This window comes from Leopardus geoffroyi, chromosome C3 (assembly GCF_018350155.1).
Source record: "Leopardus geoffroyi isolate Oge1 chromosome C3, O.geoffroyi_Oge1_pat1.0, whole genome shotgun sequence".
NCBI classification, from domain to species: Eukaryota; Metazoa; Chordata; class Mammalia; order Carnivora; family Felidae; genus Leopardus; species Leopardus geoffroyi.
Genome location: NC_059338.1, coordinates 118,870,440 through 119,440,912, shown reverse-complemented (window position 1 = coordinate 119,440,912; position 570,473 = coordinate 118,870,440). Strand labels below are relative to the sequence as shown.

General features: G+C 35.2%; 1 protein-coding gene across 1 annotated transcript; it reads left to right on the top strand.

The window, feature by feature from the left end:
• The first annotated feature begins 147,929 nt into the window (after positions 1-147,929).
• CNBD1 (cyclic nucleotide binding domain containing 1) lies at positions 147,930-544,191 on the top strand. The gene is made up of 11 exons (XM_045454541.1): positions 147,930-148,074; positions 166,763-166,835; positions 188,289-188,402; positions 209,619-209,777; positions 382,009-382,154; positions 402,179-402,369; positions 466,545-466,682; positions 467,891-468,023; positions 520,169-520,278; positions 522,041-522,191; positions 544,079-544,191. Exons 1-11 carry the CDS (start codon positions 147,987-147,989, stop codon positions 544,150-544,152), a joined length of 1,377 nt encoding a protein of 458 aa, XP_045310497.1. The 5' UTR covers positions 147,930-147,986; the 3' UTR covers positions 544,153-544,191.
• The last annotated feature ends 26,282 nt before the right edge of the window (positions 544,192-570,473 follow it).

The following is a 570,473-nucleotide window of genomic DNA, read 5'->3' as shown; positions in this document are numbered from 1 at the left end:
GTTTTTTTTATGAGTATTTTATTAATTGATCAGATTAGTGGAACTCTTAGAGACTATAGTGGAAAACGAGACATATTGCTTTGCATTCCCAATAGCCTAAATGTTCTCAGATTCATAACGATGATTATATTAGAATTAAGCAAAGAGTATGTTAGTTTGCTAGGGCTACCACAGCCAGTACCACAGACTGGGTGACTTAAGCAACAGAAGTTTATTTATTTATTTTATTATTTGTTTTTCAGAAACATATTTATCACAGTTTTGGAAGCTAGATATCCTAGGTCAAAGTGCCAGTGAGGTTGGTTTCTTCTGGGGGCTAAAAGGGAGGGAAGTATTCTAGGTCTCTCTCTTTGGCATTTGGATAACTATCTTTTCCCTGTGTCTTCATATTGTTTTCACCCTGTTCATGTTTGATTCCCAATTCCCTCTTCAAGGATGCCAGTCATTGGATTAAGGCCCACTCAAGTAATCTCATTATAACTTAATTACCTGTTTAAAGACCCCAACTCAAATACAGTCACATTCTGAGGTCCTGGGGATTAGGACTTCAACATGAATTTTTGAGAAAATATAATTCAGACTGTAACACAGAGAGAGTATACTTGATAAATACCAGTTTAGAGGATATGTATTTCATTGCTCTGAAACAATTGGTTCCAAAACTTCTTACAAGTTTACAATTTTGTTACAAATCTTTGGAATATCATAAAAGCAATATAAGTGATTCCTAGCTTTAGAAGCCTAGAGAATTCTGTTGGATTATTAATTTCATAAATTATAAAAAATATGTGTTTTACCACAGCATGGATTTTTTTCCCCTGATTCATCATTTAACCAATAAAGTTAGATTTTTTGAAGGAGGACACTTATTTTATCCCCAAAATACCTTTATGTAGAATAGAAACTCAAGCTGTGTACACTACATCTTCTTTATCCATTCATCAGTTGATGGATACTTAGGCTATTTCAATAATTCGTCTATTGTAGATAATGCTGCTATAAACATCAGGGTGCATGTATCCCTCTGAATTAGAATTTTTGTATTCTGGGATATATACCTAGGAGTGCAATTGCTGGATCATAGGGTAGTTCCATTTTTAACTTTTTGAAGAACCTCCATACTGTTTTCCAGAGTGGCTGCAGGAGTTTGCATTCCCACCACAGTGCAAGAGGGTTCCCTTTTCTCCACATTCTCACCAACATCTGTGATTTCTTGTGTTGTTAATTTTAGCCATTTTGACAAGGGTGAGGTGCTATCTCTTTGTAGTTTTGATTTGCATTTCCCTGATGATGAATGATGTTGACTATATTTTCATGTGTCTTTTGGTCATCTGGATGTCTTCTTTGGAAAAATGTCCGTTCATTCTTATGCCCATTTTTTAACTGGATTATTCAGTTTTTGGGGTGCTGAGTTTTATTAGCTCTTTATATACCTTAGATGCTAACCCTTTAACAGATATGTCATTTGCAAATATCTTCTCCCATTCCATAGGTTGCCTTTTAGTTTGTTGATGGTTTCCTTAACTGTGTGCTTTTTATTTTCATGTAGTCCCAATAGTTATTTTTTTTTTTTTTAATTTTTTTTTCAACGTTTATTTATTTTGGGGACAGAGAGAGACAGAGCATGAACGGGAGAGGGGCAGAGAGAGAGGGAGACACAGAATCCGAAACAGGCTCCAGGCTCTGAGCCATCAGCCCAGAGCCCGACGCGGGGCTCGAACTCCCGGACTGCGAGATCGTGACCTGGCTGAAGTCGGACGCTTAACCGACTGCACCACCCAGGCGCCCCTCCCAATAGTTATTTTTGCTTTTATTTCTGTTGCCTAAGGAGACATATCTAGAAAAATGTTGCTACAGCCAACATCAAAGTAGTTACTGTCTCTGCTCTCTTGTAGGATTTTTATGGTTTCAGTTCTCACAATTAGTCTTTAATCCACTTTGAATTTATTTTTGTGTATAGTGTAAGAAAGTGGTCCAGTTTCATTCTTTTGTATGTTGCTGTCCAGTTTTCCCAATACCATTTGCTCAAGAGACATTCTTTTTCCCATTGGATATTCTTTCTTTATTTTTTGAAGATTAACTGACCATATAGTTAGGGATACATTTCTGGGTTTTCTACTATGTTCTATTGATCTATGTGTCTATTTTTGTGCTAGTCTCATGCTGTTTTGATGACTACAGTTTGTAATATCACTTGAAGTCCAGAATTGTGATGCCTCCTCTGCTGAATAAAATTTTAAAAAAAATTTTATTTAAATCCAAGTGAGTTAACATACAGTATAATAATGGTTTCAGGAATACCTACTGAATAGTATTTAATTGAAAGCCCTTTAAGATATCTGACAATTTAGTCCTCACTTATATCCGTTTTAAATCAGAACTAATTAAATATATTATACTTGCAGTATATAAATTTACACAATTTCTTCAATACCTACCATAACAATATGCTGTTTTATTCACTAATGTTTTCCTGAATCTGTTTTTTTCCCCTGAATTGATGGAAAGGCCTCTACCATCAGAATCCTTTGTTGTGCGACTTCTGATATCACCTTGTCATCTAATGTGATCTTTTCACTGCATCTATTGCATTTTACCAAATATGTAGAATATCCTACTGTTTCTTTCACAATTTGATTGTTAACCAAAATCACTTTCTTTAAAACTCAAAATTTGTTTAAGGGCCACTTCACCAATGCCTACATTGAGGTCTATGAAATTCCCTGAAGATCTCATCTTTTCCTGTTTGGAAGTCTAAGATCAAAGCAGGGAACAGAACTCATTCTATGAAGCCAGCATTACTTTGATTCCCAAACCAGACAGAGACCCAGCAAAAAAAGAGAACTACAGGCCAATATCCCTGATGAATATGGATGCAAAAATTCTCAATAAGATACTAGCAAATAGAATTCAACAGTATATAAAAAGAATTATTCACCATGATCAAGTGGGATTCATTCCTGGGATGCAGGGCTGGTTCAATATTCGCAAATCAATAAATGTGATACGTCACATTAATAAAAGAAAAGAACCATATGATCCTGTCAATTATTGCAGAAAAAGTACTTGACAAAATACAGCATCCTTTCTTAATAAAGACCCTGTAGAAAGTCGGGAGAGAAGGAACATAGTTAAACATCATAAAAGCCATTTATGAGAAGCCCACAGCTAATATCATCCTCAATGGGGAAAAACCGAGAGCTTTCCCCCTGAGATCAGGAACACGACAGGGGATGTCCACTCTCACCGCTGTTGTTTAACATAGTGTTGGAAGTTCTAGCATCAGCAATCAGACAACAAAATAAAATCAAAGGCATCAAAATTGGCAAAGATGAAGTCAAGATTTCATTTTTTGCAGATGACATGATACTATACACGGAAAACCCAACAGACTCCACCAAGAGTCTGCTAGAACTGATACATGAATTCAGCAAAGTCGCAGGATACAAAATTAATGTACAGAAATGAGTTGCATTTTTATACACCAATAATGAAGTAACAGAAAGACAAATAAAGAAACTGATCCCATTCACAATTGCACCAAGAATCATAAAATACCTACGAATAAACCTAACCAAAGATGCAAAAGATCTGTATGTTGAAAACTATAGAAAGCTTATGAAGGAAATTGAAGAAGATATAAAGAAATGGAAAAATATTCTGTGCCCATGGATGGGAAGAATAGATATTGTTAAAATGTCAATACTACCCAAAGCAATCTACACATTCAATGAAATCCCAATCAAAATTGCACCAGCATTCTTCTCGAAGCTAGAACAAGCAATCCTAAAATTTGTATGGAACCACAAAAGACCCTGAAGAGCCAAAGTAATATTGAAGAAGACCAAAGCAGGAGGCATCACAATCGCAGACTTTAGCCTCTACTACAAAGCTGTAATCATCAAGACAGCATGGTATTGGCACAAAAACAGACACACAGACCCATGGAATAGAATAGCGACTCCAGAATTGGACCCACAAATGTATGGCCAACTGATCTTTGACAAAGCAGGAAAGACTATCCAATGAAAAAAAAGACAGTCTCTTTAACAAATGGTGCTGGGAGAACTGGACAGCAACATGCAGAAGAATGAAACTAGACCACTTTCTTACACCGTTCACAAAAATAAACTCAAGATGGATGAAGGACCTGAATGTGAGACAGGAAACCATCAAAACCCTAGAGGAGAAAGCAAGGAAAAACCTCTCTGACCTCAGCTGCAGCAATTTCTTACTGGACATATCTCCAAAGGCAAGGGAATTAAAAGCAAAAATGAACTATTAGGACTACATCAAGATAAAAAGCTTCTGCACTGCAAAGGAAACAATCAAGAAAACTAAAAGGCAACTGACAGAATGGGAAAAGATCTTTGCAAATGACATATCGGTCAAAGGGCTAGTATCCAAAACCGATAAAAAACTCACCAAACTCCACACCCAAAAAAACACAAATACTCCAGTGAAGAAATGTGCAGAAAACATGAATAGCCACTTTTTTAAAGAAGACATCCAGATGGCCAATAGGCACATGAAAAGATGCTCAACGTCACTTCTCATCAGGGAAATACAAATCAAAACCACACCGAGATACCACCTCACACCAGTCAGAGTGGCTAAAATGAACAAATCAGGAGACTATAGATGTTGGAGAGGATGTGGAGAAATGGGAATCCTCTTGCACTGTTGGTGGGAATGCAAACTGGTGTAGCCACTCTTGAAAACAGTGTGGAGGTTCCTCAAAAAATTAAAAATAGATCTACCCTATGACCCAGTAATAGCACTGCTAGGAATTTACCCAAGTGATACAGGAGTGCTGATGCATAGGGGCACTTGTACCCCAATGTTTAGAGCAGCACTTTCAACAATAGACAAATTATGGAAAGAACCTAAATGTCCATCAACTGACAGATGTATAAAGAAGATGTGGTTGATATATACAATGGAATACTACTTGACAATGAGAAAGAATGAAATCTGGCCATTTGTAGCAATGTGGATGGAACTGGATAGTATTATGCTAAGTGAAATAAGTCAGGCACAGAAAGACAGATACTATATGTTTTCACTCTTATGTGGATCCTGAGAAACGTAACAGAAGATCAGCAGGGAGGGGAAGGGGGGAAGAAAAAAAAAGTTACAGAGAGGGAAAAAGGCAAGCCATATGATACTCTTAACTACTGAGAACAAACTGAGGGTTGATGGGGGTGGGGGAGAGGGGAAATTGCATGATGGGCATTGAGGAGGGCACCTGTTGGGGTGAGCACTGGGTGTTGTATGGAAACCAACCTGGCAATAAATTATATATATATAAAAATAAAATAATAAAGTACATATGGATATTTAAAAAAAGCAGGGAATAGAAGAGGAAGGTAGGAATCATAGTCCCTAGGATAGTCATGGAACTCTCATTTCCATCTTGGTACTGACATATCTACTAGATGCATGGATACCCCAATGTAAGCCCTTTACAGCATTTTGATTATTATGATATGGAGAGTTATCCCATTGGGGGGATGAAGAACTGAGATAACTACTGGTGGTCTGCACACTTTTATTCTATATGCCATCCAACAATAGCAATAAGATCATTGAAATGACTACTTTTCATCATAAACTAAGTTTTTCTTCAAATTAATCTCCTGGTATACTAGGTTTAAACATACAAATATCTATGAACGACCAATATTTTTTAAGTTATTTTATTTATTCTGAGAGAGAGAGAGCGGGGCGGGGGGGAGGGGAGGAATTCCAAGCAGGCTCTGGAATAACAGTGCAGAACCCGATGTGGGGTTAGATCTCAGGAATTGTGAGACCGTGACCTGAGCAGAAACCAAGCGTTGGATGCTTAACTGACTGAGCCACCCAGAGGCCCCATGAACAACCAATTCTTTGTGTCAATAGGTTCTTCTTTACCAATATCTCAAAGACCCAGTTGGACAGTCAGTATTCAATGTCCTCTTACAATACACAATGTTGTCATGAGTATTACACTCCTTGTCTATTTACTTCAACTGGGTATTTCCTTCTCCTACCTTTTTTCTCCTCCTCTCAAAAGGTATATATAATATACAATAAATAATATATAATATTACATATGTATGCATATATATACATATATATAGTGATGTTGAGCATCCTTTCATGCGTATATTGGCCATCTGTATATCTTCTTTGGAGAAATATCTATTCATGTCTTCTTCTCTTTTTTCAATTGGATTATTTATTTCTTTGGTGTGAAGTTGTATAAGGTCTTTATATATTTTGGACACTCTTTATTGGATATTTGCAAATATCTTCTCCCTTCTTTTTTGCTTCTGTTATACCTTGTGTCATACACACATCTCCATTTTATTATTTCTCATTTTACAACCATTTTTAGATCTGTTTTTCCTTTCAGAGTGTAAGAAGCTCCACCAAGCAGAGACTATCCTCTGGACACTTTCATATCCCTTGTGTCTGAGTCAGTGCTCGGTATATTCTAGTTACTCCATGAATGTTTGCTGAATGAATTACGAGAGGATGATGGTTTAGACCATCATCCTGGATTAGCTCTGGATTAAGAGAAAAGAGGTTCTCTGTGGTAGAGGCAGAACATAAGAAGTGGAGAAAACCTCCTTGAAGGAACAGAAATGTTATGGCTTCATTACTTTTTTTTTTTTTTTATCAGTATTCATTGTATGCATCACTTTGTTTTAGGCTGGGAGTGAGGTAGACTAGGAGAAATATGCATAAAATACTGTAATGGTGTATTTCACAACAATGGTGTTTTAGAGTCAGTGAATATGGTTTAGAAATGGCACAGAGTAATATTACATACATGTTATTATACACATGCAGATGGTCATAAGAAAAAGAATCATGATTAGCAAATCGTATCAAATTCCCACTGGGACTAGTAATTTAGTTTCAGCATAGTATTATCCATCATATCAATGTTGTTTGCTTTAATCTTATTGAGTTTTAAGTTTTATTTTAAGTTTACAAATAGGTTTTAGTTTTATAGTTATATAAAAGATATAAGCAACAAAGTTTATATATCTAGTCTCAGGCTTGAACATATTTCTACATCATTCCTATAAAATCATTCAAATCACTGCTGAAGGATCTATAATAAAGTTTCTACTTAATAGAAATTAAATTTAAGAAATGCTAACTTCCTTTGAAGGAACTTTATTGATGGGATTTCAGACACTGCCTTTGAAAGATGATTTTGGATACAGAAGACTTTCTAGCAGTTCTCAAATTACAGTCTTCTCTGCCTCTGGGAGGGGGCATCAGTTGAAACTGGCTTTTTGTCTGACAGACTACTGGAAACAAACTAAAGCTATATTTCTTCCTACATCTGCTAAAGAAAGTAACATTTAAATAAATCTGAGATCCCTCTGAATTAAATGCAGTCTATTACATTATTTCAATAAGAGAAACTACTAAGTTATAAAAAGAACAATTAGTTTGTAGTAGATAACCTCAAACAATAAGATGAAACAACCAGAAGTTGTTTTTTCCCCCCAGGGTTTGTGGGGGGAGTTCTATTTTTGGAGAAGATAATAAACTGATAATAAGCCTGAACATTGGCCAATTCCTGAAGAATTCACTATACTGAACACATTATATTCAGTAAGGCAGGAAAGCAGATAATTTAGGAGCATTTTTTTCAACTGTAAGACTTTAGAGGAAAAAGCACTGGGCATGTTGTCAGGTTACCCGTGAACCCAGTTTTGGTTCTCATCTATAAAATGGAAGCTAGAGTAACAGGCTCTTAAGGATTTGGGGACAACTCACAAGCAATGGAACATGACAACATATAAAAAGTATTTGTGTAAATTAAGTGCTCCACAAATATTTTTAATTAATCAAATAAAATAAGTTGCGTTTCTGGAGAGCACTAAAATTTAAAATACTCTGCTAACTAACGTGCATAACTTTATGCAGCAGTAAACATTTGATCTCTTCCTGTGTTTCAGGTGCTTGTCTTGCTGCTATGGGGTATGCAGAGATGACCAACACATGGTGACTACTTGGGACACATTCACATTCTTGAGAGAGAGAAGATGTATAAACAATTACAGTTCAACTTCTGAAATGGAAGTGAGTAACATTATATTAGCACCAGAGAGTAGGTGACTGAGTATCTAGGTGTGGGTGGACAGTAAATAGAGAGGAGTTAATGCTCATGATAGGACAAGGAATTCACTGAGCAGACATAAAAAGGTAGGGCATTCTAGACACAGAAATGGCATCCAATTAATTAAGGTATTACAGTAAGTTACAGTTAATATGGCCAGCACAGTGCCCTTAGTGGCCATGTAACAAAGATTTCTTAAACTACTGTTTAATATTAACAATAAATATGAAGTATATAAACAATTTTCTCTATACTAAGTATGTCATAGTCCATATATCATTTACAAAAGGGACCAAAGACAGTGATTTTATATTCTTTCATTTATGAAGGGTTATCAAAACCTAAGTTCAAAAAAAATTAAAAGAAACTTCCAAATATATTCATTTTTTCTTGAGTTGATGACATTGAATATTTAATGATCTTATAAACTAGATTTATAGCAATGTATACTTAGAGGAAATTTTCCATCATACAATATGTATAACACACTAGAAATATTTGCCAACGTGATTTTATGTGATGACAAATTTAGAGTATTTAGATTTTTTTCAGTCACCTGCAGGTGTAACGTGACTAGATGTAATACAGCTCAGGTAATACGAAGAATTTCTAAAACTAAAGTGATTTTAAATATAGTGTTTCATTTAGAAATATTCTATGTTTCTCTGATTATAACATTTGCATTGCTTTTAATTTATAATTAAAATGCATGAATAGCAAATGTAACAGATATTAAGGGTAAAAATGCCTTCAGGAAATTGTTAATAACTAGTGGCATCTGTGACTAATGAATGCTATATTGGTTTAGACTGTGACTAATAGAATAAATGTTTTAAAAAAATCCTTATGTTAGTATTTTATAAATAGTAATTAGGTCGTGATGGATCTGTTATGTGAATACGGACGGGGTAACTATGTGAAGTTTCCTCATTCTTATTTACATTATTTTGAAAAGTTGATTAGTCTGCTGCGGTATTTGTTTCCAATTATGGACTATCATTGTTCATTTATTTTTATCATCTAGTGAGCTAACTGAAAGCACTTCAGTTAATTAAACATCATGATCTACTGTTATATAAGGAGATTAACAGTATGATTCGTAAAGAAGATTGTCTATATACAATCAGGTCTCTAGTTAAGCCACTTTTAACTTTTTTTTTCTATATTCTAAATTTATTGATAATCTGAATCTAATGTTCTGGGAATTTTTGAGCTATTATAGGATGTTCTTATTTCTAATAAAAAAGTACATCCAACTAGTGAAAGTGGTTTTTGGTTTATGAATAACAGCTGTTGGTTACCTCAGTAATAAAAACCAATGCATGTACAAGGCAAATATATTAATCTTTGACCCAATATAAGAACATTATTACTTTTTAACACTCAAATTTACCAATGGTGAAAACTTTGTTGATCTTGCAGGTTGAGAGATGAATGTAATATATAGCAGTTGAAAATCTTAGGAGAAATATTATTAGTTCTTTATTTAGAAGACAGAATCCATTTCATCCTTGGGTTTTAGCTTCATGGTTCCTACAGTCTGCTGGATGTTTAATTTGGAATGTCTTGTAATTGCTTTATGATAAACCTGCTTAAAAACAAATTTATCTTCTTTAGTATCAATCTAGTAGCTCCTTCTGACTTGCTGTTTTTGCTGGAGTAATTAGCATTCCTTTAATTCCTCCCTTATATTTATTATATGAATTAGTTGCTTGTTTCTTGGATTCATTCTTTAAAATATCTGCTCCTTATTCTTTTGTTCAATCTCATTTCACCACCATATCTAAATACCTAGAGAATGCTTTACTATTGTAATAACTTCTGGGTTGGCCTGAAGAAGCTGTGAGCAAGGCATTTGGAGTCCAGATGCCTAGCTTGCATGTGGGAGATAGAAACCAACCCCTGAAAGGAGTTCAGCAGAGCAGTTGTTTTGAGTAATGTTGTCCATATTTTTCTGTAATATCAAAGAGGTCCTGGTTTCATTGAATGTAAGTTCTGAGATTGATTTATAAATATCTCTAATGTTGAATTTCCCAATGTACTTGTTGGAAAATTTTTTAAAAAGTGACTTATTTTGAAGCAATTTAAAATTTACAGAAAAGTTACAAAAACTCTGTAAAGAAATCAGTGTCTGCTTCATGAAGATTCCACAGTAGGATCACATTTCATATTTTACCACATTTGTTCCCTCTCTCACTGTCTCTCTGTACATACACTAATTATCATTAGTCATTTCCTGAACCATTTGAGAGCAAGCTGCAAACATGATGTGCCATCATTCTTAAGTATTCCAATGTGCGTTTCTCAAACAAGGACACTCTCTGATATGACCGCCTTTCAAACCTCCAAGTCAGGGACTCAACATTGATATAACACTACCATTCAATCCACAGTCTCTTTAAATTTTCTCAGCCAGGATTCAATACAGAATCACGTATTGCATTTAATTGTCATGACTCTTTCAGTGTCTTTTAGTCTGGAATGAGTCCTCTGTCTTTTCCTGTCTTTCATAACCTTGACAGTTTAAAAAAGTACCAGCCTATCTTTCCATAAGGTGACATTGTCTATTTTATACATCCTTGTCAAATTAATATTTCTGAAAAGTTTAATCAAATCTCTCAGATAGTACAAGTCTAACTCCTTATGGTTACTGGTGAGTTTGGAGGTCAAGAAGTTTCCAAATATTGTTTTGTCACTCCTATATCATTTATTAGATATTGCCACATACTATGCTTGTGATCATTTATTTGTTGATTCATGGGTTCATTTATTCAGTAATTAGATAATTTATTAAGCATAATAGAGACATTAAAGGCCAGTCACATTATATGCATTATTTCTCTTAATGCTCACAATTCCTTATGAGACAGGTTTCATTACTGGCCTCAATATTAAGATAAAAAACCTGAAACTTATTAAAGGAGTCAAGTAATTTGCCCAAAGTTGCAGTTAATAAACTGTAAAGGTAGGACTCTAGTACCAAAGTATAATGTTTTGTGAACTTATCTACTGAGCGCTGGAGATATAGAAATTGAGACTTCTTGTTCTATAAAAACTCACAGCTTTGTGGAGAATATGGGCATGCAGATGAATAGTATTAAGTATCTAGATGTAGGGAATATAATTCACCGATTTTGAGTCCTGGCAGTGCTTTGTAATACATAGGCATCCAATATGTCCTGTTAAACAAATAAATGTATTAATGCATAAGGGTTAAAAAACACCCTGATTAATGAATTATATCTAAGATTTGCAAATGTATTTTATCTTTAAGTCTATTTTAATTTGAATATTCAGTGAAAATAGCCTACATTGAAAACTGTATGTAATTTTAAAACAATTGATACTTTTACAAGTGGTTGCAAACTCTGTATAGTCAAATATAGAAAATTTTGATAGTTACTGGTAAATCTGTATGATAAATTATTAAATGAATCTTCTTGTGGGGGCCTATATTACCTGAGTTAAATTACTGCACTTAATTCATAACACACTTTCTAAATTCTCCACCTCACTCTATTTCTATAATGTACTACCAGCTATGTAATTTCACTTATGTAAAGTTTCTGTTATTCCCATTCCTGATTTCACAGAATAATTGTAACTAAAGTATTTACAAATGTGAACTAGTCCATTTCTCTGTACCTAAGTGGTGTCCCAGAAAGGAACTTACTTGGATTATTATGGAAATCTGTAAAATGAGCTCACTTTGTCTTCTTAACATTTTGATATTTAATATATTTATTATTTGAATAAAGTTAAAATGTCAACATGAGTCATTAGAGGCATAGTTACTTACCAGGGAAAATGGAGTATTTGAAATTAGAGAATGTGAACTGAAGATTCAATTCCAGCACTTAACTGTGTGGATTTTAGCAACTCACAACTTACATGTTAAAAAGAGATAAGCATGACTCCTTTATAGTATCCCCTTCCATAAAAATCTTTCTATAATTAAAAGATTAAATGATCTATAACTTGTGATAATGATCTATAGCTTTGAAAAGTATTTGACAACAGAACTTTTAATGATAATTATAAATAATAGGATAAAAATAAATATTAGCACATTCTGAGCACCTTACAACAGGAATGTTAAAAATAGTTTATGTTGAGATAGATATACATATATATATATACACATATATATACATACATATACATATATAACCCTTGTTATAATACAACAGGATAACTATTTTAACATTATTTTCATCAAGATTTATTTAGTATTTATTATAGAGGACCAGTAACTTATTCTGTAAACACATATTGAGACCACAATGAAATAGCACTGCCTACTCACCAGAATTGTTATGGAACAATGGACACTCTTACACATTACTGATTGAGGTATAAATATTACACCAACTTTAGAAAACCGTTTGTCAGTTTCTAACGTAGCTAAACACATATCTACTCTGTGGCTCCACAGTTCCACTCTAGAAACAGACCCAAGAGAAATGAATGCTTATGTCCACATAAAGACTTGTATGGTAGGGGCGCCTGGGCGGCTCAGTCGGTTGGGCGTCCGACTTCAGCTCAGGTCACGATCTCGCGGTCCCTGAGTTCGAGCCCCGCGTCGGGCTCTGGGCTGATGGCTCAGAGCCTGGAGCCTGCTTCCGATTCTGTGTCTCCCTCTCTCTCTGCCCCTCCCCCGTTCATGCTTTGTCTCTCTCTGTCTCAAAAATAAATAAACATTAAAAAAAAATTAAAAAAAAAGACTTGTATGGTAATGTTTATAGCAGCTTTATTCATAATTAGCTCAAAACTGGAAACAACCCAAATGTTGATTATCAAGAAGATAGTTAAAATTATACAACTTAAAGCAATCTACCCATTTAATGTAATTCCTATAAAAATACTGACAGCATTTTTCACAGAGCTAGAATAAACAATCCTAAAATTTGTATGGAATCATAAAAGACCCCAAAATATCCAAAGCAACCTTAAAAAGAATAGAAAAACTGGAGGCATCACATTTCCAGATTTCAAGTGATATTACAGAGCCGTAGTCATCAAAACATATCATACTGGTAGAAAAATAGACACATAGATCAATAGAACAAGATAGAAAACCCAGAAATAAACCCATAACTATATGGACAATTAATCTTCCATAAAGCAGAAAAGAATATCCAATGAGAAAAAGAGTGTCTCTTGAACAAATGGTGCTGGGAAAACTAGACAGCAGCATGCAAAAGAATGAAACTGGACCACTTTTCTTATACCATGCACAAAAATAAATTCAAAGTGGATTAAAGACCTGATTGTGAGACCTGAAACCATAAAAGATCTTACAAGAGAGCACAGGCAGTAACTTCTTTAACATTGGCTGTATCAATATTTTTTCTAGATGTATCTCCATAGGCAAGGCAAATAAAAGCAAAAATAAACTACTGGAATTACACCAAAATAAAAAGTTTCTGCAAAGTTAAGGAAACAATCAACACAACTAACAGGCAACCTATGGAATGGGAGAATGTATTTATAAATGACATATCTGGTAAAGGGTTAGCATCTAAAATAAAGAACTAATAAAACTCAACATCCTAAAAACCAAATAATTCAGTTAAAAAATGGGCAGAAGACATGAATAGACATTTTTCCAAAGAAGACATCCAGATGGCCAAAAGACACATGAAAAGATACTCAACATCACTTATCATCAGGGAAATGCATATCAAAACTACAAGGAGATAGCACCTCGCCCCTGTCAGAATGGCTAAAATTAACAACACAAGAAATCACAGGTGTTGTGAGAATGTGGAGAAAAGAGAACCCTCTTGCACCGTTGGAGGGAATGCAAACTGGTGTAGCCACTCTGGAAAACACTATGGAGGTTCCTCAAAAAGTTAAAAATGGAACTACCCTATGATCCAGCAATTGCACTACTAGGTATATACCCAAAGAATACAAAAATTCTAATTCCAAGGGATACATGCACTCCAATGTTTACAGCAGCGAGATTATGGAAACATCCCAAAAGTCCTTCTAGTGATGAATGTATAAAGAAGATGTGATATATATATATATATATATATATATATATATATATATATATATCCAGACATATAATAGAATATTACTCAGAAATAAAAAACAATGAAATCTTGCCATTTGCCATAACATGGATGGAGCTAGAGAGTAAATGCTAAGTGAAATAAGTCAGGCAGAGAAAAATAAATACCATGTGGTTTCACTCATGTGGAATTTAAGAAACAAAACAAATGATCATAGGGAAAAAGAGAGAGAGAGAGGGAAACCAAGAAACAGACTCTTAACTACAGAGAACACACTGATCATTACCAGACTGCAGGTTGGTGGGAGGATGGGTTATACAGGTGATGGGAACAAAGGAGTATGCTTGTGATGAGCACCAGGTATTGTATGGAAGTTTTGGATCACTATATTGTAAACTTGAAACTAATACTACACTGTACATTAACTAACTGGAATTTAAATAAAAACTTAAAAAATAGTTAAAATGGTGTCATATTCATACAAAGGAATACCTGGAAGCAGTCAAAAGGAACAGATAACTGACACATGAAAAATTGTATTATGGTGCACCTGGGTGGCTCGGTTGGTTGAGTGTCTGACTTTTCATTTTGGCTCAGGTCAAGATCCCAAAGTCATAGGATTGAGCCCCCCATAGGGCTCTGTGATGAGTGTGGTGCCTGCTTAAGACTCTCTCTCCCTTTCCCCCTCTCCCCTGCTTGTGCATTCTCTCTCTCTAAAACAAAAACAAAAGCATTGTATTGAGAGAAAGAAGCCAGACACAAAAATTTTATATGTATGAAGTGATAAAACAGAAAAAACTAATCTATGCTGATAAAAATTGGAATACCTTTTGAGGAACGTCCACACTGTTTTCCAGAGTGGCTACACCAGTTTGCATTCCCACCAACAGTGCAAGAGGGTTCCCGTTTCTCCACATCCTCTCCAACATCTATAGTCTCCTGATTTGTTCATTTTAGCCACTCTGACTGGTGTGAGGTGGTATCTCAGTGTGGTTTTGATTTGTATTTCCCTGATGAGAAGTGACGTTGAGCATCTTTTCATGTGCCTATTGGCCATCTGGATGTCTTCTTTAAAAAAGTGGCTATTCATGTTTTCTGCACATTTCTTCACTGGAGTATTTGTGTTTTTTTGGGTGTGGAGTTTGGTGAGTTTTTTATCGGTTTTGGATACTAGCCCTTTGACCGATATGTCATTTGCAAAGATCTTTTCCCATTCTGTCAGTTGCCTTTTAGTTTTCTTGATTGTTTCCTTTGCAGTGCAGAAGCTTTTTATCTTGATGTAGTCCTAATAGTTCATTTTTGCGTTTAATTCCCTTGCCTTTGGAGATATGTCCAGTAAGAAATTGCTGCAGCTGAGGTCAGAGAGGTTTTTCCTTGCTTTCTCCTCTAGGGTTTTGATGGTTTCCTGTCTCACATTCAGGTCCTTCATCCATCTTGAGTTTATTTTTGTGAACGGTGTAAGAAAGTGGTCTAGTTTCATTCTTCTGCATGTTGCTGTCCAGTTCTCCCAGCACCATTTGTTAAAGAGACTGTCTTTTTTTTCATTGGATAGTCTTTCCTGCTTTGTCAAAGATCAGTTGGCCATACATTTGTGGGTCCAATTCTGGAGTCGCTATTCTATTCCATGGGTCTGTGTGTCTGTTTTTGTGCCAATACCATGCTGTCTTGATGATTACAGCTTTGTAGTAGAGGCTACAGTCTGCGATTGTGATGCCTCCTGCTTTGGTCTTCTTCAATATTACTTTGGCTCTTCAGGGTCTTTTGTGGTTCCATACAAATTTTAGGACTGCTTGTTCTAGCTTCGAGAAGAATGCTGGTGCAATTTTGATTGGGATTTCATTGAATATGTAGATTGCTTTGGGTAGTATTGACATTTAACAATATTTATTTTTTGCCATCCATGAGCAAACAGATCTACCCTATGTTCTAGCAACAGCACTGCTAGGAATTTACCCAAGGGATACAGGAGTGCTGATGCATAGGGGAACCTGTACCCCAATGTTTATAGCAGCACTTTCAACAATATCCAAATTATGGAAAGAGCCTAAATGTCCATCAATTGATGAATGGATAAAGAAGTTGTGGTTTATATACACAATGGAATACTACTTGGCAATGAGAAAGAATAAAATATGGCCTTTTGTAGCAATGTGGATGGAACTGGAGAGTGTTATGCTAAGTGAAATAAGTCATACAGAGAAAGACAGATACTGTATGTTTTCACTCTTATGTGGATCTTTAGAAACTTAACAGAAGACCATGGGAGAGGGAGAAGGGAGGGGGAAAAAAGTTATAGAGAGGGAAGGAGGCAAACCATAAGAGACTCTTAAAAACTGAGAATAAACTGAGGATTGATGGGGGGTGGGAGGGAGGGGATAGTGGGTGATGGGCATTGAGGAGGGCGCCTGTTGGGATGAGCACTGGGTGTTGTATGGAAACCAATTTGACAATAAATTTCATATTAAAAAAACATAAATAAACATTAAAAAATTTAAAAAAATGGAATATCATTGCTTCTAGGTGATGGGGTGGGTTTGAAAGTATGGGAAGAGTTGACTGGAAAGGATCAGGAGGGAGCTTTCTGAAATGATGGAAATACTCTACATACTATATCTTGATCTTGGTGATGCTTCCGTGTCTGTATTATATTTATTAAAATTTAATGCAGTTAACATTACTTTATGTATTTTATTGTATATTAATTATAATTCAATAAAGTACTGTGAGCCATTTGTATCTTGAGTGCTTTCTACTTTAAGGCATCATTCTATATCTGGATTAATCAGATAAGTCCTGGACTTGACAGGAGTAAAAAAGTTGGAATAGATAGACAATTACACTAATACTATGATAGAGGTAAAAAAGTTGGAATAGATAGACAATTACACTAATACTATGATAGAGGTATGTACACTGTAAAGGAATAGCACAAGGGATGGAAAAATTTATTTATTTGTTGCATGATGATTTCAGAAGTCTTCCCAGAAGCTGATTTTTGAATGCTAAGTAGACACGTGGGGAAATCAAATACAAATGATGGAGGGGCTCATGTGCATGAGGGTGTTCAGTAGGAGCATTCTAGGCAGTGGAAAGATGATTGTAAATTTTAAGAGACTGAGCTGAATTTATTTATTTATTTATTTTATTTATTTAAAAAAAATTTTTTTTAACGTTTATTCATTTTTGAGACAGAGAGAGACAGAGCATGAACAGGCGAGGGTCAGAGAGAGGGAGACACAGAATCCGAAACAGGCTCCAGGCTCCAAGCTGTCAGCACAGAGACCTACACGGGGCTCGAACTCACGGACCACTAGATCATGACCTGAGCCGAAGTCGGCCGCTTAACCGGCTGAGCCACCCAGGCGCCCCCGAGACTGAGCTGAATTTAAATGAAGCTTGGTTTATCCTTTAGAATTTGCTCTTTTGCACTGTTTTGTTTGTTTTTTGATCAAATTAAACAGCTCTCTCTCCCTCTGCCCCTCTTCCCCACTTGCACTCTCTCTCTGTCTAAAATAATAATAATAATAATAATAATTAATGCAGCTTAAATCTCTGCATTAGTTATCTATTCCTGCATTAAAGAATTACCTTAACAGTCAGTGCCTTAAAACCACACCCACTTAATTTATCTCACAATTCTGTGGACCAGGTTGGCTGATCTCTGGGCTCTCTCATGATCCGTTGTCAGCAGGCCCGGCAGCTAATACTAGTAGCCAGTCAATTCTGAACGCCCCCACTCAGTCTTGTTGTTGGTAGGATGTTGATCTAGCTTTCCTGATTTTCTTTCATTTGGCCTCTCATTCTCCACCTTGTTTAGGCTCTTTTACATGATGGTCTCAGGATACCAAGTGCAGCAAGAAATCAAGCCTCTATATGCAAGCTTTTCTCTGTCTTTTGCAACACTTTTGGTAATATTGCATTGTGCAAGTCATATGTTCAACCCAGTTTCAATAGTTATAAAGATAGGTCAGTTTGGGGCTACAATTAAATTAAACTAATTAATTAAATTTTCTTTAATGAAATGCTGAGGAATAATGAGGAAGGTCTCAAAGTTTTGTCTAACATATGCTCTATCATATGAAAATGACGATTAGTTATCTATCTTGATACTTTAAAAAATACATTTAAAATAAGCAAAATATAGATCACATTTTATTCTAAATTTAGGAGGAAAGAGGGAGTAAAGAAAGGTTCCTATCTCGATCTAGGTAAACTGCGTGTGTGTGTGTGTGTGTGTGTGTGTGTGTGTGTGTGTACTTTGTTGAGGTTTAAACTTACCTAATAATGTAACATGAAAACTATACAATGATGGCAAATATTATAGCTGTGTCCCAATCATTTGGAGCTATATTTTATTATGGTTGAATCAGTATTTGAAAATTCTGTATGGACAGTTAATAAGCATTTCACATTTTTAAAGTTTTAATATTATACTGTTTTTTTCATTTCGGATAGAAATTAAGAGCTGGAAAATTCAAACAATATATAAATTATAGATATTCAGAGCTTTCTAAGTTCTCTTCCTCCCCGTCTTCATCCTCACCCTATCAACAGTTTGGTACCCTTTCCCTCAATTATTTTACATAGTTTGTTTTGGAGGGGAGGGAAGAATAATAGCAACTGTGGTGTTAGAAAAATGAAAGCCATCATTCCATCTTGATCAATTTTGAGGCAATTTCCACATATTAGCACTGATTCTTAAAAAAAAACTCATTAAGGCAGTTATTATTTCTGTTTTTGCCTGAGAAAAAAACAGGCTAAGAGTAAATAATTTATCTAAAGTCACAGTAAAGGAGGAGTCAGAATTTGAATTTAAGTCTGCCTGATTCAAAACCTGTGCTCTTTTCACTATAAGAGTTAATAGTCACCATGTGAAGGACCCCTATTACGTGTCTGCACTTAAAAATTATTACTGAGTCACCTGAGAGGCTCATTTGGTTAAGCGACCGACTTTTGACTTCGGCTCAGGTCATGATCTCACGGCACAGATCCCTGTGTCAAGCTCTGTGCTGACAGTGTGGATTCTGCTTGGGATTCTCTCTCTCCCTCTCTCTCTGCCCCTTCCCTGTTTGCACTCTCTCTCTCTCTCTATCAAAATGAATAAATAAATTTAAAGTTTCTCTACAAACAAATAAAAATTATTTCTTTTTTTTTTTTTTTTTAACAAAGACAGTGATCACTACTTTTTTGAAAAGGAGGTGTGGTTTGCCAAAGCCACAGGGTAAATTAAAGACAGAGCCAGGATTCACATCCAGGGCTCTTAGACTCCGAAGCCCCTTCTTTTTCTTCTATACCCTTATACTATATTTTAATAAAGTCGTATCCTGTAACTCCACACATTATTGTGCACGGCATGTTCTTTAAGAAACAGTTTGAATAGTTGTTCAATAGATTTTAACTCTTGTGCCAACTCCAATAGATGGATGGTGGCTGCTCAGAGTACTTGTTTGAGGATTCTGGTGCAGATGAGTGACGTATGTCTTGTGTTTGGAAAGAGAGGGGTTGTGGCTTCAGTGCCCAGAATTTGCCATCCCTGGCATGATTATTTTAAGAAACATAAGATTACTAACAATTAATTACAGTTCTACAATGAGCAGTGGTTCTCTATATCCCTAAATGGTCTATTAAAAAAACAACAACTTCTAGTTATAATAAGAGAAAGAACCATCTACAAGGGGGTATATACACCTATATAATAATTCTCAGATAAAATGCTGTATATATAGATGAGCTATTTTTAATATGTACCAACATCAAAATTATTCAATACAATTTGACCAGCAACCTTATTCACTCAGCCTCTTTATTTCATCATAGTCTTATGCTCCATAGAAAGAGAAAATTTTAATTTGCTACAATGATCTTCTGCCCCTCAGTCTGATTTTATGCTGGCAGATTATTTTAACCCTTTGTACATCTAAAACATAGTCACTAATCTGTCGCAAAAAGAACAACTTTAATCACTTTTCCAACTGGGTAGAATATTTGATCTTGTTTTAAAATGGTACTTTGACTTTGTGAGTGCCGGTGGGTCTGAGAAATAGAAGGAATTTGGAATCTATATGGGAGAGGGGACTCTGTATGTTGACAAATGGTAACTACACTTATTGAGGTGAGCATTTTGTAATGTATATAACTGTCCACTGACTGTGCTGTACACATGAAACTAATATAATATGTCAACTATACTTCATTTAAAAACAAAGACTAAAGAAATATACAGGAGAAGGGAGACAATTGCCTTTGCACAGTCTGCCCCTTGGTGTCTAGAGAGAAGTTGCTTTAGTTGTGCTTTGAATTTCATTAATTGCTTCAAGCCAAACAAGGAGAAGGCAGGCACGTTTTCATATGGCTACTTTGGGCAAAATGACTGGCAGAGACTGTTAAAAAAAAGTTTGGCCCTACGGGAAATATTTTTATGGTTTTACTTCAGGAAAAAGTGTAAAAAAAGGAGTTTGAGAATGAGAATGTCTAGGTTAAAATCCTAATTCAATAAGCATTGGTCTTTAGCAAATTACTTTTATTTTCTTGGCCTCCATATTTCCTTGTCTTCTTTAATGTAAATCACACATATATGTGAAATATATATAAAATGCATAAAAATCTGACACATAATTATAAACATCTAAGAAAACCACTACCAAGATCAACATCGACAATGTTCTGAATACAATACTGCAGAAACCAGAAGATCTCACCCATTTGTCCCTTCTAGATACCCCTCTACTCCTCCACCATTTTACCTGACTTCTGTCACAATCCTTTTCTAATTTTTTTCACAGTTTTCCCACATTTGTATGAATTTCTAAATCATAATTTTGCTATATTTGAACATTACATAAACAAAATGGTATGTTGTATGAAACCATATATTCATTTATTGAGCATAGTATTCTATACATCTATTAGGTCAACTTTACTCATGTTCAAATCTTCTATATCTTACCATTTAAAAAAAACAAATACATAAAACCTCCCACTCTGATTCTTATTGTCATTGTAGGTCTGTTATTTTGGTTATTACCATTTCAGGCCTGTTAATTTATGGTTTCTGTATTTTGATCTAATATTAATTAGGTATGGACATATTAAAATTTTATCTTATGGTGAATTAAAAAATTTTCCTTAGTATCTTTATCTATTTCTGCTAATGCTTTCGCTTAAAGTATATTTTGTCTGATATTAACATTGCTACACTAGCTTTCTTTTCTGTTTTTTCCTTTGCATAGTATATATTTTCCTTTTTTATACTTCCAACTATCTGTATCATTATGTTTTAGATGTATCTCCTATAAACAGCATATACAGTAGTTGAGTATTATTTTTTAGTCAGTCCAACGATTTTCACCTGTACCATTTAGTGCATTTTATTTAACATGAATTATCAACATATTAGGTTTAGGGGCATCTGGGTGGCTCAGTCAGTTAAGCATCTGACTTCGGCTCAAGTCATAATCTCACAGTTTGTGGGTTCGAGCCCTGTGTCGGTCTCTGTGCTGACAATTCAGAGCCTGGAGCCTGCTTCAGATTCTGTGTGTCCCTCTCTCTGCCCCTCCCCTGCTCATGCTCTGTCTCTATTTTAAAAATAAACATTAAAAAATTTTATCACTATATTAGGTTTAAATGTGTCCTCTTACTTTGTGCTTTCTGTTTTTAGTGCTTGTTCTGTTTATTCATTTATTAATTTTTGGCCAAGAAGAAGGAGAGTGGTGGGTTAATCTTCCTTATTATTATTTTTAATTCTCTAAAGACAATGTACCTGTCTTATTACCTATAAGGGTCTGACTACTCCTATCACCACTTCCTCCTTATTACAATCATATACCTTCTTATCTTCTTTAATACTGTTTTTTATTACTTCCTTTGTTTCCCACAAATGATTCGGATGATATCTCCTTTGTTTCTATTCATGTGTGGTTACTCTAAAAATCCCTACATTTACCTTTAATCTGTAAAACTTTGATACACTATACCTTCACTCCTCTCTAAGACAATACAAAGACTTCAGAGCACTTACCTTCAATTACCCTCTTCTTGACATAAAAGTTATTATTGTTTGATCTCTTATCATCTTACAAAAACCCAATGAAACATTAGTCTCATTATTATTTTATATAATCAAAGTTCTTTTTGCTTTACAGGCATAGTTCATCATATTTGGCCCTTCATTTCTTCCTGCATCTTAAAACTGTCATCTGACATAATTTTCTCTTTGCCTGAAGTAACTTTATTGAAATTTCTTTCATGAGAGTTTACTGAGACAAATCCTCTCATTTTTTATTTGAAAATGTCTTTATTTCACTTTCATTCTTGAGAAGTTTTCTAGGTATATTCTTTCAGTGGATTGAAAGATCGTCATCTTCTCGATTCTAATATTGCTGTTGAAAAGTTAGCTCTCAATCTAAAGCTTGCTCCTTTGAAGATAATCTTTTCTCTTTGCATGTTTTAAAGATCTCCTATCTTCCATTGGTTTTCTGTAACATTACCATTGGGTGCTTAGGTGTGTACTTTTTTTCATTTATTTGTATGAGATTTGTTGGGTATTTTGAATCTGAATTAGTGTCGGTGACAGACTAGCTCCCAGTGATTGCTGCCTCCTGGCATTCATGTCCTTATGTAGTCTTCTCCCACATTTACCAGGGTTGGTTCATGAAGCCAGCAGAACATGGCAGAAGTGACTGTATGCCACTTCCAAGCCTGGGTCTTGGCTTCTCTCTCCATCACCCATTTTCTCTCTTGAATCATTTTCTCTGGGGAAAATGCCATATTGGGCCGTATTGTGAGCAGCCCTTTTGATAGGCCCATGTAATGAGGAACAGAAACTTCCTGCCAACAGCCGTGCAGCCGTGCAACTAATCTTGGAAGGAGATACTCCAGCCCCATCAAGCTTTCAGATGATTCCAGTCCCAGCAGATGTCTTAATTGCAACCTCATGTAAAGCTCTGTGCTAGAACTACCCAACTAAGTCACTTCTGGATTCCTGATCTTGTTTTTGTAAAACAGCGGATTTTGTTGTTTAAGCCATGTTTTAGGGTAATTTTTTATGCAGCACTATGTAATTAATATAGTGATTTTCATCATATCTGGAAAACTCCCAACCATATAATTTCTAATATTGTCTCTGTTTTGCTCTATTCTCTCTTTTACCTCTTTTGATCCTTCTCATTAAAAAAAATCAAAGTTTCCTTACCTCTGTATTTTCCATTTCATTTTGTCTTATATTGCATTCTAGATCATTTCTTCTGATATACTGTATCTCATCAAATCTGACACCACTGATTTTTTTTATTGAGATACGAATGACATTTAACATTAGTTTCAGGCTGACACCATTGATTTTTAAAAGAAATAAATTATGACAAAATTTTTTCTTATCATATTGATGTAAAATGAATACAATTTCAGAAGATACTAAAGTGGAAAATATTTGCCTTAAAACCAATTAAGTGTGGCATCATCAGTTTGTAAATTCCATTTTCAGCTGTGTCTTTTCTGTGTTTAAAGTGAACCACCACCATTTTAATTTTGCTTATTGAATTTTAATTTAAGAAGTTCAAAATTATTTTTTCAAGCCTCCTAAGATCACTTTTTATATATTCCTTTTCTCTGTAGATGTCTTAAAATTTGTATTTATGTTATCATTACAAGCACAAGTGTTTTTTTTTCAATATATGAAATTTATTGTCAAATTGGTTTCCATACAACACCCAGTGCTCATCCCAAAAGGTGCCCTCCTCAATACCCATCACCCACCCTCCCCTCCCTCCCACCCCCCATCAACCCTCAATTTGTTCTCAGTTTTTAAGAGTCTCTTATGCTTTGGCTCTCTCCCACTCTAACCTCTTTTTTTTTTTTTCCTTCCCCTCCTCCATGGGTTTCTGTTAAGTTTTTCAGGATCCACATAAGAGTGAAAACATATGGTATCTGTCTTTCTCTGTATGGCTTATTTCACTTAGCATCACACTCTCCAGTTCCATCCACGTTGCTACAAAGGGCCATATTTCGTTCTTTCTCATTGCCACGTAGCACTCTCAACAATAGCCAAATTATGGAAAGAGCCTAAATGCCCATCAACTGATGAATGGATAAAGAAATTGTGGTTTATATACACAATGGACAAGCACAAGTGTTTTATAGTCTGTGTTGGAAGTTCCCCAAGACCACCCTCTGGGTCAGTGATTTCCTAGGAGGACTCTCAGGTTTCATCACTTACTTGTATTCATGGCTAAGCTTTATTACAGTGAAATTTTTGAGAGCAACATTAGCAAAAGGAAAAGGTGCATAGAGGTAGTCCAGAGGAAAATAAGCTTCCAGAGAAACACAAGATGAGCTTAATTCCCCCAGCAATGAGTTATGACAACATATGGAATATTGCCAACCAGAGAGGCTCATTAGAGATTAAGTGTTTAGGGCTTGTATTGAGTGCTGATCACATGGACACTCTCTGTGCCAGGCACATACCCAGACTCCCAGAAGGAACAAGAGTTTAGCATAAACCATATTGTTTGCACAGTGTAGCAAAGAAGGCACTCTTATCAATTACTGTTGGTGGGAACCCTCCTGAAATTCAAATTCCCAGAAACTAGCCAAGAACCAACCCAGTAAGCAGGCCTTTCAAAGAATAGCAGTCAGGCCTACTGTTAACTACCTTCTACACATAGTCCATGCCTGAAGTCTTTGTGGGTCTGTTTGTTGTTTCTTGATTTTTGCTACTTCTTGCTCATGGAATCTAGTTTTCTCATTATCTTTGTGCTATTCTTGGTAACCTGTATGCTGTTCACTGTATTTGAACAATACTTTGCAGGAATAATTTCAGCACCTGATGAAGTTACATTCTTTTAGAAAGGATTTGTTCTTGCTTTGCATGCTGTCCTGGACCATCTCTAACTGAGCTCAAAGCTTGGGTTTTTTGGATGACTCTAATGATTGGGGCCTGAGCTAAAATTCTGGACATGAGCTGCTCCACTTCTGAGACTGACAAATACTCTCTCCTGACCAAATTTTAGGCTCCTCTGAGCTCTTTTTCAACTAGGCTATTCTTAGGCATGTTTTCAAGAACCTAGTTTCAGCAAGAGCTCAAAGTCAGAGTAGTCAGAATCCCCCACCCTGTATAACTGATTATCTTTTTCATCTCTCACTGTTTCCCAGGAAATATCTGATCATTCTTGTATGCCTTTGGCAATACTCCTGTTAGATCAGTTAGCAAGAATTATCCTACATTCTCAGTAATTCTCTGTTCATCAAGACCCTACTCTGCTCCTTGGGTATAAAATCCCATTTTTTCTTGTTGTATTTGGAGTTGTATTTTGTAGCCCAATCTTTTTCCATTACTGCAAAACCTATGCCTATTATGATAGTCCCCCTGAATAACATCTGCCTTACTGTTCTGAAGTGTTAGAATTTCTTCCCTAACAGTGCACCCTTATACCAAGGGCACAGTTTCCTTGTATCCCAGTTTATTGTGGCTCCTACATGACTAAATCCTGTGTGGTTCCTGGGTTCTGACCTTGACTGCTTATAGAAGCCATCAAAATGAAATTTCAAATTTTCTGATATCAACAAATGCTTCTAAGGCAATCGTATCTTCTGAGTGTGTTTACTCTTTCACAATCCTATTTTCTCTTCAACCTTGGTCTGTAATTTCTTGTGATTTGTCAGCTATTTTTCAGTACTTCCAAGGAAGTATTTTCAATACCTTAGTCACCATTCCTAGTCAAATTCCTCTGGTAGGGTTTGTTTGCTTACCCTCAGCTCTCATAAAATGGGAACTAGATAATAAAAAGGTAGGTATTATTATTATTTTTCACATGTTTATTTATTTATTTTGAGAGAGAGAGAGAGAGAGAGAGAGAACGGGAAGGGGCAGAGAGAAAGGGAGAGAGAAAGTCCCAAGCAAGCTCTGCACTGACAGCATATGGGAGGCTCAATCTGACAACCATGAGATCATGACCTGAGATGAAATCAAGAGTCCAACACTTAAATGACTAAGCCACCCAAGTGCCCCAAGGTAGATATTATTATTAAGTATTATTTATAATCTTATAATGATTATGAAATAACAGTTAACAAAAGAAAAGTTATCAAGCTCTAAGACTAACTTTAACTCATGTAGACATCACGTCAATCCCCATCCCCAACCATAACCCTTGCCATTAGTTAACTAACTTATTCAGATGCATAAGAGGATGCATGAGAGGTTTTATTTTTTCACTGAATAAAAAGAGATTTTGGTTGAAGGAAATCTCCTCAATAATAAAGGAAAAAGAGAAAGGAAAATGGGGAAGATATTCAAATGCCTCTTGGTCTGGCCCTATAGAGTGGAAGTGATCATCTGTTGACTGGGAGGGACAGAATCTACTCTGTGCAGGATGCTCTGTCAGACTCTGAAACAAACAGGGCTATGCTGGGATCCATGGAATAAAGTCTACATGACTCCACATATGAATTTGCTTACCTTGAGAATCCACAGTCCACCCATGTCTGGGGCATGGACAGTGCAGTTGTCAAGAACTGCAACAGCAGAGTGAGGCAGTAATAAGAAATAAGCAGTACTGTGGGTAGTACACATGGACAAAGAGGAAGCCAGAGCAGGGCATAACTTACAAGGGGGAAGTAGGGTGAACTAGCTGTGCTAACAGCATTGATTATGATGTGCTACTTTTGGGACAATTAGAGATCGGTGGAGGCACTTTGAGCTAGGTCAAGATGCTGCTGTGACACTAGAGAGGGCTCTTGAGAGTTACACACAGTTGAGAAGATAATAATAGCAAATATTTATTTGGCATTTACCACATGCCAGGGACTTTTCTAGATCATATATGCGTGTGTGTGTGTGTATATATATATATATACACACACACACACACATATATATATAGTCATTTAATTTCCATACCACTTTATAAGGTAGGTATTATTATTTTACAGATGAAGTACATCTGAGGCACAAGAAGGGTGAAGTGAGGTCTGAATCAAGGCACTGTGACTCCATGTCTGTGCTGTTAATTCCTGTGTTGCAGTGACAATGTAGCATCCAATGATGGACTCAGGTCTGGAGAATACCCATCACTTTTACTTAAACCCTGCAAACTGAGCTTTTATTAAAAAATTTTTAGGTCTATTTATTTTGAGAGAGTGAGAGAGGCAGAAAGCGAGGGAGAGAGAAAATCTCAAGCAGGCTCTGCACTATCAACTTGGCACCTGACATGGGCTGGATCCCACAAACTGTCAGATCATGACCTGAGCTGAAATCAAGAATCAGAAGCTTAACCAACTGAGCCACCCAGGTGCCCCTAATCAATTTTTTTAAAGCACGAAATATGGCGCTCCACCCCTTAGAAATTCTGATTTAATTAGTTTGGGGTATGTCCCCTTGAAGTCATTGTGGTTAAATATTAGATTGTCTAAATGTTTTCTTACCTGTTTTGAAAACTAGTATTGGTATGCTACACTTTATATTTATTTCCCTGTTTTACTTAGGCCAACGTTATTAGATAAATTCTCAATATGTCTCTTGTAAATCCACACTAATGGATTTGGTTCAGATAAGCTCCATAGTAAAGCTTTATGCTGCATTTTCTTTCAATGAAATTCACATGGAAATTATGAATAATTTATCATCTACCAATATGCATCCAGTATTTTGGTTAATAAACCTAAAATGTTGGAAAACAGAATAGATTTTGATTAATAAAATATTCTTGGGGAATAAATCAGGAGTTAAAATGTGGTGTATATAAAATCTAGTCTCTTATTACTTTTCTGAATTTTTTTTTGTTATGTGAATTATAGTAATTGTTGCAGTTAGGGAAGTAAACACTTGGGAAGCCAGCTGGCAGCTTAGACAAGGTCAGAATCATTATTTGATAAGGTCATCACGTTACTGAGTCTGATTCTCAGCTCTGCAGGCCCAGAAATTAATTTTTCAAGCTTGCCCTTAGGTGACATCCTGTGGGCATTCTTACCAGACCAAATCCCTAAGAGACTAATGTGTTGTCCAGAGTTCTAACTTATTAACTCATCATTTTAAATATTTAACTTTTAGGTAGAGTGGAATGTTTGTACTGGTATGGGTGAACTCTCTTTCCTCTCAGCAAAAGAAAGACAAATTATAAACACAAGGATGTTTGGTGAGCATGGAGCCAGTCAGGGGAAATAAAATAAATGATTAAAATGTCTATTACATTGATCTTCACTTGGGGAGTATTTGTGAAAGAGATTGGATACTTATTTCTAAAATTAGGATATGCCCTCCTCTGGACTGTCTTGGATGCTTTCTTGTTAGAGAACCCTGACTATCCTTTCTCTAGGTCATTCCTTTTTTGTTCATATATTTTTTTCCACCATGTTAGAGACAATGAAATTTATTTAATTATATATTCTAATAGTCCTTGTCTGCAGAGGCTATATAATCTTAGTGAATGCAATCTAAAATTTATCAGACTCCCCAGGCACCAGTTTATAGATTTTTAGGGTAAATTATTATTGTTTTTATAGAAAATCATTCTAATTTATTACATGTTAATGAAAGAGAAAGGAAGAGAATCCCAAATAGGTTCTGTGCCTCTCAGTGCAGAGCCTCACTTAGGGCTTGATAACATGAACTGTGAGATCATGACCTGAGCTGAGATCAAGAGTTGGATGTTTAAGTGACTGTGCCTCCCAGGCGCCCCAAATTAAAAAAATTAAATCATTCTTATCCATACCTAAAAAGGAAATAATAAGAAACATAAACTGATTAAAATATTTTAAATGTCTTCATATATAGAATCCTATTCTCTTAAATCATTTTTCAACTTAGAGCCATTAACAGGCATGTTTTCAATATAATATCACCATTAGTGCCATCAAAAGCATTGAGGATGCAGTGTTTTTATAAAAGTGCTCTATTGATAGCCATTTTATAAGTTTTGATTCTAGTCTTTTCCTAATTGACTATACTCATACTTTCCTCCATTGAATCACAGGTAGCTGGAAGGTAAGGGCTTCTCTTTAAAGTCAGCAAGAAGTTTCTGACTAATGGTAGTTGTATGCAACATACAGATTGATCATGCCAGCCTCTAATTGCTTCGAGTTTTTTTCCACTTATTTGGCAATTTATCCCACCTTTGGTTGCATTGCTTGTGGCAAGCAGAGGTAATTCTTCAGCATACGATAGTATCATCTGGGAGACTGTTAGAAATGCAATGTATCTCACCCCACCCCAGCTTCACTGAATCAGAGTCTGCATGTTTAACAAGATCCCTAGGTGATTCAAGTTAGGGAGGCATTACCGTGCATCATGGCTTTATCCACTTGTGGGATTTTTCCTTTTTCAATTGTTATACTGTTGTTGGTTGCTCTTTTGCAAGAAAATATGGACTTGAAATCATTTCTCTAACAATGATTATTTACTTAATCATTTTCCCTGATTACTCTTTCTATTCACATAATAACTTAGTTTCAAGGATGAATTATAGTCTAATTTTTTGAAGACACTTTATACTTCTGCTACCAATAGTACACATAATTCAATTGAAGCAATAACTGTACGAACAAATGAACAATTATGTTCATGTTCCCTGACCTATATTGATTATAAAATGACATATCTCACTTTCAGAGATACAAAATATGAACAAGATAAGTGTGCTTTAGGATTAATGAAATAGAGGATTTTGTTAAACACTAGGCTCTTTCCTACCCTTTGCTTCTCCATTCCTTCTGTCCTGAAACAAAGGAGGTGGGAATGGGGTTGAGATTACAAATTTAGACTTATGTTTAGAGGATGAGAGCTCTTGAACTCTGCAGAGGTAGGAATAGGGAACAGAACTGGAGAGGAGACTTCAGGATAACAGACCAAGACTATGTCTTCAGAGCAAGCAATCTCATTTTGTAAAGGTATCTCTTTTAGTAATTCATCCTCAACACAGCAATAACAAGTTCCCCTACTTTTCTGTAGTCATACATCTTACTCCTCTAGAATCTCCATGGCTTCTTGGGTGAGCTTCTTACATTTGTTATTTGCATTGTCATCAATTCTATCAGGTATTGTCAGGTGCTTGTCCCATAGAGTGACTCAGGGTCTATGGCCAGAGATAAAAACCTGGCTAAATTAATATGGCTGGAGTAAATAGGGATATGAATTTAGCCTAGTCCAGAACTATTGCATTTTTCATTCTATTTTGTTTTTCTTGGTAAATTCTCAAATGGTCTGGGGCTGTTGTACAGTCGAGGCATTAAAGAGCTGGAATATTAAGTATAGGACAACCCAAGTTGATCCACATGAAAGCTTTCAGATATTAAATGCCCCCATATTTAATTTTAATATAGTCATTTTTCCCCCTGTCTTACCAAATGCCTTGCTCATTGAAATTCTGTAATATTCCTGGGAAAACTTAACCTATAGTCATTCATTGATGAGAAATATACCCTTCTGAACTTTAGTATGTCTTTCAAAATCTTTAGGATAATATTCATGCTGAAAAACAACCCATATATAACCATAGCTCATTTTATTGAGCTTTGCATTACTGTACTTCATACATACTCTTTTCTTTACAAATTGAAGGTTGTGGCAACCTTATTTAGGACAAGTCTATAGGTGCCATTTTTCCAAAAGCATTTGCTCATTTCATGTCTCTGTGTCACATTTTGGTAATTCTCACAATATTGTAAAATATTTCATTATTATTATATTGGTTATGGTGATTTGTGATCAGTAATCTTTGATGTTACTATTTTAATTTTTTTGGGGTGCTATGAACTGGGCCCATATAAGGTGGCAAACTTAAATGTTGAGTGTGTTCTGACTGCTGCATAGACCATCCATTCCCTATCTCTCTTTCTCTCTCAGGGCCTCCCTATTGTGTCTATTGAGACACAACAATATTGAAATCAGGCCAATTAGTAACCTAACAATGGCCTCTAAGTGTTCAAGTGAAGGGAAGAGCTGAATGTCTTTCACTTAAAATAAAAGCTAGGAATGATTAATCTCAATGAAAAAGGCATGTTGAAAACTGAGATAAAGAGAATGGTAGGCATCTTGTGCCAAACAGTTAGCCAAGATGTGAATGCAAAAGAAAAATTCCTGAAGGAAATTAAAAATGCTACTCCAGTGAACACACAAATGATGAGAAAGCAAAACACAAAACCTTCCCTTAAACCAAAGCCTAATTCAGAGCAAGCTCTAACTCTCTTCAATTCTAAGAAGGCTGAGAGAGGTGAGGAAGTTGTAGAAGAAAAGTGTGAAACTAACAGAAGTTGATTTGTGAGGTTTAAAGAAAGAAGCCATCTCCATAACATAAAAGTGCAAGGTGAAGCAGCAAGTGCTAATATAGAAGCTACAGTAAATTATCCAGAAGATTTGGCTAAGATAATTAATGAAGGTGGCTACATTAAGCAACGTATTTTCAATTTTAGATGAAACAGCCAAATATTGGAAGAAGATGCCATCTAGGATTTTCATAGCTATGTAGAAGTCAATGCCTAGTTTTAAAGTGTCAAAGGATAGGCTGACTCTCTTGTTGGGGGCTAATGTAGCTGATGACTTTAAGTTGAAGCCATTGCTCATTGACCATTCTGAAAATCCTAGGGCCCTGAAGAATTATGCTAGATCTACACTGCCTGTGCGCTATAAATGGAACAACAAAGCCTGGATGGCAGCACATCTTTTTACAACATGGGTTTGCCCATGTTGAGTCCTTCCATATAGAAAAAAATGATTCCTTTCAAAATATTAATGCTCATTGACAATGTGCATGGTCATCCAAGAGCTCTGATGAAGTAGAAGGAGACTGATGTTTTTTCCCCTTTTTTTCTTATTAAATTTTTTAACGTTTATTTATTATTAAGAGACAGAGACAGAGCATGAACATGGGAAGGACAGAGAGAGAGGAGGAGATACAGAATCCGAAGCAGGCTCCAGGCTCTGAGCTGTTAGCACAGAGCCCCATGCGGGGCTTGAACTCACAAATCGTGAAATCATGACCTGAGCCAAAGTCTGACACTTAACCAACTGAGCTACACAGGCGCCCCCTTTCCCCCCTTTTTTAATGTTTATTTATTTTTGAGAGACAGAGAATGAACAAGCAGGGAAGGAACAGAGAGAGAGGGAGACACAGAATCTGAAGCAGGCTCCAGGCTCTGAGCTGTCAGCACAGAGCCCGACACAGGGCTTGAACCCACGAACCATGAGATCATGACCTGAGCCGGAGTCAGTTGCTTAACTGACTGAGCCACCCAGGTGCCCCTTTTTTCCCTTTTTAAAAAAAGTTTATTTATTTATTTTGAGAGAGAGAAAGAGAGAAAGCATGAGAGAGAGAGAGAACATGTGTGGAGGAGTGGTACAGAAAGAGGGAGAGAGAGAATCTCAAGCAGGCTCTTGCTGTCAGCACAGAGCCCATGCTGTCAGGATAGAGCTTGAAACAGGACCTGATCTCATGAACTGTGAGATCATGACTTGAGCCAAAATCAAGAGTCAGACACTTAACTGATTGAGCCACCAGGTGCCTCAAGATTGATGTTGCTTTTATGCCTAACAACATCCATTCTGCAGCCCATGGAACAAGGAGTAACTTTGACTTTGCATTATTTATTATTATAATGATTATTATTAGAGTTATTATTTGAGATATACATTTCATAAGGCTATAGTTGCTATAGCTAATTATTCTTCTGATGGATCTGGGCACAGTAAACTGAAAACCTTCTGGAAATGAGTCACCATTCTAGATCCCATGAAAAACATTCTTTTGTTAAGTTTTATTTATGTTGAGAGAGAGAGAGAGAAAGAGAGAGAGAGCACAAGCCAGTGGGGCAGGGCAGAGAGAGAGGGAGAGAGAGAGAATCCTGAGCAGGTTCCACAATGTCAGCACAGAGATGTGGGGCTCAAACCCATGAACCATGAGATCATGACCTGAGCTGAAATCAAGAGTCTGATGCTTAACCCACTGAGCACTCAGGTGTCCCTAAAAACATTCCGGATTCATGGGAAGAAGTAAAAATATCAACACAAACAAGAGTTTGGGAGAAGTTGATTCCGAACGTCATGGATGACTTTGAGGGGTTCAAAAGTTCAGTAGAGGAAGTAACTGTAGATGTGGTAGAAATAGAAAAAGAACCAGAATGAGGAGTAGAGCCTGAAGATGTGACTGAATTGGTGGAATATCATGATAAACTAAATGGATGAAGAGTTGCTTCTTATGGATGAACAGAGAAAGTGGTTTCTTGAAATGGAATCTACTTCTGGTGAAGGTTCTCTGAAGATTATTGAAACAAAAATAAAGGATTTAGAATATTACATAAGCTTAGTTGATAAAGCAATGGCAGGGTTTGAGAAGATAGGCTTCAATTTTGAAAGAAGTTCTACTGTGGGTAGAATGTAGCGAACTTCATTGTGGTCCTTTTTTTTTTTTTTAACATTTACTTATTTTTGAGAGGGAGAGAGAAAGACAGCAAGGAAGGGAGGGGCAGAGAGAGAGGGAGACAGAGAATCCCAAGCAGGCTCTGTGCTGAGTACAGAGCCTGACATGGGGCTTGGACTCACGAACCATGAGATCCTGACCTGAGCCAAAACCAAGAGTCAGATGCTTAAATGACTGAGCCACACAGGTGCCCCCATTGTTGTCTTATTTTAATCATTTTACTGCAGTGGTCTGGAACTGAACCTGCAATATCTCCAAAGTATGCCTGTACTATTTACCGATTTATTTTTCCTGAATTGAATGTATAATTCCTGATAATTAATTTTGCTCTTCAGATTAAAATTTTTTTTAATTTAACGTTTATTCATTTTTGAGAGTCAGAGAGAGACAGAGCATGAGCGGGAAAGGGGTAGAGAGAGGGAGACACAGAATCTGAAACAGGCTCCAGGCTCTGAGCTGTTAGCACAGAGCCCGAAGTGGGGCTCGAACTCACAAACTGAGAGATCTTGACCTGAGCCGAAGTCAGATGCTCAACTGACTGAGCCACCCAGGTGCCCCATCTCTTCAGATATTTTTATTTTTAAAGTAATCAATTACTGGGAGGGGGGGAATCTACACCCATTTTATGTACAAGGTCCTATAAGCCTCAGGGCTCTTACACATCAAAGAAAGAGTGTGTTTTTTCTTTCAGTAGAGAGTAAAGTTGCTTGCCTCTACTGTGAGTAACCTATACCTCCTTGGGAAGCTAAAATGTGCCATGATATCAAAGAGATGTATTCCTTTAAGCCCTCACATTGTTTGGATTTTGTCAATACTTCTTTATTCTGCATTGGCACTGATACTCCTGCTGTTGTTTTTTTTTTTAATTTAATGTTTATTTATTTATTTTGAGCAGGGGGAGCAGCAGAGATAGAGGGAGAGAGGGAATCTCAAGCAGGCTCTGCACTGTCAGCACAGAGCCTGACACAGGGCTCACTTTCAGGAACCATGAGATCCAGCCAAAATCAAGAGTCAGATGCTCAACCGACTGAGCCACCCAGGCGCCCTGAGACTCCTGTTCTTTTATCATGAATATTTAAAGCCTGTCACTATAAAAATCATATTAGGTATTTCTAGGTACAACTTGAATACCAAATATTTTAGAGGGCAGAACTGGAATAGTTAAAAATTAAAAAAACAAAACAATCATGTAGTCATATGTGAAATTCATAATTTGAAAAGTATGGATTTATTGTAATTATATTCATTAAAGAGTTAGGCAGCATTATTTTAGTCCAAATCATTATTCTTTTGAAATATTTGTATGAAATCTTAGATATCTGAGTATCACAGGATTCCTTTTTGGATGTAATTTGCTTAACTTAATGTAGTGTAATGTTACACTATTGCATTCACCTGATTCTCTGGAAATGTGTCTGTGAAATGTGTCTGTTGTACAAGTTACAGGACACCAAGCCTTTCTGAGATTTTGGCATAAAGCCAAAAATACACTTTTACTTCTGTTTCAATGCTGTATTTTGGAATTAAAGTAATATTCAAAAAAAATGATAGTTGTTCACAAGGTACAAAGTGCAAGAGGACTTTTTAAGTGAACAGTATGTAAGGTATTTAGTACAGAAATACATGTCAAAATTAGAAACACAGGCAAGTAGAAAGGGCTATAACTAACTTTGCTTCTACTCTTTAGAAACAATTGCTGTATAGGAGGGGCCACGTCCAACTGCACCAACCAAGCCATAGAGGACCACCACAAGTGTTGTGTTTAGTGTATGGACTATAAAGTGCTTAATAGTTTAAAAAAAATTTTTTTATGTTTTTATTTTTATTTTTTTTATTTTTGAGAGAGAGAGAGTGCAAGCAGAAGAGAAGAGAGAGAGAGAGAAAAAGAGAGAGAGAGAGACAGAATCTGAAGCAGGCTCCAGGCTCTGAGCTGTCTGTGCAGAGCCTGACGTGGGGCTTGAACTCATGGGTTGTGAGATCACGACCTGAGCTAAAGTTGGATGCTTAACCGACTGAGTCACCCAGGCACCCTGTAAAGTGCTTCATAGTTTTGAGTTCTAGGGGAAACCGGATATAATTTCATTCAGATTTCACCCTGTTTGCTGGTCCATCTATTCATTTCTTTTTCTTTTCTTATTCTTGGATACAGAAAGAGAAATACTTTTTATTTTTTTTATATAAAAATTAAAAAAATTACTATTTTTTTTGTAAATTTTTATTCTATTTTACTTTCTTCATTTCATTTTATTGTATTTTATTGTACACATTTGTTTTAATTTTTAAATGTTTTCTTACTTTTTTTCTTTTCTGTTCTTTCCTTTTTTCTCTATTCTATCAAGTTTCTTTCAACAACCAGACCAAAACACACCTAGAATCTAGCTTTCTTTATTTGATTTTTTTTTGTTTTTAATTTTTAATTTTTAGTTTTTATTTTATTTTTTTCTTCCTCCAAAATGACAAAATGAAGGAATTCACCCCAAAAGAAAGAATAGAGACAATTGCTGTACAAACTTTAGTTTTAAATCTCCCTCTCTCCATATGAATAGATATGAAAATAGATATCTATTGAGATATAGCTATAATACTTGAGATCCCAGTGTCCATGCTTTACTGCTTTTTTATTTAGTAATAACATGTCAGGAACATTGTTCTGTGTCTACAACCTTATTTCTAATGCTCTATTTACTGTGTGGATTTAACAAATTAATTAAATAAATTTCTTAATTTTACACAATTTCCCATGAAATGGAAACTTACTAAAACAAGTCCTAGACAGGGGCACCTGGGTGGCTCAGTCGGTTGGACGACTGACTTCAGCTCGGGTCATGATCTCACAGTCTGTGAGTTCAAGCCCCACATTGGGCTCTTGCTGACAGCTCAGAACCTGGAGCCAGCTTCAGATTCTGTGTGTCCCTCTCTCTCTGCCCCTCCCCCACTCACACTCTGTCTGTCTCTCAAAAATAAAAATAAAAACATAAAAAAAAATTTAAAATAAAAAAAAAACAAGTCCTAGACATCTTGAACTTTGATTATTGGATTGTGTGAGCACAAATGAGGGATTAAAAAGTGTGGAGAAAAAAAAGGGTTCAGGGACGAATTGTGGTTGCCTGTATGCAAGATATGGTAGAAAATAAATTACGTTCAACTTTTAGGTTAAAGTATGATGACAGTAATAATAATATAAAATGGGATACAGTCTTCTTCGCCACTAATACAGATTTAAGGAAAGTGACCCAAAGACTCTTGCCACAAAGCTGAAATTCTCAATTGGACAGGATTCTGAAACATACCTGCTGTGTATATTTGGTAATGTGGAGCTATTAACCATTCTAAAGTTGATGTTTAAACTTGAAAAGGTTGTGTTAGGACCAAAGAATAAAGATAAGATTTTAAAAGTTGTTCAATCTTGAAACTATATAATCATATGGAATTATTGACAAATATCTCGTTCATACCATAGCAATTGTGGTATGGCATAAGTCAATGGTAAAATGCTTTTTTTTCATTCTGAACTTCTGTACTCATTGAAGGATATTATTTTTCTCAAGATAATAATTTCCAGTTTTAACAAATATCCTACATTTGTCATTTTAATAACACATTTTGAAATGACTGGATTTAAGTATACTGTGAAATATTTCCCCATCTAAAGGTTTATGGATTCTTCTTGCATGTTCTTTATGAGTGTGTGTGAATGTGTGTGTATGTGTGTGTGTATAACCCTTCCACCTATTTAGCTTGTACTATATATACATTTTTCAACTTGTTGCTTTAGTATAAATATAAACAGAACATGGTCATTTTTCTGCAGAGTCTTATCATTTATGCACTAAGGTTATAGTCGTGTGGATATAACAAACCACTAATAAAAAGCAGTTTATAATGCAGAAAAATTTAAGAAAGTGTTCTGGAAGTATTGATGGCATAAGATGAATTTAGTTTTGATTAAGAAAGATTTCTCGGATAAGTCAAGATTTGAGCTATAAAGGAAGAATAAGACTCTAGTAACAGATAAGAGAAGTATCAGGAGAGGTTTTATAGCATAAGATTAAGAGTGAGGATGTTGGATTTAGACAGACTTGGTTCAGATTTGGGCTTTTTCTGTTCTGATCATGGTCCAAGTCCATAAATTCTCAAAATGTCAGTCTCTTTATCTAAAGAATAGAAGAATACTACTAATACTATCTAACTTATAGGATTTGGGGAAGATTAGTGGGATAACATTTGTGCCAGACAAACATTTGGGAAATTTCAACAATGACTATTACTACAATCCAAGCTCCAGCACCTAGGATGCAGGGCTTGGAACATTATAGGCCTTCAGTGAATACGTGGAAGAAATGAAAGAAAGGTCAACTTGGACAAAGGTATAGAGGTATGTATGCTAGGCAAGCTAGGAAAATGGTGACAAAGTTTGTGGGATTGTTCATTAGGCAATCAGTGATAGGTGTTGATCAGATGGGTTTGTTTCTATGAGTGGGTGGCACCAAGAAAGATAATGAGGGCATGAGCTAGGACAACACCAGTGAAGTCAGATGGAGGGCATAGATGTGAGACTGTAGAACATTTAAAGAATTTTATATAGTTTGATGTAGTGTGACGGAGGGGAAAGTATGAAAATGGCTCTGATGCTCATAGGAGAAACATTACAAAGGGTGGACTCAATACATGTGGTTTAAATATCATAGGTTGATAGATAGATAGATAGATAGATAGATAGATAAATGTCATAGTTTTATACTCTTATGGGGCAATCTTTTTACCACAGAATAATGGTACTAACACTGATTTTAAAGACAGAAAACTTATGCTTATTACTTGGCTCTTCTAGTTAACATAGGTGTTATTTTATGGAAGTTACAAACCTCTTAAAACCCCAGTTTCTTAATTTTAAAATAAAGATGATCATATTCATAAAATTTGTGTGGATGTTTTTGTTTTCATTTTTGTTTTTTTGTAAACAGTGAAATGCTACACAGAATTAGAGTTAATGCTTTTGCTTGACTTCGGTCCAGAGATTTCTGAAACAAGGTGAAAACTAGAGGAAGATTTGGGAATATATAATGACAGTTGGTTTATCAATAGAAGTTGTTAGAAGAAAAAAAAAAGGATAAAAGATCTATGTATTACATCTACATTTTGATGATGAAGCAAATCCAGACACTAAATGGAGGAGAGATCAGAAAGTAGGGAGATAGTAAGCTCCACTAGGGCAGAGACATTACCTGTTTTTCTTTTTTCTTTTTGCTACTGTATTTCTAATATCTATAATAGTGCTAGGCATATAGTGAGGCCTCAGTAAAGACTCACTATAAAAATAAATAAACAAAAGCCAGGGGATTGCAGATTTTGGAATACCAAGAAAGAATGCTTAGTTTGTACACTAAAAAGAAGTTAAACAATATAGTCACTTTAATTGGAGATTAAAACAGTGATGATCTTTCAATACATCAATTTTAATTAGCTTAAGGCAGAAGGAAGTACAGAAAGAGATGAGACAGAATAAACAAGTACTGTCTAATCATCTACCAAATTTGTAGGAAATGGAAAGTGACTACTAGTAACGTTACCTTGGAAGAGCAGAGAGTGTTAGCACTGTGCTCTTATTCTCTATAGTTCTCCTGGGTGAGAGGATTAATTCCTATGTCCTTAATGGATGTCTATTGGAATATGACTACAAAGTCTTTTTCTCCAGCTTAAAAATTTCCTCTGAGGTTCAGACCTATATGTCTAGTGACCTATTCTTATATATTCTATTTGGATTTCGCCTTATAAAATCACAAACTCAAGTGTAAAAACCTGTTTTCTTCCCCCAAATCACTCCTTTTTATATATTTTCTTTTGCAGTGACTGGCACCCTGATCCACCTGTTGCCTGAGTCAGAAAATTAGCACTTCCCACCCTACTAAAAAACCTAACCATTCACTTGGTTTTGAGGGACGGAATCCCACACAATGTAGTGTTAAAACCTTTTGGGGCTTATTGTAAGAACAGAGAGAGGTTTTTTTTTTTTTTTTTAATATGGAAGATTAACAAGAATTCGGATGTTTTATCAGAAATAAGATATTTAAGAAAGGATAGCTGGTGCTTTAAGATGACTGAACAATTTGAGGGCAAGGACTCTACTAATCTTTTTACACTATTATTTCCCCAGTGCCTAACACAATGCCTGGCATAAAGGAAGGGCTCACTGAATTACATTAGGAATCAGAAGACACTTGGTGATCATAGAATGGGAGGAAAAGAAAGTAGATAGACCAATGAAACAACTAACTGAACCTATAGCAAAAAGAAGAACTATACCATAAGAGCTTGGTGTCCCATTGACCAAAATCCTAGTATCTAGAAGACAGAATACTGATGCTGATACAGAATGGAAAACTGATCTGATACTTATTAGATTTGTCTCTGGCTTGCTTTTTTCCCCATTTATCCACCAACCTAGATGGGTAAACCTAATCATTTTCACTTTTCCACTCTCTAGTTCATGTTCTCCTATAACTTACATTAATGATATTTGATAATTGATGAGTGGTCTGGGAGGTGTCTTGCATACTGTCAGCCCCTCACTGGCACATCCTCTGCCCAGAGGCAAGCTCCACATAGAGCTTTACTTACACTATTCCCCCGCCACCCGCCCTTGTAAGAAATAGCTAAAGCAGCAGTGGAGAGTGAGAGATTTATAGCTTTAAATATTTTACCAGAAAATGAGAAAGATTAAAAACAAACCAGTTAAGTGTTCAACTCATGAAGTTAGAAATAGAGTGATATAGTAAACTTGAATATGCAAGAAGGAAATAAATAATAAAGGGCAGAGATCCATGAAATACAGTACAAAAATAACACCAGCAAGAACAACAGTGAAGATTAACTAAATCCAAAACAGGCTTTTGAAATGATTAATAAGATATGAAGACCTCTGGCTAGACTGATACAGGAAAAAAAGAGGAAAGAAAGAAAATGACATGCAAATAAAATACAGAATGAAAAGGGAAAAGTTATAATCCCAACAAATTAAAAATTAAAGAACATTAAAATAGCTATATTCCAATTTAAAATCCAATATAAAACATATTTCAATATTTCATACTGGATTTTAAATATAATATTTAAATATTGGATTTCAAATATATATTTGAAAAAACATAAAAGGGCACACAAGTAGAAGAAATAAAAACTGAATAAACTAATAAACCTATAACAAAATTGAAATGGTATTCAAAGACTCCTGGACCAAAACTGTACCAATCTTCCAATAAGCTGTTAATTCCAAATTTATAATTTTTTTTGAAAATATAAAAAGTAGCAAAATCTGCCAAATCTATTTTATATACTTACTCAGCTTGATTCTAAAATTGGGTAATGACAGATGTCCACTTTACTTACAAATACAGACACAAAACTCCTTAATAAAACATTAGCCATCTGAACTCAAAAGTATATAAAAATAATACATTATTAAGCAGAATTTATCTAGGAACACATGAATGTCTCAACATACAAAAAACCTAAAAATTTAATTTACCCATTACTTGATAAAATGTAACAAATCACAGTAATCTTAAAATTGCAGAAAGACATATTGATAAATTCTATTATAATATCCTTAAAAGACAAGGAATAGAAAACGATTTTTAAAGTTTATTTATTTATTTTGAGAGAGACAGAGAGAGTGTGAGCAAAGGAAGGGCAGAGAGAGAGGGAGAGAGAAAATCCCAAGCAGGTTCTGCACTGACAGTGGGGCTCAGTCCTATGAACCATGAGATCATGGTCTGAGCTGAAATCAAGAGTTAGTCACTCAACCTACTGAACCACCTATGTGCCCCAAAGAGAATTTTTTTTAATTTGGAGAGGTTATATACCAAATTCTTATTGTAAGCATACTTGATGGAAAAAATAAACATATTCTTTTAAAAATCAGGAACAAAATGAGAATTCCTATTATAACTGTTGCTACTTAAACAATATTGGATACTCTGACAAATACCATAAATAAAGCAAAAGCAAAATAAATTAGTTAAAAGATTGGTATGAGAGAAATGCATCTGTCATCATTTATAGAAATTATGATTATCTACTGTATTATTTCTTTAGGGCTGGCAAAACTATACAAACTGGGTGGCTTAAAACAGCAGAAACTTATTCTATTACATTTCAGCAGTCCAGAAATCCAAAATCAAGTCCAAAATCAACAACATGGTTCTCTCTAGATAATTTGAGGGAGAATCTGTTCCATGTCTCTCTCCTAGCTTCTGGTGACTGCCAGAAATCCCTGACATACCTGGGCTTATAGCTGCATTGCTCCAATTTTGGCTTCCATGGCCTTTGTCTTCATCAGCACGTATTCACATGGTCTTCATATAACAACACTAGTCATTGGATTTGGGGCACAACTTAATCCAGTATGACCTCTTTTAATTAATGTAAAGACCCTATTTCTAAATAAGGTCTTATGATTCTGGATAGACATAAATTTTTGGGGGGATACTATTTAATGCACTACATCCGTGTAGAATAAATACTCCAACAAAATCACAAGGTAAAATCAGAATGAATATGAAATTTCAGCAAGATTGTCAACATTTAACAATCAATAAATCAACATAATCATAAACATAAATCAACATTTAACCGTCAATAACATTTCTTTACACTGTATCTAGAAAATAAAATCACAGATAAAATATTGACAACAGAAACAAAATCCATAAAGTTTATAGGAATAAATATATCAAGAAATACACAAGACATCTATGAAGGGGATTGAAATGTAGTATTAAACTATATTAAAAAGACCTGAAAAAAAGAAAGGTTTTTATATCCTTAGTGGGGTGGCTCAATATTAGAAAGATACATATTTTCTTGTTAAAGTATACATTGAATGCAATCCTAATCAAAATTGATCTTTTTTTTGAGGAACAAGATAATCATATTCTCAAATTTACATGCAACAATAAGATTTAGGAATAAGAAAGCCAACTGTGAAAGAGAAAAGGGAAGGGGTACTGCATGTTTTACATAGCCAAATAAAAAGATAAGCATCAAGCATATTAGATTGTATACCTATGAAAAATGAGGGCAATAGGAACGAAAACTAAAGCTAATAAATACAGCAAGAATAAAGAGGGACCTTGCTCAGACCAATGTATAAATGAGCTGAGGCTTGAATAAGTTACTTGGTAAGCATGGAGTCAGAACAATGGCATGTTTAAAATGAATTCAATCTCCATAAAAGGGATAATATTTTTAATATTTCTATATATTAGATGTTTGTGTGCTAAGTCTGTATGTCTCTACAATCTTTTTCTTTCTTTCTTTCTTTCTTTCTTTCTTTCTTTCTTTCTTTCTTTCTTTCTTTTCTTTTCTTTGTTTCTTTTTCTTTCTTTCTCTTTCTCTCTCTCTTTCTTTCTTTTTCTCCTTCCTTCCTTCCTTCCTTCCTTCCTTCCTTCCTTCCTTCCTCCTTTCCTTTCCCTTCCCTTCCTTTTATCTATCTATCTACCTATCTATCTATCTATCTATCTATCTATCTATCTATCTAATAATCATCTATCTATTTATACTCCAAGTACCACAGAATCCCTGCATGAAGAGTATTCTTCTTTCATATTTAATAGATGAATAACTGTTGCTCAAGGAAATCTTGTGTCTTTCTCCTTCACCTTAATGCAATCATACTTCTGCTTCCTTTATTCTTCTGTAGTTCTTAGTTATCTTATCTGGTGGATATTTTTCAGTCCAACTGTTACTAGGTATATTTGTACTCTTTTATCTCTCCTTTCCTTGCTTTTTGACACCATGAACTCCTAGTTTTCCTCACTGCTCTCTGAGTGTTGCTTACTCGTTTCTCTTGGGGACATCTCCTGCTATTCCTTTACCTTAACTGTTAGCATTATTTTCTCTTTTCTCACTCTTAATGTTCTCCTTTTGGACTTGAACATATACTCCTGAAGTACTAGTTCTTGGCCAGATATAGAGATCTGGTAGTTATACTTCTCAGAGGCTCTGTTCTTTCTCGCTTTCCTAACATTGTTTATCCTCTCTCAGCATGTAATGCCCTTCCCTTCAAAACCCTTTGCTCAGCGTTCCTTCCCTTCCTCACTCTATGCACCCTCTTTGCTCCTGGCTCCTGGTTCAAAGTGAGAATTCCATAAATATAAGTCAAATGAAGGAAGGGAAGAAAAACAAGGAGAGGAGGAAGGAAGGGAGGTTGTCCTAGCTGACCACACAGGTAGGATATGGCAGAATTCAAGTTGAAATCTAAATATTTCAACTGCAACGATTGCTGTCTCCAGTATGTTATTTGTTTTCTAGTCCAAACAGCAAGGTCTGCATAAGCCATTTATGGGTCTGGGTGGGGGGTGATGTGGGCTGACTCCTTATTTCCACATATGCCTAATGTAGTATATCTGTGTATGTCTGGAACATAGTATATTATTGACTTGACCTTATTCTGAAAGTCTGAGACTAATTCTGACTTGAAATAAACTTATCAATTGAATCCATTGGGCACCTCAACAAATTATGTTGGCTGTATCTCTTAATCCCAGCAAACATGTCTTCTTAGTGATTATAGCCAGACTGATTATCTTTTTATGCTTCAAAATAGTCACTTAGCTCCTCTTTTCACATTGCTTCACTGCACAAATATGGTACACTTGCTAAGTGCTAGGGAGGTGCTGAGCACTGGGGATACCACATGGAACAAAACAGACCAGGTGTCACCACAAGCTAACATTGGGGTTCAGGGATTCAGAAAACAAATTAAAAATACAATAGAATATTGGATGATAGTAACTGCCATGGAGAAAAATAGACCAGAAGAGTGGATAGAGAATGAAAGTAGAAGCAAGAGACTGCTATTTTAGATGGAATGGTGGGAAGATTTCTCTGAAGATAGCATTTGAAATGAGACCTGAGGGAAGTGAGAAGGTGAGCCCTGTGGCTCTCTTCATGTAGAAGTAGCAAGTGCAGATAGGAGTTTGGTTGGTATGTGTGGAAATCTGGAGGAAGGCCAGGGTGATTGGAAATGAAGTGCGCAAAGAAAAGCAGCAGAAGAGAGGTGCCTGGGTGGCTCAGTCAGTTAAGTGTTCAGCTTTTGGCTCAGGTCATGATCTTACGGTTCATGGGTTCGAGCCCCATGTTTGGGCTCTGTGCTGACAGTTCAGAGCCTGGAGCCTGCTTCAGATTGCTATCTTTCTGCCCCTCCCCTGCTTGTGCTCTCTCTCTCTCTCTCTCAAAAATAAATAAAGATTTTTAAAAAATTAAAAAAAAAAAAGAAAAGCAGCAGAAGATACCTTTGGAGGAGTAGCCAGATCACGCAGTAAACTGCAGGCATGGTAAAGGCTTTGAACTTAAAGTCTGAAAGTCTTAAAATGGCTTAGAAGATTCTTCATGATCGGGCCTCTCAGGTTTAGGGCAGGGACTAGAGGGAGATTAGGGACACATTTAGGCATTTACTCTTAGGTTCCTGAATTCTGAAGCCTCACTTGCCTCATCCTTGATCGGGTCTTTCCACTGTGTCTCCAAACTCAATCTGCTAGGTCTTTCTCTAGTTCTCACACTACTCTAACCACACTGACTGATACGTTGCTTCTTGAGCATGCTGAGCACATTCCTGCTTCAGTGACTTTGCATTTGCTATTGCTTCAGAGCTCTGGAATATTCTTCCCCTATATGTTGGAATGACATAATTCCCAACTTCATTTAAATCATGGTCAAATATCACCTCTGAAAAGCCTTCTTGATGATTCTATTTGAAGTGGCATCCTCCATCATTTTTTACTTCCTTACCCTGTTTTATTTTTTCCAACTAGTGCTTACTGCTCTTGACATCATATTATTGTTGTTTTTTTTTTTTTCAATTTGTTTCTACTAGAATGGTAGAGTCTTTGTCTTCAATTCCATTTTATCATTACAACAGTGTCTGGCATATAGAAATGCTCAATAAACATTTGTTAAATGAAAGGATCTAAGAAATGATATGGCAAATATGCTTCTGTGAATCACATTGGAAGTATTTATCGAATGCTTTCTATGAGCCACACACTGTTCTGAAAACTCTAAATATATTAATTTATTTCATCCTTTCAATATTACAGATGAGAAAACTAAGGCATGGAGAGGACAGGTAACTTGCCAATCTCACACAACTAGTAGAATTAGAACTGGGTCTGAAACTAGATAATGTGGCTTTATTTTTTTTTAAACGTTTATTTATTTTTGAGACAGAGAGAGACAGAGCATGAACGGGGGAGGGTCAGAGAGAGAGAGGGAGACACAGAATCTGAAACAGGCTCCAGGCTCTGAGCTGTCAGCACAGAGCCTGATGCGGGGCTTGAACTCACAAACCACGAGATCATGACCTGAGCCAAAGTCAGATGCTTAACCAACTGAGCCACCCAGGCGCCCCGAAAATGTGGCTTTAGAAAGCAGTTCTTATCCATGTGTCACACTGTATTTTTATTTTTCAATATTACTGTAGGATGTTAAAAATTAATATATATTACAATTGGCTATTAACTTTTAAAATTTGACTTTTAAAATTTGTACAAAACATAACAAAGTATTTACTTGAATGAATTTTAATATTATTGAAAGCTTTATTAGGAGTTTTTGGATAAAATTATTGGAAAGGGCAAATTTACTGAGCATTTATTAATTTGTCTAGGTCAGGTTGTTAGAGCAGTTAAAAATCCATTCTGGTGCATCCACTGGAAATGTATTTTTAACTTGACTATTCTTTTTTTCCCCCCAATAATGAGAGAAAAGAAAGGAGTAACTTATGTGGATAGGCTTCATAGGGTGTCATGGAATGAGAAACAGGGCAAGGGCTAATTTTATAAATTACTAAAAATATGAACTTGGGAAAATTATTCTTAATAAGTGAGAGTGTTGAAATTTAAGAGATGTGTGCCAGATGGTCTGATGGAAACTCAGCACTAGTTTCCCCCTCCTCTGCTTTTCCCTGAATTCTTGGTAACGACATTTTTCCGAATCTGTGCCAGCAGGGTTCTGGATTAGATTTCACCCAGGAGAGGCTCTTGTGCAAGATTTGGAAGGCAGAAGAGAAGCAGAAGCCATTATTGCTCCTGCAGGCAGGTTCATGGGCTTCAGCAGATGGGCATATGTGAAATGCTGCCAGCAATTTCCCAGCATCCTCCTGTGAATCACCCACTTCGAGGCTGCAGGCAGCTGAGCTCACTGGTGGTGGTGGTGGTAGTCTGTAAGCTTGTACTTCATGATTTCCCAAAAACCAGCAGAATCTTGCCCTGACGTGTGTTGCCCCACCCCTCAAACTGGATTTTTTAGCCTCTTATTCATTTTATTAAATTTATTTCTGCATGTACTACCTAGACTGACTTCTGTATTTCTGACCTGACTCCTGATTGGTATACCCAACATTTTCTTGGGAAGAATATTTTATTTAATACATGTTTTATAATTCGTTTTCCTCCACAGATATTTAAAAAAAATTGTTGGAAAACAAATGGAAACATTAGCGTCAATTATTGTCTTAAAACATTTTATTTGGGTAGTTAAGACAAATAAATCAATTATTCAATGATTTATATTAGGTATGATATTCATAACGTATTTAGTACTCATAGTTTCTGAATAAAGTCAAAGATTCCTCAGTTGGTAAGCACTGGCAGATTTTGTAAACAAAGTGTAAGAGTCTTTCAAATACTCTTCAAAATTATTTGGATACAATGGGGCGCCTGGGTGGGTCAGTTGGTTAAGCATCTGAGCTTAAGCACTTCAGCTCAGGTCATGATCTCATGGTTCATGGGTTCGATCTCATGGGTTGGGCTCTGTGCTGACACCTCAAAGCCTGGAGCCTGCTTCAGATTCTGTGTCTCCCTCTCTCTCTGCTCCTCCCCCATGTTCTCTCTCTCTCAAAAATAAACATTAAAAAAATTTAAAAAATATTATTTGGGTACAAGGAAGATATTTGCACCATCTCCAGATTCTTCCTCTGGTTACCTCCACTTTATACCATGTCCTATGTTATTAAACTACAGATAGAACTACAATGACTCATCTTTGTATGAAACTTTTAGTTTACAAAGCACATTCCATATATTGCATCATTGAATCCCCATATATTTAATGCATCTCCTATATGTTTCTACATTTTCATGTACTTTCCCTTTGTAGCACTTATGTATTGCTTTTACATTTTTATGCCTCTTCCATCCTTTCTAGATTTCAAGCTTCTTGAAGACAAGAATTGTGTTCTAATGATGATTGTTTGTCTGATGGATTAGCTCAGGGCCAAGCTCCTAGCAGATAGTCAAAGGAGGTATATTTAATGAATGGATGTAAGTGGCTGAGATTGAGTTGATCCAAGGCATTTTGGAATGTGAAATCCGGGACATTTTTACGATGGCACTTTACATTCAGAATATATTTATGAGACCAAAAGAAATGGAGAAATAATCGAAAAAAGAAACAAATCATACAACATATTTCAAGGAAACTACTTGACAAAACCAACCAAAGGATTAGGGGGAACATGGCTTTATCATTGCTTTTAACTTATATTCACTCCAATATACCTTTTCAGCTACATGTCCCTTAACTCTCCAACATAACTATTCCATGCCATCCAGTAACTGTTAATGACAAGGAGATGGTTAACAAAAACAATTCATCTCCTGTGCCTGGAAGACCTGACAAATGCTTCATTTTAAATGGTATATCTGAGAAATTCAGGGAAGCAGAGAAAAAGCAGTGGCAGATGGGGTGGTTTATTTTGAGCCAAATTTTAGGCAATCTTTGTATTGATAAAGAAAAGTTATTTATTCTAGAATACCACCATGTGCAAAGAGCTATACGAGTGTTGAGGAGACAAATGTGTTAGGTATGGTGTCTGTTCTCAAGGACAACACCTTGTGGGAGAGTCAGGTATTTAAGTACAATATGGTATGCTAAGCACTGAATAACAGACAAAGTAAATGATGGAACTTAATATTAAAGATGTGCTAAAAGAAGTCGTCCCTTGATGCCAAGCCAACAGGCACAGAATCAAAGAGTAGGAAGGACTGATGTTCCCTCTACCAATCATCTGCTTCTAAGTATCAAGTACAGCTTACCCAAGAGGCCATTTTCCTGGATTTTAAAATAGTTGGTTTAGAACTACCTGTTCCAAGCACAGAAAAAAATCATTACTAGTTCATCTGCTCAAGTGCTTAAAAGATAAGTATAAATTAATGTAAATCTCTGCCCTTCCTGTTGCAGGTTAGAATGGATCCATATAGAAAAGAGTGTATATTCATTTAAATGTTCAATGTGCAGGTAGAGTGCCTAAGAACAAGATTTGGAGTGAATGGGAAATGCAGTGAAAGTCAAGGTAGACTTGGATTCAGGAATGGGTTCTTTCATGAATGCAAGACAATTTAATATTTATATTTTCACTTAATTGAATTCATGCAGGTGTGTATGCTAATATTACATATTTTGGCTTGTATATCTGTAGTACAGAAATTTAAAAAAATTATACATCATCTTAATTATACCAGTCAAAAATTTTTGCATAATTTAATCCACTATTTTTTTTTCCTAAAGCAGAGTGACTTTTTATTTTAGTAGACATTTCTTACCAGATAAAGCACGCATTCATCAAGAATTTCTGTGATTGCCTAACAGAGGAGGAAAAAAACCCACCCTAAATTAAAAACAAGACCCATCTACCTTAATTATAAAATGAAAATGATTACTACTACTTACTGATTACTTAAATATTCATGAGAAAAAGTCCCCAAATTTAGATGGTTGCATATTTAAAGATAAGGGTATGTTCATATTTTTTATAAGGAGATACAGTTAATCCTTATCCCCATGGTGGAGCTCTGAGAGAGCTATGAAAGATGTCTTTCCCGCTTTCTGTACATTTAAAAGATAGTAAGTTAACGGTGAGGGAGTTTTCTCCTAAATCAGATGGAGTGTGGATTAGGATGATTTTGCCTCAGATGCACAAAAATAATTTATTCTTTTATTCTTTTTGATTGCACATGATAATTCAAATGTTGAATATCTGAATTATGAAAATTGACATGTCTATTTAGCCTTTAAAAATCAATGCCTGATGGGACATTGCTAGGTGCCAGGGGAATTCTGGGACTGCCTGGAATGTATTGGTAGAAGTGGCAGAAAGATCCTACACACCCTGGATGGGTTGTTGTTCTAATGGCTCAATGTTAGAGCTGGAATGGATCTTGAGATAATCAAATCCATGCCATAATTTTACTAACAAAAAATTGAAGGCTCAATGAGGGGAAGAGATAAAAAGTCAGATTTAGTAGCAGAAATGATATAGAAATCAGGCTTCCAGAGTCCCAGGTTAATGCCATTTCTGATATTTTGCAATACTGGGGCTTTTTTAGACATCAAAGATAAAAGTTTCAATCCACATATCTGGCTTTTCCTGCTGGCTTCACCCCCTCCCCGCCCCCATCCACTTTCTTACATGTTCCTTGTGCTTTGGCTTGTTCCTCTTTGCCTTTAGAAAAACTGCTATTCCACTAAAAGCTTTCCTTACAGACTGCCACCTAGCTCATTTACTAATAAACAGGATGGTATAAGATGGGATAGATGGGTGAAAAGGAGGAAAGGTAAATCAAATTTTCTCTGAAATGGGATGTTCTGTCTTATTTTGGTTAATATTTTTAATGTATATTTCTATTAATTCCTTTATTAGGTTTTGTGCATCTGGAGGGCAAGGACCATGACATTTTCTCCTTTTTCTGTTTATTTGGCAGAAAAAGAAGAGCATAACGAATATAAAAAGTGCCAATATATCATATTTGAGTAGTATTTCAATTGAACAAGCAGCAGAACACATAATACTGCTACCCAAGCTTAGCACAATTCTGTGACCTAACCAAGTCATAAAATTAAGGACACATTTCCATTAAGTTTCCTTCAATGTTATAAATCTGCTAAAAGCTACATGCCATCATAAGAAATTACAGCATGTATTGTCCAAAGTTTGGTCAGGAAAACAAAACCACTCAAGAACTATCAAGAAGAAAAGGATTCAATAAATTAGATGACTAATTCAACAAATTAGTTAATAAGATAATGAGATGCTTATGAAACCATTGGCAGGGTTGGAAAAATGAAAGTCAAAATAGTGCCATTTACTCTCAGGTATTGTAGTTTTCAAAGTCTCTAGAGTATAGGAAACTCTGGCTATGTTCATAGCTGCCTCCAAAACTGAGCTAGGTGAAACACTCAGAGGCACATGCAAAACATCCCTTTTTCTGAAGCTCATAGCATACATCTGTGGTTTTGTCTGTCTCCAATGGAGAAATTATAGTATGGTTTCTGCATCTCTTTTCCTTTCAAATCTCAGATAAGTGCCTTCTGGCTGGCACATTCTAACCTGGAATCCTGCTGATAGAAATTTTTAGGAATGTAGCTTCCAGGCTTCTAGCTTCTGCAATAGCAAGGACAGCATGGGGCAGGTAGGTAGAAATAGTGTCAAGATTCTAAAGGCAATCTAGTACATAACAATTTCCAAAGGTTTAAATTCCTTTGCTTTCACCAATTATTTTAGATTCTATTAATTTAATAAAATAATCCTGAGTCTTTTATTCATTTATTTATCTGGTGGTTTGGGTATGTAACTCATATATGCAAAATACAGTTTTGATTTTTCCAACAAGAGTAGTTTGAGGAATTATTCATCAGAATATCTTGTAGGAGAGAACATGGTATTTGGACCATTGAAAAAATTACTCAAATAAAGAAATGCTATGGCTATACTCTGACAAAAACCCACCTCAGGGAAATATTTTGGCTTGAAAGAGTTTTATTTTTGAAAGGGAAGTATGATGAATGCAAATCATTTAAAAAAACTATTCCATTTGCTTTGGGAAGAGACTAATTAAATTTAGGGATCAGAACTTTGAAATAGCTTACTCATGTAACTTACAGATGTATGATTTTTCTTTGCTTGTGCCAATGATAGTTATCTAAATAGAACACACACCTCAAAAATCTTTATGGTAGCAAATACGGAACTACTGACACTTGAGGGAAAGTAAAATTTCTTTTTGTATAAATAATACTATTTTCTTGCCTTTGATCATTACCTTCATTTGCAAATATTTAACAATCTACACATTTCAAAGCTATCAACATGTGAAAATTAAACATGTTTAATTTTGCAGAGAAAATATCATTTCTTAGTGGATTTAGGAAGAGAGAAGAAAAAAATGATAGATTACATATATAGCTATCTATAAATAGTGAGGGAAATAAAAAAACAATATTCTTCCACTGTTGCCGTGGGAGGGAAAAATTGTACTTTTGTGGTGTAATAGGATACAATTTATTGATGCTATGCTGATCATAGTCTATTGCCTTCACTGACCCATATTGTTAGCTACAGTATAGGGAGAAGGTATTCGTAAATACTACATAGGTGGTCTAGGTAGAGTAGGAAAATGTTTGGGAGGGAGAGGAATTGATAAACTGAACAGTGTGTGGGGAGGGTGAAAAAGGGGAGAATAAAAAGGATTAGTGTGAGATATGACCTGTATTCCTTTAGTGTCATTTGAAAGACATGAGTAAAAAGACTGAAATTCTGCTTTATTAATTATTAATATTAGCATATTATTATTTGCCTTTTTAGACTGTACTTCTTTATATGGTTTTTCAAAAATGCTTATTTATTTATTTTTGAGAGAGAGCACAAAAACGAGGGGCAGAGAGAGAGGGAGAGAGAATCCCATGCAGGCTCCATGCAGTCAGTGCAGAGCCCAACACGGGACTTGAATCCACAAACTGTGAGATCATGACTTGAGCTGAAATCAAGAATAGGGCACTTAACCAACTGAGCCATCCAGGTGCCCCTGTACTGTACTGCTCAATGCTCCTGAATTGAACCACATGGGTGATGGCTCAAACAGGTGAGCTCATGAAGCTTATAATTGGGAGATAAAATACAGGTAGGAGTGAGCCTGGGAGAGTAAGAGAATTTTTGCTTGCTACTCACTCATCTGCTCAACTGCTATTTATCTTGATATGTGGGCTTAATTTGGGGGAATAAATGTTCATGCAATGAACAAGTCTTTCTTGTGGCATGAAAATTTTAGGGGCTGCTCATCTCATGTTTACATGGTTAGATAGTCCTACAAACAAGAGATTGCCTTCCATGAACATCAAGCTAGTTGATCAGGTAGTTTCAGAAAACCAGCTTTCGGGGTGCCTGTGTGGCTCAACTGGTTGAGCATCTGACTCTTGATTTCAGCTCGGGTCATGATCTCAGGGTTTGTGGGTTTGAGCCCCGCTTCTGGCTCTGTGCTGAGTGTGGAGCTTGCTTGGGGTTCTCTCTCTCCCTTTACCCCTCTCCCCCACTCATTCTCACACTCTCTTTCTCTCAAAAAACCCAGCTTTTTGTTCAGCCATCTTCTTTACTTTGTATGTTTCAACTTGTCTGTGAATAACTAATGAGTTTGAAATCCTGGATAAAGGCTCTCATTGTCTTAGCTTTAAAGGCCATATGAACTCTTAGATATTTTTCTGTCAGGACTCAGTCATTCATTTAATAAACATTTATTGAGCATTGATTATGTATCAAGAAGTATACTCAGTTCTGGAAATACAATAGAAAAAAAGAAACATAATGTCCCAGGCTTCATGAAGCTTTAATTCAAGAGGGAGAAATAGATATTTCACAAGTAAAAAGCACTGAGATAATCACAGACTCTGATAAGTACACCATGGGCAATAAGCAAGGTGATTAGATACAGCAGAAGAGGACACTACAGGAAAAGAAAGAACTCTGTGCAGAAAGACATTTCTCAACAATGAGAAAGACTCCTCTGTAGGAAAAGCTAGTTGGAGAACATTTTAGGCTGAGGGGACAGTGTACAAAATTTCAGCAGCCAAAGAGAGGATAAGAATTTTCCAATATGTTTCCTGGGTTGCAAAGATTTACTTTGCTGACTCTCTTCTTTCTCTTCCATTTCACAACTTTGAAAATTTACTTAACCTTTCTAAGCCTTGGCATCCCTGTCTTCATTGCAGAATGAAAGATATGATTTTTAATATTGTTATGTAAATTAAATAAAGTAATGAAACACCTAGCAGGATCTCTAGCACATAATGGGTGTTTAGTAAATGACTGCTCACATCATCTTCATCATCATTATTATTAGAAAAATAAAAACACAGGGGAGCCTGGGTGGCTCAGTCGGTTGAGCATCTGGCTCTTGATTTTGGCTCAGGTCATGGTTCCAGGGTCGTGGGATCAAGCCCCGTATAGGGCTCTGTGCTGAGCATTGAGCCTGCTTGAGATTCTCTCTTTCCCTCCCTCTGCCTCTACCCTGCTCACATGCTGTCTCTCTAAAATTAAAACATATATACACACACACACAAATATAAACTGAAGGTGACAATAGGTCTTCCAGAATTCTATCTATGTGCTTTTAGTTTTATCCAGCTTTTAGAATGGCTTAGGTTGCCACTGATGTGGCTCTGTAACTGGGAAAACATCTGGGCAGAAACATTATAGTTGTTACTATGAACCTCTCCCTACAACCCACTCATGTTACTATGATCATCGAAGAAGTTTTAGAAACCACTGCATGAGAGGGAATCACTTTTATCTCAATCCCTCTGCTGTCCCAATCCATATTCCATAAGAGAGCAAATTGGCTCTCTACTAATGGATTGGGAAATTGCGTTCAAGTTTGTAATCATGGATATAGAAAAGTCACTGGCACCCTACAAATAAGTAATTAATTGCCAATATTTTTAGTCTGATTGTCTAGACTCCAATGACTAAACTTAGGACAGATTTTATAATTGGCATTCTGCCCTAAATATTTCCATGAACTTCAAAAACAACTCCCCACTCAAATCAGCTTCATTAGAGTGTGCAGTAAGATAAGCTGGGGTTTTTCAACTGTGAAGTGTAGAGTTCTTCTAATTCATTTCGCTCATGAGACATACTTGTGAAATTCTCACTTATTATTTATGAAGTGTTTTATAAGGAAAGCAAAATGTACTAAGTTTATATTTGAAATACATACACATGCAACCCCTACCTTCTCTATCATTCTTTCAATACACCTTTCATTTACTTTGAATCTATCCTTTAATTCGAATAAAATAACCCACAGTCCTTTGAGAAATAGCAATACTAAGTGGTATTACATAGAAGAAATATATATTAAAAGAGAATTTTCATGGAAAGGGGTAAGAGTTTCCAAATGGCTATTGGAATCAGAAGTTGCAAATAGCATTGACCTCTGCATCAGACCAAAGCCTCAGTAGGTTCTCTTTTGCAAAAGGCAAAAAAAAATTTGGAATAATCATAGTTTACCTAAGTTATGCAGTTACTGTGGATATTAAATGCATGTAAAGTGATGGTACATACAATAAAACCAACTATGACAGAATCAAAGAGAAACTATGGAAGAAAAGAAAGTTTTATGTTTTAGCACCTTAAATATACTTTATTAACATTTCCCCCTGCTTTTTTGAACAAGTTGGCCCCACATTTTCTATTTACACTGGGATGTCCCCCAGCCCTGCTTATATCCATCCTTTCTTTCTGCTGCAATTATTGGCATCTTTCTTATCCAGACCCTTGCAGTAGCCTTCTACTAGGCTTCCCTTCCATCATATTCTTCTCTTCTCTATGGTGTACACCATTTGTCATTAATATCAGTGGATGATTATTAGCATAACTACTAATGGACATTCCAATAAGATAAAATAAGGAGCCTTAGTAATGTGAGTTACTAAGAATAACTGTGTGAATGATTGCTTTGGTAAAAATAAGTTAAATATTAATTTGCTAATGTGCTAGTGAAGAATTTAGAATGAATGACTTTCTGTGTAAATTGGTAAGTATGTGCAAAAGCATATAAATGGAGATTACTCTAAATAAGAGTTCTAACATTAAGAACATCCCCTTCACTTCTCCCCAGAGCGCTTTGGGTGTTGCTTGAATGTTAGGTCTCTTAAATTAAGATATAAACTAAGAAGATAAGTTGAGATCCAAGAAGAAAGAGACAGTACGCTATAGTAAGAAGCAAACAGGCTTTGGGTTTGGAAAGACTGGAGTTTGAATCACCTGCTCCACCATTATTAGCACAATGACCTGGGAAGAATTACTTAACTTTTGAATGTCAATTCTTCCACCCAATTTTTTTTCCTAAAAATATGTCCTGGGGCACCTCGGTGGCTCAGTCAGTTGAGCATCTACTTTAGACTTCAGCTCAGGTCACCATCTCATGGTTGTGGAATTGGGTCCCACATTGGGCTCTGCGCTGGGCGTGGAGCCTGCTTAAGAATTTCTCTCTCCCTCTCCCTCTGACCCTCACCCCATGCGTGCATGCTTTTTGTTTTTCTTTTTCTCTCTCTCTAGAAGAAAAAAAATCCTAAAAATTCCTCTTTCCCTTGTATAACTGCTTAAATTCTGTATTAGGTAAAACATGCAAATTTAGAAATATGCTGCCTGGGTGGGCGCCTGGGTGGCGCAGTCGGTTAGGCGTCCGACTTCAGCCAGGTCACCATCTCGCGGTTCGTGAGTTCAAGCCCCGCGTCAGGCTCTGGGCTGATGGCTCAGAGCCTGAAGCCTGTTTCTGATTCTGTGTCTCCCTCTCTCTCTGTCCCTCCCCCGTTCATGCTCTGTCTCTCTCTGTCCCAAAAATAAATAAACGTTGAAAAAAAAATATTTAAAAAAAAAAAAAGAAATATGCTGCCTGGGAAAGAAGATAGTTAATAAAATTGTAGTTATTAATACAGTAACAATGACATAAAGAACAACTGGCAAAGTTCTGACATTTTCCTGGACACTGGGATACTAAATCATCAGTATAGAATAATACTTTAAAAACTGCTAGGCAAAGAGAACAAACAGAGGGTTACTGGAGGGGTTGTGGGATGAGGGATGGGCTAAATGGGTAAGGGGCACAAAGGAATCTACTCCTGAAGTCATTGGATGTAAATTAAAAAGAAAAGAAATTTAAAAAAAATAAAAAACTTTTAGGCAAAGGAAACACTTCTACAACACAGGTCATCTCTGTATGCAAGAAGGACGGTATTTTACATCCCTAGATTATGAACAAAGACCATGGAAATGGAATTTGATGTCAGTATGTTATTTGAAACAAAGCTGCACTTTCTTTTCTCTAAAATATCTAGCCAGTTCAGTGACTCCACCAATCTGTGGTAACTTACAAATTGAATGTATGAACTATATGAACGGGAAAAAAGAGTGTGTGAGTTTATGTGCATGTCTGTGAGTGTTAGAATTTCTCAGTTTGGCCATTGCCCTCTCCTCTAAGGATTTTCTACTCTTTTCCTGACTGATATAGAATCTGTGTAGCCTAAACCTCAAGCACCACCTCTCCTGAGCTCTTTTGCCCTGTAGCTTTTATTTGGTTCAGGCAAGGGTCTCCCACTGGCAAGACTGGAAGAATGGAAAAAGAGAAAGGTTGAAGTATTGATTTCTTCTTCACTCTATTCTCATCCTGTAGTCTCTGTGGCTTTCTTCCTTTACTTCTGGGACATTGCTTCTATTAGTCTCATATGTATGGTAATGGATCTCACCCACTTCAAATAACACGAATTCTCTTTTTGCTCCTTGAGGACTCTGGATAATGGTTTTTTTCTGTTGCTGGTCCTTGGGTTCCCTAACCCTGCCTACATACTGTCAATGAGTCCCTCCCTTTTCTTCTTATTTGAATATAGTTAACACACAATGTTATATTAGTTTCAGGTGCACTACACACTGATTTGACAAGTTTATACATTATGCTATGTTCACCACTAGTGTAGCTACCATCTGTCCCAATACATCACATATTACAATATGGCAGTGAGTTCCTTTGAGAATTATTTATACTTTCTGAACATATCATCTGCCTCCTGCTAAGGCCTTAACCCATACATTGTGCGTATTTCAGAGAAAAAAAAGAGAGAGAGGAAAATGATGATGATTAACTTTTCTGTAAACCAATTGAAGGCTGTGGCCTTTTACAATTTAATCACTTAATTATTTCTTACCAATATGTCATATTGAAAAGAAGATTAAGGAGGGAACAGAAAAGAGAGAGATAGAAAAAAAAATAATAGATAAAAGGAGGAAAGATACAAGTGTTAACTTCTAATTAAAATTTTAAACCCCTATTTTAATAGTGAATTCATTAATAAAGTAGTAATAAGCAGAGATTAGATGGAAAAAATACTAGCTCTATTCATTGTCAGAGGAGTCCCAAGAAGTAGAAGTTGGGAACTGCTATCTTTTTCTACAGATTTCCATTAGCAAAGAGCGTCTTTTAAAAAAAGAGAGTTCAGCCTTTTCATGATTGGCACAGAAATTTTATGATTGAAGAGTCGTGAATGAAAATCTTTAGTTGTTTAATTTTTAGAAACAGCAGGAAAAATGTGGATTTAACTGTTAAGGCCAAAATTTGACTCTATTTGTTCCAGAAATATATTAGTTTGGATAACTGAGCTTGTATTAATAAGTTGTTTCTAAATAGTAGGAGATCCATTTGTTAAAAGAATCACATGGAAATAGAAATTGTCTATATTTCATTGTACCTAAATAAAAATGGAGATACACATGAGGAAGCAAGTATTATAATACTTTGCATACCCACCTCACATTTTTTTTTCCTACCTCACATTTGATGAGGAAAAAAAAATGTATAGTCTGTGTAGGGATGCCCTTCTTGGAAGAACAGACTCTGAGAGAATTTATGTAAACAGAATCAGATTTCCCTTTTAAGCACACTAAAAAAGGAGGTAGATTTACATAAAAATATTTTTAGTCTAAGATTAAAGATATTTTAGAATACAGACTTAGAATAATTTATAATATAAAAGTGCTATGCAGAAATTATTTTAAGTCTAGATGTTTTGGATGGGGAAATGAAACTATAGGTTTATAAGATCTCTTATAATAAAACTTTAGCTCTTTCTCTGTGCCAAGTACATGATCCCTAACCTTTAAAAACATGGTTGAGGGGCACCTGGGTGGCTCAGTCAGTTAAGTGTCTGACTTGGTTTTGGCTCAGGTCATGATCTCATGGTTAACAAGTTTGAGGCCCACATGGGGCTCTGTGAAGACAGTGCAGAACCTGCTTGGGATTCTCTTTTTCCCTCTCTCTCTGCCCTCCCCCACTCGTTCTCTCTGTCTCTCTCTCAAAACAATAAATAAATAAACCTAAAAAAAACCCCTATGCTTGAAATGTTTAAATGTTTATTTTAAATGATACTTTGAAATTATGAACCTTACTGAATAGTCCTGGATAAGGCTATTCAGTGACTAGTGATATATTTTGATTTCATCTTTGATAACCTTGACTTAGAGAAGAAAAGATACTATTAACAGAAGAGAGATGTTTGTTACAAAAGACACTTTGTTGGAGAGGAATTTTTACCTTTTATTTTTTTTTTTCAGTAGGAAGGTAAGATTTGACTCCTAACACTTCTTGTTTTCCTTAATAATCCACAAAGATTTAGCCTTTACATTCTTATTGGTAAAATTTTAGATTGAATCAAATTTTGGTAAAAATGGTTTCACTTGATTAACTTTTATCAAAAGTTATTTATTTATTTATTTATTTATTTATTTATTTATTTATTTATCCAAGTCTTTGGGTAGGGGCTAGGGGAAGAGAGTTTACTGGGGTTGGAGTACATCTGAATCTGGTGAAAAAGTTAACAATTACTCTACCCATTTCCTTTATGATATTATAGATTTTGATCACACTCTTTTTAATCATTAATAACTTGTTAGTCTTCATTGTCCAAATCAAAAGTACTCATTTTTTTGAAACATAAATTTTATGGAGTGATTTTTATCATTGACTAGAAACTTTCAGTAAGTCTTCTTTTAGTTTTATCTAATTTATTAACATCCTAGTTACATGGAATTATGGAGTATTATTACATGTTTCCTTTTGATTATTACAGTTTTTGAAAATTGGGATTTCTGGTTGGTTAGTTTCTTCTGAATAGAAGAATATTTATATATGAGATATTTTCATCATTATTAATTGAACATTATTTACTATATATATTTCTGATATATTGAAAGTTTCAATAATTTAGTAATGTACGCATCATATCATAAACTATTAAAAGTTATAAATATTCTTATGTGGCTCTAAATATACTGCTTATGCAAGTATATATTTTTCATTACATGCTTCAACAGGTAATTTTTGGGATGGAAATATTATGTTGCAACATGGATGTAAAAGTCTATTTCTATAATTAAGAAGAACCCAATTTGAAGAACTCTTCTAAAATAACTGAGTTGAAAATTTACTTCTAGTTAGATTGTTTAAAAAAGTCTCATGCATATTTCTTCAGTTTTGTCTGTATAATCATAGATCCGGTTTAACAATTTTGGATCTACCTTTTTCTAAGCCATTCCTTAATTTATATACTAGCAGCAATACAAAGAAGTTACAAAAATATTTTCTCCTTATGTGCCTCGTGATGAAAAAAAATAGAAATAATCTCAAAGTCTGCTTTTCAGAGCCTGTGCTGTAAGAGATTTTTTTTCTTATTTGGATATAAATCAGTTTGTGTGTCCAATATATTTTCGAAACTTCTATTTCATTACTTGTTTTGCCTCTGGAAATGTTTGTTTATTTTCACAATTTCAGGTACTTTAAAATTAGTTACCAAAACAATATGAACATTTTCTAAAATTTATGGTATTTACAAAGGCCACATCTTGAATATATTGTGAACCAACTTTATAAGCACTTTAAAAATAAGTTGTTTTATTGCATCTTTAAGGAAGAAAATTTTAGTTTCTAAAGAATTGTTTGAAAAGAACTTAGCATCCATTTGAAACATTTCACTTTATCCCAATTACCTTATTTTTCATTTTATGTCACATGAAATTATAACTTTAAAACTGATTTGAAATTTAGTGGTATTTAAAACCTATTATATTTTAATTCATATTAGATAAATCGCATAGTATTAACTTTATTGATCTTAAAACTTTTTCATTAAAAATAATATACATTCATTGTAAAAATTTGGAAATATGGATACTAAAAAATAAAAAAAAGATTAATAGCAATTAAAGAGATTATTTAATTGAACATTTATTTTAAGGAAAAATGATTATGCCATGGGTCAAGTTTAGGCTTCTTGAGATGGATGAGCATAACCAGGCATAAATAAGAACACAGGAGGCCTTTTTGATTTTCTATTGTTCCTCATGTGTCTTATTATAATGGCAATCATACAAACCAAATTTTCAGCCTTGGTTTGATGCAACTATAGCTAGACAGACTTAGCTGGAGAAAGCTTCTCTGATGAAAGAAAACACCTTTAAAAAAACTTTATTATGTTGGCAAAGAAATAATGACTACTGTTTTAAGACATTTGATGGTCTTAAATTTAGGAAAATTTTAAATTGTATCATTCATAAAGCATTATGCCTATGAAAGTAAATCTTTTTTTATTAAGTTTTTGGAGAGCAGATGAGGACAAATATTAAACAAGGGAAAATCTTTTTTTTTTTTTTTTTTTAATTAATTTGAGAGAGAGAGAGTAAGAGCAGGGGAGGGGCAGAGAGAGAAAGGGAGAAAGAGAATCCCAACCAGGTCCTGTGCTGTCAGCGTGGGGCCTGATGGAGGGCTTGATCTCACAAACTGTGAGATCATGAACTGAGCCCAAATCAAGAGTTGGATGTTTAATCCACTGAGCCACCCAGGAACCACCCTCTCACCCCCCGCTTTTTAATGCCTAAAACAATGTACTTCCCAAGTCTATTGAAGAAAGAACAGGGTATCTCTTATGCTATAGAAGGGGGTTTGCTCAAGATTAAAGCTTCATTCAAAAAAACTCTAAGTTATACCTGAAACAAATATAACACTGTATGTTAACTATTCTGGAATTAAAATAAAAAGAAATTCTAAGTCTATCTTAAAAAGGTACATAAAAAGGTAATTTACAACTAAAACTAATATGGAACAATTGAAGATTGCTATCAAGACTCCCTTTATTGATATTTTTCAAGATAAATTATAATTTTTATACACAAAATATTTTTATCTAGCAAGATAATTAATAACTCTTTTTAAGTTAACTCTTAAGATTTGGTGGAAAAAAAAAAAGTTAACTCATATGTAGTAAGCTCAACAAATTTTTCCCTGGTAGTAATCAAAGAGGATGAGTTGAAGTCTGAAATTATGTTCAGTAACATGTTAAGAGGTTGCAAATGTCCAACATGGTATTAAAGGACAAATTATGAAGATGCTATATTTTATTAACAGCTTAAGATAAACTATATAGGCAGAAAACGATTACATTTTTACCTATGTTCATTTCTTTCGTGAGTACTATTCATTACATAGAGAAAAAAGAGTACTTTCTTGAAGGGAAAAAAGAGCAAGTTGAAGGAATACCTATGGTCACTGATAAGTGTGGTTATCTATAAGGGATGAATGTTAAATGTCCATAAAATTTAAAATGAGCTTTCAATAATATCCAAACATATTTTACTGGGACATTGGTTACAGTGGGATACTTTTTGAATTTTTTCTACCAGCCTTACAATGACACCATAAAATGTTAAACCAAAGATTTATATTATAAATGTGAATATTTTCAGCAATACCCCATTTAGGATTTGAAATGTTTATAATTTCCCTTCTCTCTTTGATTACTTTGGAGTTGGAGAGAAATTTGTTGAACTGGAAATCAGTTTATTTATACCATCTACCTCTTTCTCACTCAATTTTATTCATAATTCAATAAATATTTACTAAGCCCCTACTATATACCAGGGATGTTCTAGGCATGGCATTGTGACTATCCAGTGAAAAAAAAACAGACAACGATCTCTACCTTCCAGAAGCTTACATTCTTTGCTTTCCCACAAGTCTCTTCTTTTCAATGTTATCTTCCTCTGAACACACTTAACACTTATAAAACTCAAATTCAGGAGTAGGAAAGAGGCGAGGAGAAGGGAGGTGAGGAATGAATGACAAGCAAATTGGTGGGATGCTGGAGGCTGAGTATATAGAAATGACTAAAGGGCATTATTTTGTTTCTTTCGTAAAACCAGAAGTATATACTTACTATCTGCCCTTCAGCTGTTCAGGTTGCCAGAGTATAAGCTCCTTCCATTTCTGCTAATGGTTAGGAAAGCATATTCAGACAAAGGAAAAGGAAAAATAACAAATGTGCAACTGCAAACCCGTAAGACAGCTAATTTTTCATGCCTTACCAAGCACTAGTGAGATTTTAGGTTTAATTGTCAGTGTCTGACAATCCTATTGCCAAGGGTAGTGGAATTGATTGTTTTGGATATACTGGCTATGAAAGAAAGGAACCTCAAATAAGAGCAGGTAATGAAATATACGAATTACAACACTGTGAATTTCTCCAGTGTTATAAGAAGATGCTAATATTTCAAATACCAGTCTTTGAGAGAAGTGTCAATACACATAGTGAATATAGCATGGTAAATATTTAGGGTCTAAATTAAACTGCTGAGAGCTTTTCCCAGTTGAATCTAAGTCACAGTTCTTAGATTCTGAACAACCGGCATTTTGGCAAGGTGGAAAGCAAGATAATCTGTAGCTGCTAACCTTCCCTCAAATGCTCCTGAATGTCTGCTGGGGTGTTTGACAAAATTAAGGGTTTTATCTTGGAATTATTATTTTGCCTGAGATAACTAACTGCCTGGTGTTGGAGACTGGTTACTTTGTAAATTTCTGGAATGCAGGCTTTGTAACATGTGTGGCATTAAATTTTCAGGTTTTTTTTTTTTTTTAAAGAGAGGCTTGTTAGTGACTTGGTGTTGAATGCATTCAGCTGCCAGTATCCTGAAGATACCACATTGAGATTAGTTTCATTAATTTATAATTCCCTAGAACATCATCCACTTTGTATAGGATTTTAAATACATACAAGGGAAATAGCATCTCATCTTTGAGTCTTTTCCTGTTAATGATTTCTCATTTTGTGCTTTTATGTGCTCCTTTTTCTCTTTCCTTACTTGATTAGTTTATCTAATAGTCTGGCTATGAAATCTATGTACCTCAGTTTCCTCATCTATAAAATAGTGAAAAAGAATAGAATCTTTCTTATAGAGTTGTTGTGAAGATTAAATTAACTAATACATATAAAGTACTTATAACTGTGCTTGGAACATAGAAGTTATTTGATAAATGTAGCTGTTATCACCACCACCATTGTCATCATTATTTTCACTATTGTTATGTATGTTTGCTTCATTAAGAATAAGTTTAAATGTAATAGACACCTCTGTTTACTGGGAACAATTTTGAAGCCAGTTAAAGGGGGTTATAAATCCATAAAAATCTACATAAAAACCTAAACAAAATAAAATAATAAAATAAAATATCTAAATAAATATCTAAATGGTTAATATATTTTTTTTCTATTTTTAGTTCTTTGCAACTATGCATACACAGTAATGCAGAGGTCCTTGTGTCTTGGGCTTTGTCTAGTTCTATATGAGGCATATATCTGACAGTCAATGTTTCCCTATTGTCTTCTACATATTGTGTTTGAAAAAGACACAGATACATGTGGAAATCTGAGGTGGCAAGTGAGAGGTATGCAATAAAAAAATACATGAAGTTGCCTTGTTTTGGAAAACCATTTCATAATTGCAACAGCAGTTAAATCTAAAGTAGTCATATTGCATTTTAAAATCTAATTCTTCCAGGCAGCTTCACTTCCTTCAAAATAGCTAACTCAGAGGAGTGGTGCAAGATGTAATTGAGAGGTAATTAAAATCAAGTCTTAATTTAAGGTTTTGAAGAAATGCTGTTGAATACTAATTTGATATAGACTATGCTAAGCATTTAAAAGCTGCTTAAGAAAGCCAAATGTTTCAAATTTCCCTGTGATTTGATAATGTTGAAGTGGAATAATCAACAGAAAAGCTTTCAGGTGAGAATTGGTAGGAAGACTTTAGAAATAATAATCAATGAAAAGACCAATGATATTAGATGAACATCCAATCCTTTTAGAGATGATATAATTATTAAAAAAAATTATCATGCATCTCTTTGTATAGGGATGATCAATGTTTATTGTTAGTTCAGTAATTATATTACATATAGAAGAAAATCATGGTTTTCAAAATTGCTCTGGCATTCTTCTCAAAACTAGAACAAACAATCATAAAATTTGTATGGAACCACAAAAAGCCCAAATTAGCCAAAGTAATATTGAAGAAGAAAACCAAAGCATAAGGCATCACAATCTCAGACTTTAGCCTGTACTATAAAACTGTAATCATCAAGACAGTATGGTATTGGCACAAAAACAAACACATAGACCAATGGAATAGAATAGAGAACCCAGAATTGGACCCACAAATGTATAGCCAACTAATCTTTGACAAAGCAGGAAAGAGCATCCAATAGAAAAAAGAGAAAAATGGTGTTGGGAGAACTGGACAGCAACATGCAGAAGAATGAAACCAGACCACTTTCTTACACCATACACAAAAATAAACCCACAATGGATGAAAGACCTAAATGTGAGACAGGAAACCATCAAAACCCTAGAGGAGAAAGAAGGCAACAACCTCTTTGACCTTGGCCGCAGCAATTTCTTACTGGACACATCTCCAAAGGCAAGGGAATTAAAAGTAAAAAATGAAGTACTGGGACGTCACCAAGATAAAAAGCTTCTGCACTGCAAAGGAAACAATCAACAAAACTAAATGGCAACCAACGCAATGGGAAAAGATCTTTGCAAATGACATATTGAATAAAGGGCTAGTATCCAAAATTGATAAAGAACTCACCAAACTCCACACCTGAAAAACAAATAATCCAGTGAAGAAATGGGAAGAAGACATGAATAGACACTTTTCCAAAGAAGACATCCAGAAGGTCAACAGACACATGAAAAGATGTTCAATATCACTCATCATCAGGGAAATACAAATCAAAACCACACTGAGATATCACTTCACGCCAGTCAGAGTGGCCAAAATGAACAAATCAGGAGACTATAGATGCTGGAGAGGATGTGGAGAAACGGTAACCCTCTTGTATTACTGGTGGGAACATGAACTGGCGCAGCTGCTCTGGAAAACAGTGTGGAGGTTCCTCAAAAAATTAAAAATAGACCTACCCTATGACCCAGCAATAGCACTACTAGGAATTTACCCAAGGGATACAGGAGTGCTGATGCATAGGGGCATGTATACAACAACGTTTATAGCAGCGCTCTCAACAATAGCCAAATTATGGAAAGAGCCTAAATGTCCATCAACTGATGAATGGATAAAGAAGATGTGGTTTATATATACAATGGAATACTAGTTGGCAATGAGAAAGAATGAAATCCTTGCCATTTGTAGCAATGTGGATGGAACTGGAAGGTATTATGCTGAGTGAAATAAGTCAGAGGACAGATACCATGTTTTCACTCATATGTGAATCTTGAGAAACTTAACAGAAGGCCATGGGGGAAAAGAAGGGGAAAAAAAAGAGTTACAGAGAGGGAGGGAGACAAAGTACAGAGACTCTTAAATACAGAGAACAAACTGAGGGTGGATGGGGGTTGGGGGAGAGGGGAAAATGGGTGATGGGCATTGAGGAGGGCACTTATTGGGATGAGCACAGGGTGTTGTATATAAGCCAATCTGACAATAAATTATATTCATAAAAAAGTAAGAAAAATAAAAAGACATATAAAGTTGAAAGGGACTTCCAGTGCAAGAATTCTCCTTACACTACTGTAGGTATGCAGCAATTCAGTCTTTGATTAAATTTCCAACTGAAAAGAAGGTCAGGCTAATTTGGGGCATTTGTATAGAAACCCATTGAACTAAAGTTCATGTCCATATTCATTAAACACTTGGAACCAATCTTTTCCTCCTCTGCTACCTCAAGTACAATTACTTTTCCACTTTCACAAGAGACATTGTTGTGTAGTGAACATGAGCTTTGGGTCACCTGGTCCTGAATTAATATACTCTCTGCTCTGTTCACTTGTGGTATAACAGGTTGTTGATCTTTCTCAGTCTCATATGAACCTGTATCTTATTGTTATTACAGTATAGTTGACACATAATGTTAACATTAGTGTCAGGAATACAACAAATCTATATGTTATGCTATTCTCACCAGAAGTATAGCTACCATCTGTCACTATACAATGCTATTACAATAAATGACTACATTCTCTTTCATCCCCTTAACTTATTCATTCCATCACTGAAAGCCTGTTTCTCCCACTCCTCTTCACCCATTTGCCCATTCCCCATTCTCCTCTCCTCTGGAAACCACCAGTTTGTTCTCTGTATTTATGGGTCTGTTTCTGCTTTTGTTTGTGTGTCTATTTGTTCATTTGTTTTTTTTCTTTAGATTCCACATATAAGTGATATAATATGGTATGTGTCTGTCTCTGGTCTGACTTATTTTACTTAGCATAATACCCTCTAGGTCCAAAAATGTTGTTGCAAAATCTGGCAACAACATACAAGATCTCATTCTTTTTTTTATAGTTGAGTAATATCCCACTGTGTATATACACCATACCACTTCTTCTTTTTCCATTCATCTATCAGTGCACAGTTATATTGCTTCCCTATCTTGGCTATTGTAAATAATGCTGCAATAAACACATGGGTACATATGTCTTTTTCAATTACTGTTTTCATTTACTGTGGGTAAATACCCAGTTGTGGAATTAACTGGATAGTATGGCATTTATTTATTTTTTATATTCTTTAAAAAAAGTTATTTATTTATATTGAGAGAGAGAGATAGAGAAAAAACAGGGGAGGGGCAGAGAAAGGGAGAGAGAATCCCAAGCAGGCTCCACACTGTCAAGGCAGAGCAAGATGCAGGGCTTGATCTCACAAACCGTGAGATCATGACATGAGCTGAAATTAAGAGTCCAATGCTTAACCAACTGAGTCACCCAGGCACCCCTGTTATTTCTATTTTTGATTTCTTTTTTATTTTATTTTATTTAATTTTAATTTTATTTTATTTTACATTTTTAATGTTTATTTATTATTATTGAGAGATACAGAGAGACAGAGGATGAGCAGGGAAGGGGCAGAGAGAGGAGGAGACACAGAATCTGAAGCAGTCTCCAGGCTCTGAACCATCAGCACAGAGCCCAATGTGGGGCTTGAACTCAAACTGTGAGATCATGACCTGAGCTGAAGACAGACGCTTAACCGACTGAGCCATCCAGGTGCCCCTCTATTTTTAATTTCTTAAAAAATTTTTAAATGTTTATTTTTGAAAGAGAGTGAGAGAGATGGGGGGTTGGAGGGAGGGGAGAAAGAGAGACACTGAATCTGAAGCAGGCTCCAGGCTCTGAGCTGATAGCACAGAGCCCAACGTGGGGCTCAAACTCACAAACTGTGAGATCATGACCTGAGCCATAGTTGGATGCTTAACTGAGTGAGCCACACAGATGCCCCTCTATTTTTAATTTCTTGAGGAACCTCCATACTGTTTTCCACAGTGGCTGCCTCAATTTGTATTCTTGTATCTCTGATTAAAGCCTGTTGTCTTCATTATGCCAGGGGTGGAAATATGGCCATTTTTGCTCACAGTTTCAGTTTTGCTCACAGTGGTGAGCAGTGTACTTGGCAAAAAGTAGGGGACTTGTATGATGCCTGCCCATAGTAGATGATCATTATGACTCATTACTACTAGTTCATTAGAGTCATTTGAAGTCATCTGGTATACAACTTGACTTATAACTTGAAGCCTTCATTTAAGATACTTTCCTTGGTATGCAATCTAGATTCATGATGAGACAAAGTATTCTCGTCTTTTCTTACCTTCTAACAACATTTTCCTTCTCACTACATTCTCAAATGTGAGTTAATTCTTCAAGGCCCAGTTAAAACTCCATCATTTCCTCAAGTCTGTCTTAAATACTCTAATCCCTAAAGCTCTCTAGACTTGAAAAACTTTTTTGTTGGTGGTCAATTAACACGTAATAAACTGGTTGGTGCAGTTTAACATTCTCAGTTGTATTTGTTGTCTTTCATCTTTCAAAGGAGGGTTTGTATTATCCAGCATCTTCTACGGTGCCATAATGAAACTAAGTAGTTAATACATATTTGTGGAAGTGTTGATTAGAAGTTCCTGAAGTGTCATCTGTCTCATTAAGGAAAGTTTAAAGGCTATTTAATTTAATTTTCGCATTGATATTTATAAAGGTAGCAACAATAATCATGTCTCAGCTTAGGGAAACTGGACCTGTTAAGTTAAGCCCCTTCTGGTGCCTGCGGGGCAACTTGACTAGGTTTCCAGATGCCTTGCACTTTTGGGTTTAACAATGTTTTAGGGCATTATGAGGACTGTCCGTATGGCATAATTATGAAATGAAATGAAGTCTTGTCATGTATGGTATTATCCGATGGGCAGCCAATAAGTGAGGTGATGCTTACATACAGAGGCAAGTCCTCTCGAGTACTGATGGTTGAAAATCCTGGTCTAGAACCAGAGGGAGCAGGTGGTGGGAAGTTCTGACTAAGAAGGGGGTAACAGGTAAAGACTGAGCAATTAAAATAAGATGACTGTTTCTTGGTCCAAAAATTAGACTCTGCTTTGGTAGTAAGCCTTCTTCCTTTGGGACAAGTTCTCTGGGATGAGTTCTGTGATTTACAGGACACTATTTGGTAAACCCTAAAAGTAAACTTGTTCCTTTCTCCTTCAATTCTTCCCTTAAACCTTCTTGATCACTCTATTTCCTCCCCCAACCACCTGTCACTCCAATCCTTTCATACTCTTTTCATTTTTTCCCAATAGATACCGAGAATCCATTAAGTATGAATTATTAGCAAATGAAAACTAGAGGTCAAGAGGGGCAAAATCTTTCAACTCTGTCAGGAGGTGAAGATAAATTATTTTACTTTATGTTTCTAATGCAGTAGACATAAAAAGAAAAATTAAAAGTTAAGTTTACATATTAGAATAAGATGAATGTTCATATCCTACTACATATTTCTTGATATATATATCTTGATTTATATTTCTTGATATATGTGTGTATATATATATATTTAAATTTAAATCCATCCCAAGTGTCCACTGATACATGAATGCATATAGAAAATGTGGTGTATACACACACACACACACACACACACACACACACACACACACACACAATGGGGTATTTATTCAGCCATAAAAAAGAAGACATCTTGCCATTTGTAACATGGATGGATCTAGAGAGTATAAAGCTATGCAAAATAAGTCAGTCAGAGAAAGACAAACACCATATGATTTCACTCATATGTGGAATTTAAGAAACAAAACAAATGAGCAAAGGAAAAACAAAAGAGACAAAAAAAACCCAAAAACAAAACCCAGCCTCTTAACTATAAAAACAAAGGATTTCCAGAGGAGGGGGTGAAGTAATAAAGGGTTAAGAGTACACTTACCTTGATGAGCACTGAGTGATATATGGAATTGCTGAGTCATTATATTGTACACCTGAAAATAGTATAACACTGTACGTTAACTATACTGGAATTAAAATTTTTTTAAATGGAAATGAGAAAAAAAATAAATTCATGAGTAATACATATACCTGTCTCATGTCTTGTCTCTTTCTCTCTCTCATTTATCTGTTTAATTTATCTGTATAACCTATCATCTTCTCGTATCCATCCTTTGCTCATGTAACATAAAAAAGTCTATTATATATATTTTTTTTTGAATGGAGATTTTATATTATTTTGATTAGCATTTTTAGCTTCTGTTAATCAGGGAACCTGGCAATTTTGGAATAAGAAAATAACTTAGGAAGCACATTATAACATTTTTACATATTCAGTCCATATTGGCACCAACTATTCCAAATAGCCATCCAGAATAATTTGGGTCACTTCTGTAAAACTGTAATGAAACAGGCGTTGTTTTTAAAGACTACAGTCTGTTCAGATTTCTTTAAATCATCTTGATTCCTTAAGATTGTATGTATGTTGTCCAAAGAATTTTTTTTTTTTGTATGAGTTATGTATCTTGAGAACATCTTCAATTCCTACATATCAGGCAAACACCATGAACCCTAATTGGGTGTTGGGATTTTGCTGATGAAGGTCTGCTCAAAGTAAGTGAGGCTCCTGTTAATGCTAAAGTTCCTCTTTCTCTCCAAGTGTACCTAAGCAAGGAGGATAATGTCTATGCAGTTAATGGCTCCAGTTTCACATTCAGTTTCACATTTTAGGAAGCCAAAAAGATAGGCTTTCTGCAGTCAGGCCACAGCTGTCAAACTTTCTCTGATCTCAAAATATCCCTTCATGAACTTATGGACATGGAGAAAAACACAATAATTCCTTTTTTTCCCACTATGGTATTCAGTCATGGTTGATTAAAATCCTGTTATGTATTTAGTGTTTAGATTTTATGATTTCTTTTGATTTTTAATTTTTCTGGAATCTTTCAATAGTGAATTTAAAAAGTGAAGTTTGTATTCAAGTTTAAGCAAAGACCCTGATACATATTTCTTAAAAATTCTAAATATTACATTTGAATAATCCAACTTAGCATTTCTTTCCCTGGGAAGAGTTTGTGTAAGAATATACAACACAAAATCACTAGGAAAAGGTGAGAAATATCCTCTCTAAGCTTCAAGAATGTGTTTTCTTTTGCTTTTTAAGATGAATAGAGTTTATTATACAAGTTAGGTGGATTTAGGGGCAAAGATTCAAAATACACTTTTTTTGGTAAAGATCAAAAAGCCATACTATTTCTGAAAACATCAAAACCCTAGGAGAGGATTTATAATGTGTTTCCAGAAAGCTTTTCTTTCTGAATGTGCACTTACATGCTTTGTTGTGCAGCAAATCTCCAAAAGTGTCTCTAAATGCCCATTGACACACCAGTTCTCAGCAATGCAGGCAGATCCATCATGTTTTCTGAGTAAAACCTTGCTGTAATGTACCTAAAACCATGTATACGTCCTCATGACAGCTTGCATTGGCTTATATGTAATGATTGTCATTTTTCTTGTGACACATATTCTTTTAAATCTCCAATATTTATGTTACATGTGAGCTCTATTCTTAAAGTATAGTGCAAATTTGTGGGCAAATACACTTTAAAATGTCCTTAAAATGAAGAGTAAACAAATTCCCAAAATGCATATTTTCAAGTCTTGATATAATAGTGTCTTTAAAATTTTTATCAATAGAAATGTGAGCATGAAAATGTTTTAATGCTTCTTCTTAAAGTTTTCAATTTTTATTTCATTTTTTCCAAAATGTTTATTTATTTAATTTATTTATTTATTTTTAACTTAAAAGAAAAATTCCAGTGTTGTTAACATACAGTGTTATATCAGTTTCAGATGTAAATACAGTGATTCAACAATTTCATATATTACTCAATGCTTATCAAGGTAAGTGTACTCTTAGTCCCCTTCAGTCATTTCACCCACTCTCCCACATGCCTCTCCTCTTAACTACAGAGAACAAACAGATAATTTGTTCTCTGTAGTCAAGAGTCTTTTTTGTTTTTTGTTTTTTTTTTTGGTTTGTCTCTCTCTTTTTCTTTGTTGTTTTGCTTCTTTAATTCCACAGATGAATGAAATCATATGATATTTGTCTTTCTGTGACTGGTTTATTTAGCTCAGCATTATATTCTCTAGATCCATTCATGTTGTTGCAAATAGCAAGATTTCATTATTTTTTTATGGCTGAATAATATTCCATTGTATATATACTACATCTTTATCCATTCATCTCTTGATGGATATTTAGGTTGTTTTTATAGTTTGGGTATTGTGAATAATATTGCAATAAGGGTACATATATCTCTTCAAATTAGTGTTTTAATACTCTTTGGATAAATACTTGGTAGTGCGATTCCTGGATGGTAAGGTAGTTCTACTGTTAATTTTTTGAGGAATCACCATACTGTCTTTCACAGTGGCTACACCAGTTTGTATTCCCACCAACAATGCATAAGGGTTCCTTTTTCTCTTCATCCTTGCCAACACTTATTTCTTGAATTTTTGATTTTAGCCATTCTGATAGGTGTGAGGTAATATTTCATCATGGTTTTGATTTGAATTTCCCTGATGTTGAGCATCTTTTCAGGTGTCTGTTGGTCATCTATATACCTTCTCTGGAGAAATGTTTGTTCATGTCTAAAATTTTCAATCTTTAAAAATCATCATTGAATAAGCAAATTCAAGGGTTTTTTTTTTTTGTTTTTAATTCAAGGTTTTTTTGGCATGTAGCAATCAATGAACAGATGTATAATCTAACATACGAAGTGACACTGTTGACTAATTAAGTCAATGTGGAAAAATAGACCTATATGTTTAATTTTCCCAAGCAGAACAAATTCTTCATCCCCTCACTTTAACTTTGAATTTTCAAGTTCCTTGGTTCCATTTTCACTTGGTTTGTGCTCTGTTTATGACATTGTTCCTACAATGCTTGAGGGCATTGGAAGCTTGGAACTTACTATAGTCCTTGATTGATGTAGTCAAAACTGTCTTCCCACAGCAGAGCAACTTTGACTACTTTAATTATTAAATTGTGTTTCTTTGTAGAAGGCAGTTTCAACCCTTTTGTTTCACTGTCACTTTAAAGCACTTACACTGATTGGACCAACGTCCTGGAGTCTCTTGGTTACAGACTCATGCCCTTTGCATAGGGAGCAAGGAAGGGATGGAAGCATGAGGAAATCCTCAGCTGGAGAAGGCAATCTTTTCCCTTTTCATGGATCTCAGATTATAGAGGGGAGACATGAATAAACCAAGAGTTGCCATATGCTCCCATTAATAAGTGCTGTAATAGTAATATGCCCAGAATTCCATTAGTGACTTCTACCTGGGGGAGAGAAGAGAGAATTCATTTAAGAAGTTTGTCCCGAAAAAGTTGTATATCCATAATCATTTTTTTTTTAATTTTTTTTTCAACGTTTATTTTTGGGACAGAGAGAGACAGAGCATGAACGGGGGAGGGGCAGAGAGAGAGGGAGACACAGAATCGGAAACAGGCTCCAGGCTCTGAGCCATCAGCCCAGAGCCTGACGCGGGGCTCGAACTCACGGACCGCGAGATCGTGACCTGGCTGAAGTCGGACGCTTAACCGACTGCGCCACCCAGGCGCCCCTATCCATAATCATTTAAAAGTGAATCAGGGGCACCTGGATAGCTCAGTCGGTTAAGCTTGACTTTTGATTTCGGCTCAGGTCATGATTTCACAGTTCATGATATTGAGCCCTGCATCAGGCTCTGTGCTGACAGCACAGAGTCTGCTTGGGATTCTCTCTCTCCCTTTGTCTCTGCCCCTCCCCAATGCATGTGTTGCATGCGTGCTCTCTCTCTCAAAATACATAAATAAACTTAAAACAAATTTAAAAAATAATGAATGGAGACTGGAAGAAGGTGTGTGTCATGAAATGGCTTAGCAATTCATAGCCATGAAAACTAACTAACTAACTAAATAAATAAATGTGAATCAAAGACCAATTAGGTCCACAAGAGAGGAGATACAAAATGGTTTACTCAAATTTACAAGGAATGGGTTGTCAACGGTTACTAACAATTGAGAAATAATAGATTGGGATGTGAGCTGTTTCTCTTCTTGTAAACATTAGTGTGTTATACATATTTATTATGGTCTTTGCCTTTGCCCATGACTTACAATTTTTTAAAGTATTTTTTTAAGAGCAGTTTTAGGTATACAACAACGGTACAGAGATTTCCCACATTGCACTGCCCGCACACATGTGAATACGCCTCCATTATTAGCATCCTCCACCGGAGTGGTACTTTGTTACAATTGATGAATTGATGGTACTTTGTTACAATTTGTTACATTGATGAATGACATGTTGTTATCACCATAGTTTACATTGTGGTTCACTTCTGTTATACATTCTGTAGGTTTGGACAAATGTATAGAAATGTGTATACGTCATTATCATATCATGCAGTATCATATCATTGTATCATGTCATTATGGTATCATGTCAGTATCGTATCATAGGGTAGTTTCACTGCCCCAAAAATTCTCTGTGCTCTGCCTAATAAGCTCTCCCTTTTCCCTAACACCTATCAACTACTGCTCTTTTCCATCTCTCCACAGTCTTGCCTTTTACAGAATGTTACATAATCAAAATCATACAGTATGTAGCCTTTCCAGATTGACTTGCTTCATTTAGTAATATGCTTTTACGTTTCCTCCATGTTTCATGGGTTGTTTTCATGGCTTGATAGCTCATTTCTATTCAGTACTTAATAAAATTCCATTGTCTGGATGGGCCATTATTTATCCATTCACCCACTGGTTGCTTCCAGTTTTGGTAATTTGAATAAAGTTGCTATTAACATTTGTGTGCAGGCTTTTGTGTGGACATAAGTTTTCAGCTCCTTCAAATAATTAAAAAGGATTGTTATTGTTGGACTACTAGGTAAGAGTATGTTTAGTTTTATAAAAGACAGTAATTTTTGGGAGCGCCTGGGTGGTTCAGTCAGTTGAGTGTCCAACTTTGGCTCAGGTCATGATCTCGCAGTCTGTGACTTTGAGCCCCGCTTCGGGCTCTGTGCTGACAGCTCAGAGCCTAGAGCCTGATGCCTGGAGCCTGCTTCGGATTCTGTGTCTCCCTCTCTCTCTGCCCCTCCCCCACTCATGCTCTGTCTCTCTCTCTCTCTGTCAAAAATAAATAAACATGAAAAAACCAGTAATTTTTTTGTTTGTTTTCTTCCCTTTATAGATTATAGCACCTTGAAGACAGGGAGTGTGCTTATTTTTCTCAGTACCTGTCCTAATGTCATCTAGCTGAGTCTTACCCTGAATAGCCCAACACTGTCTCAGTAAAATCTTAAATTACATGTAAGTATACATGCAATATACAAATATGTATAAAATAAAGTGTTCTTTTGTTAAAAGCAAAAAATTCTGACCTTAATATGGTTTTATAATAAAATATTTTAGCAGTTTTATTTAAAAAAATTTTTTTTAACGTTTATTTATTTTTGAGACAGAGAGAGACAGAGCATGAACGGGGGAGGGGTAGAGAGAGAGGGAGACACAGAATCGGAAGCAGGCTCCAGGCTCTGAGCCATCAGCCCAGAGCCCGACGCGGGGCTCGAACCCACGGACCGCGAGATCGTGACCTGAGCTGAAGTCGGACGCTTAACCGACTGAGCCACCCAGGCGCCCCTAGCACAGTTTTAAATAATCACAGCACTAAGATCAGTGTCAAAGCATTTAACTTTTCTGATAATCATTTTTAAAAAGTTCTTTAAAATAAGGGAATTAAAATAAATGCTATTTAAGATATCTTCCAAGTTAATATTCTAAGATGCTAGTTATCATGTTTTATTTATTTTGTGAAACTTAAATTAGGAGTTAAAAACACAGCATGTGAAAATAATGTACAGATTTGTGGGGAATAAGCTTAGAAATTTCCTGGGCTTACACCAATGGGTTAACAAGGGACAGAGAATTACAAAGCCATAGGATGCTCACACGAGTTTGGGTAAACAAGATTAGGACCCCGAGAGAGAGGGGGATGCAAAGGCACCCATGATAGAGAGGGGGGTGCAAATGTCCCCCAGAATATACAGGGGGCGTAGAGGCACCCAGAATAGAGAGGAGGGCAAAGGCCCCCAATACATAGGTATATGAAGTAAGCAAGATAAGGCATTCAGGGCAAAAACGCCCCCCCCCCCAATTTAGTACTATAACAGAAAGCTGCTTTCACAGGAAGTAAGGACCAAATTAGGTAAGCAGGTAAATGGCGCTATAGACCACCGCGCTGCACTGTGGGTGATACTGCCCAGAGCAGAAATGACAAGCAAAAGAAAAGGTGCCTTGTTAACCCTGAGGTTATTTGCCCTATCTGTCTTATCCCCTAGGCTAGCAAGATAAACAGACATGGTGCCTCCTGTCTGCTGCTAACAACCATCTGCCCATCTGCCTGGTGCCAGGATTTTGTTTTATATTGACCCAAACCCTGAACACTGTGTATCTTCAAAACCCCCTTTCCCTCATGCCTATGAGTTAATTTTCACAGATTCATTGTCTCTTTGTGCACATCTATCACATTTGTAGCCTTCTGATCTTAATAAATACGGGGCAATGATCCTTATTCTGGGCTCTTGTCTTTTCCCGGATATTAGCCATCTCTCACTTTAATCCTGCATCCCGCTATCCTGCTGGCCAAGAGAGAACTTTAGACTTAAGAGTCTACAACACAGATTTGTATTCTTAATGTTTACAGGAAAAAGAGAAGTAAGGCTGTCTTACCTTAAATAACTAATACAGTTATAGAATTTTATGATACTTTCACAAAAGATTTCACTTGTTCATTGATGTAGATATTGTTATACACGAGGGGAATGACACTTTGAATGTTAAGTAACTTGCACAAGATCTCAAAACAGCAGAGCCACCAAACCTGATTCTTGGGATAGGCTCTTTCCATCAAATCAATGCTGGTGCTTTGGAAAACTGAACTCTAAGGATGTTCTAAGTCCACACTTGCTGTGATTAAAAGCTCTGTTTTTCCCTTTGACTTCTTTCCCTGTTTTCCAAAGTGAATATTCTGATGTGAAGAACTAGCTCCCATGGTGATTTCTAAATGAAGTGTCTGCTGCATTGATGTGGATGGATGCACACAGGACAGAGGATGGTATCAAGAGCTGATAAAACTCTCTCTAGGAATAGAGAATATTTATATGCTTCTGGGGATATCACCAAGAAATTCTGCCAGGGCAGGGAATTAGGTCATTGGTGAAGAACAGATTTTGCCAAGACATAGATTATTCAGGAGGGGTATTGATAGCAATATACTAGAAGATTATAAACTCTTCCCTAGAAAAGAATTGTGTGTTTTAACAGATTGTTGGAGCAGATGGAGATATGACATTCACTACCAAAATTTACATTAACATGCTACAAGACAGATTTGCCTTGATAAAAAAAAAAAAAGCTGAAACCCTGTCAAAGATTCAAAAACAGCTTTTCATCAGTTCATTTCATATCCCTGAAACTTGATTTGATTTAGTTTTGAAAAACAGGACACATTATAAATTTACACCAGGTATGATGATATATGGAAGCAAAATCCTTTAAAATGTCCCATCTTCAAAAAATATAATTCATAAAAATGATGATCTCTTGTTGCCAAATGTGTCTGTTTATTTCATTATGATGTTCCCTGCTTACTGAAATAGAACAGTGAATGATGCATCTGCTCAAGGAAGCCATGTAACACTTAAACATTTGTCCAGTATTGTCACATATGTTTATACCTGTACCGAGAATTTCTCTTTCTTTAATCTTGTGGCCTCACTTTAATGGATTAAAATTCTTTGTTTTAGGTTTTTCTTAATCAATTCAGCACTAGACTTTTCTATACTTGACACTAATGATGTACTCCTCATCTTGGAAGACTCAATCTAATTTAAGCTATTCTGTCAAATTAACAATACTTCAATTATTGAGACAATTCTAGAACTAGAAACATGTAGGGTCAAACAGATAGGATCTAATCATAAGCAAAGTGTGGAATAATGACTGTTTATGTGAGAAAAACTACCTGGCCAGTCTTAACAGTCTGTTTAGATCACGATTGGATGTTCTACATAGGTGTCTTATAGTACATATTCAGTATACATTAGGTGATTTGGATTTACTTTTTTTTTTTTTAAGTTTATTTATTTTGAGAGCAGCAGAGACAATGCAAGTGTGGGAGGGGGCAGAGAGAGATAGAGAGACAGAGAACCCCAAGCAGACTCCACGCTGACAGTGCAGAGCTTGATGCAGGGCTTGAACTCACAAAACCATGAAATCATGACCCGAGCCAAAACCAAGAGCTGGAGGCTTAACCGACTGAGCCACCCAGGCACCCCTGGGTTTACTTTATTGATGGGGCATATAGCCTAAAACTTAACTAAATGAAGTTTTTCTGAGCTTCAGGGTTAAAGATGGGCAAATATTACTCTCCTGAGTTTAAACTTAACACAGAGTATTTGGGGTCTCAAAAATATAGGGCTGTTTCATAGTGTAGTTTTAACTGCTGTTTCACAATGGCCTTGTCTTAATTTACACAATAATGAGCTGCGGAATTTATTAAGTTGAAACATGAAAACCCATTTGTAGTAGTTTACTACCATCAAAAGAAAATGTATATAACAAAAACACATGCACTTTTGTTCTTTACTATATTGTACACAAGCTTAGTTTTTATTCAACAGTTGAGACTTGTATATGAATCACCCTTTCCAAGTGAAGGTTTATTTATTGAAAAAAAAATTTAATGTTTATTTATTTTTGAAAGAGAGAGAGGAAGTGGGAAGGGGCGGAGAGGGAGACACAGAATCCGAAGCAGGCTCCAGGCTATGAGCTGTCAGCACAGAGTCTGACACAGGGCTCAAACTCACAGACTGCCAGATCATGACCTGAGCTGAAGTCCAATGCTTAACCGACTAAGCCACCCAGGCGCCCCTCAAGTGAAGATTTATGAACTTTGACGTAAACAATGACGTGTGGTGAGTCAGAATAAGACCAAGTAAATTAGTCAGTATGTTCAAGTCAGTCTGGGCTTTTATGTTGCTGTGCATAACTCCATGGTAATGTACAGAGCTTACAGAACTTTACGTAAGGAAGCTACTATCACCAACTATAGGGAAATGTTCATAAAACAAAGAATTTATACTTAATGAGATGACAAAGTTCACAAGTCTTTCCAGGACTTAGGTAGGAAATAAGGTAGGCTCTGGATAATCTTTGGGAGATAAAGAAAACAGTTTTTCTGCTCAGAGTCACAGTAAGAATAGTTCTGTTTAAGACGTAATATTTTTTTTTCAACGTTTATTTATTTTTGGGACAGAGAGAGACAGAGCATGAATGGGGGAGGGCAGAGAGAGAGGGAGACACAGAATCAGAAACAGGCTCCAGGCTCTGAGCCATCAGCCCAGAGCCCGACGTGGGGCTCGAACTCACGGGCCACGAGATCGTGACCTGGCTGAAGTCAGACGCTTAACCGACTGCGCCACCCAGGAGCCCAAGACGTAATATTTTAAGTGACTGGAAGAGGAAAATCCCTGCAGTACCAATTAGAGTAGCAACATTACTCTTTATGGCACATGCTAATAAAGTATTTTTAAGTGCATTTTTTAAAGTATAATCAAGACATTAAGGATTGGAGCAGAATAATAACCTGTTTTTTTAGGAAGTGAAGTCTAGAATATGATCAAGGAAAAAATTAAAGGGAAATGATTTGGGACCTTGTAAGGAAATACAGATTGGTGTAGGGATGATTAAAGGAAGCTGGAAGATAGAACCCTTTAATGGAAGCCTGTTTAAAGGGGGATGGCCTGAGGGAATGCATTATGTATATCATTGTCCTGCAACCTTATCCTAAAGATAGTAATTCAGGGAGGACTAGAGAAAGAAGCAAAAACAATTTAGGGGTGTCGCCTGGTCCTTTCATTGATTAATGCTCTCCTATCACACCTAATGAACACAATGCAAATTGTGAGAAGACTTGTACTTAGGAATCATAGAGATAGTTGTGGATGAATGGGTAAAATTCCCACACGTTTATATATAAGGTGTGTCTATAGGATTCAATAGTATATATAGGAAATTGGGGGATTGCAAGGAACAGGGAATGGAGATTGGAAGGTGGGTACTATGGGACTATGTTATCCGCATTGTCTGGAAGCAAAGGAGAGCTATGGTAGATGTTATGTGATAATCTTTCTTTTTCCAATGCACAATTCCTCTTTGTGCATGGAGCCGGAGACTGAATATGGGCTTATGTTGTTGCCTTTTTATTGGCATCTGTGCAATTTTCCCAGATACCATTTTTTTCATAGACTCTGATGATGGGCATGAGAAAACTTTCTTGTGAAATGCTCTCTCTGGAAGAGAAATGCATAATTCTAAACTGGGCATATGTTCTTAGCCAGGAATTGTTTCCAACTCACAACTAAATACAGGCTGATTTAGATACACTGCTTCTTTGAATGTCTGTCATAGCACTGAAAAAATCTCAATTGTTATTTATTCTATCACATCGGTAAGCATTCTAAATTCTTAGTCTCTGGTCTGAAATATTCAGCCTTGCCTTTCCTAGTTGGATTTTCATCCAAAGTTGTTAATGTATTAGTGGGATATCAGAGTAATGATCTGTTTGCCTATCTATCTACCTATCTGTCTGTCTGTCTGAATGGGAATAAATACACATAAATACCACTATATAGAATTGTGTGGGCTATGCCTGATGAGGAGTATTTGATATTGATGCATAAGAAAGTAGTATTCAGACATCTTGTATTCAATCAATAGGTAGCGTTATGTCCTTGGGAAAATCAATTACACTTTGCAGTCTTTAGTTTTAAAAGGGTGAGAAGGTACAAGATAGTGGTGAGAAAATGGGATCACAACAGTGAGAAAATGGACAAGGTGGCTTTTAGGAAGGTTTGATAGATTATTTTATAGGATTTAAAGACATTTAGAAAAGGAATGGTTTTTGTGTATGTGAGTGTGTGTGTGTGCGTGTGTGTGTATGTTGGGTACATATGTATTTGCATGTGAGAGTGGATATGGTGGGTACATGTAGGGAGCTATTAAGGGGGAGCCATACGTTTCTTCAAATATTTAAAAGAAAAGTACCTGGATGAGAGATTAGGTTGTTCAGCATAGTCAGGAAAAAAAAAGAAACAAAAAACAAACAAACAAAAAAAACTTTTCTCAGGTGGAATTAACAGAGAGATAACTAATTTTTGTTGTTTTTCAACATAAAGAAAGGTTGACAGACTTATCTTTATCATGGGATTGAATGTTCAAATACTAGTTGGACAAGCACTTGAATAAGTGATGGTAAGACAGTTATGAGCACTGACTATGGTATCAGGCAGACTTTGATTTACCACTAGTTAAATACTAATTTGACTACTTAACTTGTTTTGTCACCTTTGGGAAATTCTTGAATAGCTCTCAGCTTTATTTTCCTACTCTGCTCGGGGATAGCATGGGTTAAACACTGGACTTACTGTGAAATTACCCAGCATACTAACTACTTGATATCTTTTTGTATTATAGGAAGGAGTAACTTATGGATCATGTGAGAATGGTTGGATATCATACAGAAAAATATGATTAGCAACACCAAAAAATGGCCGATTTCACCACTGAGATGATTACTGTCAATGTGGAAAAAAAGTAATTGGTCCATATTGTTAGATAATTCAAACACAGAGAAAATTATAAGATGAAAAATAAAAGGTTTCCTCCTTCTCAGTTCTTTCATCCATGGTAGCCACTGACATGAGTCTTTCCAGAAAGTTTTTAGGTTTATGCATAGAAAATTTATAATGCTTTTGGATGCAATAGAAAGCTCAACACAAACTGGATTAAATAATAAGGGGAGAGTATGTAACTAAAATATCCAGAAGAACAAATTTAAGGGAAGAGTTTAATTGAAAAGTTTATGATGTTGGGGTGCCTGGGTAGCTCAGTTGGTTGAGCGTCTGACTTTGGCTCAGGTCATGATCTCACAGTCCATGAGTTCAAGCCCCATGTCGGGCTCTGTGCTGACAGCTTGGAGCCTGGAACCTGCTTTGAATTCTGTGTCTCCCTCTCTGTCCCTCCCCCACTCATGCTCTCTCTCTCTCTCTCTCTCTCTCAAAAATAAAATAACATTAAAAAAAAAGTTTATGATGTCATCAGGGCCCCAGGTATGAGTTTTGAGGTTCTCAACTCTCTTTTCCTCCATGTGTTGCCTTTATTTTCAGATTGGCTTCCTGCTGATTAAAACAAATAATTCCTGTAAGTCTAAATTGTTCAGGCAAAAGAAAAGAAAAGAAAAGAAATGAAAAGAAAAGAAAAGAGAAAAGAAAAGAAAAGAAAAGAGAAAAGAAAAGAGGAGAAAAGAAAAACACCTGTTACAGGAAATTCCAAGCATAGCTTTTAATGGTCAACCTGAATACTAGAGTCTGGCTTAGTTCATGTGCACTTGCATGTACTAGTCTTTGTTGCTAGAGGAATAGCACTGACAATTGGATTACCTTGTATCAACGTATTTCACCCTTGGAGCTGTGGGAGAATTTAGTTGTCTCAAATGACATGGACCCCAAATGAACTGGGGACATTTGGAAAGTGGAAAATGGGATGGGAAAGATGGGGAAACATTCCAGTTATCTCTTACTACATAACAAACTGCCTCAAAATTCTGTGGTTTAAAGGAACTATTATTTTATCATGCTCCCTGGTTGTGTATGAGGAATGTGGAGAAGTCACAGTGAGAACAGCTTGTCTTCATAAGGTCTAATGTATTATCTGGGAATATTTGAAAGGCTAGGGACTAAGATCTTCTGGAGACTTCTTTACTCATGTTTCAGGAACCTAGTCTGGAATGTATATAGGTGGGTCTCAGCTGAGGCTGTTGACCAGAGCACTTGCACAGAAGTGCCCTCTCTTTCTCTCTCTCTTAAAGTAAACTTTATTTAGTCTTCTTTTCAAACCAATCTAGTCTAAAAATGAGTGGAGGTTGAGAAGAAAGAACATGAACTATTCTAACAGACAAACTCATACAGAAAAACAGAAAGGAGCGAGGATGAGCACTGGGGAAAGACTTCTGTGTCAGATCTTCTCCATCTTAGAAATGAGGTTGCCACAATGAGGTCATTGTTTTCTTTAGTCTTCTCCTCAGTGGTCTTCTTTAGAGAACGGATGTGCATCTGCTCCTTCCTCAGGCTCACCTGAGAAGCCAAGGCCTCATTTTGGGCCTTGCTCCAGACCTGAGTGATGTCCTCATTTGGCAGTGTGAGTTTCTTTTCTGTGTGGGTCTTTAGCACTTGGTATTTCTGGCCTTCCTTTTCAATTATTATTATTTAATCCTCAGTACATACCTTCAGTGATTCATTACTTAAGTGGTAGTCTTTGGTCACTTCCTTCTGTTTCTCAAACCATTTGAAGAAGTCAGAGAAAGATTTTTTCATGGAGTTTATAATTACAGTAAGTTTGTCCTTTTCTTTCAGAACCATTTGGATTTGGAGAGGTTACAGCTCAAAATGATGATGTAGAGGGTCCAGAGAACACCTCTTTCCATGAACACACTGAATGTGCTGCTATATATGGAACAACTTCCTCTGAAAAATCCTAAAAACTGTCTGAGCAACCCATATACATCTGGAGAATGAGAAGGCCCACATCGAAGTAGTTTGAACCCCACATTGGGCACCCTATCTTTTAACACCTAGCAGCTGAGAGATGAGACCCCAAAACATCTAGCTTTGAAAAACAACTAGACTCGTATCCATGAGACACACAAAGCTATGACAACCTGAGAAATGACTCTTTAAAGGGTTTGTGCACTTGGACTCACCTGCCTCAGGGCCCAGCACAGAAACAGCTGATCAAGAGATGCCCATACTTTATGTGATTGAGGCTCATTTGTTAATCTTAAAGTTTGGCGTGGGAGGCAAGCATCTAATTTAGCACACATTCTCATATTCAAGGGGCATGTTGGCTGGTGGGTACCATCTCATGCTCTCTCTCTGTCTCTCTCAGTGTGTGTCATCTCTGTTTTCCTCTTTTTTTTTCCTGTGGTCACCATCTATACACTCCCCCCTCTGCCTCTTTCCGGCTGGTGTGTGTCATCTTTGTGCTCTAGCCAGCAGGGGCCATCTTCTTTTTTAAATTAAAAAAATTTTTCCCTTCTCCAGGTGGATGGTATCTATAAGCTCTCTCTCTGCCTCACTCTAGTTGGTGGGTGCCATTTTTAAGCTCTCCCTCTGCAGTGCTCCAGAGCACCAGTATCTTCCAGAGGGGAGCTTTTATATACATCTTGTGCCCTTGGCTTTGTGGCTATTGCCCAGAGGACACCCCTTAATCACCTAGTTGTAAAGGCCAGAGGAACTTGGGATCCTGGATCCTATGAGCCAGTAACAGTTGGAGAGACAGTTCTTGGTAGACTACCACCCGCAGGGCATTGCACAGATAGCTGACTGAAACATACCTCCTGTCTTTCTAGGAAAGAGGCCTATTTGCTTATTGAGGAGCTTTGGCGTGAGGGCAGATTTCTGGTTTGTCATTCAACTAGGGGCCTAAAGAGGTGCTCTTAGGGAATGGAGGCTGGTGGACACAATCCTTGCAGGCTCCCTCTGCCTTGCTCCAGCTTGCCACCATCTCCCAGAAAGGAGTTTATACCTTGCCTAGCACCTCAATTTTTTCTTGTTCAAATACAATGTCATCCAGTATCAGTTATACTCATAAAATTTCCAAGGGTATTTTGGAATGGAAGACATGTTTTTTCATCTGTTATTTTGCAAGTTTTTGCTTAATTATTCTTTACAGTGTTACTATGGATTCAATAATGAAATAGAAAAGCATGTGAGAAAAAAGGCATGGAAAGGGAATCACATGCTTAACAGAATGCATTTCTAATTGTCTTAGTTTAATGCTGTACAGATGACATAAACGTCTCTATCTTTCTGCAGATGAAATGAGGGTTGGAGGTGAATTCAATGCCAGTAACTGCACTACCATCACAATTAGTTCTCTCAAATTTATTACATCCATTTCCACTACCAGGTGAATTTATGCTTAAGTGTGAAAACAGTGCATGAAGAACAATCTGTGAAAAAGCTAACTTTCTTTTCACAGCTTTTAAAATATAACAGCATGATGGTTCAAATCCATTATCTGATTTATCAACTGGTCAAGCTCATATTCTGATCTCTACTGATGCCTGTCACTACACCACCATGAAGTTGCCAGGAATGAAAAATCCTGTTTCAAAATGGGGGGAAAATGCCCTCCAAGTAACCCCATTGGAGAGAAAATGAACAAGAATGACAGAAAAGGCTAAAAATAGATTATGGGACAACAAATGGCAGAAGCAACAAATCTCTGAATGTGAATTTAAGTTTTCAGCTTAAATTTACATTATTTTCAGAACTTTCATTTGATAAAACTATATGGAGAATTAAGTACTGTATATAATGTCCAATTATAGTATATTGTCTACTTAATAATTTTATTGCTGATAACTTTGTCATGAGTGTTTCTTTGGAGCCAAAGTGTCAAGGTGAAGAGATGTAGTATACTTAAATTATTTTTGGTTACTGAATTGCAAAAACAAATTATGTGAGTTATTTTTTAAAAACTTTTTATAATTAATACTTAAAAATATTTTTAATGTTTATTTTTGAGAGAGAGAGAGACAGAGCGAGCATGACCAGGGGAGGAACAGAGAGAGAGACACAGAATCTGCAGCAGATCCTGGTTCCAAGCACAGAACTTGATGCAGAGCTCAAACTCAAAAACCACGAGATCATGACCTGAACCAAAGTTGAATGCTTCGGTGGCTAAGCCACCCAGCTGCCCCTAATTAATACTTTTTTTTTAATGTTTATTTTATTTTTGAGACAGAGAGAGATAGAGAATGAACAGGGGAGGGTCAGAGAGAGGGAGACACAGAATCTGAAGCCGGCTACAGGCTCTAGGCTGTCAGCACAGAGCCCGATGTGGGGCTCGAACTCACGGGCTGTGAGATCATGACCTGAGCCGAAGTCGGATGCTTAACCGACTGAGCCACCCAGGTGCCTCCTAATTAATACTTTTTTAGAGGAATATTTTAGCTGTTTATTATGCTACAACTTTATGGACTGCATTTTAGAAAAAATTAATGTTTATTTTTGAGAGAGAGGGAGAGAGGGAGAGAGAATGGGAAAGAATGAGTGGGGGAGAGGCAGAGGAAAGGCAGACACAGAATTCAAAGCAGGCTCCAGGCTCTGAGCTGTCAGCACAGAGCCTGATGACATAGGGCTCAAACTCACAGACTGCAAGAACATGACCTGAGCCCAAGTCAGATCATGGGACTGAGCCACCCAGGCTCCCCTGGACTACATTTTTAATGGAGAATATAACAATTGATTTTGCCTTTCACAACCCAAATATTGAAAGAAAATGAGAAACAAAAACATATATTTCCAATGTTTAATTCAGTCCTATGACCTACATGGAATAGATTGGAATGTTTTGTACTTGGTTAAATATTTATCAAAATGATGCATCCTGTGTTATTAAATTAATTAGAACTTAACAAAAATTAATATAAGATGAATTTATCCTCTTATAGAATACTTTCAAATATTACGATATTACATGGCTTTCTGTTAAATGAATGTATTTTCCATTTTTTTCAGACTTTAAAATATTTGATCGTTTAAAATAAGTCTATTTAAAAAATAATTCTGGTGACTGAAATGATTCTCTAGCACATGGATCAAATAAGAAAAAGCAAAAAGGAGTTTACAGATGAGTAAACAGACTGCTAAATAAGATGTCTAAATGGAGATTATATTTAATTGTTAAAGGAGCATTATTTAAAATAAGTTCCCTTTACAGAGTGCCTGGGTGGCTCAGTCAGTTAAGTGTCTGCCTTCGGCTCAGGTCATGATCTCACAGTTCATGAGTTTGAGCCCTGCATCTGGCTCTATGCTGACAGCTCAGAGCCTGGAGCCTGTTCAGATTCTGTGTCTCCATCTCTCTCTGCCCCTCCCCTGCTTGTGCACGTGCATGTGTGTGCATGTGTGTGAGCTCTCTCTCTGTCAAAAATAAATAAACATTAAAAAAATAAAAATAAAATAAAATAAAATAAAATAAAATAAAATAAAATAAAATAAAATAAAATAAAATGAAATAAAATAAAATAAAATAAAATAAAGTTCCCTTTGGACTTCTGGGGAAGATTACGGAGTAGAAGGATCCTAGGCTCACCTTGTCTCAAGGATATACCTAGATAACACCCATATCAGTGCAAATAATCCAAACAGAGGATCTGAAGACTGGTTTAACAGATTCTCCACAGCTAAATGTAGAAAAGAGCCCATGACAAAGAGGTCAGAAAGCGCAGAGTCAGGGCTGGGAGCCAATCTCATCCCCTGGACAGTCTGCAGGAGGGAGTGATACGCAGACAGGGGAGAGGAACAGATCCCACACCAGGCATCCCAGGCACAGGGGATGCACACTGGGAACACAAATCTCTCACATTTGGCTTTGAAAACCAGAGGAAATTAACTTCATGAGTGGTGGGGCTTAATACCTGGAATATTTTATTTTATTTAGATTTATTTTTTTGTTTCAAGTTTTTTTTAATGTTTATTTTTGAGAGAGTGAGTATGAGCAGTGGAGGTGCAGAAAGAGAGGGAGACACAGAATCTGAAGTGGGTTCCAAGGTCTGAGCTTTCAGCACAGAGCCTGACATGGGACTCAAACCCACGAGCCGTGATCATGACCTGAGCTGAAGTCAGAGGCTTAACAGACTGAGCCACCCAGATGCCCCTATTTCAAGTTTTAATTTAAATTCTAGTAAGTTAACATATGTGTAATATTAGTCTCAGGAGTAGAATTTAGTGATTCATCACTTACATATAACACCAGTGCTCTACCCTCCAAGTGCCCTTGGTAATACCAATCACCTATTTAGCCCATCTTCCACCTACCTCTCCTCCAGCAACCCTCTGTTTGTTCTCTATGGTTAACAGTCTCTTACGGTTTCCCTCCCTCCCTTTTTTCTCTTCCTCTATGTTCATTTGTTTCTTAAACACATTAGAGAAATCATATGATATTTGTCTTTCTCTGACTTATTTCGCTTAGCATAATACACTCTAGCTTCATCCATGTCATTGCAAATGACAAGATTTCATTCTTTTGATGGCTGAGTAATATTCCATTGTATATATATGCCACATCTTCTTTTTCTTTTAAATATCAACTTTTCTAAAAACAGTTTATTTATTTTGAAAGAGAGAGAAGGCACGAGTCAGACAAGGGCAGTGACAGAGAGAGAGAAAGAGGGAAAATCCCAAGCAGGCTTCACACTGTCAGCCTGACAGTGCAGAGCCCAATGTGGGCTCAAACCCATGAACCAGGAGATCATGACTTGAGCTGAAGTCGGATGCTAAACCGACTGAGCCACCCAGGTGCCCCTGCCACATCTTCTTTATACATTCATCAGTTGAATGGACATTTGGGCTTTTTCCATAATTTGGCTATTGTTGATAATGCTGTTATAAATACTGGGGGTGTATGTGCACCTTCAAACCAATATGTATCCTTTGGGTAAATACCTAGTAATACAGTTAACTGGGTCATAGGGTAGTTCTATTTTGAACTTTCTGAGGAAACTCTATACTGTTTTCCAGAGTGGCTGCACCAGTTTGCATTCCTAGCAGCAGTTAGAGGGTTCCAGTTCCTCCACATCCTCACCAACATCTTTTGTGTCCTATGTTAATTTTAGCCATTCTGAAGGTATGAGATGGTATCTCATTGTAGTTTTGATTTGTACTTCCCTGATGATGAGTGATGTTGAGCATCTTTTCATGTGTCTGTTGGCCATCTGCTGGTCTTCTTTGGAAAAGATGTCTATTCATGGACAGGCCTGGGTGGCTCAGTTGGTTAAGCATCTGACTTCAGCTCAGGTCATGATCTCACTGTTCGTGAGTTTGAGCCCTGCATCAGATTCTGTGCTGACAGTTCGGAGCCTGGAGCCTGCTTTGGATTCTGTGTCTCCCTCTCTCTCTGCCCCTCTCCTGCTTATGCTCTGTCTCTGTCTCTCTCTCTCTCTCTCTCTCAAAAATAAATAAAACATTAAAAAAATTTTTAAAAAGTCTATTCATGTCTTCTGCCCATTTGTAACTGGATTATTTGTTTTTTTGGGTGTTGAGTTTGATAAGTTCTTTATATATTTTGGATGGTAACCCTTTATCAGACATGTCATTTGTAAATACCTTCTTCCATTCTGAAGGTTGCCTTTTAGTTTTGTTGACTGTTTCCTTTACTTACCCTTCAAGATAAGCTTTCTCTTGATCGAGTCCCAATAGTTCAGTTTTTATTTTTGTTTCTATTGCCTCAGAGGCATATCTGGTAACAAGTTGCTACGGCTGATGTTAAAGAGGTGCTGCCTGTGTTCTTCTCTAGGATTTTGATAGTTTCCTGTCTCACATCTATTTTGAATTTACTTTTGTGTATGGTGTAAGATAGTGTTCCAGATTCATTCTTTTGCAGGTTGCTGTCCAGTTTTCCCAATACAATTTGTTGAAGAGACTGTCTTTTCCATTGTATATTCTTTCCTGCTTTGTGAAAGAGTAGTTGACCATGTAGTTGTGGGTCCATTTCTGAGTTTTCTATATGTATCTGTTTTTTGTGCCTGTACCATACTGTCTTCATAACTACAGCTTTGTAATATAGCTTGAAGTCTCGAATTGTGATGCCTCCACATTTGCTTTTCTTTTTCAAGATTGCTTTGGATATTTGGGGTCTTTTGTGATTTCACACAAATTTTAAGACTGTTTGTTCTAGCTCTGTGAAAAATGCTGTTGGTATTGCATTAAATGTGTAGATTGCTTTGGTAGTATGGAAATTTTAACAATATTTGTTCTTCCAATCCATAATCAAGGAAGTTATTTCATTTCTTTGTGTCATCTTCAATTTCTTTCAAAAGTATTCTAGTTTTCTGAGTACACATCTTTATCTCTTTGGTTAAGTTTATTCTTAGGTATCTTATGCTTGTTGGCATACATTTTACAATTTACAATTGTACATAAATACAATTTATGTACAATAAATTATGTAAAATAATACAATTTACAATTGTAAATGGGATTGATTCCTTGATTTCTCTTTCTGCTGCTTCATTTTGGTGTATAGAAATTCAACAGACTTGTGTACACTGATTTTTGTATACTGTGACTATACTGAATTCTTATATCAGTTCTAGAAATTTTATGGTAGAGTCTTTCAGGTTTTCTACATAGAGTATCATGTCACATGCGAATAGTGAAAGTTAGACTTCTTCCTTGCCAATATGGATGCATTTTATTTCTTTTTGTTGTCTGATTGCTGAGCCTAGGGCTTCTAGTACTATGTTAAATAACAATGGTGAGAGTGGACATCCCTGTCTTGTTCCTGACTGTAGAAGAAAAGCTCTGTTTTTCACCATTGAGGATGATATTAGCTATGGGTTTTTCATATATAATCTTTATGATGTTGAGGTATGTTGTCTATCCCTACTTTGTGGAGGGTTTTTATCAATAATGGATGCTGTACTTTATCTAATGCTTTTTCTACATTAATTGAGAAGATAATATGGTTTTCATCCTTTCTTTTATTAATGTGATCTACCATGTTGATTGATTTGCAAATATTGAACCACCCTTGCAGCCCAGTTATAAATCACACTTGATCATGGTGAATGATTTTTTTAATGTACTGTTGGATTCAATTTGCTAGTATCTTTTTGAGAATTTTTGCATTCATTTCCATCAGGGATATTGGCCTGTAATTCTCCTTTTTAGTGGGGTCTTTGGCTTTGGAATAAAGGTAAAGTTGATCTTACAGAATGAGTTTGGAAGTTTTCCTTCCATTTCTATATTTTGAAACAGTTTGAGAGGAATAGGCAGTAATTCTTTAAATGTTTGGTAGAATTCTCCTGGGAAGCCATTTGGGCCTGGACTTTTATTTGTTGGGATATTTTTGATTACTGATTCCATATAGTTGCTGGTTCTAAGTCTGTTCAAAATTTCTATTTTTTCCCATTTCAGTTTCAGTAGTTTTTGGGTTTCTAGGATTTGGATGTCTGTTTCCTTTCTCTGATTAGGGAAATTTTCAGCTATAAATTCCTCAAATAAATCTCCTTTTCCCTCTCTTCTTTTTTCTGGGACTCCTATGATATGAATGCTATTACTCTTTACGGAATCGCTGAATTCCTAGGTCTACATTCATGATCCAATATTTTTTTCACTCTTCTTTTCAGCTTCATTATTTCCCATATTTTTATATTTCATATCATTTATTTGTTCCTCTGTTTCTTCTAGCCTTGTGGTAATTACATCTAGTTGGTTTCACATATTGGTTATAGCATTTTTTTATTTTGGCCTGACTAGTTTTTAGGTCTTTTATCTCTGTAGTAAGGGACTCCCTGGTGTCTTCTATACTTTTCTTAAGCCCTCTTAAAAAAAAAAGAGGTTAGAGTGGAAGAGAGCCAAAGCGTAAGAGACTCTTAAAAACTGAGAACAAACGGAGGGTTGATGGGGGGGTGGGAGGGAGGGGAGGGTGGGTGATGGGTATTGAGGAGGGCACCTTTTGGGATGAGAACTGGGTGTTGTATGGAAACCAATTTGACAATAAACTTCATAAAAAAATAATAAATAAATTCTGGTTCAGGCATACTACTTATACTTATTTTGATTAGATCCTTGGCCATGGCCTTTTCTTTCTTTTGGGATGAATTCCTCTGTCTTGGCATTTTGTCTAGATCTCTGCTTTCTGTGTGTTAGGAAAGCCATTATGTTTCCTGTTCCTGACAGTAATGGCTATATTAAGAAGAGGTCCTATACTGTCCAGGGCCTGGTACTTCAGGATGTGTTTCTGGTGTATGCTGCGTGTACTCTATTGTTGTTTTGGCTCTCTTTCCCTCAGGTGAGTCCTCTGCAAACTTTCTCCTTGCCTGCAGTAGGGAGTATTTGGACTGTATCCAGTGTGTGGTGCGTTTTAACTAAGTGTGTTTTTGTCTGCTTGTTCAAAGAGGCTAGATCCTATTTCCACTAGAGCTGAAGATTTGCAGGACTGTATGGTTAGTAGACTTGGTGGGTATGTGTGGGGGTTTGTGCTGGTCTTCTTGGGGAGGGGTTTGCTGCTGCTCTGGCTCTCAAGCACACTTACCCTAGTAAAAATGCACCTCCAGAGCACAGGGAGTAAGACCTTGGTGTAAGTTGCTCAAGCCTTCACTGTGGACACTGTGATGATCACTAAAGTCCATCTGTGCTGATGGGTAGGAGCAAAATAGCATCCCTTCTTGTCCCTGAAGAAGGGAGTTTGTGCCCACTGCTATTCAGGAAGCCCTCACAGAGGAGCAAACAATCTCCCCTTATGTGTCCCATGCATTCTTCAGGTCTCTGACTTCACTCTGCGTCCAAGCTGCCTGCTCAGCCTGCAGAACAGTGCTGCCATGTTTTATCTCAACACCTAGAAGTTTAAATATCTACAAGCTAGGTTTGGGAAGGGCCAGAGGGTGATAGGAAACCAAGTCCCTGTCCTTAAAGATATAGTACAACAAAGTGCCCCATGGAGATACTATAGAGTTAAAGGGGACTCTCTAAGTGGAAAGGAAAGACCATATTCAGGAATAAGAAAAGTGGGAAGCACAGAAGCAGTAAAATTAAGTATATCTATAAAAATCAGTCAAAAGATTCATAAAGTAAAAGGATGTAAAGTATGACATCATATACTTAAAGCCAGAGAGGAATAAAAATTTAGTACTTTCAGAATGGGTTCAAAATTAAGTAACCATCAACTTAATATAGACTGTTATATGCATAAGATGTTACATATAAACCTAATGGTAACCACAAATCAAAAACCAGTAATAGATATGCAAAAAATAAAGAAAAAAGAGTCCAAGTATATCACTAAAGAAAGCCAGAAATCCATGAGATAAGAACAGAGAACTACAAAAACAACCATGAAGAAGTAATGAAATGGCAATAAGTACATACTTATCAATAATTACTTTGAATGCAAATGGACCAAACACTCCAAAAGACATAGGATAATAGAATGGATTAAAAAAAGCAAAGGCCATCTATATGTTTCCTACAGGAGCCTCATTTCAGACCTAAAGACACATGCAGATTGAAAAATGTAAGGATGGAAAAGCATTTATCATGCAAATGGAAGTGAAAAGAAAGCCAGGGTTGTGATACTTATATTGTTTACAATAGACTTTTAAGCAGACTGTAACAAAGAAGAACACTAAATAATCATAGAAGGAACAATCTCACAAGAAGATACAATAATTTGTAAATATTTATGTACCCAACATAAAATCACCAAATACATAAAATGGTTAATAACAAACATAAATGACACAATCAATAGTAATACAATAATTGTAGGGGACTTTCACACTGCACTTACATCAATAGATGGGTCATCTAAATAGAGTATCAATAAGGAAAGAATAGCTTTAAGTGCACATTGGACCCAACGGATCTAACGGATATATTCAGAACATTCCACCCTAAATCAGCAGAATACACATTCTTCTAACATGCACAGGGTATATTCTCCAGAATAGATCACACAAACATATCTCAAAAACTTCAAAAAAGATTTAAGGCATATCATGCATTATTTCTGACCACAATACTGCAAAACTAGGTATCAACCACAAGAAAAAAATCTGGAAGGAACACAAATATGTGGAAGTTAAGTAAACATGCTACTAAACAATGAATGAGTCAACCAAGAAATCAAAGAGGAAATCAATACATAGAAATGAAAATGAAAATGCAATGGTCCAAAATCTTGGGATGCAGCAAAAGCTGTTCTAAGAGAAGTTTATAGTGATACAAGCTTATCTCAAGAAGCAAGAAAAATCTCAAATCCAAACCTAACCTTACACCTAAAAGAGCTAGAAAAATAACAAACAAAACTTAAAACCATTGGAAGGAAGGAAGGAATAAAGATTAGAGCAGAAATCAATGCAATAGAACAAAAGACAATGGAACAAATCAATGAAACCAGGGATTGGTTCTGTGAAAAGATCAACAAAATTGCTAAACTTTTAGCCAGTCTCATTAAAAAAAGAGAGAGAAAGAGAACTCAACTAAACAAAATCACAAATGAGAGGAGAAATAAGAACCAACACAAGAGAAATGCAAAGGGTTTTGAGAGTTTATTATGAAAAATTATATGTCAACAAATTGAATAACCTGGAAGAAACGGATAAATTCCTTAAAATATAACTTCCAAAGTTGAATCAGGAAGAAATAGAAAATTTGAACAGACCAATTATCAGCAATGAAATTGAATTGGTAATCAAAGAACTCCCAACAAAGGTCCAGGGCTGGACAGTTTCACGGGTGAATTCTACCAAACATTTAAAAAAGAATTAATACCCATTCTTCTCAAATTATTCCAAAAAAAAGAGGAGGAAAGAAAACTTCCAAATTATTCTATAAGGTCAGCATTCCCCTGATATCAAAATGATAAAAGATACCACAAAAAAGAGAACTATGGGCCAATATCTCTGATAAATAAGATGCAATAATCATCAACAAAATATTAGCAATCTGAATCCAACAATACATTAAGAAAATTATTCACCAAGATCAGTGGGATTTATTCTCAAGATGCAAGCATGGTTCAATATTTGCAAATTAATCAATGTGATACATCATATCAAGAGAAAAGATAAGAACAACATGATCCTCTCAAGACACAGAAAAAGCATTTGACAAAGTACAACATCCATTCATGACAAAAACTGCCAACAAGTAGGTTTAGAGGAAACATACCTCAACATACTAAAAACCATTTATGAAAAACCCGCAACAAACACCAAACTTAATGGTGAAAAACTGAGAGATTTTCCCCTAAGGACAGGAACAACACAAGGATGCTCCTTGTCACCACTTTTATTCAACATAGTACTGGAAGTCCTAACCTCAGCAATCAGATAACAAAAAGAAATAAAAGGCATCCAAATTGGTAAGAAAGAAAAATATTGTCTCTATTCATATAACATAGTACCATATATAGAAAACCCCAAAGACTCCAACAAAAAACTACAAGAATTGATAAATGAATTCAGTAAGATCACAGGATATAAAATAAATATACAGAAATCTGTTGCATTTCTATACACTAATAATGAAGTAGCAGAAAGAGAAATTAAGAAAATAATCATATTTATAATTGCACTAAAATAACAAAATATCTAGAATAAACTTAACTGAGGTGAAAGACCTGTATTCTGAAAACTATAAAACTGATGAAAGAAACTGAAGATGACACAAACAAATGCAAAGATATTCCATGCCCATGGATTGGGAAAACAAATATTATTAAAATGTCCATACTACTAAAGCAATCTACACATTAATGCAATCCCAATTAAAATATCAACAGCATTTTTCACAGAACTAAAAGAAGTCATCCCAAAATTTTGTGTATGGAATCACAAAAGACCCCAAATAGCCAAAGCAATTTTCAAAAAGAAGAATGAAACTGGAGGTATCACAATCCCAGATTTCAAAATATACTACAAAGCTGAAGTAATCAAGGCAGTATGGTACTGGCACAAAAACAGACACATAGATCAATGGAACAGAACAGAAAACCCAGAAATAAACTCATTATTACATGGTCACTTAATCTTTGACAAAGGAGGCAAGAATATGTAATGAGAAAAGGGCAGTCTCTTCAACAAATGTATGGAAAACTGGACAGCTACATGGAAAAGAATGAAACTGGACCACTTTCTTACTCCATACACAAAAATAAACTCAAAATGCATCAAAGATGCAAATCTGAGGCCTGAAACCATAAGAATTTTAGAAGAGAGCCTAGGCAATAATATCTCTGATATCAATCATAGCAACATTTTTCTAATGTATCTCCTGAGGCAAGGGAAACAAAAGCAAAAACAAACTATTGGGACTACATCAAAATAAAAAGCTTCTGTACAGTGAGGGAAACAATCAACAAAACTAAAAGACAACCTACTGCACGAGAAGATATTTGCAAATGACATATCCAAAAAATGGATTAGTATCCAAAGTACACAAAGAACTTATATAACTCAATACCCCAAACCCAAATCATCCATTTAAAAAACGAGATGAAGACATGAAAAGAAATGAACAGATTTCTCGAAAGAAGACATACAGATGGCCAACAGACACATGAAAAGATGCTCAACATCAGTCATCAGGGAAATGCAAATTAAAACCACAATGATATATCCCCTCGCACATGTCAGAATGGCTAAAATCAAAGGCACAAGGAACAACAAATGTTGGTGAGGATGTGGAGAAAAAGGAACACTTGTGCACTATTGGTAGGAATGCAAACTGGTTCAGCTGCCATGGAAAATAGTATGGAGGTTTCTCAAAAACTCAAAAATAGAATTACCATATGATCCAGTAATTCTACTACTGGGTATTTACCCAGAGAGTATGAAAATGCTGATTTGAAAAGATATATGCAACCCTATGTTTACTGCAGCATTATTTATAATAACCAAATTATGGAAGCTACCCAAGTGGCCATCAATAGATGAATGGATAAAGAAGATAAGAACACACACACACACACACACACACACACACACACACACACACAGTGGAATATTACTCAGTCATAAAAAGAATGAGATCTTGCCATTTGCAACACCATGGATGGATCTAAGTGAAATAAATCAGTTATAGAAAGAAAATACCATACTATTTCACTCATGTGGAATTTAAGAAACAAAAGATATGAACAAAGACTAAAAGAGACAAACAAACAAAACTTTTACATGTATAGAACAAACAGATGGTTACCAGAGTGGAGGTGGGTGGGGGATGAGTTAAATCGGAGGAGTAGATTATGAATACACTTACTACAATAAGCACTGAGTAATGTATAGAATTGTTGAGTCACTATATTGTACACCTGAACCTAATATAAATTATGTTAATTATACTGAAATTAAAACTAAAAATAAATAAATAAGAATAAATTCCCTTCAAATGGGTTTTTAAAAATAACTTCTTGACAATTTACCATGCCACATACATAATACTGTTTTTATTTTATTTTTAAAGTTTTTATTTATTTATTTTGAGAGAGAGAGAGAGAGAGAGAGAGGGAGGGAAACAGAGAGAGAGAGGGGCTATGAGTGGGGGAGGGACAGACAGAGGAAGGCAGAGGGAATCCCAAGTAGGCTCTGTGTTATCAGCACAGAGCCCGACGTGGGATCATGCAAGATTGTGACCTGAGATGAAACCAAGAACTGGATACTTAACCAAAGAAGCCACCCAGGTGCCCCAATATTGTTTTCAAACTTGGGCAAGATAGGTCCCTTTCCTGATCCCTTTCCTACAGGATCCTCCTCTGACCTTTCTGTAGCTCAGCTCTTGCCCAGGAATGTGCCTGGCTGGCACCTGCATCCCACCCCCACTTCCCCTTTGAGATTCTAGACTAGTTTCCAATCTCCAATATGATTAAGTACAGAAACTGGGAGTAAGTCTTTCAAACTTCTATGTTAATTGAAGGAGTAATTTTGTCTGGTTAATTTCATAATCAAAAACAATGGTATTTCCTTTATGTGTGTTTTTATTTTCTTTTTCTAGGAATTTTTTTTGCCTTATGTGTACATAATATCCCAATATTATTCCTTCTTAGTTCTAATGTTTCCAAACAAAATCCCCCCAAACCTCTTCTTTCTTATTTTAATGCACATTGACTTCAACTTCAATTTTTCTCCTTCCCCTACAACATGGATTATCATTGCTCAACCACAACTAGTTGTTTATTTCAGAGCCTACTACAATTCCATTTTGTGTTTCCTAAGGTATGGTGGATAAAAAGGCATGTATTTTACATGTTCTACATGTTTGGTTATGTTGCTCAAATTGTGATTTCATTTTTTTTTTTTTCCAACGTTTTTATTTTTTTTTGGGGACAGAGAGAGACAGAGCATGAATGGGGGAGGAGCAGAGAGAGAGGGAGACACAGAATCGGAAACAGGCTCCAGGCTCTGAGCCATCAGCCCAGAGCCCGACGCGGGGCTCGAACTCACAGACCGCGAGATCGTGACCTGGCTGAAGTCGGACGCTTAACCGACTGCGCCACCCAGGCGCCCCTTGTGATTTCATTTTTAATACTTCCCACTAAAAAAGCTCAGCATTTTTTATCTGGATGATGAGCCTGGTACATATTTCACTACACTGGACTAATATCTTCCAGACATAATCTACAATTCCTCCCAGATTTCCTTTGGTTTTATATCTGAGAGTTTGTATTTCATTATACTACAATATTGTATTAAAAATTGCTAAGCACAGAGCTAATCTGATCAGTATATTTTTTTATTGTTATTTGGGAAGTGCAATGTTTCACATAATAGAAATTTACATATCAAAAATCTGAATTTGTGATTTCTTTTCACAAACTAGCAACCTTAGGTCTGAATTATCACATAGCAAAAATTGGCTGGAACTATCTTCTGCTCTCTTTAGAGAGGGCATAGATTCTCCATGGATAAAGAAGATAACAGTATACATACAATGGATTACTACTCAGCCATAAAAAAGAATGAAAATTTTGCCATTTGTAATAACATAGATGAACCTAGAGGGTATTTTACTAAAAAGAATAAGTCAGGGTGACTAAGACAATACATTATGATTTTACTTATATGTGGAATCTAAAAAAACAAAGCAAATGAAAAAAACACAACATAAACAGACTCACAAATACAAAGAACAGGCTGGTAGTTGCCAGTGGGGATTCTGTGGAGGGATAAGCATAATAGGTAAAGGGGATTAAGAGGGATGGAGTTCCAGTTATAAAATAAATAAGTCATGAGGATGAAAAGTATAAGTATAGCATAAGAAGTATGGTCAATAATATAATAACTTTGTGTGGTGATAGATGGTAACTACATTTATCATGGTGAACGCTTTGTAATATATATAATTGTTGAATTACTATGCTGTACACCTGAAACTAATATAATATTGTATGTCAACTACTACTTAAAAGTAGTAGTATTTTGACTATTCTCTACTCCTTTATCCCACTTGGTAAATGTCTTTCATACATTGTATAATGTCAAGGAATGTGGAAAAATATTCAACTTTTATAAAAATCCTTAGTATTTTTAGGTACCTATATGAAATTAGGCAAAGATTAAAAATGTGTAGACTTTTGGTTCCCAAGCCCAGACATACTGATTCAGTAAGTCAGATATGGGAGTCCAGAATTCTACATTTTATTTTTTTTTTTTAATTTTTTTTTCAACGTTTATTTATTTTTTTTTGGGACAGAGAGAGACAGAGCATGAACGGGGGAGGGGCAGAGAGAGAGGGAGACACAGAATTGGAAACAGGCTCCAGGCTCTGAGCCATCAGCCCAGAGCCCGACGCGGGGCTCGAACTCCCGGACCGCGAGATCGTGACCTGGCTGAAGTCGGACGCTTAACCGACTGCGCCACCCAGGCGCCCCCAGAATTCTACATTTTAAAAGAGTGGACCAGGTAATTGGGATGCAAAACGATCCCATTTTGAGAAAATCAGGTTGATAAAACCTCAATTGCAAATCAACAATTATGAAGGGAATTCTGAGAGACGGTATACTCTAAGCTTTTGAGGTTCATAGCAGAGAAAGCAATACACTCTCCCTGAAGCATTTCTTCATACCACAATCATAAATAGATTATTGGAATGAATAGTCCAAGAGGTGGGCAGTAAATAATTTCTTAACATTTTCCTTTTTTCAATATATGCTCATTCTTTCAGCTCACTTTAAGAATCATGTTTAGGGGCGCCTGGGTGGCTCAGTCGGTTAGGCATCTGACTTCAGCTCAGGTCACGATCTCACAGTTTGTGAGTTCAAGCCCCATGTCAGGCTCTGTGCTGACAGCTCAGAGCCTGGAGTCTGCTTCAGATTCTGTGTATCCTTCTCCCTCTGCCCCTCCCCTGCTTATGCTCTCTCGCTCTCTCTCTCTCTCTCTCTCTCTCTCTCAAAAATAAATAAACATTAAAAAAATTAAAAAAAAAAAGAATGTTTAGTCTGTTTTAACTATCTTAACTCTGAGAGTTATCATTGCTAAGTATGTCAAATGTCAAACCACTGACAGACTCACAACTTAGTTAGGTATGATTCTGCCGCCGGTAAACGAGCAGCTCCCACCATCTTCAGGATAGACTGTCTGGGATATATTTTATACTTATTTTCTCAGTCTATTTTTTTTTGAAGATTTTATTGTTAAGTAATTTCTATACCCAACATGGGGCTTGAATCCACAACCCTGAGAATAAGAGTCACATGCTGTACTGAGTCAGCCAGGTGCCCCCTTTCAGTCTCTTTTTAAACTCTGTGGGGGCAAAAGTGTTTTCCAAAGTAAGTCCCAATCAACCACTTTGCAATTTCACTCCAGGTCTCCATTTCCAGTGGCTCCCATCTGGCCATGGGTTCTAAGAAATTGTGTTTAGATCAAGTACCTTAAGCCTCATTGAAGAAGGACTAATAAACACTTACATGTGAGCTGATAGTAACTGAGGTCCTATACTTCTGTTGATGGTAGTGGGAGGGACCAATGGAAGAAAAAGGGTTAATTTTCATAAGGACCTGATAGGTGAAGTAAAGAATGAAACATTAAGAACTTACATTTGGAACACTGTCCTGGGGTCTCCAACTTCACCTCCATCACTCATTATCAAGGTATCATAGCCAATCTTCAGATCAAATTCTTCAAAAGTTATCTGGATAACCTAGCAATAAACAGAAACAAACATATCAAGTATATCACATTATAAATAAAAACAAACAAACAAAAAGCAATGGCAGAAAACAGTAAAAATGCAGAGTGAATGTCAGACTATATATATGTATATATATGTTATTATCTATATACATATAAACTCACACCATAGCAGCAAATCATGTCAGATTATTGCTAAAGTTCAATCATTATTATAACATAATTCCTATTTGCCGTATTGTACCTTCTGTATTGATTTTCCAATGAACAGCCATGCCTTCTATTTTAAAACCCTTTTATTTAAAGCATTGAAGCATAATTAATGCAAATATACTCTGAGAAATCTCTATAAAAGGTACATGTAGGTGGACAGTGGTTTTCCATACATTTGCATCAGGTATATTTTGTTTTATTGTGCTTTACTTCATTATGCTTCACAGATAGTGTATTTTGAACAAATTGAAGTTTTGTGGCAACCTGGAGTCAAGCAGGACTATCAGTAGCATTTGCTAACAGCATTTGCTTACTTTGTGTGTTACATTCTGGTAATTCTCACAATATTTCAAATTTTTCATTATTATTATATTTGTTATGGTAATCTATGATCAATGATCTCTTGTGTTACTATTGTAATTATTTTCTGGTGCCATGATCTGTGCCCATATAACACAGCAAACATAATTGAAAAATGTTGTATGTGTTCTTATTGCTCCACCAACTGGCTCTTCCCCCATCTTTGCCCTCACTATTCCATGAGACACAAAAATATTGAAATTATGCCAGTTAATAAACCTATAATACCCTCTAAGTGTTCAAGTGAAAGGAAGAGTCACATGTTACTCACTTGAAATCAAAACCTAGAAATTAAGTTTAGTGAGGCATGTTGAAAAGGCATGTTGAAAGCCAAGATGGGCTGAAAACCAGACTCCTTTGGTCAGTTAGCCAGTTGTGAATGCCAAGGAAAAGTTCTTGGAGGATTTAAAAGTGCTACTCTGGTGAACACATGAATGATGAGAAAGCAAAACAGCTTTAGTGATGATATGGAGAAAGTCTGAGTGGTCTGAAGAGAAGATCAAACCAGCCACAAAATTCCTTTAAGTCAAAGCCTAATCCGGAGCAAGGCCCTCACTCTCTTCAATTCTAAGAAGGCTGAGAGAGAGATGAGGAAGCTGCAGAAGAAAAAATGTGAAGCCAGTAGAGTTGGTTTGTGAGGTTTAAGGAAAGAAGTCATCTCCATAATATAAAAGTGCAAGGTTAAGCAGCAAGTGTTGACGTAGAAGCTGTACCAACTTACCAAAATATCTAGCTAAGATAATTATCTGTATGTAGCTACCCCAAACAATAGATTTTCAATGTAGATAAAACAGCCATCTATTAGGAAGAAGGTGCCCCTAGGACTTTTATAGCTAGAGAGGAGAAAGTCAATACCCGGTTTCAAAGGTTCAAAGGATAGGCTGACTCTTGGGGCACCTGGGTGGCTCAGTCAGTTAAGTGTCCAGCTTCAGCTCAGGTCATGGTCTCACAGTTTGTGGGTTCCAGCCCTGCTTTGGGCTCTGTGTGGACAGCCCAGAGCCTAGAGCCTGCTTTGGATTCTGTGTCTCCCTCTCTCTCTGCCCCTCCCTTGCTCACACTATGTCTCTTTGTTTCTCAAAAATAAACATTAAAAAAAAATTTTTAAAAAAGATAGGCTGACTCCTATTAAGAGTTAATGCAGTGTGGAAAACTTCAGTGTTGTCTTATTTTAAGCCAACCAACCTTCAGCAACTAGTACCCTGATCAGTAAGCAGCCATAAATATCCAGGCAAGATCCTCCACCAGGAAAAAGATTATTACTCACTGAAAGCTTAGATGATAGTTAGCATTTTTTACCAATAAAGTATTTTTTAATTAAGGAATGTATATTATTGTTTTCATACATAATGCTATTGCTCACTTAATAGTCTACAGTATAAACATAACTTTTATATGCACTGGGAAACAAATTATTCATTTGATTTGCTTTATTGTGATATTTGCTTTATTGGGAACTGAACCCACGATATCTTTGAGGTATGCCTATACAGAACATTCCATTAAAAAGCAAGAAAATATACATTCTTCTCAAGTGTACTTGGGGGGGGGGCAACATGGCAGAGAAGTAGGGGGATCTGAACTTCATGTGTTTCTCAAAGAAGGGTTGAAGTCAAAAGACTGAACTCCAAGAGTCTGGGAGGAAAAGAGACTGAGTCACTACCAGGGATACATGGGGACAACCTGATGGGCCACAGGTGTGTGATTGAGAACTGGGAGAAATAAAACAATGGAGGGGAGGGATCCCCTTCTGTGGAGAGACAGAGGGAAGAGAAAGAGTGGCTGGGAGACAAAGGGAAGAGAAAGAGTGGCTGGGAAAGCATAGGACTGTCAGGACAAGAGAAAAACCTCGGACTAGGACAGAAAATCCAATTTCTAACTGTGGGACTTTCTCTGGACCAGAGTTGGCTGCCCTGTTCCCACACCTGGGGAGGAGGGGTGCAGTCCCCAGGCTGCGTGGCTAGGTCAGCAGCCCATTCTGCAGTAAAAGAAAGTGATACCCTCCTTGGAGTGCTGTGGGACAGGACAAAGTCTGCCTGCAACTGCCAGCCTCTCAGTGGCTAGGCCAGGGGCACAGTCCATAGTAGGAGAAAGCGATCCTCTTCCTGGAGTGATGTGGCACAGGACAAAGCTATCCGGGGTCCACATACTGGGTAGCATGGAGCTGTGCTTTCCCAGTACCAGGGCGCATGGAGTGGGAGTTTGAATCCCATCCAAGCACCAGGGCACTGAAATCGGCAGAGCAAGAGAGACTGCCTCCTCTGCACCCATGGCACAGTGAGGACAGCTCGAACATAGTGGTTTGGGACACCGAGTCTGTGGAGGAGAGACTGGGCAGGTGGGGGGGGGGGGTCGCCATTGTTCTCCCCACCACCAGATCAGCAGTGCTGCATTGCCTGGATTAATTCTCAGACAGTCCTTGCTATATAGATATATTCTTCTTTCCTTTTCTTCTTATCTCTTCCCTCCTCTAGTCTGGTTACTCTGGTGTTGGTTTGTTTAAGCAGAAATATTTAATACATTCTCTTGATACATGTTCTATACCTCCTTCTTACCTTTCTCTCTCTCTGGAATAATTAAACTATATAATTTCTCTGTCTGGGCAACTTTATCTTCTTTTTTTTCCCCCCGCCTCCTTCTTTATTTTCCTTTCTCTCTCTCCAGATTAAGCTGTTTAGTCTCCCTGCCTGGTCCATGTTTATTTTTTTTTTCCCTGCCCCTGTCATTTTTCTCGTTGTATGTGCTCTCCGTCAGCACCACCTCCATCCTGTTCTTTACTTGTAGCTGGTGTTTCTGGCTTTTTGCTTTTGGTTTGTTTTTTTCTTTTCTTTTCTTTTTTTATTTGTTTGTTTGCATGTTTTTGTTTTCTGTTTGTCTGTTTGCTTTCCTTTCCAGGGCTACTCCAAGGAACAAATCAAAACACACCTGGTGGAGGGTCTAAAACATCACTACGAGTAGGGAAATAAAATAACCAAGTCCCAACAGCAGAGAACAAGTAACACTCTCCAAAAAACACTTCCTGAAGGGCCAGGCCCTGGACAGGGTATGACCCCCTTTTAATATAGCAGTGCTCGCAGGTGCCAAGCATGTAACAAGCTTTTAAAACACACAAGGGACAGAAAACTAGCCAAAATGATGAAACAGAAGAATTCTCAAAAGAAATTCCAGGAAGAAATGAAAGATAAAGAATTGATCAAAACAGATATAAGCAATATAAATGAACAAGAATTTAGAATAATATTCATAAGATTAATCTCTGGGCTTGAAAAAAAGCATAGAAGACAGCAGAGATCAAGGAACTAAAAAATAGTCATTATAAATTAAAAAATGCTATAAGTGAGGTGCAAAATACAATGAAGGCAGCCACAGTGTGGATTGAAGAGGCAGAGGGGAGAACAGGTGAATTAGAAGATAAAATTATGGAAAAAGATGAAGCTGAGAAAAAGAGAAAAAAATCCTGGATCACAAGGGGAGAATTAGAGAACTAAGTGATTCAATCAAATAGAACAATATCTGTATCATAGGAATTCCAGATGAAGAAGAGAGAGAGAGAAAGGGGCTGAAGGTGTACTTGAGCAAATCATAGCCAAGAACTTCTCCGATCTGGGGAAGGAAACAGACACTGAAATCCAAGAGGCACAGAGAACTCCCTTCAGACATAACTTGAATCGATTTTCTTCATGACATATCATAGTGAAACTGGCAAAATACAAGGGGAGAGAGAGAATTCTGAAGGCAGCTAGGGATAAACAGGCCTTAATACAAAGGTAAACACATAAGGGTAGTAGATCTATCTACTGAAACTTGGCAGGCCAGAAAGGAATGGCAGGAAATCTTCAATGTGATGAACAGGAAAAATATGCAGCCAAGAATCCTGTATCCAGCAAGCCTGTCAATCAGAATAGAAGGAGAGATAAAGGTTTTCTCAAACAAACAAAAATGAAGGAACTCATCACCACTAAACCAGCCCTACAAGAGACCCTAAGGGGGACTTTGTGAGTGAAATATTGCAAGGACCACAAAGTACCAGATACATCACTACATGCATGAAAACTAAAGACATCACAATGACTCTAAACCCATATCTTTCAATAACACTAAATGTAAATGGACTAAACGCTCCAATCAAAAGACATAGGGTATCAGAATGGATAAAAAACAAGACTCATCTATTTGCTGTCTACAAGACACCCATTTTAGACCTGAGGACACTTCATATTGAAAGTGAGGGGATGGAGAACTATCTATCATGCTACTGGAAGTCAAAAGAAAGCTGGAGTAGCCATACTTGTATCAGACAAACTAGACTTTAAATTAAAGGCTATAACAAGAGATGAAGAAGGGAATTATATAATAATTACAGGGTCTATCCATCAGGAAGAGCTAACAATTATAAATGTCTATACACCAAATTTGGAGCACCCAAATATATAAGAAAATTAATCACAAACATAAGTAATCTTATTGATAAGAATGTGGTAATTGCAGGGACTTTAATACTCCACTTACAACAATGGATAGATCATCCAGACAGAAAATCAATAAAGAAACAATGGCCCTGAATGATACACTGAACCAGATGAACTAAGTTTTCATCCTAAAGCAGAAGAATATACTTTCTTCTCAAGTGGACACGGAACATTCTCCAAGATAGATCACATACTGGGTCACAAAACAGCCCTCAGTAAATATAAAAAAATTGAGACGATACCATACACCCTTTCACATCATAATGCTATGAAACTTGAAATCAACCACAGGAAAAAGTTTGGAAAACCTCCAAATGCATGGAGGTTAAAGAACATCCTACTAAAGAACGAATGGGTAAACCAGGCAATTAAAGAAGGAATTAAAAAACACATTGAAACAAATGAAAATGAAAACACAACAATTCAAACCCTTTGGGGTGCAGCAAAGGCAGTCCTAAGAGGAAAATACATTGCAATCCAGGCCTATCTCAAAAAACAAGAAAAATCTCCAATACAAAATCTAACAGCACACCTAAAGGAACTGGAAGCAGAACAGCAAAGAACCACCAAACCCAGCAGAAGAAGAGAAATAATAAAAATCAGAGCAGAAATAAATAATATAGAATCTAAAAAAAACTGTAGAACAGATTAATGAAACTAAGAGTTGGTTTTTTGAAAAAATAAACAAAATTGATGAACCTTTAGCCAGGCTTCTCAAAAAGAAAAGAGAGAGGACTCAAATAGATAAAATCACGAATGAAAATGGGTTTACTACAACCAATCCCTCATAAATACAAGAAATTATCAGGGAATACTATGAAAAATTATATGCCAACAAACTGGACAACCTGGAAGAAATGGACAAATTCCTAACACCCACACACTACCAAAACTCAACAGGAAGAAATAGAAAATTTGAAAAGAACCTAACTAGTGAAGAAATTGAATCAGTTATCAAAAATCTCCCAACAAATAAGAGTCCTGGACCACATGGCTTCCCTGGGGAATTCTACCAGATATTTAAAGCAGAGTTAATACCTATCCTTCTCAAGCTGTTCCAAAAAATAGAAATGGAAGGAAAACTTCCAGACTAATTCTATGAGGCCAGCATTTCTTTGATTCCCAAACCAGACAGAGAGCCAACAAAAAAGGAGAACTATAGGCCAGTATCCCTGATGAACATGGATGCAAAAATTCTTAACAAGATACTAGCAAATTGAGTTCAACAACCTATAAAAAGAATTATTCATCATGATCAAGTGGGATTCATTCCTGGTTCAATATTCACAAATCAATCAACATGATACATCACATTAAAAAAAAGAAAGTATAGGGGTGCCTGGGTGGCTCAGTTGGTTAGGCATCCAACTTCAGCTCAGGTCATGATCTCGTGGATTAGGAGTTCAAGCCCTGTGTCAGGCTCTGTGCTGACAGCTCAGAGCCCAGAGCTGCTTCAGATTCTGTGTCTCCCTCTCTCTCTGCCCCTCCCCCACTTGCATTCTGTCTATCAAAAATAAACATTAAAAAAATGTTTAAAAAAAGAAAGGATAATAACCATAAGATCCTGTCAATAGATGCAGAAAAAGCATTTGACAAAATATAGCATCGTTTCTTAAGAAAAACCCTCAAGGAAGTCGGGATAGAAGGAACATACTTAAACATCATAAAAACCATTTATGAAAAGCCCACAGCTAATATCCTGAATGGGGAAAAACTGAGAGCTTTCCCCCTGAGATCAGGAACACAACAGGGACATCCACTCTCACCACCATTGTTTAACATGGTGTTGGAAATCCTAGCATCAGCAATCAGATGACAAAACGAAATAAAAGGCATCCAAATTGGCAAAGAAGTCAAACTTTCACTTTTCACAGCTGAAATGATACTTTACATGGAAAACCCGACAGACTCCACCAGAAGTCTGCTAGAACTGATACATGAATTCAGCAAAGTCACAGGGTACAAAATCAATGTACAGAATTCGGCTGCATTTTTATACACCAATAATGAAGCAACAGAAAGAGAAATGAAACTGATTCCATTTACAATTGCACCAAGAACCATAAAATACCTAGGAATAAACCTAACCAAAGATGTAAAAGATCTGTATGCTGAAAACTATAGAAATCTTATGAAGGAAATTGAAGAAGACACAAAGAAATAGAAAAAAACATTCCATGCTCATGGATTGGTAGAATACATATTGTTAAAATATCAATACTACCCAAAGAAATCTACACATTCAATGCAATCCTAATCAAAATTGCACTGGCATTCTTCTCAAAGCTAGAACAAACAATCCTAAAATTTGTATGGAACCACAAAAGACCCTAAGTAGCCAAAGTAATATTGAAGAAGAAAACAAAAGCAGAAGGCATCACAATCCCAGACTTTAGCCTCTACTACAAAGCTGTAATCATCAAGACAGTATGGTATTGGCACAAAAACAGACACACAGACCAATGGAATAGAAGAGAGAACCCAGAACTGGACCCACAAATGTATGGCCAACTAACTTTGACAAAGCAGGAAAGAGTATCCAATGGAAAAAAGACAGTCTGTTTAACAAATGGTGCTGGGAGAACTGGACAGCAACATGCAGAAAAATGAAACTAGACCACTTTCTCACACCATTCACAAAAATAAACTCAAAATGGATAAAGGACCTGAATGTGAGACAGGAAACCATCAAAACCCTAGAGGAGAAAGCCAGCAACAACCTCTTTGACTTCAGCCACAGAAATTTCTTGCTCGACACATCTCCAAAGGCAAGGGAATTAAAAGCAAAAATGAACTATTGAGATCTGATTAAGATAAAAAGCTTCTGCACTGCAAAGGAAACAATCATCAAGTGTACTTGGAACATCCTCCAGGACAGATCATATTTTAGGCAAGTAAATAAGTCTTAAAAATTTTATGAAGTTTCAAATCCTATCGAGCATCTTTTTCAACCACAATGGTTTGAAACTAGAAATCAATTACATAGAAAGAACTGGAAAATTAACAAATATGTTGAGATTAACCAATATGCTACTAAAAACCCAAAAAGTCAAAAATGAAATCAAAAGAGAAATAAAAGGTACTTTGAGACAGATGAAAATTAAAATACAAATGCCAAACCTTATGGGATTCAGCAAAAGTAGTTCTGAGAGGAAAGTTCATCATGACAAATAAACAAGAAACATTTCAAATAAACAACATAACTTCACACGTCAAGGAACTATAAAAAATGAAGCAACAAAGCCAAAGTTAGTAGAAAAAATAACAAATATCAGAATGGAAATAAGTTAAATAGAGACTAAAGAGACAACAGAAAAGATGAGTGAAACTAAGACCTACCTCTTGAAAAGAGAAACAAAATATGTAAATAAACTTTTAGTTAGACTACCCAAGAAAAAAAGAGAGAGGAACCAAATGAAATAAAAAATGAAAGAAGAAATGTTAGAATTGGTATTAGAAATACAAAGAATCAGGTTATTGGGAATATGTATTGGGAATTAAAGAATACACTTACTATGATGAAAAAAATAAATCGAATAAAAAACTATACAGTGATGTATGTCAATTAAATCTCAATAGAACTGCAAAAACAAACAAAAAGAAATACAAAAAATCATAAGATAATACGATGAATAATTATCTTGCAATAAATTGGACAACCTAGAAGAAATTGATAAATTCCTAGAAACATACAACCTTCCAAGATTGAATCATGAAAAAATAGAAAATATGGAACAGACTGATTACTAGGAAGGAGATTGAATCAGTAATTAAAAACATCCCAATAAACAAAAGTTCACAATCAGATGGTTTCACTAACAAATTCTACCAAACATTCAATGGGGAATTAATACCAATCCTTCTCAAACTTTTGCAAAAAACAGAAGAGAATGGAAAATTTCCAAACTTGTTTTATGAGGCCAGCATTACCCTCACACCAAAACCAAAGACACCACAAGGAAAGAAAATTACATGCCAACATCCCTGATTTTAGCTGTAAAAATTCTCAACTACATACTAGCAAATGAGATTCTACAATACATTAAAAGAATCATACAGCATGATCAAGTGGGATTTATTCCAAGTATGTGAGGGAAATTAACATTTGCAAATCAATTAATGTGCTATGACACATTAACAAAATGAAGGATAAGAATTATATGATCATCTCAACAGATTCAGAAAAAGCATTTGACAAAATTCAACATCAATTTATCATAAAAATTCTCAACAAAGTGAGGACAGAGAAAACACCACAGTATAATAAGGGCAATATATAACAAGCCTGCAGCTAACATTATATTCAACCATGAAAAGCTAAAAGCCTTTTCTCTAAGATAAGGAATAAGACAATAGATGCCCACTCTTGAGCATAATACTATTTGAATATAAAAACTTATATTACTAGTCAGAGCAATTATGTCAGAAAAAGAAATGAAAGGCATACAAGATGTAAAGGAATAAGAAATACTGTCACTATTTTCAGGTGACATATTATATACAGAAAACCATGAATACGTCACTAAAAAAATTGTTAGAACTAATAAATGCATTCATTAAAGTTGCAGGATTCAAAATCAACATACAAAAATTTGTAGTATCTCCAGTGACTAAAAATGAACTATCAGAAAAAGAAATTAAGAAAACAATTCCATTTACAATTATATCAAAACAAATAAAATACTTACAAATAAACTTAACCAAGGTGGTGAAAGACCAGTAAACTGAAAACTATGACACTGATGAAAGAAACTGAAGACAAATAAATGGAAAGACATTCTGTGCTCATGGTTTGGAAGAATAAATATTGTTAAAATGCCCATACGACCCAAAGCAATCTACATATTCAATGCAATTACTATCAAAATTCCAATGGCATTTTTTCACAGAAATTGAACAAATAATCCTAAAATTTATATGGAACCACAAAAGATCCCAAACAGCCAAACAAATTTTGAGAAAGAAGAACACAACTAGAGATATCACACTCCCTGATTTCAAATTACATTACAAAGCTATAGTAATCAAAACATGTTATCAGCTTAAAATAGAAACATAGATAAGTAGAACAGAATAGACAGCCCAGGAACAAACCTATAGATGTATGGTCAACTAGTTTGTGACAAAGGAAGCAAGAATATACAATGGGGAAAGAACAATCTTTTTAATAAATGGTGTTGAGAAAGCTGAACAGCCACATGCAAAAGAATGAAACTAGACCACTATTTTATACCGTACACAAAAATTAACTCAAAAACGGGGCACCTGTGGCTCAGTCCGTTAAGGGTCCAATCTCGGTCAGACTTCCTACACCCCTCAGCCCATTTTGTCCATTCTCTGACCCCCTCTCCTCTGGCAACCATCAGTTTGTTCTTTTTATTTGCAGGTGAATAGACATTTTTCTAAAGAGGATAAGCAAATGGCCTCTACTGGTACATGAAAAGATGCTCAACATCACTAATCACCAGGGAATTTGCATTTCAAAAGTATAATAGAAATATCACTTCACACCTGTTAGAATGTATATTATCAAAAAGATAAGAAGTAACAAGTTTTGATCAGGATGTGGAGAAAAAGGAGCCCTTTTGCACTGTAGCTGGGAATGTTAATTGGAGCAGTAACTATTAAACACAGTATGGGATTTCCTCAAAAAGTTAAAAATATGATCCAGCAATTCCACTGAAAGATATATGTACTCCTATGTTCACTCTAGCATTATTTATAGCCATGGCATGAAAACAACTTAAAATGTCCATCATGGATGAATAAAGAAAATGTGTGTGTGTGTGTATGTGTGTGTGTGTGTGTGTATATGTATGTGTGTGTGTATATATATATATATATATATATATATATATACATATATATGTATATATATATGTAATGGAATATTATTCAGCCATAGAAAGGAAAGAAATATTGCCATCTGCAACATGAATGGAGTTGAAGGTACTAAATGAAATAGACAGAAAAAGATAAATACCATATGATCTCACTTTATATGGAATCTAAAAATTAAAAAACCCAAGGTCTTGGACATAAAGAAAAGATTGTGATTGCCTGAGGCAGGGGCATGTGGGTGGCTGAAATGGGTGAAGGTGGTCTAAAGGTACAAATTTCTACTTATGAAATAAGTCAAAGGGATGTAATGTATAATATGGTGACTATAGTTTATAGAACTGCATTGCATATTTCAAAGTATCTAGGAAAGTGGATCCTGAAAGATCTCATCCCAAGAAAAAAAATTTTTAACTGAATATGGTGATGGATGTTAACTGGACTTACTGTGGTGATCATTTTGTAATATATGCAAATATTGAGTCATGTTGCACATCTGAAACTAATAGTCATGTCAGTTATACCTCAATAAAAAAAAGTAAAGGCAGCTGCGAATGGAAAAAAAAAAGAATTACAAATAAAGAACTAAAACAAAATGTTTTTACTGATTGGTAAAAAATAAAGTAACTAATATACTGCTTACAAATAAGTTTACCTTAAGTTTCCTGGGGTTTTGGACATGCTTCCGAATGCTCAAGTTAAAGGAATATTTTCCTCAGTAAAGAGGCAGTACAGGTTTGACTCTGGGGACAGGAATGACCTCTGCATTACTCAGAGACTTAAACTTATTTCCTGGAGCCAAGGGGAAGGTTTTTGCCTTCCCTGAGATCCTTACAAGACCATAGTGGCAGCTCCTGTAACAGCCCTCCTGTCCTTCCATTCAGAATTGTACAGACACCATACTGAAACACACACACTTATTTACTTTACCAAAATTAAATGATTTAAATCTATCTTTCATGAAAAGCACCAAGTAAAAGAGTTGAACGGTAACAAAAACCAAACAAACAAAAAACCTGGATTTCGGCTTTGGCAGTTCCTTCTGTTTTGACCCTCTTCCATTGCCTGGTACACAATCCCCTCAGACAGGTCTGTGTTCTTACCCCCTCTCCAGGTTCTTCTCACGGAGCTCTTCACACCTGGTTTTCAGGAACAAGCAATCCTTCTGTGTTGCTTCCCCCACCATGTCCAAGCCCCTCTGGGCGCACTTTCGCACATCCACGATGGGCGCCATGGGCAGCAGCAACCCCCCAGGCCTGATCCCAAGCCTGAGGACACACAGGGCGGAGGACACACAGGAACGTGTCTCGTGAAGAAACCAAATTCCACCAGCTTTGCCTCAGGCCGGAGTTGCTGAGGAAGGTGCGACTGCGTGGGTGGTGCGCTCTGCTCGTCTCAGGCACCACCGACTCTGTCTCTGAAGGTTGTGCTTCAGGGGTGGGTCGAACTTGAAGTATAAAAACTGTTTCTTCAAGGCCAACTGCTTCAACAAGTAAGTCCCAAAAAGCGCTCCAGATTATTCGCCTCAGCCCGGGTGCCTAGAACCTCACCGCATTCGCGCAAGCTCTGATCCCCTCTGAGGAGGCGGGGCACCGGCGAGCTTGCGGCTCTCCGCCGGACCACTTGGGGGAGCCCCCGCGGGGAAGACTCGCGGGATCCAGGATGCCCGCCGCTGTGCTAGCTCCCGCAGCGGTCTGCATCAGGAAGGGTCACCCGCTGAGGCTGAAACCACCTGCTGCTGGGAGGTGAGTCTTCCTCCGCCGCAGGCACAACACTCATTTGCTCTGACACAGGCCCCGAGGCTGACTCTGGGGGCGTCTTTGGGACCTGGGTTCACCGCCGCCTTCCGACCCGTTAAAGTGTGGGCCATCGAACTTGTCCCAATCTAGCTTGTAAGACCTCCAGGGAGCGGAAATGGGACCCTTGCCCGCCTCCTCGGGGTTCCTTTCCTGTCTCCAGCCTCGCGTCTCCTCGAGGGAGGGTCTTTTTTCCAGTTTTCTTGGTGGGGGTGACTCTTTGCTGGCGGGAGGGCCAGAGAAGTCGAATCCTAGCCTTATGGACCCACTCCTTGAAGAGGTATCCATTTGGCTATTGGCTTCTTTCTTCTGAGGACGAGGCCCTTCCAGCCTTCAAAGGGCCGGCGGGGGGCGGTGTTTCAGGACCAGAGGCGTCCTCGCTGCATGTCTGCACTAGCTCAGGGAGGGCACTAAGTGGCCGGGGCCTAAGAACAGGGACCTGGTGTGAGCTTCCAGGAACATCTCTGTCAGGGTCCTTCCTCCATTCTTTCTTGGGGCGCCATCCCAGGAAGGTCTAACAGGATTAAGGAGGTGGATATAATGCTTTTCTTTCAGGAATATGAGCGAACATTTTCCTGCAAGCCATGCTAAGGGCTGCTAGGCATTCTCCTGGAGATGCCACTTTGTTTTGAAGACTCCCTAGAGTCGGGAAGAGCTTATTGAGGGATCCAGGCCAGCCAGGGAGCCCAGGGGGGCCACTGGAACGCTTGTCTTCAGAGGCCAGTCTTACATCCCCTGGATCCCTCCTCAGCATTGACAACTGCTGGTTTCTGGAGAATTCCATCGCCTCTTTTGGTGTGCACTTCTTTGCTGAACTGTTAGTTCTCCTTCTGGTTCCAGGTTTGATGAGTTTTCTAACAGTGATGTCCTTCAGAGCAAAAATAAACCTTAGGTTTGCTGCTTAAAATCCTGTGTTTCTGTGCTCCTCCAGGGCTGTCTGAAAAGCCACCTTCCTAGCTTTGGCTATGTTCTTGGGTGGCACATTTTCTTAATGTGACAGACGAAGAACTAGGAGAGCAAGCATTCCAAGAGATCAGGTAGAAGCATCCTGGTCCTTCCTGACAGAGCCTCAGAAGTCACAGTTCCACTGCACTCTATTGGCCAACAGCAAATCACTTAAGGAGTACAAATTCAAGGAAGGGGGTGTGGTGATTAGACTCCACCTCTTGGTAGGGGGTGTGGCAAAGTCACGTGTTAGAAGAACGGCTATAGAAAGTATTGAAAATTTTAAGTATAGTCTGTTCACCAGAGGCAACCAACTAGTGAACATGCTTTAAAAATCTTACCAAAGAGACAATGCTGTTGGTACACTATGCTTATTTTCTTTTAATATTTAATCTTGGAAATCTCTCTCATGTTAATTCTAGATCAAATTCATTCTAATGATTTCAGAGCATTCTATCCATGGATCTACTGTTGTTTTAAAAACTACTTTTGGGGGGCGCCTGGGTGGTTCAGTCAGTTAAGCATCCAACTTCGGCTCAGGTCATGATCTCACAGTTTGTGGTCCAATCCAGGCATCAGGCTCTGTGCTGACAGCTCAGAGCCTGGAGCCTGCTTCAGATTCTGTGTCTCCCCCTCTCTTTCTGTCCCTCCCCTGCTCATCCTCTGTCTCTCTCAGTCTCAAAAATAAATAAAAACATTAAAAAAAACCCTACTTTTGGGGCCCCTGAGTGGCCAAGTTGGTTAAGCATCTGAATCCTGGTTTTAGCTCAGTTCATGATCTACAGTTTGTGAGTTCCAACCCCCCCATCAGGCTCTGACAGCATGAAGCCTGCTTGGGATTCTCTCTCCCCATCTCTGCGCCTCCCCCACCCATGTGCACACATGCATGCATGTGCACACATGCATGCATGTGCATGCTCTCTCTCTCTCAAATAAACTTAAAAAAAACCATGATTCTCTATCATATATATATACACATATATATCATATCACATATATGTATATATAAGGACTACTTTCATACTTTCAGAAATCTGGGTTTGTTTGTGGTTTTTTTTGGCTAATGAAAAGCAATGTTGTGATGAATATCCTTTTAGATATTTTCATGAAAGTTTGCAAGATTATCCTTTGGGTAAAATCTTTGAAATGGAATTGGTGAGTCAAAGCACATATGCTTTGTTTGTGATAGATATCGCCAAATTTCCTCTCCAAAGGCCATACTAATTTACCTTCTTATCAAAAGTGAATAAAAGTGCCTCGTTTCCCACATCTTCATCTGTACTTGGTATCATACAACTTTTTAACATATTTACTAATCTGACAGATGAAAAATAGTATCTCATTGTTATTTTGATTTTCCTTTCTTTATACATAAATGAGACTGAGCATTTTCCCTTGAGCTTATTGGCATTTAAAATTTTCATTTTAGGGGCGCCTGGGTGGCTCAGTCAGTTAAGCGTCCAACTTCGGCTCAAGTCATGAGCTCACGGTTTGTGAGTTTCAGCCCTGTATCAGATTCTGTGCTGATAGCTCAGAGCTTGGAGGCTGCTTCGGATTCTGTGTCTCCCTCTCTCGCTGCCCCTCCCCTGCTCATGCTCTGTCTCTGTCTCTCAAAAATAAATAACTATTAAAAATTTTTTTTTAAATAAAACTTCATTTTACTTGGGAGTACAAGAGGCCTATTATCTGTTTATGTTATTTTTCTTATTAATATGAGCTTTTGAATATTAAAAATTAGTGTTTTTTCTGTCATATATATTGCATGCTTTGATCCATTTTGTCATTTGCTTAAGGTATTTACTTCCCATGATTTTTAAAGATTTTTCTGTAATTTAAATGATTTATACATTATAATGTATGGCTTATAGCTTAGCCTTAGAAAGTTCTTATTAAAATTGTAAATACACACACATATTTCTTTGTAGATCATTTGTGACCTCAGCTTTTTTTTTTTATGTTTAAGTCTTTGAAACATCTAGAATTTGTTTACAACTACTAATTTATTGCTGAAGAAAACATTACCCAAAGAGGATAACTGACTTCCTTCAGTACACAGCTAGTGAGTATCAGAGCAAAAACAACAACCACAACTTTTTAATATCTACAATCTGAAATTTTTGCTGAGGATTACAAGATACAGAATCCATTCTGGCTAGTTTAAATCGGAAAGGAACTTTTTAATGGAGTTTATGTAGTTTATAGAACCTCTGAGAGGGTCACAGAGAAGCCAAGATGTTCTGGCATCACAACTGCACAACCATACCTGAAAGCTTCTGTAACGAAGGCACTGTTGGTACTGCTGCCCACTGCAGGTGATTATTGGGACTGGACACTAGCTCTATTACTGATGCTATGATACAATCTGCCACTAGAGACAATCAGCTAGTGAACACTACACAGGTTTAAAAGACTTACCAAATACTTTTGCCACTTAACTTGCCAGAAGATCAATTCCTCAGAGTGAAGCCTCTGTTTTACATCACTAAATTACGAAGCCAACTCCATATGGTACATTTGATTGGCAAAATTTAGGCCACATGGTTATGCCTTTGGTGTAAGGGATCCTGGGAATGCAGATAATTGGACTTAAAATAAGTTGGCGGGTCCATTACAGCCTCCATCCATTCTTTTCTGATTTGTTACAAAGTTTTATGTTGTTTCTTGAGAACAGAGATATATCTGTTAAATACATAGTACCTGAGAAAAGTAGAGTTTTCTAGTACACTACTGACATCAGAAAGTCTTCTCATGCGTTTTTATCAGGAGACAAAATGGAACTTGAATACAGCAGTCCCCCCTTATCTGTGGTTTCTTTTTCCATAGACTCAGTTACCAGCAGTCAATTGTAGACCTCGTGCTATGTCACAATGCATACGTTATTCACCTCGCAACACCTACTAGGTGCCTTGAACCATATCTCCCATAAATAAGGGGTGACTACTGTTTATCTGTTGGTTTTGCCTACAGATGAGATAACTATACTTATAGTAGAGAATTTTCAAGCCAAATAACTCATCTGAAGTTGTGTTTTCAGAATTCAGCATAGAGTTAATTCACATATGATTTAGTTATTTTTACTCAAAACTAAATATTTGAAAACTTAGATTCAATTTAATACACCCTTATTGAACATCTATTATGATAAGGCCCCGTGCTGCTCTCTACATTCACTGAAGTTGGGAGAATTCTTTTATATCCTATAATAATATTTTCAAGTTATATAGCTTAGTATTCAGGAAGAGGAAGAGAAAATACAATTGTTCATATTAAAAGCATCTAATTTTGGCAACTTTTAATTATATTTTGAACCAATATATATTTATTGCTGCCACAAAATAATTGAACATAGTCATAAAGAAAGAAATTATATAAAATTAAATAGAAATGATTAATCTCTTAAAGCATCCCAGTTGTATATTGAATTATAAGTAAAAAAAATGTATTGACAATACACTTGTCAGCTTTAGACTATATTTTTCTTTGTAGCACTACTAAACATCAAATTTGGGGGAAATTTTGAGCCTCACTAAGTCACAATTTAGACATTCAGTTAGCACATATAAGATTTTTACCCTTATATTCATTACTTTGACTACTTTTATTTATTACTTTCATTACTTTTCTGTAAGCATGAGCCATTATTAAAGACCATCGCATCTAGGTACATGAAGACAGAAATAGTCTGTGATAGAAACGCAATAAGAAACTCTAATCACCCTGGGGTGGCTCAGTCAGTTGAGCATCCAACTCTAGATTTTGGCTCAGGTCATGGTCTTGTGGTTTGTGAGTTCTAGTCTCATGTCAGGCTCTGCACTGGCAGTGTGGAGCCTGCCCCTACCCAGCTCTCTCTGTCTCTCTCAAGTAAACAAAACTTACAAAAAAAAAAAAAAAAAAAAAGAAACTCTAATCACCCTTTGACTTTTTTTTTTTTTTACATTTTCATGGAGAATCTATTTTGAAATTGAACATCTTTTGATTAAAAAATCATTATCATCAACTCTATTATCATCTCTAATGTAAAGGTATTTTTAAGAAGGTGAAATAAAACAAAAAGGGAATCCACTTTTCTCCTTAATTATTAGGGGTATATATTTTTTGCATGGGGAATTTTTTGGAGTAGGTCAGTTATGGTCAGGTGTACAACTGGACTCGAGATAATGCAGAGGAAGGGAAGTAGAGGAAACGGAAATAAGTTATAAAATATAACTTGTAAAAATAACATCCTTTTAAAAAACATGGAATCATTATTTTAATTAAAATTCTAAAGCCTTCAGAGCATCACAAGTAGAAAGTTAGAAAAAGTAAAGCAGGGCTATGCATCCATCCAGTTATTTATCCTATATTCCAGAGAAGTGTCATGGAGTACACTTTATCAGTGTGATGACTGAGTTTCCAGGTTTCCTAATATTTTTAGCAAGATTGCTTAAATGGCTTTGTACCTTGATCACAGCACAATGTTTATGGCTGTACTCCTATCAAATAGCCTCTCATGAAACTATTCTGGACACTGAGAGCTCCTATGTTAAATGACTAATTGAGGAAAAGGGAGGAGTCCGCATGCTCATAATGCATTAATCAACCAGAAGAATAGACTGGAACTGGAAAGTTAAAATTGGATTCCATTATGTAACTTTGGTAGTAGTGGTAACATGTAATTATAGCTAAAACTGACTAGTGCTTTCTCTGTTTAAGTTTCTGTGGCCAGCCTTTAGGTGTATCGCCATGTTCAACCTTCATAGCAAGTTTGTGAAAGTGGTGCTTTTATTATCCCTGTTTAAGAGATGGGGAAACAAAATCTTTAAGAGTTTAAAAATATACCCAATGTTATATGGGCAGAAAATGACTGAGCTGGGATTCAAATCTAGTTTTATAAGACTGCAGAACTCCAACTCCAAATCACTGAATTTTACTGCTCTTTCCATAGCATCTTTTTATGCAATAAATACATCACTACTCTAGATCTCTTAAAGTGGGGGAAAAAGTCAAGGGAAATTTGTTCTACTTTCAAAGTTAAAAATTTAGTCCCTAAGAAGAGTAGACAATTCTAAATAAGATAGATCTAGTATTGAGTATTTATTCATTCAATTAATTAACATTTATTGAACACCAACAATAAGCTTTCTACATAAGATATTATCCCCTTTTCTAAAGAGATTATATTCTAATAGAGAGATAAAAAAACAAGTATGGCTGAATTTCAGAGATCCAATAATGCAAATCTGATCAAAGAAAAAAAGAAGCCAAAAGTAAAAAGTGATTATATCAGAATACAACTGGTAATGGTTGGAAGTGGAGTTGGAGTTTCCTGAGAAGATAGTTTTTATGAGATAAATTCTTGAAATGAGTCTTCGCAGGAATATATATCTTTAACCAGACCAGCTGAGGGTAGGGGATAGGGTAGGATGAGGATCATTAGGTGGTGCTAGTCGGGGATAGAGATGGGGCTAAGCAAAAAATCTCAGATAGAGGAAACTGTTAGAAAAGGCATGGAGACATGGAAGAGCATTGACTGTTCTGGACAGTGTAATGTAGGAACTCACTTTAAAAGGTAAAAGAAGGAGGGGCACCTGGGTGGCTCAGTCGGTTGAGCGTCTGACTTTGGCTCAGGTCATGATGTCACAGTTTGTGAGTTCAAACCCTGCGTTGGGCTCTGTGCTGACAGTTTGGAGCCTGGAGCCTACTTCAGATTCTGTGTCTCCCCTCTCTCTACCCCTCCCCTGCTCACGCTCCGTGTCTCTCTGTCTCTCAATAATAAAGAAATGTTAAAAAAATTAAAAAAAAATAAAAAGTAAAAAGAAGGAGTGGAAGGACGAGAAGGTGGAGGAGAAGGAGGAAAAGGGGGAGGAAGAGGTAAAAATGAAAGATAAACCTGGAAAGCAAATCAAGAGTTTTGATTTTAATATGTATGACAAAAAGAGTTATTGATGAGTTTTGAACCATGAAAAAAATCATCAAATTTATGTTCTGGAAATATCACTGATGTATGAAAGATGAATTTGAATTATGGGGAAAGTGGTATGGAGATTTAGCCTACAGAGTAGAATAAAGATGAAATATCTATGAGGTATGAAAATGAGTTAATAACTCCCATCCCCAAATCATGTGATCATTATAATTCCATACCTACAGGACTGTATTTAATTAGCATAGCACAATGTCTGGCAAATAACACATGCTCAATACATATTTGGCTCAGAATTATGGCCTTCAGGTAATTTGAAGGAAAGAAATAATTGTTCAGTAGAATGAATTTTCAAATGATTTTAGGGGATCATGGGAACCTTAACAAATTACTCCACACAGTATTCATCACTTACTTCCGAGGAGTACATCATCAAGGTGAAACTGAACAAAATGAAAAATATATTGCATTGATATTTCAAATGTCAGTATGCAGGCCCAATAGGAGGGAGTGGAGAGGGATTTAAAATAATCAATTTATGACTTTGTTTGCAAAAACTTCCCTTTGACAATAGCTTTTGAGTAAATTACCTTCTAAAATCTCTAACCACTTTGGGAAATATGGTTTTCTGTTATAAAATCTCTTTTGAACCTGAGAGAAATAAAAGATTTAACGTGTCTTAGAATCATAGTTGCAAATCTTCATGTGGTACTGGTTATGCTCTCTGAAATGTATCCTCTAGCTATGTCAAATAAATTATTTGTTTTAAAAGTGAAGAATGCTTCTGGATTAGAATGACAAATCTCACTCCATTTCTCACTTATAACATCTGCATATCCATTATTGTACTATTGTTTTTTATCAGTGAAATTATGGAAAACTATTTCAGGGTTCTTAGTGAGTAAATAACAGTTAAAAGATGATAAAGTTTGCTTTGTTATTCAGATTCAAATTATGCTAGAAATGATTATTGCTTGGAAGGAGTGCATGACTCCGTCCCAACTCAAAGGGCATAGCCATCAATGGGGGAGGAGTGTCTGTAGACACCTTTAGGTTTGTGCACACATAATGCATAATAGAATCATCAAGACTGGGTAGTACTCCTGCCTCAGTCCTCCCTGAAATCACTCCAGTGAAAAAAAGAGGTTAGAGTGGGAGAGAGCCAAAGCATAAGAGACTCTTAAAAACTGAGAACAAACTGAGGGTTGATGGGGGGTGGGAGGGAGGGGAGGGTGGGTGATGCGTATTGAGGAGGGCACCTTTTGGGATGAGCACTGGGTGTTGTATGGAAACCAATCTGACAATAAATTTCATACATTGAAACAAAAAAAAAAGAAATCACTCCAGTATTCTAACAATTCACTATTTGAAAATAATGGCAAGTTTGGGGCTCCAGGTTGGCTCAGTTGGTTGAGCATATGGCTCTTGATTTCGGCCCAGGTCATAATCTCACAGTTGTGAAATCGAGCCCTGAGCCCCAAGTCTAGCTCTGAGCTGGGTGTGGAGCCTGCTTAAGATTCTCTTTCCCTCTCCCTCTGCCTCTCCCCAACTTGTGCTCACTCATGTGGTTGCGCTCTCCCTCTCTCAAAATAAATTAAAACAAAAAGAAAGAAAATAATGGCAGGTTTAGGCTGCGACCTTATTTCTAGGTTTCAAAGAGACAAAAGATTTTCAAGGTACCAGAGATATTTCCATAGCAAAATAATGAATGTATTTATATATTCATCTAGCCAGGATGGAAGATATTTCCTTACTGCTTACCAAGGTCATGATTTTCCTTTGCTTTTCCTTTTGGACCTTATGTTAAAATGTTGCCATCTTGAATTTTCATCTTTAACCATTCCTTCTTACTTGGCCTAGAAAAATGCTCACATTTTGCATGTCTAAAAGTTCTTTCCCTTAAGAATTTTTGAACACCCAAATTAATATTATTCTCTTTTTTTCTTACTATTATAATTGCTGCTTCCAAATCTCTTATTTATGGGAGAAACAATAGTTTTCTATCATTCAAACATCAAAACTGAGTCATTTCAATTCCTTTACTTTCAGATCAGTCACAAAGTCTATAGATTTTTACCTATCAATTTTTTTTCCCATATCTACCTTCTTTCTGATCTTGCCCAGGATGAAATTTTGATAATCTCTTATCTGAATTATTGTAATTGTCTTTCTTGGGCAGGGGGGAATTTTTACTCTACCCTTCAAGCTTCTTTTGGTTAGTCTGAGAATCAAATTGACATGAGACAGATTAACAGGAGAAAAATTTATGTTCGTATATATGGGAATCCTCATAAACATAAGATTCCAAAGACAAGCACAATGGCATATACATGTCCTCTGGATCTAAGAAGAAAAGGGTATAGGCTGAAATTTCAAAGGGAAGGAAGACAATTCACAGGAAGATGAAAAAGAGTTCACAATTGGTAAACAAATATTTGGTGGGTCACATAAACAATGGGGAATAGAGAGGAATTTTAACAAATAGGCTTTGCTAAGTTCCATTCTGTTCACTGCCTAGTTAATATTATACTGTAGCTATCTACAGTGATAGTTCTAATCCTGGATTTAGGTTCTCCATCTAAATTCTTCTAGGCAGTTGGAGGAAAGTCAAAGTTTCTTCCTGAGTCTTTGTTTTTTTATTGTTTTCAGCTCAAAATAATTTGCATGCAAAAGTGACACGTTTTGGGTGGACTGGCTCTGAACCTCTACACCTTCCACTTGGTTTCTTCACTTTAGACCCCCTTCCTATAAGCTGTTCTAAACAAAGCTGCAGGATTAATCCTCCTATAGCACAGCCCTGAATACATAATAGTTATGCTAATTATGATAATAACAACAACAAAATTCAATTATTTCTCATTTTCTTCTGATTTCTTTACCAGAATCCATAACTCTTCCACTCATGATCTGTTTTCAGTTGTATTTCTCACTTTTCTTTTTTGTGCATCCTATTTGCTTTCTCATTTTATTCCCTCTTCAGTCACCTCAGGCTCTATGCTTTTTTGGTATGTTCTCTTTCGCAGAAATCCTGTGCTTTTCAGTCTTTCCAGTTGAATTTAAAACTCATCCCAAATCCCATATTCTCTGTATTTTTTCCTCAGATTCCTTGATAAGTTGTCTCTGTCCTATGAACTGAGTTTTGAAAACATTTTTTTTGGTAGAAACAAATTATCTGGGCAAAAGTTTGCCTTTGATCCAGTTATTTTCTTCTGCATAAGTTCATTAACACAAGAAAATTTGTGGAGACAAGCTGACTGCATTTATTGAACTCAGAGAAAGTTTAGTTGTAAATGGAATATCATCATTCATCTACACAAGGCCCCCCTCTTATTTAGTAATCTGCTTCATCCCCATTTCATTTTGCCATTTCCCTCTGCTCATGTAATAAGTGCAAACAAATTAGATATTTTGTTTATTTGTTCTTACAAAATGTATACTGTTGCTTATGTGCAAATATATTTAATTTAGATGGTTTTCTGCTATATTTCTAATTTTATTTCTTATTTTTTATCTATACTGCAATGTGACCATGTAGTTCACTTATTCTAACCAATGCCTAGTACTTTATACATGGCTATTTTTCTGTTGGTATGCGTGTCGTGGTCATAAAAGTTATTAAAATGTAAAAATACCTTTACGTGGATTGGGAAATAGTCTATTTAGGGTTTCCTGAGGGCTTCTTCACTAGATCTTTGGATCTGCTCACAATCCAGCATCTACAGGGTTAACACCAAGCTCTCTTTTTCCAGGGCTGGAGAGATGGGAGATCTCTAGGACCCTGCTCCATTGCCAAGTCTGGTTTTCATTTAGACTGGGGCTGGTATTATGATATTTATTACATATTTTGAGCATCACACTAATTGGTGTAAGTCTGTCACATTTTGCTTATTTGTTCTTTCAGTGACAGACAACTGGATAGCCTCCAATTTTCTGTTGCCTCAAACAATGCTTGATGAACATCTTTGTATATGTCCCTTTATTATTTATTTATTTATATTTATTCTATTAATTTTTTTGAGAATGAGAGAGAGGGTACGAGTGGGGGAAGGACCAGTGGCGGGGGGGGGGGGAGAGAGAGAGAGAGAGAGAGAGAGAGAATCTTAAGCAGGCTCCATGTTGAGTGCAGAACCTGACATGGGGCTTGATCTCACAACCATGAAATCATGACCTGACCTGAAATCAAGAATCAGACATGCAACCAACTGAGCCACTCAGGCTCCCCTGTATATGTCCCTTCATGGACATGTGTGAGAAATTCTTGTGATATATTATTTCTTGTGATACAGAATTTCTGAGCCATAAGTTGACGCTGGATTGTTGACTCATCATCATTTGTGCAGGGATGAGCAAAGAAAGCCCCAGGAAAGCAATTTCCTTTTAAACAGTAGGGTGAGATTTTCATATAATCTATGGGAGAGAACTTGATCGCATGGTCACAATTAGCTGCAAGGGAGGATGGGGGATATAGTTTCTAATTGTTTTGCTATGTGCCCAGGTGAAATTATTACCATATATATAAAGGAGACAGATTTTATATAACAATTAACAATCTGCCATGTAGGAAAGGGTTAACTTAGCAGGCCAAATTCCACATATTTCAAAGAAAAGTTTTCCTTTAGGACTGATCCTTGATCAGTTCTTGGGAGATGAGCTCTGAGTCTTTGGAATATATTGCCTGATAGGTGGTTTTCTATGCCTGAGGCCCTGGTCCTTGAGAGAAGTTTGATCATCTAATTTATGTAAATAGTATGATTTATGATAAACACTTGTTTGTGCTTTGTGAGGGGCTAGAGTCTAAGTAGTTGAGGTCAGTTGTACAAGGAAGTTCCTCATGCCGATGTTACTGTCCCCCCCCACTAAAAACCCTGGACTCCAGGACTCTGGTGAGCTTCCCTGATTGGCACATATTGTCACACACTATTGCTAGGAGAATTGAATGTATCCATGTGATTCCACTGAGAGAGGATACCTGGACACTTCTGTCTGGTTTCTCCTGGAGTTTTCCCCATAAACCCTTTCCCTTTGCTGATTTCAGTTGGCATCTTTTTGCTCTCATGAACCATTAATGTAAGTTTAAGAGCTTTTCTGAGTCTGGTAATCTTTCTAGTGAATCATCGAGCCTAAGTGTGGTTTTGGAGATTCCTGACACAAATCCAAATTTTATCCTTAAAATACTGAAAAAGAAGAAATTCAGAACTTTAAAACACTTACAACCAAATGAAAATATATAAAGTTTTTGGAATTTTCTTCCTTCTCCCCATGTTAAAATTTCTGAGAATAAATTAAGTATATGAAAAGTTGCATTAATTCTTCCAAATCACAAGGGTACTCTTCAGCTGAGTGAATCTGACACGAGTCACATAAGAGTTATACAGTACCAAATACATCCATCCAATTCATTCAGAGTCAAACTGATCAGATCTTAGCCACTGAGGTTGGAGAGGGGCAGGCATCTTCAAGTACCAGTTTGCCACACTTGATATGGTTCACTGTTCACTGCTTGAGGGAGCTATCTTAAGGAGAGAATTGGAAAAATAACACACTTTTACTAGTTATCATTTGAGTTGGCATGGAAACATTGTTATAAGTTGGCATGATAACCATCTTCTCCATGATCCTGAAGAACCTGAAGAGTAAGAGCTTGAAATTTTGGTGCATGTTTTAGAAGGTTGCTAATCCCTGATACAACACAATACTTTTCTGATATGGATTTCTATTTGTTCTCCTATTTATAGTTATGTGCTTTTCTTGAAAAGAAATATTTCCTGCTTATTATTCTGAATATATTACTCTAACTTGAACATCTAGCACAATCAGTTTGCATGATAATTGCTTTCAAAGCTATTCAATTATATAGTGGTCATAAAAGTTTTTTTCTCTTGGGCTAATGCTAATCCCTATTGGTCATATAATCTACTATCTATTCTCTATGTTTATTTTCACCCATTAAAATGTAATCATTTGAATAATATGAAATATAAAACATGCCACAATTTGTTTTGAGTCTTCAGATACAACTGAAACCCTATTACTTAGGTAAAAGAAATAAAGATGAATGCTTGGGTAAATAGAGGTTAATGCTGTCAAACACATATATGTTACATATTTTGGAAGAATGGTTACAGGAATAAAAACAGAATATAGGTTGCCTATGAACTCTCATGATTTGGTAATTTAATGGTTTATTCCTGTTTAGCCTAAGTTTTAAGTTGACCCATGTGAAATTGCCATTTTTATAAGTAAAAAATGATGTTATATTAGTAATTACATACAGTTCAACCCAATATATTGTCCTAATTTTTTCAAGGTATGGTGATATGGTATGACTCCAAAGCAACTAGTTCCTCAGAGACTGTAAGTTTCTTAATGGCAGGATTCATATCTGGTTCATCTTTGACATCTCTACAGTTTTTTAAAGATAGCTTTGCATGTTTTTTAAAGATAGTTTTATAAAGATAGCTTTATAAGGAATGTTTGTAACTTTTCTGGCTGGCTAACATCAATTTTCTTTCTTAATGGCACCCTGCCGTTTTGTTTTGTTTTGTTTTGTTTTGTTTTGTTTTGTTTTGTTTTGTTTTGTGGAATTTCCTGTCTTCTCTCATCTGTGGTCTTGATGGGAGGTAATACTGGTTAATGATTGCCCCCTATGAAAGCAGAAGTGTTGAGGACCTCCCTCTTCCTGCTAAGTAATGGGCTTATGAACCTAAGCTAGGTCGATTGACCACCTGAAGAACTTTAAAACATAAGCAAGTAATGCCAGAATGGGAAGAGTGGTTGAACTAACAGTGGATTAATCACTAGAATGTTTTATTCTAGCACTCACAATTGCTCCTTTGGTTTCTGCTGCCTATTTCTGCTGCCTATTGGCTCCTGCCCACTTCCCATTGTGATCCTTCTAATAAATTTCCCATCAGTTGCTTTTATTTTTAAAGAAATTTTTTTTTTCAACGTTTATTTATTTTTGGGACAGAGAGAGACAGAGCATGAACGGGGGAGGGGCAGAGAGAGAGGGAGACACAGAATCGGAAACAGGCTCCAGGCTCTGAGTCATCAGCCCAGAGCCTGACGCGGGGCTCGAACTCCCGGACCGCGAGATCGTGACCTGGCTGAAGTCAGACGCTTAACCGACTGCGCCACCCAGGCGCCCCAGTTGCTTTTATTTTTAATTAGAATTTGTTTCTATTGCTTATAACCAAGAACTCTACTCATAGGATATTTGTTGTTCTACTTATTAACTCATATTCATGAGTAAATATAAATAAATAAGTAAATCAGGTCTATGAAAAGCAGAAAATGTTCTGATTATCTCATAAGCTTCCCCAAATACCTAATTTACCTATAAAGCAATTCTTACAGAAAAATTTTAGAGGAATAATTACTACTCAGATATGTTGAGGAAAGATGTTTTTTTCTTCAGAATTTTTATAGGTGTCTATTTTCTGATATTTATTTCAGTCAGCTTGAAATGGGCAAGAGAAAGACTAAATATAATTCAGAATGGATGAATGATTAACTTTATTCCACCTGCTAATATCCAACCATTTAATCAATCAGTTGATCATTCAGTAGACATTTATTGAATCCTTCATATGTCCCAGGAATTATGCTTTTCCTTGTAGATAGAAGGTTAAATAAACAATAGATGATGATGACAAGATACCTTTCCTTAGGATGAATCAGTCTAGTACTGGAGAGAAAAGTATATATGATAAAATAGCATAAACTCTGTGTTGGAGTCTTGTGCAAATGCCATGGTGGCCTAATGGAGGAGTACTTAAAAGTCTAGGAAGGGTCTAACTGATGTCCTCTATTCTTTTCTCAAGCCCAGTGAGTATCCTTATGATCGTTGCTTTAAAATTAAGTCACTTATATCTGTTTCATTTAGATCTCTGGCCATGCCCTTATCTTATTCTTTCATTTGGGATAAATTCCTCTGTCTTTACATGTTATTTAAGTCTCTGCCTTCTCCTCTGTGTTAGAAAAGCTAGTTTTGTCTCCTGTTTCTGTAATTAATGGTTTTAAGAAGAAGAGGTCATGTAGTGCCCAGGGCCTGGCACTTCAGGAAGTGTGTCTGGTGTGTGTTACCTGCACTCTGTTGTTGTGTTTTGGCTGCTCTATCATTCAGGCCAGTGGTCTGCAGAGGTCCTCCTTGCCTGCTGTGCACAGTGTGTGGTCCCTGACCTGAATGTGGCTAGTTTTAGTTAGCTATGCTCTGGTCTGCTTGTGAAATGAGACCTGACACCACGTCCACCAGAACTGAGGCCTTCAGAACTTTCTGGTCAGGAGACGTGGTGTGGGCAGGGGCTTGTGCCATTCTTCTGGGTGAGGGGTCCATTGTGCTGGGACTGAGGCAAACTTGACTGTGAAGGGCAGTTTTGCCAGAGACCAGGGGTGTGGGGCATGGTGTAAGCAAGTTAAGCAGCAGTATTGGTGCTCCTGTGCTGCTTCATGCTCGTGGCTTTGCATTTATGCTGAAGGGCAGGGGAAGGAAATGGCATCAGCCAGCTTTTTTGTTTCCACAGAGGCATCTCCATGAATGCTGCCTCTCAGGGATATGCTCCCAGAACAGCGAATAATCTCCCCACTGTGTGCATTCTTTAGATCACTGTTTCTACACCCCTGGTTGTCTGCCTGCCTTCTCTCCAGGAGCAAGGTAGTGCCCTTCAGGCTCTATCTCAGCCAAGGCTGCTGACCTTTAACACTCTAGGCTTTAAGCCCAGCTGGTCGGAAGAACTCATGAAAATTCAGCCCCTCTTGTTTTCCAAGCCAATGGCTTTGGGGAAACATTTTCCTTCTGCATTCCCTGTGTGCTTCACTCTCTCTCTCTCTTCTCTCTCTCTCTCTCTCTCTCTCTCTCTCTCTCTGTCTCTCTCTCTCTCCACTTTACAATCATGGATCCCTCCCCTCTGCAGCACTCATGATCCTTTTCTCCCCGAAACCACATCTCTGCACTTCCTACCTTTTTTGATGTGGCCTCTTCTCTCCCTTTAGTTGTAGGGTTTGTTCTGTCAATCTTCAGGTCAATTTCTGGGGGTATTTAGGATGATTTGATAGTTAACTAGTTGTGTTTGTGGGACAAGATGAGCCTAGGGTCCTCCTACTTCACTGCCATGAAGAATGCAATAAATGATATGGGAAATTGGCTTGATGCAATGAACAGCAGACAGGAAGAAGCAGAGAAATGAATTAGTGAACTAAAAGACACAATAATGGAAAATAATGAAGGGAAACAAAGGAGAGAAAGGAGAATTATGGAACATGAGAATAGACTTAGAGATCAGTGACTTTATCAAACATTAGAACATTCATATTGTAGGAGTCCCAGCGGAATAGAGAGAAAAGGAGACAGAAAATTTAATTCAAGAAATAATAGCTGAAAACTTCCCTAATCTGGGGCAGGAAACAGACATTCAGATCCAGGAGGCCCAGAGAACTCCCATCAAAATCAAGAAAAGCAGACCAACTCACCAAGACATATTTCAATTTAACTTTCAAAATACAGTAATAAAGAAAAAAATCTTAAAAGCAGCAAGACAAAAAAAGTCCTTAACTTATAAGGGAAGATTCATAAGGCTAGCTGGAGATTTCTCAACAGAAACTTGACAAGCCAGAAGAGAGTGGCATGGTCTATTTAATGTGCTGAATAGGGAAAATCTTCAGCTAAGAATACTCTATCCAGAAAGGCTATCATTCAGAATAAGAGTTTCCCAGACAAATGAAAACTAAAGAAAGGAGTTTGTGACCATTAAACCAGTCCTGCAAGAAATACTAAAGGGGACACTGAGTGCAAAGGAAAGACCCAAAATGACAAAGACAAGAAAGGATCAGAAAAAATCTCCAGAAGCAATTATACAACAAGCAATAACATGACAATAAATACATATCTATCAATAATTACTTTGAATGTAAATGGACTAAATGCTCCAATCAAAAGACATCGATTCAGGATGGATTAAAAAAAAAAAAGACATCTACATGCAGCCTACAAGAGATCCATTTTAGACCTAAAGACATGTGCAGATTGAAAGTGAGGGGTACAGAAGCATTTATCATGCAAATGGATGTCAAAAGAAAGCTAGAGTAGCAATACTTACATCAGAGAAACTAGACTTCTTTTGTTCTTGTATTGTTTTTATCCTGCTTTGCTATCAGTGTAATACTGGCTTCATAGAATGTTTTTGAGTATGTTCCTTTTATTCTATTATTTGTAAGATTTTGATAAAGGTTGTCATTGTTATTAATATTTTTTAATATTTTCTAGAATTCACCAATGAAACCATGTAGTCTTGGGCTTTCTGCACTGGAGATTTTTGATTCATATTTTAAGTTGTATGCTTGTTATTGGTCTAGAAGATTTTCTACTTCTTGGATTCAAGATTCATGATTCAATCTTGGTAACTTGTGCATTTTTAGGAATTATCTGTTTTTTTTCCCCCTGAGTTATCTGATTTGTTACTGTATAATTGATCATAGTAATCTGTTGTCACAACATGGTTATCTGTTGTATTGTTTTATCTTCCATTTCTCATTTTGGTTTTTGAGTTTTCTCTCTCTCTCTCTCTTTTTCTTAGTTAATATAGTTAAAGCATTGCTAATTTTGCTTATTATTTTTTTTGGAAAAAGTGGTCAATACTTTCATTGTTATGTTATTCTTCATTCTGATCTCTATTATTGCTGATTTTTCTTTGTTATTTTATTCTTCTACTAAATTTCAGCTGAGCTTCTTTTTTAGTTCCTTGTGGTATAATGTTAAGTTGTTAATTTGAACTTTTTTTCTTAACACAAGCATTTATAGCATAAATTTCACTCTAATATCTGCTTTTGCTGCATCCCCCCTCCAAAAAGAGTGCATTGTTGTGATGAGTACTTAGTAACATATAGAATTATTGAATCGTTATATTGTACACCTGAAACTAGTACAATAATGTATGTTTAGCATACTTCAATAAAATAAATAAATAGAATTAAAAATAATAATAATAAACAAGTAAATGTCTGGGAAGGAGGAAAACAAATATGTCAAAGTAGAAAATGTGATACTTGGGTTCATTATTGAAAGAGGGAAAATATTTTACAAGTGGAAGGAACAAGAGGTGAGTGGATAAATATGTTTAGTCATAAGGGATGCATCATAGATAATGAACATATCTTTGATAAAAATTTAGTGATTTAATACAAGTATTTTAAAATAGATGAATGGATTGATGAATAATAGTGCGTAGGTTACACTGACATTTTGAATTAACTTTGATTTTTAAGGATTCTTTTTTTTTTTTTTTTAATTTTTTTTTTCAACGTTTATTTATTTTTTTTTTTTGGGACAGAGAGAGACAGAGCATGAATGGAGGAGGGGCAGAGAGAGAGGGAGACACAGAATCGGAAACAGGCTCCAGGCTCTGAGCCATCAGCCCAGAGCCTGACGCGGGGCTCGAACTCACGGACTGCGAGATCGTGACCTGGCTGAAGTCGGACGCTTAACCGACTGTGCCACCCAGGTGCCCCTGATTTTTAAGGATTCTTACTTTCCCTTTTATTAATCCACATAGGTAAATTGTGAATTCATTTTTTTTCTAAAATTTTTTTTACATTTATTTATTTTTGAGAGACAGGGTGAGATGAAGTGAGAGTGGGGGAGGGGCAGAGAGAGAGGGAGACACAGGATCTGAAGCAGGCTTCAGGCTCTGAGCTGTCAGCACAGAACCCGACACAGGGCTTGAACTCATGGAGGGCGAGATCATGACCTGAGCGGAAGTCGGATGCTCAACCGACTGAGCCACCCAGGTGCCCCGGTAAATTGTGAATTCAAATTGAGGAATTTCCATGGTTATGTTTAGCATAAGAGCAATGTCAATATATCATAAATAAACCTGGTATTTCTTCAGACTTTGTGCAGAAACTCAGAACTTTCCTTAGTATGAAAATGGAATTATCTGCAATGAACAAAATTGAATTTAAATACTAACCATGTTATACTTTTTTTCTATTTCTGAATGGGAAGGCACACTTCTTTCCATACTTCCAGCCAGTAGGCTAGATAAATTATCAGTTTTGTATGGCTGTCCCTCTATCCAAATGATATGAAAGTACTAATGGCCCTAGTTTCCTGCTGAGTACAGAGGCAATAAGAAAAAAAAAATAACTTTGATCAGAGAGTAGTCATAATGTGGTCTTTTTTGGACAAACCATCAGAAGGATTATCTCTCAGCTACCACATTTGCCTCCAGGGTAGAGCTTCATGTGTAATGTTACCCAAGGTAGATGTTTGGTGAGCATGCCCTAGTGAAAGGCAGCCAGAGTTTTAGTTGTCTAGAGAACTAACTTTCAGATCACTTAATGTCTTATAGGGCTAGATAGAGCAAAACTACTCTTAAATAGATTGTCTAAACACTTCTTATGAAAGGTTTCAATTTGTCCTAAAATTTAGATGACCATCTTCATATAGCATTTTGCTAGTGTCTTCTTTTAAAACTTGAAATCAGAAAGAATCTAATATAAAAAGCTTAGTTTTTTAATTTCTGGTCAAAATTTTACTTATAATGCAGCTCTTTTTTTTTTTAAGTTTATTACTTTGAGAGAGAGAGACAGAGAGAGAGAGAGAGAGACAGAGAGAATGTGGGGGAGGGGCAGAGAGAGAGGAAGAGAGAGACATTCCCAAGCAGGCTCTGCACCATTAGGTAGAGCCTGATACAGGGCTCAAACCCATGAACCATGAGGTCATGGCCTGATCTGAAATCAAGAGTTGGACACTTTACCAACTGAGCTGCCCAGGTGCCCCATAACTCAGTTATTTAAATAATTTTTGATACCCTTCTGCCTTTGTCATGTTGTAATAAAGAGTATAATAGCAGGAAATTAATAAGTTTTTGAAAAATAGGATTTCTGTACTTTAAATTAGCAAATAATGGTCTCTTGTTTTCTTCTCTCACTCATTTTTCTGGAAATCATATTCACATCTTATTTTTTTTATCTTAGATTAAGTTCATGTCTCTTATTTTACTCTTTCATTCTTTTTAGAAAATACCTATATTCAGTTAACATTCTGTTTTGATTTGATAAACATTTGCACTCTGCATGCATTTGATGTTGGGTTTAAGATGTGGCCTATGTTTGAGTACTTATATGAGGTTGGATATATGCTTTCCTTTCTTCCCCAACAGGATCAGAAAATCAACGGAATTTTTTCTAACTTTGAACATCTGATTTCTACAATATAAGAGCAGTACTTAGACTCAACCTCTCTAATTTCTAATTCAAATTCCTCTACTTACTCTTAATCAGTTGAAAAAAGTCACTTAATCTTTCTGAGTCCCAGTTTTTTTTTTAAAACTTTTTTTTTTCAACGTTTATTTATTTTTGGGACAGAGAGAGACAGAGCATGAACGGGGGAGGGGCAGAGAGAGAGGGAGACACAGAATCGGAAACAGGCTCCAGGCTCTGAGCCATCAGCCCAGAGCCCGACGCGGGGCCCGAACTCACGGACCGCGAGATCGTGACCTGGCTGAAGTCGGACGCTCAACCGACTGTGCCACCCAGGCGCCCCCCAGTTTTTTACATCAATGGGATGATGATTATACTTAATATTTACTTCAGAATGACTGTGAAGGTCAAATGAGATAATATTGGTGAGGATGCTTCATACACTTAAAGTATTATATACATGTTTACTACTGTTGCTGTATTATTTAATCAAGGCACATTGGCAATTTTGAACCCTTGAGGACATAGATGCCTCTAATAAGTTCTGGGTGAAATAAGTAAAAATACTTAATGTCCATTATGTGCCAGGCACTGTTTTATGGACTGGGGACAGAACAGGGAATAAAATATGTTCTCCAAAAGTTTAGGCAAGATTATGTGACCCTAACTGTCTTTGAAGGATTGGAACTGATTCTCTTGTTCCATAGGAATCCTTCAGAGAAAGAGCAGATAAGTCCAATTAGGTCTAAGCCTCCAAAGATAAAGGTCATAGACTGGTCCTCATCATTTCAGAATAATTATTCTCCCAGAGAACAAGCTAACATTCTACATTTTTCCTGTAGCCCTTTTTGTACCTCACCTGGTTCTTTGGGATAGAATGAATTTTGTTCTCTTGAATTCAATACTAGCTTTTTCTCTATGTTTTACCTGCTTTCTGATTTCAGTTGTGTGCTTTTATCTACTAATTGTCTGAATTCAGTTAACAACTAGGTCAGCCATTTGTTCTGACTAATGGCATAGCTGAATTTCACAACTGTGACCTACCCCAGGAATCCAAGGACCTAGCCTGTTTCCCATTTTGAAGTAATAAGATGATTGTAAATTCACTATCACTTCTTTCCTAGGGGGTGTTTATCTTAGCAATTCAATTTTTGGCATAAAACACCAGATCGCCTAAAGAACAATTATAATTGTGGGGGTTACATACACTTGTGTATTTAGGAGGAGTCAGTGATGATTTCTTGAAAACTCCATCACAATTTAATTTCCTCTATTTTTCTCTACAAAAGTTGTAGGATTATAATTTTAATCCTATACCTACTTCTTAGGTATATCTTAATTTATACCTACTTCTTAGGTATATCTTTATACTCAAAATATTCTGGTGCTGAAGAGCACTGCAAAGCCTCTTGTATCAATTGGTTCATAAATAGTAATGCTAAAACTATGTGTTATGAGATGTCTCTTTTAACTTAAAATTGTGTGTCGGTTGAATTCTTGGTTGTCTCAGATATCTGTTCTAACGTTTTCAACTTATTCTCAAATTTGCTTTTATTGTAGAGAATGTAATTCAGGCACTTCACTAAAAGGGTAAATGCTCTTAGGAAAGAAAAAAATATACAATGACTTCTCTTTGATGAGAACTCAAATTCAAAGGCCAAAGTTTATTGGTAGTTTTTTATGTTGTTGTTTTTTTTGACTTTTCATGAATAGACAGATATGGCTGGAACCTAACAGCAATTCCAGACAGATTTGACAATTTACCAGGAGACTGCAGAATGACTTTGATGCTTTTGAAAATAGAGCTGAGAACAGACATCTCAACTAGGGTCATCATCAGTCAACTGTTCAGCTTGACAGACTTTTTCTGTGTTTAGTCAAGGTTGCACTGGAGTATATTTTCTTTATGATTTTTTCCCTAGAGTATCTGCTTTTAAAATTTAAAAAATAGATAAGACATTCTAAATTTGGGGCTCAAAACATATTTTAGACTTGACTTTAGTTCAGTAAGTATAAATTAATGTGAAATAAGCAAGTATAATATTGATGATCTTTTTAAGATTTTTAACTGATTCATATTCTGCTAATAGATTCTTAGCAATGACTGACAGTAATTCGGCCCCACTTATTTTTTCCTTGACATGGATCACTCTCAAAATACTTATGACTATCATTATCATCATCATCATACTCAAGAAACTTTAGAATCTAATTGCATGCAATTGTATGCAGAACTTTTAAAAGCAAGTGATCTATTTTTTTGAGCAGTTGACTATCCAATAAAAATATTATTGGTGCAGGTTATTTCAAAACATCTGAATTACAATAGGATAATAGTGATGGGTATCAAGTCTTTTACTCCATTCCATTGTGAAGCCACAGCATGGCTAAGTAGAATGCAGGAAGTTGTCTGTACACAATTCATCTTAATTGCCCAAGAAAGATGTACACTCAAGGTTAGAGATAAATTTCATAACCCCAGTTACCAGTTGAAAAGACATAATAGAAAAATGTATAACTCAGATGAGTTTGTTAAAAAGCTGTTGTCACAAAACTCCAGTTGTTATGAAAGTCCTTTTAGTTAATTGCCAGTTATGTCAAAAGCAAAATTAATTCTTATTTAATTAAGAAGCAGCACATTTATATACATTAATATACAATATACATTAATATACAATAAAAACCATTAATTAAAAACTTAAAAAATAGAATATGTAAGACAGTGCTTTTAGAATTTTAGGAAAACAATGTAGTATGTTCAGAACACACAACAGTAGTAATGTTTTGAAAAGATAGTTTTCATCAAACAATGAAATACAGCAAGAGTTGTGATAGTTTAAGATATTTAGGCGAACTCTTTTCTCAAATAACCAACCAACTATCTGGAATGATGATATATTATCTCTCTCTCTCACACGTGTACATACATGCCTATATCTCTTATATCTATCTATCTATCTATCTATCTATCTATCTACCTATCTACCTACCTACCTATTTATGTGTCATTGGGCATGAGCTCCCCTGGGATGGAGGTGCTCTTTGGAGAGGCAGCTTCCTGTGTAGCTAAGACTAAACCTGTTGTTGGGGCCAGTTAACTGGTATCATTGGACAGTTAGGAAGAACAAATTAAAGGGGAGAGATTGCCATATTAACAGATGCCAGAAATAACTGACAGAAAAAAATTTAAAAATATTAAATTCAGAAAAAATTCTCTGCAATTATGGATTGAGTCCATTTTTAGGTTTGGATAGGATTATACACTCTTTTTCTAAAGGCACTATTCTAGTATAATTGATATTCTTAATGATTGCCCTGAATCAATAACCCAAAAAAAGTCTATTCAGCAGCTTCTGTTATTTTATCTATCTATCTATCTATCTATCTATCTATCTATCTATCTATCATCTATCTATCTATCTGTCTACCTACCTACCTATCTACCTACCTATCTATGTATATTTTAGGAACAAAGTGGTGAAAATTTTTAAAAAATGTTTTGGTGCTTAGTAGCATAAGTTCAGTTATCTAGAAAAATTTTATTAGTCTTCCTATTATCTTGTGATACTGTTTTCTGATTTGGCTGTGGGCAAAGTGAGTGGCAATAAGAATGGGTGCTTTGGTTCATAGAATCAGTGAACCACTCTGTGTGACATATTCTCAAGAGATGGAATGAGGACAGAGCTGAGGGGAGAGAGAGTCCAAATTGAGGTTGAGAGCCTATTGCGGAATAAACAAAAGAGTAGGAGGAGGTTGAACTGATGAACAGGGGTTATTAGAGCACACACACGGAAAGCAAACCTGAAGGAATTTGCAAGGCAGAGGATGGGTGCTCATGGAGGCTTTTAGTGCACTTTATACAACAACCTGAAAAGGGTGGCTTGGGATGAAGAATACATTTTTTTTTTAAGTTGATGTAAGACCATATTATGAGCATGCTGTGTGATGAAGCATGGGTAATGCATTAGTATCCCAGAGCTGCTGCACAAAAAAACTGGATGGTTTAAGGCAACAGAAATTTATTGTCTCACAGTTCTAGAGGCTAAAAGTCCAAAATTGAAATGTTGGCAGGACTGTATCCTTTCTGATGGCCCTAGGGGAGAATCCTTACTTGCCTCTTTTGGATTCTGACGATCCTTGGCATTCCTTGGTTTGCAGATGCATCATTCTAGTCATATAGCCCTTTGTGTTTTCTCATTGTCTTCTCTCTCTGAATATCCAAATTCCCCCTTTTTATAAGAGTACCAGTCATATGGGATTAGAGTCCACCCTGATGACCTCATTTTAACTTGATTATCTCTGTGAAGACTCTATTTACAAATAAGGATTTGTTGAAATAAATTTCTGGGCCCCAGTTAAAGCTGCTTCTGCTGTGATGCCTCATCAGCAAACTGAAACTTAGATAACTCATGTTCTGTAAATACTCTGCTTGAGCAGAAACACAGTACACTCAACAAGGCAGTCCCTGGTTGATTGCCAAGAATCAGTAATGATTACCTGTTCTAAATAAGGTCATATGTGTAACTCTAGCCAATCAACTAGAGCCAAATACTCTTTCGTTGTTCCTGATTGCCTTCTTCTATAAAAGCTGCAGTTTTGTTCCTTGCTTTGCAGTTCTCTGGACTCTTGAGAGTTGAGATTGCTTGCTTCATGAAGGATGAGTAAAATTCACTTAGATCAACTAAATTGTCCTCTTTGATTATTTTAACAGACTTAGCCATATCATTTTGGGGGGACATAGATCAACACATTACAGGTAGATTCTCATCAGTCCTACCCCATGTAGGGGTAGATTTCATAGAGTTCTTCCTTATTTTGTCATTATGGTATCTATCATTTTTAAGTTACAATATTATACATCTTGTCTTTTATGGAATTTTTACAACTACTTTATTGAAAACTTGCAAGAACTATCCTGGAGCTGGTATCCAGATACCATTTTGAACCATATTCTTGCTCTGTTCTCTTGAATGTAACTTGCATGGTGATTTGACAGTTTCTCTTAATACTTTTAGGAGACTGTTTAGAGGAAAAATGGAAATCAGATAAGTTAAAAGATGAGCAATGAGTTGATGAGATGGATTTATATTGTGTTACTGTGTAAGCTCAAATCTCTATAATAAATCCCTTATTTCGTATATTTTCTAATGGTTCTGCTTTTTTGATCAAACCCTGACTGATGCAATTGATAGAGGAAAGAGCTGTTCAAGCCCTGAAAAACTTGTAGGACTTTTTTTTGATCCAGCCTATCAAAAAAATGATTCATGCACAATTTTGAAGTACAATTTGATATATCACAGAAAATAGATAAAGCATCAGAATTGATGTGATCTAAAGCTGTGTTTCAGCCAGTTTTTGCTGGATAGTTGTTCTGTCTTCTTTTGACCTAGTAACGTCAGGGATTTGCTTTAACTAAGCCATTTGTCATTGCCTGTAAATCTGTACTGTTTGTTGCAGATACCATGTAACGAAGTAATGATTAGTAAAAATATTCAAATAGGCATCATCTATCTTTCATGTAAACTACAGTTTATTAATGTATGAACGCATATGTACATTTTTTTTGTTCAAAGACATCATGTCTAGTAAACACTAAAATGTGGTTTTAAACAACAGCAGCCACCAAACAATAACAAAAAACTGGAAAAATATGACTGGTAACAGGCTCTCTTTCTGAACAATAAAATGTGACTAATAGTTCTCTAGAGAAAAAATGCACAACAATGGATATTTACCTAAGTAACATCTTATGCCAAAATAGCACAATGATTTATAATATTCTGGGCCATTTCAGAAGTTGCTACAGGACACCTCGTACAGATAGTGTACTGTGTGGTGCAAATTATAGTGATTTGTGGAAGTGTAGATTGGAAGACTGGAGCAATAAAGAAAGAAGAATAATGTTCTTCCTTGAATCATTGGGGAAAAGCACAGCTCAGCACCTGTCCCCAGGCAACTTTTAATAGTACAGCGCATTGAAGTTCAAGTCTCTGAAATGTCAAACTTAAATGACAATGAGATTACATTAGAAAGAAAAAATCAAGGTGACTAGTGGCTCATTTGATTGTTGTGAATGGTATCTTCATAAAACTCACTTATGGTGTAGTAAACTGAGAACTGCAAGTTATTGGGTGAAGAAGGAAATAACAATCACTCCTTAAATAAATGAGGAAAGGGACACCAACTAGGAGGGAGAATTTAGCAAGGCAAAGAATTTGTGATTTGGGCTTCAATCGTGACTCCTTTTCTGATTCATTATAACCTTTAGAAAGTTGAACCTAGGTTGGATGAAGTAGTGAGTCCAATTCTGTCTGCTATACAAGTGAGAAGGAGAACCATTTGTTCAGGAAACAGAAAGTGCTCAGCCAGTTCACCCAAGAAGGAGGAAATGGTTCATGCTGTTCATAGGCTCTATGAATGTTGCCATGCCGGTGCTTTACTCCTCTTGCTGCATAATCCCACAAGCTAGAAAGTAAGGCTGTGTAAGGAATGGGCAGGATTGGACAAGGAATCATGTTCCATGAACACTTGTTTGACCCTTCTAGATGCTTCTCTAGGCAGCTGAGAATATAGCCAACTTAATCTTTGAGGATATCAAAGTCATACTAAAGAAAGTGCAAGAAAGGAAGAATTGGAGAAAGGGACATTATTATTATTTTTTTCCTTTTAGATAAGGGAGACTGGTTTATGTCCCACTGTATTTAAGTTGGGTACTGTACTTTTAAATTTAAATGCATTTTGAGCACCTACAGAGCAAAATGTGAATTCAAGCTAACGTATCTGGAGAAAAGTCAAGAGAACAAATAGATTGTGCATCTGAGAAACTATGCCAGCCAGTATTCACAGCATGCAATAAAAATTAGGTAATGCACACTTTGTTAAGAACACTTACTTGGTTAAAAAGGGTCTTCCTTCTAACAAGAGGCATTAACATTTAAAATAGGTCAGGGAAAATGATTGTTGACCATGTTTTCCTTTGCTCCAGTGGAAGCTAAACCAACAGGCTAAGAGCCAGCTAGAGGTTGCATCGTGAGATACATTTCAATGGCTGGAAGACCTGGGAAATTATTTCTTATCACCAAGACTTTGTTTCCAGATCTGTAAAATGGGAATAGTATCAGTTTCTGCCACATCGACTTTCACAAAGATTGAATTAAATAGAAAATAATGCATGGAAATCACTTAACTTGGCAATTGGAATATAGTCCACAGATGTTATCATTCAATTCTGACTCTTGTGAGAATAGAAATTTGAACCAAAGTGCTATGAATTAGCTTGTATTCACTATATTATTGAGGTAAATTTTGACCAAATAAACTCAAAGAGTTTTGTAATAAATGGAACACAAATGGGTTTGTTGCTTTCAGAGTGAGATTTGAACAGACATTAAAATACTAGGGCACTCATAATCTAGTAAAGTGAATGTCTTAACATGCTACTCTGGTTAAAATTCTTGGTAATGTAAACATTTTGTACCTTTTATTTAGGAAAAATCGATCTTCAATAAGGAGATTCCATCTGTTTGTGAGTACCTATAAAGGGAAATAATTAAAAAAAATTTTTTTTTCAACGTTTATTTATTTTTGGGACAGAGAGAGACAGAGCATGAATGGGGGAGGGGCAGAGAGAGAGGGAGACACAGAATCGGAAACAGGCTCCAGGCTCTGAGCCATCAGCCCAGAGCCTGACGCGGGGCTCGAACTCCTGGACCGCGAGATCGTGACCTGGCTGAAGTCGGACGCTTAACCGACTGCGCCACCCAGGCGCCCCAGGCATTTTATTTTTTTATTTTTTTATTTTTTTTAAATTTTTTTTTCAACGTTTATTTATTTTTGGGACAGAGAGAGACAGAGCATGAACGGGGGAGGGGCAGAGAGAGGGAGACACAGAATCGGAAACAGGCTCCAGGCTCTGAGCCATCAGCCCAGAGCCCGACGCGGGGCTCGAACTCACGGACCGCGAGATCGTGACCTGGCTGAAGTCGGACGCTCAACCGACTGCGCCACCCAGGCGCCCCAAGGCGCCCCAGGCATTTTAAAACATTATCTCCAGGAACCATGTGATTTCACTCATATATGGAATTTGAGAGGGCAAATAAGCAAAGGGAAAGAAAGAAGAAAGGAGAGAGCGAGAAGTGAACCATGAAACACACTCTTAGCTATATAGAACAAACTGATGGTTACCAGAGGGGAGGTAGGTGGGGCGATGGGTTAAATAGGTGATGAGGATTAAGGAGTGCACTTGTGATGAGCACTGGGTGATGTATGGAAGTGTTGAGTCACTATATTGTGTCCCCGAAACTAATGTTACACTGTATGTAAACCGGAATTTAAATTAAAACTTAAAAAAAAAAAAAAACATTAGCTCGTTTAATCCTTATAACAATCCTGTAAGATGGAGCTAAAGTAACATAAATATATACATATATGTATATATAGAGAGAAAACTAGAAAATATAAGAGCTAACAGTTGCACAACTGTGTTATAAGTGCTGTGTTGGGTGATATCTATTTTCTTCCCTTTGTCAAAATAACCTGATAGATACAATCATTTCGTTTTACAGGAAACTAAGGCATGTAGATAACTTTTCCCATATGGCAGGGCTATGTAATGACTGAGCTGGCTTCTAAACCTGTACCTACCTGATTCTTCATATGATAATACATATAAAAGCACAGTGTGATTGACCTTAATAGATTCATTTCTTTGAATTGGTTATTTATGAAACCCTTAACTAGGAGTGGCTAGTGTATTTTCTTTGTCCAGCGTATCCTTCTTTGTTCTTGTTTTCTAGTTTCTGAGTCAAACGCTGATCCACTTGGCCAGTACTTGGGAGCCATTTTCTGTATGGTGGTTCAGATTTTTGCTTATTACCTGTCTAGGCTTTGATATTTAAAAACTTACATGCCTGAGATAAGGGGTTACAGAAGCACTGGAATTGTGACTAATTAACATTCATCCAGTAAAGCTGTCTGGATGTAGCGTATGTTATACCTGTGAATCTTTAGACCAACGGGGGAATTGTTTTGGTAAATCTTTTGAGGTCTGCTGTTAAATTATGCAACTCTATCTTAATTTGACATATTTATTCTAATAAATGAAGTTACAAATATATTATACAATAATATAATATACATTTTATATAATGAAACACTGAAGATAGGTCTCAGTTCATAAGTGCAGTGATTAGTGCAGTTCTGGAAAAACTATCTTAATGCTAGAGCAACAAGTTAAATAAATGCGTGCAGACATCTGTTGAGAAACTTGGTCCCTTTCTTTAGGTAGATAAATAACTCATTCAAATAGAAAATATTTCTTTGTGTGTGATTTGAATTCAATATGCATTTAAAGAATATGTATATCTGTGGCAAGTGCTGCGAATATTTGTACATGAATATACTATTGTTTAGGCTACATATGATAAAGAGACTGATATGAATCAAAAACAAAGATTTTTTTGATTATAGGTAGTATATTATTTACACATTATAGGTAGATACTCAAATGTTCATACACCAACATATCATTGTCAATTGGATCTGGAAAATGGATTTATTTCTTTAATAATGTATTGATAAATTAGAAGTTAAGTTGTTTATAAATTATCTCACAATAAAACCATTAGGAAGTACATAAAATTATACTTCAGAGCAATTTAGAAAAAATTTTTAAGTCAGAGGATAATGACAGTATCTCTGCACTGAGTGTTCATTTCTATTAGCAACTTTGAGATACATGGAACTAAGCATTACAAATTACCATATAAGTTTCATTTCCATATATGCATTTATAAATAAAGAAATATTGTAATTTATTCATTTATTGCTTTATAAACTTCTATTTATATAAAATTGTGTATAAATTTGTATATTTTGGTTAATTTGGATACTATTCATGTGAATATATATAATATATATAATTTACTTTGATTTGCAGTTATTATAGGCATGTGCACTTGTAATTTATGGGCTCTCCTTTCAAAGAACAGAGTGGCCAATGATATGATATGTAACACTTTATATAAATGGATTTTGAATCTAATCATTTTTAATTTATGCAAATGTTTTGATAATTATATATATTTTCAATTTATTAAACTTTTTTTACTGAAGTATAGTTGACACACAACGTTTTAGTTTTAGTTTTAGGTGTATAACATAGTGATTCAATATCTCTATATGTTCATCATAAGTGTAGCTACTATCTGTCACCACACAATGCTATTATAATTGAGAATTATATTTTTAAATACAAATAATGTGAATTAAAACAATTTTTAAAATTTTAATTGAAACAATATTTTTGGAATTAATTTATTTGGAAATGTTTGTAGTGTATAGAAAATTTTCATGGTAAATTTGGTTATTATTACTGTTTTTTGTGATACAGAAGCAATACCTAAGGTATATATTAGACAATAAATCTGTAATATACTACTGCTGACTATGTCGCAGGAGTGAGTGGAACCCATGTAAAAGGGTTTCTTATTACATTAATAAAAAGTATTTAGGGACGCCTGGGTGGCTCAGTCGGTTAAGCATCAGACACTTGATTTCGGCTCAAGTCATGATCTTGTGGTTCATTGGATGGAGCCCTGCATTGGGCTCTGCGCTGTCAGCTTGGAATCCTCTCTCTCCCCCTCTGCCCTCCCTCCGTCTCCTCTCTCAAAATAAATATTAAAAAAACTATTCAAAGTATTTAAAAAGTATTTAATCCATGTGAATTTTTCAAGGTTTACCTCAGCAATATTAATATTATTATTACTAACAAAATTATAATTGAATGATTAATATATTTAGAAACTATGCTAGGATCTTTAGATTCATTTGTAATTTAATCTTCATGTTTGTATGATGCATTGTGATTATATATATAGTCTGTATGTATGTATGTATTGTAATGTTTGTATTGATGTTAATATCAATATATATATGATTGCATTATATGTATAGATTAAGATATTGAAACTAAGGCAGATTAAGTGACTTGCCCAGAATAATTTTATAAATAAGTGTTTGAGAAGTGATTAGATTTATAGAATATGCAGGCATTGACAAGTTAATATATCTTTCTATCAACACAAATCATGTGATTATGTGATTACATTATTGTTCTTAGAATGAATCGGAAGTGGATTCAGAATACCTTGGAAAGACTAATTGAAAACATTTGGAGGAGAGGTGCCTGGGTGGCTCAGTCAGTTAAGTGTCTGACTGTAGGTTTCGGCTCAGGTCGTAATCTCACAGGTTTGTGAGTTGAGCCCTGTGTCAAGCTCTGTGCTGGCAGCCTGGAGCCTGCTTGAAATTATCTCTCTTTCCTTCTCCCTCTGCCACTCCCCTGCTCACGCTTTCTCTGTCTCTCTTAAAATAAATAAATAAACTTAAAAAAAAGAAAAGGAAACATTTGGAGGAGCTGAATTTGTGATCTGATGGATTCTTTCCTGACATATACCAGCAGATACTAGAAAATACACAAAACCATGAAAATTATATAAACTCAGATAAAATTAAGTGAGCTTTTAAAATTGTTTTGCTGTTTTCTCTTGATGTTCTTACTTACTTGTATTGTCAATTTTTCATATTTTTAAAAGAATTTTCAAGCAAGATTGAGTTTGATGTGAAATTACTATGATATGTAGGTTTCATTATATGTGTTTTCTATATAGGAAATATAGAAAAGAAAAAAGAAAAGGTGAAAATTTAGAAAAGAAGGGGAAAAAACCTAGGAAATAAATAAAAGTAAGAACTGATGAAATTGGAATCAGAGAGGAAATTGATCATTATGAAACTTTGGGACTTCGAAAACTTCTTTGATTCATTTGATCAAAACAATTTGTCAAAGGGAAAAAATCATCTAATAGAGACCCATCTGTTCAAAATACATGAAAAATGCAAAAGTACTTTGTAATTAACTTTTATAACCGATCCTTGGTTCTTTGAGTTTTGACTGTGAGGATGAGAAGAGAATAGATCTGGGAGTCTGTCAAATGAAGGCTGTAGGGATTACGAAAGTGGTATGGTAGGGATGTCAAGGTACAATTCTGTGATAGGACCTATGCAGGTAAAGGTATCTGACTAGTATATAAGAAATAAAAATGAAAAGCAATGGTAAGACTCAACAGATTTGAGTCTACACTGAGTCCAGAGTTTATAAAACTGGGGACAGGAAAATATATTAAATTGAAAAGTTGTGGTGAAGTTTATTACACAGATACTATTGATTGATTGATTTAGTGCAGATACAATTTAATAGGAACTGTTGCAACATAAATGTGTTACTTTTATAGTCCAACTAAAGTTTTCAATTCTAGTTATTAATGTTTTCTAGATGAAGTTGATCAATAAATTGTTACCGTTCTAGTGTTCAGGCTCAGGTATCAGTCACAGTCCTTTGAGTATTATTTATTACAGTTATGACACTAGGAAATTTTTTTTAATTTACTTTTTAAAATGTACATTCAAGTTAGTTATCATGTATTCAACAGTGATTTCAGGAGTAGATTCCTTAATGCCCATTTAGCCCACCCCCCACTCCCACACCCCTCCAGTAACCCTCTGTTCTCCATATTTAAGAGTCTCTTCTGTTTTGTCCCCCTCCCTTTTTATATTATTTTTGCTTCCCTTCTCTTATGTTCATCTGTTTTGTATCTTAAAGTCCTCTATGAGTGAAGTCATATGATATTTGTCTTTCTCTGACTAATTTCTCTTAGCATAATACCCTCTAGTTCCATTCACGTAGTTGCAAATGGCAAGATTTCATTCTGATTGTCGAGTAATACTCTATTGTATATATAGACCACATCTTCTTTATTCATTCATCCATCGATGGACATTTGTGCTCTTTCCTTACTTGGGCTTTGTTGATAGTGCTGCTATAAACATTGGCATGTGCCCCTTTGAAACAGCATACCTGTATCCCTTGGATAAATAGTAGTGCAATTGCTGGGTCATAGTTCTATTTTTAATTTTTGAGGAACCTCCGTACTGTTTTCCAGAGTGGCTGCACCAGTTTGCATTCCCACCAGCAGTATAAAAAAGACCCTCTTTCTCCACATCCTCACCAACATCTGTTGTTGCCTGAGTTGTTAATGTTAGCCATTCTGACAGGTGTGAGGTGGTATCTCACTGTGGTTTTGATTTGTATTTCCCTGATGATGAGTGATGTTGAGCATTTTTTCATGTGTCGGTTGGCCATCTGGATGTCTTCTTTGGAGAAGTGTCTATTCATGTCTTTTGCCCATTTCTTCACTGGATTATTTGCTTTTTGGGTGTTGAGTTTGATAAATTCTTTGTAGATTTTTGGGTACTAACCCTTTATGTGATATGTCATTTGCAAATATCTTCTCCCATTCTGTTGGTTGCCTTTTAGTTTTGCTGATTGTTTCCTTCGCTGTGCAGAAATTTTTATTTTGATGAGGTCGCAATAGTTCATTTTTGCTTTTGTTTCTCTTGCCTCTGGAGATGTGTTGAGTAAGAAATTGCTGTGGCCAAGGTCAGAGAGGTTTTATCCTGCTTTCTCCTTGGGAATTTTTATGGCTTCCTGTCTTACATTTAGGTTGTTCATCCATTTTGAGTTTATCTTTGTGTATGGTGTAAGAAAGTGGTCCAGGTTTATTCTGCATGTTGCTGTCCAGTTTTCTCAGCACCACTTGCTGAAGAGACTTCCTTTATTCCATTGGATATTCTTTCCTGCTTTGTCAAAGATTAGTTGGCCATATGTTTGTGGGTCCATTTCTGGGTTTTCTATTCTGCTCCATTGATCTGAGTGTCTCTTTTTGTGCCAACCAGGAAAATATTTTTAAAGGCTCGAGAGATAACACAGATCAAAAGATACATTAATTAAGACTCTAAACCCTAGTCTTTGTAATGAGCCCTCATTATTTTGAAGCAACAGAAGATAACCAAAACATATGTCACACTACAGTAGAATATGGTTGCATATAAGCAGGGGTAAGTTTATTGGTGTATAATTAGAAGAGATATTTTACCCTGTGTATGTAGCCATGAAGATCAGTATAAATAGCCTGTTGCTGGTACTACAAATAAGGTATCTAATATCCAATGTAAACATTTAGGAGGTAGAAAAAAGGTTTCTGGACTATGGGTGACTAATGAAATGAATTATTTCACCTAATCTGGACTCATGTGCTGTTGATTCTCCTGTATCTGCCTTGTAGAATTTCCTTTTTCATTCTTACTACTCTTTATAGATAGCAAAACTCCCTTCATAAATTACACTGGACTAGGATTAGGATATAGTTCTTTCTGGTCTATATTTAACTCTTGGAAATGCTGTGCACTGTATAAGAACTGTGAACATGAAGATTCCATAGTACTCAGCCTATCAAAGAGTACCTGAGGATTCTGCTTTATGATGCTTCAAGGCAAAGAAGGATCATTTGCCTCTCCAGTAGCCTCTGACCAGCTGCCTTGGAGCCATCAGGATGCCTCTGCCTTCTCTCCCAGCAGCTATTTTGTCTCATATGATAGCTATAAACAATGTGCCTCCTCCTCCACTTCACAGTTTACCAAGTGAGTAAGGAATACATCAAAAGTTGGTCATAGTTTTCAGTGCTACTTAACCCCAGATATAAGAAATGGGGCACTTCTGGGGTGCCTGGGTGGCGCAGTTGGTTAAGCGCCTGACTCGATTTCTGATCTCACAGTTCATGAGTTCCAGCCTTGCATCGGACCCTGTGCTGATAGTGCAGAGCCTGTTTGGGATTATCTCTCTGTCTCTCAAAATTAATAAAATGAACTTAAAAAAAAAAAAAGAAATGGGGCACTTTGTCCCCCTGAAGTCATTTCAATCCTCTAGATTTCAAGTATATTATTCGTAAGGTGAGGATCTTTATGAACTTTCAGAACTTCAAGTAAGAAATACTTTTAAAGAAAAAAGAAAATAAAGGCATGGAAAGATCACATGGCTCACCAGTGATCAAACCCCTTGTTTCTGACAGGTCTTCTTGTGCTTACCCAGAGTCAGTCTTACAACCCTGCCCTTTGTGAGCTACTTAATACTTAGTTTTCACTAGGAGAATTCTGATTAAAATTTTCAAGAAAAGAAAAGAGATAATTTCCATTATTCTTCCTCTGAAGTGCATTCCTATTTAATTTTGTTTTTATTTTGTAGTGTTTGATTTATATGATAGGAATTATAGAGTTAAATATTTTGAAGTTTATACAATTGACAGCATTTTCTTATTTTATATAGTCAGTCTACACCCAGAACGTTTTCTCAAGGCTTCTTGTCATAGCTATAAAATTCATATATCTATATGTGATTATCAATATACTGACTAATAATATAGAACAGTCCTAGTGATAGTTGAGATTAAAAAAAATCTTCTAGATAACAAAGATAATAATCATGGTATTTTTCAACTTCAATAAAGCATTTGTTTTGTTTTTTTAATATTCATTGGGTAAGTTTGCTGTATGATTTGAAAAAGTTAACCTATCTTTTATCTTCCTGTGATAGTTAACTTTTTCACATCAGTTTTTTAAAATTTAAAATTAATAATTATAGTCTTTAGGGGAAAAGATGGCAGCAGTTGACACCCTTTTGAAGGGGTATATTTATGTCTTGAATAGTGTTAGACAAAGTCTTTATGTTAAACTAATTCCTAATAATGTTACTTTTATATGTTTTTATTATTATTGTGAAAAAGTCTTGAATGTAGTCAATGTTTTGAATTTCTATGTGAATTATATTCACATATTAACTTTATATATTCACATATTATACATATAATATATATATACTATATATATATAAAATATAATATATATATACTATATATAATATATATATATATAATATAACTATATATGTTCACATATTAACATTATATTCACATATATTAGCTAAATATTGAATGTAATTTTGCAAAATCCACAGCTTCTACTGGACAGGTTTTATTTATACAAAAGAAAAAAAAATCACCCTAAGACAATTTCTTTAGCAGCCTAGGAAGCACAGTAGCTGCTAAACAATCAAATTAATTTAGAATCAGTGGGATGAGATATGTGCTACCCTCTGTAGTGTCTCCCAAGGACACTTAACTTGTGTGAAGTGATAAAAAGATGAAAAATCAGTAGCAATTTGATCTCAGAACTGAATAGAGCATAATGGAAAGCTGTGGAGCACAGTTTTCCCTTCAGAGGTTCCTGGTTGATGTTCTATGTCTATGACTTCTCTTTGGAGATGTGTCCTGCTTGCTTAGTAACTCGGTCTTTGTGCTAACTCTAGCAAATAGACAACTTCCCTTAGCAAACTCTGTCTCTGCTGAAACAATGATCTCATGAAAGCACATGTGAATATGCTTTCAATTGATAATTTGACTAAATCTGAGTTATAAAGAAGATATAAATGGGAATGATTCAAACTGCAATAGGCATAAATAGGAAGGTTCAGTTAAGGACCTTAAAAAAATCCAGCTAAAATTGTCACCATTTGCAGATGACATGATTTTATATATAGAAAACCCAAGACTCAACCAAAAAAACTGTTAGAACTAATCAAGGAACTCAGTAAAGTTGCAGGATGCAAAATTAACATACAAAAATCAGTGTTTCTATACACTAACAATGAATTTTCTGAAAAAGAAATAAAGAAATCAATCCCACTTAAATAGTATCAAAAACAATAAAATACTTAGGAATAAATTTAACCAAGGGGGTGAAAGATTTCTAGTCTGAAAGTTATGGGATATTAGTGAAAGAAATCAAAGAAGACATAAATAAATGGAAAGTTATCTTGTGTTCATGGATTGGAAGAGTTGATATTATTAAACTGTCAATACTACCAAAATTTGTATGGATTCAATGCAACCCGTACCACAATTCCAGGGGCATTTCTTACAGAAAAAGAAGAAAACACTCCTAAAAATAGAAACACAAAAGACTCCAAATATCCAAAAATACTGTGAGAAAGAAGAACAAAGCAGGATACTACAATGCTATACTCATTCAGGCAGTATAGTACTGGTACAAAAACAAATAGTCATTGGAACAGAATTGAAAGTCCAGAAGTAAACCTAATACAGTCAATTAGTATTTGACAAGGGAACCAAGAACACTCAATTAAGAAATGACAGTCTCTTCAATAAATCATGCTGAGAAAACTGTATATTCAAAAATAAAACAATGAAACTTGACCCTTATCTGACAATATTCACAAATATTAACTCAAAATGTATTAGAGACTGAAATATAAGACCTGAAGCCATGAAGCTCCTATAAAAAAAATGTAGAAAAATTCTTTGACATAGGTTTTGGAATGCGTTTTTAGATATGACACCTAAAGCACAGGCAACAACAACAACAAAAAAGTGGGACTGTATCAAACTAAAAAAGTTCTACACTGCAGAAGAAAGCACCATCAAAGTGAAAAGACAACCTACACAATGGTAAAAAACATTTGCAAACTATGTATCTGATAAGGGCTTAATATTTAAAGTATATAAATAACTCATACAGCTCAGTAGCAAAAAAATAATAATAATTGAATTATAAAATAGGCAAAAGACCTAAATAGACATTTCTCCATGGAAAGTATACAAAAGGCCAACAGGTATGTGAAAAGTTGCTTACAATCACTAGTCAATAGGGAAATGCAAATTAAAACCTCAATATCACCTCATGCCTTTTAGAATGGTCATTATCAAAAAAGACAAGAGATAACAAATGCTGGTGTGGATTTGGAGAAAAGGGAACCTCTGTGCACTGTTGATAGGATTGTAAATTAGTACAGCTACTACAGAAAACAGTATGGAGTATACAACTACCATATGATCCAGCAATTCCACTTCTGGAAATATATCCGAAGGTAATTAAAATGTTAAAGAGTTGTCTGCACCCTATTTTCATAGAAACATTACTTACAATAGGCAAGACATGGAAACAACCTAAGTGTTCATTGATGCCTGAATGGATAAAGAAGTTGTGGTATATATACAAGTGAATATTATTCATCCATAAAAAACAAGAGAAGCCCACCCTTTGCAACAATATGGATGAAGACATTATGTGAAATAAGCCACATACAAAGACAAATACTGTATGATCTCATTACATGTAGAATCTCAAAAAAAAAAAAAAACCTTCATAAAGATCAGATTTAAGGTTACCAGAGGGTTGGGTGGTGGTGGGGGGGGAAGGAAAGATAAATTGGGGGAAGGTGGTCAAAAGGTACAAACTTCCAGTTACAAGATAAATAAGCACTAGGGATGTGATGTACAACCTGATGGCTATAGTTAACACTGCTATATGCTGTATAGAGAAGTTGTTAAGAGAGTACATCATAAGAGTTCTCATCACAAGGATAATTTTTTATCCATTTCCTTTTTATATCTGTATGAGATGATGGATGTTAACTAAACCTATTATAATCATTTCACAGTATATGTAAATTAAACAATTATGCTATATACCTTAAACTTATACACTGATATATGTTAAATATTTCTTAATAAAACTAGAAAAAAAATCCAGCTATTATATATATCCTGACTTACTTTGGATAAGTTTAGTTAGGTTACATTTAGTGAGTCATGTTTACCTTATATGTAAATTTTATATGTGAGTAGTATTTGAAGGCTTTTTATAGGCAGTGGGTAAGCACTTTGCATGTTATGTTATCTCATTTATTTCTCACAAGATCCTTATGAGGTCTGTAGAAGGCAGAATAATGGCCCCAATGATGTGCATATCCTGATCCCTGGAATCTGTGAATTAACTGTGCTGCATGGCAAGAGGAATTAAGGTTGCAGATGGAATTAAGGCTGCTAATCAGCTGACCTTGCAATGGGAGAAGATTCTGGTTTTGCAATGAGCCCACTGTAATCAAAAGGGTCCTTGTAAGTGAAAGAGGGAGCTGTGTGACTCAGAGTCAGATTCAGAGTGAGAAAGGCTCAATTACCCATTGTTGGCTTTGAAGATGGAAAGGGGACATGAACCACAGAATTTAGGCAGCCTCTAGAAGCTGGACAAGCAAAGCAACAGAGTCTTCCTTAGAGCTGCCAAAAGGAATGCAGCCCTGCTGACAACTTGATTTTAACATAGATCTCTTTCAGGCTTCTGACTTCTAAAGCTGTAAGATCATAAATTTGTGATTTAAGTTGACATGTTTGTGGTAATTTGTTTCAGCAACAATAGAAAACTAATACATGGTCTACTTTACAGTTAAGGATAGTGAGGCTTCGGTTTCATACCAAGGTTCACACAGTTGGCAAGTGGTAGAGAATCTTCATAGTATCATTCGTGCAGTGAATTTTCTCAAAACAACAACAAAGTCAGTAGCAGTACCGTTTCCTCCTACCCACCACCCTGAAATGCCCTCTACATTTTACCAGTTGAATGATGTATATGCATTGTTGCATTTTGCCATTTTGACTACTTAGAGGCACTCTTAATTTAAGGGAGAGAATATGCCATGCATCTTTAAACAACCCTCCTGTGCTGTCTCCTTAACTGAAATCCAGGCTCACAGGCACTCCAAGTAGTTAAGCTTCTTAAATCACTTACACGTTTTTTCTTTGAAACTTTCCAGTTTTCTCCTTCTATAGTCTTTTTGACTTGTGTCTCAGGATTCTTCACAGCTTGCTAACCCTTGGAAAGAGATGATTGTTCTCAAAAGCAAAAAACATCTTGCCACTTCTTATTCTGGATGACAATTGTTTTAAAAACTTACAGTTAACAAAATCTATAGTAGTTTTCCCACCTGGGTGAAGTAGCATCTGGGTCTAGGTAAACACATACCCTGTTATTATTTAGAAGCTGATATCCTGAAGAGACAAAGGGAAGAAATATGTCTTAAATTTGTTTTTAATAGAAGTCAGGGAGCTGTCCTTTAGTCCTTGTTTGGAGGAAGCCCCTTTTACACTTACCATTAGAGTATGGTCTAGTTACCTATCTTTGTTTGGGTTAATAGCTTTGCTTCTATTTTCTTCATGCTTATTAGGCTTATTCTGGGAAAGGACAAGTTCAAAAATGCTTTTTCATTTTAACTACTGGTTCATCTGGGAGAAAGAATTTCAGTGCTTTAACAAAAGTTTTGTTTTAATTGTTTTTGTTCCAGTAACAAAAGTATTTCAGGTTCACAAGATATTTGTAAGTACATCTTGCTTGTTTCAACATAGGAGGATGTAGAAGGAAAAAAATGGCACTCAAGAGAAGACTAGAAACACTTCAAGGAATTTAGAAACAAGATAGTACTCCTAAGTGAATATTTTCCTTGCTTTTTTTTTTCCATTTTACGATGTACATTTACAGAAAACCTGAAAAAACCATGTCATCATTCCTAACATTTCAAGGGCATTTCCTGTAATTTGAGAGATTCTTAGTTTTATAGTGGCTAAACTAAAGATGAAAGGAGTTTCAAGACATATATTTATCTGGAGAAGTGACTATTGCTCCATTTTAAAGTTTTAAAGCATTCAAATCCTAGGAGTGCAGTAAGAAAAAGGGTGGCCTGTCAGTGGAGAAGATAGAGAAGCAGACTGTGTAGTGTAATGTATACAAGAAGACAAGGTTGAAAAACAGAGCTAAATGATGAGAATGTATATTCCAAGAAGGAATAAAAGGTGGGAAAGATGGTTGAATGTTTATATATGTCTCTGTGTGTGTATAATCCATAATAGTCCCTGTGGAAAATGCTACTTGGTAATTTAGGAAAAGAAGTATTAGAAAATTATTTACTCAACTTTATTTTTCAGTGTAGAAGTTGCTTTTTTTTAATCCCAAAGGAGAAAAGATGTATGTCTTTTTGAAAAAACAAGCATTTATTATTATTTTTTCTTACCGCTGTTATAACAATGTCAATGTATTTGTACTTTTTGTCAGAAAATCTTGAGTGACCTTTAGAAATTAAGTAATGGCAACCTAAACTTGAGCTCAAATCGTGACTGGGGGTTCAGGCAGGAGACCGTGAAGTAAACTGCAATGCATTGCAAATGAGATCTCCGCTAGCTGCCACACTATATTGTCCCTCACATCTCAGGCTACTGCTTTGTTCTAGGCAGTCTATCTCAGAAATACCTCCTGCATTAGTCCTCTTTTACTCTCTGCCACCTAGATTGGTCCTCTATCACTTTTCACTGAACTGATCTCTGGAGTTCCTTCTGACATATAGTATGGACCAGATTCCTTTTTAAAAATATGATGTTTTGAAAAGGAATTTGATCATGTTAACTCTCCACACAAAAGCGTCAGGGTTGTACTTTCTTCCAAAACTTAGATTACAATCCATTTTCTTCAGTCTCTGGCATTTAAAAATTTCACGCTTTTGCTAAAATCTGTCTCTCATGTTCTAGACTTAACATTTCCATTGATATAACTCTCCATTACAGCTAAAATGCTTTGATTGACATTCTTAAAACCTATCTGCAATACTGTTCAGGGGGACAGGAGGAGTTCCTAGGTTCAGTGAAGCATTCAGATGACCATATTTGGCATATGTGCTCCAAAGGGTAGGAGAGAACCGTAATCTTCCAGAAGGGCAGTGTCAGGTGTTCCCCTTCTGTGCCAGTGGTTTTCACAGCTGCCTAAGCAGCAGCACAATCCTCTTTACCCCCAGCATAGTTCAGGTTCAAGGTAATGAGAATCACATAGGGCAGGTGTGGAATTGTCCTGGCTTAAAAGTGTCATACCCTGCAGAAACCAAAATCTCTTATAAAAAATCCCATAGACACTGTTGCTAAGTTTCTGCAAGGAACTTCTCAGTCACAAGAGTCATTGTAGTTTCCATATCTTGGCCATTACAAATAATACTGCAGTAAACATAGGGGTTCCTATATCTTGTTGAATTCATGTTTTTGTTTTTTTGAATAAATACCCATAGTGCAATTACTGTATCTATGCTATTTCTATTTTTAATTTTTTGAGGAATCTCCAAACTGTGTCACCTGTATGTCAATAAAAAATTTATAATGATAAAAAAAGAGTCACTTTGGTCAGGAAAGTCCATTTCAGTGGCTCTCCATTAGGTATTTGTATATCATCTATACTTTCTCTTGGGTCATATGCAACTCCTCAGTCAGGGATCACTGTTATCACGAACAATGTTACCTAGCAATCTAGTTAACACTCTACCTTTATATGGTCTCTGTAGAATAGAGCTGGAGAGTTCCTATGCTGGGAGAAAATTATTCCTTGAGTTATAACATCATGCTCCTCGCCATACTTTTATGCCTTAGCTCATGTTTCCTCTTGGAGTTCCCATCTATCTTGCTCTATTTATTCTTATCATTCCAGTGTCAGTGACTTGAATCTCTGCAAAGACTCTCCTGGCTTCTCCAGTATGAAGTAATGTCTTCCATGTCTCTGACCTGGAAAATCATAAAAATGTGCCTTACGTTTATGGTTCTTATTAGATAAATATCTGGAGATAAGTGGTTACCCTTCTTATGTCTTTGTATCTCTAATGCCTAGCATGCAGGTGATAAAAGAAGAAAGGTGAACAAATATTACACAATTTGTGGGAATTTTGGTGAGTAGGTGTCTTTTAAAAGTTATTATGTAATAACATATGCATCAGGCACAAAAAATTATTGAAAAGTTGAGTCTTCCCCCAACCCATACTCCTAATTTTATCCTCAAAAGTAACTATCATGAAAAACATTTTCCTTGTATATATTTTTAATGTTTATATATTTTACATATATATGTAAACAATATATATATGTATATATTTTTAATATTTGTATATTTTTATATTATTTTAATGCATATGGTAGAGCATTTTTATTACCCTATATCCTACTTTTTTTTTTACTTATTAGTATCATATGTTATGAAGGCCTTTCATGTCAATATGTAGATATGTACCTTATTAATTTTAGTGGCTATAATTATATTTCATTATTTGAATACACCAAAATACTGCTAATTGATGTGCTATTTAATATATTGTGTCTCATCTTCAACTCCACCCTTCTATATATTCTGCTTTGTAATGCTGGGCTGGGGCTCTGCAAACCAGTTTTTTTCAAGAAGCCAGCTGGCTTCCCGTTAGAATCTGTCAATAGCACGTGTTAGAGGGAAATTGGAAGGCAGGAGCAAAGTTAAGGAATATGTTTATCCTTTTGTTTTCTTTTCTTTTTTTTAAGTTTATTTATTTTGAGAGAGATACAGAGAGCAAGCAGGGGAGGGGCATATAGAGGAGAGGGAGAGAGAGAGAGAGAGAGAGAATCCCAAGCAGGCTCTGCACTGTCAGCGCAAAGCCCCACATAGGGCTGGAACTCACAAACCATGAGATCATGACCTAGACTCAGACATTTAACTGACTGACCTACCAAGGGGCCCCTCCTTTTGTTTTCTGTTTCTGGTTTGCTTCTCCTTGTGAGTGTATCTTTTTCACCCAAGCAGCAGCTATTTGTTCCAGCAGCAGCAGATAATTCCATTTGCAATTTTCCCAGTGTTGCCAGAAATAGCTTCATCACACCCCCTCAACAATCCAGCACCAGCTGCTGATACACTGTCTCAGAAGCACTGCTTCTTAGGGCCACTGCTTCCAGCTTCCAAGTTTTAGTAATTAAACCTCTTCCCTTTGCTTCATCAGCAAAAAGAGTGGTGGTAGATGCTTTCTGCATGATGTTTGTGGCTCCCTTTTTGTCTCTTCAATTCTTTAATATTTGACTAATAGTTCTTTGTATCATTTTTTTTCTATTGAAATTACTGGTGTGGTTTCAGTCTCCTGACAGCTGGATTCTCTCTAATAATACAGTGGGAATTTTTTTCTAGTTACTTTTGCTGTTAAAATCAAATAAACATCTGTACTACCTTCTTGAGTTGGCAAGCATGTGTATTAATATCACTGCAAGGCCAAAGGATGTGTGCATTTTAAATTTTGATAACTATTAACAAGTTGCCTTCAAAGAGTTTGTACTAATTTCTACTCGTACCATCAGCATATGCAAGTTTCTATTTCACAGTATTTATACTAACATCATGCATTATAAAACAAATATTCTGCCAATAAATTAGTTGGAGATAGTTTTATTTACTCTGTAAGTTTGCATTTCTTTATGAGTGAGATTTAGAATCTTTTCATATATTTGTGGTCATTTGTATTTATGTGAACAGTCTACTTATATGTCCCTTGCCCATTCATTGAGGTTTATTTTTCCTTTTATTTGAAAGAAATCTTTGTGTATAAAATAAGTTAGCCCTTTGGCATGTAATTTGCAGGTATTTTTCTCAGCTTGTATTTTTTTCATGTTTATGATTTTTGTGTTATACAAATATTTTAGATTGCTTGGACAGTTTTTGTCCTCTGTTATTGATTCTTTCTTAGAATGCTATTCTTCATGCCAAAATTTAAAAATAATTTTTGCTTGCTTTCTTTTATTACTTATGTAGTTTTATTTTTAATATTAAGGTTGTTAAATATTTGGTGCATCTGGAATTTATTTTCCAATAGTTTTACTTTAGAATAGTGATGTATGGCTACAACTTAATGTTTTTCCAAATGACCAATCAATTCTAACACTATTTGTTGAGTAATCTATCTTTTTATTACTAATTTGAAATGCCAGTTTTTATTATATGCTGAATTTTCATATGCATTCTGGATGTATTTCTGGAAACTATTATTTACTTTTTCCACTTATTTCTTGTGTATTTATGCATTTGTATTGAATTGTTATAATTCTGAAGCATTATAATATACTTCTGTATCTGGTAAGATTAACCTTCACTGATTACTCTTTTTTAAAAGACTTGTAGCCTTTTATGTTTGTTTTTCTATATGACCTTTAGAAATATTTGGGCTTTTTCAGCAAATAAACATGTGGGTATTTTATTTGGAAATGTGTTAAAGATTCATTTATGAAGAATTGATGTCTTTATGATATTGAATATTCCTACTTAAGAACTTGTAAGGGGTGCCTGAGTGGCTCAGTCTGTTGAGCATCAGGCTCTTGACAGGTCATGGTCTCATGGTTCGTGAGACAGCCCCACATTGGGCTCCGTGGAGCCTTCTTCGGAATCTCTCTGCTCTGTTTCTGCCCTTCCCCCTACTCTCACTCTCTCTCTCTCAAAGTAAATAAATAAATATTTAAAAAAAGAACTTTTTACAATATTCAATTCATCCCTACTTCCAATTTTTGCAAATGTTTTTTTATGCCATTTAATAAAATTTATTTCTGGCATTTTATCTTTTTTTCCTTTGCTATTATGAATGATATCTTTTCCTCATTATATTTTCTAAGTATAAAAGTCATCATATGAAAAAGCTATTAAATTTTTAAAAGTAAAATTTAAAAAATTTGAAAGTGCAATCTTATGGAAATTTTGTAAGTTTAATATAACGAAACTTATTTTTTCAGAGCCATTTGACACTCAATTTGCCTTAAATATTTTAGCATGTATTTCTTTAAAAATAAGGAATTACTTATTACATAATCACAATATATCCATCAAAGTAAAAACATTAACACAGATAAATTACTGTAATCTAATTCTTAGCCCCCTCCCATTTGAATTTAGCCAATTGTTCTGATAATGATTTTTATAGTAAAAGGATCCAATTCAAAATCTCATGTTGCATTTCATTGTCTTGTCTTCTCTGTTTAGTCTGGAACATTCTCCATTTTCCTTGCCTTTCATTGCTGGGAGATTACAAATCAGTTATTTAGTAGAATATACTTCAGTTTGGTTTCTCTGATCTTTCCTCATGATTAGATTCAAGTAGGATATCTTTGGTAGAAATGTCATAGAAGTGATACTGTGTTCTCTTTCCATCTTATTGGGTGGATGATTTCATTTTAAACAATTGATTAAGGTGGTTATATGGAGATCTTCTTTGCAGTAAATTTACTTTTTCCTTTTGTAATTAATAAGTATTTTGCGAAGAGGTATTTTGAAAGTATGGAAATATCCAGTTTTCATAAAATATTAAATAAATGTAAAATTATAATTTCCTAGTTTGCTCAAAGGCTCCTGATGAGTTATTATCATTATATAGTCTGGTGTCCAGCTTGTTCACAGTCCACTGGAAATGCCTTCAAGTTAGTCTAACCATTTTCTTGCTCCCTATCTGAGCCCTAGAATCAGCCATTTTCCCAACGAGCCCTGGTTCATTTTAATGCAGAATTATATTTAGAAGTCAAGATCTGGGTGCTATGTATGTTCATTGATGTTAGGGTGTTATTGTTCCCAAGTCCTCTTAGAGGAAAGATCCTAGGAATAAAAATTTATATTTATGTTTATTTGCATATCAATTTATTGAAAAGCATGAGTTTACACCAATTTATTCCAATTGCAGTGCAACACTATAGGCTTCATTCTAATGTTCTCTCTTTCTATACTTGTAATTCCCTTCTCTGAAGCAAGAAACTTTGCTCCTATTAACTATACCTTTGATCAGTTTCCTTTATGTAGCTAATCTTCCATATTCACTGCCATCTTATCCCCACTAAGGGTCTAACACTCAGCACTGACAGATCCCCTCCCTCTCCCACTTCATATTGCTCTCCTCACTCCCCTTGAACTCCAGTACTCAGCACAGGCCCACCCCCACACGTGGATGCCCTCCACATCTTGTTTTTGGCTGTTGTGACATCCTACCTTTCACCTCCCACTTACAGCTGGCATTGATGCCTACCTTCTTATACTATTCCAGTTGTTTTAAGACACAATTGTTTAGAGACAAGAAGGAACTATTGAATATATACTGTATTTTCTTTGAATGTTTATTTTCTTTACTGTTTTAGTGACTATGCTGATGGGTTTACAGTCTATGCGATTCTGTTTTCTACCTGTATAATTATAACATTTTGCAAGCAGTGTTTTTGTGTCTCTTTTTTTTCCTACTTTTCATCATTTGTGTATTTCTTTTATCAAATTGTGTAGTTTGGTACTTCCAAAAATTTGCAGTACTGATGGATATTTTTATCTTATGCTATTAAGCATAATAGCAACTTATGCTATTGCTTCTAGCTCCAACATTAAACATGATTCTTTCTTTTGGTTTGATATATTCATCAAGTTAAGAAAAGAAGCTTTTTAAAAATTAAATTATTTAAGAACAATACTGAGTTTTATTGAATATTTATTCTGTATCTGTGGAGATTATGATTTTTTAAATTCTGACTTGTAAATTATATGGTTATATTTTGTCATTGAAATTTCTTTGAATTCCTTGGATAAATCGAACTTTGTTGTGTGATAATACTCTGTTAGTATGTTTCTGGGCACCATATACTGATAATATTCATTTTTTAAAACTGTTTATTTATTTTGAGAGAGACAGAGATTATGTGTTTGTGTGATCAGGGGAGTGACAGAGAGAGAGAGAGAGGGAGAGAGAGAGAATCCCAAGCAGGCTCTGTGCTGTCAGCAAGGAGCCCAATGTGGGGCTCGATATCACAGACTGTGAGATATGACCTGAGCTGAAATCAAGAGTCCAAGGCTTAACCAACTGAGCCACCTGGCTGCCCCTATAATAATTATTTTTATTTGTAAAAGAAATCAGTCTCTGGTTTTCTTTTTCATGCTCTAGTTGTCACATTTGGGTATCAGTGTTTTGCTTGTTTCATCAAAGAAATTTGGAAGCTTTTCTTCTCTGTGTTCTGAAGCATTTAACTAGCACTAGAATTATTTCTTACATAAAGATTTGATAGAAATAACCTATGATTATATTTTATTTGTGTGCATGTAGGGGGATGGCAGAGAAAAACTACTATAAGATTATTCTCCATTTCTTTCAAGGCAACTGATTTATTTAAATTTTCTCTCCCTTCTATGGTCAATTTAGGTAATAAGCATTTTCCTGAAAAATCAGTAAGTTTTTTTTTTATTATTTTGGTATATAGCTTTAAAAATACTCTTGATTTTCTTTATAATGATGTTTATAGTTATTCCCAATTTCATTTCTGACCTTGAGTGCTTATTACATATTTTCCTTGTTAAGATAAGCCAGTCATTTATTTTTTCCCTTCAAAGACCCAGATCTTTTGAATTTACTTTTTACTTCATTTGTAGGTAAGAAGGAAAGAAAGTTACTATTGAGATTATTTTGTTTCCATTTATTCCTGAAATTTTTGCTTTATGAATTTTACTGCCATATAATTTGGAACACAAAAATATTTAATAGATTCCATACCTAAATCTCTGTTTCTTGATTTATCAACATTAGATAATGAATATTCACAACCTAGTATAAGGTGAGAAAAATTTCCCACTTCACATCATGATTTGATTAGTAAGAATATTAATTTTTAAGTCTTTGACTAATTGCATTCATACCTTCAAATATTATTATTATTTTTAATGTTTATTGTTTAATTTATTTTGAGAGAGAGAGATAGTGTGTGAGTAGGGGAAGGGCAGAGATAGAGGGAGACAGAGAATCCCAAGCTGACTCCACGCTGTCAACGCAGAGCCCAATGCCAGGCTTGAACACATGAACTGTGAGATCAAGACCTGATCCAAGAGTTGGATGCTTAACTGACTGAGGTGTCCCAGAGCCCCACTTTCAAATATTCTTATCAGGGCCCCATTATTTTAAAATATTCTTTAAGTTGTAAATAGTAATTATCTGCTATGTGAGGAGGTCTGCACAAATATATTTTATGCTTTCACTTCTCTGCTGAAATTTCCAAATTATTACTATTACTTTTTATACCCTTTTCATTAGAATCTATGGGGAATCTATTTTTTGTGTTAAGGTTTACAGAATTTACCTACCCCTTATTAGTATAGTGTCCATATTATTTAAGTTTCAGGTGCATGTTTATCACATTGTATTTTTCAAAGAGGGATTATGATACTTTATATTCTTTGAGGTCTTATATTTCTTTTATATTTATTGGAAAATAAAACTCATTATATATAATAATATATAATATTATAATGAATATGTATAATTTAATTACAATTATATTATATGTTTTATTTATTATATAAAATATATATTATAAATAATATATTATATATTATAATATATTTGCATTATTTATATATCATTATAATATATGAGTAATAAAAATTATAAATAATATAATATATATAATATATAATAATAAAATTCACTTTATATATATACTTATATATTTATATATTTATTTATTTATTTATATTTCCTGTCCCCCTTCATTTATCTTACTGTTTGTCAGGACTTTGCTGTGGAGAAGATTAAAGTCAAACTGAGTTTTGGCTGGGGGCTAAAATAATAGCTTATCTTCAAAACATAGTTACATTAATTTATTTAACCAGTAGAATCTAGAATATCTGATATCTTTGTAAATCATGTATTATGTTTTCTCTTCCCCTTTCTGGGTCATGGTATTTAGTTCTTCATATTCAGGTCTTATATATGAGAACAATGTTCTTATGTTATGTGTGGAAACATTTTTTTCCCTATACCATTATTTATGTTTTCTTGTTCAGGAAAAGTTTCCACATATGGTATCTGCTTTCTATATTCATTTATCACTTTCTCTTTTTTTCCCTCTATTTTAATGTTAGCCTTTATGTTCTGTGATTATATTTTCTTAAATATTGTCATTTTTACTATTTCTAATGGAAATTTTGTCATAATTTTATCTTTCTCTTCTTCCTTAACATAGCCTGTTTAGTTATAATTTCTTAGGTGCACAACTTAGTGATTTGACAACTTTATACATAATGCTGTGTTCACCACAAGTGTAGCTACCATCTGTCCATTTACATCTCTATTACAGTATCATTGACTATTCCTTGTGCAGTTGATTTGGCCTCTATTTCTCTTCAGTGACTGAGACAAACTGCCTTTGTGTTGATTGCCACCTAACATTTGTTATCCTACCACCATGACAGTCTAATTCTTAAAAAAAATGAGTATATGTGGAATCTTTGTCCAGCCCTACATTCCATATATATCATGGGTTTTATATATAAAAATTAGTTCATAGGAAACAAATAAATACTCTATTAACCATCAATGTAGGTATGTTTAATTCCCTATTATTACACACATTTAGACTAATGTAAAAATGTAGAACTGGATCACTTATCCAAGTGCGTATAGAAAGAATTAATCATGCTTATAGTGTCTGATGAATCCTTTATTTATTCTTACCATTAATGTTTCTTTTGCTATTGCTGCTGACCTGCTTCTTTGTGCTCTGAATATTGCATTAAGCAAAGTTCTCCTTATCATTGGATTAGAGTGTATCCTGCAAGTACTTTTGAAGAAGTCCTAGCTTTCTGTTTTCTAGCTAGCCATACTCTGGCATTTCCACTTGATCATTGTCACATTTTCTCTTTGTCTCTGCTGTTCATCTCTTTTATGTTGCCCAGTAGCCACTCCGATAAGTCTAGTCTCCTAGTATATAGTAGTTTTGCATTTACATATTTTTAAGGCTTCACTTATTTTATTGCTTCTTCTTAGCTTTTTTCAAGGGGTATTTACCTTTTAAGGGAAAGTTTATTGGGGAAAAATGGTTTAGTTTTATTTTAACACTCACCAGACCCATTTTTAGCAAATCTTTATAACCCCTACATAAGCTTACATAACTCACTATACTGCACGAATATGGAAATACATATCTACCCCTTAAGGACATTAACACATAAAAACAAATGATCACCAATGTATCACTCAGATAAAACACTGGATTTTAGTTTCTCTATTTCAATAATATATAGTGAGCATTATATCAGTAAAGAAAATTGGCTTTTTGATTGTGTCATGGATTTCTTGTTCTTTGTTTCTAGCTTAGAATTTACTTTGTAATCACCCTTTTATATCAGCTTTTAATCTTCTTTCAAACAAACTGTGCTCAAAATCCATGATTTTACCCCCATTATAAGGTGAAGCCCACTCTACTTCTGTGAGAAGTCCAACTAAGACATATTCATGAGGGAAAACAAGACTGGAAAACAGATGTAAACCTAGTACCTTCTGAACTCCTTAGGCTTTATCCTGGTATTAAATTTGATCATCTGAAAAGCTCAACTTCCGGTGTTTACAAAGATACAATTTCATGTTGAAATCTATTGGCCTTTTCTTTTTCACAAAACTGCTTCAAAGACAAGATCCATTATATTGTTCAAAACCCTTTTTGTAAAGTCCCTTGTGACAAATACCTCTTGGAAATAAGAATCAGCAAAGAAGAAATTTTTGATGAATTGTGAAGTGTCCTTCTAGGCTGTGAGTACTTACTATATAGGCTATTGTAGTTTTGAGTTTACTTGCTGTGCCAAGTTTAGTGCAAAGCCTTACCCTCAAGTGCTGTAGCTTTTCTCAGGCCAGTTGATTTCTCCATTTTTCTATTCTTTGTTAGCAATTCTTAGTTTTATAATATCCATCCTGTGATATTCTTTGTAAGGTACTTAAGCTGAAGGATGAAAATATTTACTTTTAAAAATCCCCCTTTTAAGCCAAAATTTCTCAACCCTTGACCTGTTTTAAAAATCTCTATGGCGGGGTGCCTGGGTGGCTCAGTTGGTTAAGCGTCCGACTTTGGCTCAGGTCATGATCTCATGGTCCATGAGTTCGAGCCCCGCTCGGGTTCTGTGCTGACAGCTCAGAGCCTGGAGCCTGTTTCAGATTCTGTGTCTCCCTCTCTCTCTGCCCCTCCCCTGTTCATGCTCTGTCTTTCTCTGTCTCAAAAATAAATAAACGTTAAAAAAAAATCTCTATGGCAACTATCCCATTTTCCTGTCTATACCAGTCACTATGGCTATTTCTGATCTGATTTTTAAACTGGACTAAACTAATAGTTCATAGAAGTCTCTATCTTTTTTTTTTCCATTGAGGGAGAGAGAGAGAGAGAGAGAGCAGGGGAAGGGCAGAGAGAGAGAGAATCTGAAGTAGGCTCCATGCCCAGTGAAGAGCCAATGTGGCCTTGGTCTCATGACCATCATCAGATCATGACCTGAGCTGAAATCAGGAGTCAGATGCTTAACCAACTGAGCCACCCATGTGCCCCCATAGAAATCTTTTCTTAATCTATCAGTCTAAAAACTACTATAATTAAGATTTTATTTAATATTCTATGTCAGAAATATGAATATACTTAAAAGTAGTTTTGATAAAATCTAGCTATAACTTGGCTCATTTAAAATAAGTATTCCATATGTTGCTAAAGTGAAATTAGGTGATTTTTTTGATTCTTAAGGCTTAACTGAGTAATATAGGTAAGAAAATACCTAAATCATGTAATTAGTATTTTCAAATTTATTAAATGGTAATGATTTATTTATATGGATAGCAGCCAGTTTTCTGTTTAAATTTCTTTTATTTAAATTTCATATTTAGAAACTGCTATATATTATTGATGGTTAATTTTAGATCACAAAAGTCTTAAACAAAACTGTCAAATTTTATGATTCAGTAATTTGAAATTAAAATTGATAAATTTGGACATGTCAAATTCTATTTCTTCCTTATTAGAATGTGGTTAATAGTTACATTTCAAGAAGTTTAGAAATGCATTAAGCTGCTGATTTTCTCAATACCTTTGCCCTAAGGGAAGACATAATGTGCATGTTGTTTATTTATTACTGCTTTCTGTTTTGCAGCATTTCTAACAGCATGCATTCTCCTGGAAAAAGGAGAGGACGTAGGATGTGAGTGCCCATCATTTTAATGATGCTCATTGCACTCAATACTCTATCTTCCTTTTCATCTCCTTTGAAGGATGTCAGTTATTTCTGGCACTGAAGGAGAATTACAATTAGCTTGCTTCTTGTCTATGACTACCTTTCTGCTCTTAAGGGATATTGTGTGATTTGCTTACATATTAACCTCAGAAGAAATTGCAAACTGAATCCAGATATTGGAAGGTGCTCTGAAATGGGGCTAGCCAAAGATGGGGGCCTGCATAGGACTGAATAAAAACTAGTAGTATTCCAGAGAGAGAGAGACACAGGGACAGAGAGAGTGACAGGGACCTCAGGAAAACTCTTTGAATTGTCATGTCATTGTCAGTTCACATTCTCAAGGTATAGGGATTCTGAAAGGCTTACTTATAGAGGAGAAACATATATGACACCTATAAACTCCAGAAAAATAAACAAACAATGTCAGACCAGATTTGACATCAGTGAAAACCATTACATTCTTTCTTTGTTTTAATCACCTTATTCAATGCTGCTTATATATCAAAGACTGATAATACTTCACTTCCATGGTTGATGAATTCTTTTACTATTTGTAATTAAACTCTATATAAAATCTTTATTACTAAGATTATAGAAAATTACCCAAATTTTTAATTGATTTTTTTTTCAGAGTTGAAAATGTCTAAGTACATTGATTATGGTCAGTTGAATGCATTGTGCCATATGAGAGGACTACAATCTAGGTAAGTTATTCATATGTTTCTTTTTCTATCATTCAAATGAATAAAAACATGTTTGTTTTATGAATAAAGTGTTCTAATAAACCAATGTTGACTCATAGGTACTTGATTTACCACATAGATAAAAACATTTGAAAACCTGGAGGTTATTTCTTTAGATTGACGGGGCAGAATATATCCTATATTTTAAGGAAACAATTGGGTGTGAAACAAACATAATTCATCCTTACCTGGGCCCTTTTTAGTATTTAAAAAACAGTCATAAGGGAAGAAAGCTTTAAGTGGTTGAAAACACAAATCCAGGGGCGCCTGGGTGGCGCAGTCAGTTAAGCGTCCGACTTCAGCCAGGTCACGATCTCGCGGTCCGTGAGTTCGAGCCCCGGGTCGGGCTCTGGGCTGATGGCTCAGAGCCTGGAGCCTGTTTCCGATTCTGTGTCTCCCTCTCTCTCTGCCCCTCCCCCGTTCATGCTCTGTCTCTCTCTGTCCCAAAAATAAAATAAAATAAACGTTGAAAAAAAAAAAAAATGAAAACACAAATCCAGAGTGAAATAAGTGCTTTAGCAGTGCCCAGGAAATGCCTCATTGAAATATACTGGAGCCAAAGAACTAGGAAATATTAGGGCTCAAAGCTCAGGATTCCTAAGGTATGTGATACTTGATGATATAATTTTTATTTTTATTTATTTATTTAAAAAAATTGATGTTTATTTATTTATTTTGAGAGAGAGGGGGAAGGAGAAACAGCATGAGTGAAGGAGAGGCAGAGAGAAGGAGAAACAGAATCCCAAGCAGGTTCCACACCATCATTGCAGAGCCCGATGTAGAAACTCAAACTCACAAGCTTCGAGATCATGACCTGAGCTGAGTTCAGGAGTCATATACTTAACTGACTGAGCCACCGAGGCATCTCTGAAGATGTAATTTTTAAAAATTTATTGTCTTGTCAATTCCTTTTCCCAAGTTGGATTATTGAAATTATAAAACTAGTTATTTTCTACATATGAGTCAGTGTCCATCCACTCTCCCACTTTACTAAGAGAGGACCTTGCCTCAGCTTTAATTGGACTGCTGAGAAAATGCCCCAACAACGGTACAGACTTTATCTCTCTATTTTAAAATATCTATGCCTGGGTGGCTCAGTTGGTTAAGCATCCAACTCTTGATTTCTGCTCAGGTCATGATCTTAAGGTTCTTTTTTTTTTTTTTTTTTTTTTTTAATTTTTTTTTCAACGTTTATTTATTTTTGGGACAGAGAGACACAGAGCATGAACGGGGGAGGGGCAGAGAGAGAGGGAGACACAGAATCGGAAACAGGCTCCAAGCTCTGAGCCATCAGCCCAGAGCCTGACGCGGGGCTCGAACTCCCGGACCGCGAGATCGTGACCTGGCTGAAGTCGGACGCTTAACCGACTGCGCCACCCAGGCGCCCCCATGATCTTAAGGTTCTTAAGATGGAGTCCCATCAAGGTTCTTGAGATTGAGCCCTGTGTCAGACTCTGCACTGACAGCACTGAGCTTGCTTGGGATTCTGTTTCTCTCTCTCTGAGAGAAATAAATAAATAGACATAAATAAATAGACATAAAAAATAAATAGACATAAAAAAAATCTAAGTCACATCCTGTTGTTAATTAATTAATTTCATTATGATAAGTGCACTCCTTAATCCCCATCACCTATTTGCCCCATGCTCCCACCCACTTCCCCTCTGGTAACCATCAGTTTCTTCTCTATAGTTAAGAGTTTGTTTCTAGGTTTTTCTCTCTCTCCTTTTTCCCCTTTGCTTATTTGTTTTGTTTTTAAATTCCACATATTAGTGAGATCATGTTGTATTTGTCTTTTTCTGATCTATTTCGCTTAGCATTCTACTCTCTAGCTCCATCTATGTTGTTGCAGATGGCAAGATTTCATTCTTTTTGATGGCTGAATAATATTCCGTTGTATATGGATCATGTTTCCTTTATCCATTTGTCTATCAATGGACACTTGAGTTGCTTCCATAGTTTGGGCATTGTAAATAATGCTGCAATAAGCATAGGGTTGCATGTATTTGTTTGAATTAGTGTTTTATAATTTTGGGGTCAATACCCAGTAGTGCAATTCTTGGATTATAGGGTAGTTCTATTTTTAACTTTTTGAAGAAATTCCATACTGTTTTCTGGAGTGGCTGCACCAGTGCAAGAGAGTTATTTTTTCTCCACACCCTCACCAATACTTGTTGTTTCTGGTGTTTTTTTATTTTTTTGTATTTTTGATTCCAAATTATTTAGAGACCTTCACTGATCTTCCCATTTCTTCTTTTTAAGGGAAAGGGAGGAGGACATGCTTTTTTTTATATTCCTCAGATTTCTCCCAAGAATGATTTTTTTTTTCTCCATGCACTTATGCCTCCTCCTAACTCTCAGTTCCTTTCAGCACAGGATGAAGAATCAAATGCATGTACTCCAGAGTCAGGTCACCTGGTTTGAATCCTGGCTCAGCTACTTACTGGCTGTGCCACCTTGGATTTGTTACTTAATTTCTCTTTACCTCAGTTTTCTCATTTTAAAATGGAGATAATAATGGTACCTATTTTACAGAGTTATTAGGACAATTAAATGAAGTAATATACGTAACGTAAACAAGGCCTGGCACACAGTGAAAGCTATATAAATGTTATGTTTTAAATTATTATTGGTATTCAAAAAGGCTCATCCAAGTTTTTAACTGTTGAGCTTGTCTTATATACTGATCTCTTTTCTAACACATAAAAACCTAAAGCTATTTAAGGCTTTGGAGCCGAACTTTTTTTTTTTTCTTTCATTTTCCTTTTTTGCTTTTTTAGCCCAGACATAAAAAACAAAAAACAGAAAACCAAACATGTTTCTAGACCTACCCCCCACCCCCCACTTTGGGTGATCATAGTAAGAGAGTAAATCATCTAGATGTAGGTCGGCCAAAGTATCCATTTTACATAAATATTATCAGCTTTCATCTTTCAGGTTTGATAATCTCTCCTAAGTAGTATTCTCTCATCAGACAATAAGCTTCTCTAAGCCCAGTCTGGTTGTCCTGCCTGACTTCCTTCTATTAAATCCCACATTTACTGTGCCTTCTCTTAGATACCAAATCCCCAGAGTTTTTTGGATGTTTTCTTTTGAGGAACTGGTACACACCAGGGGTCTGGGAGAGGGCATGTTTTAGCATACCTGTATATATGTTTTGGGTTTAGGTTTAGAAAAAGAACATAGGATTACAAATACAACCATAGATATGAAAATGAATATTTTTTTAGAATAAGAAAATAAATTACAAAAAATTAATGATGGCATGGCAATTCAGGTCCTTTTTCCTAATGAGATTTCTTTATGGAGTTTATCAGAAATATATACATTGAATTCTTTCAGAATTACAAAGCTTTTAATTGATTTTAACAAATTGGGAAGAGATATAAGAAAAATGTATTCCTTCATATTTATTTATTCTTTATCTGCTAGATGTTAAAAATGACCAATGAAATATTCTTCCCCTAGAATAAAAAAAGAAAGGCTGAGAATTAAATGACTCAAGGATTGAAATTTTTATACATGAAACCTACCAAGGGTTTGATTATAGATATATAGCTACATATCTCTATCTCTATCTCTATCTCTATCTCTATCTCTATCTCTATCTCTATCTCTCTCTACCTCTACCTCTACCTCTGTCTATATTTATATATCTTCCTTATAGTTGTGCTTCCTTTGCCAGGATGGGAAGATGGAGGGGAGGCTACTACTCTCCACCACTTCCCATGTGCCTCTACCCTGTACTCAATCCCAGTTGTTGAAGCTGCTCCTGTCCCCCACTGGGCATATGAGAGCTCTTGTTACTGGATTTTATACCTTGTGCCTGCGTGTCTATAAACTTTGTACAAAAAGCAAGCCCCAGTGTGTGGTAGCTGCTCTCCATATGCATGTGGTCAGTCACTTGGTGTCTGTCTGATATTTCTTCTCTGAGAATAAATACAGTATGTTGGCATATTATTCTGGAATTTTTTTTATCACAAGTAAAAGAAAATTTAGTAACAAAGAGGGATGATGTCACTTTGATGTAACATCTAAATTCTTAGATGTAGGATTTTTTATCTCTAGTAGACTATATATGTTCCATAAGGGCAGGAGATTTACCTTATTGCTTCCTACCCCTAGACATTTGTCGTAGAGGTCAATGTTTTGAACTGAATTACACTCTTATGTTCAGTAGAAATAACTATCTTCTTCATGCCTAAAAATATATACATATATGGGTTTTCTACCTGTGTTGATTAGGAGGATAGGTACATATTTATAGTGTGTAATTTTTATTTATTTTTTTAGTATTGTCTAAAGAGCTAATAATTTTTAAACATTTTTTTTAAAGCAACTGTTGGATTGACATTCCGATTTTCTTCCTGAACTGTATGCTTTGAAGATTGTTTTCCTTATCAAAGTATTTTATGATCAGTCAGCTCTTTTGTTTAAAGTTAAATTTACTTGGTTATAAACAGAGTAATATGGTTTAAAAGGAAATATATGTTCTCCTAAGTTTCAGACAAACAAGCAAACAAACATGAGGCTACATGTTTGCAACTGCATTTTCTTATGTGACCAATTCTTGTAATTTCAGGCAAAAACCTTTAAACATGTCTGAATTGGAAATATAAGACACAAAGTTATGATGCATATGCATTTGTGCATTTGTATAAGAATAGTGTTAATCAGACAATTAGCTGTGTGACTGGGATGTAGAGTTTAATATTTATTAGTGATTAATATTACTAATATATAGCCATTTAGTCTCAAATATGGATGTAGTTATACTAACTATATACTTTTTACACTTACGGAGATAATAACTCATAAATAGGTTTTAGCCTAAAGTTCATTTAAAAATTTTTTTAAAAATATTTATTTTTGAGAGAGAGGGAGACAGAATTTGAAGCAGGCTCCAGGCACTGAGCTGTCAGCACAGAGCCTGACGTGGGCACATGAACTGTGAGATCATGACCTGAGCCGAAGTTGGATGCCTAACAGACTGAGCCACGCAGGCACCCCCAGCCCAAAGTTCATTTTTAAGTTGACTATCTAGCATTCATCGTTTCCCTGTAGACACAATATTATAGAGTCAGAGAATTGTAGAACAGAAAGTTAAGTCAGAAATCATCTGGTGGAAACTCCTTAACATACAGGTGATTAATTTTGCCTAATTTTCCCAAACTGTATCTTTTAATTTTATGCTTTTATAATAAAAAGGATGAATATTATGCCATTAAAATTATAGTCATCAATAAAAATACAAAAAAATGACATTTAATAATTGTTTCTTTCTTATTGCTTCAGGTTAAGGTAAAGTACATTAAATTAATGGAGTATTAGAAGTTGATAGAGACAATACAAATTATTTTAAGGCAGCTCCTGGACAAGGTTAAGGCTTTTAGAGTCTATTGATAATGGCTAGTTCTTCATTTTAACTATTTTCATTTCAAAATATATTATCTTTCTTTTTCTTAGTGAGGGTGTTTTACTAATACATAATAATATGTTGACATACTAGACATAACCATATTTTTTGACATAAAATGAAGATATGAAGAGTTAGGCAATTTTTATTTTTAAGGAATTAAAGTGTGGATAAGAAAGGAGACAAAAAGAACTTTGAAAATATGGTTTATGATAGATAAAGGAAATTAACCAAGCTGCGATTTCACAAACATTTATCAGGAATGAAATCAATTTTTATTTTGAACAGTTTCTACTGTTCAAATGACCACAATTTGCACTGTCAATCCAGTGGTGGCAGAAAAGGTAGGCAGAGATAGACTGAATCTTGCATTTATTTTATAGGCTGTGAACACCTTGGAAGCTTGTAATTCAGGGTGTACTTATTAATGTTGTTTTACCCAAAGTGCATGCGCTTATCTTCAACTGTCTAGAGCAAGATTCTCTACCTGAGGCAGTACCTCTCCCAGGGGCATATAAATGTGGACTAGGAGATGACACTTATAATAAATGGGTAGGAACTAGGCATTGTAAACAGTGTAGTGTGCAGTAAAATCCTGCACATTGTTCTATCCAAATGTCAATAACCCTCTGTGATGTTGTATTTTATAATAAATATATATTTGGTCTGGTTTCTGGCAGGGATCTCCTAAAACTGTTGAAATTTCCTAAATGATAGGGTGATAAAGGTGTCTGTTGTTATGTTAATGAGGTGGTAGTTGAGGCCACCAAGGGATTGGTTTTGAAGGAAGACCAACCGCGTGTTTAAAAAGTTCAAACTTTCAGTCCCACCCCATGACCTCCTGGGAGGGGCTAGAGTTTGAATCAATTGTTAATGGCCAGTGATTTAATCAGTTATGACTATGTAATGAAGCTTCCATAAAAACCCAGAAGCATGGGGTTTGGGGAGCTTCTGGGTTGGTTAACATGTGGTGGTGCTGATTAAATGCTGTGCCTGGAGAGGGTATGGAAGCCTTGTACCCCTTACCATATATCTTGCCCAATGCATTTGTTCCATCTGGATGTTCATCTGAATCCTTTATCACAGACTTTTATAATAATCCAATAAACATAAGTACAGTTGATCCTTGAACAACACAAGTTTGAGCTGCATGGGAAAACTTATGTGGTTTTTCTTCAAGTTTTATTTAAATTCTAGTTAGTTCATATATAGTGTAATATTAGTTTCAGATGTAGAATTTAGTGATTCATCACTTACATACAACACCCAGTGCTCATCATAACACATGCCCTCCTTAATACCCATCACTATTTAACCCATCCTTCAACCACCTCCCCTCCAGTAACCCTCAATTTGTTCTCTATAGTTGTGTCTGTTTCCTGGTTTGACTCTCTCTATTTTTCCCCCTTATGTTCATCAGTTTTGTTTCTTAAACTCATCTGAATGAGATCATACAGCTTTTGTCTTTCTCTGATTTATTTCACTTAGCATAATACTCTAGCTCCATCCATGTTGTTGCAAATGGCAAAATTTCATTCTTTTTGATGGATATATATTCCATTATATATATATATTTTTTACCACATCTTCTTTATCCATTCATCAGTTGATGGACTATTGGGCTCTTTCCATAGTTTGCCTATTGTTGATAATGCTGCTATAAACATCAGGGTGCATGTGCCCCTTCAAATCATGATGTTTGTATCCTTTGGGTAAATACCTAGTAGTGTAATTGCTGTATTGGAGGGTAGTTCTATTTTTAACTCTTTGAGAACCTCCATACTCTTTTTAGAGTGGCTGCACTAGTTTGCATTTCCACCAACAGTGTAGAAAGTTCCCCTTTCTTTGCATCCTTGCAAACACCTGTTGTTTCCTATATTGTTCATTTTAGCCATTGTGACAGGTGTGAGGTAATAATTCATTGTAGTTTTGATTTGCATTTGATGATGAATGATGTTAAGCATCTTTTCAAGTGTCTGTTAGCCATCTATATGTCTTCTTTGGAAAAATGTCTATTTATGTCTTCTGTCCATTTTTAACTGGATTATTAATATTTTGTGTGTTGAGTTTTATAAGCTCTTTATATATTTTGGACACTAACCCTTAATCAGATATGTCATTTGCAAATATATTCTCCCATTCTGAAAGTTTTCTTTTAGCTTTATTTGATGATTTCCTTTGCTATGCAGAAGTTTTTTTTATCTTGATAAAGGTCCAATAGTTTATTCTTGCTTTTGTTTCCCTTACCTCAGGAGATGTATCTAGTAAGTTGCTATGGCTGGTGTCAAAGTGGTTACTACCTGTGTTATCCCCTAGGATTTTTTTGGTTTCCTCACATTTAGGTCTTTCATCTATTTGAATTTATTTTTGTGTATGTTATAAGAAAATTGCATTATTTTGCCTGTTGATGTCCAGTTTGCCCAACACCATTTGTTGAAGAGACATTCTTTTTCCCATTGGATATTCTTTCCTGCTTTGTCAAAGATTAGTTAACCATATAATAGTGGGTCCATTTCTGGTTTTCAATTCTGTTCCATTGATTTATGTGTCTGTTTTTGTGCCAGTACCATACTGTTTTGATGACTACAGCTTCATAATATAACTTGAAGTGTGGAATTGTGATGCCTCCAGCTTTGCTTTCATTTTTCAAGATTACTTTGGCTATTTAGGGTCTTTCGTGGTTCCATAACATTTTAGGATAGTTAGTTCTAGTTCTGTGAAAAATGGTGTTGGTATTTTGATACAGGTTGCATTAAATGTGTGTATTGCTTCCAATAGTATAGACATTTTAGCAATATTTGTTGTTCCACTCCATGAACATGGAATATTATTCCATTTCTTTGTGTCATCTTCAATTCCTTTCATCAGTGTTATATTGTTTTTAGAGTACAAATATTTTACCTCTTTGGTGAGATTTATTCCTAGGTATCTTATGGGTTTTGGTGAAGTTGTAAAAGGAGTTGATTCCTTTATTTCTCTTTCTGCTTCTTCGTTATTAGTGTATAGAAATGCAATAGATTTATGTATGTTGATTTTGTACCTTGTGACTTTTCTGAATTCATGTATCAATTCTAGCAATTTTTTGGTGGGGTCTTTTGGGTTTTCATATAGAGTAATCCGTCATTTGCAAATAGTGAAAGTTTGGGTTCTTTCTTGCTGATTTGGATGGATACCTTTTAATTCTTTTTTGTTGTCTGATTGCGGAGGCTAGGACTTCCAGTACTATGTTAAATAACAATGGTGAGAGTAGACATCTTTGTCTTGTTCTGACTGTAGAGGAAAAGCTCTCAGTTTTTTCCCCATTGAGGATGATATTGGTTGTGGGTTTTTTGCATATAGCTTTTATGACATTGACATATGTTCTCTCTGTCCCTACTTTGTGGATATTTTATCATGAATGGATGTTGTACTTTGTCAAATGCTTTTTCTGCATCTATTGAGAGGATCATATGGTTCTTACCTTTCTTTTATTAATGTGATGTATCATGTTGATTGTTTTATGAATATTGAACCACCCTTACAGCCCAGGAATAAGTTGCACTTGATCATGATGAATGATTCTTTAATGGACAGTTGGATTCAATTTGTTGGTATTTAATTGAGAAGTTTTGCATCCATATTCATCAAGGATATTGACCTGTAGTTCCCTTTTTTAGTGGAGTCTTTGGTTTTGGAATCAGGGCAATGCTGGCCGCATAGAATAAGTTTGGAAGTTTTCCTTACATTTCTGTTTCTTGGAACAGTTTGAGAAGAATAGGTATTAACTCATTAAATGTTTGATAGAATTCTTCTGGGAAGCCATCTGGCCTTGGACTTTTATTTGTTGGGAGATTTTTTATTGTGATTCAATTTCTTTTCTGTTTATCGATCTGTTCAAGTTTTCTATTTCTTCTTGCTTCAGTTTTGGTAGTGTATATGTTTCTAGGAATGTATCCATTTCTTCCAGATTGTCCACTTTGTTCTACCTGTGTTCTTCTCCTGTGAAATTTTTCATAATATTTTGTTATAATTGTGTGTATTTCTGTAGTGTTGGTTGTTATTTCTCCTCTCTTATTTGTGATTTTACTTGTTTGGGTCCTTTCTGGGTAGAGGTTTATAAATTTTATTAATTTTTTTCAAAGAACCAGCATCTGGTTTCATTGATCTGTTTTTTTTTTTGTTGTTTTTTGTTTAGTTCCTATATCATTGATTTCTGCTCTAATCTTTATTATTTCCTTTCTGCTGACTTTAGGCTTCATTTATTGTTCTTTTTCTAGCTCCTTTAGGTGTAATGTTAGGTTGTTTATTTGAGATTTTTCTTGCTTCTTGAAGTGGATCTGTATTGCTATATACTTCCCTCTTCTGGCTGCTTTTGCTGCATCACAGAGGTTTTGGACTCGTGTTTTCATTTTCGTTTGTTACCATGTATTTTAAATTTCTTCTTTAATTTCCTAGGTCACACATTCTTTAGTAGCATGTTGTTTAACGTCCATGTATTTGTGATTTTTCCAAATTTTTTCTTGTGGTTGATTTCAAGTTTCATTGCATTGTGGTCTGAAAAGATACATGGTATGATCTCAATCTTTTCATACTTGTTGAGGGTTGATATGTGACCTAGTATGGGATTTATTCTGGAGAATGTCCCCTGTGCTGCTTTAGGATGAAATTTTCTGAATATATCTGTTAAGTCCATCTGGTCCAGTGTTTCCTTGTTGATTTTCTGCTTAGATGATCTATCCATTGCTGTAAGTGGGGCGTTAAATTCCCAATGACTATTGCATTATTATCAACTAATTCCTTTATGCGTCATAAATTTTTTTATATATTTGGGTGCTTCGATGTGGAGGGCAGAGATATTTACAATTGCTAGATCTTGCTGGATAGTATTCTTTATTATGATGTACTGCCATTCTTCATCTTTTGTTACAGTCTTTGGTTTCAAATCTAGTTAGTCTGATATAAGTATTACTCTGGTTCCTTTTGATGTCTATTTGCACGGTAAATCTGTCTTCATCCCCTCTTTGAATCTATAGGTGTCTTTAGGCCTAAATTAGTCTCTTGTAGCACATACATGGGTCTTTTTTGCTTGTTTGTTTGTTTGGTTTTTATCCATTCTAACACCCTATGTCTTTTGATTGGAGCATTTGGTCCATTGACATTGAGTAATTATTGATAGAGATGTATTTAGTGACATTTTATTACTTGTTTTGTCATTGTATCTGGAGATTTTCTGTTTCTTTGTAGTCTTTGTCACTTTTTGTCTTTCCTTTCCACTCAGAGTCTCCTTTAATATTTCTTGCAGGGCTGGTTTAGTGGTCATGATCTCCTTTAGTTTTTGTTTGGGAAACTCTTTATCTCTCCTTCTATTCTGAGTGATAGCCTTGCTGGATAGAATATTCTTGGCTGTATATTTTTCCCATTCAACACGTTGAATATATCATGCCTCTCCCTTCTGACCTACCAAGTTTCTGTGGAGAATTATACAGGTAGTCTTATGGGTCTTCCCTTATAAGTTAGGTACTTATTTTGGGTGCTTTTTCTCCAGCAGTAGGGCAGCGTCCTCATGTCTCTATCCCAGCCAAGCCCACTTACCTCTAAAACTCCATTCTTTGAGCCTTGCTGGTTGGAAAAACTCATGAAAATCAGCCCCTCTCATTTTCCCAGCCAATGGTTTTGGGAAAGTGTTCTCCTTGTCCATATCCCTGTGTGCTCTACTATCTCTTACCTTTCTCTATGACCAGGGCTCCCTCCTCTCCTCAGTACCATGATCTATTTCTTCCTGAAACCATGTCTTGCCACTTCCTACCTTTGTCAGTATGGCCTCTTCTCTCCCTCCAGTTGTGCAGTTTGTTCTGTCAGTTCTCAAGTCAATTTCTTGGGTATTGAGAATGATTTGATAGTTATCTAGCTGTGTTTAAGGGAGGAGGCAAGCCTAGGGTACTCTTACTACACTGCCATCTTAGCTCCTTCTACTTATGTGCATTTTTTTCTGATAAATATAGTACAGTACTGTAAATGTATTTTCCTTATTATTTCCTTTCTTTTCTCTAGCTTATTTTATTGTAAAAAGACAGTTTATAATACATATAACATACAAAATATGTATTGATTGACAGTTTTGTTATCAGCAAGGCTTCTGGTAAACAGTAGCCTATTAGTAGTTAAGTTTTGGGGGAGTCAAAAGTTTTGTGTGGATTTTCAACTGCGTGAGAGAGATTTGGATGGTGGGGGGAGTTGGTCCCCCTAACCCTGTTGTAAGCTTCTGTAGGAAATTAGCCAAACCTGAACTTAGAGAGAGTCACAGGAACCTGCCATTGTAGCCAAATTGGACAGAATTGTGGGTACCCTGGGGATCTTCTACACATGATTGGCATTTGAAGTGAGATGGGATCAGTTGTGGGACTGAACCCTTAACTTATGGGATCTGAGATCTCCAGGTACTGTTAGTACTGAGTTGAATTCTCAGACACTCTGCTGGAGTACCCAAAGTCGCTTGGTATTGTGTGGGAAACCACCTTCCACCCCCCACATGCATTGGAGTTAGGTCCAGGAACTCACACATACATTGGAATTGGGTCCAGGAACCATAATCCCCTTAGTCTCCCATTTCTCACCCACTTAAGGAACTCTGGTCTAGAGAATGTTTCCTTAGATAAACTTTCTCAAGTTAAAGAAGTTGCTATAATCTCTAAGATGTCATTAACCCTCAAATTTCCCTACATCTTGATTTTTTTAAATTTTCTTTTAACTTTTATTATTATTATTTGAGAGATAGAGAAAGAGTGTGAGCAGGGGAGGGGCAGAGAGAGAGGGAGACACAGAATCCAAAGCAGACTCCAGCCTCTGAGCTGCCAGAGCAGGGCCCAATGCAGGGCTCAAACTCACAAACTGTGAGATCATGACCTGAGCTGGAGTCAGAAGCTTACCCGACTGAGCCACCGAGGCATCCCCTCTTCCCACATCTTGATTTAAGAAACAAAGTCATATTCTTATGAAAACCTGCTTCTCATCTCCATTCCTTATCAATATTATCACAATTAGACTCTAAACTACCAGAGTGAAACAACCTTAGGAGTTTGGTTCACCACTGCATTTTCATTGGCTATTTTGGTTCATGGCACGCAGTTGCATTCAAAACATATTTGCTGAATGTCTATCATTTACTCAGTAATCAAAGCATGCAAATCTTGCAGGCATGTTTTATTCACTTGTTTTTTTATTTCTCCATATGTTATACTTAGATTCTACTGTTCCTTTGTATTACTAATACTTGTTATTTACCTCTTATGTACTACTCAACTCTCACTCTTTTTTTTTTTTTTTTTTTAAATTTTTTTTTTTTCAACGTTTATTTATTTTTGGGACAGAGAGAGACAGAGCATGAACGGTGGAGGGGCAGAGAGAGAGGGAGACACAGAATCGGAAACAGGCTCCAGGCTCTGAGCCATCAGCCCAGAGCCCGACGCGGGGCTCGAACTCACGGACCGCGAGATCGTGACCTGGCTGAAGTCGGACGCTTAACCGACTGCGCCACCCAGGCGCCCCTCAACTCTCACTCTTATTACCTGTCTCCAGGTCTACCACATTTCCAATTGGAGTTCCACTCTCAAATTTCTTCTTATCTTAATTTCTCATTGTGTACTACAAAAAAGTAAATCTTTTTATTTCATTCATATATTTTTAATATATCTCATTTTTTGAGTTTTATATTTACAGAAAAATTGAGTAGAAAGTAGTTTCCAAATGCCATTTACTTCTCTCTCCTAGTTTCCCATATTATTAACATCGTGCTTAATAAGTATGGTATATTTCTTATAATTAATTAGTCAATATTGGTACATTATGGACTAAAGTCCATAATTATAATAAGGTTCACTGGGTTGTACATGGTAGGGTCTTTGACAGATTTTAAGGACATGTAATTATCATTACAGTATCATACAGAGTATTTTTTGCTCTAAACATCCCTTGTGTTCACCTATTCTTTCATCCTTCCCTAATCCATGGTAACCACTGAGCTTTTTATTATTTCCATAGTTTTACCCTTTCTAGAATGCCATATACTTGGAAAAATACAGTGTGTAGCCTTTTCAAATTGATTTATTTCTCTTCACTGATGCATTTAATGTTCCTTCTTGTTTTTTCATGACATGATAGCTCATTTCCTTTTGACATTGAGAAATATTCATTGTATGGATGTAATACAGTTTGTTTCTCTATTCAGTTGAAGAATGTTTTGGTTGCTTCCAAGTTTTAGCAATTATGAATAAAGCTGTTATAAATATTCATGTACAGGTGTGTGTGTGTGTGTATGTGTGTGTGTGTGTGAATGTTAAGTTTTCAACTCACCTGGGTAAATACCAAAGAGTGCAGTTGCTGTATTATATGAGTATTGTTAGTTTTGTAAGAAACCACCAAACTGTCTTCCAAAGTGTCTATACCACTGTATTTCCATAGCAATGAATGAGAGCTCCTATTGCTTCACAACCTTGACAGGAGTTTGTGTTGTCCGTGTTCTGAATTTTAGCCATTGTAGTAAGTGTGTAGTGATTATCTTGTTATTTTAATTTGCATGTTTCTGATGACATATGATATGGAGAATCTTTTCGTATGCTAATGTTCTTCTTTGTGAGGTGTCTGTTCATATCTTGTACCATTTTTAATAGGGTTCTTTGTTTTCTTATTGTTGATTTTTAAGGGTTATTTTTATATTTTGGATACCAATCCTTTATCAAATAGGTGTTTTGCAAATATTTTCTCCCAGCGTGTGTATTGTCATTTCATTTACATGATAGTCTTTTTGCAAGCAGAAGTTTTAAATGCTAATAAAGTTTAACTTATTAATTTTTCTTTTCATGAATGATATTTTTGATGTGTAATCTAAGAAGCTATTGCCAAACCCAAGGTCACCTAGATTATTTTTCTATGTTATTTTCTACAAGTTTTATACTTATTTCACGTTTAGGTCTGTGATCCATTTTAGGTTAATTTTGTGAAGACTGTAAAGTCTGTGTCCCCCTACACTTTTTTTTCCCAGATAGATGTCCAGTTTCAGCATAATTAAAAAATGTATATATCCTTGGGACCCCTGGGCGGCTCAGTTAAGCATCCAACTCTTGGTTTTGGCTCAGATCATGATCTCGCGGTTTGTGAGATCAAACCCCATGTCTGGCTTTGTGCTGAGTGTGGAACCTGCTTGAGATTTTCTCTCTCCCTCTCTCTCTGCCCATCCCCTGCTTGCATGCATGCTCTCTCCCTCTTAAATAAATACATAAACTTAAAAAAAGAAAAGAAAAAAGAATTACCCTTTCTGTATTGAACTGCCTTTGCTCCTTTGTCAAAGAGCATTTGATTTTATACATGTGGGTCTATTTTGAGGCTTGCTATTGTGTTTCATTGATCTTTTTGTCTACTCTTTTTGCCAATATTATTTCCTGAATGTTTGGGAATTTCTACAAATATGTCTTCAAATTTAATTTCTTATTCAACTCTCTAATTTGATCTTTAACATATTCATTGAGTTCTTCATTTTAATGATTATAATTTTAATTTTGAGAAGTTCTACCAAGTTCTCTTTTCAAATTTGCCTGGTCATTCGTGATAATCTTTTGTTATGGATCATGATTGTTATTCTACCTTTATTTCTACAAATATTTTATGTTGTTCTATATCCTATATCTAACATACCAGGATTATAGTGTTTAACAGTATAAATCTAATGCTCCATTCATGGTAACTTGTCTTTGCACATAAAATTTCTATGAAAGTTTTGCTTATTCTTAACATATAATAACATAAGACCTAAATTGTGGATAATTTCCCCCAGGGAGAATTTATAGCTGTCTCTTCTTAGAACCAGAGTATACCAAGAAACTGGGATTACTTCATTCTCCTTCAAAAATCTTTCTCCAAAGCAAATTTCTCAAGTTGAGCTACCCTCTTTTTTCCTGGGTCAAGGTACATTTTTCTCTCAGCAGTGCTCTTATCAGTGCCCTCCTCACAACCCTACCCCTTTGTCTGCTTCATGCTCACATCTTAGGTACCTATTCAACTCACTTTAATTTCTTTTTTTTTTCTTTTGCAATGTGATGGTTTTTGGAGATCTCAATATCTCAATTATTTTCTTCTTGTGAGACCAACAATGCACAGAAAATTCTTTGTGCATGATATGTGCAACAACAGAGTTCTTCAGAGTATCAAGACTGCCATGATGTAGTAACTGAAGATTTTTATTTCTAAGATGTGATGTTCTACACTATAAGATGAATGCCAGATATTTTCTCTTCAATAGTTCTCTTCCAACGATGTAAAAGATTCAGACTCATTGGCTAAGTCCTTTTCAATAAAGAAGTCTCTCTCATGGCTAGACAATTTTAGTCTTGACATTAACTTGAGAGCTTCATATGTATTTGCTAAAGAAGGATTTAAATTTGACTCAAATTCTTGTTCTTTTTTCACTGAAAATGGAGTTTATATATCTATATTTTTAATAAAATAAAAAATGTGTTACTATATGCTATATATTCTGTACTTAGATTTATATTAATAGTTATTATTTTTACATGGCTAATACATTATAAAAAAATGGGCCATGGTTTTGTATTTATTTTGTCTAACTACTACAGTAATCCTAAAGGTAGGTAGTTCTTTTCTAGAAATAAATAAATGAGAAGATGAAATAGTTTGTAAAAGATAAACTACAACATCAGGTTACATGCTAATCAGATATTTGTTCTGAAAATAGGGTAAGTAAAATTTTTTGACAGATCAATATCCCTGTAAAAGGTTAGGTTCAGTCTTCAAGTCATATCTTTGCAGTTGGCTTTGTCAAAATAGATCTTTTAATTTTTCTTTAGGAACTTTATGAAAATAAAAAGGGGTTGATCTTTATGATTAATATATCTGCTAATCAATTATAGTGGCATGTGGAACTCCTTTGAAAAACTAATCAAATAATTTTGACACCATGAAGTCACTCGTAATGAGCTTTATCCATAGATAAGAAAGATGATCAAATGAATTCATAACTAGAGACTACATTTCCAAAATATTTAAAAATAAGTCTGGAGAAAACTGAACTGCATGACACTTTATAGTGGCATTATCTAAAGTCTGCTGATTGATTGATCTTTTCATTTAGTAGCCAGGGCATTGTAAGTACATTGGCCTTATTATGTAGCATTTTTCTTCTTTCTTTAATTTTGTAATAAAATAATAAAAGCCATTATATACAAGGTAATATATAATAAAATAAATATATACATTATATATAATGTATAATAGTATATTATACCTATATTTTTATGTATATATATAAAAGGAACTTAATTATTATCAAATTGTACCTCTGCTTTCTTCTAGTTTGCAAGAATAACATTCACATTTTTTCAATTTTCATCACATAAATGAATAGATGCTACAATACTTATAAGACAAATTTAGGAAGAAAAAATCTATGAGTGGTTGAATAGATCCAACCTTTATGGCTCATTTTAACTAATTTAAAATAAAAAATGTAAACTGCCTTAGGGAAGCCACATAAATATAATTAATCAATAAGTATTTTATTAAAAGTATATTATGTTCCCAGACTTGTAAGCAAAACTGAATGGGATACAGAAGATATAACTAGTTAGGGAAATCTAGCCATTATAGACAAACCCTAAATCTCAGTGGTATAGCACAACAGAAATTTCTTTCTTTCTCACATCAAGCCCTATAGGGTTATATTTGATTGGTAGGCTGTTCTGGTTTAGGAACTCAGGCCTCTTTCAAACTTTTGTTCTTTCATCTTTGTGGTTTTCAAGTTTAACCTGCTAATTTGCTTCAAGCTGGAAAGGAAAAAGACATAGAGAATCTTTTATAGAAGGGTTTTTTGGTGAGATTGGGGGCAGATTTCGATGGGCCTGGTCTGGAAATGGTGCACATCACTCCTACCCTCTCTTCCATGTTCCTTTGGCTAGAACTTAGCCATGTGACTATATCTAAGTGCAAGAGAAGTTGGGAAATGTAGGTTAGCCCTGTACCCAGGAAGAAAGGGACATGGTTTGTTGTAGCATAGGGAAGTTTTTAAGATAGATATAAAATAATTGAATATTAAACATTGAATTATTATTATTTAGACATGTATCTATCATTCAGTACATAAGCAAGTAAAGCATATAAAGCTTAAATGACTTTAATACTTTTAATACCATAATACTTTTAACTTGATATAAACTAGAAAAATTAGTACACAAACTCAGGTCATTTTGATCTCAAGACTAGGGTTCTTTTATTTCTTTTCTTTTTTTTAACATTTATTCATTTTTTGAGAGTGAGAGAGACAGAGCATGAGCAGGGGAGGGGCAGAGAGAGAGGGAAACACAGAATCTGAAGCAGGCTCCAGGCTCTGAGCTGTCAGTGCAGGGCCTGACGTGGGGCTCGAACTCACAGACTGCGAGATCATGACCTGAGCTGAAGTCGGATGCTCAACAAACTGAGCCACCCAGGTGCCCCATAGGGTTCTTTTATTTCTTATTGTAGGCACAATCTAGTAGAGGAGGCAAAAAGTAACTACTTGTCATGCAGTTAGGGAACCCTGCCAAGGCCATTAACTGGTACCCCTGTCCCCTGGCCTGGGATAGTGTAATTTATGTAGAGTTAAAAGATTATTTTGATTGATTCACACAGTAATTTAAAAATTTTTGGGGCGCCTGGGTGGCACAGTCGGTTAAGCGGCTGACTTCAGCCAGGTCACGATCTCGCGATCCGTGAGTTCGAGCCCCGCGTCGGGCTCTGGGCTGATGGCTCAGAGCCTGGAGCCCGTTTCCGATTCTGTGTCTCCGTCTCTCTCTGCCCCTCCCCCGTTCATGCTCTGTCTCTCTCTGTCCCAAAAATAAATAAACGTTGAAAAAAAAATTAAAAATTTTTAAAAAGTGTGTTACAGTCTTATTCTGCTCAGGCTGACATAATACTGTAGGTTGTCTTAACAGAAATTTATTTCTCACAGATCTAGAAGATGGGAAGTCCAAGATCAAGGTTCCAGTTGTTTCATTTCTGACTAGAGCTGTCTTCCTAGCGTGCAGATAGCTGCCTTTTTGTCATGTCCTCTTATGGCCTTTACTTGGTGTGTGCATGTGGAGAGAGAGATCTTTCTCTCTTCCCCTTCTTACAAGACCACCAGTCCTAACAGATTAGGTCCCTGCCCTCAAGATCTCATATAACTTTAATTATCTCCAGCTTTATCTCCAGTTACAGTCACATTGGTGGATAGGACTTCAACATATGAATATGGGGGAGGGAGAGGAACACAATAATCTACAGCAGTTGCTAATATTTAAAAATAAAAATTTCACATGAGAGTTCAAATTTCTGGTTTATGTAAAAATTTTTAAAAATGAAAACCTGTAGGATCTGGCCATTTTAGACTTCTCTTAAGACATGACAGATGAGAGAGAGAGAGAGAGAGAGAAAGAGAGAGAGAGAGAGAGGTTGTGGCTTTCTCTTTGTGGGCATTATTTCCAGTTTGGCACACACCCCACCTTTTAATACCTACTTGGCTATTGTAAGCATCCTGAAAGTGCTCTAGAGTTCTGGTGTGTAAATCTATAGGTTTTGTATGTATTTTCCCCTTCATCTGAGGAAACTGGGGTTTCTCTGCAGGTGAGTTTCCTTGCAGGTGAGCTTCAATAAAGTAGAGAATTTTGTCCATAGAGGGCTTACTCATAGCTTAGGAAATTATGTGGACAGTTTTCAAGTGTCAAATAGTTATTTGGATCCATGGTCTACATTCTGACTCTGCCATAATTCTTAATCTTTCTGTATCCCTGGATTTCTAATTATATTTATACCATTTCTCCCAATCTACTTCTCTTATGCATATTTAGAGGCATTTATTTGTATACTTCACATAGTTTTAGACAATAATGCAACCTACTGAACACACAGAGCTATATGTTTTTATTTCAAAAGAGACTCGGAATAGGCATATACTGCCAGATTACATTTTGTGATGTACAGTATACATCATAGCAGCATAGAGCACTTAGGTCCTCATTTTGAAAATTATATCATGCCTAGTTCTAGCATTTGTCTTTTCCATTTCAACCTTCCACATTTCTCACTTCTTGAAGATACTAACTTGGAGACAGATCATAAACATTGGTCCATGTACATCAGCTACCACAAGGTAGATGAAAATTCTCAAGGATTAGATGAAGCAGGCAGTTCAGTCATAGACATGGAAAATGACAAGAGTGAAGGTCTTAGCATTTTGATGTAAGCTTCTTAGCCACTCCAAAGATGGTCTATCCAGATCACAGATTGGAGTAAGGTTCCAAGTCTTATAGCATGGGCTCCGTGTAGACAAAGGAAAGAGGCCATAATTTTGTACTTCATGGACCTCAATTTCGTTATCTACCAAATGAGGATGATAGGAATATCAGCTGATATAGTTGTGTAAGGATAAATTATACGTTACATGTAAACTGCCTAGAATAGTGACTGGCACTTAGTATTAACTAACACATTTTATTGTTTAGGGAGCAGTGTATCCAAAAAGTTAAGACAATGGGTTTTAAAGTCAATATAGTTTTCATTTGTACCCTGTGTCCTCCACTTACTAGTTATATGAATTAAGTTTGCAGTTTCTTTATGTGTAGAATGGGCAATAAAGAATAGCAACTTTATCAGGTTGTGTAAATATGTAATGAGACAAAAATAGTGTGAAGATTTTAGCCCAATGTTTGGCCTATAACAAGCACCTGATGTTTTACAAGTAGATGTGTAAAATAGATGAATGTAGAATGTGAATTCTAAATTGGGGGAAAAAAAGGTCTTGGAGAAGCTTCTAATGATATGTGACTGGATTTAAAACATATTAGATTCTTGCTTCATGTATCTCTATAGTGTAAGATTAGGCATGAAAATGCTTAATGTCATATTAAATCAAATTCACTTTGCACTATTTGAGTTAATTAAGTTAAATTAACTTACATAACATTCTTAAAGTATGTAGTATTTGTTTTGTGTAAAGAATTAATATGGCATTTTAGGAAACTTTGGCCAGGAGAAAAAAAGTTGTTATAAATATTTTATAATGTGTTGCTATTATTTACACTGACAATGAAATAAAAGATTTCTCAAGTATTTTTATATTCATTGCCATGAGGCAGATATTGATAAAGATGTTTCTCAGTGTTCGTTTTTAGTATGATCATTTTTGATAATTATTGAAATAAGCTGTCAAGATGAATGCTTAGCATTTAAAAAAACTGATCAATTTTTCATGGTGGTTGTCAATTGAAAATTGAATGAAGCAGATTTTCCAGAAACAAATGTCATTACCTGACACTGAATGATAATTTACTATATCCTGTGGATTATTGGCATTTTTTTTATTTGCAGTGGGTTGAAATCTGGCTACAAATAGGAATCCCCTGGAGAAGGATATTTAAAATAGGCCCATGTAGACCTCTAGACTTGGGGATCTTTCTTCAGAAAGAAAGGATAGAAAACCGTACTTCTAAAAAGCATCCCAGATGATTCTACTGATCTTGTGGATTGGGAAATGCTGACCTTTTGCTGTAACATATCTTTATTCCAGTTCTAAAAACAGTACATGAGATTTTCATAAATCATTGCAAAGATTCAGATAAATATACTTTTTGGTGATGTATATGTGACCTCTATGTGAATTATTTGGAGGAATTTTAATTATGTGGCATATTTTATGTAAGGGCTTTAATCAATTACAGAAATAAAACTTTTAAGAAGGCCGAACTTAAAAATTAAATTTTTGACATTGACATTCCCATAAATCTAATATTCATAAAATATTTCTTACTGAGGCACACTATGAACAATTTTTATAGTGGATCTTTTTAAAGCACAGAATGTTTATGTTTCATATTTTTGTCATTTGTTTTTTTAGGCTAAATAGTATAGACTTAAGTTGTATGTATTGAGTCAAAAATCTTTCCTTGGAAACTATTATCTTATGACACTTAAAATTTAATTTGTCTCTCTTATTTTTAAAGCCAGAGTTCTTACAGTATCCTGTCAGCTCACAATATGTTTATAAAGCAATATCCTAAAATATTCCTGAAGAAAAAAACCAGACTGCCTAAACTCTTCAAACAAGAGGAAAAAAGGTAATGATGTCTTCTTTTGGAAACAAGGTTGATGTGCATATGCATTAAAAAACAAATGGAGCTCAAATAATGAAAGTATTTAATCTGTTTCCAGCACTCCATGCTAGGGAGCAGCCAAGAAAATGAAGTTTGGTAGGGAAGAGTAAATTTACACAATGATTTTGGAGGAATTTTAATTATATGGTATGATGATTGGGACTAATAAGTGTGTGTTCCTCCTTTAGTTTTATCATTAAAAAGAATAAGCAACTAGCCTTATATAATAAACATAATAAAAGAAAATGCTATTAGGAATGTGAAAGATAATACAATAAATGATACAAAGAAAACCAGAAAAATTATAAATTATGATAGAGTTATATAACTTGAGGCTAATTTGATAATCTAGATGTTATTGATTAATTTCTAAAAAAAAGCACTACTAAATTTATTCAAGGAGATAGAAATTAAAAATATAATATGGTATAAATAGAAATTGTAAAAAGTACTCTTCAAAAGTATAATTTGGAGCAAAAAAGAACAAAAGCAAAAATTAAAAACCCATAGCCCAAGTGATATCACTAGAAGTTCCTTTCAAATGTCCAAGAAAAGCTAAAATTTCTGTGCAATTTAGTTTTTCCATAGTGTAAAAAATAAAAAGTAGTTTGTAATTTTGCCTTGTATCCATAACTCTGATATCAAAATTTAGCAAGAATAAAAGCCCCTGTGTGGTTTGGTTGGTTGAGCATGCCAAACTTGTCTTAGGCTCAGGTCATGATCTCGCAGCTCATGGAATAGAGCCCCACATGGGGCTCTGTGCTGACAGTGCAGAAGTTCTCTCCCCTGACAATGCAGACAGTGCCTGCTTGGAATTCTCTCTCTCCCTCTCTGTCTCTGCCCCTCCCCAGCTCACATGCATGCACTTTCTCTCTCTCTCAAAAAAAATAAACATCTACAAAATTTTAACAAAAGTAACATAAATAAGAAATACTAATTTTAATTATTATCATGTAGGGAAATATACATAATAAAATATTAGCAAGTGAAATAATGCAATAGTGTATTAGATGTGTACATCATGGTTATATTGGTTTCATCTCATGAACTTAAAGAAAGTTCATCATTAGAAAATCTATTATTACAATTTTGGGGCGCCTGGGTGGCGCAGTCAGTTAAGCATCCGACTTCAGCCAGGTCACGATCTCGCGGTCCGTGAGTTCGAGCCCCGCGTCGGGCTCTGGGCTGATGGCTCAGAACCTGGAGCCTGTTTCCGATTCTGTGTCTCCCTCTCTCTCTGCCCCTCCCCCGTTCATGCTCTGTCTCTCTCTGTCCCAAAAATAAATAAACGTTGAAAAAAAAAATTAAAAAAAAAAAAAAGAAAATCTATTATTACAATTTTATACTACTAGTAGTTCAAGAAGAAATGTTGAAAAGGTATTTGATGTAATTCAATATGTCTCATAGTAAAATTAAAATCATGCTTTTACTTGTAATTTGTGCAGTATGTGACTATTAAAAACTACAAAACATTTATAGTTTAAGCCAGAAAGAAACTCCTCTAAAGTAGCAATAAAAATACCTTAAATGGAATTAAAATTACATTCATGAAATATATTAAATTATGAATCTCTAAGCTTAGCTTACACTGGCCCTTGGTAATGTGATGAATCCACATAGGCTTGGATGGTGGGACTAGAGCTCAGGTAATTCAGAGAAGCTTTTGGCAGAAAATAATTGATGAGAAAACATGAATCTTAGCAAACACTAAATACCAACACTATTAAAATTATTCATGAATAACATTTACCCATTATCATTGCCATATTCAACACTCTGTCATTCACTTAATGTAAATGTCATGTGACAGATACAACAGCAAGGCTTTGAAGAATGACATGAGCCTTGTTTGGGACATCTGGTGAGAATTCCTTATGTCAGGGCATTTGCTAAATATCGAAGTGCAAGGAGAGTAGAAGAAATGCTTCATATAACCATTAACTCCACTTGGAGCAGTGCCCCATAAATGAAAATAAATGGAAGACCTGGCTGGAACATAGATCAAAGATGACTCAGAACTATGACAGTTCTCTAAATTTATTTTATTTATGAATCAACTAGAGAGAAGGTAATTTTTTGACATATTGACAGGTATTAGATATCAAATCTGCAATATTTCTTTTAAAAAAGCACTGAATTTTGACTCACACAACTTGGATCTGAGTTTCTGTTTTGTCCAAGTGTAACAGCATGACTTGGGAATAGCCTCTGAACATTGCTCTGTTTTTACCTCGGTAAAGAAGATAATATTAATATCCCACATTAATAGCTCATTTCAGAGTTATGCATGGAAAGAACTTTTAAATTGTACTAGCTTTTATTATTATCATAGACTATAGATATAGGCAGTGAGGATGTTTTGTATGGATGTATAACATCTGTCAAGAAATTCTGCCGCTTTTCAAATAGGTTAACCAACAACAGCAACAATAACAAATTAATACATATAATAGTAACAGTAACAAATTGCTGCATCTTCGCTTAAACAAATTTAATATTCACCCTTTTAAACAAGAAATGACAGACTTAAATTATTTTTTAATTGAAGTATAGTTAATGCACATTGTTACAATAGTTTTAGATGTACAACATAGAGATTCAGTAACTGTACATTTTACTGTGCTCACCACAAGTGTAGCTACCATCTGTCATCATACAATGCTATTACAGTACCATTGACCACATACCCTATGCTATACCTTTCATCCCCATCCCTTATTCATTCCATAACTGGAAGCCTGTATGTCCCATTCTCCTTCACCCATTTTACCCACCTCCCACCCACATCCCCTCTGGAAATCACCAGTTTGCTCTCTGTGTTTATGGGTCTCTTTTGCTTGTTTATTCATTTGTTTTGTTGTTTACATTCCATATATTAATGATATCATATGATATTTGTCTTTCTATGTCTGATTTATTTCACTTGACAAAATACCTTCTGGGGTGGTTCATGTTGTTGAAAATGGCAAGATCTCATTCTTTTTTATGGCTAATATTCATTCCATTGTATATATACCACATCTTCTTTATGCATTCGATAGATGGACACTTTGGGTTGCTTCTGTATCTTGGTTGTTATAAATAATGCTGCAATAAACTTAGGGGTGCATATATCTTTTGAATTAATGTTTTTGTTTCTTTGGGTAAATACCCAGTAGTGGAATTACTGAATTGTATGGTATTTCTATTTTCAGTTTTTCAAGGAAACTCCATACTGTTTTTCACAGCAGCTGTACCAATTTATGTCCCCATAAACAGTGCATGAAGGTTCTTTTTTCTCTACATCCTCCTTAACAGTTATTTCTTGGAGAAGACAGACTTTTAATCAGTATGCCTTTATATCAGTTCATTTCTGGAGGAAAAGAAGGTTTAAGGAAATGATAGTAATTGAGAAAACTATTCCACAGAATTGTGGAAATCTATGTTGAAGATATATTTATTAAATAAGCAACTTTTTGGGGGGAGAGTAGGAACTCAAGTATTTTTTTTTTAATTTTTTTTTCAACGTTTATTTATTTTTGGGACAGAGAGAGACAGAGCATGAACGGGGGAGGGGCAGAGAGAGAGGGAGACACACAATCGGAAACAGGCTCCAGGCTCTGAGCCATCAGCCCAGAGCCCGACGCGGGGCTCGAACTCACGGACCGCGAGATCGTGACCTGGCTGAAGTCCGACGCTTAACCGACTGCGCCACCCAGGCACCCCGGAACTCAAGTATTATAAGGAAGCGTGAATTCTTATTTGACTTTTATAAATCATTTGACTTACTTTTTTGGATAGTAAGCCTAGAGACAATTTGATTTTTTTTTTCTTTTAGAGAATGAATAAAAATGACTAAACTGCAGCTTTTCTATTGGGACATTTTACTCCGCATTTTTAACCATTTATTCATTTGTCTGTGAGCTTATTGTTAAACTGCAAAGTTGTGTATGGGCTTTGGCTATAATATACTTGTCTCATTAAATTTAGCAGCAATCAATCACATGTTGCACTTAATATGCAGGGTGTGGCGTTTTAGACTCTCTTGATATATTTTTACTCAGGACATTTTAATGAAGTCCAATAAGTATCTATTATACTAAAAGATTTAATTCTAATTAGGCATAGGGTCAAAAAAGGACGAAGAGAAGGGAGTAACTTGCTCTGTTTAGAAGGAGTTTCTAGGTTTAAAACTTATAACAGATTATAACAGGCTTATGACCAGGTAATGGTAATGTTTAGCAAAACCATCTTAACTTAGCTTGTGTTACATAACTTAAAACTGAATAAACCTGGTAAGAGTAAAAGGATGTTGGCAATGTGCTATACTGTGCTTCCTGTCTACCAGCCCTGGGGTCTCACTAAGAGTATCCTTCAATGTGCTAAAGGTGTCCTGACTGGAAGGGTCTTCTGGGATATTCTCATGGCTCCAGAAGTCAGTATGCTCAGTTGGCCAAATTACCTATTTCTCCAAAAGCTGTCAAAGCATGTTTTGTGCAAAGATTTGATGCTTCAGTTTGGACTTCAGATTCTAAAGAGACTAGGACATTTCAGCTGCTTGGATTGAAGCTCAAAATTTTACTTCCACATCTAAAAGCAGCAGTAACATGTACCTTTGATCTGGGTTAAAATGATGTGGAACTTCTCTGTAATATATATATTTTTTTCCGAAACACATTTTAAAATAATTATTTGGTATAGTACACATTGTACCTTGATGGATTACAAATTCTCTCTAAAAGTGTAAGTGCAGAAAATGCTGGAAAATAAAGATGAATATTTGGAGATGAAGCAACTAAAAACCTAGAGCAAATGGATTCTGATAGACTGACTTTAAAAAAATCTCTGCAAAATTACTTTCTTAGCTTGTGTTCTTTCGAGATTTGGACTCAATTTCATTCTCTAGCATTGTGAAAATTACCCATGTGCTATAGCTACAGCTAAGTAGTGCTTATTTCATGCTAGCTTGAATCTGGCCTCAGGGTAATTAACCACAGGGTATTTGAAAACTATGTATTTAACGTTAGAACAAAGGAAACTATCCTTTTCGTGATTATAAAACCCTTATTTTGTCTGAAGTTCTGAGGTCTATTGAATGAGATGCTCCTTGTGTGTTTTTTTTAAGTCAGAACCGTAATAATTCTGTTTTACTATTTTTCCCTAAAAATAAATGCAAAAATTTACATCATCTAGGAAGAAACCTTATAATAATGCTTTATCATTTGTTTATTCATTTAAATAATATGTACTGAGTATTGACCGTGTTAAGTGCAAGTCTCGCAGGGTCTCATATTCAGAAGGTATGGCACTGACAGGCACTAAGAGGTAATAAATGAAGTGTAATAAGTGTCAGCGGTGACAAAGTGCGGGGGTGGGCAGTTTGCATTGAGAGTGCTTGTGTTAATGGCAGACGATGTACTAGAAGATCAAGGCAAGAATCCCTGAGGAAGGGATGTTGAAGTTCAAGGATAAGTAAGAGTTAGCTAGGAGAAGAAGGAAAAGAATCCTTGAGACAAAAACAAAACAAAACAAAAGAAAACCAAAAAACCCCCCAAATTCATGTGATGGTCTTCACCATTATTATCCAAGTGCTGGTAAGGCTATTTTGGCTGATATAGTAATTGCCCAGTTTAGTAGTTGCCACTAGAAAGTTTTGGGAAAATTTTTTTTTCAAAATATTTAGATAATTTCTTCCATATATGTCAACATGGGAGTGGTGATGGCTTGCAGTGCAGGAGAAGAAGAAAGAAAAGAGGGAAAGAAAGAGAGAAAGAAAGAAAGAAAGGAAAGAAAGAAAGAGAAAGAAGAAAGAAAGAAAATAAAGAGGAGAGAAAGAAAGAAAGAAAGAAGAAAATAAAGAGGAGAGAAAGAAAGAAAAAGAAAGAAAAAAGAAAATAAAGAGGAGAGAAAGAAAGAAAGAAAGGCAGAAGGAAGGAAGGAAGGAAGGAAGGAAGGAAGGAAGGAAGGAAGGAAGGAAAGAAGGAAGGGGCAAAAGGAAAAGAAAGAAAAGGACAGAAAGAAAAGAAAAAGGAAAGAAGGAAGGGAGGAAGAGAGGAAGAAAGGAAAAGGAAAAAAAGGAACAAGGGAGAAAGGCAAGGACAAAGTGCAGGACTGTCATGCTAGTTTATGAAAGCAATATTTGGACCTTTGAAAGAATTTTTGGAAGGAAAGGGAAGGGAAATTTATAGAAATCTAACTAGTTGCCTCAGCCATGGTCTGATGTCTTTTGTGGCCCAAATTAAATAATTTGCTATGACATAAAAATGAAACCCTGGATGGCCTGGGGCATTACTGTAGCAAAATGGTGGCAATTTGTAGAAATTGCCTAAGTGTATAGGATTTCCCTGTGTTAGAGTGAACTGTTATAAGAAAGTTTCAAGTCTTGAGTTGGAAAAAAAATGCCATTCCATGTTTACAACTACCACTGAGGAATGGTAGATTATTCTAAAAGGAAGGCCCTTTTGTCACACTTTCTTCCTATGGTTTTGGTTGGAATTGTCCAGGAATAGGTGTTGAACTGTTCTGACTTGAGTAGAACTATCTAACTTGGAGTTGTGGAGCTATCCAGGGGTGAGGAAAGGCAGAGAAAACAAGAGGCAGACAAGAAGCAGGAGGAGCCAGGAAATAATTGGAGAAATGTGCACTGAGTGAGGAGAAACCATTTATCCTAGGCATGGGGTTGAGGACATTTAAGAAAAGAAAACTCTTATTAATGTATTTCAAGTATGTTGGGCTATATGTGATACAGCATCTCTTTAGGATAACCCCAGTATCTGATGAACTCTATTGCACTTACAAATGCTCTAAATATTTGGTTTAGTTTAGTTTAGTTTGGTTGAGGAAATATAGGAAAAGTTGGTTTTATTTCTGGATAAACAAGACATGGAGTAGAGTATTTAAGGAAGAAACACAGTGGCAGAGGTAACATCAGAATGTCATCTGGGTAAATGTTGAAATCTTAAGGAGAGGTTTGTACTTCCATGGATTTGCGTGGAACCTTATCTAGATTTTAAGAGGCCAGTAGATCCCAGTGGGCATAATTTTAATTGCATGGAATTCCTGACCAACACCCTACCCTGATAATGGAAAAATGTGATACCATCAGTTAAGAGATAGGTAGTGAACATGGTGCAATTATGAGTTCAGCTGGAGGAGTATTATAAATGCTGCTGCATTTTCTTATAGATTCCATTTCTGTAAGGGGAAAAAGTCGTCTTTGAAAGGGAATCAGTTCTAGGTTTAAAAGCCTATAGTTGAAAGTTTGGAGCTTCTTCCATATTGTGTACTATTGGTGGCAAGAAATTTGCTTCCCTGTCTCCAAATTGGCCCTTCCATTCTCCAAAATGAGATGCTTCATTCATTACTTAAATTACCCAATGAGGCTAAGATCTCTTCAAGGACATAACTATGAAATCAGGAAGAGAAAGTCTAAAATTTACAAGCTATGTTTTCTCTGAATTTAATTATTTTCTTTAATAAATTAAGTCCAGCTTGAGTGACAATATAGCTAAATGATGTTTTATTATTGTTTCTCAATAGTCAGTAATCATCAATTCCAATACAAAGGTCAGGTAGAGAGCTTTGGTACTAAAGCAAGGTTGTCTATAGAATATGGAAATGGGGATGGCAAAGAAACTAGATAAAAACCATTAAGATGAGTGTGTAAGAGCTAAACAAAGCTAATTTAAGAATGCTGAGGGGACACCTGGATGGCTCAGTCGGTTAAGCATCCGACTTTAGCTCAGGTCATGATCTCACAGTTCGTGGGTTTGAGCCCCACGTTGGGCTCTGTGCTGACTGCTCAGAGCCTGGAGACTGCTTCGGATTCTGGGTCTCCCACTCTTTCTGCCCCTTCCCCTGCTCATGCTCTGTCTCTCAAAAATAAGTAAACATTGAAAAAATTTTTTAAAAAGAAAAGAATGCTGAGGAAAATTAAGGATCAGTAAATATATGTTATTTGATAGCATATATTTTATAAATATATGTTAATATATTGTTATAGTCAAGGTTGTCTTTGGATATCCCAACTTTTTAAATTTGGGCATCTTTAATATCAGTTAATATTCAGTAGGTAAATAATCCTTTTGAAATAATTTGACTTTCTTGCATTTTCATATAGCTTGTCATATATTAATGGAAAATGTATTGCTGCTTTATAGCATAGGATACAGGTTAAGTCCAATCAACTGTTCACGTTTAACTGTGGATTTTCTATTGCTTTTTGGGAATGAAAAGAGGAGACTCTGTGTTTGGCATAGACATTTATCTAATAGAAACCAGGGAAATATTGCTTACCTCTCTAACCTTAAAATATTCTTCTTATATAATAAGAGATGACAGGATTCCAATATTTGCTGTCAAGAGTATATAAAATAATTTGCCTTTGAATCCTCAGTTTTAACTTTGGATATGTTGGCAATGTATGGGACAAAGTCAGCACTCTTGCTCAATATAAAACAAAGCTTGCAACTTACAAATGTACATCCTGGGGCTGGAATTCACCCATAATTATTTCCTGGTTTTTCCTGGTTTGGCACCAGTGATAAGTAAGCTAAGCTTAACAAATGGAGTTAATGCAGTAAATAAACTTAAAGTGGTTGTATTTATTTGTATTTTTATGAGTCAGGCTGACTTCAGAGTCTAAAAAAAAGGATTGAAGAGTCCTATAGCAAACATCTTAAGAAAGTTCCTGTATATATTTTATATATATTATATATATGTAATATATATAATATATATATTATATATATATACATATATATTATATATAATATATATAATATATATATTATATATATATATAATATATATTATATATATATGTGTATATATATACATATATATAATATATGTATATTATATATATATATATATAGGATACATATATTATATATATATTACTCTGACTCTAACCACTACCTAGTAAAATTTATATGGATTTACAAAAAAGTGGGGGAGGAGGATACAGAAAGATTTGGGGGACTAATTTTAAAAAGTTTGTGAGAGCTAGAATACAAGAATACATAGATGGCAATGTGTTGTGATGGCCTCTGGACTAGTCAGATCTGGGTTTGAATTTCAGTTCTGCAATTTGGTAATTGTATTACTTTAAGATTATCTGAAATTTTGAATCTTAGTCTCTTTATCTATAATTGAGACAGTGATACATACTCTATAGTCATGTTGGAGGATTGAATGAGATACTGTGCACTAAATTTTATTTTATTTTGCTTGTTAGTGGTGCTAATCCCTATCACCTGAATTTACTGGGGCTTTTTAAAAAAATCTTTAATATGGCCAATTTAAAAACAATGACATCAATAAAAACTATTATTTTACACTATGAATAATTCTTTTACTAATGCATGATTGTGTAATATACATTGGTCCTTTGGAAAATGGTTCACTAGGTTATATAGATCTTGCAAATGTTAACATGTTTTCTTATGTAATGTATAAAGATCACAGTTTTTTAAATTTATAATTTTTTTTTAACTTAGAGAGAGAGAGAGAGAAAGCACAAGCTGGGGGAGAGGGGCAGAGGGAGAGAGAGAGAGATGGAGAGAGACAGAGAGAGAGAGAGAGTATCCCAAGTAGGCTCTATACTCAGTGTGGAGCCCGGCACAGGGCTCAGTCCTGTGACCCTAGAATCATGACCTGAGCCGAAATCAATAAGATGCTCAACTGACTTAGCCACCCAAGTGCCCCAAGATCACAAGTTTTATATCATCACTGATCATCAGAAAAGCCTTACATGTTAGGAAGCTCTCAAGTTTACAGAAGTGGATACAGATTTTACAAAAATCAAATTTTTACTTGAAAGCTTAACTTTTATTATAAGCGGCAGACACTGTTTATTTGTTTAAAAAAATTTTTTTTCAACGTTTATTTATTTTTTTTGGGACAGAGAGAGACAGAGCATGAACGGGGGAGGGGCAGAGAGAGAGGGAGACACAGAATCAGAAACAGGCTCCAGGCTCTGAGCCATCAGCCCAGAGCCTGACGCGGGGCTCGAACTCCCGGACCGCGAGATCGTGACCTGGCTGAAGTCGGACGCTTAACCGACTGCGCCACCCAGGCGCCCCAAGACACTGTTTATTTGAAGTGACAACTGCACTTCACTGATTTTTGAGAAAATAGATTCCAAACATCCAAGTTATATCCAAATATCCAAGTCATTTATTATAGTTTGTCTTTTGGCTATTCTTTCAAGTTAATATGGAGTACAGTGAAATAAGTGAATAGTTGTGCTTACAACTCAGATAATAATTCACTTTTACTTGAGATAAAAATCTCTTTGAGATGCTACAAAAATGCTTTATCTATACTTTTCCTTTTGTCACACAGAATATCACAAAGCAGTGTACTCAGGGTCAGAGGGTTGAGAATAAAATTAATTTTTTTTTGGCTTTTTAAAAATTATAAGTATGTGGCAGTGAAGAATTCAGTGACTGCTGGTATAGTTTCGTCCCATTATTTTGAATCATTCTTGGTTGCAAGTAGTTTTACCCATCATTATTTTCATGATTAGATTTCAACACAGCAAGAAAGAGGCAAATAATATCTTAATGGTATTGTGATTTTTTAATTTTTTTTCTCTTTGTAGTTTGCTGAGGAATTAAATAACTTAGTGATTTCCTATAGTCAATATAACTCCATAAATACATGAAAAGTGATCAATATTTTTCAATTAATTTCACAAAGTCAAAAATTTAATAATATGGTAGCAGTAAGAATATAGAGCAACTGAAACTTATGCCTTGGCTATTGTTATAGCCAGTTTAGAAAACAGTGTGGCATTATTAATATAATGTTGTGCATATACTAATTTTAATTCTTGGAGAAGTTCTGGATGTACAAGATAGTCATAGTAGCCAAGTTTGTATATAGCAAACAAACAGATAAAAAACAAAACAAACCTAGAAACAAAAATCTCAATTGCCCACAGACTAAGAAAATCCCCTTTGTGGTATATAAATATAATGAAATCTTATACAGCAGTAAAATGAATGAACTATAGTCATTAAATCTCATAAACACAATGAACAACAACTAAAAAACAAGTTATGGAATTCATAAGAATCACTTCATTTCTATCAAGTGCAAACTAAATATGCAAAACGAAAATTGGGTTTTTAAAGGGATGCATGTATTTTTGATTAATCTGTAAAATGAAAACCAAGGGAATAATAGGAACAAACTTCAGTGTAGTGGTTATCTCTGGAGTGAGTGCTATGTATCTGTCCATGGAAGAGTAATTGTACAGTGCCATGGGTACCTTAAAGATCTGGGTAGGTACATTAACATTCATTTTACTGTTACTTTTAAACTTACAATATATTATGTATTTTTTAATTTAATAATCAATAGGAACAATGCCAAAAACCTTAAAAAGTCAATAGCAGAGAAATAACTAGAATTGCCTAATTACTTGCTAGTTATGGTAACCATCAATTCTGTGGATAATTTCATGTATCCCTCTCATTTGCTTTGAGTAAAAACTAATTCAGAAATAATTAGATGTAGTGATATCAAAAAAGTATGAAAAGATTAACAGAGAATATTAATCTGTTGTACAGTGGCTATGTCTATTTGACAGGGTCAAAATATTTTTTTTTAAGTTTATTTATTTATTTTGAGAGAGACAGAGATAGTGCAAGTGGGGGAGGGGCAGAGAGAGAGGGAGAGAGAGAGAAAATCCCAAGCAGGCTCCGTGCGGGCAGCACAGAGCCCAATGTGGGGCTTGAACTCAAGAAACCGTGAGATTATTACCTGAGCCGAATTCAAGAGTCAGACACAACCGACTGATACACCCTTTGCCCCAGGGTCAAAATATTTTTGAGCAGAATTTGGCATCTTTTTTTTTTTTTTTTTATTATATGAAATTTATTGTCAAATTGGTTTCCATACAACACCCAGTGCTCATCCCAAAAGGTGCCCTCCTCAATACCCATCACCCACCCTCTCCTCCCTCCCACCCCCCATCAACCCTCAGTTTGTTCTCAGTTTTTAACAGTCTCTTATGCTTTGGCTCTCTCCCACTCTAACCTCTTTTTTTTTTTTTTTCTTTTTTCCTCCCCCTCCCCCATGGGTTCCTGTTAAGTTTCTCAGGATCCACATAAGAGTGAAACCATATGGTATCTGTCTTTCTCTGTATGGCTTATTTCACTTAGCATCACACTCTCCAGTTCCATCCACGTTGCTACAAAAGGCCATATTTCATTTTTTCTCATTGCCACGTAGTATTCCATTGTGTATATAAACCACAATTTCTTTATCCATTCATCAGTTGATGGACATTTAGGCTGTTTCCATAATTTGGCTATTGTTGAGAGTGCTGCTATGAACATTCATCAGTTGATGGACATTTAGGCTGTTTCCATAATTTGGCTATTGTTGAGAGTGCTGCTATGAACATTGGGGTACAAGTGCCCCTATGCATCAGTACTCCTGTATCCCTTGGATAAATTCCTACCAGTGCTATTGCTGGGTCATAGGGTAGGTCTATTTTTAATTTTCTGAGGAACCTCCACACTGCTTTCCAGAGTGGCTGCACCAATTTGCATTCCCACCAACAGTGCAAGAGGGTTCCCGTTTCTCCACATCCTCTCCAGCATCTATAGTCTCCTGATTTGTTCATTTTGGCCACTCTGACTGGCGTGAGGTGATATCTGAGTGTGGTTTTGATTTGTATTTCCCTGATTAGGAGCGACGCTGAACATCTTTTCATGTGCCTGTTGGCCATCCGGATGTCTTCTTTAGAGAAGTGTCTATTCATGTTTTCTGCCCATTTCTTCACTGGGTTATTTGTTTTTTCGGGTGTGGGGTTTGGTGAGCTCTTTATAGATTTTGGATACTAGCCCTTTGTCCGATATGTCATTTGCAAATATCTTTTCCCATTCCGTTGGTTGCCTTTTAGTTTTGTTGGTTGTTTCCTTTGCTGTGCAGAAGCTTTTGATCTTCATAAGGTCCCAGTAATTCACTTTTGCTTTTAATTCCCTTGCCTTTGGGGATGTGTCGAGTAAGAGATTGCTACGGCTGAGGTCAGAGAGGTCTTTTCCTGCTTTCTCCTCTAAGGTTTTGATGGTTTCCTGTCTCACATTCAGGTCCTTTATCCATTTTGAGTTTATTTTTGTGAATGGTGTGAGAAAGTGGTCTAGTTTCAACCTTCTGCATGTTGCTGTCCAGTTCTCCCAGCACATTTGTTAAAGAGGCTGTCTTTTTTCCATTGGATGTTCTTTCCTGCTTTGTCAAAGATGAGTTGGCCATACGTTTGTGGGTCTAGTTCTGGGGTTTCTATTCTATTCCATTGGTCTATGTGTCTGTTTTTGTGCCAATACCATGCTGTCTTGATGATGACAGCTTTGTAGTAGAGGCTAAAGTCTGGGATTGTGATGCCTCCTGCTTTGGTCTTCTTCTTCAAAATTCCTTTGGCTATTCGGGGCCTTTTGTGGTTCCATATGAATTTTAGGATTGCTTGTTCTAGTTTCGAGAAGAATGCTGGTGCAATTTTGATTGGGATTGCATTGAATGTGTAGATAGCTTTGGGTAGTATTGACATTTTGACAATATTTATTTTTCCAATCCATGAGCAGGGAATGTCTTTCCATTTCTTTATATCTTCTTCAATTTCCTTCATAAGCTTTCTATAGTTTTCAGCATACAGATCCTTACATCTTTGGTTAGATTTATTCCTAGGTATTTTATGCTTCTTGGTGCAATTGTGAATGGGATCAGTTTCTTTATTTGTCTTTCTGTTGCTTCATTGTTAGTGTATAAGAATGCAACTGATTTCTGTATATTGATTTTGTATCCTGCAACTTTGCTGAATTCATGTATCAATTCTAGCAGACTTTTGGTGGAGTCTATTGGATTTTCCATGTATAATATCATGTCATCTGCAAAAAGCGAAAGCTTGATTTCATCTTTGCCGATTTTGATGCCTTTGATTTCCTTTTGTTGTCTGATTGCTGATGCTAGAACTTCCAGCACTATGTTAAACAAGAGCGGTGAGAGTGGGCATCCCTGTCGTGTTCCTGATCTCAGGGAAAAAGCTCTCAGTTTTTCCCCGTTGAGGATGATGTTAGCTGTGGGCTTTTCATAAATGGCTTTTATGATCTTTAAGTATGTTCCTTCTATCCCGACTTTCTCAAGGGTTTTTATTAAGAAAGGGTGCTGGATTTTGTCAAAGGCCTTTTCTGCATCGATTGACAGGATCATATGGTTCTTCTCTCTTTTTTTGTTAATGTGATGTATCACGTTGATTGATTTGCGAATGTTGAACCAGCCCTGCATCCCAGGAATGAATCCCACTTGATCATGGTGAATAATTCTTTTTATATGCCGTTGAATTCGATTTGCTAGTATCTTATTGAGAATTTTTGCATCCATATTCATCAGGGATATTGGCCGGTAGTTCTCTTTTTTTACTGGGTCTCTGTCTGGTTTAGGAATCAAAGTAATACTGGCTTCATAGAATGAGTCTGGAAGTTTTCCTTCCCTTTCTATTGTTTGGAATAGCTTGAGAAGGATAGGTATTATCTCTGCTTTAAACGTCTGGTAGAACTCCCCTGGGAAGCCTTCTGGTCCTGGACTCTTATTTGTTGGGAGATTTTTGATAACCGATTCAATTTCTTCGCTGGTTATGGGTCTGTTCAAGCTTTCTATTTCCTCCTGATTGAGTTTTGGAAGTATGTGGGTGTTCAGGAATTTGTCCATTTCTTCCAGGTTGTCCAATTTGTTGGCATATAATTTTTCATAGTATTCCCTGATAATTGTTTGTATCTCTGAGGGATTGGTTGTAATAATTCCATTTTCATTCATGATTTTATCTATTTGGGTCATCTCCCTTTTCTTTTTGAGAAGCCTGGCTAGAGGTTTGTCAATTTTGTTTATTTTTTCAAAAAACCAACTCTTGGTTTCGTTGATCTGCTCTACAGTTTTTTTAGACTCTATATTGTTTATTTCTGCTCTGATCTTTATTATTTCTCTTCTTCTGCTGGGTTTAGGCTGTCTTTGCTGTTCTGCTTCTATTTCCTTTAGGTGTGCTGTTAGATTTTGTATTTGGGATTTTTCTTGTTTCTTGAGATAGGCCTGGATTGCAATGTATTTTCCTCTCAGGACTGCCTTCGCTGCGTCCCAAAGCGTTTGGATTGTTGTATTTTCATTTTCGTTTGTTTCCATATATTTTTTAATTTCTTCTCTAATTGCCTGGTTGACCCACTCATTCATTAGTAGGGTGTTCTTTAACCTCCATGCTTTTGGAGGTTTTCCAGACTTTTTCCTGTGGTTGATTTCGAGCTTCATAGCATTGTGGTCTGAAAGTATGCATGGTATAATTTCAATTCTTGTATACTTATGAAGGGCTGTTTTGTGACCCAGTATATGATCTATCTTGGAGAATGTTCCATGTGCACTCGAGAAGAAAGTATATTCTGTCGCTTTCGGATGCAGAGTTCTAAATATATCTGTCAAGTCCATCTGATCCAATGTCTCATTCAGGGCCCTTGTTTCTTTATTGATCGTGTGTCTAGATGATCTATCCATTTCTGTAAGTGGGGTGTTAAAGTCCCCTGCAATTACCACATTCTTATCAATAAGGTTGCTTATGTTTATGAGTAGTTGTTTTATATATTTGGGGGCTCCGGTATTCGGCGCATAGACATTTATAATTGTTAGCTCTTCCTGATGAATAGACCCTGTAACTATTATATAATGTCCTTCTTCATCTCTTGTTACAGACTTTAATTTAAAGTCTAGTTTGTCTGATATAAGTATGGCTACTCCAGCTTTCTTTTGGCTTCCAGTAGCATGATAAATAGTTCTCCATCCCCTCACTCTCAATCTAAAGGTGTCCTCAGGTCTAAAATGAGTCTCTTGTAGACAGCGAATAGATGGGTCTTGTTTTTTTATCCATTCTGATACCCTACGTCTTTTGGTTGGCGCATTTAATCCATTTACATTCAGTGTTATTATAGAAAGATACGGGTTTAGAGTCATTGTGATGTCTGTATGTTTTATGCTTGTAGTGTTGTCTCTGGTACTTTGTCTCACAGGGTCCCCCTTAGGATCTCTTGTAGGGCTGGTTTAGTGGTGACAAATTCCTTCAGTTTTTGTTTGTTTGGGAAGACCTTTATCTCTCCTTCTATTCTAAATGACAGACTTGCTGGATAAAGGATTCTCGGCTGCATATTTTTTCTGTCTAGCACACTGAAAATCTCGTGCCAGTTCTTTCTGGCCTGCCAAGTTTCAAAAGAGAGATCAGTCACGAGTCTTATAGGTCTCCCTTTATATGTGAGGGCACGTTTACCCCTTGCTGCTTTCAGAATTTTCTCTTTATCCTTGTATTTTGCCAGTTTCACTATGATATGTCGTGCAGAAGATCGATTCAAGTTACGTCTGAAGGGAGTTCTCTGTGCCTCTTGGATTTCAATGCCTTTTTCCTTCCCCAGTTCAGGGAAGTTCTCAGCTATTATTTCTTCAAGTACCCCTTCAGCACCTTTCCCTCTCTCTTCCTCCTCTGGGATACCAATTATGCGTATATTATTTCTTTTTAGTGTATCACTTAGTTCTCTAATTTTCCCCTCATACTCCTGGATTTTTTTATCTCTCTTTCTCTCAGCTTCCTCTTTTTCCATAACTTTATCTTCTAGTTCACCTATTCTCTCCTCTGCCTCTTCAATCCGAGCCGTGGTGGTTTCCATTTTGTTTTGCATTTCATTTAAAGCGTTTTTCAGCTCCTCGTGACTGTTCCTTAGTCCCTTGATCTCTGTAGCAAGAGATTCTCTGCTGTCCTCTATACTGTTTTCAAGCCCAGCGATTAATTTTATGACTATTATTCTAAATTCACTTTCTGTTATATTATTTAAATCCTTTTTGATCAGCTCAGTAGCTGTTGTTATTTCCTGGAGATTCTTCTGAGGGGAATTCTTCCGCTTGGTCATTTTGGATAGTCCCTGGCGTGGTGAAGACCTGCAGGGCACTTCCCCTGTGCTGTGGTGTATAACTGGAGTTGGTGGGCGGAGTAGCAGTCAGACCTGATGTCTGCCCCCGGCCCACCGCTGGGGCCACAGTCAGACTGGTGTGTGCCTTCTCTTCCCCTCTTCTAGGGGCAGGATTCACTGTGGGGTGGAGTGGCCCGTCTGGGCTACTTGCACACTGCCAGGCTTGTGATACTGGGGATCTGGCATATTAGCTGGGGCGGGTAGGCAAGGTGCACAGGGGCAGGAGGGGCAGGCTTAGCTCGCTTCTCCTTAGGTGATCCACTTCAGGAGGGGCCCTGTGGCAGCGGGAGGGAGTCAGATCTGCTGCCGGAGGTTTGGCTCCTCCGCAGAAGCACAGAATCGGGTGTTTGCGGGAGCGAGGAAGTTCCCTGGTAGGAACTGGTTGTCTTTGGGATTTTGGCTGGGGGATGGGCGGGGGAGATGGCGCTGGCGAGCGCCTTTGTTCCCCACCAAACTGAGCTCTGTCGTCCGGGGGCTCAGCAGCTCTCCCTCCCTTTGTCCTCTAGCCTTCCCGCTTTCCGAGCAGAACTGTTAACTTATGACCTCCCAGACGCTAAGTCGGGCTTGCTGTCGGAACACAGTCCGTCAGGCCCCTCCTCTTTTGCCCGCCAGACTCGGGAGCTCTGCTTGGCCGGCGAGCCGCCCCTCCGCCCCAGCTCCCTCCCACCAGTCCGTGGAGCGCGCACCGCCTCGCCGCCCTTCCTACCCTCTTCCGTGGGCCTCTCGTCTGGGCTTGGCTCTGGAGACTCCGTTCTGCTAATCCTCTGGCGGTTTTCTGGGTTATTTAGGCAGGTGTAGGTGGAATCTAAGTGATCAGCAGGATGCGCGGTGAGCCCAGCGTCCTCCTATGCCGCCATCTTCCCTCCTCCCAGAATTTGGCATCTTTAGAAATTTTTCTGCAAGAAAATTTCTTGTACCTTCTTCCTGGAATATGCTTTTTTTTTTTTTTTAACTTTTTTAATCTTGTGTGGCAGTTTAAATCTCTCTCTGAGACATTGTCTTTTCCTGGCAAGCAAAATAGGTCACCTATTTTTACACTCTTATAAGTATCCTATACTTGTTATTCATAACATGTATAAATTCTTCATATCACTTTTAACAACTTTCAATAACACATTTAGGGACTAATTAACCTATTAGTGCCCTCCCCCATTAGATAATAAGGAACATATTGGCTAAGCAGACTGTCGTGAGACCTTATTGTCCAGAAGATAACTGGCTCACCCTATCCAGTGATGGCCAGTGTTATATGGTTGCATTGGAAGTTGCATGGGTGAAGTCCTGGTCATGTTAGGGCCTTACATGGCATGATAGGACCTCATCCTAAGCAGGTGGGTAACCATCTTTATAACCCAAGTGTGTCTCATGAGGATATGGGGGAAACTTTTGAAGCCATGCTTACTGATGGCTGATGGCATCACGTGTTCCTTGCTATATTTTAGGTATATTGCAATAAAATTGAGTAAATGGCGTTAAGAAAAAAAAGTAAGGAATCAGAAATACAACTGATGTTTGTCTTTTGTCATATTAAGAAAGTTCACTTCAAAGCACCTGGGTGGCTCAGTCTGAGCATCTGACTCTTGAATTTGGCTCTTGATTTTGGCTCAGGTCATGAACCCAGAGTTGTGGGATCAAGCCCTGTGTTGGGTTTCATGCTGAATGTGGAGCCTGCTTAAGAGTCTTCTCTCTCTCTCTCTGCTCCTCTCCCCTACTTGTGTGCTCTCTCTCTTTCTCTAAAGAAAAGAAAAAAATATTTCTATTTCTAGTTTTGTAGGAGTTTATATTACACATGAATGTTTTATCACATGAAATGTTTAGATAATCATGATTTATTTTATTCCATTAATATGTTGAACAACATTCATGAAATAGTATTCCTGGCATAGTCTTAACTAGGCTATGCTTTATATCTAAAAAAATTATTACTGAATTCAATTTATTAATATTTTGCTTAGGATTTTTGCATCTATATTCAGTGATACTGGCTTGTAATTTTCTTGTAATATCCTTGCCAGATGTTGATATTAAGGCTACGTTGGCTTCATAATACTAACTGGAAAGTATAGCTGTCTTTTGTATTTTCTGCAAGTATTTGGGTTTATTTATCTATTAGGAGTTTGTTAGAATTCATCATTAAGGCCATTTTGGCCAGGAGTTTTTTGTGGAAGGATTCTTACTTCTTAGTTATATTCTTTAAAATATTTAGAACAATTCAAAGTTTCTTTCTTTATGTTATCAGCATGGTAATTTGTAGTTTTACAGTGATTTATCTCATCTAAGGTTTCAAATTTGTTGGCATGAGATTACCCATACTATTATATATTTGTATATTATATATATTTAATATATTGCATTATTGCTAATTTTACTATGTAATGATGAGCATAACTTTCTACCATTTCCTGAAGAGTATAGGGCACAATTTAATCAACTAATCAATTAATGTGTCTGACCACCTATTTGTTTCTATTGCTTTTGGTGGTTTAGTATCTCCTGGTTAATTTCAAGAGGCTTAAATGTCGTTGAGGACTATTTTGAATCCTTTGGCTAGTTTGAGATTTACAACATGAAGTAGAAAATTCAGGAGTTGCCCACCTTGGTCAAATACGATGAACTTGGGCCAGAAGAATACTAGGTCCATGGGGACTCACTTTGCATATTCCTGCCACAAAGCTGCTATATCTACCTTCACTTTTCCCTCCAGTCCACAGACCTCTCCTTTTTAGTATATAAGATCTTCATTTCATTTGCATTTTAGTATCCAGGCTGGGTGGAGAAAAGCAAATTGCTTTATACCTGAATTCTCATCATTGCTGAGTTTTACTGTGCTTACTATTTATAGGAGTAAGGAGGGATAGAGTTTGAAGTGGTGTTCTAGGTCTGGAAGGAATGTTTGAGGTTCTGTAAAAATGATAGAAAGGGAAATGGATTTTGGCTTTTAATTTTATATTTGTAAGTTATGCTAGGCTATCTTCTTTGTGTATACATCAAGTAAGCTTTACTACTAAGCTTTAACAAGCAGCTATGAGTGGTAAGACAAGTTATATAAACTCTTTAATCTGCAATTTCCTTATCTTATCAATGGGGGATAATATTGTTTATTTCACATGGTTAATGTTAATGAGATATGTGCATATAATGTTTAGCAGAACAACCAGCACAAAAACTCAAATGTATGTTAGATGTTAATGTGATTATTTACTATTATTATTATTATTATCCCACATAATGTTTATCTTATATTTAAGTATGATTTTAATATTCTCATGTATATAATTACAGGTCATTTGGGCTTTTATCATCTTCTCTACATTTTTTTTTCTTAAGGATAATAGCATTCATCAGTTTTTGCTCTTAAGTTTTTAGTGACTTCTTAATAGAAGTGTGTGGAACTAGAAAAATGAATGGGGAATGGTTATTCAGCCATACATCTCCTGGGAACTTGGGTGTATAACATACTGTAGCACAAGAATAAAGAAAATCGGCTGCTTTCAGATGATCACAATTTACCAGTTGGAAACAAAAGTTTTTAAAAAAGCAATTTTATCATTGGTGTGAAGAAAACACCAAAAAACAAGTGAATGGCTCTAAAGAGAAGGATTGACCATTGACTTCAAATATTTACTAAGTTATATACATCTAATTACAAAAGATCGTTCAATCACTTAACACAGTTATAATACGTATAATCAGGCTCTGAATGTGGAAAGTATTTTATGTATGTCCACTTTTAAGTGGACGTATGTAACAGCACTACTGATGACTGGGCGAAAAAACAGAACTAAGGCAATGAAAAGGCATACATTAGTAAAATGCCATATTATCTCACAACAATGCAATTTTGCTCTTAACAGTAAAGTAAAAGTTCATGGTACTCTTTTTTTTAGAGGAAGGGATGTCATAGCAGCTGTCTGGTTTTTTTTTTTTTTTTTTTTTTTTTTTTTTTTTATTTATTGAGAGAGAGAGAGCGTGCGCAGGAGAGAGAGAAAGTGTGGGGAGGGGCAGAAAGAGAATCCCAAGTAGGCTCTATACTGTTATCATGGAGCCCAATGCAGGGCTTGAACTCACAAACTGTGAAATCATGACCTGAACTGAAATCAAGAGTTGGACCCTTAACTGACTGAGCCACGCAGTTGCCACATGTCAGTCATTTTTATACAATATGCAACACCATAATCTGTTGTGTTCCTTTGTTCAGAGAACCTACTGAAGACACAGAAGAACTTCAACCCCAACAACCTGATGATTCTCACAATATAGCTATCCATGTTAAAAAAGCACGTGGTGGCCCTACTTTATATGAACCAAAAAATTTTGAAGAGAAGTTAGTGGAATTCCTGGATATTTTAAAGAAATTGTAAGTATTTTTAGTACTTCTTATTGAATAATACTTTTGAATAGGTCCACTTTTTTTTTTAAGTTAGTTGTTTGCAGCTAAGTGTGTTTCAGTTGCAATCTACCACTAATGGTTGATTCAGGAGAGGTAGAAATGCTGAAGACTGTTTCTAGATGAATGCAGTCTTCATCAATTCAGTCTTCATGGCATATCATGAATATATTGGTAATATATCCAGTTGTGGCACATCATTTTAATTTTAAGCTGCAAGCAAAATAGGTGTTAATTACTGATTGTATTAAATCAAAATTATGTTTAAGATTTCATCAGTTTATGTTTTGTCAGCTCTTCACAGAATTTAAACTGTCTTCTCCATTGCACAGCCTTTGTATAAACTTATCTCATATTCTTTTTAACTTCTTGGAACACTTTGCACCATGGTTGGGGCACAAGTGACTGAAGGAGAGGGAGAAGGAGAGAGGAGGGATTAAATCTGGGTGGAGGCTGGTTACCAGATATGGTATTGGATTTGTGAATGAAATTAAAGTTGAAATGAGACCGTGGGAAAATGTGATAATGGAATACTGATTGACAACACAAACAAAATGAAGAGGAAAGTGTCAAGACTAGAATTGTGCCTGAAAGAAAAAAACAGTAGCATAGAATGAGAAAATAAAAATCTGGCATTTATATTTGGAGGAATACACTAAGAATTCAATGCTATAAGCACTTTTCTTGAAAATTGTCATTGCAAATTTGAGAAAATATGGTCGGTCAGAGTTTCCAGGAAATTTGAGAATAGTCAAATTTCTGATGCTTTTACTTATAGCATCAACAATGAAATAAACATAGCAATTACTAGTCTCTTTATAAGAAAGTAGGTGTGAGGGAATTGTGGAGAAGGAAATCATAACCACCTGCCATACATGGGTATAATTAAACTGGTAAGCTGTAAAAATAGAAAATTTAATGAGAATGTGTTCAGTGAATATGTTAAAAATATGCTTTGGTAGAAAATCACTAAAGTACTCAAAGTTACTGGAGTTATAGCCACTTTCATTCCATTAAACCATAATGCTGGCAAAAATTGTATTGGATTCAATTTTTTTAAGTGTCTAGAAGCCTGTGAGTCACTCACCTATGATTTAAAATTGTACTGGGCTGGAGGATTTTCAATGGGGTAATCTCTGTCTTTCTGAAAATAACAAGGTAGCACTTTCAAGAAAACAAAGTTCTTATAAGCTGCAAGAGGAGCCTGAGCAGCTATGGTTCCCTGGCAAAGTGTTGAAATACTAAGGTAAATCTAGGTTGAAGTCAGGATGGAAACTACAAATGGATAAAAACCCTGTACCACCTTAGCAATAGACTAAAGAAGGTACTACGGTAGAAGGATATCCAAACACAAAGTAGAATAGACAAAGGATCTATTGCTGCATTCTTATGTGGACCTTCATGGAGTCCATTTAACAACCAATCTCCAAATACCCTGGACAATAGATGTTGGGATGGTGGCAATTTCCAGAATCTACCCCCTCGCTCACATGTGAGAGAACGGATAGGTAGGTAGAGGAGATCCTGAAATAACATCAAGCTCCCACTTTCAGTGGCTCGGAATTGGCCAAGTATGACTCTTCAGAATGAAGGTAGCTGGTCTTGACTGTTGTCAATGGGTGGGGCTGTGTTACTCACTGAGACATAATGGCAGAGTAAATGAGAGGGGAACTCACTTTTATGTTTAATATTCACACAAAGCCTTAATTTCTATACATAAAATTCTGATTCTTCCTCATATCAACCTTTGAAGTGGACACGATCAGCTAGTAATAAAAGAGCATTGCATGTGCTAAATCCACAATCTATATTTGTTCTTCTACAGACATGCTTTTTTCTTCTTGTTTCATTGGTACACTAGTGTATTCATTTTCCATTACTGTGTAACAAATTAGCATAAATGTAGTGACTTAAAACAACATCCATTTATTATCTTTCTGGGCAAGGCTTAGCTGGGTCCTTTGCTCATGTCTCACAAGGCTTCAATCAAAATGTTTGTAGGGCTACACTCCTTTACTCCTTTCTGGAGCATGAGATCTTCTTCCAAGCTTATGGGTGTTGTTGGAAGAATTCAATTCCTTGTGGTTGTAGGGCTGAGGTCTCTACTTTCTTCTTGACTCTCAGTTGAGGGCCCATTTCAGCTCTTACAGGTCCATACATCTTTGCTGGATCACCCTCTCTCAGGCCTTCCCACAGCATGGAAGTTTAAATATTCAAAGCCAGCAAGGGAGAGTCTCTCTTTCTCCTATTGTGCTAAGATGAAGTTTTGTATAATCTAATCAGTGACCTGGATCTCCTATTACCTTTGTCATATTATATTGGTTAGAAATGAATCATTGGTTTTGTCCCCAAAACTCAGGTATCAGGGATACAGGGGGTGCTTAGGATATGTTAGCCATATTTAGTAACATCATAAGTCTCTGTGACTCAGTCAACATTTGCAGTGGGGCTATATGCTTTATGTAGTCACAAAAGTAGTTCAACTAAAATCTGTTTATTGATGGATAAGTTGTCATGTCTTTCTTTATTTGTAATTGAACCATGAGCAGATCAATGGGCTCCTTTAGTGATATGATTGAATACCTTTTTAAGAGTAGCTACCTTATGCTTTCTAAAATTCTTCACTTTGTCATTCTGCCTGAAATTTGAACAAACAAATAAATTTTGAGTAACCTCCTTTTAAAGAAATGCAAATATGCATGGCAAGATTAAGAAGCTATTGATTATTGATAACTTGGCAAGATTTGGCTTAATCATATTGATTACATAACTTCTACTTTAATTCAGCAGTTTTGAGTAAACAATGCTAGATCAGAGGAAGGATAAATTATTTGAAACACTAAAATCATTGGAAAGGGCATGTCTGGGAGATGTCTCCAGAGAGGTGGGGTTTGAGTAACTAAAGGATGCTATGTAATTGGAAAGTGTGTGTGGAGAACAGACTGAGAGAGAAAGATGAGAGAGAAAAAAGGGTTGGGGGGCTTTCTGTTAAATTTTTTATTTTAAGGCATATTGGATCGAATATACGCTTGTCATGTGTGTTAGGAGTTTGGGTTGTAAGCAACGGAAACTGATTCTGGTTAATTTCAACAAACAAACAAACAAACAAACAAACAAACAAACAAACAGGGTAGGGGAGAGAGGGGAAGCCTGTGGAAGAATATTGGGTAGCTCCCCAAATAGAAGAACTACTAGATGCTGGAAATGATATGAACTAGATAACCTCTGCATGTCTTCTCCAAATATAACACTGGACTCAATCAGCTACAAGTATTTTGAGAGTTTTTAGGCTCACACTTTAGTTTCAGGGATAAGGAACCAGATTTTTATAGTTTGTTTTTATACCCATCCCTTAGATAACTGCTGAGGGGGCAGTACACTTTTATTGATAGTTCTTACTGAGTTCACATTCAATTGGTAAGGGATAGCATTTCAAAAGAGAAAGTATTTCAGAAGGAGGAGGAAATGGATCATGAATAAATAACATCAAAAGTTATGAACTAAAACATGACTTGGAATTTTAATTTATAAATTAATTTGACTGATTTAATATTTTGCAGCCATTAATTAATGAATTCAACATATACTTTTGAACTTCTATGTATGTTTCTGGCAATGTTCTTGGTATTGGGACCGCAGTGGTGAACACACAATATCTTTACCCTCATGGAAGCTTATATTCTAATGTAAGAGAGAGAGAGATAATAAATACATAATGTATTATATCAGTTAGTGATAAATGCTAGGGAGAAAAGCTAATGCAGAATAGGGGGATAGGGCATGATGAAAATGATCAGAAAACTCTTCTCTGAAAGGTGACGTTGATCAGATAATTTCATGAAATGAGAGAGTGAGCCAATCGAATATCTCGGAGAAGTGCATTGCAGACAACGCGAGAGCCCAGGATGGCAACGTGTTTTGTAAATTGAAAAAAATACATTAGCAACAAGACCAGTGCTGTGAAAATGCATGATTGAGGGGAAAAGGTGGAAATGAGGCTTTGGATGTTATCAGGAACTGGATCATCACCTAGAGTCCTGTAGGTCATGGTAGATTTTTTATCTAGGTGTGACTGGCAAAAAGGGAGTGACGCATTATGATTTAAATAGTAATAGGTCATGTGTGGAGAGCTGACTGTGGGTGCAGAAGATTTGGGGTAACCTCAGGAGGCTATGTGGAATTGCTCTCAGAGATGACAGTAGCCTGAATTCTACGTATAGAACTTGATTTTATTTAATTTTTTAAGACATGAGCAGTTTTCAATTGGTAGTCCTGGAAGCACCTCAGATTCTTTGCTCAACTTGACCACTAACAGCTAATATCCTGGACAAATGATCTAATACTCTCACATGTTTGTATTTGATTGCACTGCCTGTAACACCACCAGCTTTTAAAATGCAATTATGGGGGCGCCTGGGTGGTGCAGTCGGTTAAGCGTCCGACTTCAGCCAGGTCACGATCTCGCGGTCCGTGAGTTCCAGCCCCGCGTCAGGCTCTGGGCTGATGGCTCAGAGCCTGGAGCCTGTGTCCGATTCTGTGTCTCCCTCTCTCTCTGCCCGTCCCCCGTTCATGCTCTGTCTCTCTCTGTCCCAAAAATAAATAAACGTTGAAAAAAAATGCAATTATGGATTGCTTTGGTAAAAATAATTGGTTTCTTTATAAATGACTAATTTCTGAAAAGAAAAGTGACATACATGTATATTTGTGGGGGTCGTGGAAAGGGTAAGAGAAGAGACAAACTTATAAATGAGCTGTGAAAAGCAGTTTAAGATCCTCTGAGAATACTTGGCCCAATTGTTTTTTTCTCCTACTTTCTCCAATTAAAGATGTTTCCTCTGAGAGAATGAGGCGTCTGAAGATCATTATGTTTCAGTGGAGCAGTGATGCAAAGCCCTTCTCAGGAATGACTCAGAGGAATTGCTCCCTGGAAGGACATGAGGATTTTTGCTTTTTAGATTCAGGCTGCTTGAAATCCAAATGCAATATGGTTTTTACAGTGTTGTTTTCCAAAGAAATGGCATATAAGATGAGGAATTACAATCTCAAACTATATTTTAAGGCTGTATGCTGAACAGAGAAAAATAATGTGTGGGTTTAATTCTGTTAAAAATAGAGTTTTGATGAAAACTGACTGGGGAGGGGGGACTTACCTGTAGGAGAGAAAGTGTTTATTTCAAGCCAAAAGGGAACATAGGTTAATTAAAGAATGGTATGGGGTGCCTAGGTGGCTCAGTCAGTTAAGCGTCTGACTCCCGATTTTGGATCAGGTCCTGATCTCATAGTTCATGGGATGGAGCCCCGCATCCAGCTCTGTGCTGATGATGAGGAGCCTGCTTGGGATTTTCTCTCTTCCTCTCTCTCTCTGCCTCTTTCTCTCTCTTTCAGAATAAATAAACTTAAAAAAGATTTTAAAAAAGAAAAAATAAAGAATGGTCAGAATATTACAGGTAATTTCAATTTTTGGCAGAAAACAGTGATCATGTATGATATAAGACAGGAACTAAATGAAGAGAGTTAATTTGTGTTTAGGAGATGAGTTAGCAAAAGATAGAAAGAAATTAAAGATTCCTTGGCAGTAGGTTGATATTATAGAAGAGTAAGGCACTGAATCTTGGTCTGTCTATAATAGTAAGAGTCAAAGTGACATTTGGGATGCACATATTGTGAAATGCCTGGACTCTGGAGTCTCAGAGACCTGGGTTCTAAACTGGACTCCTCTAATAACTGGTTGTGTGATCTTGGGCGAACTTCTACCTCTTGATACACAATTTACTAATCTATAAAATGGGCGCAACTAGATGAAGGAGTGAACTTGGGATGTGCATTGGGTGATGTCTGGAATTGTTGAATCACTATATTGCACACCTGAAACTAATACAACACTGTATGTTAACTATACTGGGGTTAAAATGAAATTAAATTAAAAAATCAAATGGGCACAATTATTAGCCTTATAGGGTCATTGTTGTGAAACCTGAATAAAGTTAAAAATGTAAAGCTCCATGTATATTACTTAGTCTATAATACACGGTACATTGTACAATTCCATCTTCCCTTTGCCAAAGAATCTTGCATATCTTGATAGGTTTTTATACAAAAGATTTTGCTATGTGCTTGCTACATTTGAAGTATAAAAGGATTCCTGTATCTCAGAATAAGTGTGTCCCTTTTTTTATTTCTTCAAGAAAGAATATGCAAATTTCTCTTATAGTTTATGAATAAATAATGTCTATTAATTATTTATGATATATTACATTAGTTTACGAAGTTGCCAGTAATATTTTCATACTAAGGTTTCATAAATGACTATTTCATCCCAAATTAACTAGGATTTTTAAAAATTTTATTTTTATACTGTTCTTTTGTTTGGAATAAGCAAAGTGTATTTTACAATACACCATATTGTATTTCTATTACAATGCTTGTTGTGAAAATTATTTTTTTCACTGTGCAGATGCCTTAGTTAATTTGGGTTGCTATAACAGAAATATCATAGACTGGGTGGCTTTAAACAACAAAAATTTATTTCTCACAATTCTGAAGGCTGGGAAGTCTAAGTCAAGGCAGATTGTATCTGGTGAGGGCCTTCTTGGTTCACAGATGGCTGTGTTGCAGTGTCCTCACATGAAGGAACGGGAGAGAACTCTTTGGGGTCTCTTTATAAGGGCACTAAATTTGGTATTCTGAGACTCAATTTCCATGTGTGGAGTTGTGGGAGTTCCCCCCACAACTGGTTCCCCATACCAACCAGCAGGGTGTTCGAGAATTCAACTCAATTCTAACACTACCTGGAGATAGCATCAGATTCCACAGATGAAGAGTTCACTACTACAAGATATCACCTCTCCTCCTACCCCTTATCCCCATGCTTGTGACAAGCCCAGGCTATAAATCACAGGTTTCTATTTCCCCCCTTTTTGGGTTTGATTAATTTGGTCAAGTAGCTCACATAACTCAGAGAAACATTTTATTTCTTTGATACTTGTTTATTATGGGTGGGGGTGGACTAAATAAATGGGTGATGGGAATTAAGTGGGCACTTATGATTAGCATGGGGTTTATATGTAAGTGATACATCACCAAATACTCCTCAGTATTACACTATATGTTAACTAACTAGAATTTAAATTAAACTTGAAACAAAACAAACAAACAAGAGGATATAACTCAGGAATAGTCAGATAAAAGAGATGCATAGGACAAGGTATGTGGGAAGGGGCATGAAGCTTCCATGCCCTCTCAGGGTGTGCCAAATCTCCCAAATCTCCTCTTGTTTACCAACTTGGAAGCTTTCCAAACCCTGTCCTTTTTGGTTTTTATGGAGGCTTCATTACAAAGTCACAATTGATTAAATCATTGGTCAGTGGTGATTGATTCTGTCTTCAGGCCCCCTCCCCTCCTGGGAGATGGGAAGGGTTGGGAGTGAGGGGGGATTGAAAGCTCCAACACTTCAATCACATGGTTGGTTCCTTTGGTAACCAGCCCATATGCTCAGGTGGGGTGCAAAAGTTAGTTCATTAACAAGACACCTTTGTCAATCTTAACACTAAGGAAATTCCAAGGGTTTGGGAGCTGTGAGCTCGGAACTGTGGAGAAAGATCAAATATGTGTGAGAAATATATATTTGGCCATTTGAATGATCAAATGAATGACCAAATATATATTTCTTATAAATCACAATATCACAGACACTAATCCTATTCGTGAGGACTCCATTCTTAATCACCTAATCATTTCCCATAGGCTCCACATCTTTACACTATAATAATGAGGCTTAGGATTTTAGCATGCAAATTTTGAGAGGACACAAACATTAAGTCCATAATATGGTGTATATTATTTCAACATAGATGTGAATGTTAAAGCTAAGACTTCTTGTCTTGGGTGGCTATTCATTTTTGCATTTCAAGTTAGAATATTTTTTTCATGGAAATATTTTACTAAATATTTGTTATAAATACTTATTAGATTTATAAGTGCAATAGAAAGCAGACATCGTGCACTGAGAGATCAGAATGGAATGACTCTAATGGGGATTTTTTTATCATGTGTTGTATTATAATAAGACAATAGAATATGAAAAATATTTCTTATAACAACTGTTTAGTGAAATTACCACAAAAATGCAAGTTTTTGTTAAAAACTTTATGTATGCCCTTACAAAGGACATTAGTTGCCTTCCTACTGTAATTATTCTCACAGACAACATCATCATGAAGTTACTTCTAACTTTATCAAACAAAGTATCTTAATTTCTTCTGTATAATAAAATTGTGCATTATATATGGGCAGGATGCTTTTGTACTCTGGGAGTTGTTATCTAATGGCATGAAAAAACCATTTTGGAGAGACTTAGGAAATCAAGTCTAGACCCAAGTAATGCTGTATCTAGAAACTCTTGGAAAGATTTGGCTGTTTCTAGTAGAGTGTAGGCCTGCATGGTCACTGTTGTTTAACTGTCAAATCCTGGGTCTAATTGCAGAGAGAAAGTAAACTATTTGGTGGTCTTTAAAAGCTTGGAACAGAATTCCTTATTTGTTTCTCTTTCTGTTTAATCTATTAAACATTTATTCTTGCAGAATGTGGTTTAATTGGTTTCTTAATATTCAGGGTTGACATGATATGCTTGTGGCTTGTGCATGCCTTGATTTGGCTAAAGAGAGTGTGTAAGTAATCTATAATGTGTTTGCAACATTCTTTTATGGTCTTTGGTGGGTTTGTAACTCTACTTTCTATCTCATGATCTCCATGGAGTTTAGTTTCAAAATGAGCCACTACATTGGGCTTGCTGTACAGCAAGTTATTCCATCAGCATATGGGTCAATGCTCTTTCTTCTGCATTAGATCCTTGTCATCAAGCCAGACCTGAAAACTATATTGGCTAGAATTCTTCTTTGAAGCATTTATTCTCTATGTATTTAATGATAATTATTATGGCTAAAATTTTCAAATATCATTCTCACCCTTTGCTATTTGATATTACAAACAAATTTAATGATTTTACAGTTCCTATTTTTTTGCATTTATAATTCTTATTTGAAAGCAATAGAAACTGATTTTTCAGCTAAGAGCAATTATTAGATTTCTGGTTATTTAGAATAATTTCCTTGAAATGGAATAATTGGTAGGTAAAAGAAGACAGATAATATAAAGGCACTTGACAGTCAGAGTGGCCAAAATGAACAAATCAGGAGACTATAGATGCTGGCGAGGATGTGGAGAAACGGGAACCCTCTTGCACTGTTGGTGGGAATGCAAATTGGTGCAGCCGCTCTGGAAAGCAGTGTGGAGGTTCCTCAGAAAATTAAAAATAGACCTACCCTATGACCCAGCAATAGCACTGCTAGGAATTTATCCAAGGGATACAGGAGTACTGATGCATAGGGGCACTTGTACCCCAATGTTTATAGCAGCACTCTCAACAATAGCCAAATTATGGAAACAGCCTAAATGTCCATCAACTGATGAATGGATAAAGAAATTGTGGTTTATATACACAATGGAATACTATGTGGCAATGAGAAAAAATGAAATACGGCCTTTTGTAGCAACGTGGATGGAACTGGAGAGTGTGATGCTAAGTGAAATAAGCCATGCAGAGAAAGACAGATACCATATGGTTTCACTCTTATGTGGATCCTGAGAAACTTAACAGAAACCCATGGGGGAGGGGAAGGGAAAAAAAAAAAAGAGGTTAGAGTGGGAGAGAGCCAAAGCATAAGAGACTGTTAAAAACTGAGAACAAACTGAGGGTTGATGGGGGGTGGGAGGGAGGGGAGGGTGGGTGATGGGTATTGAGGAGGGCACCTTTGGGGATGAGCACTGGGTGTTGTATGGAAACCAATTTGGCAATAAATTTCATATATTAAAAAAATAAATAAATAAAGGCACTTGATATTTTTAGCTACATTTATTTTTGGAAAGGGTAAACTAATTAATATTGTCCCTAGCAGTGAACATTAGCTTTAAAAAATTCAATTTCATAGAACAACAGTAAAAGATATCACATAATTATTTTAATTTTCATTTCTTTGCTTCCTTCTTGAGCTAAATTTTTCTTTATTTATTGACTATTTGTATTCATTCACTTATTGACTATTTGTATTTATTTGTGTTGATGTGAGCTATATGATCATAGCCTTTATCCATGTTTTCTGTTATGCTTTAATTATGTATTGTTGATCTAAAAAGCTTTATATGTATTATGGCTATAATATGGAGATAGTACCATTTATGCAGTGGAGAATAAATCTTCACAAGAGGATTTTGCCCAAAATATATACTTTCCCAATATATATTTCCAGGTCATGCTAGATTTTGACAAGTACCTAATGAAGAAGGAAAAAATATGTATATATTTTTATACAGATATGTATAAATGTGTATACATAACATATACAGCACATTTTAGTAACCTCTTTACTGGGGCATAATTTACATATATTAAAATGCATATTTTAAAGTTTACTATTTGAAATGTCTTGACACATGTATTCATTATGAAAGCATCAAACAATCAAGATAATGAACATATCCATCATTCCCAAGAATTTCCTTGTGTACTTCCCTATTTCTTTCTTCTTCCCACCCCCTTTCTTATATCTCACCCCCTGTCTCCAAGCAAACACTTAAACTGCTTTTGGTCACTATAGATGAGTTTACTTTTTCTAGAATGGTGTATAAATGGAATTATACAGTATATACTATTTTTTAGTCTGGCTTTTTCACTTAGCACAGTTATTTGGAGATTCATCCATGTTGTGTTTTGTATCAATAATTCATTCTTCTTTTCCCCATGTATAGTAATGCACTATATTAACACACCACAGTTTATCTATCTATCCATCAATTTATGGACATTTGGATTGTTTCTGGTTTTAGGCTATTACACAAAGCTGTTATAAACATTCATATCCAAGTCTTAACATGGGTGTTTGCCTTCACTTCTTTTAAGGAAACACCTGGAAGTAGAACATCTTGATCATATGGCTAATGCATGTTGAACTTTTTAAGAAATTGCCAAACTGTTTTCCAAATTTCTTGCACCACTAGACATTCTCACCATTAGTTTATGAGAGTTCTAGTTCCTCTACATTCTTGCCAAATCTTGCCAAACCTTTCCTAGGTGCAGCATCAAAAGCATGATTCATAAAAGAAAACTGAATAAGTTAAATTTCATAAAAATTAAGTATTTCTACTTTTTGCGACACTCTGTTAAGAGAATGAAAACATAAGCCAGAAACTGGGAATGTATTTCCAAAGCATGTATCTAATAAAGGACTTTACATAAAATATAAAGAAACCTTAATATTTTTGCAATTGTTTTCCCATTTTCTTTTAAAGTGTGCAAAATATTTGCATAAATATTTCACCAAAGAATATATATTAAGCACAAGTATGTACATGAAAATACCAACATCATTATTCATTAGAGAAGTGCAAATTAAAATCATGATATATCACTACACACTTATTAGAATGGCTAAAATGTTAAAGAATGTCTTCTGTGTAAATTTAAGTTGTATAGCCTAATGACTTGACTTACATGTGTTCTGTAAGGATTACCACAATAAATTTAGCTAGCATCCATTATCTCAAATAGATTAAAAATGACTTTTTCTTTGTTTCAGGGAGTTTTAGGATCTGATATCTTAGCCACTTTCATATCATTGTATTTTCTAACCAAATATTATAAGTATATGTGAAAGCTATTTAACTAGGTTTATATATATGTTTATGACTGTATGCCTTACTGAACTCTTATTAATTCCAATAGATTTTGAATTGAGTTTCTTTTAATTATTTGTGTCATGAAACTATCCAGGAATAATGATAATTTATCTTCTTTTAAAGAGATATATTTTGTTTTCATTTATCTTAATGCATTAAAAATAGCATTAAAATAGTATTAAATAAATAATTGTGTGAACAGTGATCACCTTTTTAGTGTATTTTGTTTTAATGGTATGCCTCAAATGTTTCACCATAATACTATGTGATATTGGCTCTTGGTTGAAGGGAAAAAAACAACTTTTAGAGTAAATCATTCCTGTCAAGAAGTATTGAGTTGAAAACCCAGCTTGCAACTTGCTAGATATGTGATCATAAATAATTTATCTAACCTATGTTTATTTTTAAGGAGGTGGTAAATATATCTAGTTCTCATGATTTTTAAGAAGCTTAAAGAGCTAGTGTATATGAAATGCATAAATGTATAATGTTTTGCACATAGTAGGTGAGATACACACACATGCACATGCACTCACACAAACACACTCATACACACGTCTTCATTCTTTTCCACTCTGCTCTTTGTGCCAGCGGGATGAACTTTATAAATTGTGTCAGCCACTCTTTCTGAATCTTTTCTGGTTGTATTTAGTACAATAGGAGACACTAGAAGGTGACAATGGATGGAAGCAGACTGAGTGAGGTCAGTTATTCCTTTGGATCTTTTCTTTCCAAATAGACTAGGTTGTCTGTTTCCTTCTACCGAATGCAGTAGAACTGCCCTTCTACAACTACAGCCCTTTCAAGATATCAAGGATCCCTCCTTTCCCTAGGGCCATCAGGCCTATTATAGTAACACCTTCCTGCTGTACCTGTCCTTGGTTCCAGCTACTTATCCTTCACTCTCCTGTAGATTTCCCTCAACCCTGTCTATATTTCTGTAAATAATCCCTTTATTAAAATCCTCTTAATGGTTTCTTCTGAGTGTGTAATCTCCTTCCTTTTTGATGCAATGTGTATGTTGTTCTATGTAAATACATATAACATTTCCAAACTCCCCAGAGTGCTATACCAGATCCTTACTATTTGGCCCCCTTGTCTTCTATATTGTGCTCTAAACCCCACCTATGCCGAATCATCTGTAGTTCTCTTACTGGGCTGCTGTTTCATGTGCTTGTGCTAATGCTCTTCCCCTTTTTTTGTACCTCTCTCTCCCCATTCACTTTTCAACTTTCTCTGTGAAGCCTTTTCTGATACACCAAGTAAAAGTCTACAATTATCTATTTGAGACTCTATCGGTAGACATCTATATAAATTATTGTCTTAGTACCAGAATAGGTTTATTTGCATGGCCAAATGTTATAATTTCATTATTAAACTATAATCTCCCTAAAGGGTGGGGACTTGTCTCCTCATCATTGTTCATTCCATGTCTAGCGTGTAGTTTCTAGCATACAGTAGGTACTGAAGAAATTTTTACAGAATAAATTAATCCAGTTATTATTATTAGGAGTTAATTAATATAGTCTATGTTAGACTTGAAATGTTGTGGAAAAGGTTGTAAGCTACAGTGATTCAGAAGTTATGTTTACTCACTGAGCGAGTGAGCTGTCCAGCCCAATTTGTTGGCCTCTCTGGCATGCAATATGACTGGGGTGGGGGTGGAGAATGTTTTATGCCACACTCATTTTATACATTTCTGCACTTCATTAAGAATGGAGTGAAAATAGGTCTTAAGTGTTTTCACTGCCCTCACATGCTTTTCTTTCTGAGTTGACATTTTGTTTTATAATACTAGGTGAATTTCCACGTGGCTTAAATAGACAGAGATTTACTCTTTTCTTGATAGAATTGGGGCAGATGGTGGAAGTTTGAGGAAACTTTAATTATTCATTTTTTTGAAAAGTGGTAATCTTCTAATTTCTGGTAGTTATCTGATACCATGGGAATTTTTTTCTCCAGAGGCCACCTAGAACATAGTAGGAAATTAATAAATATGCATTGACTATTGCACAAGTAAGGTTTCAATATTCTGTTTTTGTTTGTTTGTTTTGTTTTTACAGTGGAAAGTATACTCCAAATAATTATTAGGAGGAAGGGAAATATTTTGTCTTGTAACTCTAATTTTAAACGTTCAAAGGTATAATTGGACTATTTTATTTTATTTTTTTTAATTTTTTTATAAAATTTTTTAATATTTATTTATTTTTGAGACAGAGAGAGACAGAGCATGAACAGGGGAGGGTCAGAGAGAGAGAGGGAGACACAGAATCTGAAACAGGCTGCAGGCTCTGAGCTGTCAGCACAGAGCCCGACGCGGGGCTTCAACTCACGAACTGCGAGATCATGACCTGAGCCAAAGTTGGATGCTTAACAGACTGAGCCACCCAGGTGCCCCTGGACTATTTTATTTTATAAAAGAGGAAATAATAGTGACCAAAACACAATATTCAATCTCATCAGTTATTAGGGAAATATAAATTATATTTATATAATGAAATACCAGTACATGCCCATCAGATAAAAAAAATTAGAAAGTGGAAAAATACAGTATTTTGGCAAGAATGTGGCATTATTATGTACTGATTTTGAGAGTACAAATATTGCACATATATGTACCAAGAGGCATTTATAAGATTATTCACAATAGCATTTTTCTTGGTAGAAATGTTGTAAACCTTCTAAGTGTCCAGTAACAGTAGAATGGATATAAATGGTAGCATAACCACATAATGGAACAAAATATTATAGTGACTGAATGGACATTCATTACCATTAATCTGATTTACAGAAAGCCAGTCTCCATATTGACTTTCACGTGTCAGTGACCTTTATGTGTCAGGGTGGGTGGATGAGTTTTCTTTTGAGGAAACAACAATGATATTAATAACAAGAAAGCCTTTTATTTTCTAAAACATAAATGAGACATGAGATAATCTACACAGTATATTTGAAACAATGTCTTTACTTTAAAGTTGAAATTAGCCAGTGGTTTATATTTGAAATTTGATTTATCAAATATGGAGTCAGTATTCCTAATAAGTATGTCTCTTTGTTTACATTTCCTAGTATACACACAATAATCCCTGTAACCTATTCTAGTGTTTATGTTTGTAAATGTCATGCTTTTTATTTTAGCAACCTATGTTATGATTGTAGCTCTCTATATAGCAAATAAATATTCTTTTGTAGAAAAAGTGCAATCTATACCACAGCCTAGGTGTTACATTGTAACTTTTCATGTAACTTTTCATCTTTTTTTCATTTAGAGAAATGTTAAGATTATATCTTCAAATCAATTCAAATTTTGACTCTATCAGTAAGTTATTAATTCACAAAATCAGATTAAAAATCAGGTCATGTTCTCCCTTTGTAGTCTTTATTGTCTTTATTATTAATCACTGAAGAACAAGAGTATTTGTTTTCTTGTGTATTTGTAATATGGGAAATATGTTTTGCCTTAGTTTAAATAAGAAAATGTCAGGATGAAAACTATAATAAATAACATTGAGTATCTAATTTTAAATGATTACTCTCCTAGAAATATTTCTTAATAAAAAGATGTTTCATATAAATTAGCTCTTCAATATAGATATTGGAAGTAACGTGTCTCCATAGAGGAGGTCCCATGGGGTGTGTGCTTTTAAGGTCATTTTCTGTGCTAAAGGCTAGGTATGGTCTCAAAGCTTCAGCTTGGCCCACCTACACTCTGCTTCTGGAGTTAACCGCCATTTTTTACAGAGCACCAAGGTAATATAAGAGCAATGTGGTGACATGCTAGATTCTTCCAATGTTGTTGAAAAATGTAACAACTTATGGTGCTTGACAGAAAAATCTTTTTGATTGAATTGCTTTACTTATAATAAACAATGGTGCTTCCATAAACACAGATTACTCAATTTTTGCTATTTTAAGTGATTTTGATACTTATAAGCTCTAAAAGGTAGATTTATCAACAGCTTTAAAGTATTTGCTTTTCTTTTCTCCTGCAATTACCTTTTTTGTATTCTCTTCACACTTGGGACTAGAATTTGTAACACTTCGAAATTTATTACTTTAAAAAATGAGGCAAATCTAACAATATATCAAGAAAAATTACTTTGGGGGTGGCATGCTGAGTAGTAGTTCCCTGACCCCCAAGGTGATTATTTCCCTGGCTGTGAGCAGTGTTGCTTACTGCTGGCTCTCACCTGCCAATTCTTAACAAGTGAACTATCCAGCCCAAGCTTGTGCCCCATCTCTGGTATGCAATGATTAGGGCAGTGTTGGGGAATATTTTAAGTCATATTGACTTTATACATTTCTCTACTTCCTTAGTGAATGTCTAGCTCACTGCTCAACATTTGTATCTCAATATGGATTTATTTTCAGATTTTAAACACATTTTGAAAAAGTGTAAGAAGTTAATTAATTTTGCGATGACTGGGTGGCTCAATTGGTTAAGCATCTTGATTTCAGCTCAGATCATGATCTCATGGTTCATGACACTGAGCCCTGCATCAGGCTCTACACTGACCATGCGATGCCTGCTTGGGATTCTCATGCTCTCTCTCTGTCCCTCCCTGGCTTGTGTGTTTTCTCTCTCTCTTTCTCTCTCTCTCTCTCTCTCTCTCTCTCAAAAAAAAAAAAAAAAAGTTCATTAATTTAGATACAACACCAAAGACATGATCCAAGAAAGAAAATTCTGATCTGAGAAAGATAATAAAACTTGACTGGACACCTACATGCAAAAGAATGAAACTAGACCACTTTCTTATATCGTACACACAAATAAATTCAAAATGGATTGAAGACCTAAATGTGAGACCTGAAACAATAAAACTCCTAGAAAGAAACAGTGGCCTTGGCAACATTTTTCTAGATATGTCTTCGGAGGCAAGGGAACTAAAAGCAAAATAAACTGTTAGGACTATATCAAAATTAAAAGCTTTTGCACAGTGAAGGAAACCAACAAAATAGGCAATGTACTGAATGGGAGAAGATATTTGCAAATAATATATTTGATAAGGAGTTAGTATGTAAACTATATAAAGAACTTAACACAATTCAACACCAAAAAACCAATAGATTAAAAAATGGGCCAAGGATTTGAATAGAAATTTTTCCAAAGAAGACATATAGTTAGCCAATAGACACATGAAAAGATGCTCAGCATCACTAATCATCAGGGAAATGCAAATCAAAACCATAATGAGATATAACCTTATGCTTGTCAGGATGTCTAGGATAAAAAAGACAAGAAATAACAAATGTTGAGGAGGATGTGGAGAAAAAGGAACCTTTGTGCACTGTTGGTGGGAATGCAAATTGGTGCAACCACTGTGGAAAACAGTATGAAAGTTCCTCAAAAAATTGAAAATAGAAATACCATATGATCCAGTAATCTCACTACTAAGTATTTACCCAAAGAAAACAAAACCACTAATTCAAAAGATACATGTGCCCCTATGTTTATTGCAGCATTTATTACAATAGCCAAGATATGGAGGCACCCCAAGTTTTTATTGACAAATGAATGGATAAAAAAGATGTGGTATATATACACAATAGAATATTATTCAGCCGTAAATACTAATGAAATCTTGGCGTTTGCAACAACATGGATAGACCCAGAGAGTATTATACTAAGTGAAGTAAGTCAGACAGACAAATACCATATGATTTCATTTATGTGTTGAATCTTAAAAACAAAGCAAAACAAACAAACCAGACTCTTAAATACAGTGAACAAACTGGTGGCTGCTTTAGGAGAGGAAGGTGGGGAGCATGGATGAAATAGGTGAAGGGGATTAGAGGTACAAACTTCCAGTTATAAAGTAAGTAAGTCATGGAGATGAAAAATACAACATTGAGAATATTGTCAATAATATTGTAATAACATTGCATGGTAACAGACAGTGACTACACTTATTGTTGTAAGCACTAATGTATTGTTGAATCAATATATTGACACCCGAAACTAATATAACATTGTATGTTAATTATGCTTTAATTAAAAAAGAGACTTCTCTGAGAAAGTCAGTATCAAGAGATTGAGAAGACAAGTCACGGACTGGGAGAAAATATTTGCAAAAGACACATCTGATAAAGGACTATAATCCAAAACATACAAAAAACTCTAAAATTCAACAATAAGAAAACAAATAGATTTTAAAAAGAAGCCAAAGACCTTGACACCTCACCAAGAAGATATACATACTGCAAATATGTATATGAAAAGATGGCTCCACATCCTATATCAGAGAAATGCAAAACGACAGTAAGGTATCACTACACACCTATTAGAATGACCAAAATCCAGAACACTGACAACAGGAAATGTTGATGAGGATGTGAAGTGATAGGAATTCTCATTCATTGCTACTGGGAATGCAAAATGGTAAAACCACTTTGGAAGATAGTTTGGTGGTTTCTTACAAAACTCAACAAACTTTTAACCATACCATCCAGCAATTGTGCTCCTTGGTGTCAAAGGGCTTATGTCCACACAAAACCCCATACAGGGATGATTATAGTAGTTTTACTGATCATTGTCAAAACCTGGAAGCAATAAAGATGTCTCTCACTCTGTGAATGAATAAATTATAGTACATCCAGACAACTGAATGTTATTCAGTGCTATAAAAAAATGAGCTATCAAGCCATGAAAAGACATGGAGAAAACTTAAATGCTCATTACTAAGTGAAAAGAAGCCAATATAAAAGGCTACATAATGTATGATTCCAACTATACAGGCTTCTAAAAAATACAAAACTAAGGATAGAGTAAAAAGATCAGTCATTGCCAAGGGTTGGTCAGCGGGGAGGGGTTAACAGGTGGAACACAGAGGATGTTTAAGGCAGTGAAAATATTCTGTATGATACCATAATGATGAATATATGTCATGATATGCTTGTCCCAACATAGAATGTACACCAAGAGTGAGCTCTAATATAAAGTATGGACTTTGGGTGATTATGAAGTGTCAGTATGGGTTCACTAATTTTAATAAATGTACCACTGTGGTGGAAGATGTTGATAATGCATAGGGGCAGGGGTAATATGGAAAATACCTGTACTTTCCTGTTAATTTTGCTGTGAACCTAAAACTTCTCTAAAAAAATAAAGTCTCTTAAAAAAGTTCACTAGGCGAATACACAGTTAACATGCTACAGTAAGTTAAAATTAATATATGGTAGAGTTTATTTTCAAGTTAAAATTTATTTTAATAGCCTTGTAAATGACTTCTGTCATATGTATTATGTGATCATTAAGAGCCTAAAGGGATTGTTTAAATATTTTTGGTTATACTTTACTGTGTTTTATGGGGCAAATTATTTGCTGCAGTGTTATTAAGGGATTTGATAAAATCTCGGGATATAAGCTAATAATAGTTGACATTTATTGAGCTTTACCTTTGTTATTGCTTTTAATATTCACAACAATATAATTAGTTGGGGTTTTTTATTTGCCCCTATTTTAAAAGATAAAGAAACTGGGATTTGGATGTGGGACTTCGAACTGGGACCTTAGATCTAGGACTTAAATTCAGATAGTCTGATAGCAAAGCCTCTGTTCTCAACCTCTACAATATATGTGCTTGAATATTAGTGATATGCAGAACTTTTACACACATAAGCTTACTATTTTCTGAAAGGATTGGTATTTATTTCTTAAATGTTTGTAGATTTCACTGTGGAAGATACCTGTGCATGGAGTTTTAAGGGTGATTTTTAATTACAATTTAAATTTCTGTAATTGATAAGAGGTTATTCAAAATTTCTATTTCTTCTTTGTCAGGTTTATTAATTCATGATTTACCACAAATCTGTCCTTGAACTCAAAGTTATCAAATTTGTAGACATAACATTGTAATATTCACTTATTATTCTTTTAAGGTCTATGGAATCTAAATTGATATCCTCTCTTTCATTTCTGAATTGGTAATTTGTGTCTTTTTTTTTCCCCTGATCGATATAGCTAGAAGTTTATCAACTTTCAGAACCAGAAACTGTGCTAGTGTTTGAGATATAATTACTAGGTTACTTGAGGATATAGTGGTGAGAAAGCAAACATATTGTCTACTTCCATAGAAATTACAGTATCACAAAGCAGTTAGACAATAAGCAAATAAAAATGTAAATAGATAGTATGCCTTTTGTTAAATTCCATGAATTAAGTAAATAGGGTGTTTTGATAGTGAATAATAACAGGAGTGAAGCATTAGTAGTAAAGAAAGCATCCTTAAGCTAAAATCTGAAGGGTGATAAAGAGCTTGCTTTGTGAATGGCAAAATGAAGGTTGTTCTAGATTAGAGAGAACAACTTGTGTTAGAGTCTCTAGTTTAGAATGTTAAAGTAACTGAAGAGAGGTCAGTAGGGATTGGTGGGGATGCAAGTGGAACAGTAAGTTTGGATATTGAGACAGGGTTTAGCTCAAGCAAGGATTTATGGACAATTGTAGGAAACAGTTCCTGACTTTCTGTGTTTGACTTATTTCAGTTGGCAGTATACCTTCTAGGTTCATCCATGTTGTTGCAAATGGCAAGACTTCACTCTTTTTTATAACTGAGTAATATTCCATTGTGTATATATACCACATATACATTAATCTATCATTTATTACAGTGTTATTTGTAATAGCCAAAATATGGATTCCAAATTTCATAACCATGCTTATGTTTAGATGATACTCATGTGAAAGATGAATTGGAGAGGAACAGAAGTGGAGATATTCTTCTTGTCAGGATCCCTGATGGCTTCCTATTTCTTGCCAAATAAGTCTACACTGCTGTTGCTATTGAGGTTCTCCATGATCTCCACTCATAATCCCAGTCTACTTTATTTTTCCTTATTCCTCCAAGGACAAAGCCAATCTCTCCTGCTAATTCCTAATTGGTAATTTGGCTTCTATTATCTAAAACATCAATTGTCTCTGTTTTTTTTTTTTTTAACTTTTTAATTAAACAAATACTTAGCTCTATTCAGGAAGCTTTTTTGCTTTTTTGTAGTTTCAAGTTTGTATTTAAATTTCAGTTAACAGACAGTGTAATATTGTTTTCATGTAGAGAATTTAGTGATTCGTTACTTACATATAACACGCATTGCTCATCACAAGTGCCCATCTTAATCCCCATCATCTATTTAACCTATACCCCCCACTGACCTCCCCTCCATCAAACCTCAGTTTGCTCTCTAAAGAGTCTATATTATGGTTTGCTTCTCTACTTTTCCCCCACTATGTTTATCTGTTTTGTTTCTTAAATTTCACATATGAGTGAAATCATATGGTATTTACCTTTCTCTTTCTCTTATATATATATTTCTCTCATACACACACACACACATATATGCCACAACTTTTTAAGAAAATATTTTTTAATGTTTATTTTTTATATTGGAGAGACAGAGACAGAACGTGAGCAGGGGAGGGGCAGAGAGAGAGGGAGATACAGAATCCGAAGCAGGATCCAGGCTCCAAGCTGTCAGCAGCACAGAGGCTGACACAGGGCTCAAATTCATGGACTACAACATCATTACCTGAACTGAAATTGGATGCTTAACTCACTGAGCCACCCAGGTGCTCCCCACAACTTCTTCATCCATTCATCAGTTGATGGACATTTGGACTGTTTCCAGAATTTGACTATTGTTGATAATGTTGCTATAAACATTGGGTTGCATGTATCCCATTGAGTCTGTAGTTTTGTATGGAAAGCTTTTCTAGAGGGGCGCCTGGGTGTCTCGGTTAAGCACCTGACTTTGGCTCAGGTCATGATCTCACTGTCCGTGGGTTTGAGCCCCACATCAGGCTCTGTGCTGACAGCTCAGAGCCTGGAACCTGCTTCACATTCTGTGTCTCCCCCTCTTTTTGTCCCTTCCCCATTCACATTCCGTCTCTCTCTCAAATATAAGTAAACATTGAGGGGCGCCTGGGTGGCGCAGTCGGTTAAGCGTCCGACTTCAGCCAGGTCACGATCTCGCGGTCCAGGAGTTCGAGCCCCGCGTCAGGCTCTGGGCTGATGGCTCAGAGCCTGGAGCCTGTTTCCGATTGTGTGTCTCCCTCTCTCTCTGCCCCTCCCCCGTTCATGCTCTGTCTCTCTCTGTCCCAAAAATAAAATAAACGTTGAAAAAAAAAATATATTAAAAAAATATATAAGTAAACATTAAAAAAGAATTTTAAAAAATAAAGCTTTTCTAGAGATTTCCTAAGCCCATTTTATCTCACTCTACCCCTCCTTTCTTGAGTGCAGCTCATGATTTGGGCTTATATGTGCTTCTGTTCCATGTTTCTTATGTTTCACCAGAATTATAAACTTCTTGAGAAGAAAAATCATGGCTTCCTACCAAGTGCTTATTTAGTGTTAAGAATGCTCAAAAGCATAAGAAACATGTTGATTAATTGATACAAATATCAATAGCATTGCCAATTCCACCTGAACACAAGCTAGTGCAAAAACCAATTTATAAACCACAAAAATGCTTTCAATAGGATTTCACATTGCTTTTTAATAGTTATACATGAATTATTTGTATTTTAAAACATTTTATAAGTAGACAAAATATAAAGTTCCGTTTTCAGTTTTTAAATCAAATATATTTTCTAACTTTGAGCAGAAAGATGTGATCTATTTTAGGTAATTAGTTATGAAATTGGACTGGGAGTGTATATTAAGCAGAACTGTTGGCATGTCACAGAATTGACACAATGAAAACATAATGATGTTAGAGCTTAGACATTTTTGTATTCTCTGTTGTCGGAGACTCCTTGTTTTATAATTAATACAGAGCCACAGCTGAAATTTTCATCCTAGCTAAATTTCACACTTGGTACCTTTAATATGGATTACATAATATAATTAAGAGCCACAAACCTTTTTTTTTCCTTTTTGAGTATTAAAGTGACTTATTTATTTATTTATTTATTTATTTATTTATTTATTTATTTTTAATTTATTTTTAAAATTTACATCCAAGTTAATTAGCATATAGTGCAACAATGATTTCAGGAGTAGATTCCTTAATGCCCCTTACCCACTTAGACCATCCCCCCTCCCACAACCCCTCCAGTAACCCTCTGTTTGTTCTCCATATTTAAGAGTCTCTTATGTTTTGTCCGCCTCCCTGTTTTTATATTATTTTTGCTTCCCTTCTCTTATGTTCATCTCTTTTGTATCTTAAAGTCCTCATATGAGTGAAGTCCTATGATATTTGTCTTTCTCTGATTAATTTCGCTTAGCATAATACCCTTTAGTTCCATCCATGTACTTGCAAATAGCAAGATTTCATTCTTTTTGATTGCTGAGTAATACTCCATTGTATATACATAGACCATATCTTCTGTATCCATTCATCCATTGATGGACATTGGGCTCTTTCCATATTTTGGCTATTGTTTATAGTGTTGCTATAAACATTGGGGTGCATGTGCCCCTTTGAAACAGAATACCTGTATCCCTTGGATAAATATCTGGTACTGCAATTGCTGGGTCGTGGGATAGTTCTATTTTTAATTGTTTGAGGAACCTCCATACTGTTTTCCAGAGGGCTACACCAACTTGCATTCCCACCAGCAGTGCAAAAGAGATCCTCTTTCTCTGCATCCTCACTAACATCTGTTGTTGCCTGAGTTGTTAACATTAGCCATTCTGACAGGTGTGAGGTGGTATCTCATTGTGGTTTTTATTTGTATTTCCCTGATGATGAGTGGTGTTGAGCCTTTTTTCATGTGTTGGTTGGCCATCTGGATGTCTTCCTTGGAGAAGTGTCTATTCATGTTTTTGCCCATTTCTTCACCGGGTTATTTGTTTTTTTGGTGTTGAGTTTGGTAAGTTATTTATAGATTTTGTATTTCAAGTGACATATTTAGAGGATACTATTTGCATTAAACCAAAAATTATGAAAATTCTTTTCATAAAGCACCTAATACACACTTCAGAAAAATCCAGATAGTGAAAATCCAACCTCTTGGGTATTGTTGCTGTTTCATCTTATTCTTCAATCCTCTAGAACACTATATTAAGAGGAAGCTATCTTACGACATTGCCTTGGAAATGTGATTAGGTTACACTCAATTTGTCAATATTTACAACACTTTGGTTGGTTATTTCAAACTTTTAGTCCTCCTTGAACAGGATTAAGCCATTAGTCACCAAAGGGGCTTCATTATTCTGTGAAGGGATGGTTAGAGAAATGTTAGCTCTGATGCCATTTTCCACCTTGACATGAAATGAGGCCTGTAGAGGTGGAGGAGAGTCACTGACTCCTGATGGCCTCTCCTCAGGCCTGGTGTGATGGAGCTTGTGTGAGCAAATGGAGACAGCAGGTGTGTTCTAATATGGCATTTACTGTAATACCCTCAAGGTCCTCCAAGAAGTCACAGCTAGGAGGGTTTATAGTTAATCTCCCAGCTTATTTAACCTCCTGACTCTGAAGTTCCCTTCAACCCAGGGGTGGCTATTCTCTGAGTGGGTCCTAATCTTTCTTGGTGGAGAAGTTGTGATTGCTTTCCAATATGGCTTCTCCACCAAGAGCAGCTCCTCAATTAAGAGCAGCTCAGGGACAAAAGCAGTTAACAGAATTTAATGTTCCTTGTTTAAGCAGATTCCTTTTACTCAAGTGCTGCGAGTAAGCCCAGAGTGCATTCAAGATTCCTTTCCTACATATTCACATTACAACACAAAGGCAAATATATTCCATAAATACTGAGTAGATACAGTCGATCCTTGTTATCTGCGATAATTATGGTCTGTTAGTCGTTGTCAATACTGACCACTGCTCATAGGGGAGATACATGGGTAAGCCTCTGTACTTGAAAGCCTGTACTCACAACATTTTCCTGAACTGATCAATATATATCCTTTTTTTAAGTCAGATCCTTGTAGAGACATTTTTTTTAAATATATATTGTTGATTCATTAACACTGAATTCATGGCCATCAGCACTATAACTCATGCCTGAATGAAGCATATCTAACACATGTATTTTCTCTGTAAGGCATATCACAGCCCTCTTATGCTTAGGAACACCAGCATAATTGTTGAAGTGGTTCAACAATTTATCTGGGTGACATTTTACACTGTGAAATCAGCAAAAAGCACAAAAATGTGGAAAACACAGCACTAAGTAAACCTTGAGAAGGGCACTTTCTTATAATTATGAAAGCTGAATAAAGCAGAATGTTGCCTTGTTCAACTTCAGCTGGGGTCATGAATGTTGGGAGACTCAGGTATTTTGCCTTTCTGCATGTCTATGAATCACCATGAAACTACCATGAGTATTGCTTTTGGGTTTACAAATAAATTTTAGTGAGTAGGTGAACTAAAAAATACAGAATGTATGAATGATGAGGATCAACAGTATATCACTGGTCCCATGCTTAATTTTGTATTTACTGTACTTGAAACCCTCTGAATGGATTGCAAGTGCACGTTTTTAGAGCAGGCTCAATACTGAAACAGCAACCAGTGTGGGACTCTTCCAACCAGTTCTTACACACTTTCACCTATACCTAGGCCGATTTCTATTTGAAGATGAGTCTTGCTTTCTCCTGGATCTTTAAAGCTTCCCACAATCTATCCCTGTGTAACTGTTTTTGATTGGAGTATGATTTGATGAATCTGTAAAACGGAAAACAACTTTTCCGTTCCATTCCTGGCCTTCATGCCCACTATCTGTGGAACTTTCAGTCATTTTTAATCACAAGAGCTATCTTTTTTCAATAATAAAATGTCCCTGTCATTGAAGTAATCAACTCTCTGAACATCATTCCCAATTGAAGTCTGCTTTTAGATGAGTGACTGAAGGGTAAAGAGGGTGGCATGTTTTAGGCTCCTTTTTGCTTTTATTGACTACCTCTTTTTTTAAAAAGATTTTATTTTTAAGTAATCTGTACATCCAATGTGGGACTCAAACTCATGATCCTGAGATCAAGAGCCGCATGCTCCACTGACTGAGGCAGCCAGGCGCCCATATTGATTACCTCTTCTGCCGTTTCTCTCTCATACCAAAGTTAAAGTTATATGAATCTCAGGTCCAGGGGAAGAGGGGATTAGGGGGAAATGCAGTCTTGGGTGACTAGGATTCTACTTATCTGGACTTGTCTTCTGGTTTGGCAACTTCTCTATGGTAATAAGTTCCTTTTGGAGCTCTTGTGGTTTTCTCAGATATTTTGCTACTGAGAACTTCCATATGAAGTTACAATAATGTAGGCAATTCTTCTATTAACTTTCTGTTGTTGTTTCCAAACGTTAGTCAAGCTTCTTGCCCCTCTACCTGAGGCAGAGCTCTTGACTCCTGGCTGATACCTTTCTAAGGGTTTTCTTACTATATGAAAAAAAAAATCATGTTTTTTTTTTAAGTTTTAATTTTTCAAGTTTTTTAAACAAATGAAACATTTGGAAAATATTTATTTATTAAGACAGAGAGAGACAGACAGAGAGCATGAGCTGGGGAGGAGCAAAGAGACAGGGGGAAAGAACCCTAAGTAGGCTCTATACTGACAGGCACAGGCTCAATCTCACATATCATGAGACCATGATCTGAGCTGAAACCAAGAGTCAGACACTCAACTAAATGAGCCACCCAGGCACCCCTAAGTTTTAATTTTAATTCCAGTATAGTTAACAACAGTGTTATATTACCTTCAAGTATACAATATAGTGATTCAACACTTCCATACATCACTTGGTGCTCATCACAAGTGCACTTTTTAAACCTGCTTAACTCATACTCATACCCACCTTCCTTCTAAGCATCAGTTTGTTCTCCATAGCTTAGAGTCTGTATCTTGGTTTGTTCTCTTTCACCACCCCCCACCTTTACTCATTTATTTTGTTTCTTAAATTCCACATATGAGTAAGATCATGTGGTAATTGTCTTTCTCTGACTGACTTAATTTAGCATAATACTCTCTAGCTCCATCCATATTGTTGCAAATGGCAAGATTTCATTCTTTTTGATGGCTGAATAATATTCCATTGTATGTGTGTGTATATATATATATATATATATATATATATATATATATATGCCATATCTTCTTTAGTGTTTATTTATTTTTGAAAGAGAGAGAGAGAGAGCAGGGGAGGGGCAGAAAGAGAGGGGTACAGAGGATCTGTAGCAGGCTCCGTGCTAATAGCAGTGAGGCTGATGGGGACTCAGACTCACAAACCATGAGATCATGACCTGAGCTGAAGTCAGACACTTAACCGACTGAGCCACCTAGGTGCCCCAATATACCAAATTGTCTTTATCCATTCATCAGTTGATGGACATTTGGGTTGCTTTCATATCTTGGCTACTGTAAATAATGCTGTTATAGGGGTGCATGTATCCCTTTGAATGAGTGTTTTTGTGTTATTCAGATAAATACCCAGTAATGTGATTGTTGGATAGTAGAGTAGTCTATTTTTAACTTTTCGAGGAACTTCCATATTGTTTTCCAGAGTGACTATACCAGAAAAATCATGTGTTCTTTATTACAAAGCACAACTTACTCTCCAGAGTTATTTGGTTCCTTTGTGTTTGCCCTAGCCCCAGGTTGAGAGCATAGCCTCTTGCTTTTAGGTTTCTTAAGCACATATCAGGGACCAATTCCTTACTCCCTCAGACTTCAGAAGACACATATAAAACTCTAGATCTTTTGAAGTCCTTTTCACTTGGCTTGAGGTGAAAGTGGATATTTTCTCCCCTTACCTATGGTGGAGAGAAAGCCACAAATACTCCAGTGATGCTGTTGAAATCATCTGTTTCATTCTGTTACTGATTATACATGGACATTAGCCCTCCGTGTGAGAACCACAGCACAATTACTTAATATGTTATATCTGTGAATTATACAACCTTGCTTTGCAATGTGGCACTTATTATTTTGTTAACTTAGCCTAAATTTTATCATTCTTTCATTTTTGTTTACCAGGAAAAGCTTTTGGGTGCTGTAGTCATCAAATATTCTTTTAATTATTTTTCTATTTCATAAGGGAGGTAGTATGCTAATGTATGGTCTCTGAAGGAAGACAGGTCTCTAGATTCAAGTGGAACATTGCACACATTTTATAATCTCATTATATTAGTTTTCTCAAGTGCAAAGTTGGGTGAATAATAGGACCCTCCTCATAATGTTGTGAAGATAAATTAGCACTTGAAAACATTTAGAACAGGCTTATCACATGGTAGTCACCCAAGAAATATACTCAAGTATATTTTCCGATTGCTTTTATATTTGAGTAACCTCTTGGCTTGTATAATAATCTTGGATTTCACTTTTTTTTTTTAGAACTTATTACCATTGTTTCATCATCTGATGGCATTTATTGTTTCTTTGTAGAAATTTAACATCACCCTGTTCATTTTTCTCTTTTGTGGGTAATTTGTTCTTCTTGCCTATATTCTAGAACAATTCTTTATCTTTGAAGTTCTTTAATAGAACTAGGGTGGTTCTGTAATCTACATGTATTAACGTTCTCTAGAGAAACACAACTAACAGGATCTGTAAAAAGAGATTTACTATAAGGAATCAGCTTATGCAATTATGGAGGCTGGGAAGTCCCATGATCTGTGTCTACAAGCTGGAGAACCAAGAAAGCCAATGGTATAATTCAGTCTGAGTCTGATGGCCAGAGAAACAGGAGCATCCCGGACAGGAGGAGATCAATGTCCCAGCTTAAGCAGTCAGGGGTGAAGGGGGGAATTCCTTACCCCTCTGCTTTTTGTTTTATTCAGGCCTTGAACAGATTGAATGGCGCCCACCCACACTGGGGAGGGCAATCAACTGAGTCCATAGATTCAGGTGTTAATTTCATCTGGAAACTCAGACATACCCAGAAAGAATATTTAATCTGGGTACCATGTGGTTTGTCAAGGTGACACATACAGTGAACTATCACATTATTATTCTTTCAGTCTTCATAATTCTTCATTTTAAGATTTTTTTGTTTTGTTTTGTTTTTTACATTTTATCTGTTCCTTGTGTTGTGTTATTTTTCTGGTTGAGTTATTCATGTTCCTTCAGTTTTCACCATTTCCTTTCTGGAGGAGGAGGATTTGTAGCTCCATACGACCTGTATAAGTGCCACATTATTTCTTTTCCTTTGACTTTGTGTGAGCAGATGAGATAAAGTGGTATATTTGTGTTCTGAGTGTGTGTGTGTGTGTGTGTGTGTGTGTGTGTGTGTATGTCTTTTTATACTGTACCTGAGGCCAGTTGTTCTTTCCAATGAGCTAAAGTTTAAGACCTGGTTATTTTATTTATTTATAGACACTTTTTCTATAGCCTGGGAACATATGGAAATGTGGTAAGCTCAGCTGAGGGAATGTTCAGTCTTTGTTTTTGTTAGAATGTTTTTTTAACTTAGAATCTGTTTTACATTCTGGGATTTTTTGAATGTCCTTTAACTGCAGTTCAGAGTATTTAGTTGGGGAGATATTTCCCATTTCCATTGTGGAGTATATCAAGGTTCCAGGTTTTAATTTAGTGACTATTAATGAAAACTTAAATTCTTAAAGAAGTCACCTCCATGTTTCATTTTGTCTATTTTAACTGTTATTCTAAGTGATCATTTATAAATGTCTTTTGTACGAAGTAAAAGAAGACATCCTCTCAGTTTGTTTATCCCAATATTTGGGGTAATAACAGAATTCTCCAAATTTTGTCATTTGCTGATATGGGTTATGGAGAGTAGAGTCAGAAGTAGGAGACTCCACTCTGTGCCATTGCACTTCATTCTGCTGTAGAGACTTCATTTAATTTGATGGAAATTCACATATAAATTGTTTAGTACTCTTTTTTATCTCTCATGTCTTACATCTAATCCAATCCATCTAATCTGCTGAGATGAGCTTCAAAATACAGTATGTTTAGAATCCAGCCACTTTCCTCTAATGCCGCTGACAGAACTAATCAAAGACACCATCATCTCTCTCCTGATTCACTGTCATAGCCTCCTAACTGACCTTGGCTTCTGTTCTTCATCTCCTAACTACTGTTAGGAGTTGCTGACTCTTAGCTACTGTTGCCAAAATTGTCCTTTAAAAATAGTAATTGGGGCACCTGGGTAGCTCCTTCAGTTAAGTGTCCAACTTTTGGTTTTGGCTCAGGTTATGATCTCATGGCTTCATGGATTCAAGCCCTGCAGATTCTCTCTCTTTTCTTCTCTCTCTGCCCCTCCCCCACTCATGCTGTCTTTGTCTCAAAACAAATTAATAAACATAAAAAAAAATAGTAATCAGGTCATGTCTTTTCCTGTGCTGCAATTCCTGGGAAAAGCCAGAGTCTTTTCAATATCCCACAAAGTGGTACATGATTTTTCCTCCCCCCACCACTTTAAACTCCATCTCTTAGTAATAATTCCATCATTCATTCTATTCCAGTCACATGGTCCCCTTGCTGTTTCTCACAATGCCAAGTATATTCTCTTCTTTGCTTTGATTCTTACCTATCTGCAAACCCTTCTGTCAGATGTCCTCACGCTAACTCCTCATTTAAACCTTTGCTCAAATGTTGCCTTTTTTTTATATATGAAATTTATTGTCAAACTGGTTTCCATACAACACCCAGTGCTCATCCCAAAAGATGCCCTCTTCAATGCCCATCACCTACCCCCCCTCCCTCCCACCCCCCATCAACCCTCAGTTTGTTCTCAGTTTTTAAGAGTCTCTTATGCTTTGGCTCTCCCCCACTCTAACCTCTTTTTTTTTTTCCTTCCCCTCCCCCATGGGTTTCTGTTAAGTTTCTCAGGATCCACATAAGAGTGAAAACATATGGTATCTGTCTTTCTCTGTATGGCTTATTTCACTTAGCATCACACTCTCCAGTTACCCAAGGGATACAGGAGTACTGATACATAGGGGCACTTGTACCCCAATGTTTATAGCAGCACTCTCAACAATAGCCAAATTGTAGAAAAAGCCTAAATGTCCATCAACTGATGAATGGATAAAGAAATTGTGGTTTATATACACAATGGAGTACTACGTGGCAATGAGAAAGAATGAAATATGGCCCTTTGTAGCAACGTGGATGGAAATGTTGCCTTTTTAATAAAGCCTTTTTAATTCAAGCTTACAACTTATTCTCACTCTGCTTTCTTCATCCTCCTTATGCTGATGTATTTTTTTGCTTTTTCCATAACACTTATCACCATCTAACATGTTATATAATTTGTTTAATTATGCTTATTGTTGGTCCATATATTCTTTCTAAAATGTAAGTTCCATGAACACAAGCATCTGTGTCTATCTTGTTTGTTATTGTATTCTAAGTGCCTCGACATGTGTCTGGCAGGTATTATGTGTGCAAGAAAATATTTATTGACTATTTTAAGTGGTTAATCATCTCTTTCTTAAGACAGATGATAGGAAGTGAAATTCAGACACCTTTTTCCTTGAAGCAATTACTAGTTCATGCCGATGCAACTTGGCAGAGGGCACAACTCTCTCCTTTTCTGATCTTCATTCTGGACAGAGTCCTGATTTGTTTAAATGTTTGAAAAAAAAGAGACAGTGAACATCAGAGATCAGAAGGATAGTGTAAAAGGGCACCTGGGTGGCTCAGTTAGTTAAGCTTCTGACTTTGGCTCAGGTCATGGTCTCACGGCTCCTGAGTTCCAGCCCCGCATCAGGCTTCTGTGCTGACAGCTTAGAACCTGGAGCCTGCTTTGGATTCTGTGTCTCCCTCTCTCTCTCCTCCTCCCCCACTTGCACTCTCTCTCTGTCTCTCTCAAAAATAAACATTAAAAAAAGTTTAAAAAAGGACAGAAAATGTAAAAAAAAAATCTCATTACTTAATATTATCTAATGCAGAAATAAAAGGATATGTTGAAAAGCATTTCATGATTGTTACATGTTCTGTGGTTCTTGGTATTTTAAAATATTTGTCTCACAACTTTAAAAATAACTAATTGATTAAAAAGAAAGGAGTGTAGGGCACCTGCTGGCTCTGTCAGTAGAACATGCGACTCTTGATCTCAGGATCATAAGTTTAAGTTCCACGTTGGACATACAGTTTACTTAAAAAATAGAAGGGAGTGATTACTTATTTTGCAATATCTTAAAATATGTGAATTATCAGAATATGAGATTACCTATTATTGTATCATGGTAATGATAAAAAACAGGCAGTATAGTTTGGAAGGAGCAGTTTAGGGGTTGGGTAGATCCTAGTACAAATTGTCCTTCTGCTGCCACTTAATTGCTATGTGTGCTTTGGCAAATTACTAAAATGGTGAATTTTTGTGGCCTTTATTTGCCAAGTAGGAGAATAAAAAAAAAAAAAAAACTTACAGTCAAAAGAAAAACAAATAATTTTATCTGGAAAAGAGAAATCACTTTATAAAAAAAAATTTGGAGTTTAATTTAGGGAACTGATAACTCCCATCTTCATTGCAGTATTATTCACAATAGTTAAGATATGGAAACAATCAACATGTCCATCAATAGATGAATGAATAAAGAAAATGTAGTATGTTCATACAATGGAATATTATTCCGCCTTAAAAAGGAAGGAAATCCTGCATTTACTACAACATGTATGAGCTTGAAAGACATTATGATAACTGAAAAAGGCCAGACAGGAAAGAACAAATGCTACATGATTTCATTTATATGAGGAATCTTAAATAATAAAACTCATAAAAGCAGAGAGTAGAATGGTGGCTACCAGGACCTGGGAGAAGGGGAATCAGGGAGATGTTTGTTAAGGTGTACATGTTTCACTTATACAAGCTTATTAAGTCTTAGAGACCAACAGTACAGCATAATGCATATAGTTAACATTACTATATTTGTTGAAGGTATCTCCTATGTTAAATGTTCTTATAAAAAATAAATAAAAGAGTGAGGAAGGAAACTTTTCGAGGTGATGTGAAATTTACTACATTGTATATGGTGATGGTTTCATGGCTGTATACTGAAAACTCATCAAGATGTGTATATTAAATATGTACATCTTTTTTATGTTGATTGTAACTCAATAAAAAAATTACGACTCTTAAATATTCAAAAAGAAAGGCTTGGGTCACCAAAGCTATACCTTGTGCTAATAAAAAGGAACATTTGAAATGATTTAATTTACTTAATGTTGTTTCTTTTTTTTTTTTTTTTCAACATTTATTTATTTTTGGGACAGAGAGAGACAGAGCATGAACGGGGGAGGGGCAGAGAGAGAGGGAGACACACAATCGGAAACAGGCTCCAGGCTCTGAGCCATCAGCCCAGAGCCCAACGCGGGGCTCGAACTCACGGACCGCGAGATCGTGACCTGGCTGAAGTCGGACGCTTAACCGACTGCGCCACCCAGGTGCCCCCTTAATGTTGTTTCTAGTTAAAACATGGTAGGACGCCTGGGTGATAGTATATTGACTGCTATTACTCATGTCAGAACAAAATGTTAATTCCATAATTTCTATCCACATTTTTGACACTTTAACTTGCTTATTTATTGAGGGATAGACATGTATTTCTCTTATTCTCATAATTGAGTAGGGCCATGGTATGAAGGAAAAATTACACCAGATATGTTAAACAGGTAAGGAAAACTTTATTTAAGACTATTGCAATAGGGGAGAGAGAATATAACTGAAGTCTTTTTAAACAGAAGATGGGAGAGGTTTGGGGCACTGTGATAAGCTAGTGTAGCAGACAATTGACAGTAGAATAGATCAATGTTATTAGGCTATCTATGTTTGCTAATTGTGCTTATCTAAAATAGGCTCCTATCCTCCCACAGAGTCCAGAAGACAGGGGACTTATCTTCGTTTTTGTTTTTCTTTTTTTTAAGTTTACTTATTTTGAGAGAGAGAGAGAGAGAGAGAGAGAGAGAGAGGCAGAGAGAGGGAGAGAACAAATTCCCAAGCAGGCTGCTTGCTGTCAGCACAGAGATATCTCAGGAAGGAACCCTAGATCATGATCTGAGCTGAGATCCGATGCTTAAGCAACTGAGCCACCCAGGTGCACTCCTCCCCAGGGTCTTATCTTTTTTGATGATTATATTTCAAAAAGTTGTCTTCCAGGTGCTTGAAAAAGACCTTCCTGGGTTGTAGAAGATTTACAACCTCAAAAGGACAGAGAAAGAATTTATAACAGCAAGTGTTCTAAAGTAATTTTCTTAAGAACTAGGAGATCAGAGGCCTATATTCAGCAAAAATCCCATCTGAAGTTTATCAAGCTGAGGGTAAAGGTGAGGCCCTCCTGGTCAAGAGATTCTACAAGCCCCCTTTGGAGTTGAGATCTCAGTTACAGGCAAGACTGAGCAACCATCTCTAGGCAATTCTTGTCCCTTAATTCTGTATGGATTCTGATTGACCATTTTCTCTCCATCACTCTGAATCTGGGAAAAAGAGTGTCCTCCTGTCAGTATTTGTTCTCCATTTTCTCAGCCCTTACCTTAGTTCTAAGTGATCTTTCAGGAAGCAGATAGTACTTTCCAAACAGGAGGCACCACTAGTCCCATTTCCTATAATTATAGCAAGTATGAAGTGAATGAGCCAAGCAAAACACAGTTTTAACATACTTCTCTTCTTGCCTTAAATGTTTCACTCCGTAATATATGCTAATATTTAGCTAAGGAAAGCTAAAATGCATAACCATTATGATTTTATCTTAGTACCTAATAAAGCATTGTGTAATAAAAAATCATATTATTACTGATTTTCCTAAATATATTCCCTCATCTCTTTATATTATAGAGAATGCAGAAATATTGACCTCTTTGGGGTCTTGATTCTCAGCAAATCGAAAAATATTTACCTAAAAAGTTAATAATCTCTTGTTTTTATATTTTCATATATATTTTATATATTTATATATATATAAATATTGGAAGGAGCATATATATATATATATGTGCATATATATATATATATATATATATATGTATTGGAAGGAGCAGTTTAGGGGTTGGGTAGATCCTAGTACAAATTGTCCTTCTGCTGCCACTTAATTGCTATGTGTGCTTTGGCAAAGCACCTTTCCAAAAGGTGCTTTTGGAATATATTCCAAAATATATTGCAATATATATATTCCAAATATATATATATATTTATATATATATATTTTATATATTTCCTTATAATAATCATATTATTACTGATTTTCCTAAATATATTCCCTTCCATCTCTTTATATTATAGAGAATGCAGAAATATTGACCTCTTTGGGGTCTTGATTCTCAGCAAATCGAAAAATATTTACCTAAAAAGTTAATAATCTCTTGTTTTTATATTTTCAGCTTTTCTCATAGTTTCACATAATGCTTTTGTATTTTTTCTAATCTTTTTCCTTTATGGGATGATATTTATACAATTATTAAATGACTCTAAAGCAAAACTTGTGCATGAATACTCTTAAATTATATTTGAGGTGAGAGGTATAATGAAATAATTAATACTAATAAGTTAGCCTTTTGGTCTACATATTTATATTGTTTATTTTCATATAAAATTAAAAATCATTTGAGTTTGACATGTTACATTAAGGTTTTGGAATTTTTCTACACGGACTAGTTCTGTGAGATGGAGAAACTTCTCATATCTCCTACTAGTTTGAAACGCACATCAATTATTTCTTTGTTTTTTAAAATGTTAATTCAGGGCTAATGTAATGGGCTGGTATAAAGTCCTATATGAGGTTTCAGATTGCCCCAGGTGTTTGTTCATTTGTTTGTTTTAAATGTCATCTTTATTTGAATATGTTTTTGATATGTTTCTAAGCATATTGGTTGATGTTCTCTTAGTTTTATGTCTTTTTTTTATTACATGCTTAATTTGTTTTAGAAACTGAATATGGAAATGTGGAGGTGAATGTGTATTTTTGTTTCCTAGGTGCTTTATATAGTAATTGCTTTCCTTAACTATAACTTGTGTGTGTGTGTGTGTATTTTCTTTGTTTTTTGGTTTTTTTTTAGTTTTAGAAGTGCTTCCTGCAGAATTTATCCAGTAAGTTAGTTTTTAGATATGCTGAAGTATATTTTTAATGTATATATGAATGCTTAGTGTTGACAAGTCAAGTGTATCCCTGCATCTAAGTCCCTGCTGAGTGAAATATTTTGTCACAGCTAAAAGTCTGAGAGAAAAGCAGAAATCATCAGGGAGTTAGCTTGATGTATGAAAGACCCACAGGAAACAAAATTGAATAGATGTGGGCCAATGGTAGCAATTAAGAAAGAATGGGCTTGTGCCAAAATGTTCCTGTAAGCTTATTTGGGGAACCTGTATTTCTTTGCTTTACCAAAAAACTTTTATTCATCTTTTTATGAACAAAATATTCCATTCACATTGCAAAAATGTTTTCTTTCAATACTAAGTTTTGTTTTCACATTTTCAGTAGATTTATATGGATATTTTCTTTCTCAGTTTGATAATTTTTGTCTTAATTATGACAGCTATTCTGTTTATTAATATGTTTGGATTGAAATTTGTCAAATGAGTCTCAGTTTTCTATTTGAACTATCCATTCTTTTTATTGTTGTTTTTCCTCTTTCATGCTTTCCTTCCTGCACATTATCTGGTTAACCATATATTCCTTCATATACTTCCCTAGTAATTACTACATATGTCCTTGATTTATAGGAATTTATGATAAATTAGTGTTTTCCACTTTGAGAAAATTGAAATGATCTTAAAACAATTTAACACCATTTAACTGTTTGCTACTTGTTCTGTTTCTGTCACTTAATTTAATTCTACATCTACTTTCCCACCCATCAAACATTATTACTATTATTTTATATAGTCAATATTCATTTCAATTTCACCTGTGTGTTTTTTATCCTTTTTCTGTACTGTTTATTCTTTCCTCATTTCCATACCTTAATCTGAGATCACTTTTCTTCTTCAGGAGGAATTCCTTCCAGTATATCTTTCTAGCTGAGGTCTGCTGGTGTTAAATTCCCTTGGTTTTTATTTATTTGAAATGTCTGTATTTTACCTTCATTTTTACAGAATATTTTTGCTAAATAATTTTAAGTTGCAATTATTTTCTTTAAGTACATTAAAGATGCCACTCTAGTGTTTTCAGCAACCACTGCTCCTGATTCTTTGTTCCCTGTCCTTTGCTCTGTCCTCTCCGTTCTCCCTCTCCTTATCCCCACTCCTTGTTTTTCTTCTCCTGTCCTTTTTCTTGGAAATTAAGGTAGTTGTCTGATGATTTTAGTTCCTTTTTGAAGGGATTATCCTCTCAGCACTCAGACTACTCTTTAAAGTATTCTTCTTTATTTTTGATTTTTTTTAATTCTTTTTTTCTAATGCGCCTAATATGTTGTTCCTTGGTACAGATTTGGGGTTAATAAAATGCAATGAATCTGTGGCTTGTTGTCTTTCATTAATTTTGGAAAGGTTCATAATATTCCCCTCAAATACTGTCTCTCTCTCTCTCTCTCTCTCTCTTTTTTTTCTTCTTGGCAGTCCCTGGATTCCAATATTTGATCTCCCCAACACAGTGAAACTATAGAAATCTTTACTTAGATTTTATCCTGTTAAGTTTTATATTCTGTTTGGCTTCTTGGCCTCTTGCCTTATGCAGCATATGAATCATCAAATGCCTTACAAAGAAAACAGTGAGAACTATTGGGCTTGCCTCTGAGAGTTTCCTTTCTCTGCAGCATTTTGACTCCTTGTCTACTTTGGTTTTCTTTGATAACATTCAGAATTCTGTTTTTGTTTATTTGTTTGCTTTTGTCAAATTTATCCAACATTTATGATTTTTCTTTCTTTTTTTCTTCTTGGGGGTAGTTATCTGAGAAGAGCTACTTTATTATAGCCAGAGCAGATGTACTTGTTTAAATATTCATCTAACATCTTTCAGATTAAAAAAGAACTTCATTAAATGAGTTAAATCTTTATTTTGGCATATGAATAATAACTAAGTAAGCATTTGATTTAAGAAAAACATTTTTGTGAAAGGATATGTTTTCTAATTTTCTGTTTTTAGACTTATAATACTAGATATCGCCAGTTTGTTCCAGGACAATAAAGAATAAACATGAGGCTCATACTGTTTTCTCAGAACACTAATTGAAACTCTGGAGAAGATAAACAATATTAGAAGAATAGTTCAGATAATTGATGCTAAGAATAATTTTACATGGAATAATTTGTGCTTGAAGGAGGAGAACAATTAATTGGAGTATAAAAAAAAAAAAGCTAAGGAATATCCGGGAACTTTGTTTTTGTATTTTTTTTTTTTTTTCTGTGAAGCAAAGGAAATTCTAGTATAAATAAAACCATGTACTGTATGTGAAATTCTGTAGAGGGCATCTAAATCTGTTGTAGGACAAGTTCACTGTGGTTTGAATTTACAAGCTAAAAAAGAATCAGAAAGTTACTGAGACTGAAAAATGCCATCTTTGACAGCAGATGGATTAGCAAGAAATTTGTTGTCCAACTTTACAACAAAATTCTTTGGTTGCAGAAATTTTGATTTCGTTGGTCATTCTTGTTGCCAAGTCTTGTGGGGCAGTGTTGTGTACAATATGTATAACTTGTCAGACATCTTATTTTTTCAAAGTACTTTTATAAATATTAGTTTGATAAGTTTTCCTACAGTCTGGAAATGCTTTTGTAGTAAGATACTATTATACCTATTATATTTCACTGTATTATTCATATTGTATACACAGAAAAAGTGTGTGTGGATAATTAAATGTGATTTGATAGCTATATTTCTTATGTGTTTAAGCTACTTTGAATTACAGACATTCTAGTTTTCAGCATCCTGATGGCTACATGTTCTCATCAAAGGTTGCAACTTAGTTTTGTTTTGTTTTGTTTTGTTTTCCCCAAAAGTTGCAACTTAGATTCATTTATTTAAACCAGTGATCTTGCCACGCCTGGGTGGCTCAGTTGGTCAGTCGGTTAAGCTTACATCTTCAGCTCAGATCATGATCTCACAGTTCATGGGTTCCAGCCCCGCATTGGGTTCTATACTGACAGTTCAGAGCCTGGAGCCTGTTTCAGATTCTGTCTCCATCTCTCTCTCTGCCCCTCCCCTGCTCACGCTCTGTCTCTCTCTCTCTCTCTCTCTCTCTCTCTCTCTCTCTCTCTCTCAAAAATACATAAACATTAAAAAAAATAATAATACACAACAAATCATTATCTAGCCCAAATGTCAGTAGTTTCATGTTTGAGAAACTCAGATATAAAGATGAAAATAATAAAATAAAATTTTACAGAAAATATACATAATTGCATTGTTATTCAAATCAATAAGGGTGTCTAATATCAGATATGTACTTTTAAAAGTGATTAGGTGTGGATCCTATGTGAGAGAAAAATTATACACCAATATACATTTTAATAAATTAGTACTTTTTCATGAGAAATGATCTGTTTATATTAGAAATGACAGTAAGATAATGGCAAGAATATGTGCATGTCAAGGCATGCCTATATTTTACCTTAACAGATTGATGGTAAAATGCATCTTATGAAATATTCAGCAATAAAATTATTTCATTCAGTAATATAAATTATTGTAGAAGGCCATGAAATGGGAAAACGATCTTTTTCTTGGTGAAAAGAGAAATAAGAAAATGCATCAAATAAGGTCCAATGAAGGAAACGCAATGAAAAATATGTTTATCTCAGATGATTCCAAGTGTGGTAGACTACCATAAAGAAACAAAAAGTACTGGAACTTTAAGTTTTAAAGTTTGCATGAAGTTTCAGATGACTTTGTTTATACTTTGTTTACTATAGTCTTTAAATTTATTAAATCTACAAATTCCAGTTGAGCATACATTTATATGCCTTTTGTACTAGCTATTGCTGAGATCATAGTTATGAAATCACCTTGCCTGTTTTTATTCTGTGAATTGTCAAATCTACTGCCCAACCTCCAGAAAAGTGAGTATGATACCAAGTTGATTCTTAGTCAATATCAACTGATAATAATTACTGGAAACATTTTAATACTTTGTTAGATGGAGACAATTTGAAACTTAGACAACATGAATTTGCTTGGTGGAAGCCACAAAATTTAGATTACAAATTTGAAAAAAAGGAGGAAACATATAAGGTAGTTTTTAGAAGAGAATTCTTCTGTGAGCCCAGGCATCTTTAAATGTTATAGTATTTACAGTAACACTTCTAAGTGGATATTATCACCATTACATCAAAGGAAACTGAAATTAGTGTGGGTAGTGTCACTCAGCTCTCAGTTAGATGAAACTTGAATTCAGGTCCTTTGAAGCAAAGGTTAGTGGTTGTTATGGTTTGAATGTTTGTGTCTCCCCCCCTCCCCCCTCCCCCCCATTCATATATTGAAGCTTAATGCCCAAAGTGATGTTATTTGAAGGTGGTGCTTTGGGAGATGATTAGGTCATGAGGGTGGAGCCCTCATGAATGAGATTAGTGTTCTTATAGAAGAGACCCCAGAGAACTCCCTCATCCCTTCTGTTATGTGTGGACACAGTACAACAGCTGTCTGTAAACCAGAAAGCAGATTCTTACCAGACAAAGAGTCTGCTGGTGCCTTGATCTTGACTCTTCAGCATTCAGACTCTAAGAAATAAATTTCTGTTGTTTTTAAATCACCCAGTTTGTGGTATTTTATTAGCAACCTGAGCACTGGGACAGTGGTCTTTCTTCAAATCATGCTTCCTGTATTTAACAGAATATTGTACTTATGCTCTTGACTTCATTGAGTCTATTTTGTATGAGTGATTTTGCTGAAAATAACACAAAAATACACAAAATGAAATATACCCAAATGTTGCTGATGAGGAACTCACAATGTTGGGAGGACCAAATCTTGTCTTTATAATGACAACTTCTGTGCAATTAATAGAGTTGAAGTAGCCATGACTACTTTTTTTTCCTTTTTCTTTTCTTTTCCCTTCCTCTTCCTTCCTCCCTTCCTCCCTTCCTTCCTTCTTTCCTTCCTTCCTTCCTATCCTTCCTTCCTATCCTTCCTTCCTTCCTATCTTTTTTCTTCCTTTCTTTTCTTTCTTTCTTCCTTTCTTTCAAGAAAGAGTATGGAGTACCTCTGCTTGTTAAATAATTACTTTAATTTGAGGGGAAAATGTGATATTTCTAATCTTTAAACATGTGTGTACTTAAAAAAATCTATTGTAAAATCTGCCTAATCTTCAGATTATGGATTTATATTTCAAAATGAAATATGGGATCTATGAGACTATTTTATAATCTGAGAAAACACTATGACAAAGAATTCTTTTATAATATCTATTTATTCAAAAATAAACATAAAATAGTTGGTTTTAAATAGAGGTGATTTGTGGAGAAAAAAAGCGTTTGTTGTGAAAATTTTTTCTTGATTCTTGTGTCTATTTCCCAATCTCCTTTTTTCCCCTTCATTTTGAAACCTGAGTATGTTTTAACTAAAATTTTTTTCAAATATATTTACATAAAGAGTGAAGAATAGTGCAGTATTATGCAGGAGAAGCCAAATATAAACAACAAAGGAATCATACTCATGGTATTCTTCAAAGGCATATTAAAACTAAATATAAAAGTCAACCAAAATTAATACAATTTTTGTATAGTTACATAAGTCTATTGGAAAATAGGAGAGGTAAAGCAGTTTAAGTAAGGAAGATAACAAATCCTCATGTGCCCTATTATAGGAAGGCAAGAAATAAAATCTAAAATCGATGAACAAAAAGATAATACAATATGGATGTTACATATAAATCTGATGACATGTCATTAAAAAGAATAACAAAAAAACCCAAGTACTATAGTTAAAGTGGTTGCCTGTGTGAGAGAGATCAGGGGAATAGTGAGAGAGGTTGTCATAGTGTTTTGTTAGAAGTCTTTTAGTACTATTTGCAAAAAGAAAAGAAAAGAACAAAAAAGTATTGTTGGGAAAAAAGGTGTAGAGAAAATAATTTGTTTACCATTATTTTATGTCTTTATTTGTTTATTGGTATGATTATTGTATTTAAATTGTAAGATTATGAGGTTTTGTTGTTGAGATGTGTTTTCATTTTGAGGGATTAATTTCCTTAAATACAAAGTATGAGTCTATTTAAGGTATAAAATACTTAAAAGTTACCATAAAAGTGAAGACCTTTACTAATTGACGTTGATCTAATTTTTATATAATCTGACAGGCACATATATGTGTGTTCAGCATTCCATATAGAAATTGGAAGCACAAATATAATCAATGGAGAATAAAAGTAAAATAAATTTAGATATGCATTTTCTTAGTGAATGCTGTACATTGTTCATTGAATTTAACACATCTGCTCAGTTTTCAGCATTATTATAATCATAAAACAGAGATGATTAGTTGTCAAGATAAACATTTCTAAAAAATTTTTTAAAAATGCTTGATGGCACTAATTTTTTTAAGCAGCTTGCTAAATGTTTTATGGCTGCTGGAGTTAATAGAAGTAACCATGGAAACTGTCTCACAATGCTTTGTGGTTGAATGGATTTAAAATATCCATTTTAAAATATAAACACTTTGACAGCTGTAAGAATATTTACATTTCCTCAAATTTTAATTTGATGGCACTTCTTGGAAAATGGGAGACATAAGCACTAAAACAGAAGCAGCTTTAGATATTATTGGAATTCTCATGAAGTTCTCCAGCATTTGGGTTTATCTTTAGAGATAGGCCTACTTTTTAGGAGATAATGAAGGATTAGGAAGATAATGAAATTCCATATATCATGTGCAGAGACATGGAAATCATCTGTTCCTTTTTGTTCTCTTATCTCCACATATCCCATTTCTTTTGCTCATTCTTCCCTTTTTCTCTCTTCCTAATCTACCTGACTAAATACATTAAAAATTTTTTAATGTTTATTTTTGAGAGAGAGAGGGTGTGTGTGTATGTGCATGCAAGGAAGGGGCAGAGAGAGAGAGGGAGACACAGAATCTGAAGCAGGCTCCAGGGTCTGAGCTGTCAGCACAGAGCCCTGTGTGAGTCTGGAATTCTCCAACACCAAGATCATGACCTGAGCTAAAGTTGGATGCTTAACGGACTGAGCCACCCAGGCATCCCTTGACTAAATACATTTTAAATATTTAAATTTTTGAAGTAAAGTTTGTAGTGTACTTTGGTGATCCAGAATTTCTTCCAAGATTTAGTATATCATTTGTATTCTAAGTAAAAATGCACATGGTTTGCCATGTTATTTGAAGCAGGATGTGCAGTGATTTATCTAGAACTCAGGATATGGTGAAAGGAAACACATCTCCAGCCATAACATCTGTGTTCAAGGCAAGAAAGGGAAGGGATGATGATGGCCATTTCTTCCCCTTTTTATCTAATATAATAATAATGGAAAACATCAAATATGGATTTAATTTAAAAAAATCTGGGCAAGAAGCATGAATTGTAGGGATAGGGAAGAAGATATGAGATTTAAGCCTGTAAAAGATCTCCGTCCTAAATTTCCATAATAATAAGTTAATAGAGAATGTCTAGAATTGCAAAATCAAGAAATGAAAGTGTTCTGGTACCTGTCCCTCCCCCAAATCCCACTCTCCCTTCTCCATAGCAATACAAGCTATGGAGGCACCTGTTAGTTACAGTTTTTCCATATAGTAGTATAGTTTCTTTCTTAGACAACATTTTGTTTTTCCTGGAAATGATAAAGCCTTTGATTTTTCATTCACCCATTTGTTTCTATATCTATCATTAATTTATTCCAAAATGTTCAAAAAGAGTAAAGTTCTTTTAATAAGATCAAATATATCAGGTTATCTGTAATTCTTTTTTCCTTGAGATGAGGTTCCTTGAGACCTCTGTCCTGCATCATTCTATAATAGATGCTGTCCAGGCCAGATGCATAGCTTCCATCTCAGACTTTCTTCCTGTTCATCCTAGGGAGTCTCCTCAACTTTCACTTGCAATGGATCAACCTGGAAAATGCCATTTCTTCTCTCTCTATGCACTTCCACCTTAGAAAGCAACGGTTTCTCTACAAACTACTGAGAATGTAGAAATTTTTTGAGGCCTTGAATATTAAAGTATGTCTTTTTTCTACTCTTACATTTAATTGCTAGCTTGGCTGGATATAGAACTTAGAGTTCAAAATAACTTCACCTCAGAATTTGTTGCCTTGTCTTTCAGCTTACAGGTTGCTTTTTTTTTTTAAGCTTATTATTTATTTTGAGAGAGAGTGCGTGCACATATGCAGTATGAGTGGGGGAGGGGCAGAGAGAGAGAGAGGGAGAGAGAGAATCCTAAGAAGGTTCCTCACTGTCAGCACCTGGAGCCCGGTGTGGCACTCAATCATTTGAACTGTGAGATCATGACCTGAGCTGAAATCAAGAGTCAGATTCTTAAATAAATAAACATTAAAAAAAAAAAAAAAGTCAGATGCCTCTAAATTAATTATCTGATTTTTAAAAAACTTTTTCCATTTTATCTTTAATGGAAGATAAACTCTATCAACTTTATCTTCTAACCCTTCTATTGAATTTGCATATCTGATACCACAATTTAAACTTACAATACCCTTTTATTTTGTTTTTCAGATATTATTTTCTCATAGCATCCTTTGATTACTTCTTTAAGGATTTAGTATTCCCTGGTCTTTCTTGGGTTACTAATTTTTAAAAAATATATTTCCAAACCCTTCATGGAACACTTTCTGGTTCTTCCAAAAGTTTGTTTTTGTTTTTATTTTTGTCTCTTTCATGTTGGAAACTTCTCAACTGTCAGATTATCACCTAATGCCCATTCGTATTTGAGAATGAGGCACTAAAATGTTGATTCAAAATTGTTTTTGTAGGCCTCCCATAGGATGAAACAGCTTGTTGCTGAGGGATTTGAGTCTCTATATGTCATTTTCTAGGGTTGTGTTGGCTCTCAAACTGCCCCCATACACAGAGGGCAAAGAGAGACCAAAGACAGAGGGAGATTGTTAGGTGGTAGGTTTAATAAGCAAGAACTTACATATGAGGCTTGCCTTGGGTGGCCACAAGACAAGTACATCTCTGTACCTGCCCTCCATAATCTGAAGTTTTTTGTTTTTAATTTTTTTAAAACATTTATTTATTATTGAGAGACAGAGAGACAGAGCATGGGAGGGGCAGAGAGAGGGGAAGACACAGAATCTGAAGCAGTCTCCAGGCTCCAAGCTGTCAGCACAGAGCCCAACCCAGGGCTTGAACTCATGAACCATGAGATCATGATCTGAGCTGAAGTCAGAAGCTTAACTGACTGAGCCACCCAGGCATCCCAGAATCTAAAGGTTTTAATGGGGTCTTAACAGGATTCAATCACATATACTTCCAGGTGGTATCAACCAATATATTGTTCTTTCAAGGCTGTATCTATGAAAATGTCTCCTCTGTAGGCATGGTTGGCAAAGCATACATTCAAGGACAAAGAGGTAGTGAGGAGCCTTTGATTGCCTGGGTTCACTTGAGGGTCAAAAGGGAGTCATGTCATCTTGATGACTTCCTCCAATGGGCTGGTTAGTTTCTCCCAAGTAAAATCTTTCAATCTCTTAGCTGTTGATAGTGTAGGTCGAGGTCTCACAGCCAGTGTTCCTGGGAACTGATAATGGGACAGGAACTGGAGGGGTCTTATAATTTGGTATAAGAATTGCACTTACATCTCTGTTTTCAGTATCTTTCAGATAAGTTTTCAGACTTGTCTCTGTCTTCTGCTGCCCAGAGGCTGCACAAATCATAAACATCCTGATGCCATCTGGGATTGAGAAGTGGTAGCCATCTGCCTACATAGGATGAGATGGGGGGAATCTAGTGATCTAATATCTCTATGCTCATGTTCAATCAATATTCATGTTTTTCAGTAGTCCTACCTCTATTTCCCATCAATGCCTTCCTCCCAACAATATACCTTTAGCACAGCAGAGAAAGTTGACACTTTACTCAGTTACTGTTTTCCCTCTTTTTCTAAAATTTTGTTGACCTCTCTTTTCTTCAATTATTTGTGTATGCTTGAATTTATACATCTTTTTAAATTCTTTCACTTGCATTTCAGTGATATTTCAGGAGGAGTCAAGATAGAACATATCTTTAATGTGATATATTCAACTGGAAATTGATTACCTATTGAATATGCATATTTTAGTAATCTCTGGTGATTTTTATGGGGGTAGGTCTTTGGAATTCAAAAGTGATTTTCTATTCAAGTTTCCTACCTCTTCCTGAATTTGCCTTACTAATTTAGTTAGTGGATCACAAGTTCTTAACTGTGTTTGTATTTTAAGTTTCAACCTTTTCCTTAGCTAGAATTATAGCCTTTCTATAATTATAGATATTATAGAATATTATTTCTGAATATTAGTGAGTCCTTACATTTTTCTGGGTCAAGTTTACCAGAGATTTATCTAGTTTATTGTCCTTTTCTTCTTCTCTTTTAAATTTTTTTTAATGTTTATTTATTTTTGAAGGAGAGAGACAGAGTGTGAGTGGGGGAGGGGCAGAAAGAGAGAGGGAGACACAGATTCTGAAGCAGGCTCCAGGCTCTGAGCTGTCAGCACAGAGCCCGATGTGGGACTTGAACTCACAAACCACAAGATCGTGACCTGGGCCAAAGTCAGATGCTCAACCGACTGAGCCACACAAGCGCCCCATTTATTGTCCTTATCTAAGAAACTATTCTTGTTTTTGTTTCTCACTTTTACTGTTTATTTTTTTAAAGTATTTATAAATACATTAATTTTGTTCTTTGTCTTTATTCTTAGTATGTAATATTACTATTTCTATTTCTTAGCTTTTGACCTGAGCTGTGGTAGTTTCTTTTACTGAGAAGGAAAAGCCTTGGCAAGAGCAGAGTTTTGAGGGAGTGATGAATCAAAGGATTAATTTCCAATATGTTAATTTTGATGTGTCTACTAAAATATATCAATAAAGGAATTGCTTTGGCAGTGGAATATAAGCATCTGGAGCTCAGTTGAGGGCCCTGGGCAAGAAATAAAAGTGAATTATTAGTGCATGGATAATATTTAAAGCCATGGACCTGAATAGAGTCACCTGGAGTGATTCTGTAAGGGTGTACATGTAGAGAAAAGAGCTCAGTAATAAATTATATCAAGTAATACTGTGAGTGTGAATGGATCAAACTTTGGGGATTGATCATTGTATTAGGGAATATGAGATAGTTGGTGATTTCCACAAAGGTTAAATAAATAAATGATAGAGAAGAAATCTTGATTGGAGTGGACTACAGAGAGAGATTGGACAATGAGGAACCAGCAAGACTCCTTTTGGGAAGTTTTATGTGAAATGATGATCATAAATATTCTATGTTTAACAGAGAGTAGTGTTTTAACCTGTTTTCAGAGAAAAATTTGAAATGCATGTATAAGTAGATGTATAATAACCACTAAGATTTGTTACAAATAATAACAATTAGGGGCGCCTGGGTGGCGCAGTCGGTTAAGCATCCGACTTCAGCCAGGTCACGATCTCGCGGTCCGGGAGTTCGAGCCCCGCGTCAGGCTCTGGGCTGATGGCTCAGAGCCTGGAGCCTGTTTCAGATTCTGTGTCTCCCTCTCTCTCTGCCCCTCCCCCGTTCATGCTCTGTCTCTCTCTGTCCCCAAAATAAATAAACGTTGAAAAAAAAATTTAAAAAAAAAATAAAAAAAAAAAACAAATAATAACAATTATACAATATTATATAAATTTAAAAATATATACTATACAAAATATAATAGAAGACAATTATGAATAAAGTTGTTATAGTACTATACCTCCATAATCTTAGAAATTATATATGTATATGAATGTGTTATACATATATAAATACACACACATATAGTCTGAGATTTACTAAAATTATTCATAATAATTTTGGTTTTATCAGTCTCTCCTTACATTTTTTTATTTATAGAATTCTTGATTCAAGATATTTTCCCTGTAAACTTTATAAATATTATTCTAGAGTTTTCTGATTTTTGACATTTTAGTTTTGATTTTTTTAATATGAAATTTATAGTCAAATTGGTTTCCATACAACACCCAGTGCTCATCCCAACAGGGGCCCTCCTCAATACCCATCACCAACCCTCCCTACCCTCCCACTTCCCCATCAGCCCTCAGTTTATTCTCAGTTTTTAAGAGTCTCTTATGTTTTGGCTCCCTCCCTCTCTAACCTTTTTAGTTTTGATTTTTAATGTCAGTCTCACTCCCTGTATACGGTGGCCTTTTGGTCCTGATATTAGGTCCCAGTTTCATATATATATATATATATATATATATATATATATCCCTAGAAATCCACAAATTTACAAACAATTTTTTGGCCATTTTGTTTTGTTTATGATGCCTTTCTCTTCCTGGGTCTGATTAATTTTTTATGTGCTAGCCACTATATTTAAAAAAATTATAGAAACATGATAAGCCCTAGTGATGTTATCTTTCTCCAGGAGGATTTACATTGCTTCTGATGGGTTTTGAGGAACACTAGCAATATGAACTTTCTAATCCTTTTTAAGGAATTGAGATGATTTAACGTTGAGCTGTGGTTCTTGGTGGTCCTATTTCTAATTCATCCTTACTCTCAAACTATACTTTTTGGGCTACTAACCAGTTTGTAGGATATTTATTAGGCACACCCTTAGCAGGCCTGGATTCCGATTTTTCCTTCACATTTTTATATCTAACTTTAGAGATAGATTTCTAAGGGAAAGGCAACTACAAATGCTGGATTCACCTTTATTCATGGCATTATTAGCCCTCTGATGCCTTCATGTAAATATTTTTATATTTTATCCAGGCATTAAAGTTGTCCTCCATATTTGCCACCAAGCTCCAGTAAACTGGAGCTTGCCCAAAGACACATACCTATAAATGTGGATGTTGGAACTTAAAGCCAGTTCTCTGTAGCTCTAAAGCTCTTAACCAATATGTAGCTCTTTGTTATTAATGCCTATGTTTAAATTTCAAAGAACAATTTCAAAGAACAATGATTCCTAGAAGTCACCAAAAAGTACAAATTATTGGAGTCTATGAACTTTAGTAGGGTCCTACAGAAATTTTGGGAATTCACCATAGCCAGGGATAGATTGTGTCCTTTTAGATTTAATGACCCAGTATTGCCAGCATGGTGGTGATTTAAATCCTGAGAAATAGAGTCAAATACCATGCTCAGAAGTGGTGATGAATAAATAAAAACCAATTTATTTACCTATAGTTAACAAATAAAATATCATGAAGACTATGTCAGCCACTTAATGATCTCTATTGGTTGGTAAGTGACTGGAAAAGAAAGATGAAATATAATCAGAAGATTACATGTAATCAGAGCAAGAATTATTTGGATGTCACATAGGCTACCCCATTCTCAGGGTCAATAGTCTTTAACCCCATAGACCAGAACATTCTCCTCCCTGGATGAATGAGTACTGCCGCCTCAAGTTTTGAGGCTTTCATTTTCTGTGGACTATAGTGGTTAATCCTTTCTTATTCCAGTTCTATCTGCCTAAAAACACATCCAGAATACTTTGATTGGAGGTGTAGGTATTCCAAAACATTTCAATTGAATAATTACACACACAGTGGTCTGTTTGCATTTCTACAGTGGTCAGTTGTATTGATTCTATAGTTTGTTTTTTAACTTAATTCACTGTGGAACCTTATGTATCATAACTCCAGATAGGTGTTATTTACATTATTATTGCCCAATATAGTGATAAGCCTATGTATTTAGAATTTTATAAATTCTGGAAACTGCCTTGTTATTTTTTTATTTTTAATGCAGTTGTCTTTTATTTATTTATTTATTTATTTATTTATTTATTTATTTATAACATGAAATTTATTGTCAAATTGGTTTCCATACAACACCCAGTGCTCATCCCAAGAGGTGCCCTCCTCAATACCCATCACCCACCCTCCCCTTCCTTCCACCCCCCATCAATCCTGTTTGTTCTCAGTTTTTAAGAGTCTCTTATGTTTTGGCTCCCTCCCTCTCTAACCTTTCTTTTCTTTTTTTTTCCTTCCCCTCCCCCATGGGTTTCTGTTAAGTTTCTCAGGATCCACATAAGAGTGAAAACATATGGTATCTGTCTTTCTCTGTATGACTTATTTCACTTAGCATCACAGTCTCCAGTTCCATCCATGTTGCTACAAAAAGCCATATTTCATTCTTTCTCATTGCCACATAGTATTCCATTATGTATATAAACCACAATTTCTTTATCCATTCATCAGTTGATGGACATTTAGGCTCTTTCCATAATTTGGCTATTGTTGAGAGTGCTGCTATAAACATTGGGTACAAATGCCCCTATGCATCAGCACTCCTGTGTCCCTTGGGTAAATTCCTAGCAGTGCTATTGCTGGGTCATAGGGTAGGTCTATTTTTAATTTTTTGAGGAACCTCCACACTGTTTTCCAGAGTGGCTGCACCAGTTTGCATTCCCACCAACAGTGCAAGAGGGTTCCCGTTTCTCCATATCCTTGCCAGCATCTATAGTCTCCTGATTTGTTCATTTTGGCCACTCTGATTGGCGTGAAGTGATATCTCAGTGTGGTTTTGATTTGTATTTCCCTGATGATGAGTGATATTGAACATCTTTTCATGTGTCTGTTGACCTTCTGGATGTCTTCTTTGGAAAAGTATCTATTCATGTCTTCTTCCCATTTCTTCACTGGATTATTTGTTTTTCAGGTGTGGAGTTTGATGAGTTCTTTATCGATTTTGGATACTAGCCCTTTATTCGATATGTCATTTGCAAAGATCTTTTCCCATTGCGTTGGTTGCCATTTAGTTTTGTTGATTGTTTCCTTTGCAGTGCAGAAGCTTTTTATCTTGGTGAGGTCCCAGTACTTCATTTTTACTTTTAATTCCCTTGCCTTTGGAGATGTGTCAAGTAAGAAATTGCTGCCGCTGAAGTCAGAGAGGTCTTTCCTGCTTTCTCCTCTAGGGTTTTGATGGTTTCCTGTCTCACATTCAGGTCCTTTATCCATTTTGAGTTTATTTTTGTGAATGGTGTGAGAAAGTGGTCTAGTTTCAACCTTCTGCATGTTGCTGTCCAGTTCTCCCAGCACCATTTGTTAAAGAGACTGTCTTTTTTCCATTGGATATTCTTTCCTGCTTTGTCAAAGATGAGTTGGCCATACTTTTGTGGGTCTAGTTCTGGGGTTTCTATTCTATTCCATTGGTCTATGTGTCTGTTTTTGTGCCAATACCATGCTGTCTTGATGATTACAACTTTGTAGTAGAGGCTAAAGTCTGGGATTGTGATGCCTCCTGCTTTGGTCTTCTTCTTCAAAATTACTTTGGCTATTCAGGGCCTTTTGTGGTTCCACACGAATTTTAGGATTGCTCGTTCTAGCTTCGAGAAGAATGCTGGTGCAATTTTAATTGTGATTGCATTGAATGTGTTGATAGCTTTGGGTAGTATTGACATTTTAACAGTATTTATTCTTCCAATCCATGAGCATGGAATGTTTTCCATTTCTGCCTTGTTATTAAATTGAAATTTTTTGAAAACTAATAATTATTTTAAAAAGTGTTTAAAATCATATATATGTTTGTAATGTGTTCATGTAATGATTAAAATATATTTTATTTTTACTTCCTGTAATCTGCTAATTGTGTTACAATCAATAATACAATTACTTGTTCATGTCTTGAAGCTAGAGAATTTGCCTCTCTGGATTTTGTTTGTAAAGGATAGTTTGGGGCTACATGATATTGATGGTTTCTTCCAGATCTAAAATTTCATGACTCTGTGATTCATGTAGATTATGAAAAGAAAAGAAAAGAAAAGAAAAGAAAAGAAAAGAAAAGAAAAGAAAGCAAAACAAACAAAACAAAACAAAACAGAACAAAACAAAACAAAAGAAAACATTACTGGCTATGTTATTAATTTAGGTTCGATTCACTTGTGTTCTGCCATCATTGGTCACGGGTACATATAAAAGTATCATCTCTTCTACATTATGATGTGCTTGAGAGCTGAGCTCATTTGTTTAGAAATGGAATATTAGTTTTGTCATATTTACTGCTCATATGTGAACAAAGTCTTTAGATGTTGATAATTTTAATATATTAATCCCAGTGAATAAGCTTGGTGGGGGAAATGGATAAAGAGAGCAAGAAAACACAAATTTATCTCAACATGTATGTGTGGCATGCCTTATAAATAAAGTCTGCTCCAATAATTGTGTAGTTATGGTATCACTAATTCTCATGGTAGTCTTTTGACTTTGCTCTTGAGATCTTAAACACTCTAATGCTACCAGAAAGCACTACATTTGTCTTCTCATTTTTGATGTTATTTATAGACATTTTATGGCATGCAGTGTTTCTGGACACATTTTAATATCGGAAAAAAATGTTAATAAGACCAATAGAGAAGGCTTTAAAGTAAAGGCAAGTTGTATTTGGTCTTAAATATTTAGTTGAATCTTTTTTCCACTTTTCTCCAGGGTAAATGTAGGCATTTCCTTCAGACATTTCAGAATATCCTTTTCACTTTTCAGGCTTCACAAATTAAAATTATTGAGCAAAGTCCATTTGTTTTCATTCAATATTTAATTCATAACCTTGTATTTTTTAATTTGCCTCTTTAAAATGTGATTGATCTTGACTAATATATTATTTCTCTATGTAATTTTTTCATGCTTCATAATATACTGTGTTGTCACCTGAAGAGACCTAAGAATGTCCTTTCATTTTTCATGTTCCTCTCACAAATACGAGAGAATATTTTGACCTAAGAATAGTTATCCACTGAGCTTTTTCTTGAAATAATTATTCAAAAACCTACTGAGCTATATCCTTAAAAAGATGTACAAATAATCTCCTCTATAGCTTTAGCAAATTAGACTTTGAAAATATGTTAAGCATTCTGAGGTGTGGATAAGTAATCATCTGTTCTTCTAGTATTTAATTGCTTTTTTAATTGCATCTGTGATTTTGACCTCCAACACAAAGCAAGCGTGATTTATTAGGTTACTCAATAAAGCAGCAGAAGCACTTGTAGATGTTATCTTACTCATCACATTCTGACAAAGTTTTTAGTTAATTTACAAATGACTTGCACATGGGATGGAGCTTAAAATGTGTTTGCAACGAATGGGTGTAGTAATGTTTTGAGTAATATGTTCTTAAAATGGTAAGAGAAAAATTATATTTCTTTTTATTTTGAATGGATTAAGGGGTCTGAGAAGGAAAGATCAAGTGGTTTTCAATTTTAATATAATTTAATCTTTACCACAAACATTTGAGGTGCATTACAAGAAACATAAGAAAACCGAGATTCCAGGTGATTAAATAATCTACCAATATGCCAATGTCTCTGTTATTCAGTTTATGTGTGTTTAGGCCAAGATTTGAGTCTGAGCTTGTCTAGTTGATCTTGTTTGTGTTTTGATAAACTAATTTCAAATCTTTCCTAAAACCAAGAGGTATATCAATCAATAAATTGATTTATAAAATTAGCAAATCAAAGGAAAAAAAATTGTTGGAACCTGCTTTGGGTATGATATTCAACATATGTAAAGCATCATTAAAATGTACTTCAAGAATGTGCAAATGAAGTTATTTTCTCTTTCCTTTCTCGGACAAGCTACTTCCCCTCACTTAATTTCGCCCTCCTCCCAAAGTCTCTCTCAGCCAGGAAGGCAGTGCTCTGGAAGGAACTAAATATTGAACCCTAGAAGTAGGAAATCTAGGTCTCTTAGGCTAATCTAAGACTTTCTCCTACAGAAGGGGAAATAATAAGCACCTTTTGGGATTACCTATGTATATTGCAGTTTCAGAAACTCAGCAAAACTGCATATTACATGAGACGTGAACTAACAAAAGACAAGGTTTAAGTGAAAAAAGGGGACAGGTCTTTGTTCCCATAAGCTACACCTGCCTATTTGGTACTACAATGAAGCTATTTTTAGGATGAATAACCAAATCTCTGCTATTGTAATCCTATTTGTTTATATCTTTTGTATCATCTAAATGTTTTTGGTGTTATGTTACCATTTATCTGTTGTTGCTACCATGGGTGCTTCTGCTGTTATTGTTCTGCAAAATAGTTTTGAATAGTTAAACCATACGAGAGAGGAAATTTTGTTGATCTGGGTGTCAAGCAGTAACAAATATAGTAAACAGTGAAAACTTGGAATGAAAAATTATAGGGATCCACTGGAGTTGGCATTCTTATTCCACCTTGACTTAGTCTTATAAATCTTCAGTGCTTTTGTAATTTAGCTTTTGAGGTGTAGCTAAATCTCATTTTGACATATATTTGAGTTTGCACTCTCTCAAATGTCTCAACTACCTTTGTTGATTAACTCACTCATTTATAATAGTGATGATGTGTACACAACTGCCCAACTCCTAGGAGAACTCTCATTTGGTTCTGTTTAGTTTCATTTTGGTAGGAGAGTGAGGCTTTTATTTTATATCTCAGTCTCTGAACAAAATGATAATAATCTCTTCCTCTCTGTTCGGGGGTGTCAGCTGAATGCCCACAAGCAATTGGTGAGTAGTATGTCCACACTTCTGGACATTCGGACATGGTGTCTCCTTCACCTGGCTAGTCCTTATGAGGAAATTTCCTTCTGCTGCTGCCACTCTGAGTATCCTTCTCTGCTCACTCCTTCCTTGCTGGCTTTGTCATCATTTTGATGCCTTCTCTTTCTCTCTAAAGCTCTAGTCCAAACCACCATATATTAAATGATTCTTTTTTGAATGGTGTTAGAGTTTTTTTTTGAGTCTTGTTTCTGTATGGGATGGGGGAGGAAAAAAAAAAAAAAACTTTGATATTGCTGGAGGAAGATGCGAGAGGGAAGAGCATAAACCTAAAATACACTGATTAATAACTGCACATAAACCTCTCTCATATTTTTGTTCATCCAATATTTACCAAGTGCTTGTTACTTATCAGAGATCCTTTTAAGTGAAGAGAATAACACACTTAAAAAGTGGAAAAGATCTCTGCTTCCTTGGAGATACTGTGTAGGGCTTTGAGGGAAATAGTGAGAAATAGAGCTGTTTTCCCTTTTATGAATTGTAATGGGAAGCCTTTGGATGTTTTTTAAGCAGTGGAATTATATATGCTATTTATGCTATGAGGAGCAGATAACTGCATTAAATTAGGAGGGGGAGTAAGGGAAATAGATTCGAGAATGATTACTTCATTGGACTTTTTATTAATAAATTCAAACAAGAAATATTTGTTAAGCATCTATTATGTACTAGGCACATTAATAGGCACCATTGTAAATAAATATTTTTGTATTGATGCCATTTACCCGGAGCCTTGATGTTTTCATCATAGTAATAATAAAGAGCACAACAATATCTTTTTAAAAATTATGATTCTGGGGCACCTGTGTGGCCTATTCGTTAAGTATCCATCTCTTAGATCTCAGCTCAGGTCATGATCTCACGGTTTGTGAGATCAAGCCCAGCATGGGACTCAGTGCTGACACAGGAGCCTGCTTGGGACTCTCTCTCTCTCCCTCTCTCTCTGCCCCTCCCTTGCTCACATTCTCTCTGTCTCTCAAAATAAATAATAAACTAAATAGAATAAAATAAAATAAAATAGGGGCACCTGAGTGGCTCAGCTTGTTAAGCATCTGGCTCTTGATTTCAGCCCAGGTCATGATCTCGTGGTTCATGAGTTCCAGCCCTGTGTATGGCTGTGTGCTGACACAGAGCCTGCTTGGGATTCTCTCTCCCTCTCTCTTTGCCTCCCCACCCCCACTTACAGTCTCTCTTGCTCACACAAAATAAGTAAATACACTAAAATTAAATTAAATTAAATTAAATTAAAATGATTCCAAGACACCATAAAATAATAGATTTAAAAATATGAAATGAGAGATGGGAAATTTTGCTGTTATTGTTTTACCGTTATTTTTTTCAATTGTCGATGAACTAATTATTCTTTGGAAGAGAAATTTAAGCTGAAAAACAAAAAGCACAGTGGAAAAAATAGGGCAAAGGAAGCTTCTGTGTGATGCAAGAGACTCCTTTGTGTATCTGTGTCTTGTGTGTGTGGTTTAGAGCTATTAGGAATAATGCAACTATGAAGATTCTTGAGATGTCTTTTAGGGCATGTAGTTCTTTTGAATATATGTCCAAGGGCAAAATTCCTAGATCATAATGTAGGTGAGATTTTAACTTTGGTAGATATTGCCATCCAATTTTCCAAAATTTTATAACTATTTGACTCCTAACTGGTGTGTGTGTGTGTGTGTGTGTGCGCGCGTGTGTGTGTTTCCAGTGTACCACATCCTCACCAAAACTTGATATCGATCAGTCTTTAGTTTTAAACATACTGGTGGTTGTAGAGGTATCTCATTGTTTGTTTAATATGTCTTTCTCTGGTAATCAGTGAGTTTGAGCGCCTTTTCATTTGTTTATTGACTAATCAAATATGATATTTAATGAAATGTCTGTTCAAATATTTTGGCCATTTAAAAGATTAGATTGTCCTTTTATTATTGAGGATATAACCCCGTTGTATTGCAAATATCTTCTCCCACTGTGCAGCTTTACTTTTCAGTCTCTTAATGTTATCACTTAATGAGCACACTTTTTAATTTTAAAATAGTCTAACATACCAATCTTTTCTTTCCTGGTTAGAAATTTTTGTGTCTTGTTTAAGAAATCTTACTTTGGGGTGCCTGGGTGGCGCAGTCGGTTAAGCGTCCGACTTCAGCCAGGTCACGATCTCGCGGTCCGTGAGTTCGAGCCCCGCGTCGGGCTCTGGGCTGATGGCTCAGAACCTGGAGCCTGTTTCCGATTCTGTGTCTCCCTCTCTCTCTGCCCCTCCCCCATTCATGCTCTGTCTCTCTCTGTCCCAAAAATAAATAAACGTCGAAAAAAAAAAATTTAAAAAAAAGAAATCTTACTTTACCAGAGGCTAAGGAAGACATTTGTTGTTACATTTTATTTATTTATTTTTATTATTAAAATTTTTTTAATGTTTATTCATTTTTGAGAGAGAGAAAGAGAGAGAGAGAGAGGCAGAGAGAGAGAGAGAGAGCACAAGCAGGGGAGGGGCAGAAAGAGGGGAAGACACAGAATAGTCAGCAGGCTCCAGACCCTGGGCTGTCATCCCAGGGCCCTACGTGGGGCTCAAACTCACTGACTGCAAGATCATAACCTGAGCCAAAAATCGGATGCTTAACCAACCGAGCCCCCAGGCACCCCTACTTTTCTTTTCTTTGTAATGTCCTTGTAACTCTTTATTTTTAAGGTTATACTGGCCTCATAAAATGAACTATGAAATGTTTCCCCATTTTCCATTTTCTGGAAGTATCTGTGGAAGATTGTTTTCTTTCAGCACAAGGGATTGAATATCAATATAGTGACTAAGAACATGCATCTTGGCTCTTCCAATTACTTGATGTGTTTGGGAAAAGTACATAACTTCTGTGTATCTCAGTTTGTTCATCTGTATATGGGAATACTAGTAGTATCTATCTCTTAGGGATTTTATGAGAATTAAGTAAATATTTGTAAAACTCTTAGAACACTCTCTGGCACATAGTGAGGTAATTATTAGTGAGGTAAAAATATATAATATACTCATATGCCTTTGTATTTCTTCCATTTTGAACATGGGGATTTTAGAATATTTTTCTGTTTATTTTGTTATTTTTGGCTTTCATAGCTCTCTGAGAGAGACTTCTTTAGCCCATGAGTCTAGCTTCTGTCTTTCAAATTTCCACTGACATGCTAAAGAATAATACACATATCAGTGGTATTAATCCAGATACATTACACACGCAGCAACTTTAAGGCATTTCTGAAAGATAGGACAGATGGATGATAGAGAGGAAGCCAGAGGTTTACCACCTATGTAGGAAAATCTGTAACATTCCCACCGTGAAGTGAGTGGGAACTACAGAGAAGGCTGAGTGACAAGGCAGAGAGTAGCTTTTATTAAACCTCTGAGAAATGTCTTGGTTTCTAGAGTCTACAGAGTGATGAATCATAGTCAGTAATTATAGCCTACATCTGGATGGTATATTATTAGGGTCTGCTACAATTTGGCCCTAAGATATAGTCACTCTCCACATAGGACTTTTGACTGGTATTATTGGTAGTTTATATCTTTTAAACTTAAATTATTAGGTACCCTAATTATAATAAGATATTAGAGTGCTATGGAAATATTAATTAAAATTGTGATTATACATATAATTACTCATATAGTTAAATATAATAAAGCTCTGAACATCTTATGTCAGGAAAATGTAACTGAAAGACTTAGTTGAGAAATTGAGGGACAACCAGTCATGGTGAAAATACAGAGATTATATGAATTGACTTCTCTGAGACCGTCTTGAATCATTTTCCATGATTCAAATGAGGAATTGAGCTCTAGGGTGTGTTGATTCCACAAGCAGTTAAATGCTTGCTCTTTGAAAACACTACCAAAATAACCTGTTGAAACAAATGACTTTATTGCTTACTTGCAGAAAGGGAGGTATCTATCTTGATAGTGTTTTAATAGTTCTCAAGAGGGGGAGGGAGACAAGATATTTATGAGGCTTTGGAGACATGACTTAAATAGATTCTTTTCAATCTTTGGGCTTGATTAGGGTTGGACAAGTTTCAGGATATAATATTTTGAGTGACTGACCCAAAGAGGCAAGAATCTTGAGGGAAGAGTTTTCAAGTTAAGTTTCTGACAGTCCATGAGACTGTTGAGCTATCTATTATGCTCAGATGAGTATTTTCAGAAAGTTCTTAAGACACCAGCAGAACATATATGCAATTTTACTCTTAGAAAGAGGTTGCTGGAACAGAACTGTTAATGTGGACAGAAAGCTATATGAATGTACCTGGTTTCATTTCTCAAAGTGCTACAGCAAATACTCAGCACCCAGGAAGAGACAAGTGCCTGCACTAGGGGAATCAGAAAAGACTGTTTATTTCACACCGGTGCCGGCCCAGCAGAGTCACCCCCAAAGGCTGAGCCTCGAGCCTGGCGCTGGGCTTCTTTATGCCCAGCTAGCTTCTGGGTACTTGGAAACTTTCTATTGGCTGCATGTGGGAAGGCGGGGGAGCACTATTAGTTGTGCTACACGGGCAGTTGGCTGATGCAAGAGGTGAGCAAGATTACAGAAGCTAAAAGCATGCAAAGGAGGTATCTGGCTTCGGATATCTGGCTGGCCTTTTTTTATATGCTCTTGCTGGCTTTCCTTCTCAAAAGCAGTGCATTTGTAGATAAAGTATACATTCCAAGCAATGTAACAAGGATCAAATGCCATGGGAATAACTTAAAAGACCTAGAAACCAGTGTAAAGATAAGATTCTGGTTTTGATGTCTCCTTTGGGAAAATAAACATGATTAGTTTAAGAAAAATCATTTCGATGAAGTTTTGGGGTGCTGTGGAGTTTATGGGGTCCAGAGCTGATGGCCAGGAAAGAATTCTTGAAGATGTCCTCGGTACAAAAAGGTGATTTTATTAGAGCATGGGGATGGGACCCATGGGCAGGAAGAGCTGCACTGGGGTTGTGGGGGATGACCATTCTATGGATTCAGGGGGAGATAAAGTCAAGAGGGAGTTTACAAAGAGACTTTCACATGCTAAAGATTTATTGGAGGCCTACCTATTGTCAAGCTAAGGTTGTTTTTCCCTCTAGCAAAGCAGTAACATAAAGACAGTAGGGAGTGGGATTGCCCTGTTCTGGTAAACTGGTGGAAACTTTTATCAGTTTGACCATTTGTTTCTTGTCCTTTCCTGTTTTTGGGTAGCAGGAGTGTCCAAGGAGTATCATATATGTCCCACCTGGAGGGTGGGTGCTACTGGCCTGCACTTTGCCCTCAGTTTGCTTCATACTCCCTCATCAATTTCATTGGATCCACTAGTGCTTCATCAAAGATGCTCTTATATTTGGGTTTCCCCATTTATGAAAAGTCTGCTATAGTTGGGACTAGGAAGGTAAAAGGAACTAATATAGGCTTGATCTTGATGGTTTTAACACTTTGTTTATATCTAAGACATCCTTACACAGAATAAAAAGGATCTAGGATCTTAGAGATCCTAGAATGTGAAAGAGCTGTAAATTTTCAAAAGCTATTCAGGCATGATTTGAGGTTATTCCAGAATATAAGTAGAGTGATCTCCAATGATTCATATATTTGTATATATACATATATACAGTATCTGCTCTTAGAACTTTATTGAGAATTAATATCAGGCATAATTTATTTACAGTAAACTCCATGCATTGAAAGTGTATAATTTGATGAGTTGTGACAAATGTAACCGTGAAACCACAAACACAAGATAAGAAAGAATCCTGGGAGCTCCTGGGTGGCTCAGTCGGCTGAGCACTGAGCCTCTGACTTCGGCTCAGGTCATGATCTCACGGTTTGTGAATTCGAGCCCCCATTGGGCTCTGTGCTGACAGCTCAGAACCCGGAGCCTGCTTCGGATTCTGTGTCTGGCTCTCTCTCTGTCCCTCCCCTGCTCATGCTCTGTCTCTCTCTGTCTCAAAAATGAATAAAACATTAAAAAAATTAAAAAGAAAAAAAAAGAAAGAATCCTGTCACTTCCAAAAGTTTTATTATTGCCTTAAGAAGTCCATCCCTCTCCTCTCTCTTCTCTTGGCCACAGGAAACCACCAACTGCTTTTTTATTTATTTATTTTGGTCATAATTAGTTTCAATTTTTGAGATTTTTACATAAATGGAACAAGAGAATATGGATTCAGTAGCATCTTATTTCTTTTATTCAGCATACTGATTATGAGATCATCCATGTTTTATAGTAATCTGTTCCTTTTTATTACTAAATCACTTTCCATTGTCAGAATATATTACATTTTGTTTATTCATTCATTGTGTATTTGGGTTCACTCCATTTTTGGACTATGAATATAGCTGCTGTGATAATTTGTGTACAAGTCCTCATAAGTAATTAAAACTAGAATTGCTAGATTATGGGAGAGGTGCTTTTAGCATTTTTAGAAATCACTAGTTTTCTAATGTAGCTGTACTATTTTACATTTCCATTGTTAATATATGAGTTTCAGTTGCCTTTACGTCCTTGTCAACACTTAGTATTGTAAGTCTCTTAGTTTAGCTATTCTAATGGATATGTAGTAACATCTGACTAGGGATTTAATTTGTATTTCCCTGGGGACTCCTGATTGATTATCTTTTCATGGGCATATTGACAATTTGTGTATCTTTGTTTATGCATCTGTTCAAATCTTCAGTCCTTTTTTTTTTTTTTTATAGAGCTGTTTATCTTCTTACTGAGTTACAAGTATTCCTTAAATGGATAGAAATCTTTTGCCTGAGAAGACATTGCAAATATATTTTTTTCATTCTGTGGCGTGAAAAAAAATACCTTTCAAAAGCAGAATTTTTTGAGTTCATTATAATATAACTTACTAGGTTTTCCTGTTATGCTTCATGACATTTACATCCTATCTAAGAAATATTTGGTGAACTGAAGCATGCAAAGGTTTCAATATTTTTTTCCAGTTTTAACTTACATATTTATATTTTTTATCTGTTTTGGTTAATTTTTGTGTGTGATGTTAGGTAAGAGTCAGCGTTCATTTTGTCCACATGGATATCTAGTTGTTCAGACAATATTTATTGAAAAAACTTTCCTTTCCCTATTGGTGTCTCTTGGCACCTTTGTTTGAAAATCAACTAAACATATAATTGTGGGTCAGTTTTGAACTCTGTAATTGACTTCACTGATATGTATATTTGTTCTTTCATGAATATCACACTGTCTTAATTATTGTATTATGTGTTTTTCAGTCAGATAACATATGTCCTCCAATTTTGTTCTTAAAAATTAATTAGGATATTTTGGGGCGCCTGGGTGGCACAGTCGGTTAAGCGTCCGACTTCAGCCAGGTCACGATCTCGCGGTCCGTGAGTTTGAGCCCCGCGTCGGGCTCTGGGCTGATGGCTCAGAGCCTGGAGCCTGTTTCCGATTCTGTGTCTCCCTCTCTCTCTGCCCCTCCCCCGTTCATGCTCTGTCTCTCTCTGTCCCAAAAATAAACGTTGAAAAAAAATTAAAAAAAAAATTAATTAGGATATTTTAAGTCACTGAATTTTTTTATAATTCTTAGAAACAAAGTGTCATTTTTTTTTCTACTTTCCGGAAATGATAGGGTAGGATTTGTACCATTTCATAGTTAAATATTTTGGAAAATTTGTCAGGGCAATGAACTTTCTCAGAAGTCTTCTTTGTGGAATGATTTTGAATTATATTTTCTTCTTCCTTCCTTTCTTCCTTCCTTTCTTCTTTATTTTAAGAGAGAGTGAGCACGAGTGGGGGAGGGGGGGGAGAGAGAGAGAGAGAATTCCAAGCAAAATCGAGTTGTCAGTGTACAGCCCAATGCAGTACTTGAACTCATGAACCGTAAGATCATGACCTGAGCCAAGATCAAGAGTCAGATGCGTAACTGATGGAGCCACTCAGGCACCCCCAGATTTTCTTAATAGATTATTAGGGTTATCCAGGTTATCCATTTCTACTTCTGTCACCTGGAGTAGTTTGAATATTTCAATGAATTTATCCATTTTAATGAAGTACTCATTTTTTTGCCATAATGTTTTTCATAATATTAACTTAGTTAATATTCTTGTAAAATATGTAGGATCTATACTGACTAATGTTTCTTTTCCCGTTCTTGATATCAGTAATTTGTGTCTTCTTTCTTTTTTCTTTGTCGCTATGGCTAAAAGTTTGTCAATTTTCTTTATCTTTCAAACAACCATTCTTTGCTTTCATTTATTTTCTATATTTTTATTTTTTCTAATTTTTTTGCTTTTATCTGTTTTTGGTTTGTGATTATTTTGCTCTTTGTTATTTGTTTCTTAAGATGGAGGTTTAAATCATTGATTCAAAAGTATATTGTTTCATAAAATAAGCTTTAGTGTTCTAAAGTTTTCTCCAATCCCTGCTTTAGTGGCAGTCTTATAATTTTTGATATGTTATATTATCATTTTCATCTAATTAAAAATATTTTCTAATTTTTCTTATTGATTCTTCTTTACCCATGGGTTATTTAGAAGTATATTGCTTAATTTCCAAATATCTTTCTGTTTCTAATCTCACTCCCTTGTATATTTTAAGTTAAAAAAATAAGCTTGTTTTATTATTCATAATAGAGTTTATCTCAGTGAGCAAGCATTGTGCATTTTTCTGTTATTGGGTAGATTATTCTATGAATGTAAAGTGATAATGTTCAGGTGTTCAATATTTTCTCCAATTTTTTTATCTATGCCTTTCTTAGATTACTCATAGAGGATTGTTGAAATTTCTAACAATAATTATGGATTTGTTTATTCCTCCTTTTACTTTTGCTTCATGCATATTAAAACTTTGCTATTAAAAGAATACACATTTGGCATATTAATTTTTTCTTGATCTCTTTATAATTATGTAATGTCCCTCTTAATCCTGATAATTTTTTTTCTTTTGTTGCCTACTTTCTTTGGAAATAGCCTCTGTTGCTTGCTTTTGAGTAATGTTTAAATGGTATATTTTCCCTATCATTTTGTTTTAAGATTTTTTATATCTTTATGTTTAAAGTTGGTTTGTTGTGCCTTGCATGTACCAGAATCGTGTGTGTGTGTGTGTGTGCGAGTGTGTGTTTAATCCAATCTCACAATCTCTGTATTTTAATTCCAGTGTTTGGACCACATAAGTTTCATGTAATATTACTGTGGTTGGATTTAAATCTTCCAGTTTTCTAATTTGCTGTTTTGTTGTTCCATTTGTTTTCTTTTTTTTCACATTTTGCATTTTCTTTTGGATTGAGGTTTTTTTTTATTCCATTTTACATCTCCCCTACTTGCTTATTAATTATGATTCTTTAAAAATATTTTTAGCATTTACCTAGAATTAACAATACACAACTTTAATTTATCATAATTTACCTTCAAATATTTACACCACTTCACATGTAGTGTTAAAGCATATTTCCACTTTTCTATAATTCTTTATGCTACTCTTCATATATTGTATTTTATGTGTTGTAAAACCCACAATACATTGATTCTGTGTTTGTTTTAGATAACAAAGTGTCTTTTAAGGTAATTAATAAAAAGTTTTTAATATTTATTGTTATTTTTGCCACTTTCAGAGCTTGTAATTTCTTTATGTAGACCCTAATTCCCATCTGGTATTATAATTCTTCCACAGGAAGAAATTTAATTAACATATGTTGTAGCACGGACCTGCTGACAATGAATTATCTCAGGCTTTGTTTGCCCCAAACATGTTTACTTTACCTTTGTTTCTTATTTGTTTTGAGAGATGTTCTCACTGATACAGAATCTTGAGTTAACAAGGTTTTTAAAAATTTTATACTTTATATGTCATCCTATTGTCTTTTGGTTTTCATAATTTCATATAAGATTACTATAATTCTTATATGGAATGTGCCGTTTTTCTCTGACCAATTTCAAGACTTTCAATTTTTTTTCTTCAGTTTGACCACAGTGTGTTAGGTATCTTAAAAAAAACAAAGCAAAACTTATCCTGCCTAGTGTTTTCTGAGCTTCTTAAATTTGTATTTTGGTGTCTTTTTTGTGATTTTGAAGAACCTCTTCAAGTACTTCTTATGCCCCATTCTCTTTCCCTTCCCCTTTTGGAATTCTAATTACAGATATGTTTGATGGTTTAGCATTATTCCACACCTCCTGGCTGCTGTGTTCTAAATTTTTTACATCCTTTTTTAAAACTCTGGGTTTTAGTTTGAGTAATTTCAATTGCCAACATCAAGTTCATTATTTTTTTTTCTCAGCTATTTTGAGTCTGATGACCCCATCAAAGGTATTCTCATTTGTACTATGCTGTTTATTTCTGTCATCATTATTTTAATCATATGGATCTTATATAGGTTTGGGTTCATTTTATTGCTTTGTCTTCTTACCAGTCTATTTTTTTACTTGCTTCTTTGTGTTTCTCAAAATTTGTACTTTGCAAATATGTAGTAAGGTAAGAGAGTGAATAGTATTTATGTCTGGAAATAAGGTTCACTTCTTCAGCTTTTGGCATGGTGGGTTGTGGTGAATTTGTTTTTCTTTTTCTTTTTCTTTGTTTTTTTGGTGTGGTTACCCTCAAGTCTATCATGGACTGTAAATTCCTCTACGCTTATCTTGTGCTTAGAGTGAGGGCTAGGATGCAAGTTTTCTTCAATATTCCTATTATTCCCTCAGCTTTTCCTGTGAGTCTGTGTCTCGGGAAGGTTATTTTTCCATGTTCTTGCACTTTTCTTCAGCAGGAGACTGTTCCCTTATGCTTGTTAGCCTGGAGTTGGAAGTTACAGGGTCATTTTCTGCTGTGGGGATTCAATCTCAGTCTCATGTACTATGTCCCTAGGTCTCAGGACCTCTTGGACTTTCTAAGTGATTGTGGTTTTACCCCAGTGGTAGAGTATCTAGTTGTCTGGACACAGGGCATTTTCCTCCCCATACCCACGGATGGGGGTTTTATTTGCTCCCTTACCTTAGTCCCAACTGCAGTGGTTCCCCACTAGTATCCTGAGGGTGATGGGGTTTGCTGCCTTCCCCCAAATGCCTTAAGCTTTTGTTTCATAGTAGAGATAGGGCAGAGGGATCCAGGCAGAGCTTCATGTTTTTCCTTCTATACCTTTCCTCTCCTTTCTTCTTTCTGTGCTGCTGATGAGGTCAGTGATGAGGTCTGTGAATGGATGTGAACTCTCATTGAGTATGAGGCTCCAAAGGGTTTTATAATCACATTATAGCCCACACTTACATTTTTAAGAGAAATTATAAGATGATTTTTAGCTGGATTCCTACCAAGTAGTGTCCAGTGCCTCTTCCTCCCATGTTCTGCCTCAGCTCATGCCCTTTTCTCCTTGGAGGCAACTGACTTTCCTTAGATTTCTGCTGAGTTTTTTGCATTGGAACTTCAGCTCTCTGATTTATTTTTTAAAAAGAAAGTTATACTTTTGTTGATTATTTGGCTTTTTCTGGTTGTTAGAGCATGGGAGAGACATTCTTTCTAGCTTTCTATTTGTTAAGCAGAATGCAAATAGGATTTTTAAAAGTAGAAAAGGAAGGTATATGGGCAGGAAGTAGGATATTGTAACAAGTATATGGAGATATTTCTGAAACAGTGATTATTATGTTCAGATTTTCAGATGTTACTGTTTTGAAATATTATGCCTTCACTAATATAAATATTATAAACCTACTTTTAAAGGCTAAAACATTGTTTATTTTCAAAATGATGGTTTAATAAAAGTGAAATAACTTTATAGCATTACATTTATGGAAAATACAAATTATAGAATTGATGTTAAACCATAAAAAATAAAATATTCTAATAATATATTTATTATAGTCAATATTTGGTTTTTAAGAGATCCCTGAGGTGTTGCTAATCAGATCCTTTGCAAGTTCATTAAATACCTGCATTTGAATGCTTCAGTTGCATGTAAAAGAAAATCAAATTTAAGCTCCCTTAAACTGAAAAGTAAATGCACTTTCTTATAAAACTAAAAACGCAAAGGCAGTAAGAACTTTATGCACAGGTTGAAAGAGAGGTTCAGTGACATTTCTCTTTAATTCCTCCCCTTGGCCTTCTTTTGGATGTCAGCCTAATCCTTTGTCTAGCTGAGCTATTCCATACCTTACATTTAGACATAATACTGTCAATGGATGGAAAAGGACCTAGCATTCAAAGCAAAAACTCAAAATCCACTCTATTTAAATCAGGTTTGATCACCTGCCTACTTAGGAACCAATCACTGTCTGCAAGGGGATATGATATTCTTCTTGGATAGACCTAAATCACAGGATTCTTTCCTGGAAGTGGCAATGAATTCAACTACCTTAGAATAAAATAAAATGCAAATGAATATCAGGAACACCTAGGAAGCAGAAAAATGGATGTTAGTGAAACACTTCTTAGTATCCATTCTACATATGTTTTGAGTACCCAGTGGGTATAAAGTACCAAACTAGACACTTTGGAGACTTAAAGTGCATGGAAAAAATTCATGATCTACATTCAAAAATAGAGCAAACTAGGGCATTATATGGCAAAACAGCAGTAGGCATGTTGTTGAAGGAAATTATAAGAGAAAAGTCTTGGAACTTCTATTGAAATATATTCCTGAGCGTTTTAGGATTTCAGAGCTTGGAACTACCTGAGAGATCATTGAGTTTACCTTTCTCTCTCTCTTTTTTTTTTAAATTTTTAATGTTTATTTATTTTTGGCAGAGAGAAAGACAGAGCATGAGTGTGGGAGGGGCAGAGAGAGAGGGAGACACAGAATCTGAAGCAGGCTCTAGGCTCTGAGCTGTCAGCAGAGAGCCTGACAGCGAGGCTTGAACTCACAGAGGGCAAGATCATGACCTGAGTTGAAGTCAGATGCTCAACTGACTGAGCCATCCAGGCACCCCAAGTTTACCTTTCTTAGTTTGCAGATGAGGTAACAAAGACCAAAGATACTAAATGACTGACAAAGGTCATGTGGATGGCTGGTGGTAAAGCCTGGGAGAGAACACAATTTCTTTGGCTTTGATTCTGCAGCTCTTTTCATTACCCCCATGTTTATTCTGAAAAAGAAAAATTTTGTGATCACATTATGTGCACATAGTCATTTGTCACTATGCAATAGTTTTTTTGAAGTAATAAATTGATTGCGAAAGTTCTATCCTCCTTTCCAAAGGCCAGGTTGTATGCATGCCTGCTTATGAATGTAACTTTCAGATTGAAAATCATATTAGTTTTTTTCTCCCTGTTTCAAAGACATTTTTCAAATGTTTCACCTTTGACATTGCCACCTACTAACACTTATGAATATTAAGTAATGTGAGAGGTTAATGCACTACTAATGATAGATTGTTGTAACTCAATTGGCCCCTTTTGGCATGAAATGCCCAATAAAATGCTCTTTTAATAGCAAAACTAAGTAGTCTTAGATTGTGCCTTATGGAGGACGTTTTGTATAAGATGTATATAGGATGTTTTGTATATTCACGTGGCATAGCTGTCAGGATAATATTAAAAGAGCATTTGTTACTTTTAGAAATCATTTGATAAATTATTGATGAATTTATTACATTTCCTGTACCCTGCCATATACAACTCTTTTCAGTAGTTCTTGTTTTAAAACACTGCGCTAAATAATTTAACTTTTCAAATAATATTTAATTGAGATAATTTTAATTAATACCTGAAGGAAATGTTTTATATGTTAATAGTAGTAATAGTATTGTGATTAAAATTATTAGGGAGGAGTAAATGTTGACATTGATTTTATTAGCATTTTGTTATGGAAAGCTCTCATTAACCTTATATCTCTTTATAAAGGTAAAAGGGTATTTTTTTAAAGGAATCAACTTTTTTTTTTAATTTTTAAGAAGTGTTTGTTATTCTTGAGAGAGAGACAGAGTGCGAGTGGGGGGCAGCAGAGAGAGAGGGAGACACAGAATTCGAAGCAGGCTCCAGGCTCTGAGCTGTCAGCACAGAGCCCAATGTGCAGCTCGAACTCACAAACCGCGAGACCATGTCCTGAGCCAAAGTCAGATGCTGAACTGACTGAGCCACCTAGGCACCCCTAAAAGGGTATTTTTTAAAGAAATGGGTCCAAAAGCCAAGTCTTCTTGAAAGTAAATTGAAATGTTTAAATATAACAAGGAGATAATTAAACATAATATTGTTCTTGTTATTTTGGTGCACAGAAGTATAACCAAAAGAAAATCTCTACTTTAACAAAACTGATAGTCTTAGAGAAGAAATATGGCATGAACATAAGTAATTACATACTGTCAAATATGATATTGATACTGAACTGGGCCCTTGGGCTCTCTAAACAGTAGAAATTGACAAAATGCCAATGGGACTTCCAGGCAAGGCTTTATTGGGACTTATGCTCCAGCATAAGGAGATAGCACAAAGGTAAGAGTCCTCAAGCTGGATTTCTGAGGAGAGACTGGGGACAACTTTAAAGAGTTAGGCAGGAAAAGGGTGAAGTCTAAGTATGTAGAAGGGGGATTTCTTCTTTCTTTCTTTCTTTCTTTCTTTCTTTCTTTCTTTCTTTCTTTCTTTCTTTCTTTCCTGGACCTCAGGCTTCTTCATGTATTCCATGTCTAAATGGCATATCAAATCTCCACCCTTGAGCATGATGTTTAGTATTACAATGAGGGAAAAAGTTTGTGAAAGGTCAGCACTGGGGTCCATCTTGGTGTGGACTGGTTTGGTCAGGTTCTCATCAATATCCTACTTTTGCATTCTTGTGAGATATCTTACTCAGGAGCCATGTGGCTCAGCTCTTCCTTCAATAGCCCTGGCCACGGAATGCTCGATTTTGTGATTGAGGGTGGGAGGACCTGAGTCCAGTCCCTGCTCTGTCTCGATATGGGTTATATGAATAGTACATAGTGATTTGATAATACAGGAGAAGAGATGACCTCAAAGAGGGAGATTTAGGGAAATCACTATAGAGAAGAAAATAGTTGAGGTAGGTTTTAAAAATACCTAGTAGAAGATGGAAAAAAGAAACAACAAAACTTGAAGGTAAGAAGGATCCTAGAATTCTCAGAAAGTCTTGTTTAGTGGGAAAGTTGAATCTGTGAAGTGAAGTAGATGGAATTACAGTTAAAAACAGGTTGAATATGGTGGAAATAAATCTAATAGTGCTGAGAGTAGTAATAGGTTAACTTAACAGACTTGATTCTGTATCCAGTGGTAATTATTAAAAGTATGATCTTGAGAGTCACATGGTCAAAGTATTATTATTTTGCAGCTGTATAGGATGGACTTAAATATATGAGTGTAAGGGTGGGAAGATAGGGGCATGGAAAAAAAGCAAATAAGTTATTGCATATTTCAAACAAAATATATTAATTTCAGTCTGAAGGTGGGAAATGGAAACAAGAGGTTGAATAATTAGCATTCTAGAAATTGATTTGGTATGGCATGGTGACTAAATGAAAGTATGTCTGGACTATAGATGCTGGCGAGGATGTGGAGAAACGGGAACCCTCTTGCACTGTTGGTGGGAATGCAAACTGGTGCAGTCGCTCTGGAAAACAGTGTGGAGGTTCCTCAAAAAATTAAAAGTAGACCTACCCTATGACCCAGCAATAGCACTGCTAGGAATTTACCCAAGGGATACAGGAGTACTGATGCATAGGGGCACTTGTACCCCAATGTTTATAGCAGCACTCTCAACAATAGCCAAATTATGGAAAGAGCCGAAATGTCCATCAACTGATGAATGGATAAAGAAATTGTGGTTTATATACACAATGGAGTACTACATGGCAATGAGAAAGAATGAAATATGGCCCTTTGTAGCAACGTGGATGGAACTGGAGAGTGTGATGCTAAGTGAAATAAGCTATACAGAGAAAGACAGATCCCATATGGTTTCACTCTTATGTGGATCCTGAGAAACTTAACAGAAACCCATGGGGGAGGGGAAGGAAAAAAAAAAGGAGGTTAGAGTGGGAGAGAGCCAAAGCATAAGAGACTCTTAAAAACTGAGAACAAACTGAGGGTTGATGGGGGGTGGGAGGGAAGGGAGGGTGGGTAATGGGTATTGAGGAGGGCACCTCTTGGGGTGAGCACTGGGTGTTGTATGGAAACCAATTTGACAATAAACTTCATATATTGAAAAAAAAAAGAAAGTATGTCTGGATTTATTGGGGGTTAAGAAATATATTTCAGGAGAATAAAAAGTGTCAGATACTTTATGAAAAGTTGGAAAAATGAAGACTGAAAGTAGCTATTGAATTGTTAATTGAAAACCACTTTTATAAAGATCAGTTTTATAGAGTCATAGGGGTACAATCATGTTGCCAAGATTTGAGGGGTAAGTGAGAGGTGAAAAAAATGGGTTTGGAATTATAATTTACTCTTGCTTTTCCCCAAAGAATTTTTCTTCTTTCCTTCTATTTAAAAATTTTATTGTATTAGACTTTGACACTATTGAAAATGTTACTTGTTAATGCAGACTGTCTTTCATTAGTAACATGTAGATATTTTATAATATAGTCAGCCAGTTCCTCAGATGGATATTCAGACAGTCGTAATTTACAGATATGAATAGGAAAGCTGGGCTGGACATATTTCTTTTTATTTTCATTTTATTTGTACATTTCCCTATTTTATTTTATTCTTTTATAAATACAAATGTAAAATGAATACACCTTTATAACAATTTCATTTAATCATGTGGCTCTATAATACCCGTTCAAAGAATTTAATGTTTCTCCTTTAATCACTGTTTCATTAGTGTATAGTTTGTAAGTAAGGGGGATAAATAATTCACAAGAGATATACAAGCGATGATTTGAGAGTGCGCAAAACAGAGCATATTGTATAAAGATAGCTTCATGTAAGATTATTTCCTTTTTGTCATTCTCTAATATGTCCTCAAGAATGCTAATTTATTTTGAATTACTGCCTTTTATGGAAGTTAATGACCTTCTAGGACTGATGACAGTGTAGTGCTCACCGATATCTGCCAAAGATGAGTAAGTTATGGGAAATACATTAATTCATCAGAATGTATCAGTTTCCAATATTCTACTAAATTAACAACTGAGGGTTTTTTTTTCAAGTAACACATTTATAGCTGGATACAATTGGTATGAATTATCTACAACAGAATTCTTAGGTTGCTTATCTTCAATGTTAATTCTTTTCATTTTTTATTTTTTCACCTTTATTGAGGAATAGTTGACAAATATAATTATATATATTTAAGGTGTATAATGTGATGACTGGATATACATATACTTTTTGGAACGATTACCACTTTTCAATATACAATATTGTTATTATATGTTATATTGATTTAATTCTTACATTTAATAATTACAGGTAGATATATTAATTTAAATTTCTAAAAGGCAAAACTAAGACACAAGAGAAATTAAAACATTCAGGAGAAAAGACATAACAAGAGAAATAGGCTAGAGATTTAGATCTACTGATTCCTTCTCATTTCAGTCAGGCTTCCGTCCTTGAAGAATAATTTGGCTTTATTTGCCATAATAGGAAAGTTCTTGCTTGTCCCATATTTTCAGTCTAGAGTATCTGAGATTAATTTATAGCTGCAAATCTCAACTGGCTTGTATACATTATATAAAAATTTCCTCCCTCCTACCTACTTTGCAGTTCATTTTTATCTCTTGTGCTCTCTCCACTTCTTATACCTGACTGCTAAATTTTGGTAATTTTCAGAGCTTTTTGATCCTTTCTTACTCTATTAATTTTTCCTAGTCCATCAATGACTTAGGTAAGAGTCTATAAATCATCCTTTCATAGATTTGTATCCCCAGATATTACCTCTCTTCTGACCTCCAGGTCTATCAATTCTGAAATTGGATGTCTCATGGCCACTCATATTCAATATTCTCGAAAGCTAACTTACTGTCTCTCCACAACCTCATAATTTCAAACTTGTTCCTCCCCCAGTATTTCCTCTCTCAGTAAGATGAAAGGTTTTTTGTTTTGTTTTGTTTTGTTTTGTTTTTTCATTAATGTAATTACATAAGACAGAAGCCTGGGAGTAATGTCTATTCCTCCTCCCTCCCTCATTCGTCTGCCACTTTGAGTTTATTAACACATTTTCTTGCTGTTACCTCCTAAATATCTATGACAGGGACTAAGTGTTATTAATATATGAATAAATATGATCTTTTCATCTTCTGATTTCTAAGGTAAATATATCTTTATTTTACTTTGTTTTTTATGTGAATGCTTGGCAATTCTTTTGTTGTATAGAATTTGGTAAAAAGGTGAATTCTTGTAGGAAATGCATTAAATGAGGCTTCTTGGTTTGTTGTTGGGGATAGCTGGAGTGGCTAATTTTCTGGTCACCTGTTAACAGCAAATGGCAGCAGGGAATGAAAGCCTGATGGTCTCTGGGAGAAAGAAAGTTGCATGGTGTTGGGCAGTGGTTGGGGAGTTGGCAGAATGGACTGAATGGAAAAGCTCTCTGGCTGGAAAAGAGCAGCATGTTGAGAGGAAAAGCTAATTTCCTTGAATAGGAAACTTTAAAGAGAGTGTATTAGTCCTGGTTCTATGGAGAAAAAGAACAAATAAGATGGGTATATAGAGACAGGGATTTATTTTAAGAAATTGGCTCATGTGATTATAGGGCTGGCAAGGCCAAAGTCTGAGGGGAAGACCAGAGAACCAGAGACTTGATATTGCAGTTACAGTCCCAAGGAAGTCTGGAGGCAGAATTCCTTCTAGCATGGAGTACCTCAATCTTTTTCCTAAGGCTATCAACTGATTGAATGAGGCCTAGTTGTATTCTGCAGGGTACTCTGTTTATTCAAAGTGTACTAATTTAAATGTTAATCACATCTAAAGCATATGTTCACAGCAACATTGAGACCACTGTTTGACCAAACAACTGGGCACCAAAGCCTAGCAAAGGGGGCACATAAAATTAACCATCACAGAAAGGGAATATGTCCACATGGCATTTTTAAAGGAAATTTCTGTGAGCAGTAGTTTGCAAAGCTCTCAAGCTATTCCTTTATAGAGTGTAGTAAAGATCTCCATGATTTCCAAAGCTTTTATTAATGTTTAATGTAATACTAGGCCATGTGGAACATCAACTTCATTTAAACAGCGTATTTAATGCATCCACCTCTTTTCAGCCGATTTCCTGCCACACTTCTATTTGTAGATTTACTTCTTTCCTGAAGGATCGTAGTGAGTGCTCATCTAGTCTCTCTATAGTCACTCCTTTATCCTTCTTCATCTTTTCTTCATGTACCAGTTTATTAAGTTTATGTGGCTTCCAAAGACATAGATTTGAGTGGTTTAGCATGAGGACTGTAATACATGGGCATTGACTCTAAACTTTTTAACTACATTTCCAACTTCATCTTATGTCATTTTCTCCTACTTGTCTGTACCTTAAGTACTCTCGATTTATTGTATTCTGACCTTATTCAGTTCCAGTAATTGTTATTATTTTTCAATGTCCCAGAGACCTCTCACTGTCTCTCCCCTCAGCCCAAATATTCTTCTCCCATACTTATAATAGGAAATGATTTCTATTTCCTTTCCTTTGAATGTCACTTTATCAGGGAAGTCTGTACTAATTCCAAGAACTAGATTAATTCAGTTTTAAATGCTTCCATAATGCCGCATCCTAATCATTTGTTTAAAATTGATATTTCCTCTAGGTATATTGGCACAGACTAGGCCTGCAATGACTCTTGAATTCATGGCAAGATCTACTTCAGAACACACTTGGCCTGCCGTGGGCCATAACTTTCTGCTTTTCTGAGAGTGACAAACCACCTCTACCACTCCCTCCTCCCTTAATTACAAGGGAAAAGCATGTTTTGTGGATCATTTAGGTGCACTGGTAATTGTAAGAGGAATTTAGATAAACAAAGACACTAAAGGTTCAGGCTTCAGAGAGTAAAGTGGCTTTGGGACTCATCTTTTAGCTTCTTTTCTCTATTTCTCACAAGGCAGCTGCTACAGTTAGAAGAGCTACAGATGCTACAGAAGGGAAGGGCCCAAGTTTTGCAAATATTAAGTAAACTTTTAAGTAAATCTTTTCTTAGGTCTTGGAGCAAATATTTGTTTTTCCTGTTGTTTTCTTGATGTTTCTTTCTTCTCTAGTGCTTTTTAAATAAACATTTATTTATTTATTTATTTATTTTACTAGTCAGGTTCACTTTCTTGTACTGGTTAAAAATAATTTAAAAAAAAGGAAGGAATGCCATATTTACACATTTATTCATTGCATAATGAGGTTGCTAATTTTATTTTATTTTTAAAGTTTATTTATTTATTTATTTTTGAGAGAGAGAGCACAAGCAGGGGAGGGGCACAGAGAGAGACACACACAGAATTCAAAGCAGGCTCCAGGCTCTGAGCTATCAGCACAAAACCCAACACGGGGCTTGAACCCACAAACCATAGGATCATGACTGAGCCGAAGTCGGCCACTTAATCGACTAAGCCACCCAGGGGCCCCCTGAGGTTGCTAATTTAAAAATTTTTCAAATTACTTCTAGCTCTCTGGGATGTCGGATAACCTGGTCCCATTGCTATTCCTATTAAGCATTTGCTCTTGTAAACCTTGTGCGCATAGAGGCTACAGGACCCCAAGATCTTAATACAGAAGTAAAAATATCAGGGATCTTTGCCCAGGGCAGTTCTGTTAAATCCACAAAGATAATTTATGCATTGTGAGCAAATGCCTATAACCTCCTAAAACATTGCATACCCTCTTCACCTAAGCTCTGAAAGCGTCAGATTAATGAAGGTTAATTATGTTTCCCACTGTGTTTTGTTTCACAAAGTACAAAATGGAGAGCAAAATAACCTAGAAGCTACACATTAGAATTAACTTTTACTCTCTTTTGGGGGTAAGGGATTGTTTAGTTTGGATTTGAATTCCTGGAAAACCTAGTACTTCCCTAAGATAATACACTTGACAGCTTATCTTGAACATATTGAATTGATTAGGAGATAAGCTTATGCTTTTTTGGATAGCTTCCTATTTGAATATTGTCTTTTTTCTTATTTTCCTTCACTCTAACTAGATTAGATATCTCTCTGCTTTTATAACAATCAATAAATAGCTTTTATTTTTAACTTGTGATTTTGCATCATAATTACTAGATTATGTGTCTATGTCCTCTACTAAATTGCCTGTTGGCAAGGCAACAATCTTATTTTCCTTGTAACTAGGTCTATGGCAAGCACTAAGTTATTACCTTCTGAGTGAATGAATGAATATGTATTTGTTTTTGTCTTTGAAACATCCCTTGCTTCTTTGTAATATTGAATGTGTAACCTCAGAGGATGTTAAGTAACAGTTGTTAAGCAATTGGTCTTTTTCTTGTTCCTAAAATCACTCATACTCTGAAGCAGTCAGTCCTTTCATATATTTTTAAATATCACACTAAGGGATGTATTTTGTGGGAAATCAAACAAGGGCTGTATTAGTCATTCAGGCTACCATAATAATTACTATATAGACTTTTATATAGACCTATATAAACAGAAAATTTGTTTTCTGACAGTTCTGGAGGTTGGGAATTCCAAGATCAAGTTCCTGGCCAATTGAGTTTCTAGTGAGAGCTATCTTCCTGATTTGCAGATGGCCACTTTCTTGCTGTATCCTCACATGGCAGAGAGAGACAGAGCATGAGAGCAAGCACTTGGGTGTTTCTTCTTGTAAGGACACTAATCATATCAGACTAGGGCCCCACCCTATGACCTCATACAATCTTAATGACTAACTCTAAATACATTTACATTTGGAGTTAGGGCTTTAACATATGAATTTTGAGAGGACACAACTCAGTCCATAGCAGGTGCATCAGAAAAATTTTTAAATTAAAGATCTATTTTTAATGCTGAAAAGCATGATTAACTATGAGAAATCTGAGAGAGAACTCAGCAAAACTACAAATTTTTGCCAAAGCACTTTCTTCCACAAGTTTCCTACCCCTCAGGTGAGAAGAGGATAGGAAAAACAATGCATCTTCCACTCAGTAGCCTACATTAGATTCTGAGTTCCTGATCACAAGTCAGAAAGTGGAGTCAGGGTAGTAGAAAAGTTCATAGAACTGACCAGGATGAGGAAGCTTTGTTTCTTCTGATTCTGATTTTTTTTTTCCTTCTCATAACATTTAGTTTACAAAATTATGCATAGTAATTATAACAGATTAAAAGGAAATTTGAGAGAAGGCAAATTTAAATGCCAAAAAGTAGGGTCTGGAATGCTGGATTAATTGGAAACTAATATAAGAAGTAAAGGATTATCAGGGAAATACAAATCAAAACCACACTCAGCTATCACCTCACGCCAGTCAGAGTGGCTAAAATGAACAAATCAGGAGACTATAGATGCTGGAGAGGATGTGGAGAAACGGGAACCCTCTTGCACTGTTGGTGGGAATGCAAATTGGTGCAGCCACTCTGGAAAGTAGTGTGGAGGTTCCTCAGAAAATTAAAAGTAGACCTACCCTATGATCCAGCAATAGCACTGCTAGGAATTTACCCAAGGGATACAGGAGTACTGATGCATAGGGGCACTTGTACCCCAATGTTTATAGCAGCACTCTCAACAATAGCCAAATTATGGAAAGAGCCGAAATGTCCATCAACTGATGAATGGATAAAGAAATTGTGGTTTATATACACAATGGAGTACTACATGGCAATGAGAAAGAATGAAATATGGCCCTTTGTAGCAACGTGGATGGAACTGGAGAGTGTGATGCTAAGTGAAATAAGCTATACAGAGAAAGACAGATCCCATATGGTTTCACTCTTATGTGGATCCTGAGAAACTTAACAGAAACCCATGGGGGAGGGGAAGGAAAAAAAAAAGAGGTTAGAGTGGGAGAGAGCCAAAGCATAAGAGACTCTTAAAAACTGAGAACAAACTGAGGGTTGATGGGGGTGGGAGCGAGGGGAAGGTGGGTGATGGGTATTGAGGAGGGCACCTCTTGGGGTGAGCACTGGGTGTTGTATGGAAACCAACTTGACAATAAATTTCATATATTTAAAAAAAAAAAAAAAGAAGTAAAGGAAGCTCAAGGTATACCAGGAAGCAGTAGCTCCCTTAATCACATGGCTTTTTCCACATTTGACAGTTTCCTCTCTTGAACATTCCCTGAGCATCAATAGTTAACTTTTGATGAGAGAAAAAAAGTTTATAGGATGTGTTGAACTTTTTGGGGTAAAGGAAAGTGTTGGATTTTCTGAGTATTTCCTTATGCAATGAACCCTGTATCTGTAAAATTCATTTTGCTTTTCCATTTCAACTCTGGTTTAGATATCACATGTTCCTTTTTTCTTTTAAATTTCTTTCCTTCAAATTTTGTACTTACATTGTTTAAAACTAATTTTTGATTTTTTAGTTGGACTAAAAATTAAATCTGAGGAGTAAAAAAAAATTCTGTAATTTGCAAAGGAAGAAACTGAGGCTCATGGTTTGTGCAACACATGAGATCACATACCTACCCATGGGTAAAGCTGTGGTTTATATCCAAGAGTGACTAACTCCCAAGACTGTTGTGTTTTCATATACAACACTTCAATGTCTACCAAGAAAAAACATTTATATTTCTCTACTTGAAAAGCATAAGCCCTGTCTTCATAAACCATTAGAAATAATTATAGTCTTCACGGTGGGGCAGAAAGCAGTTTTCTTCTTTGATGTATGTCTTGTAGGGAAGAATAACAGTTTAACTATGATTTTGACTTTGTTATTCATTAGTTTACATCATGTTGAGCTTTTCTTCTTCCTGCTTACCTCTGAAGAGTTTTAGTGCAATACATGTCACCACAAATTTGATTATATTAACTGGCATTTGATTGTGCTTTGCTTCAGACTTCCCTCCTTGTTGCCTCAGGTGCTTCCTTTTTAGGATTTCCTGCAGTGATCAGCAACTAAGGAGATTTGCACTTTTGACATCCTAACAGGTAAATTAACTTCATGATCCATCAAATTCCACTGGAGTTGTCATAATTCTGAGTTGTGACATGCAACCCTTGTAAAGTATTTTAAGAGGTTTGAAGATTAATGATACATAAACATGTATGTTTATAACATTATATGCCACTCTTTGCATATGCTATAGAAAAAAAAACCCTGCCATCTTGTCAAAGAAAAATTCCTAGGTATGATCAATAACATATTGGAAAAAATGTGTAATATGCTATGAAAAATTGTTATTTAAGCATTCGTATAGGAAAATTATATGACCCAGGACTATTTTATGTGGAAAGAGAATGGTGTTAGATTTGGGTTCAAGTACTGGTTTTTCTAAGTATTGTTTGTATAGCCTTAATCAAGCCTTAGTTTACTCCCATCTAAAAACTTTTCATTAACAATAATAATACTTTCCAGATTTTATTTTTAACAAATATTAATTATAATTTTTGACAAACATATTTGACCAAATATTTGAAATAAAATAGTACACAAAAAGAGGTGGTCTTGCTGTGAGTTAAGTTTTAAGTTTAATTTGAATAAACAAATTCTACAAGGAGTAATAGACATCCTGGAAATAATATAAAACTAATCCAGGATGAGGGTAAGGTGGTTCTGAAAAAGCAACAGACTTCTTAAAAGACAAAACTCAAAACATGACTATACTAAATAATATCCACGTGGGGAAAAAGGCCTAGAGACATGAAGCTGTTTGGAAATAGATAAAGGCAATATTATTTAGATTATGACATTTTAGGAGTTTGGACTCTATCCAGAGATCAAAGAGAATTTACTTAGGGTTTGGTTCATTTATTTACTTATTAATTCAACAACTCATGTTAGGCACTCTTCTCGGTTCAAACAAACAACAAAACCAAAAATTATTACCCTCATGCTTACATTCTAGTGGAGGAAGACAACCTAAATATAATTGATTACGTTTGAAGCAAGAAAATCAATGCTATTGGGGGGAAACAAGATTTAAAATATGGGGCAAAGGTAATAATAGTCTGTAATTTTAGAAAAACAAATCCAGAATGGCAGCCACGTACTGAGTAGATAGGAAATAAATAGAGGCCAGAGAGTGGTCAGACCATACAGGATTCTTTAGGTCATTGTAAGGGTCATTGAATAATTTTTTTGGCAGAGAAGTAACATTATCTGTTTTATATTTTATTTTATTTGTTTACTTATTTTAATGTTTATTTATTTATTTTGTGAGAGAGAGAGAGCAAGGGAGGGGCAAAGGAAGAGGGAAAGAGAGAATCCCAAGCAGGCTCTGCACTGTCAGCATAGAGCCCCACAACTGGGCACCATCTCATCAACCACAAGATCATGACCTGAGCTGAAATCTAGAGTAGGCCACTCAACCAACTGAGCCACCCAGGTGCCCCTCTGTTAGCTTAGCTACTGATTTGAGAAAAAATAGTGGAATGGCAGTGGCAGAAGTTGAAAAATCAATTAGGGGCAGTTGCAATGCCAAGATAAGCAATAATAACCAGGGTGGATTTGATCAGCTTCAAGGGCAAGTTGTGGACATCATCTTGGATATTTTTTGAGGGACATTGAGCATTTAATATTTCCTAACAGTTTGAATGTATGAGAAAATAGAACATTCAAGGAAGACCCCAGCATCTTTATCTAAGCAACTGGAAGTTTGAAATAACTATTAATGACATATTGAAAAATGCAGCTTAAACATGTTTGGGTAATGTAATATTAAGAGTTTAAATTTTGACATAATCCTATTTGAGATATCTAATCGATTTTCAAGTGGAGATGATAAACAGTGAGTTAAAGATATCTTTCTGGAATTTAGGGAGAATAACTATAAATTTGGTCATTTTTAAAGTGTCTTGATGGGTGACATCACTAAAGAAATGCTTGTAGAGGCAACATGGAAGTCGCAAATTGGATTCATGGAATATTTTAATGTTAAGAGTTCTGGAAGAAGATGAAGAATTAGAAAACTAACTTAAGAAGAAGAGACTAGTTAAGTAAGAGGGAAACAGGGGAGTATGTTTGCCTAGAAGGCAAGTGAGGAAAGTGATCCCAGGAGGGAGGGAGTGTCAAATTCTGCTGAAAGTTTAGGTAAGTTGAAGACTGAGAATTGACCTTTAGATCTAACAAGGTGGGACTATTGATGATGCAAGTAAAATTAAGTTTCTGTAGAGTTGGTTTCTGATTTGTGAAACTAGAGCATCTTTGTCATACTAAGCAACCTGTAGATAATAATAATAATATCTAGACAAACTATTTTAGGATATTTTAAAAGAAAACAACTATTTGAAGAAACTGGAGAGCAACCCCAAAAGACAGAAACTATAGGGAATGTGATCTTTGAAAAAAGAAAATGATATCAGATGAGATTTTTGAATTTGCAATTTTTTTTGTGACATGATGGAAAGTCTCAGTGGGGGATGGGGATAGTAGAAGATGAAGTCTTCACGTCTTACGTTTTCAGAAGTCAGAGTTCAGAGTTGGCAGAGTAGTTGGAAAATTTAAGAGGAAAACTACAGAGGGGAGTGAGCCTTTCCTTAATCTATGCAATAACTAAAACCTATTGTGTAACTCTACCAAAATCTTTTGTCTTCCCACTGAGCTACACATGTAGAGAAGGTTCCTGTTCTTCTGGTAAAATCAGCAGCTGGAAGAAAGAAATGAGCACATACTTCAGCTTCTGCCTACTGAGAAGATAGATTTTTCAGTTTCAATCTAACTGCCTACTAAAGCAAAACCTCAGCACCTTTCAAAGAAAAGTAAATTCAGAATATCTATAATGCATAAAACACAATGCCAAGCATACAATAAAATATTACTAGGCAAAAAGTAGCAGGAAAAAGTTACTCGATAAAATAGCAGTCAATACAAAATCTAAGATGATCCAGATGTTAGAAGTAATAGACAAGGACTTTCAAGCAGTTAATATTAATATGTTCAAGAACGAAAAGAAAAACCAAATAATAATGAACTAACAGGTGGGGATTCTCACCAGATGAAGTATGAAAAAGAACCAAAGGAAAATTTTAGAATTAAAAACAAGTAGTATTACTAGGAAAAAAAGACAGTTCATACATGTAAAAGGATCAATATTGCAGGAAGATACAATTATAAGTATAAATGAACCTAATTATATAACTTGAAAATACTGGAAGAAAAAACTGACAAAAGGGAGAAATAGACAAAACTGTAATCATAATCATAATTGTAGCTTTATACACGTCTCAGGAAATTATAGAACTTGACAAACTCTCAATAACAATACTGATTATATGAATGGTTCTATCTTCCACCTTCATTTTCTGATACAACAATTGTAGAATCAACATTCTTTTATTTATTTATTTATTTATTTATTTATTTATTTATTTATTTATTTAAACTTTTTAAAATATTTATTTATTTTTGACAGAGAGAGACAGAGCATGAGTGGGGGAGGGGCAGAGAGAGAGGGAGACACAGAATCTGAAACAGGCTCCAGGCTCTGAGCTATCAGCACAGAGCCCGACACAGAGCTCAAACTCAATGGACAGTGAGATCATGACCTGAGCTGAAGTCGTATGCTCAACCGACTGAACCACCCAGACACCCCGAATCAACATTCTTTTAAAGTATATACTGAATTTCATGGAGGTAGAACATGTGCTAGACTATTAGGCAGACTAATTTTTTAAAAATCATCTATTAAAATTGTATAGAACCTTTTCTTTATTCACATGGCATTAAATATTAAGATAACAGTACAAGAGGCAGGCATTGAGACAGTACTTTTGGAGGCAATTTGCTGTAACAAGGTAGCTAGAAAGGCAGTGGGATCCAAAAACTGTTGTTGTTGTTTTTGTTTTAATCCTGGTAGATTATAATTGATTGGTGAGGAAAAACTTGTGGTATAGGAGAAGATACTTTGAGGTCCTTTCATAGATGAATGGGCATGGGTTCTAGCTGACCTTATATAAGAGCAGACATGGTTTACTTACAGTAATACAAGAGAAGGCAGTTTATGTGTAATGGTGCTGGAAGATAGGTACATGGGATGGTGGGAATTTGTAGAAATTTGTGTGTATGTCTTAACAGAGAAGTGAACTGACTACATTTGTGTCTTAGAAAAACTTTTTGTCGTAACATGCATAGAGAATTATTGTGTTCAGGGTTATGGGTAGCCATACCCATTAGGAGGTGGCTGTAACCCAAATAAGAAATGATGATGGCATGACATAGTCTAGAGTTAGTGAGTATATAAACAATTGATACATTTGAAAAATATTTGGAATGTGGAGGCAATAGGACTTGACAAATGATAGACAAATAGACAGAGGGATTCAGAGGAATTGAGGAATATGTCCAGGATTTTGATTTAGGCAGTTGGCTTTACTAGATAGATAAAATGCATGAGAAAGAACAAAGCTGGGAAAATATGGTTTAACTTTGGAAATGGTTAGGTAGGTAGATTTATCGTTCTGCCAAGACATCTGGGTTGACAGTAGAGATTTGGTGATCATCAGCATACAGATTTTCATTGCAGCTAGCCACAGGGTTGTTGAGATCTCTAAGGAAAGTTGTGGAAAGTGAGAAGGGAACGGAATGGAAAAGAGAAGAAAATCAATGGTCCACTGAAAATCCTTGATTTATTGAGTAATTCTTGTGGGCTATGCACTATTAGATAAGTACTTTACATGTACTAACACATTAATCTTTACAGCAGTGCCATAAGATATGCATGCTTATTTCATTTTAAAAATGAGGAAACTGAATCAGAAGAATATGATCTGGAATATTTAGATAGAGTGGCTCTGAAAGTGAAAGGAATACCAAGAAAGTATGGTAACCCTGAAGTCAGTAAGGGTTTTAGGAAAGAGGCGATGTCATCTCCTGAGAGTGAAAGGGAATTGCTGTGATAATAGAGTTGAGAGCAATGGAGAAGATTTTTAAATAGGTACTCTAATTGCTATGAGTACTAGAAGGTGAGAAAGATTGTGGGGATATATTATGGGACCAGTTGATTATGGAGATTGTGATGGTTTGCTTGATCCATGGTTGGCATTTTCCCAGGCATGTAACCAAATAAAAAAGATGCAAGGGGGATATGGACTTTGTGAAAAAATGAACAAGGTAATCAACTATGTTGAGGGATAAAGACAGAATAGAGCTAATAAGGATATAAAAATGTTGTTAAGGACTGGAAGTCTCAGCAAGATCATCAAGCAGGTTTATTGGCAGTTAGTGAATAAAAGAGGCAAAATATTTGGAGGTTGGTGTCTGAAACCAGAGTATAGGAGTTTAATGTTTCAGAACTCAAGCACTTTTTAATGATGGCAAGTTTCAAGAACGATTATGGGAATTAGTGGGGATTAAGGCAACTGGAAATGAGGAGGTCAAAGATATGAGCAAATAGAGTATTGGATGACTTTCTTCCATGGATTAGAAATGTCCAGAATGCTAGCAAGGCTTGGGATGGAGAAGAAAACTGCGAGTGCAGAGGCAAATGCAGAGATTGAGCTGGAGGCATAATGAATTGGTTGGTGAGACCAAAGAAATAGAAAAAAGATCTATGTCCAGTTTCCAAAGAAAAGCCACTTTTACAGGAAAATGGAGGAATGATGGTACAAAAGTGTTAGTGTGGACTGAGTAATAAACAAGCCCACCTCCTAACCTGAATATCTGGTCCATAATAAGAACTCAAACGAATTACTGTTAGTCTAATATGTCCTTTATATATATTGGCATGCTTTTTATTTATGTTATTGATATAAATGCTACTACTGGCCATGAAGTGAACCGTTTTTTCCCAGGGGAAATGTAAAAATCTAATACTATATGCTTGATTCATGAAATATAAATTGTTATGGAATGTATACTAAAAATTCTGTAATTTTATGTCCTAAAAAAAATTTAAAGGGCGAATGCATAATTTTAATTCCATTGTATGGAATTTTTTTATGCTTGGCTTTATTTTGTCCTTTGAGGTACAGCAGTGAATTAAGATTTTATTAGATTTTAAAGATTGAAATAATTTTCATTATGCAATAGAATGTCTTAGAAACAATCTTTTTCAGATACTTTTTTTAAAAAAGTCACATCAGATATCAACTGTTATAACTTTGCATGGGTTAGAAATTTATTTGTGTGTTAATCCCCACAAAAATTGCTTGACAAATATTAGTGAGATTTAATATTTAGGGGATAAAGTTTTATTTAAATTATAATTAAATGATTACTTTTAAATTTAAAGGCAAATACACACAATTTTGGCCAAATCAAACTTGTGAAGTATTTATTAGCTTAGGATAACATTATTATCTTCAAAAATGGTGAAAGTAATTGAAAAACTTTTTTAAAAGCACACATATTTTTCGACAATAGATGAATATCCCAAATATTCATGTTAAATTTATCTTAAAATTAATATTGATGTTAGTAAAAGAATCATGAATTCAGGCTTGCATCTTACTGGGTTTAAAATACAGAACACATAAACTGATTTGGATATATGCTATTAGGAGCCAGGGATGCCACAGACCTGAGATTACTTCATAATTTTGTCTGAACTTTGCTCTTTGTACTTCCTTCCATATCCCGGAGGACAAACCTTTTCACCAGGACCTTTATGTTTTGTTCAGTCCTTGTAAGGACATGACCTATTTCAATCTAGAGAGTCTTTCTCCCAGAAAAAGCATGGTCACTGACACAACAAGTATGGCTTCTGTGCCTTCATCCTGTAGATTCCACATTGAGGCAGAGTCCTTTTTTTTTTTGGATTTGATTGGATGTTGCAGATGAAATTTCTGGTCAGATATTTTTGGGCCAGCTCTAAACCTAAGGCCCAGTTTGCTTCCCTTTCTTTCCTGACCCTCAGATGAGTTGCTAGTATCATCACAGCAGAAGAGTCATTGCCAGTGTACATGTGATTTTATCGTTGGGGAATTTCTTTACTTTGTCATATAGTTACATAATTTAATCTACCAATTTGTACCAGAGGCAGAGTATATCTTTGATAGAGCTATCTCTTGACAACTCATCATCCAAAAAATCAGTTATAATGGCAGTAATTCTTCCTTTGATCTTCTCTTATCACATTCTACATTAGAGTTGAATGTGAGTCACTGCTATCATTTGAAAGAAACAGATGTTTTTGTAGAAAATATATTTCAGTTATAATCAAATAACAACTATTAATATTTTTATATTTAAGAGCTATCTTGAACTTTGCAACATTTTTATTAAGATTTCACACTTCTTTCTTTACCTTCTTTCCATTCCTCCCTTTCTGTCTTCCAGCCACCATGACAGGAATGCAAACCATGCTTACCTATTTTTTTTCTGATATCACTGGAAGTTTTGCTGGTTTTCATTATTACATCCTATCCTATTCCCATACTCTGAAGATAGTTGTCCTTCAGTATCTCCTTCTGGAATGCTTCTGTTTTTCTGTACTTATTTTACTTTTCACTGACATCTCAAAAGTAATGTGTACAAAACTAAACTTTTAGTTGTATCCCCCATGTCTGGATATCTGATTGTACTTAGAGTAAATCTCCTAGCCAATGGCCTACAAGAAGGTATGTTACCTCTCTGCTGCCACCTCTCCCATCATTTCCTGCCACATTCCATTGGGTCTAGCAACATTAATATTTGTTCATTTCTTGAATGCATGAAGCACATTCACAACACAGGATACCATCCAGCCTGGCGTCGTTGGCCATCATGTTCTTCCTTTCCATCTCAGTTTAACTGTTACATCTTTAGCAAGTCCATTTCCAACCATTCCTCTAAAGTTATAATTTCCCATGTCCAATATTTCTTATGTTGTCATCCCAGTTGTTTGTTCTTAATAGAACTATTTAGTCTATTTTGAAATTATTTTGTTTTATCTGTAAGAGTTTAAGCTCTAGGAAGGTAGAAATCATGATGATATTGCATATGCTTATTATCCCTATCACCTAATTTAATACTTGGCAAATATACGATAAATATTTGATGAATGACTGCATCTTAAGAATTTATTTTGTTAGGGTACTTCCTTTTTATTGTCTTTCAACACCATGGTGTTGGCCTTACTGGAGTGTGTTACCAAAGGAACTAGTCTAGACTTGGAGTAGCTCCTCTGGGAAGACCCAAACTTCTCTTGCCTAGGAACAGCTTATTTCATCTTGTACTCTGCAACATACCCACAGGACCTGATCAATTTGAATTTCCTTAATATCTCTGTTATCAATTCACTTTTTGTCTACATGTGTATCTCTTCAAATAACATAATGACTTATCCCCCTATTATTTGTTTCATTTTGAAACCATGTCATAATAATTACCAAACTACATAGTAATAATAAATAGATTTTTAATTGACAGAGAACTCTATCTCCATTAATGACATAATAATCTTGAGTATAGGTAGTTCCCCATAGCTGTCTACTAACAGTTTGTGGATAAATTAACATTACAATCATACTTTCCCACAAAAGTTATATTTGTGGTTGTTAAGCTCCCTGACTAGTCTTCAAGCTAGTTCTTTAAGCATATTCAATATGCCTAAAGTAAAATCTTAATACTATGATTTCAAACAAGATATTAGTTAAAATATTTTTCATTCTGTAAAAAATAAGGCTTTGAGGTAAGGTTCATGTATGCAACACTATATTTGTTCAAGTAGTGGGGGTATGTAACAGAATCACTTGTGAGGCTTTTTTCCCCAGCTTTACTGAGGTATAATTGAGAAATAAAAATTGTAATATATGTAAAGTGTACAATGTGATGATTTGGTACACATATACATTGTAAAAGGATTCTTGCAGGGCATTTAAAGTACACAAATGACTAGGTCCAATCTGGGAGATTATAAATTAGTAGGTCTGGATTATGATTGTTGGTGTTTGTGCCTTGTTTAAAAGCTTCACAGGTGATTCTGATACACATCTTTTAAGAACCAACACGCTAGGTAACTTGCTACCTAAAATTTAAAATCTATGAATTAATGGAGTTTGGGGGAATGTAGGGCAGGAAAAGGTTAAGAGTCTTGATGGTGTGCATATTAAGGCAGTCTTAATTTGGTGTTTGGGATCGTTTCTATTTTCTTAACCCACTTTATATATTAGAATTTGGTAATGTCTCCATATAAGACTACTTGCCTTTTCTTTACCTCTAATCTATTCCTATAATGACATTTTTTTTTTTTTTTGCTTTTATGAGGATATTGTGTAGCTTGCTTTGGTTTACAAGGAAAAACTGTTCTTAGATTTTAGTTCCTTTAACCTCTTGGTCTATGTTATAGACAAACCACTCTTAATGGTCTCTATAGGAACAGAATGTAGGCCTTCATAAGGGGAAAAAAAAAGGATTTGATAAAAGTTCTTTATACAACTGGCAAAATGTTATTTTAATTAACCCCCACTTTATTCTGCTTATATTTTGTTTTTCAACTAAGAAAGTTAATGTATTCAGCTTATCAAGCACAAAATCAAAACTAGATTTAATTATAGTGAAATTTGGAATATATGAAGATGGCAAAGAGGTTAAGATGAAATTTATGACAATTCACTTCTTGTAAATTATTTGATAGTGTTTCTTCTTGAGGGGAAAATAAATAAAGGCTGTTATTAAATCCTAAGTGTATCTAGCAATAGGCAGTGGTAATTTCAATCCCTGGGACTATTTCTCAGGGACCCTAAAGGGCAGTTCAAATGAGCATGCAGTAACAGAGGGCCCCTTTTGTTGACCTTGGACATCAGCATCTGTGCAGAGATTTAGGGATAATACTTTTGTATGAGGAAGCTTTGGCACACTATTATTAAGAAATAGGACCATGGGGAAAGAAAAGAAATAGGAGAACTGTAATTTTTTTCACTCATATGTAATAAAAATATTTATCATAATTCAACTCCTATAAATCTAAAGTGTGTTAGTGCTGCTGAGTTAGGTAGAAAATATAAGAGTTTGTTCTATATAGAATCTTGAGCTACATAGCCTCAAAGATAATGAGTAATGGAAGAGAGCAAAAATATTACTGTCCTGCAGTTTGTTTACAATATGCCTCTTCCTCAGACTTCCTTGTCCATGTTTCTAATTTTGCTTCCACTAGCCATCTGGCTGAAAAGCCAAGTCATTTACTACTGTTAATAAATCTATTTATATTCATATCTTGGACTACTTTTCCCTCCACACAGAATGGATGGTCTGACACTGTTTGAAGCTCTGTGCATTGGGAGGGTTTCCCTTCACCACCCACTTCAGGGCCACCCATGAATGAGGCAGTGGTACAGTAACAGTGTTTTCAAAATGTTTATAGTTCCCTGTTGTAGGCTTGTGCTTGTTTTATGATATTAGGTTCTGTCCTATGAGTGTCCTGTTGAGGCTTTCTGGAGATTCCACACAGAATTTTAATCTATTACTTGTATACATGGAATGTGCTGGTATATGACCTAAGTGGTAGCCTGGACCTTATACCCTTTCTTACCTTGTGCCACACTCAAAAGTGACCTTCTGCAACACCTAAAAAAAAGATCAACACAATTATCCCAAGTATGTCATATGCTGTCTCCAATATCTGAAGAGATCTACCAAATGCTTCGTCCTGACACAAGGTGTGATAACTTGTCCTTCACATCAGAGCATGCCCCAGACCAGTGAACTCCTGAAACTTCTATTGATATAGCAGGTATCTCCTGTCTCCTGGAGCATATATCTGACTAGATGATCCAAGGTACGTGTCCCTTACCACTCATCAAGTACAATTCACATCATATCATCAATACAATGGTCTATCTAGTATTATGTGGAGTATCCAGATGATTCAGGTTCCTTTGGACTATCCTGTGACAAAAGGTTAAATTTACCCCTGAGGGAAAACAACAAATGCATATGTTTTCTATCACATGTGAATGGAAACTGATTCTGATTTTCCTGGTGGATATGGAAGAGGATGCATTTTCTGGATCAGTAGCTTCACAGCTCATGCCAGGACAATGTGAAGCCATTTTAGTACAGATACATCTGGTATGCTAGCTGTACGAGGGCTACCACATGGCTGAGTTTTCAGTGGTCCACTCTCATTTGCTATGATCTATCTATTTTATCTTTTATTTTTGTTTTGCTTGGGACATACTGATGAAATAAATTGAGGTTTGGCAAAGACCGATACCCCTGCTTCTCAGAGAGTAAAACTAATAATATCTGCAATTAACCCCAGGATTTGTTATTTTTTTATTTGATAACTTGGTCTATTTCAGAGACATCCACCTGGCTTTTCTTTTTTTTTTTTTTTAATTTTTTTTTTAACGTTTATTTATTTTTGAGACAGAGAGAGGCAGAGCATGAATGGGGGAGGGTCAGAGATAGAGGGAGACACAGAATCGGAAGCAGGCTCCAGGCTCTGGGCCATCATCAGCCCAGAGCCCGACGCGGGGCTCGAACTCACGGACCGTGAGATCGTGACCTGAGCTGAAGTCGGACGCTTAACCGACTGAGCCACCCAGGCGCCCCATCCACCTGGCTTTTCTTACAGCAATAATCCTTATGCCACTTGCCAGTGAATCAATGTGAAGGTTCTGATAGCTGTTAAATATGTCCATTTTAATTATATATTCAGGGACTGGGGAGATGACCACCAAGTGAGTCCATGGACCCAGTGAAAATCTGTGAGATAAACCTTGGCCAGGACTCCACTTATTATCCGATCCCATAATATCATGATCAGCTCAACTCCTGTATCCAACAGACCTTACAAAACATGGGTATTCTCCTTCCTCTAGGTTATGCTTACATGGTTATAAGGCCTCTTTGATTGTGGACTGTGGGAGATCACTCCTGTACACACTTACCAAGGTATTGGCAAGTCATTCCTCAAACAGATTTGGCCTCTTTTTCAGCCAGTGCAGTCTTTGAGAATTGGTTGAGGTTTGAGAGGTGGGCAAGGAACTGACTTCATACTGGGGAGGCTGATTAGCCTTCTGTTCATCTATTCTTGATTTCTTTTTTAAAAATGTGATTTATTGTCAAATTGGTTTCCATACAACACCAGTGGTCATCCCAACGAGTGCCCTCCTCCCTGACCATCACCCACTTTCCCCTCTCCCCCACCCCCACATCTACGCTTAGTTTGTTCTCAGTCCTTAAGAGTCTCTTATGGTTTGCCTCCCTCCCTCTTTGTAATTTTTTTTTCCCACTTCTCCTCCACCATGGTCTTCTGTTAAGTTTCTCAAGATCCACATATGAGTGAAAATATATGGTATTTGCCTTTCTCTGCTTGGCTTATTTCGCTTAGCATAATACCCTCAAGTTTCATCCACGTTGCTGAAAATGGCCAGATTTCATTCTTTCTCATTGCCAAGTAGTATTCCATTGTATATGTAAACCGCATCTTCTTTATCCATTTGTCAGTTAATGGACATATAGGCTCTTTCCATAATTTGGCTATTGCTGAAAGTGTCGCTGTAAACATTGGGGTACGTGTGCCCCTATGCATCAGCACTCCTGTATCCCTTGGGTAAATTCCTAGCAGTGCTATTACTGGGTCATAGGGTAGATGTATTTTTAATTTTTTGAGGGCTCTCCACACTGTTTTCCAGAGCGGTTGCATCAGTTTGCATTCCCACAAACAGTGCAAGAAGGTTCCTGTTTTTCCACATCCTCTGCAGCATCTATAGTCTCCTGATTTGTTCATTTTAGCCACTCTGACTGTCGTGAGGTGGTATCTCAGTGTGGCTTTGATTTGCATTTCCCTGATGAGGAGTGATGAGCATCTTTTCATGTGTCTGTTGGCCATCTGGATGTCTTCTTTGGAAAAGTGTCTATTCATGTCTTCTGCCCATTTCTTCACTGGATTATTTGTTTCTCGGGTGTGGAGTTCGGTGAGTTCTTTATATATTTTGTATACTAGCCCTTTATCCGCTATGTCATTTGCAAATATATTTTCCAATTCCATCAGTTGCCTTTTAGTTTTGTTGATTGTTTCCTTTGTAGTGTAGAAGTTTTTTTCTTGATGAGGTCCCCATGGTTCATTTTTGCTTTTAATTCCCTTGCCTTTGAAGATGTGTCGAGTAAGAAATTGCTGCAGCTGAGGTCAGAGAGGGTTTTTCCTGCTTTCTCCTCTAGGGTTTTGATGATTTCCTGTCTCACATTCAGGTCCTTCATCCATTTTGAGTTTATTTTTGTGTATGGTATAAGAAAGTGGTCTAGCTTCATTCCTCTGCATGTTGCTGTCGAGTTCTCCCAGTACCATTTATTAAAGAGACTGTCTTTTTTCCACTGGATACTGTTTCCTGCTTTGTCAAAGGTTAATTGGCCATACATTTGTGGGTCCAATTCTGCGGTCTCTATTCTATTCCACTGGTCAATGTGTCTGTTTTTGTGTCAATACCATGCTGTCTTGATGATTACAGCTTTGTAGTAGAGGCTAAAGTCTGGGATTGCGATGCCTCCCGTTTTGGTTTTCTTCTTCAATTTTACTTTGGCTATTCATGGTCTTTTGTAGTTCCATACAAATTTTAGGTTTGTTTGTTCTAGCTTTGAGAAGAATGCTGGTGCAGCGAGGTCAGCGGGGCAGTCCGTGGCAGGAAAAGGCAGTCCTTTATATTCCCAGATTTAGAGAGAACACATGGCCTGGAAACTTGAGGGACAGTAAGAAATGAAAATGAAATAGGTCAGCTTGTGTTCGTGGCTTAGCGCTGCATTTTAATTAAAACACAAAATCGTAGTCTTTTTTTTTTTTTTTTTTTCCCCTTGTGGTCCAGCATCTTACCTGGTGGATTACTCCAGCTCAGCCAGGGGGCGGATTTGGGGGATAAGGTCATCACGTGACACACGCCACCTCCTTTACAGGTTCACCGAGAGCCAGTGCGTTCCTTCCCACCGTGGTCATTTCTTGGCTCACAAGGGACAGCCCAGCTCCATTTCCTCCATCCAAATCTGGCTGCCATGCCTGATCCCACACAACCATAGGCATCTTCCCAGGCGCGCGAAGTCAGGGAATTTGTGCCAGGACATTGCGAGTTTGGGTCCAGAACACTGGAAATTGTTCAAAAGCACACCAGCCCTGGACAGTCCCAGTCCTGCAAACAGGAAGGGCACCATCACCAGAAGGCCAAGGGACAAGGCAGTCTCCCTGCTGAACTCAGATCCCAGTGGTTCAGGGACCACCCTGTGACTCTCAGACACACTCGGAGGTCCATCTTCTGAGGCTCCAGAGAGTCTTCCAGGGCTGAAGGTGTGTGGCAGAGCCAGCTCCTCTGGCCTCTGCTGTTAAGTCTCTGTCCCATCCATGTGAGCAGAGCTGAGCCCTTGGCAGCCTTAACGGGATTGCCTCCCTGGCAGCAGCGCGCCGGAGGCGAGCAGAAGTCCTGCAGCTGCGGCGACTCCAGGGCTCAAGGAGAAAACAGGGAAGGCGATATTTTCAGCCAATGTGCCCTGCCACCACAGGCCCCCAGGAAAGCTTGATTATATAGTAAGCAGTACTCTTGGTGACTGTTTACCTATCCTTACTTTAGGATGTATTTTATGAACCATCATCATTGATCCCTGTGAGTCAGATTCACCCCGAGCTGTCCTTAAAACTTTTTGCCTATTACCGTAATTACTCTCACCTTTGCCTCTGCCGATTAAGTACTTCCATGGGTCCTCTGATATTCTGGAGGCCATTATCCCCATGAATATCATGGAGGCTAGTTCTTTAAGTTTATCTCTATTCTACAGAATTTTTTAAAATGTGGGTGCCTTCCTCACAGAGGCATTCCTCATTGCTTTGGTAAACAGAATGTCTACTCCTGGAGAACACTATCAGGTGGAGGGTATTTTAGGCTTATGTAATGGGTATACCCTAGGATGCTTATTTCTCTGAGCCTTTTGATTCTTTCTTCCATAGTTCTGAAATCTTGTCTGTATTTAATGTGTGCCATTGCCTTTTCTGAGCTTCTAGTAGTGTGTTAGAATGTTCTCTAAGGGTTATTGCTAGGGAATTTAATTCAGAGTCATGGGAGAATGCCCTATTTTTGACAGGATTTCCCCTATCTAGTTTCACATTGTATTCAGTGCTCTCAAGATCTATTCCCAGATTATGCATCTACTTCCTACTGCAAAACCAGTTAGATCCTATTATTCCTTTGTCATAAAATCACTTCCATAGCTGGCTAAACAGTATATCCCATGTTAGGCTCTTTATGCCCCTGAGGAGATTTGACCCTCATGATTGGTCTGATAGACAGAAGGAGAGGTGGGAAACACTAAAGATGGTAACTATTGTCCTATAAGCCATTTGCTTTGAGATCTCTTTATAATAAGTCTTTAAGCAAAGAGAAGCTGTTTTGGGGGGGAAGTGGGACTATTTCTGGTAGCTCAACTAGGGTGCAAGTTTCTCAACTGTATCTACACAGGTATCCACATCTCAGATTTCAAGGTCCCAGTCCTTTCCTGACTTTGGCCTGTGAGCATTGCCTAGGCTGAGAATTCAGCTTTCTCTAATGCTGTTACTTTTACAATTAAGTCATAGGCCTAGTCTTCAGCTTAATTAGCTTTCCAACTGTAGTAGATGACAGTCTCTTTAAACCCTGCCAAGGAGGTCCTCTGACTCCAAGACTTTGCTTTAAATTATTCCTTAACTGATTGGATCCTGTTATATTTCTCCATGGAATTGGTAGCTTTCACAGCAATACCCACTCAATTGTGCACTAATTTTAGAGTTACTTTTTCCCCATACCTCTCAAATGCCAAAGATATTAAATAAGCTAGTGCATCTGTAACCTACATTTTTTTTCTAGATCACCACAGGTGAAAGTCTCAGAAATTGTTCTGCTTTGTCTTGCTAGGGACTATCAAATTTCACCTATGATCAGTGACTGGGTCCACACTGCTATTTGGCTAAAAGAAATCTAATTTTAAAACACGATCCATAGAGTCTACTCCCTGTACACTCCTGGCGCCAATAGTCTTAGGCCAGGTTTCCTAGTGGCAAAGCTTGAGAAAGCAATTTCTGTATGTGGCAAGGTTCTCAGGAAAAACCTGTAAGGGAGTGAGGGAAGAAGGCCAGGATGCAGGAAGAAGCGAGGCAATGATATGATTTCAAGTACAGTTCAGCCTGGTTCCACAGGGAGTTCTAAAACATAATCTACACTAATGAGACATTTCTGTCCAAGAGCAAAGGGGATGGTGGCAAGGTGGCTTAGGCATGTCAGGGGCAATTCTTCAGGGAAGAGTTCCAGTGTGAGCTATAAGCAGTAGCTAGAGATGGTGGTAGCAGCCAGATACGGGGATTTAGAGGGAGCATCTACAGCATCTGCAACACCCAATGATAGAATATTGAGAAATAATATAATGTTAATAGCTTGGCCTTTTGAGTTTTATAGGCCTGAATTCATTTGGGCGAGATAATTAACCTTTCTGATTGTTTCTTCTACTGTAAAATAGGGATAATAACTCACCTTAAACATGAAGGGATTAAGTGAAGATGAATTTGTAAAGTAGCCAGTGCAGTACTAGGCTTATAATAGGTGCTAAATTAATGTTATGTTGGCCCAGGAAGTAGAACTTGGCTATTTCACCCAGAAAAAATATGTATGTTTAATTCTATTTAACATAGAAAGTTAATCTATATCTATTAATCACCTCAAAAAGAAAATGTAGCCCTATGCCTTTTTGTTCAGTGCAAAATGAAAAAAATCAGAAAAATGCACCATTTACATCACTTGTGGGAATAAAAGGATGTAATATTTAACCAGGATAAAGAAGCATATATTGCATATGCATTAATCTATGTGATTAATATAGAAAGAAAGTGAGCTATTGTTAGAATTTATTTTCTACATACTACTTAGTAAGTTTTGAAAACATTATTGGTAAAAAGGTGTGCATGCTGTAAAATCCCTCCTGCACAAATAAATCTCTGCATAATTCAGGATGTTACTTTGTTTTACTAGTTGCACTTTGAGCATCTTAGTTTGAGTGTTTTGGTTTAGGATCAGGTTTTCAGTCAATTGATGTGATTTTGTGTGTGTGTGTGTGTGCACAGTTTTATTGAGGAACAAATGACATACATCATTGTATAAGTTTCTTTTACATATATTGTGAAATGATCACTACAGTAGGTTCAGCTAACATTCATCTTGTCATATAGTGACAATAAAAAGAAAGGAAAGAAGAAAAGAAAAAGTAATTCTCCTTGTGATGACAATTCTTAGGATTTGCTCTCTTAATTTTCCTACATATCGTATAGCAGTGTTAGCTATAGTCATCATGTACATTACATATCTACTACTTACTTACCTTGTAACTGGAAGTATGATCCTTTTGATCATCTTCCTCCAATTCCTACTCTCCCAGGACTCCACTTCTGATCCTTTTTTCTGATCTTTTAAAACTATTCCACATATAAGTGTGATAATATAGTTATTTGTCTTTGCCTGTCTGACTTATTTCATTAGCATAATACCTTCAAGACTGAACCATGTTGCTGCAAGTGCGAGGATTTCTTTGTTTTATTATGGCTGAATGATATTCCAGTGTGTGTGTGTGTGTGTGTGTGTGTGTGTGTGTGTGTCTGCGTGTGTGTGTATCTACCTATTTCTCTCTATATACAGTACAATTTCTTTATCCTTTCATGTATTGATGGACACAGGTTGTTTTCATGTCTTGCTACTGTAAATAATGCTGCTATGAATATAGGGGTGCAGATATCCTTTTGAGTTAGTGTTTTTGTTTCCTTTAGATTATTCCCAGAAGTGCAATTGCTGGATGATATGGTAGTTCTATTTTTAATTTTTTCAGTATCCTTCCACACTATTTCCTATAGTGTCTGTACCATTTTACAATCCCATGACTAGTGCACACGAGTTCCCTTTTCTCCACATCCGTGCCTGTGTTTATTTCTTATCGTTTTGATGATGGCCATTCTAACAAATGAGGTGATATCTAATTGTGGTTTTAATTTTCATTTCTCTAATGATTAGTGATATTGAGCACCTTTTCATGTACCTGTTTCATGACAAATGTCCATTTAGTTTCTTTGCCCACTTTTTTTTTTTTAATTTTTGGTTTGGCAATTGAGTTGTAGGTGTTCTTTATATATTTTGGATATTAACTCTTTATCAGACATATAGTTTGAAAATACTTTTCCCATTCTATAGGTTATAGTTGTACTTTATTGATGGGTTTCTTTTGATGTGAAGAAGCTATATGTAAGTGATTTATTAAATTGAAAGGCAGTGGATGTATACAATGATTATTTCTTGACTTTTTATCTCACCCTTCCCTTATTTCAATTTCATTTTATCTCTCAAAGACTGATTTTTGTCTACTAATTCTTATTTAGCTAGTTTCTTTTGGTAGAAGGACCTTTGCAAGTACTCTCTTTACTTGAATTTTTTCATCTGGTTATAAGAGTATTTGCAAATAGTGAGTGACACCAATTTACCCAACAGCTTTTGGATATATTAACATTAATATAATGTCACAGTATAATATGATACAATTGAACAAAGTAATCATAAAGTTAATCTGCAACATGATATTATTTTTAAAGCCTGTTAATCCGTTCTACCAGAGGTGAGATGTAATGAGAATATATTGAACCCATCAGCAAATGTAGTTAAGAACTGTATATGTAGACATTTGCTTTTCAAAAATACATCCCTCTCAGGCATACAATGTTTTTTTTTAAACTCAAGAAAATACTTTAAATAATACCAATAATAAAAAAACTATGAGATATATGTAGTACCTATCATAGCATTCCTTTCTTTTCTTTTCTTAATTTTCTTATTTTTATTTTTTGTTCAAGTTTTTTTTTAAATTTAAGTTAGTTAACATATAGTGTAGTATTGGTTTCAGGAGTACAATTTACTGATTCATCACTTACATATAACACCCAGTGCTCATCACAAGCGCTCTCCTTAATGTCATTACCCATTCAGCCCATCCCACCTCCCCTTCAGGAGGTTTGTTCTCTATAGTTAATAGTCTTTTATGGTTTGCCTCCCTCTCTGTTTTTATCTTATTTTATTTTTCCTTCCCTTCCCCTATGTTCATTCACTCATTTTGTTTCTTAAATACCACAGATGAGTGAAATCATATGGTATTTGTCTTTCTCTGATGCACTTATTTCATTTAGCATAATACACTCTAGTTCTATCCATGTTGTTGCAAATGGCAAGATTTCATTATTTTTGATGGCTGAATAATATTCTACTACATATATACATATACATATACATATACATATACATATACACCTATATGTATATGTATATATCATATCTTCTCTATCCAGGCATCAGTCAGTGGACATTTGGGCTCTTTCTGTAATGTGGTATCACAGCATTATTAATGTACCATTATTTGTATCAGTTTAGTTTATAAAATTTGGAATTGTGATGTGCATTTACATATATATTATATGTCTAGACATGTCTATGTTTGCTGTATAGATTAGGGTACTCACTATATTTAATGTTAATATCAACCACTTTGAAATTATTTCCATTATGTTAGATGACAAGAAAGATGAAAGCAAATGTGCACATTTTTAAATTATTCACTAGTTCCTGAGACTCCATCCCCTAGCACCATGTGTGACACATAGAAGGCGCTAAGTAAACAGCTTTCAATAAATGGCAGAATGAACCATCTTAGTCTATTTGGGTATACTTTATGAGAACCATTTGAAGAATTGAGAACACTTGAAGTATTGATAATGAACCTAGGGTGGTTGGACCTACTGTGAAACACTTTTTAGAATATTGACCATGAAAGGGTAGCCAATGGAAATTGGGAGCAGCATCAGCCTAGGAACACCTTATTTCCAACACCAAGCATGACTGTTCAATTTCCTTTTTTAATTAAAAAAATGTTATATATAGCAGTGTGTAGATACTGTTAGTCTTTTATTGCACTGAGCACAAAGAGGAACAATTTCTTACTGGCAGAGTTAGAAAGTGAGCTAAGGAAAATTGCAAAATGTCAACTATTAACTTAGTCCTTGGATTGATATTTGGGAGGATATGCCTTGGTGAATTGTAGGCAAAAGATATGCCAGATGTTTGGCTAAAAATTTTTAAGTACATTTAGATTATTATTATTTACTAATAATCAATTTATTTACTAATAATCAATTTGTAAAATACATTCCCTTTATTTATAAATTTATTGAGCACCTAAATATGGAAGAAACTAAGTATCTACCAATGAACAAGATGAGACTCCCTGCCCTTGTGTTTATATTTTACAATTCAAGACAAGCAGTAAATAGTAATTAAAATATGTAAATAAAAATTATAAAATATGTTAGAATGTATGAAGTTCTATAGAAAAAGAAAAATCAGAGTAGTACAAGAGGATTTGGAAATATCATTGATTTTGAAGAGGTCTGGTGCATGTTTTTAATAGGATCGTCTGGGTGAGCCTCACTGAGAAAATACTATTTGAGAATAGCTTTGAAAGAGGGAGCTTGCCAATATCTGACTAGTCCAGCAAGCAAAAGGCAGAGTCTGGATGTAGCAGGTACAAAAGTCCTAAAGTAGGACCAGGCCTAGCATTTCTAGGAAGAGCAAGGATGCCAGTTGTTACTGGAATGGAATAAATGGGTCATGAGATTATAGGTGGAAGGTTTAAGTACTTTGGCATTTATTCTGAATAAAATACAGAGCTATTGGATGATCTTTCTATTTAATGAATATCCATTGTATGTTCTACTCTCAGTGGTTTTTCTGCCCAGTGTCGGGCTTCCTAACTTTAGAAATATCCATTGTCACTTTCGCCTTCATTTTTATAACTTTGTAGTTTAACACACTTGACAAGGGCATAATTGTATGCTTAACTAATTTCCTGACTACAACTTCTATTTGGCAAAAGGCCCCGAATTTGTTTCTTCTTACTTGCCTTTTTCACAGAAATATCTTTGAAAATTTATTCAGAGAAATAAGTAAAGCTTCAGGTACAGGTTTTCAGCTTCATTTTTAGCTTTTACATCTACACTCAGACAGTTGTCCTTAAGTTCTATTATTTATGCACTTTTCATTCAACAAACATGTATTCAGCGCTTCCTGTTCATCAAATACTAAGTGTCTGTATGGAGATGCGTAACACCTTTAAAGCATAAATCTCTATACTTTTGGTTGTAGTGAGTCCAATGGCTGGCAAGATGTTTTACACAATAGGAGACATCATAAAATGTGGTTGCTGGGGTTTAAGTACACAACTTATAGAATTTATATAATTTCCATCATACCACATCAAGATAATGGAAAGCCAGAAAGAATTTTAAAAAGTAAAAAAAAAAGTGTTAAAGCTTAAAAAAATGCTTATATATTTGTTAATGTTTCTGGGTGACCTGGGGAGACACCCAAACCCTGAGGCCTCCACCCAGCCTATCCCCAGGATGTCTTAGTCTCATTGCAAAAAAGAATTCAGACACACCAGACAGTGATTGAGCAGTGGAAGTGAAGAGTTTATTTTAAATGATGGGGCGCCTGGGTGGCTCAGTCGGTTAAGCGGCCAACTTCGGCTCAGGTCATGATCTTGCGGTCCGTGGGTTTGAGCCCCGCGTCGGGCTCTGTGCTGACAGCTCAGAGCCTGGAGCCTGTTTCAGATTCTGTGTCTCCCTCTCTCTGACCCTCCCCCGTTCATGCTTTGTCTCTCTCTGTCTCAAAAAATAAATAAACGTTAAAAAAATTTTTTTAATAATATATGAAATTTATTGTCAAATTGGTTTCCATAAAACACCCAGTGCTGATCCCAAAAGGTGCCCTCCTCAATACCCATCACCCACCCTCTCCTCCCTCCCACCCCCCATCAACCCTAAGTTTGTTCTCAGTTTTTAACAGTCTCTTATGCTTTGGCTCTCTCCCACTCTAACCTCTTTTTTTTTTTTTTTTTTTTCTCTCCCTCCCCCATGGGTTCCTGTTAAGTTTCTCAGGATCCACATAAGAGTGAAACCATATGGTATCTGTCTTTCTCTGTATGGCTTATTTCACTTAGCATCACACTCTCCAGTTCCATCCACGTTGCTACAAAAGGCCATATTTCATTTTTTCTCATTGCCACGTAGTATTCCATTGTGTATATAAACCACAATTTCTTTATCCATTCATCAGTTGATGGACATTTAGGCTCTTTCCATAATTTGGCTATTGTTGAGAGTGCTGCTATGAACATTGGGGTACAAGTGCCCCTATGCATCAGTACTCCTGTATCCCTTGGATAAATTCCTAGCAGTGCTATTGCTGGGTCATAGGGTAGGTCTATTTTTAATTTTCTGAGGAACCTCCACACTGCTTTCCAGAGCGGCTGCACCAATTTGCATTCCCACCAACAGTGCAAGAGGGTTCCCGTTTCTCCACATCCTCTCCAGCATCTGTAGTCTCCTGATTTGTTCATTTTGGCCACTCTGACTGGCGTGAGGTGATACCTGAGTGTGGTTTTGATTTGTATTTCCCTGATGAGCGACGCTGAACATCTTTTCGTGTGCCTGTTGGCCATCCGGATGTCTTCTTTAGAGAAGTGTCTATTCATGTTTTCTGCCCATTTCTTCACTGGGTTATTTGTTTTTCGGGTGTGGAGTTTGGTGAGCTCTTTATAGATTTTGGATACTAGCCCTTTGTCCGATATGTCATTTGCAAATATCTTTTCCCATTCCGTAGGTTGCCTTTTAGTTTTGTTGGTTGTTTCCTTTGCTGTGCAGAAGCTTTTGATCTTCATAAGGTCCCAGTAATTCACTTTTGCTTTTAATTCCCTTGCCTTTGGGGATGTGTCGAGTAAGAGATTGCTACGGCTGAGGTCAGAGAGGTCTTTTCCTGCTTTCTCCTCTAAGGTTTTGATGGTTTCCTGTCTCACATTCAGGTGTTTTATCCATTTTGAGTTTATTTTTGTGAATGGTGTGAGAAAGTGGTCTAGTTTCAACCTTCTGCATGTTGCTGTCCAGTTCTCCCAGCACCATTTGCTAAAGAGGCTGTCTTTTTTCCATTGGATGTTCTTTCCTGCTTTGTCAAAGATGAGTTGACCATACGTTTGTGGGTCTAGTTCTGGGGTTTCTATTCTATTCCATTGGTCTATGTGTCTGTTTTTGTGCCAATACCATGCTGTCTTGATGATGACAGCTTTGTAGTAGAGGCTAAAGTCTGGGATTGTGATGCCTCCTGCTTTGGTCTTCTTCTTCAAAATTCCTTTGGCTATTCGGGGCCTTTTGTGGTTCCATATGAATTTTAGGGTTTCAGATTCTGTGTCTCCCTCTCTCTGACCCTCCCCCGTTCATGCTTTGTCTCTCTCTGTCTCAAAAAATAAATAAACGTTAAATTTTTTTTTTTTTAATGAGATGTGTGATGTGAGAGCCAACAAGCTCAAAGGAAAGCTGTGCCCTTGGGTTTGGGGTTTCTATCTTTTATTAACAATTGTTAACTAGTGGGGTGGAATGTTTATTATTTTGGGAGGGGATTTTTTTAGGGAGTAGGGTTTTGTGTCTTTTCTCCCTTAGTTAGTCAGGGTCTGGCCTTCTTTGTCTGGGGCCTGTGTGATTCCATCTAGCTTCTGGTGGCTTTGTTTTAGGAATGTTGCTGGAATGGGTATCTGACTTTTCCTGATAGCTGACCCTGACTCTCCCTTTACTGGCCTCTAGGCATCCTGTTAAAACCTAAGGAGCTGCTTATTCTAAAATTTATATATGTAATCTGTATATTTATCTATATCTATCTATATGAAATATAAAAAAATATGCATTCATACATCTTTCATTTTTTTAATAGGAAACAAAACTCCTTGCTTTGGAAATCTGTATGTAATCCACACATGGATTAAACATTAAACGTGGCTCCGATTTGTTCTGTTGCTCACAAGTATGAGATATTTCTAATGCTGTCAAAATATTTCCCATATCACAAAGACACAATAATGGAGAAACTCCAATGACTTTTGTTGGCTATATAATGGTTTCTAACATATGTATTTGAGGTTTAAACCATTATTCAAATCAACAGCACTAATCTGATTCTCTAATTTAGTTCTGTTTTTCATTGAAAGAAGACTGAGTATATAAATGTGTCTGTTCGTTGCATAGAATATTTTTTAAAATGTGCACAGCCAGGGGCGCCTGGGTGGCGCAGTCGGTTAAGCGTCCGACTTCAGCCAGGTCACGATCTCGCGGTCCGTGAGTTCGAGCCCCGCGTCAGGCTCTGGGCTGATGGCTCAGAGCCTGGAGCCTGTTTCCAATTCTGTGTCTCCCTCTCTCTCTGCCCCTCCCCCGTTCTTGCTCTGTCTCTCTCTGTCCCAAAAATAAATAAACGTTGAAAAAATAAAATAAAATAAAATGTGCACAGCCATATTTGTGAATGTGTAAGGAGAGCTTATTTGACTTTAACAAAATTTTGCTCTTACCTCTAGTATCACTATGCTGAACACTTAAGATTTGTATCTTCATAATTAATGAAAATTAAAAGCAGGCAAAGAAGAGGAAAGAAAACATTGACATTAAACACAAAAGTGTACATTTAGTTTTTACATTAAAGATAATTGCTATTTTTAAATTTTTTTTAAGTTTATTTATTTATTTTGAGAGAAAGAGAGTACAAGTATGGTGGGGCAGAGACAGAGGCAGAGAGCACAGAGCCTAACATGGGACTGGAACTCACGAACCGTGAGATCATGACCTGAGCCAAGATCAAGAGTCGGATGCTTACCCATTGAGCCACCCACGTACCCCGAGCTAATAGCTATTTGTTAGCTTTATTATTATAGTAATATTTTTATTTTATTAAATACTTCAATAACTTTAACAACTTTAATATTATATTAATGCTTTCCCTGATCTACTTTAGCTATGTCCTATGATTTGTTATGCTATTTTAATATCGCTTGATTCAGAGTATTTAAAATTTTTTCTTGAGTTTTCCTCTGATCCATGGATGTTTTTTTATTGCTAAATATTTGGCCTTTAGTCTAGATACGTTATTGTTATTGATTTCTATCGATTCCAATATAGTCAAAGAATGTTCTTTACAGGATTTCAATATTTTGAAATTTTTGAGACTGTTTTTATAACTCAGTATATGATTTATCTTGGTGAATTTTCCATGTGCTCTTGAAATGAATGTGTATTCTGTAGCTTTTGAGTATAGTGTTTATAATTGTAAACTAGGTCAAAGTGAGTGATTGTGTTCATCTCTTCCATGTCATGTGTTTTTCTTTTTTAAATTTCTGAGAAAGGATTATTAAGCTATGCAACTATGATTGTGAATTTATCTATTTTTTTCTCCTTTTAATTTTGTCAATGTTTTCTTTATGTATTTTCAGGCTCTGTGTCTAGATACATATATTGTTTATGATTTTTATGCCATTCTTCTGTATTCACTCTTTTATCATTATGAAGTGTTCTTTTTTTCTCTGAAAATATTCCTTGCCTTGAAGTATACTTTATCTAATTTTATGCAACTCTAGTCTTATTACATGGTTTACATGGTATATACGTATTCCTTCTTTTACTTTCAACCTATCTGTATTTTTACATTTAAAATGTGCCTCTTGCAAATCTTCTGTAATTATATCTTACTTTTTTTGTATATTCTTAAGAGCTGTCTATATTTTCTTTGGAATCCTTAGTTCATTTGTATTTAATGAAATTATTTGTGTATTTGGCTTTTGCCATTTTACTACTTGTTTTCCATTTTCCCCAGCTTTTTTTATTGTCACTGTTTCTCCTTTTTGTTTCTAGATTTCTTTTAGATTAAATGATTTTTAAGAATAATTTAAATTTGGGGCTTCTGGGTGGCTCTGTTGGTTAAGCATTCGACTCTGGGTTTTGGCTCAGGTGGTGATCTCATAGATTTTAGTTCAAGCTCCTCGTTGGGCTCTGTGCTGACACTGCAGCACCTGCTTGGGATTCTCTCTCTGCCCTTCCTCCACCCTCTGTCTCTATCAACATAAATAAATAAACTTAAAAATGTATTTATTTATTTATTTATTTATTTATTTATTTATTTATTTATTCTTAAGAGAGAGACAGAGACAGAGTGTGAGTGGGGGAGGGTCAGAGAGACAGGGAGACACAGAATCCGAAGCAAGCTCCAGGCTCTGAGCTGTCAGCACAGAGCCTGATGCGGGGCTTGAACTCACAAACTGTGAGATCATGACCTGAGCTGAAGTTCGACCCTTAACCGATGGAGCTACCCAGGCACACCAAAAATTAAAAAAAATTAAATTTAACATATCTAACGGCTTTACAATTCTACTTTTTTGCAGTATTTTTAATGGTTTGTCCAAGGTATAGAGTATACATTTTTAACTTTTCACACTCAGAGTTAAATATATCATCCCACTCAAAATGTAAAAACCTTGGGGCGCCTGGGTGGTGCAGTCGGTTAAGCGTCCGACTTCAGCCAGGTCACGATCTCGCGGTCCGTGAGTTCGAGCCCCGCGTCGGGCTCTGGGCTGATGGCTCAGAGCCTGGAGCCTGTTTCGGATTCTGTGTCTCCCTCTCTCTCTGCCCCTCCCCTGTTCACTCTCTGTCTCTCTCTGTCCCAAAAATAAATAAACGTTGAAAATGTAAAAACCTTAAGGTCATTTTAGGCCCATTGTCTCCCATCCCATTTTGATATAGTTGTCATATACACTACATCTATATATCTTGTAACTGTATATGTTAGGCTTCTACTCCTTTACTTTCCTCAGTTGGCATTTAAAGATATAAAGTGTTGCTTGGGGCACCTGGGTGACTCAGTTAAGCATCCAACTTTGGCTCAGATCATGATCTCACAGTTCCTATGTTCAAGCCCCACATTGGGCTCTGTGCTGACAGCTCAGATTCTGTGTCTCCCTCTCTCCTCCCCCACTCATGCTCTATCTCTTCTGTCTCACAAATAAATAAAACATTAAAAAAATAAAAAATAAATAAAGATATAAGTGTTGCTTGAGCAACTTTTCATAATTTATTCTCTTCTATAATTCATTTCAAATAATTTTAAATTTCTGTCTTGAGTTTTTCTTTGATCCATAGACTAATTTGTTTTTGTTTTAAAATATTAGAACACACATAAACACACACACTATAAATTCCATAGTACAATGTTATATTTTGCTTTAATCAGTCATAAATGTTATTATTATTAAGAGAAAGTGTGTTTAACCAGTTAAACTCCATTTCTGATGCTCTTGATTTTCTTTCTAGGATCTGAATTTTACTTTGGTATGATTTCCTTTCTTGTAGAACTTCCTTCATCATTTCTTATAGTTTTGGTCTGCTGAAGGTGAATACTTTCAGTTTTTACTCATAGTTTTTCTTAATTCCTGAAAGATGTATTTACTATTTTATAATTCTGGGTTCAGTTTTTCTTTTAGCACCTTAAGCATTTGTTCCAGTTTCTTCTGGACTGTGTATTTTCATGATGAGAAATGGTCATTTGTATTGTTTTTATTTGCAGGTAGCATGTCTTTTGGGGATTACTTTTAAGATTTTCTTGTCGTTTTGAAGTTTCAGCTATTTGATATGCCTTGTGAATAATATTCTTTATATTTATCCAGCTTGGGACTTGGTGATCTTCTTGAAACCATAAATTTATGTCTTCCACAATATTTTGGAAGATGTTTGCCACTGTTTAAATATTTTCTTCCTCATTTCCTCTCTTCTTTATTTTTGGGACTCCAGTACATGAATGTTATGACTTTGCTAATGTACAAACTGCTGAGGTTCTGTTCAATTGTTCTCAATCTTTTTTCTCTACTTTCTTCAAATTGGATAATTTTTGCTTGATTTGTCTTCAGGTCCACTGACTCTATTTTTTTCTCAAATCCATTAGTTGTTACTCTCTAATATATTTTTTAATTAGATATATTTTTTATATCTGTAATTTTCACTTATCTTTATATTTTCTATTTCTCTGCTATTTCGTTCACTCATTACCAGAATGTTTTGAAATACTTCATTATAATGGTTATTGTTTACTTATTTAAAATTCTTTTCTACTAATTCCAACATTTTTGACATCTATGTGTCAATCTATATTGATTGTTTTTTTCTTTGTATACAGTCATCTTACCTGTTCTTTGTGCATTTAATAACTTGAGTTGTATTCTCAACATTGGGAAACTCTGGATTCAATTATGTTCTCAAAAATACTGATTTTTACTTTAGCAGGCTGAACTCAAATTCCAAACTCAGTCTTCCCTGCAGTGAATGGAAGTTGAGAGTTCTGTTTAGTTTTTCAGCATTAGCTGGGCTACTGGAATCTGCATTTAGCCTGAGTAGTTCAGAGCTCAGCTAGACATGGGAGTAAGGTTTCTATGCGAATTTGGTCTCTTTATTAATGATTCTCTTCTTTTTTTTTTATTTTTGCCATCTTTTCCAGGTACTGTATTTTCTCTGAAATTTATCCTCTAGTTCTTCATGCCAGTAAGATTGCAGGTGTCAATTTTCTTAGCTATCTCTGGTCCTAAATAGGGCCTTCCCTTAATCAAAGAAAAGTCTAAGAATGGGTAACTCATGTTGCTCTGTTCCTTTCTTTCAAGTTTTTACTCCCTCCTACTTCCTTTTTTCTGCACTTGTTCATTTTATAAAATATGAATATAAAATATAATATATATTAGGTCATTTGGACTGACAAATGACCTGAAGCATTAGCTTTTTCTATTGATTACTATAGAACTCCTTTAAAAAAAAAAAAAAAAAACAAGAAAAAATAAGATTTCACAGAAGGGTTGAACTTAAAATAATATGAGTTATGATTCTCTTGATTCAAACAATTAACATTTATTGAACTCTAACTGTGGTACTAAGAAAATGTCTATACTTGTATATTGGGAGAAAGGGGAAGCTATTTGTTGTATATGATTTAACCTCGACCTAGATTTTCCCAGACTGCTGTAATGGTAGTGCACTCAGAATTGTTTGGTTTAGTTTTTATTTCAAAATTGCTATTTAATAAAGCACTTCACTTTCTGCTTTATACCTCCATTAGTTGATGTTAAAATAGACTAAGAATTACCAAATAATAGAGCACTTGCCAAACATTGAAAGGGTTGATGATTCCTTTACTTTATGTGTAAACTTGTATTATTGGAAAAAGTATACTTACTTTTAATTATGTCCATAAAATATATTGGAAAAGGGCCACAAACAGTCTCAGTCAGTGTGACCTGTGTGACTAATTTGTTTAAAATTTAAAGGTAAATTATTTTTAATGTAATTATCTCCTATGTTAAAATTACTGATTACTGATTAATATTGTTTATCAGTGCTGCAATAGTTAATGTGAATATCAAATTAATAACAAAAGCAGGGGAATGAGGTCAGTGTAGATGTATGTTTTAGGAATAAAATTTCCAGTGTCATAAAGATGTTCTTAGCAATAAAAAGAAGTAAATAGTGTACTTTCGGTTGCTTAATTTCCTCATATAACTTTTATTGTTAAAGTCTACATTTGATTCACCTTTGTTAATCAGATTCTTCCTTTAATCTTGAAAATAGGCTTTAAAAATTTCTGTGACGTTATTAAAAGAAATTTTGAGGCCTGTAGTGTTCATTAATGTTCACACTTAGAAATAGATCATTGGGGCGCCTGGGAGGCTCAGTTGATTGAGCACCACTTGGTTCAGGTCATGATCCCATGGTTCGTGAGTTCAAGCCCCGTGTGGGACTCTGGGCTGACAACTTATAGCCTGGAGCCTTTTTCGGATTCTGTGTCTTCCTCTTTCTGCCTCTCCCCTGCACATGCTGGCTCTCTCTCTCTCTCTCTCTCTCTCTCAAAAATAAATAAACATTAAAGTTTTTTATAAAGAAATAGATCATTAAAAAACTCTTGCTTCATATCTTCCTCAATAATTTATTTTGATGTTTATTTAGTGTATAAATTCTACATTTATAAAAGAGAAACAGAAAATTGAGTCTGATATTCAGATTATTATGATTGTTAACACTACTCTGTAAACAGCATGTAAATGAAAGTTACATACAGCAAAAAGATATGTATTTAATAAGGCAATCATAATTCAATATTTTACTATCTTTGAGAAAATTTGATGAAGATGGTAATAAATGTGTATAATATACTGATTTTATATTTTGAGAAATATGTACTAAATGATGGAGGAGAAAATATATTTGACAATTCAAACATGTGCCAGTGATGTTCTGTAAAATTATAACTTATTGAAAATCTTTGAAAAAAAACACAAAATGAAGATTTTTTTTGCTTCCTTTAACACATTTCATGGTAGATATACTAAATAAGTATTTAACATATATTGCTGTTTTGCATTTTTGATGGTGCTCGTCTTTGCCTAATAGAGCTGTATATTTAAGGAAAGAATACTGTGTCATCCTAGATCTAAGGCATTATGGTACATAGTCTTTAAAAAGTGCATTTTAAAAAATGAACAGCGACATAAAATTATATATGCTTGTATCTAATCCAAATTTTCAGTTACAAGTTATATAATTTTATACCTTCTATTTGGTTCTTATACATTTTACAGCTCTAAGTTAGTGAATTAAGACAGGGACAACACACACACACACACACACACACACGTACACACACACACACCAAACAAAAAAGACCATACAACAGTTTTCAAAGTGGATATCTTTTACTTCCTTAACACTTTAAGATCAGAGAATTTATATGGGGAAAATGGCTAACAATTAAAGTGTGTATAAGGTTTGGGAGTGTCTGAATTGTTGTTCAAAATCTGCGAGAAAGTGTGCTGCTGGCTTCTAACATCTTAATGATCCAGGTTTTAGCTCTCATTTATAATCTTGTTATTTTCATGGAGAGGATAAAATGGTATAGAAGGAAACAATTATCACCCAAATCTAAAATCTGAAGAAACAACTCAAAGGCAATAAAAACATTTATAGGGGTATACTTGATTCTTATTGAGTTATTTATTCCCTGCTTTATATGACTGTCTAAGACAGTATTTTCATAGCTAAGATCATAGTGACTTGGGAATTCTGGAAATAATGATAAAATTCCATAGGCAAAATGCAACATGCCATGTGATATGATATACCATATCTTTGGCATTATAAATAATTTAATTAGGCTAGGTATAGGTATTATTTGATATGTGCATGTAGTTGCTGTTAATATCATAACTAATGTGGAAGATGCTGCTAGTCTCTTACATGAATTTGAGTGCTTATAAAGCAATAATCAATTATAGAATATATGAACAAGAAGCACACAATTTTATTATTGATGTTTTCACTTCATTATTTTATGGGAATAATGGAGAAAGCATATGAATGGGAAGAATGTGATAAAGAACTACATATAATGATGGGATATAAAGGAATTTTTCCTTTAGAAGGAAAATATTAAATAATAAGAAAGGACATTATTTTGGATGCTTAGTGTGTATTTCTTCCATTAGGTAATAGAATGAACAACTTTTCAGAGCTTCTGCCATAATTATGTTTGTGTGATAATCTATTTGTTCTTGAAGCTCCTGGAAAAAAAGAGTAGAAACTTAATTTCTATTATATTTTAAATTTACCCCATTTTGAAAAACAACAAAAATAGCTAAGATTATTTCTTGGAAAACCCCTTATCTTTTTCCCTACTGTCATCAGAAAGGTTAGTTGATATAGAATGGGGACAGGTACACCATGTCCCATTACGCTTTCCTTTACCTCACCAGTTCAAGAACATGGAGGAAGTACTTTTACTTACAGCCTGAGTTCCAGCCATTCTTCTGACATTTAATAAAAGATATACAAACTGATTGTAATAGAACTTACATGGAACAACTAGAGAACAGCTCTGAGGCACAAGAAGTCACAAATGTGTCGATCCAGAGGTTAACAAAGCACGTCCCCAAATGGCTTATCCATTGGGAAATTTTGAACACTCTAGTTTTCTGCTAGATTCCTGTCAAAGATCTCTCATTGACAACCTACAGGAAACACGTTAAAGTCATTAACTGGTGACTACCTAGCTTGTGAGCATTATTTCTTACCATCTATGTAGTATGGTTGAACATCTAGATCCTTCTACACAGTACACTTTATCTGCTCCTGCTGTTTAGTGGAAAAAGCATTTACTCAATCTTTGTCTTTAATATTTAGCTAGTAGGTGCTCCTCTGTAGCATTTGCATAAAATGCAAATGTGATAACATGATATTATAACTATCTCTTTTGGGGATTGTCTTCTCTGCTGGACTATGAATTGTATGAGATTAGGGACTATGTCTTCATTTTTGGATTTTCATCATCCAGGAGAGTTCCTGGTCAATAACTTGTTCTCAGTAAACCCCTGGTAAATGAATAAATAAATGAATGTCAATAAATGATTTACTTAGAGATACATAAGGCAAATTAATTATGATGAATTTTAGGAGGCTTTATTGAGTAAGAGAGATTGAGATTTTTTATGAAAGAATTATTTTGAAAAATAATTTTTAAATTATCAGGCTAGATAAGATAATCTAACATCTGTGGGTTGAGGGTAGTGCCCTCTTTTTTTTTTTTTATAATTTTTCATTATAAATCCCTGTTCTTAGTACAAAGGAATAATAGTGTGTCAGTGTAGAAACTTTTTAAAAAATTAATTTATGTATTTTTAATGTTTATTTATTTTGAGGGAGAGAGAGCAAACGAGCTCAGCACATGCACATGAGCTTGAGGGACATGAGAGACAGAGGGAGAGAGAAGATCCCACGCTGACAGCCCAGAGGTTGTGTTTGATTCTACAAACTGTGAGATCATGATCTGAGCTGAAATTAAGAGTCAGATGCTTAACCGACTGAGCCATCCAGGTGCTCCAAAATCTTTAGTTTTACAATCCCTGCAATTCCTCTGTTTACTTCTTCGTCCCTGCAGCTCAACTAGACCTTGATTTTCACTGCCATAGGGAAGGGAGGTCATAATATCAATATAAAGTGGAACAGAAAAAGTTATAGATTTTATTATTATTATTATTACTATTATTATTATTGTTATTACTATTGTTACAAAGATAGAAACATCTCTCATACGACTTGTTGAAGAGAACAGAATAAGAAGGTAGGGTTGCAAACTAATCATGTCTCAGGAAGTAACCTGCTCCTGTCCCACCACCCAAACAAATTCTGACTTGGGTAGGAATTTGAAGGCAGGAGGGGAACCCAGGAAACCAGCACATTCCTTGAAGTTTAAGTTTCCTGATACCATGTGAGCAATGTTTGGCAACATGTCAATGTACTGACCAATTGGCATATATCTGCATAAGGTGTTTAAATACAGCTGCTAAGATTCCTGTAGCCAGGAGTGGTGTGGGAGAGAAACTGCAGTTTCCAGTGATCTGAGAAGTTAGCTGAGTTGGCAGGCTTGAAGGTCTTTTATGGCTGGGATGGAAGAAGCAGCCATGGATGGCAACACAACCAAGCCTGGGGAACAGAACAGATGGACAGAAAAGCTGATGCCAGCAAGGACTAGAGGTCAAGGGCTTCTTCCACAATTTGATGATGCTGTGAGAATCCCAGCCCCTCCTCTCTAGACAGCAAACATCAAAACCTCTTCTGAGAAAAGAAAGTCAAGGGAATTGGCTTTAGTTAATACCTAAATGACTTGTTATTCAGAAAGACTTTATGTTATCTACCCTTAGGTGGAATGGGGGCTTGAATTAGAGAATAATTTTCAGACACATCAAAAGTTACATTTGCACTCCAGAGTTCTTTGTGAGAGTAGTTCACTTGTTGTATTTGTTCTACCAAGATCAAGTTCTCTAAAAAAAAAGAGGAAGATAAATTTGTAATTACTCCAAGTCAGGGCCCCATTACTCACAAATACGGCAGTACATTATAGCTGACAAACATATTTTCCCCATTTATTGCTATGTACATGGTAACTACTCCTTAAGTTAGCATGTCATAAACTTGTATTACATTTCTCTCCCTTTCTCTCTCTCTCTTAAACACAAACACAAACATACACACACATAAACAAACAAAACACACTCACTGTCTCTCTCTCCCTACACAATATAGATATTTTGATTTAACTGATGAAGAAACTGAAGATATTATATAAGTTCATCAAATCCACATGGTAGATAAATGACAGGATACAAATTCAGGACTATTTCCCTTCAGAGATTTTGCTCTTCTCATTTATTACTGTGGGATGAAGGAATTGATACTTCCTCTTTATATTTTTCCTCACTAATTGCTGGCAAATAATTATGAAATTTCAAGGACTATCCTATAAAATATTAAATGTAAAAGAACCTTGATAGTTTAGATAGTCTGTCAATATTAAACATAATGATTTACTGAAATACTCATATTAACTGAAGTCATTATATGGAATGAGAAATTATAACATAATTTGTAATCTAGATAAATGAGACATTTCTTTGTAAAATTTTTATATTCAAATTATAAAATTAGAGTAATATATCAAGATTCATGTTAGAACTATTAAAAATTCTGGGGCGCCTCAGTGGCTCACTTAGTTAGCGTCTGACTTGGCTCAGGTCATGATCTCACTGTTAGTGAGTTTGAGCCCCACGTTGGGCTCTGTGCTGACAGCTCAGAGCCTGGAGCCTGCTTTGGATTCTGTGTCTCCCTCTCTCTCTGCCCCTCCCTCGGTTGCACTCTGTTTCTCTCTCTCAAAAATAAACATTAATTTTTTTAAAATAAAAGATTCAGCCATTTCAATTGTCAAGATACCATAGTATGTACAATCAAAAATGTTTAACTAAAAAAAAAAATCACAGGATGAAATGGGAAGAAGCCCCAGAGAAGATGTGGCTTATGACGGTAATGTAGTGGCAATTACCACATTTTATCTGCAGGATACAACTCGTTCCTGAACCATCTTCTGTCATAAATCATACAAAGTTACTTTTTGGGTCTGCTAAATCTTTTTCTATTTTTAGCAAGTATTAATTTTTTAAAAGACCATAAAAGGAACATGTCTTCTAAAGTCTTTACTTTCTAAACATTAAAAAAGTATTAACATTATTAATTATTTTTATTTTTAACATCTATAGGTTTTACAGTTGATATATGGTTTTCATCATTGGGTTTTTCAGAATCAATATACTGAGTGGAAATGGCCTTAGTTTTTAGTTTTTAATTTTTTTTTTTTAGTTTATTTATTTTGAGAGAGAGGAAGAGAGAGCAGGGGAGGGGCAGACAGCAACAGAGAGAGAGAGAATCCCAACCAGTCTCTACAATGTCAGTGCAGAACCCGACATGGGGCTCACCAACCATGAGATTAGGACGTGAGCTGAAACCAAGAATTGGAGGCTTAACCGACTGAGACACCCAGGCACCCCAAAATGGTCTTAGTTTTTAAATGAGTTGTCCAGGGGCGCCTGGGTGGCGCAGTCGGTTAAGCGTCCGACTTCAGCCAGGTCACGATCTCGCGGTCCAGGAGTTCGAGCCCCGCGTCAGGCTCTGGGCTGATGGCTCAGAGCCTGGAGCCTGTTTCCGATTCTGTGTCTCCCTCTCTCTCTGCCCCTCCCCCGTTCATGCTCTGTCTCTCTCTGTCCCAAAAAATAAATAAACGTTGAAAAAAAAAAAAAAAAAAAAAAAAAAGAGTCCAATTTCCATTTAAACATGTAACTACCACATAGAAATGGATTCTTCTATTATAAAACCTTACTGTGGCTTATTTCAAGATTACTTCTATATTTCTAGTGATTTAAGAGATGTAGAAATCAATGCTATAGTATCTAACTTAATGTAAGTACATGAGTTGTATTTGGTATTGATTTCATTTTTCCTCGAAGGGGAAGGAACTGTGTAAAAATATATGTGTTCTTATTCTTTTCTTTCTGGTAATTATATTATAAAAGGTTAGTTCAATAACTGAGTGGACCTATCTTCTAAATTGTCAGAAAATCAGAGCACACAGCCAATTCTCCTAACTATAGTAAAGTTAATGTCTATTCCGTTTAGAACAGGTAATTTTCCAACCACTTCTAATATTCTCTAGGTTTAGACATTTCCTAAGTACTCATAAGTATAGCTTATTTCAGTAATTTATTTTTTATTGGTCTTTGTGTTTAATATTTTTAAATTATAATAATTCTAAAGGTGAAGATATCAAATATTCATAATGACATTAGATAAATGAACAACAGGTGTACTATTAACCAAATGTATAAAACAAAGGACAAGATCAATTAGTAAAGGTCCTATAGGAACACTCATAAAAGTTTTAATCTCACCTTTTCTCTAATTATTTTTTATATTCTGAAAAAAATGGAAACAATCTCTTTTTAAATTTTACAGTACTCAGGGCCCACACTAAATTTTTCATATGTTTTAAATACCAGTCACGTGGATAAATTACATTCATAATGTCATTAATTCTTTAAAATTGGTTAGATTCCTCTGGTGACAAAGGTTTAAAGGACTCCTTTAAATATGAAACAGATTGAATTGCATAGATGAACGGGAACATTCACATTCTGCTGTCACACCAGTCATCTTTACTTTTACCTGAATAGTTCTGTTTATTAATGTATCTGGAAAACATTTATCAAAATCCAACTATTTGACAAGAGAGAGCAAGAGAAGAAAAAGGGTAACAAATGAATAGAGTAAGGCCAGTGGGTCACCTTTAGAAAATGTTATGGTTGCTTTTGGGGAAGTTGTCAAAATTTGGAAGAGCCATTTTAGCGAATTAAGAAAGAATGCTATTTAGGGATGACTAAAGGTTTTGTGAAAAACAGCGAGACTGAGAATAATCAGTAATAAAGTCCTTCAGCACAATAATATGATATTTCCCCAGGAGCTGCAAGCAAGAGCAGATAAAATGAACTGCAAGCTTTTGCCAGGATTGGTAATTGCCAAAGAGAACTAAGGTAGCCTGTGAAGGGTAGGACTGGTGACAGTTTCATTGAAATGTTTAATTATGAGCCTCAGGATGCATATGGAATCCCATGAAACCAGAGTTGTTTAAACATTCATAATATTTTACTGTAGTGGAATTAGCTTAAATACATATCACTCCCTCTGCAATGTTATAAAAAGTTTACATATTAAACGTAAAACAAACATAAAAGTCACATTACTTTGGTACTAAACCATACATAATACCGTATGGCATTTATTAACATTTCCAAACCTGTGCATTTTGTCTTTTTCCCACATTAATTACAGAGTTAATCAGTTAGTGTACAGATAGTGATAACTTTTTTTTTTTGCTTCTAATCCATCGATAATTTTGAAGAAATTTAGATTAAAAATAGATAAGGTTCACAGACAGTCTGAAATAACAGAATCTGGTGAGGCATTTTCACTATCCTTGTTGTTTAACGTCATTTCTTAACAAACCCGGAATATTTTGTTGTGTTTGTTGTTATAAGATTTTAGTGTGCCATGGTTTTATTCATTAACAAATATGTATTGAGTTTCTGCAAGGTACCAGCCATAGCTTTAGGCATTAAAGATACAGTACTGAACAAAACAGTATGCACATGCACATAGTATTAAGTATGCACTCTCCTCAAGTTTAGGATTTGATTCTATTTTGGGGGCTCTGTAATTAACAACCACAGCCTAAGATATTCACAATTCAAGTCATTTTGTTACCATGGTATCCTCATTGTTATAGTTAGTAGCTGTTGCTTGGCTTTTTCACTAAAGTTATTCAAGCCCCATTAGGATTAGGCAATCCATTTCAGTTGCAACATTTTCCACCTGCTTTTGTAGCCATTAAATATAGCCAATTCTTAGTTTCTAACTTCAAGTCTTTGTTGTTTCTTTCTCCATAATATTCGCGTGGGTGTCTTGATCTCAGTTCTTTTGAGTGTTGGTTCTAGGTTTGTGCTAATTAACACAGCATACTATAATGAATGTAGCGAGCTGTTTAAGCCTACAGATTCTCTGTTAAAGGCAACCGTATCAACACATTTAATTCAATGAGGCACTCTCAAAATCAATATTCACAAATTTGCTCTAGAGTTTATTATTAAGTATGCACCACATGTTTATTTATATCAGTCCAACAAAATAATTTTCTTCTACTTGTGGTTTTTAAAACATTATGTTAGGACAACAATTTCATTCTACTTCTTGAAGTGTTACAGAATAGATCTTCTTGATAACTATAAAGGGCCCTTCTGATAAAATTACATTGTATCTGGGTAAATTATAATAAATATAAATCTTAGTGCACTTTAAGAATTGCTAAAATAAGTTAATTTTCATAAAATAAAGTAAAATAAAATAATAAAATAAAACAAGGCAACATCAGAGGAAGGAGATCTAAGGATTAAATTATAATAAAAAATGTGAAAAATAGGAAAAAATGACTACGTCATTGGTGTGATGGAAAGCAAAATCCTTGAGACTCCAGAAATACAAGGAAGCTAAACTTGAGATTCATACATTTAAGCTTGGGAAACTTGAAGAGTCCAGAATGTTCCTAGGTTGGTGATTTTCTCTGGAACTCCAGAAAAAGCAAATGCAAATTCATCTTTAAAAGAAAGCAGCCTCAATTTAGATTCAAACTAATCTGTCTCATAGATTAAATTTTAAAATAGGAGCTTATAGGGCGCCTGGGTGGCTCAGCCCATTGAGCCTCCGACTTCAGCTCAGGTCGTGGTCTATGAGTTTGAGTGTCCCATCAGGCTCTGTGCTGACAGTTCAGAGCCTGGAGCCTGCTTTGGATTCTGTGTCTCCCTGTCTCTCTGCCCCTGCCCTGCTTGTGCTCTCTCTCTCTCAAAAATAATAAACATTAAAAAATTTAAAAAAAATATGAGCTTACATTAAAAAACAAAGTCACCAAGCATTTAAGGAAACAAGTCAGAATATTGAGGTTTAGGGAAACAGCAATCAACAGATTTATCTATTAAATAATTTCAGATATTGGAATGATCAGATTCAAGATATAAATTACTTTGAAATATTTAAAGGGATAAAAATAGAATACAAATGAACCAAGCACGGGAACAATAAAAAAAATGGTAGATTTGAAAAAAAATCCCAATAGATAGTTTAGAAATTGAAAATAAATATATATAGAAATAAAGGCTCAGTAGTGAAGTAGTGAATTATGTGGTAGAGCTGCAGGACCAAACCAGATTACAATGCAAAAATACAGGGATAGAATTTGAAAGAATGGTGAAGAAATGTTGATGCTAAAATGAACACTAACAGGGGCACCTGGGTGGCTCAGTCGGTTAAGCGGCTGACTTCGGCTCAGGTCATGATCTCGCGGTCCATGAGTTCGAGCCCCGCGTCGGGCTCTGTGCTGATAGCTCAGAGCCTGGAGCCTGTTTCAGATTCTGTGTCTCCCTCTCTCTGACCCTCCCCCGTTCATGCTCTGTCTCTCTCTGTCTCAAAAATAAATAAACGTTAAAAAAATAAATAAATAAATAAATAAATAAATAAATAAATAAATAAATAAAATGAACACTAACAAATATCCAGAGTCCCAGAAGGAGAAAATAAAGAATAGTAAGTTTTGAAAACATAATAGTTAATGATTTTCTAGAAATACAGACATAAATATACAATGAATACTAAACTAAGAAGGTGTTCTTACTTAGATGCTTTGTGGTGAATTTTCAGAACAATATGAAGTGAAAATTTTTAAAGCAATCAGATAGAAAAGAAACATCAATTACAAAGGAATGAAAAATGGGCTGAGAGTAGATTTCTCGGTAGTATAATGGATACAAAAGGATAGTGGACTAAAACTCATTAAATTACTGAGAAAAGTTAATGTCAACTTTAGAATTTGTACTCCCTAAAAATATCTTTTATGAATCAGGGCAAGATAAAGACATTTTCAGGTACACAAAGTTCAATATATGTTCACTAAAGGAACTTTTAAAGGGTGTATTTTAGGAAGAGGTAAAATGATCTCAGAGTCCAGATGTGAGAAGAAATTATAAGCAAATAATCTGTAAAAAAGTCATGTAAAATAATTATTATCTGTATAAAAATATAATGATCATGATGGAAATAAGCTTCAATTATATATACCAAGATGGAAATAAAATAATAGAAAACAGTATGTGTGATAGAGGTTGAGTAGATTTAAAGTGTTTGAAATTTTTTTCTGTTATTTGTGAAAGGGTTTAAGATCCAGAGTAACTTTAAACTTAATGCATAAAAAGAGTAATATGTTATCAATAGGGAAGAACAAACTATAGAGAAGAGTTTGGGATTTCTGGGCTTTCAAATTCTGTGAATATTTCCTTTTACTCCCATGCCATTTCATGGGCTACCAGATTTTCTCAAAAAGTCCCAACTTAACAAAAATGTGTTCAGCATAAGTTCAGTCGCAGGATCATGCTTTGCTGTCTACTTTTGTCTGTCTTAGCTACTTTATCACATATATAGAAAATTCTTGGGCTGTAGTTAATGCCTTGGGCTAAAAATTTAAAGATGGTATTTTCTAAGGATGCCTGGGTGGCTCAATTGGTTGAGTGTCCGACTCTTAGTTTCATCTCAGGTTATGATCTCACAATCATTGGATTGAGCCCTGCGTCAGAGCACTGAGCATGGAGCCTCTTTGAGATTCTCTCTCTCTCTCCTCTCTCTCTCTCTCTCCCTCCCTCCTGCGGCCCTTCTCCCCCACTCTCTCTAAAATTAAAAAATTAAAAAAAATAATAAAGATGCTATTTTCTACTCCCCTTTTGCCTCTATAGTGGAAGATGGAGTTCTGTTTGCAAATATTTTAGAATTTTATTTCACTATAAATGCTATTTAGATTCTGTGTTGCTGAGACCTAATACTCTCAATTCTGACTTTATAATTATTGTAATCGAGTTTTCTTTTCATAAATGAGATTAAATTTCTGTTGCTGATGTTCACTCTCCCAAAAATTCTAATATATTTTCATATAAATGACATTTTTACATATTGTCATTAAATTATTTTTAAAATGTTAATCAAATTCTCTGCACTAGAACTAGGTACTTAGTTATATATTTACTCCTATTTTTTTTTACTTTCTCAATTTCCTAATATATGATTATGTAACCTGCCTGAAAAGGGTCATGAAATAATTAAATAGATATTTGTAAGGCATTTCTCCAATGTCTTTCATCTTAGATTTTCAAATTGTGTTTTCAACTTCACTTAAATTGTTTAGTGACTTCATTGAGTCCCCTGCCTTTGAATAGCATCCCTATGTTGATAAACATAAAATGACCAAAAGCAAATTCCACTCCCCTACCAGCCCTTTATCCCTGCCTGTCTTCTCCATTTTGGTACTCAGCATTGTGCCATCATCCTATTTACTCCAGCCAAAGCATGGGATTTATCTATGATTTCTCATTTTCCCTAAGTTTGTCTCCATTAGTAAGTTTTATTAAGTATATATTGAAATAGTATTCTGAACTTTTCATTTCTTTCCATCTCCATGTTGATAAAGTCTACTATTCCTTGCTCTGCTTCCTCTTAATCTATTTTTACCAGAGTAGCTGCAGTGTTTTTTTTTAATTTTTTAAATGTTTGTTTATTTTTGAGAGAGAAAAGGGAGAGAGAGAGGCAGAGTGTGAGTGGGGAGGGGCAGAAAGAGAGGGAGACACAATATGAAGCAGGCTCCAGGCTTTGAGCTGTCAGCACAGAGCCCAACAAAGGGCTTGAATTCACACATCTCAAGATCATGACCTGAACTGTAGTCAAATGCTTAACCGGCCGAACCACCCAGGTACCCGGACAGTGTGGGTTTTTTTTTAATATACCTAAAAAATACATATCATATCATGTTTATACCCAGCTTTAAATCTGGTGGCTTAGGAGTCCCTGGGTGGCTCAGTCTGTTAAGCACCCAACTCTTGGTTTCGGCTCAGGTCATCAAGCCTCACGTTGGGCTCTGTGCTGGCATCACGGAGCCTGCTTGGGATTTTCACTCTCCCTCTTTCTCTGATCCTCCCCTGTCCATGTTGTGTCTGTCTCTCTCAAAATAAACGCATAAACTAAAAAAAAAAAATTCTAGTGGCTTACTATGACAGTTAAAATTCAAATTCTTTGCATATTTAAAAAATCCTCTCCCATACCATCTCCTCAGTTACCATCATGCCTTTGGTGTTAGCTGTTCCTTCTTCTTGAAATTCCTTTCCCCTATATTAAGAAGACTGACGTTAGTGTTATTTATGTCTTAGACTGACATCATTTCTTTGAGGCCTGTTAGATTATCAGAGTCACCCAGTCACTCTCTATTACATTATCTTATCCTATCTCTACATAACATGTTGAATTACCAGATATTTTCTTCTCTATCTATCATCTATCAAATATTCTCACCCCCCCACCATTCTGTTAATGTAACATTTGTGAGAGCAGCAACCTCTAATTTACTGTTCATCAGTGTAACACCAATCCTTAGAATAGTATCTGGCCCTTGGAAATTATTCATTAAATATCTATTGCATTCATGAAGAAAATAATTTTCTGCAATTTTTAATTAATACAATTTTACTTATGTGAAAAACATTGTTACTATGATCACCTGTTAATAACAGCTAGTGATCTTATCATCCAGGAATTTAAATGTACCTTTCTGACTACATTTGTTAATGTCTTATTAAATTTTTGAGTTAACTTAAAACTTCTTGAAAAACTGCTCAGGGTAATTTCTACTAAATTGGTTTAACTTTGTGAAATTCTAAAAAGTTCACATGAATAGTAATTTATTTCTATCTAGTCAAATAGGATTTGACCATGATACAATCTGCCCTACTTTTTAGTACATAGAAATTTGAACAACTTCCAGAATGATAAATTTTAATTTTGAGCACCCTAGACAAAAAAATGGAAGTGTTAGGGCAGATTCATTTATTAGTGAATTCCTCTGCATTGACGGGTTGATTAAACTGTTTTGTTAGGCTGTATTACCCTCTGAGTTTTTTCACTGTTTTACTTTCTTATTCATTGTAGAGTGATTCTTCTTAGTGTTTTCATATTTTTAGTATAAGTTTTCTTTCTCTATTTCATGCAGAATACTTTCCTGAAAAGGGTCTCTGAAATTTCTAGACACTTTTTTTTTCTTTCAGCACATCCAATTATTTTTCCTTTAAAATTTTAACACTGTATGCAAGACATACACCTTCAGGTAGGAAACATTCGTATATGTTCAGATAGCTGTAAGATTAGCTTTTGTGTAAGTACTATAGGAAAGTATTTTATTATTCTGAATAATGTTTTTATAAATTAAGTTCATGTGAATAAGTCCAATTTTTTACTTTCAACCTTATCAGGATTTAATCCTTTTTTGCTTTTTCGCTCTGGTTTCATGGTAGGTTTTAGTCTTTTATAAAAACATTTACATTTTTTAAAATTTTTCTTGCTGTAGAGGTGGTTTGATTTGTCATTAATTAATTCGGAATTACTATATGTTGGACTTTCTGAATAAGTATGTATACATAATTATGTATTTAAGTTTTATCATTTCTTGCAGGATTTCTATGAAATGGACTTATCAATATTGTTGTTTATTTTACAGAGAAAAGATTCAGATAGGTTAATGACTTTGCTGAGGCCTTACTAGGAAGAGGAAGAATTGGATTTGAACTCAGAATGTTCTGTGGCAGCCAAGGAAGAAAATTAATCTAGAAGGTGTGAATAGACTAACATGCTGAGATCTTTAATTTATAGACCGCAGAGTCCCTGTGGAGAATGTTGACAGGCAGGCCACAAAGCTTTTGTGAGTTGTGTGGTGCTAAAATTCCCCAGCCCTGCTGAAGAGGGATCTGGATCTGATTCAAAATAATGTGGTAGGTAGCCTTAGTCACTTAGACCTGAGTATAAAAGATAAAAAAACAAACAAATTTGAGCCCATATTTTCAGAAGTTTCTGCAAGGTAGGTGATACCACCCTGAAGTGGACAGCTATGATTTTATAGCTGCTAATCATAAGGGATTAGTTTCTGTGAGAAAATTTTAGACAGTCTAATTGTCTGACCAAACTATTCATTTCCTTGCAAAAGGAGTGAGGTTTCAATCTGTTTCCTTACCATACTCAGCTATCATAGTCATGAGAATTCCTGCCTGGCTGGGTGCTATTTTACAGATCATTTTATATGCTTTCAACTAATGGTCTACTTGTCGTCATCCTGCCCACAGCCTGAACACCTGTGCTCAAAGAGTTAAGTGTAGATTTTTTTTCTCTCCACATTTAGTGAAGACATGTTATTTATTTGTTATTGTTACTCAATATATAGTGTGTGTTATTGGTGATCACATTTAACATTGAGTTCATTGAATTCAGAAAGAAAAAAAAAAAAACATCTGTTGTACTTTGTATGAAAGTAGAAATGGGCCTCTTCCCAAGATAAGGATCATAGGATTACTGGAAAGAACTTTTTGAAGTGGCATTGTGACATTTTCTCAGGCTGAAGAAAACTTTTTTTTTTTTTTGAGAGAATCAGAGTATGAGCAGGGTGGGGCAGAGAGAGAGGGAGACACATAATCCAAAGCAGGCTCCAGGTTCTGCACTGTCAGCACAGAGCCCCATGTGAGGCTCAAATTCACGAACCGCAAAATCATGACCTGAGCAGAAGTTGGATGCTTAACCAACAGAGCTACCCAGGCACCCCTGAAGAAAGCTTTTATTATTTTGCATTATCACTTGAATAAAAGTGATGGTGATGTATTTATGGTTGAATTGTAATGAGCTTATATTAGGTAGGGACACTGTGTGTATAGAAAGGAAAGATAGGTACATCTGGAAATTAAAGGGTAGAATATACAACACATATCCATAATACTACCTACCATCTTCATATGCTACACACTACTCTTGCTGAGTACCCGTGGCCAGACAAGTTTTATTTTCATGTGCCCTGACTCCCACAAGTACATGTAATTAGATGGTGGGTAGAACCCTGATCCAAAGGTAGCTAATCCATAGATTGTCAATCAAGGCTTGAGATGGATCCTTGTCAAGGGATAAGATGGGTCTTTCTCTTGGCAATTAAAACTAGAAAAATAATGTGAATTAGGCAGCAATAGGGATAGAAACTGAAGTGATAAAACAAATCAATTGACTTAGAGCATCATGGGCCATTGTTAAGCCTAAACTGAGGGAACAGAAGTGAATTAATAAGGAAAAATCATGAGGTAAAAATCAGCTCTCCAGAACGGAAAAAACAAAAAATATATGGAATGCATACAACTCAATAGCAACAAAACAAAGCAAGCAAATAAAAATCAATAACCCAAATGAGAAATGGGAAAAAAGACCTGAGCTGACTCTTTTTTTCCACAGAAGGCACACAAATGGCCAACAGATATATGAAATATGCTTAGCTTCACTAATCATCAGGAAAATGCATATCGAAATCACAATGAGATGTTACCTCACTCCTATTAGTATGGATTTATTTTTAACAAATCCAAAGATAAGTATTGGCAAAGATGTAGAGAAAAGAAAACTCTTAGACATTGTTGGTAGGAATGTAAATTGATACGGCCATTATGGAAAACAGTATGGAAGTTCCTCAAAAATTAAAATACAGCTATAATATAATCCACAATCTCGTACTGGGTATATACCAATAGGAAATTAAATAAGTATCTTGAAGAGATATCTGCAACTCCCATATTCTTTACAATATTATTCTCAGTAACCAAGTTATGGAAACAACCTAAGGTTTTGTCAACAGATGAAAAGATAAAGATAGTATGGTATATATCCACAATGGAATATTATTCAGCATTAATAAAAGAAAGAAAATCATGCCAAATGTGACAACATAGATGAAGTGGGAGGACATAATAATAAATGAAATAGCCAGACACAGAGAGATAAATAGTGCATAATCTCACTTATGTGTGAAATATAAAAATGTTAAACTCATAGTAACAGACAGGAGAGTAGTGGTTACATGGGTGGGGGTGGGGTGTGGTGGTTGGTCAGAGAGTACAAACTTTTAGTTATAAAATAAGCAAGTTCTGGAAACCTAATATAGAGCATAGTGACCATTTTTAATAATTAGTGTATATTTGAAATTTACTGAGGGTGTAGATCTCAAGTTTTCTCATCCCACACACAAAAAATGGTAACTACAAGAGGTAATGACTATGTTAATTATCTTGATTATGGATATCATTTCACAATACATGGGGTATATCCAAATTACACATTGTACACTTTAAGTATATACAATTTTTATTTGTGATCATACTTCAGTTAAGCTGGGGAAAAAAGCGTTGTATGTACGTAGATGGTAGTCTTAGTCTGTTCAGGCTGCTATAATAAAATACTACAGATTGTGTTGTGTGGCTTATAAACAAGAAACATTTAGTTCTCAAAGCTTTGGTATTCAAAGTCTGAGCTCTGGGTGTCAGCATGGTCATGTGAGGGCTCTTTTTTGGGTCACAGACTTTTCATTTTAACCTCACAGAGTGAAAAGAGCAAGGGAACTCTGTGAGGTCTCTTTTATAAAACACTAATCCCATTCAGCAGGGCTCTCTTTCTAACACCATCACATCGGGAGTTAGAATTCTAACATGTGAATTCAGGAAGGGACACAAACATTGAGACCCTAACAATAGTGTTAAGCTTCATGAAGAAAATTAAAACAAGGAAAGGGAATATACTATCTCTACCTACCACCGTCACGCATATCCAAAGTATAGTCCCCAGCCATTCTGGGTTTACCCTTATACATTGTCTGAGTAATTACCAAGTATAAGGGAACTATTATGAGATGGAGAAATTAGTGTTAATCATGCTTTTATTCATACATATTTCTGTAACATATACTCTCATTATTTGAATTTTAATAAGTGTGTTTCTACCTCATTTAAATACCTTTGTTAATGTAGACTATGTAAGTACATGTGAAAAGAATGGTTTAGAAAGTTATATCACAACAAGTTAATCTCTCAAGTTAGTTGAGAGATTATGGGTCATATTTTGGTCAGTTTCCATCCGAAGGTATATTATTTTCACTTTAATAATTGGAAAATTTACAATACCTTTAAATTTTTAAGTTTTTATGTAGCATCATCATCATAATAATGATTATTATAACAATAATTGTTTTTGGCACTACATGAGTTCATTTTCCCTGTCTTATTTAAACCCTCAGAAATAAGGTTAGAGAAGTCAAAGTTAGAATCAAAGACTTATGGGGCACCTGGGTGGCTCAGTTGGTTAGGCATCCAACTTCGGCTCAGGTCAGGATCTTTCCTGAATTTGAGGCCCACGTTGGGCTCTGTGCTGACAGCTCAGAGGCTGGAGCCTGCTTCAGATTCTGTGTCTCCCTCCTTCTTTGCCCCTCCCCCACTCATTATCTGTCTCTTTCTCTCACAAAAATAAATAAACATTAAAAGAAAATATCAATGAATGTCAAAGACTCAGTATGTACATCAAAGAAATTGCAATAGAAAGAGGATATAAATGAATTTATGTATTTTTAAATGTTTATTTATTTTGAGAGAGAGAGAGAGAGAGATACAGAGCAAAAGTGCCAAGGAGAGGCAAAGAGCAAAGGAGAGAGAAAATTCCAAGCAAGCTCCTCACTCAGTGCAGAGCCCAACGTGGGGCTCCATCTTACAACCTCCTAAGATTAGGATCTTAGCTGGCATCAAGAGTCATATGCTTAACCAACTGAGCCACCCAGGTGCCCCTTAAATGTGTTAAATGTGAACACTGACACCATTTTATTTATTTTGATAAAAGATATGCAGGGTGGAGCAATGGTGGGGAGAATCTGCATTTGGCCATGACATGGAGGGTGGAGACAGGAGTGTAATTATAGATGGTGGGAACTATTAGGGCTTAGCTGAAGAGGAAAGCTAAGGATACATTTTGGAAATTGTGATAGCCAAAATTTTACTTAATTCACAATTTTGTATAGAACTAATCTTATGTTCCCTGTCAAGGATGTTCCAGCTTGATAACTTCCAACCAGCTCTCTGTAATAAACTTATCTATCCTCTACAAATTCCAAATGCCTATATATAATCTTAACTTCACATTGACTTTCTGAAATTTCTGTGGTGGATTTTTATATGATTTTTATTTTTCAAATTTTCTATAGTCAACAAATTAGTTTTTTTAAAAAGGAAAATAAAAAAATAAGAACTCAGAGTTAAATGAAACAGTATATTTTTGCTTTGGGGAAAAGTTTGTAATTTTAGGAAATTGTGTCTATTTTGCATCCTTTATGGTTTTTAATCTAGCCATGCTCCTCATTTAAAATAATATCAAAACAATTTCCAATAAATAAACAGTAGTTGCAAAGAAAATAATTATAGTAATACAATTTTATTAACATGTGTTGAGAAGGATGTTCTATAACATCCCTGTTTCTGGTCAATATTGAAAAACAGTGGGTTGGGGTTGTTATGTTCATATGTTTTTTACTTCACTGGTTAGCTATTTACTCTACAGCTTGTTGATGGCTTTTCTAATTGGAAGGAAAAGATGTAGTTACTCACCACAACATAAAATATTGAAAAGTGACACGAGGAAAACACTTTACTAGTCTCTTGGGAAAGAAAATTGCTTATCTGTAATTGTTTTGTTCTCTGAAGAAATATATCAGACTGCCATTTCCACATGAATTTTCTGGATATAGTGTGACCCACTATTTTAATGTCAATGGAAACAAGACCTTGTAGAGTTTTTCAGCCTTTTGTATGCTCTAGTTAACCTGAGGGACCTGTAAGCTATAATTTGTAGAAAGAGACGGCAGTATGACATGGAGGAGGTAGGGATTGATTTGTAAGTTGTGTGCCAGCATGCAGGTGACAAATTATGGACAGAAGCTCTGGGAATAGGAAAAAGAAAAGTAAAAGTAAAATATGAACCCATCACCTTGTGTAAAAACAGACAGTGTAGTGGGACATTGATTAAATGAATGTCATAAAATTCCAAATAGACTGGTATGTGGAACCTTGGTGAGAAGAGTAACTAATTGTTTATTCATTTCATGACTACTAGTTGCTCACCTACAATGTGTCAGGCACCTTTCCATCAATGAAGACACATTAGTGAGCAGGGTAGATGTGGTCGCTGCAATTACATAGCCTATACAACTAAATAAGCAATTGCAATCACATATGTTGGATAGAGGTAGTCTATACTTTGGTAGCTGTACAAGAGCATTTCATCTCATTTGGGGAGCCCTAGAAGAACTGAAATGCATGAAAATTAAATAAGGGATGGAGTAGAAAGAAGGTTTAGGAAACTCTGGAAAGAAAGAACAATATATGAGAAGGCCAAAAAGGCAAGAAACAGGGCTGAAATGAATGATGTTCAGGATGGCTGGAATATGGCATGGGGCACATGAGTGTTGAGACAAGGGTGAGGCAGGCAGCAGGCACAGAGCATCATATTAGGTTTGAATTGACTCTCAAGTAAGTTCAAATTCATTTTTATACAATTATTTATCAAATTCCTAACATTTTCAAGCTGTTTAAAAGATAAAAGAAAATATTTTCTAACCTCTAGTAATTCCCATTTGATAAAGTGGACAGTCAGATAAAACCAACAGTAATACACAGTGAAAACTGATATGATTATAAGAGCTTAAAAGCTGTAAAGACACAGCAGTGGGAGAGTGGGAAGGGAAGTATAGGAGCTGAGAAGAACTTAAGAGGTGAACTTGAATCCAGTCTTAAGGGGTCATGGGAAATTGGTGAAGTAGATGAGGGAAATACATCTAAGCAGTGGGGACAGCATGTCCAATAGTTTAGAAGCATGAGAGAATAAGACCTGTTCAGAACGGCAAGTGAAATGTTTTTACTACATCATTTTCCAAAGTATGACTCAGGAAACATCCTGTAAGATGATCTGGAAACAAACACATGGTCTATCTCCTTCTTGGAAAGTCATAATGTCCATTAGCATATTAAGGGATCTGAAGATAACTGCAGTGAGAAAAGCTGTTTATCTTTATTTGGTCCAGCATTTTTCAAAGTTGTTTGACCATAGAATTTCCTATACTAGCATCTCTTTTTGGTTTAAAATGTATTAATGTTCTTTGAAACAAGTTTGAAATTGATAGCAAGACCTAGCTTGGGTAACAGAGAGTGTAGAGGATGGGACTATAGGAGAAGCTCTAAAGGTCAGATCATAAAGGTCTTTGTTGGCCAGGCTGGATGTTACTGGAGAACACACCTGATATTTTCTTCCAGGTGAAGGGTACTCTATTGGCATGATACACCCAGCCTTACTTACTCCACTCTAAGAAGGTTGTGTGGAACCACCTCTCTGAGAGGTAAACTTAGATTTAAATGGAAGTATTGACATATCTTCACCATTTCTCTTCTTTTTTAAGTTAAACTTAAATTTTTTTCATTTAGGTAAAAACATTTAACATGAGATCTATTCTCATAACAAAATTTTTAAATGCACATTACAGTGTTTATAACTGCAGGCACAATAGTTTCTTAGAAGCTAATTATCTTGCATAACTGAAACTATACCTATTGAATGGCAACTCCCCACTTCTCCCCCCAGCACAGCCGCAGGCAACTACCATCCTACTCTTTGTTTCTATGCATTTGACTATTTTAGATACCTCATATAAGTGGTATCATGCAATATTTGTTGTCCTGTGACTGGCTTATTTCACTTGGCATAACGTCCGCAAGATTCATCCATATTGTCACGTATGGTAGGATTTTTTTAAAATTTTTAAATAGTATTTCACATATACATATTTATATACATACACACACACACACTACATTTTCCTTATCCATTCATCTTTTGATGGGTAATAAGTTGTTTTTTCATATTGGCTATTATGGACAATATTGCAATGAACATGACAATGCTGGTATCTTGTAGAAATAGTATTTTCATTTCTTTTGGATAAAATCAGAAGTGGGATATTCCTATTTTTAATTTTGTGATAAGCTTCTATACTGTTTTCCATGGTGCCTATACTTTTTTTTATATTCCCACCAACAGTGTACAGTAGTTTTAATTACTCTATGTCCTCACCATCATTTTTATTTTTTGTTTTGATAATAGCCATTCCAACAAGTGTCAGGTGATACCTCATTGAGGATTTATTTGCATTTCCCTGATTGTTAGTGATGTAGAGCACATTTTCATATACCTGTTGGGCATTTATATGTCATCTTTGAGAAATGTCTATTCCAATCCTTTCCACTTTAAAAAATTTGTTGTTGTTTTTTTTTTTTTTTTTTGCTATTGAATTGGAGTTGCCTTATATGTTTTGGACATTAACTCTTTTTCAGGTACATAGTTTGGAAATATTTTCTCCCATTCCACAGGTTTCCTTTTTATTTTGTTGGCATTCCTTTACTGAGCAAAAGGTTTTTCGTTTGACATAGTCTAATTTATCAATTTTTGCTTTGGTGTCACATACAAGAAATCATTGCTAAGACTAATGTCTAGCATAAAGACAGACAAATAGACCAATAGGCCAGAATAGAGAGCCCCAAAATAAAATCACACATATACAGTCAACTGATCTAAGACAAGGAAGCCACAAGTACCTATTGGAGAAAGGATAGTCCCTTCAACAAATAGTGTTGGGGAAACTGGATATCCACATACAAAAGAATGAAATTGTACACTTAAAACATACATAAAAATCAACCCAAAATGGATGGAAGCCTTAAAAATAGGACATGAAACTGTGACACTCCTAGAAGAAACCATTATTTCTCTCCAAGCTGACACTCCAAAAAGGTGCCAGCTGAGAGCACCTTCTCCAGATGGAAAGAAATGCTTTAGTTCAGCACTTCCTGGGGCTGGGAGGGTAATTTTCTTGATTCTGGTATTCAGTATTGAGGCACACTTGACCGTAAGTATAAACCACATTTCCATCATAGCTTCATGAGTAATCCTTTTGTTTTGTTTCTCAATATCCTCATTATTTGATAGGTAACAAGGTGATATTTATTGTCTTCGAAGAGATCCAAACATTAAGGAATTTGGTCTCTATGTGATAGGTAATAGGAGCCACTAAACTGTTTTACCAGTGAGTACCACAGTCAGAATTGCATTTGGCAGGTTTGGCAGTAGTGTAGTGTACCAGAGCGGGTACAAACAAGACTGAAAAAATAGTTAAAAAGGACAGCAGGGATCCAGGCAAGAAATGATCAGATCTTGAACTACACCAATGGCAGTGCTTTATCTGTAAGGGAATATGGATCTGAGATGCATTTAGGAGGTTGAATTAGCAGAAGTAGGAGACTGAGTAGATGTGTGATGCAAGAGAGAAAAAGTGGAGGACAACTCCCAGATTTCTGAATGAGGGTGAATTAATTACATTTGGTTTGGTGGAAATATAAAATTCTATTTCCAGCATACTGAGCTGAGCATGCTTTAGGAACATTCAAGTCGACTTATCTAGTTGCTTATTGTATATATTTATTTGAAGTTCAGAGACATTTTTAGTCTAGAAATACATACAAGGCAGCTGTTCACATATTAGTAGTACTTAGATTCATAGTGTCAGTCACTCTTAGGGAGAGTGTGTAGATAGTAATCCTACCCTGTGTCAAGACTTAACACTTATTATATGCTCACTTTGTACCAGCCCTATGTTAAACACTCTGCACAATGGTCTTATTCAATCCTCATGACAACTCTTTAAGGTAAAGACTGTTTGGGGCGCCTGGGTGGCTCAGTCGGTTAAGTGTCCGACTTCAGCTCAGGTCATGATCTCGAGGTCTGTGAGTTCGAGCCCCCTGTCAGGCTCTGGGCTGATGGCTCAGAGCCTGGAACCTGCTTCCGATTCTGTGTCTCCCTCTCTCTCTGCCTGTCCTCTGTTCATGCTCTGTCTCTCTCTGTCTCAAAAATAAATAAACGTTAAAAAAATTAAAAAAAAGATTGTTACTCACATTTTACAAATTAAACTGAAGTTTTCACAGGATGTGACAATTAAGGATTAATTTGTTTGTTGTATTTCCATGTTTTAAATGTACCTGATAAAATGCACTTGTAATCAGACACAGATATCTTTGTGCTTTGCTATTTCAATTATTTTTTGCAGGGTATATATTCACAGAATGGTGCTGTGTAATGCCCTCTGACAAATTTAATTTTAATTAGGTCTGGGGTTTCAGTCTGCTGTGGAAATAAAGTACAGAGAATCATGACGTTCTCATTCTCTTTTTTGTTTCTCCCATAAAAAGTCAAATTCAGAAGCATGGTGTACTATAGAAATTACGAGTCAGAAATTCAGTTCCTTGCTGGAATTCTAGCAGAAAGTAAGTAGAAAAAAGATTACACTTATTTTCTATGTGCATTTGAGGAGAGAAGCTGTCCAAGATTTAGAATTTGATGAAAGTCGCCTACTTTGGAGTACGGCACAGAGCTAAATGAGCCTGTGGCTCATTGCATAGGAGGTGTTATTAGGATAGTAAAGCTTAGGGCAACCGTCTGCATGCATGAACTTTAATGGCAGATGTACCAGCAGATGAACATTATCTTAATAAACAGTCCTCTCCAGGCAAGTTAATGTTGCAGATTTATCAGCAATTGTTTATACACCATTTGATTTCTGAGTTTTAAAGTTGACTAACAATACTCTTTCTTTTCTAATCAGCTTTTACTCATTGGCCTATCTGGCTGATTTTGAATAATTTATGTAGTAAGATTGTATGTGTGTGTGTGTGTGTGTGTGTGTGTGTGTGTATCTGTATGTTCTGATAAATCTGAAATTAGTAGAAAATAATATTATAGTAAGAAATATGGAGCCTACACAGTGCAACACAACCAGATGAAAAATCTTAACACCAATGGCTGACTTGATGTCCACTGGAATTGTAGAATACAGGCCAAAAGGGACTATCTTGGCCAAAGTTAAGTGACACATTGATACCCCACATTATGATTGCCCTTGTTACTTGGGAATCATTGACAACTGACTATGTAGAGACACATTTCATTTTCTTTTGTATTCAGCAGAATGCAACAGATTGCATTTTGACTGACATATAAAAAAAATTTAGTTCTTCTCTTGCCCTCCCCCATCTCCTTTTTGAAGTGTTTATACACACCGGGGGTGGGGGGTGGGGGGGTTTCCTGCAGGCTTGAATGGATGCTCATGGCTACTCTTCCTGCCAAACAAGCCCAGGCAGGGTCTCAAAATCCTGAAAGCTTGGTTGTGAATTTGGAGTGTGAATAATTGATATATTTTCATTCCTAGTATATTTGCCTATTTTTCCTTTTACTGTTCAAAGGTACAAATTTGATTCTTTAAATGCAAAAAAAAATGTTTGGCATGGGTAAATAGATTTCTTTATTTGATATATCTCATAATGTTGGAGTAAACCAAAAGGAGGCCATATATTCTACTGTCAATAGCATAGGGCTTGGAGTCAGGCAAACAAATTTAGGATTCACTAATTATTGCTTTATATGACTATGAGTACATTACTAAACTTATGATATTTCTTTGGTGTTTTAGTTTTTTTGTTTTGTTTTGTTGTGTTTGTTGGTTTTCATTTTTGAGAGACAGAGAGAGACAGAGAGACTGAGCATGAGCGGGGGAGGGGCAGAGAGAGTGGGAGACAGAGAATCTGAAACAGGATCTAGGCTCTGAGCTGTCAGCACAGGGCCCGACAGGGGCTGGAACTCAGGAATGATGAGATCATGACCTAGGCTGAATTCGGACACTTAACCGAGCCACCCAGGTGCCCCTAGTGTTCTGTTTTTTAATCTATAAAATTGATTAACCTATAAAATTGGATTAATGATACTTATATAATAGTTTTTATATAAAATGTAATGAGTTATTGTATACAAAGTACTTAGAATAGTGTCTGATCCTCAAAAGATACTCAACAAACAGACTCTGCCTCAGGATTGCTAATTTGGCTTTAGAGTTGATCTTTCTTGAGTCCAACTGCTTGGCATAAAATTTCACCTCCACACTTTAGGAGCTTTGCCCTTGGATAAGTTGTGTAACATCTCTGTGCCTCCATTTCCTCTTTTGCTAAGAGGAGCTTATAATAGGATTGACTCTTTAGGTACGTGAAAAGATTAAATGAGCAAATACATAAAGCTATTAGAATGGCTCTACACACATACTGAAACTTTAATAAATGTTTTTGGTGAAATGGGTTATATTATATATCAAAGTTACCATCACTGTACAATGTTGCCAAAGATATTATGGGAAACTGTAGCGAAAGCTTGATTTTCACCCAATGAAGTTTATGCTGACCAGTGAGCTATGTTCATTATTTACATAAATTGGAGAGTTGGGGGTCCTTCTAGACACAGAGCTGTCTGTGATCATACAGCAAGTAATGGATACTCTGGTACTGTATTTAAACAATATTTACTCTGAGTCTAGTGCTCCCAGTAGTAAAGACTATGAACATGATATCAATCCAAGAGTTTACATTAAGTACACATTTCTGGACTAAACAAGAGTGAGCAAGAGCTAAAGCAGAACCATTAGCAAGCACTTTTCATTGTTATGCAAGTGACATTATGCAGAAAATAACATATCTCATTTTCCAAGCAATTTAATAGTCTGCCAGTTATCATTTGGCAGGATCAAGCTATAAATCTGTTTTTACATAATATGAGGAGAGCTTATGGCATCCATTACTTATTTCAATCTTTTTTTAGTTTCTAGTAATTTTTTTTCTCTTTTGTAGTTAACGAGCTGCCAAACCCTTAGTTTTATAGTAGAATCTGAGTGTATCATTTCACTTGTTGCATTTAAATAGATGTTTATTTGCATTAGATGATGAAAGGTTAGTGTTGAATTTCAAATAAGTATAGAATTGGGCTCCATTAGTATCTGCTATAATCCTTGCCAGTGCATAATCCTTCAAACTATATTTGTTAAAAACCAGTGGCTTTTGCTGATTTAAATGAGGCAGAGGAATATTGTTTTAGTTAAGTTCCAAAACTACATAAAGCCCATCATATAATTTTTAGGAATTTTCATAGAATATAAAAGAAAGGGGATTCATCAAGAAATTATTCTTTTACCTTCTATACGAAATAGAATTAATGAAGTCATAATTGATGAATACAACATAGTGCAGTGGGGGAACAGAGCTCTTGGCTGTCGCTTTTCTGTTTTTGCAATTTTGTGGGCAGGGAGGGAATGAAGGGTAAGGAAATTCTCATTTCCATGTCTGCCTTCAATTTGCAGACATGATAAATCTCTGTCCCACCTTTGAAATCATAATGTTGTGTGACTAGACTTTCAGTCTGCTATAGTGAGGAAGTTGTTCCTCTGGACACGGTTTCTGATGTCATCTGAACAGCACCTTCTAGAATCAACTCAAGGCTCTTGGTCCATCTTTTGAAAACATCATGGCTATGCCTGGGCCACCAGCTCTTTGCCCTGTTTTTCTGCGTCCTAAATTATTTATGTACTTATTCCTGGCTGTTGGGAGTCTCTTCTGATCAAGGTACTGCCCTAAGATCCCCTTATTCCAACAAATGACATAATGACACTTACAATTAAAAGTGAGTACATATATATATATATATATATATAAATTTTCTAATACATATATAATTATATTTAATATATATTAAAGTATATATAATACATATATATATTAATTTTCTAATGTTTATTTTTCTGAGAGAGAGAGACAGAGAACAAGTGGGGGAGGGGCACAGAGGGAGACTCAGAATCTGAAGCAGGCTCCAGGCTCCAAGCCATCAGCACAGCTCTAGGCTCCAAGCCATCAGCACAGAGCCAGATGCTGGGCTTGAACCCACAAACTGTGAGATCATGACCTGAGCTGAAGTTGGATGTTTATCTGACTGAGCCACCCAGACGCCCCTATTTTTAATATTTAAGAAACCAACCATATACGCCAACACAAACAACAACAAAAGAACTCTTTTCCTTTCATGGGGATCAAGAGAATAGTGTGCTAAATGAAATAAGTCAGACAGAGAAAGACAAATACTGTGTGATGTCTCTCATATGTGGAATATTAAGAAATAAAAAAAAAACACAAAAAAAAACAAGCTCATAGATACAGAGAACAGATTGGTGGCTGTCAAAGACGGGGTGGGTGTGGGTGAAGGGGATCAAAAGGTTAAAAAAAAAGAAAACTCAACACTAATTCACAAGTAAATTCACAAATAATAAAATACATGGGCTAATAAATAGATTATAAACAGGATAACCTAACTAGTAATAAAAAAAGACAGATTAGGAAATGAACTAAAAGAAAAAGAATAAAAAAGAAACCATGGAGCTCAAAAAAAAATGGCACACAGTTTTTAGATGCTGAAAGAGAGCTGTCAACTCAAAATATCCTTCAGGAATGAAGTTGAAATCAAGACATTCTCAGATGAAGTAACATTGAGAGAATTTGTCACCAGCAGACCTATCTTAAAAAAAAAATGGCTAAAGAAAGTTCTCTAAACATAGGCAATGTCAAAAGAAAGAATCTTGGAACATCCGGAAAGGAGGAAGTCACAGAAACAGCAAAAATGTGGGTAGACTTTCCTTCTCCTCCTGAGTATTCTAATTACGTTTGATGCTTGAAACAAAAATTATGACACTTTCTAATATGATTCTAAATGCATACACAGGGAATATAAGACAGTTATAAATGGAGGAGGGTAGAGGACATAAAAAGAGGTAAAGTTTCTGTATTTCACTTAAACTTGTAAAGTGGTGACCCCAGTAGATTTTGACAAATTATGTACATCTAACATAATTGTTAGAGCAACTGCTAAAAATCTATACAAAGAGATACAATAAAAAACACTGTAGATAACATTTCAACAAATGATGTTGGGACAACCGGGTGTAAAACATGCAAAAGAATGAAGTGGAGCTCTTACTTCATACCACATCAGAAATAAAAAATAAATAACTCAAATAGATAAAATATTTAAGTGTAAGAGGTCAAACTTAGAAGAAAACATAAGAATCAATCTTCATAACCTTGGATTTGGCAATGGATTCTTAGATATGATACCAAAGCAAAAGTAACAGAAGGAAAAAAGAGATAAATTGGACTTTACCAAAGTTTAAAACTTTTGTGCTTTATAAAATGCTACCAAGAAAATGAAGAGAACCCACATATATACCAGATATACCAAGCAAACCTGAAACCATAAAACCCCTGGGAGAGAACATATTCAATAATCTTTTTCACATTGGCCTTGGTAACATTTTTCTAGATATGTTTCTTCCGGCAAGACCTCAAAATAAAAATGTTTTGCACAGTAAAGGAAATTATTAAAAAGTCAAAAGGCAACCAACTGAATGAGAGAATTTATTTTCAAATGATATATCCAATAAGGGGTTAGTATGCAAAATACATAAAGAATTTATACAACTCAACGTTGAGAGGGAAAAAGTAATCATATTAAAAATAGGCAGAGGACTTGATTAGACATTTTCTCAAAGAACACATACACATGGCCAACACACACATAAAAAGATGCTCAATGTTATCCATAAGTAGGAAAATGCAAATCAAAACCACAATGAGCTATCACCTCACACCAGACAGAATGGCTAAAAAAAAAAAAGAAAAGAAAAGAAACAACATGTGTTGGTAAGGATGTGGAGAAAAAGGAACTCTCATGCACTGTGGGTGGGAATCCAAACTGGCAGAGCCGCCATGGAAAACAATATGGAAGTTACCCCCAAATTAAAAATAGAAATACCATATAATCCAATAATTCTGGGTATTTACCCAAACAAAACAAAAACACTAATTTGAAAAGATATATGCACCCCTATGTTTATCCAAGTGTCTATTGACAGATGAATGGATAAGAAGATGTGGTGTATGTGTGTGTATATATATATGTATATGTGTATATATATGTGTGTGTATATATACATATATATGTAGGCATATATGTGTATGTAATGTGTATGTAATTATATATATATATATATATAATATGCATATCGATAATGGGATATTATGCAGCCATAAAAAAAAAATAAGACCTTGCCATTTGCAACAACATGGATGGTCCTAGATAGTATTATTCTAAGGAAATAAGTCAGACATAGAAAGGCAAATGCCACATGATTTAACATATATGTGGAATCTAAAAAATGAAACAAATGAATAAACAAGCAAAAAACCCAGAATCAGGCCTACAAATACAGAGAACAAACTGATGGTTGTCAGAGGAGAGTGGGGGTGAAGACATGGACAAAATGGCTTAAAGGATGTAGGAGATACAGGCTTCCAGTTATGGAATGAATAAGTCATGAGAATAAAGGGCACATTATGGGAAATATAGTCAATAGTGTTATAATAATGTGTAGTGACAGATGGCAGCTACACTTGTGCTGAGCATACCATAATGTACAGTTATTGAATGACTATGTTGTATACCTGAAACTAATGCAGCACTGTGTGTCAGCTATACTCAAATTAAAAAAATGAATGAATAAATAAATAAATAAAATTTACAAAACAAACTCCTGGAAACACAGAGCAGATTGGTGGTTGCCAGGTGCGATGTGTGATGGTGATCCAGTTATAAGATGAGTAAGTTCTGGGGGTGTAATGTACAGCATGGCAACTATAATTAACAGTGCTGTATTATATATTTGAAAGCTGCTAAGAGAGTAGGACTTTAAATTTCTCACTTCAAGAAAAAACTATGTGAGGCAATGGATATATTAACCAACCTTATTGTTGTAATCATTGTGTAATACATATATATATCAAGTCATTATGTTGTACCCATTAAAATTATGCAGTTATATGTCTATATCTCAAACCTGGAAGAATGCTTAAAAATTGAATAAAATTTATTTTGAATTATTAAAGAAAAAGAATCTGGCTACTATGAAGGCACAGTCCAGCATCTCCTAAAACACAGTTTAAAGTGCAGTGTGTGATCCTATTCCTTTGCGTCTTTGCTGGCCTAGAGCTTACTTAAAGTCTTTAGGGGGAAAACTATAATGTGAAACACCTGGTACGTCCCAAAGTATATATTTTAAATGTTCATAACTGTACAATCCACGAGTCAGTTTTTATTTTTGAAAAGCCCCAATGAGAATAAACAAAGCAGAGGGTGTAATAAATGGCATCTTCTTTATAAATGAACCAGGCAGACTGCTGTGGCCATGTTTCCTTCTGGGACCCTGGAAGAGACAATATATCTGTCACTCATTTGGCGATATGAGATCTCATCAACCCTGTGCCACCTTCCCATTGGAGTACATAGCTGTGCCAATAATCCCCAATTTTGATGAAGATACCCTAACCCTAACCCATCTGTGTGATGATGAGGCCAATATCCCAAACAATGATAGTACCTACACCCTTCCATCTTAGAAGTTACAAACTCAGGGACTTCTCCTAAGTGGCAGCAGCTTCAGAGAAGTTGAGATGCCTGGCAGAACCAGGAACCCTCGACATAGGGTGATGTGCCTTCACTTCATAAATGTCAGTAGCTGACTTTGATTTGAAGAATAGAGAAAGCATTTGAAACAATAGTCTTTTTAAGGACATATCAACTTGAACTTCATTTCTCAGGACTCCAAACCAGGGAAACACAGTAGACGCACTTCCTGTGGCATGAAAATATTCCAAGGCTTACAGCCACAATTGCAGTTGTCTTACTTTCTGTGCTTTGTTTCAATTGAGTTAGTTTTTAAATAAATTAGCATTTTGTTAAAAAAAAAAACACGATGCATCAGCAAATACTAATTAAAAGAAAACTGGTGTAATTATATTGATTTTAGATGAAATAGACTGTAAGGCAACAATTATTATAAGGACCTTATGTAATGATAAAAGGTTTAATTAATTAAGAAGATATAATAGTTCTAAAGTTATAGGTATCTACTTAAATAACATCCAAATACATAACATAAAAATTCATGGAACTACAGACAAAAATTTAAAAAAAAGAATAGTATGTCTTTCCATTAGAATGAGGCTACAAATCTGATGTTTAAGCCCAGGAAATATTTCATCTCTAAATATGTACACATATATGTTTTCTTGTGTGTAAATATCTAGTAATTTGCATTTAAAAATATCTCAAAGATGATTAATTTTTGTCATTTTGAAGTGTGTCTGTACTCCAAGCCATTTTTGTACAAATAATAATGTAAAAGATCTATTTTCTGTAAAAACAAACCCAGAAGTATTTTAATTTTTCACAAAATTAAATTTATATTTTTCTGAAACGTTATTAAAATATGTAAATATATTACATCTTTCAAAGGTATAGATAACGGAAGGATAGAAAAAACAAAAGAAGACTTTTATGATATATTTTTGATCAGTTTAGCTTATAATACCAACTTTTTCATAAAACAGTGCTCATCAACACCATCTAAAAACAAACTACTGAGAAAAGAAATATACAGATATCCTCTATGACTTTATTAGTAGGAGAGTGACATTAGACATGAATGTCAAAATTGACTAAGTTCTTGAATCATCAATATATTCTAGAATAATGTTGTCAACACCTTAAAGCAATAGTTAGGATGTTTTAAAACATTTTTTTAATGTTTATTTATTTTTGAGACAGAGAGAGACAGAGCATGAACGGGGGAGGGTCAGAGAGAGGGAGACACAGAATCCGAAGCAGGCTACAGGCTCTGAGCTGTCAGCACAGAGCCCTATGCGGGGCTCGAACTCACGGACTATGAGATCATGACCTGAGCCGAAGTTGGATGCCCAATCGACTGAGCCACATAGGCACCCCAGGATGTTTTTAACTTATTAAGAATTTCATACTCTGCCCAACAGACAGTCTTTAAAGAAACCAAGTGAAAATATAAATCTGTAAAGGAATCTGTGCTTCATAGAATAAGGCACTGAGTTGAACAAGTAAGGGATGGGAAGGTTCCTGAACTAGATGAAACTTCCTTTAAACTTCTTTTTTAACCAGAAACGTATAACCAGACACAATGCCTTATGACAATTACAAAATCCATCATGTATTAGAATGCAAAGCAGTATTTAATGATTAGACTATCATAGGGTGTATTTCTTGTGATGCAAACATCTTGGTATAAAGAACTGACTTAGCCACTCTAACAAAGAGATCCTAAAATACAGTGACTTAAATAATCTAGAGCTTATTTCTTACTTGTATAACAGACTAGAGAAGTTTGGGTTGGTGGGAACCTCTGCTTTCGCAATATATTCAAGGACTAGATTTGTTTTCATCATGTTACTCTGCCATCTCCTGGGATACTGTTTGTTAGTGGGGAATGGTAGGTCACCTCCACATACATCTTCTAGCCTGCAAGGAAAAAATTAAGAGTGGAAGTGGAGGGAAAACAATTTCCGCTTTATGCGTGTAATATGGAAGTTACTCATATCACCTTAATTCACAATGTATTGACAAGAACTTAAACCCACAAACACAGCCATCTGCAAAGGAGGTAGCTATTGACAGCTAAAACTTGCGGGGAAATTCTATTCCTAAAGGTATGAAGAGGCTGATAGTACAAGGCAGTGTGCAATCTCTCCTATACATCTTAATGGCAATACAAAGTTGAAGAGTATCAAAAAGGACTAACAAAATGACAAAATATGGAGGACCTGTTTATTTAAGAAAAACATAGAGAATACTGAGGCTCCTGGGTGGCTCAAATGGTTAAGTGTCTGATTTTAGCTTAGGTCATGATCTCATGGCTCCTGAGTTTGAGCCCGTGTGGAGCTCTGTGCTGTGACAGCTCAGAGCCTGGAGTCTGCTTCTGATTATGTGTCTCCCCCTCTCTCGGTCCCTCTCCCATTCACCCTCTGTCTCTGTCTCTCAAAAATCAATAAACATTAACAAAAAAAGAAAGAAAAGCATAGAGAATACTGAAAGCAAAATTACTAGGTGAAATCACAATTGGATTCACATAAAAAACAGTCTAGAATTTCAAAATGGTAAAATTGTAGAATTTTAAATTGTTAGAAACATTGATTTGATAAGCTATCTTTAGGTTGGATTAATTCCCTGGAAGTTCTAAATCCAAAGCACTCAGTATAACTTTTTCAGAGAAGTATTTTGTCAGATATGATTTATCAAGTAACTCAGCAAATGTAAGTACATATCTACTTTTAAATATAAAAGAAAATAAGATGTGTCATACTGTTAAAACAGTACAAATTTCATTAGTTTATTCAGGACATTGGAAAGCTCTAGAACATAAGATTTAAAGGCAAAAATGTAACAAAAGCACCATTTCATTACATTACAAAACAATTTCAAACTTAGTTCGGTCTTGGAGTGGGAAAATTGCTCTGGGCTTCTTCAATGGAGTTGGCCCAGAGATACCAAAAATATTCAAACACTTTGTAAGAACTTTCTAAAACACAATATTTGACTCTTATTTTTTTTGTCTGCATCTGCATGAATTAGAAACTTAAAATTAAAAAAAAATGAAATAGAATGTAGAAAAGATTTTTAACACCTGAACAATAATTAATTCTGAGAGTTCTTTTAATAGAAAGTGTGAAGAAAAGATTGTAAATTGCTTGTAGTATTTCAGAAGATAAAACTTGCAAGAAGTTTCTGATGGTAAAATTGTATTTAATAACTGTTAAATTTTTTTCTTGCTGCTTTCATTTTTTATTTTGGAAAGTTAATGCTTTGTATGTCTACTTAACACTGGAGAAAATTTGACTAGCCTAAAAATTGTTTTAATTTTAAAATAATGCTGATGACTATTTTGGTCTAAATTTTTTCCTGTTGATCATAAACATAAAAACCAAGAGATTTTGGATTTTATAAGAGGCATATCTTTTCTTGATTAGAAATATTTAAAGGTAGATTTAGCTAATAAATATGAAATTAATTTGTTAATAACCTTTCCTTTTATTTTTAAGATGACACTCTTAAAAGCAAATCACGACAGTGGCACCTGGGTGGCTCAATCAGTTGAGCGTCTGACTCTCGGTTTCAGCTTAGGCCATGATCTCATGGTTTGTGAGTTCGAGCCCTGCACTGGGCTCTGCGCTGACAGTGTCAAGCCTGCTTGGGGTTCTGTCTCTCTGTCTCTCTCTCTGTCTCTGTCTCTCTGTCTCTGTCTCTGTCTCTCTTTCTCTCCCTCTCCCTTTCTCTCTGCCCTGCCCTGTCTCTCTCTCCCTCTCAAAATAAAGAAATAAACTTTAAAAATTAAAAAAAAATCATAATATAAAAAATGACTTTTTACTATTCTAAAAGGGTCGTATTTTCAGAATCAAGAAATAAGCATTTTCTCATATTTTATTCAAATTTCCTCATTTTTAGAACTAAGAAAATGAGATAGTTATCTTCTAATTACTTATATGTTTGTTCAAGTCTTCATTATGGTAATTAATAGATATAGTATACTATACATTCAAGAATACCTTCAGAAACTAATGGCTCACAGCCAGTCTAGTACTGAGAATTCTGCAATGGTTTGAATATAGTGCTTTGCATTTTCCTGTCATACCGTAGTAAAGAGACAAGTAAAGAGACTAATTTCATCATGAATAAGAATTTTCTGTTGTGAGTCTAAGCTGAAATGGATACTTCATAAAAGGAAACAAACAAAACCATACGTACCATGGCAATATTAAGCAAAATCTTTAAACACTGACCCATACTGCAGAAACTCAAAAATATCCTGAACTAATTTTTTCATGCTTAATATTCCCGAGTATGTTAAGGTTGCAAGGAAATTTAGAAATTATTTAGCAGAGTTTCAGTTATCAAATTTATACCACTATAAATTAGACCTAGAAATTAAATACTCTGATTTTTCATGATTTCAACAATTTCTCAAGTTTTTAATCTTGAGTCATAGCAGTTTCACACAATTACAAATCTCTGGATAATTTTCACTATGACTTCAAAATCAACATATCATAAACAAAACATATGTTTTCATTCAAGTTTCTCAATAACTATCTCATGCAAGGTATTACTTACCCAGAACATCCAGGTTCCATATCTAAGTCTCATTCACTCATTCATTCATTTGAATTTTTGCTTTTGTTTTTTTTTAAGGTTTTAATTTTAACTCCAGTATTGTTAGCACACAGTATTATATTAATTTAAGGTGTACAATGTAATGATTCATCACAAGTGCACTCCTTAATCCTCATTCCCTATTTTACTCATCCCCCCAACACCTCCTTTCTGGTAACCATCAGTTTGTTCTCTATAGTTAAGAGCCTGTTCCTTGGCTTATCCCTCCCTCCCTCTCTCTCTCTTTCTCTCTCTCCTCTCTTTTGCTGGTTTTGTCTCTTAAATTCCACATATGAGTGAGATCATTTGGTATTTGTCTTTCTCTGATTGACTTATTTCATTTAGCATTATACTCTCTAGCTCCATCCATGTTGTTGCAAATGGCCTGATTTCATTCTTTTTTATGGCTGAATAATATCCCATTGTATACATACCACATATTCTTTATCCTTTATTAGTGGATACTTGGGATGATTTCATAATATAGCTATTGGAAATAACACTGCTATAAATAAAGGGATACATGTATCCCTTTGAATTATTGTTTTTGTATTTTTTGGATAAATACCTAGCAGTGCAATTACTGGATCATAGCATAGTTCTATTTTTAACTTTCTGAGGAAACTCCATACTGTTTTCCATAGTGGCTGCACCAGTTTGCATTCCCACCAACAGGGTAAGACATTCCTTTTTCTCCACATCCTCACTAAAACTTGTTTTTTTCTGGTTTTAATTAGATTATTTGTTTTGGGTGGTGAGTTGTATAAGTTCTTTATATATTTTGGATATTAATCCTTTATTGGATATGTCATTTACAAATATCTTTTCCCATTCCATAGGTTTTTAGTTTTATTGATTTTTTTAATTTTGTTGATTGTTTCCTTCACTGTACAGAAGATTTTTATTTTGATTTAGTACCAATAGTTTATTTTGTTTTTATTTTCCATGTCTCAGGAGACATATCTAGAAAAATGTTGCTATGTGCAATGTCAGAGACATCCTATATTCTTTTCTAGGATTTTTATGGTTTCAGGGCTCACATTTAGGTCTTTAGTCCATTTTGAGTTTATTTTTGTGTATGGTATAAGAAAGTGGTATAGTTTCATTCTTTTGTTTGTTGCTGTCCAGTTTTCCCAGCACCATTTGTTAAAGAGTCTGTCTTTTTCCCATTGGATATTCTTTACTGCTTTGTTGAAGATGAATTGACCATATAATTATGGGTCCATTTCTGCATTTTTCTTTTCTGTTCTATTGTTCTGTTTTTGTGCCAATACCATACTGTCTTGATTACTACAGCTTTGTAATATAACTTGAAGTCCAGAGTTGTGATACCTCCAGATTTGCTTTTTTCAAGATTGCTTTGGCTATTTGGGGTCTTCTGTGGTTCCATACAAATTTTAGGATTTTTTGTTCTAGCTCTGTACAAAATGCTATTGGTATTTCGATAGGGATCGTATTAAATCTGTAGATTGCTTTGGGTAGTATAGACATTTTGACAATGTTTGTTCTTCTAATCCATGAGAATGGAATGTCTTCCTATTCCCTTATTTTGTCTTCAATTTATTTCATCAGTGTTTTATAGTTTTCAGGGTACAGATCTTTCACCTCTTTGGTTATGTTTATTGTGGGCATCTCATTATTTTTGGTGCAATTTTAGATTGGATCATTTTCTTAATTTTTCTTCCTGCTGCTTTATTAGTGTATAGAATGCAACAGATTTCTACACATTGATTTTGTATCTTGTGACTTTACTTAATTCATTGATCAGTTCTAGTAGTTTTTGGTGGCCTCTTTAGGGTTCTTTATATATAGTATCATGTCATCTGCAAATAGTGAAAATTTTACTTCTCCATTCCCAATTTGGAAGCCTTGTATTTCTTTTTGCTTTCTCAATGCTCTGGATAGGACTTCCAATAGTATGTTGAATAAAAGTGGTAAGATTGAACATCCATGTTTTGTTTCTGACCTTGGCTTATAGTTCTCTGTTTTGTGGTGTCTTTATCTGGTTTTGGTATTAGGGAGATACTTACCTCATAGAATAAATTTGGGTTTTACTTCTATTTTTTTTGGATAGTTTGAGTAGAATAGGTATTAACTCTTCTTTAAAAGTTTGGTAGAATTTGCTTGTGAAGAAGTCTGATCCTGGACTTTTGTTTTTTGGGAGTTTTTTGATTACTGATTTAATCTCCTAGCTGGTAATTGGTCTTTCAAATTTTCTATTTTTCCTGCTTCAAAAGGGCTATATGTTGGTAGGCTATATGTTTCTAGGAAGTTATCCATTTCTTCTCAGACATCTAATTTGTAGGCATATAGTTTTTCATAATATTCTCTTACAATTATTTGTATTTCTGTAGTGTTGGTTGTTATTTTTTCTCTCTCATTGGTGATTTTCTTTATTTGGGTATTTACTCTTTCTCTCTCTACCTCTGTTTTGTTTGTTTGTTGTTTTTTTTGATGAGTCTGGCCAGAGGTTCATCAATTTTGTTGATCTTTTCAAAGAACCAGCTCCTGGTTTCATTGGTTTGTTCTATTGTTTTTTTTTAGTTTCTATATCACTTATTTCTGCTGTACCTAATTACCTCCAGTTACATCCAAATCATTGCAAATGGCAAGATTTCATTCTTTTTCATCACCGAGTAGTATATATATGTATATGTATATGTGTGTGTGTATATATATATATATATATATATATATATATATATATACCACATATTCTTAATCCATTCATCAGTTGATGGACATTTTGGCTCTTTTCATAATTTGGCTGTTGTTGATAGTACTTCTGTAAACATTGGGGTGCATGTGCCCCTTCAAATCATCACTTTTGTATCCTTTGGATAAATTCCTAGTAGTACAATTTCTGGGTTGTAAGGTATTTCTATTTTTAATTTTTTGAGGAACCTCCATGTTGTTCTCCAGAGTGGCTGTACCAGTTTGCATTCCCACCAGCAGTGCAAAAGTGTTCCCCTTTCTCTGCATCCTCACCAACATCTGTTGTTGCCTGAGTTGTTAATGTTAGCCATTCTGACAGGTGTGAGGTGATATCTTATTGTGGTTTTGATTTGTATTTCCCTGATGATGAGTGATGAGAATCTTTCATGTGTCTGTTAGTCATCTGGATGTCGTTTTTGGAAAAGTGTCTATTCATGTCTTCTGCCCATTTCTTCACTGGATTGTTTGTCTTTTGTGTGTTGAGTTTGGTAAGTTCTTTATAGATTTTGGATACTAATCCTTTATGCTATATGTCATTTGCAAATATCCTCTCCATTCCATCCCTTGCCTTTTGTTTTGTTGATTGTTTCCTTTGCTGTGCAGAAGCTTTTTATCTTGATGAGGTCCCAGTAGTTCATTTTTGCTTTTATTTCCCTTGCCTCCAGTTTTTTAAGGCTGGCTACTCATAGTTCTACTTACCCTTATATGTTCCTTCTGAGAGAAGGAATAACCATGAACAACCAGTGTGAGGAGCTTGCATCAACCACTACAGACACACATTTTTTCCCCTTTTTCAACACAGTACATAATTATGTATTTAATGTTTCTTTTTTATTGCTAAAAGAATTATAGGCTGTGCTCAGTCTGTCATTCTGAACAAAGTCTTCAAAGTCTTCAACTGTAGCTGTTGGTATGGGGTCACATAAAGTACTTTTAATTTTTTATCATAGAAATAATATATGTTCATTATAAAAATATCGAACATTACATGGAAATATTAGGAATAACATAACATTTACCTTAAATCCCACAACTTTGGTATTATCACTGTTAACACTTGTGTGACCTTCCTTTCAAGTCTCTTTAATACTATATTCAAAAACGTTTATGATTATAAAAATGAGATCATAACATGTATTCTATGTTTGTAGGGACATTTATTTTTAAATTGCCCTTTAGAAAATTGGTTTATTTCCACCGTTTCTTCTTCCTTACCTCTTCAGATATCACCTTCCTAAAATGTCAATACAGTGCTCTGTAGATATATGTACGTAAATGTATGATCAAAAGGATTTATTATTGCTAATTTTACAACATTGGGATAATACTGATATATTTTAGGTTGTTTTTCTCAGTTACCAACTATATCATGGCAGTATATCAAGGTGATGGTTATAGAGTTAATACATTTTTAATGTATCTGTAGTTTCTAACAATTATCTCCCAATTGAGAGACACACTTTATAAAATGCTGCAGTAAACATTCTTATGATGATGCCTATACTTCAGTTCTTAAGAATTAGAACTCTGGGTCAGAGTGTATTTATTATATGCTTTAACGTATATTTCCATTTTGTATTCTTAAACGTAAAAACTCACAGTAATGTAAGATAGCATCCTAACCTTGCACCCCACTAATCCTTATAATGTTAGTGATTCTTTTAATTTTTGATAATATGAATACTTAAAATAATTGTTCCTTTAATTGAAGTTTCCTGATTGCTACTGAGGTTGCAGTTTTTTTCATATATTTATTGGCTACTTGGTTACACTTGTGTATGAATTGATTTTTACATCCCTTTAAATTTTTTTAATTGAATATAACTGACACACAATTTTACATTAGTTTCAGGTATACAACATAGTGATTCAACTTCTCTGTATATTATGCTACACTCTGCCCTGGGTTTTACTTCCTTTGTTTTTTTTGTTTGTTTGTTTTTGTTTGTTTTGTCTTTATATTATTTGTTTGTCTTTTATATTAATACATAAGTGTTATTACCAATATTGATGTTATATTTGTCATTTTTATTATACATATTTTTCTATCAATTTTATATTGATTTTGTTCATAATACCTTTTGTCTTAAAAAGTTTTAAACTTTATATACTGAAGTACTTTTATTCTTTCTTTTTTATTGCCTCAGTTTGCTTTTTTGGTTTTAACAATGGTCTTTTCAATTTCTATGTTATTTACAGAGAAATTTAAATTTCATCTGCAGTTGATATTATTTAGGTTTTACATTTTGACCTTTAATTCCTGTGGCATGCATTTTTTATATTGTATAAATTATAGGGCCCCACTTTATTTTATACCCTTATTTGTGTGTCAGAACTATTTCTTTTCCCTCTTGGATTGAAATATCTATTATATTTGTGTTCCCATACATATTGTGATCTATTTCTAGGGTCTCTTTTGTTCCACTTACTTTACTTGCTCTTAATTTATGCTTAAAATTATATTCTTGTTACTCTATTTTTATTTTCTGATTATTTTTCTCAAAGTGCGTTTTTGAATGGCACCTGAAAATATTTGTGACATTAGATGGAATAAAGAAATAATAATAAAATATCTATCTATCTATCATCTACCTATGTATTCTAATAAACATGTAAGATTTTTAAAATAAACTGTAACTTAAACTGCAGAGAAAGAAATATGAATTAAAATACTGGCTGTTTTCTTTTTTAAAAAATTTTTTTTTCAACGTTTATTTATTTTTGGGACAGAGAGAGACAGAGCAAGAACGGGGGAGGGGCAGAGAGAGAGGGAGACACAGAATCGGAAACAGGCTCCAGGCTCTGAGCCATCAGCCCAGAGCCCGACGCGGGGCTCGAACTCACGGACCGCGAGATCGTGACCTGGCTGAAGTCGGACGCTTAACCGACTGCGCCACCCAGGCGCCCCAAATACTGGCTGTTTTCTAACAAAAAGTACATAAGATTATATATTATCTATATGTTTCATATAATTATTTAATGTGTATATAGCATTTATTTATTTGACACCTATCAAATTTTTTAATTAAAATCTCTGGACACTAGGAAGGAGATTGGATGAGCTTTAAATAATCTTAAAATCTCATGAATCTTATTCATATTTCTAATTTAGAATTAATTTTTTATTCTAGATCCCCTTCTCTCCATAAAGTGCTGAGACAGGTTCAGTTGAGCTAAATGTACTTTGTCACCTTAAATATCAGGTACTTTATTCAACAGTGCATGACAAAGCAGGGGCTTTCAAAGTTTTACACACATCAGAACCACCTGGAAAGTTTGTGAAATATATTGCTGCACCCCAATCCCAGACATTCTGATTCACTTGGTCTGGAATGTGCATTTCTAAGAATTCTCCAGGTGATGTTGATGCTAAGCACTGAACTAAAAAAAAAAAAAAAGGCCTAAGATTACGATTGAAAGATTTTGTCTATGAGAGATAATGTTGAAATTGAGGAAAAGCCCAAAGTAAATAAAATAGAATGATATTAATGTAAAAAGCAGGGTTTTTTTTTAACCTAAAGAAGTTGGGGTGAGGCAGATGGGCAGAATAATGTAACTATCAAAAATATGGTATGAATGCATTTTTCTGACCTAATTTTCTCTTCTCTCCAGTTAAGAACACCTGTGCTTACTTGCACTTGCAGGGTTCACTATGTCTGAGCTTTCCATGTCATGGAATCCATACAATGTTTGTTCACTTCTTTAGATTATGAACTAACTCTTCCAACTGGATTGTCTTGTTAGATTCTACCCTTGCCTGTATGGTGGCAGTCTGATACCTACTTCTTTCTCTTTTACTGGTCTTAAATCTTGATCTTCATTGAATAACTACCATTTTTATCAGCCAGATAACACTTTTTACTCATTAACTACCACTTGATTCCACTTGATCTGTCTTCTTTCTGGGCTCATTACCACCTGTATTCCTGCCCACATAACTGCAGCTCAAATAAAGTTTAACAAAGAGAATGCTATCTATATAGTTTCCTTCTCTCATTTTGTGCAAGGTTGACTGTGGGAGATTCAGGAGAGAAGCATCAAAGGAAAAGACTTCAAAAGGGAAAGGCTGGAGAAAGGTGCAAGGCCTTAGGCCATGTTTACACAGCTGAACGTGGCTGCAGCTCGTAAGGAATGCCTAGAGCCACTAACATTGTCCAGGGCCGGATCCTCCTTCATACGTGACCCTTCCTAGTGTTACAGAAACCAATTAACTCAAAATTCAACCTTGAAAAGCTAAACCATTAGATTGATTAACAAACTTGCTTAGCTGACTTTATGCATGTAGTCTTTAGCAATTATCCTAATAAAAAGAAACTTCATTCTGGAGCTGGGGCCTCATTCTGACTCGAGTATGAGGACCTTCACTTAACTGCACTTTGTGGATTCATCTTTTACGACTCCGGCCATACTCCCTGCAACAATTGGTGTTTTCGGCAGGATAGGGGGCGGCAAACAGTGTTAGAGAATACTTGGGTTTACAGTCGCAGAGGACCAAAGTGGAGCAGTAGGACACGTAAGTCCCCGCTTTGGGCTAGTGAAGTATGGGAAACTCCCAGTCTCATGATCATGAAGCTTACTCTAAATTACTTCATACGTTATTGAGAAGTTCAGGAGTAAAAGTGAAGAGAGGAACTTTTGATGAGCTCTGGTACTTAAGAAACATTGTTATTTGTTTAACCCTTTGAAAAAAATCTTTTAAACCTTAAACAATGGGGATTAATCTTGAAAATGCTTAGATGTGCTTATCAAAATGGAGATATCATTTCTTTAAAAGTTTGGTCTTTATGCTCTTTAATTGAGATGACTTTACAGCCTTTACAGTCTGACTCAGAACAAAATATAAGTTCACCTAAATTAAAAACTCATCAAGAAGAAGATGATGAGTCGGATTTTACATCCGATAGTTTTGAGGATGAGTCTTTCTCTGAAGAAATCAAAACTACAGCACCAGAGGAAAATACCAGAATGACCTCCGCCACCACCCACAAATGATGATTAGAGCCAATTGTCTCTGGCTACTCTACCTCGAGATAGAGATTTTAAGGAATATTCCCAAGCAGCTGCCAAAACTCCTTTTGTTTTGGGAACTTCCCTGTCTTCTCTGACGCAACATAGACTGCCTAATTCCACTGTAGTCTTTAGCAATTATCCTAATAAAAAGAAACTTCATTCTGGAATCGGGCCTCATTCCTATTCGAGTATGAGGACCTTCACTTAACTGCACTTTGCTTGCGGACTCATCTTTTCCAACTCTGGCCATACTCCCTGCAACAGTTGACCTAATGGTATACAGATACCATTTGCTATTTAGAAAGCAGCCACATATAAAATTTAAAGAATTTAAAAAAAAATTGTTCCTTTCTTTTTTTTCCCAAAAACTGTTTGTGCAGATTCTGTGGTGGGAACTAATAAGACCCATTTTTTGTCTCTTTTATAAAGACCATCACAGTTTTGTAGGCAGTGTATATAGTTCCCATTTGTGTCTAGTGAGAACTTAGATCAAAAGGGATACATGCTTACCCACCAAAAAGCTGGATGAAATACAAAGAAAAGTATAAATGGAGTATAGATAGAAGGATGAAAAAATCAAGCAGCAAGGTGGAGTGATGTATTGTTGAGGATTGTATATGTGTGCGGATGAGGGGAAATCATTTCATAGCCAGGAACATATTAACAAGCGAAGTGTGAAAGATAACTGACACTGTGGATGGGAACATACATATTAAAGACCAGAAGGGAAAAAGTTTTCAAATTTTATCTGTGAATAATCACTGCTGGATCTTTCTTATGCGGGGCCTTTTTTTTTTTTTTTTTTTTTTTTGCGGCAAGCTGTGGGGAACTAAGAAGTGATTAAAAACTTAAGCGGGGCTATTCAAAACACACAAGAAATAACTACTATTATTTTTCCCAAAGAAGACATCCAGATGGCTAACATGCACATGAAGAGATGCTCAACATCACTCATCATCAGGGAAATAGAAATCAAAACCACAATGAGATACTTCTCAATTGTCAGGATGGCTAAAATTAACAACACAAGAAACAACAGGTGTTGGTGGGAATGGGGAGAAAGGAGAACCCTCTTGTAATGTTGGTCAGAATGCAAACTGATGTAGCTACTCTGGAGAACAGTATGGAGGTTCCTCAAAAAATTAAAAATAGAACTACCCTACAATCCAGCAATTGCACTATTAGGAATTTAACAAAAGGATACAGAAATACAGATTTGAAGGGGGTAAATGCACCCCAATGTTTATAGCTATCGACAATAGCCAAAGTATGGAAAGAGACCAAATGTCCCATCAACAGATGAACATTTGGATAAAGAAGAAGTGGTTTACATATACAATGGGATATTATTCAACCATTAAAAAGAATGAAATCTTGCCATTTTCAATTATGTGGATGGAATTAGAATGTATTATGTTAAGTGAAATAAGTCAATCAAAGAAAGACAAATACCATATTATTTCACTCATATGTGGAAATTAAGGAAAAAAAAACTATAAGCATATGGGAAGGGAGAGAAAAGAGAAGAGGGGGAACAAACTACAAGAGACTCTTAATAATAGAGAACAAACTGAGGGTTGATAGAAGGAGGTCAGTGGGAGATGGGCGAGATGGGTAGTGGGTATTAAGGAGGACACTTGTGATGAGCACTGGGTATTGCATGTAAGTGATGAATCACTGAATTCTACTCCTGAAACCGATATTGCACTTTAACTAAATAAAATTTAAATTGAAAAAGAAAGAACTATTTTGCAGTTGAAGAAATGTTAAAAGAAGTATGAACTTTTTTTTTGTTTTATTATCTACTAAATTTTCAACCTGTATGCTCATGTGTTCATTTATTAAGCTTACACAAATCATCACAAAAATTCATGTTTAATTTCCTTACATCTAGCATGGGCTAAGAAAGAAAGTAATCCCAAGCTTCTTTAAATTCTTAAAGCTCGATTTGGTAGTATGTGGAAGGGCTTATATATTTATTATAATTCTTGAAAACAAAATGCTGGGTTTTTTTTCTAAAAGATAGCTGATGTGGTTAGCACCCATTACTAAAATGTTCTCTAGAATTAATTGACAATAGACTGATACATATTTTTATTTTAAAATTGCATAGTACTTGATATGAATGTGATAATAGTCATCATCTTTGAGAGCCTACTCTGTGCTGGGTAGCTTTTCAAGATGCTTTACGTGTGTTAACGTAGTTAATCATTTTCTGACATGTTTTCTTTATTGGCTTTATTTTACAGAAAATGAAACTGAGGCATAGAGAGGTGTAATAAAGTGCTCAAAGTTACCCTTCTCATAAATGTGAAGCTGAGACTTAGATTTGGGAAGTCTGACTCTAGAACTCATTAGCTTAATATGCTGTGGTGTAACAGAACATATATTTTTGTTGTTGAGGCTTTAATCTGTTTCAATCTGTAGTTATAGCTTTTCAGTTATCTTTTTTTTTTAATTTTTTTTTTCAACGTTTTATTTATTTTTGGGACAGAGAGAGACACAGCATGAACGGGGGAGGGGCAGAGAGAGAGGGAGACACAGAATTGGAAACAGGCTCCAGGCTCGGAGCCATCAGCCCAGAGCCTGACGCGGGGCTCGAACTCACGGACCGCGAGATCGTGACCTGGCTGAAGTCGGACGCTTAACCGACTGTGCCACCCAGGCGCCCCATCAGTTATCTTTTTTTTCAGTGATACTTAAAAATGTACCTGGAGACAGGTCTCAGATTAAGAGAAGGTGCAAATTTAAGGTGGGAGTAACCAAAAATCTCAATAATTAGAGATTATTGCCCTAACTTGGGGCAATAATAATTAAGGTAACATACATTTGGGGGCAATATTTTGAAAAAATCAAAATTAATATAAAATACCATGATGAACAAAATAGAAAATTTTTAATTGGATCATTGTTTTTGTTTGTTTTATGACCTGAATTTTCTTTGTTCAGTGAGGAGTACTGTCATTTCCCATCAGCCTACTGTTTCTAAATAACCAGGTAGTTGGATCCCTGCTAGGTGGATTTATGAACGTTGACAATTGTGTGTTAACTGATTTGCAATGCAGGATTTTATATCCACTCATGTTTTTTGTTGTTGTAGAGCCTTTTTTTTTTTTTTAATTTTTTTTTCAACGTTTATTTATTTTTGGGACAGAGAGAGACACAGCATGAACGGGGGAGGGGCAGAGAGAGAGGGAGACACAGAATTGGAAACAGGCTCCAGGCTCGGAGCCATCAGCCCAGAGCCTGACGCGGGGCTCGAACTCACGGACCGCGAGATCGTGACCTGGCTGAAGTCGGACGCTTAACCGACTGTGCCACCCAGGCGCCCCATCAGTTATCTTTTTTTTCAGTGATACTTAAAAATGTACCTGGAGACAGGTCTCAGATTAAGAGAAGGTGCAAATTTAAGGTGGGAGTAACCAAAAATCTCAATAATTAGAGATTATTGCCCTAACTTGGGGCAATAATAATTAAGGTAACATACATTTGGGGGCAATATTTTGAAAAAATCAAAATTAATATAAAATACCATGATGAACAAAATAGAAAATTTTTAATTGGATCATTGTTTTTGTTTGTTTTATGACCTGAATTTTCTTTGTTCAGTGAGGAGTACTGTCATTTCCCATCAGCCTACTGTTTCTAAATAACCAGGTAGTTGGATCCCTGCTAGGTGGATTTATGAACGTTGACAATTGTGTGTTAACTGATTTGCAATGCAGGATTTTATATCCACTCATGTTTTTTGTTGTTGTAGAGCCTTTTTTTTTTTTTAATTTTTTTTTCAACGTTTATTTATTTTTGGGACAGAGAGAGACACAGCATGAACGGGGGAGGGGCAGAGAGAGAGGGAGACACAGAATTGGAAACAGGCTCCAGGCTCTGAGCTATCAGCCCAGAGCCTGACGCGGGGCTCGAACTCACGGACCGCGAGATCGTGACCTGGCTGAAGTCGGACGCTTAACCGACTGTGCCACCCAGGCGCCCCATCAGTTATCTTTTTTTTCAGTGATACTTAAAAATGTACCTGGAGACAGGTCTCAGATTAAGAGAAGGTGCAAATTTAAGGTGGGAGTAACCAAAAATCTCAATAATTAGAGATTATTGCCCTAACTTGGGGCAATAATAATTAAGGTAACATACATTTGGGGGCAATATTTTGAAAAAATCAAAATTAATATAAAATACCATGATGAACAAAATAGAAAATTTTTAATTGGATCATTGTTTTTGTTTGTTTTATGACCTGAATTTTCTTTGTTCAGTGAGGAGTACTGTCATTTCCCATCAGCCTACTGTTTCTAAATAACCAGGTAGTTGGATCCCTGCTAGGTGGATTTATGAACGTTGACAATTGTGTGTTAACTGATTTGCAATGCAGGATTTTATATCCACTCATGTTTTTTGTTGTTGTAGAGCCTTTTTTTTTTTTTAATTTTTTTTTCAACGTTTATTTATTTTTGGGACAGAGAGAGACACAGCATGAACGGGGGAGGGGCAGAGAGAGAGGGAGACACAGAATTGGAAACAGGCTCCAGGCTCTGAGCTATCAGCCCAGAGCCTGACGCGGGGCTCGAACTCACAGACCGCGAGATCCTGACCTGGCTGAAGTCGGATGCTCAACCGACTGCGCCACCCAGGCGCCCCGTGTAGAGCCTTTTATTAACATTTTCTACTTAGCTCAAATTATGGGAGGGTATTTTAGTATGAATATGTAGAGGGCATGTATGTTTTTCTTTTTCCTCAGGTTCCAGTATAGTTTCATGTGGCATTGCTAGATGAATAGAGTGTGGTTTACTGATCCAAAAAATATAATTGTGTATCTTTATTACAATCCTTTAGTTTTCAGTTATTCAAATATCAAGCCCAGTAGTAACTTTAATTAAATCATGCTTGCATTGAATGCAAGAGTTATGTCAGTTTGTTAAATCAGATTAAAATTGATTTTTTTCATAATTCATACTAGGAATATTTCCTAACTTTTAGCTTAAGTTAATAATTGTAATACAAGATACTTATGACAGATATTTTATTTATTCTTATTTATGGGTTCTTGGGTTATGAAAAATCAAGAAAACTATACACAGTCCTTTGGATAAAATTCTTACTAAAAAATGTTGTTTATTCTTCCTAGAATGGCAGGACAGGGAAGAAAATGATATATAGAACCAGGCTTAAATTGTGTCTGATACTATCACTATTATTTGAAATCAGAGGCTCCTTATGTTCTTTAACTAGATAATGGGAAAATACCAACTATTTAAATTTACAGTGTTGTTGTTAAGGTTAAATGAGGCAATATACGTAAAAGTGCTTTAGAAATGTTAAAATACAATTCAAATGTTAATTACTTTTATTCTTATATGTATTCATTTTTCCTTGGATGGAATAGAGAAAACTAAAGCGGTATAAAGTGGAAGTAAAGTGTAAAAAGGAACTTTAAGAAGTAATCATCAAGGTCTAAATTGTACTAGTGTGTCTCATTCTGCCATTTCCTAAGAATAGATTCCTGTTAGGACAATGGTTTAATTCCTAAGAAACTTCACAATGTTGAAAATTATTTTATGAAATGGTAGTTTCAATGAAGGAAAAAGATAGAAGATAGAGAATTTTGTCCTCAAAATAATTGTTATTTTCCTGTAAGAATTAAAATACTGAAAAGATTTTCACAGTACAATTGCAAAGTTCTAAATTCTACACATCATTGAATGAACCTAGCACTGATAATGAATATCGGCATCTGAAGAATAGTGGCTTTTCTTTTCCTAAAACCACTGACATAGAGATTAACACAGTGCTTATCATTTTTATCATGCATTTTTATGGTAAATAAAACATGAGGCACTCGGTTTTTTCCCTATCCAGAAGTCCTAGATTCCTATTTTAATCACATTGTAAGCAGTAACTATGAGATAAATGTAATTCATCTTTAATTAATGTATCATGTTATAGTAAAATATAAAATAATTTTATATAAATTAAATTATAAAATATTGTACTGTACTAGAATTTTATTTTTATAAAATAATCAGTTTTTTAATATAGAAAGAGGAGAGCTATGGGGATAATTTGAACAAATAGAAGGCTTGGTATGATTTTGAGTAGTTGAAGAAGGTATATAGAGATGATAAAATAATGTAGTAATGATAGACATTAAAGTAAAATTCACTTGCTTTAAGTAAATTGATAGTCCTGAAGCTTAAAAACAATTTGGGTAATTTATTAGTAAGTAGAAATGGCTTAAGGAAAGAGTAAAATATTTCATTTTTCAATAAATATTTATTGAGTATCTTTTAAATACCAAGCTCTGTTCATCATACAGAACCTAATATAGACACTGCCTTCGTTTTGCTTATATTGTAATAGAAGACAACCAACAATAACAAAAAAGAAAATACATGATGAATCAGAAAGTGATTAGTGTTATGGAGAAAGATTAGGGAATTACAGATTTTGGTAGAAATAGAGGTGAATTATTAAATTGTATCTAGAAGTTCTCAGAGGAAGTCTAACTGAGAAGTTGGCATTTGAGCAAAAACATGCAGTGAGGGAACATACAGTGCAGATATCTTGAGAGCGAACTTTTGGAGCAGAAGAAATAAGAAATGCAAAACCCTAAGGTGGAAGTTTGCTTGGTGTGTTTGAAGGGTAGCAAAGAGACCAATGTGACAAAATTGGAATGAATAAGTGAAGAGCTTTAGAAGATGTGGGTAGACTGATAATTTGATCCATTGTAAAAACTTGGGCTTTTTACAAACAGGAAATCCAGAGACAAAACTCGACTTACATTTTTAAAGGCTCCTTTTGGCTGCAATATTAAGTAAGCATGTAAATAGGGAGAACATTTAATAGATTATTACATTAATACAGGAGAAAATGAGGATTGGATCAGACTGGTAACAGCCGAAGGATAAGAAGTGGTCGTATTTTCTTGACCCTTCAAAATATCTCCAGAACACACAAGGATTTCACAAAACCTAAGGGCAGAGAGTCACTTTGATGGCAGTAGATAACTGGAAGCAAGGTCTTGAGCATTTCTAGAGAAGCTAATCGAATCTCTGAATAATTAGTTTCCATAAAGCAGAAAGATTTAAAGACTTCAGTGAAATAATTAATGCTCTAGACTTTGAATTTCCTTACTGTGCTTCTCTGTCTATACCCTTCTATACACTTGCCGCCCCCCCACCCCCCGGAAATGTGAGGCATCCTCTTATCAACTTAGAACATCTTCCCTTATCTCTTTGATATTTTGGTATTATTTTTATATTCCTATTTAAAAAATTACTTTAAATAGGGGAGGATGAATAACACAATAATGTCTGGATTTTATATCAAAAGCATCTATTGTTTTTTTAAAAAGCTATTTTATTGAATTACCCATTAACACACAACAAACCACATGTTTAAAGTGTACAATTTTGGGCTCCTGGGTGGCTCAGTTAGTTAAGAGACTGACTCTTGGTTTTGGCTCAGGTCATGATCTCATATGGTTCCTGAGACTGAGCCCCACATTGGGCTCCATGCTCACATAGTGGATTCTCCCTCCCCTCCCTCTGCCCCTCCCCCTGCTTGTGCTTGCACTCTCTTTCTCTCTCAGAAACAATAAATAAACACTAAAAAAATAAAGTGTACAATTTGACACATTTGGCAAAGATACATACATCTCTGAAACCATTATTGTGATCAAGACAGTTTGTAATATATGGATAAAACCTTTCAAGGTTTCCTTGTTCACTTTTATAATTTCAAGCTTAATGTTTTAAAATTAGATATATGACCATGCAAATTATCTCTTCTTCTTGGGTGACAATTAGTAAGTAGTTTTCATCTTTTAAGAAATCTATCCATTTCATCCAGTTGTGGAATTTATTGACATAAAGTTGCTCATGATATTCACTTCTTATTCTTCGTACCCAAATAATCTATAGAGATGTCATATCTATCATTCTTGGTGTTCTCAATTTGTATCTTCACTATTTTATTCTTTCTCAATATGGCTAGAGGTTTATCAAAGTTATTGATCTCAAAGAACCACCTTTTAATTTCATTATTTCATTGATTTTTCTCCCCTCCTGCATCTTGGTTTGTACTCTAATCCTTAATACTCCTTTTCTTCTGCTTGTTTTGGATTTAAGTTCTTTTTTTAGTTTTATGTTTGTTTGTTTTGTTTTTTAAGGTGGAAGCTGAGGTCGTTGGTCTAACCATTTCTTCTTTCTAATATCGGCATTTAGTGGTATGTTTCTAACTGCTACTTTGGCTACATCCCACAAATTTTAATATATATGAATTTTTATTTTCATTTGGTTCAAAATACCTTTTAATTCTCTTTAAGGATTCTTTTTTGATCTATGGGTTATTTAGAAATATGTTATTTAGTTTGCAAATATATTTAGGAATATTTCAGAGAACTTTCTGTTATTGATATCTAATTCAATTCTGTTGTGCTCTGAGGATATACATTTCATGATATGATTCCTTGTAAATATACTGAAACATGTTTCATGATACATAATATTATCTATTTTGATAAATGTTTTATGTACAGTTGAAAATGATGTATATTCTGCTCTCATTTGGGGGGTAATGTTCCATAATTACCAGTTAGATCAAGTTGTTCAAGGCCATAGCTATATTTTCTGTAATTTTATATTAATTTTTGAAAGAGGGGTGTTGAAATCTGTGACTATAATTGTATATTTCATGTTTATCCTTGAAGCTCTGATTGTATTTGCTTCTTTGCATGCTTGGTAATATTTGATTGCATATTAGACTTTGTGATTATTTTAACTCCTTGGATGCTCAATATTTTTATATTATTATAAATAATTTTGACCTTTGTTCCAGGATTAGCTGAGTTTATTAGATTTTGATTTTAGGTTTTGTTAGCCAGAATCAGTATAGTATTTAATCTAGGGTTATTTTTCCCTGATACTAAAGCAAAACCTTCATGAGTACTTTATCCCATGTCCTGTGAATGACAAGGTTTCCACTCTGCCTTTTGGAAAAAGAGCCTATTTCCAGAGGTGGTTGTGGTTGAGCTCCATATATGTTTCCTCTGATATTTTCAGGTGGTTCGATTTCCAGCCTATTATAATTTATTCACATGTGAGCAGTGATAATACTAAAGACTCAACAAGTACTCTTTGCAAAATTTTGGAGCTCTCTTTCATACTTTCTGCATTTTTCTCCTCTATAATAATTTTCTCTGTGGACTCTGACCTCCTTAACCTCTCCTGACTCTTAGATATGTCTTTTCAATTCTGAGATACTGGGTTTCCTCTCTTCATGCTGCAGCATAGAAATTTTCTTTCTTTTCTGTACACTAGGAAAATTACATCCTTACCTTTGTTTGTATCTTGTTTCCAGGGAACACGATTTTTCTCTGCCTGATATTTAATGTCTGTAAAACCATTATTTTATACTTGTTATCTAATTTTTTAGTTGTTTCAGGCAAGAAAGCAAATCAAGTCTCTGCTAATTTATTTTTCCCAGAATCAGATGCCTACAAGCATTTCTTTTAGTTAATTTTTTTTTCCTCTAGTGATTTGGAATAGTTATCTACTTGATGTGATCACTTGGCATATCTCACTTTCCAAATCTGAAACTAAACTCTTGTTCATCCCACTAACCTTGCCTCTTCTGAAGCCTTTTCCATCTCATTAAATTCCACCACCATACTTATAATTTCATAAGTCAGGAACCTGGTGGTCTTCCATGATTTTTTTCTTTCTCTTTAACTACTAAATCTAATTAAGAAGTAAAAATACTTCCTTACCAGCTCCATTCCATGCCCTAGTCTTAGCCATCAACTCTCTTACCATATCCACTTCAAGCCCTTACAAAGTTAAAAAGCAAAAACAAAAACAAACAAAAGAACAAAAACAAAAACAAAAAACTCAGCAATGACAAAAGAGATTCTTCTTAAAAAGTGTATAAAACTGTTTGGAAACATTTGGAGGGATATTTTCTCATGTGGCTCATGAACTTCCTTTGAAGGCCTTTCCCCAAAGAGCGGTTCCAAATAATGGCTCCAACACTGGTAGCTTTATTGGAACTAAGGATGTAACTGCTTTGAGGGACAAATGTTCATTTAGATTTCTATAACCTGTCATGTTTGTTTCATTAAAAGATAATACTCGCAAAAATAAATAAATTAATTAAATAAAATAAAACTTTTGAGAAAAAAGCAAATAAAAATCTGTTCTTTGAATCATATGTTATTCAGAGGTCTACAATACAATTTTCCTATTTTAAATTTATTTTAAATTTAATTATTATTTTAAATTTACTCTTGAATTCCTACTCTTATTTTAAATTTATTTTAATTAATTAGTAATAAATACATAAATAAATATTTAAAATGTAATATATAGTATACCTTAGCCAACATACTTGATATGTCATAGCACTAAATTTAGGTCAAATATTTTTAGTCATCCCAGAAGAAAATAGAAATTCTAATTATCATCAGTTTAAAAACATCTATTCAAGTGTCAAATTTTTCTTGCTGAGAAGCAAATACTGAAGTACATGAATGACAACATTATGCAACATTTTAATTTTCTTTTTACTCAGTGCATAATGGATTTTCTCTATATTGTCACTTTTTGTCAATATTCTAAAAAAGCAACATTTTAATATTTAAAAATTAAAATATTAATATAGCCATATTTAACTATATATCAACAGATATACATCTATATATCAAAGATATGTATCTGTATATATCATGGATATATAGATTTAGATTAGTATCTGTAGATTTCATTATCTATATCTATGTCTATCTACAGATAAATATCTCTATCTTCAGTTTCGTAGAAATGTGATGTTCAAAATATCCATAGATATTCAAATACAAATATGTAAATGTTTTTATTACATATATGTCTGCAACTCTATCCATTCACCCATCCATCCATCTGATACATATGACTATTAGTGGCTTTGCTAAACATATATTTCCCCACAAATTATGGAAAAGTTAGAACTAACCTATTAAATTTAAGTTTGTAGATTTTCATGGTCCTACCATTAGATGAGAATAGAATATATCTTGAAGGTATGTTCTTAAAGAGAGGAATAACAGGATATTTCTTACATTTAATTTTTCCTGGTTAGCATTTTGACAGTAACTGAAATATAGTCAGAAATTGAAGACAGTAAACATAACAGATTATTTTGGACTGGAAATTTTCAAATTGGCATAACCAGTTGGCCATCTAGACAAAGGAAGTGTCTCTAGTCATGATATCGATAATACTGGTGATACTGGCTTTACTCCTGTGGAAAGATGAATGGACTGACAATGAATTGTACTGTATTTTGTTAGTCCCATTAAGTTCACTTAACGTATTCCAAACTGATTTTAAGAACTTGACCTACTAGATGGAATTTTTCATATATAATCTGTAATATCCTTCTACTTGATTTTAATTCATTATCTTACAATATTCTAATCCATTGTCTGCAGCTAGAGAAAACTTTCAAAAATGCAAATATGTCAGTTATTCTTCTTTATAAAGCCCTTGGATGACTTTACCTTTCCTTCTGATAAGGTCTAAAATTCTTCACAGGAATTCTTTACATGCCCTCTAGGATTTCACCCTGCCTGTCTTTTTTTTTTTTTTTTTTTCAACGTTTATTTATTTTTGGGACAGAGAGAGACAGAGCATGAACGGGGGAGGGGCAGAGAGAGAGGGAGACACAGAATCGGAAACAGGCTCCAGGCTCTGAGCCATCAGCCCAGAGCCTGATGCGGGGCTCGAACTCACGGACCGCGAGATCGTGACCTGGCTGAAGTCGGACGCTTAACCGACTGCGCCACCCGGGCACCCCACCCTGCCTGTCTTTTTAGCATCACTTTATGTCCAATTTTCTCATTGCCATCTCTGCTCCAACCACTCTGGGCTTTCTTCATTAATCTTGAATACTTGATTCTGACCTTTGGACAAGCAATACGTGTTCAACACTGTTACCTTCCTTTTCTTCATTTCCCAGGTTATCCTTCGGGTGTCAGTTTACACATCATCATTTCTGGGAAATATTTTCTGACAACTGTAGACTAGATATGTCTCACTGTTACTTTCCATAGAATACAGTGCTGTACACTTTCACAGACATAAGTTGTATTTAATGTCTGACTTTCTTTTGTTTTAATTTTTTAAAGTTTTTATTTACTTATTTTTGAGAAAGAAAGAGAGAGAGAGAGCTGGGGGAGGGACAGAGAGAGAATCCCAAACAATGCAGTGTAGACCTGATGCAGGGCTCGAACTCACAAACCATGCGATCATGACCTGAGCTGAAACCGAGTCAGATGCTTAACTGACTGAGCCACCCAGGCACCTCTGACTTTCTTTTTGAATTTAAGTTTGTGTGAGGCTAGGAGCATATTTGTCTTTATATTATGTATGCCAAATAGTAGAATAATTATTTATTTAGAATAATACCTGAAATTAACCATTGCACAAAACTATTTGTTGAATAAACGAATGAATGAATGAATGGCCAGACAGTAGAGGCATTTTTTTAAGCTGAACTCAAAAATCCAAAATGTAGGTAGATGCTGTTGCTTGCCTTCTGAATCTGACATGTAGTTATTTCATTCCTTTGAGCATAGAAAAGAGAAATAGGGTGATTAAGTTAAGAATAATTAAGATTCCCAACAAAATTGCCTGTCAGTTTCTTTTACAGAAAAATCTATCTCATCAATTTTGTGCCTTGGAAGCAGCCATTTCAAATGTCTAAGCATAAAAAATATAGAAAACCTTAAATAAAAGTTGTAAGCATCTGTATAATTCAGTAATCCATGAATATTTTGTTTACTACTGCTAAGTGTGTTAAGAGAGCAAGATACAGGCAACTTCTGAAGTACATTGATCCTTGAACAATGTAGGGTTTAGGAACACCAGACCCCTCCACCCCACCCCCACCCCATGAAATTTAAAATCCATGTATAACTTTTGACTCTGTAAAAACTTAAACTACTAATAGCTTACAGTTGATGAGAAGCTTTACCGACAACATCAGCAGTCTATTAATATGTATTTTGTGTGTTCTATGTATTTATATACTATATTCTTATAAGAAACTAAGCTAGAGGAAAGAAAATGTTATTAAGAAATCCATAAGGAAGAGGAAATTAATTTACAGTGCTGTACTGTAAAAAATCTGCATGTAAGTGGACCCACACAGTTCAAACTCGTGTTGAGAGTCAACTGTATTTTGGAGACCTTACTTATGCTCTTTTTTTATGTGGCTATTGCTAAGCACTCATGTCTTATGGGCTGAGTTTGTGAAAGATTCTAGGGGAAGTGCTCTTTGATGAAGTTCTTTTCCTGAGGATTCTCAAAATTCTCAAGTTTGTTGTTAGAATCATGAATACACAGAAGTTAAACTATTTGAAACTTGTTTTATGATGCCTTCACTCTTTTTACAGAAATCCTAGTTAGCAGCCTTGTTTATTATTTTCTTCAATCATGTCCTTGTAAAATGAAGGGAAATCTGCAATTCTATTCTGATGGTACAATATGTCTTTTAATTTCTTCCCTTCCATAAGGAAAAAGCACATCTATCCTCCCCCCAAAACAAGGAGAAAGTTGACATTTTAAAAAATAATCTATTTTCTAACCATAAAAGGTTTTTTTAAAGCTTGAGGAGTTAAAGTTGCTGTCACTGATCTTTCAATTTTCAACTGTGTGTATAGGAATAGCAAAGAGAATCCAAATCATGCTGTGATTCTGATGTCTGCACTCCATATGAATGACCAACTCAATTTCTGGAAAAACTGATAATAATCAACGTTTGTCATATGAATTTGGATGATCAAATAAAATCAGTTGTTATTCTGTTCACTCATCCTTGACTGATTAGGCAATTCAAATGAGAAGTCAGACAGAAAGTGATGTGCATATTAATGATTAATGATTCATGAAAAATTTCAAGTACACACTAGATTCCAGAAAAATAATTTTATAGTGAATTACTTGAAAAAATACAGGGAAAATGGATAAATAAATGACATGAGGAGGGTTGCTTTTTAAAACCCTTTTTAATAATTTTGTAAGTGTCATAAATGCTGCTTCGAAAACTATTAAGGAGGCCCAAAAGTATGCATGTGTGTATCCTTTAATTAAAGTGATCTTTTTAGCTGGATTTTTCTATCCCACTAATCTCTGGCTCACAAAACATTTGATAAAATGGTCTGTACCTTCTAAAGCCCAGAGATTTTAGCTGTGCAATTTTTGAAAATGTTCATATATCCTCACACATAAGGGCCTTGAATTTTGGCAAGTTTTGGGGATCTTTGAGGAACTCATGTGGCTGGCATACAGGGAATATGTTCTAGGGGCAAATATAACCAAATGTAACAGATTCCCAGGTATTTTGCGCTCAGCCAATGATTTACTGTGCCATTTCTACCACTTTTTCCCCAGTTGTAAATCTGAGGCAATTCCTCCATAGACTCTGATTCAGGCTCATGTTTTACTTTTCTCTGTGTTTCTGACTTCATGTGCTTTTTTTTTTTTTTTTTTTTTTTTTAACTTACCTTTCACTCCAGGTTCAAAGCCTTCTGTTTTTAATCAACCTTGATTACTAATACTATTTTCTTCTTATTGTTTCTTTTGCTTAACTCAGAGGTAGATTTACCTTGAAAGTAATGAAGCTTAAACTTTAGATCTGTCATTTGATTTGCCTGGGTCCCATCCAAGACCCTGAGAGAAGCCCTAGAAATGTAATCACATGCTCATAGTTTCTGCAAAATGTGCATAAGTAAGATATTTTGACTGTGATCACTTTTTTCCCCTTTGCCAGTGAATTTCCTTTACTTATATTTTACTTTCATGGCACCTGGCATTGGAGTGGCTTCAGCCCTTTTGGGGATTCAGTTTATGGAAAATTACGTGAGAGATGTATTTGTTTGGTCTGGTGAGATATAATTTTTGATTCTTAGTCACTGCTACATATTCAAGTTATTGCTAGTTATGCATGGGTAGAAATGGGTATCAGAAACAACCCTACCACACAGAGTGGACTCAACAGCATCTTGATGTTAATAAACAGAAACAGAGCTCTTATCACCATATATAACCATTCCATAGCAACCTAGTACCAGGAACATGTGGGCCATGGACTGGCACATACTTTAGAATATATGGAGAGAATTGAATCTGTGGAAAAGCTTTTCAAATCTTATATTTCACAGATGAAAGAAATGTGGATATGGATTTTCCAAAATTTGATAGGAATCCTGAAAACTTATTTATTAATAATCAGTTGTGAAGCTAAAAGAAGTATTTCTAAATTATTAAGAATAATTTTAAAAATTCTACCAACCAAGCTCAAGCAAAGACTCTATTCTGTCGATAAAAAATAATATAAAATTGTTGTCATGCAAGGAAGTGAAAATATATAAGAAATGCAGGACAAATTTTATAAAAATAAATATAATAGATGTTCTTAGGCCACTAATTAATAAAAGTACTATAACATATTTTTCTGGATCTGGGATTTTTAAAAACCATCCAGCTTTTAAAAATTATAATTTTTAGTTTCTTCTCTTTCTAAATAACTACAAATGACTCTTGACCATACGGGTTTAAACTGTGCAGTCTACTGAAACATAGATTTTTTTTTGATAAATACAGCATAGCACTGTAAATATATTTTTTCTTCTTTGTGATTTTCATAATAATGTTTTTTTTCTAGTTTATTATAAGAATACAGCATATAATACACACAACATACAAAATATGTGTTAATCAACCATTTATGTTTAATCAGTAAAGTTTCTCATCAATAGTAGTCTATTTAGTATATAAGCTTTGAAGGAGTTAAAAGTTTTAAGTAGATTTTTGACTGTGTGGGAGGGTTGGTGCCCATAACTCCTGCATTGTTTAAAGGTTACCTGTATTCCCATGTGTACCAAGTTTTTAATTTGTAAATTTGTGTTCTTTTTTATTTATGTGTCTGACTCAACAAAACATGGAATAGCCCCTGCCCTAACTCAGTTACCCTAATACTGAAAATAAATGAAAATCACTAGAACTTAGTATGGTGGCTAAGTGTTTGGGGATCTAGGATCCAGAGTGAAAATGTCTGCGATAAAATCCTGGCTCCACTATTTATTATCCATATGACCTTGGGCAAATTATTTAACATGTCTAAGACTTAACTTTCTTATTTTAGAAGGAAGTGATTGAACCAGAACATGTAATTCCTTGTAATTATATGATAAATAAAATAAAATATAGTGGGAAATCAACTAATTAAAATAATAGAATATCCATGTTGAAAGGAAGCTTGCATTTCGTATAATTTTCCATGAGTGCTGTGGATTTTTCACAGCTCCTTCAGGTGTACCTTGTTGGTACATGTAGAAGCTACACCTTGTGTGGAAACTGACCTGTTTTCCCATTCCTTAAACTAATATAGTTATACTTTTTTTTTTAAGTTCGCTTTTATTGACTTTATTTATGGGCACTCTATGTAAAATTTAGGTTGAACAAACTGCTGTGTTTTTGAATACTACTGCTCTTGTACAATTCTTTTATAAAAGAATCACATAGTAGTATTAGTGAAAATACTAAAACTTGAAACAAGTGATAATCTATTCTCCATCTGACCTGATTTCTTTCTATAGAAATGATAAGATGTTATTTAAAAGAAAACAAAACTGACCACAGCATATTCTGCCTTCTAGATCAGAAATTAAGCATTCAGTGAAAATAGGAAATTAACAAGAAACAACTAGAGAAACATAAGCATCCCCAAATTCTCAAGAGGATTATTAAGTTTCCAACGGACATGAGACTGAGCTTCCTGTTGATTTCTATTTAGTTGGTTATTTTTAACCATTATTGAAAGAAAGTGTGAACCCCAACAAGCAGGAGGACTTTGTGGCCGTGTGTTTGTGGGTGTGTGTGTGTGTCCACAAGGATATATCTATTTTATTGTTTTTAATATTTTTAGTTGTACCTTTTAATTAGAAAAAATAGACCTCTTTATAACTTCTATTCATAATTGCCAGACAGAATAATCTTAATCCCTCTTTAATTTGACAGTTTTTCAAATTTGTGGATCAGCTGTATCACAAAATTTCTTTTTTTCCAATTAAAAATTGATTGTTTGTGACAGAACCTTTTCTTTGATGCTTATAAATCATTGAGAAGTAAAAAAATTAATTAGCATTTCTTATATTTACTTTCATTTTTAGAGACCTTCATGGGCCTTCTGGTAACTCTTCATAAATTAAGTCTTGCAATCAGAATTACTTCTGGGTTTCTTTGTTTGTCTCTCTTTCCTATTTGACTACAGAAGAATAGGAAGCTATCTTAACAGAATTTATAATACCTAGGTAGTCAGATAATTCTTCAAATTAAACAGCTTAGGTATTTTAAATTAGTGTAAATAAGTAAATAATTAACAGAGAGAATATGCAATTCTTTTGCCAAGCTATACTCAGCAATTTAGAATGATAGCTTAATGAATGAAATAATACAGACTTGATAATTATTATTTCAGGTATGGCCTAGTGTATGTTATCTTGTTTTAACGGGAAAGGAAACCAGGTGATGGCAATAGCTGAAGAGATAAATTGACACTTTAAATCAGTTATGTAAAGGAAACAATCTTTAAGAAGGCAGTAATTTCTGAATCATTAAGTTATGGTTCATAAAACTGAATGTCTGCAGTGATATTTTAATTATGGTATTTTTCGCTTGTAAAATCAGATCATTAAGATTCAGTTATAATCTTGCCCCAAGAGTATTTCTGATATATTTTCAATTATACAATGTATGCCTTAATAATTTGTCACCAACATTGTAGGTTTATCTTTCTACATAAGATTTAGCATTATATCTCTGATTCTGTAATAACCTAGATGATATCTTCTTGAAAAGATGCAGTCAAATACTTTAACTATTTCTCTGTCATTGACTACTTATTCTCAATTTTTAATGTATTACCTAAAGCCATTATGTGAACCTTTCTACATATAGTATTTGACTCTGTTTTAAATGAGAAAATTGTGTACTTTTCTCATTCATTTATTTTGAGTGTCTAGAATTATTCTATTTAAATTTAGTTTTTGTGTGTGTGTTTGTGTGTAGTGTGTGTTAACAGCATGCTTTGTTCATCCCTCAGCAATTTTTAGTATTTCAGCTTCATTTTTATTATTATTAGCTATGTGTCCTTAAGGAAATTAAATTCTTTGATTCTCAATTTAAATATTGTTTCTTATAACATATTCCACCATTGTATTATCCCCTTTCTTGTACTTGACTGTTCTGATTTACTTTTGTTTTATTGGCAAACATCCTACCCAAGCTTAATGGCTGTGTTTAAGTGTTTTGTAATATAAGTTGATTATATTTCTTTGGTGAAATTATCAGTGCATGCAGACCAACTGTTCCTCTAGCCACTGGCAGAAGGACGCAGTCAATCACTGTGTATACGTGCACCACTTCTTGGGGAAAAGAATTGTGAGTGGAGTAACTCTGGAAGACTATATATTTTTACTCAAGAGTCTTTAAGTTCTTGAAGAAAAACCATATAAATCAGCCAGCATGGGAAACTAAACTTTGTGTATCCTCAACATTTAAGTTAATTGGAGCTTGTATCAGAATAGATGTAATATTGTTATGAGGAAAATGTAAGGATTTTGTTTTATTTTGTTTTGTTTTGCTTTAACTCTTTAAACTAGTAGATTGGGGACTGTTAGATTACATCAGTTTTAGAAAAATGCAGAAGCCCCATTTCACTTGCACACCTGAGTAAATGTGAGTGAAGTCATAGAGGCTTTAAGAGAGTCATAACTAGTATCCCATTACCCCAGAGATACTCACTGAAGTCATCAAACTCTCCTCTTACCACAAGAAATGGGAAGAATTAGATGAAATAGAAAAAGTCAACAGGTTTAAAAGAGCCTAAAAAAATCTAGATCATGTGTATCTACAACTGGAAACATTTAGGAATTCAGAGGATGCCAACATGGATGCCAATGGCTATACGTGATAGTTTCAGTTAATCAGATGCCAGTGCACCTAGGTACCCATCATCAGAAGCCAGCTACGCAACTTGTCACAACTCTATAATCTCTTATGTTTGATATAATCACCTGGAGAAAAAGGAGTAAAAAGAAAATCCTGAAATTATTTTGTTTCCAACTGATATACTTCCAAATACGTGGAGTATACTAACATTTTGCTTTTTGTAATCAGCTGCATTTAGGGCTAGAAGTAGACATAGAGGTGACTAAATGAAAATTCAAGGGAATAACATTTTCTTTCACACTGTTGTATGTGGTTGTATGATAACTCATAATGATAATAATGATAATAATGGCACTATTAATTAAAAAAACACCAACTCCTTACTACTAATAATAGTTTGGGCATTATAGTTTTCCAAATATCTCTCAATGTGTGAATTTTTCTTTCTTGTTAATCCAATTTCTTTACCAACAGCTTTTGTATATTCAGCGTAGGCCAGAAAGCTGTGGTAAGGAAGGAGTGGGTATAATGCATGTAAAAATGTTCCTGACAAATAGTAAAGGTAGAAACTGAGAGGGAATTGAGAAATTGAGAAATTGAGAGGCCCACTTTTTAGACCTGAATGTCTTGATTTATCATCCTGAGGATGGTAAACACATGCTTGTATGTTAGAATCAGTTGAAAAGTTTCAAGGGAATTCAGAACAATGGACGGTGCTGATCATTTGTCAGGGTTTCTGATCTGTCTCCAGTATCTTCTACATACCAGTAACCAAATCCAAGTTTCTGTTCTAGACATTGTTTTTAAGTCCTTGATTATTTCTTCTCCCTGTGCCTGCCTTTCTCTTAATGTAGGCTAGCTACCTTAAGTTCTGAAAGAATAGGCTTGGTTGAGAAGGCAAAGCTTTTTTTTTTCTTTTTTTTTTCTCTTTTTTTTTTTTTTTTTTTTTTTTTTTAGTATAGAGATAAAGAGAGAGACAGCATCGGTGGGAGAGGGTCAGAGAGAGATGGAGACACAGAATCGTAAACAGGCTCCAGGCTCCGAGCACAGAGCCCCATGTGGGGCTTGAAGTCACAAGCCTTGAGATCATGACCTGAGCCAAAGTTGGACACTTAACAGACTGAGCCACCCAGGTGCCCGAAGAAGGCAAAGCTTCTAAGAAGATCTTTGGCACAGGTTAAGTGCCTACATGTAATTAAGAAAACTTAATAGACCTTTGATATCAAGTCTCTTTCAATTTTTAAATTTTTTTAATGTTTATTTTTGAAAGAAAGAGAGTGTGAGTGGGAGAGGGGCATAGAGAGACACACACATACACACAGAATCTGAAGCAGGCTCCAGGCTCTGAGCTCTCAGCACAGAACCCAACACAAGGCTTAAAATCAGGAACCATGAGATCATGACCTGAGCTGAAGTCAGACACATAACTGACTGAGCCACCCAGGCACCCCTCAATTTTTTGTTGTTGTTGTTGCTCCTGCATGGGAGCAAGAAACACTTGGCTTTTATAATCATGCCCTGCATTTCTGGATCTTCTATATTGCTTTTTATTTATGCTTGAAAACTGGCCAATTTTAGCCAGCTAATAAGACATTGCAACAAAGAAGTAACATTGAACAAACAAAACAGTAACTTTCGGGCTCTTTCCAACTACTTTCTGTGAAACAGCTGGTTTCTGAGGCACTTGGTATGCCTTCCAAATTATTTCACGCAACTAATATAGCAAACGTTTTGCCTTTTTTTTTGGCCTGTGATATTAATGCTATTTTTAATGCTAATATTTATTACTGCATCTGAAATACACACTTTTATCTAGGATATTAACTAGGAAGCCAGTTTTCTCAAGAATATGTCTTAAGACTAACTACTACACTACACTAGTATTTTTCCAACTTTTTTGCTACAACCCACAACAAAAAACACAATATATATTATCATCCAGTAAAATGCACACACAAACACATGCATATGAGATGGCTCAACTGGACATCACATCTAAATTGGGACTGTTTCTGGCAAATTTGAGTTTATCCAAAATTCCATTACTAAACTGATTTTTCACAATAGAGTTTTTTAAACTGCTTGAAAAATACTGAGCTCTTAGCAGTAGTATGATAGGTGAGTCTCTTGAGAACTTAGGATAACATGAATTTTGTATCTTTATTATGGTATTATATTTAATAAATAGGGAGTTTAATGATTGAAGCAAATAAATATCATCCATCAGATGATGAGTGTGTTTTATTTAAAATTACATATGCATTTTTTCAGTTAAAGTATTTATCAAATGTTAAAATGCAGCATCATTTGCTCTAACTTTCATAGTACTTGGAAAGGATCAAAAGTATACAATGGGTAAAAAAAATCAATCTTTTTACTATATCAAAGATGTTTTAATTATTATGACAACTAATAAGAAAAGATACAATCTTACTATTAAGGCACTGAGTTTTCTATAAAAAGAAGGTAAAGGCATTATGTAATTTCCTGAAGTTTAAACTTTCATGGCTGAAACTTATGCATCTTAGTGTTGCAAGGAGAATAAATTCTAAAGTTGATTACCAAGACAAAATAGAATATCTTCATAGGTATCCTTAAGCGAGCCTTAAATAAAAAAAAAAGAAAGAAAAACACAAATTTGAAAACTCAAAAATCAAATTTTTTTGGTTTGTTTCTTTGTGTTTAAGCTGTATTTTCTCAACTTGCAATCTTTTTGTTGTTGTTACTTTCAGGCCCATTTACAGGACATTGCATGAACACAGAACTGTGTGGAAGATGCTGAAAACAATTCCAGATTTGACCTCTCAGCTAACTGATGAGCATCTGAAAACACTTAGTAGGAGTGTCATTTCTGAAACCTGGGTAAAAGGCAGCACAGGTAACACACTAATCTGGAGGGAAATTTGGCAACATAAAATGTATGTCACTATTTTGAATTCTCTGTACTATTCATATTTTCACTTGATATGTTAAAAGTGTACCGTTTCGGTGTATTTTGTTTATAGTTGTAAATAGTGAAATGAATAACATTCCACATTTTAGTACATGTTTTAAAGATATACGCTAGTATTTTCTCCACCTTGAATATGCATCAGAATCACCCAGAGGACTCATATTGCTGTGTTCAGTTCTAAAGTTTCTTGTTTGGTAGGTTTGGGATGGGGCTTAATTGTCTTTTCAGTAATATTCCAGGTGATAGTGCTAGTATGGGGACCATACTTTGAAAACCACTCATTGATATACATATTTGATTACAATCTCGCATTTATTTTCAGTTATGACAGTAAATGGCCATGGCAATTATTTGACTTATCCAGATACTGACCCAGATACTGGGCAAAAAGAACTCTCCGGACGGATTTTGGTTTCCCAATTTTAAATTTCTAGTCCCCTTATCAAGGATTTATTGGACACATTAATAAAAGTATTTTATATTTTGATTTTTGAGGGGTATACAAATGTACACACACACAAAGTCACATACACATCTAACCCAACAGAGTTCAGCACCATTTTCTGCATTTGTCAAATACCTATTAGAAAAAAAGAATTAAGTTTATTTAATACAGTCTTTGTGTCAGGAGATATCCCTTACTTATTCCTCATAGGAACAAATAAAAGAAATTATTATTATTCTCTCTGGTTGAGGACCATAAGGCACAAAATATCATGCAGAATATTTCTGATTAAAATTAAATTTCAAACATACTTTAGCCTTAATGCTAAACTCATTCTCTGTCCATTATGCCACTGTTTTTATACAGAGTCTCTTCCGGGATCATGGCATTTAAAATCTAACTGTTTAATTTTGGAGAACATGTGTCTATTGAAATATGTCATATGTGTATTGACATGTTTCAAGAGTTTTCCCCCAATGGCCATCTCTCATAATTAGTTTCATTTAATCTGACATCAAGCAGTGAAAATTAAATCATAGGAGTTTTGCAAAGGATAAAATGATTTTGAAAGGCAAGAAAGAACATTCAAAATTGCTTTGCATTAGCTTGAGGACAGTAATTTCAAAATTAATTTGTTTTACCCTAAATCCCTGAAATTATATTTGTTATGGTAAAAAAAAATATGGAATCAACCTAGATGTTTTCCAATAGAAGACAGATTGCATTATGATACATCTCTTCTATGGAATAGAAGACTACATTATGATACATGTTTCCAATGAAATCCTAGGCAGTTGTTAGGAAGAATGATCTCTGTATATATACACATGAAAACTTACTAAATGTATTGACAACAGTGGATACAAATAGAATAATTGTGGAATTATATAAATAATATCATATTTTCACATATTTATGAAAAACTTGAAGTTATAGATATGTAAACATCTGTATATATACATATATAAAAACTCATAATAAAAAATACGTAGAAGTAGATCCAGAAAGCACTCCAAAAATAGGCATTTTAAAAATCATTACCATGGTGGAGGGGAGAATTGAGGGAGTGAAAGGAAACAAGTTTTCTTTTACATATATTTGCATTGAATTTTTCACAATAAGTCTATATTCTTGTGTTAGTGTTTGTAACTACATATTTGTTTTTTTCAAAAGTTTTTAAAATTACAGCTGGAAACAATAACTATTCTGATGGTTCTTATAACTTGGGTGATTGATTATTAAAATGTGAACTTCCATTCCTTGACAAACACTTATCAACTTAATTTGATCTTTTATATTAAATAAGGTTTTTCAATTCATATTTCAATAGAGCTTTTTGAAACACTTTATTAAAAAATGTAGAAGTCTTTGTCTTTACATATATCTGTATCAAAATCCTTCTCTTGAGTTTTTAAGACATCTGATTCTGACAGCCAGTTCTGTTTCACTATCAAAGCAGTCAATTCATTAAATATCTGACCTTTGTAAATCTCTTCCTTCATCCAACTTTAAAAAAAGGTGCAACGAAGTGTCTTTCTCACTCCCTTTTCTTTATTCATGTATATCTTTCACCCCCTCTGCTATTATTTAAAGTGTTCCTCCTAGTAGCTCCTTGTCACCAGGCTGCTGACTTCAATCTGTGGCTGAGGCTTTGGTTTCTCGCCTGCAATTCCACACAGCTGTTTGCTCTTCTGTTCTCTTCTGGAAGGTTCTTTGGAGCTTTGTTATTTAAAGCCGCTTCCTAAACTCACCATTTACTCACTCATCTTCTCATTCAGTTTTCTTAAACAATAAAATATTAACAGGGATAACAATATTATTTAAGTACTGATTTTAAGTACTGAATAACACATATATGTCTCTAGTTTAAGTGAAATGGAACTAAAACATAATTACTATGAGATTACTTATTACTTATTTACTATATTAATATTACTATATCTAGATATTACCTATATTACTGTAATAAAAATTATATAAACTATACACTAGGTATAATTATCTTTCTTTATGCCATATATATCTATATATATCTATATATGTACATATATCTATATATCTATATCTATATCTATATCTATATCTATATCTATATCTATCTATATATGTTACTTAATTCAAGTGACTTCAAGAGTTTTCCGTTGGATCCCTTATATTATGGCCTGAGCAGCAGGCATTTTTATGATTGGCAACCTAAAGCTCACGAAAGCTGAGAAAATTAGCTTACTTGAGAATTCAATTTAGTGGCTAACATGGAATTAGATCCTAGATCAAAATTTTATTACTATCTACCATTCTATTAACACTGATACATTTCCATGAAATAATTATTATAAGGGATTTTTTCTTTTATATCTATATCATCTTTACTGTTTTCTTTTTGAAGTCAGTTAAGTCTTAACAGTGTTATTTCTTTTATTTCTTTCACTTTATTTTATTTTATTTCCACCTTTTATGAGGTTATTTCAAAAACACCATAGTTCCTCACTTAAATAAACTTTTGTATTTGTTTTTAATGCTAAAAAATATTTTTATATTACTAAATTTAACATTTTTTTAGCCTGCATAGACTTTCTTTTCTGTTGTGATTTAAATTTCATATAACATATAAAAACACAGTAATGGGGCACCTGGGTGGCTCAGTCAGTTAAGCATCCCACTTCAGCTGAGGTCACAGTCTCACAGTTCATGAGTTCAAGCCCTGCATCAGGTTCTCTACTGTCAGCACAGAGCTCACTTGGGATCCTGTCCCTATCTTGCTCTGCTCTTCCCTCACTTATGTGCACATTCCCTCTCTCAAAAGTAAATAAAAAACTTAAAAACTAAATTAAAAATAAATTAATTAAAAACTAAAAACACAGTAGCTAATTCTCATAGAAAATTTAGTGGGAATCTTTTCCATAAGTAAATTGACCATAATTCAAATAATATGCTCTTACAATAGAAATAGGTAAATATTTAGTTCTACCATAAAGATTAAGATTCTCTTAAAGGCAAACATGGTCTTGAAGAACATGCATTGATCCTAAAGTATGGATGTGCTTTCACTGCAACTAAGGAGTTCCCTATGATTCATGAAGTTTTGTCCTTGAAATCTGGCCAGAAATTTTTTTCAGTATTTATCTGCATTGTGAGGACCCAGTTCCATTTCTGTCTTTCCCCATCCAAGAGATGGTTGTGAGGAAATTAATACAACAGAAACAAAAAAGCCCTTCAATCACACGACAATACCAAAGACCCTTTACCTTGATATTTATTTCTTTAATATTGCCATTGATTCTTACCTTCTTAAACAGTGAAACATATAACAAGAGATGATGTTAAAAGTATTCAACACCTGGGGCGCCTGGGTGGCTCAGTCAGTTGAGCCTCCGACTTCCACTCAGGTCATGATCTCGCGGTTTGTGAGTTGGAGCCCCGCGTCGGGCTCTGTGCTGACCGCTCAGAGCCTGGAGCCAGCTTCGGATTCTGCATCTCCCTCTTTCTCCACCCCTCACCCACTCGCATTCTGTCTCTGTCTCTCTCAAAAATAAATAAACATTAGAAAAAAAAAGTATTCAACATCTGATCAGAAATCAGAACAGGTGCTACCTAAGCACAATAAATACCTACTCTGAGCAGTTGATACAGGAGTATTAGTAAGTAATACCAGCCACATGTGCATAATTTCCTCCATTTCTGTTATTGGAATATTTTCAACTAATAAGAAACTACTTGTAAGGCTGCTTTATATAATTGCACTACTCAGTATCTAGAAATTAATAGTTTTTTTAACCTATCTGATTTTATTTAGATAATAGTCAGAATGGAACTAATATTTTTCAACCTCTCTAGGCTAATTTTTGGATTGGCAAATTTCAGAAGAGATGACAGCATTGCCAAATTATGGGGAGTTGTTTTTAAATAAAGCTTTTTATGTACTTTTGTTATATGTGCAAAAACCCCAATGTGGTATTGTGCTAAATGCTTAGGAAGGAAAACAGCATAGAACTGGCTTCCATTTCATATAATAATATAAACATAAATAAGTAAATTTATGTTTATATTATTGATAACTGTATATTATTTAACAACATGTATTGTGTGTTTGATATGTGCTAGTGACTGTCACTGGAACTTATTTTCTAATGTGGGAAAAAAGAAAATAAATAGAAAATTAACACATAATATAACTTCAGGAAATACAGTCTATGAAAAAAAATAAAGCACAGGATTAGAGAAGGGCTAGAAATTGGAAAAAAATTAAAAAAAATTTTTTTGATGTTTGTTCATTTTTGGAAGACAGAGAGAGACAGAGCACAAGCAGGGGTGGAGCGGAGAAAGAGGGGGACACAGAATCTGAAGCAGGCTCCAGTCTCTGAGCTGTCAGCACAGAGTCTGAGTCGGGGCTTGAACTCACGAGCCAGGAGATGATGACCTGAGCCTAAGTCGGACGCTCAACTGACTGAGCCACCCAGGTGCCCCGGAAAAAATTTTTTTAATGATGATAATAATTACATATTTTATTTTATATTTTTATTTAAAACATTTTAAGTTTTATTTTAATTCCAGTTAGTTGACATACAGAGTTACATTCAACAATTCCATAATTGTGATTCAATAATTCCTAACATCACCTAGTGCTTATTACAAAAGTGCACTCCTTAATCCCCATAACCATTTAAAAACCCATCCTCCCACCTACCTACCCTCTCTAAACCATCAGTTTGTTCTCTATAATTAAGAGTCTGTTTCTTGGTTTGTCTCTCTCTCTCTCTCTTTTTTTTTTTCCTTTGCTCATTTGTTTTGTTTCTTAAATTCCATTATGAGTGATATCATATGGTATTTGTCTTTCTCTGACTGACTTATCTCATGTAGTATTATACTTTCAAGCTCTATCCATATTGTTCCAAATGGCAAGATTTCATTTTTTATGGATGAATAATATTCCATTGTGTATATATGCTAATCTTCTTTATTTATCTATAACTGGACGGTTAGGTTGGTTTCATAGTTTGGCTATTGCAAATAATGCTGCAATAAACACAGGAGTTCTTGTATCTCTTTGAATTAATGCAATTAATAGTGCAATTACTAGATCGTAGGGTAGTTCTACTTTAATTTTTTGAGGAACTTCCATACACTGTTTTCCATGGTGGCTATACCAGTTGCCTTCCTACCAACAGTGGAAGATTGTTCCTTCTTCTCCACATCCTCACCAACACTTGCTGTTTCTGGTATTTTTTGTTTGTTTTGTTTTGTGAAGCGATTCTGACAAATGTGAGGTGATATCTCATTGTAGTTTTGGTTTGTATTTCCCTAATGATAAGTGATGTTGAGCATCTTTTCATATGATTGTTGGTCTTCTGTATGTCTTCTTTGGAGAAATTGATAAGCCTCTAACCAGACTCATTAAAAAAAAAGAGAGAGAAAGAGGACCCAAATAAACAAAATCACTCATGAAAGAGGAGAAAAAACGATCAATGCCACAGAAATACAAACGATTGTAGTAGAATATGAAAACCTATATGCCAACAAGTTCAACAACTTAGAAGAAATGGATAAATTCCTGGAAACATAAACTACCAAAACTGAAGTAAGAAGAAATAGAAAATTTGAACAGACCTATTACCAGCAATGAAATTGTATAAGTAAAAAAAAAAAAGTCCGGTACCAGATGGCTTCCCAGGTGAATTCTACCAAACATTTGAAGAAGCATTAATACTTATTATTCTCAAACTAATCCAAAAAAATAGAGAAGAAGGAAAACTTCCAAATTCAATCTACGAGGCCAGTATCACCCTGATACCAAAACCAGATAAAGACACCACAAAAAAAGAGAAGTATATAGATGCAAAATCCTCAACAAAATAGTAGCAAAGTGAATTTAACAATACATTAAAAAAATCATTCACCGTGAATAAATGGGATTTATTCCTGGGATGCAAGGTGGTTCATATTCGTAAAACAATTAATGTGATAGTCACATCAATAAGAGAAATGGTAAAAAACCACATGAGCATTTCAATAGATGTATAAAAAGTATTTGACAAAGTACAACACCGATTCATGATAAAAACTCTCTGCAATGTAGGTCTAGACTATCAAAACTGGTTCAAGAAGAAATAGGCTATCTGAATAGATGTATATCAAATAAATATATTTAATTAGTAATTTAAAAAATATTCCCACAAAGAAAAGCCCAGATCCGGATGGCTTCATGTTGAAGTCTACCAAATATTTAAAGGAGCATTAATACCACAAGCAACAAATAATCTGAAAATAAATTAAGAAAGCAATTCCGTTTACAGTAGCCTCAAAAACATAACCTATTTAGGAATAGATGTAATGAAAAAATGTAAATAAATAGAAATATCTCAGTGTTCATAGATCGAAAGACCTAATTTTGTTTATATGGTAATACTCCTAAATTGTTCTACAGATTTAACACAATCTCTAATACCAGCTGTCTTTTTGTAGGGGTTGGTAAGCTGATTCTAAAATTCATATGGAAATTTAGAGGGCCCAGAAAAGAAACAACTTTTTTTGGAAACAAACGACAAAGTTGGAGGACACACACATCTGATTCTGAAACTTACTACAAACCTACAGTTTCAAGGCAGTGTAAAACTGCCACAAAATAGATATAGAGATTAATGGAATAAATTGAAATGCAGATATAAAGCTTTAATTTCATGGTCAATTGATTTGCAACAAGGGTGTTAAGAAAATTCAGTTGTGGAAAAGATAATTTTTTCAACAAATGGTGCTGGCACAACTGGATATCCATTCACATGCTAAAGAATGAAGTCAGACCTTTAACTCATACCATATATAATTACTAATCTAAAATGGATCAAAGACCTAAATGTAAGAACAAAACTATAGAATTCTTAAAAGAGAATTTACAAATTAATATTGGTGGCCATGGGTTAAGCTATGCTTCCGTAAACATGACACGGAAAGCACAAGTGACCAAAGAGAAATTAGATAATGTGGACTTTATAAAATTTTGGACTTCAAAAAGCACAATCAAAAAAGTGACAATGCAACCCTTGGAATGGGAGAAAGTTTTTGCAAATCATATATCTGATAAGAGACTCATCTAGATTATGAAGAACTCTTACAACTCAATAATAAAAAGCCAATTAACTCAATTGAAAAATGAACAAACTATCTGAACAGTTACATTTCAAAAGAAGATAAACAAATGGCCAAAGAGCACATTAAAATGCCCAATAGCATTAGTCATTAGAGGATTGTATATCAAAACCACAATTATATACCACTCCATACCTAGTAGTATGGTTTAAATATAAAAAATAAACAATAATAAATGTTGAGGATGTAGACAAGTTGAAAGTCTCATACATTTCTGATGGGATTATAAAATGGTGAAGCCACTTTGGAAAACATTCTGACAGCTCTTCAAATGTTAAACAGAAAGTTATCATTTGATCCAGCAATTCTGCTCTTAGATATACCAGATATTATGAAAACATACACTTATTTGAAGCTTGTACACAAATGTTCATAGTAGATTTATTCACAATAGCCGCAAAATGGAAACAGCCCAAATTTCCATCAAAAGATAAATGGATTTTTTAAAAATATGCTATATCCTCATAATAGAATGAGGATGCTATTTGCATTTGGCAATACAAAGGAATGAAGTACTGATACATGCCACTATCTGGATGGATCTTGAAAACATTTTGCTAAATGAAAGAAGCTAGTTAAAAACAATAGATATTTATAATTTCACTGATACGAAATGTCTGGAATAGGAAAATTCATTTGAGACAAGAATTAGTAGTTGACAGAAACTTGGGGAATGGGGCATGAGGCATGAGTTTCTTTTGAGGATGATGAAAATATTCTAACATTAGGGTATGATGCTGACTGTATGTCTCTTTGAATATACAAAAACAACAAAAAGGAAAGAAAAAAAACACTGAATTATACATTTAAAAAGAGTGAGTTTTATGGAATTTGAATTTTATCTCAATAAAGTCTTTTTAAAACTTGAGGTAAAATTCACATAATATTAATGATTAATCACTTTATTTTTTTTTAATTTTTTTAATGTTTGTTTATTTTTGAGACAGAGAGAGACACAGCATGAGCAGGGAAGGGGCAGAGAGAGAGGGAGACACAGAATGTGAAGCAGGCTCCAGGCTCTGAGCTGTCAGCACAGAGCCCGACGCAGGGCGGGGCTCGAACTCACGAACTGTGAGATCATCACCTGAGCCGAAGTCGGACACTTAACCAACTGAGCCATCCAGGCACCCCTGATTAATCACTTTAAAGGGTACAATTCAGTGGCATTTAGAACATTCAAAATGTTGTGGAACCATCACTACTATCTCGTTCCAAGATATTTTCACCAACCCAAAATGAAACCCAAAACACGACAGCAGTTATTTTCCATTCTCCTTTTCTTAGCCCCTGGTAACCACTGGCCTGTTTTTTATCTCAATGGATTTACCTATTTTGGAAAATTCATATGAATAGAATCATACAATATGTGACCTTTCATGTCTGCCTTCTTTCACTTCACATGTTTTTGTGGTTCATCCACATTGTATCATGTACTTCATTCTTTCTATGGCTGAATATTCATTGTATAAGCTACTGTTTAAAGTACTTTTTTTGAAGCAGTCAGAAACCATTGGAGACCATTAATACATTTATATATGCCAGCACCTGGAGACCCCTGAAAGTTGAGGTCAATAAACTTTAATAAATGTTTAACATTAAATATATAAATAACAAACAAACCAACAGAAATTAGTTTTCTGAGGAAACAGATTTGTGGAAGTTCAAAGACTTCAATATGCCAGCACGCATTGAATGTTTCCTGCAGGATACTACATAGACACTAAATGATTGCTGAAACAAGTTACCTCAGTGTTTTCCTTACCCCCCTCAGGAAGCAGCTCTATGCAGCATACCTGGGGAATACTACCATAGGAGAAAGAAACTTCTTCCTATTAGCTTTTTAAAAAATATCTTATGTTAGAGTAACAATGTTTCATGATGTGTATATTCCTTAACTACTTTTAATCATTTGATAGATGTATCTTAGCTTTGTAGGACTGTCCCATTCTTATGTTTGAAGACTGAAATTCAGCCTTACTAGTTCAACTCTAGTGAAGGGTTAAACCAGGGCCTTTGAATCTGAAGCCAACCTTTTGTTTTCTTTTGCCTTTTCCTGCCTCTTCAAGCAAAAATAAAACATAAAATAAAATAAAATAAAATAAAAACAAAATAAAATAAAATAAAATAAAATAAAATAAAATAAAATAATTCGTTAGGTAATTAAATTCCTGCACATCTACAATATCAAGAAACAGTGTTTTTAAATGCATATCATCAAAAAGTTCATGGAGCAATATGTAACATTAACTGATACACTTCTTTTATGCATAATCTAGAATGTCTTTGCTCACATAATGGATATGGATCATAAAAAGCAATGTTGCTTTTATGATCCTTTCTAGTGTGAGAAGAGCTCTGCATGGTGATGCTCTTATCTACCAACAGATGAATGGTTCTTGATGTGATATGTCCACCTGGATTTAGTGTTTAATGTAAATTTCATCTTTTAAATGTTCAGAGTACAGTGTGACACTTTGTAAAAGTGACACTAATAAGAGGGTTAAGATGGTTTTTTAGTGGTAAAGGAAAATATATAGAACTGTTTATTTTAAAACAAGATAGAACATTGAAAAATGTGATCTTAGGGAAGATAATGGTGTTTAGTTATCATAAGTCAGAAGTTAGAACATGTAAAATAATAAAAGTTATTTAAATGATGTATTGGCCCCAAATTTTGTATTTTGTAGAGGAAATTAGTCAAATCATCAGTTTTGTATCCACAAAGTTTTTCCCATGAACTTTAAAAATTTACTAAAATTTACACATTTAGTATTAAAATGTGGTATAGCTTAATATTAGGAATCACAGTGAAATTTTCCAAAAAAAATATTTTGAGTCCCTATGTACAAATCTTCATGATGTTTAATTATTATTAGAAATAATGGCCATTATTTCTAAAGCTCAACTTATTATTTATATGGATTTTTTTTCAAGATTAACTGGCTTTTATTAACAACCATGAACCAAAACTTCATCTTGTTATCCAGGGGTATATCTTAATCCAGAAAATAATGGAGAATCCACCTAAAAGTTATATTTCTTAAGAGTAGATTTTTTTTTTAAATCTTTACTGAGATTTTTTTCTTTGTTTTAATAGACCAGAAAGCTTTTGATAACTACTTTATGTAATTTGAGGTCAGGAAAAACACATTTTTTGTGTGTTGTAGGTGCTTCTGTTTATTTTTAGAGGTAAAAAATATTCTTAATTTACCACCTGCAAACTTCTAGGCATAGATACTATAACACTTTCTTCAGGCATGACTTAACCTCAAATTCTTCAGCTTTCTAAAGCTATTTTTTCTTCTCACCTCACCCAACAAGAGTTGACTCTAACACACTTATGTTCATAATCTGAACTATGGCCTAACCTTCAGTGCTTGGACAAAATAACCCCTCAATAAATATTTGATAAGTTAATATATGCAATAATCAGTAGTGCAGGTAATTTCCAACCAATGCAATCTTGAATACACAGCACTGATTCACAGTAATTTTTGTTCATTGATAGTCTGAAAATAGATGTCACTCACTCATTCTTTCAGATAAAGTAACACTTACCTTTGGATTATACCAGTGAATCCTATAGTCATATACCCAGATGCCATCCTTTTGATCTTCCCATATAGAAGTTGAACTAAGATTCTGTTCTGGGCAACCAGCTATCACCAGGCTCGTTAGGCTTTTCACCTCTACCCATAAATCTTCTCACTATTTTGCAACATAGATGAGTTCATCCTGTAATAGATTGTTCATGGGTAGCTCGTCTGATTTCGGGGGACCTAGCTGAAGTTCTCTTTGATTTTTAAATCCTTAGAAATAGTCTGTTATACCCTGGTACAAGATATTTTAAATAATGTGTTTTATGAAAAATATAGATGTGTTTGCAACATTGCTTGCTTTTTGGAGAACTCTTGGGAGAAATATATTCAGTGGTTTTGAGACTTCCAGTCAAGTCATTAAAAAAAATCTCTTGTGGTTGCTAAATCAGATAACTGATTATATTAAACATTTTTTTAAAGTAAGGAAAATGGAAAAAAATGGTCCATTATCTCCTTGCAAATTTATAGGTTTTTACAGAGTTTGTTTTGTAATTTAATTTATTCCTGCCTCTGTTTTTTTCTTACTCAATTTTCCTTCATTCTATTTCTTCACTGATTTTTAAAACAATATTGTATACATTTTTATAAGCTTACTTATAATTCCTTTTAGGTAACAAGGTAGAGTCTAAATAAATGAATGAAATATTTTACTGAAAAAAATCAGAGTCCTTGGTCTTAACATATATGTTATAGATATGAACAAGCAATTTGAAATATGGAATTTTCTTAGTCCTTTTTTTGTGAGAACTAAGTAAAAATATTAAGAAATAATAAGTTTTAAGGTTATTAAAAACAATCACCAATAATTTATAAACATAAATTCTCCTTTTATGAAATCTCTACAAATATTTGACTGGAATGTCAGTATTGATACTATTCCAATGGAGGGTCTTTGCCCAAAATAAAATGAAATAAATTTCTTTTCACCCCTTCTAGTTAGCTCTATATTTACTTGAGTTTTTTTTAATCTTAAACTAAATATCCAGTTTTACTTATAGATTATCTTCCATAAGTTATAGGAATATTTAAAAAAAGGTTATGAGACATGTGTTTGAAATAACTTCTCCTGGCACCTTATGGGTGGAAAAATTGCCCCAAAGAGAAAAATTTCATGTCCAAAGATACCTTAATATAGTAAAAGTTGTGAAAAGGTTATTCATTGCCTTTGTTATGTTATCTCTGGGACCACTTAGAACTTATAATGAGGATACCATGAATTAAACCACCTGGCTTAAACTTCACATAACTTTCTGAAATTTTCCTAAACTCCCATCTAATGGGCTGAGAAAAAAAGAGGCAATCAAGGAGAGTTATTTTATTTCCCAAACGCAGAATTCTAAGGAAAAAAAAAATGAGTTAGTCCCCAAAGTTTTTATTAGATTCTTTGGAGAGAAATATAATAAGGATCATTAATTAAGCTTTCACTCATTCAAGTATTTGCTAAATGTCTAAAATAATCTAGGCAATGTGCTATGGGCTGGAGGAAAACAAAAAAATGTCAGAGATCCTTCTCCAAAAGGCTAGAATCTATTGGTGATATGGAACATGCAGAGTGTCATGACAGAAATTCTGTGAAGAAAGATCACAGAGGAGGGGCACTAATCAGGAAAACCTTCCCTGGTATATAGATAACACTTAAACTCAATTTTATAGGCCAAGTAAGAATTAGCCGGGTGACAACATGACTTTATTCATCCAATTATACCTCTTTGAAACATGTAAATCCCTTTAGAATGGTTGATTTTAGTTGAACCAGTGAGGGGGAGATCTTTAGCCCTGAAATCACAAACATGTTTGCTTTAATCAAACTTTATATGTGGCATTCAAACTTTTGAAAAGTCGCTACAAAATGAGTAAACTTTCCCTTATTAGTATTCTCAATTCCTTTTGAATGCCTTTTGTTCACCTAATTCAAGTGTGATTAAAAGATATTTTTAAATATGAGGTCCTCCACTAGGAAATTTTTTCAAGTCCCTATAAAAATTCTTTTTTGCCTTTTCATGTCATGAAGGTTGACTAGATAAATAATTTTAGGAAACTTATTCTTTTTTCTAAGATTTAAAAGTTTTTATTTATTTTTGAGAGATAAAGAGCACATGAGAGTGAGTGGGGGTGAGGGGGCAGAGAGAGAGGGAGAGAGAATCCCAATCAGGCTCTGTACTTGGGGCTTAATCTCACAAACCATGAGATGGTGACCTGAACTGAAACCAACTCAGACTGAGTCACCCAAGCACCCCTGATATTGATTCTTAACCAACTTGATTTTATTGAATTCTTTTACTTTTGCAAAGTCTGAGAGTCAAGATTTAATGCCATTTTAATCTATATTGTTTTAATTCTTACAGTCAAATTTTTCTTAGATGCTTGGAGTATTCTGTGTTTTTCAAAAATTTATATAAAATAATTTTGTGTATTTAGAAAATTTGAATAAGAAACCTATCTTATATGTTCCTTCTCATTGCTTAGGAATTTCAAATGCTTCTATTTATCTTACATTATTAATAAATATATTTTTGTCACAATTCATAAGTTTAACACCACTTTGTGATTTATTTATTTTTTTGTTAAAAAAATTTTAATGTTTCTTTATTTTTGAGAGAAACAGAAACAGAGACAGAGTGTGAGTAGGGGAGGGGCAGAGAGAGAAGGAGACAGAATCTGAAGCAGGTTCCAGGTTCTAAGCCATCAGCAAGAGCCTGATATGGGGTTCAAGCCCATGAAACCATTGAGATCATGACCTGAGCCGAAGTCAGATGCTCAACCGACTGAGCCACCCAAGTGCCCCACCACTTTGTGATTTTTAATTAATATTTCGATTGTTCTTTGAAAGCTTAACTCTATTGTAATTTTTTTCTTTAAACCTTTTTTATTGTGTTTACATCATTTTTCTATATATTAGAGGATCAATTTCAGATGTTACATGAATTCTGAGAATTTCCTGTTAATTGTGTTATAGTCCATACTTTTTTGATTCATTTTTAATTCAATTTATGTTATTTTTTGTTTGAGGATTTTCTTTTTCTCCCAAAATTTTTGTATGAAGAAGTCACCCCAAAGTTTATCTGACTCTGCATATATTTCTGAGAGTTCTTTTAAATTATTTTATTTTTAATATTTACCAAACTAATTTTGGTAGATTAATAAATAAGGAAAAGTAAAATTAGTTACATTAATTTCAGGAAATAATTGAGGCTCAACTTCTGACTTAACTTTGTAACAAAGCAGTGAGTAGTTTAATCCTGAGATTTTTTTATAAAATCAATGAAAGTAACTTCTGTGTATATATCTCTATATATTTCCTATAATTATATTTTTATATATACACATATGCATACATTTTATTTAATATGTGTACTTATACACAATATCATACTGCATAACTATACATATAATATACTGCATACATGCACAATACTCCTATATATGTAAATGTATGTGTTTTTGTGGGTTTGTATGTGTTGTGTGTATCCTTCAGATGTTGGAATATATTTGAAAGCCTACAGAAGTTAAAATGATTTGTGATTTTTAAGAATTTACTTAATGATTCTCAGCCTTAATTTCTTCATCTGAAAAATGTACTATGATGTATGACATTTAGATTATTAAAAAAATTCGTTAAAGCACCTAGCATAGGCATGGCAAATATTTGATGCTCAATATGTGATACTTGCTCTTCGTGACAAGTTTAGTGTGTTTGGATAACAGAAAGAGCTATGTTTCTAGATTTTGGAACTCTAGATAGAAAAGTTGTTTTTTAACAAGTTGTTTTTTAAAAGTTGTTTTTTAACAAGCCCTTTTTTTTTGGAATAGCCAGTCAACCCACTATTAAGATCTAAGAATATTAACCATATGGAGAAAATCTAAGGACAGGTATAGTTGCAATCCTAATCAAGCACTATTATTTTGCTCAATAATTAACAGTGTCCTTTTCCATGGTCTCTATTTAAATTACTCTCCATTTTCTTGTGAACAATTAGTTATAATATTAGTGTACTACCAAATCTCTTTCTAGATTTGTTTTTGTTACATAGTGTTTATACCATAAATATGTACTTATAGGTATACATATATTGACTTTTATTTGTTAACATTTTAAACTAGTATATATTACTTTAAAATGTGCCTTTTTTACTTAAAATGAAACATGACATCTGTGTAGGTCACACATGTTGTCTTACTTTACCACAATTGAAACCATAGTTCTATAAAACATATACTGAGACAGAGAGAGAGCAGGGCAGCAGGCAGGGAGAAGGTGCTGATGCTGACTTAGTTTGGCATAGTATTTGTTGTGTTTAAATACTGACTCTACCACTACTGGCTCTTTGAGGTAGGGCTGGGTTTTTAGTAGCTCAGTGACTTCTGTTTCCACAGTTGTGATATTGGAGCAATCCTAATACCTGACCCATAGGATCGCTAAGAGGATAAAAAGCATTAATATATGTAATATGTTCAGTACAGTGGACAAAGAAAGTAATAAAAAATGTTTATCATCTTGTAATTGCACATTTTTTCCTACAGTTTTCCCCCACTCTACATCTGCATAATATCCATTCTATTAACATACCATAGAATGACATTTCACTTCTAAACACATCAGTGTTTACCTGGAATTCAATATTTCTTTCCAGTCCTTTATTTTTTTAAGGTAAAATTTACATATAATGATGTGCATATATATATATATACACATACCTTAAGTGTATCACTTGATGAGTTTTGACAATTACTCTATCAAGATATAGAACTTTACCATTCCCTCAGAAAGTTCTTCCCATATTTCTTGCCAATCTCTGGCAACTGCTCTTTTCTGTCTTTCTTACCTACCTTCCTTCCTTCCTCCCTCTCTCACTTCCTTCCTCCCTCCCTCCCTTTCTTCCTTCCTTCCTTTCTTTTTCTTTCTTTCAGTATAAATCTATCTTGTGTGAAACTTTTAGAACTCTAACAAAATCAAATGATATGTACTCTTTTATGAAAGCCTTCTTTCAATCAACATAATATTTTTGAGATTCATTCGTGTCACATGAATCAATTGTTCATTCATTTGTATGGCTGAGTAGTATTCCATTGCATGTATATACCAGAGATTTTTTTTTATATATTTTCTTCTGGTTGGATACCTAAGCTGTTTCCAGCTTTTAGTTCTTTTATCCATTATGCTAATTCTGCTAGTAACATTCTTGTACAAGTCCTTTTTTGGACATCTACTTTTGTTTCCTCTGAGTAAACATGTAGATCTGAATTACTGAAACATAGGTTAGATGTATGTTTCATTGCATTAGAAACTGCCAGACATTTTTACAAAGCAATTGTACAACTTTACACTCCCACCAACAATGTATGAGAATTCCATTTACTTCACACCCATGTCAATTTTTGATTTTTTCAGTCTTTAATTTAAATTATTCTGATTTCTCTGTCTCTCTCTGTCTCTTACTCCACCCCTTGTCTTTCTCTCTTTCTCTGTTTTTTTTTTTTATATAAATTTCCTAAAATATGTTTGAATGCTGGCATTTTCTCTCTCTTTTTAAAAAATGTTTATTTATTTATTTTTGAGAGAGAGAACATGTAAGCAGGGGAGAAAGACAGATAGAAGGAGACAGAGAATCTGAAGCCAGCTCTGAGCTGTCAGTGCAGAGCCCAAAGTGGGGCTTGAACTCAGGAGCCATGATATCATAACCTGAGCTGAAGTCACATGCTTAACTAACTGAGCCACCCAGGCACCTCTCTCTCGCTGTTTCAAAATAAATGCACTTATAAAAATTCTGGTTTTTATAAGTATTGGAGATTCTTATATTTTCCTTTTACTTTTTCTGTATTTTTTTAATTTTGGAAAAAATATTTTTAGCAGTAAATTGAACAATTATTTTATGAAGTTTAAACAGCTAAAAAACACTTGTCAATGTCAGGAAAATAATTATAGTACTTGTAGCTTGGGAAAATATTTCCAAGAATTTAATTACATAAAGATACAAAGTATACTGTATCCCAAACCAATTGTAGTAAAGATAATTTTTCTGAGAACTGTTTTAGATGAATGGAGAAATGATTCAAGTGATTATGAGGAAACTAAGGGCATAGATTTATGTAACATGTTTAAATAAAATAGTTTATGCACTTTATATTAAGTGAAGTATTTCCAAATTAATATTGTTTAATATGAGATTTTAAGTATTATTCACTAATTCAAATATTATAATTAAGTCTTTTTCATCTGTATCTCTAAAAGTTTATTAATTCATGTTGGCCAAAAATTTTTTAAATAATCTTCTCATTGGTAAAATTTAGTTATTTATATCAGTTTTGAAATTTATAGTTTATTTAAACTCAATCAATGGTAACTGCCACATAAAAATTTATTATGTACAATACAGAAAATTTTGACACATGTAGATAAATCGATTTGGCATGACAGGGTTTGAACTGGAAGTTGAAGAACATGTGACTCTCCCAGATTCAGAATGAATGCAACACTAGGATCAAATCTTAGGCCCTCCCCTTGCCTCCTATACCAGCACTTGGTACATTTGTAGTACTTTATTTGGAAAGAAGGAATCATCAATATATAATGAATCATTTAAAATGGTATCTACCTATTACTACTAATAAAAGCATGGTATCTATGTAAAACATAGTCCTCTCTTTGCCATTTCAAATGCAACTGTCATCTTTATATATAAGTGGAGTTAGCACCTTCCAGAATAGAGCAATTTGACTTATTCTTTTGGTGAGTATAATTTGAGGACTGATGAAATCTTTTCTGACTAAAATATTTTCCATGAATCTCAAAGTCTACTCCCCCTCTAATTAGTTTAACTCCTTAAGGGGCTCCTTAATATTACAGATATTTAAAAAATGTAATTGTGAAAACTAATGCATTGTAAGTAGAGATTAATTAGTCAAATTCACTGTCACTGGGCCAAAGCCTGAAGGAAAAGGAAGGTTTTCTCCAGAGAAACAGAAGAGTTACATTCATCAGTAAAACAAACATATTTTATGGTTAGAGTTAAGTGAAAGTACAATATTCACAGAAACTGTTTTCAGCTGTGAGTAATAGAGAACTAAAGGACACTAGTTTACAAACGTTTAGGACTTATTTAGGTTACATAATAACGAAGTCACAAGACATATTTAAAGGTGAATTTCCTGAGATTCTCCTTGCCTTTTCCTTTTAGTTGCAAGATGCTTCTCCAGCTCCAACATCATAACTTTGTTCTAGATATCCGGGAAGAAGGAGTAGCATAGCATGCACGTTTGGAAAGCAAAAATTCTCCCAGTGTTTTATTAATTAGAATCATGTCACAGGGCGACGCATATAAGAATATCTGCAAAACGTAATTTTTAAACGCGTATGTAGCACTCAATAAAATTGTGGTTTGGTGGTAAGGAAAAAGGAGCATATTAATATTGGGTAGGCAATTAGCAGCCTTTGGAACGAAATTATTTCATAAAATGTACCTCTTTCTACAATTTTTATTCTATGCTAAGAATTGCCAGTTAAGTCTATACAAAAACAAAATACAAATGTATTTATTGGAAAACAGCTTTACCCAACTGCCTTTCCCCCTTATGTAACTGATCAAAATCATTACCACTCTTACAACATTTTATTATCTTTCCCTTTACAGTGTACTTTCTACAATGTAGTTTCATACAGCTCACCTGACAACTATTTAAAAGCAATGTGTCTGCAATGCTTTCACCACATGGATTAGATGTTTAGTGACAAGTGATATTGTGCTATCCAGAAAGACATCTATTTTAAGCTCAAGTATTCAGGCAAAACAACCCTTGCTTTAAAGAAGACCGAAAATCACTATCCTGTCGTCATTGTATACAGATGGTAACCAAGAAAGCCCCACTAATAAAGCACTTATTTAGAAAAAAGCAGAAAAGGCAAGCAGTTGGCATCTCTTAGACATTAAAAAAAATTGCCCCTAAAAATCAATTTGTAAAGTTTCTACTTGTAGCAAAATAATAAGAAAAATTTAAGAAAAATCTCTTTTCACAGCACTTGAATAATTTGCTCCAATCCTAAAAAGTAATGTAAACATTTGTAAAATGACATCATCTGGTTCCCAGGTCCTGTTTCTTCAAAAGGTCAGGTTTCAGAAGAACTAGAATGGATTTAAGTTGTACCCAAAATGCTCACAACTGAATAAACCAACCAAACTTACACAGGAACATAGTTAAACTTTAGAAACTGGAATTAGAGGAGCGATTGTGGAGAGTTAAATTGTGAAGTATGAGAAATACTGGAAAAAACTCTTCCTCCTATTAATGATCTGCATCTCCAAACTAGCTTCTATGAATAATCATCATCATGTCCAAAGAAAAGACAAAAATTAATAATAGATATATATTCTTACTTATATAAAATAAGCAAAATGGCATTTTTGAGGAGGAGGTAACATTTTAAAGAGTTCAAGGTGTTTTCTGATCCTATTTTTCTCAAAATGTCTTAAATCCATTAACTGTAATATGCTTTCAAGGTTCTTTTTCCAGAATCTATCAGTTCCATGAGGATTGATTATTGTAATTGTCAGAAAAAAATTCTCCAGATGTGGAAACATGTCTTTGCTATTCTTTTTTATTTGAGTAAATTATTTGTGAATATCTAAGTTCTATGTTAGAGTCCTCATTGAATAGAAGAAATCTACTAAAAGCAATGCAAGTGTAACATGATGTGGTCATGTCTATACCAAAGAACCTGGGAAATAAAGTCAACAGTATATCTTTTTTTGTTTTGTTTTGTTTTGTTTCAGTGGTTGGAAATGATGGATTTTATATAATACTGAAAGGTTCAGCTCGACCTCAAACAAAGGCATATAAAGATCTGATTGATGAAAATGAGTCAACATCCTCTTTCATACCTCAGAGTTTCCAAGGATTTGTTTCCAACGAAGACTTCAAAAACATACTTGCTGAGATGCACACACCTTCATGTGATCCAATGGTAAGAAATGAATATTTCCTTTTTCCATAAACAACCAAAGTATCATTATTGTAAAATTTGATCTCTGATATGTAACTCTAGATATCTTGAGTGAGTTCTTAAGTATTAAATATAAAAAATCTTTTAAAAATCTTTATATCTTTTAAAAATGAAAATTATCCTGGGGCACCTGGGTGGCTCCGTTGGTTGAGTGTCCGACTCTTGGTTTTGGCTCAGGTCATGATCCCAGGGTCATGGGATCCGGCTTAGCATGGAGCCTGCTTGAACTTCTCTCTCTCGCTTTGCCCACCACTCCCTGCCCTGCTTGTGCTCTCTCTACATATATCTAAAATTAAAAAAAAAAAAAGAAAATTAAACTATTAATATTGGACTCGAAATTTGTTTAAGAAATTTTAATGAAGGAGGCCTTCAACAACATACCACCCACTGGCAGGGATTATATAGTATATTTGATAACCAGGCCAACTAGGATGGCCAATGTGATTGGATCACTGAATGAGGAAGAGGGAGTTTGAGATAAGGGAGGGGGAACAGGTAATTTGAGGAGAAGAATACAGAAGACAAATCATGAAAGGTCTTTTTAATCAAGTTAAGAATGTATGCTTATCCTATTTATCTTAAGAGCAACGCTAAGGTCAAGGTGGTTCCATTACAAGGTCTTGCTTGAAGAAAATCCTGTGTTTATATGTATTATCAAGACTATCAGCTAGCCAAAAAATTAAAGTTCAGTATTTTTTGGATCTCTGGATACTCTCTGTGGGTATCAAATGTAGTTTGACTAGAATTGTAGCTAAAAAAAAAGCCAGTTTTAGATTTAGAATAGTCAAGATGTTCAGGATAGAAAAAACAAAACAAAACAAAACGATGAAACCAATTAAAGCCAAATTATTCAGCACTACGGTTTGAAGTCAGGAAAACCTAGGACATTCTCAGGTTCAAGAAGAATGAGGATGGATAAAACTATGAAAGAAAGATGAAGATAAAAAGTGAGACAAGAATATAAAAGTATATTGTTGCTGATCACACAGGAACAGGTAATGTTTCTGATCTTTCCTTTTTTTTAATCTTTATTTATTTTTGGGAGGGGGTGGTGGGGAGGGACAGAGAGAGAGGGAGACACAGGATCCAAAACAGGTTCCAGGCTCTGAGCTGTCAACACAGAGCCTGATGTGGGGCTCGGACCCATGAACTGTGAGATCATAACCTGAGATGAAGTTGACATTTAACTGACTGAGCCACCCAGGTGCCCCTGATCTTTCTTGATAGAAATGAAAAAGAATACATTTGTCACTCAATGGCCACATACCAGGTACCTGATGCCATTTCATTATACTTGAGGAAAAAAATACCATACTTGACACAGTAGCTATAAGTAGAGCTACTTCTTGGTCCACTTTAATGTAGTCAACTCTACTCTTCCAGGACATATTTGTTTGTTCATTTGGTGAGGGCAAAACTCATGAATAAATGGGAATGTGATGGGACCACCACTTCTGAATTCTGCATTAGGTCTGTGAAAGTAGTACTAATCTGTCATTCTGCTTGGGATGAAGTGTGTTTTTCTCCAGTTTAGTTGAGTTGTCATTAAAAAGTAAAAATGGTGTGTATTTAAGGTGTATATCTCAAATGTAAATAAGGTAAAATTATCACCACAATCAAGCTAATTACCATATTCATCATCTCACATAGTTATATTTTTGTGGTGAGAGCACTTAATATCTACCCTCTTATCAAATTTCAGGTATACAGTACAGTATTGCTAACTTTAGTCCCCTGCTGTACATTATATCTCTAGGATTTACTCATCTTGCATAACTGAAACTGTGTAGTCTTTGAGCAATATGTCTTCATTTCCTCTACCCCGCAGTCCCTAATAACCAACATTTTATTCTTTGCTTTTATGAGTTTGACTATTTTATTTACTTTTTTTAAATGTTTATCTATTTTTGAATGTGGGGGAGAGAGAGAGAGAGAGAGAGAGAGAGAGAACATGAGTCGGGGAGGAGCAGAGAGAGAGAGGGAAACACAGAACCCAAAGCAGGCTCCAGGCTGTGAGCTGTCAGCACAGGGGCTCAAATTCATGAACAGTAATATCATGACTTTAGCCAAAGTCAGATGCTTAACCTATTGAGCAACCCAGGCGACCGAGTTTGACTATTTTAGATTACACATGTAAGTGAGATCATAAAATATGTGTTTTTCTATGTCTGGCTTATTTCACTTAACATGGTGTCCTTCAGGTTCATCCATGTTGTAACAATTGACACTTTCTTTAGCCATTCATCCATGGATAGACATTAAATTGTTTCCATATCTTGGCTATTGTGAATAATGATGCAATGAACATGGGAATGGAGATATTTCCTTGAGAGAGTGTCATTTCTTTAGTTGTCTACACAGAAATGAGATTAATGGATTGTATGGTAGTTCTATTTTAAACTTTTTGGGGAAACTCTATATTGTGTTCAGTAATGGTTGTACTAATTTACATTTCTATAGTATACAAAGATTCTCTTTCCTCCACATCTTTCCCAACACTTACCTTTGTCTTTTTGATGATAGCCATTCTAACAAGTGTGAAATGATAACTCATTGTGGTTTAAATTTGCATTTTCCTGATAATTAGTGATATTGAACACTTTTTCCTATATCTGTTGGCCATTTATTCTTAACATATGAAATTTATTGTCAAATTGGTTTCCAAACAACACCCAGTGCTCATCCCAAAAGATGCCCTCTTCAATGCCCATCACATACCCTCTCTTCCCTCCCACCCACCCATCAACCCTCAGTTTGTTCTCAGTTTTTAAGAGTCTCTTATGCTTTGGCTCTCTCCCACTCTACCTCTTTTTTTTTCTTCCCCTCCCCCATGGATTTCTGTTAAGTTTCTCAGGATCCACATAAGAGTGAAAACATATGGTACCTGTCTTTCTCTGTATGGCCTATTTCACATAGCATCACACTGTCCAGTTCCATCCACATTGCTACAAATGGCCATATTTCATTCTTTCTCATTGCCACGTAGTACTCCATTGTGTATATAAACCACAATTTCTTTATCCATTCATCAGTTGATGGACATTTAGGCTTTTTACACAATTTGGCTATTGTTGAAAGTGCTGCTATAAACATTGGGGTACAAGTGCCCCTATGCATCAGTACTCCTGTATCCCTTGGGTAAATTCCTAGCAGTGCTATTACTGGGTCATAGGGTAGATCTATTTTTAATTTTTTGAAGAACCTCCACACTGTTTTCCAGAGTGGCTGCACCAGTTTACATTACCACCAATAGTGCAAGAGGGCTCCCGTTTCTCCACATCCTCGCCAGCATCTATAGTCTCCTGATTTGTTCATTCTGGCCACGCTGACTGGTGTGAGATGATATCTGAGTGTGGTTTTGATTTGTATTTCCCTGATGAGGAGCGACGTTGAGCATCTTTTCATGTGCCTGTTGGCCATCTAGATGTCTTCTTTAGAGAAGTGTCTATTCATGTTTTCTGCCCATTTCTTCACTGGATTATTTGTTTTTCGAGTGTGGAGTTTGGTGAGCTCTTTATAGATTTTGGATACTAGCCCTTTGTCCAATATGTCATTTGCAAATATCTTTTCCCATTCCGTTGGTTGCCTTTTAGTTTTGTTGGTTGTTTCCTTTGCTGTGCAGAAGCTTTTTATCTTCATGAGGTCCCAAGAGTTCATTTTTGCTTTTAATTCCCTTGCCTTTGGGGATGTGTCCAGTAAGAAATTGCTGCAGCTAAGGTCAAAGAGGTCTTTTCCTGCTTTCTCCTCTAGTGTTTTGATGGTTTCCTGTCTCACATTCAGGTCCTTTATCCATTTTGAGTTTATTTTTGTGAATGGTGTGAGAAAGTGGTCCAGTTTCAATCTTCTGCATGTTGCTGTCCAGTTCTCCCAGCACCATTTGTTAAAGAGACTGTCTTTTTTCCATTGGATATTCTTTCCTGCTTTGTCAAAGATGAGTTGGCCATACTTTTGTGGGTCTAGTTCTGGGGTTTCTATTTTATTCCATTGGTCTATGTGTCTGTTTTTGTGCCAGTACCATGCTGTCTTGATGATTACAACTTTGTAGTAGAGGCTAAAGTCTGCGATTGTGATGCCTCCTGCTTTGGTCTTCTTCTTCAAAATTCCTTTGGCTATTCGGGACCTTTTGTGGTTCCATATGAATTTTAGGATTGCTTTATCTAGCTTCGAGAAGAATGCTGGTGCAATTTTGATTGGGATTGCATTGAATGTGTAGATAGCTTTGGGTAGTATTGACATTTTGACAATATTTATTCTTCCAACCCATGAGCACGGAATGTTTTTCCATTTCTTTGTTTCTTCTTCAATTTCCTTCATAAGCTTTCTATAGTTTTCAGCATACAGATCCTTTACATCTTTGGTTAGATTTATTCCTAGGTGTTTTATACTTCTTGGTGCAATTGTGAATGGGATCAGTTTCTTTATTTGTCTTTCTGTTGCTTCATTGTTAGTGTATAAGAATGCAACTGATTTCTGTACATTGATTTTGTATCCTGCAACTTTGCTGAATTCATGTATCAGTTCTAGCAGACTTTTGGTGGAGTCTATTGGATTTTCCATGTAAAATATCATGTCATCTGTAAAAAGTGAAAGCTTAACTTCATCTTTGTGAATTTTGATGCCTTTGATTTCCTCTTGTTGTCTGATTGCTGATGCTAGAACTTCCAACACTATGTTAAACAACAGCGGTGAGAGCGGACATCCCTGTCGTGTTCCTGATCTCAGGGGGAAAGCTCTCAGTTTTTCCCCATTGAGGATGATGTTAGTTGTGGGCTTTTCATAAATGGCTTTTATGATGTTTAACTATGTTCCTTTTATACCGACTTTCTCGAGGGTTTTTATTAAGAAAGGATGCTGAATTTTGTCAAATGCTTTTTCTGCATCGACTGACAGGATCATATGGTTCTTATCTTTTCTTTCATTAATGTGATGTATCACGTTGATTGATTTGCAAATGTTGAACTAGCCCTGCATCCCAGGAATGAATCCCACTTGATCATGGTGAATAATTCTTTTTGTAAGCTGTTGAATTCGATTTGCTAGTATCTTATTGAGAATTTTCGCATTCATATTCATCAGAGATATTGTCCTGTAGTTCTCTTTTTTTTACTGGGTCTCTGTCTGGTTTAGGAATCAAAGTAATACTGGCTTCATAGAATGAGTCTGGAAGTTTTCCTTCCCTTTCTATTTCTTGGAATAGCTTGAGAAGGATAGGTATTATCTCTGCTTTAAACGTCTGGTAGAACTCCCCTGGGAAGCCATCTGGTCCTGGACTCTTATTTGTTGGGAGATTTTTGATGACTGATTCAATTTCTTCGCTGGTTATGGGTCTGTTCAAGCTTTCTATTTCCTCCTGATTGAGTTTTGGAAGAGTGTGGGTGTTTAGGAATTTGTCTGTTTCTTCCAGGTTGTCCAATTTGTTGGCATATAATTTTTCATAGTATTCCCTGATAATTGTTTGTATCTCTGAGGGATTGGTTGTAATCATTCCATTTTCATTCATGGTTTTATCTATTTGGATCATCTCCCTTTTCTTTTTGAGAAGCCTGGCTAGAGGTTTGTCAATCTTGTTTATTTTTTCAAAAAGCCAACTCCTGGTTTCGTTGATCTGCTCTACAGTTTTTTTAGATTCTATATTGTTTATTTCTGCTCTGATCTTTATTATTTCTCTTCTTCTGCTGGGTTAAGGCTGTCTTTGCTGTTCTGTTTCTATCCTTTAGATGTGCTGGTAGATTTTGTATTTGCGATTTTTCTTGTTTCTTGAGATAGGCCTGGATTGCAATGTATTTTCCTCTCAGGACTGCCTTCGCTGCATCCAAGAGCGTTTGGACTGTTGTATTTTCATTTTCATTTGTTTCCATATATTTTTTAATTTCTTCTCTAATTGCCTGGTTGACCCACTCATTCGTTAGTAGGGTGTTCTTTAACCTCCATGCTTTTGGAGGTTTTCCAGACTTTTTCCTGTGGTTGATTTCAAGCTTCATTGCATTGTGGTCCGAAAATATGCATGGTATGATCTCAATTCTTGTATACTTATGAAGGGTTGTTTTGTGACCCAGTATGTGATCTATCTTAGAGAACATTTCATGTGCACTCGAGAAGAAAGTATATTCTGTTGCTTTAGGATGAAGAGTTCTAAATATGTGTGTCAAGTCCATCTGACCCAATGTATCATTCAGGGCCCTTGTTTCTTTATTGACCATGTGTCTAGATGATCTATTGATTGTTGTAAGTGGGGTATTAAAGTCCCCTGCAATTACCACATTCTTGTCAATAAGGTTGCTTATGTTTGTGAGTAATTGTTTTACATATTTGGGGGCTCCCGTATTAGGCTCATAGAAGTTTATAATTGTTAGTTCTTCTTGGTGGATAGACCCTGTAATTATTATATAATGCCCTTCTTTATCTCTTGTTACAGCCTTTAATTTAAAGTCTAGTTTGTCTGATAAGTATGGCTACTCCAGCTGTCTTTTGACTTCCAGTAGCATGATAAATAGTTCTCCATCCCCTCACTTTCAATCTGAAAGTGTCCTCAGGTCTAAAGTGAGTCTCATATAGACAGCAAATAGATGGGTCTTGTTTTTTTTATCCATTCTGATACCCTATGTCTTTTGGTTGGCACATTTAGTCCATTTACATTCAGTGTTATTATAGAAAGATATGGGTGTAGAGTCATTGTGATGTCTGTAGGTTTCATGCTTGTAGCGATGTCTGGGAGTTTGTCTCATAGGATCCCCCTTAGGATCTCTCGTAGGGCTGGTTTAGTGGTGATGAATTTCTTTAGTTTTTGTTTGTTTGGCAAGACCTTTATCTCTCCTTCTATTCTATATGACAGATTTGCTGGATAAATGATTCTCAGCTGCATATTTTTTTCTGTTCATCACATTGAAGATTTCCTGCCATTCCTTTCTGGCCTGCCAAGTTTCAGTAGAGAGATACGTCATGATTCTTATAGGTCTCCCTTTATATGTTAGAGCACGTTTATCCCTAGCTGCTTTCAGAATTTTCTCTGTATCCTTGTATTTTGCCAGTTTCACTATGATATGTCATGCAGAAGATTGATTCAAGTTACATCTGAAGGGAGTTCTCTGTGCCTCTTGGATTTCAATGCCTTTTTCCTTCCCTAGATCAGGAAGTTCTCAGCTATTATTTCTTCAAGTACACCTTCAGCACCTTTTCCTCTCTCTTCCTCCTCTGGAATACCAATTATGCATAGATTATTTCTCTTTAGTGCATCACTTAGTTCTCTAATTTTCCCCTCATACTCCTGGATTTTTTTCTATTTTTCTCAGCTTCTTCTTTTTCCATAATTTTATCTTCTAGTTCACCTATTCTCTCCTCTGCCTCTTCAACCTGAGCTGTGGTCATCTCCATTTTATTTTGCAGCTCATTAATAGCATTTTTTAGCTCCTCCTGGCTGTTCCTTAGTCCCTTGATCTCTGTAGCAATAGATTCTCTGCTGTCCTTTATACTCTTTTCAAGCCCAGTGATTAATTTTATGACTATTATTTTAAATTCACTTTCTATTATATTGTTTAAATCATTTTTGATCAGTTCATTAGCTGTCGTTATTTCTTGGAGGTTTTTTTGAGGGGAATTCTTCCCTTTCGTCCTTTTGGATAGTCCCTGGAGTGGTGCAGAACTGCGGGGCACTTCCCCTGTGCTGTCTTGAATAACTTGTGTTGGTGGGCGGGGCCGCAGTCAGACCTGATGTCTGCCCCCAGCCCAGCGTTGGGGCCACAGTCAGACTGGTGTGTACCTTCTCTTCCCCTCTCCTAGGGCCGGGATTCACTGTGGTGTGACATGGCCCATCTGGGCTACTTGCACACTGCCAGGCTTGTGGTGCTGGGGATCTGGCGTATTAGCTGGGGTGGATAGGAAAGTTGCACAGGGGCTGGAGGGGCAGGCTTAGCTCGCTTTTCCTTCAGTGATCTGCTTCAGGAGGCGCCCTGTGGCACCGGGAGGGAATCAGACCCGCTGGAGGGATGGATCCGCAGAAGCACAGCGTTGGGTGTTTTCGCGGTGCAAGCAATTTCCCTGGCAGGAACTGGTTCCCTTTGGGATTTTGGCTGGGGGATGGGTGAGGGAGATGGCGCTGGTGAGCGCCTTTGTTCCCCACCAAGCTGAGCTCTGTCATCTGTCCGGGGCTCAACAACTCTCCCTCCCGTTGTCCTCCAGCCCTCCTGCTTTCCGAGCAGATCTGTTAACTTATAGTCTTCCAGATGTTAAGTCCCGCTTGCTGTCAGAACACACTCTGCCTGGCCCCTCCATTTTTGCAAGCCAGACTCGGGGGCTCTGCTTTGCCAGCAGGCTACCCCTCTACCCCAGCTCCCTCCCACCAGTCCGTGTAACGCGCACTGCCTCTCCGCCCTTCCTACCCTCTTCCATGGACCTCTCATCATGCTTGGCTCCGGAGAATCCATTCTGCTAGTCTTCTGGTGATTTTCTGGGTTATTTAGGCAGGTGTGGGTGGAATCTAAGTGATCCGCAGGATGCGGTGAGCCCAGCATCTTCCTACGCCATCATCTTCCTCTGTTGGCCATTTATATGTCTTCTTTTGAGAGATGATATTTAGGTTATTTTCTCATGTTTTTGTTATGTGTTTCTTTCCTATTGAGTTGTGTCTTATATATTTTTGGGTATATATTAACCTTATCCAGATATGTGGTTTGTGAATATTTTCTCCTATTCTGTAGGCTGCTTTGACTCTGTTGATTGTTTCTTTTGCAGAAGCTTTTTAGTTTCATGCAGTCTCAATTTTCTATTTTTGCTCTTGCTACCTGTGCTTTGGTGTCATGTCCAAAAAATCATTTCCCAGAGCAATGTCAAGAAGCTGTTCTGTTTTCATCCAAGAGTTTTATGCTTTCAGGTCTTGTGTTTAAGACTTTAACCCATTTTGAGATGGTTTTTGTATATGGTGTCAGAGAACAGTCCACGATTTTTGTTCTGTAGATGGATATCTTGTTTTTCTAACACCATTTATTGATGTGACCATCCTTTACTTATTGTATGTTCTTGGTACTCTTATGGAAGTACAGTAACTGTAATGAATGGATTTATTTCTGGGTTTTTTATTCTGTTCCATTGGTCTATCTCTCTGCTTTTATGCCAGTAGCATACTGTTTTGATTACTGTAGCTTTTTAATATAGTTTGAAACCAAGAAGTGTAATGCCTTTGTTCTTTGAATTTGTCCTTTAAATTTTCATATACAAGGGGACCTGGATGGCTCAGTCGGTTAAGCGACTGACTTCAGCTTAGGTCATGATCTCACAGTGCGTGGGTTCCAGCCCTGCGTCAGGCTCTGTGGTGACAGCTCAGAGTCTGGAGCCTGTTTCAGATTCTGTGTCTCCACTCTCTCTGACCGTCCCCTGCTCACACTGTCTCTCTGTCTCAAAAATAAATAAACATTAAATTTTTTTTAATTAAAAAAATTTCACATACAAATAATATCCTACAGTATTTGTCTTTGTCTGATTTATCTCACTTAGCGTAATGCCCTCCAGGTCCATCCATGTTGTCACCAATGACAATATTTCCTTCTTTCTCATGGCTGAATAATATTCTATTGCATATATAACAGATCTTCTTTCCTTCATCCACTGACAAACACTTAGGTTGTCTCCATACCTTGAGTATTGTGAGTAATGCTATAATAAACATGGAAATGCAGATATCTCTTCAATATCTTGTTTTCATTTTTTTGGATATATACCCAGTTGTGGTATTACTGGATTATATGGTAGTTCTATTTTTAATTGTTTTGAGGAAATTCCATGCCATTTTCCATGTTGGCTGAACCAATTTACATTACCACCAGCATTGTATAAGGATTTCTTTTTCTCCACATCCTCACTAGCATGTTATTTCTTGTCTTCTTGAAGATAGCCATTCTGTTATAATGTGTAAAGCGATTTGCCATTGTGGTTTTGATTTGCATTTCCCTGATGATTAGGTGATGTTGAGTATCTTTTCATGTACTTATTGGCCATTTGGCTGTCTTCTTTGGAAAAATGTCTGTTTAGTTCTTCTGCCCATTTTCTTTTAAATTTTTTTTTCAACGTTTTTTTATTTTTATTTTTTTTGGGACAGAGAGAGACAGAGCATGAACGGGGGAGGGGCAGAGAGAGAGGGAGACACAGAATCGGAAACAGGCTCCAGGCTCTGAGCCATCAGCCCAGAGCCCAACGCGGGGCTCGAACTCACGGACCGCGAGATCGTGACCTGGCTGAAGTCGGACGCTTAACCGACTGCGCCACCCAGGCGCCCCTCTTATGCCCATTTTCAAATCAGATTGTGTTTTGTTGTTGTTGTTGTTACTGAGTTGCTAGAGTTTCATATATATATATATATATATATATATATATATATATATATATATGAATGATACATTTGGATATAACCACTTATTTGTTATATGGTTTGCAAATATTTTCTTTTTTTATATGTGTTGTTTTTCATTTTGTTGACAGTTTCTTTTGCTGTGCAGAAAGTTAGTTTTGATATAGTCCCACTTATTGATTTTTGCTTTTGTTGCATTTGCTTTTGGTATTATATCCAAGAAAATGATTGTCAAGATCAATATCAAGGAGCTTCTTCCCTAAGTTTTCTTCTAGGAGTTTTAAGGTGTCAGATCCTATGTTTGAGTCTTTAATTTATTTCAAGTTAATTTTTTGTGAATGATAAAAGATAGAGTCCAATTTTGTTTTTTTTTTTGCATGTGTTTTCCCAACCCCACTTGTTGGAAGGACTATTGTTTCTCCCACTGAATATTCTTAGTGCCCTTTTAAAATATTATTTGACTGTATATGTGGGGTTTATTTCTGAGCTCTCTATTCTGTTCCATTGGTCTCTGTCTATTTTTCAGCCAGTATCATACCATTTTAATTACTATAACTTTGTAGTACGGTTTGAAATCAGGAAGTGTGATGCCTCCAGCTTTCTTCTTTCCCAGGATTGCTTTGGCTATTTGGGGTCTTTTGTGGTTTCACACAAATTTTAGGATTGTTTTATTTCTGTGAAAAATGCCATTGGAATTTTGATAGAGATGACATTGAATCTGTAGATTGCTTTAAGGAGGATGGAGATTTTAACAATATTTATTCTTCTAATCCATGAGCATGGAATATTTTTCCATTTATTTGTGTCTTCTTAAATTTTTCATTAATGTCTTATAGTTTTCAATATACAGGTCTTTTACCTCCTTGGTTAAATTTATTCCTCGGTATTTTATTCTTTTTGATGCAATTGTAAATTGGATTGTTTTCTTAAGTTCTCTTTCATTATTAGTTGTATAGTTCATTATTAATGTATAGAAATGTAACATATTTCTGTATATTGAGTTTTTATTCTGCAAACTTTACTGAATTCATTTATTATTTTCACAGTTTTTGGTGGAGTTTTAGGATTCTGTATATAAGGCCATGTCATCTGCAAATCATGAAAATTTTGCTAATTCCCAGTTTGGATACCTTTATTTTTTTTCTCTTGCCTAATTGCTCTTGCTAGGAATTCCAGTACTGTGTCTAGTAATAGCAGTGAGAGTGGCACCCTTGTGTTGTTCCTGATCTTAAGGAAAAGCTTTTAACCTTTTATCACTGATATGATGTGATGTTATCTGTGGGTTAGTTGTATATGGCCTTTATTATGTTGAGTCATGTTCCTTCTATACACAATTTGTTGAGGGTTTTTATCATGAATTTATCATGTATTTTCTCAGATGCTTTTTTATATCTATTGAGTTGATCATATGGTTTTTATATTTCATTCTATCATTCTATTAATATGTTACATCACATTTATTGATTTGTATATTTTAAAGCATACACATAAATCCCCGTTGCTCATGCTGTATAATCTTTTAACTGTGTTGTGAATTTGCTTTGGTAGTATGGAGATTTTAACTATAACATTTATATCATATAATATATATTATTTATTTTATATTGTATAATATATAATAACTATAATGTTTTTTTGTTCCCATGAGCACAAGATGTTTCCATTTATATGTGTGCTCTTTAATTTCCTTCATCAGTGTTGTATAATTTTTAGTGTATATGTCTTTTACCTCTTCAGTTAAGTTTATTCCTAAGTATTTTATTCTTTTTGTTCTTGGAAATTCTTTGAGGATTGTTTTCTCAATTTCCTTTTTGTAGTTTTTTCCTTGTACTTTTCTTTGTAGTTTTTTCCTTTTTTAAGAAAAGCCTCTGATTTTTATGCTGATTTGGTACTCGGCAACTTTACTGAACTCATTTATTATTTCTAACAGTTTTTGGTGGAATTTTGGAGTTTTGTACATATAAGATTATGTCATGTGCAAACAGAGATAATTTCTCTTTCTTCTTTCCGATTTGGATGTGTTTCCTTCCTTCCTTCCTTCCTTCGTTCCTTCCTTCCTTCCTTCTTTCTTTTTCTTTCTTTTTCTCTCTCTTTCCCTTTCTTTCTTTCTTTCGTTTCTTTTCTTTCTTCTTCTTTCTTTCTTTCTTTCTTTCTTTCTTTCTCTTTTCTTTTTTCTTTCTTCCTTTCTTTTCTTTTCTTTCTTTCTTCCCCCCCCCTTCTTTCTTCTATTCTGCTTCTCCATCTCCTCTGCCTCCTCCTTTTTCCTTACCCTTCTCCTGCTCCTTCTCCTTATTCTTCTTTTCCTCTGTCTAATGTCTCTGTCTAGGAATTCAGTACTATGTTGAAAGGAAGTGGCAATAGTGGGTATTCGAGCCTTGAACTGGATCTTAAAAAGAAAATGTTTCACTTTTTCTTTCGATGATTGCAATGTTAGCTATTGACATTTTGTACATGGCCTTTATTTTGTTGAGGTACATTTCTTCTATATCTAGTTTTGATTTTATATATTTAAAACATCTTTTTTTCTTAGACTATGAGTTTGTCAATATTATCTTTAAAAAAAGCATTAGTTTTATGGATTTTTAAGTGGTTTTCCTATCCTCTATTTGGCTTATTTCTGCTCTAATCTTTATTATTTCCTTCTTTCTGCTAACTGGCTCAGTTTGTTCTTCTTTTTCTACTTCCTTAAGCCATAAGGTTAGTTTATTTGAATTCTTTTTTATATAAACATTTATCACTATAAATATTCCTTTTAGGACTTCTTTTGCTATATCCCAAAAATTTGGTATTGGTGCTTTCTTTTTCTTTGTTTTGAGATTTTTCTTTAATTGCCTTTTGATTTCTCTTTGACCCTGTGGTTCGTGAAGAGTGTATTGTTTAGTTTCTACATATTTGTACATTTTCCCTTTTTCTTATAGTTATTAATTTCTAGTTTCATTTCATTGTTGTTGAAAAATATGCTTGTGATGATTTTGGTCTTAAATTTATTAAGACGTTTTGTGACCTAACGTGTGATCTGTCCTGAAAAATATTCCTTGTGCATTTGAGAAGACTATATAGTCTTCTGCTGTTGGGTGGAAAGTTCCGTATGTCTGTTAGGTCCATTTGGTCTATAGTGTTGTTCAAGTCAGTTATTTCTTTGTTTATTTGCTCTGTAGTTGAGAGCATCCAGTTTTGAATGAGGTCTATTGAAGTCTATTATTATGCATGTCCTTAAATCTAAAGTAAGTTTCTCACAGTGTATTGCTGGTTCTTGTTTTATTTTTATCTATTTAACCACTCTTTTTTTAATTAGGGAATTTGATCCATTTACATTTAAAATGACTAATGGTAAGTGAGAATTTACTACTGTCATTTAGTTAATTGTTTTCTTTCTTTTTAGTAGTTGTTTTCCACCTTTGCCATCCTTTATTTGATTTTTTTTGGTAGTAATTTGCTTTGATTCTTTTCTCTTTATCTTTTGTGTATCACTAAATATCTTGCAGTTAGATTTCTTTAAGTTGATAACAATTACAATCACATACAAAATTTCTACACTTTTAAACTCCCCCCACTTTGTGTACTTATAGTCAGAGTTTACTTATTTTTATATTGTGTATCCATTAATAACTTTTTGTGGTTATAGCTATGCTTAATATTTTTGTATTGAACTTTTAGATTAGGATTTGAAGAAATTTATGTACCACCATTACAGTGTTGCATTATTCTTTACTTGATTGTATATTTACCTTTACCAGTGGGGGTTATGCCTTTTTAAAATTTTTTTACAGTTTATTTTTTATTTATTTTGAGAGAAAGAGAAGGAGAGAGAGAGAGACAGAGTAAGAGAGAGAGTGAGAGCTGGGGATGGTCAGAGAGAGAGGGAGAGAGAGAATCCCAAGCAGGCTGTGCTGTCAGTGCAGAGCCTGATATGGGGATCAAACTTACCACCTGTGAGATCATGACCTGAGCCAAAATCAAGAGTTGGAACTTAACTGACTGAGCCACCCAGGCACCTCAAGAGTTATGCTCTCATGTGCTTACACATTGCTGTTTAGCATGTGTTTACTTCAATTTGAAGAAATCTCTTTAGCAGTTCTTCTAAGACCTGTCTTCTAAGACTGATGAACTCCCTCAGTTTTTATTGTCTGAGAAAGCCTTTGATTTTTAAAGGATAGTTTTGACAGATACAGTCACTGGCAGTTTTTTTTTTCTTTTAGTACCTTAAGTATATCATTCCACTCTCTCCTGGCCTGCAAGGTTTCTACTGAGAAATGGCATTGATAATCTTTAGTGTGACAAATTGCTTTTCTCTTACTGCTTTCAAAACTATCTTTGTCTTTGACTTGAAATTTAATTAAATATGTCTTGATGGAGACCTCTGTATATTCAACCTACTTGGGTTCTTTGGGCTTCTTGAACTTGATGTCTATTTCCTTCTCCATGCTTAGGAAGTTTTGGGTAATTATTTCTTTAAGTAGGCTTTCTGTCCCTTTCTGTCTCTGTCTCCTCAGATTAGGGTGTGTATGTGGTAATGGCTTTGGATCCAAGGTGTCCACATGCCAATACTCAGGGGCTGTGGTGATTTTGGCCTGGACCTCTGGGGCTCCAATTCCAGCATAGCTCAACAGTGTGGACTCTGTTGTCTCCAGCAGCTGAGTCCACATTGGCAAATATTGTGGAGGTCCTCTGTGGTGATGGCTGCTGAGGTCACCTGCTCTTCTTTACTCCCACCAGAGAACTCACAATGGAGAGGATTCATTTTGGCACCGAGGTATGCTGGCCTGGGGAATGAGGTGACATAGGTAAAATGTTATCTTGCTTTTTCTATATGGCCATTTTGATTTTTGTGGTGCATCAGTGGCATGTTGCAGCTTCTTAATTATATTCCAGAACCCTCTCACAGCTATTTTCATTGGTGGATAATTGCTAAATTGTGTTGTTGTTTTTTTTTTTTTTTTTGAGGGAACCAGGACAGGGTGGGACATCTAAGTCTGCTATTTTGATGATGTCTGTGATATTGTTTTGATTTACTATCTTAGCTAAAGTTGAATGGAGTATGGAGAGAATAATTTCAGAGGCTTCCACTTGATCTTCCTTAATAATAGTGCTTACCAGAAAGGCCAAGAAACCAATCTACGGGCTCTACTAAGTCTCCTTTCAAATTGTACATTTCAGGCCCATGGAAATTACTATGAGGTAAGTCTTTGGATCCCATGGAGCCACTGTGAACCAGACCTGGGTAAAAACTCCATTTTTAAATGCATTCTCCATATTTTCTCATGTAACAGATTGTCATTGTGACACTTAATGTACTCAGATTTTAAAGTCATTAGCCCAAGTTTCAGGGTCCAACACAATACTTGCTAGGCTGTGAATGCAACCTTATCTTGAGCTAGCTATCCTTATAATTAATGCCAGGCCCAGCACTCAGCTTTTTCTGTCTTCCAACTATATAAGAGGATATTTCATTTATATGCTGTCATGGAGGCCTTGGATTGCATACTTCACCTTAAACTGATGATTGATTTTCTTCACCCTTCTTTGTCTTTCTCCAGTGTATGGATATCCCCAAGCAACAGTCATTCTATTCTGTGGCTGTTATAATTACTCATCCCTGAACCTCTCAAAGGTCTGAGATATAGTAACTTCCAGTCATTCTCTTCTGCCAATACCAATACCCCATTCCTGTTCAACATCATTAAAAGTTTTATCAGTTGTACTACTCCAGTATGCCAGGGACTATCAGTACTACATGATGGATTTTTATTGCAAACTTGCTGACAGGCAGTATGCTGCTCTAAGGTCCTTTTTTTTTCCTACTTCTGATAAAATATTTTGAAAAAAAAAAAGGATAAAAGTAAAGGACAATTTTTTAACTACTAGCAACTCTAAGCCTTTTGTTCTTTGCTGAAGAACAAGTGTGTGATTATTGACTAACATCTATTTCAGATTACTAAAAATGTAAATTATCCTTGCTGACACTGTGCCTTATAAGAAAATGTGAGTTTTAAGACATGTTGTTCTTTGCCTAATTTTATCAACTTAAATTTTTGTTTATTTATTTAATGGGGACTTAACAAATAAAAATATGATTCTTGAAGATTTGTGCTAGGGAGAGTTTTTGTGGTTTTTCACAAATAAAGGGTTATTTTTTTTCCTCCATCTATTTGGCTTCTTTTTTATTGTACTGTATCAGAGAAACAAATTACAAAAAAGGAAAAAAATAATATCTTTACTCTTTAATTTAAACCTCTGACAATTTTGAGGCACCTGGGTGGCTCAGTTGATTCAACATCTCTTGATTTCAGCTCGGATCATGATCTCACAGTGTTTTGTGAGATCTAGCCCCATGTCAGGCTCTTCATTGACAGTATAGAGCCTGCTTGGAATTCTCTGTCTCCCTCTCTCTCTGCCCTTCTCTCCCCCACCCCTGCTCTCTCTCAAGCTAAGTAAATAAATTAAAATCATTAAAAAAATGTGCCCCTTCTGGGGCACCTGGGTGGCTCAGTCAGTTGAACGTCTTAGTTGGCTCACTTCATGATCTCCCAGTCCATGAGTTCAAGCCCTGCATCGGCTCTATGCTGACAATTCAGAACCTAGAGCCTGCTTCAGATTCTGTGCCTCCCTCTCTCTCTGTCCCTCCCCCACTCATGCTCTGACTCTTTCTGTCAAAAATAAATAAACATTAAAAAAATAAAAATAAAATAACAAACTTTTAACAGTTTTATAAACAAGTGGGCATTATCTGAGTATAATAAACATAGGTGAAAAAAACAGTCTAAGGATCAAATTCATTTTTCATGAGACACAAACATCTGTTGTACTTCTTCCCTGCTATCTGTGTACACTGGACTAAAAAAAATTAGTGTGATACAAATATACAGCAGGGATTTTTATTTTTTCTTAACATTGATTTGTACATTAAAAGCAAAAGCTTTTCTATTATAGTGTTTTATATAAGGAGAGGAGTGAACAAAATTATATATACCTTTTGAGATCACCAACTTAATGATTCTGAGTAGTTTTAAATTTTTTAATTCATTTTATCTTTTCTAATTAACCTCACGGTTTTTCAAAGAACAATCATAAGGAAAATTAAATTTATTTGGAATCATCTCAGTATGGTATGGTATATGGTAAAACACACACACACACACACACACACACACATAGTCACATGTGCTATCATAACAATATTTTATATTTTATATACTCTTGTATCTAATAAATGAATACATATTTCGCTATACTTTTATTAAAATGTATTTTTGATAAGATAACATTTAGCACCATTTTAAACACAAATATTTAAGTTGAAGATCTTCAGTAATTATTAAAAGAAATTTTCAGTTTATAAATAGAACTTTTCTTTTAAAAATAAGCATTTGAAGGATGCCTGGGTAGCTCAGTTGGTTGAGCATGCTATTTTGGCTCAGGTCATGATCTCATGGTTCATGAGTTTGAGCCCTTCATCAGGTTCACTGCTGTCATTGCAGAGCCCACTTCAGATCCTCTGTCCCTCTCTCTTCCACTCTGCTGCTCATACTCTCTTTCAAATATAAATATTAAAAAAATTTGAAAAGATAAAAATTTGAAACCACATGAAAAAAAAACTTTGCTGAAAAACCTGTATTGAATGAGTTGGACACAGTAGAGTAAAATTATAAAATACCTTTACTTCTTTTTCATACCAAAGTTATTTATTTATTTATTTATTTATTTATTTATTTATTTTTAACGTTTATTTATTTTTGAGACAGAGAGAGACAGAGCATGAATGGGGTAGAGTCAGAGAGAGGGAGACACAGAATCTGAAACAGGCTCCAGGCTCTGAGCTGTCAGCACAGAGCCTGACGCGGGGCTCGAACTCAGGACCGCGAGATCATGACCTGAGCCAAAGTCGGCTGCTTAACCAACTGAGCCACCCAGGCGCCCCCCAAACTTTTTAAATAAGCAATGTAGCATTATTCTTCCTTGCTCTCTGGATTAAATCTCAGTGAAATCCTAGGTATTAACAAATAGCCTCATTTTTTTAGATATTAAAATTTCCATCCCTGTCTTTGTATCAAAATTTCGAACTGTCGTGCTTGACAGCACAGTGTATGCCTTCTTGTGCCATAATTCTGCTGCAAAGAAAGGGGTTATTCCCTTTTTCTTACTATGTACTCTATTCAATTTACTAGCTGCTTTTTTTCTGGCTCCTCTCTGCCAGGATCAAGAAGGGAGGGTGTTTTTAGAGGTAAAATTCTATGGTTATCTTTTGTGATTTGATGTCTAAATGCATGCAGTCTTTTATATATTCTTTTTCCTGTAACTTCCTGAAAGGGTGCTGTCTCCTGTATGGGAATTATTTAATACTACACCCTTCATGGTTTCAAGCAGTGGAAGACCACCAGTCTTTCTTCTGGGTCAGTTCATGTTTTCTGTTAGTTTTCCAGGTTGATTCCTTTTTCTGGACAGTTCCACACTGGTTTCCTTTGGTGAGCCTACTTGGATGATGGGAGAGGCAGAGTCACACATTTACCCTTTCAAATTCCTGTTTCCTCACTTTGAGTCTCAGGGGGAAATGGAGAGGGCAGAAGGGAGAAGACTGTGTGATTCTGACAAACTCGCACTGAACAAACTTTGTCATCAGTTCCCTGATTTCAGCTTATAATCTCTTGAGGTGGAAAATGAACTAAAGTTCACAAAACTGATTTTATAATCTCTAATTCTCTGTGCAAGTTCTGCAAACTTTAATCCCTATAACTGAAACAGCAGGGAAAAGTCACTCACAAAAACCAAGCACTCTGATACTAAAAATATCTACCAACTAGCCTTTATATAAGTAATTTTATTTTGTACAATTTAAGTTTAAATAAATATAAGTATAACATCTTGGGATAATTGGAAAAAACGCATTTAATATTCCATGTGTCATTGGTATACAAACAACATCCCATTTTATTTATACACGTGTATATACATAAATATATATATATATAATAAAATACATATGTAATAAAATTTGTGCATACCCACAACACGTAGAGTAAATGCAAATTTTCCAATTATTATATAGTTATACATTATGTAATCATATGCATCTTATTACATTTATATTATATATTATATAATTATAGATATCACATTACATATATGTAATAGGATGTGTGTATGCACATTAGAATACACATAATACATAGAATGTAACAATACATTTTTATTTGCTTATTTCCGCAGAAATTTTACATACAATTTAATTTTTTTCTTTAAACCCACTGCAATTTGGCTAAAGTAGCTCTTTAACGTGTGTTTTGCTATATGAAAAATCAGTTTAAACAAGCTAGTTTTTAAAAGGAAAGTTTTTTTCTTTTCCTGGTGCTACAGATTCACAGTTAAATTGGTTAGTTTTATTAAGTACTTATTATATAAAAATGTATTTGTGTTAACTCCTGTGGTGGGTTTATGATACAATCTTGAAATGACTACAGATGTAGATTTTGAAGTTGTCTATAAAGATATGTGATATTCAAAGCACAAAAATAAATACTCTGATAAAAGCAGTATTAAAAAGAAAGAGTTGAATTCAAGGAGCAAATTTGATTAATTCCACACTTGGAAAGATGGAATAGAGCCCGGCAAAGAAGCAAAACTAGAACTGTGACAGAGTCCTAGACGCCAGGGGAGAAGAAAATGTCCTAAAAGGTAAAATGATTAAATGGTCCTTGACAGACATTTTGAGGCCCTTTCTTTTACATTGAGAGCTTTGCTTGGAACCCTCTTGCTTGGCTGTGTCTTGTGACCCATTGTGAGCATTTGTTAGGTGACTTGATAGCATCTTAGTTGGGAGAAAATAAGTTTCCCTTGAATATATATAATTATTAAAAAGTTCAAACCTTTAACCTGAGATATTTTTGTGCTTTTCTTTAGCAAGTTAGTTCATTAAATCTAAAAATAAAGCACAACTGACTTAACTAATTGCACATTATTCGTCAGCAGGTTGGATGCTTTGTCGCCGTAATAATTCTTGCAAAATTAATATTTCTCAATTATAAAAATTATAAATAATAAAATATTCTTTTCTCATTCTCCTAATATGGTTAAAATTGAGATAGTTATATGCTATTCATGTCTGTTACAGATCTGGCCCTTTGTTTTTAGATTTTGGTAAACATTTCTCCTAGCAAGCATACCAATCAACACACACACACACACACACACACACACTATTATTTGACAACATTGTGATGGAGCCAAAGATTACTGAAATAAAACATAAGGAATTTTCCTTATTCTTAATAGGGTAACAAAACTGACTCTTATAAGAACAGGAAAAATAGTATATGTTAGGTGGAAACTCGTTCTGACAAATACTATGGTATTTGGAGGAAGAACAAGTTCATTGTGGATTAGAGTGGCCAGAAACATATCATGGAGTTAAGAAGCTTGAGTTATGTCTCTAAGGAGAAATGATTTCTAGATCAATGAAGAAAAGCACTATCCCTTTATTTTATAGAAATCCATAGAATAGAGCATATATTGAAGGAGCTGCCAGAGACACCTGTGCCTTCTGTACATTGTGTGGCCTTATGCAATGACTGTAGTAACACCACCTTATGAATATAAGTGTTGGAGTCAAACAACACTTTATAGCTGTGGAAACATGGACAACTTACTAAGACTCTTAACTTCAGGTTCCTTATCTGTAAAAACTGATCTAGTAATAATATCCACTTCATAGATCATTGTATTAAATAAGAATATATAAAACACTGAGAAAAATGTCTAGCATATTATAAGAACTGAATTTTTACCTATAGTTATTATTATTATTAATGGTGTTTTTGTTTTTGCTTTTCATTTCATCATTTTTAACCATTTTTTACCTTTAGGCTGTCCTTATTTCTTGCCAATACATTGCAAGCATTTCTATCCTTATATTTAATCTACAAACCCCCTCAGTTAACCATCCACATTGTCACTAGAGTGACTTTTGTAATGTCAATGTGATTATGTTGCTCCCTTGCATAAAATGCTTCAATCACTTCTAAAAAAAAATTTAAATATTTTGCATGTGTTTCAAGTCCCTTCATGAATGAATTCAGCTGTCCAGTGCACCCATATTTCTTTCTAGCCACATGAAACTATTTGTAGATCACTGAAGATTTGTTGTCTCCATGCCTCTACACGTCTTGTTTCCTATACCTGGAATGACATGCTCCTTTGGAGTTTCTTCAAAATCTCTCATGCATTCAAACTCATCAAGCTTTACTTTCTCTGACAAAACAGTCTCTCACTTTCCCTTGTGCCCTGATTTATTTTGTATATGCCCCTAGTTTTTGTCATATGACTTACTTTTTTATTTATTTCTGTTTATCTTCATTCTACTGTAAACTGAAGTTAATCTAACCTTTACACCTTCTGTCCATAAGTATAGTGACTGACATAGTTACATAGGTTATTTATTATTTTTTTTTTAATTAACAATAGTAATTATCTGGTCTTTATTGGAAAACACAGTTCTCTTCTGGGTTTTTGAACTTCTACAAGTCTTGCTGGGAATTCTAAGAACACAAGGCCCTGACTGCCCATTGGCTGGGTATTTTACTTTTTTATTTTAATTTATTTTATTTTATTTTATTATTATTATTATTATTATTATTATTATTATTATTTTAATTTACATCCAAGTTAGTTAGCATATAGTGCAACAATGATTTCAGTAGTAGATTCCTTAATGCCCCTTGTCCATTTAGTCTGTCCCCTCCCACAACCCCTCCAGTAAACCACAGTTTGTTTTCCATGTTTAAGAGTCTCTTTTGTTTTGTCCCCCTCCCTATTTTAATTTAATTCCCCTATATTAATTTTGCTTCTCTTCCCTTATGGTCATCAGTTCTGTGTCTTAAAGTCCTCATATGAGTGAAATCATATGATATGTGTCTTTCTCTGACTAATTTCATTTAGCATAATAACCTCTAGTTCCATCCACATAGTTGCAAATGGAAAGATTTCATTCTTTTTGATTGCCGGGTAATACTCCATTATATATATGTACCACATCTTCTTTATCCATCCATCCACCAATGGACATTTGGGCTCTTTCCATACTTTGGCTATTGTTGATAGTGCCGCTATAAACATGGGGGTGCATATGCCCCTTCAAAACAGCACACCTATATCCCTTGGATAAATACCTAGTAGTGCAATTGCTGGGTCATAGGGTAGTTATGTTTTTCGTTTTTGAGGAACCTCCATACTGTTTCCCAGAGTGGCTGCACCAGTTTGCATTCCCACCAGCAGTGCAAAAGAGACCCTCTTTCTCCACATCCTCACCAACATCTGCTGTTGACTGAGTTGTTAATGTTAGCCATTCTGACAGGTGTGAAGTGGTATCTCATTGTGGTTTTGATTTGTATTTTCCTGATGATGAGTGATTTTGAGCATTTTTTCATGTGTTGGTTGGCTATCTGGATGTCTTCTTTGGAGAAGTGTCTATTCATGTCTTTTGCCCATTTCTTCACTGGATTATTTGCTTTTTGGGTGTTGAGTTTGATAAGTTCTTTATAGATTTTGGATACTAACCCTTTATGTGATATGTCATTTGCAGATATCTTCTCCCACTCTGTTGGTTGCCTTTTAGTTTTTCTGATTGTTTCCTTCTCTGTGAATAAGCTTTTTATATTGATGAGGTCCCAATAATTCATTTTTGCTTTTGTTTCCTTTACCCCTAGAGATGTGTTGAGTAAGAAGTTACTGTGGCCAAAGTCAAAGAGGTTTTTGCCTGCTTTCTCCTCTAGGATTTTGATAGCTCCCTGTCTTATGTTTAGGTCTTTCATCCATTTTGAGTTTATTTTTGTGTATGGTGTAAGAAAGTGGTCCAGGTTCATTCTTCTGCATGTCGCTGTCCAGTTTTCCCAGCACCACTTGCTGAAGAGACTGTCTTTATTCCATTGGATATTCTTTCCTGCTTTGTCACAGATTAGTTGGCCATACATTTGTGGGTCCATTCCTGGGTTCTGTATTCTGTTCCATTGATCTGAGTGTCTGTTCTTGTGCCAGTACCATACTGTCTTGATGAGTACAGCTTTGTAATACAGCTTGAAGTCTGGAAAATGTAGGTTTCTAATTTGGCAATTTAGGTTTAATATTTTGAGGTGCCAGTTATATATCCAAGAGGAAGGATATGTTGACAATTTGAAATATGAGTCTAGATTTTAAGAGTATCAGAATGTTGCATGTATCTAGTTAGTTGCTTACTAGCATTCAGTTGTATGAATATACCACAACTTATTTATCCATTATTTTTGTTTATAGAAATCTGGGTTATTTCCAAAGCAATGAATGTCAGCAACAGGGTTCTTTTTTTTGTGACGAATGTTTTTATTTCTCTCGGATAAATACCAAGGAATGAAATTATTGGAGAAGACATAAATTTAACTTTTCATACAATTGCCATATAGTTGTCCCAAGAAATTATAACATTTAAAAGTATAGTTTTAGCGGAACCTGGGTGGCTCAGTCAGTTTAGCATCTGATTTTGGCTCACGTCATGATCTCACTCAGTTTGTGAGATTGAGCCCTGCACCAAGCTCTACGCTGACAGTGCAGAGTCTGCTTGGGATCCTCTCTCTTCCTCTCTCTCTCTCTGACCTTCCCTCACTTGCATTTATTTTCTCTCTCTCTCAAAATAAATAAATAAACTTTTTTAAAAGTACAGGTTTAAAAATAATGTTGTTAGCTTTATATATAGTACATAATATTTTGTTGCTTATATTGCTAAATATTACTTGTAAAATATAATCTATGAATAGGCTTGATTATTTTGCTAGATGAGATTTGGAAGTAGAAAGTTAAGACTCCAATCATAAGCCTGATGATGATAATGATGATGAGAAATATGATTAATTGTAATAGCAGCTGTCATTTCATGAGTATCTACGATGTATATGCACTAAGTTAAGGCTAAATTAAGACATTTATAGAGTATTTAAGATAATGCTTATAGCAACCCTATAAGTATATATTAAAATTTTATATTTCAGTAATGAAGACATTACCTGTCTCAGGTCACACAGATAGTAAATACTCAGAGTGAAGTGAAACCCCGGTTTGTCGATTTTCAACCCCAAATTGTTTTGAGTTACTTAACATATTTGTTTCAGTAGTAGAATTTAGTGATTCATCACTTATATACAACATCCAGTGCTCATCATAAGTGCCCTCCTGAAAACCCATGACCCATTCAAACCACCCGACCCAACCCACCTTTCCTGCAGTAAATATCAGTTTGTTCTCTATAGGTAAGAGTCTCTCTTAAGGTTTGTCTGTCTCTTTTTTTTAAACCTCATGTTCATCTTTATCTGTTTGGTTTCTTAAATTCCACATATGAGTGAAATCATATGATATTTGTCTTTCTCTGACTATATCGCTTAGCATAATACACTCTAGCTCCATCCACGTCATTGATCATGGCAAGATTTCATTCCTTTTTATGGATGATTAATATTCCATTATATATAATATTAATATGATATTAATTAATATATATTAATATATGTATCACAAGTTACTTATGCATTCATCAGTCAATGGACATGTGGGCTGTTTCCATAATTTGCTATTATTGATAATGCTGCTATAAACACCAGGGTGCATGTCACTTCAAATCAGTATTTTTGTATGCTTTGGGTAAATACCTAGTAGTGCAGATGCTGGATCATAGGGTAGTTCTATTTGTAACTTGTTGAGGAACCTTCGTACTGTTTTCCAGAGTGGCTGCACCAGTTTGCATTCCCACTATCGGTTCCCTTTTCTCAACATCCTTGCCAACACCTGTTGTTTCCTATGTTGTTAATTTTAGCAATTCTGACAGGTGTGAGGTGTTATCTCACTGTCATTTTGATTTGTTATTCACTGATGATGAGTGATGTCAAGTGTCTTTTCATGTGTCTTTTAGCCATCAATGTCTTCTTTGGAAAAATGTCTACTCATGTCTTCCAATATCTTAACTGGATTACTTGTTTTTTGTGTGTTGAGTTTGATAAGTATAGATTTTGGATACTAACTCTTTATCAGATATATCACTGCAAATAGCTTTTCCCATTCCAAAGGTTGCCTTTTAGTTTTGTGGATTGTTTCCTTTGCTGTGCAGATGCTTTTTATCTTGATGATGTCCCAATGTTTGTTTTTGCTTTTGTTTCCCTTGCCTCAGGAGACATATCTAGGAAGAAGTTGCTGTGGCCAAGGTCAAAGAGTTTGCTGCATGTGTTCGCCTCTAAGATTTTGATGGTCTCCTGTTTCACATGTAGGTCTTTCATTCATTTTGAACTTATTTCTGTGTGTGGTGTAAGAAAGTGGTCTAGTTTCATTCTTCTGCATGTCATTGTCCAGTTTTCACAACATCATTAGCTGAAGAGATGGTCTTTTTTCCATGGGATATTCTTCCTGTTTTGTTGAAGATGAGTTGACCACATAGTTATGGATCCATTTCTAGATTTTCTACTCATTCCATTAATCTATGTGTCTGTTTTTGTGCCAGTACCATACTGTCTTGATCACAACAGCTTTATAATGTAACTTGAAATCTGGAATTGTGATACCTCCAGCTTTGCTTTGCTTTTTCAAGATTGCTTTGGCTATTTGGGGTCTTTAGCGGTTACGTACAAATTTGAGGATTATTTGTTCTAGTTCTGTGAAAAATTCTGGAGGTATTTTGATAGGGATTGTATTAAATGTGTAGATTGAATTAGATGGATGGTAGTGACATTTTAACAATATTTTTTCTCACAGTCCATGGGCATGGAATGTTTCTTCCATTTCTTTGTATCCTCTTCAATTTCTTTCTTCAGTATTCTGTAGTTTTCAGAGTACAGATCTTTTATCTCTTTGCCTAGGTTTAGTTCTAGGTATCTTATGGTTTCTGGTGCAGTTATAAATTGCATCAACTCCTTGATTTCTCTTTGTGATGCTTCGTTATTGGTGAATAGAAATGCCACAGATTTCTGTACATTGATTTTGTATCCTGGGACTTTACTGAATTTGTCTTTCAGTTCTGGCCATTTTTTGGTGGAATCTCCTGAGTTTTCTACATAGAGGATCATGTCATCTGTGAATAGTGAAAGTTTGACTTCTTCATTGCTGATATGGATGTTTTATTTCTTTTTTGTTGTCATATTGCTGAGGCTAGGACTTCCAGTACTATGTTAAATAACAGTGGTGAAAGTGTACATCCTTGCCTTGTTCCTAATCTTACAGTAAAAACTGTCAGTTTTTTCCTCAGTGAGGATGACATTGGCTGTGGGTCTTTTTGTATAGTGCCTTTCTGATGTTGAGGTATATTCCCTCTATCCATACATCTTTTAGTTTTTTTCTATCAAAAATAGATATTGTACTTTGTCAAATGCTAATGTCAAATAGACATGTTTTCTGTGTCTATTGAGAATATCATAAGATTCTTATTCTTTCTTTTACTAATGTGGTATATTACATTGTTTGATTTGCAAATATTGGCCAACCCTTGCATCCCAGGAATAAATCACACTTGATCATGGTGACTGAATCTTTAGTACTTTTGGATTATATTTGCTAGTATTTTGTTGAGAATTTTTGCATCCATATTCATCAGGGATATTGGCCTGTAATTCTTTTTTTAGTGGGGTCATTGGCTGGTTTTGGATTCAAGGTAATACTGGCCTCATAGAATAAGTTTGGAAGATTTTCTTCCATTTCTATTTTTTGGAACAGTTTGAGAAGAATAGGTATTAACTCTTTAAATGTTTGGTAGAATCCCCCTGTGAAGCCATTTGGCTCCAGACTACTTTGTTGGAAGATTTTTATTTTGATTCAATTTCTTTGCTGGTTATTGGTCTCTTCAAGTTTTCTATTTCTTACTGTTTCAGTTAGTTAGTTTATGTGTTTCTAGGAATTTATCCATTTCTTTCAGATTGTCCAATTTGTTGGCATCTAATTTTTCATCATCTCATATAATTGTTTGTATTTCTGTGGTGGTGGTTGTGATCTCATCTCTCATTCATGATTTTATTTATTTGGGATCTTTCTCTTTTCTTTTTGATAAGTCTGGCTAGTGGGTTATCATTTTAGTAATTCTTTCAAAGAACCAGGTCCTAGCTTCATTGATCTGTTCGACTGTTTTTGTTTTTTTGTTGTTGTTGTTGTTTCTATATCATTTATTTCTGCTCTAGTCTTTATTATTTTCTTCTTTTCTTGGCTTTAGGCTTTATTTCTTGTTCTTTTTCTAGCTCCTTTTAAGTGTAAAGTTAGGTTGTTTATTTGAGATTTTTCTTGCTTCTCGATGTAGGACTGCATTGCTGTATCCTTCCCTCTAATGACTGCTTTTGCTGCATCCTATCAATTTTGGAATGTTGTATTTTCATTTTCATCCATTTCCATGTATTTTTTTAAATTTCTTCTTTAATTTTCTGGTTGGCAAATTCATTCTTTAGTAGCATGTTCTTTAACCTCAATATATTTGTGGTCTTCCCAATTTTTCTTGTGGTTGACTTCAAGTTTCATAGTGTTGTGGTTGGAAAATATGCATGGTATAATCTCAGTCTTTTTGTACTTGTTGAGGGAGATTTGTGACCTAGTATTTGATCTATTCTGGAGAATGTCCCATGTACACTTGAAAAGACAGTGTATTCTGTTGCTTTAGGATAAAATGTTCTGAATACTCTATTAAGTCCATCTGGTCCAGTGTAGCATTTAAGCCATTGTTTCCTTTTTGATTTCCTGCTTAGATAATCTGTCCATTGTTGTAAGTAGGGTGTTAAAGTTCTAAACTATTTGTGTATTACTTTTAATGAGTTCCTTTATGTTTGTTATTAGCTGTTGTATATATTTGGATACTCTCAAGTTGGAGATACAAATATTTACAATTGTTAAATCTTGTTGGATTGTCCCTTTATTATGATGTAGTACCTTTCTTCATCTCTTGTTGCAGTCTTTGGATTAAAATCTAGTTTCTTTGATATAGTTATTGCTAGTCCAGCTTTTTTTTTTTATGTCCATTTGCATGATATATGTTTCTCCATCTCCTCACTTTCATTTCTTTTTGGTTAGTTAGTTTGTTTCTTCATTTATTTATTTATTTATTTGGAGAGAAAGCATGAACAGGGAAGGGGCAGAGAGAGAGGCAGAGAGAGAATCCCAAGCAGGCTCTGCATTGTCAGTGCAGAGCCTGACATGGGGCTTGATCCCACGAACTGTGAGATCATGACCTGAGCCAAAACCAAGAATTGGACACTTAACTGACTCTCCCAGCCAGGTGCCCCTCCATCCCCTCACTGTCAATCTACAGGTGTCTTTAGGTCTAAATGAGTCTCTTGTATCATATACATAGGTGTTGGGTTTTTATCCATTAGGTTTGATTGGAGAGTTTTTTCCATTTACATTCAGGGAGATTATTGATAGATATGAATTTAGTGCCATTGTATTACCTGTTAAGTCATTATTTCTAGAGATTTTCTCCTTTCTAAAGTTTGTCATTTTTTGGTCTTTCTCTCCCATTCAAAGAGTTTCCTTTAATATTTCTTGCAGGGCTATTTGGTGGTCATGAACCTCTTTAGCTTTTGTTTGTTTGGGAAACTCTATCTCTCATTCTATTCTGAATGACAGACTTGCTGGATAGAATATTCTTGGCTGCATATTTTTCCCATTCAGCATTGTAGATATATCATGCCACTTCCTTCTGGCTTGCCAAGTTTCTGTAGAAAGATCTACTGCTATCTGTATTTATCTTCCCTTGCAAGTTAGGTATTTTTTTGTCTTGCTTCTTTTAGGATTTTTTCTTTATCTCTAGATTTTGCAAATTTAACTATAATATGGTTTGGTTTGGGCCTGCTTTTGTTGATTTTAATGGCAGTTCTCAGTGCCTCCTGGATTTGTATATCTGTTTCATTCCCCAGATTAGGAAATTTTTCAGCTATATTTCCTCAAATAAACCTTCTGCTTCTTTTTCCCTCTCTTCTTCTGAGACTCCTATATGAATGTTATGTTATTAGGCTTTATGGAGTCACTGTGTTCCCTAAGTCTACTCTTGTGATCCATAATTTTTCTTACTTTTTTTCAGCTTTATCATTTTCCCTAATTCTTTTTTTAATATTTATTTATTTTTGAGAGTGAGGGAAAGGCAGAGAGATAGGGAGACACAGATTCTGAAGCAAGCTCCAGTTTCTGAACCATCAGCACAGAGACTGATGCGGAGCTTGAACTCAGTACCGTGAGATCATGACCTGAGGCTAAGTTGGCCACTTAACTGACTGAACCACTCAACCCCCCCACCACCCAATTCTTTATTCTATATCATTTATTAATTCCTCTGCTTCTTCCATCCTTGTGGGCATTATACCTGCATGTTTTGAATCTCAATTATTTCATTTTTTATTCATTATGGTTAGTTTTTAGCTCATTTATCTCTGTAGCAAGGGATTTTCCAGTGTCTTCTATGCTTTTTTCAAGCCCAGCTAGTATCCTTATGGCTGTTGCTTTAAATTCTAGATCAGCTATATTACTTATATCTGTTTTGGTTAGATTTCTGGCCATGATCTTTTCTTGTTCTTTCTTTTGGGATGAATTCTGTTTTCCTTGGTGTGGTAGAAAAGCCTATTATGTTTCTTGCTCCTGAGAGTAATGGCTTTATGAGGAAGAGGTCATAGAATGTCCAAGGCCTAGCACTTAAGAAAGTGTCTCTGGTGTGTGCTGTGTGTACTCTACTGCTGTATTTTGGCTGTTCTTTGCCTTAAGTCATTCATTCACAGGGTCTCTCCTAGCCTACAATAGGGAGTATTTGGACCTTGGCCAGAGTGGTGAGTTTTAACGAGGTGCGCTGGTCTGCTTGTTAAATGAGAGCTGATGCTATTTCCACTAGAACTTAAGTTTTGCAGAGGTGGAGGTATTTGTTCTGATCTCCTGGGAAGGGTCCCAATCCACTGGTTCCCCGGCACTCTTGCCTGAGAAAAGCAACACCTGCAGAGGGCAGGGGTGTGGGCTTGGAATAAGCAGTTTGCACTACTGCTGTTGGTGCTGCGTTATTTTCTGAATTAGTTTGTGCTCAGAGCAGGGAGAGAAATGGTACCCACCAGCAACTTTGTCCTGGGAGAGGCAATGCCACTTCTCTCAGATGTTCTCCAAGAAGGGGGAACAGTCTCTTCCTGTGCAGTCCAGGGAATCCTCATGTCACACCGTCTGCCCCTTGGGCTACTCCCTACCTTCCTTCTCCACAGGAGCACTGCAGCATCTGCTAGGCTCCACACATGCCATGATGCAGACCTCTAAAACTCTAGCCTTTGAGCCCTGTGGTTGTAAAAACTCACACAAGTCAACACTTCTTGTTTTCTCAATCAATGGCTTTGAGGAAATGTTTACCTTGTGTGATCTCCTGTAAACTCCTCTCTCTCTCTCTCTCTCTCTCTCTCTCTTTCCTCCTCACCTCTCTGTGGTCAGGGCTCCCTCCCCTCTGCAGTACACATTATCTGCTTCTCCCTCGAATCACATCTTTGCACCTCCTACCTTCCACAATATGGCCTCTTCTCTCCCTCTAATTGTGCAGTTTGCTCTTTCAGTCCTCAGATTGCTTTCTTTAAAAAAAATTTCTTTTAATGTTTATGTTAGAGAGAGAGAGAGACAGAGTGTGAACGGGGGAGGGGTAGAGAGAGAGGGAGACACAGAATCTGTAGCAGGCTCCTGCCTCTGAGCTGTCAGTATAGAGCTCCACATGGGGCTTGAACTCAAGAACTGGGTGATCATGATCTGAGCTGAAGTAGGACACTCAACCAACTGAGCCACCCAGGTGTTGCAGAATGATTTCTTGAGTATTCAAAATGATTTTATACTTATCTAGCTGAGTTCAGGGGAACAGACAAGCCTAGAGACCTCCTACTACTACACCATCTTAGGTCCTCCTCAAGACCACACTAGTAGTCAATCACCAAGCCTTCCTGTCTTCTAAGAAAGCATGTTGATTTCTTGAGTGAAATTTTAAAAGAGAATAACTCGAAGTAACTCTTAGAGTATACTTTTAAATCAGAGTTTCAGGTCATTGAGTGACAAATATGCACACACTATAAGGGTTCAATAAACGCTTTGATTATTATACATTAGCAATATATATGAATTGCTAAGTAAACTTTGTAGGCAGCAATTAATTATTTGAGTCTGAAAAAAGAGTAGTAGCTTTTGGCAGGCAATAGATAAAAAAGATAGATTGAAATGGTTAAATTTTAAATGGATAGATATAGCATATTAGAAGAGTCATTTTCTATGGATATAAAGGGCTACTAGGAAAATTAAGTCAGAATTCACAAATATTGTTGGTGACAATGAATGAACTAGAATGATAAATCCACTAAGGGAATAATTTGGAGATAGGCCTGGAAAGTAGGTAGGAGAGTAGAGGATGTTGTATTTGAGGTTTAAGGGGCTCATACTTGGACTACTTGAAATCACGGACATTGACTTATATCCACAATAGCATTTAACACAAAAATTTATATGTGGTATAGTTTTGAAAGAATAATAACAGAAGTATCTAGTATGGTGTCTGGTACACGAAGAAGGGAGAATAATTATATGATCATGACTGTGACCCAGGAATAATATTATAAGGGCATGAAATACAGTGATTAAATTCTTAGCTTGTGCCTGTGTAAATCAAATAATTAAATAATATGGTGCCACTACCAGTGTATAAAGAAAACAAAATGATTTTTATTTGCAATCATTTTGAGTGCTATAATTATACCATTTATATTCCTGTTAAAATAGGAAAAGGCAATGCTTCTACCTCTCTTTGTAATTGTATAAATTGGATAACCAGAGATAATGAGCACATATGCATAATATAATTGCTTGCTGCCTAAGTTTAATTGTTGATATTTACATTAATTTCTATGTTTTATAGGAATTAATCTGCTCTTAAAAACCTTCTTTACTGACTTATATCAATTGTTAGCTAGGCAGTCAATAATAAGCTGTGTGAGTGAGAATTAGCTTATAGCAGTTATAGGGGTCAGAGTTTGGTAAAACCAAATTGTTGCCAGTATGTATGTACCTTTAATTAAAAATGAAAATATTTTGAGCAAGTTAATCACTAAATGATTGACCCATTTTTTTGGTCTCCCAACTACAAAATATTTCTAATCTGCGTTATCAGCACAGAATGTTTCTTTCTTAGCCGAGAGTAATTGAGCCATGAGGCTCTTTACTCATATTGTCCAGTACATTTCAGATTTTATCAGATAGTTGGAGAAAATTGGGGAGGAGGGGACATCAGAGGCATTGATAAATTGTCGTTCCACAGGATAAATAATGCATCTCTTTTATAAGGCAGTTGAATAGCAATTTCATCTCTAGATCCAGAATAAAACTCAACCAATAATTTCAAATGGTAATTTATTCCAATTGATTTTAAATTCTGAGCCCAGCAGAATATCAGGATATTCTAAAGAATAAGGGCAAAATCATGTTTGGTGAGGATAAGGGATTTATCTTTAGGTTATCTAATTCATCTGCTTTCAGATTTCTGAGAATGGATACTGCCTGACTTTCTAGTTATACTGTTCTCTAAGCTCAGTTGCCTTCATTCTTTTTCTTGTATTTCTCTATATCACAACACTCCTCAAAGATTCAGTCTGAGTCCAGACTTTTATCAATCCCCTTTATGTCTATCTCATTTATTCAGATTGTCTTGAGTGATTCTTTGCTGTTACCTTAGATGTTGGTCTCCCCAGATGCCTATCCCCACCCCTAATGTGAAGGTGACTTTCTTGAAGTCAGGGAATTCTGACTTTTTCTGAAGAGCGGTATGGTATTCCAAAAAATTTTTAAGGTGTTTTATAAAGAAAACTTTAAATTAAATTCAGTTTCATTTAATCAGGCAGAGGCTTCAAAATATCAAAGATTGTGATTGAACTGAGTTTTGATTGAATTAAATTGCAAATGATACAGGATTTAATCCCAATTGATTCAAAGTTCCGGCTTTTATATATAACATTTGTTATATCTAAATTTATATGTTTAAGCATGTGCAATTATTATTTTTTTAATGAAATGCAAATAGGGGCGCCTGGGTGACTTGGTTGGGCGACCGACTTTGGCTCAGGTCATAATCTCACAGTCGGTGAGTTTCAGCCCCGTGTCAGGTTCTTTGCTGACAGCTCAGAGCCTGGAGCCTGCTTTGGATTCTGTGTCACCCTCTCTCTGCCCCCCCATGCTCACATTCTGTCTCTCTCTTTTAAAAGTAAATAAACATTAAAAATTTTCCATGAAATGCAAATATTAGAATATTTAAACATTAAAAACTGGAAAATCACACAGGAAATATTTTTGCTATAATAATGGAATTGAAACTTAACATATAATGGGCCTGCCATCATTTAAAAATTTAATATAGATATCTTGTTATTTATTTAAAACATGAAGATATTTTTTATCATTACTATATGTAGTGGCCTTTTATTTTCACAGAGAGTTACAATATGTTGTTTAACTATAAACATCAAGTTATAGAAAATTCACTACTATTTGAAAATAAATTAGAGAGTAAAAATTATACTGCCTATAAGATGTTCTTAGAGCTCTTCTATTATAAAAGCAATAAAGGAGAGATGTTTATTGGTACATATTAAGTCTGCTTACCAATACTTTTTTAATAACATTGTAAAATAAAAGGACTTCATATAGCAGCATTAACTCAGATATATCTTACTTCATAAACATATACTTAATAGAATTAAGGCTTTCAATCAATTTGTTTTATATTCCCCTTGATCTTTTTTTTTAAAAAGACTATTTTTTATTTGACTCCTTTATTCATTTTGAAGACACCAAAGTATATTCAAGTGTGCTATTGTTTTTCTCACCTTTTTAAATAATGGATTTGAGGAGCTTATATGATAAATAATTTCAACATTATATAAGATTTTAAAATGAGTGTTAATTTTATGATACTTATTTAGAGATAGAGAACTAAGTGTAGTTTCTGGTTTGTGCATGTTTACATGTCTTCTGTGTAATTCCTGCTTCATAGTGTGCTCATTTCATTCTTAGGTTTTTCTTTGTCTTTTTGCTTGTCAACTTACAAGATTTAAGTTATAGTTAAGTGTTAGTTATAGTAGTGATTTAACTTTTTAACAACATATATGTGTTGCATATATGATCTTACAATCCATTATATTGTTCATGCTTTTACTTTATGGTTCCTTTACCATTACAGATATATCAATTTTTATGTAAGCAAATATATTGTTTTTTACCTTAAAGACCTCTAAGTTCCTCTATCGCTATGATTTTATAAAGATTTTTTTTAAAATTTTTACTTCATACCTTTATCGATTTTATTTTTACATGGAGAGCTTCTGAAGATCTAAAATGTATTTGTAGGGGCGCCTGGGTGGCGCAGTCGGTTAAGCGTCCGACTTCAGCCAGGTCACGATCTCACGGTCCGGGAGTTCGAGCCCAGCGTCAGGCTCTGGGCTGATGGCTCAGAGCCTGGAGCCTGTTTCCGATTCTGTGTCTCCCTCTCTCTCTGCCCCTCCCCCGTTCATGCTCTGTCTCTCTCTGTCCCAAAAATAAATAAACGTTGAAAAAAAAAATTAAAAAAAATAAATAAAAAATAAAATGTATTTGTAGTTTGTGAAGTAACCTTATGGTTTTTCAATTAGGAGTCTTTTTTTTTTTTTTTTTTCAACGTTTATTCATTTTTGTGACAGAGAGAGACAGAGCATGAACGGGGGAGGGGCAGAGAGAGAGGGAGACACAGAATCGGAAACAGGCTCCAGGCTCTGAGCCAGCAGCCCAGAACCTGATGCGGGGCTCGAACTCACGGACCGCGAGATCGTGACCTGGCTGAAGTCGGACGCTTAACCGACTGCGCCACCCAGGCGCCCCTCAATTAGGAGTCTTGTTGACAAACAGAACCACTAAATTTCTAAATAATTGTGCTTTCTGTTTTGACTCCTCTTTGTATTGGAAATTATTTTTTACAAACTGTTATTAAATGTTGGGTGCATAATTATATTACTTGCTATTATACACATTTTTTGTCTGCTTGATTTGTCAAATTCTGAAAGTTTTCTGTTAAAATGATCCAAATGACATTGTATGTTAATGAAACTATACTCATAGTTTTAAAGGTTTTTGTCTTACATTATATACTCTTAAATTGAACTCTTTTTTTTTTTTTTTTTTTGAGAGAGAGAGGTACAAAAGAGCACATGTGGGGGAGGGGCAGAAGGAGAGAGAGAAAGAGGGTCTTAAGCAGGTTTCATGCCTAGCTTTCGATCTGTGTGGGGCTCAGTCTCATGACTGTGAGATGACGACCTGAGCCAAAATCAAGAGGAGGACAGTCAACCTATGTGAGTCACCCAGGTGCCTCATAAATTGAACAGTTTTTAAATTTTCTTTTCTCACAAATATTTTTGGAAGATTTCATATATATATAATTATATAATTATATATTATATTATATATATTATATATTATATATATTATATACATTATATACATTATATATAATATATATTATATTATATATAATATATAATTATATATAAAATTATATATAATTTTTTTGATAATCTTTACTTTCCCAACTTTAATAGCATTTATGATGATAAAGGTGCTAATAATTATTGAGTGCTTACCATATGCCAGGTGTTTATTTAAAACTCCTGATAGGGATTAATTACATATTTTTATCATGTAATGAAAACACCTGTGAGGTAAACATTTTTAATTTATCCTATTTTATAATAAACGAAGTCAAAGTAATAAGAAATAAACTAAATTGTTCACAAATATACAAATAAACTCAATAATGGTGGAACTTGAACTCAAACCTATACAGCCTGGCTTTGAAGCCAGTGCATTTAAGCACAACTTTCTATAACCTGTCCTAATAATCATATTTTTATCTTTAATTTTAACTTCTATTTTTCCTCCTTGATAAATCTTAGAATTTACATCCAATCTCCAAGATATCTCTTTCACTAATTTTTAAAAATTTTTCACTGATGATATTTATTTCTTATCATTTTTGCTCTTTATTATGCAAAGGCTCTTCAATTTAATTTCTAAATTATAAGTTCAGGTTTTAGAGTTGTACATTTTTTAAATTCTTCTACTAAATTTGCTAAATTTCAAAAACTGTGTTTGAGTCCAGAACTCTTTTTCTTCTATCAGTGTGTCTGCTTAAAAAAAAAAAAAAAATATATATATATATATATATATATATATATATATATATTTGTTATATATATTATATATATAATATATATGTTTGTTATATATATTATATATATATATAATATATATATTTGTTATATATATTATATATATATGTATATATATATATATAATATTTTTTAAAAAGTTTTATTTTTGTTAAGTGCAGTTTTAGGACCATAGCAACATTGAGAGGAAGGTACACCCTTTACCCACCCAGGCATAGCCTCCTCCATTGTCAGCATCCCCCACAAGTGACATGCTTGTTACAGTTGATGAGCCTACATTGACACAAATTAGCACCCAAAATATATTTTACCAATTACATTTTAGTTAATGTTTTCTTGGACTCTTCTATTTGTTCTATCTCAAGGGGCAGTTCACTTCTGTGTGCTGAGGTCATTGATCTAGTTCATCCAACCCAGGTTCCTCAAGCAGCTGTGCATTGCAGATTGGCCTACCAAATATCTTGAAAAAAGACACATTAGAAAAGCAACTTTCTTACTTTCAGGTGTGTGTAACTTGTTCTCATTCCCACCCAAACGGTGAGCAGTAAATGCCCCTGACACACCTCAACACTGTCACCATGCAAACACCCCTGCTTCACCTCATGTTTTCAAGATTATGCTTTAAATTTAAAAAGAAGAAAATAATTTTCCCTTCAAAGAGTTAGGCAGAAGAAAGCATCCCAGCTACTATTATTTCCCAGCTATATATTTTGAGTGAGTAAATAGATCTCTTATTTGTAAGGATCACTTTTATAACTTACACTATTATATAAATATAATTATTCATGTAAAACAGGTTCTTTTTTAAATTTTTTTTAACATTTATTTATTTTTGAGACAGGGAGAGACAGAGCATGAACGGGGGAGGGTCAGAGAGAGAGGGAGACACAGAATCTGAAGCAGGCTCCAGGCTCTGAGCTGTCAGCACAGAGCCTGACGTGGGGCTTGAACTCACGGACCGCGAGATCATGACCTGAGCCGAAGCTGGATGCCTAACCGACTGAGCCACCCAGGCGCCCCTAAAACAGGTTCATTTTTTAGAAGTCTAGCAGATTCTTGGACTGCTGTCTCATACCTATACGTTTACTTTACTTTGGTACCTATTTTATCTCCCAGAACTAAATTGCCAGAACTAATGCCTTCAGATTACAATTATTTTATTTTCTTGCAATTACCTTGGGATTCTTCACTATTTGGATTTCAAAATTTTTTCTAACAGACACAAAATGATGAAAAGATGAGGGTAAAGGCACTGGCAAGCCTGTCCTGTAATTTTCGCACTACTTCTAAAATAAGGAAATTTATACTTCTTCATCTCCCAAGTCATAATTTCTATGATCTCTCTCAGTCTGTGATCATATTGGGAATAGGAGCTGATCATACTAGGAAGCTTTAGGGTTTAGTTTTTAGCAAACTAGATGATGCAATAACTGTCAGAATTTTTTACATTAACATAAGCTTTGAATATGTCATCACTTTTTGAACATAGAAATTATTTTTCTTTTTACAGTTGAAATCCATGTGGTTAGAGAATTTGGTCTTAACTTCTGTGTCCGTTATGATTGTTGAATGTATATCATCTAAACCTTTATCAATAATGGTTTAAGCAATAAGTATATTTATTATGTCACATAAAGGAAGTCTGGAGATAGATGGCTCAGCGATTGGTTAATTTAGGGCCACACTTAAGTCTCCTGGACTCAGGAACTTGCCTGTCTTTGCATCCTTCCATCCTTAAAATGCTGGCTTTCTTCTTTAGATTTGTCTCTGAACTGTCACTTTTCCAAACAGGGGTGGGGGATGGTCCTTCACCATGTGTCCTTTAATTAGTGAAGAAAACATTTCCGCAAAACCCACACAAGGCACAGACTTCCACTTCTTTTTCATGAGCCAAACTGGGTCATAGGTCTGTGCTATGATCTGAATATTTGTATCCCCTCAACATGTGTATGTTGAGATACTACTCCCCAAAGTGTTCGTATTAGTATGTGGGGACTGCAGGAAATGATTAGGTTATGAGGACGGAGCCCTTTGAATGAGATTGGTGCCATTATAAAAGAGGATCCAGAGAGATCTCTTTCCCCTTCCTCTATGTGAAGATTCAGCAGTAAATCCATGACTCAGAAAAAAGGCTCTCACCAAACCATGCTTGTATCCTCATCTCAGACTTAGAACTTCCAGAACTGTGAGTAATAAATTTCTGCTGTTTATAAGAAACCCAGTCTATGGTATTTTGTTATAGCATTCCACATGGACTAGGACAGTCCACCTTTCCTGGAAATTGACAAAGGTGAGTGTGGTCATTTATAAGCTTAGAGCAATCATATTCAGCTCCAAGGGCTTAGTCATGATCTCTGGGCACTTTGCAGCCTGATGCCTGAATAAAATCAGGCTTCTGTTAGCAAGTAAGGCAAGACTGAGGAAGTGTTATTGAATATGTGAATATGTTTCTGACACAACATTCTCAGGAGTTAGTTTGACATTATGCAAGATAATGGCAAAACTCTATAAAAACATGACTTTTGAGACCATTAGTGTAATTTCAGTTCTCTAGTTTTTGTGGTATTGTCTTCCTAATACTTTGAGGGTTGAATATGGCTGATGCTTTTGTAATATGCCATTCTTTCTTAAAAATCGGATTGATCACTTCTGTCTAAGCACCATTTACTATGTATTCTTTTGAAATGCTGTGCCACTACTACTCGAAGGCAAATGGCTGTAAATATGTTTCATCACACTATGTTTCTAATTTTACTCTTTACTCCTTTTAGGTCCTTTTAGGACCACTAAGGGCGATTAAAGGTTAGGGTAGAACATTTCACTGCTGCCCACAGTGGCACTCTTCTGTATTTATCTTTTTAATATTATACTTCTGAGTAAGGTTTTGTTGAAAAAAATATTTTTCAAGTGCTGTGGGGGTAAGTAGATTTGAAAAGCATCATTGTGGAATCCATATTGATTATAATATCTGATGAGCAGATTATGTATTCCCAGATAAATCGATAATAACATGAGAGTTTTTGACAGAACAACAATCATATAAATACATTTAAATTAAGTCCCTGGTATCCCTTCTGACATTCATTTCTATTTTTTCCTTGTTGTTATAACCAGGAAATCTTCATTATTATGATGAATATGGTTCAGTTGTAGTTCAAGATATATTAGGTCTCATAGAAAAAAGGAAAAGTCTTTTTCCTTTTTGTGTTTACATAAATGTGAAACAAAGTATTCTTTTTCTTTCAGTGAATTTGGTTGACTATTTACCATCAAACAATGATAATTGACTTTCAATATTTTGCTATTATAGTAGGAGTTTTAACATTATTCAAAATCAATTATGTGTTTATTTCAATGATCATATTTGCATGAAGAAAAGCAATTTCATATCAAGACTCTGTAAACGTCTTTATGATCAGAGGAGCAATTTGTTATTAGAGAATAAGTTAATAGAAGCACATAACTTATTTTTTCACTGGTTATTTTAATGTAGTTAATTCAACAAACCTGAAATAAGCATCTACTTTGTACTATTTAGTGACTGCTGAGTACTGGGGAAGCAAAAATGAATTTGACATTATTCTTATTCTCAAATTTAAAATCTAGTACACAGTATTTATAAAGCTATGTTAGATGTGGGGAATCTAAAAATGAAGAGGAATTTTTTTTTCTTGCTTCTAAAGAGTTTACAATATAGTTGGGGGCTCAATATATACATACAAATATATGTACATACAAATTAAATGACATATGAGATAGTCTCTGTTCAAGTGCTAAGTAACTGAAACAAAACATTGGATAGTATGTCGCAGGTGGGGGAGATTTCTATGAGCTCAATGTCAAATATAATGCCTGTGGATAAGGGGGAGGTTGTGATAACTTTATAGCATAAGTAACATTTGATTATGCAGAAAGAGAGAGGGCACATAAAGTTTCTGTGAAGAATCTTGTTTTAAGCAATGATTTAGAAATGAAACTGTTGAACAAGCATCTGGTGTGTGCAGTTTGGGAAATTCAATAGTAAATGAATTAAAGGCAGATCTGGAGAAGGAGGAGGGAAAATAGAAAAATTAGCAAGGTAAGGTGAAGCCAGATATTCAAGGACAATTTAAACAATAAGCTGAAAAGCTAAAGCAATAAAGTTTGGATAGCTTCCCTTTTCCCTTCTTTTAGTCATCAGAGCCAGTCTCCATTCTTTCCTACCTTTCTCTCTACCCTGAGGCTAGCAAGTAGGGATTAAATCCAAGGGTTCTTTTTCCCAGTTGTCCTCAAATGGATTCAGGCCAGGAAGAGCACCAGTGGGAGATCAGAAAGAGGCAGGAGAGTGGAAATCTGTGTATTTACTCCCTGATCAAATGATCCTCACAAAACAGCTCTCCCAGCCTTCAAGTCTTCCTGCCTTTCTCTTTTCAGGCCTAGGAAAGGTGCCTGCGCCCTGTCCTTTTTAACCTCAGGATATTACACTATCCCATCTGATTTCCCTATATTCTTAATAAGTAGTTCTGTTAGAGGCAGTTAGTTAGGTTCTAAAAGGATTCCTGGAGGCCAGCAAAGAAGTCATAGTCAGCTATCAGGAAAGGCAGAGGCCTGTCCTGGCAGCACTCCAAAATAAAGCTATAAGAAGCCAGAAGGCCCAAGATGGCTGACAAAGTAGACCAGAACCGCCTGACCAAATAAGGAAGAAAAAGCACCAAACCCTGCTTCTAAGAAATTCTAGCCCAAGTAATGAATATTCCACCCTCTTGTTAACAACTGCTGATAAAAGATAAAACCCAAAAGCCCAGGGACACAGCTCTCTCTCTCTTTCTCTTTCTCTCTCTCTCTCTCTCTCACTCACCAGCTCTCACGTCCCAAGAGTGTACTTTCTAGTACACTTTAACAAACTTTCCTAGTTTGTGTCTCCTAGTCCCCTGTGTTGTGTATGTCATTGAATTTTCTCTTGTGAGGAAACCTTTAGCAACATCTTTGGAATGGGCTGGATGGAGGCCTGGGGTCTCCCCAGTCCACTAGCCAACACTACCCTCATTACATTTTTCTCATATTACCCAGGTAGCACATGGTATCTCTCCCTTGACTGATAAAGAAGGAAATATTGAAATAATTATTATAGGATTATTATGGCAGCAGAGATACAGAAATAGATTGTCAAACTAGAAGTATAGAGAGAATTAATGAACAAAATTGAGCACAGGTAATGAGGATATAGAACTACTATTGTGGGAATAATGACAGAAAGGGAAGGACAATAAAGATAATAACAAAATATTAAATATTAATTGAATAGTCGTGATGGTGGCATGATATGGGAATTAGAAAAGAATGAAAACTTAGTTAAATAGGGATGTCAGCAACTGAAGAGGGGTGAGTTTGAGTCACTGATAAAGTTATTTTCTCATACACAAAATAGAAAAGAAAGATCTCTAAATTACAGCAGACAAACAGAATTTTAGGTTGAGTTTTATATTAATTATATTCATGCAGAAAGGCCCAGTAGGCACGTTGAGATGCAACTGGCATTACAGATACAGGTCAGAAATGGAGAGAAATTTAGTAGTATTCCAAATAATGGTGATAGCATGTCAGTAGAGTTGAGTTCTCAGGTAATGGAGCTACCTAAAGCTTAGATCAGAGACTTGAGGACAAATCCTTGGGAAAGGCTCCCACTGACTCAGCACGAGAAGAAAGAGGGGGTAGTAAAAGAAATGGAGATAGTTGGAAAGGACCTATAAACTAAAAATTAACAAAGATGCTATTTCAGTGCTGAATAGTTTACCCATATTGTTCAAATTAATTTGTTACAATCAATAATTAATTATCTGTTATAATCAAAATATTACATGATTATTGCATATTTTCTTTTGGAAAAAGAAAAATATACTATTTTTCTGGTCATATTTCAAGACCAATTAAAAAAAAATCTCTGCTGCTTTGACTAAGAAAAGATTTTCACTACCTGACCCTAGAGCTATTCAGTAGGGACTATGCATCTGCAGTTCCAAGGAGGGAGTTGGATTGTAGATCAGAACAGTGCAATTATATTCTGCAGAGGACAAATTTCTCTATGTAGGTTGATACTGATTTTATTTTTCTTCATTTAACTGAGAATTGATATTCACAAACAATATATTTTTAAATTCTACAGAGAAAAGAAAATACATTAAAGTAGAAAAAAAATTGTATCTAAAGCTCTGGGACAAAATCCCAGTCTTGTTCATGTAAGCTACAAGACATGGCAGGGAAGTCACTTCAGACTTTTTGAACTGCAATTGGGTTATGTCATCTACCTCACAAAATAGTAAAACCTAAATGGGAGTAGTTATACATATAAGGAGCTCCGAGGTCGCCACTCTATTGTATCAACAAGTAAAAAGCTATAATATCAACAACTCTATTTGTATCCGTAAAAGAGGAGAGGGCAAAGAGCAAACATCAGCCTGCAAAATTAGAGAGACAGACTGGTAAATACGTGGTGACAAGCTTACCAGAGCAGAAACTCAGGAGTAGAAACCATCTAGGGAACCAGTGTGTGGCTAGAAAAAGCTGTATTCTGGCAAATTGTTGGAAATCTAGTATAGACAACTCGGAGTTAAAATCTCCAAGACAACCCAGTCTTAGTGGGACTCCCCACAATACTGTGAAATCCAAAAGCACAGAGAACATAAGGCAGGATAAATGCCAAACAAGCAAACAAGCGACAACAACAAAACTATACAGTCAACTGTGACTAATATGCTACAGGCTGTAATGAGTAAAGTAGACAGCATGTAAGAATGTAAAGAAAGGCAAGCAGAGAGATGAGATTCCTAAGAAAGAAACAAAGAGGGGCTCTTGGGTGGATTAGTCAACTGAGCGTCCAACTCTTGACTTTAGTTCAGGTCATGATTCCATGGTTCCTGGGATCAAGCCTGCATCTGTGCTGTCAGTGTAGAGCCTGCTTGGGATTCTCTCTCTTCCTGTCTCTCTGTGCCCCTCTCCCACTTGCACATTCTCTCTCTCTCTCTCTCTCTCTCTCTCTCAAATAAGTAAACTTAAAAAAAAAAAGAAACAAAGGGAAATGTTAGAGGTCAAAAACACTGCATTAATCAAGCATGCCTTTGATGGGCTTATTAGCACACTTAATATGGCTGAGGAAAGAATCTCTGAGCTCGAAGATATCTCATTAAAAATCTCTAAACATGAAGAGCCAAGAGAGCAAAGACCAAAAACAACAGAAGAGAATATTCAGGGACAACTACAAAAGGAATAATCAGAAAGAGACGAAAGAGAAAAGAACAGAAGAAATACTCGAAGCAACAATGACCAAGAGTTTCCCCAAAGTAATGACAGACAACAGACCTCAGATCCAGAGCCTCAGGGAACACAAAGCAGGATAAATGCCAAAACAAAATAAAACAAAACAGAACAACAACAAACCCCTATATGTTGGCATTTTATTTTCAAATTACAAAATTTAAAGATAAAGAAAAAAATTCTGAAAGAATCCAGAGAGGGGGAAAAACATCTTACATATAGAGTAACAAAAGATTTCATCTGATTTCTCAGATACCATGTAAGCAAGAAGAGTGGAATGAAATATTTAGTGTTGAGAGAAAAAGAACACCAGCCTAGAATTCTGTACCCTGGGATTTACCTTTCAAAAGTGATGGAAAAATAAAGACTTTCTCAATTTGTTCCTGGTAGGTGCCTTGCAATAAGTGTGAAAAAAAATTCTTCAGACAGAAAGGAAATGATATAGGTCAGAAACTAAGATCTACACAGAAGAAAGAAAGAAGATCAGAGAAGGAATAAATAAGACAAAAACTTTTAAATTTTCTTCTTCTTACTTGATCTTACAGATAACAGTTTGTCCAAAATAATAATATCAACACTGTATTTGACTATTATGCTTATGAACATATATTCTTATATCTATCTATCTATCTATCTATCCATCTATATATCTGTCTATCTATCTATCTATGTATCTACCTACCTACCTATAAGTATCTTAGCTATATTAGATGAAAAATGGATAAGAAGGAGGAATTAGGAAATTAAGTTAGAATATCTGAAAGCATCAATCAAAAATCTCTAGGAGCTAATAATAGAGCAAGGTTGCAGAGTAAAAGGTTAATATAAAAAGTCAATTGCTTTTCTATATACCAACAGTGAACAAGTGAAATTTGAAAATAAAACACAAAACTATTTATGTTAGCACCCCTAAAAATTATTTAGGTATAAATCTACCATAATACATATAAGATGCATGTGAAGAAAACTACAATGTTCTGATGAATAAAAATAAAGAATTAAATAAATGTAGACATATTCCATGTTTAGGATAGGAAGTTTCAATATTGCCAAGATGTCAGTTCTTTCCAACTTGATAAATAGATTCAGTGCAATCCCAGTCAAATTCTTAGCAAGTTATGTTATAGATGTCAACAAGTTCACCCTAAAGTTTATATGAAGAAGAAAAAGACACCATAATAGCCAAAACAATACTGAAGGAGACGAACAAATTTGGAGGATTGATAATATGCAACTTCAAGACTTACTGTAAGCCTACAATAATTAAGACACTGTGGTATTAGTGAAAGAACAGATAAACAAATAGATCAATGGAACAGAATAGAGAGTCCAGAAATACAGCCTCATAAATGTGGTCAACTGATTTTTGACAAAGGAACAAAGGCAACACAATGAAATAAATACAGTCTTTTCAACAAATAGTGATAGAACAGCTAGATATCCACATGCAAAAAGTAAATCTAGACACAGACCTTACACCCTTCACAAAAATTAACTCAAAATAGGTCACAGACCTAAATGTTAAACTCAAAATGATAAAAACTCCTACATGATAGCGTAGGAGAAAATGTAGGTGACCTTGGGTACAGTGATGACTTTTTAGATACAACACCAAGACACAATCTATGAAAGGAATAATTAATAGGCTGTACCTTACTAAAATTAAAAGCTTCTGCTCTACAAAGGATAATATCAAGATAATAGGAATACAGGCCACAGACTGGGAGGAAGTACTTGCAAAAGATGCATCTGATGAGGGTCTGCTTTCTAAAATATACAAAGAACTTTTAAATCTCAACAGAAAGGAAACAAACAACCTGGACCAAAACAAATGAACCAAAAATTTAACAGGCACCTCACCAAAGAAGATATGGCAAATAAACATATGAAAAGATACTTCACATCATATTTCATCAGGGATATGCAAATTAAAACAACAATGAAATGCCACTATACACCTAGTAGAATGACCAAAATCTAGAACACTGACACCACCAAATGCTGGCAAGGATGGAGAGCAACAGAACACTCATTCATTGCTTCAGGGAATGCGAAATGGTGAGCCACTTGGAAGATCATTTGGTGGTTTCTTACTAAACTAAATATCCTCTTAGCCTTGTGGTATTTACCCAAAGGAATTTTGCCCAAAAGGTATACCCACACAAAACCCTGAACAGAAGTGTTAATAGTAGCTTTTTTCATAATTGCCAAAACTTGAAAGGAATAAGATGTTCTTTAGTAGGTGAATAGATGAATAAACTGTGTATATCCACACAATGGAAAATTATTCAGTGCTAAAAATAAATGAGCTATCAAGTCATGAACAGACATGGAAGAACCTTAAATGCATATTACTAAGGGAGAGAAACCAATCTGAGAATGTTATGTACTGTATAATTCTAGTTATATCCCATTCTGAAAAAGACACAACCATAGAGACCTTAAAAAATTAGTGGTTGCCAGGAGTGGTAGTAGGAGAAGGAAAGATGAATAGGCAGAGCACAGAGGATGTTTAGGGCAGTAAAAATAGTCTGTTGTATGATTTTATAATGATGAATAAATGTCATTATTCATCTGTGTCCAAATATTTAGAATGTACAACATCAAGAATGAACTGTAATGTAAATTACAGAGTTTAGGTGATAATTACATGTCAATTTAAGTTCATCCTTGCTAAAAAATTATACTATGCTGATGAGTGATGTTGATGATGAGGGAAAGTATACATGTGTGGGGGCAGGGAATTATGGGAAGTCTCTGTACCTTCCTCTCATTTTTATTTTAACCTAAAATTGCTCTGAAAAATAAAGTCTCCAAAAAAAGTAATTGGGGCACAACAGTTGTGATTCAAGAAGGCAAGGGACAATCTGAGGTCAGTGAAAGTTGTGGGAGGATAGGAATGCGGCATGGAAGGTTAAGGAAAGATACAGGATATAGGTAAGATGTAGAAGGTACAGGAAATAAACTTCGTGCATGTCAAAAAGTTACTGAATAGTTACCATGTTTTATTTACTGTTTTATTTTTATTTATATGATCAGATTACATCTGTACATGAAAATAGAGCTATGCTGTAAAGAGGGAATAAATTATTACAGTTATTTAAGGGAAAGGATCACAGAAATAAGTATAAAGCCATTTAGGATAATTTGTTCCTCTCATTTAACACATAGATTTCAAACTCTTAAATTTTTGAAAAATCTGGAAGTGCAGCCAATTAAAGAAAATTAATATTAAAAGGAATATCTGTATTTATCTTTTTTCAACATTCACAAGTTATCTTTTCCTTACCTATTCTGCACCTGGCTCTGAGCATACAGAGGTAGTACAGAGAAGTGACTGAGCCAGCTCAGGCTCTGAAGCCAAACTGCCTACTTTCCAATATTGGCTCTGCTCCTTACCAACTGTGTGATCTTGGAAAAGTTTTTTAGCCTTCTGAGTATAATTTTCATCATTTAAAAAATGAATACATTAGGGGTGCCTGGGTGGCTCAATCAGTTAAGGATCCCACTTTGGCCCAGGTCATGATCTCTCAGTCCATGAGTTCGAGCCCCGCGTTGGGCTCTGTGCTGACATTTCAGAGCCTGGAGCCTGCTTTGGACTCTGTGTCTCCCTCTCTCTCTGACCCTCCTGCTCACACTCCCATCTCATTTTCTCTCTCAAAAATAAATAAATATTAACAATTTTTGTTAAATGAATATGTTAACAGACTCATGTCATAGTGTTTTTATGGGTATTCATTCAGTGAGCTAATATTTGTAGAGCCTTGAGTATGGTTCCTAGTATCAGAAAACATTTTCTGTCTTTATTAAGCAGAATAAGACAAAATAGACTGATGCTGCAAGATCAATGTGTATATAAAATGTCTGTTTTTATACACTATGGTCAATAACTGTAAAACCATAATTTCAGAGAAAACTATACTCATATTCCTGTGAAAAAAATAAGCATTTACTTGAACAACTGCATAATTCAAACTTTTTAAATTCCATAGCTCCCATTGACCTGCAATGGAAACTTGTGCAGTTGACCAGATTTACCCAGTCCCAGACTTCTGTTCATATTGATACAGGTGAAGTGTCTCTCCATTGCAGGTGTTCCACATTTGCTGACAGTTTACTTCCTCTTCAACAAATCCATCCCTCTCTGCTCCCTTTGGGTCAACAGTTTTGGGAGCCAATATTCTTCCTTTCCATGTCTAAAGATCAGTAATTAAAAGAAAACATAACAACAAAAATGACCTTATTTTGTTTTGGCTTGCAAATTTTTTCTCCCTTAACACGATAAATCTTTAAAGTGTTCTTTTGAGATTCTCGACAGGTTGTGAAAACACACAGTAATAAATTCTTTGAAGTTGGCTGTATGTGCTGCTCAAAGTTCCTCCATCAGATTTCCTTCCTCAGTGTGCTGTTTTCCTCGAGCATTATTGGATTCTTCCCATTTGCTCAAGCAACAAACAACCTCAATGTTTTATTCAATGTGCTTTGACATTTCAATTTATCCCAGGTTCTTTGTAATAATGCTTTCTTACTGTATACTATTTCTTTTTTTGGAAGCATGTGAATTTAAACTTCCAATTATTTGAGGTGTATCTGATCATAGTTATACTCTGAAGATAAAGCACCATTCCCCCCACCCCCACCCCCCACAGGACTACGTTTGACCATGAAACATGTTCCTTCAGTGACTGGTATATTTCTCAGAGATTAGTGACAGCTGTAGGATACCACTAAGAGGATACCACTTAGAATATCACAGATCTGAAGATGGTGCTTCTCTTTGACTTGTTGATGGCAAAAAAATGCAAGTACATTTAGGCATAATTCAAGAACTATGCTTGTCCCTAATAAATTCTTTATTGAACGCAATTCAGAGGATGGCTGAAGGTTAAAGTTTTTAGCTTGGTTCTGCCAGTTGAGAGAGATAATCATGATATTTGCCACTTTAACATGTAAAATCTTTAAATACTTTAAGAGGTCCTTATCTGTCCTGATCAAAGATTGTATTTTAGCATTTTTCTTACGGTCAGTTTGGTTCAACAGACATTTTTTAACACGTACTATGTGTTTGGTACTGAGATAAATAAGAAATCGTCTTGGCTTTGCAGAAGACAATGATGTGGTAGAGACGGCTGGAAGTGCAGCTGATAGTTTCAGTTTGATGGTGTGATTAGGGTGATTAAACAAGCACAGCTCACTGTGGGAACAAAAAGTCAGAGCATCAGGCCCTACTTTGAGAATGGGAATTGAACTTCCTCCGTTTAAGTAGAACTCCTGTACTAAGTTCCTAACTTAGCTAACTCCTGTGAACACTGCTAAGTGTTCATCACATGATATCATCTGAAAAGAATAATCAAAACCATGGTGGTATATAGTGGTCTTAACTCTGTTTTTCATTAATTAAAAATAATGTTTACATTTACTTAGTATCCTTGTCAATTATTATGACCGTAATTTACTTCTCTTTTATAAGCTTGTCATTTGTATGGAAACTGTGTGTATGTGCGTGTATGTGTGTATTAATACTGGAAATCAATTCTTACTTATTTTTTTTTTAATTTTTTTTTCAACGTTTATTTATTTTTGGGACAGAGAGAGACAGAGCATGAACGGGGGAGGGGCAGAGAGAGAGGGAGACACAGAATCGGAAACAGGCTCCAGGCTCTGAGCCATCAGCCCAGAGCCCGACGCGGGCTCGAACTCACGGACCGCGAGATCGTGACCTGGCTGAAGTTGGACGCCCAACCGACTGCGCCACCCAGGCGCCCCGAATTCTTACTTATTTTTAACTGGCTTAGTTAACTGGTTTACTTTTTCCCCCAAACAGTTGTTCAAGAAACTGCTTTTACCCATCTTTAGAAATATATTTGCATAAATCAAACTGGACAAAATATACAGCTAACTATATTATTGAAAATCAGAAAATATTTATTGAAGGTTTTAGTAAACCTTCACTGTAATACATTCTGGATAATGATAATTCCTTAAAGAGGTGACAAGGACTTTACTCAACCAAATAAAGAAACACGTACACACACATATACATATACACATTGTTTTCAGGTAAATTTATGTGTTTAATTATTTTCTCAAAGGGCTTTCTTTATATACAGTAATCAATATTTCATCTAACAAGAATGGATGTGTCAATTTCTTCTATTATTAGCCGTTAGATAAACCAAAGGCCTTTATAGCAGACTAATTACATTTTACCAAGACAAGCAAATTTTCCAAGCTTTATACTTTACTTCTAAGAGAGTTTAATAGATGTTTATATGACATAATTTACAAATATTTAACAAAATTAACAAGCCTGAAAATATGACTTCCAAGGTCAAAGAAAATTAGATGTAAAATATTTAAGAGGAACAGAGAGACAACTAAAGGAGGAAATATATCAATTTAAAAAATCTGGATACTGTAATTTTTAAATTTAAATTATACAAATATCATATCTTAGTAATACTCTTTTATACCATATAGTATATCATATAAAATATTTCTGTTATTGTATGTTAATGTTAATCATTTTTACTCTAGCTTATGGGATGATTATTTTATAAATTTTTAGGGTTAAAAAAGAAATAATAGCAAAGTATATGGGGGCTTGATAATATAAATGGATCTGTAGACCTGGGATTGACAAACTCAAACCCTTGGTAAAATCTGACTATAGCCTTTTTTTGTGGATAAAGTTTTATTAGAATATAACCACACCCATTTATTATACACTGTGACTGCTTTTACTCCACAGTGGCAGAGTTGAATACTTGTGACAGAGACTATGTGGCCTGAAAAACTGAAAATGTTTGCTTTCTAGTCATTACAGAAAAAGTTTGCCAACCTCTCCCTCTAAGTGAAAACTAAAGAATTGACTAAAATTTAATAAATCATTATCTATGTTATAAACTCACTGTTGATTTGACAATAAAATACAGAATTCACAGTATGTTTAGAAGATATCATTAATAAAAAAGATTATATTAAATGTCTACAGAAAATATTGAGTACTTGAGAAAGAATAAAATAAAATTTGTTGTGATACTTTTGGAAAACATTATATGTGTTCATTAAAAGATATTAGAGAAGGGGAGCCTGGATGGCTTAGTTGAGTTAAGTGTCCAACTTTGGCTCAGGTCATGATCTCACGGTTCATGAGTTTGAGCCCCGTGTCGGGTTCTGTGCTGACAGCTCAGAACCTGGAGCCTGCTTTGGATTGTCTCCTTCTCTCTCTGAGTCTCTGACCCTCCCCCACTCAAACTCTATCTTTCTCTCGAAAATAAATAAACATTAAAAAATTTGAAAATGTGTTAGAGAAGACTTAAATACAGTTACACTATATTTAGTGGACAGAAATATTCAATATTTTAAGGATACACGTCTCACAAAATGACTTATAGGTTTCATGCAATTTCAGTGAAAAAATTCAAGTAATTTCCTTGTGGAACTTCACGAGGTGGTGCTAAAAATTATACTAAAGAGCGAAAGGCTAAGAATAGCTAGATACATGGGGTGTCTGGTGGGTCAGTTTGTTAAGCCTGTGACTTTTTTTTTTTTTTTTTTTTTTAGCGTCTGACTCTTGATTTCAGCTCAGGTCATGATCTCACAGTTTGTGGGATTGAGCCCACATGGGGCTCTGTGCTGACATGGAGCCTGTTTGGGATTCTCTCTGTCTATCTCTCCTCCATCTCTCAAAGATAAATAAGTAAACATAAAAAAAGAATAGCCAGATATTCCTGAAGAAGACCCTTGGGGAAGAGGTACAGATATCAAGACTATATAATTGCTATAGTGCTTTTATAATGATTGATAGTGCCTCAGAGATGAACATATGGGCAGCCAGAGTTCAAAAATTAGATCCACATATGTAATCACTCTGGAGGTAAAACTGTGTCATGAAAAACAGTGGGGAGGGTGGTGAGATGATTCATTAATATGAACTAAGGCAATCAGTTATCTATGTGAATAGAATAGATGAAACTACATGTTTACTTCATATCCTACATAAAAATCAATTTGGGATCACAAGCTTAATTATAAAAGGAATTTGCTGAAATTTTTTTAAAAAGCATGTGGCAGGATTTCTTCATGATGTCATGGCAGCAATAGAATAGTATACTTATAGAAGTATACTATAAGGATATTTGTTTAAAATCAAGAAAGGGATCTGGGTGGCTTAGTCAGTTAAGCACCTGAATTCAGCTCAATTCATTATCTGATGGTTTGTGAGTTTGAGCCCCACATCAAGCTCTCCGCTGTCAGAGCAGAGCCCACTTTGGACCCCCATCCCTTCTCTCTCTGCCCCTCCCCCGTTCTCTCTCTCTGTATCTCTCTCTCTCTCTCTCTCTCACACACACACACACACACACACACACACACACAATAAATAAACTTAAAAAAATAAATAAAATAAAGTTTTAACTGGACCACTTTCTTACACCAAACACAAAAATAAATTCAAATGGATGAAAAAACCTAAATGTGAAGCAGGAAACCATGAAAATCCTAGAGGGGAATACAGGCAGCAACCTCTTTGATAGCAGCCTAGCAACTTCTTACTAGTTGTGTTTGCTGAAGCAATGGAAGTAAAGCAAAAATGAATTATTGGGACTTCATCTAGATAAAAAGCTTCTGCACAACAAAGGAAACAGTCAAAAAAACTAAAAGGCAACCTATGGAATGGGAGAAGATATTTGCAAATGGTATATTTGATAAAGGGTTAGTATCCAAACTATAAATAACATATCAAACTCAATACCCCAAAACAAATAATCCAGTTAAGAAATCAGAAGACATGAAGATACATTTTTCCAAAGAAGACATACAGATGGTTATCAGACACATGAAAAGATGCTCAACATCACTCATCATCAGGGAAATACAAATCAAAACCACAATGAGATACTTCACAACTGTCAGAATGGCTAAAATTAACAATAGAAGAAACAACAGGTGTTGGCGAAGATGGGGAAAAAGAGAATCCCTCTTACACTGTTGGTGGGAATGCAAACTGGTGCAGCCACTCTGAAAAACAGTGTAGAGCTTCCTCAAAAAGTTAAAAATAGAACTACCCTATGGTCCAGCAATTGCACTACTAGGTATATACCCAAAAGATATAAAAATACTGATTCGAAATGACACATGCACCCCATTATTTTTATATTCTTACTATTCATTGAAAAGTTTAAAAAGTAGGCTTTCCACTGATAATAGTAGAAAGTATAGTTAAGAACATTATATTCTTTAATGGTGAATAAGGAAATATCCCAAACTGCAGTTCAAAATACTTATTTTAACTATAAGCAAAAATGTAAATATTAAATCATTTCACATTGAGATTAGATTGACACAGTTATTTCACTTTATATCTAAGCTTACTCAACTGAATCTTCTTTATAAGAACATATTAAACTCAGAATAAATGGATACATGAACCATTGAATTCAGTGTTTGTGGATAAAATGTTCTATTTTGAATATAAAGTCAGAAAGCATTGTTTTTGGTTTATTAAAAAGTCTGCTATACAAATCTACCAAAAATATTAATTTTCCACATAAAATTCAAATCACACCAGACCAATTAATTTTTTTATTTTTTTTTAAATTTTTTTTTTCAACGTTTATTTATTTTGGGGACAGAGAGAGACAGAGCATGAATGGGGGAGGGGCAGAGAGAGAGGGAGACACAGAATCGGAAACAGACTCCAGGCTCTGAGCCATCAGCCCAGAGCCTGACGCGGGGCTCGAACTCACGGACCGCGAGATCGTGACCTGGCTGAAGTCGGACGCTTAACCGACTGTGCCACCCAGGCGCCCCCAGACCAATTAATTTAAAAATGAGTAAACCATATAACACATGAAGGATATCAATCCATTAGAAACTTTAGATTTTATAACTGCAATAGCTAATGAACATCTGATGAGCACTTATATGAATACCTATAAAGTACACATTTCAGCATACGCTCCATTAACTTTTTACTAAATTGTACATGCTAATTTTTTAAAGTTTAGGATTATTTAAAATATATGCTAGCTTTTTCTTTAGTTGACATTGTATTCCATATTATAATATGGCAGTACTTTTAGTTCTTAGTGCTTACTCTTTAATTATTGGGAATATGACATTCATTGTTATATTTTCTGCAATATAATATCAATTCTACAGTATAATATCAATATTTTTTGCAGTATAATGTCAATTTCACCAAATGGCATGCTGGAATGATTATTTCTACGGGTTGAATTGTGCACTCTTATATATCAGAGAGATTAATTTCTCCCTTTTAATAAGAAAATAAAAAGATGTCAGATAATAATAATGATATGAAAAATAATTTTTCTCACCTCTAACTAGTCAGCAATACTTTTCGAGCACCAACAATGTTTAGAAAATTGTGAAATTGGGGCGCCTGGGTGGCGCAGTCGGTTAAGCGTCCGACTTCAGCCAGGTCACGATCTCGCGGTCCGTGAGTTCGAGCCCCGCGTCAGGCTCTGGGCTGATGGCTCAGAGCCTGGAGCCTGTTTCCGATTCTGTGTCTCCCTCTCTCTCTGCCCCTCCCCCGTTCATGCTCTGTCTCTCTCTGTCCCAAAAATAAATAAAGGTTGCAAAAAAAAATTTAAAAAAAAAAAAAAAAAAGAAAATTGTGAAATATATTTTATTTGTCCAAATGTTATTTTTTAATTAATTGGTTTAATCTTTGAATTACACTTCTGATTAAATTATACCTTCATTATTTCCAAATTAGATTCATGAAAGTGCTGAATTGTGCTGGGTGACTTCTTCAGATTTCAGGGTAGTCATTTAGGACCTTTTGAGGACATAGAATAAAAGGTTATATCTCTTTAGCAAAAAGTCAGCAGTCCAAATGTAACAGAACAGGAAAAGGAAACTGTCGTTCCAGTCAATGCTGAAGGTATTGTATGAGTTGGTCTCTCTCAAACATAAAAAAGATTAATGCAGAAGGGAATGCTTGGGCTATATCTGAGATTCAGTTCATGGTTATCAGCTGATATCAGCACTGTGCTCATGTGCTAATAATATGCAGTCTGGGCTGTTCAGGGGACTTTATATTGTAGGTACTGTGATACTTATACAGGAACATGTTTCCTATGAGTTCTTCAGGTACTATTTTTCTTTGTCAACCCACTCCTTTCCTGCACTCCTAAATATATCTTTTATATGAACCAGAAAATGTATAGTTTTTAAAAGATTTTTAAAAATTTAATTGACCAAGAAAACTAAACAGGACACACAAACACATATGGCATATATAACTTGCAAATAGCAATGAATGCTAAGTACTTACATTATTCTTATTAATATCTGATATGTATGAATAGTTCAGGAATTAGAAATTCTGTTATTAATACATTAATATTCATTGGCTTGCCAATGAAATTGAGAAAGAGAGAAAAAGAGATGGAATATATTTATATTTATATTTATATTTAAATATACCTTGGATGTTACTAATTCCTTCCTTGTGTTAAAAGGCTGCCATCTAATTTTTTTTCCATTATTTTTGGATAGTAAAGACAGTAAAAACTACGATAAGGCTCTTCAGAATATTTTTCTTATTATAGATACTAATTTATGTAAAACTTTGTGGACTATCTTGCCAAAATCTCTACCCTTCCTTTATCTTCTATGAGAAAGGTTTGGATGTTATTGTCCAATTGATGATTCTGAATTATTTGGGATGATAAGGGCAAGCCAAAAAAGTCCAAACAGTACAAACGGAAGTAGATTTTATTTTAGAGAAACAGTCCCTTTAGTTTGTTGAATCTCAGTCTGCTTTTGACCAGGATGAGTAGTTTACATCAGAACAATCTCCTTGCTAGAACACTATAAAATCTGGATCAAAGCAACCAACCAAACAACTGTCTGAAGATATTTGAGAGCAACCAGGGAACCAGGATTTGAAGTGTCATGATTCAAGAAAGAGAGGAAATAACATTATTTTGAGCCAGACATTCCATGTTGCTTTCCTTTGAGGCAACTGCCAATTTGTAATTATAAGGATGAATAAACAGAAAGCAGTGGATCAGAACTTCAGGAATCTCAGAGTACCAGAGTGATATAATTTTGAGTTCAGTCTATGTAGACAATCAGGACTTGAGGGGGCAAGATACTGGGAAAAGAAAATCAGAGGAAAGGTACCTTGATATGCCTTTCTTTTCTTTAGGGCATTTGCTTATTCCTAAGAGTTATGGACCAAGAGCCTAAAAATCTATAAAAATCTGAATGTCAGTACCAGTAGGATGGATGGATGGATGGATGGATGGATGGATGGATGCGTGGATGGATGCGTGGATGGATGCGTGGATGGATGGATGGATAGATAGATGATGGTTAGATGATGGATAGATAGATAATAAGCTAATAACGAATTGACTTGGTCAGTTATGGAGACTGGCAAGTCCAAAATCTGTCAAATCAGTATCTAGTTTGAGTATAAATGCTGGAAGATGCTGTAAAATTAGGAATAACTGTTGTGTATGGAGATCAGATTGAAGGCAGCTGAATGGAGAATTTTCCTAACCTCTCTTACTTGGTTATGGATCAGTCTTTTGTTCTATTCAGGCCTTCAGCTGATTGGGTGAAGCCTGCCACAGTATAAAAGGCAATCTGCTTTATTCTGTGTACTAATCTAAATGTTCAACTCATCCAAAACACCCAGGATAATATTTTACCAATTTATTTGGGTACTCCATAACCCAGTCAAGTTGACATAAAATTAATCATCACAGAACCCAAGTAAAAGTATGCAGCTAAAAATCTAACAAGAACTGTCTTCAGTCTCATAGCATTTGACAGAGAGCAATTAAGAGTTCTGTGTCTAGGAGCACCTGGGTGGCTCAGTTGGTTAAATGTCCAACTCTTGGTTTTGGCTCAGGTCATGATCTCATGGTTTCCTGAGTTCAAGCTCCGCACTGCACTGAGCCAGGGCTCTGCACTGCCAGCGTGGAGCCTGCTTGGGATTCTCTGTTTCCCTCTCTCTCTTTCCCTCCCCACTCATACTGTCTCTGTTTCTCTCAAAATAAATACATAAACTTAAAAAAAAGAGCTCTGTGTCTATCAAGGATAAGAACTTCTGATAAACATGTTAGTCTATCAATAGAAACCCAGAACTAAATCCAGCCTCAGACACCTCAGTTCCTGATTGGATCATGTTAATTTGCTTCTACACTCACTACTTAACTGTAAGTTGAAAAGTGAAGCATCTCAGAGAAAGATATTGTCTACAGCAATAACAGTTTTTCATCCTCAATGTTCAGCACTAAATAAAAAGGAATAAATGACACACAAAAATAGACAAATAGCAAATAATAAGAAGGAAAATTTAAACCTAAATATGTCTATAATTACATTATATATAAACAGACTAAGTATTTTAACTAATAAACAAAGATTGTCAGAGTAGATAAAATAACCTCCTATATGCCGACACACCTTATTACAAATATACCAGAAGTTGCTAAGTAAAATAATGGAAGATGATAAACCAGATCACACTAACCCAAAGAAAGCTGGTGTTGCTCTTCTAATAGTAAGAAAGTAGACTTCATTGCAAGAACATTATTAAAACTAAAGAGAGATAATTATTGTGAAATAATATGCACTGAAACTTATTACTTCAAAACATATAAAGTAAACATTGGTAGAATAGGAAAGAAAGGGAAGAAAGAAAGAGAGAGAGAGAGAGAAAGAAAGGAAAAGAAAGAAAGAAAGAAAGAAAAAGAGAGAGAAAGAAAGAAAGAAAGAAAGAAAGAAAGAAAGAAAGAAAGAGAAAGAAAAGAAAGAAAGGAAGGAAGGAAGGAAGGAAGGAAGAAAGAAAGAAAGAAAGAAAGAAAGAAAGAAAGAAAGAAAGAAAGAGAGAAAGAAAGAGAAAGAAAGACAGAAAGAAAGAAGGAAAGACAGAAAGAAGGAAAGAAAGAAGAAAGAAGCAAACAAATCCAACACTATAGTAGGTGATTTTAATAGGACTGTTAGTGCACAGTCTGATGCAGGGCTCAAACCCACACCGGTGAGATCATGATCTGAGCCGAAATTCGGAGTCAGAAGCTTAACCAACTGAACCACCAAAGGCACCCCTACAACAGAACTTTTAGAAGTTAAGAATATTTGGGTAGAATTGTACTAGTCTTTTTTTTTTTTTTAATTTTTTTTCAACTTTTATTTATTTTTGGGACAGAGAGAGACAGAGCATGAACGGGGGAGGGGCAGAGAGAGAGGGAGACACAGAATCAGAAACAGGCTCCAGGCTCTGAGCCATCAGCCCAGAGCCTGACGCGGGGCTCGAACTCATGGACCGCGAGATCGTGACCTGGCTGAAGTCGGACGCTTAACCGACTGCGCCACCCAGGCGCCCCAAGAATTGTACTAGTCTTAAAGTGGCATCAGATGATGATTATATTTAACCCAGGCTCCTTTGCTGCTGAAAATCTTCCTATATTAGAAGGAAACACATTCATTTATCTTCAAAGTTTTAAGATAGTGATATAACATTATTAATATTTTTAGAATGTCCTTACTTATGAGACTATTGCATGTTATAGAGCAAAACAAAGAGCACATAATTTATTAGAAATCAGAGGGGAAACTTGGGTGATCCAGGTAGCTTTAGAAAAGAGATAGGAGTTAAACTGGGTCTTAAGCTGGGTAGAATTCAAATAAGCAGTGTGTTAGGGGTTTCAAATAAGTGTTTCATGTGAATTACTGAGGAGGTGGAAATTCCCTGAGAAGAAACCACTCTGTTTTGGAGGAAATAAAAACAATTTCTTCTACTTTTCTGATCCATTATGATATCTGGACTCTTCTTGCCAAAATGCATGAGGGTCATAATAGTAAGCTTTATTTAGACAACTTTTAAAGAGGAATTTATTGACTATATCTACAAATTGACTTGATTTATGGGTTTTACTTAGGGAATGCATAGCTTTTCATATATTCTTCAAATATCAATTATTTTCCTGTAATTGGAAATGTCTTCCTCTTTGGCTCAGCATATAGGTTTGGTATCAATGTACTCAGGGAATTTCTGTTGAGGCAGACAGGCCAGTCTCTCAACTAGTGGGTTGAGTTAGGTCCCAATTAGACTGTCCTCACATTCAGGTTAGTTCCTGCTTCTACCTTTTAGATATCACAATATACCCCTAATATGACCAAAATCCTCCATAAGCATGTAAGAGATTATGAAATATGACATTTTCATATCACTTTCTTATTGTACAACATTATTTGGTTATGAGAATGTACTTTCTACATAAGCCATTTAAGTCATAGGGGAAATGTAATTTTTTCTGAGACATAGACATCCTGGAGAATCTCATGAAAGCTATAGAAAGTCATTCAAGGAAATAAATGGAAATTTACAAATAATCACAAACTGTGGCATGAGATATTAGGAGTTCAAGAATCTAAAAGTCCATCCTTGGACTAAATTTATGAACCCCTATCTAGAGAGGCTTTGTATTTTCTATCTGCCTCTTCAGCCCCATAGGGAGAAAAAAATATGTTCCACAGGGTTGAGAACATGATGTTTCCTTGGTTTAAAAATAGCAATTCTATGGGGCGCCTGGGTGGCGCAGTCAGTTAAGCGTCCGACTTCAGCCAGGTCATGATCTCGCGGTCCGTGAGTTCAAGCCCCGCGTCGGGCTCTGGGCTGATGGCTCAGAGCCTGGAGCCTGTTTCGGATTCTGTGTCTCCCTCTCTCTCTGCCCCTCCCCCGTTCATGCTCTGTCTCTCTCTGTCCCAAAAAATAAATAAACGTTGAAAAAAAAATAGCAATTCTAATTTTAGTTATTGATCTTATTTAATGTGTAAATGCCTGAAAGCTAGACACATTGGAAAAATAAAACATGAGAACAAAAATTATACCTGTAGAAGTCTACTGTTTTTCAAAAAAGTTCATTTGTGTAAAATGCAGTTTGAAACAAATCTCAACAATGTTTTTATGTAAAAGAAATCTTAATGGATTTACCAACTCATATTATTCAGCAACAAATGTTTGGGTCATGTATTATTAAAGAAGTGTAAAAATTTTTAATCGTGAGAATACATCATTTCCCAATAAATGTAATTATCAATTTACTTTTCAGTAAAATAACAGGAGAATTTAGAAGTGAGAGAAATAGCTCCTTTTGTGCACTTCCAACATCTATCTACAGCAAAATAGGATTATTTACCTAACCTTAATGAGTGTTTCCCCCAAAATTGAGAAACATTGAGCTGTATATCATTTAAATAGCTTTGTAATGTTGCCAGATTTCAAAATTACTATATTCATTAAAATGATAGTTGTCTGCACTTTCATCATTCAGAGATAACTATACACATCTAATATATATCATTTAAGATATTTCATATATTGGGGCACCTGGGTGGCTTAGTCAGTTGGGCATTTGACTTTGGCTTAGATCATGATCTCACAGATGGTGGGTTCAAGCCCAGCATTGGGTTCTGTGCTAATAGCTCAGAGCCTGGAGCCTGCTTTGGATTCTGTGTCTCCTTCTCTCTCTCTGCCCCTTCCCCATTCACACTCTGTCTCTCTGTCTCTTAAAAATAAAACAAATATTAGAAAAAATTTAAAAAAAAAAGATGTTTCATATATCAATATAAAGATACCAAGAGAGAGAACGCAGGTGTGGAAAATAACACAGCATGTTGTTTTGAATCTATTTTAAATGTTTTTTACAATGTCCAAAACTTAAAATTTAATACAAACTCACTCTGTAATTGAAAGAAAAGAGAGTTTTAAGGAAAAGGTAATAAGTCTTTTTTGTCATTTTACTTCCACCTTTCCCCTGAATAGCCTGGTATTTGCACTTGTACAACTTTCTCTGAGCTAACATAAACATATAAACAATTATATAAATTTATATAGATTACCATTTTTGTAACTGTTCAGTTTATTAAAATTTTCAACATATTTTCACTGCTATTTGTCTTTTTTTCACTATAAGTATTCATAAAGGGTAAGGTACATAGATGTCACTAATTTTAAACAGTATGTAAAAATTTAGATTTAGTTGAATACACACATACACACACATTAACTGGTGGCTATTTAAAAATACTCCAGTTGGAGGTTATTAAAATGTGCTGCATTGTTTTATAAGTACATCCTTAAGAATGCATTTCTACAAGGTAGATCCTGAGAGATATGTTCCTGGATAAAGCATTTCATATATCCTTTGTTAATTTTAGTAAACATTGCCAGATTATTTCCCATTTTAAAAGGTTTTGCAGTTTCTTGAGTTATATAAGAAAAGTATTGCCCCAGTCTCATAGGTTAGAGTACTTTAATATTTTCAGTCTCATAGATGAATAAACATTTCTCTCTTTACTACTAAGATTGAGAATGTTTCTTTTGTGTGTGGTTTATTTAGTTATTCTCTTCTGGAAAATATTTTTTTAAATAATTTGTCATTTTCTATAATTATTTTTAATCTATTTTTTGTAAATGTGTATTTATTTTGAGAGAGTGAGAGTGCACATGAGTGGGGGTAGGTGATAAAGAGAGGGAATCCCAAGAAGTATGGAGCCTGATGCAGAGCTTGATCTCACAACCATGAGCCAAAGTCAGGAGTTGGAGGCTTAACCAACTGAACCACCCAGGTGCCCAAAGTCAAATTATAGGTGTTTATTAGATATTATTAGGGACATAGTAGATTTCATCACTTTATTTTTGTGTCATTGTGTTTTCTTTTTCCATCCATAATGTTCTTATTTCTATGTTACTAAATTTGCAATTTTAACTAAGAAAAGCTATATTTTTTTTTGTCTTTTCTAGTTCCAAAGTATATTCTCAGTATTTTTTTTTAAATCTTCCTGCTCTTCTCTTTGGAATTACTGTTCTAAAAGTATTTTAAATCTATTTTATTTTAAAGGTATCTCATGTTAGTTACTTTATAATTATTTTATAATTATTCTATATCAATAAATTTTATTTACATTAATTATCAACTATTTACATTTTTTATCAACTGTTTTGTATTCCTCTTTGGATTCACTATTGTTCTAAGTGAAATTCATCTTTTTAAATTTGTTTCACATGATGTCAAAAATTAACTTGGTGCTTATTTTTCCTCACTCTATATTCCTATTTTAAGTTAATAGAATTCTAGTTTGAAAAAAATTTTTTTTTGAGTACTTTGAAGGTGACCATAGTTATATAATGGAATGGAAGTGTAAATATTAGTAATTTTTAAAAATAATTCAGCTATACAATAATTCAGTGTAAACAATGTTTACATACATACAGTGTGTAAAGGGTATTAGAAATGTAATATTTTCCTAATAATATTAAGGAGTTTGATGATATTGGTTAATGCATCAAGAAAGAAAGCCTTAAGAATATTATTCAAAGTTGTGGAGGATTTTTGCTTACATAAGGGCTTATTAGGTAATTCAAACTAAGTCTTATCCTAAAAACAATTAGAAAATCTGGAAAAATGTATGTAAAAACTATCTACTTGAATTTTCTGATGTCTGACAAGATAATGAAGGGGGACGTGGAGGAGAAAGACTAATGGACTACACCAAAACCTGAGCAGGAATGCAAGATACAAATATACATCGAGATGTTGTGTATTACTTCATTTCTAAGACTCACCTCTTCACTATTCTGGAAAATTTAGTGCCATTATCACTTAATGTAATAATTACTCCTCTCCCATTATTTTTGGTTTCTTCTGGAAATTGTAGTAGCTGTATGATGAATGGTCTCCATCTATCTTCCATATCTTTTAAAATCTCATTTCAGATTCCTTCTGAATGATTATTCTGAATGATTTTTCTCATATTTTATCCATTTCATGAATTGTTTCTTTAGTTTTAATCAATGTGTCCATTGGGTTTTTTTAATAACTCTTTATTACTTTAAAAAGCTTAATTTTGTTCTTTTGCAAAATGCCTTTTTGCTTCCATAATGTCATTCTCTGGTTTCATGATCTAATATATTAATTGTATATAGTTTCTTTATGTTGTTCATTTTTAAAGTTCTTTGTTGACTTACCATTGTAGGGTTTTTTTTTTTCACTTGCGAGGCTTACAATTTTTTACTGTGATTTTGTTATTAGCAGGGATTGCTTCCTATGTGAGTTCCTTTTTTCCTCAATTCATACCTAAGGTTTTAAATTTATACTTTCCTGGATCTTAGCTGTTTTTCTAGTTGTGTAACAGAATTTACAGTAATCTTTTAGCTTTGAGTCCTGTACTATTTGTAAATGTATACTCTGCACTCACACAATTTATAGACCTAGAATCTTGATTTTATGACAGCTGTTCCTAGTTCCACAGCTGGATTAGTGGTTAGTTTTTGTTGCCTCCATTTCACATATAGGTGATCCTCCAAGTTCCTAGACTTTATGCAAGAAGGCCCAATTCCAGTTCCTCACCTTCCATGGTTCTAAGTCTCATCTCCTATTCCCACATGTATGACAAACCCTGGAATTCACCCCCTTTGGCCTTTATTCTAGTCTGATATCACTGTGAACCACTTTGCTTCAGCAGTGACTGTTTAAAATCCCTCTTTATTTCTGGACTTGCAGATTAAATCTCAGCTATCCATTCAACTAAAAAGATGACTGTTCAGCCTTTCTATGGATCTGAAATGTAGGAGCAGATGTCCTCTCATATCATCTTGACCATATAGACCTGATGTTTTCCCTAAGAAGCTTCTCAATTTCATAGATATATATTATCTATGATAATTATCTATCTATCTATCTCTCTATCTATCTATCTATAATATATATCTTATTTACAATTAAGTGCTCTTGAGTAACATTTTGGCATGCTAAATATTTATCTTTTACATAATAAATTAGGACATCCTACATGTGTATATATATGCCAGTGATTTATATATTGCATAACACTATATTCATTTTCATTATTACTACCAACATATGAGGATAATAAAATAAGCAGAAGACCAAGTATATAAGTTCTATTTCCTCACTCTTTCAACAAATATTTATTGAATGGCTACTATGTTCCAAGCATTATTCTATGTACTTAAAATGAATCAGTGGGTAAAACAGAAGATCTATTCTTACAGTTATTTTCTTCATGCTAGTGAGAAAATGGGAAATTTTTCTTGCCCTGGGAAGGTAACATTGGGCAGAAGTATGACACCCATGCAAGACTGTTTAGATCCCCTTTTTTCATAGACTTGGAGTTTGACCTGCAATCAGTGCTTTTGCAGACTCTTCTAGACTGCTCCTGTCACAATCACTGGTATTTTTATGTTGATGAATGATAATGAAGCTTAAGTTGCCTCCATATTTTCATAGCTTCGACAATGGGGTACCTTTGGAACCCTGGAAGTTGCAGCTCAGACTGAATCAGACACAAAGGAGTACTCAGTGATCACAGAAGAAGATTGTGAAATTCTTAAAATCCCAGCAAAGGATTATGTGAGGTTAAAATCGGTATGATCATATCTAATCTATATTAACACAATAGATGTATAAATTCAAGCTAAGTTTTGCCTCTAGACATAAGATGTCCACATTTCTTTTATTTTTTAATATAACTTGACTTGGAGATAATAAAAATGTGGTTTATTTGGTGAACATTACTTAAGTTTCTGATGATGATGGGTAGTTGAAGTAGAAAGAAAGGTCTCTATGAATATATTTTATGTGTATTTTGAGCACTTTTGGTTTTTCATGAATTTTAAATCCATTCATTTATGCATCCATTTATTCATATATTCATTCAACAAGCATGTTTTGGTTGTCAACAGCATGTCATGTGTTAGGGATACCAGACAATCATACAGACAGATCTCTAAATCTGTACAGTCCACCTGAAAAAAAAAAAAAAACAGTTGGGAATAATTGGCATACTATTTTATCGCTTTAATAGACATTCAAAACCCAGAGTTGCATGAATAGGTGGTCACAACTTAATTCTGATCCCCTAATTCTGCTACATTAAGATAATTTATTTACTTCAAGTTTACCAACTTACTCTCCTTAAGTCAAATACAAAATTTTCGCTTTTTTGATTTCTCCTCACCTGATGGCAGAGAAAGTTTGTATAAGTGACTGCATCAAAAGGCCCCCATTGTTCTGCTCTGCCAGCTTTTCTTGAAAGGGTCTAAGTCTGGTGCTGGTGCAATAAGGCACTAGCATCGGCTACAGTTGGGTTCTTTGGTTGGAGGGAGATGGTGAGTCATCCATCTTCTTGACTTAGGTTTCTAAAAATAGTCAGGATTTCTTTTGATATAGTGGTCTCAGTGTCAGTGGTACAGACGACTATCTCAGAATTCAACTTCCTTCCGAATCCCTGAATTCAGAGTCACTCACTTCTAACAATATTTGGTATGTTTTATTTTCAAAATATAAGTATCAATTATTTGATATTATCGTACAACTTTTGAGTTTAGTCTGGATTATGACAAGATTTTTAAGAAATGCAAAAATATTTATGGAAGTCTAAAAATATTATGAAAGGTGGGAAAATATAATTTTAGTAGCACACCAGAAGACTAAAATTTCAATATGGTTATGTGGTCTTGGAATGATGCTCCTATAAAATTCAAATGTATTTTGTGCTATATAACCTTTATTTTTCTGTTATGCCATTTATCTATCTGCTATACATTTTCCTTCTTTTTTAATGACTTTTTCAGGAAAACATAAAGCTTGAAAATAAAGACAAGATGAAATTAATTCATAAATGTCCATATTATGAGGAGTGGCCGACTTTATCCATATGTGAGCTAGTTGCACTCATTAAATGGAAAAAATTTCCTCCAGGTCATGGTGAGTTTAATGCAATTTTGAATCATCTTCTTTATATAACATAGTACTGGCATTTGTAATTTTTCATTCTTTTAATGTTTGATATAACATTTCTTCATATTATTTTACTTAATGTACTTAAGCACATTAATTTACTTAATGTGACCTTTTAATTAGATATTTAGAATCCTGCCTGTTTTTTTATTAAAAAATCATTCTGTATTGGCTTGAAGATATTAGGACTGGCCTTATTTCCACGTCTCTCTATATTTCCCCATGGCCCTGCCCTTCTTGCTCTATTGTCCTTACAGTCAATCAAAGACCAAAGAAGGAGAAATGCAGGGAGAAGTTATATCCATTTTTCCTGTTCTCCTGACTGAATGCCTACTTAAGCAGCAAGTTTCCTTATCTGTACCTGTGCTATACATTATCAGTGGAAAATACAGACAATAGGTGAGGCTGAGCTAAGGGGTAGCAGCAGTGAAGCTGCCATCATGTCCAATATTCAGCATGACAGGGATGTGTGGATTTCCTGGTTACACATACAAAAAAAGCGTAGGCAGCATTAAGTCATTTTGTACAATTGTTTCTATCTATGAGAGCCCATTAGTAAGAAATGTCACCTGCTATGGACTCAATGTTTATCCCCCCCAAAATTAATATGTTTAAGGCCTAATCCCCAATATGATGCTGTTTGGAGGTGGAGCCTTTGACAAGTGATTAAGTCACTAGAGTGGAGCCCTCGTGAATGGGATTAGTGCCTTTATAAGAAGAGACATGAGAGAGATGATCTCTCTCTCTCTTACCCATATGGGGATACAAGAAGGCAGGTATCTGCAAATAAGAAAGAGAGATCTTACCAGACACTGAATCTACTGGCATCTGTATCTAGGACTTCACAGTATCCAAAACTGTGAGAAATAAATGTTGTTTAAGCCGCCCAGTCTATAGGATTTTGTTATAGCAGCCCAAACTGACTAAGACACTGATACAAGAGGAACTGTGGTAGGTGGGTCAGAGCAGCCTTAGATCTCCTCCAGTAAGGAATCCCTATTTCCCAATAAAAGATAATAGAGAGAGGTTTGTAGCCTTGCCTGGCTTTTCTCTTAGTGAAACAGTGGAGTATTTAGTACCTATGATTATAATGGAAGAGGCAGTGTTTGAGAGAAATACTTCAATTTCAAGCTTTCAGAGCCGTTAAGTGTAGTGAGGGATATAGCACTAGGAGGAGGTGAATATTTCAGATAAACTTAAAATTAAAATTCTAGGGGCGCCTGGGTGGCTCAGTCGGTTAAGCATCTGACTTCAGCTCAGGTCACGATCTCGCAGTCCGTGAGTTCGAGCCCCGCGTCAGGCTCTGGGCTGATGGCTCAGAGCCTGGAGCCTGCTTCCGATTCTGTGTCTTCCTCTCTCTCTGCCCCTCCCCCGTTCATGCTCTGTCTCTCTCTGTTTCAAAAATAAATAAATGTTAAAAAAAAATTAAAATTCTAAAAAGAATGAGTGTGAGTTGCTAATTCCATACTGTGACTGTTAATGATAAAAATATGGTGAAGTTAAGGAAAACCTGGCAAAGATGTCCTTTGAGTGAGTCAATGTATGATAGAAAAGTGAGGTACAGCATAGCACCAATATGGAGGGTTGTTTTATAAGAAAAAAGTAAATATGACTACAGGCAAGGTTATGCTTGAAAACCTAAGATGCTCTAATAAACTTGTTAAATTTGGTGAGGGGCACCTGGGTGGCTTAGTCAGTGAAGTGGCCGACTCCCGGTTTCAGCCCAGGTCATGATCTCACAGTTCATGGGTTCAAGCCCTGTGTCAGGCTGTGCACTGACACCATGGAGCCTGCTTTGGATTCTCTCTCTCTCTTTCTCTCTGCCCCTCTCCTGCTCATGCGCTCTCTCCCTTTCTCCCTTTCAAAAATAAACATTAAACAAAATAATTTGGTGAGATTATAACTCTTTACTAAATTTGTTCCAAATTTCTTTCCTGTGCTTTTTTTTAATGTTTTTATTTATCACAGTTTTGAAATACAATGTTTAACCCATATTTAGCCAAACACATATTTTATCATGCTTGTAAAAATTGAATTTTTGATGTATTTTTGTTCATGACACATTTTTTCTAATGAGTTATTAATGCCATTTTTGGCCAACAGTATATATAAAAAAGCAAGTAGTAAACTGACTTGGGAAAAAAAAGTATTGAACATTTATAAATTCAGCATATTTTATTGAATAGAAATATATATTCTTTACTATGAATGTTTTGATTTATCATGAGTTCCTCCTTTGGTATCAGAAATATCACATTTTGGTCCATGCCTCAATCCCAAGACTATTTTGTATAAAAAATAATACTTCAGTCTTGTCTATATGTGAGGACATTAATATTTTTAGGTGTATATGGGGAATAATTATGAGCTTTTAATGCATTTGATTACTAATGATGACTGGTCTAAAATATCAACCTAAGATACTTAAATTTAGCATCAGAATGTTAAGGAGGTACTGACTTGATGCAATTTTTTAGACTAATGCTGGTTTCAACTTCTTTTTAGTAAAGGTCTTTAAAAATAGTGGTGGAGGGGTGCATGGGTGTCTCAGTTGGTTAAGCATCTGACTTTGGCTCGGGTCACGACCTCATGGCTCATGAGTTTGAGCCCTGCGTTGGGCTCAGTGCTCATAGCTCAGAGCCTGGAGCCTGCTTTGGATTCTGTGTCTCCCTCTCTCTCTGTCCTTCCCCTGCTCATGCTCTGTCCCTGTCTCTCTCAAAAATAAATATTTAAAAAAATAAAGGAAACAAAAAAGAGAAAAAAATAAGAATAATGGTGGAATCTATCTATTGCATTGGACAGTCTGTGATTATATTGAATAAGTCAAAAGTAGCATTATTTTGCCACTGATTCCCAAATACAAATATGTGGTGCTTACATTTATACAGTTTTAAAAATCATTTGTCCTCCTTAGAGAAGAATGACAATTACAATAAATGATCTTCAGAGCCCGTTTCAGCCCTGAAATACTGTGGTTCTTATAAATAAACATACCTAGGTGAAGAATAAGTTCTGTCAACCTAATCAAATTTTCTTTTATGGTAGTGACAAACTTGATATATCAAAGAGAAGCATTAGATGTAATACTTCTCGACTTTCCTCAAGATTTTGAATTTTTATCAGAAAATGTAGAGACTGTTGCTCAAATTATACTTTTATTATCTAGGTTTAAAATTAGCACCAGTATGATTTCCAAAGCATAATTATGTGTATTTTGATCTTTTAGGAATGTATATTGGATGAAGTTTCAGAGAGATTTAATTATTCAAAAGAGTGATAGAATTTAGGATTAATCTTTAGCAATCTATGAAATAAGTGAAGCGTATTTCTGGCTCAATTTCCTTTATTAACTTCCTAAGTCTTCTTACTTAAGCTTCACATGCCAATGGATCCTGACTGTAATAGATGTGTACAATGTTGCTTGTAATTTGGGCATATCCAGTTTCTATCACACCAATTAAAGTCTTCACGGGTGTTATTTTTTTCAAAGTATGACTGGCTGAAAAAATAACAACCAGCTTATTTCACTAATCAGCCAGTTTCTGTGGTTATTGTGTAGAAGAAAAAATATTAAATTAAGTTGGCATCAATCAACTATTTATGTATATTTTATTGTTATCCTACCTATATCAGTATGCTCTGTCTTTTCCAGGCAAAATTTGACATAGCAAACAATAACTAGAGATACTTAAAAAAAAGTGGTAGTCAACTTAGTTCTGAAAGATAAAATATGCCATTATACTAATAGTAAAAAAGATATCTAGTCTTCACAAACCAAAAGCGAAGAGTTTCAGACACAGGATATATACTTTGAAATTCTACCTAATAGAAATGTAAAGTTCTGGGCTCTGAGTTCCAATAAGTGTTTGGCTTCAGTATCTTACAGATCATTCTGTGGGGTTTTATATTCTCAGCCCCAGTGCACACTTTTGAGCATCCCAGAAAAAAGTTGGTGCTTAGAAGTGCTATTGATCCTGATGGTTTTTTTTTCCTTCCATTCCTTTTTTATGGCTATTTTTTGCATTAGGTAGATATTTTCTAATGTAATATATTAATTCACTTAATATTTTCTTAATAGACTTTACAGTTTAGAGCACTTATAGGATCTCAGCAAAAGTGAGCCGAAGGTACAGATATTTTGCATATAACCCCTATCCCCAGTCTTACATAGCATTTCCCACTTTTTTTTTTTTGCCTTTTGAGAATGGCTACCATGATTTTATTTTTAATATAATTTACTGTCAAGTTAGCTAACATACAGTGTATACAGTGTGCTCTTGGCTTCAGAAGTAGATTCCCATGTTTCATCGTTTTCATAAAACACCCACTGCTCATCCCAACAAGTGCCCTCCTTAATGCCCATCACCCATATTCCCCTCTTCCCTGCAACACCCCCACCATCAACCCTCAGTTTGTTCTCTGTATTTAAGAGTCTCTTATGGTTTGCCTCCTTCCCTCTCTGTAACTTTTTTCCCCCTTCCCCTCCCCTATGGTCTTCTGTTAAGTTTCTCAGGATCCACATATGAGTAAAAACATATGGTATCTGTCTTTCTCTGCCTGACTTATTTCACTTAGCATAATACCCTGCAGTTCCATCCACATTGTTGCAAATGGCAAGATTTCATTTTTTCTCATTGCCAAGTAGTATGCCATTGTATATATAAACCACGTCTTCTTTATCCATTCATCAGCTGATGGACATTTAGGCTTTTTCCATAATTTGGCTATTGTTGAAAGCGCTACTATAAACATTGGAGTACATGTACCCCTATGCATCAGCACTCCTGTATCCCTTGGGTAAATTCCTAGCAGTGCTACTGCTGGGTCGTAGGGCATTTCTATTTTTCATTTTTTGAGGAACCTCCACACTGTTTTCCAGAGCAGCTGTACCAGTTTGCATTCACACCAACAGTGCAAGAGGGTTCCTGTTTCTCCACATTGTCCCCAACAATGTTGTTTCCTGTTGTTAATTTTAGCCACTCTGACCGGTGTGAGGTCATATCTCAATGTGATTTTGATTTGTATTTCTCTGATGATGAGTGATGTTGAACTCATCATGTGTCTGTTGGCAATCTGGAGGTCTTTTTGGAAAAGTGTCTATTCATGTCTTCTGCCCATTTTTTCACTGGATTATTTGTTTTTCATGTGTTGAGTTTGATAAGTTCCTTATAGATTTGTATACCAACCCTTTATCTGATATGTCATTTACAAATAACTTCTCCCATTCTGTAGGTTGCCTTTTAGTTTTGTTTATTGTTTCCTTTGCAGTGCAGAAGCTTTTTATCTTGGTGAAGTCTCAGTAGGTTATTTTTGCTTTTATTTCCCTTGCTTTCAGAGACATGTCAAGTAAGAAGTTGCTGCAACTGAGGTCAAAAAAGTTGTTGCCTGTTTTCTTCTCCATGGTTTTGATGGTTTCCTGTCTCACATTTAGGTCTTTTATCAATTTTGAGTTTATTTTTGTGTATGGTGTAAGAAAGTGATCCAGTTTCATTCTTCTGCATGATGCTGTCCAGTTCTCCCAACACCACTTGCTAAAGAGACTGTCTTTTTTCTATTGGATACCCTTCCCTGCCTTGTCAAAGATTAGTTGGCCATACATTTGTGGGTCTCATTCTGGGGTCTCTATTCTATTCCATTGGTCTATGTATCTGTTTCTGTGCCAATACCCTACCATCTTGATTATAGCTTAGTAGTAGAGGCTAAAGTCTGGGATTGTGATGCCTCCCACTTTGGTTTTCTTCTTCAATATTACTTTGGCTATTTGGGGTCTCTTGTGGTTCCATACAAATTTTAGGATTGCTTGTTCTAGCTTTGAGAAGAATGCTGGTACAATTTTGATTGGGATTGCATTGAATGTGTAGATTGTTTTGGGTAGTATTGACATTTTAACAATATTTGTTCCTCCAATCCATGAGCATGGAATGTTTTTCCATTTCTTTGTGTCTTCTTTAATTTCTTTCATAAGTTTTCTATAATTTTCACCACACAGATCTTTTACATCTGTGGTTAGGTTTATTCCTAGGTATTTTATAGTTCTTGGTGCAATTGTGAATGGTATCAGTTTCTTTATTTGTCTTTCTGTTGCTTCATTATTGGTGTATAGAAATGCAACAGATTTCTGTACATTGATTTTGTATCCCGCGACTTTGCTGAATTCATATATCAGTTCTGGCAGCCTTTTTGTGGAGTCTGTCAGGTTTTCCACATAGAGTATCATGTCATCTATGAAAAATGAAAGTTTAAATTCTTCTTTGCCAATTTGGATGCCTTTTATTTCATTTTGTTGTCTGACTGCTGAGGCTAGGACTTCTAACATTATGTTAAACAATAGTGGTGAGAGTGGACATCCCTGTCGTGTTCCTGACCTCAGGGGGAAATCTTTCAGTTTTTTCCCATTAAGGATAATATTAGCTGTGGGCTCTCATATATGGCTTTTATGATGTTAAGGTATGTTCCTTCTATACTGATTTTCTTGAGGGTTTGTATTAAGAAAGGATGCTGTATTTTGTCAAATGCTTTTTCTGCATCGATTGACAGGATCATGTGGTTCTCATCCTTTCTTCTATTAATGTGATGTATCACATTGATTGATTTGTGAATATTGAACCAGCCCTGCAGCCCAGGAATGAATCCCACTTGATCATGGTACATAATTATTTTAATATGTTGTTGAATTCTATTTGCTAGTATCTTGTTGAGAATTTTTGCATCCATGTTCATCAGGGATATTGGCCTGTAATTCTCCTTTTTAGTGTGGTCTCTATCTGGTTTGGGAATCAAGCTAATACCGGCTTCATAGAATGAGTCCAGAAACTTTCCTTCTGATCTGTTTTTTTGGACAACTTGGGAAGGAAAGGTATTGACTCTGCTTTAAATATATGTTAGAATTCCCCTGGGAAGCCATCTGGCCCAGGACTCTTATTTGTTGGAAGATTTTTGATAACTGATTCAATTTCTTTGCTGGTTATGGGTCTGTTCAAATTTTCTATTTCTTCCCATTTGAGTTTTGGTAGTGTGTGGGTGTCTGAATTTGTTCATTTCTTCCAGGTTGTCCATTTTGTGGGCATATAATTTTTCATAGTATTCTCTAATAATTGTTTGTATTTCTGTGGTGTTGTTATCTTTCTTTCCTCTTTCATTCATGATTTTTTTGGATTCTCTCTCTTTTCTGTCATTTATTTATCTATCTATTCATTCATTCATTCATTCATTCATTCATTTTTATAGCTTGTCATGTAGCTATAGTCCTGCACCTACAAGCACTACTATATTAAAAAGTGACCTTGTTGGTGATGGGGAGAAAAATGGTGACACCCCAGTCTCTCCTCCCTAGACTGGGTGTCTCACACCACTCTGTTCAGGCCGTTCTCACAGTGCTGCAAGGGCATGAGCAGCTGGTTTATCCTTTTCCACAGTCTCCCTTGCCTCCCTGGTGCTGGGCTCGTACCCAAACCCCAGTGTCTTAAAAGATCCTGCTCTGTGCACCCTGGTTCTGGGGTAGTGCCACTCCACCCTGCGAGCAGACAAAGAGCCTCTGGCTGGCAGGTGCCTGCAGGGTATTTTGTCCTTGGAGCAGCAGCTATATACTTTCCCACAGCACTCAAGGGAGGGGACTACTCTCTCATACTGCACCTCTGAGCTTGCTACCGAGCCCAGGGCTGGCTACCCCTGCCCCACCAACCCCAGGTTTATGTACAGAAGGCAGGACCCAGTCTGGAGAAAACCCCACAACCCTGGATTAAGTTAGAAATTGGTTCTGTCTCCATTTTTTCCCTTTCCCAGTCCATGGTTTTTCTCTTGTCCAAATACAATCCTATACTTCCACAGCCTCTCTCCTTTTGTCTGTCTACAGGAGATCCCTCACCTCCATGCCTATGCCACCGGTTTTATCTCTCCCAATTCACAATCATGCCCCTATGGCCCATCAAGTTGTTGTCATGGGGCCCTGGAGATGTTTTTGTCACTCTATAGCCTGGATTCATGGAATTCCAAGCCTCCTGGCCTCAATACTGCTGTGTTTGAGGTAATGTTTAACAAGAGAATTTTGGGTCCCCTTACTTCTCCACCATGTTGACTCCTCCTCCTGGAATTCTCCACCCTTAACATACTTCATGAAACTGTTACATTTGTTACAATTAATGAACCTACAGTAAACCATCATTATCATTGAAACATCATCAACCAAAGCCCATAGTTTACTTTATATTTCACTCCTGGTGTTGGACATTCTCTGGGTTGGGTGAATGTGTAATGACATTTATCCACCATCATAGTATCATATAGAGTAGTTTCATTGCCCCCCAAGTTATCTACACTCCACACATCCATTCCTCCATGCTCCCTAACCACTGGCAACTACATCTTTTTGCTGTGTGGTTTTTTAAATGGTTTTGCCATTTCCAATGTCTCAGAAAATTGGAATTGTACAGTATGTAACCTTTTTAGAATGGTCTCTTTCACTCAATAATATATATTTAATGTTTCTCCATGTCTTTTCATTGTTTGATAGCTCATTTCTTTTTAATACTCAATAATATTATATTGCCTGGATACACCACAGTGTATTTATCCCTCCACCTAGTGGAAGACGTCTTTGTTGCTTCCAAGTTTTGCCATTTAAATGAAGCTGTTATAAACATCGGTATGCAGGTTTTTGTATGGACATAACTTTTCAACTCCTTTAGATATATGTCAAGGAGCACAATTCCTGGATAATATATTAAGAAGAATATGTTTAGTTTTGTAAGAAATTGCCAAACTGTCTTCTAAAATGGGTGCACTCTTTTGCATTTCCATCAGCAATGAGATTTTGTGACTCCACATCACCATCAGCATTTGATATTGTCAGTGTTCTGGAATTCGGCCTTTCAAGTAGATTTGTAGTGGTATTTCATTGTTGTTTTATGTGAATTTCCTTGATAACATTTGAGTGAAGCATATGTTCATGTGCTTATTTCTAATCTAGGCATCTTCTTTTATGAGGTATCTATTAAGGTCTTCGGCCTGTTTTATTAAGCAGATTTTTTTTGTTATTGTTCAGAGTTCTTTGTATATTTTGGATAACAGTGCATTATTATAAATGTCTTTTGCAAATATTTTCTCCCAATCTTTGGCTTGTCTTCTCATTCTCTTGACATTTTTCTTGATAGCTTGGCACGATGTACTTGGCAAATAGAACTGCTATAAATAGGTTTTAGTAAATACTTTTAATAAAATACTTTTAATAGGTTTTAGTAAATACTAGTAAATGCTTTCTGTATTTGTCATTGTATACATTTTTTTTTAAATAAATATTGCTATAAGAAACATTTTCTTAGTATGATAGGCACTGCAGATTATATTGATTAGTGCCACTTTCAAGCACTTTTAACCTGCCTTTCTCTACTGTAGAGTCTAGAAAAGCTAAAGACTACATCTCCTAGAATCTTTTAAAAAATATTTAATTTTAACTCTGGCCTGTCTTATGTCCAATCAATACAGTTGTATAATATTTGCAAGAAGTCATGGAGCAGGTCTTTTTATAGGCATGGTGATGAGGGTGGTGGTTCTGATTTTGCCTCTAGCATTACAAGTGATGCCTAGGAGAGAGGTTTCCTTTAGAAGAGCTCTATATTGTGGGTGGGCCTTTCCACTGGCTGACTTTTTTTTTTTGGTAGTATTGAAACCTGGTTTCATGGTCCTCCTGCACCTTCTTAATACCTTCTAATAAACCTCTTTTTGGGGCGCCTGGGTGGCGCAGTCGGTTAAGCGTCCGACTTCAGCCAGGTCACGATCTCACGGTCCGGGAGTTCGAGCCCCGCGTCAGGCTCTGGGCTGATGGCTCAGAGCCTGGAGCCTGTTTCCGATTCTGTGTCTCCCTCTCTCTCTGCCCCTCCCCCGTTCATGCTCTGTCTCTCTCTGTCCCAAAAATAAATAAACGTTGAAAAAAAAATTAAAAAAAAAAAAACAAAAAACCTCTTTTTATTTAAATCTAGTTAGAAGGACTCTGTGTTCTGTACTTAGGAACCAAAAATAGTCCTTTAGTCCCATCCATTCCATCAAAGTTTATCTCTTTTGTAAATAAATGCTTTTTTAGAAATTCATTTTGCTTTAATCAATTCATATTTTTATTGAATATCTACTATGTAGAAATCACTGTATTAATTGCTTTTTGTCGAGTTAAAAAGAAATGCATTCTAAAATCACATAAAATTAAATATTGAGTAGCTACAATGCATTTATTACAATGTAGGATAGTTTGACTTTAGATTTGATTTTATGAGATTCAATAATTAGAAAAAATAAAAGACTTTAATTTTAAGGTAATGAGATGGATCACAAATATCTTGCATAGAATAATTATCAGTATCTCTGGACATATATATTATTTACCATGATAATTGTTAAGTGACTATTTTCCAACAGATATAGTAGAAGTTAAATGGAAGAAAGGATTTTTTGGTTATGATTGGACAGTGGGTAGGAGTGATAATTCTAGGAAAGAAAGGAAAATTAACATGAGCCAATATATGCCTTGCAGATGATTTAGGAGAGTGGACCAAACAGCCCAACTGAGTTAAAGTGCTTCTTTGTGATCATTGTGATCCTAGTAACAACTATAGATAGTCTGATGTATTTTAAATTCCATATTCATGTCTTGTATTTTATTTTATAGCTAACTTGGTGTCATTAAAGGTTTTTGAATAGTAAAAGCTACCTAAGGAGGTAAAAGCTTTAGAAGAATGAATCAGGCTAAGCAATATGAATGATTGTCGAAAGGAGAGAAGCAGTGGAAAACAAAAGTCTATTTTGCTAGTGCAGAGGCAAAGAGATAAAAGGCATCAGTGATACTAATAATAGAAAGAAATTAATGTGGAAGCATTTTGATTATTCAGGGTATCGTATGGAATAGACCTTTTCAAATACATTTTCTCTATTCTTTAGTACCCTTGGAAATCTGTGCTTGTATGAGATGCTTTCTTTTGTTTTTAATTTCAAACAGAGTAGTTTGTTGCTGCACTGATGTATGTGTATCTGAGTATGTCTGGGTATGATGTATGTGTATCTGGGTATGTCATATTAAAAACACTGGGTAGGATTCTCAAACATAAATTTAAATGGGCCTGTACTCTCACCCACCACCTCCAAGTTAGAATAAAACATTCCTAGTATTTCCCAGAGATATTTAAATACAGACCACCCCATCCCCATTCCTAAGTCTTTTGTGAGTGCAAGCCACTATTTATAAATGTTTGTGAAAGGCTTGCTTTTGTCCTACTCAGAGCCCAAGCTACACATAACTTTCTCAGTGACTTGTTTGGCTATGGACAGATATTTGTAACTCATGTTTTCATTGACAGATATTTGTAATTTATGTTTTTATTATGTAGCATGTTTGTTCTTATTCCCTAACTAGTAAGAGAACACATTTTTTTCTTCCCTTTTGTTTTGGTCATTGAAACCCAGGCCCTCTGGTTGTTTCCATCTGCAAATGTTCCCAAGAGTGCTGAAGGGCCTGATCACAGCTTGATTTTTCAGCTTAATATTAATTTTTATTTATATTAAAGGATTTATGGTGCTATTGATTATCTTTAGGTACAAATTCAAATTATGTGTGTTTTTATTACTTTATTTTCTAAACATATTTGTGAAGATAATTCAAGTATGTTCCAATATTTCTACTTGGATCTTTCTATATTACAGTTTCCTTTGTGACTCAAGAAATTTTAACTTTCTCCCATGAAACAGCTGATTTTTTTAAAAAAGACAACAAAAAACAAAAACTGTTTCCTCATGATTTGGTAGTACATCTTTTTGCTAGAGTAATAATTCATGACAGAAATGTGTAACTGCTAGATAAAATTCATTTTATCATTTTAACATTCTGTGAAAACAGCTTCTAATGTTATCATAAGAGCTTTCAAAAATTACTTCAGAAATATTGTGGATAGAAATATCATTAAATATAATGTTTCTGTTAATTTTCATTGTGAAAATTTGTTTTACTAAATAATTAATTATTTGCCCATGTATAAAACATGTGGATCTGGATGCATGTACATGAGATCTTTAAAACTAAGTTTTAGGGTGCCCAGGTGGCTTAGTCAAAGCCTCCAACTCTTGATTTCACCTCAGGTCATGATCTCACAGTTGGTAAGATAGACTGTCGTTGCCATGCTCTGCTCTGACAGCACAGAGACTGCTTAGGATTCTCTCTCCCTCTTTCTCTGTCCCTCCCCACCCTCTCTCTCCCACAAAATAAATAAATAAACTTAAAAAATCCCCACTAAGTCTTAAGTATTAGAGTCTGGATGCAAAATTCTGAAAATTTTGCCAATAGAAAATAAAATGCATTGCTATTAAGACCTAAACATATTTCTTGTTTGAAAAGATCAGTTTGAGGAAGTTCTTATTTGGTAGACATGATACTCACATATGAAAAATTTCAAGAATTTGAACAGTTTGATAAATACAAATTTAAATATTGTAGTTAAATTACACATTTTATTATTGTAATAGGCAGAAGAAATGACTCCCCAAAGATATATTCACTTCCTAATCCTAGAACATGTGAATATTACTTTACATGGCAAAAGATGTGTAACCTTAAGGCTGTTGAGAAGAAGACCTTATCCTGGATTATCCAGGTGGGTCCTGTCTGCCATCTTTGTATCTTTAAAAGAAGAATGCAAGGGGAATTTAATTGAAACACAAGCAGAAGAGAAGGTGATATGAATAGATTGGAGTGATGACCTAGCAGGCTAGAACACTAAGGCCAGCAACCACAAGAGGCTAACAGAGGGAAAAGATTTCCCTCTAGCCCACCCTTAGTGATTCTTTGGAGGGGGAAGGACGCTGCTGACGCATTGATTTCAGAAACCTGGCCTCCAGAACTACCAATAAATAAACTTCACAGGCTTTTTAAAGATTTTTTTAATGGTTATTTATTTTGAGAGAGAGAGAGGGCAAGAGGGGCAGAAAGAGAGGGAGAGAGAGACTCCCAAGCAGTCTCCACACTCAGCACAGACCCTGATGCTGGACAGAAACCTATGACTGTGAGATCATGACCTGAGCAAATCAAGAGTCAGACGCTTAGCTGACTAAGCCACCCAGGTGTCCCTAAACTTCACAGGTTTAAGCCACCTAGTTTGTGACAATTTATTACAGTATCTGCAGGAAACTAATATAACTATGCACTATAAAACCATTGATTTTGTTCTCAATTGATCTTGCAATTTGACAAAGATATACTAATATCCATAGAATACATCCAAATATGCTTTGTAGGAAGTAGGTGTTTTCATCACTTTAAATTTACCCCTCTAATTGTGATAACAGTATGATAAAGGTGAACAATATTTTAAACAATTATGTAAAGTAAAAAATTGCTACTGATTTAAATAATTATCCTGCTGATAGATAGAAATTAAATTAAGATAAATTAAGCATTTATTTAATTAATTCAAATCCCTTGGAAACAGAATATAATTAAACATATTTTAATAATAGAACACTCATCTATTCAACTTTCTTATGAGTAAACAGAACTTTTCATGAGCAACCCAGGCAATGCTGAAGCTCTTTATAGAACTTTCTACTTCCCACATATGACCATTGTCTCTTTTATTTTATCATTATAAAAATTATAATGTCCCTGGGGCACTTGGGTGGCTTAGTTGGTTAGGCATCCGACTTCAGCTCAGGTCATGATCTCACAGTTCAGAGGTTTGAGCCCCACGTCGGGCTCTGTGCTGACAGCTCAGAGCCTGGAGCCTGTTTCAGATTCTGTGTCTCCCTCTCTCCCTGCCCCTCCACTGTTCATGCTCTGTCTCTGTCTCAAGAATAAATAAACATTAAAAAAATTATAATGTCCCTTATTAAGGTAATGAATTTTGGCATTCTATCTCCTGACATTTAGAAGTAAAGTTGCATTTTCCTCCACCAAAAAAAATTAAAATGACACAATTCCATTTCCTCACATTTTACAAACCAAATATAGGACATAATTTTTTTTCTAAGCATACCAAGTATATGGACATTCAAATTCATAGAGATGTTAATTATAAATACCATTCACCTTAATCAAAGTAGTATCTAAAAATTTCAGAGTAGGACTTTAAATGCTAACTATTGTACTGTACTGTAACTATTATTTATGAATTGTTAATAATTTTTGTTTCTTGATAGTATTGATTGCTTTTTTCTACTTTTCTGTATTTTGAAGATATTCCATAATATCTTTATTTTTATAATTATATAAATAAATAATTATTATAATTTGCTTTATACAAATCCAAAGGAATCTACTGAATAAAGAAGCTATTTTTATTGGATGCTGTGATGCACCCAATCATTCTCCCACTGGCAGATGCATTGATAGAAGCCCTTACCATCTTGGGTTTGACAATTTTCATCAGCTTTGAAAATAATATGATTTTTGGAAGGTTCTTTCACATTCGGAGAGATAAGATGACAAAGACAGACCCAGAATAATTCAAGTAGTTAGGTAATTAATATTTGATGTATTATAGATTTTAAGGGGGGAGGAGAGAGAGAGCGAAAATAGAAAAGAGGTTATTTTACTTGCTTCTAAATTCTAAGGCCCAGTTCATTAATGTATGAAAACAAATGAAATTTCCCCTAGAGATCTGTCCAGGCAAAGAGCATGCATTAGACCAAAGAGTTCCTTTGGTGTATAATGAGATCTTGAGTATGTCTAATAAGATGAAATAAAGAAGCAGGAATGACTCTCTGTTGAAATATTAATTGGAGGAGGGAGTTAAGATGGCTGTGTAGTAGGAGGACCCTAGGCTTACCTTGTGCCTCAAACATGGCCTTAAGATAACCATCAAATCATTCTAGAAATTGACCTGAGGACTGATAGAACAAACTGTACAACTAGAGGGAGAGAAGGAGTCACATTGAGGAAGGTGGGAAGTATGGAAATGTAATTTTGGGGAGAAATGGATTGCAGGTGCTGCAGAGGAGCGGCAGCCCTGTCACAGAGAGAAAGCCAAGAGAGAGTGGAGTACACAGGGATACACACAAGGAGAACACTTCCACAAAGCTATTGTCTGGGAAACTGAGAGGGAGTGATTTTCATAAGTTTTTGCAATCAATGGAGCTCAAAAGCTGGAGTTTTAGAGGTCATTGGGCTTGGCTGGGATAGAGACCTGAGGGCACTGCCCTACACCTGGAGAGAAGGCCCGCAAGCAACCCTGGGGCAGACTGGGTGATCTGAGGATCCCACCTAAGGTAAATGGGGAGGGATTGTTCATACTTATTGGAGCACATCTGTGTGAGATGTGGCATTGACTCTCCAGGGAAAAATAACTGGTAGGCACCATTTCCCTCTCCCACTATACAGCATAGGCACAAAAACATCTGCTGAGGGCAGCTAACCTGGTCACTGACTGTTTAGTCTGCTTTGCTCCAAATCCCCTTCCTCATGCTCTGGCATGACTGCCTTTCTGGGTTAAACCTGCATCAGTCCCAGTGCAGTGAGACCCTTTCCCAGAGGAACAGAGCAGTTCCCCACCATACAAGGTCCCTGAAATTTGGGGTTTTAAAAGTCAGCAGGCTTGGCCAGGATAGAGCTTAAGGTGCACTGTGCTGCTCCACGTTGGCAAGCAACCCAGAGACATACAGTGTGAAAACAGAAATCTAAACAATGCCTGGGATGCATGAGGGGAAATTATTCTCTCTTCTGAAAGTGCTTTCTTGAGAAAAACAAGGATGGATTCCTCTCTCCCTAGTTAGGAAACTAACTAGCTGGTGCCATTTCCTTCCCCTGCCCCTCAGCCTAAACCAACTTCAGTAAATAGCAACATGCTAACACTGGCTGAATAACCTTCTTACACCAAGGTCTGCCCCCCTGTGCTTCAGGGTACTGCTTTTCTCTGGCAGGTGTGCCTAAGGACCAGTGCAGTGGGCCCCTTCCCCAGAAAAAAGACAGCACAAACTTTTGCACACACCATGTCTACTGACCATAGAATTCTGTAAAGCTTCATTTTAGTAGAAATAGCATCAGGTCTCTTTTAACAAGAAGACCAGAGCACATCTAGTTAAAACATGCCTTACTCTGGCCAAGGTCCACACACTGCCCCTTTAAGGCAAGGAGAACCTCTGCAGATGACTGACCTGAGGCAAAGAGCAACCAAAACAAGGCAGCAGAGTGTATGCAGCACAGAGTAGAGACACTTCCTGAAGCACTGGGCCCTGGACACTACATGATCTCTTCTTCATAAAGCCATTACTGTCAGGAGCAGGAAACAAAAGGCTTTTCTACCAATCAGAAGAAAACAGAGACCTAGGCAAAATGCCAAGATGGGGGAATTCATTACAAATTAAATAACAAGAAAAGGCCATAGCTAGAGATCTAATCAAAACAGGTGTAAATCATATGCCTGATCCAGAATTTAAAGCAACAATGATAAGGATACTAGCTGGGCTTGAGAAAAGCATGGAAGACATCAGGAAGACCCTTACTGCAGAGAAATGCAGAGAAATGAAAAATGTAATAACCAAGATTTGAAGCAGACTGGATGTAATGATCACAAGAATGGAAGAAGCAGATGAAAGAATAAGTGATATAGAATATAGAAAAATGGAAAATAATGAAGCTGAACAAAAGAGGGAAAGAAAATTATGGATCACAAGAGTAGACTTAGGGAATTCCGTTACTCTATCAAACATAATAATATTTGTATCATAGGAGTTCCAGAAAAAGAGAGACAAAAGAAGCAGAGGGTTTATCTCAGGAAATTATATCTGTAAACTTCCCTAATCTGGGGAAGGAAATAGACATCCAAATCCAGGAAGCAAAGAGAGCTCCATAAAAATGAACAAAAACAGGCCAATATAAGACATATTATAGTTGAATTTACAAAATATAGTGATAAAGAAAAAAAATCTTAAAAGCAGCAAGACGATAAGGGTACCTGGGTGGCTCAGTTGGTTAAGCCTCCGACTTCAGCTCAGGTCATGTACTCATGATCCATGAATTCAAGACCCATGTCAGACTCTGTGCTGACATCTCAGAGTCTGGAGCCTGCTTTGATTCCTGTGTCTGCCTCTCTCTCTTCCCCTCCTTCACTCACAGTCTGTCTGTCTCTCTCCAAATAATAAATAAACATTAAAATTTTTTTAAAAAGCTGTAAGACAAAAGAAGTCCCTAACTTAGAAGAGAAGTCCCATAAGGCTAACAGCACATCTCTCCACAGAAATTTGGCAAGCCAGAAAGGAGTGGCATGATATATTCAATGTGCCAAATGGGAAAAATATTCAGTCAAGAATATTCTATCCAGCAGGCTATCATTCAGAATAGAAGGAGAGATAAAGAATTTCCCAAACAAAACCTAAAGAAGTTCTTGGCCACTAAACTATCCCTGCAAGAAATATTAAAGGGGACTCTTTGAGTGAGAAAAGATAACAAGAGCAATAAACTCTAGAAAGGAAAAGAGAAAATATCCAGAAATGACAAAACAAGTAATAAAATGGCAATAAATACATACCCATCAATAAATTACTCTGAATATAAAAGAACTAAACATTCCAATTAAAAGACAGGGTGTCAGAATGGATTAAAAAAATTAAAAAAAACCTTTATATGTTGCCTAAAAAGACCCATTTTAGACCTAGAGACACCTGCAGATTGGAAGTGAGGGTTGGAGAAACATTTATCATGCCTGTGGACATCAAAAGAAAGCTGGTGTTGCAATACTTATATCAGACAAACTGCATTTAAGCCAAAAACTGTAATAAGAGATGAAGAAGGGCACTATATCATAATAAAGGGATCTATCCAATAAGATGATCTAACAATTGTAAATATTTATGCACCCAAGTTAGAAACACTCAGATATTAGAAAATAATAACAAACATAAAGGAACTCATTGTTAATAATACAATAATAGTAGGGGACTTCAACACTCCTTTTACATTAATGGATAGATCATCTAAGAAGAATATCAACAGAATATCAACAGGGAAATAATGGCTTTGAATGACACACTGGACTAGAGAGACTTAACAGAATATTCAGAACATTTCATCCTAAAGCAGGAGAATACACATTCTTTTCAAGTGTACATGGAATATTTATCCAGAATAGATCACATACTAGGTCACAAATCAGGCCTCAAAAAAGTACAAAAAGATTGAGATCATATCTAGCTCTCTCATTTTTTCTGACCATATAACCATGAAATTTAAACTCAACCACAAGAAAAAAAATGTGGGAAGACCACAACTACGTGGAGATTAAAGAACATGCTACTAAAGAATGAATGGGTCAACCATGAAATTAAAGAGGAAATAAAAAATTACATGGAAACAACTGAAAATGAAAACACAATGGTCCAGAACCTTTGGGATGCAGCAAAAGCAGTCATAAGAGGGAAGTATATCACAGTATAGGCCTACCTCAAGAAGCAAGAAAAGTCTCAAATAAAAAACCTAACCTTCTATCTAAAGGAACTAGAAAAAGAACATCAAACAAAGCCAAAAGCAAGCAGAAGGGAAATCATAAAAAGTAGAGCTGAAATAAATGATATGGAAGCAAACAAAACACAGTAGAATAGATAAATGAAACCAGGAGTGGTTCTTTGAAAAAAAATTAATAAAATTGGTAAGCTGCAAGCTAGACTTATTAAAAAGAAAAGAGAATGGACCCAAATAAATAAAATTACAAAGGAGAGAGGAGAAATTACAACCAACACCGCAAAAAATACATATAGTTATAAGAAAATATTTTGAAAAATTATATGTCAACACAATCTGAAAGAAATGTATAAAAGTCCTAGAAGCATATAAACTACCAAAACTGAAACAGGAAGAAATAGGGAACTTGAAGAGACTGATATCCAGTAAAGAAATTGAATTAGTCATCAAAAATCTCCCAACAAACACAAGTCCACGGTCAGATGGCTGGCTTCCCAGGGGAATTCTACCAAACATTTAAAGAAGATTCAATGCCTATTCTTCTCATACTATTCCAAATAATAGAAATTAAAGAAAACTTCCAAACTCATTCTATGAGACCAGAATTACTCTTCTTCCAAAACCAGACAAAGACTTCACTAAAAAACAGTACTGCAGTCTAATATTCCTGATGAACATGGAAGCAGAAATTCTCAACAACATACTAGCAAGCTGAATCCAACAGTACTTTAAAAGAATCATTCACCATGATCAAGTGGGATTTATTCCTGGACTGCAGGGTTGGTTCAATATTTACAAATCAATCAATGTGATATACCACATTAATAAAAGAAAGAGGGGCGCCTGGGTGACTCAGTCAGTTAAGCGTCTAACTTCAGCTCAGGTCATGACCTCACGGTTCGTGGGTTTGAGCCCCGCATCTGGCTCTGTGCTGACAGCTTGGAAACTGAAGCCTGCTTAGGATTCTGTGTCTCCCTCTCTCTGTTCCCCCTCTGCTCACACTCTATCTCTCTCTCTCTCTCTCTTTCTCAAAAATAAGTAAAGATTAAAAAAAATTTTAAATAAAAGAAAGAATAAGAACTGTATGAGCCTCTCAATAGATGCAGAAAAATCGTATGACAAAGTACAACATCCATTTGTTATAAAACCCTTAATAAAGTAGGACTAGAGGGAACATACCTGAATATGATTAAGGCTGTATACCAAAAACCCACAGCTAATGTCCTCAACTGAGAACTTTGCCTCTATGGTCAGGAATAAGACAAAGATGTCCACTCTCACACTGTTATTTAACATAGTACTGGAAGTCCTAGACTCAGCAATCAGACAAAAAAATAAAGGAAAGAAAGAAAGAAAGAAAGAAAGAAAGAAAGAAAGAAAGAAAGAAAGAAAGAAAGAAAGAAGAAAGAAAGAAAGAAGAAAGAAAGGAGAAAAGAAAGAAAAAAAAAAAAAAAAAAAAAAAAAGGAAAAAAAAGAAAAGAAAAGAAAAAAAGAAAAGAAAAGGGAAAAAGAAAAGAAAAGAGGAAAGGAAAGGAAAGGAAAGGAAAGACATCCAAATCAGCAAGGAAGAAGTCAAATTTTCACTATTTGCAGATGACATGATGCTCTATATAGAAAATGCAAAGACTCCACCAAAATATTGCTAGAACTGATACACAAATTCAGTAAAGTCATAGGATATAAAATCAATGTACAGAAATTGTAACATTTCTATACACCAATAATGAAGAAGAAGAAAGAAATCAAGGAATCAACCCCTTTTGCAACTACACCAAAAACCATAAGATACCTAGGAATAAAGCTAACCAAAGAGGTAAAAGATCAGTTCTCCGAAAACTACAGAACACTGATGAAAGAAATTGAAGAGGAAACACAAAAAAATTGAAAAACATTCCATGCCGATGGATTGGAAGAACAAATATTGTTCAAATGTCTATACTACCTAAAGCAATCTACACATTTAATGCAATCCCTATCAAAACACCACCAGCGCTTTTCACAGAGTTAGAACAAACAATCTTAAAATTTGTATGGAGCTACAAAAGATCCCAAATGGCCAAAGCAATCTTGAAAAAGGAAAGCAAAGCTGGAGGCATCACAATTCCCACACTTCAAGTTATATTACAAAGCTTTAGTGATCAAGGCAGTATGGTACTGGCACAAAACAGACACACAGATCAATGGAACAGAATAGAAACCCCAGAAATTGACCCACAACTATATGGTCAACTAATCTTCTACAAAGCAGGAAAGAAAATCCAAAGGAAAAAAGACTGCTTCTTCAACAAATGGTGTTGGGAAAATTAGACAGACATTACAATGATAGATCACCTCACACCAATCAGAATGGCTAAAATTAACAACACAGGAAATAAGTGTTTTCTGATATTACAAAACAAAAAAAAAATGAAGAAAAATAAAACTGGACCACTTTCTTACACCATACATAAAAATAAATTCTAAATGGATTAAAGACCCAAATGTGAGGCCTGAAACCTTCAAAATTCTAGAGGAGAACATATGCAGCAACATCTTTGACATTAGGCATAGCAACTTCTTGCTAGCTATGTCTTCTGAGGCAGTGAAAACAAAAGAAAAAATAAACTAGTGGGACTTCATCAAGATAAAAAGGCTTCTGCACATTGAAGGAAACAATCACCAAAACTAAAAGGCAACTTTTTGAATGAAAGAAGATATTTGCAAATAACATATCTGATAAAGGGTTAGTATCCAAAATCTATAAATAACTTATCAAACTCAAAAGAAATAATCTAGTTGAAAAATGGGCAGGAGACATGAACAGATATTTTTCCAAAAAAGACATTCAAATGGCTAGCAGACATATGAAAAATGTTTGACATCATTCATCATCAGGGAAATACAAATCAAAATTACAATGATAAATCACCTCACACCAGTCAGAATGCCTAAAATTAACAACACAGGAAATAAGTGTTTTTTGATATTGCAAAACAAAAAAAAAAAAGGACAAAAACAATGGTGTAATAGGTTTGTAGGACTGGATTTTTTTTAAAACTACTGAATAACAAAGATTGACTATATGGCTACTTTTTTAAAGATCTCATTTATCATTTTAGTGACGACTACTTTTAAACGGTGACTATAGCTTAGAAAATAAACTATGTCATTATAGTTTTGTTTTCTTTGCTGTGAAATTTAAATGTCCTCAATTTCTCTGGAATTACACATTTACAGATGAGAAAGAGTATGTGTCAGGTATGGGAGTGTTAAGATAATCTCAGAAAATGAAAACATATTTACACATAATATTTGTATTTTCATTATTTCAGCAGACTGTATTGACAGTATCAGAGTAATAAATTTGTGGGATACCACAAACTTTTATCTCCATAGATGTTAATGAATCTTACAAAGTGATATTTGTATTTCTAAACTTACTAATGTAGAATTACATAAACTAAGCTGTTTTCTATCATTACCAGGGAGATTTGCATTTAAAGGCATCCTTTAACAATTTATTTGAGAAAAGAGCCTTCAAATCACTTTATAAATCTGATTTTTAATATTAAGATTTTAACTACATTGCTACACCTTTTTTGTCATAAAGGTAATTTGATATTCCACACAACTAGGCCCTCTTTACAAATATGTATATTAAACATCTGACTCTTGATTTTGCCTCAGGTCATGATCTCACACTTCATGAGATTGAGACCCACGTCAGGTTCCATACTGACAGTGTGTAGTCAGTTTGGGATTCTCTCTTTCCCCCTCTTTCTGTCCCTCCCCTACTTATTCTTTCTCTCTTTCAGAAATAAATAAACTTAAAAAAATAAATAGAAACTTTATTAAGGGAAACTAAAGCTCAAAAATTTATTTTTCCAAGGTTAGGCTTTTGGTAAATGTTATATTTGAAATCCAGACTTGAAATGAAGAAAATGAATCTTCTTTTCATTATATTATTTCTATTATATTTTCATTATAAAATATAATGGAAATTCTTCCACCCAGTATATTATTTCTCTAAGAGTTTTTTTGGTATTTGGAAAAATCACATCTGCCTATTATTAGCAGAGGTAGGCATGTTAGACTCCAGGCAGAACAAAATCTGGAGTTTAACTTTTTTTTAACTCCAGTCAGGTCACCATCATTTCACATATTTGCCTTTGTGAGCTCTGAGGATTAGCCTTCCTTCATCAATGTCTATGTTTACTACTCTGCTTCTGCTGCTGGCCAGACCTCTGTAGTCCCCATGCTCTTGTTAGATCACATGCAGTTTATAGAATTTCCCCTGCTCTCTCTTTCCGAAGGATACACCCAACTGATGTTTCAAGAAATTTATATTGCTATAATAAACAATTGAGAAATAGATATATGGTTAAATAGATATATGGTTATGAGGATAACAATATTTCCCCTTGCTTTTTGGTTTTGGTTTTGGTTTTGGTTTTGGTTTTGGTTTTGGTTTTGGTTTTGGTTTTGGTTTTGGTTTTGGTTTTGGTTTTGTGTTCAGTTAGGTCTTACAAAGAATAGAGTAAATGAAATTATACGTTTTGGGATATATACAGTTCTGAATTATCTTCAAATATATTACCCAGAAAGTCATAGTTTGAAAGAAGTTTGGGTTATAAAGTTAGTAAAGATAATTGGGTGCTAGGCTTGTTGGAGAAAAACAGAATGAGGATAGAAGACAATCCAAATATGGGGCAGAGTGAGGAGTAGCTAAGGAAATTGTTCGAGACTACATATCACCTTTGTGTAAATGGGAAAAAGGCACAGCTTTCTCTCAGCAGGTATAGCTCTGTGCCAGTATGCACAGCCTGGTGATTGGGTCTTGAGCTGTGTTTCAACCACACTAACACCTGCAGCCAGGTGCCTTACACAGTGAATAACCTGTGGAACCATATTTGGTGGCCTTCCATCCTTCTCTCCCATTCTCCTTCTACATATAACATCCCAGCACCATACACCTTATCTTGGATTGGCATTTAATTAGGACAAACAGGTGCTGGAAATGTGAGGAAAAATATAAAATAAAAAATAATGGAAGTAAAACAAGGTGTTATCTTTGTTTCTTGGACACCTGATTTAACTAAATAATTATTAACATGTGGAGAACTCTGTAAATCAGTCATCCATGACTCAGCACTACTTGCAGTTTAAAATATATATGTATATCAAAAATATTAATATTATTATATTTTTTATGTTATAAAATATTTAAAAATTATTTTATTAATATTATTCTCAAGAATGGAAACTTTTATAAAATGTTTATTTCTGCGTACATGTATATATACACAAGAGACTAGACATAGCAAAGAATGGTATAATTAAAAGGAATTGTATCTCTATCAGTAAGCATTGCAATATGTAAGACCCAGAACTCTTATAGAGTCACCGGAAACAGTACACATCCTTACTGAGTTTAAAATCTGTATTAAAGAACTGAAAAAGAACTGTAAAGATATACATTATTAAATTGAAAACCAGGCACATTAACTTTAAAAGGCTAAAACTGTACAGATGTGCTGGTATGTTATAACTAGTAACTGGTAACATAATTGAAAAAAAATTAAATGTGTAAAATGACATTTAGGTAGCTTAAGAATTTTATTTTAATTTAAAATATTCCACCTATTCCCTATTTTCCATGTTTTGATGGAGGGTGAAGGCCTCTTTGAATATGGATGCACATTTTTTAATACACCCGTGAATTCTAATATTAATCCATTTAAAGAGGAACAAGAAATAAAATATTTTGTGAAGATTAGTTTTTGTTTGTTTTTCCCAAGTTCTTACCTCTACCTAATTAGGATATTTTCTTGGGCAACTCATAACTGTTAGATCTTTCTGATGCATTCATGTTTAGATTTCATAGAAACAAACTCTTTTTTACATAGAATATTTATTGGCTTAATATTTTATTAAAACTTATAATTACAATGAAAAACACAAATGAAATGAACAGCATTTTTGTGTGTTGAAACAAACACAATCAACTGTTGTCCAGAATACAGTTTATTTGATGGTAATTGAAGTACATGAACATGTTAAAGTGTAATTTACTAGCTGCAGATATTCAATGAGACACGGGAATGGATCATATTTTACAGCGTCTTTTACTTTGGTGCATATGTTAAATGGAGTCTTTAAGAAAACTCTTCCTAAAAATTTAAATGGTCAGAGCCTAGCAAGGATATTCCAGGAAGGCTTCATGAATTATTACTTTAATGTGTTTTATTCAATATATTTGCCTCTTAAATGACAGAAATCAAACTCAAGGAATCAAGAGAAAAAATACTAATAAACTCAAAGTAATTTATTGGTATATATAACTGGGAAGTTCCAGTTACTTTCAGGAAACCTCAATCCAAAATCTGAACTAATTGCACTGTGATTATTTGTTCCAGTCCTTGGGTCTGTTTTGCTTTGTGTTAATTCTCTTCTCCAGCAAGTTTCCCCATGTTATGGCCAAAAATATCTAGGGGATACATTTTTTTCACAGCAGACAATCCCTGTGAAAAACTCTGTTCCTGATTGTTCCAGGAAAAATCTAATAAGACTCACTGGCTGGGCTGGAGTCATATATACACTCTTAACAATTCACTCTGGCTAGGAGAGGGACTTTGTTGTTCAGCTGGAGCTGAATCACAGCCCTGCCCCTGGAAAATGGTAGAGTTCTCCTTGAACAACTTGGACGGCCAAAGGGGATGAGTGTGTCTTTACAGAGATGCTGGGACAACAAAAAAGCACACTTCATCCAAGGAAGTGTGGCATTACCTAACCTTTTTTGAAGTTATTTGTGTAGTACTCGAGCAGAATTAACCAGGGGACTGCCTCTTTTTGGACACAGATATGCTTGTCTTCTTTGTGATTTTATTTCCTCATGACCCTAAATCATCTCTGCTGCTATATCCTAGTGGGATATACTGTAACTTGCATCAGATCTGTCATTTCCTGGTACCTAAATAGACCTAGCTGCTGCTAAGTTTGGTCTTCAAATTGCAGATCTTCCTCTAAATTTCTCAGAAGTGATGTTTCTTTTTTTATGTTTGTTTGTTTGTTTTGAGAGAGAGCACATACATGCGTGGGGGCATGTGAGAGAGAGAGGGAGAGAGGGAATCCCAAGCAAGCTCCATGCTGTCAGCACAGAGCCGGATTTGGGGCTCGATCTCACAAACCCTGAGATCATAACCCCAGCTGAAATCAAGAGTTAGACATTTAACCAACTGAGCCACTCAGGCACGTCCCTCAGAGTTTCTAATGATATTGTGTCATGCATTTATATTTACAACTGCCTTTATATGACTTCATGAAATATGATCCCCTGCCTGAATGTTCTGGAATCTCTAGAATGTCCCTTGCTCAGGATTATTATAAGAAGAGTTTTTAGGTTTCCATAGTTTCAAGAAAGCAAAAATCAATATATCTATATCAATATGTATCTCTTATCTATCTCTTATCTATCTATCTATCTATCTATCTATCTATCTATCATCCATCTATCCATCATCTATCATGTCTATTACCTCCTGGACTGAGCGACACCTGGAAGATGCTCCCATTTTTAAAAGCAAGTTACTCACTTGTACACTGTCTCCTTAAAGCAACATATCAGTGCTTTGAGTTAATAATCTATTTATTGCTTACATTGATACCTTACTCCAAGGTGCCAGTGCTTTTGTTTTAACCATTTCTCAATGCTATATCCTCTTAGGTCAAGAGCCACATGGTTAGATATTGGCACTACTGAATTTATATCAGTGGCATTGCTATACATTTTGGACCTCAAACAAATGTTTACTCAAGGTTTTCCAAGCTACTAGTTGATGAAAAAAGGAGCAGATCTTAGTTCCTGTGAAATAAAATGGGGATTTACATTGCTCATAAAAAGAGAAAAATAAAACTCTGCTAGGTGCAGTCTATCCCCACCTATAGCATTCTTACTTACTATTTTAATTATGTGCATTTCTACATGCAAATGACAGCCATGTGAGTCATTAATTATTCATTAGCTCATGTTTTGACTTTCAAACTTTAATAAAAACAGTGTTATTTTCATGTCTTTATTAAATCTAGCATTTTGGAAGACTTAAAAGTTTCAGATAATAATACTCAATAAAAGTCTCTTATTGAACCAAGACAAATCTTGGATTAGGAGAGGGCACCCCTGTCAAAGACTCATATTTCCCTTTTGGTCCCTATAGACACCTATATCTTACAGGAGCTTTTAGAAGATAGTTATAGCTCTGAAAATAATATGGGCATTGACATAAATTTAGGCTTAAGATCTCAAATTGCATACTTTTAATTTTCTGAATTATTTTTATTATTTAATTTTTGATCATTTTTGCAATGGTAGTCCTATTTTCTAATGTTTATTTTAACATTAAGTCAATTCTTCACGCATGAAGCTTGGCAAGCCTTTATATTAAAATACCATATACTTAAATTCCATTTCAGACAGGACAAAGTGATATTGAACTTGAGAGGTTTGCTTCTTTTTTGCACATACTATATTAATATTAATCTACTATGTTTGTTTGACAAATATTATTTTAGAAAATATTGCTGGAACTTATCTTGAGATAATGTTTGCCATGGAATATAAAATATAAATCAAATTTGAGTTGCTATCCAAGAATAAATGACATGTTTCTGAATAATGTGATAATAATTATTTAGCATTTTGCGCACAATAATGTTGTTTATGTGCTTAAGTAGTTATTCTCAAGAAGCACTTTGGCCCCTTATTTATTCATTTTAGTTGTCAAATATTTAAGTCACAGTTTTGAAGAGAAGAAATATAATATTCATTGCTTGAGCAAATCTTTTAATCATGAGGGAACTATCAGTAGTTTTTAATGCATGTGAACACAAGAATATCACTTAACAAACCACCTCAACCACCTATTTAGTATCCTGCATAAACTGCCTAAGCGACGTTTTGTTTATCACAGGGAGATCTGATACCTTAGACTTTGTCCTTATGCTCTCTTTAGTAGATTTAAAGTTACCTGAAGATTTTTTACATTACTTGTTTAAAAAAAATAGAAAAATAGATTACATACTTATATAAATTCACATTTCTAACTTTTTTAGTTACTTTTCTTTTTTAAATTTTTTTTTTCAACGTTTATTTATTTTTGGGACAGAGAGAGACAGAGCATGAACGGGGGAGGGGCAGAGAGAGAGGGAGACACAGAATCGGAAACAGGCTCCAGGCTCCGAGCCATCAGCCCAGAGCCTGACGTGGGGCTCGAACTCATTGACCGTGAGATCGTGACCTGGCGGAAGTCGGACGCTTAACCGACTGCGCCACCCAGGCGCCCCTTTAGTTACTTTTCTTATACAATGGCAGTAGAGAAAATATGTCAGCAACAGAAATAATTTGAATAATGGTACATCGAAAAAATTTGGCCTAGCCCTCGCGTTTTCTACTGTAAACTGTTGGTATTTGTTTTGTCTGTCTCAGAAGACTGAGATAGCATAGCATCCTTTTCTAGAATATTGGAAAAGTCCTTACTGAGTACCAGAAGCAAACTGTAATAATAGTATGAATATTTTAATATACCTAAAATTAATTAATTTGATTAAATTTTTAAGGAGCAGATGATACCAATGCTGTCTTTCAAATTTAGTATAACATGAAAGTTAAAACTCATAAAAATAATGTAAAAATGTATATAAACATATTAAAAAGAGACTATTTAGGAATCTCAAATGTGTATACCAATATAAATATCATAAAAATTATATTGGAAAACATAACCCAGCAGTGCTTTAAAGAATAATAATACCAAAAAAGAAATTGGTTCATTCTAGATATTCAGTGAGAACTAGCTCAATATATTTTTTTAAAGCCGTTAGTCTATTTAACTAAAATATAGATCAAAGGTAGAACCATAATCTGTGTTCATGGCAGCCAAAAAGGCTTTGAGGAAATTCTGACACAAATTCCTTACAAAATGAGAACAGATGAAAAGTTCTATAACATGGTAAATGATCTAGATCTTGAAAAATATGCTACCTATGTTTAACAGTAAATACCAGAAGAATTCTTATTAAAGTGATGAACTTACTAACATTACTTTATTTTTTAAGTTTGTATTGAAATTCCAGTTAGTAAACACACAGTACAATATTAGTTTCAGGTACTCACAAGTGATTCAATATTCTATACAACATTTTTAAATAAAATAGGTATATAGCATGAGCTTGTAAAAAGGGGTGGTAAAATCATGATTATTTACTTATTATATTATTGTATACTTGAATATTTGGAGAAATCAATGAGAAAATTATTAGGATTGTGGAATTTAGTGAAACTACTGGTGGCAAGGTTAATGTTTAAACTTGTTTTAAAAAGCTATTTATAAAATTTAAAGAAAGAAAAGTTACATATACAATAGCAACCAAAAGTATTAAATATCTAGAAATACACTTAATAAGAACTATATATAAAAGTCAACTCAGCTACATAAAATAAGACAATAAATGAGATAAAACTTATTCTTGAATAAGAAAATACATTACTCCCAAAATGTCTTTTTTCACTAAATTTGTTAACTTAATATAAACTTAATAAAAGACAGCGGGAATAATTTTTTTAAGTTGATTATATTGATACTGATATCTATAAACAAAATTAAATTAGAAAACTTTAAAAATATTTTTAAAATATTGAGAGAATGTAATATAAATCAAATATTTTATTTGGTAAATGGACTAATTGAAAGACTAAGGGAGAAAACATGACAATTTAGTATAATATGGAGATATTATTTCAAAAGAGTAGGTAAAAGATAATATATTAAATATCTGATTGTTAGACAAGTAGTGAACAGAAACAAAAACTTTTCAGGTTTATTTAAAACCTTTATGTAAATAATGATATCATAAGATTGCTGTAAGAAAACAATGGCAAATTCATTTTCTAACCTTTGATGGAAGAAGTCCTTTAGAACATGATAAAAAAAAAAGGTGATAGACATAAATTAAAATATTAATCTCAGAGTAATAAAAATTTAGCATTGTAAATGACAAAATGTTCCATAAAGTATTTGTATACAAATAGCAGTCTAATAAATTTGCTGTACACATGAGAAATAGATCATTTTAATATAAAAGTGGCTGTTACTGATAGTTGTAAAATCTCAAAGGGGATAGGGAGAGAGAAAGAGACAGAGTGAGAGAGAAAAAGAGAGGGGAAAAAGAGAATGAAAGAAAAAGAGAACAAAAAGGTTTTGTTAGGTTCTCTTATATTGACCACCTAGGAGTCACGCTATAAGAAGGAACAACCTCTCCTCTTCTCCCCATCTAATCAGCAGCTGCAAAGCAACTATCATGCATGAATGCATCTCCATCCATGTTGGCCAGGCTGGTGTCTGGATTGGCAATGGTGCTGGGAGCTCCATGAAATCTGTGGTAGAAACCTCGTTATTGAACTTCCAAACTACACTAACCTGATAGGTTGTTAAGTTAAATTGTGTCCTCCATCACTGCTTCCCTCAGATTTGATGGAACCCTGAATGTTCATCTGACAAAATTCTAGACAAACCTGGTGCCTTGTCCCCACATCCACTTCCCTCTGGCCAAATATGCTCCTGTCATCTCATCTGAGAAAGCCTACCTTGAACAGCTGCCTGTAGCAGAGATCACCAATGAATGCTTTGAGCCGGCCAAAGAGATGGTGAAATGTGACCCTTGCCATGGTAAACACATGGCTTGCTGCCTGTTCCACTGTGGTAATGTAGTTCCTAAAGATGTCAATGCCATTGCCACCTTCAAGACCAAGCATACCATCCAGTTTGTGGACTGGTGCCCCACTGACTTCAAAGTTGGCTTTAATTACCAGCCTCCCACAGTGATACCTGGTGGAGACCTGGTCAAAGTACAGTGTGCATGCTGAGCAACATCACAGCCACTACTGAGGCCAGCACTCACCTGGACCACAAGTTTGACCCAATATATGCCAAATGTGCCTTCTTTCACTGGTATGTGGTAAAGGCATGGAGGAGGGAGAGTTTTATGAAGCTGGTGAAGATATGGCTGCCTTGAGAAAAATTATGAGGAGGTTGGTGTGGATTCTGTTGAAGGAGAGGGTGAAGAAGAAGGAGAGGAATACTAAAGTTAAAAAAGTCACAAAGGTGCTGTTTTTACAGGGAAGCTTATTCTATTTTAAACATTGAAAAGTTGTGCTTGATCAGTTAATTTGTATGTAACAGTGTACTTTTGTATACAATTACTGACCTATGCTTTAAAATACAGTGCTTTGTGGGGCGCCTGGGTGGCTCAGGTGGTTGAGTGTCTGGCTTCAGCTCAGGTCATGATCTCACAGTTTGTGGGTTCGAGCCCTGCATCGGGCTCTGTGCTGACAGTTTAGAGCCTGGAGCCTGCTTCAAATTCTGTGTCTCCCTCTCTCTCTGCTCCTCCCCACCTCATGCTCTGTCTCTCTCTCTCCTTCAAAAATAAAATAAAAACCATTAACAGATTTTAAAAATAAAATAAAATATAGTGCTTTGTTCCAGACCCAAACTGTCCATTTCTCTGATAGGGTTGCATAAAGTATTCCCTGTCTTAAATGAAAAAAAAAAAAAAAAAAAAAAAAAAAAAAAAGACAGTTCTCAGTGACGGAATGAAAACCTTGTGTAATTCAACTTCATTCATAATTTTGTTTTCTTTTTAAAGATTCTTTAAAAAATGTTTATTTATTTGAGAGAGAATGTGCACACATGCCAACAGGAGGAGGGGCAAAGAGAGAGGACAGAGGATTTGAAGCAGAAAGCTCACAACAGAAAACCCGATGTGGAGCTCAAATTCACAAATCATGAGATTTGATGGTCTGAACCAAAATGGAATGCTTAACAGACTGAGCCACCCATTTGCCCCCACTCATAATTTTGAAAATTTGATTTTAATTAGGATGTTCTATCTTTGGGGCACCTGGGCGGCTTGGTCACTTGGGCATCGGGCTCTTGATGTCAGCTCAGGTCATGATCTCCAGTTCATGAGATTCAGCCCTGCTTTGGGATCCTCCCTGACAGCATGGAGCCTGTCTGGGATTCTCTCTCTCCCTCTCTCTCTCTGCTCCTCCCCTGCTCATGCTCCACCCCTCCCTTAAAATAAATAAATAACTTAAAAAAAATAATTTTCTATCTATCACATTGAAAAACACTGAAAATAATTTGAATACACAAGATTTTCTAGGAAGTTAGAAAGCAGGAATCTTATGCATTTTAGGTGGGCATGTCAGTTGATACATGTTTCAAGACTAATTTGGCAGTATGTAAAAAATAAAAATCTTTATACTAGCAAATTCTGTTTCTAATATTTATAGTACCCATAAACATGCACTTGTTTATTCAAAGATATATGTACAATAATTTTTATTGCACTTTTTTTGCAATGGGAAACAAATTAATGTCCATCAAGAAGGGTCTAGTTAAATAAATTATGGAACATTTATTCAGTGGGAAGCTACCAATATGAAGAATGAACCAAATCATGTATTCAGATGTATATAGATGTCCAAGAAATACTGAAAAGTGAAAAAGTGCCAGAATGTGTATAGAGATTGATTTTAGTGATGTATAATTATTTACTGAATCATATCCATATAAGTATGTAACTATGGAAATTTTAATTGATATAAATTTGTAATTATACATATACATTATGTAGAATAATACACATTTAAGAGCATCACTAAAGGAGGGTGACCACTTGGGTTTGAATTCTGGCTACACTACTATTACTGAGGTATTGGACAAATCATGTTACTTCTTTGTGCCTTATTTTTCTCCTTTGTAAATAAGGATAGTAATAGTATTTATCTCTACAGTTTAAAAATTTTCTCTTGTGATTGGTCTGGCTTGAGGTATATTAATTTTATTGATCTTCTCAAATGATCAGCTTTGGATTTTTTTTTCTATATTTTGCTCTATTCTGTTTTATTGATTTCTACTCCTATCTTTATTATTTCCTTTTTTCTTATGTTGAGTTTAATACAATCTTATGGTGTCTTAAGGTAGAAACTGAGATTGTTGATCTAAGATCTTTTTTTTTTAATATAGTCATTTAATGCTATTCCCTGTATGTACTGCTTTCGATGTACTGCACAAATATTGGTTCTTGGTCTTTGTTTTCATCCCACTCTAAATGCTTTTGTAATTTTCCTTTTGATTTCTTCTTGACCCAAGTTTATTTGGAAATATGTTGTTAAGCTTCCAAGTACTTTTTTCTAGTTAATGATTTTAAATTTAATTCTATTTTGATCAAAGAAAATATTTTATATGATGTAAATTCCTTTAAGTTTGTTGAGACCTGTTTTGTGGTCCATAATATGGTCTATGTGGTAGTGTTTCATTGTGCACTTGTTAACAACCTGTATTCTGCTCTTATTGGGTGAAAAATTGTCTTCAATCAAACGTGGACTGTTTGACCCACTATGTTTTTTCAAATAGTCACTCCTTTTTGGGGTACCCTAGTTACATGTATGTTAGGCCCATTGAACTTGTCTGCTATTTCACTATTGCACTGTCCTGTGTGTGTGTGTGTGTGTGTGTGTGTGTGTGTGTGTGTGTGTGTTTGATTCTTCTTTCCCCCTCTGTTCTTTTTTGGATTCTTTATATTACTATGTATCCATTTTATCAATATTTTTTCTGCACTGTCTAATCTACTACAAATCATATCCATTGAATTTTTCATATCAGAAATTTTAGCTCTCATCTCTAGAATTTCGATTTAGATCTTTTGTAGCCACAGGAAAAATTAACTTTCTCTCAATAGGAAATGAGATATTTATCTGTCTGTATCTCTCATTTATCTATCTAATACAGAAAGTTAACATAATTTTACCTAAATTTAATTCTAATACTTTATTAACAAATGCTGATTAATTACACAATTACATATTAATAAATTAATAGTGAAAATTTTAGATTCTGAAAATATTAGAGACAAGATTAACCAATCAGGAAAAAGATTCTACATGGCTTATAAATGTTTATATATATAAACATATATATGTATATACATATATACATATAACATATATATATATATAATGCTTATTTTGATAAAGGTAATATGCATGGGTCTGCATAACTTATTTTGATGCCCTTTCAGTGGATTATGTCTTTTCTCTTTTTTTTGAATAATTACACCATTTTTAAATGATTTGAATAAATTAAAAAAATTCATATCCTCCAGCTTGAAAGCTTCTTAGAATAGTAACACATTCCAAAGTCAAGTCCAGATTTCACACCATATGAACAAAAAATATTGAGTGTCTGCTTGCTTTTCGCATTGCATGACATTGTGTAGATGTTCCTGTAACTCCAAAAGAGAAAAAACAACAACAAAAATTTATTTGTAACTCAGTAACATTTAACTTTCTTCTATCTGCTTATCTTTTTATTATTTGCCTTATCTAGGTAACTATATTTCAAGCTTTTTAAAAACATGACAAGTAGCATTATGTGCATGAAAAGAGGTACATGCTAAGGGTTTCGTTAAATTATATAATTAAACTGGTTATTTTTGTTTCTATAGCTGTATTTTTACATAAGAAGGGCAATAAGATCAAGTCTTCCAACTTGGAAAATAATATATTTTCAACAACTCTAAAAATTTAACTAAAAACATTTCTGAGATTTTTCTCATTTATCTTTGTAAACACATCTGGTGTGATTATAATTCTGGAGTTTAAATAGAGAAAAATTACTTTGTCAAAGTTAAAATTATGCGCCATCTCTCTTAGGTCAATGATTGAATAACACTGTTTCAAAAACTGAAGGAATTTTTGTTGGTAGGAAAGTTTGTGTGTGTGTGTGTGTGTGTGTGTGTGTGCGCACGCGAGTGTGTGTGTGTGTTAGGATATGTTTCAACGGAGAAAAAATGAGAAAAATATTAGTAACTCAAGTTAAATCTGAATACCGATTTGTTTTCCGTTGCTGTGATAAAAAAAAACACAAAATATGAGACTTAGATGACTTTCAGGGGTACAGTATTGTCAACTATACACACAGTGCTATACAGCAGATCCCTGGATCTATTTTGTATGTGACAAGTTGCTTTTATTTGCTGCTTTCAAAATTCTGGCATGACTTTTGACAATTTCAATATGATTTGCCTATATGTATGCTTTTTCATATTTATCCTAGTTGGAGTGAATTGAGTTTCTTGAATTTATATATTCATTTTTCTCTCAAAGTTGAGAAGTTTTAGCCATTATTCCTTCACATAGGGTCTCTGCTCCTTTCTCTTTTCATCCCTTTTTGGAATTCCTATAATATGCATGTTGTTCTATTTGATGGTGTCCTACAAGTCCTTCAGATTCTCTTCATTCTTTATTATTTTTCATTTAGCTCCTGTGCCTCAGTAATTTCACAAGTGCTATTTTCAAGTTTACTGATTCTTTCTGTTGTCTGGTCAAGAGGCATAAAGTCCGTCTAGTGAAATTTCCAATTCACTTATTTTATTATTTAATCCTAGAATTTCAGTTTGGCTCTTCTTCATTGTTTCTATCTCTGATGATATTCTTATTTTGTTCATATATCATTTTCCTGGTTTCACTTAACTGCCTGTCTGTATTCTTTTTTGAACATCTCTATAATGTTGTGGGTTTTTTTTAATTCTATGTCTGATAATTCATACATCTCCATTTCTTTAGGGTCGGTTTCTTATGATTTAATGTGTTCCTTTGAATGGGCCACATCCCCCTGCTTCTTTATATACTTTATTATCTTCTGTTGGAACTTTGGAATGTTAAAAAAATCAATAATTTCTTTAGTCTTTGCATCATGGTTTTTGCATAGGCAGGTTTTCCTTCAATCAGCACAGGTGGATGGATATTGTAGGGCTCTTTCAAGTCTTTTCTGGGGATGTATTCTCTCTGGGTATATATGCATAATCTCCTTATTGATGAGGTTTGCCAAATTCTGCTAATGATCCCTACCTAGTGTCTGTCTGTGGTACTGTAAATTCTGGTGCATGCTGAACCTTTTTGTTCCCACTGGACCCCAACCTGGCACCTCTTTCTGTCAGTACTTAAATTCAGGCAAGATAGAAATCAGTCTCCTGGGCAGCTTCCAAAAAGTCAGAACATTGTATGTACATTCCATTCTTTTCCCTACCGAGAGAGAAGTTGGGTGTTAGTGGTTTCTTTGCAATCATGCCATGACATGACCGGGTGGGGTCTGGTGACAAAGTGTCATGAATTTTCCTACCAGTTTTTATGTGGTTGGTTTTGTGCTTGCCTACAATGTAAGAACTTCTTAATTGGTTTCTGGATTTCTCATAAAGGCAATTAGTTGTGTAATGTTAATTCCACTTCTCTGAGGGGAAAATGGGTCTGAGACTTTCTATTCTACCATCTTGCTAGCTTTTACTTTCTGAACCTATTTATACAGGTTATTTTGTATTCTTTGTCAGGTGATTCATATATTTCCATTTTTAGGGGTTGGTTTCTGAAGATTTATTTTGTCCATTTTCTTTGGCTATTTTTCCATATTTGTACATTTGGAAAAACATTCACCTCTCCCAATCTTTATAAATGATAATGTACAGGGAAAAACCTTTACTGGTCAGTCTAGATAGAGAGTCTGGGGGCCTCTCAAACCTTTTCCGTGCATGTGTCTTCTCTGGATTTGTGTGTGTAGATTCCTAATTAGAGGAATTTGCTGGTTACTTTTTTTTAGGAACTCATAATCTCTTGCACCATCTGCTGTATCCTCTGCTGTACCATGGGTCCTCTGAAGCAGCAGCATGCCACTCAGTTCTTTTTTGTTCTTAGCAGCTCCCATGCATGTAGAGGATGCCAGGTCCTACCCATGGTCCAAAACAAATGAGGAAGAAGCCAGTCTGTCAGGTGGCCTACCAAAACAGCAACCAGAACACTGAATAATCATGAACTACAATTCTCCTTCCCTATGAGGGAGAGGCCACCAAGCTACATTGGCCTCTGTCTGCTGTACCATGAGTTTTCTGCAAAGCAGCATGCTGCACAGCTATTTGTTCTCAGAGGCCTCCAGGCATCTAGTTTTGAAAGTAATACATATACTCAATGTGTACATTTTGGGAAACAGAAGATTATAAAACATAAGTAACTTATAATTATACTCTTATAGAATTAGTTATTAAGCTTTTCCTGTGTTTTCCAGGTTTTTAATTCAGAAGTAAATAATATTTATGTATTTTGTCAAAGTTGAATACTATAGAGTTAATGGAATTGTTTTTCACTGGCCCTTATAAAACGAGCATATTTCATGTCAATAACAATTTTAAGAGTTCTGAATTTTAGTGGAAGCATAACATATTCTATGATTTATTATAATTTATTTATTTCTCTTTTGATTATCATGTAAGTTGCATAAAATATTACATGCTCAGCTTTGAATATTTAATGCACCTAACTACTTACCTGATTATTTCCTTTGGAAGAATTCTTGAATTAGAAGTATTTCATCAGTGTGTGTAATTATATCATTCTTAACACGTGGTGTAAGTTTACTTATAAAAGTTCTAACAACCTTCTAATACTTTTGGCTTAGGTTTTTATTAGGGTGTTAGCTTATAAAAGACACTAACATGCAGAAGAATAGTGTGTGCTATATAACAGGAAGTACCATGCATCCATGGGGAAAGGCTAGTATTTTTTTGAAATAAAGAGTGTTAGAAAATAATTTGTGCACATGGGGAAAAATTAGATAATTCACTAGATATCATGTGCCATAAATAATTTAAAAAGTCATTAAGTTAGAAAAATAGATGGCAGTAGGAAAAATATTGGTATACAATTTACATTGAAGGTTGAATTTGTAAAAGTAATGATAAAATGAAAGTAATAGTTTCAGAATAATTATCAAATAAATATTATAAAATCTGTTAATATAAAAATAGTATGCAAAATGTTATAGGAAAAACATTAATATTCTACATTTAAAAATGCAAATGGGATTTATCATATCTTTTTAAAGTTGTTTTTAAAAATACCAAAATATTAAAAACAGTACTTTTCACAGTGCTTTTCAAGTCAGAATATTGTGCACAAAAATGAAGACTGGATAATTAGTAAGTATTTTAAGGTGTACTTTTACATAAATATCAAAGAGAGTGATTAAACTAATTTAAGTATAAATAACCAATGTTCTGAAAGCGTATAATAAAATAAATCTCTTTACTTAAACAGTTTACCTACACTGGTCCATATTACATTAACATATGCCAAATGGAATATATCCTGAATCAAAATTAATTATTGTGAAATTAATGAAGTAAATCATTATCTCAAATAATGAATACATTTAATTATCAAGTAGACTAGATACAAATGATGAATGCATCACAGTATCCATATACTTTCTTGGGTCAGTCCATTTAGTATGTGATTATTCATCTCTGAAATAATGCTGCTTAAGTAATTGAAATGAAATCAATGTAGGATGGTAAGGTAGTGTTAGAATGAAGTAACTAATCAGTGTATAATTGTTAAATGGACAATTACCTTGATTAAGTAGAATTTATGATTAAAGTATATGATTGTCAGGTGAAAACTTAGAAACTTATTTTCCTATACAAATATGAAAATAATTTCTGCTATTAAATTAGTGCTACTTATAAAACACTGTCTCTTTCAGATTAGGTTAGATTATCTCTTTAATCCTCTAAGGAACTTTGTGAGATAAGGTTAGTTTGCCATTACAACTGGAAATGAGATTTTGATTGCAAATGTCAGGCTAAATACAATGGTTTACTTTCCAAACACAAAATATCCCACTGAAATGAAATATATACACCTATTTGTATATTTGACTAACCATCCCCCTCATTCTCTCTATAGATAGATAGATAAGTAGATAAATAGATAAATAGATGATAGATAGATAGATAGATAGATAGATAGATAGAGGTATATCTATATCTATCTATAGATATACTTATGGGATCCAAGTCCATAAGATATTCTGTCAAGATTTTCCTTGGCATTCTATTCTATAGATAGATAGATAGATAGATAGAGAGATAGATAGATATAGAGATCAAGATTAATCATAGTGCTAGAAAAGGATGATATCAGAGATATCATAAATATTTTTAGAATTTGGTAATCATACAATTCTTGCTATTTGAAGTATTTCCTTTAAATGTTTCTATTTGCTTGCATCAAGTCAGTCATTGATAATGCCACTGAGAATTCTTTGGTGATCCTTCTCTTATATAGAAGGAAGTCATCTGTAGATCTTCCATCTGATCTAATTTTATTCAATACTACTTTTTCCTGTGGAATAAAAGTCTTGAATATAACAATTACTATGCTTTTGTTATTCTCACCATGACACTGTAATTGTAATTGACTTTGGGTCAAATATCAATCTTTTCCTCAAAATCCCTTTTTTATTATATCAACAAGCATCAGTTTCCTTTTCTTAAATCAATATATTATAGTTTGTGTAAGAAACAATAACTAATTTTGCTAAATAATGGAAAACATCACTTAAAATTTAAGTATCCAGTAACTAGTGAGAGAAGTGCAAACCCCTTATGGGCCAAGTATACAATTTTTTGGAATGGTATAAAGGCTTGGGGAATAAAAATTAGATTATAATATTTAAACATTTAATTCCACCTAAACTAGTATCTTGACAGAATATCTTATGGGACTTGAATCCCATAGGTATCAGTAAGACTTCTGGAAGTAAATAGACAGCATATTACATGGGAGTGATGGAAGAGAGTTTAAGGAAGGGACTACTTACAAAGGTGAGGGTTAAGTTTAAGGAAAAGTACCAGAAGATGGTAAAGTGTCCAGAAACTGATAATAGTAGAAAACCACTACCATGTTTAGATCTGAAGTGGAAACATTAGTATCAGTATCTGACTACATTTTTAGGCATAAGCCCTTTGCTATAGCAGTAAGTATCTTTGGTACAGGTGTTTAGCCTCTGATACATAGTAGTCCATCAGAGAGTCAGATGCCAGAATAAGTATCTCAACTTCTCTCTTCTATAGTCCTCTTCCTTTGCCACCTATTGGCCAAATTCAAACAAAATCCAAAGGATGACGGAGCCTAGTGGATGAATTATATGAAGATTGGCATTTTAGGGCAAACAACAGAGTAGATAAATTTAGAGAGTAGGTATGCAGGACAAGCAAAATTATCAGCATCATAATTTTATCTGGAAGAGCAAACAAAATATGTTCCAAGAAAATTTGGGGTAAAATTTCAATAGGAAAACTTATCTCATAGTAATGGAAAACATACTTTAATGTTAAAATAATTAAAAGAGTGTTGGAGCACAGTATCACAATAATCACCGAAAAAATTTCATAACTTCATAACAATTTATACATGGTAGCAGGGACAATTCTAATCGATGGGGATAGGATGGAATTTTCAACAACTGTCTTGGAACTTTTATCCATTTGAGATAAAAATTCTTACTTTAGACATTATTCAACTTATAAATAATATGAAGCATTTAAATTAAAAAAATCTTACAAATTTATTGAAACAAAATATGGAATTATTTTATTAGTAATAAGGGTCTCAATTTTGAATTTATCAAAGGAATTTTAACAAGTTTGATCCCATGCAAAATGGTAAAATTTATGTGATAAAATTATAAACAAGTGAATTTGTTCTTAGGAAACTAGAAATAAATGTTTGCAATGTATATAGTAATGAAGGTTAATAATCATTATCTGTGAATAATTACTACAAATAAGAAAAAACAATAAGCCCAGTATTAAAAGTGGACAGAATACATAGCCAAAAATCATGAAAGTATACAATTAGTAAATACATAGATTTAGCCTTCAATAAACATCAAGGAGATAACAATTAAAATGATTATATTTCATTTTCAATTTATTAAAAATCTTTCAGAATTTACTATTACATGCTATATGAAAATTTTAATTAATTTTTTATAGTTTCAAGTTTTTATTTAAATTACAGTTAGTTAACATACAGTACAATATTAGGTTCAGGAGTATAATTCAGTGATTCATCACTTAGGTATAATACCCAGTGCTCATCACAAGTGCCTTCCTTAATATCCATCACCCATTTAACCCATCCCCCCCCACCCATCTCCCCTCAGTAACGCTCAGTTTATTCCTTATAGTTGAGTCTGTTTTATGATTCGCCTCTCTCTTTTTTTTAATTTTTATTTTAACAGGTTTTATTTTTATTTATTTATTTATTTTTTTTTTTTTCGACGTTTATTTATTTTTGGGACAGAGAGAGACAGAGCATGAACGGGGGAGGGGCAGAGAGAGAGGGAGACACAGAATCGGAAACAGGCTCCAGGCTCTGAGCCATCAGCCCAGAGCCCGACGCGGGGCTCGAACTCACGGACCGCGAGATCGTGACCTGGCTGAAGTCGGACGCTTAACCGACTGTGCCACCCAGGCGCCCCAAACAGGTTTTATTTTTTATTTTTTTTAATTTACATCCAAATTAGCATATAGTGCAACAGTGATTTCAGGGGTAGATTCCTTAGTGCCCCTTACCCATTTAGCCCATCCCCCCTCCCACAACCCCTCCAGTGACCCTCTGTTTGTTTTCCATGTTTAAGAGTCTCTTAAGTTTTGTCCCCCTCCCTATTTTTATATTAATTTTGCTTCTCTTCCCATATGGTCATCTGGTCTGTGTCTTAAAGTCCTTATATGAGTGAAGTCATATGATATATGTCTTTCTCTGACTAATTTCATTTAGCAATAATACCCTCTAGTTCCATCCACATAATTGTAAATGGAAAGATTTCATTCTTTTTGATTGCTTGGTAATACTCCATTATATATATGTACCACATCTTCTTTATCCATCCATCCACCAATGGACATTTGGGCTTTTTCCATACTTTGGCTATTGTTGATAGTGCTGCTATAAACATGGGGGTGCATGTGCCCCTTCAAAACAGCACACCTATATCCCTTGGATAAATACCTAGTAGTGCAATTGCTGGGTCATAGGATAGTTCTTTTTTTAATTTTTTGAGGAACTTCCATACTGTTTTCCAGAGTGGCTGCGCCAGTTTGCATTCCCACCAGCAGTACAAAAGAGATCCTCTTTCTCCACATCCTCACCAACATCTGTTGTTGACTGAGTTGTTAATGTTAGCCATTCTCACAGGTGTGAGGTGGTATCTCATTGTGGTTTTGATTTGTATTTTCCTGATGATGAGTGATGTTGAGCATTTTTTCATGTGTTGGTTGGCCATCTGGATGTCTTCTTTGGAGAAGTGTCTATTCATGTCTTTTGCCCATTTCTTCACTGGATTATTTGCTTTTTGGGTGTTGAGTTTGATAAGTTCTTTATAGATTCTGGATACTAACCCTTTATGTGATATGATATGTCATTTGCACATATCTTCTCCCATTCTGTCGGTTCCCTTTTAGTTTTGCTGACTGTTTCTTTTGCTGTGCATAAGCTTTTTATGTTGATGAGGTCCCAGTAGTTCATTTTTGCTTTTGTTTCCCTTGCCTCCGGAGATGTGTTGAGTAAGAAGTTGCTGTGGCCAAGATCAAAGAGGTTTTTGCATGCTTTCTCCTTGAGGATTTTGATGGCTTCCTGTCTTATATTGAGGTCTTTCATCCATTTTGAGTTTATTTTGTGTATGGTGTAAGAAAGTTGTCCAGGTTCATTCTTCTGCATGTTGTTGTCCACTTTTCCCAGCACGACTAGCTGAAGAGACTGTCTTTATTCCATTGGATATTCTTTCCTGCTTTGTCACAGATTAGTTGGCCATTCGTTTGTGGGTCCATTTCTGGGTTCTGTATTCTGTTCCATTGAATTGAGTGTCTGTTCTTGTGCCAGTACCATACTGTCTTGATGACTCCAACTTGAAGTCTGGGATTGTGATGCCTCATGCTTTGGTTTTCTTTTTCAAGATTGCTTTGGCTATTCAGGGTCTTTTCTGGTTCCATAAAAATTTTAGGATTATTTGTTCTAGCTCTGTGAAGAATGCTGGTGTTATTTTGATAGGGATTGCTTTGAATATGTAGATTGCTTTGGGTGGTATCGACATTTTAACAATATTTGTTCTTCTTATCCAGGAGCATGGGATCTTTTTCCATTTTTTTGTGTGTCTTCTTCAATTTCTTTCATAAGCTTTCTATAGTGTTCAGTGTATAGATTTTTCACCTCTGTGGTTAGATTTATTCCTAGGTATTTTATGTTTTTTTGTGCAACTGTAAATGGGATAGATTCCTTGATTTCTCTTTCTGTCTCTTCATTGTTAGTGTATAGGAATGCAACCGATTTCTGTGTATTGATTTTATATCCTGCCACTTTGCTGAATTCATGAATCAATTCTAGCAGTTTTTTGGTGAAATCTTTTGGGTTTTCCATATAGAGTATCATGTCACCTGTGAAGAGTGAAAGTTCCACCTCCTCCTGGCCGATTTGAATGCCTTTTATTTCTTTGTGTTGTCTGATTGCAGAAGCTAAGACTTCCAATACTATGTTGAATAACTGGCGAGAATGGACATCCCTGTCTTGTTCCTGAGCTTAGGGTGAAAGCTCTCAGTTTTTCCTCATTGAGGATTATATTAGCATTGGGTCATTCACATATGGCTTTTATGATCTTGAGGTATACTCCTTCTATTCCTACCTTCTTGAGGGTTTTTGTCAAGAAAGGATGTTGTATTTTGTCAAATGCTTTCTCTGCATATATTGAGAGGATCATATGGTTCTTATCCTTTCTTTTATTGATGTGAAGAATCATGTTAATTGTTTTGCGGATATTGAACCAGCCCTGCATCCCAGGTATAAATCCCACTTTTTCGTGGTGAATAATTTTTTTAATGTATTGTTGGATCTGGTTGGCTAATATCTTGTTGAAGATTTTTGCATCCATGTTCATCAGGGAAATTGGTCTATAGTTCTCTTTTTTAGTGTGGTCTCTGGTTTTGGAATCAAGGTAATGGTGGCTTCACAGAATGAGTTTGGAAGTTTTCCTTCCATTTCTATTTTTTTGGAACAGTTTCAAGAGAATAGGTGTTAACTCTTCCTTAAATGTTTGGTAGAATTAACCTGGAAAGCCATCTGGCCCTGGACTCTTGTTTTTTGGCAGATTTTTGATTACTAATTCGATTTCCTTACTGGTTATGGGTCTGTTCAAATTTTCTATTTCTTCCTGTTTCAGTTTTGGTAGTGTTTATTGTATGTTTCCAGGAATTTGTCCATTTTTTCCAGATTGCCCATTTTATTGGCATATAATTATTTATAATATTCTCTTATTACTGTTTTTACTTCTGCTGTGTTTGTTGTGATCTCTCCTCTTTCATTATTGATTTTATTTATTTGGGTCCTTTCCTTTTTCTTTTTGATCAAACTGGCTAGTGGTTTATCAAGTTTGTTAATTCTTTCAAAGAACCAGCTTCTGGTTTCATTAATCTGTTCTACTGTTTTGGGGGTACAATAGCATTAATTTCTGCTCTAATCTTTATTATTTCCTGTCTTCTGCTGGTTTTGGGTTTTATTTGCTGTTCTTTTTCCAGCTCCTTGAGGCGTAAGGTTAGGTTGTATATCTGAGATCTTTCTTCCTTCTTTAGGAAGGCCTGGATTGCTATATAGTTTCCTCTTATGACTGCCTTTGCTGTGTCCCAGAGGTTTTGGGTTGTGGTGTTATCATTTTCATTGACTTCCATGTACTTTTTAATTTTCTTTTTAACCTCTTGGTTAGCCCATTCATTCTTTTTTTTTTTTTCAACGTTCATTTACTTTTGGGACAGAGAGAGACAGAGCATGAACGGGGGAGGGGCAGAGAGAGAGGGAGACACAGAATTGGAAACAGGCTCCAGGCTCTGAGCCATCAGCCCAGAGCCCGACGCGGGGCTCGAACTCACGGACCGCGAGATCGTGACCTGGCTGAAGTCGGACGCTTAACCGACTGCGCCACCCAGGCGCCCCCCATTCATTCTTTAGTAAGGTGTCCTTCAGTCTCCAAGTATTTGTTACCTTTCCAAATTTTTTCTTGTGGTTGGTTTCGAGTTTCATAGCATTGTGAAAATATGCACGGTATGTTCTCAATCGTTTTTTACTTACTTAGGGCTGATTTGTGTCCCAGGATATGGTCTATTCTGGAGAACGTTCCATGTACACTGGAGAAGAATGTATACTCTGCTGCTTTAGTATGAAATGTTCTGAATATATCTTTTAAGTCCATCTGGTCCAGTGTGTCATTCAAATCTATTCTTTCCTTGTTGATTTTTTGATTAGATGTTCTGTCCATTGGTGTGAGTGGGGTGTTGAAGTCCCCTACTATTATGGTATTATTATCAATGAGTTTCTTTATTTTTCTGATTAATTGATTTATATACTTTTGTGCTCCACCTTTGGCGCATAAATGTTTACAATTGTTAGGTCTTCTTGGTGGATAGACCCTTTGATTATGATATAATGCCCTTCTGCATCTCTTGATACAGTATTTATTTTAAAGTCTAGATTGTCTGATGTAAGTATGGCTACTCCGGCTTTCTTTTGTTGACCATTAGCATGATAGATGGTTCTCCATCCCCTTATTTTCAATCTGAAGGTGTCTTTAGGTCTAAAGTGGGTCTTTTATAAACAGCATATATATAGATCTTGTTTTCTTATCCATTCTGTTACCCTATGTCTTTTGATTGGAACATTGAATCCATTGATGTTTAGAGTGAGTACTGAAAGATATGAATTTATTGCCATTATGATGCTTGTAGAGTTGGAGTTTCTGGTGGTATTCTCTGGTCCTTTTTAATCTTTGTTGCTTTGGGTATTTACATACATATATATATATATATATATATATATATATATATATAATATACACATATATACACACACATATACATATATATACACACATATATACATATATACATATATATACACACATATACATATATACACACATATATACATATATACACACACACACACACACATATATATATATATATACACACATAGATGTGTATATATATATATATACACACATAGATGTGTGTATATATATATATTTTTTTTCATCTTTTCTCCCCTCAGAGAGTCCCCCTTAAAATTTCTTGCAGGGCTGGTTTAGTGGTCCCAAACTCCTTTAATTTTTGTTTGTCTGGGAAATGTTTTACCTCTCCTTCTATTTTCAATGACAGCCTTGCTGGATAAAGAATTCTTGGCTGCATATTTTTCTGATTCAGCACATTGAATATATCCTGCCACTCCTTTCTGGCCTGCCAAGTTTCTGTGGATAGGTCTGCTGAAAACCTGATCTGTCTTCCCTTGTAGGTTAAGAACTGTTTTTTTTTTTTCCCTTGCTGCTTTCATGATTCTCTCCTTGCCTGAGTATTTTGTGAATTTGACTATGATATGTTTTGTTGATGGTCAGTTTTTGTTTAATCTAATGGGAGTCCTCTGTGTTTCCTGGATTTTGATGTCTGTGCCTTTCCCCAGGTTAGGAAAGTTTCTGCTATGATTTGCTCACATAACCCTTCTATCCCTATTTCTCTCTCTTCCTCTTCTGGGACCCCCATGATTCTGATGTTGTTCCTTTTTAATGAGTCACTGATTTCTCTAATTCTTAAATCGTGCTCTTTTCCCTTATCTCCCTCTCTTTTCTGCTTCATATTCTCTATAAGTTTATCCTCTATATCGCTGATTCTCTGTTCTGCCTCATCCATCCTTGCTGCTGCTGCATCCATCTGTGGTTGCAGCTCAGTTATAGCATTTTGAATTCCATTCTATTTTTTACTTCTTTTATCTCTGCAGAAAGGGATTCTAATCTATCTTTGACTCCAGCTAGTATTCTTATTATTGTGATTCTAAGTTCTGGTTCAGATATCTTGCTTGTATCTGTGTTGGTTAAATCCCTGGCTGTTGTTTCTTTGTGCTCTTTCTTTTGGGGTGAATTCCTTTGTTTTGCTATTTTGAAGGGAGAAAAGGAATTAATGAGGTAGAAAAATTAAAATTAAAAAAATAAAATAAAAAAGAAAAATTAAGGAAACATATTTGTAATAAAAATTAAAAATAAAAATGAATTTTTCTCTTTCTGTATTCAAGAAAAAGAAAAGAAATGAAAAAAGAGAAAAGAAAAAAAAGAAATCATTTGAAAATTTGAAAAAGTCAATACACTGTAGTAGACTAAAATAAAATGATGGAAGTAAAACAGAATTTGAAAAAATTTACATAAAAGCAAAAAATATAGTAAAAAAATAAAGAAAAATATTTTTAATAGAAATTGAAAGTAAAAGTTAAGTTTTTCTCTTTGTGCATCAAGAAAAATAAAAGAAACAAAAAAGAGAAAAAAGAAAACGAACAAAGAAGAAAAGGAAATCGTTTGAAAATATGAAAAGGTGAATACACTGAAGTAGACTAAAATAAAATGATGGAAGTAAGATAGAATTTGAAAAATTTTCACAAAAGTAAAAAATACAGTAAAAAAATTAAAGAAAAATATTTTTTATAAAAATTGAAAGTAAAAATGAGTTTTTTCTGTATTCACAAAGAAGAAAAGTAGTGTAAAAGAGAAAAAGAAAGAACGAAAATTGAATAGATGGACCTACTAACAGATTGAAATAGTACTGAAACTATTCTGTTTTCCTGTAGAAGTCAGACTATGAAGCACTTTATAGTCCATAAACAAAGTAGGTGGTGAGACTTGTGTTCTTGAAGAGTAAGGTTGGCCCAGTTGGGCAAGGCTCAGTGTAATGGCTCCGTTCTCCACTAGATGGCACTGGTAGCCTACTGGGGTGGATTGTTGGGGTGCCCATAGGTGCATATGTGCATGCACGGGTGCAGTGAAAATGGCATCACACAGCTACCCAGTCTCTAGTATCGTAACTCTGTTCTCCCTGATCAGCAATCACGCACCCATCCTCTGTCTTCAGCTTTCATGTCCTCCCCCCTTCTTCACTGTCTGTGACCAAGCCCCAGGCACTACCTCTCTCCTGAGTTTTGCCTCGGATGTGGCTGTTTTCCCCGGCCCCTTAGGAACATGAATACATCAAAAAGCCTCAAAGTATATAAAGAAATAACTGATATGTTTATAGCTAGAAACAAGTGCCATAACCATTGAAGTTAACTCTTTATATACAGTCTTCTCAGGAACTGGTAGACCGAATAGATTAAAATTAGGGACAACTAGAAACTGAACGTTACAAATAAAGAATTCACGCCATTAGATAGATGTAAAATTCCATACCCAAGAGCTGTGCCCCCTGCCGCATATAAGACGTAAGAAATATTTACAAAAATACATTATACATAGTGTTCACATAGACTCAAGGGCAAGATAAACAAACCTTAGAGTTGTTTTTAAAAGGACAGCAAAAGTACAGTCCTAATTGTTTGGAAAGTTATATCTTATTGTACCCCACTGATTAAAGGCTACTAAGAAAAACTGTCAACCATATAAAAACAAAATCACTTTACTTTAAAATATGTTAAACATAGTTAAATTAGTAGATAAAAAAAAATGTGTGATGTTGAATACATCAGAAATCAAGAAAAAAGAAAAGTGAATGATCTAGGCATTTGACACCAAAGGTTTAGGAAAAAGAAAACAAGCCCAAATAAAATTTGAAAAATAATAAAATAAGGAGAGAGATCAATGAACTATGAAACAATAACTGCACAGAACAGTGTTAGTTTTGAAATGAAATGCTGTTCAGAAAAAAATACCAATAGCCAGTAAGGAATTATTCTTCTCATGACTTCTGATGTGACAATTGGAAAAAAATAGTTTTATTGGACTTATAACTAGTCCCTAGCATGTAATAAACAACAGAAATAAAAAGAACAATGCCTAATGCTTAGTTTCTGTGAATCCTTCTGCTTTTTTTTCTTATCTTATTTACCTTAAGTAATATCAAATTTGATTTTTCATAATGGTCTAGTGATTTCCAGTTTTAGAATATGTGCCTGAGTTTTTGATGAGGAGCTTCAAAATATAATTTTTAAATAGAAATCAACTTTAATTCCTGAACATCAATGAATATAACCTTTATATAATAATAAAATTTCATCTATGTAATTCATGACTAGATCTTAATATTGTGTTATAATCCTTTGGTATATTCTTTTTTATAAATTTTTTTAACATTTGTTCCTTTTTTGGGAGACAGAGAGAGACAGTGTGAGTGGGGGAAGGACAGAGAGAGAGGGAGACACAGAATCCAAAGCAGGCTCCAGGCTCTGAGCTGTCAGCACAGAGCCCAACGTGGGGCTCAAACTCAGAATCATGAGATCATGACCTGAGCCAAAGTCATACACTTAACCGACTGAGCCACCCAGGTGCCCCTGGATATTTCTATGTTGTTTGTCATTTTCTGTGTAACCCAAGAGGAAAGGGTATAGAGATAAGAACATTAATCTTGACCTCACTGACATAAGTTCTTTGTAACGGGAAGCAGGATCCAAGGCCAAATAAGTAAAATTAGGAAACATAATGGGGGTGGGGAGGGATAGTTAAGTCTTTACAGGTAATTTGCATGATTCTTTTTCTAGTCAAAATAGTTGTATTTAAAATTTCTTACTTAAGTGGTGTTACAAATTTTTGTAATGTTATTAAATTCAGACTCTTACCTAGATGAAAATGGTTTTTCTAGATTGTCTTCATTAAGATAAACATTTGCTATGATTATTATAAAGACCATACACATTATGCAGGTAGCAAATATCCCCCTCTATGGAATGAGACTGCCTCATAGATTTTGCTGTAGTGGTTCAGCTTTTCCATTGTTGCCTTGCCTTCAACAATGAACAATTTCCATGGTTTTTATCTTCTTTGATATTATATATGCTTCTCTATGATCTATACAGGGCTTGACTTTCAAGAAAAGATTTTCAGTAGTGCAGCTCTGGAAGTTTAAAATAATGGGCTTCTTTAGTGTCTGTTTAACTTTATCCTTTTCTTATAACAATTGCCAGGAGGCTTCATGCCTCCCTTTATTTTTATTTTCTTAAATTTTCTTTTCTTTTTAAGTTTATGTATTTTTGAGAGTGAGAGACAGAGAGGGGATAAAGGGGCAGAGAGAGAGGGAGACATAGAATATAAAACAAGCTCGAGATATTTTTTCTAGATTAAAATTTTTGGTGTCGTTTTGGGGGTGCCTGAGTGGCTCAGTTGGTTAAGCGTCCAACCTCAGCTCAGGTCATGATGTCAAGGTTGAAGAGTTTGAACCACCGCATCGGGCTCTGTGCTGACAGCTCAGAGCCCGGAGCCTGCTTCAGATTCTGTGTCTTCCTCTCTCTTTGCCCCTCCCCTGCTCATGCCTGTCTCTCTCTCTCTCTCTCTCTCTCTCTCTCTCAAAAATTTTATTTTAGTTTTAGTGTCATTTTGTTTTATATAAACTGAGAATGGTTAAGAACTTTTAATTTAAAATATTTTTAGAATACAATATGTTCTTACTATAAATATACAGTGGGAATTATAAATAGTTCCTTCTTTCAAATACTGGACAAGATAGTAAAAAAAAAAAACAGTACCTTACCAAAAGCCAATAAAACGAGCTAGATTTTTCATATATTTTTAAAAAGTCAACACACAGAAAATGAAAAAAACAAACAAACATAGTAACAGGGTCATTAATCCCTCGATTTGCAATACTGAATTCCTTGATCCATTTACAATCCAAAGATGTAACTGAACAGGGTGGTAAAATCACTTTGGAAAATGACAACTATACTCAAGACAAAATAAGTCAGTCCTAAATGGATTCCATAGTGCTCTCTGTGGCCACGATTCCATTCCTGAGCCAAAGTCGGATGCTTAACCAAGGCCACCCAGGCGCCCTTGGCCAACCTTAGCCACCCAGGCGCCCTCCATGCCTCACTTTATATCCTACTGATTGACGAAAAGAAGTAAAACAGTTATGTGATAGGCTCTAGTATCATATAACCTTTCCTCTATTATCATATCGCCTTTTGGTAGAAAGTACTCTTTGCTTTTCAGAATAGAATCTATGAGAAAATTTCTTCTTGTCTATGCAATTTACAAATAATTCTACAAACATACTTTACTTTTATATCTTAAGATAAATTTATAATATCAATGTTTGGCTGTAAGAAACACAGTATAAGACAGCAGAAGTGTTACCATAAATTTTTATTTAAGCAAAATAAATTATTGGTGACAGTAGAATAACCTTTTAATTTTTTAATTATAAATTTTGAGCTCTGAATATTATATGAGTAAAGGGAGATAACATATTCTCATAAACATGTCAGCCAAATAATTGAAACGCTACTTGATTTATAGTAAAGTATTTTCCATTGTAAACTGGCATTCATTTTTTTTGCTTATGGTAAATTATGTTTACAATTGTCACCTTGTTCTTTTTTAACCATAATTTTTAAAGAGCTATGCTATTCTCTAGCTAGTTTTCCATAACACCAATATTTTTCCTTGTGCTGATACATACTCATTTACCCTATGAAATGAATGCTTTTGAGTAATTGAAAATACTTTTTAATTGTCTACTTTATAAAATGGCAAGAAAGATACACATATATCTTTATATTTATGTTATCACTTTTGTTTGGGATTTTCAGAAAAAAATATTGATATGTTTTAAAATCAACAAATCTGAAAGTCAATTTGAAATAGTAACTTTAATACATATAAATCCAGTCTATTTTATTATTTAAATTACATTTTATTGATAACGTTACTTAGGTCAGATGTCTTTTAATTTATATTGCTTTGTAACCCATTGGTATTTGTAAAGGTATTATCCAGTTCACCTTCAAGTATATCTTGGCCTTAGGGTGGCTTCACAAATTTGAGAAAATAGTGATGATAATAATAATTAAATGATTTGTTATGCAATACTATATGCCAAAACTTAGGGTTAAGTACTTTATATACACTTAATTACCATGTGTCGAGTATAGAACAGCAACTCCCAATTTTTCTATCTTAAAGATGAAAAACTTAAAGCTTAGAGAAGTTCTATAATTTATCTAAGGTCGTTTAAGAAGTGGCAAGAGCACCTGGGTGGCTCAGTTGGTTCAGCGTCCAACTTGGGCTCAGGTCATAATCTCAGGATCTGTGAGTTTGAGCCCCGCATCTGGCTCTGTGCTAGCATGACAGCTCAGAGCCTGGAGCCTGCTTCGGACTTTGTGCCTCTGTCTCTCTCTGTTTCTCCCCCGCTCACGCTCTGTTTCTGTCTCTCTCAAAAAATAAATAAACACTAAAAAGAAAAAAAAAAAAAAAGAAGTGGCAGAGTAGAGTTTTAAACCAAACCATTATGGCCTCAAAGCCACTGCTTTTAACCACTGCTATATTTAGTAGAATGCCTGGCCTGGATCAAGGCATAGTCTCCAGGGAGGCAACAGTTAAATATTCAGGGATTTTGTGAGCTGGTTGTTAAGCCACTAGCAATTTAAAATTAGCCATGGTAGGAATATTAACACAATAACAATCAGTAAATGCTAAAAATTGGGACTTGTCCCATAGTTCCGTCTCCTCCACCTGATAGTTTACTAGCATACTGTTGACTTTACTGCCAAAGTTTTGTCAATATTTACTTATGTATTAGGTTACAGATAGAAGTAAAAGATGTAAATTTGTCATTTTCTGAGTACTACCTATAAACTGCCATCCATTAAGAAATTTTCCACTAATAGTTACTGAATTAAATGTCATCTTTTATTGTCATATCTAAAATAATTTTTTATAGAGAAGAGTGTAAAATAATGAATTGTCTCTTTTATTTTCAGTGATAGTGGAAAGTGGGAAGATAATTTCTTTTGTGGCTTATATTAATTCTGGATATTGTAATATTTATAGAAATATTGTAGGACTTATGAAACTACAACCAAAAAAAGTGGTAAGTTTTAAACTTATTTATTCTCTTTAATGATAATTTAATACAACCTAATTATTGCATAGTTGTTGTTAGTTTGTCTTGTGGAATTTCTGTTCAATTTTTTTTACTATTTTTTATTGTTTCTTTTCACTGAATAGTAAGATACAGGAATGTAAGATAAGTTGTAAATTGAGTTGTAAGACATAGGAATGACTAGAAGCACATTAAGAGATGCTTAACATCTTTATTCCTCAGAAAAATGTAAATTAAAACCACAACAAGGTATCACTTCAAGCATATCAGATTGGCTAAAATACACTTAACAAATGACCCAGAAATTCCACTCTAGATATTTACTCAAGAGAAATAAAAATATACATCTACAAAAAGACTCACAAAGTCTTCATAAGCCAAAAACTGTAAGTAATCTAAGTGTCCACTAACAGTTGAATGGATAGAAACATTGTGATATATTCATACAATGGAATGCTACACCTCAATAAAGAAAGCTAATGATGCATACAAGAATATGGATGAATCTCAAAGCATTAGGTTGGGCAAAAACATCAAACCCAAAAGACTGCAGGCTGCATAATTCCAGTTTTATGAAGTTCTAGAACAGGCAAAACACTAATGCAGAGTGATAAAAAAAAGTTAGAACTAATCTTTTTTTGGTTGGTCAGGCAGTCTTCAATGGAGTTCAGTTTAATATGTAAACTTAGTTGAATTTTGCTATATTAGTTATATTTGCCATGTATATAAATTTATAAAACTTATAAAACTTATAAAAATTTATAAATTTATAAATTTATATAAATGGCAGTTCTTCAAGTGAGATATTGCTTTTGACCCCAGGATACTTATTAAAATCTTTCACCTCTTCTGAGTCCCTGTCATGTCATACTCTGAGAGCTACATTCTTTTTTTTTTTTTTTAAACTTGCTACTCATCAACTCATCCCTGTTTCCATGGTGTTGAGGTCTCTGTGAAAAGATAATTTGGACTTTCAACTTTTTCTCCAGAGATATGCATACTGAAAACCTGTAGGCCCTCTTCCACTGTTTCTAATTTGGGCCTAAATTGCTAGTTCCCTGGATCAAACTCTCTTTCCATGTTTCTTTCTTATTTAAATAAGAAAGTCTGCATGGAATTCCATCTCAGCTATTAATTCTATCAATTCTGGTCCTGGCATCTGTGCTTATTTTTTTATTCTCTGTTAGTCCACCCATGCAGCTGGGGCTGAGCTAACAAATGGTAGTTCACAAAACATTCAAAGCTAAGCTCTATTTACAAAATGCTATACTAGGACCTTGAAAAAGGGAATGAGCTCAACGTTTCCTAGACATCTTGGTGGATTAAAAAATTAGGGGCACCTGAGTGGCTCAGTTGGTTGAGCTTCCAACTCTTGATTTTGGTTGGGTTCATGATCCCAGGGTTGTGGGATCCACCCCTATATCAAATAAACTCTCTTTCTCTCTCCCTTTGCCTTTATCCCCCAACTTGTGCTCTCTTTCTAAAAACAAACTTAAAAAATTAATTCATAGATCACTAAGTGACAGTACTTTCAATTACCTTAGATATGGTGAAGTTGTCTATCAATTAACTACTGTTCTATATAGTTTAACTACATGCATAAATAACTGTTTTCTCTGATTTGAATGAAATTGCATTTTAAATACCATATACCAAAATGTTTTATGAACAGTGAATTTCTGATGATAACAGTATTTATCATTGTGTGAAATTGGTTTCATTGAACATCTATTATCTATATCTTTTACAGAAAAAAAATCAAAAACTTGTTTGTATGGGCAAACTTAATGAGAAGGAATCCTTTGGTGAGATTAGTGTTCTTCTTCAAGTTCCTTTCACATGCACAATAGTTACTGGAAAAGAGGTTGAGATGGCAATCATTGAAGATAAGGACCTATTTGGTAAGTACATACATGTCTTTTATACCATTTTATTTGATGAGTTTTTGACAATCATGGATATATTTCACAGAAATATTAGGACACTCAAGTAAGTATGTGTGTATATATTTTATTTACATAAGCAGTATACCTGTAAATAGCCTCCTTTAACACCTCATAGTCTGTCTGATTTGATTGTGCCACTTTTAGAATGTATTAACAGTTTTTTCTGCTAATTCCCAAATTACCATTAATGGCAACATTCCTTTCCTTTATGAAGTATCTTTTGGTTTGTCATCTCTACAAATATTGCTTCTATGTTTCTGGTTCAGGTCAAGGTATACTATCTTCCAGTGTACAACCTAGATCAAGTGTATATGAAGATCATGACTTGTGGTGTTTGAACCTTTATCTGAAATTCTAGCATTCTGAAAATATTAAAAGAATAATCTTTTAATATTCATGCAGCCACCAGTATTTGGTCCTTCAAACATTATACTCAAGTAGTATATGTACTTGACTATGAAGGATAAATGAATAGGTGTTAATAAGTAGTGACATAATAAGATATTAAAGAAAGGTAAAATTTTTGTATAATAAAACGAAGAATATCAAACATCAGATAAAAGATAAAAAAGGAAAAAATCATAGAAATTAACATGGGTGAGAAATTTGCTTTAAATAAACATTGTCACTTAGAAACACTTTCATGATTATCCATGTATGATTGATTGAATCCCTTTGTCTTGAATTTCAAGGATTTTTTAAAATGTTTTTTAGGGAATATTTACTCTCTACTTGCTTAACTGTAATTTTGCTTCACTTCAAACCCGTATATCTGTTCCTAAAAGTTATAAATCTGAAATAGCATTGACTAATTTTCTTTGTTTCTGTGACATTCAAATAGAAACCCTCCTCAAGGTAAATATCACTTAAAAATAAATACTAACCACCAATTAAAATTACAATATTCTCACTTGTTATAGGCTAGGTTTTTCTTTTCCTATACTAATAATGTTAACTGGTGCAAGGCAAATACACTGTGGACTCATTTATGTAAATCAACATTTCACACATGAAATTACTGCTTTCAAGCATGTATTAGAATCTTCTTTGCTGCCTGGCAATCTAAAATTAAAATAGATGGCTTAGTATAAGCTTTAGTTGCATTTTTTATGTGTGCTGTCCATACTTAAAATTCCCTTCTATGTTTTGTTCATTTAGGACTGATGTTATAAAACTGCTGACATGTTGTGTGCCTAATTAAGCATTTCCTAGACAGAAATGTTCTTACGGACTATATTTTGCTTGTTTTGTCATGACTTATAGGAAAATAAAATATTTTACAGTTGGCCTTTTAGCAACACAGGTTTGAATGATGTGGGTCCACGTTTACATGGATTTTAGAGAGACAGAGTGCTAGTGGGGTAGGGGCACAGAGAGAGGGAGACACAGAATCTGAAGCAGTCTCCAGGCTCTGAGGTGTCATGACAGCACAGAGGTGGACGCTGGGCTCAAACTCATGAACCCTGAGATCATGACCTGAGCTGAAGTGGGACGCTTAGTGGACTGAGACACCCAGGCGCCCCTATTTTTGCATTTTCATATTACTTCATTCTTTTTCCATCTGTTTCACTCCTTATCATCTGATATATGAATCCATCTCTGTAAAATAGCGTAGGGAAGAATTTAAGAGAAAGTAAAATGTGCTTTAAAAAATATCACGTTGATGAGAAATGGAAGCATTAAAGTAGAATAATAAACATGAGCAAAACCCAGAATATGTCAGCTTGTAATCAGGATGGTATTGTTATTATTTGGTGTATTACATTGTATTTAGGAATAATTGTTTATATTTGAGGTGGTCCATTAAAAACTAAATAAAACCAATGTGCTCTGACAGAATCCTCAGTCATATGTAGATTACACTGCCTATGCTTTCTAATAATATCAAATATTGTTAAACATACTATTTCTTTTTAGAATTGTAAATGTATTACTGGAAAACCAAATTAGAGTTCATATCTTTTCTCAAGTATACAAGTCACCCTATTTGTTCCCACATAAATCATATTAAAGGGCCAACATTGCTTAAATGATCCAGTTTATCAACGATATTTAGTAAATACCTAAAGGGAACAATGCATTCACCATACCTACCTGGGGATAGGTAGAACAGAATTTAAGAAACATGAGAGATTACATAAATGTTAAATACTTTATCTGGAGAATTATATATATAACTATCTGTATATAATCATAAAAGAAGCCATGCAATAATTAGTTTTGAAATATTTAAAAATACTTGAAGAGTGATTTCTTTGTTCATTTAGGTTGTTGACTTTTGGAAGATAGGAAATAATTTGTTTTGCAGTTTATGTACATGCTTCTCAGACATTACCTTGAACACCTAAATAAAAATGAAAACAAATATTATTAAGTTTAAGCAAATATAAATATGCTCTTTTTATATAATGCCACTGGGAATATAGTATCAGATTATTTTTATGAAGGTAATATATCTTGTCCAGATTCAGAACTTATACCTCAAGTCATTTAGATTAAAATTATGAATACCAACTATTTTAATTTTAATGATATCAGTAATTCTTATCCTACCATCAAAACAAGTATACTACTTTTGTAATGAAAAAGAATTGCTTTTCATATAAAAAATGAATTAACACTTTTTTTAATTATATCTCATTCAACTATTCATGACTGAAAAAATAAAGGATAGCAATAGATTTAAATTGTCTTTCCCAAAAGGAAAATTTCAATTCCAAGATGACATTGCTACAAACTCTCTGAAAGTTTGTTTTTAAAGGGAAAGAATGTCCAAAGACCTTTATCTCTGATAATGATTCTCTTAATCAAAAGCCTAGGAAACTAGTTTTTTATTTACTGTAGATAGTTCTTTTAGACATTTCAGGAGCTGTGAATACATTCTATCAAAAATATCTATTTCCCAGTCCATCAGTATTTCTCCTTCTTGCTGAGGCAAGTTATAACCAGGTGTCTCCTTGATAACAATGTTAATCAGAAGAGCCAAAACCTTTGCACAATTTGCCAGAGTAAATATGCTTCCCTTTCCTTTGTTTTTTGTTTTTGCTGTATGATAAAATTTTGATATAAAAATACATTTCCAAGTTAAAAATAAGGTATGACACTTAAAAGTATTTTTTTCTCTTACGAATCTTTTCTTTTGCTCATTATGAATGTTGTTAAAACAAATATGAAAATTAATTTGAATAAAATTTTTGTTTTATTTTGGGTTTTCATGGACAAAGCTTTGAGTGAAAATATTATATTTCATATAATTGTCTCACAGTATATCATTATTCCATTAAGCATGTTATAAATATATTGAAGAACTGTTTTGTTAATGATAAAACCAGCCACATATTTTGAATATCTTGCAGATATTTAAAAGTAGTTGTTTCTTAATGAATTAGTTTATCCCATGAAAATATCATGAAACTAATAATGCATTTTATTTTGATTGATTGAGTTCCATTTTCCTTAGTCCTCAAAACCATATTGAAATTTAAAAGAGCCCAGGCGCGCCTAGGTGGCTCGGTTGGTTGAGCATCCGACTTCAGCTCAGGTGATGATCTCTCAGTTCACAAGTTCGAGCCCTGTGTCGGGCTCTGTGCTGATAGCTCAAAGCCTGGAGCCTGCTTCAGATTCTGTGTCTCCCCCTCTCTCTGTCTATATCCCATTCATGCTCTGTCTCTCTGTGTCTCAAAAATAAAGATAAACATTAAAAAATTAAAAAAAAATAAAAGATCCCAATAGGTAGCATTCCTTTTATTTGCCTGAATTCTAAAGCAAATGAGAACAACACAAAAGAATAGAGCAGAAGGGAGATCAAAATAGCAGCTTTATTGCTGATAGAAACTGGAGAATGTAGTTCTCGTATCTGCAGACTAGAGTCCTAATCCTAAACACCAAAATTCACCTGGATTACCTAGAGTCATTAGCAGTGCTCAACAACCAGATACCTTCTCACACAGATGATAGGGCAGGGTTTCCCAGTAGAAATTTTGGAGAAGCAGGAAGAAACACCCTTCTTGGTAGACAAACTGCATCCCAAGGGGAGGTGGAGAAGAAATGTTAGAATTCAGTGTCTCTATCTTTGTTCCAGGCTAGGAATAATTGACATGGCAGAAAGAGGCCGCAAATGTTAAAGTTTTCATAATCCTGCCTCCTGAAGAAGTCAGTAATAAATATTTCCTCTAATACTCTGCAGAAATCCCCACAGCCACTGGGTCATTGTCTTGAACATTGGAACACACCATTTCATTGCATTCTACGTATGACATGTACCCTCTTGGAGTTGAGAAAAGTTGTAATACTACCAAATCCTATCAATTCTTCCTCCTAATTACCCCTTAAATTTTCTTGTCATATCTTAGTTCATAATTTAATTATCTTCTACCTAGATTTTCCAGTAGCCACTTAAGTAGTCTCCCTGTCTCTAGCTTTGTTATTTCTAATCCATTATTCATACAGTCCCTAATTAAATTGCTACAATGCAAATCTGTTAGTCTTTCCCCTACTTAAAGCCTTTCATTGACTCCCATCATCTATAACAGTTCTTCTTAATATCTTCATCACGGAACACATAAAAATTGTGATATTTTAAAGAAATTTAGGGCAAATAGAGGAAAATACATTGCTCTCAATCTAAGTTATGATTTATCAGACTCCCTGCATCTCAATCCCTTTTAGCTGTACCAGGACTGAGGAGATCATCCGTGTCTCACTGACCTTAAGCCTTTTGTTAAACACTGATTGAGAAGCTCTGAACTCTATAGAAAGTTGAAAGTTCTTAAGAGGGCTTAAGATCCATTGCAATATGGGCTCTGCCAGGCCGCTTATCTCTTCATTCTTATTACTTAACTGCTCATCAATATTGAGCTAAGTATAATTTCTGTAAAAGGGTATGTTGTTTTATGCTTCTAAGCCCTTTGTCTATTCTATTGCATTTCTCTGAAATGAGTTTTCTCTCCTTTACCAGCTGGAAAACCATTATTTTTTTAAGCTGGAAAACCATTATTTATCCTTCTAAATTCCAAGTATTAGAATTTACCTGTTTCCAGGAAATTTCTCCTTATAAACATGCTTCTTGCTACACATACTACAATATTTTATTGTATATATACACATCTGCTTTTCCTAATAAACTTTGAGTTCAAAAGACAACATTCACAATAGATGCTCAGTAAGTGACAACAAAACAGAGGCCTCCTCCTCTGTAAAGTTGTAACTGATGACTTTAGATCATGGTGACCCTTTGACACATTGACAGTCATTTAAAATACACAATAAATGCCTTACTGAATATAAATCTTTTATTGTATTGTATTATATTCCTTTTTAGGACTAGTAGTATACAATTTCCAGTTCAGTCATTATTTATTTCTTATCCTGCTAATTGGATTATAAATTTCTTTAGGTCAAGGAACATGCCATTGTTAATTTTTCTATCCCATAGCACCTAGATTATTTATGGATAGTCAATACTTTTTAATATTTTTTCACAAACCTATTGATTTCCAAATATCTCCATAAAGTCTGAGTTAGTCTTATGGTTAGTAGTTACTATTGACATTGTCTCCAAGATGGGTTTTTTTTTTTAATAAGTTTATTTTATTTTATTTTTTTTTTCAACGTTTATTTATTTTTGGGACAGAGAGAGACAGAGCATGAACGGGGGAGGGGCAGAGAGAGAGGGAGACACAGAATCGGAAACAGGCTCCAGGCTCTGAGCCATCAGCCCAGAGCCTGACGCGGGGCTCGAACTCACGGACCGCGAGATCGTGACCTGGCTGAAGTCGGACGCTTAACCGACTGCGCCACCCAGGCGCCCCTACCTAAACTTCTATATGGCAAAAATTTTTAAGTTTTTTTTTAAATTCCAGTTAGTTAGTATACAGTGTAATATTACTTTCAGGTGTACAATATAGTGATTCAACACTTCGTACAACACCAGGTGCTCATCACAAGTGCCCTCCTTTGTCCCTATTTAACCTATCCCCCCCCACATACACACACCTCCATTCTGCTAACCATCAGTTTGTTCTCTATAGTTAAGAGTCTGTTTCTTGGTTTGCCTCTTTCTTTTCTCCCTTTGCTCATTTGTTTTGTTTCTTAAATTCCACACATGAGTGAATTACAGCAAAATTCTTAACGATATGTTTAATCAATTCACATATATATTTTTTTAGATTTCCAGAACAAGTTTTCTTTATGTGTGAGATGGCATGCTTCTTTTTTGTAAACAATGTAATCAATGATATTTTCCACTTTTCTTAGATTCCCAGAAATTGGTAACTAATTAATTGTGGTAACTTCTTTTACCTAGTAAACTCACACTAGTATTTCTTTCCTTCCCTCCCTAATTTTCATTTCTGCTACTTTAATCAATTTTTAGTTATGACTATATATTTACCTTATTACAGATTCTTTTTTAGTACATATGTTATAAATTTTAAAAATATGTAACTATCAAGTATGTGATTTAGAAGTAGATGGATAACATCTTTCAATAATAAATAAAGACAGAATTTACTTCTTTTGACTAATGGGTTTAGCTATTGGCTGGTATTTTTTTCTCAAGAAAAAAATCAAGTGTTATTGGAAACTAGACTTTTCTAATGATGATTAATGACCAGTAACACTTCTACTGACCCTGAATTATAAAAGTATCAGCTCAATGGGTTTAGGTCAATCCACTATCCATATAGGTGATATTGAAATATAGTTGACCCTGACTATAAATAACAAAATCTGACATTCAGCCAGGCAGAATTTTGGTTTAAAAGCATTTATCAAAAGCAGAGTTAATGATGCATCTCTTGCTTGCCTGTACATGAAGCATTTTGATAACAATAATTAGTTCAATTTTAGTCCTTAACCTTCATAGGTTTTGATTCTTTAATCTTGCAACTATATGAAACCTTAATCTTGAATTTACTTTCAGCAGGGAATTTGAGTGACAGGTCTTGCAAAGTTAAAGTTAATGTGTTATATTTACTTAAAAAATGTTTTGTATACTTCAAATTTGTGATTTTTAAATAAAAGGAAAATATTATAAATTTTTGGCAAATAGGAAATTACCATGCCATGCAGAGTGACTTGCTGGCTTAACAGACAATACAAATCAATCAAATATGAAATTCACTCCAAAGATTGATGAGAACCCAGTATGTCTTAAACGTGTTTTTAGAATTAGTTCACATAAAACATCACATCAAGTTTCTCTGTAAATTCTATGCCTCAATATATCTGCAGACTCCAAATCTATGTATATACCTATGTAATTGTATAAACTTACATTACCTTTTTTGATAACTTTTAATATTTATATTGCAAATGCTTACTTAATTGTTATAGTCTACAATAGTTTGCATCTAACTAATTCAATATTACAGCTTCTGATCATTCTAACCACACTTTCATAGTATATATTTTATGTTATTTTGGTTATTGATATTATTCGGCAAATCTAATCACTGAAAAAATCCTGATCCCTTATAAAACAAGTCATGGAAAAGACAATCAGAATGTAGACAATATTGTATCCCATCAACAGGCACATGGCAGTTATATCTAGTATGTTATATACCCACTGAAATGTGATAATTAAAATGAATTATTTCCTCTGCACTTCATGTGTCTTGTATTGTGGCATAGTGTTTTTCTAAAGAATTTATGATATTGCATCTTAACTGATGGATAAATATTGACTACTTGTATCACATACGTAACTTGATAAAATCACTTCTATTTATAGAGCAATGCACAAATGATAAAAATATTGCATTTTAAAATTTGATCCTTGAACCAGGATTTTTTTTTTGAACCAAGATTTTAATAACAATAATTTTAGTAAAAGAAACTATAATTGAGGACTTTTGTTCCCACTTTTGATATTATTTTCCTCTACCATGTTCTAGACTGGCATACATGTATGGCAGGACTGACTAGAAGTTTAGCAATCTCCCTTTTCTCTTCCTGAGCGCAAAGGAAGGTTAAGTTCCCCAGCCTCTCTTGCAGTTAGGTTGGAACCATGCAACTAGCTGTGACTAATAGAATAAAGGGAAATTATTTTAGCCTGGCCGTGAAAGATACAATCTCCCATGATCTCACTCGCTGTCTGAAAGTGAAGTGCTCCAAGATAGCAGAATCACATGATGGTGGGAACCATGGACTCTGGGATCCTTTTCTTGGATGGAACTTCCCAGAAGAATAGCTCAGCCAGGAACATCTGTATTAGACTTCGTGCAAGTGTCAAATAAACATTTGTTGAATTAAGCAACCACAATTTTGGTTTGTTTGTTATAGCAACTAGCAAGTGCTACCTTGAGTCATACAACTGGCAAAAATGCAAAATTTTCTGAGGAGTTCTTAGAAAAGTAAAAATTTCCAAATTAAGACATTAAATGAATATCCTTTTCATGATTATTCTTTTATTCTTAACATCTAGAAATCTACTGAAAAAGAGTTTCAAGACACAATTAGGAATAAGAATATATGTGTGCATAAAGAAGGTATAGGCTAACTTTTAGAATAAATTTTAAAATTATTTTTGGATAATGTCATAAAAATATCACATAGGCAAGAGATAGCAGAAACATTAACTCAGTTCTTTTAAAAAATTAATATACTTTTAAAATTCACTGATAAAATCTTTTAAAAACATCTTATAAGATACTTATATATTTCCAGAACATATCCAATGCTATAGAATATACTGTGTGGTGGCAGTTAACACAGAAAAAAGTTAAGTCGAATTTAGTACATTTTGAAGAGAAAGAAAAAAGTTAGACAAATCAAAAATCAAAATAAGCCTCATTAGACTATATCAGATCCACCAATACCTAATAGAAAATGACCCAGAAATATTTGCAGACAAGGTTATCAGTAAATCTACTGAGAGAATTTACAATGGCCATCTTTTCCAAAGGCAGACAATTCATTATAAGTAAGTGTTTATATTCAGTGTAAGTATTCTACAGTCTTTTTTCTTAGGATGTTGTATTATAGTGACTTAATTAAGGCTATTAGATTGAAATCTTGGCTTAGAAACCATTTCAAAGTCTCAAAGAAAATAACGAAATACATTATAACATGCAAGACAAAATTTTTGTCTTTTATTTTTTAAATGCCTTTTCTCATATAAAATCCCACAAAATTGGTTATAGTTACCATTTATTAGAAGTTAAATTTGATTTAAAAATTTTAAGGTCTATTTAATAGTGATACTGGATCCCTTCCTTAATACTTTCCTGAAATGCCTCTAGGAAGTGCATTCATGATTCTATGTCAATTTTTTTTTTCATTTTTTAACAATTATTCATTATTTATTTATTTATTTATTTTTTATAATATATGAAATTTATTGTCAAATTGGTTTCCATACAACACCCAGTGCTCATCCCAAAAGGTGCCCTCCTCAATACCCATCACCCACCCTCTCCTCCCTCCCACCCCCCATCAACCCTCAGTTTGTTCTCAGTTTTTAACAGTCTCTTATGCTTTGGCTCTCTCCCACTCTAACCTCTTTTTTTTTTTTTTTTTTTTTCTTTTTTCCTCCCCCTCCACCATGGGTTCCTGTTACGTTTCTCAGGATCCACATAAGAGTGAAACCATATGGTATCTGTCTTTCTCTGTACGGCTTATTTCACTTAGCATCACACTCTCCAGTTCCATCCACGTTGCTACAAAAGGCCATATTTCATTTTTTCTCATTGCCACGTAGTATTCCATTGTGTATATAAACCACAATTTCTTTATCCATTCATCAGTTGATGGACATTTAGGCTCTTTCCATAATTTGGCTATTGTTGAGAGTGCTGCTATGAACATTGGGGTACAAGTGCCCCTATGCATCAGTACTCCTGTATCCCTTGGATAAATTCCTAGCAGTGCTATTGCTGGGCCATAGGGTAGGTCTATTTTTAATTTTCTGAGGAACCTCCACACTGCTTTCCAGAGCGGCTGCACCAATTTGCATTCCCACCAACAGTGCAAGAGGGTTCCCGTTTCTCCACATCCTCTCCAGCATCTAGAGTCTCCTGATTTGTTCATTTTGGCCACTCTGACTGGCGTGAGGTGATACCTGAGTGTGGTTTTGATTTGTATTTCCCTGATAAGGAGCGACGCTGAACATCTTTTCATGTGCCTGTTGGCCATCCGGATGTCTTCTTTAGAGAAGTGTCTATTCATGTTTTCTGCCCATTTCTTCACTGGGTTATTTGTTTTTCGGGTGTGGAGTTTGGTGAGCTCTTTATAGATTCTGGATACTAGCCCTTTGTCTGATATGTCATTTGCAAATATCTTTTCCCATTCTGTTGGTTGCCTTTTAGTTTTGTTGGTTGTTTCCTTTGCTGTGCAGAAGCTTTTTATCTTCATAAGGTCCCAGTAATTCACTTTTGCTTTTAATTCCCTTGCCTTTGGGGATGTGTCGAGTAAGAGATTGCTACGGCTGAGGTCAGAGAGGTCTTTTCCTGCTTTCTCCTCTAGGGTTTTGATGGTTTCCTGTCTCACATTCAGGTCCTTTATCCATTTTGAGTTTATTTTTGTGAATGGTGTGAGAAAGTGGTCTAGTTTCAAACTTCTGAATGTTGCTGTCCAGGTCTCCCAGCACCATTTGTTAAAGAGACTTTTTTCCATTGGATGTTCTTTCCTGCTTTGTCAAAGATGAGTTGACCATACGTTTGTGGGTCTAGTTCTGGGGTTTCTATTCTATTCCATTGGTCTATGTGTCTGTTTTTGTGCCAATACCATGCTGTCTTGATGATGACAGCTTTGTAGTAGAGGCTAAAGTCTGGGATTGTGATGCCTCCTGCTTTGGTCTTCTTCTTCAAAATTCCTTTGGCTATTTGGGGCCTTTTGTGGTTCCATATGAATTTTAGGATTGCTTGTTCTAGTTTCGAGAAGAATGCTGGTGCAATTTTGATTGGGATTGCATTGAATGTGTAGATAGCTTTGGGTAGTATTGACATTTTGACAATATTTATTTTTTCCAATCCATGAGCAGGGAATGTCTTTCCATTTATTTAAATCTTCTTCAATTACCTTCATAAGCTTTCTATAGTTTTCAGCATACAGATCCTTTACATCTTTGGTTAGATTTATTCCTAGGTATTTTATGCTTCTTGGTGCAATTGTGAATGGGATCAGTTTCTTTATTTGTCTTTCTGTTGCTTCATTGTTAGTGTATAAGAATGCAACTGATTTCTGTACATTGATTTTGTATCCTGCGACTTTGCTGAATTCATGTATCAATTCTAGCAGACTTTTGGTGGAGTCTATCGGATTTTCCATGTATAGTATCATGTCATCTGCAAAAAGCGAAAGCTTGACTTCATCTTTGCCAATTTTGATGCCTTTGATTTCCTTTTGTTGTCTGATTGCTGATGCTAGAACTTCCAGCACTATGTTAAACAACAGTGGTGAGAGTGGGCATCCCTGTCGTGTTCCTGATCTCAGGGAAAAAGCTCTCAGTTTTTCCCCGTTGAGGATGATGTTAGCTGTGGGCTTTTCATAAATGGCTTTTATGATCTTTAAGTATGTTCCTTCTATCCCGACTTTCTCAAGGGTTTTTATTAAGAAAGGGTGCTGGATTTTGTCAAAGGCCTTTTCTGCATCGATAGACAGGATCATATGGTTCTTCTCTTTTTTTTTGTTAATGTGATGTATCACGTTGATTGATTTGCGAATGTTGAACCAGCCCTGCATCCCAGGAATGAATCCCACTTGATCATGGTGAATAATTCTTTTTATATGCCGTTGAATTCGATTTGCTAGTATCTTATTGAGAATTTTTGCATCCATATTCATCAGGGATATTGGCCGGTAGTTCTCTTTTTTTACTGGGTCTCTGTCTGGTTTAGGAATCAAAGTAATACTGGCTTCATAGAATGAGTCTGGAAGTTTTCCTTCCCTTTCTATTTCTTGGAATAGCTTGAGAAGGATAGGTATTATCTCTGCTTTAAACGTCTGGTAGAACTCCCCTGGGAAGCCATCTGGTCCTGGACTCTTATTTGTTGGGAGATTTTTGATAACCGATTCCATTTCTTCACTGGTTATGGGTCTGTTCAAGCTTTCTATTTCCTCCTGATTGAGTTTTGGAAGAGTGTGGGTGTTCAGGAATTTGTCCATTTCTTCCAGGTTGTCCAAATTGTTGGCATATAATTTTTCATAGTATTCCCTGATAATTGTTTGTATCTCTGAGGGATTGGTTGTAATAATTCCATTTTCATTCATGATTTTATCTATTTGGGTCATCTCCCTTTTCTTTTTGAGAAGCCTGGCTAGAGGTTTGTCAATTTTGTTTATTTTTTCAAAAAACCAACTCTTGGTTTCGTTGATCTGCTCTACAGTTTTTTTAGACTCTATATTGTTTATTTCTGCTCTGATCTTTATTATTTCTCTTCTTCTGCTGGGTTTAGGCTGTCTTTGCTGTTCTGCTTCTATTTCCTTTAGGTGTGCTGTTAGATTTTGTATTTGGGATTTTTCTTGTTTCTTGAGATAGGCCTGGATTGCAATGTATTTTCCTCTCAGGACTGCCTTCGCTGCGTCCCAAAGCGTTTGGATTGTTGTATTTTCATTTTCGTTTGTTTCCATATATTTTTTAATTTCTTCTCTAATTGCCTGGTTGACCCACTCATTCGTTAGTAGGGTGTTCTTTAACCTCCATGCTTTTGGAGGTTTTCCAGACTGTTTTCTGTGGTTGATTTCAAGCTTCATAGCATTGTGGTCTGAAAGTATGCATGGTATAATTTCAATTCTGGTAAACTTATGGAGGGCTGTTTTGTGACCCAGTATATGATCTATCTTGGAGAATGTTCCATGTGCACTCGAGAAGAAAGTATATTCTGTTGCTTTGGGATGCAGAGTTCTAAATATATCTGTCAAGTCCATCTGATCCAATGTCTCATTCAGGGCCCTTGTTTCTTTATTGATCGTGTGTCTAGATGATCTATCCATTTCTGTAAGTGGGGTGTTAAAGTCCCCTGCAATTACCACATTCTTATCAATAAGGTTGCTTATGTTTATGAGTAGTTGTTTTATATATTTGGGGGCTCCGGTATTCGGCGCATAGACATTTATAATTGTTAGCTCTTCCTGATGGATAGACCCTGTAACTATTATATAATGTCCTTCTTCATCTCTTGTTACAGCCTTTAATTTAAAGTCTAGTTTGTCTGATATAAGTATGGCTACTCCTGCTTTCTTTTGGCTTCCAGTAGCATGATAAATAGTTCTCCATCCCCTCAGTCTCAATCTAAAGGTGTCCTCAGGTCTAAAATGAGTCTCTTGTAGACAGCAAATAGATGGGTCTTGTTTTTTTTATCCATTCTGATACCCTATGTCTTTTGGTTGGTGCATTTAATCCATTTACATTCAGTGTTATTATAGAAAGATACGGGTTTAGAGTCATTGTGATGTCTGTATGTTTTATGCTTGTAGTGATGTCTCTGGTATTTTGTCTCACAGGGTCCCCCTTAGGATCTCTTGTAGGGCTGGTTTAGTGGTGACAAATTCCTTCAGTTTTTGTTTGTTTGGGAAGACCTTTATCTCTCCTTCTATTCTAAATGACAGACTTGCTGGATAAAGGATTCTCGGCTGCATATTTTTTCTGTCTAGCACACTGAAAATCTCGTGCCAATTCTTTCTGGCCTGCCAAGTTTCAAAAGAGAGATCCGTCACGAGTCTTATAGGTCTCCCTTTATATGTGAGGGCACGTTTACCCCTTGCTGCTTTCAGAATTTTCTCTTTATCCTTGTATTTTGCCAGTTTCACTATGATATGTCGTGCAGAAGATCGATTCAAGTTACGTCTGAAGGGAGTTCTCTGTGCCTCTTGGATTTCAATGCCTTTTTCCTTCCCCAGTTCAGGGAAGTTCTCAGCTATTATTTCTTCAAGTACCCCTTCAGCACCTTTCCCTCTCTCTTCCTCCTCTGGGATACCAATTATGCGTATATTATTTCTTTTTAGTGTATCACTTAGTTCTCTAATTTTCCCCTCATACTCCTGGATTTTTTTATCTCTCTTTCTCTCAGCTTCCTCTTTTTCCATAACTTTATCTTCTAGTTCACCTATTCTGTCCTCTGCCTCTTCAATCCGAGCCGTGGTGGTTTCCATTTTGTTTTGCATTTCATTTAAAGCGTTTTTCAGCTCCTCGTGATTGTTCCTTAGTCCCTTGATCTCTGTAGCAAGGGATTCTCTGCTGTCCTGTATACTGTTTTCAAGCCCAGCGATTAATTTTATGACTATTATTCTAAATTCACTTTCTGTTATATTATTTAAATCCTTTTTGATCAGCTCATTAGCTGTTGTTATTTTCTGGAGATTCTTCTGAGGGGAATTCTTCCGCTTGGTCATTTTGGATTGTCCCTGGCGTGGTGAGGACCTGCAGGGCACTTCCCCTGTGCTGTGGTGTATAACTGGAGTTGGTGGGCGGGGCCGCAGTCCGGCCTGATGTCTGCCCCCAGCCCACCGCTGGGGCCACAGTCAAACTGGTGTGTGCCTTCTCTTCCCCTCTCCTAGGGGCGGGATTCACTGTGGGGTGGCGTGGCCCGTCTGGGCTACTTGCACACTGCCAGGCTTGTGATGCTGGGGATCTGGCATATTAGCTGGGGTGGGTAGGCAAGGTGCACAGGGGCAGGAGGGGCAGGCTTAGCTCGCTTCTCCTTAGGTGATCCACTTCAGGAGGGGCCCTGTGGCAGCGGGAGGGAGTCAGATCCTCTGCTAGAGGTTTGGCTCCGCAGAAGCACAGAGTTCGGTGTTTGTGCGGAGCGAGCAAGTTCCTTGGCAGGAACTGGTTCTCTTTGGGATTTTGGCTGGGGGATGGGCGGGGGAGATGGCGCTGGCGAGCGCCTTTGTTCCCCACCAAACTGAGCTCTGTCGTCCGGGGGCTCAGCAGCTCTCCCTCCCTTTGTCCTCCAGCCTTCCTGCTTTCGGAGCAGAGCTGTTAACTTATGACCTCCCAGACGCTAAGTCGCGCTTGCTGTCGGAACACAGTCCGTCAGGCCCCTCCGCTTTTGCCAGCCAGACTCGGGAGCTCTGCTTGGCCGGCGAGCCGCCCCTCCGCCCCGGCTCCCTCCCGCCAGTCCGTGGAGCGCGCACCGCCTCGCCGCCCTTCCTACCCTCTTCCGTGGGCCTCTCGTCTGCGCTTGGCTCCGGCGACTCCGTTCTGCTAATCCTCTGGCGGTTTTCTGGGTTATTTAGGCAGGTGTAGGTGGAATCTAATTGATCAGTAGGACGCGCGGTGAGCCCAGCGTCCTCCTACGCCGCCATCTTCCCTCCGTCCCGATTCTATGTCTATTTTAAGACCTTGGATCTATCTGGATCTCTACTAGTAAGGGATACATAGATCTACTAGTAAGAGATACATAGATCTCTTGGCGGAGGGATTGCACTTTCTCTGTACACATTTGATAGTTTAATTATATATGCTGGCTTCTGAGGGTTGTCTAGGGGGCTCAGTCAGTTAAGCATCTGACTCTTGATTTCGGCTCAGGTCATGATCTCATAGTTCATAAGATGGTGCTGACAGCACAAAGCCTGCTTGGGATTCTTTCTCTCTCTCTTTCTTCCCCTCCACCCCTCTTGCATGTTTTCTTGCTCTCTCCAAAAAATAAGTAAATATTTAAAAAATATATATTTATATACTGGCTGCTGAGAGTCTTTTATGTTCTATTGTTGTGCTTCGCTGTTGTGCTATATCTTTCCAATAGGTTTATTCAGTCTTAAAAACAATGCTTATGTGTTGTTATTTTATTGGAGTTGAAAAAATGGAAAGATATTAAAAATAACAGAATGTCTGAAGATAAATTAACAAATTTTCATACAAATGATCTTTTTAGGGATTAGAACTAAAGTGCTTTGGGAATGTGGATTTTTACCTTGAAATTAAAAGCAAATTGTGTCAGAAAGTGCATGGGGAGAAGGCATGTACTCAGTTGGTGAATCAGAGAAGTTATATGGAGGATCAGGAATGTATAATTAGACAAAAAGAGTTAGGACTCCATAGTTTATCTGGGCAACACCATGTCAAGAAATGGGCTTAAAGTTTATGTGGAAAAATGGGTAATGATCTTGTCAAAGTGCTTGAAAAATCAAAATGGAGCGAGGTCAATAAAATAGAGTTCGGTTGTTTGCCAAAATCTTTGGCGACTGAGATGCTACCTATATGCTTATACAGAGTCTGATCAGCATCCAACTCAAAAGGTGAGTTCATATAACTCTGCAGGCAGAGGAATTTCTTGTCACCTGGTCACAATGAATAATTCAAGGAGAAATGAGGAAGGTATTTTTTGCCAACTTACATATTTACAAATGAGGGTTGCGTAAAGGATGTCCAAATTCATTCATCCATGCATCCATCATCCAGTCAGTTAACAAATAATTTTGAGCACTTACATTATCCAGGACACTCTTTCAGGTGCTACGGGAATGACACCTGAAAAGAACCCTAATCCCATCAGTTCATATTCTAATGAGAGAAGAGATACACAGTACATAATTGAACAAACACAAAAATGAGAAAATTCTTTTAGTTAAGTTTATTAAACTCGTTTTATAGAAGAGGAAACTAGGGTATATATAACTTAAGTCACTTGCATAATTACAACAGTTTGTAAGGGGTAGACCCAGAATTCGGATCCAAGATAATAACATGAAATATTAGGATGAAATATAGAAAAATGAACAAAATTTCTTTGTTTATTATGATTACTTACATAAACAAGAGTGTTCATTTAATTACTAGCTAAAAGATCAAAGTAATTTAATAATTAATGTTAATATTTTAATATTAAGATGTCAAATATCAAGAGTATAAACTCAAAATTTAATAGCTTTTTATAATAAAATATTATCTAGTTGGGACTACTAGATACTACTTGTTGATGACAAGAAAAAGTATAAAGTAAAATGAATGATCCAATAACAGAAACCTAGGGTCTACATGAAATAACTCATAAAAATATTATTAAAGAATATAAAACAAATAAAGACATATTTGTGATTTGATGACAAAGTTTAAATCATAAAATGTCATCTTTTCCACAATGTACATATAATTTAAATACAATATGTTCAGCATTTCAACATTTCCATGAGAATATCTAACTAGAAAAATAGTTAAAGTTTTAAATATATTATAAGCAAAAGAATGTGACGTTACTACAAGAAGATATATATTAATCAGATTCAGGAATGACCGAGAAATCAGTCCATGTAACTATAGATTTTCCTTGTAGAGAAGTGAGTGCTCTCATATATCATTGGAGGGAGTGTGAAATGCTTCTTAGAATGTTATCTGACATTATTAATGTGATTCTTTTAAAGTACAAACCTCCTGACCCAGCAATGTAATTTTAGGATTCACTCTTCCAGGAAAAAAAACTACCAGAAAATGAATATTTATTACATCAGTTCTGTTTGTTTGTTTGTTTGTTTGTTTGCTTTTGGAGTGACCTGAAACTCGAAGCGACCTCAATGGACATCAGCTAGTAAAGTAGTGACTAAATTATAGAATAACTGGATTATAAAGCATTGTGCAACTACCGACTGGTGTGACCAAACATCTAGTGTGACCATACTCCGTTTCTCCTAGGACAGTCTCAGTTAAAACTGGTGTCCAAACTGAGTTTTAATAGCATAGTCTTTCTTGGTTTGGATAATGAATTAGTCTTTCTAATTACATTTCTGTTTATATTAAATAATTTCCAAAATATATTTCAGGATATATATAAAGAAAAAAATAGAAATCATATGCAAATATTTATCTGAGTATACACAAAAGGATGGCATATACACACCAGGCTGTCAATTTCTGTTGACAGTATTTGGATCGAGAAGGATATTTATTTCACTTTGGAATTAGAAAAAACAACTGTATACAATATTTAAATGGCAAAAAGAAAAAAGTTGAATAGCTGACTTGGTCCCAAATTTTTATGAGACCTTTGAAATCCTCATAATTTTTTTCATTTTGTTTTAATATTCAATTTTGTAAAAAAAAAATAATAATAAGTATTCATTTTTTTAAGTAAACTCTAGGCCCAATGTGGGACTTGAACTCATGACCCAAAAATCAAGAGTCACATGCTGTACCAACTGAGCCAGAGAGGTGTCCCCAAAATGTTCATTTTTTATGTGATTTTATTATGGAGATATCAGCTAATTAAAAAACTAATAATGGGGGGCACCTGAGTGGCTCAGTCGGTTGAGTGGCCGAGTTCGGCTCAGGTCATGATCTCATGGTCCATGAGTTCTAGACCCGCGTCGGGCTCTGTGCTGACAGCTCAGAGCCTGGAACCTGTTTCAGATTCTGTGTCTCCCTCTCTCTGACCCTCCCCCGTTCATGCTCTATCTCTCTCTGTCTCAAAAATAAATAAATGTTAAAAAAAAAATTAAAAAAAACTAATAATGGAAATCTTAACTCATTCCAGTTATCCCCACATGCTTCATACAGAGGTAGTTGTTTCAGCTTATCTTTTCATGAGACTTGTGATTTTGTACTTGGTGCCATGGCCATTTGATAGTCCTTATCAAGGGGATTGAACTGCACATTTATTTAGCACCTATCATATGGCAGACACCATGTTGGGTGCTATAAAAGTGTTTGTTACTCTCCTTTTAGAGAGAAGAACTAAGGTTACATAAAATCAAACTTTTTCATTCTACTACACTTAGGAAGTACAGATCAACATTTAAACAAGTCTCCCTGACTCCTGATACTTTTCTTTACCATACAGTTTCCTATGCATTTATAGTTCTGTTATTTTTCATACTATAATATCAATATATCCTTCTTTATTCACACTGAAAATTTTATACTACAGGAATTATTTCTTTTTGAATGGGAACTCCCCAGTGCAAAATTAGCCTGTGTTTAGAATTATGTCACCTTTATCAACATTGCTATATGCATGACAAAATATAAATAGCAGCAAGTTGTATTAGCTTTGTTTTAAAGAAACACAACCTAATGTTAGAAAAGATAAATGACTTGTCCAGCAGCACATTCCAAATCATGCAGAGTTAAAAATAGAATTGTGAAGAAGTTAAATGTTCTTGGCTTCCTTGTCTAGAATACTATTTATGAGATGCCAGTGATTCTTTTTAGAAAATGGTGATATAAATTTTATTGCTTGTCAGGACTGGTAATGATTATGAGACCTTAGTATTTTTGACTTGCTAAAAATAAATTCAAAGAAGACTTATTCATTTAAGACTATGTTGGTCTTCAAAATCATTTGACACGTGCTTTAAAGTAGACATATTGCTTGAATAATACAATAATATTGAATGTAAGAAGAAGGAGAAGTTTTAATTGTGTATTATATGTATATTACATTGTCTAACAGACTCCTGCTAAATTTGGTTATTTCATCTATAGCAATTAGATACTTCTAAAATATATTGTTAATTTTTCTACAAATATTTGCTGAGTGCCTGCTATGTGGCAGGCACTCTTCTAAGCACTGAAGACAAAATAGTGAACAAAAAAAAAAATCTTTGTTTTTATGAAATTTACATTATATTTGAGGGATAAATATGAAAAACATATATGTATGGTATATATTAAATTTCAGGCAGTGGTAAGTGCTCTGAAGAAAAACAAAGCAGATCAGAAGACAGAGATAGATGGAGAAATGCTATTTTAGATAAAAAGGATCAAATACCGTCTAATAGTATTATACCTGAGACCTGAAGGAAGTGAAGGATGCTCCGAGGAGGAAGGATGTAGTCAGAATGAATAGGGAGTATAAAGAATCTGAGGTGGATTGTGCACGGCATAATTAATGATAAATTCAGTATAGTTAAAATGAGTGACTAAAGGGGAAAATTGTAAGATGAAATCAGTGTAGCAGCCAAAGAAAATGCCAGACCATTAAACCATTGAAAGGACCTTATATTTTATTCTGGGTGAAGCAGAAAGGCATGGACATTTATATACAGAGGCAGTATATAATCTGATTTCAATTTTCAAAGAATCACATTGATTCTATATGCGGAATAGATTTGAGGAGCAAAGATTGAAGTGAAAACGTCAGTTGTGTGGGAATAAAAATTTATATAAAGGATGATGATAGTATAATCTCAAAATTAACCAATAGTTTCAGTGAAATCCCTATCAGATTCCCAGGCTTTTTTTTTTTGAAGAAAATGATATATTGATCCTAAAATGTATATGAAAACACAAGAAATCCAGAATAGCCAAAATAATCTTGATAAAGAACAAATATGGGGGACTTATACTTCCCAGTTTTAAAACTTATAAAGCTATGTAGTAATGGCACAAAGATAGACATATGTATCAATTGAATAAGATTGAGAGTCTAGAAATAAACCTATATAACTATGGTCAATTAAATTCTGACCAGTAGTGCCAAGACATGGAATGGGGAAAAGAATAGTGTTTTCAGCAAATGATGCTGGGATAAATGGATATCCACACACAAAAGGATGAAGTTGGTCCCCTACTTTACATTACACATAAAAATTAATTAAAATGGGTCATAGACAATCATAGAACTAAATGTAGTAACTAAAATTATAAAATTCTTAGAAGAAAATTTGAGAGTAAATCTTTGTGACCTTGGATTAGGCAACCCTTGTTAGATATGACCCTAAAAACACAAGCAAGAAAAGAGAAGTTAAATTGGACTTGATAAAAAAAAAAGACTTTTGAAATGCAAATTTTACTATCAAGAAAGTGATAATTCACAGAATGGGAGAAAATATTGAAAATAATTTTAAAGAGATGATGACGACTTGGACTAGAAGAGTAGCACTGAAGATGATTAGAAGTGTTCTGATTCTGAATGATTATGGGTGGGCCATAAACATTGTTGGCTTTTAACTATTTTTTTACCTACAAAATTATCATTTCTAGTAGTTCAAGTTAATATTCTGAAGGTACACCTACAGAGGTTTTTTTTTGATATGTATTTATTTTTGAGAGAGAGAACATGAGTGGGGGAGGAGCAGAGAGAGGGGAACAGAGGATCTGAAGCAGTGAGCCCAATATGGGGCTTGAAAGCACAAACAGTGAGATCATGACCTGAGCTGAAGTCAGACACCCAACCAATTGAGCCACCCAGGTGCTCGCCTACAGATTTTTTTTTTTTTTGATGCCAGGGCTACGAAATGACTATAAGCTTTTAGGCAGAGGAATTGGAAAGATTAGGAATTTAGAAGATTGGGAATAGAGAAGGACTGAGGATAAAAGCAACTTTGTTTTTAGGCATATTGACTCAAAAGAGAAGATTACCAAGAGGAGATTCCAGAAAACAAAATGATAGCAGACTGTTGTTCAGGACAAAGTGGGAGAAACAATTCCCACTGACAGAACTCAAGCATATTTCACATTGTGACTAGACATTTTTTTTTTTACTCTCAGTAATATCTTACCTACAGAAACAGTTCTTCTGTGCTGTTAATTAGATAAGATATGAGCAAGTAGTCTCAATTCTTTCCTAAAATAACAAAGATGGGTAATTGCAAAAAGACATATGGACTAAATTGTTATTGGTCATTGTGTTTTATCCACATGAATTCAACTTTTTAGAAAGCATCTAATATGTAATCAGAACTGGGCTCTGAGGTGTTAAAAAATATGAACCATTGTTTCTTTCCCCAAAGAGATTGTGGAATTCATAGTAAAACAAGTCTGAATTGCAAAGAAATAGTCAGTGATACCCCCCAAAATAGGAAGTTTGACAGTAATAAGGGATCAATGCATGAGATGTAAAAGCCCAGCGAATGGTTAAATGCCAAGATGAGTGCAGAAATCAGCTATGCCATAGAACAGGAAAAGAAAACCACCTGTGCACTGTCACTGAGCAGAGCTATGAAGTAAGTGTGACTCTTTCCAGGTCTCAAAGACAGCAAATGTGGATACCTTGATGGGAGAGAGAAATACAATCAAAATTCAGGGAAGCAATTGTAAATACAAGTGAGCAGGTTCAATTGTACATTGACTATTCAGGGAACAGTGAGTAACAGTTATTATCCTTTAGATTCTCTATAGTCCAATATGTAATTAAGTTAGTTTAATAAGTGACCCGTTGAAACCGAGAAAAGGATACAGTCAACTACTCTTAGATTAAAGGTAATATAAAATGTGATTTAAGAATAATATCAAATTATCAGCTACATGTTTACTTTGTATATGTGATCAAAGGGTATGTTTTCTCATCTGTTGATTGAATATAATCATGGTCATATTGAATATTTTTCTAACGTTTATTTATTTTAAGAGAGAAGAGTGAGAGTGTGAGCAGGGAAGGGGCAGGGAGAGAGAATCCCAAGCAGACTCCACACTGTCAGTGCAGACCCCAACACAGGACTTGATCTCGTGAACCCTGAGATCATGACCTGAGTCGAAACCAAGTGTTGGAGGCTTAACTGACTGAGCCACCCAAGCACACCATATTGAGTATTTTAACATATATTCTAGAGAATATTTAAAATCAAAACTTCCTTGAAGAATTACAGTTTAGTTTAGTGATATAAAAAAAAAGAAGATCCCTCCCAATACAAAGCACTAGTAAATGTCAAGTAATTATTCCCAGCTGTAAACACAATAGCTGTTTAGATGAAGAGATGGTGTGGATTGGGGAATGAAAAATGGTAGGATAGTTCAACTTATATATATTCAGACCAATCATTAAGTTTAAATTTAAGAATATGAATCCCAAAGAAAAACCATTTTGTCCTGGCATTTACTATTTCTTTAATTTTGTTTGCAGCCATTTGCATCCTCCTTGTTGCTCCCTTTCTCTCTGTATCTCCTCTCTCACAGCTCCTTCATACATGCCAACCTCCCCCCCCCGCCACACACACACACACACACACACACACACACACACACACACACACTAACTGAAGAATGGCTTACAAGAAAGGCTATAATAATTATTTCTACTCTTTTGTCTGCATATCCAAGGATATGATGGCAAAAACACCTTTTTTCATAGATGATGTGTGTGCTTCATTTTCAGCATGCTTAACATTCAAGAACCTCTGTGTTTTACTTTAGTGGTTAGAGGGTGGCTTTCCATATATCAAAGGGAGACATAAATTCTTAGTTGTTTTTTAACAAAAAACATTTAGTGTAGGTTTCAGATAATTAAACTCATTTTTCATTTGATTAAGCCATCTTGATTTTTTAATTTTTTGTCTGCTTGCTTAATAAAAAAAGAAATGCATAAAAAAGAAAACATAATTTTTTACTCGAGCTAAAGAAATAACTCTATTATTTTCATTACTGCCATGATGAAGCAGATCAATACAAGACATTGTTTATTTCCTTTTAAGCAAAGACATTAAACCACCAAAACAATTAATTGAATTAAAGCAAAATGGTATTGTTTTAATATTTGGTTCCCACTTCACTTACTAAACATAGATTAACAGTTCAATGTACTTTGTTAAATGTTTTCTTACTGAGAATATAATGATATAAAATTAAATATATGCTTTGAAGTTGACATAAATTACTATAGGCCCCTTCTAGATAAAAATTTAACATGATAATAAATAGTTATAGATTAAAGATTGTACAGATCCATAGTTGCCTGTATGCTTGTGAAATTAGCATGGATTGTTTTTTAATGAAAACAATTTTCTCACTGCAACTGTATGGCTTTTAGAACACAAGTTCTGGAGAAAAGGGAGATGAATATTTAAGAAACTTTTATTGGTTTCCTAATATGTGCCAAACGATATGAAAAATTCTGTAATACATGTTTACAAAGTTGTGAGCATAACAAAAGGAAAAATTGTTTTGCGTAACACAGGTACAAACCTTTTGTGTGTATGGCTGTGTAGTGGTGTGTATGTGTGTGTGTGTGTGTGTGTGTGTGTGTGTGTGTGTGTGTGTGTGTGATGTTAACCCCTTGTGAATCTCATGATGGCTTTTGATCATACCCTCCAGTGTCAGGGCAGGGAAGTCATAAAGGTATGCAAACAGAGCATTTTCCATACATTTTAGGAGTTCATAGAGGGAAGATAAAGACACTCCTGTCTAACAAGGGAATCTTATGGAAGAGGAAATATCGAGATAAGTCTTGAATATAACCCTCAGGTGTATTGTCCCCCATCGGATTCCTTTCTTAGGGCCCAGAAATTATGCAATACAATAGTCTTCTTCAGTCTTTTGTGAGTGGCTATCTATAATCTGCCATGATAATCTATGCAGCCATACCAATTAACTTTCTCCAAACACCTTATTATTAGCTTTGTAGAACTATAGAATTCTTCTTAAGTCATTTAGCAAACTTCTACTCTTGGGATGTTACCCTCTTTCACTGTAATGTCCATGCTTAACTTAGAATCAGTTGCTCTTGCTCATGGTACTTAGATATCTGTCTTTCATGATACTTTGTAATTTTGAATTATATAACAAAATGTATTCTTGTGTTTCTTGCTAATTAAATCTTCAAGGGCAAAGATAGTGTTCTGTTCCTTATAACTCCTGCTTTTTTGTAATACATTTTTTAACTAATAAAAAATTGAAACAAACAAAAAACAATGACCAAAGATTACTTTTAATGTTGTTATTGTGGGAAAAAATCAGCAATGTAGTACATAAAAATAGTAAAATAAATAAATAGCGTACCTAAGTGTAATAAAATTTCTCTTCAAATCTCAATTCCTATCCTAGAAGAATACGTAATCATTTTTCTGAATTTACTTCAAGACCTTAAACATATATTTACATGAATTTATATATATGTGCAAATTTTTAAATGTTAACATAAATTGGGTTTATTAACATAAGTTATATATAGTGTTTCAACTTGCCTTTATACCTGATAATATAGGATATCTTATTTTTTGAGTGTATATAGGTCCAACATTTTTTTTTTAGAAATTACTATACCATATACCATAGTATGGATTCATTATAATTCAGCTTAATACTATTTTAAAACTGAACATTTGAATTGTTTATCAAATTATGCTATGAGAAACGTTTTTGATATAAGCACTTTTATTTTTACACTTTTATGAACATTTATATTACCAAGGCTAGATCTAGAAATGGAGTTACTGGGGCGCCTGGGTGGCGCAGTCGGTTAAGCGTCCGACTTCAGCCAGGTCACGATCTCGCGGTCCGTGAGTTCGAGCCCCGCGTCGGGCTCTGGGCTGATGGCTCAGAGCCTGGAGCCTGTTTCCGATTCTGTGTCTCCCTCTCTCTCTGCCCTTCCCCCGTTCATGCTCTGTCTCTCTCTGTCTCAAAAATAAATAAACGTTAAAAAAAAAAAATAAATAAATAAATAGAAATGGAGTTACTTAGCCATACTGCAGGAACATTTAAATTTTATATATATTGTCAAATTTTATCCAAAAATTACTACCAAACTATACTCCACCAACAGAGTATGCAAATTCCCATTTCTCTACACCAACATTGGGCATACAATTTTTTCAGGCTCTCCTCATCAGATGGTTTAAAATGATCCTCACTATCTTTCGATTCTGTATTTTGAATCTGCCTACTCACTGAAGTTGATTTTTAATGCTCAAATCAATATTTATGGTGCTTTCTGGACCATTCACAGACATGTTCCGAGCAACCAAAAATCTGAGTGGCCAACACACACTGCCTTCTTGTTTCAGTTTTCATACCATAAATAAGTGTAATTTTTCAGACTATTTATTTAGTCCCATGATTTACTCATTTTTGTGGTTGTTGGTGATTTTCCTATTTAAAAATGCCCCCTAGTACTGAAGTGCTGTCTGGGAAGTGCAAGAAGGTTGTGACATGTCTTAGGGAGAAAAACATGTGTTAGAAAAGCTTCATTCAAGCATGGGTTACATTGCTATAGACTATGAGTTCGATGTTAAGGAATTCATCAACAGTATTTATTAAATAAGGTATCTTTAAACAGAAACACTCATAAAACAAGGTTATGCTTTGTTCGGTTGATGAAAATGTGACTTGAGATTCACACAAACTTACTCCTGTCATTCCTCTAGGAGTAGTGGTTCAGTTTTTGTGGCAATTTTATAGACCATAATTATTGTGAATCATAAGAATCAACAATATCATTTAATTTGCATTTCCTTAATTATTAATGTTTAGAAAATCTTCTGTATATTCATTTGACATTTGCATTTCTTTTTCTGCTATTACCTACTCATATATCTTTTCTATTTTCATTAGTTTGTCCCTTTTTCATCAATTCATATGACTTTTCCTTAAATTAGTAGTACTGAAAACTCTCTTGTTACATTTTTGGAAATATTTTCCCTAGTCCATCCATTGTCAGTCAGTTTTCTGATATTTTCAGCCACCCCACTTTTTTAAATATAATGACAGCTATCCTTCTCCATCCACTTTTGCTTCTTGGTTTTGTGTCTAATGTGCTATAGTTTGTTTTAACCTAGTTTTGAATTATTTAGAATTTCTTTTCATGTAATGCAAGGATCATTTCTACCCCCAAGCAATCATAAATGGCTAATTTTTCTAATATTGTGCATTTAATAGTCTAGTATTTTATCATTGGTTATTTTAAAAGTTATTTTTAATCTTTTCCAAACTCTTGATTATTCAGTTTTTTGCTTTATTATTTAAAAGGATAAACTGTTTAATTACCATTATTTTATAGTAGTTTTTTACTTCAAAAGACTCTCCTGTCTGATTTTTTATTTTTTTATTTTATGTATATTTTTATTTTATTTATTTTTAAATAATTTATTTATTTTTAAATTTACATCCAAGTAGGTTAACATTTAGTGCAACAAAGATTTCAGGAATAGATTCCTCAATTCCCCTTAACCATTTAGCCCATTCCCCCACCCACACCCCTCCAGCAACCCTCTGTTTGTTCTCCATATTTAAGAGTCTCTTATGTTTTGTCCCCCTCCCTGTTTTTATATTATTTTTGCTTCTCTTCCCTTATGTTCATCTGTTTTGTATCTTAAAGTCCTCATATGAGTGAAGTCCTAAGATATTTGTCTTTCTCTGACTAATTTAACTTAGCATAATACCCTCTAGTTCCATCCACATAGTTGCAAATGGCAAAATTTCATTCTTTTTGATTGCTTAGTAATACTCCATTGTGTATATATATATACCACATCCTCTTTATCCATTCATCCATTGATGGACATTTGGGCTCTCTCCATACTTTGGCTATTATTCATATTGCTGCTATAAGCATTAGGGTGCATCTCTCCCTTTGAAACAGCATACCAATATCCCTTGGATAAATACCTAGTAGTGCAATTACTGGGTCGTAGGGTAATTCTATTTTTAATTTTTTGAGGAACCTCCATACTGTTTTCCAGAGTGGCTGCATCAGTGTGCATTCCCACCAGCAGTACAAAAGAGATCTTCTTTCTCTGCATCCTCGCCGACATCTGTTGTTGCCTGAGTTGTTAATGTTAGCCATTTTGGCAGGTGTTAGGTGGTATCTCATTGTGTTTTGATTTGTATTTCCCTGATGAAGAGTGATGTTGAGCATTTTTTCATGTGTCAGTTGGCCATATGGATGTCTTCTTTGGAGAAGTGTTTATTCATGTCTTTTGTTCATTTATTCACTGAATATTTGTTTTTTGGGTGTTGAGTGATAAGTTCTTTGTAGATTTTGGATATTAACCCTTTATCTGATATGTCATTTGCAAATATTTTCTCTTATTCCATCAGTTGCCTTTTAGTTTTGCTGATTGTTTCCTTCACTGCGCAGAGCTTTTTATTTTGATGAGGTCCCAATAGTTCATTTTTGTTTCCCTTGCCTCTGAATATGTGTTGAATAAGAAGTACTGTGGCCAAGGTTGAAGAGGCTTTTGCCTGCTTTCTCCTCTAGTATTTTGATGGCTTCCTGTCTTATGTTGAGGTCTTTCATCAATTTTGAGTTTGTTTTTGTGTCTGGTGTAAGAAAGTAGTCCAGGTTCATTTTTCTGCATGTCGCTGTCCAGTTTTCCCAGCACCACCTGCTGAAGAGACTGTCTTTTTTCCATTGGATATTCTTTCCTGCTTTGTCAAAGATTAATTGGCCATACGTTTGTGGGTCCATTTCTGGGTTCCTATTCTGTTCCATTGATCTGAGTATGTGTTTCGGTGCCAGTACTATACTGTCTTGAGGATTACAGCTTTGTAATACAGCTGTAATACAGCTTGAAGTCCAGGATTGTGACACCTCCAACTTTGGTTTTCTTTATCAAGATTGCTTTGACTATTTGGGGTCTTTTCTGGTTACAAATTTTAGGATTGTTTGCTCAAGTTCTGTAAAAATTGCTGTTGGTATTTTGATATGGATTGCTTTAAATCTGTAGATTTCCTTGGGGGGTAAGGACATTTTAGCAACATTTGTTCTTCCTATAGAGGAGCATGGAATATTTTTACGTTTTTTTGTGTCTTCTTCAATTTCTTTCATAAGCTTTCGATACTTTTCAGTGTATAGATTTTTCACCTCTTTGGTTAGATTTATTCCTAGGTGTTTTATGGGTTTTGGTGCAATTGTAAATGGGATCAATTCCTTGTAAATGGGATGATTTCTCTTTCTGTTGCTTCGTTTTTGGTGTATAGGAATGCAACCGATTTGTGTGCATTGATTTTATATCCCGCCACTTTGCTGAATACATGGATCAGTTCTAGCAGTTTTTTGGTGGAATTTTTTGGGTTTTCCATATAGAGTATCATGTCATCTGCAAAGAGTGAAGGTTTGACCTCCCCCTGGCAGATTTGGATGCCTTTTATTTCTTTGTGTTCTCTAATTGTTGAGGCTAAGACTTCCAATACTATGTTGAGTTACAGTGGCAAGAGTGGACATCTTGTCTGTTCCTGACCTTAGGGGAAAAGCTCTCAGTTTTTCCCCATTGAGGATGATATTAGTATTGGGTCTTTTATATATGGCTTTTATTATCTCAAGGTATGATCTTTCTATCACTAATTTCTTGAGTGTTTTTATCAAGAAAGGATGCTGTATTTTGTCAAATGCTTTCTCTGCATCTGTTGAGAGGATCATGTGGTTCTTGTCCTTTCTTTTATTGATGTTGATGAATCACATTGATTATTTTGTGGATATTGAACCAGCCCTGCCTCCCAGGTATAAATCCCACATGTTCGTGGTGAATAATTTTTTTAATGTATTGTTGGATCCTGTTGGCTAATATCTTGTTGAGGATTTTTGCATCCATGTTCATCAGGGAAATTGGTCTATAGTTTTCCATTTTAGTGGGGCCTTTGGTTTTGGAATCAAGGTAATGCTGGCTTCATAGAAAGAGTTTGGAAGTTTTCCTTCAATTTCTATTTTTTGGAACAGTTTCAAGAGAATAGGTGTTAAATCTTCTTTAAATGTTTGGTAGAATTCCCCTGGAAAGCCATCTGGCCCCAGACTCCTGTTTTTTTTGGGAGATTTTTGATAACTAATTCTATTTCTTTACTGGTTATGGTCTGTTCAAATTTTCTATTTATTCCTGTTTCAGTTTTGGTAGTGTGTATGTTTCCAGGAATTTGTCCATTTCTTCCAGATTGCCCATTTTATTGCCACATAATTGCTTGTAATATTCTCTTATTATTGTTTGTATTTCTGCTGTGTTGGTTGTGATCTCTTCTCTTTCATTCTTGATTTTATATATTTGGGTCCTTTCCTTTTTTTTTTTTTTTTATCAAACTAGCTAGGGGTTTATGAATTCTGTTAATTCAAAGAACCAGCTTCTGGTTTCATTGATCTGTTCTATTGTTTCTTTTTTTGGTTTCAATGCATTTATTTCTGCTCTAATCTTTATTATTTCCTGTCTCCTGCTGGTTTGGGATTTTATTTGCTGTTCTTTTTCCAGCTCTTTAAGGTGTAAGTTTAGGTTGTGTATCTGAGACCCTTCTTCCTTCTTGAGGAAGGCCTGGGTTGCTATATACTTCCCTCTTATGACTGCCTTTGCTACATCCCAGAGGTTTTGGGCTGTGGTATTGTCATTTTCATTGGATTCCATGTACTTTTTTATTTCCTTTTTAACTTCTTGGTTAGCTCATTCATTCTTTAGTAGGTTGGTCTTTAGTCTCCAAGCATATGTTATCTTTCCACATTTTTTTCTTGTAGTTGACTTCAAATTTCATAGCATTGTGGTCTGAAAATATGCATGGTGTGATCTTAATCTTTTTGTACTTGTTGCGGGCCAATTTGTATCCCAGTATGTGATCTATTCTAGAAAATGTTCCATGTGCACTGGAGATGAATGTGTATTCTGCTACTTTAGGATGAAATGTTCTGAATTTATCTGTGAAGTCCATCCAGTCCAGTGTAAATTCAAAGCCATTGTTTCCATGTTGATTTTCTTTTTTAAATGATCTGTCTATTGTTGTAAGTGGGGTGTTGAAGTCCCCTACTATTATGATGTTATTATCAATGAGTTTCTTTATGTTTGTGATTAATTGATTTATATATTTGTGTGCCTCCACCTTTGGAGCATAAATGTTTACAATTGTTAAGTCTTGGTGGATAAACCCCTTAATTATGATACAATGCCCTTTTCATCTCTTGATACAGTCTTTAAAGTCTGGATTGTCTGATATAAGTATGGCTATTTTGGCTTTCTTTTGTAGACCATTAGCATGATAGATGGTACTCCATCCCCTTAGGTGTCTTTAGGTATAAAATGGGTCTCTTGTAAGCAGCATATAGATGGATCTTTTTTCTTATCCATTCTGTTACCCTATGTCTGTGGATTGAAGCATTTAGTCCATTGACGTTTAGAATGAGTACTGAAAGATATGAATTTATTGCCATTATGTTGCCTGGAGAGTTGGAATTTCAGATCGTGTTCTCTGGTCCTTTCTGCTCTTTGTTGCTTTTGGTCTTTTTTTTCTGTCTTTTCTCCCCTCAGAGAGTCCCTCTTAAAATTTCTTGCCCGTCTGGTTTAGAGGTCACGAACTCCTTTAATTTTTGTTTGTCTGGGAAACTTTTTATCTCTCCTTGTATTTTGAATGACATCCTTGCTGGATAAAGAATTCTTGGCTGCATATTTTTCAAATTCAGCACATTAAATATATCCTGCCACTCCTTTCTGGCCTGCCAAGTTTCTATAGATAGGTCTGCTACAAATCTGATCTGTTTTCCCTTGTACATTAAGGACTTTTTTTCCCTTGCTGCTTTCATGATTCTCTCCTTGCCTGAGTATTTTGTGAATTTCAGTATGATATGCTTTGTTGATGGTAGGCTTTTGTTGAATCTAGTGGGAGTCCTCTGTGCTTCCTGGATTTTGATTTCTGTGCCTTTCCTCAGGTTAGGAAAGTTTTCTGCTATGATTTGCTCACATAACCACTCTACCCCTTTTTCTCTCTATTCATTTCCTAGGATCTCTATGAGTCTGCTGTTGTCCCTTTTTAATGAGTCACTGATTTCTCTAATTCTTAAATCATGCTCTTTTGCCTTAGTCTCCCTCTTTTTTTTCTCATTATTCTCCATAAATTTGTCCTCTATATCGCTGATTTGCTGCTCTGCTTCATCCATCCTTGCCGCCATGGCATCTATTTGAGATTGCAGCTCAGTTATAGCATTTTTTATTTCATTCTGACTAGCTTTTTCTTCTTTTATCTCTACAGAAAGGGATTCTAATCTATTTTTGACCCCAACTAGTATTCTTATTATCATGATTCTAAATTCTAGTTCAGACGTATTGCTTGTATCTGTGTTGATTAAGTCCCTGGCTGTCATTTCTTCCTGTTCTTTCTTTTGGGGTGAATTCCTTCGTTTCATCATTTTGAAGGAAGAAAAGGAATTAATAAGGCAAAGAAAATGAAAATTAAAAAATGAAAAATAACACATACAAAATAATCAAATAAATGATGATAGTTCCTAGATGTTTTGGTTGTTGTTCTGGTTGATGTTCTGGTTGTTGAAAGGAGCTTTATAAACTAGAGAAAAAAGGGAAAGATAAAAAAAGAAAAAAAAAGGAAAAGGTTTACAAATTTGAAAAAAATGACTATAATGAAATAGAATAAAATGAAATGATGGAAGTAAAATACAATTTGAAAAATTTACAAAAAAGTAAAATATAATTGAAAAATATTAAAGAAAAATATTTTTAATAAAAATTGAAAACAAATAAATTTTTTCTCTTTCTGTATTCAAGAATCAGAAAAGAAAAAGAAATAAAAATGAATAGATGGACCAGTGAACGGACTGAAATATGATTTAAATTACATCGGTCCCTTAGAAGTCAAACCATGAAGTGCTTTATAGTATATAAACTATGCAGAGAGACTTGTGGTGTTCCTGAAGAGTGAGATTGACCCAATTGATCAGAGCTTAGTGTAACGACTCTGTTCTACACTAGATGGCACTGCTTAGCTTACTGGGGTGGATTGTTGTGGCTCTTGGAGTTGTGTATGTGCATACGAGGAAGGGATGAAAATGGTGCCACCCAGCTACCCAGTCTCTAGCATTGGAACTCTGTTCTCCCTGACCAGCAATCCTGCACCCCTTCTTCATCTCTGGCTCTGCTCACTCCCCACTTTTACACTGTCCGTGACCAAGCCACCAGGTTGCCAGGTCGCATCTCCCTCCTGAGTTTTATCTCAGATGTGGCTCTTTCCCAGCCCCTCACTTCTGAGGATCTGTGGCTTTGATCCATTTTGACTGCCTGGGGGAGAGTCTCACCGAGCAATGGCCAGGTGCTCTCCCACCCCCAGGAACTTTTGCAGGACTGTGCAGCTGCCGATGCGCAGAGACTGTGGCTGGGTGCCAGCCCACCCCAGAAAAAGTTTATGTGATTTTATAGCAGCAGCATTTCAGGGATTATGGTAAATCACAACACACATCTGGTGCCAGGCATCCCACTTAATGTCCTTGTTCCAGCACCAGCGAATGTGGTTGTTCTTCAGGGTCCACTGGAACCTTTGCCTGTGGGGTGGCCGCACAGCCTCTACCAAATGTCCTCCTAGCAGGGGAAATGTCTCTCCCTGTGTGGCCCGAGGACCTGAGGATCTCACTCTCTGCTCCTGGGGATTCGCCTTTCCCACCAGAGCACCACCAGGTATCTAGCTGTGGAGTTTCAGACTTTGCAATCCCCCTATTTATAGAGTCTTAATGAAATTTAAACCCTCTTCTTCCTCCTTTCTCCCTTTTTGTGTTCAGTCCCTTGTGTACTCTTTCTTTTCTCTCCAGCTGCTTTTGGATGGGGGAGGATGCTTTCCTCCCCACCGTCTCCATCATCTCTCCACAAGCAAAAACAGCTCCCTGCCTTCCATGGCTTCTCTTTACCCCAGTTCATCTCTCCATGCCATGTACCTGCTGAGTCCTGTGGTTCAGGTTGTGCATATTGTTGTGTTAATCCTGAAATCAGTCTTCTAGATGTGCAGGGTGGTTTAGTGTTGATCTGGCTGCATTTCAGGGATGAGAGATGCAAAAAAACTTCCATGCTCTTCCACCATCTTGACCCCTCTGTGTCTGATTTTTTAGACAAGACTCTCCTATCTTTTTTTTTTAATTTTTTTTTCAACGTTTATTTATTTATTTTTGGGACAGAGAGAGACAGAGCATGAACGGGGGAGGGGCAGAGAGAGAGGGAGACACAGAATCGGAAACAGGCTCCAGGCTCTGAGCCATCAGCCCAGAGCCTGACGCGGGGCTCGAACTCACGGACCGCGAGATCGTGACCTGGCTGAAGTCGGACGCTTAACTGACTGCGCCACCCCGGCGCCCCAGGACTCACCTATCTTATTTTTTAAAATTTCCTGAATATTTTTATTTATCCTTGTGCATTACTCCTTCAAGAACTGCAAAGTTTATTTACCCTAGAATTGAGCAGGTAATTTTAATAATACTTATTTAAATCAGAGGAATAAGCTGAATTCCATGACTAGAAGTGTTTGCATAACTCATTCTGTATACCCACTTTCCTTGTATAAATTGCTTCTCTTGTCATCTTAATGCAACCCTCTAAAAAGGAAGAATTTTTTGTTTGTTTGCTTATTTGTTTGTTTTTATAAAGCCAAGTTATCATTTGTTTGTAAGGGGGAAATCAAAGCAAAAGACATGACATTCAAACACTGATTTGCTTAAGTGCTATGAAATATATTTGAAAAATAATTGCCAAAAAAAATTTTTACCTTTACAGTTGCCAGGCACTTCATGACAAAACAAACCAGGTATCTGTTTCTCCGTTAATGTTGGAGATGTAGTGAAATTACATTTTTTTATACACAGTCCTCATAATTCCATGTAGATTACCTTTCTTTTATTGAAACAGAATAATCACTAGATGCAAATGTGGTCATGGCTTTAAATTGTGCTATCATCATAAATTGATAATTAAATTATAACCATCAATATCCTCTTACGTTTTTACAAGGGCATGTCTTTATATTATAGCCTGGATTCTACTTGTTTTGTCGACAAACACCTTTCTGCAAGTATTCCCTTGTTATGTGAATAAATTTTTATTATTTTCATACCTTCTTGCATATCTATTTCCTAGAGACATCTAAATATGTATGTATGGATTCTGTTAAACTTTTAAAGAATTAAACTGTTTTTCCATTTCTAGAACCCCATCATTTTATCTCTGTGTGTTGACATATACTGCTGGGCACTTTTTTTTTTAAAGAAAAAAATAGACCTCGAGAGAATATAGAAATTCTTTAGTCCTATGTGAGCCTGTTTGTAAACCAGCTTGTCAATATGTATCAGAAATGTAAAAAACACTTTCTATACCTGGTTGAATTGTATATAGCTGTCATACATTATATATATATATTCTGATGATCCCCCACAATTTTTCCAAATGCTATTCAGCATATTTTTACTCTCAGTTCCATACATTTCCATATAACTATAGATCTCTTTACATAATCCACCTTTCTTTAAAGCCTATCCATTCTCCTTTTATTGTATTCCAAGCATGCCTTTCATCACTCCAAGTAAGTCTCAGGGAGGCCTGTAGGGTTGTGTCTAATTCCTTTGCCTTGGAAGTTTAAATTCACCATGTCACCCATGCTCAGCACATTAAGTGGTAAACATATTTTGCCTGAAGCTTTCTACATGCCTCTTTTAAAGTTTCTCCCATGACTTATTGAGCTTTAACTCTATTGTTAATATTTTTTCAGACCAAGAGAGGCAGTAAATCTAAAACAAACTTACAGATTTTACTGCTATAACTTTCAGACCCACCTAGTCTCCTTTGAGGAGAAAATTGTTCCTTTTAGTAGGATATTTTTCCTATGTGTCTGATTGCTACTCTCCAGTGATTAATTCTTTAATTATATCAAACAGTTTTTCTCCTAGAAGTTAAAAATACTAAAATAAAATTATTTATTTCCACTTATTTTTCCATTAGAGTGGACAAGTATGAGTATATGTATATATAAAAATATATTTTATTTTCAGGTCTTGTTTTTAGTTACTTCACTAGTTTAACCTGAGATGGTTCAATAGACAATAGTTATTTTTGTGATTATTGGTGTTTCTTTTATAGATAAAACACGAATCATGGAAATTAATCAGTAATAATTTTTAAGTAGCTCCCAAATACATGCCAGCCCTAAGGATACCAGGACTAAGGATGCTTGTTTCCTAAGGCCACATCAGCCTTGAGCACCATATATATACATTATATGATTTTTTTTTTTTTTTAATTTTTTTTTTTTCAACGTTTATTCATTTCTGGGACAGAGAGAGACAGAGCATGAACGGGGGAGGGGCAGAGAGAGAGGGAGACACAGAATCGGAAACAGGCTCCAGGCTCTGAGCCATCAGCCCAGAGCCTGACGCGGGGCTCGAACTCACGGACCGCGAGATCGCGACCTGGCTGAAGTCGGACGCTTAACCGACTGCGCCACCCAGGCGCCCCTACATTATATGATTTTAAGGTCATGTGAATACTCTTTCTAATTCCCTTTCATGTTCTCCTCAGTATCTTTCACCTCTTCAATCTGAATTTTTGTGAAGAAAATTTACTTAATGGGATATGAACTTATTTATAAGATAGTAGTATGACTTTGTGTTTTAGAGCTTTGGCTTTGGAATGGGCCTGTTATGTTCCAAATGCTGGACCCACACGTACATAATGGGCTCTCTTGGATAATTAATGAAACTACTTTACAGCCCCCTGTGCCAAAGGTTTAGTCAAATGAGAGGAAGGATATTATTCAAAATATTTAACACTTGGAAGAGCCCAATTCTGAACCATTCAGAAGAACACTGCTCAAAGCAGGATCTTGAAGGATCCCTGATGTGTCAATCCTCACATACCTAGTAGTGAGAGATCATAGGGGAGCAACTGAAGTGCTGCTAGGACACTCAGGGTGCTTTGACAATGATTATTTAACTCAACTGGTTGGGAAATACTTAACTATTTCAATTGGTTCAACTGAACTGGACCAACCCAGTGACTGTCACAGATACTAAATTATTTATATCAGATCTTTTCCAAATACATTTTACTAAGGATACAACAATGATATCAGAAAAGGATAAAAGGAAAGACATAATAGATTGACTGGAAGGGTAAACAGGAATCAAACATGTTATAATAATCAGTGGTCACAGCACCAGCAATATCACCTTATTCAAGTTGTTCCAATGGCAAGATCCTGACTATGTCTTAGTTCCCCTTGTTTATACCTAAGGCTAACTCTCCAGGATTCCCAGATTTAGTGACCTACCAATTGCCTTTACACTAAAATCCTTTTTTTTGTTAAAGTTAACCAGATTTAATTCCTCTGGTTTCTAACTGAGAATACTCATAAATATCTGTTAACAGGACTAGATTACTGGCAGTAATACCTCCTAATATGTAGAATTTATTTGCTGCCATACCCTCATATGTGGAATTAATTTGCTGAAGAATTCTATAATTCTTCATAGAAAATTAATTTTTTTGCTATATTGTGTTAAATTATGGTGTGTTGTATATTCGGAATAAAAGCAACAACTGTAAGGACTTGTCTGGAAAATATCAGGATTTTGCAGTGTGTTCATTGATTCTTATGACCATCATTAAGATTTTTCAGAAAGAGATAAGCTTCAGACTCCCCAAACACAAGAAATAAAGAAAAGGCAGTTTTATAATAAATACTTTTTCTCCCTGTCATTTCATACCCAATTCGACTGAAATATGGATAATTTGATTCTTTGCATTGATGGAAAATATACTGTAATCCAAATTTAAGCACTGATATACTAAGGCAGAAAGATAGAATTCTCAGAGGATAAGATGAGGTAAAAGATAAATCTGAACTCTTAAGCCTCTTTCACATGCCTCTGGTTAACCCAGTGGTTTCAACTTTGGCTGTACTTGCCTTTTAAAAAATAATGATGCTTTGTTCCTAACCATTGAAATTCTTATTCAATTTAATTTTTCTTAGAAAGTGGTTTGAGCATTGTTTTTGAAAAAGTTCCCTAGGTAATTCTTGAAGAATAACTCTTTCTCATTGAAGAAGTCTCTGGAATGTAGCCTGGAGGACAGAATCATATTCCAGGTTTTGATTTGTCTCAGTTCGAAGTCATTAATTTGTGAACCAGAGGGTGGTTAGAGCACAAAGCCATGCTGTGAGGAAACAGAAGTTCTCACATTCAAAAACTGTGCATAAATGTGATCTTTGGGTGTTGTTTCTAGCCAATTAAATAAACCTGTAACAAATACATTGTAAGCTTAGAGGTTCTTAAGATAATTATATTGAAATAAAATGTGACTTTAATATTCTGTATTTTTATTCTTCTGACAATTAAATACTATAAGTAAATTACCTAGCAGAGTGCCTGACAAAAGGAGTAACTCACTGGAAGCAAGTGATTATCACCATAAGTACTATTATTATCCTTACCACTCCTTCCACTAACAGTACTTTAACTACTACTACGACTACTACTGACAGCTAGAGACCAGGTGTTTCCTAAATAAATCCAGTGAATCACTCAACAATTTTGAGGTGCTCTTTCTTATATGCTGCAGCACAAATGATTTGTGTAGAGTTTTTTTCTTCCATTTTTTTAAAAAGATTTAAAAACATTTTTTTTTAGTAATCTCTACACCCAACATGGGGCTGGAACTTACAACCCCAGGGGCAAGAGTTGCATGCTCTACCGACTTGTAGGTACCCTACAAACAATTTATATTTTTAAATATATTTTTATTATATTTTTGAGAGAGTGCAAGCGGGGTAGGGGCAGAGAAAGATAGGGACAGAGGATTCAAAGCAGGCTCTGTGCTGACAGGCTGACAGGCTGACAGGCTGACAGGAGGGAACCCAATGCAGGGCTCAAATTTCTGAACCTGTGAGATCATGATCTGAGCTGAGGTTGGATACTCAATCGATTGAGCCAGCCAGGCACCCCTATTCAGATTTATTTATTTATTTATTTATTTATTTATTTATTCATACTTATTTAATATAATTTATTGTCAAGTTGTCTAACATACAGTGTGTAAAGTATGATCTTGGTTTTGGGGTAGATTCCTGTGGTTCATCGCTTACATACTACACCCAGGGCTCATCCCAACAAGTGCCTTCCTCAATGCCCGTCACCCATTTTCCCCTCTCCCCTCCCCCCCCCCCATCCACCCTCAGTTTGTTCTCTGTATTTAAGAGTCTCTTATGGTTTGTCTTCCTCCCTTTCTGTTTGTAACTATTTTTTTCCCTTCCCTTCCCCCGTGGTCTTCTGTTAAGTTTCTCAAGATCCACATGTGAGTGAAAACATGATATTTTTAAGTATCACTTTGATACTTAAGAAAGAAGTTGTTACCTATTGTTAAGTGCCAATATTCTGCCCTCTTCTGGTTCTTTTTTCTTTTCTTAATGTTTAATTTTTTTGGAGAGAGAGAGAGAGCATGAGCACGGGAGAGGGGCAGAGGCGGCAGAGGGGAGAGAGAGAGAGAGAGAGAGAGAAAGAGAGTCTCAAGCAGGCTCCATGATCAACTCAAAGCCTGACGTGGGACTCCATCCCATGACCCTGGGATCATGACCTGAGCTGAAATCAAGAGTTGGATGCTCAACCAACTGAGCCACCCAGCATCCCTTTTATTGTTCTTGACAAAACTTAATATTAAGTCCCATTTCCACCCCCTACTTTCAACATCTTTATTGGCGAGATTTATAGTGTTGAAATTATTTGGCAAGAACTAGTTATTTTTCTTCACACAAATTCTTTGAAATCAATTAATATAACTCATGCTGGCCCTAAAATCCCCAAATTTCTTGCTTAAATGTGTGGTTCTTTTTGTTGATTTAATTTATGCCTTGTTGGGAAAAGTGGGTCTGTAGTATCCACAGTATGTCTGTCTGTGTTTAAGTTTGTATTTATCTGACTGTATTTGGTTGAAAGGTGAAATGTAAGGTCCTCTTTCCAGTATGTAAGAACATGTAGCAACTGAGGGTGCTGGGGTAGCTCAGTATGTTAAGCATCAAACTTTTGATTTTGGTTCAGTTCATTGTTTGTAGGGTCAAGCCCTGCTTTGGGCTCTGCACTGACATCACGGACCTTGCTTGGGATTTTCTCTCTCCCTCTCTTTCTGCCACTCCCCTGCTTGCTGTCTATCCCTCAAAATAAATAAATAAACTTAAAAAAGGAATATGTAGCAAGTACGTGTTATTTGTTTACTATCTAGATCTTTCCTTGTCTACAAACAGGTCATCATTCTTATGTAATCTTTTTCTGTAGGCTTCAATATCTTTCTAACAACTTCTTAAAACATGATTGAGCTAATTTTAAAATGGCATCTTTGCTTCATCTCTGTACATATCTTTGTCTAGGGCTCCACCTGTTCACTCTTGGCAATTGCTTTCATCATAACCAGCCTGAGTTATATCTGGAAAAAGGCAGGAAAGAATTTCTGAGTCATAAAATTTCTATTACACATATCAGCACTGAGTTAAGGAGAAAATAAATCATTTTCATTCATTTAGAAAGCAAACAAATGATTCTGTCTAAAGTTCTACTTGCACAACTTAATATACTCAATGGTTGTTGCACAGAGGAGAGGGAATACATATAATAAAATAAATGCAGGGTTTGGTCTGATAGAGATTTGAGTGTAAATCCAATATCAAACATTTAGAAACTGTATGATATTTGTAGGCAACTATTTAACCTATATAAGCCCTTGTATTTTTTGTCAATAATATGTAATAAATTTTACTATGAAATATAATTTTGTAGATGAGAAATAGTGTATTAAAAGTACTTGACACAGGTATATCCACTATCATCACTGTTTTTTAACATAATACTGGAGGTTCTAGCCTCAGAAATCAGATAACAAAAAGAAATAAAGTCATCCAAATTAGCAAGGAACAAGTAAAACTTTCACTATTTACAGATGACACAATTCTCTATGTAGAAAAACCAAAAGACTCCACCAAAAAATTACTAGAACTGATACATGAATTCAGTCAAGTCTTAGAATATAAAATCAACAAAGAGAAATCTGTTGCATTTTTCTACACCAGTAATGAAGCAGCACAAAGAAAGTTCCTTGAAGAAATCAAGGAATCAATCTCATTTACAATTGCTCCCCAAACCATAAGACATCAGGAATAAACCTAGCAATGAGCTAAAAGATCTGTACTATGAAAACTATAAAACTGATGGTGGCAGTGCCTGGGTGGTTCAGTTGGGTAAGCATCCAACTTTTGATCTTGGTTCAGGTCATGATCTCATGGTTTGTGGGAATAAGCCCCACATTGGGCTCTGTGATGATAACATGGAACCTCCTTGGGACTCTCTCTCTCTTTCTCTCCTTGCCCCTCCCCTGCTTGTGCTCTCTCTCTCTCTCTCTCTCAAATAAATAGATAAACTTAAAAAAACCCACTGATGAGTGAAATTGAAGGTGACACAAAGAAATGGAAAAACAGTTTATGCTCAAGGATTGGAAGAACAAATATTGTTAAAATGTTGATATTAACCCAAAGCATTCCCCATCAAATACCACCGGCATTTTTCACAGAATTAGAACAAACAATCCTAAAATCTGTATGGAACCACAGAAGATGCTGAATAGCCAAAGAAATCTTGAAAAAGAAAAGCAAGGTGTGCCTAGGTGGCTCAGTTGGTTAAACATCCAAGTCTTGATTTCAGCTCAGGTCATGATCTCACAGTTCGTGAGTTTGATCCCCGTGTGAAGCTGTGCACTGACAGAGTGGAGCCTTCTTGGGATTCTCTTTATCCTTCTCTTTCTGCCCCTCCCCAACTCTTTATCTCTCTCTGTCTCTCTTTCTCTCTCTAAAATAAATAAATAAACATTAGGAAAAAATTAAAAACAAAAAGCTGGAGGCATCACAATTTCAAACTTCAAGTAATTTTACAAAGCGATAGTGACCAAGACAATATGGTACTGGCACAAAAACAGACATATAGATCATAGAACAGAACAGAAAACCCAGAAATGGACCCACAAGTATATGGTCAACTTTGACACAGCAAGAAAGAACATTCAGTGAGACAAAGACAGTCTTTTAAACAAATGGTATTGAGAAAACTGGACAGCAAAATGAATGTAAGTGGACTACTTTCTCACACCATACACAAAAATAAACTCAAATGGATGAAAGAGCTAAATGTGAGACAGGACACCATCAAAATCCTAGAGGAGAAGATAGGCAGCAACCTCTTTGACATTGGCCATAGCAACCTCTTATTAGATATGTCTCCTGAGGTAAGGGAAACAAAAGAAAAAAAAAAAAACTAGTGGAACTTCATCAAGTTAAAAAGCTTCTGCACTGCAAAGGAAACAATCAACAAAACTAAAAGTAAAAATTTTGGATAGGAGAAGATATTTGCCAATGACATATCTGATAAAGGGTTAGTATCCAAAATATATACAGAACTTACACAACTCAACCTTAAAAAAAAATAATCCAATTAAAAATGTACAGAAGACATGAATAGACGTTTCTCCAAATTTCATGCAGATGGCCAACAGACATGAAAAGATGCTAAACATCACTCATCATCAGAAATACAAATCAGGGGTGCCTGGGTGGCTCAGTCGGTTGAGCGACTTCAGTTCAGGTGATGATCTCGCGGTTTTTAAGTTTGAGCCCTCCCATTGAGCTCTATGCTAACAACTTGGAGCCTGGAGCCTGCTTTGGATTCTGTGTCTCCTTCTCTCTCTGCCCATCCCCCACTTGTGCTCTGTCTCTGTCTCTCAAAAATAAATAAAATGTAACAAAAAATAAAAAAAATTAAAAAAATTAGAAATACAAATCAAAACTTCAATGAAATGTCACTTCATACCTGTCAGAATGGCTAGAATTAACAACACCGGAAAAAACTGGTGTTGATGAGGATACGGAGAAAGGGGAACCCTCTTATACTGTTGGTGGGTGCAAATGCAAACTGCTGCAGCCACTCTGGAAAACAGTATGGAGGTGCCTCAGAAGTTAAAAATAGAACCATTCCATGACCCAGCAATTGTATTATTAGATAATTATCCTAAGGATACAAAAATATTGATTTGAAGGGATATATGCATCCTGATGCTTATAGCAGCATTATCAACAATAGCCAAATTATGGAATGAGCCAAAATGTCCATTGACTGATGAATGGATAAAGAAGATGTGGTATACATATCTACAATGGAATATTACTCAGCCATCAAAAAGAATGAAATCTTGCTAGTTACAAAGACATGGGTGGACCTAGAGAGTATTATACTAAGCAAAGAAGTCAGTCAGAGAAGACAAATACTACATGATTTCACTCACATGTGGAATTTTCATCTTATTTTAAGTATTTTAATTACTTACACTAGAACAATGAGTAATTAATAAGTAAAAAGAAATTAATTACTTACACTAAAATGTGAGCTATCCAAGGTCAGAGAGTTTATTTACTGTTATTTCTGGTATACAATTGAAACTAATATGTTTACTGAATGAATAAACAGAATTCCATTTTTAACTTACAATTTACTAAAAATACAAAGTCTTTTCCATTATGTAGCTATGCTCAGATATTTTATTTTATTTTTTCTTACATTTATTTATTTTATTTTTGAGAGACAGAGAGAGAGCACAAATGGTAGAGGGGCACAGAGAGGGGGACACAGAATCCAAAGCAGGCTCCAGGCTCTGAGCTGTCAGCACAGAGCCTGATGGGGGCTTGAACTCACAAACTGTGAGATCATGACCTGAGCCAAAGTCGGACGCTCAACTGATGGAGCCACCCAGGAGCCCCAATGTTCAGATATTTTATAAGGAGGATTAGCCTAGGTGTATCTATTAAATATATATTTATTTCATTCACACAAATATTTAAAAACTCACTTTACAAAATCCTCACAAACATTGTGCTATTGCCAAAAGTTGTTGATTCATAGGCAACCAAATAAACTGTTCTTTAGAAATATGTTAAAAATCACTCAGTTAAGTAATAAGCCACTTATCAAAAGTAAATTTATTGGAGGTTTTAAAAAATTTTTAATGTTTATTTATATTTCAGGGAGAGAGAGAGAGAGAGAGAGCATGAGTGGGGGAAGAATAGAGAAAGAGGGGGAGACACAGAATCCGGAGCAAGCTCCAGGCTCTGAGCTGTCAGCAAAGAGTGAGACTTGGGGCTTGAACCCATAAGCTATGAGATCATGACCTGAGCTGAAGTCGGACACTTAACCCACAGAGCCACCCAGGCACCCCAATTAATTAGAGTTTTATGGATAGGTAATTATTGATAATTATTTTTCTGACATACGGCATCTGTTCTTTTTCATTTTATTTTTTTATCTATTTTTTAAGTCCAAGCTTAACCGACTGAGCCACCCAGACGCCTCTTATCCATTTCTATAATAGCTGTAATATAGTAATAACTATTTTCGGAATTCCCACCAAGTTTTGTGTACTGAAATATTCCCTGCAAATTAGTTGAATTTTCCATTAATAAACAGCAGTGATGTAAAAAATACTGTCTTAATGACATTACAAATATTGTTTTCCTTAAGTACTAAGATTAGTGGCCACAAAGTGAATAAAGCCCTGAAAATATTGTTTAAATAATATGCAAAAACATAGTTTTAAAAACATATGGTTTTGATTGCATAGGAGAAAGATTTGATGTAATTTTTTAAAATTTCTTTCATTATTGCAACTAAATGAAATTTTATATGGATTACTTTTACATTCGTTAGTGCTTTGGGCACAAATCCACTGGATTGCTCTTTCCTGCTAATCAAAGATGGCTTCAGTATCTTAGATTTATGGGCTACCAAAAAGTTCAGGAAATATTTAAATAACCTGAGAAGTTTTTCTAGCTTAAATTGAGATGATCTTATACTTGATTTTGTCCTTTTAGGCAAATTGGGAAAATAACATTCATAGATATTTAAAGCATATTTTCTAGTTTTGCAAGGAAATAATTGCATATAGATATACATCATGATGTTCTAATTGACATATATTGTGTAATTATTACCACAGTATGTTTAGTTAATATCCAGAATGCCATATAACTATAAACAAAAGAAAAAACCCTTGTCTTTGTGATGAGAATTCTTAGGATTTACTCTTAACAACTTTCCTTTATATCATATAGCAGTGTTAACATCATGTTGTATATTAGATCCCTAGTACTTATGTATCTTATGACTAGAAGTTTGTACCTTTTGATACCTCCTCCTCTAACCCTCACCTCTGATTACTACAAATCTGATCTCTTTTTCTGTAAGTTTTTTTTGATTCTGCATGTAAGTGAGATCATACAATATTTGTCTTTCTCTGTATGACTTATTTCACTTAACATAATGCCTGCAAGTTTCATCCATGTTGTCACAAATGGTAAGATTTCCTTATTTTTAATGGCTGCACAATTCTCTGTTGGATGTATAAAATGTGTGAATGTGTGTATGGGTGTGTATCACAACTTCTTTATCCATTCATCCATGTCTTGGCTATTATAAATAATGTTTCTATGAACATGGGGTGCAGATATCTTTTTTAGTTAGTGTTTTCAGTTTCTTTGGATATATTTTTAGAAATGGAATTTCTGGATCATATGTTAGTTCTATTTTTACTTTAAATATTGTTTTAAATGTCTATTTATTTATTTTAAGAGAGAGTGTGTGATTGGGGGAAGGGCAGAAAGAGGGAAAGAGAGAATCCCAAGCACCCTTCACACAGACAGTTCAGCGTGAAGCCTGACACGGGGCTTGAGCTCACAAACCATGAGATCATGACCTGAGCCAAAATCAAGAGTCAAATGCTTAACTGACTGATCCACCCAGGTGCCCCTGTATTTTTACCTTTTTGAGAAACCTCTATATTGTTTTCCATAATGGCTGTACCAATTTACAATGCCACCAACAATGTACAAGAGATCTTTTTTGTCCTCATCCCACCAGCATTTGTTACCTCTTGTCTTCTTGATGATGGCTACTCTTAGTAGGTGTGAGGTGATATCTCATTGTGGTTTTAATTTTTACTTCCTTAATGACTAGTGATGTTATACATCTTTCATAGATGTTAGCCATTTGTATATTTTTTGAGAAATTTCTATTCAGATCTTTTGCCCATTTTTAAAATTGAATTATTTGGGGGTTTTTGCCATTGAGTTGTAGAAGTGTGTTGTATATTTCAGATATTAACCTCTTCTCAAATATATGGTTGGCAAATATTATTTACCATTCTGCAGATTCTCTTCTCACTTTGTTGATGGTTACAGTCTTGTGCAGAAGGTTTTTATTCTGATGTACTCACATTTATTTTTAATTTAGTTTCTTGCTTTAGGCATAATTTCTTAAAAAACTCATTACCAAGACCCAAATCAAGGAGACTGTTTATATATTTCTCTAGGAGTTTCATGGCTTCAGGTCCTACATTTAAGTATTTAATCCATTTTGAGTTATTTTTTCTGAGTGGTGTAAGATAGGCCTCAAGTTTTATTCTCTTATATATGAATATCCAGTTTCCCCAGAACCATTTATTAAAGAGACTGTCTTTTCTCCACTGAGTATTTTTGACTCCCTTGTCAAATATTACTTGATCATACATGCCTGAGTTTATTTCTGAGTTCTCAATTCTGTTCCAGTGGTCTATTTGTCTGTTTTTATACCAGTACCATATTGTTTTAATTATTACAGCTTTATAGTATAGCTTTAAAAAAGAAAGTCTGATGCTTCTTGCTTTGTTCTTCTTAGGATTTCTTTGGCTCTTTGGTATTTTAGTAGTATTTTTTTCCTTTTTTGGTAATGAATACTATTTCAGTCTTGAAGAGGATTGCATTGAATCTGTAGTTGGCTTTGGTAGTATTTACATTTAAACAATATTAATTATTCCAATGTATGAATAACACAGGATATTTTTTCATTTATTTGTTTCTTCTTTAATTCTTTCATTAAAATCTTGTAGTTTTCATAGTAAAGATCTTTCACCTCTGGTAAAATTTATTCTTAAATATTTCATTGTTTTTGATGCTATTGTAATGGGATCAATTTCTTTATTTCCTTTTCAAAAAATTTGTTGTTAGTGTATAGAAGCACTACTGATTATTTGTATGTTAATTTTTTATCCTGCAACTTTCTGAATGTTGATTAATTCTAACAGTTTTTTGGTTGATTTTTTTTGGATATTCTGTATATAAAATCATGTCAGTATGTTAACTAACTGGAATTAAAATAAACACTTAACATAAAAAATCCTAAAAATAGTGAAATAAAATCATGTCATCTGCAAATAGTGGTTTTATTTCTTTCTGTTCAATTCTGATGACTTTTATTTATTTTTCTTGCCTGATTGTTCTAGCTAGAACTTCTAATACTATGTTGAATCCAAGTGGTGAGAGTGGGCACTTTTGTTTCTGACCTTAGAGGAAAAGATTTTGACCTTTCATCATTGAGTATAATGTTAGCTGTGGGCTTCTTATAATGACCTTTATTATGTTGAGATATGTTCCTTCTATGCCTAATTTGTTAGGTATTTTTTTAATCATGAATAGAGGTTACATTATGCCACATACTTTTTTTCTGCATCTATTTAGAGAATTATACGGTTCTTTTCTTTCATTCAATTAATGTGAAGTATCACATTGTTTGTGTATTTTGAAACATCTTTGCATCCACATAAGTTCCACTTAATCATGATGAATGGTCTTTTTATTGTGCTACTGAAATCAGTTTCCTAGTATGTTATTGAGCATATTTGCATCTATATTTATCAGGGATATTGACCTATAGTTCTCTTTTCTGGTAATGTCCTTATCTGGCTTTGGTATCAGGATACTGCAGGCGTCATAAAATGAGTTTGGAAGTGTTCTTTTCTCTCTCTGTCTCTCTCTCTCTTTCTCTCTTTTTAATAGTTTGAGAAGTATTGGTTTTACTTCTTTAAATGTTTGGTCAATTTCATCAGTACAGCCATCCGGCCCTGGATTTTTCTTCACTGGGATATTTTTGACAACTGTTCAATCTCCTTATCAGTATATGTGCTATCTATCTATAAGGAAAGAGAAATAGAGCATATGCTATATTAGATATGAGAAAGGTGAAAACACTACAGGTGCAGACATTTAAAACCACAAAAGGCTATTATGAATCACTACATGCCAATAAATTTGAGTATTTAGGTAAAATGGACAATTGCCTGGAAAAGCAAAACCTTAGAAAATCTTCGCAAAATGGAGGGCCTGGCTGGCTTAGTCAGTAGAGCATGCAACTCTTGATTTCAGAGTCATGAATTCAAGCCTTTGTTGGGCATACAGCCAAAAAAAAAAAAAGAAAGAAAAAAAAGAGAAAATCTTCACAAAAGAAACAAAATGTAAATAATTTTGTGTCTGTTAAAGAAACTGAATACATAATTTAAAATCTTCCCATAAAGGCCCATTTTGTTTGGTAATCTGTGAATTCTACCAATTATTTAAGAAGACATATGTCAATCTTAACAAGATTACTCTTAACGCTTCTAAAGAGTAGAAGAAAAACAGTCTTAAACTTTTTAAATTGTTTTTTTTTTTTCAACGTTTATTTATTTTTGGGACAGAGAGAGACAGAGCATGAACGGGGGAGGGGCAGAGAGAGAGGGAGACACAGAATCCGAAACAGGCTCCAGGCTCTGAGCCATCAGCCCAGAGCCCGATGCGGGGCTCGAACTCACTGACCGCGAGATCGTGATCTGGCTGAAGTCGGACGCTTAACCGACTGCGCCACCCAGGCACCCCAATCTTTTTAAATTAGCCTTTAAAACATCTCAAAACATTACAAGAAGAAAATCACTAGCCAATTTCATAAATAAACAATATGCAAAATTGTAATAATATATTAGTATACTGAATCCAGAAATATATACAAATGGCTATTTATCACAACCAAGTTGGGTTTATTCCAGAAATGTAAGGTTAGTGTA

Excerpts from the sequence above, each read along its gene's own strand:
- CNBD1 (XM_045454541.1), top strand. The coding sequence starts at position 147,987 with ATGCCTCTGCCTTCTCTCCCAGCAGCTATTTTGTCTCATATGATAGCT. Across the intron at positions 382,155-402,178 it reads CTGGGTAAAAGGCAGCACAG|TGGTTGGAAATGATGGATTT; the intron begins GTAACACACTAA and ends GTTTTGTTTCAG. Across the intron at positions 402,370-466,544 it reads CACCTTCATGTGATCCAATG|CTTCGACAATGGGGTACCTT; the intron begins GTAAGAAATGAA and ends ATATTTTCATAG.